This window comes from Eublepharis macularius, chromosome 13 (assembly GCF_028583425.1).
Source record: "Eublepharis macularius isolate TG4126 chromosome 13, MPM_Emac_v1.0, whole genome shotgun sequence".
Lineage (NCBI taxonomy): Eukaryota > Metazoa > Chordata > Lepidosauria > Squamata > Eublepharidae > Eublepharis > Eublepharis macularius.
Window position 1 is genome coordinate 47782737 of NC_072802.1, and position 572099 is coordinate 48354835.

At 44.6% G+C, this 572099-nt stretch overlaps 20 protein-coding genes across 27 annotated transcripts; 9 read left to right on the top strand and 11 right to left on the bottom strand.

Annotated features, from left to right (window-relative positions):
- Positions 1-1317: 1317 nt before the first annotated feature.
- Positions 1318-19152, top strand: POP5 (POP5 homolog, ribonuclease P/MRP subunit). 2 transcript variants are annotated; one of them, XM_054997040.1, is made up of 5 exons: positions 1318-1401; positions 8343-8485; positions 14500-14649; positions 17304-17387; positions 18304-19152. In XM_054997040.1, the coding sequence occupies exons 1-5, from the start codon at positions 1382-1384 to the stop codon at positions 18408-18410; spliced, it is 504 nt and encodes a 167-aa protein (XP_054853015.1). In that variant the 5' UTR covers positions 1318-1381; the 3' UTR covers positions 18411-19152. The 2 variants fall into 2 exon arrangements, with proteins under 2 accessions (XP_054853015.1, XP_054853016.1); XM_054997041.1 differs by having other exon boundaries at positions 18307-19152.
- A 774-nt stretch (positions 19153-19926) lies between these two features.
- RNF10 (ring finger protein 10) lies at positions 19927-37169 on the bottom strand. The gene is made up of 17 exons (XM_054997039.1): positions 36561-37169; positions 34614-34819; positions 30482-30681; positions 29611-29701; positions 28827-29011; positions 28601-28737; positions 26983-27143; positions 26033-26158; positions 25511-25766; positions 24360-24493; positions 23889-24006; positions 23497-23598; positions 22540-22677; positions 22109-22206; positions 21876-21936; positions 21569-21730; positions 19927-20902 (listed from the first exon to the last, which is right to left on the bottom strand). Exons 1-17 carry the CDS (start codon positions 36736-36738, stop codon positions 20829-20831), a joined length of 2427 nt encoding a protein of 808 aa, XP_054853014.1. The 5' UTR covers positions 36739-37169; the 3' UTR covers positions 19927-20828.
- Positions 37170-40022: 2853 nt separating this feature from the next.
- COQ5 (coenzyme Q5, methyltransferase) lies at positions 40023-51013 on the top strand. Its single transcript, XM_054995748.1, has 7 exons — positions 40023-40224; positions 41328-41477; positions 42685-42909; positions 43998-44104; positions 46849-46937; positions 48932-49043; positions 49123-51013. The coding sequence occupies exons 1-7, from the start codon at positions 40026-40028 to the stop codon at positions 49222-49224; spliced, it is 984 nt and encodes a 327-aa protein (XP_054851723.1). The 5' UTR covers positions 40023-40025; the 3' UTR covers positions 49225-51013.
- Positions 51014-54586: 3573 nt separating this feature from the next.
- On the bottom strand, positions 54587-59361 carry DYNLL1 (dynein light chain LC8-type 1). Its single transcript, XM_054996960.1, has 3 exons — positions 59178-59361; positions 56987-57124; positions 54587-54975 (listed from the first exon to the last, which is right to left on the bottom strand). The coding sequence occupies exons 2-3, from the start codon at positions 57116-57118 to the stop codon at positions 54838-54840; spliced, it is 270 nt and encodes an 89-aa protein (XP_054852935.1). The 5' UTR covers positions 57119-57124; positions 59178-59361; the 3' UTR covers positions 54587-54837.
- Positions 59362-68251: 8890 nt separating this feature from the next.
- SRSF9 (serine and arginine rich splicing factor 9) lies at positions 68252-76730 on the top strand. Its single transcript, XM_054995946.1, has 4 exons — positions 68252-68654; positions 73324-73493; positions 75110-75282; positions 76401-76730. Exons 1-4 carry the CDS (start codon positions 68413-68415, stop codon positions 76542-76544), a joined length of 729 nt encoding a protein of 242 aa, XP_054851921.1. The 5' UTR covers positions 68252-68412; the 3' UTR covers positions 76545-76730.
- Positions 76731-79515: 2785 nt separating this feature from the next.
- GATC (glutamyl-tRNA amidotransferase subunit C) lies at positions 79516-84891 on the bottom strand. The gene is made up of 4 exons (XM_054995947.1): positions 84722-84891; positions 83714-83880; positions 80943-81046; positions 79516-79750 (listed from the first exon to the last, which is right to left on the bottom strand). Exons 1-4 carry the CDS (start codon positions 84830-84832, stop codon positions 79671-79673), a joined length of 462 nt encoding a protein of 153 aa, XP_054851922.1. The 5' UTR covers positions 84833-84891; the 3' UTR covers positions 79516-79670.
- A 4-nt stretch (positions 84892-84895) lies between these two features.
- On the top strand, positions 84896-87863 carry TRIAP1 (TP53 regulated inhibitor of apoptosis 1). The gene is made up of 2 exons (XM_054995948.1): positions 84896-85122; positions 85617-87863. The coding sequence occupies exons 1-2, from the start codon at positions 84976-84978 to the stop codon at positions 85698-85700; spliced, it is 231 nt and encodes a 76-aa protein (XP_054851923.1). The 5' UTR covers positions 84896-84975; the 3' UTR covers positions 85701-87863.
- A 2014-nt stretch (positions 87864-89877) lies between these two features.
- LOC129340886 (cytochrome c oxidase subunit 6A, mitochondrial) lies at positions 89878-95738 on the bottom strand. Of its 2 annotated transcripts, none has more exons than XM_054995752.1 (3): positions 95550-95735; positions 93886-94025; positions 89878-90141 (listed from the first exon to the last, which is right to left on the bottom strand). In XM_054995752.1, the coding sequence occupies exons 1-3, from the start codon at positions 95665-95667 to the stop codon at positions 90055-90057; spliced, it is 345 nt and encodes a 114-aa protein (XP_054851727.1). In that variant the 5' UTR covers positions 95668-95735; the 3' UTR covers positions 89878-90054. The 2 variants fall into 2 exon arrangements, with proteins under 2 accessions (XP_054851727.1, XP_054851728.1); XM_054995753.1 differs by lacking the exon at positions 89878-90141 and adding an exon at positions 93315-93389 and having other exon boundaries at positions 95550-95738.
- Positions 95739-130476: 34738 nt separating this feature from the next.
- On the top strand, positions 130477-180924 carry MSI1 (musashi RNA binding protein 1). The gene is made up of 15 exons (XM_054996592.1): positions 130477-130627; positions 131165-131205; positions 131701-131782; positions 131897-131981; positions 143545-143586; positions 146598-146690; positions 164613-164661; positions 166742-166824; positions 168356-168473; positions 169768-169848; positions 171598-171654; positions 174385-174453; positions 174590-174744; positions 175647-175712; positions 180719-180924. The coding sequence occupies exons 1-14, from the start codon at positions 130569-130571 to the stop codon at positions 175686-175688; spliced, it is 1056 nt and encodes a 351-aa protein (XP_054852567.1). The 5' UTR covers positions 130477-130568; the 3' UTR covers positions 175689-175712; positions 180719-180924.
- A 5736-nt stretch (positions 180925-186660) lies between these two features.
- PLA2G1B (phospholipase A2 group IB) lies at positions 186661-194948 on the top strand. Its single transcript, XM_054996198.1, has 4 exons — positions 186661-186731; positions 191313-191469; positions 193598-193725; positions 194675-194948. The coding sequence occupies exons 1-4, from the start codon at positions 186701-186703 to the stop codon at positions 194794-194796; spliced, it is 438 nt and encodes a 145-aa protein (XP_054852173.1). The 5' UTR covers positions 186661-186700; the 3' UTR covers positions 194797-194948.
- A 12035-nt stretch (positions 194949-206983) lies between these two features.
- On the bottom strand, positions 206984-218601 carry LOC129341558 (hydroxysteroid 11-beta-dehydrogenase 1-like protein A). Its single transcript, XM_054996818.1, has 6 exons — positions 218417-218601; positions 216105-216235; positions 215767-215878; positions 213471-213659; positions 208617-208760; positions 206984-208537 (listed from the first exon to the last, which is right to left on the bottom strand). Exons 1-6 carry the CDS (start codon positions 218496-218498, stop codon positions 208323-208325), a joined length of 873 nt encoding a protein of 290 aa, XP_054852793.1. The 5' UTR covers positions 218499-218601; the 3' UTR covers positions 206984-208322.
- A 5870-nt stretch (positions 218602-224471) lies between these two features.
- On the bottom strand, positions 224472-230423 carry SIRT4 (sirtuin 4). Its single transcript, XM_054996988.1, has 5 exons — positions 230370-230423; positions 228788-229408; positions 226796-227090; positions 225848-226036; positions 224472-224872 (listed from the first exon to the last, which is right to left on the bottom strand). The coding sequence occupies exons 2-4, from the start codon at positions 229303-229305 to the stop codon at positions 225884-225886; spliced, it is 966 nt and encodes a 321-aa protein (XP_054852963.1). The 5' UTR covers positions 229306-229408; positions 230370-230423; the 3' UTR covers positions 224472-224872; positions 225848-225883.
- A 1673-nt stretch (positions 230424-232096) lies between these two features.
- Positions 232097-290664, top strand: AIFM3 (apoptosis inducing factor mitochondria associated 3). Its single transcript, XM_054995787.1, has 22 exons — positions 232097-232196; positions 232933-233085; positions 248966-249200; positions 257900-258067; positions 262876-263089; positions 265183-265292; positions 267398-267507; positions 267829-267873; positions 268909-269005; positions 269886-269998; positions 270683-270769; positions 272013-272104; positions 274016-274146; positions 275135-275250; positions 275371-275442; positions 276582-276645; positions 277253-277329; positions 277793-277910; positions 279613-279711; positions 280278-280353; positions 284369-284473; positions 288959-290664. The coding sequence occupies exons 3-22, from the start codon at positions 249170-249172 to the stop codon at positions 288996-288998; spliced, it is 1965 nt and encodes a 654-aa protein (XP_054851762.1). The 5' UTR covers positions 232097-232196; positions 232933-233085; positions 248966-249169; the 3' UTR covers positions 288999-290664.
- Positions 290665-292560: 1896 nt separating this feature from the next.
- On the top strand, positions 292561-296995 carry LOC129341287 (transmembrane protein 17B-like). The gene is made up of 4 exons (XM_054996410.1): positions 292561-292678; positions 294137-294240; positions 295460-295573; positions 296643-296995. The coding sequence occupies exons 1-4, from the start codon at positions 292561-292563 to the stop codon at positions 296973-296975; spliced, it is 669 nt and encodes a 222-aa protein (XP_054852385.1). The 3' UTR covers positions 296976-296995.
- A 999-nt stretch (positions 296996-297994) lies between these two features.
- Positions 297995-311555, bottom strand: P2RX6 (purinergic receptor P2X 6). The gene is made up of 12 exons (XM_054996411.1): positions 311410-311555; positions 310479-310629; positions 309340-309411; positions 308326-308401; positions 307258-307351; positions 306568-306648; positions 305133-305274; positions 303013-303122; positions 300965-301058; positions 299946-300011; positions 299090-299167; positions 297995-298056 (listed from the first exon to the last, which is right to left on the bottom strand). Exons 1-12 carry the CDS (start codon positions 311541-311543, stop codon positions 298018-298020), a joined length of 1137 nt encoding a protein of 378 aa, XP_054852386.1. The 5' UTR covers positions 311544-311555; the 3' UTR covers positions 297995-298017.
- A 2534-nt stretch (positions 311556-314089) lies between these two features.
- LRRC74B (leucine rich repeat containing 74B) lies at positions 314090-324341 on the top strand. 5 transcript variants are annotated; one of them, XM_054996646.1, is made up of 10 exons: positions 314090-314236; positions 315864-316014; positions 316464-316606; positions 317503-317635; positions 318091-318297; positions 320060-320169; positions 320832-320947; positions 321776-321854; positions 321936-322031; positions 323051-324341. In XM_054996646.1, the coding sequence occupies exons 1-10, from the start codon at positions 314102-314104 to the stop codon at positions 323171-323173; spliced, it is 1293 nt and encodes a 430-aa protein (XP_054852621.1). In that variant the 5' UTR covers positions 314090-314101; the 3' UTR covers positions 323174-324341. The 5 variants fall into 5 exon arrangements, with proteins under 5 accessions (XP_054852621.1, XP_054852622.1, XP_054852623.1 ...); XM_054996647.1 differs by having other exon boundaries at positions 316491-316606; XM_054996648.1 differs by lacking the exon at positions 321936-322031.
- Positions 324342-326638: 2297 nt separating this feature from the next.
- SLC7A4 (solute carrier family 7 member 4) lies at positions 326639-337151 on the bottom strand. Its single transcript, XM_054995782.1, has 4 exons — positions 336170-337151; positions 335040-335719; positions 333984-334092; positions 326639-330440 (listed from the first exon to the last, which is right to left on the bottom strand). Exons 1-4 carry the CDS (start codon positions 337149-337151, stop codon positions 330244-330246), a joined length of 1968 nt encoding a protein of 655 aa, XP_054851757.1. The 3' UTR covers positions 326639-330243.
- A 9552-nt stretch (positions 337152-346703) lies between these two features.
- DGCR6 (DiGeorge syndrome critical region gene 6) lies at positions 346704-352734 on the bottom strand. Its single transcript, XM_054995718.1, has 5 exons — positions 352509-352734; positions 350677-350837; positions 349667-349767; positions 348930-349070; positions 346704-347173 (listed from the first exon to the last, which is right to left on the bottom strand). Exons 1-5 carry the CDS (start codon positions 352637-352639, stop codon positions 347090-347092), a joined length of 618 nt encoding a protein of 205 aa, XP_054851693.1. The 5' UTR covers positions 352640-352734; the 3' UTR covers positions 346704-347089.
- A 5880-nt stretch (positions 352735-358614) lies between these two features.
- SCARF2 (scavenger receptor class F member 2) lies at positions 358615-423628 on the bottom strand. Of its 2 annotated transcripts, XM_054997105.1 has the most exons (11): positions 423406-423628; positions 417124-417182; positions 406719-406820; positions 403278-403797; positions 397037-397255; positions 396067-396195; positions 386191-386294; positions 385911-386028; positions 384170-384288; positions 365858-366010; positions 358615-360576 (listed from the first exon to the last, which is right to left on the bottom strand). In XM_054997105.1, exons 1-11 carry the CDS (start codon positions 423546-423548, stop codon positions 359390-359392), a joined length of 2853 nt encoding a protein of 950 aa, XP_054853080.1. In that variant the 5' UTR covers positions 423549-423628; the 3' UTR covers positions 358615-359389. The 2 variants fall into 2 exon arrangements, with proteins under 2 accessions (XP_054853080.1, XP_054853082.1); XM_054997107.1 differs by lacking the exons at positions 417124-417182; positions 423406-423628 and adding an exon at positions 409970-410037.
- A 5249-nt stretch (positions 423629-428877) lies between these two features.
- On the bottom strand, positions 428878-455217 carry PRODH (proline dehydrogenase 1). The gene is made up of 14 exons (XM_054996390.1): positions 454843-455217; positions 453122-453330; positions 448623-448657; positions 444327-444470; positions 443283-443347; positions 441870-441986; positions 437735-437814; positions 437096-437177; positions 436055-436147; positions 434312-434458; positions 431963-432138; positions 431771-431869; positions 431504-431592; positions 428878-429680 (listed from the first exon to the last, which is right to left on the bottom strand). The coding sequence occupies exons 1-14, from the start codon at positions 455212-455214 to the stop codon at positions 429487-429489; spliced, it is 1902 nt and encodes a 633-aa protein (XP_054852365.1). The 5' UTR covers positions 455215-455217; the 3' UTR covers positions 428878-429486.
- Between the last annotated feature and the right edge of the window lie 116882 nt (positions 455218-572099).

The following is a 572099-nucleotide window of genomic DNA, read 5'->3' on the forward strand; positions in this document are numbered from 1 at the left end:
AGTTATACTCCAGCTGCAAACCCAGAAGCAAGAGCTGGGTTGTGATCTCATGGAAGTCCACTTTGAAGACATGTGCGGACTCGGAGTTTGGCTTCCTACCTTCCATCCACTTTGCAAACAGCCTTTCCATAAAACTAGCTGCTGACCTTTAGATAACCTGAATAATTTTTGTTCTAAATTGTGAAATGGAGCTGTGCCTTCTTTTAAGCCTGCCACAAACTTGTCTGATTTGTTGTAGCCACTCTCCGCCCATGGGACATCTCCCAAAGGCAGAAAGCTATGTTAGTTTATGGTAGCAGGACCGGGAGAACCTGAAAGCTCATACCCTGGAAATCTAGTTGGTCTTTAAGGTGCTACTGGACCCAAATCTTGCTCTCCTATATCCAATTTTAAGATGCCAAAGAAAATGGTCAAGAACACCCCCCCCCCCCAGTTAGGTACTATTTTATGCTTCCTCCATGATCAAAAAAATCATGTTCAAAGGCTGTATTCTTATGTAACATATCATAGGCCTGTGTCCTGGGAAGAGGTCCTGCAGGATAAACTTCAAATTAAACCCTCGGGCGGCCTGTACGAATGCCAAGACATTAGATCTCTAGGGGCACCGATATTCTTCAGAATGGCATGTGCTACTGACCTCGCTGTGTGAAAACCAGAAACATGTGCATCATTTTTAACGCAATTTCATTTATTTTATGCAATTCTAACATACTTCTTTGGGTTGCCAACCTCCATGTGGAACCTGGAGACCTCCCGGAATTACAGCTGATCTCCAGACAACATATCAATTACAGCTTTGGAGGGGGGACTCTATGGTGTCATACCCCTGCTCAGCTCCTTTCTTTCCCTAAGACCTGCTTTCACAGCCTTTCCCCCAAATTTTCAGGAAGTTTGTGACCTGGAGTTGGCAACCATAATTTGCTTTTCTTGCTTTCCCGCGTTTTTGATGAGGGAGGGTGAAAGGCTCGTTTCGTCGACTAACTGCATTTTACTCAACGAGAAAGATGCCCGCGCGCGCCCCCGTGCGGCCAGTGAGGGTCTCTTTCACCGAACGGGTGCTTCTACATAAGTTGGCTCTCCCTCCCACGACCGGCTACTTCCCGCGCAACCTATCAGGACGGAGAAAGAAAGCTCCAAGACACGCGGCGCCTTGACAGACAGATGAAGAAACCAATCCAATTCCAAGTAGGTGTGGCCACTCGCTCGCCCTCTCCCATAGTCGGGCTTATAGGACCTTGCAGCATTCCTAGACATTGACCGCCTCTCGTCTGGGTGTTCTGAGTTCTGATTGGCTGCGGTGGGCGGCTGGAGTTCCGGCTTCAAGGACCAATAGGAGTCACGCTACCGGAAGTTCAAGGCAGGCGGTTTTGCGTTCAAAGAGATGGTGAGGTTTAAGAACAGGTGAGCATGTTTAGGGGAGGGAAGGTGAAGTGAGTGTTGAGACAAGGGATGTTTGCCGCTAAAAGGTTTGTGAGCTTATTCTGAGCGCATGAGAGAAGCTGAAGGTCATTAGACTAAAGTGGTTCCATACAGTCCTGTTGCTTTCTCCCAGTATCCTGTCACAGACGCTTCCAGGAAACCCACCAGCGGCGCATGAATGCAAAAGTCCTTCATTATGACTTGTTCTAAGCACCTGGTATTTAGAGGTAGACAGTCTCTGAGCGTGGAAGGCCCTTTTCAATGAACTTGTAATCATAGGAATCGAATTTTTAAGGTGAAAAAAAATTAATCATTTATAAAAAAGAGAAAACCCTTTATTGGTTATATTTTATCTAACCTGTTTTCCCTAAACTGACACAACAATGTGTGATAATACCAGATTTTCTCCTTGCACAAACCCGATGTGGTAGGTGAGGCTAAGAGAGTGATTACCTTGTGGTTACCATGCACTTTTTTCATAATAAGTGAGGAATTTAAACCTGTGTCTCCGCATGCCTACAGCAACATTCTGTCATGCCACACTGACCTCTTGTGACAAGATGCCATGTGCTGTCATCACATCTTGTCACAATGAGGTCTATTTTGTGGTATGAATGGCTTCCTTTTATCAGTTCTGAACTGCTGACCAATTTCATTGAGTGATGCTTAATGCTAATATTGAGAGAAATGGTGAAAAACGGTGCTACCTTTTCCTTCCACACTTTGTATAACTTTATAACTTACGTTCCCTTTAGTTTTTCTTCCCTTCCAAAACTAAAGGTCTTAATTATGATTTTTTTTTTTAGGTCTTAATTATGATTATAGATGGCATTATCAGACTCCTTGTTTTGATGTTTTATCTATCGTCTTTTTGTTTGTTTTAATGCTGCATATATTACTTTGTGTAGCTTGTTGTGTATTAGCATTGGGTAACTTTTCAGGTCTGTTGCTTACTGATCAGATTTCTGGTGGATTTTCATGTTTTTAATTGATACAATTTGTAGTTGTGTTTTCATGTTGTTGATTTCCTTCAGCTGACACACACAGACTATATAAACAAAAATAGTTAGCAAGACAAACAGTGCTCACCTAGCATTTCACCAAAATGCTGGTGTGGTTTTGTTTCTCTCCTTTCCCCCCCAAACCCAGAGTTGTTCATTGGGCTAGTTTGATAATGTGTGAACTTAAGGTAAGGCTTGTTTCTAATTCATTCTCCCTCTGAGGCGGAGGACATCTTGGGTTGTTTCCTTTTGCCCAATCAGGGAGGCAGGAAGTCAAAAAAAAAATAGCTCTTCCTCTTCCTCTTGGAGCCTAGGAACGCCCCCTTGTTCCAGTTCTTTCCTGCCTCCAGGGAGAGCAGTTGTGGCTACAGTTTTCTCTGTCAGCCCACAGTCCTGTCTTTTTTGTCTTCTTTGTCCTAGCTCTAGTTTTTTCCTCCCCTCTTCCTCTCTTATTCTTCTCTACTCTACCTTTCTTATCTCTATTCCTCCCCCCCCTCTTCAACTCTTTTTTTCTCTGGGCCCAAGTCTATCAAGACGATGGAGTCCAGGGACTCCGAAGATAGCTTTATGGAGGGTGAGGAGGGAAGCTCACCAACGGCCGCATCGGCGGCAGAATCGGCTGCTGTACCCGGTACCGTCTTGCCGCCCAGGCTTGAACGGCATCCCGGCACCTTTCCGGCTGCAAAGCCGCGTACTTCTTCAAAAAAATCGCGACGCAAGCAGAAGGACTCCCAGGCATCAGGGCCAGTCGAGCAGGCCACCAGCAGCCCGTTAGATGCAGCCGCGGTTTTGGCGGGAAACCAAGATGGCGCCCGCGCCGATTCCCGCGCGGCTCCCAGTGCCGCGGTCGCCAACCTCCAGCCGGGAGAGTGCCCTGCAGGCCCTTCTACAGTGACGTGGCCTCTGCAGTCGATCGGCACCGAAGCCCATGGGACGGGTAATGTACAGGGCGACCTCGGTTCCCTCCTGAGAGGCGAGTTCATGTCCTTTCTACAGACCATGCGGGAAGAGATTTTTCATTGGTGCCAGCCCCCTCCCGAGGCAACAAGCCAGTCTTCCTCCCTGCCTCCTTCCCCCCCCAGTAAAGTGCGGCGTACATCCTGCCAGTGGCCTACCAAGGCAGCCCAAAAAGCACACCCAATCCCGGCCAGAGATGGGGATATTGTTGTAGGGGGGGGAGCCTACTCTGATAGCGAGGAGGGTGAAGAAAGGGAGTTCCTTTCAGAAGAAGAGGAGGAGGAAGAAGTCATTATGCCTGACCAGTCAAACAGGCTGTTTAAATCAGAGGACTATCCATACCTTCTGAGTAAGGCTCTGGCTGCCCTAGAGCTTCAGGAGAAACGAGGAGGGGAAGAGGCATCTAGTGGTACCAGTAGGGGTTCTTCAAGACCCAGAGGGTGTAAAGAATTTTTCCCAAGGGGTGATACCCAGGAGAAGGTCTTCTCTTTTCCGGAATATTTTGAAAGACAATTAAAAGCAGAATGGGTCTCCCCTGCCTCTAGCAAACAATGCTCAAGCGCTCTTAAAAAACTGTATGCATTACCTTCTTATGCATCTGAGCTTTTACAGGTTCCTCGAATTGATGCCCCGGTGGCGGCGCTTCAGTCACCTGGGCTGTTGTCGGAAGATGGCCAAGGCTCAGTCAGAGACAATCTGGATAGGAAGGCGGAAGCGGCACTCAAGAGAGCGCATGAAGCAGCAGCCATGGCGATTAGAGCATCTTCCACCGCGTCCATCGTGTCCCGGGCGGCAGTAGTCTGGCTGCGCAAGTTAATCCAGCTGCTACCTGAAAATCAAAAGCGTCTGTTAGAAGGGGCTAGTAGAGTCTTAAAAGCAACCACCTTCACGGCAGATGCTACTCTGGATGCTCTCACCTTCTCGTCCAGAGCCATTGCCTCTGCGGCAGTGGCTAGAAGGCTTCTCTGGTTGCGCGCATGGCCAGCTGACATCAGATCCAAATTTATCCTGATGGCGTACCCCTTCCAGGGGGATAAACTGTTTGGAGATGCCCTGGAAAAGGTTCTCATCGAGACCAAAGACAAGAAAAAAGCCTTACCCAAGTCGGTGAGACGGTATGACAAACGACCCTTCAATAACCAGTCCTTTCGTACACACCATTCCTTGGCGAGACCACGTCCAGATACCAAACGGTCCTCCTGGAGTGCCAACAAACAATCGTTCAAGAGAGCTAACTTCGGTTTCAGGTCTAACAGACAACACCAACAACGAGGGGAAAGGCAGGACTTCGACTCCAAAACTCAGAAGTCCTGACTCACGGCCGCTTCCGGTGGGGGGAAGACTACAGTTCTTTCTCCAATCCTGGGTGGACTCCAAGGCGGATGCCTGGACACTGGAAGTAATCTCAAAGGGTTACTCCATAGAGTTCAAGTCGCACCCACCGGATCGCTTTCTGTCATCCCCCCTACGCCGAAACCCTCAAAGGAGATCCATCACCTTAAACGCGGTACAACATCTCCTGAACATCCAAGCAGTCGAACCTGTACCTCGTCAAGAGCAAGGCTCCGGTGTTTACTCCCTATTCTTCACCGTGCCAAAAAGAAACGGAGACTGGAGGGCCATTTTGGACTTAAAGTTCGTAAACCGTTTCATAAAGCTGAGGCACTTTCGCATGGAGACTCTAAGATCTATCGCGGAGTCACTACGACCCAAAGAATTCCTCACCTCCATAGACCTCACAGAGGCATACTTACACATTCCGGTTCATCAGGCCCATCGCAGATTCCTGAGGTTTCATGTGAATGGTCTCCACCTTCAGTTCAAAGCCCTCCCATTCGGACTTGCCACAGCTCCCAGGTTGTTCTCCAAGATCCTGATCAACCCCATCGTTCGACTGCGGGAGAGGGGGATTCATATACATCCCTACTTAGACGACCTGCTACTCAGAGCAAGCTCCAGGGAAAAGGTGGCGGCCGACACACAGACCACGGTTCTCTACCTGCAAGCGCACGGTTTCTTGATCAACTTATCAAAATGTTCTCTTCAGCCTTCTCAAAGACTGCTTCATCTAGGAATGTTGGTCGACACCAGGAAGGGTCGTTTTTACCTACCACCGGAGAAGATCCAGAAAACCAAGGAGATGACCGCTCTGGTGCTGAGCCGCAGCTCCGTTTCTCTGATGTCGCTCTCCAAGTTGATGGGAACCCTCGTAGCGAACTGCGAGGCCCTGGACTGGGGCCGTCTGCACACACGGGAACTCGTGTCCTTCCTCAGACCGTTCCAATCTCTTATTGCACTAAGATGCGATCGACAACTCACAGTGCCCTTGAAGGTCAAGTCCAGCCTCAGATGGTGGACCTCAGCACCCAACCTGCGGCGGGGGAAGTCGTTCCTCAATCCTCCCAGGCTGCAACTATTCACCGATGCCAGTCTCACCGGCTGGGGGGCAGTTCTGGAAAACCGACCTGCTCAGGGTACATGGTCTCCGGAAGAGACTGTCCTGCCAATCAATCTCCTGGAAGTCAGAGCCATTCGCCTTGCTCTCGCTTTCTTCAGCCAAGACCTCGTCAGCAAGGATGTTCTGGTACGGACCGACAACGTCTCAGCCAAGGCATATATCAACCATCAGGGGGGCACTCGGTCCCCCAAGCTGCACAGAGAGGCCATGAAGATCTTACACTGGGCGGAAGCCAATCTCCTCTCTCTGCAAGCCGAACACATCAGGGGCGTGACCAACATTCAAGCGGACTGGCTCAGCAGGCAGTCCATCCACCCAGGAGAGTGGACACTCAAGAAGGAGGTTTTCCATATGATTGTGGAACGTTTCGGGACACCGATCATGGACCTGTTTGCCACTCCTGCGAACTGTCAAGTTCCGAGGTTTCTCTCCAGGTTCCTGTACCCCCAGGCAGAAGGGATAGACGCTCTCTCTACTCGGTGGCCCAAGGGGATACTGTACGCCTTTCCACCGATCCCGGTTCTTCCCAAACTTCTACGGCGGATAGCGGAACGTCAAGCGGAGGTAATCCTAGTGGCTCCATGGTGGCCTCGGAGACCCTGGTTCTCCACGATACAGGCACTGACGATTTCCCCTCCGATGCAGCTACCAACGGTACCAGATCTTCTGCATCAGGGCCCGGTGTGGCATCCCCATCCAGAATGGATGTGTCTGACCGCGTGGAGATTGAGAGGCAGTACCTTACCAGATTGAGGTACCCTCCGCAGGTGATCCTTACCCTCCTGGCGTCTAGGAAGAAATCAACTATTAGGCTATATAACACCACCTGGAAGGCCTTCGCTCGCTGGGCTAGGAGGAAGAAGGTTAATCCTCTGCGCCCATCCATCGTTATGATTCTGGACTTTCTCCAGCAGGGCCTGGAAGCTGGACTCAAGCCGGCCACTCTCCGCAAGCAGGTAGCGGCTCTGTCTTCGGTCTTTCCTGTCCTGGAAGGTTGTCGACTCTCCCGGCATCCTCACATCCAACGCTTCCTCAGGGGTGCGACCTTGCTAAGCCCCCCAGTTGTTCATCGTTTCCCTACTTGGAGGCTTCACGTTGTCTTATCGGCCTTAACCAGGCCCCCGTTTGAACCTCTCCGTTCAATTTCCTTGAGATGGCTAACCATCAAGACTATTTTCCTGGTAGCTGTCACGTCAGCGAGGCGGATCTCGGAACTGGGGGCTCTGTCAATCAAGCCCAACCTGTGCATTTTTCACCGGGATAAAGTGGTTCTCAGGACTGACCCCACCTTTGTTCCCAAATCCTGTTCCAGATTCCATAGGGCTCAGGAGATCAATCTGCCATCTTTCTGCCCTAACCCTTCTCATCCTAAGGAAAGGGACTGGCATACCCTCGACGTTCGTAGAGTCCTCAAGTCGTACCTATCTAGGACTGAATCTATCAGGTGTTCCGACTCGCTCTTCATCAATATTTCTCCTCCCAACCAAGGGAAGAAGATGTCCTCGGCAGCCATTGGGAGGAACATTCGGTCCTGCATCACGGAAGCGTACAAGGCGGGCAACAGAGAAGTGCCTCAGGGAATTACTGCTCATTCGGCAAGAAGCGCGGCAACTAACGCAGCATTCCTCAAGGACGCCTCCGTGGAAGAGGTTTGCAAGGCAGCCACCTGGTCATCAATCTCCACATTTGTCAGACACTACAAAATGAACATTTTCAATTCAGCGGACGCTGCCTTCGGAAGGAGAGTTCTCCAGCACGTGATGTTCGACGGGGAGCCTCTCCCACCCAGAGAAGACTAACTGCTTTGGGAGTACCCAAGATGTCCTCCGCCTCAGAGGGAGAACGGACCTTTGGACACTTACCGTGAAGGGTCCTTCTCCTCTGAGTGCAGGAGGACATCTTGCCCCTCCCAGGCTCCCCCGTCTCCTGTTACTCCTCTCTGATACTTCCTTATAAACAACACCTTTCCGGCTGGAATTTCCTGTCTCTCCTTCCACTCTCAACATGCCGCAGTCGTTTTTTCTCACTGTTTTTTACTTAACATAGTTCTGCACACCGACTAAGTTTTTCCTTTTTCGGGTCGGGTGCAAGTTTTTTCTTCTTGAAAGTTCTAGTATTTGATAGTTTTTTCTTCTACTGCTTTGTGGAGTCACCAGAACTGGAACAAGGGGGCGTTCCTAGGCTCCAAGAGGAAGAGGAAGAGCTATTTTTTTTTTGACTTCCTGCCTCCCTGATTGGGCAAAAGGAAACAACCCAAGATGTCCTCCTGCACTCAGAGGAGAAGGACCCTTCACGGTAAGTGTCCAAAGGTCCGTTCTCCACTAGAAGATGTTGAGGTCAAAGGTGGTACAGATAGAGAGTACAGATCTGAGTCACAGTATAAACAAGCCTGAGGTGGATACAGGTTTGTGATCTGGGTGTTTCCTAACTCAACAGGAGATAATTCCCTATAGTAACCCTCCCACCAGCTGTTGGTCTGACATACTGCCTTTTCTCTGCTTTTACAGGTACTTCCTCTGTGAAATTATCTCTGATGACTCCCGCTTTCAGCAATGCCTTGATGAACGTGCTGTGCACAATACAGTGAAGAATGTCATTGCTAGGATGCATGGAGATTTTGGTCTGGCTTGCTGCTCCATTGCATTCTCAGGTGTGGTTTCCAATGTTTTGCAGCCAGTAGCTGGTTCTATGATTACCATCTTTAGGGAAATCTATCCTTGCCCTCCCTTCTCCCTCATCCCTAAATCTCTTTACAGGCTTATGCTTGCCCCTCAACTTTAGAGAATGAGACTTGACTTAAATATGATGCTGGTGGGCAGGAATAACTTGCCCAAATGTCACTGCTTCCACCGAGACCTTGCCTGCTGCATTTACAATGCTGGCAAGCCAGAAAGGGGCCTATCTTAACTCTGGCATGTTAATAATTTGTGTGTAGCAGCTGACGAATTGGTTAACTGAGACATACTGCATGCCCAGTGCTGCTTTTTTTTAATTAAACAAAATTTTATTAATAAAAAGCATACAATAAATTACAAGATAGCATACATTAACAAGTAACAATTGGTAACTAAAACACAACCAATAACCAAATAACAATACTATATACAATATAAAGTAACAGTGATAAGGCTTAAATTCTAAGAACTACATTATAGCAATTAAAAAACAGATTTGTGAAACTTTGATAAAGCCGAGATATTATTGTTTTCCAGATATTCAAAGAATGGAGACCATTTCTCCTGAAGATTAGTGTTTTTGGGAAAGTGCTTGGCTTGATAAATTTTGTCACTCAATTTTTCCGTAATGAAATGATCCCAGATCTTGTTATGCCAGACAGATAAGGTTGGAACACTATTACTTTTCCAATAAGTTGCAATAACGCTCTTTGCAGTTGTTAGCAGGCTTGTTATAAGGTCTCTTCTCAACTATTACATTTAAATCTGGCTGAAGCCTTTGTCCTGTTTTGTGCTAGGGCAACATCCATTTCCCATGCAGTAATCACAGGCCTTGACAACTCATTTTATTTGGGGGAGGTGGTGAACTGAACAGTCCATCAGCCTTTCTTGCCTGAAGCTTAATAATTCACCAGTAGTTCATAATAAGTTCAGGCACCATTCCTCAGGCAAGAATAGCTACTGGTTTATGGAGGCCATTAAAGAACATGAGGACAAGCTGCTGACAGCAGCCAGGTCAGAGATGAGTCATGCTGGCTGTTTGTAGTCTCTGAATGGAGCTAACCATGACTCAACAAGTTCATTCCATTTGCTGAACTTGCCACCTGTCTGATTTTCTTTACTTTCCCTTTGTATGAACTGTGAAAGACACAAAGTTATGTTTTTGTTTTCTGCTGGCCACCATCTTTACATATTAACTGGAAGATAGAATGGAAGAATCCTCAACACTGAGCTAGTTAAAGAATTGTTTAACGGGAATTAAACCTTCTGTATACAAAGCAGATGCTGTACCACTGAACTGTGGCCCCTTCTCAATAACCTTTGACTAATGCATGAACAAAGAAAAGATTTTTGTTTCTTTGCGAGAACAACTAAAATAAATATTGAGTAAATGGAAATGCTAATAACTGAGACAAGACACCTGGTGTGCTTGAGAGAAACCTATCAGTACGTTCTGATAAAAATTTTGACTTTGGATCTGATGTAGATCATAGACTTTTAACATCAAGTATAATATGTGGAACATATTATAAATCAAGATCCATTGTTTTCCACTAGCTTTTTAGTCTCTCTGTGTTGTGGACACAGCATGGTGTCAGACAGTCATTAAAAGAGAAGGAATTACTGAAGAGGGCATGGCTAGCTCCAACCCATTTAAGGGTAATTGTTCATGTTAGAATGTACCATTGGGGCTTCCATATATGTCCCCCTCAGGGCCTTGCGCTCTGTAGATAAGCAGCTCCTGTTAGTCCCTGGCCTGATGGACAGTTGGCTGGCCTTAGCTAGGGCCAGGGCCCTTTCTGCCCTGGCCCGGCGGAACACTCTCCCAGTGGAGATCCGGGCCCCGCAGGACCTATTACAATTTCATAGGGCCTGCAAGATGGTGATTTTTGCTGGGCCTTTGATTAGGGGTCAGCTGTGTGTCCCCCTTTCGGATTGCCATGCCCTCCTGTCGCCACCATGGATTTACATCATGGCGGTGCCCGTGGTCTATAGTGATTTTATACTAGCCTGATTTGATCAGTTGTGCCTGAATTTTTTTTCATGTCATCTGGGTAGGGGTGTGCAAGCCAAAAATTTTCGGCTATAGCCGAAAGTAGAAAGCCGAAAGAAAATTCTCTATCGTTAAAGCTGAAAGCCGAAACAAGAATCTCTTTCGGGATTCGGGATTCGGGATTCTTTCGGCATTATTTCGGCATTCTTTCGGCTTTTTTCTATGGGAAAATGCCTCCGTCTTCCAGGACGCCTGGAGGAGGCATTTTCCCACCGAATAAGCCCAAAATTGGCGGGGACCTTCCTCTAACCCTTCTCTAACAACCACCCAAGTTTCAGACAGATTGGACTTTGGGGGGCCATGTTATGGCCCCCCAAAGCAGGTCCCCCCATCCTCCCATAAAGGAGCATCTTCTTCATTATTTCCTATGGGGAAAAAATGAAGAAGCAGGCTTCCTTTGCCAGGGGTGGCATTTTGCATGCAAAATGCCCCCTTACCCTCAGGGGCCCTTCTCCCACCCCTCCTCCCACCCCCCACCAAGGCTCAGCCTGCTCCCACTTGGGGGGGCCATTTCATGGCCTCCCCAAGTAGGTGCTCTAATCTCTACCACTGACAGCTGGGGGAGGCTTGTGTTGCCAGGGGTGGCATTTTGCTTGCAAAATGCCCCCCAACCCTCTGGGGCCCTTCTCCCACCCCTCCTCCCACCCCCCCACCAAGGCTCAGCCTGCTCCCACTTGGGGGGGCCATTTCATGGCCTCCCCAAGTAGGTGCTCTAATCTCTACCACTGACAGCTGGGGGAGGCTTGTGTTGCCAGGGGTGGCATTTTGCATGCAAAATGCCCCCCAGCCCTCTGGGGCCCTTCTCCCACCCTTCCTCCCACCCCACACCAAGGCTCAGACTGCTCCCACTTGGGGGGGCCATTTCATGGCCTCCCCAAGTAGGTCCTCTCAGCCCCTAAAGTCCACCCCTTACAGCCCCACACAAACCCAATTCCCCCCCAGCTGCCGCACACAGACCCAAATCCCCACATTAGCCCCTCACAGACCCAAATCCACCCCCACCTGCCCCACACCCATAACCCCAGGAACAGGCTGGCAAAGGCCAGCCCTCTCCCTTTGTTCCCTATGCTGGGAACTTCTAAACTCTCTTTCCCTGGGCAATTCTGCACAGCCCAGGGGTGCCACAATGGTGGGCACACTTCTGAGTGCCAGCTGGTCCCTGTGAAAGAACACCTGAACCACAGACACCCTCCCTCAAATTCCCCCACCACCTACAGAGATAGCTGGCCAGCCAGCCCCATTGTTCCCTATGATGGGAACCAACTGCACAACAAAGAATAAAACAAGAACAACACAAAATAAAGTTTTTTAAAAATTATTTTCTCCCTTCCAAAGTACAAGTAGGCAAAGCATTATGACACATTACACCAGCAGTCCCCCACACAGAAAAATAACACAACTCACTTAACATCAGAGAATCACAAAGCACGATTCCTGTCAAAAACACTTTATTTCTTGAACAGCTTTAGGTTACACAGCAGGGGGGAACACCAAAGGGCTTGGCAGCAGTATCTTACACAAAAATAACACAACTCACTTAACATCAGAGAATCACAAAAGCACAATTCCTGTCAAAAACACTTTATTTCTTGAACAGCTTTAGGCTACACAGCAGGGGGGGGACACCAAAGGGCATGGAAGCAGTATCTTACACAAAAATAACACAACTCACTTCACATTAAAGAATCACCCCAAAAAATTGCTGTCAAAAGCACTTTATTTCTGTAACTGCTTTAGGTTACACAGTAGGAAGGCACCACAGAGCAGGAAAGCAGTGTACTACACAAAAATAACACAACTCACTTCACATCAGAGAATCACACAAACACAATTGCTGTCAAAAACGGTGAAGTGGGTTGTATTATTTTTTGTAGTACATTGCTATCATGCCCTTTTGTGCCCTCCTACTGTGTAACCTAAAGCTGTTCAAGAAATAAAGTGTTTTTGCCAGGAATTGTGTTTTTGTGATTCTCTGATGTTAAGTGAGTTGTGTTATTTTTGTGTAAGATACTGCTTCCATGCCCTTTGGTGTTCCCCCCCTTCTGTGTAGCCTAAAGCTGTTCAAGAAATAAAGTGTTTTTGCCAGGAAATGTGTTTTTGTGATTCTCTGATGTTAAGTGAGTTGTGTTATTTTTGTGTAAGATACTGCTGCCATGCCCTTTGGTGTTCCCCCCCTGCTGTGTAGCCTAAAGCTGTTCAAGAAATAAAGTGTTTTTGACAGGAATCGTGCTTTGTGATTCTCTGATGTTAAGTGAGTTGTGTTATTTTTCTGTGTGGGGGACTGCTGGTGTTATGTGTCATAATGCTTTGCCTACTTGTACTTTGGAAGGGAGAAAATAATTTTTAAAAAACTTTATTTTGTGTTGTTCTTGTTTTATTCTTTGTTGTGCAGTTGGTTCCCATCATAGGGAACAATGGGGCTGGCTGGCCAGCCATCTCTGTAGGTGGTGGGGGAATTTGAGGGAGGGTGTCTGTGGTTCAGGTGCTCTTTCACAGAGACCAGCTGGCACTCAGAAGTGTGCCCACCATTGTGGCACCCCTGGGCTGTGCAGAATTGCCCAGGGAAAGAGAGTTTAGAAGTTCCCAGCATAGGGAACAAAGGGAGAGGGCTGGCCTTTGCCAGCCTGTTCCTGGGGTTATGGGTGTGGGGCAGGTGGGGGTGGATTTGGGTCTGTGAGGGGCTAATGTGGGGATTTGGGTCTGTGTGTGGCAGCTGGGGGGAATTGGGTTTGTGTGGAGCTGTAAGGGGTGGAATTTAGGGGCTGAGAGGACCTACTTGGGGAGGCCATGAAATGGCCCCCCCAAGTGGGAGCAGGCTGAGCCTTGGTGGGGGGTGGGAGGAGGGGTGGGAGAAGGGCCCCAGAGGGTTGGGGGGCATTTTGCATGCAAAATGCCACCCCTGGCAACACAAGCCTCCCCCAGCTGTCAGTGGTAGAGATTAGAGCACCTACTTGGGGAGGCCATGAAATGGCCCCCCCAAGTGGGAGCAGGCTGAGCCTTGGTGGGGGGTGGGAGGAGGGGTGGGAGAAGGGCCCCAGAGGGTTGGGGGGCATTTTGCATGCAAAATGCCACCCCTGGCAACACAAGCCTCCCCCAGCTGTCAGTGGTAGAGATTAGAGCACCTACTTGGGGAGGCCATGAAATGGCCCCCCCAAGTGGGAGCAGGCTGAGCCTTGGTGGGGGGTGGGAGGAGGGGTGGGAGAAGGGCCCCTGAGGGTAAGGGGGCATTTTGCATGCAAAATGCCACCCCTGGCAAAGGAAGCCTGCTTCTTCATTTTTTCCCCATAGGAAATAATGAAGAAGATGCTCCTTTATGGGAGGATGGGGGGACCTGCTTTGGGGGGCCATAACATGGCCCCCCAAAGTCCAATCTGTCTGAAACTTGGGTGGTTGTTAGAGAAGGGTTAGAGGAAGGTCCCCACCAATTTTGGGCTTATTCGGTGGGAAGATGCCTCCCCCAGACGTCTGGGAAGACGGAGGCATTTTCCCATTGAAAAGCCGAATGAAAGACGAAAGAATCCCGAAACGTTTCGGCTTTTTTCTTTCGGCTACCCGAAACGTTTCGGGATTCCCCGAAACGTTTCGGCATTCCCTGAAAGAAGCCGAAACACTTTTGTTTCGGCATTCTTTCGGCATTCTGAATGCCGAAACGCACATCCCTACATCTGGGTTAAGTGGTTTTAATGGTGTCTTTTTAAAAATTGGACTATTGTTGGAAGCTGCCCTGAGCCTGCTTGTGGGATGGGCGGGGTATAAATCAAATAAAATATGCCACTGATGCAGCTGTAAAGGAGAATTGTTCAGGCTGATGGTACCTATCCCATTGTCAGCTTGCTCAGTCATTGGCCTTTTTCACATCCACATCTGAGGTTATGCATGTGCACATATCCAGTGCTAAGCTATGGAGCATCATTCTCCTCTTTCTCTTTTCCCCAGTGAAGTATCTCAATGCCTACACAGGGATAGTACTCTTGTGCTGCCGGAAAGACTTTCATCGGCTTCTTTGGTCGTCTCTGCCTTTTATAACTTACTTGGAGAGCAGGAACCAACGTTACCCATGTTCCTTTAATACGCTCCATGTTGGAGGTGAGCATTGTTTGGGTTTTTGTGTTCCAGCAGTATGGCTAGCAGCTAAGTCATGTGTGTACTCAAATCACCTGCTTTGGACAGTCTGAATTCTTTGTTTTTATTTAGTGTCAGCAGATAGGAAAAAGTTAATGCCTCCATGTGTATGGGCAGAGCCAGCCAGATGTCAGAATGGTTCCATTTCTTGGCTCTGCTGTCCAAGAAGAGGAGCAGTAAGTCTGTGCTCTAGAACTTTGGGCCTGGAGCCCTTGGCTAGGCAAAGAAAGCAAATAAAGATATATAAGTAGAGTAGAGCATTGTTTCCTCTGCACCTAACTATGGATTGTTCAAACATCTCAGAGGTTCTTATAAGCTAATGATGTTCTGGCTGGCCAGCATATCTTTCCAGCCCCTGTACTTCATGGCAGTGGCCTGGTGTGCACAACAGCCCTTCTAGCCTTCTACAGCCCAGCAGGACCAAGGAGCAGTTCTGGACATTCTACTCTACAGGACGTGGACCCACAAATGTGGACATGGTAGCCAGATCCAGCAACTCCTTCTGTGTTTGTTCCTCAGGGCACTGGCCAAGCAGTTTTCCAAGAGTTCTTGGTGCCAAGTTCTGGCCTTGGTAGGACTCTATCCTGCTTCTAGCCTGTGAAAAGCACCACTTTGGCCTGCATTTTATAGGATCCCTCTGCTGTGCAGTCTTGTCAGGCTCTCCTACTTCCTTGTGGTGCTATCCCGTAGTGCCCCCTGCCCTCTCTCGGGCATGGTTAATTGACAGCGCCCTCTTCATCTCCTAAATGACTTAAACTAATTTTCCTGCTTTGTGCACAAAATAAAATGCATCAAATATTGTTGCATCTTTTTATTCCCACCTTCTGTCTAATAAGAGCTTTGAGAAAGGTCATGTCCCTTTTGAAGTATGTTTTATCCCTCAATGGTTCCTTGGACTCTGAGCACTTATGCATGAAGGATGAAGAGCTGCTGCTTTTTTCAAACGTTGAACATTACCTACTTAAGCAGACAGGCAATATGTTCCAGCCAAGTGTCCAGCAGGTAACAAGTCACCTGAGCGATTCAAAGAAGCTTCCAAAGGAGGTCTGCAGAGGTACAAGGAATCTGCTTTCTTTACATCGTAGCAGGAATTGTATACACCCTCTGTCTTAATTGGATCAACGGATTATTGTCTTGAGACACCTTAGGAAAAACTATTAGAATCTAGCCCAGATAAAGAACTTCTGGAAGAGGAGAGTTTGTCATTGTCCCCCTTCCATGGGTGACTGTTCAAGGCTGGAATTTTCCATGCCTTTCTTTCAAGAGTTTTCTGCATTGTCTGCATAAAATTGGAAGCTCTAGAGGGCACCCCAGAGGATACCACTAGGAATCATATCTCATTGTTTTCATACCATGAATTCTGGGCCCTCTACTGTTTCCAGTTCCAGAACTTACTGGACCAAGAGTGGCAGTAACATAGCCAGTGCCAAGCTCCTTGCGTGTGTTATGTGATATCAAGTCGCCTCCAACCTATGGCAACTCTATGAAGGAAATACCTCCAAAACATCCTTATCATTAACAGACTTGCTCAAATCCTGCAAACTGGAGGATGTGGCTTCTTTTATTGAGTCAAGCCATCTCGTTTTAGGTCTTCCTCTTGTTCTACTGTCTTCCATTTTCCCTATTGACTTTTCCAGAGAATTTGTCTTCTCATAATGTGACCAAAGTACGACAGCCTTAGTTTTGTCATTTTAGCTTCTAGGGAAGATTCAGGCTTGATTTGATCTAGTACCCACTTCTTTTTGGCTGTCCATGGTAGCCATAAAACTCTACATTCAATTTACGTATCGCCCTTCATTACTACTTTACAAAATGTGCCATTATTATCCTCACAACCATCACTCTGTGAGGTGGGTGGGACCGAGAGCTCTCCAGAGAACTGTGACTGATCCAAGGTCACCCAGCTGGTTTCAAGTGAAGGAGTGGGAATCAAACCCAGCTCTCCAGATTAGTGTCTTGTCGCTCTTAACCACTACACCAAACTGGTTCTCTTGTAGTGGATGCAGAAGGGACTGCCTAAACCTCTAGAATCATGATCTCCAAAGATGGGGAAGAGATAATGATGGTCCTCTGTATCACGAGTGTGTTTTCAGCACTCTGTCTCTCCACTGCCAATAATTATATTGACCAGTCTGCTTCTAGAGGTTCTTCTGTGGATTCAGCCTGATGCATGATAGCTGCAGTAGTGACAGCAGTGGATTTTTAAAAGTCTTCTGCTGAGCCTGCCCACTGGCCAGATTTTTATGTTTTGCCCTTGGTCTGCATGGAAAAGCACACAGTTCTGCAGGAATCAAAAAGACTTTAAGTGTGTCTGATGGGTTACATTTGCTTGCTCCTGTCTTCAGACTCTGATGAAACTTTCCTGCTTGCTGTCTTGACACTAGAAAAAAGGAGCTTCACAGCAAGTCCAACTTCACTTTCCTTGGTAGTGACTTGCCAAAAATGAGAAATGTTTTAAGAAGGTGCAGTATCCCCTAAATATCCCTTTTTATGTCGTTCTTCCTCATGGTATGAGTTCGGTTTTATGGCTTAATTATTCATTACTAATTACTGTAAGAGGACTGTGTTTAAGATTCAAGTGCTCCCCAATATGTGAAATTGTTTTTTCCCTCCACCAGCTACAATAAGAACATGTCAGAAATTCCTGATTCACTACAACAGCAATCAGTTACTGGCGTTGCTGCGCAACTGCACCAGTGAAGGTAACCAGCTATACAACCTATGTGAAGTTAAAATGGGGCCTTTCCTGGAAACTTTCCCTTACCTGGGACAGCAGACAAAGTACAACATAGAAGGAGAATGGAGGTCTTATCCCGAGTTAGCAAGCACTTGGGCTGAATATAGGAATGTCCTCTGCTGAAATGTACGTTCTCCCCCTTTAGACTTCTCTAAAGCCTGCCTGTTAATGTTTTCCCCTAGGCAGGTTGCCTTTAGCAGAGGCTTAGAAGACTGTTGCTGCTAGGTAGTTTATTTCAGGAAGCTTCACCATGACAGCTTACCTTGGACGTGTGTATGATTGCCATAATGCTTCAGGTATACAGAAGGCCCACATACTGTGGTTCTGAGTCCAGAATTCAGCTTCCTAAGGAACCCCCCCCCCCAGCAAGATTCTACCCACATAGACATGTTTGAGAGAGTATGGCCAAGGTCTGTTGGAAATTCAAAGGATGGCATGTGGCTCCTTTAACCAAAACTAGAATTATGCAAAATATACTTATTTTGCTAAATTTGTTCTATTTATACTTGTTTAAAAGAACTCTTCTCTGAAACCTTCAGGATTACAGCCAGTCTAATGCTGTCTTTAAAGTAAGGGCTTCATTTGAACTGAAAAACAAAATCCTTCTGTCATTAGGTTTCAACTGTATTCTGGGAACCCTGAGGTTTTTGAAGCTTAATATGAGCCCTTCAAAGAGAATCAGTAATGGTGGACAAGCTTCTCAAGAAGGCAGATGTCAGGAATTGAGGAGGAACAGTAGATAACGTGAGACTGTACAGCCTTGGCTAGCAAGCACCTGGTTGATTCAGCTATGGGCTTTAGGAAGTGTAGAGATGGAGTACAGGAATAGATTTACTACCCATATTATTTTGTGAACTGATGTTCTCTATTTTTTGTTACAGCAGATAGACAAGCCATCCAGGAATCAGTGCAAAGCTGTATGTTTGTGGAAGAGGAACAGTTTCACAGCAAGGATGAAGAAAGTGATGATAGCATGCAGATGGCATGAAATTACTTGGGGATTCCTTTTAAAGCAAGGCCCGTTACCACCCCTCCCTCCTTATTTAAATAAAAGAATTATGAACATACCTGTCCTAAAGATAAGGTAAATAACTTTTAAAAACTGCATCCATTTTGCCTTTTTCTTAGAGCAACAGTTCTGTAATAAGTTTTAAGGTGTTCCAAAAGTACTTGATGAGAAATTTGATCGTTGCATCATGAGGGAAAAGGGAAATCATATTGCCTGTAATATAGTTCTTCACATTATCCTGGTTTAGCTGTAACTGAAAAAGCATTTTGCCTTTCCTGAAAGACTCAGAAGAGACAATACTTGCCCCAGGAGACTCCAAGAGGCAGTCAGCATAAATGTAGTTTATCTGGATATGGTCAAACACCCTTGAAGCCTTGAGGAGACAGAGGACTACTTTTGTTGAATAGAAGATAGAACTGACAGTCCCAGTTTTAAAACTGAAGGCTTCAATAGACAGACACATACAAGCTAGAATTCAGACCAAAAAGGCTTGGCTGTAATAATAGAGCTTGGAGGAAAAAATCCTTTATAGTTTACAAGCTACTGAAAAGTTTAGAACACTGATCCAGGAGAGTATGAAACTCCAATGCTGCCCTTGAAATGCTAAGGCAAAGAATCAGGATCTACAAGGAGCACATGATCTATTGTGTTTTCCAAAGGTCACAAGAGCCTCCTTAGGCTTACAAAGCTAGCAGGGCCATGCCTTAACAAGATATGCTGGTATGTGTAGATCTTATGTGATTACATGCTTTGGAACAGAGAAATGGGGCTGTATGTAGATCTCAGCCAGGAACTGATCCATTGTTTTCTAGATGTGCCAACATGACAGTATGAATAGAGCTTGTGATGGTTTCTGTTAACAGGTTGAAATAAATTCTTGTGTTTGTTCTCCACCTCCCATCTTAACCTGTTAACTGCAGCAGTGGAAATACCCAGGCTTTAGATTTTGAGTAGTATTGCAGCATTGGTCTGATGGTAGAAGGTGGTACAATCTTAGAATAAGCTAGTTCCTTACTTGCTACACAATGAAGTCCTTCAGCATTGTTTTTCTCCCTTACATGTTCATATTGTTTGCTATATGTACATGAAAAGGACATTTCAGATTTCATTGGTCAGTCACAACTCCCAATGTATTTTTTGATTTTGAAAAATATAGCCCCAACGAAGAGTTCTGGCAAACAAAAACAACTTGACATTTGTTTTAAGATTTGAGCAGAATGTTTGACATAATGTGCTTTCAGCCAAAGTTAAGTTCAACTTAAGCCAGACTTTAGTTAAAGTAACTAGTAATGTAGCATTAGTTTCTTCTACAAGATACAGTCTAGCAAGGGGGAAGGGGGAAGCGCTTTCTGCTTTTTTGCCATGGGCACTCATTTGAATGGAAAAATTAACTGTGCTAAGAGCAAACCATACATAGATCCTAAGACCTTGAACTGTCTGACAAAGGTTAATGGCTTGCAGCTGGGGAAAACAAGTCCACACCACACATCAGCAGCCCTGTGTTGTTCATGTTTATTGCAACTGTTTGCCTTTGCTGGTATGATACATGAAGCTCACTGTATTCAACACAGCTTTTAGTAAGTTTCAGATCAAGCCACAAACAATGCAAAGTGATTTTTTTAAATGAAAGAAGGGTGAGAAGAATGGTTGGAAGTATACAATCCAGTCCAGATCTCCACCATCGCACCATGGAGGTTAGTGCATCCATGGTCTTCGAGGTTCAGGCTACATAGTTGTTTAAACATGCTACCTGTTCTTACCAAAAGAAAAGCTTTGTTCCTTATTCTTGTAGCACCACACACAGCTAACTTGCCAGACTGAATACAATGGCTTTCTGAACCTATTACTGTGATAGGACAGCTTTTTCAAAAAGCCCTCCCTCAAAATGCAAAGACTGCAACAGCAAGTTGAGATGGGAACCAAAGTTGTTATACCGCTAGCCATTCTTTTTAAATTGGAATCCTGAATCTGTATGCGTGCTCTAAAGGGAGACCTGTGTACTCAGTTCCAGAGTAGCAGCTGCAAGAGATATTAATGTATCCACTGTTATGCATTGGACTCCTTTTCACAGGGAGTTAACTGGAAATTTTGCCTCAAGAACAGCATACAAATGCACCATTGCTGGCAGTGTTGTTTTTTTCCCTGCAGACCAACTGCAAGTCAGGCTAAAATTAAGCTTGGCATAACCTGAAACATTGGCTAAACGGCCTGAATTTCAATACTTTATTTTGGTATCAACAAGTGAATTAGCTGAACACATGCTTGTTTTGAATCCTCACCACAGCCCTAGTTCCAGAAACAGACTTTATTCAGCTGAAACTTAAATACTTATCTATAGCAGCAAAAACACAAAGCAAACAAAAGAAACCAAGAGAAAGAACCTGTCCATTACCAAGATTATTTTGTATGAACCACTGAAGTGCTGAATAGCAGCGTTTGCTTCTGTTTCTTTTTCTTTCCTTTTTTCTCTTCTGTAAAGGGGGGAAAAAAGCAGGTGTAGGGTCAGCTTTTTGCAAGCAGCAGCTCCCCTGCCATAGTTAGACTAGGTAATTACCCTTCACCCCATTGAAGCATTTCACAGTTATAACTGCTTAGGTAGGAACTAAGTTGCCAAAACAATGGCAACTGCAACACTGAGGCAAGAAGACCCCTCCTATAGTAGGAGGTGTCCATCTACAAATAAGACAGGCTGTGATACCTCATGTAGCTGACGAGGCTAAGCTTTAACCCATGACCTTTTCAGTTCCAATCCTTAAGTCCCCAAATTGTCAAATATCATACACACTCATATCATGCCTCAATATCATGCACAAGCACTGCACTCGGGAGGCATCAGGGTCAATTACTTCCATCTTAAGACAGCTGAGTGGGCTACTTAATGAAAGCACCATTCCTACGGCAACACTTCAGTGAGACTCTGCCAACCGGACTTGGACTGATGCATATAACCCTTTTGCTTCCCTTATTTAGAAGTTAGCAGGACACACTACTACATCACTGCAAGACAATGCTACTAGAAGAACCCAAGTTACGAACAAGACTGACTACAGTTCAGACAAAGCGCTCTGAAGGCTCTTGGCTGCACACATACCACAGGGGGAAAGACAGTGCTGGACTACTGAAGCACCTTCCCTTACCCAAGTAGTGGTTAGCAGTGGATGGCTTGTCCAGTTTTAGGAAGGCTGCTTCAATTGCTTGACTAAAGGAATTCTGGAAGCTAGGCACAGGTATTCGGTCTGAATTATCACTCTCCCCATCACTGTCCCCTGGAGCAGGAGGTGCCAGGGTTGTGGTCTCTTCTGAAAAAGAAAGCTACTGCTCAATAAGGCCTCTCACAAATGCTTGTGGAATGACATTAGCTAGGCTCAAGTGACACGTGATTTCTCTATAAAGCCCCCACTGCTTGAAGACACTAAACAATTGCATAAACGGAGACTTCCTTACCTTTCTTCTTTGGAATAGTTTTCGGCCATGTTTCTGGCTTAGCTTTCCCAGCCCGCAACATCTACCAAGAGTAAGACAAAATCAAAATCAAGACCCAGACAAGTCATCTCAAGCAACAGTTACTCAAGTGTTTCCAGCCTCAGCCCATTCCAGAGAACTTTGCTTGACTCATGGTCTAAAGTAATCAGGCATTTAACTTTGTGCAACTGAAGATTCTATACAGAGGTCATTACCTGGGCAAATGAGGGGAGGGGAGACTCTTCCTCCAGGCTCCCAACACACAGAGAGGGACTGCTGATGCTGGCTGTAGGTGACAGTGGAGTCAAATACTCTGCAAGAAGTAGAGTAGCACATTTAATGCAAGAATTAAAAATGGCATTAAATTATTGAAGAGATAACAGTAAATATGAGGTTCCCAATTGTCTGCATTATCTATTCTCCAGCATTCCTTTCCCAGGTCTCTGCAACGTTATGTGTTCTGTATGGCTAAGCACAGCTGACTCCCCAGCGTCTGACATACATATAAGGAAGTTAACTCAAAGCAAGAGCTATTATGTTAGGTAGGGAAGGGCCAAGCACTTTTTTAGGTGCTGCCAGCTAAGCAACTAAAATCAAACCTTTAAAGGAGTCCAGGGGTTAATTACAAAGTCTTTCAGGTGCTTACCTGGTTGAGACACAGGGCTTCTACCAAGTGGTAACTGCAGAACACTGCTCTGATTTTCTATGCCAGAGAATTCTTCTGAATAAGAGCTGAAGGCAGGAAACTGCTGCAGGTTCTCTAAAGCAATACGAACCTCTGGATCTAGACAGAAAGCCAAAACCCCTGTGACACATCCAAACTTTGAAAGACAGTTTTACATGCAGCTATTCAAGTCAGCTTCAGTTTTTTGCATCTCCTTTTTCTACCTCAAACAATGGTACTCAATAGCAACCACTATTTAAATGGCTCCTCAACATTCCTGCTGGATATTGGGCTGGGTGTCTAGTTTGACAAGTACTCTTTGCAGACCATGATAACAACATAGATTTATATACCGCCCTTAAGGACAACTTAACACCCACTCAGAGCGGCTTACAAAGTATGTTATTATCCCCACAACAATAATCACCCTGTGAGGTGGGTGGGGCTGAGAGAGCAAGCGGAGGAGTGGAGATTGGGGAATCAAATCCAGTTCTCCAAATCAGAGTCCCATTGCACTTAACCACTACACCAAACCTTTTCTGTTGCTTCTGTATATCTGCTCACCTGTTGCAAATCACACCACTATCCTTAGTCGTCACCGAGTGCAATCTCAAAAGCTCAAGCAAGTGCTCAAAGCAAGCATTTTTTTACAATGTACCTTATCCCCTATGCCATGCTGGCTTTCCCTAGAGGGTCTGATTGAAGACCCAGGTTTGTATCCACATTGCACCATGGAAACTCATTTGAGTGATTTTTGGATCAGTCATGTTCTCAGCCTAATCAACCCACAAAATTGTTGTGAGAAAACGGAGAACAGTGTTGTAAGCTGTTTTGGGTCTCCATGGGGGAGAAGAGTGGGGTATAAATACAAATATAGTCCTTCCATTTTACAAAAACAGAAGGCAAACAGACTCTGCTGTTTCAAGGATTGCCACTTACATCTTCCCTGCTTCTTGTTTTCCTCCAACTCAATTCTGCGTTCCCGCCGCCGTTCATCACGAGCTTTCTTCTGTCTCAGGCGCTTTCTTTTTTCAATATCATCTAAGAGCCATTGAGAAAATATCTCAGATGATACAGGCTACTAAGAATCCTTGCATGTTAATGTCCCCCTTAACCAATTAGCTTATCTCCTCCCCAGCCACATCCTGAAGACACCTTGAATGGGCTTCTAACTGGTTTCCATTCCATTTCTATTAATCCCAAACACAAAAAAGAAACTCTTTTGTTTCAGCTAGGACTAGACCATTTCAAGAGGGGGGGAGTGGGAGCGGGACACTCTTGTTCCCATCCCTTCCAACCTGCTCACAAGAAACTGAACTTCTAATGCTCACCTGAAAACATCTGCAATGTTTCCTTTGAAATTACAGGAGGTTTCAAAGCTAGTTCACAGATACTGAACTCACAGGTGAGAGGCAAGTGACACAGATAACGATGGCGCTGTCGAACATCCTATCAAAAGAGGAGAGAGAATTTACAGGACCTTAGAACACCTCACCTCTCCCATAAGCTATCAACTTGTTCAGGGAGACTAGTCAATCCCAACAAACAATGTGCTTCCTGGAACCTCTACCACCCATTCCCACTCCTCCTCCTGAACAGAATTAACAATTGGATTACCAGGTTTGAAGATTTCCAATAGTAAAAGAAACCTTATTAAGTACATTAAAACCAAGCAGCCTGCTGGGAAATGTTTCAGCTAGCATTGAACTCTTGGCATCTTCTCAGATTAGGCCTAGCTCCTTCAGACAGCCTCAAAAAGCTAGATGCCACAATGGCCTTACTGATCATAAATAAGTGATTACCTCTGTCATGGAATGGCCAGATATCTCAACCACAGTGGCAGTGATCTTCTCTGGACTCTTCTCCAGGCTGCCATACTCGTGCACAAGGCAACGAACGTTCAATGGGTGAAGGTACAGATACTGCCCATCCTCTGCTACAATATTGAAGAAAAATCATGGGATGGTTATTGAAATCCTGGGAAATTAGCCATGGCCCTCAAGTTTTGTTTTAGAAATATGGGCCTGTAGTCTACCACTCTGTTCAGCAAAGTTTAATGCATTCTAGAGGAAGAACCACTTAAGTAAGAGCAAAGCTTCAAACTTAACATGGCAGAATACAGTGGCCCCAAATCTCCAGCAGCTCCATGCTTATTTGTGTACATCTAGATTTTCATCAAACCACCCCCTTCCCCCAACATTACAAAATGCCTTTGAAGCTCTATGAAGGGCTGGTATTTGAAGGAACAAGGAGCGAGATGTGCAGTTCTCTGAATCAAACTGACTGAGCAGGTTAATTCAAAGTACAAACTGCAATGGAAATGGGCATCTCTATCCAAAAGATGTCCTTTAGTACAAAGCCACATCCTCAAAGATTGGAATTAATGTTCCTTATGTCCATCATAGTGCAAAAAAAGAAAAAAAGCTGATTTCCCTCATTTCAGACATCACAATACTAAATAGGAAAGAGTCCAGTAGCACCTTTAAGACTAACCAACTTTATTGTAGCATAAGCTTTCGAGAACCACAGCTCTCTCTGTCAGATACTAGACTGTTTACTATTTTGCAATTACAGACTAACACGACTAACTCCTCTGAATCCACAATACTAAAGTATCTCCTATTTAGGTCTGCAGCCTACAGTTCACCTCTGGTACCCAACATTGTGCATGTAGTCAAGGACAACTGGCAGCCTGAAAATTGCATCCCACTCTCATAAGCCCCTTTGCCATATGCAGGTCCCTCAGAGGCTTCCAGCAAATTTTTGGTTTATTGCTAACTATGCCTGCTCTACAGTTTTAGAAGATGGAACCTTTTTAAGAAGAGCTGCTCTCTTGGCTCCTTAGAAGGGGCCCAAGGTATGCCGTACTCCTATACTGAATAACAGTCCCAGAACGAAGCTAGCTTTTATCAGTGAAACACCTCAGCTGCTGACCTTACTGTGAAACACTAACCTTGGTAGAAATAGTAACATGGAGAACTACTTGGGTGCCCGCTGCTGAATGTTGAAAGCAGTTGCGATTCCTCACAGGCGGCTCCAGGCAAACTAGCCTCACCCAGTTCATCTGTGCCTGCTGCATCCACAGAGTCTTCAGTATCACCCACCACTGCCTCCTTAGTCTCAGAGGGGAGGAGGACAGCATTGGCAGAATTCTCAGGATGGGGTTCCAAGATCTCTTCATCAAAGGCAGAAAGATACTCTAGAACACACTGGTTATAGCAGAAAGAAATTAGAATGTTCATGTTTCTCCACCCGTTTGACCACACCATAAGAACCATCTGCCACAATACTGCTTTCAAGTATTAAAGTGGCACTTCTGTCAACACTAATGATTTTACTAGACTCCCCAGGAAAGGGCAAACCCAGTTTACTGATCTTCCATAAGCACTGGAGCCCCAGAGTAGCTCCATTAGCACCATTAAAAGTGTTTTAGTTTTTGAATGGGTAAGTGTTTCAAGAACACTAAAGCTCTCACCTTTTTCTCCTGGACTACTCTTGCTTCTCTGTCAGAGGAATCCATCAGGACTAATTCTTCTACTGCTGCTGTGGTCTCTGCAACATCATCTCTATTTCTGTCAGAGACCAAGGTGCCCTCTCGATCCTATATCAGGATTGAGGCAAAATGTTCAACCTTTTGCTAGTCTTTGGGGTTATGAAAGACACAGACTGTCTCTATGAGCAATGGTTGTAAGTTGGCAAAAGGTGACTATTAGCCACTTTTTGCAACTTATGACCGTTGTTATCTAAAGTACTGACTATTTCACTTTTTCATTAACATTCTGTTAAGGACGTGCTACATTTTCCAATTGCAATAAGGACCCAACACCGAGTTTAAACACAACTGTATGTCCATGGTCATATTATTTTTTGCATCAAAAGCAAAATAAGTCTTTTTAAAAAACCCTGTTTTAACTCATACTTAGGGAATGTAGGAAGAATTTCCTGCAGAACTTTAAACTTGCCCTTAGAACACTATACTAGATGTTAAAATGCAGATTTACTTGGCTTCAAATATGTTGCTTCAATTCCAGTTCTGGTTGCTATGGAGCCCTCAACTGTATTTTTTTCATGGATACCTCATGTACCAGTTCTAAGCCTGAGGCTAAGCAGAGGATCCAGAAATAGGCACTGGCAATGATATGAAACTGTTTATTAATTCTGTCAAATCTAACATAACCTACAGGTACAGTGCTATTGCAAGGATAAAATACAATCCAGAAAACAGCATGTAAACTTGAAAGAACTATAGAAAACACAAATTTAGTATTATTTGTGGCTCTGCATCAAAACAGGGAAATATTTTTAATTCTTAGCAAGGGCAATACATAGAAAGAACTCAAAGATATCCATGTTAGCAGGTATACTTTAGAAAGCAGACCCCCCCCTCCCCACCCACACACTAAGGAGCAATTAAAGGGTTCCTGCCTTCAGTTCCTGGATGGCTGCTTCAATGAAACATGCTTCAGGTGTGTGCTTCTCTTCCTTGTACTGATGTAGGAGAGCCACCTTCTCCTCTGCAATTACCTGCTGCAGCACTTGAGCCTTGGAAGCTAAAAGCAGCTTTGAATATTGACTGTGTTGCTTATCTGTATGAGAAATAGTGACACATTGGAAAAAAATCCATGACCATCTACTCTGGACACTTAAAAGTTAGCACTCCATTGTATAGTCTGCTACTCTTTAAAAAATCAAAGCCTGCTTGGGGAAGGGTTCTAGCAAAACTTGTTCCATCTAATACAAAATTCTTAATATCCATCAGGGGCTATCTCTGGTAAGAAGCAGCAGGTTTATAAACATTCAAACATATTGATCAGACATCTGAAACAAATAAGAAATTTGCGCTCAATCCTATCTTGCTTTTAGGAGGGCATTACAATCTCTGCATCTAATAGGCTTTTATACCCTAGCGTCAACAAGAGGTAAGCTCGCCCATGGTTCTTCTGGAGGGTCTCAGATACATGCTTTTACATAGCTTCTGTTCATGTCAACAGGAATTGAACAGAACTTCTCAGTCGTTTATGCTCCATGATCAGATCGATCTAGCTCCTATTCCACTACCTTAATGGCATGTGGCTACACATGGTACTGTGTTGTAATGTAGTGGTTCCTAGCATGTGTCAGGGACCTCGGGGAAATCCATGAACCCATCCAGCTTGGAAAGGTTTCTGCCTCCCCTCCCCCAACTTCCTGTCAGGCCAACTGCACTTAATCTGCCTGCAAGCTTGCTACAGTGCAGCCACATATCCCCAACTGGATTTGCCTGCACTGAGCCACCATCCAGGCAGGTGGCATTGGACTAGCCTCAGCCAAAGACCCCCAACTGTGCACCAGCCCAGTCACAGCTGGTTGCCTATTCATGAGGAGAACCCTCCTCATAAGGGAAGTTCCATTGCAGGGGTGGAACAGCAGCCAAGCAGCCCTTGATCATGTTTAGATCTAGCACTATTGAGAATCCTGACCTCAAGGAACATTTTGTATTGTACTTTAATCACTATTTGTGTTAGATTCCAATACCTGTGAGCTCCTTTGGAAGCAAACTTAATTAAAAGCAGAGTTAAAACAAGCATCTTCCAGCTGTCCTGTCAGCCACTGAAAGCTCATTAAGCATTCAAGCAAATACCCAAGAATACAGAGCTTTGCAAAGGGATCATTCTAGACAGCTACACAAGTAACTCCAAACTATACAAACATATGAAGCTTTCCTACACTGTGTCAAGTCACTGGCCTGGAGAGTCAAAAGTTACAAAAAACTCTTTGTTCCAATGTCTTGCACATATATGTGTTATTTAATAAAACACATTTGAAAAATCACAACAGCATCTACAAGTTTATTTAAAAGCATTACTGAATTCATGGTAGCTTTTTGTCATTATGTATCTTCTAAACTAACAGAGAGTAATAGTACAACTACTATCATGTGGAGATTTGCCGTTTTTTGATGTTATGAATAGGTCAAAAAGGTTAAGAACCCCTGTTGTGAAGCATCTGTGACATCCCAACACACACTATTAACCTCCGATCACGCATATTAAAGAGGACTCACCTCCCAAGTGAATAGGCTGCTCCACATTCATCACCTTTGACTTTGGCAATGCCATCAAGGCTCCCTTCTCACGCTGCATCAGCTGCATTGTAATTACATCACCAATTGCATACTGCCGTGTTTCCAGAGCAACCACACTGAGAAAGGAAGGGGGAAGGGGGAGGAATGAGCAAAAGACAACTCTCTCTAGCAACAGCAACAAAAAATGTTCAGAGAATCTCTTTACCTCTTGAGGTCCTTCTTGTGAATAGAGCCATAACATATGGGGCACTTACTCCAAGTCTTCTCACTCAAAGAGAGATAGTGCAAGATGCATGGCCAGCAGAAGATGTGCCCACAGCGGGTGATCTTGGCTGCCGTGGGTGGGTAGAGGCATATTGGACAAGAGGGCACTTCATGGCTGCAGATTCTCTGCGAAAGTGAAACAGATTCCAGTTTACTAAACTACAGTCTGCCGATACAAATTACTTTTCCATCCAAGGAACAATGCTTATTTGGGTTGATGGAAAGTGACTATTCCTTCAGAAGGACATCCTTGCCCAATCCCTGTATTTTGTCTAGCAAAGGAACTTTCCATATATATATACTAAGGAAATGGGTACATTGAGAGCAAAAGGAAATGGTTAGTAAATACCAAACGTTCTGATACAGAAATAAATTCATACTCGCTTTCAATGTTCGCTTAAAACTCAATTGAGTTTTAAGTAGTAAGACTACATCTTGGTGACATGCAGTTGGGGCACATCAATTTAGAATCTCATGCTCTTATGGGATAGTAGAGAGGTCCTTGCCAAACTGTTCTTTCCAAACTGAAAGTTTACACACAGCTGAGGTTGTCTGATCTCTTACTTCTGTCACATACATAATTCCAAAGCTTGCTACCAAAGACTGTTGTTCTAGACCGCTATTTAATGAAGGGGTTAAAGTTGAACAAGTGGCAGGTTTAGAAGATGAAAACAACCAATTTAAATATGATCATGTAGTAAAGAGGCAAATCTACTGCTACTGACCACTTGTTCCACGAAGTCCCAGTTGACCAAGGTATCTGGATCAGTGAAGTGAACTGAATAGTCCTGATCATCACACACCACAAATTGGCAGCTGGAAGGAATGTACATGATAACAAATGATAATGTAATGTTATACAGAAAAGGGTTCAAAAGTACAGATTTCAGGATTACAAGCAATGTTCAACTAGCAATGGCTCAGATATTTTCTACTACCGGATTAAATGAAAGGATAATCATGCTGTACACAAATCAACCTCTCGCAGGAAACCAATCCACTAATTGTTAGCAATTTAATCATGTATGTAATCGTGATCAAGGGGAAGCACTACTGAAAATGCCTCCATTAGCTTAAGTCACCGTACAACTGCCCTCATTTTTTTTAGAAATACTGTAAGCATGTATCTTCATGATTAAAAAAACTTCTGAAGCATTTATAAATATTTAGTTTTATTTAAAGCTCTTTATTGAAAGCACATATAAACCCTGGGCATGCTACCAGGAAGTGCACAGTAAGGGAGCTCCTGTGGTTCAAAGCCTTCTTAGCAGAGCCTATTTCTTAAAAACTCTGTGATGATCAGACCTGAAATTCAGTCTTTCTATAAAAGGATCTTGGATAAGCACCTATGACACTACCTTTTCCAAAAAGCCTACTAGTGGTGCAGTGGGAAAACATGCAAGGAAATGGCAGCCGAAAGGAGCCAATGGAAGAAAGTGTGCAGTTAGTTCCCCTGTGGAAGCTCCACTGCTGATTGGTACATGCCTTTGCAATTGCAGCGGTAATGAAAGGAACACAAAGAATCCTTGCCACATGAAAGCAGCCTAAGATACATGTAGAATACTTCCAATAAAGCTATATGTATCCCCTACTTACTTGGCCTGTAAGAAGAGCTCCTTGTTAAAAGGTTTGTTTTCCCACTTGTTCCTTCTCCCCCAGCTGCCACGGCCACTTCCATCAAAGTGGCTTGCTTGACCACGGGGTTCAAAGGTAAAATTTAGTAAGTGATTCAGACTAATCTTCTTAGGACCAGAAAACTGGGCAGGGCTAAATTCTGCCCGTTGGGCCTCTGCTACCTTAAAAAAAAAAAAAAACAGACAGGGTAATTTAAATGCATTAATAAACCAGACCTATGCCACATACATGCCCATCTTTGGCTGCACTAACATGTATGAAACAAAAGAAGTTCAATATAAATGTTTTTGTACATAATTAGAGTTGCATCACAAGTTCAAAAAGCAGGCAGATTGAAGTTGTAACTAGCAATACCCAAGACAGTAAAACTGACCTGATTTGGGAAATGGACAAAAAAAATAAATCAAGGTTTAGGGAACAGGCCAAATATTTGAGACTCCAAAATATGTTATACCAGGGCAGACTAATTTACTGAAATCAATATTTTTCTTATATATTTAGATACTTCTAAATCTAAGTATTAACTGGTTGTTATCAACAGACCTTATGCAACCTTATTTTAGAACATGCTAAATACACTGCTTAAATTTAGGTAACTCATAGCCCCAAGTAGGGCCTCTGTTGTAACATGCAACCATAATAGGTTTTTGTAGACAGGGGCTAGTTGGAATGTACTGCTTCTTTCTAGAGCTGCTTTATTTTCAGTCTCCTTTGTCACGGGAAGCCAGCCAGCTTGTCATTTCTGGGCAAAGTGGAAGTTTGTCCAGAAACAAACAGCTGGTTGGCTTGTGAAGAATTACAAGAGGGGCTGGACAATTTGGAAATCCTGCCCCTCAGGATCTTCTCATCCAAGATTCAGCAAACATTTAAGGGCCTCAGTAAGCTGATTCTCTGCCCCAAATCAATTTTCAGCTGCTCATGCATCCTGGAGCATATTCAGTTCTCACATCAAAAGGTTTTGTTGTTCTTTTTCTTCTGGTTAATCTACAAAGTCCTATTTCTCTGCAATCTGGTGAGAGACCCCTGCTTTGTCATTGAGCACCTGGCTTGCTGTGTTCATGATCAGAGATGTGAAGGCCTGAGAAGAGCAGGATAGTCTAGGAAAACCTGTCCCCCTGCACAACTCCCCCTCCCCATTTTTGCCAAAGAGAAACTGGGAGGTTTGAGGGAACACTAAAAAAACTCCTACAAAATATTTTAAGCGAGAAAAAAAACCCTTTGTCTTAAAAGCATTTCACTTGTTCCAAATGTATAGTATGAAAAAGTGAGGACTTTCAATTCTCCCAATGGGAAAACTGGGAAGTTTGGAGAAGCTTCAAAACTTTACATTTCTATTCACGGTTAGCATGAATACGTAAAGACAATTTATGCTTCCCTTGCATTTTTAAACAAAACTAAACCCAGATGGCACAGATATGGTAGCCCGGGTTCCAAAAGTTTGGTGAACACTTGAAAAGTTAGAATTCAATCAGCTTAAATAACGAGAACATGAAGGTGTGTGCAGTGGTGAAGCTCTCCTTTCTACAGGAATGATGTTTTCATCCTGTTCTTCTTCCAAGAATCTCAGACTGGCAAACATGAGTCTTTTCTATTGTATCCTCATATCAACCTTGTGAAGTCTGCAGGTATTTGCATTCCTAGTCCACTTATCCACCAATCAGAGTTTGCTCTTCACTCGTGAGCACAGACTCCACTTCCATTTCTTAGAGGTCAGGACTTCCTACCCATTGTTCTCAAGCAATGCACTTGAGTTCAAAGAGTTCGTAATTGGTCAATGCTGTTAATACCAGGTAAGTTGGTGGAAACCGTTATTAAAGAGACAATTAGTAGGCACACTGATGAACATAAGATATTGAGGAAGACTCAGCATGGGTTCTGTAAGGGAAGATCTTGTCTCACGAACCTGTTAAAGAGTTCTTTGAGGGAGTGAACAAACATGGACACGGGGGAACCAATAGATGTTGTCTACCTGGACTTTCAGAAAGCTTTTGATAAAGTTCCTCATCAAAGGCTGATAAGTAAGTTCAATAGTTATGGGATAAAAAGGACAAGTCCTCTTGTGGATCAAAAACTGGCTAATGAATAGGAAACAGAGTATCAATGGACAATATTCACAGTGGAGGATGGTAAGCAGTGGGGTACCGCAAGGCTCAGTATTGGGTCTGGTGCTTTTTAACTTGTTCATTAATGATTTGGAGTTGGGAGCAAGCTGTGAAGTGGCTAAGTTTGTGGATGACACTAAATTGTTCAGGGTGGTGAGAACCAGGGAGGATTGTGAGGCACTCCAAAGGGATCTGTCGAGGCTGGGTAAGTGGGCATCAATGTGGCAAATGAGGTTCAACGTGGCCACGTGCAAAGTAATGCACATTGGGGCCAAAAATCCCAAATATAAATACACAATGATGGGGTCCAAACTAGAGTTGTGGTAGATAACTCACTGAAAATGTCGATACAGTGAGCGACGGCAATAAAAAAGGCCAACACTATGTTGGGGATTATTAGGAAGGGAACTGAAAACAAATCAGCTAGTATCATAATGCCCCTGAATAAATCAATGGTACGGCCTCATTTGGAGTACTGTGTACAATTCTGGTCACCACACCTCAAAAAAGATATTATAGTACTGGAAAAAGTGCAGAAAAGGGCAACTAGACTGATTAAAGGGATGGAACACTTCCCCTATGAAGAAAGGTTAAAGCGCTTGGGGCTCTTTAGCTCGGAGAAACGACAACTGAGGGGTGACATGATAGAGGTTGACAAGATTATGCATGGGATAGAGAAGGTAGAGAAAGAAGTATTTTTCTCCCTTTCTCACAATACAAGAACTCGTGGGCACTCAATAAAATTGCTGAGCAGTCGGGTTAGAACAGATAAAAGGAATTACTTCTTCATCCAAAGAGTGATTGACACATGGAATTTACTGCCACAGGAGGTGGTGGCAGCTTCAAGCACAGACAGCTTCAAGAGGGGATTGGATAAACATATGGAGCAGAGGTCCATCAGTGGCTATTAGCCACAAGGTATTAATGGAACTCTCTGTCTAGGGCAGTGATGCTCTGTATTCTTAGTGTTTTGGGGGGGGGCAATCAGTGGGAGGGCTTCTAGTGTCCCTTCCCACTGGCAGACCTCCTGAGGACACCTGGGTTTTTTGGCCACTGTGTAACACAGAGTGTTGACCTGGATGGGCCATTGGCCTGATCCAATATGGCTTCTCTTATGTTCTTATGGTCTTCCCATTGGTCTGGTCTTCCCATTGTATCATCATTCAGGGATGATGTTACTAAATAGAATGCCTATTATATCTCCAATAGCAAAGTGGGTTGCTTTTCTGGTCATCAGTTAAATCAACCCCAACATGTCTAAACTCAAAAGCTATGATAACCAAAGGTAAAGATGTGATAATCTAGAGAATGAGCTCTCATCAACTGAGTAGAGAAAGACTGAATACAACAGATGCATAGTGAAGCTGAACAAGATTAAGGCTAGCAATGGACTGCAAGATTTTATATCTCAGATTCTTCACAGCTCAGAAATTCAGTGTAACTCAAGGTCAGTGAGATTGCCAAGAGTCTATAGTAAACAGGTGATTCAACTGGGAGCTTTATTGTAGTTTGGTGCCACCTTACAAAAGATATAATTGGCAACTGGTTTTGCCATAATATGCTACTTCTGCCACTAGCAGCACTTAGACCTCCCCCCCCCCCGCCAGTAGGTAGCTGCAGAAAAGAATTACAAGCAGAAGAGAGAGTGTCTGTCAAAGCAATCTGAACTCAAACCAGGAATATTGTTATCAGTACCTACCTCATTATTATTTTGGCTCACAACAAAACCAACAAATTTTCACATTTGTTAACATGGAATAATAATATATCCCATTAAAGGAGGCATAGGCAAGCAACAATTTGGATCCGCTCAACTCTTTCAAAAAGGCTATTCTGGTGTTCATTGGACCTGCACAGACAAAAGCTATGGGACATGGGGTGTGTGTGTGTGCACTGTAGTGAGGAAGGGAACTGGGTGAAAATAATGGCTGAATCCAACCCAGTCATTCTGTTCCAAGAAAACTTGCTGTCCCAGAAGGACAGAGTCTCACCTCATCTCGTCTTCCACCATTAGAAGAAGCACTAAAAGGTTTGCAGCCACTGCCATGTCCTCCCCTCTGAGGGGGCATCTTGTTAAAAGCTTTGCTTTTCTGTGAATTGGAGCGACGGGACTGGCTGGAGAAGTTCTCATTTTTGGGATATGAAGTTTCTCGCTTACGATTATAACGCTGCTTGGATCCATTTGCATTTTTTCCATCTAAAACAATGTAAAAAGGTACATATTTACAATTTATTCATATGATTCAGAATTTCTAGTTATAATAAGTTTTTCATTTAGTCCCATGTCAGTGAAAAACAATGCCTATTCCAGCAGTCTTTAAACAATGCTCATCACACAGAAACAAAACGCTGGGTAATTTGGGTACAACTGTATGCAGAGATGCATACACACTACAATTAGAAGATTTATAAAAGGAATAAATGGTATTGCTAGAACACACCAGCAATCTATGACACGACCCTTCCACATTCGTGCTTATTTATGTACTGTCTTTAACAGCAGCCAGCTCAACATATGTTAAGACATTAAACAAAATAATCTTTGCAGGAATTACAGTATGATGTTACTGACTACATGGGTCCCTTGAACCAAGCCCTTATATTTGGCTGACACAAGTCGCTTTGAGCTCCTCTTCTAATCCCTTTTTATTTACAAGAGAAGCATTATTTATATTTATTGTCTCTTTTCAACAAGTAACCACATTAAGCCTAGTTTGCACACTGCAAACTTAGGTACTATCCTGATGAAGCTTCGTGCCAACACCTCCCATGTGAAGATGGTTAAAACATGCAGAAAGGCTCCTACACTTTTGTCATACAAAAGATCTGGCTGACTCTTATGAAGATATTTTAGTTCATGTTGGTATCATCAGATCCCATTTTCAGACTAACAGACAGGATATCCAAACTTTGTATGTACCACATTTCAGCAGTCTGTTGTAGAAACATCAATACTTTTACTATCACCCCTCCCTTGGCCAATCAAGCCAGACTAATGCTTTCAGACAGATATCAGAACTTACTATTAAGTCTAAAACAGCAGACTCTCATAGCTCACTAATTACACCTCACTTCCATACTAAAATTACTTCCTTGCACTGACATTTAAGTAAAGCAACTAACACAGAGGAAGTCATTAGTTTTCTTTGCGTCCATATAGGGGGCTTTATGTGACTCAAGACCACATTGTTATAAAATACTCAAGATTCCCTCTCCCCCCCCCCCCAAATCTGTAGGTAAAGCTTTCACAGCCATGAAAAGCTCCAGACAAACAAGAAACTCTCTGACCATAACAGAATTATCTCCCTTCCCCCAAATCATTTGCACTACCAGCTGTGCAAATTAGAACATAGGGCCTCTGGAAATTAAAAGCTCCACCCAAAGCCTCTTATCTCTAAACTACATGCTGTAGGAACACCATCCAGTTTATTATTCAGCATAATTATCCAACAACACTGCCTCAACTTGAGTTACAAACCCAGCTTAAATATAAAAGGCCTCCATGGGAATCTCAGAGCTACACAACTGACTGCCACAGGCACACTCTGTGGATAGCCAGCACAACCCCCAGTCTATAGAGCAAAGGGCACAAGAATCCTACAGAATCAGATCAGTAGTCCATTTAGTGCAGCATCTTGCTTCATGCAGTGGCCAACGAACAGGGCAGAGAGGTCAAGGTCTTCCCCTGATGTTGCCTTTAGAGGCTGCCTGCCTCTCAATGTGAAGGTTCCCTTTAGCCACCATGGCAAGGGACCACGGGCAGACCTGACCTCCACGACCCTGTACAACCCCTTTTAAATGCCTCCTTCCTCAAATTTGTTTAATCTTTTCCAGATTAAACAAATCTAGCCAAGCCAGAAGCCACCGCGGAAACAGCTTCGCAACCTGCCCTTTCCCATCATCTCATGCCAAACCGGGCAGGTTCTGCAGCCGCTTACCGCCTTTGGGTTTGGACTCTCCCCCGGCCGGTCCGGCCGAGTTAGAGCGGGGCTGCTGCCCTTTGCCTCCTGCCGCCGAGGAGCCGGGGCCGAGGTTGGAGCCACAGGGGTTGCTCTTGTCCATCCCGTCGTCGGTGAGAGCCGATGCTGTTACTTCTGCGGGAGAACGCCGGAGCATCCACGGGCGCCGCGGGGGCGCTGCTGTTGCGGGAGGACGAAAGGAGGCGGCGGCGATGGCTGAGGCCGAAGCCCAGGCTCATGGCCCGGCAGCGGGGTCGGCGCAGCTCAGGAGTCTCGGCCACCTTCATGGCGACATCTTCCTTATGGCTTCGCCCTGACGAGAGGAAGAGGGAAAAGGCCTCGAGTGTCCAGTTACAGCCTCACCTGCCGCCGAGCGCGGCCGGGCCTGCGGGGCCCCGGGAGCCGAGGGACGGCGGAGGCGGAAAGAGGGAGCCCCGCAGGACCAGGCCGGCCCGGCGCTGACTCCGGCCTAAGCGGGCTCGGAGCAGAAGTGCCGCCCAAGGGAACCCTCCCTCGGGCCGCCTCAGCACGACCGTCGTCGCCTCACTACCACCACAGCCCCGTAATGGCGACGAATCGCCAACAGCAGTGCCCCAAAAGGACCCGGATGAGCCTATTTCTATCAGGGCTGAGAGAGGTGGGGCCTGCCTTGCCCTCAAAGCATGCCGGGTGTTGTTGTCTTTGCCTCCCTTGGTTCGAACAGATTATGGGCGGGGGAAACTACAACCCCCGGTGTACTTTGCAGCAAGACTCGCCTCTCCAGTGACGTTACCATATTGCTCCCATATTGATATAAATAGCAATATTATAGGAGGGTCAAACTAAAGTGCTTCCCCCGCCTTTTGCTTTTCTTTGGTTGAAGCTGCCGCATGGCCCCCATGGGAGTTGTAGTTAAAGATCCCTCTTGCGTCTTTCGAAAGCCCATACCCTGGAAATGGAGTTGATTATTAAGGTACTACTGGATCCGAATCTTCTACTACAGACCAACATGGCGGCTATCCACCTGCTACTTTATTGTATTTATATAGCACTTTCTGATATGAAGGCACTTCACGCCCATTATTTATTCTTACATCATTTATAGTCCACCTTTCTCACTGAGCTGATTAGGTGGTAGACTGAGACTTACAGCACACTCCTATGCAGAGTTGTGCCAGACTAAGCCCACTGAAATCATAGACTGGAGTAACTTGACATATGATTTCACCAGGTAAGTTTTTAGTGCAGGTGATACCTGAAGGGCAGCCCTTATGTTTCATAGCTCTGTCTGTTAGCCATAATGTTATTTAGAAATGTGCAAGTCACATTCAAGCAGAGCTCTTAAATTCTGACAACTTGCAAGTTCACATTGCATATTATTTTGTACTTGTTTCATATGTTTGTTGTTATTTATTTATTCATGTCATTTATAGTCTGCCTTTCTCACTGAGACTCAAGGCGGTTTACACAGTATGAGGTTAATACAATCAGTATCAAGTAAGTACATTTCAATACAATACCATAAGGTTAATATATACAAGTTTAAAGCCATAGCATTAGCAAGGATCCAAGACACAGTAGAGATACTGAAGCAAAACGTAATCAGTTCTAGGACTAACATTAGACAGCATGGAGCGATGGTTATACATAGGAGTACATATTTAAAGCAGCAGATAATATATGAGACAAAAATGGTGATGAAGTCTATGATCCCCAACTTGTTAGTGAAGCACCTGAGAGCCTGATCATCCTTCTTTGGTGGTTGCCTTTTGGATTTTAACTGTCAGTTTTACTGGGCTTATTTTATATTACTCCTATTGTTCTGATTTTATTACATATGATGTGACACTATAGTTTTTAGTACATGTTGTATTTATTAATTTTTACTTGCTAGTTTATTCTTATTGTTTTGAATCATTGTGAGCTGCTTCTTAAGCTCACAGTGTGCATTTTTAGAGAGAGCGCCAATAAATAAATGACAGCTATTATGTCTGATGTTAACATAATACATTTATAAGATCCTCAGAAGATGGCGTAACCATCTTTCCCTGCATATACTAAGAAGCAACCCCCACAAAGTCTTCAATTCTAAGAGTATTTTCCTGGGAGTAAGCATCAAATAATAAAATTGGACTTACTTCTGAGTAGACCTGCTTAGATTACTTCCTAAGTGTAACCCCTCATGGGGTTTTCAAGATAAGATACAAGCAAAGGTGGTTTTGCCATTGACTGACTTTGCATAGCAAAGTGTTCCTTGGTCTCTCATCCAATTACTAGCCGTGATCTTAACCTCCAACGTCAGCCTACTCAGGACTATTCAGATTGCTGAGAAATTTTAGAGAGCACTTTTAAAAAGCACTTATACATATACAGCAAAAACTTGTTTAGATGTAAATAAATTTGGTTATGATGAATATGCAATAATGTGTTTAATGCAATGTGTTTAGTACATTATTAAAGTATTCAGTATTGTCACTAGCAAGATTAAGTCCAGTGGAATCTTACAGACCAACAAGATTTTCAGACACAAGTAGGTGTCTGAAGAAGGGAGCTCTGACTCTCGAAAGCTTACATTCTGAAAATCTTGCTGGTCTCTTAAATGCCACTGAAATCCTTCTGTTCTACTGCAACCCAACACAGCTATCTGCCTAAAAGTATTTTCAATGTCATATAGCTTACTATCAAAATAACCTGACAGCCATACTTATTGTGGTTCTATTAAAGAGTTTCTGTCCAAACAATACTTTCATTTGCTTACTCCAGAAATCGTTTTCAGACTTCAGTTTTTATTTATTCCTACCTCTCAGTTGGCAAAAATTTGAGCTACATGCGCTATAGAAGCATAGGGTGCAACAGTTTGAAACTCTCACGCATTGGATATCCTTGCAAGTTTTCTTATAGAAAATGAAGATATTTATTCTTTGAAATTTCATAGTCTGCTGAATTGTACACTTTTATATACTAACTAAAATATAAACTATGCCTATTATGTTGTTAAATCAGTTTAGGTTTGATATATTTTAATCCTCCCCCCCCCCAAATTCCGGGTTTCCCCCCCGGGGCTTCAAAATTTCCTGAAACTTTACATCTGAAACATCACTACTCAGAATTAATTCAATGGCACTTACTTCAAAGTAAACCTGCTTGGAACTGCAGCTGCATATCCCCATTCTAGACGTATTTGCCTGAAAGTGAACCGCTCTGACTTCAAGAGAGATTTCCGATGAGAAAAATAAGAATCCCTAAACTGAGGAATCGGCATGTTCAGAATTTGCCCCTTCGCGAGACAAGGTATCTCCCCAAGACAGGGCGTTCAGCAGGAACAGCCAGTCAACAGTATTCCCGCAAACGTGCCAGCAGACTGAGGAACCGCTTTAAAAGATCCCGGCGGCATACGCGAAAAGGGAACTCGGGTGAGTGCGCATGCGCTCCTCACCCTTTCGGGGCCCTGTAATGGCAGAGGGAATGTCATTGAGGCTGCGCGAGTCAAAGATGGCTGCGTCCATAGCGGCCGCTTCTTGCCGAGCGCTGCGAGGTCGCTGCGAACCAAGGTGGCTACTCGGGTGGGGGCGGCAGCTGTGCAGCGGAGGGAGGCGCGCGGCAGCCGACGCGAGGACGAGCTTTGGGTTCCAGACTGTGACTGAGGCGGAGAAGGGAGAGAAGGGTGAGAGCTGGGCTGTGTGACTGCTGGGGAAACGCCTGCCCCTAGGCTTGCCAACCTCCAGGTGGAAGCTGGAGATTTCCCAGAATTACAACTGATCTCCAGACCACAAAGATCAGTTGCCCTGGAAAAAAATGGCTGCTTTTGAGGCATTATGGTCTCCAGAGGTCCCTCCCTTCCCTAAATCATGCCCTTCCCAAATTCCATTCCCCAGATCTGAAATTTCCCAACTCGGAGTAGGCAACTCAAAGATGGTTCTTTAGAGGGCTGCTACTCTTACTAGTTTTATTTTAAATTTTATTTCTTAAGTGGTCAAAGTTTTTTCAGATCTCTTATGAAGCTTTACAGAATTGTATAAGGCAACAGTCTAGGCCGGTACCCTGAGGAGATGTAGTGGTTAAATTGTCAGAATACTGGATGGGGGAGACCCAAGTTTGAATTCCCCACTCTGCCACATAAGTTTGCTGGGTGACTTTGGGCTAGGCACACGCATACTCAGCCTAGCCCACCTCATAGGTTTATTGTGAACAGGAGAATGTTGCAACTTGGGGTCTCCATTGGAGAGAAAGACGAGGTATAAATGAAGTAAACAAAGGCAGTAGATGGAGGAAGGAATGCAGAGACGAGGCTAAGGGAAGAATATGGACAAATGCAATCATGCATATGTAGGCTTTGTTTCAGTAAGAACTGAGCAAGAAATTTCACAGAAAATGTGGTTTTGGTGATATCTGATGAAGATGAGATGCTGGAAGAAAGGGGCAGACTTCCTATCAAGTTAGTATTTTTGTGTGAAGGAAAGAGATCTGCTTTGTTTGTATTTAGCAGTGTGAGCAATGGGTTGGATCCTACACAGCATGGTTGGAAGGTGCTGGCAGGCATATCTCTTTCCTGCCTTCTGGCAGCCACAGTGCAGGAAATTTGGGCCCTTTGTGGAACCCATGCAAAATGGGCAGCTACTTGAAGAAGTGGTTGAAATTGTCCCTGCATCTGCAAGAGTTTCTATTGTTAGTAGAAAGGAGGAATAGGATCCAATGTAACAGTGTTTTAGATTAGAGTGGGACTTGTTTAGTCTGACATTTTATCATCTGAAAAAAAATCCATTTCAGTTAACCAAATATTTGAAAATGTGGCTAAGAAGTATGATATAATGAATGATGCAATGAGTCTGGGGATCCATCGAATCTGGAAAGACATCTTCCTGCACCATATGAACCCATATCCAGGAACCCAGTTGCTTGATGTCGCTGGAGGGACAGGTAAGCCTAAGAAGAGTCCTACGTTTATTAAGGAGCAGTGGGTCTTAGCTTGAAACCGTATGTAAATTGAAGATGTTTTTCTCATGGTCACTGCAGACTGCCGAGACTGATAAACTAGCTTTATAACTAAAACAAGTTCATTTTGTACATATTGCATATGCAACTTTTAACTATAAAATATGCTGTACAGACTATCCCAGTTTAAAAAAACTGACACATTAGAAAATCTTGAATTCCAGTGTGTTTGCTAGGATGAGAATCTCTTTAAATACATTTAGTGGTTTCTCTGATGGTATTGTAGAAGCAATAAAAAATGCAATTACAACTAGCAAGCTAACTATATTAGGTTTGTTGAGTCAGTTTGTGGGTTAAACAAAGAGTATAAGGAACACTAGGGCCATTTGTAGAATCAAACAGCCATGGAGCTGGAATAGCTGTGGAGTTTCCTAATCCAGGAGTTCTCATGACCTCAGGCAGGAAAGCTAAAATCATCACAATGAACTGAGACTGAAAATTCATCCAGCCCCATGGCGCAGAGTGGTAAGTGGCAGTACTGCAGCCCAAGTTCTGCTCGCAACCTGACTTTGATCCTGGTAGAAGCCAGGTTCAAGTAGCTGGCTCAAGGTTGACTCAGCCTTCCATCCTTCCGAGGTCGGTAAAATGAGTACCCAGTTTCCTGGGGGTAATAAAGTGTAGATGACTGGGGCAGGCAATGGCAAACCACCCCGTAAAAAGTCTGCCGTCGTGATATGACGTCCCCCCATGGGTCAGTAATGACTCGGTGCTTGCACAGGGGACTACCTTTACCTACTACCGCCACAATACTGGCTTCAATATAACCTGTCAGGAACCAAATTGCAACATTCTGAACAATGTGCAGTTTCTGAGTTGTTAAAATATTGGTTGTTCATCATAATCTTTGGAATGGGGCAGGGTATAAATTGGAGTGAATGAATAAGCAAATGAACAAATGCATAATTGTCTAGATTTGTGCTTCTCCGATGGTCCAGGGTGGGGCAGTCTTCAGTAATGGGAAGTAACTCCTGTCATTATTGATACTGCCCCTTCCTTAGGACTACCCAAAAGGGGAAATTCATAAGTGATAAGTAATTCATGATAAGCTTTCCATTCTGTGTCCTTAAATGCTTGGACGTTTAATTTCAGGGGAGATCCTACATTGTGAATCTTCCTTTCAAAACAAATGCAGGTGACATCGCCTTTCGATTTATAAATTATGTTCGTTCCCAGCGAGAGCATCAGGTCCGACAGAAGCTGAGAACACATCAGAATTTATCATGGCAGGAAATTACCAAACTTTACCAGGAAGAGGAGCAAAAATCATTGGGGGACTCCCATGTGGTGGTCTGTGACATTAATAAAGAAATGCTGAAAGTTGGAAAGCAGAAATCTCAACGTCTTGGTTATTCTGAAGGTAATGGACTGTAACTTCTGCAAAGGGGTTTGAACTACAGCAAACTGCATGCATGTATGCGTAGTCATCTGATTGGATCCTATGAAACATGAGCTCAAGGCACTTGCAGCAGTAGACTTTTCCCTGCCTTCTCTGCCCTCCAGCAGCCCCCTAAGACCTCTGAAAAGTCAGAAGATCAAGGGAGACTATTGGACAAAATGCAACAAGGCATGAGGAACTGCTGTGAAGAGGGGGAATGCAGCAAAATCACCCCACCTTTTTATGCTATCGGAGAACTCGCTCCTACACATTAGCTGCCTCAGCAACAGGAAGAGTTGGAAGCAATTTCATCTTATTCCTCCTCCTCACTGCAGTAAAAGGGATCTGCTGACAAAGTGATGCAGTCCTTCTGCAAACCTTGAGAGAATTAAATCAGAAATAGTTTTTTAAGGATAGTAATACCAAGGGGTTGGCCTGAAGAATTGCCACACTCAGGTAGGCACAATAATATTATTGGGAGGTGTAACTATGGAGAGCTTTGCAAGATGGAAGGAAAGCTCAGGATGGTTTATCATCCTATCACATAGCACTGTGCACAGTGAAGTCTGTAATCTGCTATGGTGATTAGATTAGCTGCTTTCAAGCATGTGCAGAGAGACTCATGAATTGCTTCATAGAAGATGTGAAAAGCTGGTATACTTCTTGATTCATAGCAAACTCCAAAAATCAAAAGCCATGTAATAATACTTTTTATTAAGACCTATCAAAAAGAATACACTATGGTATGCAAGCTTTCAAGTTCTCCAACACTATTCATCATGTTGGATGCTACAAAACAAGAAAAAAAGGGGGGGGACTCAGGCATGATTTTAAGTGTTCTTCATCAGCATCTGTAAGAATGCTTTGCTGGATGTGCCTACTCTCAGGTTGCACTCTTGGCATGCTGGAAGCAAGAAGCAAGAGAAGAAAGCCATCCAGTTGAGAACACCGCAACCAATAGTTGATCAAGTGTCTCTGACAATTCATACAAGACTGTCTTTGTTGAGAGGATCTTTCTTAAAGTACTTTGGAATGTGACACTGAGCAGTTCCTTCCACATTCTTTCAAAGGATTGTCCTGGGTGCTTGGGAATGCAGAAGAACTGCCCTTTCAGGATGACAATTTTGATGTTTACACAATTGCCTTTGGTATCCGGAACGTAACTCATATTGACCAGGTGAGTGTGGATACTAATGGGTGGAACAAAAAGAATCCTGTTGGATCAGAGCAAAGTCCATCTAGTTCAGTATTTTGTTTCCAGCAGTAGCCAGACATGCCCCTGGGAGTTTAACTGTGCTGGCGTTCTTGTTGTTTGTCCCACCATTTGGTATGAAGAGGTATATTGTTCTTACCTGGGAGAGTCTATTTAGCCACTAGGAGTTCTCTTGCTAGATGACAATGATAGATAGTGCTGTATTACATGAAGAAGGAAGATGGATAGGTGTCCACTTTGAAAATAGTATGTGTGTGCATGTGCACTCTCACTCAAGTTGGTGATTCGTAAAACTAGCCCACGGTTATAGTAAACTGATTAAAATTTCCCCCAAATATTGATATTCTGAGCTCCAAAGGAAACTATGCAAAGCTTTATAGCAGTGTATTAAAGGTTAAGAATTACTATAGGCCATCAAGTATGTCACATCAAATGTTAACCAATACAAAGACAGATGTAAAAACAGCTTTGCAGACAAAATAGCTTTATTAAGCAAGGTATATTCTTTATATATGCATACATTGAGGTCCCCAACATGGTGCCCGTGGATGCCATGGCACCCACAGACACCTTTCATGGCACACATCAAGTGTTTTGAGAAAGCGGGTGGCCTAGATAAGGCTTTTGCCCAACAGGGCTTCTCTTGGCCATTGGAGATCTTATTGGCTGTGCAGATTTTTAAAAACAATGCTTTAGTGGCAGCAGTGACCAGAGTACGAAGATCTTCTCAATATATTTGTTTTAAAAGGTGTCCAGTGAAGCGGAGCTTCTGCCTAAAACGTTGAAGAGTCAATATTAAGAGTTATGGATAACTTCAGTCCCTGACATTTTGTGATTGGCTCTACCTCCTGTGGCAGCCATTTTATGGTTGCACCTGTGTCACAATTCCAAAGGTGTTTGCAGGCTCAAAAAGATTGGGGACTTCGGAATTATACTGATATAATTCAGTAAGGCATTCTAGCAGTGTGTGGCTGCTGCTCTGATAGATTTTGATCAGTTGCTAAATGTCTTAGTTCTTAGCTTTATTTTCTTTAGAAATTCTTTAGACTCTTTAGAGACTTTAGCTTCATGGTATTTAACTTTTGTTTTGGAAGTAGCCGACCTTGTTTGGCTTAAATAATTACTCCCCAACCCTTCTCCCTCTGAGACAAGCTAGACTTATTTTGTGAACTGGGTTGGTTGGCTGGAGAGGAACTGTTTTGCTTTTTAGTTACTCTAAGTGACAAACATTTCCTTTCTACTTACATTTTAATTTTATATTTATTCTATCTATATTTTATTTTGCCTGACTGATTAACATCTGTGGTGGATGCTTCAGTTTACTGCAAGGTATATGAGCTCTGCCTCCTTCTGTAAAGGCATTTTGCTTTCTCCCTCAGCCTAAATTCAGTGTGTTTCATTTTACTATTTTATGTTTACATATTTATTTTTACATATTTATTTTATTTATTTACTTTAACTTGGCTGAGCGTTAGGGAAAGGAAGTGAACAAGAACACCAGGGCGTAGCCAGCTTGATTAGTAAGACCTCGTTATATCCTAATTACTCAGCTGCTAGTATTTATACAGCTGCATTGTGATAAATTAGAGACAGAATTCTATGTTACCTGTGTGCTACTATATTAAATTTTAATTTGTCTTACTGAGCAAAATCAAGTTCAGAACTTTAATACAGTAACTGGGAAAGAAACGGGGCTGCCCGTTTAATGATGCTCCCACCCCCTGCACCAAACAAATGGAAGATTTTTTCCCGGAGGGATTACTAAACCACACCAAACAGACAAGTAGATATCAATGTTTGTCTGAGGAGGCAGGGCTGCCCCCAATCTTTAATTTACAATACTCACTATTAGGCGAAGGTCAGAAGGAATCAACAAATTTTAGTGACCTTCAAATTTCATTGCCAGGAAATGAAGGACCAGAATTAAATAAAGTAGAAATCCTGGACTATCTAGCTAAACAATTAGTATTAATAGGCCAGACCCTTGCAAAGACCTATGAAAAACTTGATCTGATAACTCAGTGATGCCAGAGGCAATTATTGGTCTACCAAAAGACCCAATTAAACAGTAACCCTCCCTCTGGAAATTGCCCACCAAAAGAAGTAAGAGGAGTTCCTGGAAATATCCTGATTTAGCTTTACTACTGACGTTCAGATGAGAACTTTTGTCAGGTAGTGCTGAAACTTTATCCTTACCAAGGAAAATGTATAAACTGGTTTCCAGAATGGCATGCCAAGCAGCATAGTTTTCTTATTGAATATACCATAGATCTAAGAACAGCAGAAAGAATTCAGGGACCGATATTTATTTATTTATTTGATTTCTATTCCACCCTTCCCGCATCGGCAGGCTACTTCTACAATAGTCTTCTACTTACCCATTTTCCTCTCCAAGGCTACCAAAATTTATTTTGGCTAAAAATAACTCTCTATGTTGATTCATTAAGAACTTTGTACTTGATGCCAGTTGCTAACCCCCTAATGTTTGGTTCAAGTCCTTTTTGCTGTGTGACATTCTTTAAGAGTCTTGAGGTAAATGCTGGAATTTTATTCTTGAAATGGATGAACATTATTAAAACTCTCCTCCACTGGCTGCTAGATGCCTAAAATTTTACATGCCCCCGAGGGAGGGGTGGGCTTCATCAGTCCCCAGTTAAGAATCACTGATTCAGAACAAACTTCCTATGTATTTATCTGTCTTGCTTTAGGCACTACAGGAAGCTTATCGTGTCTTGAAACCAGGAGGACGGTTTTTGTGTCTCGAATTCAGTCATGTCAACAATTCCCTGCTTTCCAGGTTGGATTATGTTTCTTCTAATTTTTCATTACTTAACTAATATTAGAGTCTAATAGCACCTTAAAGATGCAACAAATTTTTCTGTGGTATTAGCTTTTGTGAGTCAAAGCTCATTTTGTCAGATACAGCATTGGCCCATGAAAGCTTATACCCTGGAACATTTTGTTGTCCTCTAAGATGCTAGTGGTGGAGAGTACCCTCAAGTCAGAGTTGACTTATGGTGAGCCCTGCTGGGGTTTTCACAGCAAGAGACTATCAGAGGTGGTTTGCCATTGCCTGCCTCTGCAACCCGAGTCTTTGTTGGAGGTCTCCTATCCAATTACTAACCAAGGCCAACCCTGCTTAGCTTCTGAGATCAGGCTCACCTGGGCTATCCAGGTGTACTGGACTAATTTTGTTCTACCACTACACATTAACAGAGCTACTTACCTTGAGCAAACGGTAAAATGTCGAGGTCACAAGAAATTACTATTTCTATTTGTTTACCTAGTGCAGTTTCTGTCCTACCCCTTCCCAAAAGTTTGGGGAAGGTCAAAGAACAGTTAAAAACAAAACAAAATACACACAGTAAAAAAAGAGAGAACTCCCTGCAAGCAATTCTTGTACTCCCCTTAGGACAGGAAGCAGGGTTTAGACTGGAAAAGCAGACCCTTTATCCTGTAAAGAAAAAAGTGCCAAACATAGCAAACCAAGGAAGAAGCCTTAAAATAAGTGGTTGTAGCAGTCATGTTTAATAGAAATTGATATTAAGGAATTTCTTTTTCTCCCCAGTTTCTTGTGGGTATTCTGGATCCTTTGGAACATATAAAGCAGTGCTATTTCAGGGTGGACTCTCAGACCAAAATTCTAATGGTACCTTCACAGCATCTTCTTTTCAACAAAGCATTATCTTATGAAATGAAATCACACCTTCATCAGGTGTCTGTAAAACCAAAACAAAGTCCAAATTACAGCCTTTAAGAGCTCATTGGATAACTAGCTTTACTCAAAAGCAACAGATACGGTGTCTCTCCCCCATCATATGAGCCGTAGTACCCACAGGAGACTAGTTACCTGAATTCTCATAGGCTAGTATAATACAGGCTCTAAATGACCCGCATGGTAGGCTTAGATACGTTGTGATCTAGAGAGCAATCCTAAGCAGCTCTACTCAGAATAATACTCAAGTTGGTCTTACACTTAGAAAAATGTTTTTAGGCTGTTAACTGCTAGTCTCTTGAAACAAGGTAAATGGGGCCACACACTCTTGGCCATGTCATCCAAATAAACACACAAACTGACCATACATCCAGTATCAACCAGTAATTGGGTTTTGATTAACCGGATTGGGGCAAAAAGATGATAAATATGCTTCCAATGAGCTGAAGGAAACAGACTTTCTTCTTGGGCATTATGCTGAATTTGGCCAAAGAACCACCTTGCCTGTGTAGAACATTCACTAATTCCAGGTTAGAAGAAAACAACCCCAGTATTGAGAGCCCTTTGGCAATGATAACAGCTATCAAAACAATGGTTCTTTTAGAAGTCAGGATGTTTAAAGGATGCTCCTTGTCAGTACTATAAGGTCCTAGTTCAGTTCAAAGTAGAAAACATGCAGACTGCAGCAAAGTCAAGTCACCCTGTTTCAGGAATTTAGACATAAGGTGGTTGGAAAGAGCTCTGTTACCTTGGTTCCACAATATACTACTCAAGACAGCCACATGCAGCTTCAGCTGGAATAAATGTTTGTTATCATTCCATTTAGTCTATCTTCTGTTAACTCAGTCAGTTGGCCTGGATGTTCAAATTGTCCTTGCAATCTGTTTTGGACTGTAGGTGTCTTTCTACTCAGTGCTATAAGATGACTCTGAGAAAGTGAGGGGGGGGGAAGTGTCATACAGTGATTCAGATATGACTATGTATAGGTGCTGAAAAGAGTACCACCATAAACGTACCTGTCTTGCAGTGCAAAGACTGAAAATATTTGCATTAACCTATAACCTTTACTTCTACAGCCTCTATGATCTGTATAGCTTCCAAGTTATCCCTGTGCTGGGTGAGGTGATTGCTGGTGACTGGAAATCCTACCAGTACCTTGTAGAAAGCATCAGGTGTTTTCTTACCCAGGTAAGAAATCACATTTTCTCCCATATAAGAAACTCAGGAATTCATATATGACACTTAAATCTCCCTTGTTGCATTTCAGGAGGAATTCAAGGAGATGATGGAAGATGTGGGCTTCATGAAAGTGGAATATCGAAATTTGAGTTCAGGCATCGTAGCCATTCACTCTGGCTTCAAACTGTGACATTCAGGAAAAGCATTTCATGACAGAGAATACAAACCCCATCAAAACAGATTCATGAAAGATTATCTGTCTGAAGAATCAGTGCTTCAGGTCTCGAGAGTTTTTTTAATTGGAGCTGTACATATTTAGGGCATCTTTTCATCCTGCCTGGTGATGATGCAAGGGCTTGCATTAATCTCTTGAACAAGGGGCTTGAGTTTTTATATCTGATATTTTTTTATTCATTTGTAGAACAAAAGCTTCATTTGTCTGCTCTTCAAACTATCTTTTAGTACAATCCTAAGCAAAAGTTACTCCAGTCTAAACCTATTGACTTCAGTGGGTTTAGACAGGAATAACTCTGTTTAAGACTACAGTTAGTGTAGTAGCAGGTGGAAAATGAGATTAAAATAGTGTTCAAATCAAAGGTCTGGATTTACCAATCACCCACCTGTAAGATTGTGGCAGACAGCCACATCCCTCTTATGTTTGTTCTATACTAAATCCTCCCCCCCCCCCGCCCCCAGGAAAATTAGGTTCCAAAGGTGTTTGGCTGCTGAATATGGAATGGGTGGGTTGTGAAAGGGAAGGGACTCTGGGTGTTTCATAGAAATACAACAAATGAGGTACTGGATACAGAATTCAGTTCCTCAGAACTTTAGGAAAGTGTACAGGTAATGATGACTGAACAAGGTATCATCTCTTTGCCCAGAATTATGTAGGAACAGATAAGCAAATTTGTATGTTGAACTTTTTTTGGTACACCGTTTCAATGTAACAGAGGAGCCATTATGGCAGCTATGCCCTCTAGGACTCTATACCCCTTCTTGCGGAGTAAGTTTTTTTCACAAGGCCTGTGAAAATCTTCCAAAACAGTTAAATAAAACTGAAATAGTTTTTTTTTTTTTAGAAGCTGGGTGTGGATCAGGTAATTTTTTCTACTGATTTATAGCAAGCGAAGGGCAATGTTTATGCAAGGAGGCCCTTAGTAACTTTAGCAGTTGCCACTATGACCAAGCAGTCTTCTTTCTCCCTGTCCCTCCCTGCATACAGTCCTTTAGGCTTGCAGCAGCTTAGCTTATCAGGGAGGTGAGGACTTCTTTCTATCAGAATATAAGAGATTCCACCAAGGTGCTGCAGTTTTATTATTCAGTAGTTTTGGTGTAAGTAGGTGGGATGAGGGTTCTGGTATAGGATTTAATACTTTTCCACTTTGAACTACTGTGTGGCCATCTAGGGAAAACATGAGAAATAATTTCAGGGGCTTGGATGTGTGTGTTGAGAAACAACTGTGATGCAGCATGGCTGCTATTTTGAGCAATAAAACACATTCTTCAAAATCTTCCATTGGGTAACCTACAGATCCGCTAAGCAAGCTGCAGCATAGTCTTCATTGATTGGCCCATAATTACCACTCTTTTAGCTGAAGGCGAAAGCTACCTGTTCAAGTAAAGAATTTACATGTTAAAAGTTGCCATTTAAAGGCACGTTCTACACCTTGTTTCTTGGCTACTCCAGCCTAGGGAAAGAACTCTGGGTTTTACTACTACAGGCAAAGTGTTATCTAGCCATCAGTATGCCTATGCTATTAAAATAGGTGTACAACCAATTTTAATTAGGTACTGTTCCCCTACACCCCCAAATTTAAAAGTAGGAGCCCAGTTTACAGTCTAACCACAAACAGCTCCATGAATTGGTTGTCATCCTGCATTAACTTGAGTGGACGGGCTACTTTTAATTAACTTTTCTGTGTGCCTATCATTCTAATTGAACATGGAAAGATATATTAAACATGTACTTTGGCTAGACAGTGCTGTGTTTTACTGTGTCCTCAGTAGCCAATGGGTCTTCCAGTGTGAATGGATTCTGTCCACTATGCATATATTAATTGAAACAAGTACTTTAGTAATGATTATCAGGAAAAGAATGTAAAAAAAAATGAGGGGGTGTCAGGAAAGCCCATATCAGAGTTGGTTAAATTGCTTACAGGGTGTATGAGACCTGAAAAAAAGTCAAGGGGAGAATAAAAGAATGTAAATGCAAGCTGGCTTAACTGCCACAGCTGTAGCTCAGCCAGCACAAGGGCACAACTGAAAGACTTAAAAGCCTGCTGCCCCTAGCAAGGTGCATTTTGTAAACAATGAGGTCACTGGAAGCAAGAATGTCCTAGATCAAAGGGAAAGAGAAAGGCAGATGATAGAAACTGATGTGAGTAAAACTTGACAAGGTCCAAGGTCTAGCTTTTATGCAAAAGGTTCCTCCATAGACCCTATGGCCCAAGTACAAATAGGAGTTGATGTGGAATGCCTGATAGAAAAGGCTGCTCCCGAGTCTATGTTGCCATCTATCAAAGAATAAATTGAATTCTCACAAGGCAGCATTTATTGAGGGAGTTGAAGGAATAAAATCAGAGTTCACACTGGAAGGTAATTTCACACACAAAAGTAGTAGGGCATTACCTGTGTAAAATTAAAGGAATGTATCTTGCATCAGGATATCATGGCACAGACATCCCTGATTCCTTAATGCAAACCATAGCCTGCTGTACTAAATGCAGGCACTATACAATTGCCACCCAATCAGTGAGAGATGCTAGGACAAATTCTGCAACCTCTCAGAAGAAAGCATGGACAGTCTCTGCTCTTCCCTGCTCCCACTACCAACACTCCGTTCTGATCACAGGAAAGTTTCTTGGGATAATGGGGCCCACACAGAATAATGGCATACATGGAATAATAGCCACATACATAAGGAAACTGCAGCAGGGACTGGGAAGGTGAAAGTACTCCCTCTTGTATGAACAGAGTCTGAGGTAGTTCTTTTGACTCTTCCCCACTGTCGCCATTCAACTCATAGGACCTGTATAGGATTATAGCCGCAACCCCAGGCATTAAGGTTCCTGGCACTAAAAGGGCTGAGGGAATGTCAAGATTAGCTGCCCTTGCACTAGAGCTCACCTATGGCCTGTTCCATCCATCTTCAAAATGTGTACCCTACAAAGCATGTGGCGTTGATTACATTAGAATTTCTAACAAATAGTTAAGCTCCTCTGACCAAAACACTAAACCATAAATGTTTTATCTAAAGAAACATTGTGTGAATGTATATTTGAATTCAGAGTTGTCTCAACTTCTATATTTAACACCCAGGTGGCTGGAATGTAAAAAGAATTTTCAGTAAATTTGTGTAGGTGGTGCAATTCTATGCACATGCTGGGAAACCATCAAGTAATCATGCTTACAAGCAGATTTTTGTCTACAGACCTATTATAACACATGGAATTCAGATTCTAATAGCTCTGGCATCAACAACTTGCAACCTGAGTTCCTCTTAACCAACATTCATGCCTCTCTGTGAAGAAATCCCAGGATCCTGGCCCTCCGTGATGGGAAGAACAGGAAAGTCACCTAATTCACTCCTTGTGGTAATGCTGAGAACTGCAGCACAAATACCATGTTCTTAGTACTTGCAACGGAAAATCAGTGGCTGATCAAGTCATCTAGCACACATATACCAGTAGACTACATATATCTCATGTGCAGTCTTTGATGGGAGGACTTATTTAAAGCTTACACCTCACCTCACCAGGGAGAAGGATCAGGATTACACTTAGCTCCCTTCCATCTTGTTTTGATGCCAATGACATGCTGGTAGGTCAGTCAAACAGGCCATACCGAAAGATACAAGTGTTGGACCTAGAGCAAACCCCACATCAATGAAGAGCATGCATACAAACTCATTTGCATAAAGAACATCTCCATAATTATTGAAGACTAGAAACAAAGCCCGTTGTGGGGAAAAAATACAACGGGCTCTAGAAAGGGTAGGGCAGACAGGCCATGCATTGCCCCCTCCCCAGCACTGCAATGGGGGGTGGGGGGTGGTGCCCATGACCATCAGCGGCTTGTTCCAGCCCCGTTGGAGACGGATTGGGGCACCACAGGCAGGGAGAGCTAGAAAGGGTAGGGCAAGTGAGCCAGGCATTGCCCCCTCCCTAGCACCACGATGGGGGGGGGGCGGGTGCCATGGCAAGCTCCTGCACATGGCAGAGGCCTGTTCTGACCTTGTTGGCACCAGATTGGGCCACTGCAGGTGGCGAGTGCCACTTGGTAGGTGGGAGTATGAAAGCCACATCTACCCAGCCGGCACAACCATGGCAAGTAGACCTGGCCTCCATAGGTCAAGAGGCCAGGTCTATTGAATCAACCAAGGAAGGGGAGGTGGACCTGGTCTCTGAGAGAAAAGGAGGCCAGGTCTACTAGACTGGCAGAGGGAGCTGGAGCAGCGGGAGGGATAGCCCTCATGCGCCTGCCAGCTGCCCCAGTTCGGCCTAATCAGGTGACTGGCGGGCAGAGCTGCCAGAGGTGGGATGGGGGAGGGGAGAAGGCAGGCAAAAGTCTGACACGAGTAGGGGCACACTCGGGCACTCGCAGCAGGGAAAATGCAGGGAAGGTGAGACAGGCAGGCAGAAGTCTTGCAGGAGTAGAGGGGCAGGTGCGTGGGGGGCAGGGAGAATGCAGGGGTGAGACAGGCATAAGTCTGGCAGGAGTAGGGGGCAGGCAGGTGGGCATGGCGGGGGTGGGGGGAGAATGCAAGGAATGTGAGACAAGCAGGCAGAAGACTTGCTGGAGTAGAGGGGCAGGCGCTGGGCGCGCACAGCAGGGGCAGGGAGAATGCATGGAAGGTGAGAGAGGCAGAAGTCTGGCAGCAGTAGGGGGCAGGCGTGGGGGGCACGCAGCGGGGGGTGGGGAGGAGAATGCAAGGAAGGTGAGACAGGCAGGCAGAAGTCTTGCAGTAGAGTGGCAGGCACGGGGCACACACGGCGAGGGTGGGTGGGGGCAGGGAGAAAGCAGGGAAGGTGAGACAGGCAGGCAGAAGTCTTGCCGGAGTAGAGGGGCAGGTGCAGGGTGCGCACAGCGAGTGGGGGAGGGGAGCAGACAGCATGGAGTGTTTCTTCACCTGCCAGGTACCCAGTTCCACCCCGTTCAGCTGGAGGCGGGGAGGGAGGGGAGCAGGAAGCGGGGCGCGCTCCTGCTCCAGCCTCATCAGCAAGCCCTGTTGCCCGAGACTCACCTGTCATTCCTGCTAGGGCATGCCTGTGCTGTGGAATCCACGTGAGTCGTCAGCAACACGCTTTCTCAATTATGTTATAGAATGAATATCCACACCTCTATAAAATGTAATTATTGTCCTGCCGCATTCCTGGCCAACATATGAAAACCTAGTATTTGGTAAAAGACTGCCAACTGCTACAATAGCTCAACTGTAAGCCCAGCACATTCATCATGTCATTAAGTGTTACAAGAATCAAGCTCATTCACTAAAATTGAAAATGAAAAGGTAGTGGAAACGTGAGATGGGGTTTTAACTCTGAAAGCTTGAGTGCATGTCCAATCATTTTATTAGAAAAGGAACTTTTTTTTTAAAGAAAATACATACAAGATTATTTTTTTGCTACTTTTTATGGCCACAACAAAAACACAAACTGGTACAGAAGAGTACCTGTCCATTAAAACAACAAAAGGCTTGAAGATCAAGGTATGTTCCCTGGGGAAGGTTGAAGACCTCAGTCTATTTGGAATTAGTGTGCAGTCTTGTAATCAAATGCATGTTTGGGTAAAACCACCCCATGTTCTAACCGGATTTGAAGAGGAGAATCGCAACTTGGCCCAGATAAAAGTAGATGAAGTGTTTAGTCTCGTGAGTCACATAACTGCCAAAGTTTCTTCCCACAATACAGTGCCAAGTAGGGTTGTATTTCTTGTCAAACTCCTGAAAAAGAGTCACTAGACAACTTAGTACAATAGATGTTAACAGCTTTTTTAAAAACATGTCTGACTAAATATTTCAACTGACTTAAGTATTTCAACTGCAAACAACTGACCACTTTTTGAAGTGTATTTTTACTATATCATAACCCAATGCATTCACCACTTTTGTTCTTGCTGTATAATACGACATTAAGAGGCTGCACCCACAAGGTTCATATAATCCAGCATCCTTACAGTGACAAGTCAGATGCTAGTCAACAAGCAGAATGTATTGACAACCACCTTTTCCAATAAGATAGGAAAAGATAGGTAGCTGCGTTTGTAGCAGCAGAAAAGAGCAAGAGTCCAGTAGCACCTGTAAGTAACAAAAATAGACAGGTATCTGAAGAAGTGAGCTGTGACTCGCAAAAGCTCATACCCTATTGCTAATTTTGTTACTTATAGGTGCTCCTGGACTCTTGCTCTTTTCTACCTTCCCTGCTTGTTGCCTCCCAGCTACACCGCCTCTGAATATGTTGATTCAGCCATCAGGTCCAGCAGCTGCTAACAGTCCTGTAATCAGTTTGTCTAGTTTCATTTGAAAGCTTTGCAAATTAGTGGCCATCACATACTGCTGCAGTGGCCAGATTTCAAACACAAGTGAAAATACCTCCTGTACTTGTCTGTGTGAGATCTCAATCCTTTTTTAGAGTGTTAGGGAATCATTAAGAATTACAAAGATAAAACAACGGATATAACATTTTCTCCAAGGCCACCAAAACAAGTCATGAAAATTAACTAATGACTTTTTGCAGAGATACAATATAGACAGGCTTATGCAGTCATATATGACTATCCATTCTTGAAGTTTCAGGAACTATTATGTAAATCCATAGAATGAGAAAGTATTTAAAATTTAGGTTTGGCCTACTGAGTTTCTTTCTGAAAAAGGAGAATACCCCTGTAGTGCTTCAAAAGCCAGTGTTTCTCATTCATATTTCAGTACATATATTTTGAAACGCAAGAGCAATTTATTATGGTAAAATGTGATCACTGATGCACTGAAACTGAATATTCTGCACTGAGATTTGGAGTTGCCTACATCTGACATACTTTCAGAATTAAAGCATATATGAAAATCCACACAAACTGCTTTTCATAAATTGTGCTGAAGCCAAACATCCAAGTCCTGAGCTGGTCTACAGTTTGACACTAGTATAACTAGCTGTAAAGGCATTTATCTCACTGCTAGAACAGCAATCAGTTCATTAGGTCTTTAAGGAGATGGTCACCAACATCATTCAAACAACTTCAGTATCTTGCTACATTTTTAAAAGCTATACCAAGATTGTTTTTAGATTTCGTAGTGCGTTCCCACCCCAACCCTTTATGGAACTATAGCTAAAGTCTTCACGCTTGCACTGATGTAACCATAACAATGGTGCTGTACGGCTTCAATGTCCTCAGAAGTTGTACTAAACTCAAGACAACTAAAGATGTTTAATTAACATTCTAGAAGTCACTCAGCAAGACATGCTGTTAGACCAGCCACTTGACCAGGCTACAGAAAATTTTTAGGCAAACCAGTGTGCTCCTAAGGCTCTCAAAGCATACCATATTTAATTCAAACTAGGCCTCTTAATAGCGTTTTTAAAATAATTACTTCATTTATGCCCTGCTTTTCTCCCCAACAGGGACCCAAAGTGGCTTACATTGTTCACCTCACCTTCATTTTTTCACTCACAACCCTGTGAGGCAGATCAGGCTGAGTGAATGACTGGCCCAAGGCCCCACATGGCAGAGTGGGGATTCAAAGCTAGGTCTCCCTGATCCTAATCCAACACTGTAACCATTACAGTACTCTAACCACTAACAATAATCCTATGCTGTTTGTTCAGTTACCCACTGACTTAAGCTATAGTTGCTCTACACAGGATTGTACTGTATATTGTTCTCTCAGCTCAGATTTTTCTCAGAATTATTTCCTTTGTACTAAAAATTCTAAATGTCAGTGTACAGCAATAATCAAGTACCTTCTTTATGTGAGCAGCAATGTCCTTCTCAATGTTATATTTTTCCAGGGCCTGTGTAGCACACTCCACAGAGTCCTGCTGCATCTCCTCAGACATATCTGCATTCTTGATCACAGCCTTTCGATCACTCATGGTTGCCTACAAAGAACATACAAGAATTAGAAATAACAGGTTCCAGCAGAACTATTCACTTGAATTTCCAGAAACATATCTAGTTCTTTAGCAGTTAAACATCCTACACACTGAAATTTGTTCTAGGTATTGGTGATGGTAACACAGGAAAATGTAAAAGAAAATATTTAGAACTACTTGTAAGAGTTTCTGAAAAGCTTAGTAAATTTATTTCCTTCCATACCTATAATCTCACTTGACACAACACACCAACATTCTGGACACTTGTATTGGAGTACATGGGGAATGCAAATCTGAATATACTATATCACACCTAATATGCTATGCCTGCTCAAATTTTGTTAATCCCTGTGCTAGTATGCTGTTCTTTAATGGCTCCTTATATTGACTGAACACTGTACTTATCAGATGTCTCTCTGTATGGAATGTTAATTTATTCTGGGTAATTCACTTTTAAGTCTCAGTGTGAAAAATGAACTATAAATACAGTAACTACATAGTACCTGAAGAAACTTACAACCTCTCCGATTACTAAGATTAGAAGTCACTATGCATCCAGGGTGTTCTCATCCCAACAGTTTCACTTCCTTCATGGGGAGAACCTCAGCACACAGCTCCCAATTCCTATTTGCCCTTCATTGCAAACAGACATTAGGGCAGAATATTAAGATTTCTGTCATTCTCTCCAGAGACTTCCCAAATGTGGCTCCCAAACACCATCATCAGCATTATATTCACCATCACCACTCATTCTTTGTGTGTATCATTAAGAGTCTGTAAACTGTGTTAATGAAAAACAATAAAAAGTACATCAACCAGCACTACATCAAAAACTGTTCCTTTTATTTATTACTATTTTGAAGATGTTTTATCCTATGTCTCAAGGTTCCAAAGCATGAAGTGATGCAAACATCCATGTTGAACAAATAACAGTTTTAGTCCGCAGTAAGGTGTAGGTAGGTTCTTTTAAGTAGATTGATGGCATTTGGAACATTACACATACTAATAATACCATCTCCCCCTCTGCCTATCACAACGCTAGGCACTTGATAATACCACCCCACCCCTGTACCTGTCCCTGGTTTACATACAGTGCCTAAGAAATACAACACGTGATGCTCTTACAGTCTACCATAACAGAACAGCAATGCTACTGTCCCTAGCACCTTCTATTAAAAGGTATGCAGATAGCAGGAAATCCCTTCCTATGCCCAAAACCCTGGAGACCGTTGCTGCAAGTCAGACTGTGCGATGGTGACTGAGTCGGTTCAAGGCAGCTCCATCTATTCTTGCACTGCCACTTTAAGGTCTTCCATCTGCCTCTCTTTCCTAAAACGCCCCCTCCTTGATACACGGACAAGGCGGTTGTGCCTGTTTTAATTGCCCCTCCGCCTCCCGTTCCCTATTTGCATCTTATTCTTTTAGATACAAAAGCATATAGCCGAAGATCATTACAATCACACACACAAGATGTGAACGACATCGCTAAAGATTACCAAATCTAAAAACATTCACCAGGTTAAAACAGTCCGCTCCCAGCACCTACAGCATGTACAGCACCTACAGCATGTACAGCACCTAACACAACGGGATGTTCGCATACACGCCGTTGCGGCAGGTATACATATTATCCAAAACGAGAAAAAGGTAAAGTCCTTGCCAGCGGTTTAGAATTTCCAGAATAATGTTCTAACAGTATTCTTTTAGAAATTCTAAATTCTATACTGGGACTTGCCTTTTTCTAGTTCTGAATACGTATAACGCCTACCAGAATGGCGCGTATACAAATGTTTTGTTTTTGTGCTGAGGGAAGGGGGCGGATTTTGCTTGCAAAAGATGGGGGAAGGCAAAAAGCACAGCGCTCAGCACAGCACCACGCAGTCTGCGCCCGGCCACCGTTTCTTCAGGTGCGCTACTGACACGAAAAGCGGCCTCTCCTCCCGCGCCTTCCCCAGCTGCGTAACCTCACGAGGCGCGGAACTCGCCAGACAGGCCCCACCGAGGAGGAGCCGCCGCAGCCGGAGAGCACCCTCGCCCAAAGAGCAGCGCCATCCCTCACCGTGTGTTGCTGGGCTGCTTCCGAGGACGGTGGGAAGGGATGTTGATGGAGCGGACGGGCAGGTGGGCAACTCCGCGCTCCTCCGGCTCCCCCGTCGCGCAACGAACTGAGGAGACGCGCGCGCGCTCAGAAGCCCAGCACTCTTCCGTCCGCAACAAGCCTCAAGTGCCGCTCAGACGACCGGCCACGCCCTCCCTCCTCCGCGGCCGGCGCCACGCCCACCCCTTCCCCGGCAACAGTCATTGGCTACGACAACAATACTCCTCACGGCCTATTGGCTGACCCGTATCAGCTCCCGTAGAGTTTTATTATTGCATTTTGTTGCGGCCCAGCATGCATCGCAATAGCGTCCGTTGCCATGGTTGGAAGGGGCGGGCCGAGAGGCTTGCTGAGGGCGTTGGTGGGATCTTCTCTGTCCCGAAGAAACTTTGTGTTCCTCTTGAGTTTCAGTGACCCTGTGCATGTGCAGAATACTTTTGTACATTGCATTTTTACCTTGCCTTCCCGCAGCTCACTTCGGTGGGGGTGGCTGGAGATCTCCTGGCATTACAACTCATCTCCCGGCAACAAAGATCAAGTCCCCTGGATAAAATGGCTGCTTTGGAGGGTGGACTCCATGACATTATACCCCGCTGAACCCCCCCTGCCCTCTCCAAAGCTCCACCCCCAAAATCTCCAGGAATTTCCCAACCTGAAGCTGACATCCCTGTTTTACTAGCCAATATTAAAACAAAATGAATGTCAGCTAAGTGTTTATATAGGTTAAATCCACTGTAGAGTCTACATTAATTGTAGAGGCATTGTTAAGGAATTAGATGGAGCTGTAGAAGGCCAGGGTAGTTGAATCTTTTCCTGTATTTGAGACAACATTGAGAATCTCTCTACACCAGAAGCTTTGGCCGGTGAAGTGTAGGAAGACGCTGAAGCATAATTTTAAAAGACGGCCAGCTGCCATTGCTCCTCAGAGTGTTTGTTAATTTCATTTTGGCCTCCCTGAAGGCTCTGTCAATTTCACCTCTCCAGTCTAAAACTGTGTGGGATGGCAACTAGAGGGTAGTGAGGAATGTAAACAGGTTGGAGCTGCTTTCCAGAGCTGGGCTTGGATCTCGAGAGGTTATAATAGGCTGAATTTTCCCTTCTGGCATTTCACAGCCTCTTTACACAGCTCCAGTGCATAACAAAACTTTTGCCCTGCCTCTGGCTTTGTCTTTTTAAACTACCCTTCCAGCTAACATTGCATCTCCTGACACGTGTTCTTCACCTATCAGATGTGTAGAGAGACTCTTATTTTGATATAATTCTGTGGAGTCTAACACCATGTTGAACCACATGATTCTAAGAGCATAGAACATTTGGTGCTTCAAGTTTTTGTTCAATTTCACTGAGAATCCACTGAAGCCTGGAGTTTTTGTTCTCAGACTCTTCCCCCTATCCCCCAACATATAGGGGTACAGAAAGAAATAGGGGAAAGTGAGCAAAAGTTACAATTAAAATACAATTAGATACACACTACAAGAACTATCAAAATGCAATATTTATATAACATTTAAAATATAGCTTTCAGACAAATAACACTACACAATATTTCTTCTCTCCATCTTGATAAACCAACTATATACCAACTGCAAAAGATTTAGCATTATTTATTAAAATACTTTTACAACTTATATATTCTTTATGATTGCTGATTCAAAAAATAGACAATGTATTTTAAAGTATTTTCAAAAGATATACTAATAAATTTATCTTACATCTAAAACTAATTATATCATAACATAGGATATTATATGAAAAGGAATTTTATTATGTATTAATCAAATTAAATCGCATAAATATCTATATGTATCAAAAACTTAAACACATTTCTATAACCTCTACAAATCACAACCCATAATGGAATTAACAAAATTAATCTGCATCTTATTTCCCATCTCTATCCTTAATAGGAATAGTAAATTTTCCATTTCTTTTCAAATTCTTTAATCGGTCTTTTATTTATATAATTCATTAATTTTGCCTTTATAGAATATTCTGCCATTTTGTCTTTCCAACGTTCTCTAGTTAGACATGTTCACAGACTCTTAACGATCAGCCCTACCTCGTTGGTTGTGATGAGGTCTCCAGAATTCTGGATCCTCCTGGACAGCATGGATCCTGGGCAGTGCAGGAAGAGGTGTGTGCATGTCTCTTATGCAAGTGCCAGGATTGATCCAAAGAAGGCTATGGAGGTGCTTCCTGCCTCGAAAGAATCTCAGGCTGCACAACAGAAAAAGGACACTTTCTTTGCTGTATTCTCCCAGCTAGGATCTATTCCAGATGCACTGCCAAAGTAATTTCTCTACATCCTGCCTTGTATGATTTTGGGTGGTATGAGAGGGGGCAGCAGAGAAAGGCAGCTAAACTGTTGACTGGGGTTAAGTATTTTAGGAATTATAGCTGGCTGATGATTTGCTTCCACATTCAGCTCAAGGTGCTGAAAAGTGTTTCATTGCCTGGGATCCTTGTATCTGTGGGACCATATGAGCCCTCAAGGAAGCTCTGATCATTAAATCAGGTTTTTAGCAGTTCTTCCATTCAAATCAGTGAGAAAAATATATTAGCTCAAGTGCAGGCATTCTTGTTCGCAGCTCCTTTCTAAGGACATGAGGAAGGCCCCAACCTTGCAAACATTTCAGCAGTTTTTCCCATGTGCTTTTGATGGTTTGTGAGTGGAGGTTATGACCTACTTCTTTTTACCTATATTTCTGCTGAAGTTAAAGGGATGAAGTGCTCCAGGTCCCCCCTAGCGATGGCCCAGTGCTTCAACTTAACTGGATTTTGCATTACCAAGAGGCTGCTATGGTCTTAACTTCTGGCCGCTTCTCAGCCCAAGCACACATACACGGTGCCACACCCATCAACATCCTTACACCTCTGTCTTTTAATTTCAGGGACATTTGCCCTGAAGTTGTGGCTAGTTTTGGTGTAATGGTCAAGAGCAGCACTACTGTATTCTGGAGAACCGGGTTTGATTCCCCTCTCCTTTGCTTGAACTTGAAGCCAGTTAGGTGACCTTGGGTCAGTCACAGCTCTTCAGAGCTCTCTCAGCCCCACCCACCTCATAGGGTGATTGTTGAGGGGATAATAATGACACACTTTGTAAACCACTCTGAGTGAATGTTAAGTTGTCCTGAAGGGCAGTATATAAATCAAATATTATTATGTTGTTATTATTTTAGTTGGTTTTAATTGATGTTAGCACTTGAGGTTTAAGCACATTAACTTTTAATTTGCAGCATTGTCTTCATCATATTGGATTAATTGACAAGACTAGATAATAGTCAACAATACACATGTTTCTACCAAAGAAATTATTAGACAAGTGGCTAGCTAATACTTCAAAATCAGGAGAACAGATTGCCACTACCATATAAAGTCATGTGGTGGCAGCAGAGAACAAGAGGTCCTTTCAATAAATAGCATTTCATCCATAAAGATATGGTTAGTCCTTGGTTCTCATAGCAAGTCCGGGTGCTGACTGGAATTTTCTGCAGAGGGCACTGCAACTACCTGGTGACTGCTTTAGAAAATCTTGCATTCTGGAGTTTGAAGTAACTGTGCTCTGATCTTTATTATACCTAATTTTTGTTCTCAGGAGGGCTTTGTAAATAAGGCATTGCTGCTGTTTTAAAAGAATTAACAATAAATCTTAAGCAGAGTTACAGTCTTCTAAGACCATCACAGTCAATGGGTTGTAAATGGACTGAAGGAATTTTAGTCCTAGGCAGCTGTTTTGGCTGATGACCTCAATATTTCTCCTGAGGCACTTTTTCAGTGTAACTGTGAGGTGAGTGATATGGGTGAGGCTGGCCCATAGCAGCAGGATACCAGCAGAACTCCATGATATGCAGTCATAATGGTTGGCTCCCTGAGCACTTTCGCATCCAGGCCTCGGGATGTAGCTGTCTCCCTTCATGACAGAGTCCATGACTCAATGCACTCTGGCTTCAGGAATGTATTACAACAATAAGATTGCACAACCCATTCTCTTAAAGAGTTGATCACCTCTGTTGCATTTTAGAGGATATTTGCAGTATGGCAATATGTTTGCTGTTTGCATATGTTTACAGGTCATTACAAGATGAATGCTTTCTCCACAGCAGGTGATATCATCAGAGGAGCATCTTCCAAAGGGTCCTTTGTAAATCAGGACTCTTGATCAATGTGGAAACCAAGCTATTCAGTGTACTGTGATTCTATATCCAAATGCTCTTCTGCCTCCTTGAAAGAAAATAATTTTCTTTCTGTGAATTCCTATTTTCAAATGAGACAGGAGAACATTTATCTCATCCTTTGTAAGTTCTATAGGAATCAGTTTTTTCTTCTCAGTGATGAGAGGAAATAAGTTTGGAGAATTGCAACCAATCTTTCTTAACTGTTGACTGACTTAACCCATTTCGCAGTATTATTGGTGCACTTAAATTTTCCTTTGCCATGTTAATGTGGGGTGCGTTTTTTTATTCTCATAGAGTTTGGCTACATTCATACATTGTTGGAGACTGCAATTTTGCTATAGCAACTGGATTATGTTGCCTACGTAGGAAAATCCAGTTGTGAATGTACTCTGCATGGGACTACCTTTGAAGATATAGCAGCTTAGTTGGTACAAAACACAGTGGTAATTGCAGAGGTGTTGTGGCTCAGTGGTAGAATATCTGCTTGGTGTACAAAAGGTCTTACATTCAATCCCCTGGTGTTTCCAGCCCAAAGGACTAAGTAGTAGGTAATGTAAAATACCTCTTCCTGAGGTGCTGGACAGCTGCTGCCAGTCTAAATACACAATACCGAACTTGATGGGCAAATGATTTGATTCAGTATAAATTCTTATGTTTAGTAGTGCTGACTGGTTCGAGTTATGTGTATGTAAAGTGCTGTCAAGATGACTTATGATGACCCCTGCTGGGGTTTTCAAGACAAGAGACTAACAGAGATAGTTTTATCATTGCCTAGCTCTGCACAGCAATCCATCCAAATACTAACCAGTGCACATCCTATTTAACTTCCAAGATCTGATCAGATCAGACTAGTGTGGGTCATCAAGGTCAGTTCAAGTTGAAGGGAACATGAATTTATTTGTATCACCCCAGACAGGATGCCTGTCTGCTTCTGAGCCTAATTCAAAATGCTACTTATCTAAAAAGTTCTAAATGTCCTGGGTATGTAAAGGACTGGCAGTTGTCTGCCAACTGAGGTCATCTTTGGAAGCCTGACTTTACATGCTCCTTCCTTTTGAAGCTAGTTAAGGAACCATATGGGATGGGTCCTAACTGTGCCTCATTGGAGTCAATACACAACTTCATACTGCAAGTGAAGAATCATGGAGGGATCACATTTTGGGGTGTTCTTCTATGCTAAACACTCTGCAGAGAGAAGCTGTTCTGCTTTTCTACTTGTAGGGGACTTTTATGGAAAAATACATTCACAGCTAAAATCTCCTACCTGCATTCTGAAGTGATGCCATCCATTCTCTCAGCATGCTGCCACCTCATTCTCCTACATTTGTGAACCAGGGTTTAAGTGCATTTTAAGCCCATTAATTTCAATGTTTAGACATGTCTGACTCAGCAGAGAAAGGGATGAATGTCCCACTGAGTTTAATAGAGATTGCTCCCAGGCAAATATGCATAGAATTACAGCCATAGGCATGCTTAAAACCCACAAATTTCAATGAGATTTGAGGTCACAATCCCTTTCTCGAGAGCAAGTCTAACTGAACACACTAAATAAACTGTAGTGATATGACAATTCCAACACAGTGATTGGAGACTTTCAAACAAAGCTTTAGGAAACAGATAAAACTGATGTTTGGAAACCCAAATGTATAGAATAAATGACAAATTCTGGAGAGCTAGTCACGTTAGCCTGTTGCAGCAAAAACAAGGCACTTTAAAAACCGATTGGTTGTGACAGACTTTCATGGTGCAGAGCCCATTTCATTCCATGCATGGATTATCCTCTAGTGACGGAGAGAATTATAGAGAAAAACATTGTAAAGTGGGGCAGAAGGGCCAGGAAGCATAGCCTATGCAAAGCTCAGGTGTGTAGGAGAAAGGCAGAATGAACCTTTGTAACAGCAGTAAGTGGTGATTACCCTATCTTCCAATAATTACTATAATAATTTAACACCTGTAGCAGGAGAGGTATAACATTAACATAACAATGCTGGAAAGATTTGTGTCATCACCAATTACTGCTTCTGTGAAGATTAAAACCAAGAGATTTATTGTGGCACAAGCTTTCATGGACTAGATCCCTCTTCATCAGATGTATAACATTTCCTCAGTTGGCAGGCAGACATTCATAGTCATTGAGGGAAAACATGTTAACTGTGAGGTTAAAAGGCGATGACATGAAAGACGTAAAACAGAACAAAAGTCCAGTGGCATTTCAGTACGAATTTTTGTCAGTCACAGCTTGTGCTGTAGCCACAGCTTAGAAAGTCTCTGGAACACAGCTCACTTCTTGATATATAAAGGGAAGGTCATATTGTGAATTATGGAGATTACAAGGTGATGATGTGAAATTTAATATATGCCATCACATGCCAACAATGCCCTTCTACTATTGACATTGGACATATGTGTTGGTCCTTGCAAGAGATAATCAATTAACACAAATTGGACTTAAGAAATCACGACATCCAGGAATCCATGAGGGAACATTTTAATTTCTTGGGACATAATATAACAGATGTGAGTCACTGTTCTACCAAAAAAAAAAAAAAAAGGTATGACATCAAAGTGCTGGATTAGAACTAATCATGAAATTAAATACTTCATATCAATCATCCTGGCTTAAATGGAGACGTGGATTTCCTTTACTTAAAGTTTACACTAGTTGTTATTTACCCTATTTATCCTATTCAATCACTTGGCTTATCTGTTTAAACCTTTGACCTCTCTAATCATCCATTATGTTTAACTGATCATTCTGTTGATTGATGATGGGATTCACATTTATCGTTTGTATTGCAACTTTTCCCTTTCTCTCTTGCAAAGAGAATTCACACTTGAAAGATTCCTGAAGGAATTCACACCAGACCTCTCTGCCTCAACTCCCTTTACATATCAGTGAACTGTGCTGGATTGGATTGGGAGAGAAAAATGGCCCTGAAAATCTCCCCCTCCCCCAACAAAGGAGAGGCAGGGAGAACCAGCAGGGCTTTGTTGGGCTGGGTGCTTTGTTCCAGGCACACTGTGCAACTTTGCCAGCTCAGGAACCCTCCTCTGCTTGCAAACAGGTGAGGGCCCTCCTCTGTATGTAGCTGGGCTGGGCACCCTCCCCTGGATGTGGCACAGAGCCATGCTGGGCACCCTCCTATGGCCACACATGCAGCTTAGCCAAACCTTGTGCCATCCTTCCCCATTCCCTACACTGGACAAATTGTCTCCCAAAGTGGGGAAGACAACTAGCCGGCAACCAGCATACTGATGATGGCTTTTAGCTCAATGGCTACAGCTGCATATCTCACATGGGGCGAGGGCTACCTCTCAGCTGGGGCTGGTGGGGCCCCCATGGTGTGGCTGCCCCCCAGGCCATTGGCTCTCAATACTTTTCATGATGGCTTTGATGGCAATCTACCCCTGGAGCTGTAGCTCATGAAAGTTTGTACTGAAATACATGTTGTTAGTATTTAAGGTGCCACTGGACTTTTATTTTGCTATAATAGATCAACACAGCTGCCCCTCTGCAATGCTAGAGGTAGTCTGTGGCATTTCTATATAAAATTCAAATGCTTCCAAGAAAAGTACATTAATAAGCCTCAACAGATAACATGAATAATGGGTGAGAAATGCCTGACAGTCACATTTCCATATCAATGATTGTTCAGCAATTTTATTGTTTGTTTATAGTCTAAATTTTCTCACTGAGACCCAACGTGAATCACACAAGGCAAGTCAATAAGATCAACAGCTAGGACATTTATTGAACAAATACAAAAGCGTATGGGTGGTAGATATTTGAAAAAGAGCATGAATCCGAACACAGAGATGAAACATTGCTGAAACAAAGCATAAGTAATTGAACTTAACAATATGGAAACTACTCAGTAGGAGTATATCTACATCAACAAACAGCATCAAGTAGAATAGTCAACTCCAAGATCTTTTTCCTGGTCAATCTCTGCCAGTTCAGGCTGTATAAGCATATTTGTTATGTGCATGCCACTTCCCCAAGCAGTGAGAATGTACAGAAGCATCTATCCAAAGGAAAGAGCCCTGAAGATTCACAGCATTTTTATAGTATTTGATTTATTTACAAATATACAGGTAGAGCACAGGTGTGGGTGTGTGAGTGGGCGAGGCACTCATCTAGAACAGATCAACTACCCAACATATCCCCCAGAAAAAGGAAGAGATCCTTCAAGGGGCTTCAGCCAATTTATAACAGCACCTGTCTACTTCTTCCAGAATCTAAACTGTGCTTACTTTTCATGCAGGTACCCATCTGCTCCTTCCCATCAACTTATGAGTGTGTGGAGGGAAGAAGCCAGGGGGCACCTCTTCAAAGCCCTTGATGGGCACAGAGCAATCTCCTAACACTTGAAATCTATTCAAGAGAGATCTACAATAGTTAAGGCACGTTATTATTCTTTTTTTCATGTAGAATACACTGATCCACAGTTATCAGAATCTAAGCCTATAAAAGCCTATTCAAAGTATTTATTTTTCTTAGCGTGTATCACTTTAGTGAATCACGTTTGCCCCTTTTCACTCTTCACCAGTCTGAGGAGCGCTCAGAATTATAGTCTTACGTGACATTCAGAGTCAAAACATCAAGGCAGCCCAATTTTATGCATTGAATCCTATACAAATTCATACTGGATTAAATGTGGTTAGTCATTGAGTTACTTCCTCTGGCTCCCTAGTCCATTCAGCCAATCACAGAACAGCTCACGTCTCCGCGCCAGGAAGCTTTCGCAGCCCGGCCGACCGGCGGATCCAAACGAGAAGGCGCGACTGCAGTTCCCGCATGCGCGTTGCGCAGGGGCGGGGTTTATTTCGTGGACTTTTTTTGTCTTTACCCAGCGCGCGCCGGCTCGTTTCCGCGTCCCCTTTAAGTGGACTTTTTTTTTGTCCTCCGTCAGGTGGCGAGGCCTGAGCGGGGGGCGGCTGATTTTGCCTGGCGTAGGCTGCGGACGGGCTTGCGGGTGCCGGGAGCGTGAGGGGGCGACGGCGGCATCGACAGCGGCGGCATGTCTGGGGGCTGGGGCCGGGATATGATGGACTACGGCGGCGGCGGGGCCGGGATGTCCGGGGGTAGCCGGGGCGGGGGCGGCGCGGGCGACGGCCGCATCTATGTGGGCAACTTGCCGGCCGACGTGCGCGAGAAGGACTTGGAGGAGCTCTTCTACAAGTACGGCCGCATCCGGGACATCGAGCTGAAGAGCAAGCGCGGCCTGGTGCCCTTCGCCTTCGTGCGCTTCGAGGACCCGCGGTGGGTGAGAGGGAGGCGGGTGGGGGTCGCCCCGCGAGAAGGGGCAGGATGCCTCTGGGCCTCCCTGCTTCGAGCGCCGCCTCCCCCTTCCCTTTCCCGCCTTTTATGAGGCGATTCTCTCCCACCCTTTTCAGTGGGGCTGGGTGGGAGGAACTCCTCTTCGGGTAGGACCACCCCAGGCCCGGCTCTTACATGTTGGGGGCATAGGGAGGCAGGTAGGACCGCGCTGCTTCACGCTGCGTGTTTTGTAATGGCCCCTGTCGGTTTTTTTTTTAAAAAAAAGCTTCCTGCAAGTAAAACGGACGACAAAATGAGAGTTTTCTCTCTGCTGCGCTAGAATTTTATCTGTAGGAAATTTCCTTCCGAACTACTTTTCTGATGCCTGCTCTGCCATTTCATTCTCCTGCACATGAGATCGAGGCCTAATATTTACAAATCATTCTTAGCTTGTATATATTGCTCTAGAGCATTTGCACATGTTTGTCTTGCAGGCTTTGAATCCAGTGACACCTTAGAGACCAACAAGAGTGTAAGCTTCTGAGAGTCAAAGCTCCCTTTTGCAGATACAGATCCCTGCTCCTTTATATCCCAGGATTTATATCCTCCCTGTATCTGAAGAAGGGAGCTTTGACTCCAGTGTCATACCCTGAAAATCTTGTTGGTCTCTAGGATGCCACTGGACTCAAATCCTGCTGTTCTATTGTAGGCCAACACAGCTACCTACCTTGGAACATGCTTGTCTTGTAATCCTTACAGTTTTAATGGAGGCTGGTATGACCATAAGTTCAAGTTTATCGCCAGTACTTTTTTTTAAAAGTGCTAGTATTTATTGATGTGATCTGCTCTGAGCCTCGTTGGGAGAGAGCATGATTATCAGTATAATAATAAATAAATCTATAAGGTTACATCAGTTTCCACCATTTTCCCCCCATTGGGGCTTGGGAAAACTCCCTAGAGAGGTGCTAATAACTAGTAGTGTCACAGAAAAGCCCTGGTTATCGCATATGAAGGTGCCTTTTACTGATTCAGAATATTGGTCCATCAAGGTCAGTATTGCCTTCTCAGAATGGCCTTCCGTTGTTTCGGTTGGAGGTCTTTTCAGGTCAGGTGTCTGACTGGAGATGCTGGGGATTGAACCTGGGACCTTCTGATGCTCTACCACTGAGACCCAGCTCCTCCCCCTATCATTGGAAAGTATGTGATGCAGTCACCTTGCTAAAGCAAAGCTGATCTGGGTATAGAAAATAACTAGATAGTAAGACACCTTCAGGATGCTGGAATAGTTGGACCACTGTTCTTATGAAATAATAGGCCAAGGTTTAAAGAACAGAGGCTTGTCAAAGTCTGCCTCGTGAATTCATGACAGAGGTGAGTTGTGAACCAGGAATTTCCTGATCTGTAGTACCCATTATACTACACCAGCTTTCAGGTGTATGTGACGTGAGAAATCTCATCTTTGACCACCTTGTAGGTTCTATACACCAGCCATTCTTATAAACCTTTAAATAGGGCTAAATGCTAAAGAATCTGTACTGAAAACAAAATCTCTTGTTCCTGTACCACTCCAAAAATAAAAGTTGAGAATAGTTCTATAGCTCTCTGTTGTTTTCAGATATAGTAAACAACCCTGAATGCTTCAAAACAACATTGCTCTTGTGCAATTTATTTTTGAGTATCTCTCTCAAATCTTGCTGAGAATAGGATCCACATCAAGCTTATTCTGTTTTTCTTCTCTGCTGGAAATCTGAAATGTCACCTCTGTTAAGTGGGAGGGAGGAATGGCATGAAGTGTTCCCTCTGTATATTACTCTGTACATCTAAACTAGGACTCATGTCACTTTGAATTAATCTTGGATCAGGATGGGCTAATGTCTTTGAGTGAAGATTCTATCCCATTGTTTTGCAGTATTTTTATAATGTCAGTATTATTCAGTTCCTTAGTAATCTGCTCTATTGAGCAGGTCAATATTTTTACATACCTGAATTTAAAAGACGACTCCCCCAGGTCATTCTAAAAAATAGCTATCTTCTCCCTACCACTTTAATGCAACCATGCCAGAGGTTTTATGCCATGTCAAAATTCTGTTGCTTTGGTCTTGCCTCCCTCCCCCTCTTCTACCCCCTCCCTATCTTGGGAAATGCTAACATATCTCTTTTCTTCCTTGCTCCTGGATTCAAGAAGTTGTTCCCGTAACCCCAACCCACAATGATTGGGGGGGGGGGGGAGAATGCCATGGGACTTTTGGCTGAGATGAGCTTTTTGATGCTTGAAATGCAAAGTCATTATTGCTACATATCTGCAGTCAGACTGAAAAACCAGATATTCTGTGTGCTAGCTTTTACCACCATATTGGTTTGTGTCTTCATAACCAAAGCCTGAGAATTTCAGAAGGGGTGTGTTCTGTATTCTGCATGCTATTTTTATTGTCTCTGTACAAAACATCATAGACATACTTGTCTGGGCTAGTGCCTACTTTGTCTAGCAAAAACATGGCCTTTGGAGAAATGTCATTAATTTCACATCTAAAGAGAAGCAAGCACTAAGTGGACTTTAGGAATAGAATAGTCAAAAGGTGTGGGGGGGTGGGGGGGTAGAGAGATAGAGAGAGACCGAGCCCAAACTCATCTTTACTTGGTGTCTTTTTGAGGTGGACAGGTTGCCACAGAAAGATTCTCCCTTTTAGAGTCTGATTAGTGAAATGATTTCATAAAAGATAGTGGGTTATCAGGTATCAAGTATTTTTTCCACCCAGGACTTGATGAAGCATTTTAAGTGTGGGTACCTTCATGAAAGTGAAGTAACAAGTCATCTTGTGGTGCCTTTTTCACATCAGAATTGGGTGGGCAAAAAAGTATAAAAGGCAGATTATGGAATGGGCTATTTGCTGTAAATGTTTTACAGCTGGAACTCAAGGTATGATGTGAGTTTCCTCTTAATAGTTTTGGCCTAATGACTAATTATAAAAACATTTAGTGGGCTATCAGTCCTGTCTTGAGTCAAGCAGTAATATCAGCCATTGTTGGAACAAGTTCTCAGGTTTATTGAATTGGATTTTGTTTCTCCTAGTTCTGCAGCAAAGAACTGCTGCCAATGTATATGCAAAATTTGCTTTAGAAATATGTGCCACTCTAATTCAGCCTTATCGCTGTTGGTGTTTTTGGATAATATTCGGTCATTTCCCTCAAGTATTGAACTCTAGGGCAGACTTAGCTCAACATCATTTTTCACTCAGCATCATGACATATTTGTCTGAATACAACTGAAAGACTACAGACCATGAATTCCTAACTTGGGAGTGGGGACATGCAACATGAGCTAGCTTTCTAGGGGTCTTGGCTCAGCCATGTCAGAGCTAAAGGGTGACCAAAAAAAAAGCATCTGAAAAGCATTGATCCCCATTATCACTCTCATGCATGGCACCCACCAATGAGTTTCTAGGTACATATTTGTCTGACAAACCATCTTCATCCTAAGAGCAAAGATCCAATCCTGGCTTTTCTCCATGTCACTGGAGTAGAAATTACTTCAGAAGAATCCAGGTAACATCTTTGTGCCTACAGAGAGCTCTCATTCAGAAATATCTGCCTCCATCATAGGAATTCCCTTGCAACCTCCCAACATTTTGTGATTGGACCCAGCACCCCATGGTATCCATTTCGTGATTGACCATGTGGCAGTTATTTTGTGGTGGTGCCTACTCCCTAAATATTTCCAAAGTGCCCACAAGCTGAACAGCATTAGGGACCCCTGAAGTAGACTAGCTTATGCAGTGTTAAAATGAGTTTGGGATATATTACTAGATTGCTTTAATAAACCTGTAGTTGCTAAAACAGTATTTGGAGCATTGATTGATTTATAGATTAGAAAATGACATACTGAATGATTGTTGACTTATAAATACCGTACAGACTTTTCTCAAAAACAAAATTATCTCTTTAAGGTAGCATGATTTTGAGTAACTGGTACTGTTTTTCCCTGGTAATTGGAGCAGCAGTGCCTCAGGCTTCTTAAACTTTGTTAATCTGTTTACTGCCTTCTTCATTCTACCCCAGAGAACAGAGCAAGTCAGCATAGTAATTGCTATAAATTCACTAATGTTTTGATGTGCTGTCTCTTATAATGCATTACATCTTCCATTTCTTTTAAAAAATATTTCAGCCCTGAGGCTGAATAATTTGGATAATACATATCTTTATAGTTTGCTCTCTGTTCAAATGTAGAAGCATTGCTGTTACTTGCAAGCTTCAAAGCTGAATGATGGTTCTGGGGATTTAAGTGCCAGTAGCTGGTTGTTAAGGACCAGATGATGAGTGTGTTGAACTGGGTCTTAGAAAGAGTAGGTATTGTCTTATACACTGGGAATACCAGTTCTTTCAGTTCCCTGTATTCAATATGCCAACATTGCTATTTGTTTATTTATACCCCATTCTTCTCCCTAATGAGGACCCAAAGTGGCATGCCACTTCATTCTCCCCACCTCCATTTTATCCTCACAACAATCACCCTATTAGGTAGGTTAGGCTGAGAGTGACCAAAGTCATTGAATGAATTTGCATGGCAGACTGGGGATTTAAACCTGGCTTTCCCAGATCCTAGTCCGACACTAACTTTTATGCTGTGCCTGCTCCCTTTAAAGATTTCTAATCACAGATCTGTATTTGTTTGCAGAGATGCAGAAGATGCAGTATATGGGAGGAATGGTTACGATTATGGCCAGTGTCGTCTCCGTGTTGAGTTTCCCAGACCTTCCAGAGGTCGGGGAGGAGGCTTTGGTGGGGGGCCTCGTGGGAGGAATGGCCCTCCTTCACGACGTTCTGAATTTCGAGTCCTTGTTTCAGGTATGTTGCCTTCTGTACTTCATCCTGACTAGGAACTTTCTTGATGCCATATTTCACTTAAATTGTGTTGGGGAGGAGTATCTTGCTGCCATAATCAAAGGTTTCTTCTTTAATATGAAACTTATGGCTGTGAAGGAGCTTTTTCAGAGCTAAGAGGATCACACATCTTCCCAGTCTGATTCATAAGTGGACGTCTCTTTATTTGCTTTTGGAGTTCATCTTGCTGAATGAATGGTGAGCAAAAACCTCTTCATCCAGTGGGCAGCTGTGAACTCGATGGACATGGAAGTGGGCAACTGTGGGTAGATGAAGGGAATGAAGCCAGCCATGGGGACCAGTCTTTTAGTGTTGAGGGCTAATAGGAATAGCTCCCCCAGACTTCACATATGCTGACTATGAGCTTATCACAACCTGTGATGCTTGGAGACAAGAATGAATCTATTAAAGACAGACACTTGTGGCAAATACTGCAGCAGCTGCACATTATTTGCATTTATTATGGGAGAAACTAAACATGAATTGGCCCCTTTGATTTCTAACCTTGTGGACTCCTGAGGGCAACCTGGAATTTCTGGAATAGGGATTTGTTTAGTGAGTTGGGAAACACAGGTGGAGAAGGCCTTTTACTGGAAAAAATGGAAGTATTTTGGAGATTTTCAATGGCAATCAAAGCTTTGGAGAAAACTCATCATTCCCTGACCTGATTTATGGAATGGTACACTTAAAACAAACTTGCTCATAAAAACATATTTATTCCCATGTACTTAAAACAAACACAACACCAACCCCACCCCTCAAACATCCCTTCCCCTTCCTGGTGATCTAACTGCTTCTCTGTGACATCCTGGCTAGATGCTCACTGTGAGGAAACCACTGAATTGCAATCTCTTCAGCTTTGCAACAGAATCTGACAACAAAAGAGTGGAACCCCAGGTATATATCTCCCACGCAGAAGCCTGGGAGGGCAGGGAGGCTATCTGGAAAATTCACTTGACTTTTGCCATGAATGAGAAGCTGCATTGGCAGAGGGTATTATGAAGGATTCTTGCAAACTGCCAGGAGCTGCAGTGTACTAGTTTCTCCAGGATATGATGTGGAACAGGGAAACCACTTACTTTTGTTTTTTCTAAGTAATCATGCTGATAGTTTAACCCAGGTATCCTTGTCCGCTGCCCAAGGATGAACTATTGGAATCTAAGGACCCAAACTCATACTGTTAGAAGGGAACTACCATTCTTGGATGGGAATCTGATCCGGAGTAACTAAGTCGTACATGGAATACAGTCAGAGTTAGGGGTGATGTTAAGTTTACGTTGGACCAACAGGAGGATTCCTCTGAATGCCGAGCACTGACTCCTAGGGGACTATCCTCGGGGACCTTGCTGACGCGGAGGGCTCATCTACTCTGGAATGGAGCTTAATTGCTGTTCTTTTGGATCCTTCTGTTCTTATTGTAGCATTGGCCTTCTGGAATAAAAGGAAGTCTGTGGAAACTGTGGAGCCTGTGACACACTGGAGGAAACCAATCAAGAACATGTAGCCTTTCCTGGAGTAGCCTAAGCACCTAGTGTCCTCTCTTTACACGGTGTCTTATGTTTTGTGTTCTCACTGCTCAGGGCTTCCTCCATCAGGCAGCTGGCAGGACCTGAAGGATCACATGCGTGAGGCTGGTGATGTATGTTATGCAGATGTACAGAAAGATGGAATGGGGGTGGTTGAGTTTCTTCGCAAGGAAGACATGGAATATGCACTGCGTAAACTGGATGACACCAAATTCCGGTCTCATGAGGTGGGTTCTTGCCTGTGGGTGAAGAGCATGTACGTTTGCCAGTCATGGAAGAACATGCGTTAACCAGTCCTATTGTGATGCTCTCAAGAGGCACCAGGGCACGGTCTAGTGATAGTCTTGGAATTGATGGCTAATGGTAATCCTTACAGAATGTTAGGAGACCAGCTTAAAGAGCTGTCAAGGCTGTGTGAAACCAGCCCCATGTTGGCTTGGTGTGAGCCCTGACAGCCAAGATGAGGGTTTATTTCATTTCTAAGTTTCATGGAAAATGAGCATTTGGAGTACTTGGCTCTGACTACTTTTGGGTAAGTCAAGTTGACTTGCTTTGCCACTTTTCCTTTGGCAGCCAGTGGCCAAACAGATTGCTACTGGGTGTTCAAGTAAACTTAGCTCACCTTGCCTTGGCAGCTGGAGGTTGTATCAGCAAACTGCAATGCTGTCCCCCAAAGGAGCTGATGAGTAACTGTAGAGATTATGACAGCAAACTTTTCCCCACCTGTGCATGGAACCATTTCCTGTGGTTGTATCATACCTCTGCTACAAACAAGCTTTTTTTTCAGACTTGGGTTAGTGTTTCCCTCACTTGAACCACCTTCATCCAGTGGCCTGATCTGCTGCAACCACCCCCTCTATCACAGCTGGAGCTTTCTGTGGATTTTTCCCTCCAGAACTTGAGCTGCTGAGACACAATTAAGTTATATGATGAGCTTGTGAGACAGTTCACCAAGGCCTCTCCCGACTATGTCGAAGAACCTCACTAGCTTACATCTTTTTCCCTCTGACATTTATAAAATGGAAATCCACTGAGATCTTCACCTTTTATAATTAGATTGGGACAAAACCTGTCTGGTTGCTTTGCTGCTGACATTACTTTACTAATACCTGCACAAAACCAGCTGTTTTGTAACATGTCCTTCCTCTGTAGACCTCAAGGGCAAGACCAGAGCTGACTCAGAGCGGCAGTAGAGGAATTCATACTGCCTTTTGTATGATAATTCTTCCAGTCTTGAGCCACTTTTTGCATTGGTTTCTGATCTTCATTTCTGGCATCATTCATTCATAACATTGACCAAAGGATGTTATGCAAACGTTTGGATTTTCTTTGTTTTAAATTCCAGGGTGAAACATCCTATATCAGAGTCTGTCCTGAAAGAAGCATCAGCTATGGCTACTCGCGCTCCCGTTCTGGTTCAAGGAGTCGCGATTCTCCATACCAAAGCAGGGGATCACCACGCTACTCCTCTCCCTTCAGGCCATTCTGATTGCACCCAACAGGGTCTTCTAAAATGTGATCTGAGCTCTTTATTTCTGCTCAGAGTTTACATTCCAAAATGGATGGATATAGTCTTTCGTAGGAAGCCTTTCCCCCCCTTTCTATTCAACAATCTTTTTTTATGACTTACAGTTTTTACTAGGGAAGTGTTGGTATTAAAATGCTATGAACCGTTGCCACTTAAGACTTTTTGTTGGAAAATGTAAATTGTTTTGTTTCTCCTTCTAAGTGAGGGAAAAAATGAGCTTGAGACACAGCTTGTATTGGTTTGTCCGCAGGATGGTGCTGTAAAGCAGCGGAGCAACCTGTATGGCTTGGCCTGTTGTGGTGTTTTGAAATATACTTACATGTTACTGTAACTCACAAGTGGGTAGTTGTCTTTTTGTGCAGTGAGGATGTTGGAATGTATAGAAGCACAGCTATGCTTGGACTTTAAATATCTTTCTACTATCTGTTTAAAAAAAACACTAGTTTTTGCCCACAATTAAAACACTAAGCCAAATTAGAGATAGCTGTCTAGTCCCATAAGCAGTGTCCAAGCTGGGAGCCATGAGAGTAGATGAATGGAGGGCCAGGAGGCATTATTATAGTATGCCTGAGCATTATTCTTGGGGCAGGTATCATCTCTGGGTGAAGACTTGACACGCCTTGCAAGAGGCTTCTATGTTCCTTGCCATCTCCAAATCAGATATGTGCCAGATTAGAATTCAGGAGGCCCTGGTTTAAATCATCACTCAGCTATGAACTTCACTGGGTGACCATGTACCTGTCAGTCCCGCACACATTCATATGCACACACACTCACTCATCTTAACCAAACTCACGGAGTTGTTAATGGGGATAAAATGGAAGAGAACAATGGAGGAATTTAGTTGGTGGAGGGTCCTTGGCTTGTTTAAGGAAGCCCAAATTAAGAGAGGTTTCCCAGGTTGAAAGGAATATATCATTACATACTCAGAAGCACGTTTCTGTAGCCAGCCTGCAAGTGCAGAGGAGAGTATTTCCAGATAGCAGACAAATTATGTAAGTGCTGGCATTGGAGAACCCTTTGTTTAGGTTGAACCTTGGATCAAATTAAGCTCTGCAACAACAAAAATAGTGCTCTATCCTAGGTTAACTCGGTGTCCAGTTCATTGGCTGGCCTTAGCTGGCTGGCTCAAAACTGGCCATATTCCTGCTCTGGAGGTGTACTATCTGCTGTCACAATGAACTTTGAAGGTACATGCCTGCTTTTGAACCGCAGCACACGTTGGGGACAATCAGGTCTTCCTCTTCACTTTCAAGTGTCAGTTCGTGTGTGAGATGCTATGCTTGGTAGGTGCTGTCCAATGTATAGTTCCACATGGAACTATCTACTGTCTGTTTAAAGAAACAGATACCTGTTTCAATCACTACCTTCCTTCTGAGCTTGGTGGGGCCTGCAGCTTCCTCCTCCTCCCCCTATGTCTTTTCAGATGATGCAGGCATGTCTTCGCAGCATTATTGGTGTTCAGTCAGCAGCCTTTTCCTTTCCCACTAAATTCTCTGTAAGTCATTCCTTCCCACTGCTTGGCAACCCTGCTATGATTTGTTCAGGCTCAGAAGTGTGGCAGAGAACAGGAGGTCAGGCGCTGAACGTGACTGGTGAGGAATTATGCTGTCAAGAGGAGGCATGGGGAAGGAAAAGGCTTGTCTGCTCAGAACAGGCTGAGAACAGAAGAGGTAGGGGGTATACAGTATAACCACTTGCCGGAGGGGATGTTTGGGGAACAGATTTGTGGGCCTTGTTAACTTGACATTTATCACTGTGTGTCAAGGAGATGCTTTGGTATAGCCTATTAAGGGAACAGGCTTAGGCACTTTTGAGGTGCAAACTAAGCACTATTGATGAACTGCTGTGTAAACATGCATAGGATCAATCTGTGTGTGGTTTTTGTATACACAGAGAAAACAGTCAAAAACCTGTATTTGCTATCTATAGTTCTGCATCCTAAAATTCCATATGTTCTGAGATAGGAATTCACAAGCCCATTTTAAAACACTGTGTGTGGTTCAGGGAACACAGGTAATGATATGGGTAAACTGCTAGGGTGATCCTTAAAACATATTCAATGTTAAACCAAATTTAACTTTCTAGTTTGTTCTGGGTCCTTTTATAGGATATTGTGTGTGCTCCAAGCCTCCATGAAATAATGAAGCCACACATTCTTCTGGAACAGTATAATGTAATGTCTCCCTTCTGAAAATCTGGTGCATTTTCCAGGCAAGCCGATTCCTTGTCTGCCAAAGAACATCCATAGTTTACAAATGTGCCACTGTCTGTTTCTGATATTCCAGTACAGTTCCCAAAGAACTTGACATATTTTACAGTAGACAACAAATGTGTCTTGCACTCCATGTGTTCACATAGATATTTGAGTACATGAAAAAAACTACGTTTTAAAATGAAACATTTACACTGTATACTCATAAAATAGCCTGTGGGCCAGCACCACACCACTGAGCACTGTACGTATAGCTGCTTCTTACTAAGAATTGTGAGAACTGTTCCAGCGTATCTTTTGGTTTGGGGCAGGTGAGCAGAGTATTGTGAATCTATATTTTTTCACTACTTCCTTCTGATGTTGACTGGCTTCGCTGGGTGACAGTGAGGCAGCCTTCTCTTTCCAACATGCTCCCTATCTCTGATTCCAACCTTATGTACATTCAAGTGCTGTTCCCCCTCATTTCTTTCCCTCTACTTGTTACAGTGCGTAATAGTGAATACTGGCAAGTGTGTTCTCAACTTTTTTCAAAGCTTTTTTGTGCAGGACTCCTTCAATGTGACCCCCCCCCTCTTTTTGTTCCATCTCCCTGCCTGACAATTGCTTTTTTAGTGAGTGAATGTTTTTAAAACGTTTTTGGCCACAATCCAGCACTGGTTTAGGTACATGCAAACTGTAATGGAAATTGACAAGCTTGTTTAAGTAATTGCTGAATTGTTGCCTTCTCTGGGAAGCATAAGCATACATGGGATGTTCAGAAATTGTTTGCAAGAGTTAGTAATCCTCTATCAAGGCAGTCTGTAGCCCTTTCACAGAAGATTTAATCCTAGATGCAGCTGGACTCCAGAGTCTAAAAAGTCAATGGCAGCATGTCAAGGGAGATCTTCTGCTTCTGGCTTTTTCTTCTGCAGGAAAGTGTCCCTGTCTTCTAACTGTGGTAATGGGATGTTACCTAATGGAAACAATAAAAGTTGAATGGAATGAAGTACGTACTAGTACAAAATTTACTTTAAACTTAAATAGCACTAAACATTCTCTTCAGCAAAGTAGTATATCTGGTTTCTGTAACTTGCAGCATGATATAACATGCTCCACTAATGCCCCTGTTATTAAAAGGGTAAGAAAACACACACAGAGCTGGAAGGAACCCCAAATGGTCATCTAGTCCAGCCCCCTGCACAGCACAGGAAATTCACAGCTATCTTCCCCCCTCACATCCCTCAGAGGCCCCTGCTCTATGCCCAGAGGAAGCAAAAAAAAACCTCCAGGACCCTTGGCCAATCTGGCCTAGAGGAAAATTTCTTTGTGACCCCAAAGAGGCAATTGGCATTGCCCTAGGCATATAAGAAAGGGCCCCGAGAGCCAAGCACTGGCTCATCCCTTCATGCACTCCTCTTGATCTGTGTACATTCATATTAAGTCAGCAAATCTTCATAGCTATTGTATGACCATCTAGCCTCTTTTTAAATACTTCCAAGGAAAGAGAGCCCACCACCTACCAGGGAAGCCTGTTCCACTGAGGGACTGCTCTGTCAGGAAGTTCTTCCTAATGTTTAGCTGAAAACTTTTGCTTTAATTTTAACCTGTTGTTTCTGGCCCAACCTGCTGGGGCAACAAAACATTTGCTCCATCCTCTATGTGACAGCCCTTCAAATACTTGAAGAGAGCTATCTTATCACCTCTCAGTCACCTCCTCTTCAGGCTAAACATACTTAACTCCTTCAACCTTTCTTCATAAGACTTGGTCTCTAGACTAATGGCTGGCTCCAAGAGTTTACTGAAGGTGACCAAAACTCTGGGTTTCCTTGCAAACTCCCATTACTCAGCATTGGATGCATATTACTGATTTTGCAGGAGTGCAGCAAGCAAGCAGAATCAAGTATAGGGTGCAGAATTCTGCTCTCAGAGAATGTCACTTGTTTTTTTAAAATCTTTTTTAAATGCAGAAACCAATTGCCCTTACTAAATGGTATATCAGCTGACTTGTTCAAGTTTTATCTCCTGACCTGAGTTTTTGCAAATTTTATCTCCTGAGAGGAGTTAGGAGTTAAGTAGTAATAGCTGAGAAACTGTTGCTTATAGATACCTGTGAAAGTGTTAGAAGTGTCAAGCATCTTAATTGCATGTATGGCACAAGATGTTACCTGGTGGAGCTACGAAATACTCTTCAACAGTCTGATTAGCATTCTTCAGTAGCTCCTCTGCAAAATTGCCTTCTGTGACTTTATCTTCCCTGAGATACAAGCACCTGAGGAGTACAAATGATTACTTGATTGGTGAGATGCAATATCTATATATATAAAGACAAGTGTCCTGACTGACTCATCAACGCCAAGCCCAAACCCCTGGACCAAGGAACGTGAGATTTGGGGAGAATGTTCCTTTTGTGATGTAGAGGCTTACTAAGAAGGGATTTTAAGAAATTTGCCCCCTGAGGGGGTAAAAAGGGGTAAAATGTGTTTTCCCATAGGGATACAGTTTCCCTGTGTGGCTGGCAGGGTGCTCCTCCCCCTGCCCCGCCAACTGCCACTCTTCCCTGAGGTTATTTCCATATGCGGCCTTGATTGGTCATCATCCCAACATTCTAAACAGTATGCAGGACACATGCAGTACCTCAGGACACATTCAGTGACTCCCAGTCACTGAATGTGTCCTGAGGTAAAAATCCCCTCCCAGCCTGCCCCTCTAGAGTTGCCAATCTCCCTATGGGGCCTGGCTTTCCTATGTGGCTGGCAGGCTGATGGGTCAGCTGTGGAGGAACTCTGTGTTCTGAGGTAAAAATCAGGTCAAGGAAATTGCAGACAGTTGAAGAAAGAGACAGTACAAGACTCCTGAATAGGGGTTTTAGATAAAAGTCAGTATGGCAGCTGAGTTTTTAAATGTTCATGGGGAGGTGGTACACAACCTTTCTAGGGGCCATTTCAATGTGAACCTCTCACATGAACCTGCTGACGTGCCCACCACACCACCCCTCCCTCAGTCCGACTCCACCTCACACCTCTCGCAGCCATCACCTCTTACTGCCGCCAAGAAGCCTTCTGGCAGATGTCGTGCAAGATACACCGATGCTAAAAGGAGGAAGCAACTTATGAGATGCGGCAAAGAAATGCACATCGTACTCCTGCGGTGCACTGAGCAGCAGTGGCCAAGTACTAGCAAGTCCTGAGTCCAAGGGAAAGGTGACCATCCCTGCAGGCCTGGGCACAGTAGTGACGACCCTAACAGACCTATCAGCCAAGATATACCCTGATAGCGCCACTATCATGGAGAAGTCCATTGACTGGCTGTGCAAGCTTGCCATTCTGACCCCCAAGAACCACAAGGTTGCCACCATTAATGAAACACAACTCCCTCAAAGGGGCAGAAATGGAGTACAGATCTGTGGTCTCTGTGCAAATGGATGATGTGGCACACTACCCTGTGGAGTTCCTCGACATGCTCAACCCTCCAGGCTTCCCAGCCCACAAGCTTCTCCTCAAAGTGGGGGGATGATCTACCAATTTGATCTACAAAGAGGTCCTTCAGTAGAAAAAGAAGTTGTAGGTATTTTTCACTTTATTTACTGAAATACAATCTTTTCCTTTTAAAAATCTCTTCAATAAATGTTACATTTAGAAATTCACTTTTTCAGTTTTCAGCATCAACACGCTTCGCTTTATTCAAACACCTTTCTGAAGCTTGAGTACTATGCTATTATATTACAAAACCAACTCAACCCCTCCTGCCCACAAACCAAAAAATGTTACATACCCATAAATAATATAACTGGATTTAAAGTAGTTAAATACCGTAGCAAAGCATGGACATCAAGCTAGTGGAAAATAAAAAATCACAGCAGCGAGCCAGGGGTTAAGATTAGGCCACGCCACCTGTCCAAAGGAGGCCAGAACAACTTGTGGGACATAATTGCAATCTTTCAATCTTGCTGGTAAAGCATATAGACAAACACCTTTATTCCTATTTTTAGAGGCAGCTGATATGACACATGGCAATGAACAAAAATTTCCCTTTCTGTTCTGGGCTATCTGTATACTCAAGTTAGAATTTTTGAGTGTTTGTGATTGCGAAGACCACTGGTTCATTTTACAAACAATATACACACTGGCTCTGTAAAGATCCATCTAGCCCAAAATCACATCTTCAGTAATAGCCCACTGGATGTCTCCCAGAAGTCTACAAGCAGAGTGAGAAAGTGATGGCAGTCCCCTGTTTGTCCCCAGCATCCAATCTACTACCTATGAAGGTGGAGTTTCTATTGGGAGGAACTGTGGCTCAGCGGTACAGCATCTGCTTGGCATGCAGAAGGTTCTGGATTCAATCCCAGCATCTCCAGTTTAAAGAAAAAAATTAGGCAGTAGTTGAAAAAAATACTTGAGGTCCAGGAAAGCCTCTACTAGTCTGAGTAGATAATACTGACTCTGATGAACGAATGGTCTGATTCAGTATAAGGCAGCTTCATCTATGCATTCATTTTGTTACTGCAGCTAAAAGAACTCCATGAATGTATCTAATCCTTTAATGCTAGAAGGGATATTTTCTAAGACTACATTTTTGAGAATCAGATGCTGTCCCAAGTAAATATACTTAGAATTATGCAGTAATTTAGAGAGGCAAAAATGTAGGAAGATTATTCTTTCTAGCGGGTAACATTTTTTAATCAACTGTATAGGTCATGTGTATGTTCTGTTACCAAGAAGGGGAATTTTAAAATATTTTAGAGACCCATCAAATCAAGAATTGCCTCTACAATATAACTACAATGTCAAATGTAAATTATGTATAGAAGCACTATCTTAGCCGAGATTGTGTTCTATAAAACAATGCCAGCTTTAAAGACCTACTTATAAGAAACAACCCAACTGCAGAAATCCATTAGGTAGGCAAGTTTAAGATTGGATATGTTGCTAAGATTTACCTGTCCTCCAGTACTGAATCCATTGGCTGTATACCATCTGTGTTAATAGAATGAAGTTGATCAGCAAATTCAATTGCTTTCTGCAAGCGCTCCACACCCTCTTGATCACGGAAATCAACAAGTGCCAGATGCTCCAGATGATCCAGCAACTCCAAAGTTACTTTTTCCTTAGAAAAAAGTCACACAGATTTGTCCCAGACATAATAAGATGACCTTACCAGTCTCTGTGTGTGTGTGTGGGGGGGGGTGTTAGTGGCACTCTGTATTCAGAAGGTACCTAGAAATTCCAGTTAAAGGGTCTTAAGTGCTTATTTGGGGTCTTTTTTTCTTTCTTCACTTGAAATACACGTTTAGGATTGGAGTGTTGCTAACTTGAGATTTTTTACAGTTCACACAGCTAATGACTAAGATCAGTCAATATTTCCTGCCACTTTAAAGGGAATTGGGTGTATTGTTTAAAAACATGAAAAGCATCAAGGCAAGTCTCCCTGGAAGCCCCACCCCTAAAATTAAGATATTTGGATAGAGGACATCGCAGGTACCAAAGCTGAACCCAGTGCTTAATTTCTACAGTAGACTGTCAGATTCCAGATCCTCATCTGAGACTGAGAGACTTCATGGTAAGTACAGTAGCTAAGGAAGTATGCTGTTCGTGGTTCGAATTCTGCTTTAGCCACAACAAACTTAGTAGCAGTATAATCGTAACAGACACATTCAGCTCTTCGATGGGACCTGTTCATTTGCAGCACAGTAGCCTTGACCACGTTACTATCCAACTAACTGCAGTATAGGAGTATAAATACGGACTTGCCCTTATAGGGCTATAAAGATTAAAATAATCACGATGGACATAGAAGAGTCAAAAATTGTTCTTTACATCCTTTTTTTAAAATGCAGGTGTAGTAAGCCACTGGGAAAAGCACGCTGTACACACAACGTGAGCAGCTTAGCTTAATCTTGTTTTGGGCGGTGAAATATTCGCCTCGAAGGACTTTACGCTTTTCTCACCCTGCAGCCGCCCTCCTCCCGGGGCGACGAAGCAGAAGAGAGCCCTGCCGGGCTTCCACTTTGGGAGCAGAAAGCCGCGCGGGCCAAAGCGCTGACCCTTCGCACCCACATAGCTCCCGCTCTCCTCGGAAGAGTGACACCTGCACTTCCGGCTCCCCTGCGGAACTGCGTCTTTTACGCGCGCCGCTCGGCGACTCTTCTTTCCGGCTGCCCCTCGCTGGCGTCCCCGTCCCCCCCCGGTGGCCGTCGCCGCCATGAATAGCGTAGGCGAGGCTTGTACGGAGCTGAAGCGGGAGTACGACCAGTGCTTCAACCGCTGGTTCGCCGAGAAGTTTCTGAAGGGGGAAAGCGAAGGCGACCCTTGCGTCGAGCTCTTCAAGCGCTACCAGCTCTGCGTCCAGGTAAGGGGTTTCTGAGCATGTGCGGGGCAGGAGGGCAAGCCGGGCGGAGTGGTAGAGCTGGGGAAGCAATAGGCAGAGAAATAGATCAGGAAACAAGGGCGGAAAGGGACGCTCGAGGAAAGGCTGCGAATGGCATTAAAGGGAGCGACAGGCAGTGGTGTCACATGGGCAGGCAGAGGATTTTTAGGGCAGCTAGGGAAGGAACTCACTTGTGTGAACTTGTGTTCACGCTTATTTCTTTGGAGCATGTTTCTAAAATGTCCAGTGATAAGAGTTTCCAGCTCGTCTGAAAAGGTGTGCAGTTGCCAGCAGTTTTTCCACTTTAATTACATAACAATTTCTAAATCCAAATTTTGCAGGTGCCCTTGTAATATAGATTGGAAATTTCTATCCCAAATCTAATAATGGAATTACGAAGCCTTAGTGCTTAATAGAATTTAATATTCTTTGAGCAACATCAGAATTATCAAAATATGCTTGTTTCCTTTCCTTAGAAGGCTATCAAGGAAAAGGACATACCCATCGAAGGGTTGGAATTCATGGGCCCCAGCAAAGGAAAATCTGAAAACTCTTCCTGACCTTGATGGGATATAGGAGGAACCAGAAAAGTGGCTGTTTGGACTTTGAATCACAATTGCATCAGGACATTGCAGTTTCTGCCTCATAAATGCAGCTTCATCTTTAATGACAACTGAGGGTGGGTTTTATATGATGTTATTGATCAGATTTTTTTCCATATAGGTTTAATTAAGATGTAGGTGTAAAAGGAATGTGATGTGATTTGATAGATACAATGAACTGTTGTATCTTGGTTTTCTGCATCTTTGCTCTCTATTGGTGCGGCTGATGGGAGTGCTAGAAAGTGCCCTCAGTGTTGGCTATCGAAAGGCTGAAAGATACAGCACTTAAGCAGTGCTGTGGAGAAACATTACTTCTCTCTAAAGAATGTAGCCTCTTGCTACTGCTTCTACAAAAGATGTGTGTGTATAAAACTCCAAATTCTCTCTTAACATTCTGGTCAGGTGTAAGGAGGTTTCAAGCATAAAGTGCTTCCTTTTGGCGAAGGGAAGCAAAATAAAATCTGTCTGGAACGTAACTTTTACTACTATCTAGTAAATATAAAAAAGTAGCAGCATAGTTTTATGTTCAGTCTGATGCATACACACCTTATTGAAAACAAAACTGTTACTCTTATTCCTCTTGCCTACCTCTTGGATTTTGTTTAGCCAGACCATATTGTGAAATTCACATATAGATGAGAAATCTATACAATGCAGGAAATTAAAGTGTAAGCCTACCTTGTCACTCAGTCAAAGTTTCAGATTACTGAATGCAGTCCATTCACTTTACACAAGTTACCTATGTATTTTGGTATATCATCTAAGAAATTTTAGAACAAACAATGTAAGCAGACCTTTGGTATGAGCAACTGAGTTGGCATAACTTATAAAAAGCATACTACACTGGTGAAAATGTATTGCGTTCTTAGTCATAACACTAAGGCACCTGGGTTTGGAATTGCTTGTAAGATTCAGGAAACATCCAAATCTTTGCCTCTCTTTCATAGCTTCCCTTTAAATTACTGCATAAAGTTCAACTTTCATGGTTTTAAATTCTAGAGGGGTAGATAGCTGTTACTCTATGGCAGCCAGGATAATCTTAAATACCAACAGCAGCCAACACTTCTGAGAGCCCAAGCTACTTGTATCAGAAACATGAAGTGTTATATTCATTGGCAGAAATATGAACATTTGGATTCAAACTGGGATGTGGAAGTGATTTATTGACCTCATTTTGCAATTTCTTTTTTATATACCTTTGTGTGTGGGGGGGTATATGTCTGCTAACTGGTAACATTTCTTACTTTCATCAAAATAAATGTTTATATCACAGTAAATTTTATTTTATTGTAGCATAAGCTTTCGAGAATCAAGTTCTCGAACTTGATTCTCGAAAGCTTATGCTACAATAAAATAAAATTGGTTAGTCTTAAAGGTGCTACTGGACTCTTTTTGATTTTGCTACTACAGACTAACACGGCTAACTCCTCTGGATCTATCACAGTAAATGTTAATCTTTATGGTGCCACATAGCTTCTTGGTTGTGGTACCTTATGGGAAGCTGGGCAAATGCCTGACTTGCTTCATATCACAGTTAATCATAAACTTAAGCCTGTGTGTTTATGAAGTACAAGACTAGGTAATGCTTCCATTGCCTTCCCTCAACTTCTGTTACTGAGGAGCAAAAGAAATGATTTTCCCTTAGCTTATGCTTCCTGTTAATTTTTACCAAGCCTACAGCAAGTGCCATTCCTGATTTTATTAAAAGCCGCTTTGTCTTGCAGAAGGCTTTCTACGCAGTTGAAGGTAGGCTTCCTGCTTTCATCTTGCATAAAGAATACATGCACAGATGGTGAAGAGATGCTGCTTTAGAATTTAAGCAGTTCTCTGTGGTCCTGGGGACAAAGTTCATATTCATTCCATCTCTGTGCATGCTAGCCCAATATAGGGATTATCTAGCTATGCCTAGTAGAGAAGGAAAAGGTCAAATTCAGATTGTAATCCCAGATTATCTTACTCTGGAGTAGTTTTTATTGGATATAATAGTATAAAGGATCAGGCTGCATGTGGAAATAATGTTTTTACAATAGAAAGTGCCTTATAACATGATTGATCAGCTGTATGTATTCTATTGTGTGCAATAATAGAAATTCAATTAGGATAATAAAATTGGAAACTACAGTGGCTTTCAGGGCTTCAGTTACAATTCTGGTATTGATTTGGTAAGTTACAAAAAGGTGCTAGAAAGAGGCAGATTTTTTCTATATCTTGATAGTAACTCCCATGACTAATAATGTTGCTAGTACTATTATGACTCCTCCGTGGGACGTTAGCTTCTCTCCTCAAACTGCTCTCCTACACTCTTACTGGCTGCTCTGCTAGGAGGAAACACTTGCCAACTGTGTAATAACTATTAGAACTATGGTGCTAGAGTGAGGAGTGCAGAGGATTGGATCACCAAGTGCTTTCCCCCCTTCTGCACCAGCCATGAAATCTGTGGACTGCAAACAGAGTGTCAATACTCCGCTCTCTCATTGTTTTTGAAACTTGATGGTGGGGACACCAGGCACTCCAGAAGAAATCTTTATAGTTTCCCAGTTATGCAAATGTGCTTTGTTTTGATTTAATAGTAACCAAGAATGAGCTGTGCAGGCCCCTGCAAAAATCTGCTAACAGCTTGGCTTGCTTGAAGACTCCTCTATCAATCTGCCTAGATCAGATCAGTTGGGGACAGAAAAGTATTGATTTACCATACTGGATTAATATCATTAAGAATGTATGTGAAGCATTTCAGACTCTCAGAACATACAACTTTTTACACAAAGAACCAGATCTCAGAGCAGAACTTTCCCACCGCCTGCAATACTGGTCCAGAATCAGATGACCCTCTGGAACAATGCTGGGCATAGGGTGGGTCTTTGTTGGGAAGGGGTATTACTAGCAATGAAATCCCACCCCTAAAGAGACCTTCCACTAGAACACGGCTGTTAAGATACCAGCTAATCTATAAAAGCAGTAATTTGTGTATTACAGTAAGTTATGCAACTGTCCTCACTAGACAGATACGGTTTTTGTCTTGAAAGAGCTCAGATTAGGAGGACCGAGACATCAGTCTTCACGGGAGAGGCTTTGGGGCCCTGTGCAGCTCCTTGTAATTTTCTGACCACTCTACCCAATCTTGTACTTTGCCACATCAATTTGAAACAACGGAAGTTTGACAGTCTGAACCTGACAATAGATTACAGATACCTTGCTTAAGCTGCTGACACAAAAAAGGAGCTATATCTGTCCATGTGCTTGAAGTTGCAAAGACAATCTTAGATCCATAAACTTTTATTTATCCAACATGCCATGGCAATTCGAATTCAGTCTTCTCAAAAATACTGGTAAGCCTCCACAGAGGTGGTTGAACAGCTACTACTTACCTTTGTTAAAATATTTATATCCTCCTTTTTTCACCCAAAGGAGACTCAAGGTAGCTTGCTATAGGGCTCCCCTGTGTTAAGTTTTACCCAGACTATTTTTTTCTCCGCTCTCGCCTTTCTGTCGCACCATTTCCTTCCATATTAACGACGAGTCAGTTTAAAGGGGAAAACTCTTCAATTCAGGGCTTAATAGTTCAAAACTCAAACAACACAGTAATGCAAGTCATACTCCTTCCTACTTTTCCTTCCCAAGCAGAATTCCTTCATAACTACAGCTTTCTGATACAGAAACCACTACTGCTTTTGCCTCCCTAAAGTGCAGCTTTCCAAGAAAGATTTGTAAGGAATACTCGATCAGACAGTGGATTGAATAACAAGAACTGCACTTATATACCCCACTTCTAGATAGTTTGGTGCCCCACTCAGAGCAGTGAACAAGGTCAGTGATATCCCCACAATACAGCTGGAGAGCTGAGGCAGAGAGGAATGGCTTACCCAAGGCCACCTGCTAAGCTCATGGCAGTAGTGGAATTTGAAATAGCAGAGTGCTGATTTACAGCTCAACCACTTAACCACTATGCTACAGCAGCTTTTCTGCTGGTAAAGAGGGGAGATAGGGTTCCGCTTGACCACTAAAAATTGCTATGCTGATCATCATGGGACCTTCATATTCAAAAGCCATGTGGGACGGGGAGCTGTAGTTTGAAGAGCTGGGTGGAAAAGCTGGCTGGATCCAACTCAAGCTTAGTATCCAAAACAATTCACAAAAATACTTGTATGGAATAGTTTTATTTAGATGACCTCCACGAAAAGCAAACTGCTAGAGATCAGAATGCAATGCATAATCTGACAGTACAAGGAATGCAGAACGTTTTGATTGTGAATCCCAGCCCAAGTTCTGGTCCAGCTATCTTAATGGTCCCATGGTGCTGCTGTGATCCACACATTTAATGGTCATCTTCATAGCCAGTTGGGAGAGGGTTTGTATGAGGATTATGGAAGAGGCTATGGTTCCCATCACCCCAAGGAAAGGGCTGAAAAAGAGAAAACTGGAAGTTTAGCCTGCTCTTGCTAGGCCATTTAGTTCTTTAATATCTAAACTGAAAGCAATGAGGCAGACATTCTCCCAACTTCAATCTGCATGACATTCATCCACAGGCACAGGAGTGATTGTTACAGAGCAAGGACACCCTGGGGGATACAGAAAACTAGCAACAAAGCCCATCGTAGGGAAAATACAACGGGCTCTAGAAAACTGATTTTGTCCCGATACAGACTCACACTGGCAGCATGCAAGGGAAAACTCCCAAGTCGTCCGAGCAGGGCAGCACCCAGTCCCAAGGTTCAGGCACCAACTGGGCACACTCACGGCTTCAAGTCCAAAGGGGGTTTCCAAAAACACATCCACAGGAACAGGCCAAGGTCAGGGACAAGAGAATCAATTCCAAACACAGCAGCAAGGTCAGTAGTGAGCGGACTCGTTGCTTCCACGCAGCCACTCCCTCTTCGGCTGCTTTTAAGCCTCACAGTGCTCAGCACCTGCCAGCTATCTCAGTCCCGCTCCTGCGAGCACTCATCATCACTAATGATGCTGGGCCGGTGCTGTGCTGCTAGCCTGGCACTGCGCCTTCTGGCTTGGAGGGCTCTTCTAGCCCTCCCCTGGCAGCGCTCCCGAGGCTCTGGTGATGAAGTGGGAGAGCTGGCCTGCACCTGGCTTTCTGTTGCCAGCCCAGGGCTGGGAAGCTGAGGAACCGATGTGCTGGGACCTGGCTGTGGATCAGTATCTGAGCCTTCAGAGCCTGCCTCCTCCTGCAGTGCCTCTGCCACTGGCTGTGGATCTGGGTCAGGTTCACCAGCTGCCTCTTCCTCAGAGGAGTCCTCTGAGTCTCTCTGCTCCACTGGGCCAGGTTGGTCCATGACAGATTTGGCAGGCTGTAGGACTTTTTATGTGGTAAGATTATCCCCACAACAATAACATTTAATTTATATACCGCCCTTCAGGACAACTGAATGCCCACTCAGAGCGGTTTACAAAGTATGTCATCATTACCTCCACAACAAACACCCTGTGAGGTGGGTGGGGCTGAGAGAGTTCCAGAGAACTGTGACTAGCCCAAGGTCCCCCAGCTGGCTTCAAGTGGAGGAGTAGGGAATCAAACCTGGCTCTCCAGATTAGAGTCCCGCACTCTTAACCACTACACCAAACAACAATCACCCTTTGAGGTGAACAGGGCTGAGAGCAGCGGAGTAGGGAATAAAACCCAGGTCTCCAAATTACAGTCCCGCTGCTCTTAACCACTACACCAAATTGGGTTCTCTTATTTTGGGGGGACTTTCAAAATTTTATGTTTTGTGCTCTTCAAGTTCCCCCACCTTGAGAGGGCATTTTGCCTTTTTTGTGCCTTTGGGAGACACTGATCGCACACTTCTAAATGCTCTCTGTTCATGAGATCAAGACACTTAAGAGGCTGTTAATCTGCACGAGTCAATTGCTATAGGGTGCACAAATCAAATTCTGCTTCTGTGGTGGGAACCTGCCCTCATATTTCTGAGCTTATGTATTACATTGTATCAGTCATATTTGACCCGCCTTGCAGAATTCAGGCCTAAAGCAATTTGCATTGGGTTCTGTCCCCTCACAACAAAATTCTAAGGTCAGTTAAGGTGAATGGTTTGGGATCCCACAGCAAATCTGCAATGATGAACGTTTCCCATCAGTAGAGCAGGGATCCTTACCTGCTACTCTGTCTTGAAATGCTGGTCCTCCTGGAAGATAGGAGACCCCCACCCACCCACACACACACACAAACATCATTTGGGGAAGAGGCTGAGCTCTGCAGTAAGTAGGGTTGCCAGCTCCAGGTAGGGAAATATGTGGAGATTTCGGAGGTGGAACATGGGGAGGGTGGGGTTTGGGGAGGAACTGGAGCTCAGCAGGTTATAATCCTAGAGTCCGCTGTCTAGAGCACCCATTTTCTCCAGAGGAACTGATCTCTGTCACCTGGAGATCAGGCGTAATTCTGGGAGATTTCCAGACACCACCTGGAAGTTGGCAAGCCCAAGTGGGAGGTAGGATATGAGCAAAAGGTGCCCACCTATTGTTAGCAGAACTTTCCCGTTGGATCCAACCAGTAGCAAGGGTTGCTAATCTCCAGGTGGGGACCGGAGATCTCCTGGAATCACAACAGATGAGTTTTCCTGGAGAAAATGGCTGATTTGGAGGGGGGACTTTATGGCATTATATCTCTATGAGGTTCCTTCCCTCAGGGAGTGCTGGGGGAGGAGGGTGAGGCAAGCACCCTGTTGTGCTCCGCCCTGCTGCTGCCCAATTCAACCAGCTCTAGCAGCAGGCACCGGACTGAGCTGTCCGGTGCCGCAATAAGTTGCCAGGCCAGGCTGCCCCACGTTGCTGGGCAGGGCCGCCGCAGGCCACCCCCCCATCATAGCAAGCCAGGCAGTCCTGCGCCGCCGCAGGCCACCCCACACTGCTGGGCCGTGCTGGACCACCATGCTGCCCTCCATAACAGCGAGCCCAGCAGTCCTGCAGGCTACTGTTGCGGGCTGCTGGGCTGCCCTGCATCTCAGCGAGCCAGGCATCCCTGTGCCGCCCTGGGCCATGATGCTGCCATGGGCCAGGGCACTCTGCATCGCAGCAAGTCAGGTAGCCCCACACCACAGCAGGCTGCCCGGCTCAGCCACAGCAGGCCGGGCAGCCCCACGCCACCGAGCTGGGCTGAACTGTCACTTGATATGGAGAATGTCCATGGCGACATAAACAAATTGTTAAGATTTCAGAAATTAGATTAAAACATCTGAATTACATTTGGTTTTGATAGACTGGCTGGAAGCGCAAGAGTCATTTTCTGGTTAACCACCATTTTGTAGGTTCAAATTATTTCTAAGTTTCTACTACTCCAGCTTTTTGCTTGTTAGGTGAAAATCTGATGTGCAGTTTTAAACTTAAAAAATTAAAATGTACATTGTTTATTCAAAGGAAAGAGAACTAGTGTAGCACATATTCTGCTGTGCTAACAAAGGCTACCTAAGGAAGAACAGACAACACTGGCACTGTGGTGCCTGTCTCTGGGTTTCTTCTGGTCTGCCTGACAGAAAAGGAATTTGGCTTTGGAGATGTGCACAATGAAGCATTCGTCATCCACACTTAATTCCTCCTCCCTATAATGGATGCGGGAAAGGCAGTTTACACACCCCACCTTGCTCTTTAGAAAAGACAGTTTTCACATCCAGCAGGGAGAAGTCTAGGACTCAGTCTCAAAAGAGCCTGTCATGGAATATGGATGCAGAAAAATAACGGGGCTGAAAGACCATTTGAGAATATACACAGAACATAAATATAATAGGCAGAGCGTTAAAAATGCCTTTACTACTTACAAAGGATGGAAATTGAAGGTAAGAGTTTTAACCTAAGTTTCTATGATGCTTGATACAGCACAAATTGGTAAAAAACTTTGAATGATTTCTTAAATCCAACATTATTTGAATTCATGGGAAGTACAATCTATGGGTATTAACATTTTAATAATATATGGGAAGTTACATTTTAAGAGAGCTTTAAATGAAACTTTCTCAGAAGAAAAACATCTACATGATCATTTACATAAGAAATGCTCCTCCCTTTACCAAACCCTCAGCATTAAAGTTTGTTTTCAACCAGAGTCAAACAAGATTTCAGAGCATGAGATGTCCACATTGCTTCCTCTCTAGCTAGCTTGACATTGAAAAGATAAACAGATGTAATGGTGGTCTAAGCCCAGTACCTTGGTCCGGAGGCGGAGGTGTGGATAGGGAATGAACTCTGGCCTCTCATGTTCATGTTGACCCTTCAGGTAGCAGTTCAGCATGCAGACAGCAACTCCAGGAAGAGCAACCACAAAGGTCAGGATCTTCCATGTACGGGCTAATTGAGAAAAAAATAATTCACAAATAGAACCTCCGTTTCTTTTTTTTACAGGGGAATAAAATGTGTAATTCCAATACAGTAACTATGAAAGCCATCCATGTTCTTATAGTAACTAGATTACAAGTATAGTACTGTACTGAGTTCAATATGCAGCCACTCATAATGAAGAAAAATTACTGCAACTAAAGAAAAGTTTATAGCTTGCTGGATTTACTTAGCTTGACAGATCTCTTGTGATTTGCTTTTTTGCCATACGCCTAGCTAAAATAACCACACTTATGACATTTTGAAATCAAGATATAAAATTTTGTTTTTTAGGGGCAGACGCAAAATTTACACAAATGTTAAAGCCTTGGAAAGAAAGGATTTTTTTTTTCCAGAAACAACTGAGTGTTGGGAAAAACTGAAATACATTCAATATTTGCTTCCTTGACAAGACTAATTTTAATGCTTTAACATAAAGCGCACATCATTTGTGATTTGGTTAACAATTACAAGGGTACTAATTTGAATATTTAACAAATGTAGAAGTGTAAAATGCCTTAGTTTTTTACAAGCAAAACTAAAACCCATCCAATACTAGAAACAGCGAGAGCCGCAAACTGCTGCACCCTCTGTTACCATAGTGCATATTTTACTTCTTGCCATATGACAAACAGGAAAAAATAAACTTGAAAATCAAAAACAAATTTTGCAGTAAAGAAAAAAATGTATTTGTACAAAAAGGATCTGATACAGTTTTTAATATTACTAGCAGCACATTTGGATATCAGGTTAAACTTTGTAACACTGAAAACAAACTATTCAATGATATTATCATAACGTTATACAGCATATTAACTATCAACAAAATTAGTTACATACGTACACGTGTATATTTAAAAATGTTACATTACTATAACACACTGAATATTTTTATGTAAGATGTACTACACATTCTGAGTCATAAAACAATGTTATCCTGAAAAATATTTTACAGCTTTTTTCTGTGCCCACAATTCCCAATTTTTCTGTGGAATATTAGAGTACTCAGGAAGGGGGGGGGGGGAAGACGACCATTTTCTCCCTAACATTTCCTGTTTTGTCTCCTGGTGTCTGGGGGTCCCAGACCTTTATATTTCTACCTTACTACCACTTAAAACACATACACGCATTTAGAAGTACCCAGGCACCAAGCGCCTGAGATGCTTGCAATGCTGCTCCAGAGCTAAGCCTGTTCTGGATAAAGGCACTTTACAACCGTGAGCCTTTCAACACAGCACATCGGCCAAGCCTGAGAAGAGCCTTATTCCTAGGACGAGGGAGGACGCAGAAGAGTTAACTGCACAGAGCAGGGCTAGCCCATCGGCCTGATTTCCCGCCCGGTCAGGTACCTCTCGGAAGCCCACTAGCAGGAGACGGCTCTCTGCATCTCATGAGCTAGACTGCCTCCACTCACGCAGGTTCCATGCAGCACCGCTAAAAAGTCCGAGAACTACTGCCTCAAGGTCATTAAGGGGCAACCGCGGCCAGCTAACTTACCGCCCCCCGCCGCCTCATGGCCCCCTGCTGCAGCCGAGAGCAGCCGCCTCAGACCTGTTCGGGGAGCCTCGGCTACAAGCCGCCGAGAGGCTTTGCCGAGCGCCCCCACCAGAGCCATACTGCGGTCGTTAACAGAGAAAGATACCCGTCGCCCCTGTCCACCCGGAACAGGAAATAGGGGCCGGGAGCAGCGCGAATCGATTGCGTCATCACTTTCCTGGCCTCGGGAAGGGTAGCGGGGGGGGGGGGGGCGTTCTATGACGCGCATGCGTTTTTTGTTGCCCAAGAAGGGCCGAGTTTCTTGTTGGCGTGTCTCTTTTTCTCCTGAATCGCAATAAGCGACTCTTCAGTTATTTTGTTTATATTATCCTACGCGGAATATAACGATAAATGTTGCAATGTGTTTTAGGAAGAATAGATCTAAGTAGAAAGTTTCTTAATGAGTTGCGTGTAGCCTCAGATTCAAGTGTTGCCAACCTCCACTTACAACTGATCTCCAAGCCACAGATATCAATTCCCCTAGAGAAAATGACTGTTTTAGAAGGTGGCTAAGGCATTGTACACCACCGAGGTCCCTCGCCTCACCAAACTCGTCGTCCTCAGGCTCCGCTCCTCAAATCTCCAAGAATTTCCATCCCGAAACTGGCAACAGTACGATTTTTCACGTTTTCAGGTGCCAGTCGTTATAACTATATAGCAATCAAACGATGTATGTGCATGTGAAATCCAACTCATGATCACCCTTAGCCTGCATATCTGTTATTGTCCTTAATTTGAGAGTTCCTCAGTGTGGCAGGTGAAGGACTCATTAGAAGGCATGGACTGCCTCCGTCTGAAACTGGACATCGATGTTTACTTTCCCAACGCATGCGTGTGTGCCACTTTAAATGAACAAATAAAGATTTTGAAAATTCACATTTCAGGCACTGTCAGCCAAAATTTGTTCATAGTTGTCTTCCTGGTTCCTTACAGAAGAAACGTCAGGACAGCTGGGCCTCCTTATAATGATCCAAAGTGTGAGCAAACCTCTCTAACTGAGTCTGAAAGCAAGATGAGACCCCTATTTACCCCATGGGGTGCTCCAGACCTTTTTGGGAAATAATGCAAATCCACTTACCTCAAAGGTGAAAGTGGGATGAGTATTTGTCACACCCACTGGCAGCAACATTTCTCTCAAGAGTGCTTCTGTTCCTTTCATTCTTGCCTGTTCCACCCCTCCCCCTTATTCATAAAGCATGTTTCTGTTTTGCAAGGAAGGGCAAGGGAAGCGTGGCATGCTGCTGGCTTCTCTTTTGGAGAAGATCAGGAAGTCCTTTGAAGCTGTTTTGATCTCTGGCAGAGGAGACATGAAGTCAGCCCAAAGCAGAAGCAATTTCTGCTGCACTCCTATTAACCATGGCAGACAAACTGTCCATCTTTTTTAGCCCTTCCAAGGCTAGTAGGAACAGGAGTGGTTTTAAAAAACAAAATTGTGCATGAGGTGGAAGAATGAAACTCTCTCCCTTCCCTCAGCAACCCTGATTTGCCTGAAATGTGGCTTCTAAAACTGCATGTGGTTCTATAATCTTGGTATCTAGTGACTCTAAAGGGAAGAGAAACAAAGGTGGTCAAGAGGCCCAGCCCATCTCTCTGATTAGTTCTTCTCAGTTTAGTTCAAAGAAACATTCCCTAGGGTATGCACACTGTTCCCAGGGTAACCAGTTCTGGGGGGTACCAGCAGAGAGAGTCCATGAGGGAGTACCACATGCTAAATTATTTTTGTCACACTATTCTTCAAAAAGGGCACAAGAGGGCGCTCTTGCACTAAACACAATCTTAAAACACTTCTTAAAAAAGAAATTACATGAAGTGTCCTTTAGTAAACTTGCAGGTTAAGCACGTGCTTTCTATGCAGAAAGTTGCAGTTTCATTCTCTGACAACTTCAGTTTAAAAAGGATTGAGTAGTAGATGATGAGGAACTCTTCTACCTGGGACACTAGAGAGCTGCTACTGATGTTTCAGTTTTCAGGTTTAAAAATATAAATCTGCAGACCTTTTCTTGTCAAAAATAAGGGGCAATGTACAGGTGGTTTTTCAGCCTTGCCAGCGATGGGGAAGGGAAACTAATATGGCTATGCTGCTGGTTCTTGTCGTGATTTAGGACAAGAGGAAGTATAAGGCAGACTTAAGCCCCATTACCTCTCATTACAGAAAAATATTATCTTGAGAAGGGGAGGGGGATCAAAATAAATTTGATACAAGAATAATCCCAGGTCTTAATGATGAGCATGCAAACAGATGAAGACAGTACTCCTGGACCTGTGAAGAGTGCTTTTCCTTCACTACACTGTAACTATAACTCCCTATCTACTTGGTATTTAGGGATGAAATTCTAGAACAAGAGATGTGACTTGCAGGTAGAGGAACTCTGGCATTTTTATACCCTAAGTCCTGACCAACCACTCTCTCTCTACCACCCTGCCTTTCCAAGCTAGGGTTACCAGCCTCCAGGTAGTGGCTGGAGATCTCCCAGAATTACAACTGGTCTCCAGGCCAGAGAGATCAGTTAGCTAATTTGGGGTGGACTCTATGGAATTATGCCATGCCAAAATCCTTTCGCTCCCCAAACCCCACTTTCTCCAGGTTTCACTCCCCAGATCTCCAGGCATTTCCCAATTTGAAGCCGGCAACCCTATTCCAAGCCCAGATTTTAACATCTCTGAGTACTTATTGTCTGCAGCATCTCTTGGGAGAAGAATTTTGGGACATGATTTGCATTGACAAAGAGCTTGTTGCAGTTCAACAGGCAAATCCCTCTCCCTTGGGTAGATGACAGGAGTTCCATGTCATGATTTTACATTTTATGAGTCTTTTCATTTGTCCTTTTGGTGCTCTCTTAGCGCTACATTCCTGTTGAAGTGTTAACCTATTAAAACGTAAGAAATCACTGTCAAACACGAGATGGAAGTTCTCAAGAAAATGTTACAGCATTTTTCATTTTGAATAAGTTGTTTTGTATTAGCACACATACCTCTCTCGCCCTGCCATCTTTCCTCTTTCCTTAACTGGAAACCTGGGTTTAGGATTTTCAGAATGAGACATTTCCACTTCAGCATTATTGTCTCTACTGTTTAGATGCCTCTCTGATACACAGACTCTCTGTATTTTGGGGTGGCAGGGGATGTGACTCACAGTTTTGTTGTTGTTGTTGTTTCTCAGTCCCACCCTTGTTTCAGGTTGATTTAAGATGCCCTTCTTCAGGAACCATTATGCCTCTTTGCCAATATCTGGCTATAGACCTGGGTCTGTTTCCAGATAAGGGAGCTTCATAGGTTTGTATATGAACACTGACCTCTAGGTCCTTGGAACCAACAGCTAGGGCTTGGGGCAACGAGGGCTTGTGTTGGAAGCTGGTGCAGCAGGCCCTGTTCTGTTGATCAACCATGCACAGGATAGGATCATGTAAAGCTGCCTTATAATTGGTCCATCAAGTATTGCCTAATTTGACTGGCAGCAGTTCTCCAGGGTCTCAGGCAGAGGCCTTTCACATCATCTACTACCTGATCCTTTTAACCGGAGATGCTGGGGATTGAACCTGGGACCTTCTGCATGCCAAGCAGGTGTTCTGCCAATGAGCCACGGCCGTCCTATTGATGGCTCCCCCTATAGGTACCAGGCCTGGTTGGCTAATCTATGCGAAGTGCTGAGCCTTGCATCAAAAGTTACATGTCCTTACTTTTTTTCTGGGCCTAAAATGCTCTAAAGCATGACATAATCCAGTGATGAAACTTACTGGATCAGCCTCAAGCTTCTAGATTCCAAGTTCTCATTTAAGCTCTTGTCCATGATCTCCCTTCTGCTGAAGTGGGCTCTAGCCTATAAAAGCTGTGCAGAGTTATTCCAAGCTGCACAGGGCTGTACTTTAAACCTCGTAGTCTTTAAGGCAGCCCAAGATGGCTTTGTTGTTTTTCTGAAACTGCATAGTACCCTTCTAAGCAGAGTTACATCCTCCTGCATTCATTGAAGTCAATGGGCTTACAAGAGTGCAACTCTGGTTAGGAGGGCACTATGTCACAGCAACCTCCCTGGATTTAGTTTAAATGAATGAGAAACCCTTTCCTTTCTTTATCTGGCAGGTTGATATCCCTCTAGAAACCTACATGGCAGAAATAAGGGATCCTGCCCCGTCTGTGCTTTGCATTACATCCACAATATTCTTCAGAGACACCGTGAATTATGCTGAGAAGCAGACAGGCAGCAAGACTGAACTGATTGGTGTTTTTGTTGCATATTTAAAATATTTCCATGTCTGTCTAATTTGGCTGGACATACATTGAAAGAGAAATACAGAGATTCCTTGAAGCAAACCTGCATTTATTCACTTTCTTCCCAGCTTCTTCCTTTTCTTCCAGCCACCCCATAGTCTCAAATAGTAGACTGCAAACTCATTTGGGCCGGATTTTTTTTTTCCTGGCTCATGAAACTCTGTCAAGCATCACACAGATTGATGTGCGTGTAGAAAGGCCATCACATTACCACCACAATAAATAGATATTTTAAATGGTTTTTATGCTACCTCAGCTCCTGAGGCGGGCACCCTGGCCTGCACTTGCTGATCATCTCCCCTCCTCTTGCCACCCAGGCCTCTCTGATTATTGCTTCACACACAAATTCCCTTTCACACACATGCATGCAGCCACAGACGCCCTACAAGCTCTTGTTTTCAGAGAAGGATTTATTTATGGTCTTGGCCTCCTTGTGAATGTGAAAAGGTGGGGGGAGACCCCACCCCCTCCCTGATGATTCCTTTCATGTGGAAATCAGACAGAGAGGGGAGCACCAAGAGGGTCACAGGAGAAGGGGTGACTCTTAATTACTCTGAGAGAAAGCAAGCGGGCTGTTTTCTCAAGCTAATAGCAGTGGTTTCATGGACGGGAGAGGCAACTACCTTCAAACGTCTTTTATGTCAGAATCACAGCGGGATGTTTTGCTTACAGACGCCCTTCTTCACTGTCTTCTTGCAGGGACAGTGCGGGCAGATGGAGAGCAGGCTCAGCAGCATTTCAAACAGTGTTTCCCAAACTTCTGGTTTTTCTTTTCTGAATTGAAGTTGGAGGCACCCTTATTCTCGAAAGCTTTACTTTTACATTGTGTAGGAGTAAGAAGAACTGTCCACTCTTACAGGAGGCCACCGTCTGGACTCATGCTGTGCTTTTGGCATACAAGCAAGGGCCCGTTCAGCGACGTGATGCCAACTCTGGGATAGACGATATCTGGAGATTTGGGGGTAGAATGTGGAGAGGGTGGGGTTTGGGGAGGGAGCTCATCAGAGTATAATGCCATAGAAACCACCCTCCAAAGCAGCCACTTTCTCCAGGAGTAGAAAAGAGCAAGAGCCCAGTAGCACCTGTAAGACTAACAAAATTTGTGGCAGGGTATGAGCTTTCATGAGTCACAGATCAAGCTGATACTCTACCACAAATATTGTTAGTCTTACAGGTGCTACTGGACTCTTGCTCTTTTCCGTTCCTACAGACAGGCTACACGGCTACCTGTCTTGATTTTCTCCTGGGGATCTGATCTGCAGATGAGAGCAATCTCTAAGCCCCACCTAAAAGTTGGCCACCCTACCCCAAGCAGGCCATGTTTGCATGTCCCAGAAGCAGAAACAAGGCAGCATTTCCTGCTGCCAGTGGAGGCTGTTTGGAAGAAGGCAAGGCTAGAGCAGAACTACATCATATAGAGATAAGCAGGCAGCCCCCTTTGGGAATGAGAACTCAGTTGCACTCTATTTTTGCAGCATGCCGACCATTCTCTTTTGTTCCCCAGCACACAGTTTGGGAATGGGTCATTTGAAGGGAACAGCTCTAAGACGCAGCACAGAGTGGAGAAGCTGCTTACCATTTTTCAAGTGAATGTCTGTGGCATAGCATTCCTATGCGGATGACCTTTATATGCAACCAAATGTTACAGCTGGGCACAATCTAGCCCAGGGATCTCCAACGTGGTGCCCATGGACACCCCAGCACCTGCCAACAGTTTTCTTCGCACCTACCAAGTGTTTTTTTAAAAAGGGGCAGGGACATTGGGGCTTTTGCCCAGTAGGACTTCTGATCGGCCACAGGAGATCAGATTGGCTGTGCAGATTTTTTAAAAAAAATTGGCAGCAGCTGCCACTACAGCACAAGGATCTTCACTGTGTGACTGGAGGCAGTTGTGCATGTGAAAGAAAAAGGTTTTAAATAATATGTTCATCTTAAAAGGCATCTGCTTGAAATGTTGAGGAGTTACTATTAGAATTATGAATCAAAACCTCACTCCCTAACATTTTGTGGTTGGCTTAGCCTCCTGTGGCAGTCATTTTGTTGTTGGATCCATCTCCTGCGGCAGCCATTTTGTGGTTGTGCCCACCAACCTGTGTCAGAATTCCAAATGTGCCCACAGCCTCAAAAAGGTTGGGGATCCCTAAATTCTAGCCAAAGGCTAGATTTAAATTATGTTGAATCCAGTGGGACATTTATTTATTTACATATTTGTACCTCACTTTCCTCTCCAGTGGGGATCCAAAGCAGCTTACGATATCATTCTCCCCCCACCATCCATTTTATCCTCACAAGAACAGTCCTGTGTGGTAGGCTTGGCTGAGAAACAGTGACTAGCCCATGGTCCTCCAAGGAGCTTCCATGGTAGAGGGTATTCTAATCTGGGTCTCCTAGACTCTCGTCAAACACTCTGTCCACCACATAGACCACTCTGGCTGGTTTGAGGCAGAAAATCTAGGTGACACCTCCCTCTCGCAATATGCTAATTGACAAGAGGTGGCACTGGGAAGTTCTCCTGCACAAGCCTGCTGACAGGAAGAGGAATGGAGCAAGAGCCTTCATTTCAGCAGGGCTTGGGCAGGTGATCCTAGTGGGTTGAGTTCAAAAGTTTCAATCCTCATTTGGCTCTGAAGCTCACTGAACAGCACTGGGCAGGTTGACCCCCCCTCCCCATTTCATCATAGCCTACCTCACAGGATTGTTGTGAGAATAAAATTCTGCCAAGCTCCTTGGAGAAGGGTAAATAAACTGCAGATAGAGCCAGTCAGCTGATAGTTTGAAGCCCAAAGGCTCCTGTTGTTCCTCTATACCTGGACTGTTTATTTGAAATATTGCAGTCCCTCTGGGGAGAGTTCTCAAGGCCCCTCCCGCAGAGACTCTGCAGCCATAGCTACAAGACTGTTTGGCTGGGGAATTGAACAGATGCTTTATTTTTGGAGCACCTGTTGGAGGAAGTGCACCCAGTGAGGAAGGGAGGGGCAATGCAACATGTCATCTGCAGAAAAACTCAGCAGTCGGGAGATATCTGAGGAAGTTAAAGAGAACAGGGCCTCATGTCATTTATTTTGCAAATGAAGAAGTGCAGCCGGGAACAACCTCACCAGGTCTCCTCATGAGAGTCCTTTGATAAGACTGATGGGAATCTGGACCAAAAAGACTTTTCTGCTACACAGAGCTGCTGAGAGGGGAGATTAGGGCTAAACATTTCAGGAGGAGCCCAGTTTGTTCTGGGGCCCTAGAAACCAGGCAAGATGCCATTGGGAATTAGTAGAAGAACACCTAAGCAAAGGTCCCTGGGTATTTTTGTCAGGAGGCCTGTAGAGGCTCTTGTAGCCATGCTGTGGCAAACCTTGTTAATGCTGTGGCAAACCAGCAAGATCTTTTGTTACCCTGGTCAGAACTCATTTTCTTGACAGACCAGTTTGGAAATGGAATGAGAGGCAATTCCAGCCCCCTCCCCACCCCCGCAGAGCACACTTTTATTATGGAGCCTCAAGGAGTGCTGAGCCTAGGGGAGTCTGCGGAACATCATCCTCTTGCTGCTGGGGCAGAATGTGTGGCTCACCAAGGTCTTGTTTTTGCATTGGCAGAGCAAAAGATTTGCAAATAACTGGTTGCAGAAAACCTGGTTCAAAGTTATGGGGGCCGTCTTATGTAATGCTATATAGGAAGGATGACTATTCCGATTTGCCTTTTTAAATGTAAAAGTTATAGCTGGTGTTATGTTGTAATGTGTATATAGTACACTGTTTGCTCTGTTGCAAGCCTAAAGAAATGGATGGAAGCAAATAATTTCTACTGACTATACTCATCGTTACATTTATATCCCATTCTTCCTCCAAGGAGAACATGGAGTTATCCTGTTCTGTTTTCGCAACAATCCTATGATGTAGGCAAGTGACAGCTCAAAATCATCTAGTGAGTTTTAATAGCTGCTCAAGGATTGCAGCATGGTTCTCCACTATGCAAGTTTGTACTCCATATAAGCCCAAATGTACAGCTTCTGATGACCTTTTCTACATTCCTGCAACCACAGAATCCTTTCAAACTTTGATCCAGGAGTTACAGCAGAATTAGCCCTTTGTGGAACCTTTCGGATGCCTGGCCAGAAAGAACATTTTGTTTTTGTGTGAGATGTGCCTCCTGGCATTGACTACTTTCACAGAGCTGAAATTGGATCTGGAGTGGCCAACCATGTCCCTCTTTCCCCACAGTTTATTTGGGGCCATGCCTGCTGGGTAAAGCACAAAGCAAGATTGTGGCAGAACAGTTGATACGCAAAGGGGGGGCCCCCCAGGTTGGGCCCCAGGGGTCATCCATAACCCTAGGGAGAAAAGCAGGAGGGTGGCGTCTTAAAGACTGAAAGAAAACGCTGTAACCCTGGCCTACAAAAACCAATGCCATAATACATTTGTAGTCTCTCAGGTGCCACGGGAGACTTCTGTTCTTTTGGCTATCTCACAGGGTTGTTGTCAAGATAAAATGGGAGGGAAACGACCCGCATACACCATCAAGTTCCTTGAAGGATGGGCAAGATATCAATGAAAGAAAGAATGAAACAACATGTGATTAGAACAGTTTGTGTTTTGATGCTCCAGCATAATACCTCTCTCTTTGGGTTCTGAGGTATACAGAAGCATCTTTCCTCATTTTAAGAAAGAACAAGCTAAGCTGGTAAAATGCCCTTTCCTAATTGGTGCCCTTTATTAGGAGCAGTAATTAGTACATTGCACAGCCAAGCGCTCACAGTGTCCCAAACATACCGAGAAAAGACTGACCTTGCAGAAATCCCTCTATGCAAATGCTTGGCTAGCTTGTCCATCCCCATCTACCCAATATAGACAGAGCATGGCCTCAAGAAAACCCTGCTTCCTGAATACAGGGAAGCTAAACATGCACATTCTGTTGCTGTTCTCACTGTCTGAGGTTTCAAAATACCCATAACCCGGGCATTTCATGCCTGGGGCACTATTCCTCAAACTCTACATGGCAATACATAAATATGTTTTTAAAAGTAAAGGCTCCTATGTGCCCAAAGAACCCACTCACACAGAAGTTGCCTGCTGTGTCTCTGCTTGACTCGCTGCTGTATCTTTATTTTGTTCCATTCATCCTCTGCTGAGAATGGATGTTTCTGCCACGTTTCTACTGTGTGTCAGTGCATCAATCAATCATTCCCAACCGAGAATAATTTCCAGCCTTCAGAGAAAGTTGCCCCATGCATCTCTGCAAGAGTTACTGTTCTAGTTTGCTTGTACAAATCTACTGTGCTCCAGAGCTTTCTGGTGGAATTAGCAGGTCAATTTCAGAAGGTGGTGTTGGGATACTACTGCCCTTTGGTCTTTTCCAGGATTCTCTTTTATCCTCTTATGTTCTTTAACATCTTCATCTAAATCTGGGAGAGTTGGGCAGCAGATTTGAGGGTGAGGGGTCACCAATGTGTGGATAATACCCAATTCTATCTCTCCTTTTCAGATGTGGCTGTGGTTGTCCTAAAGAAGTGCCTGGAGTCAGTAAGGAGCTAAATGTAGCCTTATAGGTTCAGAAGAGATAGGTTCAGTACAGATAATAGAAGAAATATGGGTTGTTGATTGAAGGTACTCTTCAGCAGGTTCTACATGGCACTTTGCTTCCCACTCAAGATCATATTAGTTGTTTGCAGGTGCTTTTAGATCTAACTCCAGTCACAGCCAATTAGAATCTGTCACCTTGTACCAGCTATGTCTTCTAGGGTCACTTATTCATGCTTTAGTAATATACAGGCTTGATTACTACCATGTGTTATACATGGGGCTGCCCTTGGAGTTCAAAATACAGTGACCAGGATGTTGACTGGATTGTACGTTAATGACCATACCACTCCAACAAAGAAAGACCTGGATTGGCTCACACTTTGTTTCTGGGCACAATGCATGATGCTGTTTTTGACTTATAAAGCATCAAATGAACTGGGATCCGAGTATCTAAAGGGCTGCCTTCCTCCACATGAACCTGCCTGGGAATGAAATACTTCTGAGGTCCTCCTTCTGAGGTCTACACTTTCAGAAACTGGGTAGATGGATACCACAGAGAGGGTTCCCCAGAGAGATCTAACAGTTTCTATCTATTATCATTTAAGCACAGGGTAAAGTCCACTCCTTTCACTCAACATTTGAATAGTAATTCCCTTTTTATGGTTTTGTACTGCTGATGAAAATAGAAATTTGCATTGTTGACTAGTCTAGTCTTGTTATTTTATAAGTTTTTTAAGCAAGCCGCTTTGAGGACTTTTAAAGTAAAAAGGGAGCATAGTTTTTTAACACATGTGAATAAAATGAGAAGGCATCTCAGAACAGTAGCTCATGCAGAGACAAAGGGAATGGGTTCTGTCTTTGGGTGGAAGAGTGAGAAGTGTGCCTTTAATTTTTATTCTGAAAATATGAGCCTGGTTTATTAAAAGTTTGGAATATGCTGACTTACAGACAGGCAAATGGCTACTTTTGAATGCAAGAAATATTTAGAAAAACTGCTTTTCATTTTGGAGAGTATGCACTTAGCTTGTTTTACAGGAGAGCTAAAATATTCGAATTCTTGCTTTCCCTGAACAAGAAACAAAGTAAAAACATATTTGTAACTAGCCATGCAATTGTTTGCCAATAGTGAGTAAAACCTTACTCCAAGCAACCAAATATGGAACCATTACAAAAGTTGTTTCTTTATTTCTTTAAGTCTAGAAGATGCTAACATGTGTGAGCAAGCCAGCTAATTAAATTGTTGAAGCACAATTTGGACTTTATTTTCAAAATAGGTTGGATGATTATGTTAGGATGGGATCTGTTATGTCAAGAGAACAGCACAAACAGACAACTGTACTGAACTATTTCTTTACAACAAACAACAACAACAAATTTGGAAAACGCAGGGCAGTACTTAAAACATGCAAAGAAACAACCAGCTTTGTATCTGGGCTTAGCTTAGCTCACTCCTGAGTCTTTGAGATTAAACAGCAACTGGCTACTGCCTGAAAAGCAACAGATGCAGGGAATGGCTATTAAAAAAAATAAAGGTGGGGGAAAGAGTTATTTCCCTCTCTTGCTGTACCACATGCACAGGATATTCCACATGATTCTCCAGTCCAGACCCAACTCTTAAAAAAAAAACACCACCAAATGTTTAGTTTGGCCCTTAGATGGTCCTAAGAATATCTTCAGCAACTTCAATAGCAATGAGCCATTTACAGTGTAAACCTAAGCAGAGTTACACTCTTTGATTGAAGTAAATTGTCTAAGAAGAGTAATTCTGCTTAGGATTGCCCTATGGTCACCAAAATAGTATCCTGGGGGTAGAGGTGACTATATTAAAAAAGGTAGTATGTATGCTATGATTCTATGGGAGCATAAAATGTGACACTGAGCACAGAATTAAGCTTTCTGAGAATCTCAGTTTTCATTTAAAACAAAACAAGTTTCTATCCTTTGTGACTGAAAAAATATGCTGCCCAGTGTATGTAGTCAATACCTACTAAAACTTCCAAAGCCAGGGGCTTCTCTCAGTAAGGCTGAAATCCCATAAACACTTACTTGAGATAAACACGTAGGATGTATCTGACGAAGAGAACTGTGGTTCTCGAAAGCTTACGCTTAGTCTTAAAGGTGCTACTGGACTCTTTTCTATTTTACTTACTTGAGAGACAGTCCCATTGAACAGAATAGCACTTCCGAGGATTGGGTTGCAGAATTCTCAGTGCTCTACATAGCTCCTTGCTTCACCCCATAATTAAAGGTAAAGGCAGTCCCCTGTGCAAGCACCGAGTCAATACTGACCCATGGGGGGACATCGCACCACGATGTTTTCTTGGCAGACTTTTTACGGGGTGGTTTGCCATTGCCTTCCCCAGTCATCTATGTTTTACCCCCAGGAAACTGGGTACTCATTTTACTGACCTTGGAAGGACGGAAGGCTGAGTCAACCTTGAGCCGGCTACCTGAACCCGGCTTCCACCAGGATCGAACTCAGGTCGTGAGCAGAGCTTGGGCTGCAGTACTGCAGCTTACCACTCTGTGCCACGGGGCTCTTATGCCCCATAATTAGCAAGATCAAAATAAATAATGTGGAATAAAATCTGTGTAACTTATACAGCATGTGGAATTTTTCTCAGTGCAGAATCCAGACATTAATTTTTAAAGCATGAGCAGCTGAAAACAACTGGGTTCAGCATTTATATGACATTCCTTTGGGTTCTGGAGAAGAATTACATAGTGGAAGTCAGATTTTGACATTTGTAGCAGGACCTCAGACTGCACTTGATGTCTGAACCATTAATTTCATTTACTAGGAACTTCTCCTCCAGTGTTCGATGCCAGGAGAGAGAAATCCAGATCAATTTTTTAAAAGCAGCTCTGAATCCCTGATCAAGAATGTAATTGTTTGCTCCAAGAACTGGTTCTCTTCCTCTCCGTTTCCTTCCTTTCTTTCTTTAGCTTGACAGCCTTTCATGGGGTAAAGTTTTAATTACAGCTCAGGGAGGCCTGTTTCATCACACAGAAGAGCCCTTGATGCTGCATGGGACAGAAGGAGTGTTGTTGATATGCACCTGCCTTAATAAGGTGCAGCATTTCAACTAAGAAGAATAAAGCAGTGTTTGGTTTCCCACCATTTTCATGTGAAACACACCATGCTGGATTCACTGCGATTTGTGACCTAAATTGCCAGGAGCTTCAGTAACAAATAGCAAGCAACTGCTTTACGGAGACAAAGTGTGAACTGGGAAGGGGGTTGCAAAGGACACCAAGATGGGAGGAATTTTGGCCAGCTAAGGCTACTCAATGTGCAATTTGTGCCGATGCCATTTAGACAGCAAATGGGGTGTTGTGGTGGGAGTTTGACACGTGGTAACCCGGGACTAAATCCCTACTCTATGAAGATCTCTAGGAGGCCCTTGTGGAGGAATACTCTCTGTTAGCCTAACCTATCTGACTGGGTTGCTGTGAACCTTAGAGGAAGAGTAGGCTTTTACTGTGATCAGAACTGGGCATACTGCATCTTTAAAAAACAAACCAACCATGCTCAGGTAACTGGAATTGTGCCCCAAAAGTTGAATGTATAGATTATATAGATTGAACAAATTTGCATGACTTGGCAGTTGTTACTAATTTGCGTAATTTATATTGGTTCTGTTAGTCATCATGGGGAGGATCAAAGAGGTATACTGGTCATTGATACTTTGCCTCCATTAACTGGAAAATTACTGAGTCATCGCTGAGATTTCAGCAGATTCCACACTTTCATAGGCACGAGGGCTAGAAACTTTTTTTAACTGAAAGAACGGCAGCATGCAATTCATCTGAAATAACAAATAAAGAGCAAGTAAATAAAAACAGCTGAGCTGGATGCAGGCCAATTTCCTGTCCAAATCCACCCTTCAATCTTTGGCTTAATGGGCTCCAATTCACAACCCATTTACTCTAGAGCAACACCATCGTAGCCAATGAGTCTTCCATGCAACCAAAAAATAATAACTGCTAGATGCCTGCTTAGATGTGCACAAACAGAAAGGATGGAGTGAGAGCACTGAGGGTGTGGTGGTAGGGAAGGGTGGCGTTCCACTCCAAAAATAGTAATGTGTCAGAAGAGAAGACCTGTTAGAGAGGAGATTAGCAGTGATGACAAAGGGCAGGTCATATTTCAAGGCAAGCACCTGTAAAGCATCCCTATAAGCCTGCAAGCAGCAAATCTCTTAAACCACATTCACCTTGGCAGCTCCACCCTGGCATGCACAAATCCGTTGCCTGATCTCACTCTCCTGAATATACTAGGCTGGGGCTGTTTCATTTGTCTGCAGTGTCATTAGAGTGGTATCATGGGCTCCAGACTGGGGGCTTTAATCAGGGGCTGAGTGCAAGCTGTAAGAGTTTCTTTGGACACTAGAAAGGAACAGGAGGAGACCATGTCCGCACTAGGGACTGGTTGGACCTGGTGTATCTCAGAAGATTGTGGCCTTCTGGCCTTGCCTAGTTAGAGAAGTGTTTTTTGCATTTCAGTTTCCTCAGCTCCAGTCTTTGATATCAAGGTCACTCAGGCAGAGAACACCCCCCCCCCATCTCTAGGCTTTGGTATGGTTGCCCATTGCCCCCCTTTAACCATGACAGGTTAGGTGACAAAAGGACTTCAGTTGCCAACTGTGGGTTGGGAAATTCCTGAAGATTTGGGGTGGAGCCTGGGGAGGGTAGAGTTTTGGGAGGGCTCAGCAGAGATGTGTTGCCATAGAGTCCACTCTCCAAAGCAGCAATTTTCTCAAGGGGAACTGCTGTCTGTAGTCTGGAGATTACTTGTAATTCTGGGAGCTCTCCAGCTTCACCTGGAGATTGGCAACCCCAAGTGGACCATCTGGGCCCAATCTGTACAGGGGTGGAAAATTAGCATCCAAATAATTGCATAGCATGTTTTAATTACATAATGTCTTCCTTTTTTCACTTTGGAATAATTAGGTAGGTTTTCAAGATGAGAACTGTTTAAAAAGGCTCCTATCAGCTTGCTCAGAGGTTTAACAAAGGCAGTAGGCAGGCACTGTTGCCATTTCTGGTTCACTTTGTGCCTGCAAGGTAACATAAGAAAGGACATTCAGGCACATTTGGGAGGGCGTGAAGAAAATTTGGGGCATGTGACTCTAGCCAATTGCTGCTGATTGGACAGTAGCAGCTGGCAGATTTTTTTTTTTTTTGCACAACAGCTTCTGATTACAAAGCTAAGGATGGATAACTTCATTAGTAGAAGAAGAGGAATGGAAAGAGAGATTCTTCGGGCTAGATTCAAAATATTTGGGCACTTGAGGGGGTGAAATGGCATTTTAGACCCTCAGGTGTCCAAATATCTGGATCTACTCTGAGCAATTTCTCTCCCCCTTAAGACACACAATGGGCACTGAAGTGGTACTAATTCATGAAAACATCTGCATAAAACAGAAATATGTAAATAGTTATTGACTTCATTTGTAGCCTACCTTTCTCTCCAAAGGCAACCCAAGGTAGCTTACATAAGTTTTTCCTCCATTTTATCCTCACAACAATTCCGTGAGGGAGGCTGAGAGTGTTTGACTGGCCCATGGTCACCGGGCAAGGTTCCATGGCAGACTGGGGATTCGAACCTGGATCTCCCAGATCCTTGTCTGATGTTATAACCACTCCCTCTTCAAGGTGCCACAAGACTTATTTTGGTGGCAGCTAGGGTTGCCAGCCGGCCTGGGGAAAATGTCTGGTTCCTTTAATACAGACTTCATGTGTAGAATTGAGGTGACACTTTTCATGGCATGGAGATAAATAACAGTCCAATAAGCATCTATTAAAAGGACATTTTTCTCCAGGTAAGTTGGTAACCATAGCTGCAGCAGATAACATGGTTACCCCTCTGGAGCTGTAAAATGGAAATTCTGGTGCGGTGGTGGGGAGTTATAATTTTGAACTAACAGTGAAGTCCTAACCAGAATTATTCTAGTCTAAGCCCACTGAAATCAATGGGCTTAGGCAAGAATAACTTTGCTTAGGATTTCACTCTAACGCTTTTCCTTCTCCAGTTGCAATTTTGTTTTCTGATCATTGGCTTAGATCATGCCCCAAGATTTCAGTAAATTTTGGAAAGGGTGAAAAACTGAATTATTTATTATCAATTAGAACATTCTAAGGCTTCTGACACAGCACAGAGCTGGTATTGTTTGGTATCTGCATTTAACACTTCCACAGATAAAGGAACGAAATTATTACTTCAAACCCTTTTATTCCAAGCTAGTTACAAGATGGCTACTTTGCATACTTGGCAAATTTCTCTAACAACACTTCAGTTTGTTAATACTACATCTTGCAGCAGACTGAGGGGAGAAATGGAATAAATTTAGAACAAAGACATGGTACAGAGGCCATCTAGTCCCACCCTTCTAAGCTTTTCTCCAGATTGGTTTAAGTAATCCAGGTCGTGGCTGGTGGATATTTATTATCTGTATGCACAGCCTTTCTGCCACTGAATTAATGTCTGCTTAAAGTTAAAAAGAATGGCCTTAACAATACTTACATTTTCTTAAGTGCATGTAGTGATTTCTATCAGTTCCCTCTCCTACTGTAACCTCTCCAGTATATTGTTCCTGAAGATTCACTGACTCCCTCCTCCCAATTTCAGGAGGCTAACTGCTGCAGTGGAATGGAGAAGTTGTGACAATTGCCTCCCACTTAACAAACCTTAGGGTGTTTTCTTAACGTGGTTGGATACAGGCCAATTACACACGATGTAATGCATGACATAAAAGAAAAAAAGAATGGGAAGAGAAATATAAGCAACCTCAGGAACCAGTTCTTAGATAATACAATTTGAGTATCTTCACTGGGCTGAACTTTTGGTCTGGGTCCAGAGACCTTCATTCCACTATGCTTCTCTAGTAAGTATTTCCAAATCTCACAGGAGGAGGGCAGGTAGTTAAGTCTCACATGGATATTCCTTCTTCTCAGAAGGTATCTATAAGTAAGAATCCTCCCCAGTTCTAATTTGCCTTCAGCCTTGAAAAGATTTAAGGGAGGCCTGCAAGAGCCCAGCCTTCCAACTCTGTATGATGTGTAGGTGTCTCCCCGCCCCCTTCCTTCCAGCTTCTTTCATCATATTGGATTTTTATCATAGTAGAAACAGCCTTATTGTATGGAAGAACCAGTGGTATTGCCATAGTGACATTATCAGTTTGGCCTTCCAGGCTAGCCTTGCTTTGCCATTCCACATTTGTACATTGGCATCTGCCCAACATGGCAACAGCAGCAGCATAGCACCATCTTGCTTTTTCTTGGTGTCTTCTTGCTGTCCATTGTGTGGTGATCCCTGTCCAGTCATACCAGGCCAAACAGCCATTGTTGGAGATAGTTGAGAGAAAACTGTTGTATGCACAGGTAGTTTAAGAGGGTGGGGGGCTCACTTTCTCATGCAACCAGGTGCTGTTGCATAGTGGCTCAGAGTGAGATCTGGGAAGTCCCTGGTTCAAATCACCCCTTGTTCACAAACTAATTTAGTGGCCTCAGGCAAGCTACTGACTTATCTCTGTGAAGTTTCGATTTGTTTCAATGAGCTCTGTGCGGAAGAGCTTTCTATATTTGAACACATGAAACTGCCTTATACTGAGTCAGAGCACTGGTCTATCAAGGTCAGTACTGTTGCCATTGTCTGGCAACATCTCTCCAGGGTTTCAGGAAGAGGTTTTTCCAGATCCTTTTAGCTGGTGATGCTGGGGGTGGGGGCTGGGACTTTCTGCTCTATGTACCATACAATCCACCCTCCAAACCTGCCATTTCCTCCAGGGGGACTGATCTCTGTAGCCTGGAGAGTAATTCCAGGAGAACCAGGCCTCACTTGGAGGTTAGTAACCCTACAGAAAGAAGGGCTCATATGTATGAAAGAAGGTGGGTGAGGGTACCAGCAGCTGTATAATTTCACCGCTTCAATACTTTGAGGCTGATGACAGACAACAGTGGTTAAGAGAGCTGAAAGAAGCTTGAGAGTGTCTTCATTTCCCCTTATGTGCTCAGGGTTACCAGCCCGCCTATGGCGGTGGGGGATTCCCCTGCTCCCAGCCTCCGCCCTCCTCATCTGCCTCTCACCTGTCTGGGGTGGTTGTGGTGGTGGTGGGGGAGGCACAAGAACAGGGCTGGAAACTCCAGAGCGAATGCCTCCCCCCCCACCACAACGCCCCCATGTCATGCTGGAACGGACATAATTCCCGGCATGATGCAGAACTGATGAGCTGTGCTGGTAGCTGATTCAGTAAAAATCGGCCCCAAATATTAAATTTGGGGGCAGTTTTTACTGAATCAGGCCCTGGCACATGAGGTCATTCCCAGTATGATGTGGGAGCATTCTAAAAGTAAGGCCCCACCAGCACTGACCCCCATCTCCCGCTTTCAGCAGTAGGGGACCTGGTGGCAACCCTATGTACAATAGTTTCTTTTGCCTCATTGTCATCTCTGGCCAAATAGGTTTTGCAGGTTTAAGAAAAACCTGCAAAACTTGCTTTAGGTGTATACTGCCCAGCATGTACACATCAAGACACTGTGTTTTCTTTCAAATTCTCAGAGAAGCCTCTGGGGGAAAATAATCCTGCAACTACTGGAAATATAATCCAATCTAACAGATAGACCTGTCTGTCTCTTTGCTATCATTAAGCATGCCCTCAAACCAAAGCCAGAGGAGGCTGTCTCTGACTACCATCTTTTGATGAAATTACCTTTCTCACTAGGCCCTTTCCCCTGCCTCAATTAGGGTTGCCAACTTTGGATTGGGAGATTTGGAAGTGGAGCTTGGGGAGGGCAGAGGTTTTGGTGTGTGTGTGGGGGGGGCTCAACAGAAATGTGATGCGATAGAGCCCACCCTCCAAAGCAATAATTTCCTCTAGGGGAACTGATAATTGTAGTCTGGAGAAAAGTTATCATTCCAGAAAAACTCCAGGCCCCACCTGGAGATTGGCAACCCAGGTCTCCAGAGCCATAGCTAATATATTTTATCCCTAGCAGAGTTTAGCAGTCTTCCTTTTCTGTTAGCAGCTGCCCTTGAGCATGGCTGCCATTTTTTTTTTAATGTGGAAGTTATCTTTCTTGTAATAGGTCAGCAAATGAAGTGGGGGAAGAATGCTGCTCCTTTATCTGTCCAGGGAAACTGAAATTCTTTGGGGCCCGACACTGGAGGTCTGGTTGAGCACAGATGGGACTTAGGGAAGGGAGGTTTTTTTTTTTCTAAAAGGTGACAAAAGAAGAAAAAGGGCAGAGCCTTATATTTAATTGTGGGGGGAGGGGGAACGGACCCGCCAACCCAACTCCCTACAAGGAGCCTCCCAAGGGCCTCTGTTGTCATTAGCTCCACAAAGCACTGTGATAAATGAAAGGAACTGAGAAGGGAAAAAAGGTCTCTTTCTCTTTTGGGTCTCTTTCCCAGCTCCTGTTTGCTCGGCTGTCTCACCCGCTCCCATTGATCAGGCATGCGGAAACATTCCGCCTCCTGGGCGCTCATTGTCGCCACCCGGTTGCCAGGCTGCAGCTGGCTTGAATAACTCTGCTAAGCCAGGCTTCTCCAAAACCCTGCCATCCGGTGCTCTGGATGGGGTGGGTGGGAAGGACAGACAGAGAGTCCGCCTGCCCTCCCACCCATCCCCCTCCCTTTCTCTGTCTTTGAGACAGAGGTGTCAGGACACCTGGAAAGGCCTCAGGTCCCACTGGAAATATGGCAGAGGAGGAGGAGGAGGGAATGAAAGTGCATTACATCATGTTTTCCCAGAACCCCCACGTACTAGTTCGCCAAATCTCTTGAGGCGTAGTGCCCACAAACACAGTTAGTTGTGAAGTGACTACATGAAGAAATGACTTTCCTGTGTGAAGATGCTATTATACTCCTGAGGCTTGAACTAAGGTGAAGACAGCTTAGCACCATTAAAAGCACTAGTTGACCACCACTTTGGTACCTGTTGGTAACCAACCAATGCTTTTCTGGTAGTTGTACCTTATGCCCTCTGCTTATTTCATAAATTCCTCCTTTCCCCTTTATCCCACTCTCCTATTTTCCTCAGCTTCTGTAGTTTTTCCCCAAAATTATTTCACCCATCTTCCCCCCTGCCCTTCCCCAGTTGTAACCTCTCCCTACTGCTTCCCTTCTCCCCCTCTGGAATTTCTGCTCCACCACCCAGAAGGCAGCCATCCTCCAAGATCTTTTCCTTTCCCAGTCCCTCCTGTTACTTGCCCTCACTGAAATCTGTCACTCCCAGCTCTGACATTCTGTTTTAGAGGTCTCTTTTTCTTCCACACACTTTACCCTGAAGCATAAATCTTCTTTCCAAATTCTGCCAATTCCAGCCTCTGCTCACATATCTCCACGCCCTAGAGATCCATTCTTGGCCCTTTTCTATTATCCCTCTAAAGGCCGGATGACTTCATCAACTTCTATGATTCAGTTCCCCCCTTGAGTTGATGACACCTAGCACTCTCCCACTCTACCTTTAACATTTCTCCCTCCTTCCAATCCCACATCTTCAGTTGCCCATCTGCTCAGATGCCTCATCTTCTGCTCAAACTCAGTATGTCCATGATTTACACTTCTCAAGCCTCTCTTTACTCTCCATAACCATTGACAGTGCCTCCATCCACCCTGTAAACAGATTGAAGCTTTGGTTTTATCTTTGACCATTTAGTTTTCTCTGCTCCCCGTACCCAGCTTGTCACCAAAATTATCCAGTAGGTCTCATGGCTATGTGCGAATCTGAACCTCATAGAAGCTCACTGGATTACCTTGGTTCAGTTACTCTCTCTCAGCCTAACCTCCTTCACAGAGCTGTTGTGAGAAGAAAATGTGTCCCCCTCTAGTTTAAAAATAAAGCTTGTCTGATAAGTGCGGCTTTTCACTAAGATAGGAACCAAAAATTCTTATCTACAGATCTCTATTAGGTGTAAACCTGCAACTGATCATGGGATGAGGGTGTAGGTCCATAATCTGCTATAGTTTTGAAAGTCTTTTACATACACACTCTTCACTGTGTCCACCAGCTCTGGGAAAGAAGTCACCATTAGTGGCTTTTTATAGACAGAGAATGTATGAGATTGCTACTTGTGCCAAATGAAATATTGCCAGAATTCCCAGTTTCACCACTTGAATGATGAGTGCAAGGTTTCAAATTCAAAATTTTAATTAACATGTAAATGTTGTCCTCAAGTTCAAATATTTGTATTTCAGATATATTGGCATCTCTTGACTTGTTTTGGCAGGCATCGAATAGTGTTTCATAGCTGACAGCAGATGCAGGCAATGGATTGAATGTCATCTATCAAATGATTTCAGATACTAAATATCGTTACATGTCAACTACCAAATAGTGCCCAATAATTAAAAACATTGTCAAAACTAAATTTTCAAATGTCACAGTCCAATAGCACAGGATGAAAATTGCTACTTTCAGCAAATATGAGCAATAAAAGAATATGTGACTTCAAAACCTTCAGAGAAGTTTGGGAAGGACCAACTACTTCAACTGTGTGTAAATGTGCCATCAAGTCACATCCGACCTATGGCAACCCTATGAATGAAAGACCTCCAAAACATTCTATTGTTAACAGACTTTCTCAGATCTTGCAAACTGGAGAACATGGCTTCTTGCACTGAATCAATCCATCTCATTTTGTGTCTTCCTGTTTTCCTACTGCCTTCCATTTTCCTAGCATTATTGACTTTTCCAAAGAATCTAGTCTTCTCATTATGTGACCAAAGTATGATAGCCTCAGTTTTGTCATTTTAGCTTCTAGGGAGAATTCAGGCTTGATTCAATCTAGAACCCACTTATTTGTCTTTTTGGACATCCATGAGAATCGCAAAACTCTCCTCCAGTGCCACATTTCAAATTAATCAATTTTCTTCCTATCAGCTTTCCTTATTGTCCAATTTTCACATCTATATATAGTAATGAGGAATACCATAGTTTGGAGTATCTTGATCTTGGTCCCCAGGGAGACATCTTTACCTTTAAGAATCTTCTCTAGTTCCCTCACAGCTGCTCTTCCAGTCTCAGTCTTCTGATTTCTTGATTGCAGCTTCCCTTTTTGGTTGATGATTGATGATTTGGTTGATGATTTCTACTGTAGTCACTGCTTTTTAATGAAAGAGGGTCACTTGCTTTTAACGGCTATATAAGAGCAAAACAAATCAAACTGGTGAAGATTGCCCCCTTGATGTGAAAAGATTTGTCTTCAATTTCTACCGGTGATGCAGTTTTCAAGAGCACAGGGACCACAGAAAGTTGTTGATGCCTGGTCTGGGGGACACACAATTTTCTGTTAATGCTAATTAGCCACAGAACAGGAATTGCTGGGAGTTGCCTAAGCAACAGCAGCAAGAACTATACAACTCTAGTCCTAGAATCACACTAGGAAGAACTGGACATTTGTATCATTAATAGGGAAAAACAGGAATTTGGGTAGATGGAAGTTTTCTTTTACTTTTGATGTTTAGAGATGACTTCTCTGATTATTTTTTTATACTCAGAAGTTATGCCAGAACGGTTGAGAGATGCTGAGTATACCCAATGGCTTTGTACATTTAAAGCACATCAGTGAATCACATGGATTTATATAATAAAAATGTTGGCTATAAAAGTCTAATAAAGGCACATAAGTTGCAACCAGTATAAAAGATGGCAACTCTACTTTTGTTAAATCAGTTAATCTCAATTTAACTCTACTATTCCAGCACTACCCTCCCAGACAAGTATTTTTGAAATTAACTGCATCTAACAGTAGACTGTAGAAAGACTCCTGTTCCGTCTGCATCCTGGCCTTGTGAATGTGAAAGGTGGTGGAAGTGCACATCTCAGGTGATTAGCATAACAATCCTTACAGATCCGGCTTCATCCTGAGCCCAGGCTTGCTCAATCCAATTTTCAGCCTCTGCTCCTTCTTTAGAAGGCTAATTCCTGCCACCAGGACAGTGAAAATAACCTTAAAGAGACACATCACCTCCCCCCCCTTTCTAGAAATCGTAAAAGCACAACAAGAGGAAGTAGCTGTAAACTGTGGGCAACAGATGCTTTGGCAAAATGGCAGAGACAAGAGACCAGATTTTCATCACCAACTTGTGCTTTTTTGTTTCAAGGAGCTCAAGGCAGCATACATAGTTCTCTCGTCGCTATTTCATCCTCACAACAACCCTGTGAAATAGGTAGGTTGGGCTGAGACTAATTGGTCTATGGTCATCAAGCGAGCTTCATGGCCAAATAGGGATTTGAATCTATGTCTTCCAGGTCCTAGTCTGCCACTTTAACCACTTCACTATGCTGGTCAGTTTGTAATGAATTACAGAGGTATGATCTAGACAGGCAACAACAGAATGAGGTTGCAAGGGGCAGAAGTGGTAAAATAGACTGTACCATGTATTGTCGAAGGCTTTCACGGCCGGAAAACGATGGTTGTTGTGGGTTTTCCGGGCTGTATTGCCATGGTCTTGGCATTGTAGTTCCTGACATTTTGCCAGCAGCTGTGGCTGGCATCTTCAGAGGTGTAGCACCAAAAGACAGAGATCTCTCAGTGTCACACTGTGAAACATCAGAACTACAATGCCAAGACCACGGCAATACAGCCCGGAAAACCCACAACAACCATAGACTGTACCACTTCAGATTGCAGGTGGGATTACATTTTTTCAAAGTCCATCTATATTAATCATTCCCTGTTAAGTGAAAACTAGCACAATATATAAAGGGCTAAGACAGAACCCCTCTCCTTGATGTGCTCATTGTCGTTTTTATGTGAGGAAGCATTACAAATGTGACTCTTCCTACGTGCAGTCTATTCGGCCACCTTACAAGTCAACTATCTAATTCTATGGCATGTGTGGATCAAGCCATTGTTATTTCCATGCCAGGGAAAGTTTCTTCTGATAAATTTCCACATGTCAAGCTACTGTTAAAGGAAGAGACCAATAAAAAGAAACAAAAAACCAGCAATCCTAGCCAGGATAATAACACGCCTTCTTGTTTCCCTTGATCAGATAACATGGCCTTCTTAATCTTGTGCAGCTCCCATTCATTTCAAAGCAGTTTGGGCAGGAAAACTTCCTAAAAGATTGTGCCCCAAAGTGATCAGATCTGCCTTGCACATGGTTGCCCTTTCTGCATCTCCTGGGAGGGCCACCCCTAGACAGAATCTACCTGTTTAAAATGGAACAATGTAGCATGGGAAGCCATAATAGCAGCCCCGCTTCTGATTCAGACCCTGTAATGGCTGTCTTTGTGATCTCCATAGCAACTTGAGAAAACATCCGTGAAACAGATGGGGATTAAGTTAACCAGCAGTGATCCCTTCAGTCTTGGCTGGCTCCATGTTGAGCAAGAGATATGCACTTCTCTGCCTGAATAGTTATCAAGCTACAACTTGTAGCAGAGCTTACAGCTGTGTCTTCTACAATCTGAGAAGCTCAGTCGTTTGGCTGCTTGGAGGCCATGTTGCACTGGAGTGGAACCTGGAGGTTATTTATTTATTTACTTCATAGATACTTCACTTGTATCCTCTGTGGAAAACCAAATTCTTTCCATTTTTATTTTATCCACACAACCAACCTGTGAAGTAGTTTAGGCTGTGTCAATAGCCCAAGGACACCCAGCTAGTTTCCATAGCCAAGTGGGGATTTGAACCTGGGTCTCCCAGATCCTAGTCTGATACTCTAACCACTACACCATGCTGGCTCTGCTTCTTTGCCTTTAACAAGGTGTCTCTTGCCTTCAGAGGCAAGGTACTTGGCCATGAAGGGCAGGGCCTTTTTAGTTGTGGTGCCGTCTCTCTTTTATCACTTTATACACCACCCTAAAAACCATTTTTAAAACAAACTTTTAACTAGGGACAGCTCCTCTTTGGATTGTCTACCCCCCGCCCCACAACCAATGTTATTGGTCAGTCTTTTCTGAGTTTTGCTGCTGTTCCTAATTTTTGCAGATCTTAACTATTATGATAATTATTTTTAGGTTTGTTTTAATTTATGTTATGGATTTGAATTTTGCTTTATTATGTTGTGAATGAATGTGAAGAAATGAGAGATAAGTATCTTAAACAAACAGCACAGAAAATTAGCTAGTAATGTATTCCTGGCATGGAGATAAAATTGTGAGAGATTGATTTGTTAGTTGGTGTGTGCCAAACAGCTGTTAAAACCACAGGAATAGAGCTGGTAAAAAAACCTGGGTAATCTCACCTTGGCTAGGAATTTAGTAGATAGACTTAATGCAAGTAACTAGCTGTCAGCCTCAATGCCCCTTCCCAAGATAGAGATAATCATCCTGATTTAACTTACAGAGTCATTGTAAGGATTTCAAGATAATTAATGTGAACTTCTTTGGACATTCAGATTCACTATATAAAATATTATAGAAGAGTCACTCTAGAATAAGAAAGATTTTGATTGCAAATCAAGACAGTCTATTTGTAAATAAGGTATATGTGATAGAAGATAATGCTACTGAAGTAAATTTGGAGAGATTCTGCCTTTAGCATTTACTCAAATCTCCTATATTCAAGTTCCATGAATATCTACGTGTTCTTATCCTACCCATTCTTCAAGGAGCTCAAAGTAGCACATGCTTCTTCTCCAAAAGTTGTCCTTACAAATAACCTGTTAGGTAGGTTAGGTTCAGAGAGTGACTGGGTCCAAGGTCACCCACAATGCCATTCTAAGCACTCTCAAAAGCACATTGACATGAATTAACTTAGAAGGGTGTAACTTCTAAGATGGCACTGCCAATTAGTTTTGCACCCAGGTCTCCAAAATCCCAGTTCAATACTCTAACCACTCCTACTCTAACCACTACCTGGATCTCTGACAGCTCAGGGCTGGGGCTAGTGTTTTTGTGGCAGGGCCCCAGGCAGGTAGGAAAGGCTTTGGGGCTGAAGCTTTCCCCAGCATTTAGATCAAGGTTACCTTTGAGCCTTCTAAAGGCCTGCCTTCTTTAGTCTTGAAAAGCCACTGGAGGCAGAAAACGGGTGAGAAGTGCTGGGGAAAAATAATTTCTGCATTGCAGACTGCAGTTAAGCATGAAGGGGTAAAAGTTGTACGCCACTCTACCCCTTTGCGAAGAAAAGTGGGGTATAAAGCGAAGCATCTTTTGCTTCGCAAGAGTTGCAGCATGAGGCCAGCCCCTCCCCCCCTGCAGGCTTCGGGGTGCGTGCATGCCTCTGCAGGGACCCCCCCGCTCGCCAGCCCGCCCGCCCGCGCTACTGCCGTCGCCTCCCCCACCTGAGAACCAATTAAAACTCCATGAATTCAAGTGGGGGCTTTTGTGCCTCACTTGCGCGGGGCGGACAAAGGCTGCTCCCGGCCGCAATAAAAGCAGTTATTCAGCAGCCCGGCGGTTCTCATTCAAATCACTTCCACTTGAACCACCACCCCCTTCTTGCCGGCCCTTCGCGGCGTTCCCAGGGACCGGCTCCCTGCCCCCTGCTCGGAGCTGCCCGCACCAAGCGGCAATATGCAAGCCTGGGCTGCCGCCAGAAAAGCTGGCACCCAAAGCGCCCGGGAAAGCCGGGCGCAAAAGCAGAAGCGCGGAATGGCCAACGCTGGGGGATCCGCCAGAGAAAGTAACTTTTCCTTCTCCTCAGGAGAAGCGCAGCTACTTTGTTTCTGCAGAAGGTTCACTTTATTGGCTTGGCCATTTTTCTTTTCTTTTTTTTTCCTCTTAGAAAATAAGTGACCTCGTTCTATCCGGCAAGAGACCCAGCGGCTAGCCTTGGCTGGTATTCTGAGGCTCCATGGCTGAAGCCTGCTGCTGTGGAGGGTCATTTATAAGCTGCTGTGGAGGGTCATTTATAATACTCTGGTGCTGGAAGGTGCCGTCAAGTCGTAGCCGGCTTGTAGGACCCCTACTGGGTTTTTCAAGACTAACAGGTGGTTTGCCATCGCCTGCCTCTGCATAGCTATCCTGGTCTTCTTTGGAGGTCTCCTTAGCTTCCAAGATCTGGTGAGACTACTCAGTACAGCCACCTTAGTGGTCCACTGGTTCATTCCCTTGTAAGCTCTTCTGGGCTGAGGGGGCCTATTGACTCATTTACCGGTTTGTTTGCATGACAACATTGATGGTGTAATCGAAACAAATTATAAAGAATGCCTAGATCAAGCCTTACATCCAGAGGTGGGGTGGAGGGGGGAGACTAATCCTGTGTCCCTTATAGAGTCTGTGCTGCTTTTGTGATGGGACAAGAACTTCTTAAGGAATCTGCCAACATGGGACATTCTGGGGGCTCCAGTGGAAAAATCCAAATGGTAACTTCCTCTTCCTGTTAATTAAAATGGGAAGCAGTCTGTCTGGAAATTCACCTGTATGGATCCAATTGAAATGAAAGTGAGCTGTGTGAGGTATACAATTCCTATTCTTTTCAGTGCAGCTTGCCCTGGAGAATTTCTTGGTGGATTTGTGCCCCATGGGGAGATCTGTTCACCTCAACTTTGCTGCCTACAGTGCTACCCCAAATCTGATGCCTCCTTGCACATAATGTACTGCACAGCCTGCTCTTTACTGTTTTAATTTTCTACTTGAAGGGAAGTTTTTTAAACCGAGTGAAGCATTAAAACTATGATTTCCCACTTGAAGGCTCATGGTAGGACCACTTTGGAATGCTCCATCTTAAGGATGAATATCAAGGTTTGCTACTTGGTGAACAGCTGAAGCTGCATTAGACTGAGTGAAAGTCTTTGTCTTTCTAGCACAGCATTGCATACTCACCTTGACAACAGGTCTCCAAGGTTCAAGCAGAGAGAGAGAGAGAGAGAGAGAGAGAGAGAGAGAGAGAGAGAGAGAGAGAGAGAGAGAGGCCTCTTTCAGGTCTTCCAAGGATGGAACCTTCTGTATGCCAAGCATGTGCCATGGGACAGACTAGGGTTTGATCTAGGGTGGGAATTCTTTTATTCTTAACTTTGGCTGACAACTCTCCCACTTTTGAAGGCCTCCTTGGAATTGTAGCTAGCAATTCTGTACTAGAAGAAAACAGAAACATGTACACTTTGTATTAGAACATCTCCAGCATTCAAACAGTGGCCTCTTTAGCCCACTGTCCCTTACAGAATGTGTGTGCCTCTGGCGTGCTTCCTCAAGGTGTCCTGTTTTTCATCAGCAAAATGCATTTGATGGCCTCAATCCTTTCCGTGTGGAGAAAATGGCTTCCACCTCATCACAAAATGCCGCTCGCTAAGAGGAGAGTTCCGGGCCTGACCTGAGACGAAATTACATCTGACCCCAAGATGGTGAGGCCCCTGCAGGTCAGGGGCAAGGCCATGGCTGGCTGGGATACTAGCATTTGTTTCCTAATTAGCTAGCAACAAGCACAGATACATCCGCTGCTGCCAGCATTCCTGGCCTTAATGTTAGAAAGAGTCAGGAAAGGGACAGCTGAGGAAGGAGTTTGTCTTTTCCCCAATACTTCAGTGAACACCGCCACTTGGAAACTGATTGTTACTGGTTTATTATGCTCCAGTGGGTGATTTACAAGCTTAAGAGCCATTGCGCTGAATCAGACCTAGTGTCATGAAGAAACTACTCTTATTTGTAAAATATTTTTGTTGCTTGAGCCAGAGAACCCAAATGGCACCTCCCCGCACCCACAAGTAAAAGTTCAGTTAATTGGAAGAGGCAATTATCATCAGTGGGTCCAAGAGTTAAGAACACCTTTGTTTATTTTTAGTACTGTTTTTGTTCTTGTGCATAGATTTCAAAAGAATATGTTAAAGCAATGTGTATAATACTGGAATTTATCTGACACTTCATTTATTATCTGAAAAAAGGCTGATGTTGAAATTTTGGGCAGCAACCTCTCATTGTTGGATATTACGCTATAGCAATCCTTTGCAAGTAGATTTTTCCTAGGAGGATAAGATAATCCAGTTGTGAATGGTTAAAAAGCAAGTGATTAACTAAACACTCTTTAATTGCTTGGTAGGCCCAAGCTTTATAAGCATTTTGGAGCAAGGGCTGAAATGTGATAACCAGCTATTAGGTGCCCTATGCAGGGCTTTTTTTCAGGGGGAACGTGGGGGAACGGAGTTCTGGAACCTCTTGAAAATGGTCACGTGGCTGGTGGCTCCGCCCCCTGATCTCCAGACAGAGGGGAGTTTAGATTGGCCTCCGCGCTGCTGAGCGGCGTGGAGGGCAATCTAAACTCCCCTCTGTCTGGAGATCAGGGGGTGGGGCCACCAGCCATGTGACCATTTTCTCTGAGGGTAACCCACTGAGTTCCACCACCTCTTTTCCCAGAAAAAAAGCCCTGGCCCTATGTAGTATAAGCCATATTAACTTCTTCTGTAACTTCATAACCAAATGTAGGCACAGCTTTTAAGGTGCTTTTGATCATGTGACTCCTTATTCCTCGAGCATACAACAGTTTAGGTCCTTGTGGGAAGGAAGTACAGCATTCTCTGAAGGGATTTTTCCTCTTGAACCATGCCTATGTTGACATTTTCTTGTTAAGGCAACCTGAGTAAGGTTCTTGAGGAAGTCCTCTTCAGCTGCACAGTGCCCCTTCCTTCTGAAGGAGTTTCTCAGGAAAGTAGTGAATCTCCATTTCAATTAGGATATAGCGACTGATCTGTCAGGTGGTTCACACAAACCAAATACCTTGGCAAGCCAATGCTGTCTGAGCTGCTTAGAGGGATTTGGGCTGTGTATTTCTGTCCCAGCCTATAGATTTGGTTTTATCCTGTCAACCAGCCCCAGCTCAGCAATTTGCTTCCTTTGGAACTGGCTCCCAGGGCTGGCTCTTTTATTTAACAGAGTGTGACAGTCCCAGTCCCTGCAGCAGATTTCGTGGTGCCCTTAAGGACCAGAAAATTGTCAGTCATTTACACAGCCATCCTAAGCAAGTCTACTCAGAATTCTACTCTGATCTATTCAATGGGGCTTATTCCCAGAAAAGTGTTGAGCTATTAGCTTATGAGTGCATTTTTCAATAAAAATAAATGACTACAGTTAAGGGGAGCCCTTTGGATTTTTCTGTCTTAGGCACCAAAATATACTGACTTCCTAACTGTTCCACTGGTGACTAGCTGGATATAAACAATGCCCATGTAGTCAAAGGCACAGGACTAGACACAGTGGTTAAGTGGTTTGGCTGCGAATCAGCACTTTACTGGTTCGAATCCCACTACTGCCATGAGCTCAGCAGGTGGCCTTGGGTAAGCCACTCCTCTCAGCTCCAGCTCCCCAGCTGCATTGTGGGGATAATAACAACACTTAACTTGTTCACTGCTCTGGGTGAGGCACTAATCTGTCTAGAAGAGCGGTATATAAGTGCAGTTATTATTTTGTTCCAAAGGGAAGGCAGAAAATCACAGTGGATCCTGCCTCTCCCTATTAGCATGGGGCATCATTGAAGAGAAGAGGAACTGTGGAAGAGTTCTGTTAAGCTGGCCCCATTTCCAGCACAAAGCCCGTGTGCAAACTGTTGATGTAGCAGCAGTTAATCTGCCACATTCTAGGTTCCAATGTCACCCGTCACATCTTTAAGCAAGCCACCCTTTCTCAGCCTTACCTCATCTCCATTATAGTACAGGGGTTATAGCACTCACCTACCATACAAAATTGTTGTAATGATGACTGAGGTACGAAGTGCTTTAAATGTTCTAAAATGTTACGTATATCCCAAACACTGTCATTCTGACATAACTGTTCATTTATACTTCTATAAAGGGAAAACTATCATGATTTTATTTGAAGATTTTCTGGGAACCCATTTACACTATTAGCTATTCGATGAAAATAATCCCATACCTTGATTCATCCTCTGATATTTTATTTAAGGGGTGGAGGATGAAATGAGTTATCAAACCCTGACAAGATCAAGAACTCTGGATTCACTTCCTTCTCTTTCCCAGAGAAGTGATTATGTGTAAACAATTTCAGTGTTATCTCTGAGCATGACTCCAGAGATATGTAGCTGAATTCCTTACTTGTGGTATCAGAACACAAGAACATAAAACATTGGAAGAACTACAGTTCAGTGGTAAAGCATATGTTCTGCATGCACAAAGTCCCAGTGAAAAGGGATAGGAGGTGCTGAGAAGATCCTGGAGAGCTGCTTATAGTCAAGATAGGTGGGCAGCCATGTTGGTCTACAATAGAACAGCAGGACTTTTGTCCAGTAGCACCTTAGAGACCAACAAGATTTTCAGACACAAGTAGGTATCTGAAGAAGGGAGCTCTGACTCTCAAAAGCTTACGCTCTGGAAATCTTGTTGGTCTCTAAGGTGAAACTGGATGAAAATCTTACAGTCGAGTAGAAGATACTGAGCTGAATGGACCAATGACCTGACTTGGTATAAAGCGGTTCCATATAAAAAGATGGCCAGTGGAGAGTAGCAGTTAGAGTGTCAGTCTTGGGGGTGGGAGACCTTGCTTCAAATCCCTATGAAGCTGACCAAGTGATGCTGGACCAGTCACACACTGTCAGTGTAACCTACCTCACTGGGTTGTTGTTGTGAGGATGAGATGGAAGAGTATATTGTAAGCTGGTGTAGATCCCTATTCAGGATCAAAGCACGGTACAAATATTTAAAATTAAGTTACCAACAGCGACCAAATATGAGAAGCCCACACACAGGGGCATGGAAAATTTCTGATTTTCCCCAGCACCTTATATATGGGCACTCCAGCTAGCTATCACAATCTCTCTCAATCAAGTGAATTACCTCAGGACCATAACCGTGTCATAAGAATCTCTGAACAATATTATAAATGTAGGCAATAACTTGAGCAGAAAAGGACATTTTAAAGAACTCTGAATGAATCCTCCCCCCCCCCCATGTTTTTAAAATTACATTTTGAAAGATGGGAGAGGCTCAGTGTAATTTTTTGCCCTCACTTTACTCTCTCACCTCCAAATTCCTTTTCATTTGAAAAGAAACCTGACCATTTTTGCTTCTTATTTCATGTTAAGTGAAATCAAGTGACAAGTTTTGGCATAAGCAAGACCTGCTTCAGATATTTCACGAACTTTACCGATACTTTTGGCTTCCCTCAAAATCCCTCAGATGTTTAATCTGAGGAGAAACCTCCAAATGCAAGTCAAGGATCTTTCCTGGCTGCTTCAACCCAGATCCACTTATGAGGAAGGAGGTGTAGCTTCCTGATGTAGCAGGAGGGCATTTTACTGAAAGGCATAGAGATGTGAGAAAACAGAATTCTGCAGGAAGGGCACTTTCTATTCAGGTAACAGGGTTCTAATTTCAACTGCCTATGAAACGATTAGCCAGCTTTCTTTCCCTCTCCCTTTATACTGCATTGTTTACTGGATGTATTATACTGTCAGTATTTCATCTTTCTCTGTTTATTGGATCATTGTCCTCTAATTGTGAAATCCAATTTATGCAATTTATTATATGATTTCTATTTCATTGGTCTTTGATTGTGTAATCCAGTTTTATTGCATTGTTGTATTAGGATATTGCTTTTATTGTTTCAGGTGGGTAGTAGCCATGTTGGTCAGCCATTGAAGAGCAAGATCTGGGTCCAGTGGCACCTTAAAGACCAACTAGATTTCCGAGGCATAAACTTTTGAGAGTCAAAAGGGAGTTCAAAAGCTCATACCTTGGAAATCTAAGAGCAAGATCCAGGTCTTCAAGCTGCTACCAGAGCTGGATCTTGCTCTTCGACTGCAAACCAACACGGCTACCCACCTGAAACTATCTTCTTGGAAATCTAGTTGGTCTTTAAGGTGCTATGGGAATTGGATCTTGCCTTTATTGTCTTTTATAACTCTGTAATCTTCCTTGAGTATCAATGTGAAAGATAATGGTAAACAAAGTAAATAAATAAATAGACACGTGTAATAGAGTGGCCATTCCCACATAACAAAATATCCAGGTCCTCATGGATGTGTGTATGTATCTGTATATATGAAAATACATATATGAATAGGCTTTGGCTCAGGTACTGGAACTATCAATAATGGAGAATACATCTTCCCCCCATCCCATGTAGCTGCTGTTAATTGTTAGCAAATGTTGCAAAGTTTGGGCTGTACCCAAATGCAGATGCCAGAGTCAAGATGTGTCAAGACTCAGGGTGAGGTTATGCCCAGTTTGCCACTTTGATTTAAAGTTTGGGAGGTGAGTAAAAAAAATTGAGATTGAATCCAAGTATGTTTTCCTCCCAACTGTTTAGTCTGAAAACATAGAAAACATTATCTACGGCTTTTTGCAGAAGCTGGAAAGCAATGTCAGTTTGCCAGCAGAAGCTTCCGGTGATGCTCATGCTACTTTTGAAAAGGAGACTCGCTCCTTCAATTTTGGCCAGAGCCTGGGCTGACCTCAAAGGCAGTGTGCTTGCCCGCCTGCCTGCCCACTCACGTGGTGGAAACTGACCGGAAACGAAACAGAAAGGGATGGGGCGAAAGAGATGCAACTGGCATTTAAACAAGCCATGGCCTCAGAATTACCAAAGGCACATTAATTACCTCTTAAAAATGGTCACTGAGCTGTATTTGCACCCCCCCCCCACCACCACCATCAAGTGTTCTGGGCACTGTACCATTTCAGAGTTCAGGTGAAAGACAGAATGCCCTTCTACCAGAAACAAAAAACTCACCCTCCCTGTGAGTTAAAAATTAGCGTATCAGGGAGAGGGTTAAGTTACTCTTTCCTGTGAAAAACATACAAACTCCTACTTTCATTCTGAAATGATACAGTTCCTAGAACACAATGTATAAAAGTAATTCAAAGTGGCAAAAGGCTAATTCTTATTCCAGGGTCCCAGCACATGGTATCTTGCTCTTGTGTTTGCTGCCATGTGTTTCAGTGGAGCTTGTGCTGAACAGTTTCTTCCCAGTGAATTGTGTCCTCTGGGTCAGGTCTGTCTCCCGCTTTGCTGCCTTGAGCAGCACTCAAAATAAACTAATAAAAATGACGGGGAGCACCATCTGCTAGCGGTTTCTCTTATGAAAACCTCACTGAAAAGCACCGGAAATGTGCACAAGCTTTAGCGTGCTCTTAAGCACCTCCTGTTTGTTTCAAGGGAGCTGTGCCCAGTGGGTCAGGCCTCTTCTCCCACCCTGCTGTTGCCCTTAGTGACACCCCAAAGCCACCATCTGAGGCAGTCTCCATGTGCCTTGTCCAGGCTTGCCTCTGAGCTTTTTTTGCAGAGCCGCCCATGAATGCACCTTCGATGGTCTGAGCAAAGCTGGCCTCTCTGGGGGACTCAGTGGGAAGTGAATTCATGGTTGGTGGCTGGAGCAGCTGCACAAGGAGAGGGGGTGCTCTTAAATGGGAAGGGCGGGGGAAGAAAGCTCTGGCAGTATCATGTTTAAATACGGCCCTATTCTCCCAACGTGCCGGTTCCCCCTCAGGCTACACTTGCCGTGTCACATGCTGTTTATTGTTGCCGGTTGGATTGATTTTAACCCTTTAAAGTGCAGGCTCGCCCCGCGATCATTACCCGCCTGGTACCAGTGGGCAAGAGCAATGATGCACCAGGTGGACCCACGAGGAGGGAGGCCCGCAACCCTGCACCCTTGACCATGGAGATCTCCTTGAGCAGGTAGCGTCTTCGGGTAGAGAACAAAGCTTGGAACGGGCATCTTTAGCCGCCACGCGTCCTAACCATCTCTTATTCGTCTCCACGTCCTCGCCGGCCGAGCCTCCTCGGCCCGTCCCCGCGTCCCAGCTCGGTGGGCCTAAGTCGCAGGCCCTTCCGCGCTCCGAGCCCCCTCCCCGGCCCCGAGCCTAAGCGCGGCTCCTCGCCCCAGGCCGCCTCCCCAGCGTCTCGCGGCGTCCCTCTTTGTTCCCGGCGCGCCGAGGGAGAGCCTTCTTCTCTTTGGGTTGGTCATCGGGCCAGGTGAGAGAATCATCATTCGCGACCCTCTCCCCGGCTGAGCGCGGATCGTGGCCTTCCCTCCAAAACTCGGCGCCAGGGGGGGCACGCCAGCCGGCGAGCTGTGTGCGCCCTGAGCGCATGGCCGCGCGTCCCCCCAAGAGCCCCCGTGCAGTTACGGGCGGGCCGGCGGCCGGGTTTTTATGCTCACGCCGGCTGCCCGCCTGCCGGGGGTGGGAGGAGCCGGGCAGGTTGTCCCCGCCGGGCCCGGCCCTCCCTTCCCCTCCTCCCCTCCCCGCCTGGCTGAGAGGGGTCGGGGGAGGGGGCAGCATGGCCTGGCCGTCCGGCCCCTTTTCCAACGCTCAGCTGCCCCGGGAGTGTGGCTCTGTTCCTCGCAGGGAGAAGAGGTCCGAATGGAGACAGAAGCCAGCCAGCCCGGCCTCGCCTCCCCGGACTCCCCCCACGATCCCTGGTACTTGGCCCGGCCAGTCCCCTCTCGCCTGCCTGCCTTCCTCTCTCGCCCGTCCGCCCGCCCGCCTCCTTTCCTCGGGTTTTGGAGACGGCAGCATCCCTCCTCCCCGCGATGCCCGGCAGCTCGTGGCTAGGGCAGGCTCCTGGGTGGCTGGTGGGAGCCGCCAACATGGCCGATCCCCGCGCCGCGCTCCTCTCCGTGCGCCGCCGCTGGCAGCGCCTCCTTCTCACCGAGCCGGGCAGCCCGCCCCCACCGGATCCCGGGGCGCCCTTGCCCGCTTCCTCCGCCCCCGATCGGGTTTCCCAGGCGCTCCGGGGGCGCACCCGGCCCCCCACCCTCTCCCCCTCGCCATGGATGGAGGAGTTCTGGAGGTCTCTGAGACCGGCGGCCCGATCCTTCCTCCGCGGCGTCCCCGGCCCTGCCTCCTGGCTCCTTGGCCACTTCTTGCCTCGGAGTGGGTGATTTTCTGCCTTCTTTCGAAAATTGATTGATTTTTTTTAATGGTTTTATTTTGGTTTGATTTCCCCCCCTTCGTAGCAAAATGTTCATCGGAGGACTGAGCTGGCAAACCACGCAAGGTGAGCCGAGGGGAAGCAAGGGGGCGAACTGGAGGCTGTCCCTGGTCCCGTCATTGGCTGGGTTCGGTTCTGGCCAAGCGGCACCTGCAGTCCAAACTTTCCCAACTCTTCCCTCCCTATGACTTAGGTGGGATTCTCAGACGTGCCTTTTAACGGGAAGGGGTTTGTAATCGAGACCATCGCAGCCTGTGCGCATGTGGGTCTTTGTGATCTGCTTTGGGGAAGGGGTGGCGGTGCTTCCTTCTCCTGTTTCGCACGCTTGGGGCTTGGCGGTTTGCTGTGCTGGGGTCATGCCTCCACCCGCCACTCCATCCTCCCTCCACCTTGGCCGCAGAGTGTTTTCTAGGATCTATCCCAGCTGAGGTCTCATAATCTCACCCCCTCCCACCCCCTTTCTGTGGGCTTTGGGGAGGAGGGAGGGAAAAGGCCTGGAGGGAGGGGTGGGTACTGTCACCTGCATGGGGACCCATTGGTGTCCTTGTGTTGCTCTTGCAGAAGGCTTGCGGGAGTATTTCAGCCAGTTTGGCGAGGTGAAGGAGTGCCTGGTAATGAGGGACCCGCTGACAAAGCGATCCAGGTGAGGTGCCTGCACGTTGCTCCTCCTGGTAACTTGAGCTTGCCTAGCACCGTCCTAACCAACTTTCTTTTTTCCCTCCCTGTGTTTTCCTGGTCTCTTGATTTTGGGATGCAGGGGGTTCGGGTTTGTCACATTCATGGACCAAGCTGGGGTGGACAAGGTTCTGGCCCAATCCAGACATGAACTGGACTCCAAGACGGTGAGTTTTCCCCTCCTTTCTTATAGCTATCTGCTGGCAAAAGATCTGAAATTGTCTTATTTGTTTGTGAGTTATTGATTACTGATGGAAGCCTTGATTCGGCCTAGGGTATTTGATTTGGGAACCAGCTTCTTCTCTGATTATGGTTGTAAAGTGTGTGTGCCAGGGATTGTGGTTTTCTAAACTTTTTTTTTTTTTGAGAAACAGTTTTAGAGAGGTGATGAACTGGGAAAGTTGGACAGATGTGTCAAAAGATTTGAAATTGTCTTATTTGGTCGTGAGTTATTGATTACTGATGGAAGCCTTAATTCGGCCTAGGGTATTTGATTTGGGAACCAGCTTCTTCTCTGATATGAGTAGGGTTGTAAAGTGTGTTCGCCAGGGATTGTGGTTTTCTAAAGTTTTATTTTTCTTTGAGAAACAGTTTTAGAGAGGTGATGAACTGGGAAAGTTGGACGGATGTGATGCTGATGGACATTTGAGGGGAGGGGGGGCTGCCAGGTATGTCCTGGACTCTTCTCCCTCTTATACTGTGGTGTGGCTTGTGAGGAATTGTGGCCCCAGGAGCTTGCACCAATTATGGACTACCTTGGAGGACACTTGACCTTTCTCTGAAGGTTGGGCCTATTCTCCTTAACCTTCCATAGCCCACCTGCAGCAAGTAGCTGTTGCAGAGGGACAACCTTACTGTGGGACTATGTGAGAGGGCAGATTTGATGTACCATTAAGTGTGGTAGGATCAGTTCTGAACCACAGAACTCAGTCCACCAGAAAGTTTTCCTATGCAACCTCCGATTAAATAAACCGGAGCTGTGTAAGAGCATACTAATTAACCTGTCTTGCTTAGGGAAAAGGGGGGATTTGATTTGAATTTTTTCCCTTGGGCACTAAAGTGACTTGGCCCCAAAGATCCTTCTCACAGATTTGTAGGCCTCAGCTGTAGTCTTGCTTTTCAAAGGAGAGTTCTCTGGGACATAAGGTGGCCAGGAATCCATGTCCTGACATTTCGACGTTCTTCCCTTGTAATCCAAGATGTTGAAATATCTATAAGCTCAGGGGCAAGCTCTTCATATGTTTCAGGATCATGTTCTGGGACTGAGTTCTGACTCCAAATGATGCTCTAGCTCTAGAATACATTGTTTTTGTGGCAAGGAAGTTCTGAGCCGAGGCTGAGTGGTATTAGTGGAGATCTCTGACATGGTCAACAGGTGTCTCCCCAAAGGCTGTGGTTTTCTAAACTTTCGCTTGGTTGTTGGGGTATTTAGTGGGCTACGAATGGATCATTGCTAGTGCAATCCTAAGAACACTTTCATGGGAGTCATTGGTTGGACCTGAGTAGGATTCTGAGTAGACCTACTTAGGATGACATTGTTAGGCTTGCTTCTCTAGAACAAGGCCTCCTAGCCCAATGGCCACTCAATCAAAGATTTGTACTTATGCTAGGGTTTGAACCCATCTTTCCTGAGACAAGATACAATGGTTCTCCATGGTTTAGTACACCTGTTATCACATCTTAACCTGTGATGCAAGCCAAGTTTGTGTGTATGTGGTGAGAGGTAGGAATAAGAAATGGATGGATCTCATTAATATCTGAGTGGAAATTCTTATGAGTATGTGTAGTGGTTTTTCTGTGATAGATCTTGTGTGATTGCAATATGGGACTCTGGACTGGGAGTATGTAGAGGTAACTGTTTTTTTTTAAAAATTCAGTTCTGCTGAAGCCCCATTGATACAAATAGGAGCTCTATACAGCTCCTGGTCCCTTCCTGGTGAATTATGTCCCTTTGAGAGGACTTTAAGTCAATTTCTGGCACAATTCTGCTGCATCCAGAGTGAACTGAAGGCAGTAGGGCAAGTCTTTCCCTTTTGGAGTTTTTGCTGGAAGTTATCTGTGTTCTTGTTTAATTCTGTGGATTGCATTTAGATGCTTTGCTTAGAAACTTCTGGGTTTTTAAAGAAGTTTGCATTAAACTTATTCTACTGTTTCTGAGCACAGATGCCCTGAAATAAAGTAAACTGTTTTTCCTTGGGGCAAAATCACAGCAGGGCAAAATCAAAACATTAAAAAAGATGCTACTCCCCTCTTTTAGACATAGTTGCTGTGTCTGCTTCATGCATCTGACAAAAGTAGCTCTGGCTGGGAAAAGCTTCTGCCACAATACATTTGCTAACCTTCAATGTACTGCAGAACATTTGACTGCTTGTGCTACAAGATACTAAGGCTACAATCCTGTGCATGCTTAGTTGAGAGCATCTCCCCCCCACGCTGAAATGAGTAACTTTTTTCTGTGTAATTACACATAGGATTCAGCTCTAGTAACATGGCTAATCCCGTTGGGAATTTATGTAGAAAAGAGGTTTACTAGAGTTGGGGGTGGGTAGGGTTTCTCCTCAAAACTTTGCTACAGTGCCTGATAAGCCATGCCTCTCTTGGATCTCTGTGGGAGCGGAGTTATTCCCCTTTTTCTGGAAGAAAAGTGCTGGATGTTCATGGTCGTTTAGTTAATCCTTGGGAATATTTCTGGGGATACAAGCGGGATGAAAACTGACTCTCTGGCTCCCCTTCTTTTCTACCTTCTGGCCCAGTGCAGCATCTTGTCTTTTTAGAACTGTGCCACGGGCTCCCCTGTGAGGCAGAATGGGTGGGGGAGGGGTTAAGTGAACAGAGGGAGAACAGAAGGGGTCTCCTGCTATAGAGAAGACGATGGGGGTTGGCCTGCCGACTATTGAAATCCCCTGATGCGTCTGGTTCACCGGCTGGAGGGGAGGAAGCAGGCAGCGTGGTGACAACTTCGACAGAGCCCTCTCTTTGTTTAGGGTTTAAATCCCCCCCCCCCAGCCCAAGATGTGTTGGTGCCTGAAGTAGAAAATCCAAATGGCACCCCCCCTCAATACACACTGATTGACAAGAGCAAGGCGCAACTCTCATTCTTTCAACCCCCTAAAAGGGGGAGAACCCCTTTTAATTTGTGCCCCTTGGGCCACATCTGTCTGTGTCCCACTCCACTCTATTTAACAGTGTGCAAAATCTATTGCTCCACCTTCTTGTCTTATTATAGGGTCACCTGGTTTTTCCTCCACCTGGCTTTTGATTCATGTCTAGTGAACATAGGTGTGGAGTTACATCTTTAGTTGATTTACAGCCTAGAGTTTCAAGTATATATTTCCCCCCCTTTGGATGGCATTTTTTAAATCTACTCCTAATCCCAAACTGTGTGTGGAGCGGGGGTGGGGGCGGGGGGGGGGGAGTAACAACAGCAGTTAAGACAACTGCCCAATAAAACCACTGAGACAAAAAGCCTGTTCTAATATGAGATAGTGCCTGCTGAAAAGGGGTCCTTAGCTATGGCTGTTAAAAGTTAACCCAAGAAAAACCTTGTAGAACTTCTGAGGAAACTCACAGCAGATGTGATTCTGGATGTGGCCAGTGGCCTTCTATGTAATGTTCAAAATGGAACATGTTTGGGTGGTATCCAAATCTACAGCCTGCACGTGTTTCCCTTTGAACATTACTTCAAGGTTGGGTTGCCAGCTTTTAAACAGGTCCCTGTAGCTGTCTCTTTAATATCAGTTTGCTCTGCAAGCAATTACCAAATGATGTTATAAAAACTTCAGCTGTCCATTTCTGCTCATTAAACCTCTGTTAAAGAGAGGGAACATTCTTTTCACTTTCCAGTTGGCACCGTGACCTGGAGGAGCTATCTTAAATCCAAAAGTTGCACACATTTTTGGCTTGTGGCTCTTCTGCAGAAGTGGTTGAATGTGCTCTCAGGCTGGGGTTTAGGCCAGTCCACAGGAAGGGCATTGCACAACTATTACAGGGCTCACTCTTCAAGAATATTTTCAGCTTTGTAAAGGAAAAGGTTCCATTTTGAGTCTTAATGATGCATATTTCTCTGGAAGTAACAGCAGGCTTTTACAAAACCCTGTGGGAACAGAACTATGCCACCAAACTTCCATCTAGTGCCCATTTTGCTCATCCTTGATGTCCTCTGGACTCCTGAAGCTGCCCTGTACTGAATTTCATCACTGACTCATCAAGTCCAGTTAGTATCTATTCTGACAGACAGTGGCTCTCTGGCCCTGCTGCCTAAGATCTTTTAATTGAAGGCACCAGGTATTCAACCTGGGACAGTCTACATGCAAAGCATGTCCTCTGCCAATAGAGTCACCAGCTTCTAAACTGGTCCCTCTAGCTGTCCTTTTAATATCAAGTTGATCTGGAGCGAACAACATCAGGTGATGTGATTTAACACCGTGCCATAAAAAGCTTCAAGTTCTCATTTCTGCATAGTAAACCTTTATTAAAGGGACAGAACTTTATTTTTCCTGTCAGGTCTTCCCTGGATAGAAGTTCCTCTACGGCTAGGAAGGTTATCTTCAGATTGAAACTGAGTTAGTTCAAACAGATGAGGACTTAATTATAGCTGAAGAACTGCAGGTGAGCGTGTGAATTAAGATGACTAGAAAGCACTCTACCTGTGTTGGTATGTCTGTGGAGATGGTAAGTTAATCAACTGGTACTTTAGCTATGAAAGGTTAATAACTATATATCTGTGAACCGGTCCTAACATTTTAGAAAATAGGCACTGCCCGGCCTGTTGTTTTGCTCTCTGATTTCTTCTTTGATGTGAAGGTAGCCTGATATTCCCCCCCTCACCCTTCTATGAGTGTGGAATGAGTTGAGGAGTCAGGGAAATGATATTCTTTTTCCAAAAATTGTGAATGAGATAGTAGCACTTTGAGGGGGTTGTATATGGAAACACATGCTTTTATAAGTGTGTTGACTTGGCTAGAAGATTTCTGTGTTTTTGCTTTTTCTTCATGAGTTTTAGGTGTAGTCTGAAGTAATGTGTAATGAAACCAGCACTAAAGAGCTGCTGACATGTCTTCTGTGGCTCTGTTTGGCTATGACATCAGCTTGGCATTGGCAATAGAAGCCTTGGATGATGAAGCCAGCCAGTTAAATGTGGTTTCATGGGCTTTAGTGGTAATTACATGGTGTTAGGGGGAGGAGGAGGAGGGTTTTGAGGAAGGAGCTTGTGCCCTTGATTCTACCGCTAAGGTCACTGGACTTTGAGAACTGAAATGAAAACAAGAAGTTATTATTCTAAACAAGTATTATTGTTGTTTAGTATATATAGTTCTTTAGAGGTGTGAACGTGTTTCACTTACATTATATCCACCATCCTATTCTTCTCTGCAGATGCCTTTATGGGACTGTTTTCCAATTACCTGGGCTCACTTCTATCTTGGAGACTAGCTGGGGGGAAATTAGACAAAAAATGGTAGCATGAGGGGTGGGGAGGGGGGTTTTCTTGCAAGAATCGGCAGGAGGAGTAAGGATCCCTCTATTGCCTGCTGGTCTTCACTTGCAAACATCACTCTTCCACATCAATACTAGGATGCAAATGTATGGGTGGGAATACAGTGTTTGCCTCTGAGCATGCAGCGCCATGTGAGAGCCACCCAGAGAGTTCGTAGCAGAGGCCTTCCTGGTTCACAGCTCCTTGTTTAGCAGTACTTTTGTGGAGAGGATCAGAATGCTCCAGCAGACGGTAGCACAAAAGTCTTTCCTGATTGATCTCAGCTGCTTCTGTCTGTTGTGCAGGGAAGTGTGCATAATATGGTACTTCTGGTTCAAATCCTAGCAGCTGAATCATGGGCTCAGTAGCTGGTCTGTGCTATTGGGTGTAAGAGGTTCATTGTACAGATTACTGGAAGAAAGAACTCAACTCGCTTTTGGAAAACTACTATATAAGTACGTTAAGAAATATAAGAATGAGGATGATGAAAAGGGTTACTGTTGGGTGAGTGGGGGAATACCCTCCGCTTCCTGCTGCATAAATTTGCCAGTCTATTTAGGTCTTTGGGAAGTTGTTGGGGGAAAGGAGGACAGGAGGTGAGGGTGAAGGCTGTGAAGTCTGATATGCATTTATAGTGGTTTTTCGGAGAGTATATAGTTAATATCTTGAGTTCCCTACCACAGGGTGGAGTGATAATGGCAGGCTTAGATCGCTTTGAGGGTGAGATAGGCAAATTCATGGATGATGAGTCTGGCAATTGATGATATCTAGACAGAGTTATAGTCAAAGGTGATATATCTCTACATCTTTACACCATGCTTGCGATCACACAGAGGTTTCTCGATGGCCACTACTGGACCTTTGGGGTGATCCCACAAGGCTGTTGCTCTCTATGGTATGTCAGTTTGGGAAACTCAAATTCAAATCCTGTCTTTGTTGTGGTGCTCAATGAATGTTCTCAGACAAGTCACTCTCAGTTTAATTCTCAAGTTTGCTGTGTGGATAAAAGTACCACTTCAAGTTTCAGTAGGCAGAGCAAAGGTATTTCAGTGGTGGGGCAGGATTCACTGTACAATTCAAAGGCTTACTTTTATATTCAAAATTAAACTAGGAAAAAAGCAGCTGATTTTAATGAAAATTTGCTGGGGTTCATTTTTATATTTCTTCATCTGCCTTCTCCAAATGGCAATTCCAGTGAGGTGATCAAGACTTTTACACATTGAAACAAGTGACAAGGACTGCAGCCTATGTTTGGGAAGCACACTGTGTTAGCAGTCCCCTATATGATTTTGTAAAGGAAGTTTGCTTTGTGGAGCATTGAGCACAAACTACCTGTTTTTTCGGGTCAGCCTGTTTTCCCCTTAGAGACTGCAGCTGCTGATGCTAACCCTGAAGGCCTGTCCTTTCTCCCTCCCCACCCCCTTCTGTCTGTAACTCACTCACTGGACTTACATCCTCTCAAGTCCTGCCCCCCCATCACTCAAGCCTTGCCTGTACCAATTACTAGCTGTATAGAAGAACTTTATTTAAACAACTTGATTCTCCAGTCCAGTCCTGACTCAGCCACAACCACACCATCTCTGCCCCAGTGAAACTGCATGTGGGTTAATGAGAAAGAAAGGCCCAGGCTAAACTTTTGTTGAAATATGAAAGCATCTTCTTGGCAGGAGCTGAATGTCGCTGGCAGAGAACTGGAAAAGACAGGGGACAATTGTTTGCGCTTATTATCTTCCATCAGCCTCCTGGGCTCCTGCTGTCCCCTGTCCTCAGAATTCACTCACGATTTCTACCTTTGCCAGAATGCAAGGGTGGGGGGAGAAAAAGAGAGAGAAGATTAGTAAGTGCCAAGGTAAGGGGAGCTGAGATTGCCCCTATGAAGTATAGATAAGAAAAGAGAATTGGAGCATCTTCCTGAGGAGGTAAGGCTAAAGAGAAATAACAACTGAAGGGAGAGGCAGGGAAGAGATTTATAAATTCATCAGTGGTATGGAGAGAGGAGGATCTCTCCCCCTTTTTTCATAATACTAGAACTCAGACTCACAGTGAAGTTTATTGGGAGCATGTTCAGGACAGACAAAAGAAAGTACTTCTTTGGACAGATCATGGATGAAAGGTCTGTAATGACATTTTGCCATGGCTGCTAAGTGGAAGCTGTATGAACAGAAGTATTGTCCATCAATGTCAGATGATAAGGATGAATGACATGGGAAAGGCCTTGGCCATTATGCTTTGCTGATGGACTTCCAGATTCAAAACTGGGTCTTTTGCAGCTTGGGAATTAAGTTTTTAAAATTTTTACTTCATTTATACCCCACCTTTCTCTCCAATGGGAACCCAAAGTTCCTATATCATTCTCTTTTCCTCCATTTTATCCTCACAACAACCTTGTGAGGCAGGTTATTTTGAGAGTATGTGACTGGTTCAAGGTCACCCAGCAAGCTTCCATGGTAGAGAGGGGAACTGAACCTGGAGTCTCCCGTATCCTAGTATGTCGCTCTAACCACTACACTATAAGAGCACTCTGTTGTATTTTTCAGAAAGAATTCTTGTATTCTTTCAGAAGTGACCTTTCTGAAAAGGCAAAGTCAGGCAGAACAGTAGAGGACAGACTGATCTGACCAGGGGCACAATCCACCTGGAAGTTTTTCTGCATAAAATGCATCAAATTGCACAGCAGAGGTCTTGAGGATCTCTTGTTAATTTCAGTGAGACTTCCCCAAATGACTGCTGTGTTTCTACAGCTGAGCCTCTTCTGCTTTCAGCCTGGCAGGTAGCAGTCATTTTTCTTTAAGGTATACAGTCCATGGAGAAGAATTCCTTCATTAGCCATACATGCACTCATAACTCATCCTTACATCAATAAATGTTTTAAATAGGAATTTTGAAACCTGATTATTAAAATAAAATTGTTTTTAACCAAACTAGTGGATTTTAACAAACCAAATAACCTCTTGGAATATTTGTGGATTTTTGACAGAATGTTAAGCCTGAAAAAATTAAATTGAAGGTATATTTTGTGTGCGCATAAATCAGTTGCAACTTTGGGAACCTTCACAATCTGGATTTTTCTGTGAAGTTTGGTCAGATTACATTAATATCTAGGAAGATTCTCTGTGATAAATTTGATGAGACAAGTATTCTTTTATTTTATGATGAACAGAATTGTCAGGCACCTTAATGGTAAAGTGTAATGTGTTCCAGCAAGGTGTAACGCACAGAGAACTTTGCAAGCACTATCTTTGTGGTGGCACATCTGAGGGGCAGAAAGCTTAGTCCTCATTAAACACTATCTTCTTCCTTTTTCCCTCTGCTTTTTGTTTTACTTGCCGAACAAGAGCATGTTGTGTCCACCACCTCAGATAGCAGTTTGCTCCTAAAATGCCCACCCTTCCTTTTGGTTGCCCCCTGCTGAGGTGAAAGTGCACACCATCTCAGAATCAGTTGTTCAGATTGAGCAGAGTCAAAAGTTACTCTGAACTCCACATCTGTGTTCCTAACCTTTACTGCCTATAGTTGAAATGGAGGTAACTTAAATGTTACGGTTGCCAGCTCTGGCCTGGGAATTGCCTGGACATTTGGGGGCATTTCCTGTAAAGGAGGGAATTTGAGGAGTAATTTCAACTAGAATTTATGGTATGCCATTGAGTCTGCCCTCTGAAGTTGCCATTTGCTCCAGGGGAACTGTAGTCTGGAGATCAGTTGTGACTCCAGAAGATCTCCAGGCCTTACCTGGAGACTGGAAAGCCTATCTTAAGCCTGATTTGTACAAGCAGGAGACTATGGGGATTAAGTGGGAGAATGAACTGCCAACTCCAAGTTGGGAAGTTCCTGGATATTTGTGGATGGAGGGGGGGGGGCTCATCAAGGTATGTGTCCATCCTCCAAAGCAGCCATTTTCTCCAGGGGAACTGATGTCTGTCATCTAGAAGACCAGTTGTAATTCTGGGAGACCTCCAAGCCCTGTCTTGGGGTTGGCAACCCTAGACTTGGCAGAGGTTTTTCCTGCTGTGCTAATTTATGTTTGTGTGGAGCGGTTTATGTGAAGGAATATTTGAAGTTGGAATCAATCGGCTGCAGCTTCAAGCTGTACCATCCACTGTTCTCTAACATGTTTAAACTAGGATTTAAGCCTGGGTCTACACATAGAGCAACATGAGATAGTAGAATTCTGAAGTGCCGAGTAGGCTGTACCACTACAGACTGGAGGTGTGGAGTGTCACACTTGTAATGTTCTCCCCCTTGCAATAATTTTTTTTAAAAAACCCACATCTCGGAGCAACGCTCTAGTAGAGCCCTTGGTACTCTGTGCTACTTTTCTACTTACAGGGAATTATTAATGTTTGGAAGCTTTGAAAAAATGTAATCTTTCACCTGCAGTCTGATGTGGTACAGTCCATTCTACCACCTCAGCAATCTTCTGCCTCATTACCATGGCAGAAAATGGCTGCTTTGGTGGGTGGATGAGGTCCCACCCTCCCCATTTAATAGCCCTGCCCTTCCTAACAGGGTTATTGTAACAACTGTTAATTACATTAATTAGCTGTCTTAAGTGCTTCATGCTTAATGTTATATAAATACTGAGTGTGAGTGAACTTAAAAATTAATGTTTATATGCATTTCTTGATGAGAGGCAGAGCAGTGTTGGGGAAGCTAGATGAGGAACAGTGTCGAAGAATTGCCCTGGGTGATTAATTCTGGGCTATGAAGGAAAGGGAAGATGAGGAGCCAAGATGAAATAGGGGAGAGCAGCCAGGTGAGAGTTTTCTGAAATTCTTTTCAGTAGGAGAGAAGGTACCCGATGGACTGTCACAGCAGTCCACATACTCTTCCCACTGAAAAAGGCATTTTCCAATTGAAATGGCATGAAAGGGCAAGAAAATTATTTTTTCCTTCTCTCATAATACTAGAATTACAGGAGAGGTTCACCCAATGAAATAAACCAACAGTTGATTTTTTTTTAATAGGGAAAAAATCCTTCACACAGTGCATAGTTATTTTGTGGCAATGAATTCCATAAGTTATGCTGATAGCTTTAAAAGGGGATTCAGCGAATTCATGGAGGAAACTAAGTGTATCAACAGCCATTAGCCCTGATAGCTAAATGGAACCTCCATGAATAGAGGCAGTATACCACTGAGAGCCAGATGCTAGGAACAAATAGGGAACGGCTGTCTCCTGGAGGTGTTTCCTGAAGGCATCTCTCTGGCTCTGGTCTAATCCAGCAAGGCACGGTTTATGGTCTTAGTATTGAGGTGCCAAGATGAAACAAGAGACTGAGAAACATCAATGGAGGTGAAAGGTTTTTAGTTGCAAATACATCTGCTCAGCTTGCAAATTTGCAAAAACTTGTGTTCATTGGCAATCGGCTTGAAATGGCATGACACGGTGAAAAAAGGGGGAAAGAGCTGTACAGAGAGCCTAGCTATACAGAGGAGGCCCTACTAAGAGGCACAGTGAGGTAGCCTCCTTGGGTGACAGAAACTGAAAGCCACAAAAGACTGAGGAATGGACATAATCACTTGGGAAGCTGGGCAACGCAAATCCCATGGCAATGAATAAGAACTTCATAAGAGGGTCTACCATTTGTGCCATTTTGGGATGAGAGTGTGTTTCCTCAGGAGATGCCTATCTTACAATTTTTAAACAAGTTTTAAACTGGCTCTTGGACTAGGAAGTGTGAAAGTTTGAAATGTCTCTAACAAAGAACACGAAAAAGTCCTTCATTTCCCAGAGATCTTTGGGGAAAGTTGTATTAAATAAATGGGTCTGAAACATTTAAATTGTCATGTACGTAAACCTTCTCTTGAGAAAATACCCTTGAGTGCAATCTTCACATTATCCTGTCTAAAACTTCTTGCCCTGAAAAACCATGCAACATGGGTGCCTTTTCTAAAAGTTTTTTACCTGAGTAGACAGTGGCCACATCCACTGGGAAGTCCCCCCCCCCCCCGCCCACACACACACACACACAAGCCTTGGTAAAACAAATAAGAGTTACCTCCCATATCTCCCATTTGTTTCACTGGTGCTTGTACATGGAGGATGGTTCTTATTCTTTGGGGTGGATGGAATGTGACATGCTGAAGAAATGTAGCCTCCACAGATGCCCTACAGGTTGTTTTTATTCTCAAGCATGGTTTTCTGATGCTTACAAATATTTGCCCAACAGATGCATATGTGCTTAGGCATGGTTGGTTAAAAGAGAGAGCTCTTGTGAGAGATTGTGTGGTGTTAGCTGTTTCCTTTTCTGTTTTCAGATTGATCCGAAGGTTGCATTTCCTCGCAGAGCACAACCCAAGGTAGGTATTCATTGCTGCTGGGGACACCTCCAGGTGGGTAGGTCACTTCTATTGAAGTGGGGCTCTCCATTGATATTAATTTGCAAGAGCTTCCTTTGATGCAGAATGTGCTGGTTGTTCCAGCCACCAGTGTAGGCTCCTGATGTTGCTTTGAAGCAGAAATTGATGCTTCTCAAGATCTGAGGTCAAGCAATATATGGACAGGTAGATTAGAAGTTTGGGAACCTGGCAGAATCTTGAATTCGAATGTGTTTTATAATAATAGGTATCCCTCTGAATAGCAGTTCTAATGTGCATGGGATATAGATAAATGACTTAAATTTCTAAAATGAGAGAATAAGAATACGTCATACTATTCGAATTTTTCTGTATCAGAAATGCATGTTTTGATGCGGAAGAAGAGCAATCGTAATAGCAGTTTTCCTAAACGTGCTGCTGCAGAACATGAGGAGAACATATCATATTGGAGGAGTAAGCAGCTGTGTTCCCTGAGCATTTCAACGTCCCATTTATAAGAAAAGCAAGTTACTAGCCTTCATGTGGGGGGAGCTTGGAAGTATGTGGGCAGGTTTCGAAGCTAGAGATGAGCTGGAAAAGGTTTCCAATAATGGGAGGATTTAACTCAAGCAACCTTCATGATCCGTATACTACACTTATGGCGAATGTGCCTTGTTCAGCCTTCCCGCCCCCACTTAATTAATGCTAGTTCCCAGGCTGATTCTTTTAAAAAATTATTTATACTTAAAATATTTATACACCCACCTATCTCCCAGGCCTCCCAGGACCCAAGGTGGGTAACAACAACATAAAAACAATACAAAACAACTTAATGAAAGAAACATAAAACAATGCATGAAAACAACTTCTCTCTGTTCCCTGCAGTTCTATGGCGCATCTAAAGCCCAGTTTCCAAAGTATTTGAAAGATGCCAAAAGTTCCAATGATGCAACATAAATCCACTTGGATATATTAATCATTTTTGCAAATGCATTTCGTATATTAATCAGATCTGCAGTTTAGAGAAACTGGCCATTTGATTAGGATTTTCTTGGTGCAGAAAGTTGGTCTTTTTGGCCAGGAATACCTGCTGTACATCTTTATCCATATGGTAGGGCATCTATTTAAACCGGACATATTACTTAAGCACCAATTGCTACGGGCTCTAATTAGATGTAAGGTTGCGGCTTATGTTGTCTGTTACCTGCATGATAAAGTTGAGTTCTTCTTTCTGGAGGTTAGACCTGTGTGGTCTCAAATGGTAGGACAAATTAGTAGTGCCCCAACCTGAAACAGGGTGTTCCTGGTCCTTTAAAAAGAGTCCAGTAGCACCTTTAAGACTAACCAATTTTATTGTAGCATAAGCTTTCGAGAATCAAGTTCTCTTCATCAGATGCATGATCCGAACTGATGAAGAGAACTTGATTCTCGAAAGCTTATGCTACAATAAAATTGGTTAGTCTTAAAGGTGCTACTGGTCTCTTTTTGATTTTGCTACTACAGACTAACACGGCTAACTCCTCTGGATCCTGGTCCTTTAAGAGATCTTTGTAGATCAGAGGGCATTTCCATGCTTGAAGCTTTTCTCACCCTTACTTGACAAGCACACTTGCTGGATTTCTCTCTTCTGCACAACTTTTAGAGGTGCAGGAACCCCTCCTCCCATTCTCTTATTTTGCCACCTTAGACTGCTTGGCTAGAGAATTTGCCACACAAACACGGAAAGGGCAAGGAAGATGTAGGCACTGTAGCGAAGGGGATCAGGAGCCGAGAATAGTGAGTGCTCAGGTATCCCGAGTAACTGGAGCCAGGAAGCACATGGTTGGAATTGGGTTAATACCATTAAGCAGTTTGGTGACAGAAGGTGCTTTAGTGTTTGGGTGGGCTGCTTTCCAAGCCTGGGAATTGCTGTGGATTAGCCTTGTGCTCCTTGGGGTAATTAGGAGCATGTGTTCTTCACAGTGCAGGGACGTGGCCAACCGGGCGGCTGTGCAAGAGCTGGTTCAAAGGATACTCATGTTCTGCAGCAGCCTTCCCCCTGCCCCCCTTTCAGGTTGTGGGAATTCTGTGGGGCTGGGATCTGAGGCAAGGCAGCATTTCTTTCGATGGCTCCCAAATGCGCTTTCATGTTGATTTTGCCAAGCACTTAAAAATATCTCTCTTGGTGGCTATTGTTTCCCTCAGGCTAGAGACAGACAGCCCTTCCACGAGAAGTGAGGCAGCTGCCTCAGGTGGCAGATCTGGTGTGCCAGTATGAGTGGGAGGCAGGCAGATCTGACCTGTGGAGCACGATCCCATGGGAAGTTTTCCTGCACAAACCTCAATAAAATGAGTGTGAGCTGTATAAGAGTTGAAGAAAGCATATGTGTGAGGGGGATGAGATTCAAGGTCTGCTTCAATCGCCTGTATTTGTGGGGGGACAAAAAAAACCCACAGTAGATTTTTTGAGAGGAAAATCAGGAGTAGGAGTACAGCCATGCTGAGGCACCGCTTTGTGTGTTGAGGTCCCTCAGTGTTGCCTGAGGCACAGGACTGGTGAGAAATCAGTTCCCTGATGGCTTTAACCAGTTCTGTGAGTACTTTATTTTGAAAAGAGAGGAATCAAAATTCTGCCCCAAGAAATCAGAGTTATGCAAAATAGGCACGTTTAGAAAATTCCTCAGTTTTGATTATTTTGCATAATTTAATCATGGATGAGCGATCTTCTGGCTTCTGAGGTTTTACCTGGCAGTGGTCCCATGCTGCTCAACAAATCTTCAGGGACAGAAACTTTATTCTTTAAAAAGAAAAAAAGAAGAAAGAGACCTGGGATTATCAGGAAGCTGAATTTTTTTTTCTTATTCTGTAGCTTCTTTTGAGCTTGCCCACACAAGCTTTCTGCATAGTCTTGCAGTATTGTGGCAAGCAGCGGACTTACATTGGCTGCATGAGGGACAATGATTTTGTAGCTGTGGAGATAAGCCCTGAGTTTGGCTGCAGCTTGCTTCTTCTGTCACTCCCTTTTTGTCTTCTAGATGGTGACACGGACCAAGAAGATATTTGTGGGAGGCCTGTCTGTGAACACCACTGTGGAGGACGTAAAACAGTATTTTGAGCAATTTGGGAAGGCAAGTGCTCTGAGTATGGTTGAAGATGTGTGTAGATCATATGTCAATGTATGTACATTTAAACTGGAGAGTTTCTCGGTCTCCTGGGAACAGTCTGTCCGTGAGGCTGACAGAATTCTCAACAACTTTCTCAAACTACACTTACCAAGATTTCTCAGGGGAAACCATGGCAGCTAAAAACATTTTAAAATCAACTTTTTTGGGATGTGGAAGTCTTAGAAGGTGGGCTACCTTTTGGTGAGGCATGGTGGTTTCCTGGTATACTACTGAAAGCCAGTTTGGGTTTCTGCTAGTTGACTAATGGTGCACTCCTAAGCACAGTTACTCCAGTCTAAGCCCATTGACTTCAACGGGCTTAGACTAGAGCAACTCTTCTTAGGATTTCATTGTAAGAAAGAGAAGCTAGCCTTGCACCTTTTTGTGACTTGAACAGCAGTTTGTTATGCAGAAATCAGCAGGTGGAGTTTTTCTTCACATCCTGGAAATAAGCCTGCTCACCTGCTAATTCTTGTAGATCAAGCTGTTCTTAAAGTTATGACTATAGTATTGGCTAGCTGAAAAAATGAGTGATTATAGCTTGAAGGAAAGAGTTTTGAAAGGCCTCTCTTGCTTTGGCTTGGAACAAATTTACCCATTGGGTCTTTCATAAGCATACAGGACTGAAGAAACTAGTGCTCCTTTTTGCCCTAGCCTCAGCCTCTTCTGAGATGCACTTGAAGGCACTGTGACACGACTGATCCATGATTTATGGTTAAAAGATGATGTTTAAGCAGAGATCATCAAGACCTGAAGTCATGTGGTCCTCAACTGTGTTTGAATTCTGCTATAAAAACAAATCATTACCAAGCCTTGTTTTTATGCTTTACAGTTGACTTTCCTGTTTGCTAAAATATCTTTGACATCCTGTCACTCCTACCCCCAAAGTGGAACAGCATGATAAAGAAAACCCAAATCGCACTTATGCTCTTTTTTAATTAAAATGGGGCCAGGAAGTTCCCCTGAGGTCTAGCACAAGTTCCTGTTTGTTTCAATAGGGCTTTTGTAGGAGACGTTCCCAGTGGATTGTGCTCCAGGGAGAGACGTGTCTGCCTTCCACTTTGCCATCCTTAAGGGCACCCAGAGATGTGAAGGCCTAGGGGGGAAAACAAAAAAAAAATGAGGGAAACAACTTTTTTTTCCCTTCAAGGACTTTTTTTTCAATTTCTCAGACGGAAAAAATGGGGAGAACTGAATAAAACTTCTATAAAGTATCCCTTCCCTCCTTTTGAATGAGTTAAATGCTTTTACAAGGTTTTGCTCACTCAGTTTCTCCATTGCAAAAATTGGGCAATTTTGGATAATTGGAAAATTTGGGGGAAGTGCTGAAAAAAAACTCCTTAAGAAATTGAAATGAATGAAAGTCGAGGTTTCATGCTTGAAAAAGTATGAGGTCACCTTTCCCCCTTTTTCCCCATTGGTAAAAATAGGAAATGTTGAGGAACACTGAAATAAAGTACTATAAAATTTTTTCTCTGTTGGAATGAATTGTGGGTAGATAGTATGAGGTTTAGCAGTTTGCAGCAATCTTTTGCTTTGATACTAGGTATATTTGCAATTTTGTTTGTCAAACTAAGGCATTTATACTTGTAAATTTCATAAATGTCAATTAATACAATTTTAAATGCTAAGTAAGTTATAAATGATGCATTTTATGTTAAAACAGAAAAATACATTTAGGTTTAAAAGGAAAGTTAGTATTGCATATATATTTTTTGAAAAAAATGGGAATAGTTTTTTCCCCCATGGCTTCAGAATTTCTGGATATGTTACATCTCTATGGCACCCAATATCTGTTATCTGAAGGGACATTTTACCTCATGTAGGATCAGATCTGTTGGGAACTAAAAGATTTGCTCTGGAAACTAAAAGATTTGTTCTGGGCCCTTTCAACACCACCCAAACGATATATATAAAAAGATGATATGACTTGCCTGGCTCCATGGGCCCCCAATGTGACCAGGATCCCATACTTTTGCCTCTTACACTCCGAGATAGGGAGGCAGAGAACTCTTTTTACCTTTCAGAACATATATTTCTATGTCATCCAATTGCTCCAAACCAATTGCAAGGGCTATAGATATATTTTGAGTGTTCTGGTCTTTAGTGAGGTCCTGTATTATGCATTCTGGAATTCAGTTTTGGACAGATCATTGGTGCTGTAAACATTTTTGTTCTTGGCTGTTTCTTTGGAGGTTTTGTTCATGTTATTCCATCTGACCTTGGGTGTAAAGTATGAAAAAGTATTCTGTGGGCCTTGTCTGATGTCAACCTGGCATTCTTGTGCGGTTAATAGTAGGGACCATGTTCACAATATCACTGCATGGTAGCGGAAGGCAAATGAAAGGGAATTACAATAGCTTGTGAGTATGGCCCTGGCTAGCCTAATCTCATCAGATCTCGGGAACCAAACAGAGTTGAGCCTGGTCAGTACTTGGATGGGAAACCACCAAGGAAGATTAGGATTGCTACATTGAGGCAGGTAATGGCAAACCTCCTCTGAAAGTCTCTTGCCTTGAAAACACTAAAGATTTGCCTTAAGTTGCCTGCAACTTGATGGTACTTTCCACCATCATAGCAAGAATAGGTCAGTGTCCTTGTCCCCCTCCCAAATTGCCTGCTCCTTCATCTTTAAGAGAAGGTGCAATTTGAAGTGTGCTTACTTGGACATAAACCCCTTTCAAATCAATGAGACACTTCTAAGTAAGTAAATGCATTTTTAAAAATTCAGGTCTAATGTGAAATGTAGATGCAGAGGAGTTAGCCGTGTTAGTCTGTAGTAGCAAAATCAAAAAGAGTCCAGTAGCACCTTTAAGACTAACCAATTTTATTGTAGCATAAGCTTTCGAGAATCACAGTTCACAGTGCATCTGACGAAGAGAACTGTGATTCTCGAAAGTTTATGCTACAATAAAGTTGGTTAGTCTTAAAGGTGCTACTGGACTCTTTTTGATTGTGAAATGTAGAAGTGTTCTTGTTTGAGAAGTTTCTTACAGGGTAGACAGATACTGGCCTCTTGGAATGTAAGTTGCCCTCCCCATTCTGGCATGATTAGGGTGGGAGGGCATAGTATTTACTATGATACTTTTGGATAATTTTGTTCAACTTCCATTTTCCAAATGACTGGGGAGGGGGCCCTCTGTATGGTCAGAAAACATGAAAGTAAGATATAGTCAACTTTCCTTTATGTAGAAGTTATGAATCAAGAGATGCAGGCTTGGTAAAATATGTTCCTTCCTGCTTTTCACGCAATGGCTAGATATTGGATAGCCAGTGACCAACAGAGAAGCTTAGCTTTCAGAGAGTTAGAGCCCTTTACTCAGAGCTGAGTGGAGTGCTGCTCAATGGTCATGATCAATTAGGAAGACCTGTACGGCAGGAACATGAGTTGTGCAGGAGCACATTGCCTGTGCGACTGGAATTCATTTCAGGAGAGTTGTCCATTCAGAAGACGTTCTTTCCGTGGGATGTGCCTAATACCCTGTTTTCTTCCTTCTATCATGTTGACTTTATTTAATAAATGCTTTCTTGGGTGATGACTCAGATTAAACAAGCAGCTGCTCTAGGCTTCCAATCAACCAAAACCAACGCTCTCACTTTTTGTATGACTCAGTGTGCTGTATGCTTAAGTTCTCTTCTATGATGTTGCTTCCACAGAGCCCCTCCCTAGGACTTAGGAGCCTGCCCATGTGGTCATGGATGCTCTTTGATCAGTAGTTGGCAGTGAAGGGGGCACCTTCGTGTCCCAGCATTCCATAGCTCAAAGGTACAAATACAATGTGTAGTTTTTCCCCCCTTCTGTCTTCCAATTCGAAAATCACAAAACCAGCCTCACCCCTTTCTTCTCTATTCACGTAGTGTGCCCAAAGACTTGTAGATAGACTATCATTATCTGTATAGATAGACTTAGATTTAGGAAAAATACATTTCAGCTGTTTAGTGTTTTTTTCATTCCCCCCCTCCACTGTTGTGTTAATTTTTTTTGTTTGTAGTTTTAAAGATCACAGTGTAGAAAATCTCAGTAGCAATGTGTTTAGCAACCCCAAATCCATTTGCATACCTTGAATCATATGCCTCATGGATGAATGTAAAAAGTAGGACCAATGAAAAAGAGAGATGTTCTGTGAACAGCTTTCCCCGAAATGAATATATTGAAGAGTCTTGGCAGTGTAAGGAGTCTGATAAAGCTATCTATACTGACCTGCATCTTACAAATATGATGGACCTTGCTATACCTGCAAACGTATAGGCCTTATCCTGACTGCTTCTGTTAGCCCTTGAGGAATACTATCAGGTTGGTCTGATAAGACCATGCCCACCCATGCAGATGACTGGGGGCAGTTTTCTGCATGCTCAACCTCCATCTTTGTTCAGCGTGCCAATCCGGCCCTGTCCCAGATGAGCCAATATCCAGCTCACTTCATCTGTTGGGGAATGGCTCACAGCATGGTCCGAAGGCCTATGATATGATCCTGCTGCTGAAATAGAGCAGAGATGGCCCTGTAACCTGCCTGGATGGAAGACTGCCTGGAAGCGATAGCCACTTGGAATATATTTTATTGAGAGTGTGGGATATAAAAGTTCTAACCATAAACAAATGTAAATAAACCACTATGAGGAGAAGTCGAAAATAATGAATGAACTAAATGAACAGTGAACTGTCCAGAGCTCCCGCTCCAGTGAGAACAAGTCCCGAGAGGCAGTTTATGCACCTCCACCTGACCACCACCACCCCAGTTCTCCCTGTCAAACGTGGATCTATCTTAATACCAACCTTCCCAGTGACAGACTGATATTAAAGCAGGTCCATATATGTTGCTGCCAATAAAATCCAGATAGGTGTGCGTCAGAAGCTGAGAGGCAGGTCTGCTACAGAAAGGTCCCAATGGAGTAAACCGCTTCAGGTCACTTGAGCAAGCAAAATGCATCTTATGCTGCGGGGAAAAGTAAAACGTGCGCGCGCGCGTGCGTGCGTGCACACACACACATGGCCTTGTCTGGAGAAAGAGTCTATCCCAGCACCACATAAGGCTTTGGTTAAGGATGTGCAAAATCTAGATGCTGAGTCTTCTGAAAGAGGATATTTGAGAAAGGAGGGGAGGGGAGGGAGGAGAGCCAATGTGTGCTGACATGAGTTGCAGTGAAGAGAGAAGCACCTTGAAGCCCATTCCAAGAATATCCCAAACGGTGGGGCAAAATCCTCTTTGTCATGGACTGTGTAGTTTGCAGTGGGAGCTTTAGGGGCTGAAGCTTAGCCTGATGAGCTACTTAGGATTGTGTGTACTCAGGCTTCAGGTATGGAAGAGATTGGGCAGCATCACCCCTTGTGATTGGCATGTGGGGAGTATAAAAGCATCTGGATTGGCCAGGTCTGGTTTAAATTCTAGGAATCTGGTCTCCTTCCCTTCCCTTCTGCCTGTTGCACTTTAAGCTCAGCGACTGAAGTCTTGATTGTGGCCAGCCATGGTCCTGAGACCCACAATAGTAGAAGAGTGTTGCCACTGAACAGCTGTTTCTCTTTGGCCAGCTCGAGGCTACATGCCCTTGGGCAACCCGCTCACAAGGACCATTTTCTTAACATCAAATTTGTATAAGAATCTTTGTTGCCAGCCTGTCCTTAACCCTGAAAGAAAGAAAAGGTCATCCTGCTCGTCCCAGATGTTTTGATAGATTGGATCAAAACTTTGGGAAGGGGAAGGGAATTCACACAGGGTAATTCTGTAAACAAACAAAAGTTCTGCAAACAATTAAAAACTCCTAGGTTCATAGCAGTCAGTAATTTATTCAAAGCACAAGAGTTGCCTTAGCTCCAGATCTCAGAAATGGCAGGAGTGATAAGCCTAGGACCGAACTTTTTCATGGAAAAAAATGTTTTGCATATAGAAAATTGGTATTGCAGGGAGCAATCTGGGCTACCATCCTTCTCTCTGATATGCAGTTCCCTCTGTGCAAGGGATTTTTTTTGGTAGGGGGTAAGGAAGATCATTCAATTATGAGACTCTCCCTGCTGTTTGAGCGAGGGCAGTCCAGGAACAGATTTACCCTCTCCCTAATTGCTAAGCTTCCAATGTGTAACAAGGTGTGTGTAAGTATAAAAATGTAAGAGTCTATTCACTTGCTGATTCTTGCTAGGCCTCCAGACAGATAGGATGTCTGAAGGTAGAAAGGAAATGAGATGATGAAAGCTGACTGGGGGGGTGGGAAGAACTGCTATTTGTGTCTTCTGTCTACAAATGAAGGGCTTGTTGAATATTCCCACGCTCCTAAGCCATGCACTCCTACTCAAAAGCTTTCTGCTGGCTTGTGCCTCCTACGGTGGGGAGTGGTGGAGGTGGATTATTTGGAAGAGACAGTCAGTGTTAGCAAACAGTCTCCTTTCACTCCCCTGCTTCCCCCACCCCTGCCCAGCCTGCAACTGAGGCCAGAGTTAGTGAATGGCACCTCATTTAATAACTACTCAACAGTCCAGCTTTGAATGTTGGCAAATGCCAATTTGATCTGCTCAGCTTGCCTGGATCCGGAATGGTTCCTTCTCATACTGTGCTGTGTGGCTGGGTCTAAATTCTTCTGGAGTAAGGCCTCAGGTTGGGCTGGCTGGATTTGGGAGCGTAGAGTGGAGCTTTAGAGCCAAAGGCAGGGAGTAGGAGCTGGAACACAGGGCTTGCGTCTAGTAGACCAACTGATCTAGCAATGCAGGCTTCCCAAGCCTCAGCCTAAATAGGTAATCTGAGAGGTAATCTGGCTTGGCTTGCACTGGCTGGCAGGTGTGGAGGCTCTTGAAACTGCACTGTGTTTTGGCCAGGATCCTGCAAAGCAGCACTACTCTCAGAGCCCTGTTCTGGATCCAATCTGGGAGTGCACACTGCCAGCCTGGCACTTCCTCTCCTTTGCACTATGTATATCAGCCTGGGCCTCCTGCCAGTTCCACTCCTGTGGAATGGGAGCAGATTCAGAGGGGCTCAAGTTCATATCCTGCCCAGTAGATGCCTAGTAGTTATCTCAGAGGCTGGTGGCTACGTCTCCCTTGCAGGTCCTGGCAGGGTGGCCTGTGGCACTGCTGGAATATGGTTGGCAGGTACCTCTTTAGCATCAGGGCCTTCTGGTCCCCTGGCCTTGGCTTCTCAAGCTCTTCCTCTGAGTACTGAATCAGAGTCACTGGAGAGGCAGAGGGGGTCATCATGACACCTTATTGTTGGCTGTGCTCTTGTGCAGCACCCTCAGTTCACTGGGGCTTGTGCAGGAGAACGTCTTGTCCCATGGTGTCAAATGGGTCAGCGTAGTCTGTTTCTCTCTCTGTTGTTTTTAGTGGCACCCCAGATCTGCTGCCCAACATTGCCTCATAGTAGGCTTGCCTCTGTTAATGACAGAAAAGACCCCAAACCCATCTGTTTCATGGTCTGTTCCAGGAATGCAGTGGAATAGCACATTTTAATCAGTTGTTCCTCAGAGAGGCCTAGGGTTGCCGGCTCCAGACTGGGAAATTCTTGGAGATCTGGGGGTAGAGCCTTGGGAGTGCAATGTGTGTGGATGGTAAATACCTTAGTGCAGTATAATGTCATAGATTGCACCCTCCAACACAGCCATGTTCTCCACGGAACTGACCTCTGTCATCTGGAGATCAATTGTAATTCCAGGTATCTCCAAGCCCCACCTAGAGGCTGGCAATCCTACACACAGGCAAAATGGGAATGCCTGTATCCCCTAGTGATCACATCATTTCTGTTGTGACCTGGGAGCAAGTGGCTACACCAAGGCCGATGTTAAAATAAAAAAAAAAAGACCCAAACATAATGAAAACATAATGGGCCAATTTTTAAAGAACTAACTCCTGGCACAACCTTCACTTCTGGGTTACATCAAAAATGATGAAATTGGTGGGGGATGGAGGGTATGCAGATGTAAGTACCTGTCACCCCCTGTGCCCCTCACCTCAGTCTTGACTTGGGGGAATCTGGCAACTCTGGGTAGGTTGCATGTAGGCCTTGAGCGCTTGCCCCTGCTTCTTCCCTCTAACATATTTGTCTGTCTTGGCCATTTGTGCAGAGTTTGACTGCCATACTGTTTTCCAATTGTATAAAGAAACACTCTTGGTGAGATAGTGAGACACGGGAATCAGCTGCCTTTGGGATAACAGACAATGGGTAGTAGGGCTGCCAGCCTCCAGGTGGTGGCTGGAGATCCCCCGGAATTACAACTGGTCTCCAGGCCACAGAGATTAGTTCACCTGGAGAAAATGGCTACTTTGGGGGGTGGACTGTATGGAATTTTGCCATGTCAAGGTCCTTTCCCTCCCCAAACCGCACTTTCTCCAGGTTTCTCCAGGTCTCACCCCCCAGATCTCCAGGAATTTCCCAACTTGGAGCTGGCAACCCTAATGGGTAGTCTTGCTTGCCTCACACTTTTCAGATAGAGGTGAAGAGGAAGACTATGGACAGTGGTTTACTGGTGGGATCTTTCGTATCTCACATCCCACCAGTAACTCTGTCAAGGATCCTTCATTCTACCCTGACAAAGCATCCCCCCCCCCACCGCCCACACACACTTTTTCTGAAAAGCACCGTTTTACATTCCGTTATTAATATCAGCATGCCAAAAGGTCACAGATGCCACAGATATGTGGCAGGTACGGTCTGCAGGATGGATTTTTACTAATTGTCATCCCACCTAGACTACTGTGTCCCACTGGTGGGACACATACCCCTGTTTGAGAACCACTGGACTTATAAGGCTATCTAGTCCAGTATTTCTGTTTTGACTGGCACTGGCTTTGCAACAAAGCCTTCTCCTGCTTGAGTTACCAGAAGAGATGGAGCTGCCAGACCTTGAAACTAGAACTTGTGCTGTATTCGAGAGTTGCGGATTGTCTTTAAATTGACATTGACCCCAGCTTTGAATGCTACTCTGCTGCATGAGCACACTGGAGACACAGTTAGTATGGTGACTTGGCGGCATCTCTGAGCAGAAAGTCCATGCTGCAAAGGTTCTTTGATCTTTCAGCCTCTTAAATCTTTCAGGCCAGGCTGGCTCAGCTGCACAAGCAACCCTAATAAGCGCTTGGCACTGGAGAGGTTACCAGGATGCCAGTGCATAGCCTGCAATTGGAGATCACAGTGTAGCCAAATGTCTTGGTCTGGGCTTGACAAGTTGTGTGTGCGGAAAAAGAAACTCCAGAGTTGTCTTGTGTACTTGAGGGTGCAGTTGCCATCAGGGTTCCATGTAATGTGCAGTTAAAAAAAATATTAATTGTACAAAATAATCCAGAATTGGCACGAAGAAGAGCTCCAATTTGAATACTGTAAAATATGCAAGTGATATAAATTTTTATATCTTTATTAGCATAATTTTACATTTTCTTCTAGTATTGCTAATGATGGGGAGCGGCAGTGAGCAATGCATGGCACACAAATTGACTTGCTTTGGAGAAATCTCCTGTTTTCTGAGAATTTAGCAGGATATGCCTACATTCTTGCTTTCAGGAACGTCTCTGCAACTATGAGGACTAGAAACTTGTTTTTTAATAGTTTGAGATTTTCAAGAATTGGAATTCTCTGCCCAGTATCACATCCTCTGAGTTTTGTGATACAGCTGAATTCATTACCGAGTCATACCAGAGCACTTTTCGTCCTTGACTTTTTGCTTAAGCTGACAGTGACCGGGCAGGAGAGTTTGGGAGCATCTGTGCTGAACCTCTGTCATAGCCAGTCAGTGTAACTGGAAAAATCTAGAGGGAATGTTAAGTGGCTTAGAGAATGTCTACTCTTCCTTTCCTCCCCTCTATCTTCCTCGGTCATTTTGGAGCTATATTGGTAAAGGCCAGAAAAGGCAAATGTATATCTTCATTTTCTGGGATCCTGGACTGAATGTACTGCAGGGAATCTGGTAATCTGTCTGCATTTCATGTTATGGGATGTGGATCTGGTGTTGCCTTTTCCTCCCTGCCTCCCACTGATGGGGGAATCTGAGCTTGAGGATGGAAAATGCAACCTATTTATGATAAGTTTGCCTAATTGCGTTTTGAGAGGCATGTAGCTATAAAGCCTTGAGCTAGACTTTGGTGTGACCAGTGGAAGGCATACTTGGTCTGGGATGATTCTGCAAAAAAGGAATAAGATGATGATGCTTGTGCGAGTGCTGACAAATACAAGGCAGAAGATGGAGGAGAGGGAAGAAGGAAAAAATGAGCCAGCTGGGAAACAACAGAAAAGCCAGCACATTTGCCTATCACAGTCAGACACAAAGGGAAACTTCAAGGCCACCGAATTCTTGAATTGTGTAGTATGGATGAGGCCAAGCATTAGGCTTGCCAGGTATTCACCAGTGGCAGGCAAACTCCCAGTGGTTTGCCCCTTTGCCTGGTGATTGGTGGAAGGTGGCAGTCCAGTGACTGGCCAGTACTGGCAGGCAACCTGAGTAAATGGCTGGCATTTGTGCTCCCAGCCAGTGTGATGATGTCACTTCTGGAAGTGATGTCATCACAATGGCTGCAGAAGTGCTCATGCGTTTCATGCAGGGCTGATTTCAACCCCAAACAAGCCAAAGAACTGGCCCTGTGCTAGGCATGGGAATATTCCTGCGACCAGCACCATCTTGTCACTTCTTGAAGTGACATCATTGCATGCTGGTCTGGAGCATGCTTGTGAAGATAGAAGACTGGTAGGTACCACCACCACCCTGCTAGTTGCCAGAGAGACCAGGCAACCTAATAAGCACCTGTACCGCCATGGCAGTTTGCTGACAGAGGGGATTGTTGGCCTGATTTTTCTGCGTGGTAGCACCTCCATGGTAGATGGGCCAGGAGGTGGTATTACAATTGCCAGGCTAGCAGGGGTCAGGTGAGACACAACAAGCCAATAGGATCCTGTCTGATCCTGTAAAGCTGATGACTTGGGTCTGGCTTTTCAGTCCATCAGGTTATTGTTCAGTGGTGGGCTGAACTGTGTGTACACTGGTGAACCCAATTACAGCTTTAGTATAAAGCAGTGGATTTCAAACTCCTACCATTTAGGGAGCCCCATTTCCTGCAACTGTCTTGACTCTGTTGGAGTCCCTGGGGAATCTCTGCCCTCAGATTGTCCTAGTTCTAAAACAACAGCTGTGTTTTATTGTTCTTATAGCACTATGTCCCTATGGCTATAAAAACGGAAGGCAGGAATATGCACACTGCAAGCAAGCACTCTCTCAAGGCTGTTTCAGTAACTGTATTTTTTGGTGCAGTTGTTGATCCCATGACTCCATAAGTTCACACTGAGACAAAAAGGTGTGTGCTGATTGTTTTTTTCCCCTGACATTTCTTCTTTGAAGCCTTAGTGCTAAAGTACATGCTTTCACTACTTCCCTCAGCCTACTGAGGACAGCCAAATGTAGTGGGTCAGAGAGAGAATACAGGAGGTAAGGGATTTCTTTGGTCTCACACACACTTTTTAATTTGTTGATAAAGCAAAGAGTGTTCTGTTGCATCGTACTGGCAAGTTTTCTCTTTAAACTACAGTGTATCTTCAGTGCTGGGGACCAGAAGTGTGTGCTGTGTTTAGGAAAGAAATTGTGGTCTTAGTCTGAATCTCTGCTCTGGAATTCTGTGCAGGACGGAGGTTGCAGTTGTTTAGAAAAGAGGCAAAGGCACTCTGTATGTTCTTAGAGGTATTTGTCATGTCAGGAGCGGACTGCTATCAGAAGTGGACTAGGAAGTCAAAATGGCCCTGGAGCAAGCCCAGCTGAGTGGCCTCTGCTGTGCTACAAGCCAGCCTGGCAGGGCCTCTCATCTCAGTGGGGCTGACATTCATTCACTGCATCATCCCCCAAACTGGGAGCAGCGCAGGAGAAGACAGTTGATGAACTGATACCAACTGCAGTGGCTGATGAGAGGTCGGAGCCAGGCAGCCCCTAAGGCTGTAGTGGAGTTGTAGTGACTCTGCTTGCTCCTGGCCACTAGTGGCTCTCTAAGGCAGTGACCCACCAGGAAATTTCCCTGTAAGTTCAATGGCCACCCCACCCCTGCCTGCTATTCAAAATGGATTCCTAGGCTAAGTCCTGTTGAATGACACATTTGAGTGGATTGTGTTGGCCCCATCATTATTTCCCAGTCTGTGCTGACACTCTACCAGTAACCCCAGTCAGATGTCCTCTGTATTTATCTGTGAAATGTTGAAAGATCTGAAGCATTTCCCACATTGATTTATTTGCTAAGTAGACCCTGACATTGGTATATCACAGAATTCTGTGGTTGTCTTGGTTTGTGTAAAGTGCCGGTTAAGACTGTTTGTCCTGGCTGTTGTGGCGCATGAACTGAGAGCTATGTGCCCTGCAGTTGCAGATTAAAGGGGAAGATGAATCATGGCAGATAAGCTGTCTTTTGGATTTCTCATCAGAGAACATTGCAGGGTTCCTAGGGACAGTTTGACAGTAGCAACGATAAAATGACCCTTGGTATACCAAAGAAATGACTAAATGGATCCCTTAATTTTTCTTTCACAAAACAGTGAAAGTTAAGAAATTAAAAGCAATCTCATTTTAAAATTGTTTTTTTCCATGTGCACATGATTTTGTGAATGAAAGTTAAAAGGTGGTATGTAAGATTTATAAATGGCAACTGATGTCTCTTCTGTTGCCAAATTGATTAATTTTTTATCTTGCTCTTCCTCCAAGTTCTGTGCTGTGTTCATGACATCCCTCCCTATTTTATCTTCACAACAACCTTGTGAGGTTAGGCTGTGAATAACTGTGCCACAGTCCCCCAGTGAGCCTGGTTAAATAGGGATTTGAATTCTAGTGTCCCTGGATGGACTCCACTGATGGAAAGGATCTTGTGATTTTGGGGATCAGCCAGGGTTGCCAGGTTACCCTTGGCAACTGGCAGGGGGCGGGAGACTTACCAGAGCATGATCACCAGCAATATAATGACATCCCTTCTGGAAGTGATGTCATCACATCACCGCTGCACTGGGACTACTTTTGGGCAAAAATTCTGGGTTTTGCCCCCAAACCATGGCTTCAACATTGACATGATGTCATTTCCAGGCACGATGGAAATGATGCTGTCACATGGGACAGCAAATGTGGAGCTGGCAATCCTAGATTCAGTTATTAAGCAACTAAAGTATTCTGTTAAGTAGCACTCAGATAAGGATTGTGGTTAATTAAACTGATAAATGTCAGGGGAGCATATATAGTCTGACATTGTTGTAACTAAATTTATCTTATATCACTGGAAATGACTTGAAAGTGTATGTGGAAATTAATTTTGATTGTATTGTGTGTACCCTGAATTCTCTCCCTCTGTACCTGTGGTTACTACTTAATGGCATTTCCAGAATATGGTTAAAGCCACATGTTCATTATGTCACAATGCTCAGATGTGATGCACTTGAAGTTGTGAAGGACTTAGGAACTTGGCAAGATGCCGTCCAACTGTTTGAACTTTATGACAGTGTACATCTCTTGTCATTTTGTGACCACGTTGCTCCGAGCTGCTTCCTATCAGAACTTGGGCAGGGAAGCCAAGCTGTGACTGTAACCCTTAGTCTAGTGGAGAGTGTGAGTGGAGCTCAGTTAAGCATGTAGGGACCAAGCAGAGGCATTGCAGAAGCATGATAGTCCCTGGGGGGAAGTGATTGGCCCTCCTCATTTCCTCCCAGGTTTTCTCTCACAGGATTCTTTTGTGTGTGTGTGTATGTCTAGGGAAGGGGGGAGGATGGCCCTCATTTTCTCCTTATGAGGCCTATAAGGGCCAGCTCCCAAGAGGCATGAGTGAGGCTGGCCCCAGCAGGGTGCTTTTGTGTGTCTATGCAGAACAGCTTTGGAGAAGAGAGCATTTGAGCTCGTGCTAATCTGATCCAGCAGCTGGGATTGGAGGGGCCAGGGTTGCCACAGCAACCAGGCCCCAAGAGAAGCCATCCCCGGCAGCCTCTTTTGTTCGGGCCTTACTCAGGCATTGGCAAAGCCAGTGAGGCCTCAAGAGAAGAAAGGCTCCAGAGAATGGACTGGGGAGCAGCAGGGATCCCCAGCAGGAGCTCGGCCCAAAGAGGCACCCAACAGCCAGCTGCAACAATAGCCGCCCGCCAAGGGCTGCCACTCACACTTAGCGCTTGGCCGCCTGAACTTGGCTGCTAGGCCCGGCTGGCCCCGCTAATCCCGCCTCCCTGCCCTGGGTTTCCATGGACACGGAAGCCTATTGAGGACACACATTTTCCGTTTGCAAATTGAATGCTGGGCCTGTGTCTGGAAAGGCCTCTGCCATTGGGGACGTGCTTGGAGTGCTCTGGGGAGGTCGGCTGACTGGCTGTTCCCAGGAAAAGCAGCCACATCCAATGTCTTCCTAGCTTTTCATTCCAGACTCTGCCATCGCCCTGAAGAGGTCTTGGCCTCAGTTTCTGTAGAGCGGAGTACTTGTAGCCCACTTCATGGGAGACATAGGGGCTTTCTTCATTGTTGCTTTCATTTTGTTTGCATAAGAATAGAACATATTACTACGGCAGTTCAGTCTCTGGCATCTCCACTTGAGCATGACTGTTCTTCTGTAATTCTCAAATGGTCACACAACATGGGATCTCCTTGGTATATCTTTAGGGTAGATGCAGCAGTATTGAAGGATATTTTCACTTCACTGGACTTTTCTTCTTTTGGGATGGTAGTTTTTCTTGCATTCTAATTTAGCACATCTTCTACATATGGGTTGTTGCAAACTAGCAGAATAGAACTAGAGTACAGTGGCACCTTGAAGACTGACAAAACTTATGCTAGAATACATTGTTAATCTTTCAAGGTGTCGTGGGAATTCTGTTTTATTCTTTTCCTACAGTTTCTGTTTTAATTTATGTGTATGGTAATGTCGCCAACTCCAGGTTGGGAAATTCATTTTCTCCAGGGAAACTGATCTTTGTCATTTGGAGATCAGTTGTAGTTCCAGAAGATCTCTATGCCCTACCTGGAGGTTGGTAGCTTTAGCATATGGTGTTTTAGTTAAACCTCTAATAAGGTACATCTTTGAAGACAGCAGTACCTGTCTTCTCCTAGGTGTCCTCAGGCTTGTATCAAATTGAATTTTGTTATCTGAACTGTGCAGAATTTCAATAATATCCAAGGAGTCAGGGCAAAAACAAAGCAACAGGGAGCAATAGTGTTTGGGTAGCAGTGGCCAGAGGTCTAGGGCAGACCACTGTCTCAGTTTCTGTTCTGTTTGTTGATGATAAAGGAAATGGCTGACAAGGAAAAAAGAATAAAATAGCATTTAGACTAAACATGGTGCATTCTTCATACTTCATAAGTAATCTCCATAATCTTGACAACATTCCTGCAAGGTAGTTCTGCATTATCTTTTTATGAGTGAGAGGGAGTGATTTTTCTAAGGCCAACTTAATGAATTTCTGGCTGATATCTGGACCGGGGACTTCCCAGCATGTAGCTGACACTTGTCATCACTGTGCTGAACAGGCATGTTTGCCGGGTTGGTGGGAGATGAGCATCCAGTGAAAGCAGGGAATTCGTTAGGGTGCCTTTGTTTGAGGTAAAGAATGCTCAGCTGGAGCAGAGACACGGTGCCTCTTATGTTCCAGGCAAACAAGGAGTTGGTTCAAGATCCATAATTATCCCTGACACCACTGGGTTAACAAGGCTAGAACACCAACTGCCCTGTGCTATTAAAAGTCTCAGCTCTTCTCCTAAGTTTTCCCAAGCAGGACTCCTGCTAGTAAAATGGATAATCTTCTTTGCTTCCTTGCATTGCTTTGTCCAGTGCATGCCACTCGTCGTGAAACCTTGGCTTTGCCAGTCCTGCCGGTTGACACCAGCCATGACCTAAAGACAGAAAGCTCTTTGTGAGCTATTCCCTGCTGCTAGTCTTTTGCTGTGATTAAGGCAGGCCAGTTTCTATGCCCTGCACAAGGGAATGATGTGGCTGGTCCATATGAGACCCCCCTTGATTCTTCTAACCCTGGGGGGAGTCTACCCTGATGCAGATGAATGTGCTAAAGTTGAACATTGGCTTGAGGCCTTGAGAGGCTCAACTCATAAATTCAGGAATGAGGCCAAGAGCATCAACTATTTAAACCACCCACCTGTTTCCTAATGCTGGACCTCTCCCAAAGCAGACTTACTATTTACTGGTTTCTGTCAGTTTTCATAGTAAATGGAAGGCTATCCCTCCCTCCACACACAGATCTAAACGTCGTATTTTATTAAATCTATTACACACACTATAGGTAACAGAAGCTGAAGAGAGGTGACCATATGCTAAATGCTTATTTAGTGGTTTTTAGAGTGTTTAAGGTGCTTTGCACCCATTATTTTTACAGTTACCCTCTTAAGTGTGTGCCAGTAGTATTATTGCCATATTTGCTGAGTAGGCTAGATTTTCAAAATAAATCAATGCACACACTTACATGCTCTTTCTTGCAAGACTCATTGTACCTGTTGGGGTTGGATCCAGATTAAATTGGCAATTTCCCCCTTTTTGCAGCAAACTCCCTCATGTTGCTCTTCAGGATCCCCTGTCCCCCAACAGCAGCATTTCATGGAGATCAAAGGGTGGGGGAAATAAAATTCTGTTGATGGAAAACACTCTAGATCCAACCTATAATATGCATGCGTTATGTGAATGAAAGCTTGAATGCAGATGGCTGTTTACAAAGCGGTAAATGAATACTAAGCAGTTAAGACTGTATATTGGACCATTCAAAGCACTGTGTAGGCATGATTTCTGTGATTCTTTCAACTGCTGTATTTTATTACAGTATGGTATTGACAATGGCCAGTAGTAGAGCACATGTTGTACATGCAGATGGTCCCATGTTCAACCACCACCCTCCAATTAAATATGAAGATTCCAGGGCTAGGGGAGGGATCTGTGAGATGCTGGAACGTTGCTGGGTCAGGTGGATGAACTGATTTGGCATACTAGCCTTCAGGTGGGCCTGGAGATCTCCTGGAACTACAGTTGATTTCCAGACTACAGAGATCAGTCTGTTGCTTCACAAGGTAGACTCTATGGCATTCTACCCTGCTGAGATTCCTTCCCAGATACTACCCCCAAATTTTCAGGAATTTCCCAACCTGAAAGTTGGCAGCTCTAACTCTCATGGTGTGAAAGGCATCTTCATATGCTCATAACTTCCTCACTGGAGTAACAGAGTCAGGCAGTAGTGACTTGTCTAAGAATACCTAGCAAATGTATAAGATTTGAATTGGGTTGCTGCTGGTCTCCCACTCACTAGGGTTCCATTGTAATTTGTATGCAGGGGTGGGGTGTAACTCTAGCAGCTAACTCCACAGCATGCTTATTTACAGTGTGCTTGTTATCACTTGGAAAGCTGGTCACCTTGAAATACTGCCAAGGTTCTCTTTTGGGGTGGGGTGGGATCTTGCTATTCCCCTCTTTCCCTGGATTTTTGCTCAGGCTCAAAAGTGATAAATTTCATGGCTTGTCAGTGTTTTACAGATGGCTTGTTTACCAAATACATATAATGCTTGTACAGTAGTCAGTTGTCTTGTCTCTACATATTTGGAGTCTCGATCCTGAGAAATTTGCCCATAGGCAGTTCTAATGATAGTCTTTTTGTTGTGTGCTGGGTTGAAACTTGGGGCAGCCCTGCTAGCTCAGGATTTAGGAGATTTTGGTGAACGAGGAAGGATGTTGCACAAGTAGGTTACTTAAGTCTTTGATAGGAAGCTTGGCAAGCAGGCTTTTCCAGGACCAGCTCAAGACATTTGGGCACTTAATGAGGAAAAAAATCCAATTACCTCACCGCAGCAAAAATATAATTAATTAAATAGCTGAAGTTTGCAGCTGCTTCCCCGTGTCTGATGGCCCTAAATGTCCAATTTTGCTAACCTAAAGCAGTTGTCTTCCTTCTCTAACCTGAATTTCCTCCCCGCCCCCATATTTGTCTCCTGCAGGTGGATGATGCTATGCTCATGTTTGACAAGACAACTAACCGGCACCGAGGTGAGACCAGTATTTTTGGCATGGAAGACTGTACTGTCTGTGGCATTCCCAGGCTCCCAGCCCCCTGTGACATGCTCAGTCCACAGCTCCTCTTTATCTCTGTGCCTCAAACCTCCTTCCTCCATCAACGTGTCCTTTTACCTCAGTCTCTGCTTAGCACAGAGGGCTTTTGTCCACCCGCTTCCTGCGTACTATGCTTGCCGAAGAGGAGACGGCCCCATTTCTCTTCCCCTCCCATCACTTACGTGGCTCCAGCAGTCTGTGTATGTCTTACCTTGTCCTGGGTAATTTGAGCCCAGGGGAAAGCTGACAGGAGAGCTAAGAGACTGTCTCTCCTCCTTCCACAGCATGGGGGCCGGCTGCTGCTCCCAGGTCACCTTTTCTCAGAGTCCCTTTTTGGTAGTTTGATTACAGAGGGGGAGCCCGCCTGGCCCTATAAGCTGCTGAGACCGCTCCCTTCTGTGTGAGAGAGAGAGAAAAGGGGGAGGGCAAGAGGTATGCTGTGTTAAAGGCATGACTGACTTGAGGACGACTGATACTACCCAAGGGGCCTTTACCGCCTCCAAATGTTTGACTGGTTTGCAAATCAAGACAGGGTTTTCCTTGCCTTCATCTAAGATACCACTTCTATTTTCTGACATGGTACAGTCTCCTCATATGCTCATAGGGACAATTTACTGTGTAAACACACCCTTGCTGCAAAATCTCTCTGCTCCTAAAGGGCTGTCAGCTTTTTAACGAGCCTTTGTGGCGATTTAATGTTGTAAGAAACTTTTTTTTTTGCACATCAGTCTGCAGCCACGCATACTCTTCATGCTGAATGCTACCATATCATGCAGAAGGCTAGCATAGAAGCCTGAAGTTTAATCTTCCCATATGGAGAATCTCTCACTCTCTCTTGCACACAGCTATGTATGGTTGGAAGAGCTTGTTTTTTCTTTGGATTGCTGCATTGTGCACAGAAGGCAGATCAGTAACTGCCATTTTTCTTCTCATGCAAGGGGATTGCATGTACGATCCCATGCATGGCACATAATTTCTTCTGCATTACTAAGTAGTAAGGCACATGTGGAGGGGTAGCTGTACCCCATACCTCTCCTGCATGTTCAAAGTGGGGGGCCTGCACTGGTTTATATTACTGCTAAATTTTGCTGATTGTTTCAGATTGCTTCATGAAGTTTCCCTCCTCTCTAGCTGGCAATGTCTCCCATGAATTTCAGAGCTTCTTTACTACACTACCTGATTTTTCTTTACAATACAGAGCCTCTCTTGCCCCTAAGCAAAGCTCCATGTAATACCTTCTTCCTGGCTCCTTTTCTCCTTGACCCCTTATTTCCCTCAACATCCTGCCTCCTCCATCCACCCTTCCCTCCTAATCCTGTTTCTTTGCTCACAGCTCAGAACTAAATGGCTGCCATTCATTGAGGCTTAAAGAGAGCTTAGGTGCTGGTGGTACCTGCAGCCAAGACTTGAAAGAGCAACTTCTTTAGTTTTGCCATAGTGAAGGCCCACTGACTCCATTCTGATGCAAGGGAGCAACTGTAGTGTCCCTACAGAACCCTGCTGAGCTGAAGCTGTTTCTGAACTGAATGCCTTGTCCAATTGGCTGAGCCTCCTCGGCTGTTACGAACAATGGCTCATGCCTCTTTTTCATCCATGGGCCTTCAGAAGGTAGTGGGAGGAAGGGATACTAGTTTGAGGAGTTTGCAAGGGGAATCAGGGCTCTGTAGCTTTCTTGTGTACAGTCTGTCAGAGGCTTTGTTATACATACTGTCCACTGAAAATTAGCATGCTTAGGTGGAGAAGAAGCTGGGCTTGAGCCTCTGTCCGTGGCATGCTGGGTGTTTTTTTTGTATGCAGAAAATTCTTTTGTGTGGTGAAGTATACAATTGCGAGCCTCCATCTGTAGGCTAAAGTTGTGCAGTCCAGGCAAGGTGTAACTTCATTGAGAGGTCAACATCATTGGGTCTAATTATAGGACTTGAGTGTGGTAGGTTTTTGTTCTGCCAGAACATGTGGTTTTGGTTGAGGCCTCCATGAAGTCAGTGCTAACCAAAACCCGGGTTTTCTTCTGCTTCAGGGTTTGGTTTCGTCACCTTTGAAAGTGAAGATATTGTGGAGAAAGTCTGTGAGATCCACTTCCATGAGATCAACAACAAAATGGTAAGAAAAACAACTGGGCAGTGGGGTGTTATGAGGTGTGGGCCTGGTTCTCCCATTGGGCAGTACAACCAACTGTCATGGTTGCCAGGGCCTTCAAAGGGTGCTACATAGTCCGCCTGAGCAGCTTGGCCATTTTATGGGTAGGTTGTGGTTGCTTAGTAACTGTAGGTCCACTACTCCAACTGTACCCATAGGCCTTTAAGTTGCTAGACAGCTAGGATTACCCAACCTTCAAGTGGAGCCTGAAGCTTTTCTGGAATTACAGCTGATCTCCAGACTACAGTGTTCAATTCCTCTGAAGTATATGGCAGCTTTGCAGGGTGTCTTTGTGGGAAATACCATAGACTCTAGGAAAAATAGAAGTCCCAGAGTGACATCATGCCCTTGCTGAGCTTCTCCCATCCCTAACTTCCACTCTCTCCTAGCACTGCTCCCAAGTCTCCAGGAGTTTCCCAAGCCAGAGTTAGCAACCCTATAAAGACCATGTTTCTGGACTGGCAGTGTTGCATCTCTCTTCAAAAACAGGCAAAGAATTAGTTATGGAGTACAATGAAACTACAATTTGGGGAATCCTCACATGTAAATAGATGGGGGTTGCCTGCAGTTTGAGTCTGTAGAGGTGTGGAGGGGATCAGAGCAGGAGGAGGACCAAAATGACATGGGAGATGGCCAAAATATGCAGTTTTTAAGACACAGGAGCTCCATTCTAGAAAAACATGTGACTTCATTCTGCCTGTTGCACTTATTTAATAGGAACCAACAAACAGGAAAAAACTAGATAGGAAAAGTTTGAACACAAGCTCTCCTTGCTTCTGTGGACTGCAAACTGGTTAATCCAAACCACTTCCAAATGGAAGGAAGGTCATCTTCACACAGTTTGCATATAACTTGTCAGAAAATGCGATGGCAACGGTTGTTCAGTGGCTTTAAAAAGAAAGGTAGCCAAGTTAAGAGCCTTATATCTCCACAACAAAAGGGGATAGAGATGTCTTTTTTTAAACTGAAAGCTGAGAATTCAGTTGCAGATTATTTTTTTTAATGAAAAAGCTGCCTAGTGGCAGGGGGAGGAAATGGATGCTGTGGGAACAGGGGCAAGGAAAATAGCTGGCCTGTAAGTGGGACTGGGAACATCTGAACTTCCTGCCCACATGGTAATCATCCAGGCTTTGTTGCGATTTTTCCCAGAATTTTGCAGGAAAGGGGGTTTGGGAAAGATGAGGGAACCCCAAGAGGTGCATGATGCCTTCTTACTTTCCAACAGCTTCAAAACCAAGACAAATAAAACTTGTATGGAAACCTGATGTATCCCATAGCCTAATCAAGGTGAAAAGAAGAGGGAGAACACCCAAACTAACCTCTTCCTTTCCTTTAGGAGAAAATTAGGTAAATGATGGGAGCATGATGTATGCAGAGAAGCTATTGGGGAAGGGAGAGGCTTTAGCAAGCTGTAGTAGTTTTGGCTCTGCCCCCTGGGGTGTTGTGCTGCAAGTCTAAGCAGAAGTTTGACTCCATTTCGTGTTCCCCATGTCAGGTGGAATGTAAAAAAGCTCAGCCAAAGGAAGTGATGTCCCCAACTGGCTCTGCGAGGGGGCGGTCCCGAGTGATGCCTTATGGGATGGATGCCTTCATGCTTGGGATTGGCATGTTGGGTAAGCATGACAAAGGAGTTCTCAGCCTCTCTTTCCACCTTTCCCCCCTGCTCCAATAAACCTGGGTTGCTAGCTTCCTGGTAAGGTCTGTGCTGTATAAGTTTTGCTCTCTGATGTCAGTGGTCTTTCTACTGGGGGAAAAAATGCATTTGTGATCCTGATCCTACACCACCATCGTCTGGCAGAATGGAGAACTGCAGATATTCTGCTGCATGAGCAAAACCTCTGTGGCTTCCCGAACAGCTGAGGAATGCTTTCTGTTTGAATTTAAAAATGGTGGCTAGCTGAACTCTTCCGCCCCAAAAAGGTTTTGTAGTAGGGTGTTTAAGGATTAACTTGTCAGCTACTCAAAGGGAGATGTTCTAGTATGGGTAAACCTCAGGATGCAATCCCAGAGTTTGGGAATCATCAGGCAGTTGCCTCTAAGCTTGGGAAACTTTCTGTACCTTTCTGTTGGGAGTGTTTGAACAAGGCAGTCACATTTGGTACAGAGATATAGCAAAATTTCATGGCTTTCTTCTCCTCAGCAGAGGCTGATTGGAGGGGAGGCAAGGCCAGAGCAGTGAGTCATACTGAGATACATTGGACAGCCTCCTCTTTGGGTGATTTGAACTTTAGTTTGAACTTTAGTTTGCCTCCTAATCTCCTGTAGCCCATAGTGTGAAAATACAAAGACTACAAACCCAGCCTCTATGTTTGAAACTGGCCTAAGCCGGTGAACTTCTTTGCAGAGAGACCTCGGGCAAATCCACACGTTCTGGTGCGTCCCAGTGTCGTAGTAAACATTCGCTAAACTTCCGGAAGTATAGCATCTTTCTAGCATGATTTCTGACTCATCGCACGATCACACTAGAAAGATGCTATACTTCCGGAAGTTTAGTGAATGTTTACTGGGATGTGTGGATTCAGCCCTCTTCTTTGCAGAGAGACCTCTTTGATGTGGAGCTGCCACCCATATATGATAAAAATATTCTCAGGGGGAGTGACCAGTACAGAATGCTGCTGATAAGCTCTACAAGCTTTCTAAAATGAGAGGTGCAAGGGCTGAAAATGGCCTAGGAGCCCAGCCACGTACTCTGGAAGAAAGCCTCTGGCTGCTTCATGCTATGGGAATTTCTTTCCCTGCCTTCCCTCCTTCCCACCCTGAGTGCTGCCGTAGGGGACAAGAGGGACCCTGATTTCCTGTTGTTCTGGTTGCATACAAACCAGGGACTGATGTGATATTAAGCAAAACTGAGCTCTCTGTTTTGTACAAAGACACTCTAATTTTATTTTATTTTTGGTCTAATGATAGGCTACCCAGGCTTCCAGGCTGCCACCTATGCCAGCCGGAGCTACACTGGCATTGCGCCTGGCTACACTTACCAGTTTCCCGGTAAGTTCTCCCTTCTCTCAGCTATTTCCTATAATTTTGTTTTTGTGCTGGGGTGGGTTCCTAACATTTTCATAATAATCCAAGTTTTCATCACTGGAGCTTTTGGCCAGTCATTCCACATCCCTGTGAGGGAGGGGAAGCAGGAGCGAGGAGGCAATGGAAGAACCCAAGACTTAGGCAGGGAAGAAGCTGTAAGCCATGCAGAGGCCTGAAAAACTGATACAACTCCCTCTTGCCTAGATTCTCCCTAGAGGCTGGATATTCCTAGAAAGGGTGCCCTTGCAAGTCTCTCTCTCTCTCTTTTGACTGTGTTCCTCCCTTGCTCCCTTTCCTCCTCAGCTCCCACCTCAAAGTCGAGTTGCCACCTTTCTGAATTCACAGCAGACTCTTTAATCCTCCATTTAATAACCCAGATGTTACCAGGGCTCATGAACGAAAATCTGATGGAGTCCAAACCTTACGAATGAAGGGTTCTATCTGAAGCACTTGGCAAATGAACGCACGGACCGGGCTCTTAATAGTATTACATTGCTGTATATAAGGACAGGGCACCCTAATTTGGGGGTTTTGTAGCAAAGGGTGGGGGTGGAGGGAGACAAGCAGAACTGTCCCACAGGACTCTGTCTATGGAGGGCAAGTACTTCCGCACAAGCCCCACTGTGCTGAACAGGAGCTTTGACTCTCCAAGCTCTTATCCCCGTAACCAACAGAATTGCTTTTGCAAAATGTCAGAATCCAGTATAATTGAATAACAGCGTGAATGAAGCAAAGGCTAAAAATTGCCTTTCCAGCATCATGACATTTCTTCATGATTATCATTCTGACATGTGACAGCAGCCACCTCTGTACAGGCTGCTCTGGTTTTAAGCAGCCAACCTTGTAGAGGGTTGATTGGCCTTTCCCAGCAATGAAAAATTCAGATTTCATTGGTAATGGCCACAGTTTTTCCATGATCTGAACCCTTTATAAAAGGGGCACAATAACAGATGATGATCTAAGCCAAGGTTTACAAACTGTACCCCTTGACCTGTCCTATGAGGAACCTATGAGCTTCTGCCATCAATCCTGGGCATGTTCAGTTCCCTTTGGGTGCTGGCCTAACCGTTGCCCTGGAACACACACACACACCGGAAGCCAAGGAAGCTGATCTGCCTTCTGCAAAGTTCTGCAGAACACAGCTGGAAAACAATCTAATGGTTTTGGTGGCAAAGTATTTCTTGCTTCTGTCTACCTTATTAATTGCACCCTTCCTCCAAGGATCTCAGGGTGTTACACAGAGCGTTCTCATCTGCACTGTGTTCTTACAATTCTGCAAGATAAGATGGAGTGAGAGATGGTGAGTGGCTGGGTAGGTGCAGTGTCCTGCCCCTTCCCAACCCTACCTTAACTTTAGGCCTGGTGTGTGATGATTACTCCTGTTTTAGTTTGCAAAGTGCTTTTCAGCTTTCATTGCCTTCACAATGAGCCTATGATGGATGTAGATCATACTATTGTTCCCCTTTTACAGATCGGGGAACTGAAGTATAGCTGATGCGTAACAATTATGTCTGATGCAGCTAATGGATGGATTTTCTTCACCCACTCATGTTGCCCCTGCTGTTTTCAGAACAAGTGGTAACTCAAAGGATCCCCATGTCCTACCTGATCCACAATGTTTTTGTTTGCTGTTGCATCTCTGTCGCTTCGCTGGATCCCCTCTCAAGGGGGAATTGACCAAGCATCCTAAGTTGTCTTGCCTTTCGTTTTTAGAATTCCGTGTAGAGCGGACCCCTCTCCCGAGTGCCCCCGTCCTCCCTGAGCTCACAGGTCAGTCCTGCTGATTTCCTTAACCTTGCAAAAACTGGAAGGGGAGCAAGGGGGGCTTCGGGCTGTTCCAGAACTTTCACTGCTCTGCCGCTTCAGGGGGAAATGGGAGGTCTGCAAATGGTCCTCATTTCATTTTCCATCTGCAACAAAATCAGAAGAGGGGATGGGTGGGAAGGAGAGGGGAGTAGAAATGCACATTAGATAAGAAGCCAGTCATGCAGCCAATGCTGAAGAATATTTGTTCATTCAGACTCAGAGATGTTTATCCTGTTTTCCACCCTGCACTGGTTCCTTCTTGTTTTCCAGGTCCTACTTAAAAGTGGACACACAAAGCACAACACCTGCTCACTCCCTTCTGTTAAAACAATCCAGTGGTGGTTTGCTTGTGCAACTGTCTGGGCACAGTTCATTAGCAGAGCACATACTTCATTGGGTGGAAGGTTCCCAGGTTCAGTCATCTGCTTCTCCAGTTGAAAAATCTCACATAGTATTTTGCCTGAGAACCTTGTAGAGCTGCTTCCACTAAGAGACCAAGGATCTGAATTGGTATGAAGGCAGCATCATGTAGGTTGTACTCTTAAAGCTACACTGGAAGAGTTTGGGTTACATTGAGAACTCCCTGTACTGGATCAGACCAAACTCCATCTAGTCCAGCGCACTCTCTCTGCCAGCACCCAGCCAGAAGCCTTTGATAAATCTCACATAATGGAGTAGAGATCACCTTTTCTTGCTTGTACAATCAAACACATATACTGGCAACTTCCATAATTTCAGCTATCACATTTAATAGCCATTGATGGACCTAATCTCTTTGAAATTTGTCCTATTACGCTATTAAAGCCATCTAAGCTACAGGCTGTTAACAGCTGTTGCAGCAGTGAGTTCTACATATCAAGCTTTCTTTTTTCTATCTTGCACCAATGGTTAAACCATTTCATTAGGTAACTCTGCATTCTAGTATGGTATATGAAGGACAAATTTCTTTGATCATGATTTTATAGACCACTGTCATACCTCCCGTCTTCTCCATCTCCTCTTTTCTCTAAACTTCCTCGAAAATAGCCCCTTTCTGTGAGAACTACTGATGCTTAAATAGTCAACTGAGCTCTTTCCTGGGTCCATCAAAAGTAGCAAGGAGATATTATGGAGCAGAGGCCAAGGAAAGAAGACCAGGGGCTGCTTAGGGCTTCAGCTCTTTTCATCTCATCTAAGCTCCCTGTTTCTTTCTCTCTAGTCTAGTGTAGTGCCCATTTTGGAGGTGCCTTGCTGCTGCTGCTGCTGCTGCTGCTGCTGCTTTCCAAATCTTTGTAGATGTCCTAGTGTATTGTGCCTAGCAGTCTCTTTTTTTCAGAGCACAAAGACCGATCTCTTCCTGATGCACCATCCCATCCTCTGTAACACCCTCTCATTCTTGATGTTTCCATCTCTTTCTTGTAGGACTTTGGACTGCATGGGGCTTATTGCAAGGGAAGTGGGGGGGGGGCTTGTTTCCCTGCTATGGCTTCCAATATTAGGGGATCTCCATGGAATGGGTGCCATGGCAAAAAATGGCCCGCCTGCATGGTCACAATAAACTAGATCTAAAATCCTGTTGTGTACTAAGTTGGCTGTGTGAGTGGTGGTTTGGTAGCACCACTGTTAGGCCACAGTTCCATGGCAGAACATGTATGTTGGATGCTGGGAGATCCCCTGTTCAGTCCTTGGCATCTCAAGTTGAGTAATCTCAGGTAGCCTTTTTGCAGAGATCTTCAAAAGTCACTTCCTGTATGGGCAGACTGCTTAAGAAATTCCTGTTTCTTGGCAGCTGAATAAGTTTCCTTCAGAGGAGGACCAAGGTGGTGACACCCTCTCATATTACCCAACATGTTGAGGGGAGAGATGTGAAGGGAGTTGCGGCATGTGGATGGTGTTTGCCAACTGTCCAATTTGTGGGGAAGAGAAAGACTGTGCCTCTTTCTCAGAGGAGCTACCAACTAGATCCATGTGTTAAGATTCAGGGTTAATAATGGAGATTTCACAGCAGATGTCGCTCCGTGCATTCTCCTTTGCCTTCATAAACCAAGAAATAATGACCCACTTCAAGTAACAGTGGATACAAAGAGGAGTATGATGGGCAGTTGACTCAGAAAGGGCTTGTGAAGGAGAATATTATGGAGGCCGTATGTTCCAGCCCCAAGTTCATGGCCACTAGTTTTAGCTGTGCAATGAGTTGTCTGGAAATCCTTTTTTGTGGCATTCGTGGACCTAGTAATCCAGACAGCTTCATGCAGTGAACAGGATGTGTTACTCTGGAATGTGATCATGCTGTGGTAAATTCTGTGGTTGCTGGCTAAGCACTGTAGGGGAGAAACATGTGCCTTTTAAAAAAAGAACCCTCAGGTTGATGTTGTGTATAAGGTTGTGCCAGGCCCAGCTTCAGGGCCAGGAGCTGTCAGAACTGGCTCATGGTAAGTCAAAGTCCAATAGAAGACCATCTGCAGTTAGCAAGAGTAGAGTCTCTCTGTTCCTTGGAGTACCAGCAGGCAAGCTAGACCAGCAGGGTACCACTTCCAGATAGCAATCCAAGAGCCACTGCAGGTTGAAGTCTTAGTAGGTGAAAAGGGGGACTATGGGGAAGTAGTTATGCATTGGTACTTAGCTAGTTTGTACCTCCCATTCTACTTTCATCAAGAAGGTGAATGCATGCAAGGAAGTTCAGGTTCACTCTGACCCCCCCCCCCTTTTTTTCAGCCATTCCTCTCACTGCATACGGACCAATGGCAGCAGCGGCAGCGGCAGCAGCTGTGGTGCGAGGGACAGGTAACTGTTGTCTAACTTACCTAGTGGGATGCCTCGTTGGCTTTTGGAAAAGTTGGTGCTGGGTTGTTGGGGGTGGGTGGGGGGGCAGGGCTACCATTTTGTCATCTTCACCGGCTAGTTTTGCTTCCTCCTGCAGGCTCCACTCCAAGCCGCACCGGTGGCTTCCTGGGCACTACCAGTCCTGGGCCAATGGCAGAGCTTTATGGAGCAGCCAATCAGGAGTCGGGAGTCAGCAGTTACATCAGTGCAGCAAGTCCTGCCCCAAGTACCGGCTTTGGCCACAGCCTAGGAGTAAGTGATCAAGGGGAGGGACCTGTCACTCAATGGGTAAAGCACAGGCTTTGTTTTCACAAAGTCAGAGGTTCAGTCCCTGGCCTCTCTAACTTATAAGATGTAAGAGCCATCTCTCATAACAACCCTTTGTCTGCTTACATGAATAGCATCACAGTGGAGCAAGTTATTTGCACAGTGTTGCTTTCCCCTCTTCCATGCACATCATGGAAAATCACAGCATTATTTTGTTGTGTGTGTGTGTGATACTTTTCATGCATATGTGTCAGCAGGCTTTTTCTTTCTTTCTTTCTTTCTTTTTTGCAAAAGTTGTTTTGTCAGAACTAGCTCTCAGCAAGTTTTGGATTATTTATGTCATTTATGGTCCGCTTTTCTCACTGAGACTCAATGTGGATTACACAGTGTGAGATTAGTATAGTCAATATCAAGGACATTTCTATACTACTACTACTACTACTACTACTACTACTACTACTACTACTACTACTACTACTATAATTTGTAAACCGTTCTGAGTGGGCATTAAGTTGTCCTGAAGGGTGGTATATAAATCGAATGTTGTTGTTATAAACAATGCCCTAGGGTAAATAAACACAAGTTTACAAAGACATAGCATTAGCAAGAATCCAATACAGAGTTGGAAATGCTGAAACGGAACATAAGCAATTGTAGGACTGACATCAGCCAGAATTGATGGATCAATGGCTCAGTATCTTATGTTCATATGTATGAATATATGTTCATATATGTTCATATATTCACCAAGATAATTATAACGTGTGAGGAATTAAGGGTTTGTCTAAGGTTATGAATGTTGTTGGTAATGCTTAGTATTTCTATAGCACGTTTCAAATATTCAAAGCAACATAGATATACCCAGTGAGTGCTGCGTTCTTTTGTAGGGGCCTTTGATTGCAACAGCTTTTACTAATGGCTACCACTGAAGTTGTGAACCAACCAAGAGGGAGGTAAGATGACTTCTGTATTCAGGACTGTCCTTGAAGACAGTTCAGCTGTTTCACAGTTTTTAAACTTCACAGAAGGTTAATAATCCACATAAAATTTAGAGTGCCATTGGCATTGCTCTTTTCTGTCCTTTTTGTTGTGTTTTTTTGTAATAGGGGAAAGCGGGCTTAAGTTTGCAGCAGTTGCATGTAACAGTAGAACTAGCTGGCTGCCAGAGATCTACAAAACGGAGGAGTGCAGTATGTTTGGCCCTCCCTGGGGAAAAGGAAAGGAAGGGGTAGAGAAAGACGGAATTACTGCATTGACTTCCCCAGACAAATACATCCATGGCAGTCATTTTATGGTATTCCCCATATACTCTTTTTCAAAACTCCAAAAGTGTCTGCATTCTCAACATGGTTGAGGATCCCTGCTGTCAAGCCTTAAACAGCATGGGACCTGCATGCCTGAAAGATTGTGTAACATACTTGTTAAGGAACAAACTTTAATAAAAGGTTTCCAAGTTATCTCCTCTGCAGATAAGAACAGGTAAGTGTCAACTCCCCCAGAACATACAACAACTAAAACCAATACAGAACCAACCCAAAAACTGGGATGTTGTAACAGCACCATCCACAGTTAGGGAAGGTTATAAACCATTACAACTTCCTGCTTCCATCTTATAGTTGCCCCGATCTGTGGATGTTTTAATCCAGAGATTGGAACAATGAATGGACAAGACAGATCTCATCTTCATACACACCTGAAAAATGCTCCAGGTTTGCAGAAAAATCTGAAATCTAAAAAGAAAATACAATTGGGTTTTTTTTTTAAAAAATCCAAAAATGATAAAAAGGAGAACTTGTAACTTTAACCACATGCCCTCAGTGGCATAACAGTTTAGCCAGTGTTCTAGACTTGGTTTTTGACAGTAAAAGGCAGAGGAAGAGGGGGCAGGGCCCTTTACAGGACTGTTTTGGCATTTGAGGGAGGATTCCTTGGGGCCAGGCCCAGAAACAACCACTGGATGATTTGATTACCACATAAGTTGCATGACTCACTCAGGCCTGGCTGCTTGCTACTGTTCAATGGCAGCCCCCCCCCCCTCCACTAAAGCCAGTGTAGTATAGTGGTTAGAACTTCAGAGTAGGATCTGGGAGACCCGGGTTCGAATCACCACTCTGTGGTAGAAGTTCACTGGTTTACTTTGATCCAGTCACATGCTCTCAGCCTATTCTACCTCTCAGGGTTGTTGTGAGGATAATATGGAGTCAAGGAGAATGATGTAAGCTGCTTTGGGTTCACCATTTTGAAGGAAAGCAGTATATAGATGAAGATTGGGGGGCAGATAAAAATGTACGTTGTTTAGTGGGCTTGAAGGAGAGAAGGATGTAGAAAAATGTGAGCATATGGAGGCTGCCAGGAGGCAGGAAAGAGGAACTAGTGTGAGGAAAGGGATACAGGGAAAAGTTAAGTACCCCCTGCATGTCTTTGCAGGTTCCCCAGCATGCAACTGGGCCTGGCTCAGTCAGCACCATGCAACTGGGCCAGAGGGGAAAAGCCGCTGGGGGAGGAAGGGGGAAAGGTAGAGACAGGAGGGAGACAAAGTTGGGTGGGAAGGAAGAAAAGGAAGCAGGAAAAAGGGTCAAGGAGAGGAAAGAGGACATGGTGAAGAAGGGGGAAATGAGATGCTCCTGCAAGTCTTTTAGACTCCTGGCCAGTGCTGTGGCATGCCCAGCCTCTCTGCACCAGACCAGCTCTGCAGCATCCCCATTTTTCTTGTTTTGACTCATTATAGATTATTGTTGGTTGTTAATGTGATTCTGTTTGTCTGTTTAAAACAACTATTGTTTCATTGTATTGTGTATTGCCTTGCACACGTTTCTGTGGAGCATTATTATATAAATATTTTTAATAGGTAAATAATACCTTTGTTAATTGCCATTTTAAGCTTCTGGGTTTGACCTTGGCATGTTTCCATATGGGGATCTCCCACCCTCCCTTGGTGAAATACACCTAGGGTTGCCTCCTCCAGATAGGAGTTGTGATTATTCCTGAATCACAACTGATCTCCAGACTACAGAAATTATTTCCTGTGGAGGATATGGCAGCTTCAGAGAGTGGGACTCTGTGGCTTCACGTCTCCACTAAGCTCCTTCACTGCTGCAAACTCCACCTCTAGTCACCACCCTCAAATCTCCAGGAATTTCTCAACCTGGACTTGGTAATCATAAACATGAAATGTCCCCATTTTATTTGGGAGCCTCCACAAGCTGCCATGTTCTTTCTATGCTAGTGGGGAGGAGCAGTGCCAGCAGGGAAAAGCATGGGAATGGGGTATGGGGATGCCATTACTGTGTGCACCTCCATTCTTCTTGCCGCTTTTTCCACAGTGGGGGTGACTTTTCTCACTCATGTGTGATTGCAGCCCTGGAGACCCCATGGGGACATGGCCCATGAAGGCCTTTCTCCCTTAAGTACTCCCCTGTCGGTCTAGCTGAGGTCTAATTACAGGTGCCTTCACAGGTGAGGTTGCTGATGATCTCTGGAAGTCACAGAGCTTTTGGGTTGGTAACTCCCTTCTGGCTTCTGCAATATGCAAGATCCATCTCCTTGTGCTTCCAGGAATGGTTCTAAAGATGACCTTTTTGTATGAATTGATTTAGCAGCTGTATCTATTACTGCAGAGGCATAGCATGGGGAGGGCCAGGGGGCGGCTGACTCGGGCGCAAAATTTTGAGGGGGCTTCACATCCACAGCCCCCCCCCAGGAGTGCCCCCGCTCACCTCCCCGCCCCTTAGCTGCCACTGCCAACACGGCACCCAGTGAGCCGGGCACCTCGGCGGCATGGCAGGTGGCTTGCCTCCCTGTTTCTATTCTGACCCTCCCCACTCCGCGGTTCAGGCCGTGCTTGCCTCCCCGCCCCTTACCTCTTCGCTGCAGTTGCTTGCCTGAACCTCAGAGTTGTCTTGGGCAGGCGGGGGCGCGCCTTTGTGCAATGACTTCACAGAAGTGATGTCATCATGCAGGGCCCAGAGCACGCTTGCGCTTTGTGTGTGCCCACAGGGGCAAAGGCACCACCTCCTGCCCCAGGCAGCACTAAGGCACGCTACACCGCTGTATTACCGTTTTCCCTTTCCTATTATATGTATCATAAATACTGTTAAGTGGCCTGCCATAAACAAAATCAAAAAGAGTCCAGTAACACCTTTAAGACTAACCAACTTTATTGTAGCATAAGCTTTTGAGAATCACAGTTCTCTTCGTCAGATGCATGGAGGGCAAGAAGAAACTGGTCAGATATATACGTGGAGAGGGGAGGGAGGAGTAGATGCAAACAGTAGCTTCTGATAGGGAGATCAGTTTGCTTCTGTTAAGGAAGTCAGTTACTTCTGATAATGAGATAACCATTCATAGTCCCTATTCAGTCCCAGCTTGACAGAGTCAAATTTGCATATGAATTCCAATTCAGCAGCCTCCCGTTGGATTTTGTTTTTGAAAGGTTTCTGTTGAACTACAGTGACCGTTAAGTCCTTGATGGAATGTCCTGGTAGATTGAAGTGTTCTCCCACTGGTTTCTGGATGTTGCCATTTTTAATGTCAGATTTGTGTCCATTTATTCTTTTGCGGAGAGGTTGGCTGGTTTGTCCAACGTACAGAGCAGATGGACATTGTTGGCACATGAGGGCATATATCACATTGGAGGATGAGCAGTTGTAAGAGCCAGAGACAGTGTAGTTGACGCCATTGAGTCCTGTAATTGTATTTCCTGGGTAGATATAAGGGCAGAGCTGGCATCTGGGTCTGTTGCAGGGCCTGGTACCTGTGCTGGTGACTCTGCTAGCCGATTCATGATTGTAAGTGAGAAGTCGTTTCAGGTTGGGGGGCTGTCTGTAGGCAAAGAGAGGTCTTCCACCCTGCAACAAACCCAGATGCCAGCTCTGCCCTTATATCTACCCAGGAAATACAATTACAGGACCCAATGGCGTCAACTACACTGTCTCTGGCTCTTACAACTGCTCATCCTCCAATGTGATATATGCCCTCATGTGCCAACAATGTCCATCTGCTCTGTATATTGGACAAACCAGCCAACCTCTGCGCAAAAGAATAAATGGACACAAATCTGACATTACTATGCAATGCCATAAACAAGGCATTCGCTTTACAGAATGGATTCTGAGTGTTGTTGAGGGTGACAGATCTGTTTGTTTTGGGTAGATTTTGGCCTATTCACTTCAAGAGTGCCCCCATGTTAATGAATGTATGTTGCCCTCTGGGTGCAGTGGTGCCCACTGATGTGTTTCCTGATGCTCACTTCCTTCTTCCTTAAACTGAAGGTCAATCCTGACTTTCCATCACATTATTGGAGCAGTTGATGCTTCACAACAGGTCAGAAGACATTACCTTTGTCTGCAGGATGTACTTATTTGGGAAAGAGCTGCTTCCATCATAGGACTGTTGGTCTGGATTCAGAACCTTCACTATTTTATGGTCAGCCTTGCCCACCCACCCCCATCCCCATGGCAGGCATTTTGTGACTGGCCCCAGTACTCATGACCACCAGGGCTTTTTTTCAGGGGGGACTCAGGGGAACGGAGTTCTGGAACCTCTTGAAAATACTTGGGAATAGTGCTTGAAAATAATATGATTTCAAAGAATCCCATGTGTTTCTTCCTCATTTCCCTCTTGAGAATTCCACCACCTCTTTTCCCAGAAAAAAACCCCTGATGTCTGCCATGTTGTGATGGCACTTACTACCTCAGTATTTCAAAGCACTCCCAGGTGCAACAAATTTTGGGGGCCCTATCAGCAGTGTCTGTTAAAATATTTTTTGGTTGGTCTTGCTTTTAGGTTCATGAATTCCATTTCAGATGCTCTTTAAGAGAATCCCAGCATTGCTTCTAGGGTGGGAATGTGCTCTTTCCTGGACTTGGCTAGAAATATATATATTCTGTGGTGCATGGTATTTGATACCACCTTTTAAAATGCTTGGGGGGGGTGGCCCCCCCTTTTTTGTCTCCTGCAGATTCCCCAGTGAGCAAACCAAGGACAGTGATCTGGAGGATCTGGAAAAACTCAAGGGATGAGCCAAGATTTCATTGTAATAAATAAAACTGCACACGCCACCGGCTGTTGGCCGGGCTTCTGCTAGCCTGCCCTCATCTCTCCCGTTGCCCAGAAAGCACTGGATTTGACTGCAAAGAGATCTTCTCTTCTTTTGTTACTAACCGCAGACCGTTTACACTTCTCCTCAAACCCTCCGACCCACAGATACTTCTTTTATTTATTTTGTTAGTTTGTTAGTTTTTATTTTTTATCTTTTGGGGGAGGGGACGGGGGTGGGGGAGGAGGTGAGATCAGTCCTCTCAATTTTTTGTTGTTGTTGCTGTTTTTGCTCTTTTTTGGAGCCAGTAGAACCATTTTATGAATTGGATTTCTGTGATCGTGCATAGGTAGCTTTACTGAGGAATATATTTTTTTTGGTTTTGAAATCTTTTCTTGTTTTATATATATATTGTGAGGGGGGACAAGATGGGACATGAGAAAAAGTTGTTTTTAAAGGACGTTGATATAAACTGAAAGCAGTTCTGAAGGGAAGAGAAAGCTGAGAGGCATTGATGCGATTAATAGTTTTTTTTCTGTCAATGTGAGGTTTTTAAAATGTGCAGAATTAGCAGGATGTGAACGCTCGGGGGAGGGGCATTGCTGTGGAACAAATGCAAACTGTATATTTTGCTAAGTGAAAAAAACACTATTCCCTATGGGTTGAAAGAAAGTTTTTTTTTCTTTTTTTCTCTAGATTTTAGGTTTCTGTGGGTTTACTATTGTTATGCTTTTTCTTGACCTTCCTGTATCAACTGTAAATATGACAAGGGGTTCCTGGGCCTTGTCTCCATAGAGCAATTTGGGGTTTGCTTTCTTCTTTTTTCTTCTGGGCTTTGATGCCGTAAATGTGAGCAATACTCTCCAGTCGGACCATGATGAACCTCCTTTCTTTTTTATACCTATTACTGTAAGATTTTAAGACCTCTGATGCGACAGAAGTGTGGTGGGGTGGGTACGAGGGGTGTGTGTGTGTGTGTGTGTGTGTGCGTGCGTGCGCATGCGCACACGTGCATGTGTGCATGCAGGGCTGGAGAAGGGGGGTGGCTGAACCATTGTGGGCTGTTTTGCTGAGCAGTTTCTAGCAGGCATTGCTTCTCTTGCAGTGCTAGTGTTTGCTCCAGCAAAAGGCTTTGGCTGCCACCACTTGTCTCTGTTAACACTGTTGATGAACTATAACTCTCCCAATATTTATTCCTTCCTGTCCACAGGGAGTCTTGGGTTGCTGTGGCATGGGACTTTGGGGTGACCGTTCAGACACTGGATAAAGGGAGTATTGCTAACTAGGGAGATTCAGAATGCTTCTCAGGGATCCTATGAGAGAAGAGATGCAGCTTCCCACTGTCCTTACACAGCCATTATTGAACTGGCTAAAGAAGAGAGGTGGTGGGGCTCAAGCTCATCCGGGGGTTTGGGTGAAGGAGAGATTCTCCGTGCATCTGCGCAGAGGCCCCCACCTATGTTTCCCACTAACCACTCCCTCCCCTCTCTTTCATAGAGGCTTGGGAGTCTCTCAGAAACTGCCAAGACCGAGACTGGGATCCAGATATGTTCCTCTGCAGCATTTGTGGGGGATGCCCATGGGCTCAAAGTCACTTGTTTGCCCAGCAAGCACCTTCACGTGTGGAATGCTTATGTTCCGCAGTCTACATTTCACCTCTTGATGTGTGGGGAGGATAGCTCATGGCTGGCCTTCCCTCAGCAGTAGTGTATTGCCTTTGATGGGCTTTTGGATATCTTCTGGATATCCTGAACATAAACCAAATCCTTAGAATCGGAAGATATCTGAAAGCCCATCAAAGGGCACCCATTGCTGAAACCAGCATCTGCATTCCCCAGAGACAAATCCTGCCTTGATCAAGAATAACATCACTCTGCTGTGAGATTCTGGGTGCTGTTTTGGGCAGCACCTGAAGCTGTGGCTTTAGTGAAGCTAAGCAGGTGTGGGCTTGAGCAGCTCCCTGCATGACAGACCTCTGCATCCCGTGTTAAAAGTAAGAGATGTGTCTCATAAATAAATAAATGACTGCTACTGGCCCTATAGCTTCCTTCTTCTAGTCTCTTCTCTATAAAGTCAGTTAACAGGGCCACTTTACTCATTACATTGTCTAGGTGTACACCTGAGACATTTTAAGTGTGTCACTAACAATGCAAAGTATGAGTGTGGTAAACCCCACATATTCTGGAGGTAAACTCGGGGGCCTCCATGGGCTGAAGGTGCACTCGGCAGCAAATCCAGATCTGACTCTGAGTAATGTGAAAAATGGTCTTAGGTAAGATTTTGCTAATGAAACTTTCCAATTACATACAGCAAGAGCCTTTGAAGAAGAATTATTTTCAGCGGCAAATTATGGTCTGAAATTTGTTTAAACTTGAACCAAAGATGTCACTTAAGGGGAGCAACTGAGCCTTTTATTAAAATGCAGCTTGACACTTAATCTCCCAGGAAAAATAACACTACTCCATCTTAAATTTTAAAATAAAGAACTCCTTTCTTTCCCCCTCTCAAACTTTGCCCCTCCCAACAAGAGAAAACAAAGGGTGCTCCCCGCATCCTCCCCTTCTTAGGCTGTAAACAGCAAGAATTGAAAGCTGCATGATGGGTCTTCACAACCTACGGTGAGCACCCCCCTTTTTTTTCTTATGCTCCCCACATCCTCCCCTTCTTAGGCTGGAAACAGCAAGAGTTGAAAGCTGCATGATGGGTCTTCACAACCTACGGTGAGCACCCCCCCTTTTTTTCTTATGCTCCCCACATCCTCCCCTTCTTAGGCTGGAAACAGAAAGAGTTGAAAGCTGCATGATGGGTCTTCACAACCTATGGTGAGCACCTCTTTTTTTTTCTTGGCTAGGTGTGTTTTCCTTTGGTTTTGGTGGCGAGGGTTTTTTCAAACATTACAAAAATTGGCAAATCTAATTTGACCGGTGAGTATATTAAGGGATGAAAAAATGAAGCGTTTATTCAAAAGCAGATTAAAATAGTTGTGGACTGTACCATTTTGAACTGCCAGAGTGGTTGGAATGGTGTATGTTCAAGCGCACTGTCAGCTTAAAAACAGAAATCCCCCTCTTCTTATACATAGAAAACCAGCATAAATATGAAGGCTAGCCTTCTCCCTGAAATGCTAGTGTTTTATTACCATATAAGAATGCAAACATCATGGAGAGGGGGATCCTCCCCCAAGCAGCCTGAAGTGGTACAATTCAACTTTCCTATTTGATTCTGATTGTATAAAAACTGGCACCTGAATGCCCATCCCTTCAATAAGGATGACTCCATCAGAATGGCTTCAGCTCTCTAGAGAAAAAATGTCCTTGTCCTCCTCCTCCCCATAGAATTGCTCTCTTGTCCATGAATCCCATGAATCACAGGCCCCAACCCCAAGCAGCGTGAAAAATATTGGGAGAGTTCTCTTTTTGAGGTAGGGTGGGAAGAAGGAAGGGGGGATATGTAGCTAATTAGTACTGGAAACACAAAGCAATAATTTTTGTTACTGAGACGAGTCTTGTGTGTCTGTTTTTAAATGAAATTAAAGAGCAGCAGCAATTGATTGGGTTTTATTTTTATTCCCTCGTCTTCAACTTTGGAGGCTGTGAATAGCACTCTGCCTCCTCCTTGGTACCTGTGCTAAGCTGCTTCTGTGCCCATCTCTCCCAACCTTTATTGGCTGTATTGCTAAGGTCTGGAATTTGCATTTCAGCCCTCTTGGCTGCTGCCTAGAAATGGATCTATGGTTGGGGAGTGGCTGTTTGTGTGCGTGCGTGCGCGTGCGTGTTTTTAAGAAAATAAAGCTGTGGTTTTTATTAAGCCAGTTTTATTACACATCAATGTTTATTCTCTCCATACCTGTAACCCCCTTTTCCAGATTTTCAGTTTAAAATTCCTAATAAATTATTTGAAAATGACTTTTGTTTTGTGGTGGTCTGTAGTGGGTTAATGTTCCAAAGATTCTTTTAAGCTTACATTTGAAAAACATCCGAAACATCCCAAGTGTAGAGATGTAACTAAGGGGAAACATGACAAAGGGAAATGTTTTTGATTTCTTGATGCACTTCGAGCATAAATTCATTGAAGTAGCAACAGCCATACAAGTGAAAATGCAGTTCTGGTGATACAGCCTGCCCAAAAGGTATGCAGGGGACGGGTGATCCGGCTAAGGTGTTTACATTCATTTCTCCACTAAGGAAACTGTGTGGTGGCAGAATAAGAGACGGACGGATCAGTTCTTAGGAAGTTTTCCTGCACAAGTCCCAGTGAAACCCAATGGGAACTGTGAAAAAACCATGATTCTTAAGTATCTTCATTTCAGTTGGGTTTGTGAAGGGCAACCTTTCTATGGATTGTGCTCCAATTAATATGGGGTGAAGAGTCAACCATGTCTTTGGTCAGCTCTGCTTCTTCCTGGGATCTGAGATAGTACCTAAGAGTTGGATAGAGTCCACTGGCAGACTAATTAACTTGGCTCACTGGCAATATCATGTTTGAACTTCATTTCACATTTTTGAAATCTGGATAGAAGCAGAGTGCTGAGCGCAAGTCCTTTTGGACTTATTTGGTATCCAATACAGGAGCATTCTTTGAAGTAAAGCAGCAACCATGTGAGCATTACATGGTTGATGTGCCACCCCATCAACCATTTCATGGTTGGAGTGCATTGCCCAGTCAGAAGTTTTGATATTCATGATAAATGAAACTTGTCCTTTGGAGTGTGGGTGCTGTGCCATCTGTTAATTTAGGCAATCAACTTATGAGCTGCTTTTTTCTGTTTGCAAAGCTGTTTAGCAGGGCTTTTTTTCTGGAAAAAGAGGTGGTGGAACTCAGTGGGTTGCCCTCGGAGAAAATGGTCACATGGCTGGTGGCCCCGCCCCCTGATCTCCAGACAGAGGGGAGTTTAGATTGCCCTCCATGCCGCAGTGCGGCATGGAGGGCAATCTAAATTCCCCTCTGGAGATCAGGGGGCGGGGCCACCAGACATGTGACTATTTGCAAGAGGTTCCGGAACTCCGTTCCACCGTGTTCCAGCTGAAAAAAAGCCCTGCTGTTAAGAATCCTTAGATGGGTTAATGCATTGTGTGGTCACCAATATCTACAACTTGTGACGCCAGCATTCATAGGTGTTTGTATGAGCATACAAGCCTGAGAAAGTCTGCAGCTCAGAGAAACATGGGTTGCATATTGAAAGTTCCAGTTTCAGTCTGTGGCAGCTTCAGTTAAAAGGGATACCAGCCTAAGCCTGCCTGTCAATGGAGATTTGCAGTTAGAGTCAATATTACTGATCCAATACTCTGCAATGATTGTGCTAGTAGATGTGATTCCATGTAAGGGCTTGTGGAGAATAGAGAATGTGTTCCTGAACTGAGGCTTAGTTTACACATTGTTTGAGTGAATGAGTGTCATCAGTAATACATACTACTTAAAATCTTTTCAATGGAAAAGGATCACATATTCAGTTGAGAAATCAAGCTCTGTGTGCGTGTGTGTGTGTGTGAGAGAGAGAGAGCCAGGCCTTAGTTTCTAAACAAAACAAAAACATTGCTCTCTGTTCTGGAATCCTAATTCAAGATGTACCATTTGCTGAGGTAAGCAGCTCCACACATGCTCTTTAGAAAACGACTAAACCCTGGGGAGTCCTCTACACACGTGCATTAAAATGTCTCAAACCAGGCTAGTGTTAAAGTTTAAAACAAAACAAAATTCCTTACTGGAAAAACTTTTGTCCAAGCTGATTCTTGGAACCCAAGTGGCTGGCTTTCCGTTGGCCTTGGCCTGACAGAAGAGGGATTCTTAATAGAAAGGCAAACATTGCCCTGTTATCTCAGATCCTGGTGCCAAGGTAAAGCGGTGGTATAAAGAGGCCAAGAAGAGGAATGCTGAATTCCTTCCTTGCTGTGCTTTGTGGACAAAATGAGCCTCGCCCTTCTCCTTCTGGTGCTGGGTAAGTTGCGATCAAGACACAGTGTAACTGGGAAGGAGGCTACCCTGGATGAGAACAGAAAGCATTTCTATTGCCACAATGATGCAAAAGACGTGTAAGGAACCCTCTTAAAGCCCCCATCTGTATGCCTGGTTCAGATGCTCTTGGTGGCTATTCCCTCCTTCCAATTATGGGACTCTCCACTCTGTAGACCTGCAAAAGTCCAAACCTGAGCACCAGTTGGAAGTGTAGCAAGGCTTTGCCTTAAACAATGGGGAAAAGCAACTTAGACTAGAGTTAGTTATTAGGGGACAAGGGGTCAGAGTGCTTTTGGGAGTCAACAAGGGAAAAGGGGAGGGGGTGGGATAACATATATTAAGAAAAGGGGTATATTTGTTGTAAAATGTTTTTGAAATGTATGTGAACCCGTCCAATAAAAATTTTCAAAAAAAAAAAGGGGGAAGTGTAGCAAGGCTGGCAGGGACTGGTCCTGGGTGTCCAGAGCTGAGATGAGAAAGGGGGACATTTAAATGTTGAAAAAATATGGTGTATGTGTGTGTGCATGCACATGTGCTTCTTTGTTTCTGTTATCTGCACTAAACCTATAGAATGGGATAGATTCTAAATCATGTGTGCATGCGCGTGCGCATTCATAGCATGCTGTTTGCTTAAATGTGTAGCCATATGGAGATTGTACAAGCATTGATATTCAGCTGCTGAAACCAGGAAAGAAGCTTTCTCTTTGCCACATGAGGGCGCATTTACGTACGAACCCTAGTAGAGTTTCAGAGAGATCCTTTCCTGTTTCATGCCTATTATATTGTATTTGGCTATTTAATAGCAGCCACTAAAAATATAGTTGTCCCAAATAATCACTTGAATATCTCAGGCAACTGGACCAGCCTGAACTCAGAAATTCCATAGGTACTTAGAAACTATTTAAAACTACACTAATTGAGGCCCAGATAAAATGCATCTCAAGTCAGAAAAAGTACTGCCAAGTCTAAAAGGATGCTTGTGTTACACCGACAGGTGCTTTCCTGCTTCTACCCAATTCTTCAGAGCAAGCATGAGACAAACCAAGGGTTTACTTCAAAGAAAATGTATTCAGATATTGCAACATCGGATGCACAATCTTAAAGCAAGCTTCTGTGTGTACCATTGAAACAGGATTACAAGCAGTTTTAAAGTCAGGTTACATCACAAAAGAAAGCATCTTCAAGACAGTTACTAATTGGTCATTACATACATCTGACCTGTTGCATACCTTATCATTGGCTAATATCCAGTTCTCAGATTTATTCTTGTGACAGTGCATTTAGCATCCCAAACCCATCCCCTTACTACCCGTTATCTATTTCCCTTATATGGTCACTCCACACCTTAGTCCAGTCTCCATAAGCCACAAGCAGGACAGCACGTACATTACTGGAAGAGGGAGGAGGGCTACCCCTCCTCCTTACCTCTTTCTCAAGGGTGGATGGGCCTTTGGACCAGCCTCTTATCTCTCTGTCCCCTAGGCAACGGGGAGAAAAGGAGAGAAAAGAGGAAAGCCAGGGTTCCTCTTTCTTGGCCTGCTGTCCGCAATTTCAGTTGTGGCTAAACAGTTTCTAGTAACTGGACATGGGTTTTTTTTTTTTTTACAAAAGTTACATTGTACTGTTAGTTAAATCCTACAATATGGCTATGATGAATATAGAGATACATGTGTATATAAAAATATTAATTCAGCACCTGCATGATTAAAAGCTCAAGTCAAGGAAGTCATAAGAGACAGCTGCTTAAAAGGGGAAAGTGTCCTTGACTGAGGTGAGCAGAAAGCATCACAGGTTCTGGCAAAACAAATGTGAGTTGATAAAGGGAATAAAAAGAGAATTTGAGGAATGGATAATCAAAAACATTAAGACAAACTGCAAGCATTTATTCAAATCTATCAGCAATGGGAAACTGACTAGGAAAATGTTCAGGCCTTTGGATGACAAATAAAAGAATTGCTTAAGGAGAAAATAGGGAGATGGCAGAGAAACGGAATAAATTCTTTGCATCTGTTTTCATTGTGAACCATGTGGGGCACACACCCACGCCAGAGCTGCTATTTCTGGGAAGGGTGCCTGAGGAATTGAGTCAAATTGAGGTGATGAGAGATGATGTTTTAGGACTACAGTACTAGGCAATCTGAAAAAGTAAGCCTGCAGGTCCAGATTGGAATACACCCAAGGGTTCTTAATTTCAATTTCGAAAAGTGAAATTGTTGATCTACTAACAAGTATATGTAACTTGTTGCTAAAATTGGCTTCCATACTGGATGGCTAGAAAGTAGCAAATGCCATCCCAGTTTTTAAAATGGGTCCAGAGGGTGTAAATACAAAGTTTAACATCTGTTATTGGTAAATTAGTAGAAGCTGTTATTAAAGAGAAAAGAATTAAGCACGTTGAGGAATAAAGTCTGCAGCATGGCTTCTACAAAGGGAAGAAGTCCTGCCTCACCAATCTCTTGGAGTTCTTTTGAGCAGATGAACAAGCATGTGGACAAGGACAACCCAATCAATATCATATACTTAAGACTTCCAAAAGGATTTTGACAAGGTACATCACAAAAGATTCCCAAGTAAGCTTAGCAATCATGGGATAAGAAGAAATGTTAAAGGTTAAATGGTAGGAAGCAGATAGTAAAATAAATGAAAAATTCTCACAATAGAGGGAAGTGAGCAGTGGAGTCCACAAAGACTGGTATTGGGACCTGTGCTATTTAAATTTGCTCATAAACTATTTGGAATTGGGACTGAGCCGTGTCAAAGCCAAATGTGCAGACAATACCAAATCATTCAAGATGGTGAAAACCAAGGCAGATTATGAAGAGCTACAGGAGTGTCTGGGCAACAGTGTGGCAAATGAGGTTTAATATAAGTACATGTAAGGTGATGCATATTGGAATAAAAGAACCTAAATTTAAATATATGCTGATGGGGTCTGAACTGGCTGAGACCAAGACTGAAAGAGATCTTGGGGTTGTAGTGGAAAACTTGATGAAAATGCTGAGCCAGCATGTGGCAGTGATGAAAAAGGCGAACTCCATGCTAGGAATTGTTAGGAAAGGGATTGAAAATAAAATGGTCAATATAGTAATGTTATTGCGTGTGTAGAGCTAGGAAGTGGCCTCATTTGGAATACTATGTGCAGTTCTGATCACCATATTTAAGAAAAGATATTGCAGAGCTGGAAAAAAGTACAAAGGAGGGCAACCAAGATGATTAAAGGTGATTGGCACACTTTTCTTTTGAGGAAAGGCAGGAGAGTCTGTGTGACTTTTCAGTCAAATTGCCAAGGGAAGGTGTAACAGAGGTTTATAAAATTATGCACGGGGTGGACAAAGTGGATGGAGGAAGCTTTCTCTCCCTTTCCTATAGTAGTAGAACTTGGGGCATCCAATTAAGTTGTTGGGAAACAGGTTCAAGACAGATCAAGGAAATAGTTCTCTACTCAAAGAATCATTAAACTCCGAAATTCACACCAGTAGAGGACAATTTTAAAGGGGGAGTAGGCAGATTCATGAAGGAGAGGTCTGTCAATGGCTACTAGCTACCGTAACTGAAGGGAGGCTCTATCTACAGAGTCAGAAAGTCTCTGAACGCCAGAGGCAGCATCAGGGGATGGCCTTGTTTGTTTGGCCCTCCAGTGCAACTGAGAGCCAAGCTGCAAGTGACAACTTACACTTGCCTGGCAAGTGAACAGACTCAGGGCCAAGCTACAAGTGACAAATGACACTTGAATGGCAAGTGTATTTCTCCCTGTTCACTTGCCCTCCACTCGATCCACTTGCCATTCAAGTGTCATTTGTCTCTTGTAGCTTGGCCCTCACGTGTATTCCTCCCTGTTCACTTGCCATTCACTTGTGCTCCACTTGATCAAGTGGAAATAGGGTTGCCAGGTCCAAGTTGGGAAATTCCTGGAGATTTTGGGGGTGGAGCCTGGAGAGGGTGGGGTTTGAGGAGGGGAAGGGCCTCAGTGGGGTATAATTCTATAGAGTTCACCCTTCAAAGCAGCCATTTTCTCCAGGGGAACTGGTCTGTGTTGCCTGGAGATCAGTTGTAATTCCGGGAGATCTCCAGTAATCACCTGGAGGCTGGCAACCCTAAGTGGAGAGCAGGTGAATGGCAAGTGAACAGGGAGGAATACACATGAGTCTGTTCATTTGCCAGGCAAGTGTAATTTGTCACTTGTAGCTTGGCTCAGATTGGCAGCTGTGTGAAATGGTATGCTGGAACAGACGGACCACCGGTCAGATCCAGTAGGCTCTACTTGCATTCTCATAATGTTCTGCAAGAAATGTATGAAACAAATGCTACCATCAGCCCAAAACTCTAACTTTGCCACCTTCCAACAGGGAGGCTTTCTCAGAGCTGTGTCATATGCAGAAACATGAAATGGGCTCTTTTGCTGGGGGGGCTAATCCTTTGTTACTCTCTAGATACAAGAATGCAGCTCTTGCAGGCATAAGAATGATATATTCCTCCAATTATAATTCAAAAGAAAACCCAGAAGTTTGGGGAAACCCTAACTCAGGTTCTTATCCGATTGTTTTTTTTCCTTTCTCTGCCTCAGTGGGCACATCCAGTGCCGCCATCCCTCGGAATTTGTGGCAATTCCGTAACATGATCAAATGCACCATCCCAACCAGTGACCCGCTGAAGGATTACAACAACTATGGCTGCTACTGTGGCTTAGGGGGCAGTGGGACACCGGTGGACAAACTAGACGAGTAAGCAAATCTGCTCCTTGAATGCTGCCGCCGCCACTACCATGCTCCAAACACACCTCTGGGCCTTTTCATTTAAATTAACAGATATTGTTAAGCAAACAATTTTAAATAAGTTCAGATTAGATAGGGTGTTTCCAATTCCAGACACAATGTAAATACTTACTGGAAACCTGCAATTCATACACATCCACACAGGAGAGGTCTACTAGGCATGGCACCTAAATGGAACCTCCAAGTTCAGAAGCAGTCTACCCTGGGTTTCATGTAACAGAGGCATAAAATAAGGAGAGCCTATTGTTTTTCTATTAACCTAGTGAGCATCCTGAGTCATCGGGGTGGCTCCAGTTTCAAGCAGGACACTGAATATAAGAACAAGATGTTTTTCTCTCCATCTCCTCCTACCAAAATTGCTGTTTCTTATGAAAAATACAGTTTGCAAGGGAAGAAAGGCAGCATGGCCTAGCCCGATCTCATCAAGGCCGTCGTCACATGGGCTTCTATTTAGCGCGAAAATGGGGCAATTTCCCGGCAAACACCCACCTTATTCCAACACTGATGCGATTTTCTCTCTTCTGCTTTGTGCTTGATAGTCGCGATATTTTGCGCTTCAGTGTGAATGCCTCACATCGATGTTTTTCGCCTTGCCACGTCATAGGCCCACCCTTTTTTTCTCTCCTCAATCCCAGAATCCATTTCTCCCACGACTCCCCCCTTTTTTTGTAATAATCGCTATAATGACATCACACAATGAAAATTTTCTGCTGAAGAAAACAAGTAAAAATGACAGAATTGCCATTAGAGAAATTTTTATTTTAACCCAAAACCACACCTCGCTAAAAATGGCCGTGTTCAGTCATTTTCCAGGTTTTTTAAACATTACAGTTGGGCTACCGGCATGTTTATCTAATGTTATTCTGTTATAGCGGAATTAAACGCCAATTTTTTTTTAAAAAAAGGGGGAGGAGCTGCTTCTGCGCCCATTAGAGAGAACGGAACAGAGTGCTTAGGTGTGGATAGCTGGGAGCGCGAAGTGACCCAAAGAAACGTTACTGTGCCGATATCAGCGATGACGCTATATGCTGTAAATTTAACAGAACAGATGCCCGTGTGACGACGGCCCAGATCTCAGAAACTAAGCAGGGTTGGTATTTGGATGGGAGACTACCAGGGAAGACTCTGCAGAGGAAGGCAATGGCAAACCACCTCTGATTCTTACTAATCTGGGCAAGCCCCTTGGTGGGCTTGCCATAGGTCGTTTGACAGCACGCGCGCATGCACGCGCACAGTTTGAAATCCCTATTAAGCTGACAGGCTCTAGGTTTATTTGGGACTGACCATAGGAAGTTTTTAATTAGAATTCACGGTCTCAAGAAAACAAGACAGGACAGCTAAAATCCACGACAGCTTTTCAAAAGGACAAGCTGGGATGGGGCCAGAGGAGGAGGAGAAGATAGACAATTAGGAATACAATACAATTAGGAATACATTAGCACAATACATTGTTGCTAGCTGAGTGCCAAGGAAAGATGGACTTTCTGCAGTCTCCCCTTACAGGCTACTATAAACTGATCAGGGCAGGACTAGGCCAATTTCCCCTTCCACCGTTTTCCTCCTCCTCATTTACTGATGTTCAATTGCCTTTGCCATTCTGTGATTACAGGGGGAGGGTGGTGTGTGTGGTAGTAAGGGTGTTGATAGTTTGCTGCTATTTCTTTTTTCCTGTTCACAAATTTAATATTTTTCTGCATATTTGGCAATTTCTCTTAGTATGTAAAACATCCTCGCCCCATCCTGTGTCTGAGTGGCCTCTTTTCCCTGCCCTAGTTCTGGTAGATGGACTGCCATATTGGTGGTTAGAAGAAAGGATGACTTGACAGATTCCTGGATCTGTCCAGCCATGAAATCTCAGTGGAGCCTCCATCTTCAAGAGGAGTATATCTTTGCATAATTTCCTTAGCATTTGGTATTCAATGACCAGCATCTTTACAATTACTTGTGAACTTCCTCAAATCGGCTATCTGACTGTTGTTAGAAAAAGAACATTAAAGTCGGTGGTTTCGTACAGCAATGAATGGAATTAGTTCTTCCTAAGATCAGGGAATCACTCTGGTTTCTTTTTCCTGAGCAGATGCTGTCAGACTCATGACTACTGCTATTCTGAAGCCAAGAAACACCCCAAGTGTAAATTCATTCTGGACAGTCCGTATACAGAGATCTACTCCTACAGCTGCTCTGGCAGTGACATCACTTGTAGCGGTAAATGGATGCGCCTCCACAACGTGTTTACCTGCAGTGGGAAACCTATAACTCACTCTGGTCACATGTATGCTTTGCCCACAAAAAAAATCCAGGTTTAATTTGTTAAAAAGAATCTGATTACTGGAAAGAGCTCCCAATTGCTACTGATTGCAGAAGACTCTAGAGGGGCCAGGGGTCTGATTCCAAATAACGCTGTGTCCTGTGCCTTTCCTTCAGCTTTTAGGGGAGGGGATGAAGCGAGGTCTGCCTGAAAGCATACAGAATCTAAGCATTTCCTTTGGGCATGCATTTCCCTGGTGAGATCTGATGTTGAGGTGTAATTCCTGACTCATGTCCTTGTCTAATTATTTTTATTTATTTGCTTCATTTATACCCCACCTTTTCTCCCCTATGGGGACCCCCTAGGTGACTTAGGGCCAAGCTACAAGTGACGAATGACACTTGAATGGCAAGTGTATTTCTGCCTGTTCACTTGCCCTCCACTCAATCCACTTGCCATTCAAGTGTCATTTGTCACTTGTAGCTTGGCCCTTACATAATACTCCTGTCCTCCACAAAACCCCTATGAGGTAGGTTAGGCTGTGTGTGTGTGACTGGCCCATGTTACCTGGCAAGCTTCCACGACAGAGTGAGAATTCAAACCTGGTTCTCCCACATCCTGCTCCATCACTCTAACCACTACGCTGGCTTTCTCTGATGATCCCGACTGCCACCAGTGGTGTTTAAAAAATCTAAACAATTCTACACCACTTGTACTACAAACAGAAGCAAGGTGTAGGAATCATAGGAAGGGTGGCAGGTGATGGAGAAAGTGATCATTACTGAATGCCAATCTAGCAAGTTTCTAAATATTATCGTTGGTGGTCTAAAATGTTGAGGAAGCTGCGAGCAAAGGGGAGGGGGACTGAGATCTGTGCTCCTGATCTCCCCATCTCTCTCTCTTCAGAAAAGAATAACGAATGTGAAGCCTTTATCTGTGGCTGCGATAGCAGAGCTGCCCTCTGTTTCTCAGGGGCTCCGTACAACGAGGACAACAAGAATTTGGACACTAGCAAGAAGTGCAAGTGAAGACTGGGCTGTCTCCCCCATGCAAAGACTTTTCTCTGCCCCCTCTTGTGCACCCCGTCCGCAACTAGCTTCGTGAGCAACGGCAAAGAGGGAGGCATGGATAATTAGTTCAGCTTTTGGCTGCCTCTGAGTAATAAAATTTGGCATCAAAACTTGTCAACGTTTTTCTTTTGGGGTCGTGGGTGGAAGACAAGCCGCCGTCTTGACCCTGATTTCTTGGTTCTTTAAGAAAGCGCTGCGGGCAAGGAATTGCACTGGAGCCCGCGTTCAGAGATGTGCAGTCCTCCAGCCGGGGCAAGCGCAAAGTGGCTCTCCTTTCTCTCACTGGGGAGGGAAGATCCCGAAGTCGCACAGCTCTGCTGCGGAGCGTCGCTTAAACCCCAGCCCCATTCTCTTGCCAGGAATGCTTAAGGGGGAAACGCTTTCACACGGGGAGAAGAGGAGCACGGGGTGCGCGCCCCCCCCCCCCAGCTCCCAGTCTCTGTTTACGCCATAATGTGAATGTCCCGACGCCGCCGCAGCTTCCGGAAAGGAGGCGGACGCGTAAAGCAACAGCGCCGAGCTCCGAGCAAGGACTAGCCAAGCCAGCATAACCCGGGGAAACGTAAGCCACGCCCACCCTTCGGCTCCCCCAGGTGCCCGCCCACGTCCCGGGGCAGAATCGAAGAGCCCGCCCACGTTTCTTTTCGATATGCCTGGATTGGTTTCTGCCTGAGTTTCAGAACCTCTGTTCGGTGACAGAGTTCAGGCACAGTAATGACAGCGCTTGGAGCATGTAGCGCAGGGTTGGAGGTCCAGTTATTTTATGGACTAACGAGATTTTCAGGGTGTGAGCTTTCCAGAGTCAAAGCTCCAGATACAGGGAGGAAGAAGGTAGGGGCTTGCTTGAAGGGGACACTCCACCTCCGTCTCCCTTCTGAAGAAGGGAACTTTCGGTCGAGCTACAAGTGACGAATGACACTTGCCTGGCAAGTGAACAGACTCACGTGTATTCCTCCCTGTTCACTTGCGCTCCACTTGCGCTTGTAGTGATCAAGTGGAGCGCAAATGGAGGGCAAGTGAACAGGGAGGAATACACGTGAGTCTGTTCACTTGCCAGGCAAGTGTCATTCGTCACTTGTAGCTCGACCCTTTGACTCATACTTTGAAAATCGTGTTGGTCTCTTAAGGTGCCACTGGACTCAAATCCTGCTGCTCTGCTGCAGACCATCACGGCTACCTACCTGGAACATGTACAGAGTGCTTTTCCTGCTTGAGCAGTGTCTAAAAGTTTCTGCACCTTTTGATTTGATATTACTGCCTCCCCCATGTATGTGTGGGGTTGCTTCCTTTTTGATGATTTTAAAAAATCAGCTACTGGGTTGGAACTTGAGGGAAGGGCACTCTGCATGAGTTCAAAGGAACTCTTCGTTTAAATGGCTGCTTTAGTGAACACAGCCCTGGTAGGCTAGGAGAACAACCACTTGCGGGCCAAGGGGCAGAAGTGTTGACGAGTAGATGGTGTAGCTTCCAAGCAGTCTGAGCTGCAGTACCTCTCTTGTAAGATACTAAGTACTGTCCTTAAGGAATAAGGAACATCTGCAAATGAAAACAGTTGGCCTTTATGGACCCCTTTCCTGGCAACGACGATATATGGGCCAATTACCATTGCTTGTGGCATTGTTACCAAGCAAAACACCCCTTTTCCTATCACCCACTTTGCCATCCTGACTGGCTAAATTGTTAATAGCAAACGTGTACCAGTTAAGGGCAGTGGCTTCCCCCAAAGGTTGCTGGGAGTTGTGAGACAGAGTCTCGTGTTTACTGTGAGCAGATTAGCACCTAGGATTTTTTTTTGTGATATGCATTATTTTACACTTACATTGAACATTTGCCATGTAGTTGCTCACTCACCCATTTTAGAGAGATTCTCCTGTAAGTGCTTCACAATTTGGTTTGGTTTTCACCATCCTGAATAATTTGGGCTTTTAAAATTTAATTTAAATAAATATTTAATTTTAAAAGCTGTATACAAAATCTTACAAATTCTTCTCCATTTTTATAAACAGATAGCATAGACATATTAAACTAATTTCATCATACTAGTCAAAATAACATTCCATTGATCAAACTTATCCAGCCTATTAGCATGCAACATACAGGTTAGTTCCAGTATTTAGCAAAAACATAAGTTACAGCATTTAAAACACATTCTTGAGTGTCTTTAGAAAGGAAGTCTACATAATTCAACAAAAACATCTAGAAGAGATGGGTAACCCTTCACCCATTCCTTGAGAAATGGTTCTAGCGATCATTTCCCAATACTCTTTGGCTCTACTACATTTCAACCACATACATATAAAGGTGGTGCCAGCAACTCCACAAACCATCCTAGTATCATTAATGAATGCTACAGGATGGATCTGAACTCTCAAGAGGCACCTGGGTAAGATCATCAGCTGTGCGTACCTGAACATTCTCTATGGTGACCCCCACCTGGTGGAATGGCCTGCCAGAGAAAGTCAAGAAGGCTTCCATGGTTTTAGCATTCCACAAAACATGTAACATGGAAATTGGTCAGGGCCAATTGGTCAGAAGGGCCAATAAAAGGAGTAGGGAGGCAGTAAAAAGGGGAATGTTAATTAAAACAGAAGTATTCATTGGATGTTTTCTGTTGTTCTTATTTCAGTGCTAATTTTGTAATCTAGCTTGTTGCACTGTTTCATGTATATATTATATTGGTCTTCACTGCTTTGTTTTCTGTAATCCTCCTTGAATCTCAATGAGAAAGGTGGCCTAGAAATGAAGTAAATAAATAATTTCAATGAGGCTTGCCCATGAGAACTTCCTTGTGGATTAGGCCCCGAGCTAATTAGTTAAAGAGGGGGGGGGAATTTGGATTTTCTGAATTATGGGCAATTCCATAATTCTGACCCCTTTCCTCCCCTGTCAATCACTTTTCTGGCCACACGTAGGATGGAGACCCTGGATGAATTTGACAACGAGTATCCACTCATCATATCTTTCTGCGAGCGGATCTCCCCCCAGGACTTTGAGAAACAGTCCTTGAGTTACACTCAGAAATCGCTGCAGGATCTTTATACTCAAATGGAGCAGAATCCCAGAATCTGTGAGAGGATCCTGCGTAAGAGGAAGCAGGCGGAGAATGAAGAAGCTGGTTTGGTGCAATATCTGAAGGTAAGGCTTGGGGCTTAGCAAGAGGACCAAAGAAGAGAGCTGATCAGAGAAAAATAGGGATCTTTAAATCACACATTATTTATAGCTGCTTTGCATGCAAGAATCAGTAGGTGACACTTCACATAGCATGGGGAGATTATTAATTTATTTTGTCATTTATAGTCCGCCTTTCTCACTGACACTCAAGGTGGATTACTGCTGTGAAAGGCACAGAAGCGAAGACAGTAAAAAGGTTGGCAACTCTTCATGGGACAGACCTGTCCACCATGGCCCAAGGGGTCATATGAAATCAGAGATTTGAATCCAGCTATCTCCAGTCCAAGTCCAGCACTCTAGCCTCTGTGCCACACTGGCTTGTTGGCTAGTGCCATCGGCTTGCTCAAATTATCTGGAGCAATTGCTTGAAGGATTCTTACAGTCCTGCATGACTTCTGCACTTGTGGCATTTGGATTGCTCAGTTGGCTTGCAGTGTGAAAGTGGCTCCTTCTCATCCATATGGGGATTATGCTCTTTGTTTGATCTAAGAATGTCAGCCAACCTCATCTGAAATTCATAGGAGAGGCAAACAAAAATCTGAATCTATGCTTACTATGAACGAGGTGATAGAGTTGTGATGTGATAGAATTGACTGTTCCATAGCATTTGTAATGCTCCCTCCGTGGTTACATAAACAAAAGCAGCTTTCCTGCAAATAGAAACCTAGCACAGCAGGGAGAAGTCTTGGGTGGAATCATTTCCCTGATGAACTAATTTTCTTCTTGCAGGGGATTGTTTGGGGAAGCATTCAGAATTGGTTTCTCCCACCCACAGTATCAAGTGGTACAGTCCACTGTATCACCTCTGGATCCCATCACCTCGTTTTGCCACATGCGCAGCCCTTCTATCCCCCACTGTTCTTTTCTAGGCCAAGTTCTTTGCTATGATTCAGGGAGACATAAACTACAACAACTTGATGGAGGAAATGGAGATGGGAGAAAAGGCAGAGCAACTGAAGCGTGAGATGCAGAAGGCCAGTGACTACGCTCATTGTAAGTTTAGCATTATTTTTTTTTTACTGGAGAACTTACCTATGGGGAGGTGGGATTTTTCATGTTGACACTTGTGCATTAGAGCATTCCCCCCCCCCCCCCGGTGGCATTCACAAATTACACTAGCGGAGCGTGAATTTATTTAAATTAAAACCCCAGCTTTTAAAAGTCATATAAACTAGTAGGAACTAGTGATCAGAGTGTTGGACTAACCTGGGGAGACCTGGGTTCAAATCCCCTCTCAGCCTGGTGACACACTATCAACCTAACTTTATCTCACAGGATTGTTGCAAAGATAAAATGAAGGAGGAAAGAATTGTGTATTCCTTGGGTAGCCAACAGGCCTGGAGAAAAATGTCCTGTCCTTTTAGTAGAATTTAATGGGATGTTGTTTACCAAATGGTGTTACTTACTTCTGATGCCACAAAAAGCTTTGACTGCCCCCATTTTCATACATTAAACCTCTGTTAAAGGGACAGGATAGCCCAGGTAAGCCTGATATTGTTAGACCATGGAAGCTAAGCAGGGTCAGCCTTTGTTAGTAATTGGATGGGAGACCGCCAATGAAGACTAGCGTTGCAGAGACAATTGCAACCCTCCTCTGTCATTCTCTTGCCATAAAAATCCCACCACACTCTCCAACACCAAAAGGACAGCAGGATTTGAGTCCAGTGGCACTGTAGAGACCAATGAGTATAAGTTTTTGAGAGTCAAAGTGCCTTTCTACTAAACTATTAAAAGGGACGGGGCCTTTTTCTCCATGCCTGTGTGCTCTGCCCTTTGTTCCTTGGGGGAAGGGCAGAATGAAAATGAGATATAGATAGATTTCCTAAGCAGGCATACTTTTCGGTTGACATAATGATCAGAATGTATCGGTTTGCAGCCAAGAGCTTTTATACAATGAAGGAGTGTGATCTCAGACCTTTGCCTATACAGCCCATAGGACTTTTGTGTAAACAGAAAACATTGCCTGTCTTCAGCAATACACGTTTGTTTGTACTGTGTATAGTACAGGAACTAGTCAAGATTTGCAGCGGCATCTGTTGTGAAATGGCTCGCTTGAAACTGCCTTTATTTCATTCCAGCTGCCAAAATTGTGCCGTGGCAGCAGCTGGAGATGAGGACTAGGAAGAACGTTCTGTCAGGAGGATTCAGCCCCAGCCAGATCAGTATTTCGGACCCACGCATTGCACCTATGCCCAAAATCTTTGGTTCTTTCCCAAAGCAGGTTTGCATTTCTAATTGCTGCTAAGCCCACTTTCCCCTACCCTGGACCCTTGAGTCAGTGTTCAACACCTGTTATGCTGAAGCCACATTGTCTGCAGAGCCCTTTCTAGGTTTTTTTCCATTCATAGGTCCTTCTAGGTTAGATTTGGCCCATTGCTCCCATCCCATGAACAGCTAAAGTTCTTACTTCTACCTATAGAGGACTGAAGTTGATGTTAAAGAGCTGGGCCTAGGGATCTGTGCTGGGGGGCTGGGGAGGAAGGTCTGTATCTGATCTATCTGCTCTCTGAGCTCTGAGCTCAGGCTCCATCTACACATTACAGATTCCTTGAGTACAGTGGCCAGTTGGGAAATTCCTGGAAATTTTGGGGATGGAGCCTGGAAAAGGTGGGGTTTGGGGAGGGGAGGGACCTCGGTGGGTTATAATGCCATGGAGTCCACTCTCCAAAATAGGCATTTTCTCCAAGGAAACTGATCGTTGTGGCCTGGAGATCAGTTGTGTTTCTGGGAGATCTCTAGCCACCACTTGAAGTTGGTAACCCCAGGGAGCAATGTACTATAGTACAGCCGCTATTGGCTTCAATATAAAAATCACATTACATAAGTGGCACTTTACATAAGTGAAGCCAGTATTGACTGTACAGGGCAGTTTGAGGACACAAAAACAGAATGTGGGGCGGGGGGTGGGGGATCTAGACCTGCACAAAATTCCCATCACACATGATACAAAGTCTTAATGTTGTTCCCCAGCAAACACAAGGACTTTGTAATGTGTAGATGGACCCTTTATGTGCATTTTGCACAGAAACAGAGGGGTGAAAGGGGTCATCAGTTGCTTGCTGCCGAGACTTCTTTCTGCCTTGGCATCTCTTATAATTAAGGGATGTTTCACTTGTTACGGAGCTGCAACTAATTCCAGCTTTGTGTCTAGTGGATATTTAAAGTACCCATATTGCAGACTCTTGATTGCTGTGCCATACTATCCATTTTTTAATGCCCACATAAAATGCTTTATGGGTGAGTCTCAAAACATTATATGAGCTGTTCCAATCTGTGCAGCACATGGAGACACGGTGGTGGCTTGTGCTGAACGGTTGGTTTCAAGAGGGAAGGAAGAAGTGGCAGTACATGCCAGAACACTCTCCCAACTGGGAGGGAAATGAGAGCACATCCAGAGCTCGTCAGCAAACATTCCCGTTTGCCCTGGATTAGCAAAATGTGGCTAATATGGAGCTGAGGGGGAACCAAAAAAGCCCACCCAGGTGATGACATGTTGGTCCATCAGATGCCTTCCCATCATCTCTGTTCCATCTTTGCTCAAATGTGTAAGTAAATAAGGGTGGACTGACTAGCCCTACCACCATCTTTGATCATACTGTCTTACACGGTGTAATCCATCTGGAATCTTGCTGAGAAAGGCAGACTATTAAGAATGTAAATCATCTATATCTCCTGGCAATACTCAAGTATTTGGCTGGCCAGTAGTTTTTGCAGTGACTTTGTTTTGGAAGGAATGTTGCTTCCAGGGCATGATAAGCTTTTACTTTTCACCCCCCAACAGATGGAGAGATCCTTGGATTCCAACACAGACTTGAAGCAGCTCTGGGCTGGCATGTCTTCAGTCAATCAGAAGAGGTGGGAGGTGATTGAGAGCAATGGGGGAGGGAGAGCCAAAACTGACTAGAAAACAGAAAATGTATGGGTGGAAACCAAAAGTCTGATGGGATGGATGGGAGCTCTCTACAGGACATCACTTTGTTTAGTTTTTCATTGAAAGCCTGATGGCCCTCAGCCGCCAGGAGAACAAGGACTAGGTAGACTTGCAGGGGCAAAGGAAAGTGGAACCAAATAGCATTGCTCTGTAGAAACAGGGTGGGCTTCAATTCGCCAACAGACTCAAGAGGAAAGGAGAGGGAAGGGGAAACGGCCTTAGCAGGCATACAGAGGGCTGATTGGCATGCATGAGCAAGCATGATTTGCTTTAAAAGCAAATGTTTTTGGTTGGAAAAGCAGGATAAAATAATTTTAGTAAAAAGTAAAGTTTGCATAACACTGCCTCTGAGAAAATGAACTGTGATATGAGAGGTCACTAGATAAAATCTCACTTCGGCCACGAATTCTCTAGGTGACTTTTGGCAAGCCTCTCTCTATTTCTGTCTCTCCAACTCAGGTCCCTGCCCCCATAGGGGCTAATAATATGGCACAGTGTAAAAAGCTGTTGTCTGGATTACTGTGAAGGACTTTGAGCGCTGAAAGTTTTTAATAGACTATTGCTCCTGTTGATGTTAAAACATGAGCTGGGCCTCAGCCATTAGAAAAAAATGTTGTTGCCTTGCTGAGGAGAAGCATAATCCTATGCCAACCAAAGTCTCTTTTGTTGTGGGCTGAAGAAAACTACGCTACACATATCTGCACACACACAAAATTCTTACCAGTTTTTTTTACAGTATTAACTATCACGGTTTCCCCAAAGGGAGCTGGAGTTTGGCAAGGGCATTGGGATTTCTCTCAGATATCCTTAGCTCTGTTGCACAGAACTAAATTTCCCAAGGTTTTCTGGGAGAGGGGGTTTAAGCCTGTGATATAGCTATGCTTCATCTTTCTATCTTTCAACAGCATAGTCGACCTGCGACCCTTAATGCTGAACCCTGGTGGCTTCCGTCCCCCATACCTTGGTAGCAACTCCTTCTGTAGACTGAAATACACCAGTTTTCCAAGGTACAAGTCCCATTGAAGGTTACCCACATTTCCACTGAACTAGACTGTGGTTTCTCTTCTATAAACCTCTGTGTTTATAAACCTGTGTTTATAAACCTCTCTTCTATAAACCTCTGTAGTCAGACTCTAAAAGAGCTATCTCAAAAGAAGCAGGTAGGATTTTCAGCGCATTCTGCATAGAGTGGAGAGCAGAGCTACACAATTTTATATTTATAGCCTCACCTCCAAGGAGCTTAGACCTCCTCACCATCAATTTTATCCAGTCACTTTTTAATCTTGATCAAGTGGAGGGCAAGTGGAGGGCAAGTGAACAGGGAGGAATACACTTGCCTGTTCACTTGCCAGGCAAGTGTAAGAGCCAACTGTGGAGGGCAAGTGAACGGGGAGAAATACACGTGAGTCTGTTCACTTGCCAGGCAAGTGTAATTCATCACTTGTAGCTTGGCTCTAAGCTGAGGCTAGCATTATATTCTCCCCCACGAGGCGCTTCGACCCATGAATGTTCACTGAATTTTAGGTCCTTATCTCAACTAAAGGCCAATGAATGTGGTTAAATCATCCACTAACCAGCAGTTGTAAAGCTAATCAGTCAGAAATGATGCCTTTTGAATCCTTCTGTCCCCTGGATACAATGAAAACCTCTGAGGGCGAAGCTACAAGTGACGAATGACACTTGAACAGCAAGTGTATTTCTCCTTGTTCACTTGCGCTCCACTCAATCCACTTGTTGTTCAAGTGCCATTCGTCACTTGTAGCTTGGCCCTGAGAATACCATACTACCTTTTTAAAAAGAGCTGTTTCTTGCACTCTTTCGTAACTCTCCACACAGAAAATTATGGCTGTTTCTCCACACACACCAACTAGGGTTGAGCCAAACGTTCAACAGTAAACATTTTGAGCATGTAATCGCCTTTTTTGGGTGGTGATGGTGGGGAATAAATGGCTCCCAAACTCACTTCCCCAACGCTTACTTCTTTTGTGCCAAATTGCTAGGATTGGTTGTTGCATTAGCACCGGCACCTACGCTCGGTCTTCTCTTTCTGGTAATAGTGAAGTCATTTTGTAGCTAATGACATTTGACTATTAGCTCTATTCGGCTATTATGATTTTGGTGATCCACTTTCACCTAATGGATGACTGTGCTATGCACATATGCAACTGGTATACACAGTTGCCATTTTGTGTGAATAAGGCAACACACACATTTTTCAGCTTTAGTAAATGCCCTTAGAAACCCAATTTTTTGTGGGTGAGCATTTGCATGGATCAAGCCTGGGAAAATATCTGTGCTGCCCTATTCCCACAAAATGGTAACTGCATGTATTGAGGTCGTGGGGAGCATGATGTCCTTGTACACAAAGTTGGGGTGCCAGAACTGTAACCAATGGTGATATCATTGAGAGTAAATGCAGGGTGAAGGCAGTTCGCCAATGGAGCATTTGATAGGGGCTGTGATGAGGCTATTTTGGGGAGGTTGCCACTTGAGGAGATGGGATTGCCCCCCCCCTGCTGCTCGTCAAGTGCTGCTAAGGAGGGGATGTGTTTTTTTGGAGTGGAAACTGATGTGGAGGAGCATCTGGCAGGAGGAGTACGGCTACCTAAATGTGTTGTTGTGTTCCCCTTTTAAATCTTCCCAAATTGTGAACAAAAAGGGGTGGGTTGCACTTCATGTAGCAACAAGTTATTTTACAATGATGGTTCCCAACCAGTGGTATATGCACCACTAGTTTGACAATTACTAAGCAGTCACTCTCCTTCAACCTCCTTATCCGCCTGCAAGTGGACATTTTAATAACAAATGGCTTGTAAACATAAAAATGTTCTCAGGAAAAGTGGACTTTTTGGTTCTGTCATGGTAGGATGCAGGTTCTTTGATGCAATGAATTGTGTGATGTGAGATACAAAAAGTTGAGCACCACCGGTTTATAAGAGGTGTTTCCTAGTTCAGCTCAGCCCTAGTATTAACTGTCATGGCTTCCTGAAAAGGAACCTGGGAATTGTATTTGGCAAGGGTGCTAGTAGTTCCCTATTATTAATCACAAAACCACAACTCACAGAATTCCCTGAGCAGACAGAATTATTATTTAACTTGTTTGTTATGTAGATACAACTTCAGGAGATACTTGGAAATCCTCACAAGAAATATTTTCTCATTCTAGGACTCCTGTCAACAGCCCTACTTCATCTTCCCAAAGTGCTGGCCCATCCGGCGTTGGTTCAGTTTTCAACACTCCTATTCTGGCTAAGTTCAGAGACAACAAAGATGACGAGAAGGATAATGAAAACTTGGGCCCTGGATCCCACTATACGGAGCCCTAAATGTCTTTTTCGTCTATGGGAGATCCTAAGTGAATTAAAGTTCACTGCATACTCCTAGTGTAGAGATTTCCCTGTCAGTGCCTGCAGCTGTGGGCTACAGAAAATGGCCAGCCAGGTTAGTGCATGGAAAGTTTTGATGAAGCAGAGATATTTTTACTGGTTAGGGACGCCTTGAAGTGCTTCTGTTTAGGTTTTGTTTGTTTTTTAAAATTATTTGTGCAAGTATAACTGTCAGCCAGTTCACATAAAGCATCAATCCTTGCATTTGTTAATTTTTCAGAAGAGTTCTAAGAATTATGAAATTAGAAAAAAATACAGCCACCAGTAAAAGAGAAGATCAAATGTACCCACTACATGTGAGAAAAGATTAGCTTAGCAAACGCTTTCTCTTTTATGAACAGAAAGCACTTTTGGCCTGTATCCAGCCACACAGTTAAGAAGACGCAAGTGACCATTTAACGCTCAGTCAAGCTGAGGTAGCTTACAAATAACCAAGGCATAATAATATTGATGAATGAATGAAAATGTAATAAAAATACTAAAGTGGGCGACTTTCAGTGGCCTTCCCTGCCAGTCTCAAACAGACCTCTGGCTCTCCTCTCTCTGGTTTGGCATCAGAGGCAATTGCAGACACTCAGGCCCTCTTCCTCTTTACAGGTGTTGAACTTTTTCAGTCTGATTCACATCTGTCTTGCCAGGGTGCAGTTTTCCTGCACCCACCTTAAGAGTCCTCTTTCTTAAAGGACCTTACATCTAGGGAGTCTGTTTTAGAATTATAGTTGCCTCAACCTCCATGCTGCTATAGACTGCCTACTTTTCTTCTAGATTTAGTCAAGTTGTTCCACCTTCCTTCCACTCAATGTCAAGAGGATGCCCCAGGATATAACTTGGCAGATATCTGGGTCACAGGGCATTCTAGAGACCAAGAATGTACTGGGTTTTGAGGGAAAGCCACAAATTATGTCTAATTGGGCGGACAAGGGCCTGGATAAAGACAGTAAAGCTTGTACAAAGAGTGGTAAGCTTGAAAATTATTTTGTGGGTTGGAACCAGAGTAACAAGATGTAAACATATTGGAGCGTTAATGCAGACTGTATAGGGAGTGGTTGCTCAACAACGGAGTGGCACCCAAGAAAGATCCCACGGAATCCAAGGCCGATTCTGCACGGCTTACCTGAAGCCGGGACGCTGCGGAACATTCCGGAAAAAACGCGGAAGATCACGTTTTCTCACACGAGTTTTGCGCGATATCGTGCAAAACTCGCACGAGAAAATGCGATCTTCTGCGTTTTTTCCAGAATGTTCTGCAACGTCCCGGCTTCAGGTAAGACGTGTGGAATCGGCCCAAGAGTTGCAGAAGGCCCAGAGCTGCTGTCAGCAGCCAGTGAAATGGGGCAAACACTGAAGGGTCCCACTCGTTGGTGTAAACCTAATGCCCCTTATGTGAAATAACCATGTTTCTTTTATAAAACCAAAATCCCGTGGTACCTTAAAGACTAACAACTGACCTTTACCATTGCAAACTTCACCAAGAATCCCCAGTGACAGTAAAGGGCAGAGATTCAGATTTCAGATTGCTGCAATCCAGGGGCCATAAAAGCCACAAGTAATAAAACAAACTCCATAGCAACAATTCACACCAAGGCTTGTCCCACCCCACTTCTCCATAAGTTTTCCCTGTACAATTTCCCTACGTATATCTATAGACAGTTCACAATGAAAAGTAATAGCAACTTTATCATGAAGAGCAGTGAAATTATTTCTCAGTTGTGTCTTAAGATATGAATCTAAGTTATGAATAAGAATGGAAGTGATAAGGAAACAAAAGGCTCTTCCCTCCCTAAATGTTTTGGATTGTTCCTGTGGAATTTTAAACATACTGAACGTATCACATTGTGGGACCCACTTGAGCCGTTTTCACACTGCTTACTGGCCACAGAACATTGTGCTAAGCTCCCTGAACGACAGCGTCTTCCTGGTGCGATTTCACGCGAGAACAGGAAGGCGCTGTTGTTCCGGGAGCTTAGCACGATGTTCCATGGCCGGTAAGCGGTGTGAAAATGGCCGTTTTAGGAGCGTGTGTTCTTTTTCCACATTATCTGTACAGTGCAGTAATATACCAAACCACTTCTCCAACGAAAGCCAAGCACTTACTCTACGGCTGCATCTACAGGGTGGCGATGTTCTGTGTTGCTTTCATGCAACCAAGCAAGCAAAATTTTGTATGATTTCTCTTTGCTAGAGTAGGCAAATTGAAATGGGAAAGGGTGTGGTTAATGAAAAAAGGGTAGCACCAAAGGGGATGGCCAAATAGAAGAGGGTGTGTGATTATAGGAGAAAGGGGTGGTACCAAAGGGAAACGGCCTAGAACACATGAAAACCAGCCCTGAGAAAGCCCCATGGCACAGCAGACTAATCATATATTGGGCAGGACAGATTCCAGAGCCACCTTAACCATGTCCTGCCATACCTGAGAGCCAGTTTGGTGTAGTGGTTAAGAAGAGTGGCAGGACTCTAATCTGGAGAGCCGGGTTTGATTCCCCACTCCTCTGCTTGAAGCCAGTTGGATGACCTTGGATCAGTCACAGCTTCTCAGCCCCACCCACAGCTTCTCAATCACCCACAGGATGATTGTCGTGAGGATAATAGTAACACACTTTGTAAACTGCTCTGAGTGGGTGTTAATTTGTCCTAAAGGTGGTATATAAATCGAATGTTGTTGTTATTATTCTGTAGCCATTAGGTCAAGGGGGTTTCAAAGGACTCTGTCAGAAAGACCTTCATTGTGGTCTCAGTTCTTTCCTGCTAATTCTGACTGTTGCCTTCATGGTTTGTGCCTACTTAGCCTGCTCTGGAGTAGCACCACACCAGACAGTGTAGCTGTTGTGCTGCCAGGGATTCTGGTGATTCTGCTTTTCACTTTGGCTGGATCCTCATGATGATCAAGTGAAACAAACCATACATGTGTTTTGAGTGAAGTGGAGAGGAAGCCTGAGAACACTGCAGGACAGTGGCACACTTCTAAGGGGGTCCACGCTATGTATCAAAAAGTCATTTTAAGAGATATTTTCCAGTTTGTAGGATTTTCCAACTAGTTGGTCCACCAAGTTTGGCATCAAGTCTCTGAGTATTAAGATAAATTTCTGGCTCCAGTAAGGATAGATAACTTCCCGACGTCTCAACACACCTCCTTTCACTACCTCTTTGGCACACTCTTCTTTGGAACTTGGTTCCATGGTCATTTTGTTACTGACTTCTTTCATGGCATTGTCTACAGGGAAGAGAATGAGCATTAGGTCAAGTTCATGGGGATCAGATGGCTACAGAAGAGAAGCCCAAGTGAGACTTACCTGTGTTAATGTACCCTAAGACAGCAACTGTGATGGGCAAATTGATCTTCCGAAGGCGCATTTCAGTACGAAGCCCACTGTAGAAGCCTTCTACTGCAAATTTGGCGGCAGAGTATTCAAGGGTGAACGGGGACATAATGCGACCTGAGAGAGATGAACAATTCATCAGTAGAGTACCTCCTATCAATAAGGGTTTATTGCTATTAAGCATGCCTGGGATCGCAGGCTTAGTTGCAATGTTAGGGGATGAAGCATTCCTTCAGTCTGGTCTAGGATTAAAATGCTTTCATGCAGGGCCAGCGCGCCCATGGTGGCCTCAGGGTGCAGGGCACCGGAGGGGGCGCTGGAGGAGGCGCAGGGGGCAGGAGCACGCGCCACTGACCTGCAGCTTCCTAGCCCTCCTGCTCCGAGCCGCCACTGCCAGCACATGCCCCCAGCCAGGCTCAGCAGCCGCGGGCAGACGTCTGCAGCGGCGCAGGGAAACCGAGCAGAAGAGCTCGGAGGCCACCCGCATGCCTTCCCAGCTGCCCGCCACAGCAATTGGGCTGGCAGCGTGCGCGCCCCCGTGATGAGTCACATGTGACATCATCACGCAGGCTGGTGCATGTGCGCACACGCAGGCGTGCAGGTGCCCAGCCGCCGGCTGGCCACAGGCACCAAAAACCCTGGCACCGCTGCTGCTTTCATGCCAGCATCAGAAACCCTGGAAGCCTTGCTGCAGTTCTTAGCTCTAGGACTGAAGAGTGTTAGGAAGAGGGAAGAATTGCCATGGTTCAAGCACGTTGAGCCTGAACATGACAGAAGAACATTAGACAGTCCCTTTGATCTTTAATAACTTTGCTAATAGGTTGGACTCCAACCAGTATTGAGGTGGAGCAGGAATAGCTGCTGAGTCAGTAAGATGGGACTGATTCTGCTCTCAGAGGCAAAAGCTAAACTTGCTGGCTTCATAGATCTTTGGAAAGAGGCTGAAAGTTGGTGCACTGTAGTGGCTGAGAGCAGGAAATCCCTGATTCAAATCTCTCTTCAAATTCAAACTCACAAGGCAGCCTGAGGCAAACAATAGTATCTTGTTTTCAATCCCTCCTGAATTATGGGTGTAATAAATCTGACCTGCTTTACAGCCAGGATGGCGTAGATTGTTGTATTAGGATCAGGGAGGCCCAAGCTCAAATCACCACTCAGCCATCAAACTTCCTGGGCCCGTCACCTCTCTAACTTGCAGGGTTGTTGTGAGGATAAAATGGGGAAGGGAGCGCAACATACTCTGCTCTGAATTAAAATCTGATAGAGGGCTGAATTAATAAATATGAAGTGCTTTGAACACTTTAAAGGCACAATTTTTATCTATGGAAGCATTGATGAAAAACTCTGATGAATAGTTTCTCTTGGAATGAGTGAAATACTTTTTAAGATCATGTTTTGCGTAAAAATTTTCATATTAGACATTTTGAGTGAGAAAAGCCATCTACAGCTTTACATTAGAACTTGTCTGTATTCTGTAGACATATACAAAATATAGTTTAAATGTGACTACTTTTGTGACTAGTTTTGTTTACAATTCATTTCTTTCAATCTTTATACTCCACTTTTTTCTCTATAGATACTCAAAATGACATACAACATCATTCTCCTCTTCCCCATTTTATTCTCAAAACCACCAGTTTGCTATAATGTATATGATTATGATAGCTATTGAAGAGTTCATATATTTCAATGATATAAAGTTTTAACTTGATATCCAACTATACTGTGCTAGTCCTATTGAGTGTGTGGTAGGTTGCTTCTGTCCATTGAAATAACACATTTCGTTTTGTTTGCTACAATTTTCCTTGTTTCTATTTTCAAGTTTCCCCTGCATACCTCTCAGAGGGCAAAAATTAGGATACATATGCAGCTCTTTCTTTCTCTGTAGTAGTAGGTATATTCCCAATTATACTTTTAAATTTCATAACTATAAAAACAACAACAATAACAACTGTGCTTATATGCCACTCTTCTAAACAGATGAGTTCTCCACCCAGAGCAGTGAACAAGTCAGTGTTATTATTATCTCCACAATACAGCTGGAGGAGCTGGGGCTGAGAGGAGTGGCTTACCCAAGGCCACCTACTGAGCTCATGGCAGTAGTGGGATTTGAACCAGTAGAGTGCTGATTCACAGCCAAACCACTTAACCACTGTGCTACAGCTGCTTTATAAATTATAAATGGTGTGGTTTGTGTTGTTAAAGCAGTGAGATAAGGTTAGGAAGATAAATACTGCATATATTTCACACCCCTTCCAAATTCTAACACACTTGTCCCTCCATGGATTTAAAGCTTCCAGAGATGTTACATCTCTTGCCAAAAGATGTGGCCGCTAACTTAGCTGAGTGGGACCTGCAGATTCAGAGGAAGAATGCCTCTGATCTGTCAGACGGTGGGGGACAGTCCGCAGGCAAGGGCTGTTGTCTATGGGCCCTGCCTTGGGGCTTCCCTGTAGTATCTGACTGGAAATAGAACGATGGAGCAGAAGGAACCACTGGTCTGATCCAGTATGGCCACTCTTATGTCTTTATCATGTAAATTTTGAATCCCCCCTCCTACACACACCCTTATAGTTCTAGAAGAACCCAATTCATATTGTGTCCGTAAGGCAGATGGGATTGCGATGTGGATGTCTCAAACGGGAACTAAGCCACGTGCCAGTGATCAGAGGTATCTTTCTGTCATAAGCCTTGTTGATTGCGGACCAAACAAGATAAGACACTAGGAGTTCAGTTGATGGATATCTCAACTTAAAAAAAAACCCTCTCTACTACCAGGTATGCAGGGTCTCTATTCTAGCAGGACCCCAGTATACTGGGAAGGTGGGGTTAAGTATTCTGCCCTGTTGTTATTTTTCTGCTTTGAAACATCCCCATTGAATTGCTATTTGCCTTTTTCGATAAACTTATTGGTATGGTGGATACTTCTGTTTCAGCCCTTAGTCAGTGGACCTCAAGAACCAATCCACCACTGCTCCCAGCCTCTGAGTAGTCCAGGCATACTGTCTTCCTGTGAAAGGACGTTGCCAGGCTAAGCCTTAGCTTTCCCTTTTGTAGCTCTTGTCTGTCTTGAATTACAGTACTTGCTTCTGGTCCTTCTGGTATTCGTTGCTGCTTTTAAAATCTGAATCTTGTCTGAATTGCGCCATTTGTCTCTGTTCCCACTGGACTGACTGCTGACTTCACCCACTATAAAAAGTAGACTATTGGGGAGGGGCTGGTTTGACTTCTCTGCCTCAGTGATGATCATTCCCTTGAATGGCTTTTAAAATAATTCGACCCATCTGTGGATAGTTCTATCCAGGATAGATCTATTGAAAGCTATTAGTCATTATAGCAAAATAGTAAAAAGTCCAGTAGCACCTTTAAGACTAACCAACTTTACTGTAGCATAAGCTTTTGAGAAACATAGTTCTCTTCGTCAGCTGCGTGGAGGGTATGAAGAAACTGGTCAGAGGGGGAGGGGGGCTAGATGCAAATCAGTTGCAAAAGTCATGAAAGAGGTGGAGTGCACAATCCAGGCTGGGTGAGACCCCTCCATAGCTGAATCTGAATAGAATGCCTGAAAGGCAGTTACTTCCGATAATAACCATTCATAGTCTCTATTCAATCCAAGTCTGACTGAGTCAAATTTATATATGAATTCCAATTCAGCAGCTTCCCATTGGACTTTGTTTTTGAAAGGTTTCTGTTGAACTACAGTGACCTTTAAGTCCTTGATGGAATGTCCTGGTAGATTGAAGTGTTCTCCCACTGGTTTCTGGATGTTGCCATTTTTAATGTCAGATTTGTGTCCATTTATTCTTTAGCTCAGAGGTTGGCTGGTTTGTCCAATGTACAGAGCAGATGGACATTGTTGGCACATGAGGGCATATATCACATTGGAGGATGAGCAGCTGTAAGAGCCAGAGATAGTGTAGTTGACACTATTGGGTCCTGTAATCGTATTTCCTGGGTAGATACGAGGGCAGAGTTGGCATCTGGGTCTGTTGCAGGGTCTGGTACCTGTGTTGGTGACTCTGCTAGCCGATTCACATGCATGTTTGCTACTGGACTATTTACTATTTTGCTACTCAGGGGTCATTTTGTAGAAAAAGAGCTGGAGGAACTCATTAGCATATGCCACACCCCTTGCTATTACCAGAAGTGTGTCATTAGCATAACTGATTTGCATATGCCACACACCCCTGGCATCACCTATCCTGGCTGTTTTGGACCCAATCCTGGCCATTCAGGGCCGAAATTGGGCACAAAATGGCAAAAAGTGGCTGAAAATGGCAGAAAAGGGGCCCAAAATGGTCAGGATCGGGCCACTGCTGAGTGGGAGAGTGATCCACCACCCGTCAGAGACCCGATCCGGGCCGTTTCGGCCCTAATCCAGGCTGAAATGGGCTCAAGATGGCTGAGTCAGGTGGGCGGGGCCACCTGACATGTGACCTCTTTGGGGAACTGCCGGAACTGCGTTCCGGCACGTTCCCCCTCAAAATGAGCCCTGTTGCTACTACAGACTAACATGGCTAACTCCTCTGGATCTATAGTCATTATAGCATAACAGAACTACCATGTTCAGAAACAGTATAAAGACCAGATGCTGGAGACAGCAAACGGCAGAACAACATCACCTTCATGCCCTGCTTGTGAGCCCCCAAAGGCATCTGGATGCTACAGCTAGAAACAGGATGCTGGACAAGGTGGGCCTCACTCATCAACAAAGCTCTTATGAAGGCTGAGGTTGCAAAGTGAGAGAGGTTCCAACTTGTGGGCAGTGCCAAATTGTTGGCTTCATTCAGAAGTGAACTGCAATGGACAAGGTATTTCCTCCCCTACCAGCCATGGAAGACATGACGATGATGCTCCCTCCAGACTCTTGTAACATATTTAGTGCAGAAATAGTTAGCTGGACATAGCTGAAGAAGTTGAGATTCATGGAGCGCTTCACGATTTCCATGTCTCCTCTGAATAGATGAAGCCCAACATTTCCTCCAACATGGTTCAGTACTAGATAGTCAAGGCCTCCTGAAAGAGAAAAGACATAGAGGAAGCAAGAGCCATACCTGCACTTGGACTGGACAGTTGGCTTCTCTCCACATCAAACTCCATGCCGTATCTTTCAGCCTTCTCTTGCTGAGCCCTGTCCTTTCAATCCACAGGTGAAACAAACGGAATGCCCACAGCTTGCTAGCTGTTTATATTCCAGTGGTGACTGGCCCTGCAAAGAACACTTGGCAGGACTAGGTAGAAGAATGTGGAGGGCCAGAATTTACACATCTTCAGAGGATTAGAACAAGCTCTAAATTGGAGTGTGGAGCAGATCCTTTTGGGGGTGGGCGGGGGGGTCAAAGCAGAATAAAATAGGGAACATAAACTTAGTACTGGGAAGTTCAATAGGGAGGCAGGTGAAGAAATGGGCTGAGCAGTTTTTTTCCAAAGAAGGCTGGAGCAGCGATCCAAGTTAGCAGCAAACAGGAGGGAGTATGGGTGGACAAGGATGCTAGAAAGAGGGGCATGCAGTCAAGGGCACCTGAAGAGCACCAGGCATCTAGCAGTTAGAGAAGGCTAGAATTTGTTCTTTATCACACCTAGTGCTTAGGTTTTTATCCAAGCCAAATCAGAGAAAGATGGAGTACAAAGAGCCAGTGGTGGTGTTGCCTTCACCAATGTATCTGCCAGACCAAGAGTCTTCCAAGTCAGATGTGGCCAACCTCATGGGAACCAGGCAACGGGGGAATAGTGGTGATGGAGGATGATGTGCTCAGTAAAGTCAGCAGGATGGTACCTTGCCGCCTCCTTAGCTGATGCCCCCACTGTCCTCCCCTTTCCCCCATCCTGCTGTGTTATGATGCAGCCTAATGGGCAAGCACTGGTTCATAAGCATAAGCACAATTTCAACAGGAAAAAAGAGACCTTAAGAATGAATACAGCATGGTTTCCAGTCCTGAAAAACACCAGGCTAACAAAATACTCTATACCCGACAATAGCCCTGCAGAGAAGATTAGCATATCGAGCACCAATCCATATGCAAAAGTACCTCCTCAGGATACAGTGAAGCCTCCCTCCATTAGCATTCCACACCCTGGGAAACTCTTACAGGATGACTCAGCCCAACCCTTCCTTCCTGAGTAAATACAAATTACCTGCCAACTTCTTTTCCACACTGTGACACTGAGAGATCTCTGTCTTTTGGTGCTACACTTCTGAAGATGCCAGTCACAGCTGCTGGTGAAATGTCAGGAACTACAATGCCAAGACCACGGCTATACAGCTCGGAAAATCCACAACAACCAAAGCACCGATCTGTCCTTCCTTTTCTCCTCACACCTGAGTTCTCCCCCTCTCCCAGCCAGTTCTCTGCTTGCACTGGGGACTTGGCTGCTCAAGGTGTGTGGGGGTGGGGGGCAGAGAATGAGCCTGGTTAATACAATAATGGTGGGGTGGTGTTTCACCCTCTCGACTACTAACTGTTGGTGTTAAACTTCAACAGTGGCAACAGGTTTAGGTCTAACCAGACATGCAAGTACATGTTCCTGTTACTCTGCATGTAGAAAATGTAACATCTAGTTTGGCCCTATGAAAATTTCAGTTTAGAGGAAAGTTCTGAGGGGTGGTTGCAGAAGAATAGTAAAGATAAACACCTCAGTTGGGGTGAGCCACAAGAACCCTCTTCTCTTTAGGCATATCTGGGGCAGAGGCAAAGGGCACTCAACCCCCTCCTGCCCAGTGTAAAGCCAAAGCACATTACATGAGATAAGGCAAAGCAAATGGCCAGCCAAGGCGCAGAAGGGAAGTTTCTGTCAAAACTTCTGTTACTCTTCAGAGTAAGAGGACGGGAAAAACTGTTTGCTTGTGTACAGGACAGCACTTTTTTTCTGGGAAAAGAGGTGGCAGAACTCAGTGGGTTGCCCTCAGAGAAAATGGTCACATGGCTGGTGGCCCCGCCCCCTGATCTCCAGACAGAGGGGAGTTTAGATTGCCCTATGCGCTGCTGACCATTTTCAAGAGGTTCCAGAACTCCGTTCCACTGCGTTCCCGCTGAAAAAAAGCCCTGGTACAGGACATGTGTACAGGTCCTGGGGGGTGAAGGTGGACCTGTCTGGGCAGGAATTGAAAAGCTTTAGCGTTTACCCAGTTTGCTCTTCGTTTCCTCAATGACTTTTTGGGCAGAGGTCAGATTGCTCATGTCAGACACAATGTATGATGCAGAGCTGGCTCCCAATTCCAGACACTTTTGGACCACCTGGGGAGAAGCAAAGAAAGAATATAGTTTTGCAGAATCATCACAATGTAAAGGTGTTTTGGCAGTCCATTAGCAAGCAAGCTGATGATCCCAAGGGATGCTTTGGGGGAGAGAAGGAATATTTTAGCAGTGTGTGTGTGTGGGATGAGGTAAGTTAGGGCTGAGAAATGTAGGTAGCCATGCTTGGGAATCTCTGAAATCTTTACTCAAGGGATCCATAACTTACCATCTGGAGTTGCTTCTCCCTCCTTGCTGTTACTGCTACGTTGGCCCCCATCCGTGCAAACTCATAAGCAATTTGCTCCCCAATCCCTGTGCTTGACCCCGTCACCAGGACACGTTTTCCTCGCACCATTTCTGCAGGCATAGAAGGAGCTGGTCAAGATGGCTTCATTCCACTGAGTATTTGTTATAGAGACAGCAGCTCAAAGGGTTACCTGTGATGTAAGATCTGAGAGCTGATGCAGTACAGTGAGATATTGGCTCGGAAGATTTCTGTTGACGTCCTTATGCAGTCACAAAGCTCTGGGTGATGGGGGGTTACTAATGGTCTGACAGCCTGGCTCACAGGACTGTTTAGCCCTTTACCCTATAAGCTGGCCTTAATTTCCAGTATTACTTGGATGCATTTGCTCCTCACTCCACAGAGGGTAGCTTCCCACCCTGTTGGCTACTCAACCAAGCACAGACATGCTATTTCCAAAATATGTATCATTTCTGCATATCAGAAACCAAATCAGACAAATGAAAATGTGACTGTTCTCCTCCAGGTATTCCTGTTGCTGCTGATCAGACTCTAGGGAGATGTTATCAGCTAGGGTACGCTCTCTGTTTCTACCAGGAGATAATGATGGCTAGTAGTGATCCCCATGTATGAAGTGAGCGTGTGCCACAGAAGACTTTGGGTAACAAGGCTGATAGAGCAAATGCAGTTGCTTGTAGTAGGTTTCATTGGGGCTTATGCAGTTCTTAGAAATACTTTTGCCTTCACCTGCAGGATCTCTGCCAATCTTATGCAATACCTCAGTTTCTGGGCACGAGCGAGAACAGAATGTCTGCAACTGGTTGCTGAGGCCAGCATTTTACATCCACATGGGCCACACCCAGTACTAGTTTTGTAAGCAAAATACCGCAATAAAAAAATTGAACTGAAGGTGCTGCTATTGCAACCTCTCCTAACTTGGGATACGACCTGCTTGTTGATCCCTCCGATACTCAAGGAAATGGTTTAATTATAGTTTGTTCTTACATTTAGCCTCTCTGCTAAACGTTCTTCCATTTTCACCATATTTAGATATTTCCTTTTAACTTGATTTATCCTCTATCATCCCTCAACCAAGATATATATTTATGTTATGCTTAAAGTATAAAGGATTATGGCATTCACATGTCGATAACCCAGCTAAAATAAATATTCAAAACTCAGACAGACGCCAGTGGTCGTTGACAGTCACTTGAATGCAATTGTCAATATGCCAAAATGTGGGGAGGTTTTATATAAATAAAATGCCTCTGACAAAGTAGGTAATTTAGCAAGTGATTTTAGACACTTGCTGTAGCACATTTATTTATTTATTTATTTATTTATTTATTTATAGTCTGCCTTTCTCACGGAAATTCAAGGTGGATTACATAGTGCGAGATTAGTACAATCAGTAGCAAGGACATTTCCATACAGTGTCAAGGATATTTCCATAAACAATGTCATAAGGTAAAATAGATAAAAGTTTACAAAGACATAGCATTAGCAAGGATCCAATATGGAGTTGAAGAATTGCTGAAACAGAACATAATCAATTCTAGGACTGATATTAGACAAAATGAAGCACAGATAGTATATAGGAGTACAAGCAGGGTCGGCCTTGGTTAGTAATTGGATGGGAGACCTCCAAGGAAGACCAGGGTTGCAGAGGCAGGCAATGGCAAATCACCTGTTAGTCTCTTGCCATGAAAACTCCACCAGGGGTTGCCATAAGTCAGCTATGACTTTAGGGCACTCTCCACCACCATTTAAAGCAACAGATAATATGTAAGGCAACCCAAGTAAGCCTGCACTTGTCAGATCTCAGAAGCTAAGCAGGGTTGACTTTGGTTAGTAATTGGATGGAAGACCAACAACGATGAACAGGGCTGCAGAGGCAGGCAATGGCAAACCACCTCTGATCATCTCTTGCCATGAAAACTCCACCAGGGGTCGCCATAAGTCAGCTATGACTTGAGGGTACCCCCCCACTGACCCCATGCATCTGGAAAAGGCATGGGAATAGCTTTCCTGTTAGCTCCCAGCGCGTGGCCAGTTGGTCTCGTGCATCCACAGCCATGGGCAGGATTCAGCATTTGCCATACCATTACAATGCTGCAGCCCAAAATGAAAGCCTCCAAGGCACCACTTGGAGTACCATCCTCTCTGATGTTCATGTGAACAGCCCCTAAGGTAGCACAACACATACATTGTCTTCTGAATGCTACAGCCTAACAAGACAGTTTGAAGAAAGAAGGGGGCATTGCAAGAAATGCCTTTACAGAGGCTCAGCTTACCTGCAGAGAAGGATTCTTGGCTATAGAAATAGTAAGCACAGAGGCCCACAATGAGAGGCAGAAGGATCTTGAGGACAGCCATGGTTGCCTCTCGGGATCTGTTATTCGCTTCAGGGCCACTCTCTTTCACCCAGGTGCTAAAAGCTGGTAAGGATCAGTTTCACCCTGTACTGTTTACACTCCTCCCTCTATGGAGCAATCTCTCCAGGGGGTGGACCTGTCCCAGTTGACTTCAGTTGAATTACAACTGTGGGTGTGGTTACAGGAGGAGCCAGTTGTTGGTTATTCCAGCCCGTTTCTCTGAATGCAGCATTCTCTTGGAAGTAATTGATTTTGTTGTTCTAGTACAAATATTATGAAAGACTGCAGGAAAAAAGCCATCAGGAAAAGAAGCAATATGTTTGCCAAATAAAGTTAGGCTGTGTTTGCCAGAGAATTTATGAGCAGGTCTTCAGGCTTTAACTATACCTGTACCTGGATGGTAACCATTTTCCATTTTGCTGACATCACCATGACCATGAATGCAGAGGCATTTGTGTTAGCAGTGGAGTTTTGTGCACACTTTGCTCACATCCATCATCCCTGCATAGCATCTTTGTGATTAAATTCCTTGTTGTGTCATTTTACCTACAAAAAATAATCACGTGCACTGGTAAGCAGGCCTGATAGGGTTCAGGGCTGCAGATCTGGGGAAGGGAGGGGATTAGCTGTACCCCCCCTCGGCAATTTCCCAAATCAAAAAAGGATATTCTGTTCCAGCTACTTGAAGCCCAAGTAAGGATAGATACCAGCAGTCTACTTGATCTTTAAACAGCCTGGCGGAAATAAGATGGAGCAAGAGATAGCCTCTCTCCCCAGTGCCATTCAGTATCATTCTTTCCCTCAGTTGTTTCCCTAGCTAAATTACGTAGCAGAGAATTCAGTTGATGATCCCGAACATCGCCTGTCATTTTGCCCCAAGAGGAACAGAACAGAAAAGTTCATGCTGCAGTGTTTGAATTATGTGCCCTACAAACAATCAAGCAATGAAACTAAACTATAACCTGCAATAAAAAGTGGTTGAAGGATGGGGAGGGAAAAGGAAAACTCCCAATGGAATTGGTCAGTATAATCTCTCTGCACAGAGGTTAAGCAAAAGCAATCAGTCAACTGCATGCAGTTACTAGTTATTCCTGCTCCAGCACATTTTAAACAAGCACAGGAGCAGGAAAAGAAACTGGGCATTGATCTGATGCTTAACAACTAGAAAGTAACAAGGTTTTGCCACTTAAATTACTACTTTTCCAGAAAGGTATACCCCTTATGACCCTCTGAAACAAATTGTACATAGGTTTGGAACAATGCATGAGACAGCAAGCCTTGAGAAAAGCACAAGAAGGTGGGGTTATACTACAGGGTCTATGCTGTATTTTATAAAATTTTCCAATTATTTGGTCCATCATGTCTGACATCTGGTCTCTGAGCAACAAGATAGGTTTCACAATCCAGTAAGGACAGATACCCTTCACTACCTCCTGAGCACAAACTTCTTCAGAACATGTTCAGTGCTGACTATTAAATGCATTCAAGACTGAACTACATGAAGCAGTGTGTGCATTAAGAACAGCTGCTGTGGTCTGTTTCTTGTACCTCACAATAGCTATGGCAAAGTTAGACCAAAGAATCACACACTTTTTTAAAGGTAAAGAACTCTTTATTGACACTTGAATGATGGTATAGCAGGTGTCATACAATAGCCTTTCAGCATGTAGAACCAATGGAGTCTAAAAAAAAATCTGTACAGATTATCTGAACTACAGTGCATGGAGGAAGAGAGTGGGGTAGCATCCCTGCCCTCCCAAAATGGACTGTGGAAACCAGGAATTACAGGTTGTAGCAGACTGCTACATTTTCAGGACTGCCTGGTTAGGGTTAGTCATTCACAGCTGCTGCTTGCCTCCATAGTTACTGATTTTGGAAGTGTCAGTACTGCTTTTGTCCAAACGTAGAATCTGAGGCAGATTGTAGGTCAGCGATGTCAAAAACCAAATTGCTTCTCTGCCAAACTTATACTAAGGAAAGCCTGCCTGGTTAGGCCTAAAAGAGGATTCTGGGAAACTTGGAGAAACTCAGTGTAAAGCAGTTCCCAGAGTAGTTTAGACACACTGTGCAGAATAGCATAGAGCTGCTGTAGCATACTGGTTAAGTGGCTGGGCTGCAAATCAGCACTCTCCTGGTTCCACTCCCACTATGGCCATGAGCTCAGCAGGTGGCCTTGGGTAAGCCACTCCTCTCAGCCCAGCTCTCCAGCTATATTGTGGAAATAATAATAAAACTGAATTTGTTCACCACTCTGAGTGTGGCGCTAATTGGTCCAGAAAGGTGGTATATAAGCATGCTGCTGCTGCTGCTGCTGTTAATGCAGGTGCAAGTGAGATCACAGAAGTATCAAGGCTGACGCCTGGGAGGAGAGGTTCATCCCTTGCATTCCGTCTCGTTAAGCTATCAGGACCCAGGTTGGGGATAATTGTGCTGATGAGCGGACATGAGGCAGCTGCACAGAGCCATGCACATTATCTTAGCAAAGCCCTGATTGGTTCCTAGACTCTGCCCATGTTGCTGGTCAATACAGGATAAAAATGGAGTATTTAGTTTTGGTTCTTTCTATTTAGGATTAGCAGTTGGACTGGTTGCTGTCCCTTGGCCATCTCATTCTTGGATTAGCCTGGAGGGCTAGCCCTTTTGTATTCTATTCTGTTTGAAACTTTGCAGCTTGACTTATGCAAGTTAACATCTCATAGAATCATAGAGTTGGAAGGGGTCATATAGACCATCTAGTCCAACCCCCTGCCCAGTGCAGGATCAGCCTAAAGCATCTCTGACAAGTATTCATCCAGCCTCTTCTTGAAAACTGCCAGTGAGGGGGCAGCTCCCTAGGCAGCTGATTCCACTTTTGAACTACTCTGACCGTGAAAAAGTTTTTCCTAATATCCAGCCGGTACCTTTGAGCATGTAATTTAAGCCCATTGCTTCGGGTCCTACCCTCTGCTGCCAACTGGAACAGCTCCTTGCCCTCCTCCAAATGACAGCCGTTCAAATATTTAAAGAGAGAAATCATGTCCCCCCTCAACCTCCTCTTCTCCAAACTAAACATTCCCTAGGCCCTCAGCCTTTCCTTGTAGGGCTCAGTCTCCAGACCCCTGATCATTCTCGTCGCTCTCCTCTGCACCCTCTCGATTTTGTCCACATCCTTTTTGAAGTGAGGCCTCCAGAACTGCACACAATACTCCAGGTGTGGCCTGACCAAGGCAGTATAGAGAGGGGCTATGACCTCCTGCAATTTCGACGCTATGGCCCCTTTGATACAACCCAAGATTGAATTAAGCCTTTTTTGCCACCGCATCACACTGACTGCTCATATTTAGTTTACAGTCCACTCTTACCCCAAGATCCCTTTCACATATACTACTGCCCAGAAGTGTATCCCCCATCCAGTATTTGTGCTTCCCATTTTTGTGGCCCAGATGTAATACTGTGTACTTGTCTTTGTTGAATTGCATCCTATTCACAGCTGCCCACTTCTCCAGAGTATTCAGGTCTTGTTGAATTTTAATTCTATCTTCTTGGGTGTTTGCTACCCCTCCCAATTTGGTATCATCAGCAAATTTAATGAGCAGCCCTTCCACTCCTTCATCCAGATCATTGATAAAAACATTGAAAAGTACCGGGCCCAAAACCGAGCCCTGCGGTACCCCACTGGACACCTCCCTCCAATCTGATGAAACACCATTGACCACCACTCTTTGAGTGCGGTCCTCCAACCAGTTCCCTATCCACCGAACTGTCCTATAGTCCACTCCACAGTCTTCCAGTTTGCCCATCAGAATGTCATGGGGGACCTTATCAAAAGCTTTACTGAAATCCAGATAAATCACGTCAACAGAGTTCCCCCGATCCAGTAAGCTGGTCACTTGATCAAAGAAGGAAACCAGGTTGGTCTGGCAAGATCTGTTAGGAACAAAACCATGCTGACTTCCCCGGATCACTGAGCGGTCCTTCAGATGCTTACAGATTGATCCCTTTAAAATCAGTTCTAATATCTTCCCAGCAACAGAAGTCAGACTGACCGGCCTGTAGTTTCCCGGGTCATCCTTCTTCCCTTTCTTAAAGATTGGGATAACATTTGCTCTTCTCCAATCTTGTGGCACATCCCCAGTCCTCCAGGAGGCCTTGAAGATGATGGAGAGGGGTTCTGCAAGTTCTCTAGAAAGTTCTTTCAGCACTCTTGGGTGCACCCCATCCGGCCCAGGGGATTTGTATTCATCCAGTGCAGCCAGGTGCCTCTCCACAACCTCTCTGTCAATGTCAATTAGCCACTCATGTGTCCTGCCACATTTTCTACTATCTCTAGATGTGCCTGAGTTCTTCAGGGAGAAAACAGAGGCAAAAAAGTCATTAAGCCTGTCTGCTTTTTCTCTGTCCTGCATCAGAGTTTCTCCATCTACTCCCAACAGCGGTCCAATTGCCTCTTTTACCTTGCGTTTGCTTCTCACATATCTGTAGAAGTTTTTCTTATTGTAGCGAGCCCTCCTGGCCAGACCCAGCTCATACTGAGCTTTGACCTCTCTGATGGCTGATCTGCAGTACTTAGTAACCCTCATATACTACTCTTTAGAGGTCTGTCCTTCTCTCCATTTCCTGAACATTTCCTTTTTCTCCCTTAGCTTATTCTGGAGCTCTCTGTACATCCACATCGGTTTCTTGGAGCCCTTGCCATGTTTCCGTCTTGCTGGGATAGTGAGGGTTTGAGCTTGCAACAGCTCGTGTTTGAGAAGGGCCCACCCTTCACTCGCTCCTTTCCCTTCCAGCACACTCCCCCATGGAATGACTCTCATCAAGCCTCTGAGTTCATCGAAGTTGGCCCTACGAAAATCTAACCTACGAGTCTGGCTATGAACTTCCTTGGCCGCCCACAGCAACTGGAATTCAAGGAGGACATGGTCACTTCCCCCTAAAGTCCCCACCACCTTCATCTCATCTGGTTCAGTAGGTAGAGGATCCTACTAAGTAATTTAAGGTTTTTCGTTTAAGTAGTCTATTTTTTTATCCTGTCTTTGCACACTTTCTATACATACAATCTTTATGCACAAGTCTAAATAAATATACTATTATTTACTATCATGTGGTGTTCTTAGGTTTGAGCTTCAATCTTAATCCAGTACCTTGGCCTATTGGCCCAGATACCAGTTAACTGTTTTAGTGGAACTTAGGATGCAAGTGGTCTACCTTGCAGAGCTTCTTGATTAACACTTGGTATGGCTGGAGACTTTATTTCTTTGGTCTCTGAGTTTAGGATTAGTCAGAGGAAATTGGTGGCAGTGATCTACCCTGGGGCGCAGAGCCCTCCCCCCCCTAAAGTATATTTGTTCTTGAAAACCCACCCCTGGGAACCTGGAGGTGGTGACAATCGATAAAAACAATAAAATCCATACAGAGAAAACCTTAAAATCTACTTTCAGCTAGGGGCAGGATATGAGGCAACTGCCCCTGTAGCAGGCAAGATGCACCTAGTTTTTTATTCCAGGGCAGGGCAGAAGAGAGACCACAATCTTCTCAATGGACTGCTGGCCATTTTCTGGTGGGTTACCTGCTAAGCTTCTTGGGCCAAATGCGGACCATTGACTGATCCAGCAAGACATCTCGTAGGCAAGCATGCAATTCAGGGTCACTGAACATGGATGAATTTTCCTTCTGTGGACATTCTTAGACTTTGAAAATATAATAAACATCAAGAGAATCATGAGCAGTCTAGTAAAAACAGAAAGCTAGCCCATCCCTGCTTTATTTCATCCCAGCATTTCCATGATCATCACCCAAGTGCAAGGAGAAGTCTGTCATGTTTACTTAGGCTTCTAGCTCTGGCATTGCTTTTGATACGTATCATGGTTTATGGCTGGGTCTGTGTGGTTTCCCCCCCGCATTTTTACCCGTTTTACTGGTTTTATTCCAATTGTAGGTCATAGTATAGAAAGGCAGAATTAAACCCCAAAATTAAAAATAAATATCTGGGACAGTGAAAGATCATATGCCATTTTATTAATCACATTTCTATGTAGGAAAGCCATTCTTGGAGTCGCTGGCAGTCATGCACTGCAATTATGCAGCTTCTATCTGACCTACGGGCATACAGGACTGCAGCCCCTGCCCTGTAACATTTTCTTTGCCGTGACCCTCTCATTTCTTTCACAGGGTGGGTCCCTGCAGAACCAACTCTTACTTGAATCCCCACAATCTCCATTTCAAGCCCATTCTCTTCTGTGCACTTCAGAGCACCACAGCCTGATTTGGGATGACGTCTTTCTGCGATTCTTCTGCCCCTGTACCTTCCAGCAAAGATGGAACATGTGGAGTGGGACATGCAGCAGTCTGCAGCCTGAACTTCCCTGCTCCCATCTTTTCCATTATATCAGTGGTTTACTGCAAAATGCAAAGCACATTGATATTAAAAACCAAGAGATTTATAGGGAGAAAAGACATTTCAAAGCTGTGTTAGAAAGAGAAGGCAAGCAGATCAGTATCTGTTGAGAGACTGTTGGCAGTTTTCTCACTGGCCACTGAAACAGCTTTCTGAGCAGCTCATGAGTCAACAGGTGCCTGTAGCTAGTAGAAGAAGCAGCTGTTTAATCGCTACAGCTCAATATGACATTAGCTTCTGATCATAAGTAAGACTTGTGTGTACATTGTGATTTTGTAGGAGTGCAGTGAATGGAACTAGGCACAGAATCCAGCTTCCTGAGAATCTCAGCTTTCTTTGTGGAAAAAAGCAAAACACTAACCCTTATAGGGGCAAAACTATATTTCAAAGTGTGTAAGCAATATTTGCTGAAGAAGATTACCAGGTTTTTCTTCGTTGCTGAATTTGTAATGGTTTTAGGAGGCAGAATCTTATTGGACCTTGTACATACAAACAAAAGGCATTTTGCTTGTAAAAAATCATCCTAATTTCAAAAACTGAAGCAAATATTGAATATCTGACAAAATTCTCAATTTCAGCATTCAAATAATTCATATGAAAATTTTAATTAAGAATTCTAATTTGCATTTTAAATAAGAATTTATGTCTCAAAATGTGTGTGCTTGTGACTTGAAGGCTAGCTTTTGGCAAGTCTCAAACTTCAGGTGCTTTTATTACAATAAGTTAAATACTAAATATAGCTGCATAACAACTATCAAATACAATGAAGTATCAAACGTTGTAAAACTCGGGTATCAAATATTTGGTGAATACTAAAAAATATCCAGATAACCTTTTAAAAAAAATATTGGGAAGCAAATTAATCTCAGCGTTATTACCCTCAAGCATCGTTCTAAATAGGTGCTTGGGCACTCCAACTTTTCAGTGGGTACAGTTAATTCATCCAATGTGCTAAAATGTGGTGCATAAGCACTTACTTTTGAACGTTTGTCTCCTGGGAATGTGGATTTGGGTCACTGTAGGACGATCAAAGGCAGCAGCTCTCCACAACGAGCATTCAACTTCAGAAATGCAAGGTGATCTGACCTCGTGGGGCCAATGTTAACTATTGCAATCGGTAGTTTCCTGTCATGGGCCGCAAGGGCAAATTTGTAAGCTGAAAATACCTGCCAGGATACAAACTGAAAATCAATTTACAGCCCAAGGAGGTAAGTCTAATGGAAGACTACAGTAGTCTAGTAGTTAAGAGAATAAGAACTTCTGAGAGAGGGAGCAGGTGGCTTTCTCTCTCAGCTCCAGTACCTCATCTATAGCAATTACTTGCCTACCTTGCAGGGTTGTTGGGTGTTCTGAACATATAAAAACCCCCCACAACTTAAACAAACTTTAGCAAGGATCCAAAGAACTGCTTGATCAGTCCTCCAAGTCAGGATGAACTTGTGTTTCTCAAGCAGCACATTCTCTCCCTGCAGCATCTACGTTATGCTAGCAATCTACTACATCATACAATACTCTGAAACCGAGAAGATTGTGTTTTTGTTATCTGACACTGATAATCATGTGTCCTATACAGTCTCTCAGGGCCAAGCTACAAGTGACAAATGACACTTGAACAGCAAGTGGATTGAGTGGAGGGCAAGTGAACAGGCAGAAATACACTTGCCGTTCAAGTGTCATTCGTCACTTGTAGCTTGGCCCATAGTTTGCACTCGCAGCCAAAAAGATAAGATCTAAGGTGGTACTGAATGAGGCTGTTTCATGACTCCTGGGATAGTTTGGCATACTGTATTGTTTTAATTAATTTTAGTAACCGATACAAACTGTTATAATGGATTTAACTGTTTATTAGTCAATGTTTGGTGAATTGTGACGGCCTGTGGCTATAGACAATAAACTCTTTTGAACTCTGAACTACTACATCATACCTGCATTGAAGATCCTGCCACGAGGACAGAGTCCGATTCATGCAAATGCTGGTATACAAAGTCCACTTTCTCCCTGCTGACTGTATCCCCAAAGAAAGTCACATCCGGCTTGAGGTGGCCACCGCACTCATTGCAAGAGGGGACATGGAAACTCTGAACCTGCTCATCTGTCAAGAAGACATCCCCGTCAGGGGCTACTCCATGTGCTGTGGCGCTCCATGTGGGGTTCAAGGCTTCAAAGTGTTCCTGGAGCTCAACACGGGGCATCTGGTGTCCACAGCTGAGACATAACACCCTGCATGACAAAGACTCAGAAAAAAAGTGTAGATGCCCAGAGATGATCGAGGAAAGTCGGAACCTTTGGAGAAGAACCTCCCTAAAGCTTTTCGAGGAACAAATCCTACCCATTTCCCTCTGCCCCTAGCTCAGCTGTGCAGAAAAATGTATTAAAAAACACTATTAGGCTTATCGCAAGAACTTGGTAAATAGATCATATGAATTGTAATCAACTGATTCACTGAACCAGCATTAAGTCTGCATATGGATAAAGCAATTGTGTTCTGGGGGGGAAAAATACATGGTCTATTTTCAGATGATCCATGTATGTGCTACAGGCGGCACCGTTTTAGGAGAAGCTATCCCTTCTGTGTGTGAAAGAAAAGGAGAAATGCTCCTTCTAAGACCTGATTCAGACACGGAGAAAACAGAGTTCTGATTTGGCAGAATCGGCCGTATCACTTTTGACTCCTTGTAGAAGATTGCAATTTGGAATTCTCCCTGTATGTTAACCCCCGTCCCCTGACAATTATGAAAAAAACAGCGAGCACAGTAAGCATTAGGACAGGTAGAAGCTTTTTCCCTGGTATGCTAGCTCTCTGTTTGTATGGAATTTTTAATTTTAATTCAGAAGAACAATAGAAGCAGGAACCACAGTTTCAATTACTGAGGGGCATTCTGCCACCTTGGCATTCTGCCACTTTGTGTGAGCCAGACTCCATGTGTGAGCCAGACTTAAGACAATGCCTAGCAGCTGTGGTCTTTGTAAGTATGTGTATCAGAACAGCTTGACTGTAGCTAATTTTTAATCAGTCAAATGGTATTAAACCCATTTGTGTAATCAATTAACTGACTAACAATACAGCATAAATTCACCCCTCCATTATCTTTGCATCTCTGCAAAAAGACCTGTAGAATATCGGGCCCCTCAAGACACCCCAGTACAGGAATCTGGTATTTTTGCCGTTAGCAGTTATTTTATCAAACAACATTTTCTCAGCTGTAAATCTATCTGCAGAATTGATCCCAGCTTTGCCTGCTAGTACAGTTCCTAATAAAAACAGGCAAGTGTATGATCTAGAAGTTAACCGGACTTCATCTGACAGATTGGCACAACTATTGGCACAAGAGGGAATTTTATCACCACCAAAAGTTGTGGCTACTGAATGTCCCCCAGGAACCTTGACCTTTATCCAAAACTTTTTTGAAACCCAGGGACAGCATATGCAAGAATCTCATCGTTTAAAGCTAATTTCTGGATACAGTCAAGATTGAATCGTTTAAAAATGGGGATATTTGCTGTGGTTAATTACTGAATCTGATTAGCACTATAACAAAACTCTCATCACTAAACACAGCTCAACCTGCTACACACACCGCACGTCTGCTCCGTATCTAGCTGATGGGATCATTTAATTTTGTATAACAATCGTTACTCAGGGTGTAGAGTAAGAGCTGTCTAGATCACAGGTCTAAAATGCAAGGGGCAGCGTGGACTCCAGTCCCCACAGTTTGTTCATTTTTATTTTTTATTTATCCTGTCCTTCCTACAAGGCACATCAACCCTGTTGGGTTGCGTAGGCTGAGATGGCAAGTGAGCTTCATGGCACAGATTTGAACTCTGGGGTCCCTGGTCACAGTCTGATACTCTAACCACTATGCCACACACTTGCAAAAACATACCCCTTGGAGCAAGTATCTGTGAATACCACAAACCTGTGCGTACTGCCATGTAGTTCTGTCAGCCGCTGGCTTCCAGCCTTCACATGAAGAGCATCCACGTTCTGAGTCACCAGCCAGTGCAGCTTCCCCAGAGTCTCCCATTTTCTCAGGGCTAGGTGTGCCACGTTTGGCTGATAAGAAGAAAATTGTGGCCAGCCCACAAAGTTTCTGGCCCAGTACCGCTGGCGGGCACGGAAGCTTCGGAGAAACTCAGCATGCTGGATGGGCCGCCTGTCTGTGCGGGCGTAAAGGCCCACACCTTCAGAGCGGTAGTCCGGGATACCAGATTCGGTAGAAATTCCCGCCCCAGTGATCACAAACAACCTCTGGGAGGAACAAATGAAGTCTTGCAGCTTCTTAACTTCCAGAGGATCCAGGGGAGGACTGGCTGGAACGAAGGCGAGAGTTTGGGGAGGCTTGCCAGTCGAGCAGGAACAGCGGGGATGAAGGCCAGGGAGGACTCTGCATCCTTTGATAGCCTTCAGGGTGCTGGTCATACCCATGCTCATCATCTAGGTTATGACCAAAGATGATGGGTAACATCTGATGCTCAAAGCAGGACAGGGCATGAGAATTCAAACCTTTGGCATGGAGATCTACCGTTGGAGAACACTTCTGTGGATACAGTGGGGGAAAGAGGGAAGGGGCAGGCCACCAGCATAATATTTACCAGCAGTTCAAAATGACCACTTATAAGCAATATATCTCAACAATGACCTCTCTTTTGTTCTGTAATTACATGTAGTTTAGTAAATAATTTGGATCAATACAATGTTAAAATCTGGGGAAATTCCAAATTTCAGATCCAAAGAAAAACTGGAGCCATGCTTAATTAAAGAGTAAGGTATTGGGGCAAAAGCTTGTGGAGAAGTCTGACTGTTTAACCCTAAAAGCCTCATTCTAAATTTGTAGTTATTCAATGGTGAGGGAAGCACAGTATGTACATGTTCAGAGTTACGTCTGTAATAGTCATCTCTTGCTTTATAATACAATTATAGTCAGAGGTGGTGAGTGGTGGCAGAAAGTGCCATCCAGTCATAGCTGACTTATGGTGACCCCTGCTGGGGTTTTCAAGGCAAGAGACTAACAGAGGTGGTCTCTGCAACCCTGGTCTTCTTCAGAGGTCTCCTATCCAATTACCAACCAAGGCTAACTCTGTTTAGCTTCTGGGATCTGGTAAGATTAGTTTGGCCAGAGATATCCAGGTTAGGGCATAATCACAAGTAAGCTGCCATAGAGTGCGAAGGGCTAGAAAACCAGGAGATTCCTATTTGCTCTTAGGGGTATAAGCGCCCCACCAGCGCAGACAAAATTCTCTCTGAATGATTATGGGAAATGATCCTGCGACTTCTGCTCAGACATTAGCCCGGAGCTTCCCCTGAAGAGGAAAACTAATAGTCTCGTTATCCAACAAGAACGCACACGCACAGAGCAATCCGAAGCAGAGTTACTCCAGTCTAAATCAATGTAACTCTGTTTAGGATTGCACTGCTGGAGACTCTTGAGTGTTTGAGTTCCTATGCAGAGGAAATGTCTTTCTACTCCCACGCCGGATAGAAGGTCGCCTCACACTCACCTCTATTTACACCCTTAAGCGCGCGGCTGACCTCCGCTGTAAGCAGCAGCAACAAGAGAGCTGGGAAATGCAGTTCCCCTCGCGGGGAGGGGAAAGGGCTCTTGCAGGGAAAACTACAACCCCCACAATCCATTGGCAGAAAAGCGGCAGGCTTCCTGCGCTGGGTTCTATTGAAAGGTTCGAGGAGAAAGACTTTGCAGCCCCAGAGAAGGAGCGTTGCGATGTTAGGGAGGCCACCGTGTCCTGTGGAACTTTCGGAGTTCGGGAACGGCCGCCGCAAGGGACGGGTCATTTGTTGGGGCGGGCGCACACCTTTGATTGCCGACTATTCTTTACTAAGGGGAAACCGGACCGGTTTTCTTCTGAGCGACTGTGCTTAAGACATGCTGCATGTTGCCTAGCTTTGAACTGCCCTCTGCACCTCTGATGTTACTGGCAGATGTTGGCAAACCTCCTGTGTTTACCTCTGTGTCATGGGGGAAGGAGTCACTTGCTACCTTTTGCGGAGTGACTGATCAAAACACCACAGCAGGTTAAACATTGCTTTGATCAGTTGGCTTCCCTATTACAACAACTTCTCTCCCCATCCTAGGAGGCTCATAGGAACGCGCGCGCGCTCTCTCTCTCTCTAAAAAAACCCTACATATGAGGAGGGACTTAAAAAGAAACAACCGATGGCATCCAGTTGCAGGACCTCTGTGACCATTTCCCTCATCATGTATGGTTGGGTCATTCCATGGATCGAAGCTACCCACAGGCTAGAGATTAGGATGGGCTTATCCCTACAACCCACCCCACTCAGTTTGGGGTCACCCATCCACAATGACTGCACATCCTTCCTGGGCCACTCTTCGGCTTTGCATTGGGGGCCATAGTTACCTTTGAGTAAATAATGTTCTAAACCAGCCCTAGGTTCCAGGAGATCCAGGGCCTGTTACGCACAGAAGAATGTAGGACGTGAGAGCTTTTTCAGACCTACTCTGGTAAGTGAATGTGGAAAAAGAGTTTGTATTATGCAGAGATCTTAATGTGATTTGAGCATTGCTTGTGTGATACTGTGGCTTCTTACAACAGGCAAGGCCATATAACTGGGTCAAAGAGGGTAGTTGCTTCTGAAGAAAAAAAATCAGAAGGGGGCGTGAGTTGGTAATAGAGTGCGTGCTTGAGATATGTATGGGATGATTTCAGTTTCCAGCACCTCCGTGTCTGTTGTGCAGAAGTCCTGGGTTTGATCCCTGGCATCTGCCCTTAAAAGGGTTTAACAGGACTTCACCTGAGACCTTGGAGAGCTGCTGCTAATCAAAGAAGGAAATCCTACACTGAAAGGGCTGCATGCTGGTCCTTATTGATGTAAAATTGCTCCCCAGCTCTCCTGCAGCAGTGAAGTGGTTAAGCAAGAGAAAGTTCACTGGTCCTGCATTATCTGCTGACAGTGGAGCAAAGGCCCTGTGCCTTGTAAGCCACCAGGGGGGTTTAGGTTGTCTAGCTTTCTTCCTGCAGGTGCCTTGAAGTTTCTTGGAAAACCGAGGCAGAGCATGAAGTTTGGGGGTGGCAGATGAGCAGCCAGCGGCTCTGTCAAGGAGAGCAGCTGGTGCTGGAAGGAAGCACTGGAGAATTGTTGCCAAGTTGGCACCCTGGACCATTTTATCAATACTGCATGCAATTGACTGGCTGGACTGCCTTGCTGCAAGAACCCAGAAGAGTTTGTGCTAAATCGACTCTAAAGAAAATGCTTGCTTGTGCACACTAGTCCTGGAAGGGCTGCTGTTTGCCTGAAAAGCTCCCTGATGTCCTGCCTGCGGAAGCCTCATTTATCTCTCAGCTCAGGTAAGAAATGCTTCTAGCTGCCGTATGAACTAGCAGATTGCCGAGGAAGCAAGTTGTTTTCCCCTTGCTGCTCAGAGGCAACATCTGTGGAGAGAGAGCTTTTCTTTTTGGCAGTTCCAGCTATTTCTACCTAACAAGCAATAGGTATTTGATGAAACCGCAATAGCATCCTTGTTTTCGAATGATTAAAAAAACAACAACCCAACCCTTATTTCAGTGTGGGTTTTTTTGAGAGACTGCAGCTCCTGGAAGCTGCAGCATGTTTTTCACTCCCTCTGGGCGAAAAATCTCAGGCTGTTCTGCTCTGTTGTTGCAAATAGGGACTGCAGTAGAGAAAGGCCAGCATTTTAATTGTGCCCGGACTCCTTTACTCTTTCTCGGCAGGATAATGAAGCCATCCGTCTCCTGCTATTTAGTATTCATGTTTCAATCATTTCATCTGATGGATTTTGATGGGTTTTTGTCATTCTGAAAGGAGTGTGGCAGAAGTAGCTGAAGCCAGTTGAAAGTCAGTCAAGGAAAAAGTGATTTATTTATTTATATGAAAAAGGCTATCCCTATCAGGGAACTAAGAGATCAAATTGTGGCCCCTGGAATTTCTGCCTATAGGTTTAAACGTATGCATCAGCTCAAACATGGCCTCATTTTTGAAAATTACTGCACCTGGGAATCTAACTGGTTTTGGATAGGGCTGACAGATCATTTTCCTACTCATTTCCCCTTACTTTTCCCTCAGGTATATTTGCAACATTGCAGCATAAATGTGAAGTCTTCGTGAGCAAAAGAATTGCTGGTTAAACAGGGAAGGAGCGGTCCTTTTTTTGAATCTCAGGGCAATCTGTTCTAATTAATCAACCCTACTATTCCATCTACACATGGGGCCTGGAAGGTAATTTATAATCTATAATAAATTAACAACCTTCCTTAAAAACCCTCCATGAATTCTAAATATCAGCTAATTTTCCAACCAAAACCAACATACAGCACATTAGTGAGACCCGAAATCAGCAGAAAGTATCTAGAAGCACAGGAGAGAAACAGAAGAAGTCATTTACCACCCAGGTCAAAGGCGTGCTGAAATAAGTGTCTTGAAATGAGCGAATAGGGAGGGAGCCACTTCACAGGGCTGAGAACTCCAAAAGTTGGGAATCACCACCAGAAAAGTCTTATGTGACATGCCAGCCCGCCACATCTCCGAGGGCTGTGAAACACAGAATATGTTTTCATTTACCATATCCATTTAGGATATGGATTGAGAAAACTATGAGGCATGAGTTCAAATCCAAACCATCACTATGAAAACTTACTGGGCAGCAAGTTTCTTGGCTTGTGTTCCAGATATCAGAAAAGATACTTCTGTATTGTAATGTCCTGCTGGATGTTTGTGTGTGTGTGTGGCCACTGACAGTGCTTGTGTCTGCAGCTTGGCTGCTACAGAGGAGTTCAGGAGTGGTTTTCCAACTTTCTCATTTCCATGTAGGCTTGTCTGTCAAAGGAACCACGAGTGCTGCAGAGATTTCAGGGGAGCATTCCAGATCACGTTCATTTGCTGCACTGGTTACTGGGCTGCTGGGACTCGTTCGTACAAATGGAGAGTAGTCATGATTTGCAGGGACAGGTTACTAGCGACACGCTGGTTCTCTTTCAGGGTAGCTTGTCTGCTGTTACTAATCATCTCATTGATGAATCCCTGATAAGTTTCACAGTTATGCCAGATTTTCCCAAAACAAATGGGCCCACAACTCATTTCTCCCCCTCTTCCCTCCTGGTGTTGTGTTTAATGTCTGCACCTGGAGATTCACCTTTTCAGGGGAAGTATTGTAGTCAAAAGGCTTAGCCATCCTGTGGAGCATTGGAACCCTGCCTGTAGTTCATGCCTTGTCAGTTGTATCTCAGCTGGAGTGGATGTGGAGATACCATGTCTTTTGTATCTGGGGTTCTGCGATGGGCATAATATACTGTACCCATGACTGTTATCAGACTTGGCTGTTTGTCTTCAGAGTTCCCATCATCAAAGTGGAGTGTCTTTTATGTTTGTACAGCATGCAGCAGCCAGACTGATGTAGCTCTTTCTACATGCTACATGTGGAGGGAGTCCCACAAGGATCTTCATGGGGACATGGTATTTAATCAGCTGGCCAAGGTCCCAAGCCGCTAGACCCTAACGAGGATTTCACCCGTTCAGCTTTATTTCACCACCACCTCAACAGAATAGGATTCCTTTTATCACTGTCACACCACCATGATATGAATTAAAAGTGTACCTGTCTAGTTTTCTAGACTCTCTATTTGTGTCTTCAAAGATTCAAATTAAGAATCCCAGGCACTTCCTGACCACCTATGCCAGATTATTCTGGACAAAGGCGAAACTTTGGGAATCACATGAGAGAAATTTAGGCCTAGCAAGAGATTTCTCCACATGCCCCTCACTCGCCATCTCCGGTCTCCCTGCGATGGGCATCATCCAGTGCATCGGTGAGCTTCGTCTCCTCCTGGCTCTGCCTTTTGGCCTGGGAGGGGCTAAGCCCTGGGCCTGTGGTGGGGTATCCCCTCCCCTGCGGCCTTCTCATTCGTGGCAGCCGATGCCTCTGGAGTGGCGTCCACACTGAGTAGTTCACTTGCACGAGAGAAGTGAGGGCACTAGTGGCCTGCGAGGGAGTGCCCATCCCCAGGTTCCCTATCCACCCTGGCCCATGCTGCTCCCCTCTGGTCATGAGCTCACTGGATAGTATCTTGATGCTGAGACTGCCCATCACAACAGGAAGGATAACTGCACACTTACTATTCTTAAGATATGAAAGGTTACTTTCCACCTCCTGACAAATCTTGAAGGTAGTTTTAGGTTCACCTCTGAACATTAAGCATAGTGCAACTTCCTGGGTGAATTCTGAGTGAATTATAACGTTTACCCAGATCCTCGTTATCCTCTGCACGATTGGTGTCTTTGTAGGAATTTATAGCCTATGTTGATAACCTGAGGTTGACTGCAGTTGGTAGCTGAGTGAGTAGAGTAGAGGGAGAACAGCAGTTATTTTAGTATGACTTTGCCCTGAGGAACATAGGGTCAGGGCTAAACTGGCCACTCTCCTGTGCTTCCCTGGCATGCCCCAAATGCCTTCCATTTCTGTTTCCTCAACATTGGAAGATTTATGCTGACTTAAAAGTTATGGCATTGTAAATTAAAATTGCAACATTGTTAGTTCACCATGCTGTTGTAACTTTGATTTATGAGCATGTAAGGGATTTAGTTGGTATCCTGTCCTTGCTTGGTTGGCATAACTCAGGGATGGAATTTCTATTGCTCAAAAATTAAAAGAAAAAATTTACTCTGCAATGGAAAGAGTGCAATGCTGGGCCTTACTAGGCTATCCATGGGCCTATACGGGCCATGGGAAGGCCTATATAATTTTATGGAAAAGCCTATATAAAATGAGCATCACGAATAAGAGAATGTATGCAAGAAAGAGCTTCCAAGTCGGTTGTGCCTTCTAGATATTCCGGTCATGGCTTGCATATGATTGCTGCTCCTGAATTTTGGTGTTATTTAAATGGGACCAATACTCTATGAAAGCTTATGCTAATATTAAAACATGTTAGTCTTCAGGGTCTTACAGGAATGTTGTTGATTTGTGCTGCAACAGACTTAGACTGCATTTCTAGGCATGCTTATTAGGGAGTAAGTTCCAGTGAACTCATTGGGATTTATTTCTGTGAGCCAAGCTCCAAGTGACGCCTGACACAGGTTGGACACTTGTCAGCTTCCCTCAAGTTTTGATGGGAAATGTAGGCATCCTGGTCTTGCAGCTGTAATGGAGAGCCAAGCTGTAAAACCAGGACACCTACATTTCCCATCAAAACTTGAGGTAAGCTGACAAGTGTCCAACCTGTGTCAGGCATCACTTGTAGCTTGGCTCTGCGTGCTTCAGATTGCCATTCAAGAATGACATTCTATCCTTCTGAAGGATGTTTGTGGAAAATGCCATGAGAATTCTACTATGACTCTTTTTGGTGCACAAAAATGCAATATTCAAAATGCTTTTAAAAAGCTCTTCATTGTAATTGGTCGTATTGGGGTGGTGCATTACCAGAAGATTTACAAACATTAAAAGAGCACTGCTAGTCCGAAAAAAGGCTCCTCCAGTCCAACATTCTTTTTCCAGCCATACAAAATCAGATGCTTTTGAAATGCACAAGCGTTCCCTGCTGAATACTGGCATCTGGTATTCAGAGGTAGACTCCCTTTGACCACGGAAGCTCCATTTATCTATCTTTGCCAAGAATTGTTAATAGAGCAGTCCTTTTCCTCCATGGATTTTTTCCTTCTAAAGTCTTTGGCCACATCCCCTCATCTTGTGGCAGTGAATTCCACAGTAATAATTACACCTTGGGTTGAGAAGTACTTTCTTTCGTCTGGTCTGTCCGTCATTTTTTTTTTTTATCATCAAGTTGCAGCCAATTTATGGTGATCCAGTAGATTTTTCAAGGCAAGAGACGTTCAGCGGTGGCTTGTCATTGCCTGTCTGTGTGTAGCAACTCTAGATTTCCTTGGTGGTCTCCCATCTTTGCACTAACCAGCTTAGAAGATCTGATGAAATCAAGCTAGCCTAGACTTAGGTGGTTCTAAATTCGTATCTTGTTGGGAAAGGAGAAACAATTTCCATCTGTGAACTCTCCCCCCTATCCCATTATACTTTTTAGGAACCTCTGTCACGTCCCAACCATCCTTATTCATCTTCTCCGTTTCCTCTCAACATCCAATGTGTTTCTGTGATTCAGCCTTTTCTCTTTGGCACTAGGCAGTGACCAGGAAGCTTATCAGTGTTTTATTGATGCACTTTTGAGATCTTTATTATATCTCTTGTTTAATAATTAATTCTAAAAGACTGGCAGTCTAATGTGCAAAAGAAGATTACCCACATGTCCTGACTCCTGACATCCCTTGCTGAGCGAGTCTAATCTAGAGACTGTAATTTGCTGACACAGCAAGCAGTAGTTTGTCTACAGGGCAGCATATAACCTTTAGTGGCCTCATGGAAAAAACCTTTCTTCCAGAGCGGACCCAACATACTTTGGGGCCTGATGTGGGAAATCCAAGTAGCAGCCCCCCCCCCCACACACACTGATGGACACAGAGAAGTAACCACGTTTTGCACAAGTCCCACTGAAATGAATGGGGTCTGCACAAGAGCTGCAGTTCCTATTCATTGTGGGACTTGCATGGGAGAACTTGCATGCCTTGATATCAGAGCTGTCCCATCTTCTTCCATTCCCATTCAGGATCTGCTATCTTCTGGCTTTAAGGAAGGGCTATTTCAGCATCTTTCCTTCACTCTACCACATGAAGTTTTTCTTCATTGCTGAATCTTTGTTCCAAGCAGGAAAGGCTCCCCACCACTGTTTTCAGTCTGCTTTGCTGCTTCATTCTTGCAGTGATTACAAAAGGTGTCCAGGAGAACTGCACCTACCTTGCCACAGGACATCTCCCATGCTCCCTGTTGGCATTACAGCACTTGGCCTGGAACACAGAATTCTTCATTAAGAATTGCTCTGCAGAATCCAGAATCCATTGAGTCTGCCCTCTTGTTTCCAGCTGTGACCAGCCAGATGCTTCTGGGAGGCTTCCAAACAAGGCAATAAGGGAACAGCCCTCAGCATCTGGTCTTTGGAGGTGCACTGCTTCTGAGCGTTTATCCTGGCAAATAGATCCAGAGGAGTTAGCCATGTTAGTCTGTAGTAGCAAAATCAAAAAGAGTCCAGTAGCACCTTTAAGACTAACCAATTTTATTGTAGCATAAGCTTTCGAGAATCACAGTTCTCTTCGTCAGATGCATGGAGGGCAAAAAGAAACTGGTCAGATATAGAGGAGGAGAGGGGAGGGCGGAGTAGATACAAACAGCTCCTTCTGATATGGAGATATCCTGGCAAATAGGTGTTGATAGACTTATTTTCTATTAACCTAACTAATGCTTTTTAAAAAGCCATCTAGGCCTTAATAACATCTTGGAGCAGACGAATTATGTATTGTGTAAAAGGAGTGTTTGCTTTTGTCAATCTCAAACCTAATGCCAGCCATATTCATTGGGAGACCCCCCACCCCCCACCCAAGAAGCAGTGTTGCTATGAGAGAATTTGATTAGGCTGTCTTCATTTTCTCCTGTGGATCAAGGTGTGCAGGGAATGGACCAACAGCAATTTAGTAGTGCCCCTGCAGGTTTGTGAGGAAGCCCTTTCCCCACCAAACCACAATGGGCCAGGTCTGGAGAGCTGGGTTTGATTCCCCACTCCTCCACTTGAAGCCAGCTGGGTGACCTTGGGCTAGTCACAGTTCTCTGGAGCTCTCTCAGCCCCACCCACCTCACAGGGTGTTTTGTTGTGGGGATAATAATGACATACTTTGTAAACTGCTCTGAGTGAGCATTAAGTTGTCCTGCAGGGCGGTATATAAATCGAATGGTGGTAGTAGTAGTAGTAGTAGTAGTAGTAGTAGTAGTAGTAGTAGTAAGAGGGGGCCGTTTCCACACTACTCACCTTCAATCGGAACACCGCAGAACGTTGCGAACAAAACGCAGAAGATAGCATTTTCTCGCGCGAGTTTTGCGCAATGTTGCACAAAACTTGCGTGAGAAAACACTATCCTCCATTTTTTTTCGCAACGTTCCTCAGCATTCCGATTGAAGGTGAGTAGTGTGGAAACGGCCTTGGACTCTGGGCAAAACCTAACATTTTCTATCTTAAGAGTTTGCATTTAACTTCGTTTCCCATCTCTTGACATTCAAAGCTCCCCCAAATTCTGGAAAAAAACAATTTGTTGTCTGTCTTGTTAGCAATGACATGGATGAGCCCTCAAATATTCTGGGGGCGGGGGGGGGGGCGGGGAGAGGTTTGAAATCTAGTCTTTAAACCCACACACTAAAGCAGTCTCCACCACAGAGTCTGTCCTCACAGCTAGGTCAAAGATTCTTTGGAAAATCTACCCAGACCACATATTTTCTGTAGACGTTTTTATGACCCTCCATGCGCTCCTTGTAAAGATAAAGATGCATTAAAGTCCTCAGACTACACTTCTCCCTTTGCAGATTAACTGGTTATAGAGGACTTACCCAATAGATTTAAAAATGGAAGTTGGATCTCCAGAATAATCTGATGGATGAGATCTTAAAACCCCTGGAATTGTTTTCTGATTATTGAGGGCCAAGCTACAAGTGACAAATGACACTTGAACAGCAAGTGTATTTCTCCCTGTTCACTTGCCCTCCACTCAATCCACTTGCTGTTCAAGTGTCATTCGTCACTTGTAGCTTGGCCCTTAGAATTAGGTAGTAACAAGTGGGGGACCCACAGGGACTTGCAGGAGGCATCTCATTTTTCCCACCCTCACTATGTCTTTTTTCTCTTCCCTGCCCCCCATAGCTGCTCCCTCTTTTCCTGCTTTCTTTCCTCCTTCCCACCTGCAAGGACTTGCAGGGGGTACTTAACTTTTCCCTGTCTCCACTGCCCCAGGCAATTTCCTCTTTCCTTCCTCCTGGCAGCCTGTATATGTTCTCCTTTCCCTATGACTCTCTCCTTCAAACCCACCAAACAACAGACTTTTTTTCTGACTCCAATCTTCATCTATATTTATTAATTTACTTAATTTATGTAGTGCCTTTCTCCACATTAGGAACTCAAAGCAACACATCATTTTCCTTGCCTCCATATTATCCTCATACCAACCCTGAGAAGTAGGTTAGGCTGAGTGTGTGTGATTGGATCAAAATCACCCAGTGAACTTCCATTGCAGAATGGTGATTCAAATCTGGGTCTCCCAGATCCTACTCAACAGTACTCTACTCTAACCATTACACTATACTGGCTTTTGTGGAGGAGGGCCTCTGTTGAACAGAAGCAAGCAGCCAGGCCTGGGTGAGTCATATGAGTTGCATAGTGACTAGTTGTTGCTTCTGGGGCTGGCCCCAATGAGCCTCCCTCAAAAGCCAAAACAGATCTGGAAAGGGCCCTGCCCCCTCCCCTTACCTGTCTAAACTGTTATGGTTGCTGAGTAACAGCCACTGAAAGCATCTGATTCTTAAATAAATAATTTTTAAAAAGCTACAGAGACCAACTAGATTATCAGGGTACGAGCTTTCTAGAGTCAGAGCTCCATTTGTCAGACGTATCTGACGAAGGGAGCTTTGAATGCTCATATCCTGGAAATCTAGTTGATCTTTAATAATAATGATAACATTTGATTTATATACCGCCCTTCAGGACAACTTAACACACACTCAGAGAGGTTTACAAAGTATGTTATTATTATCCCCACAACAATCACCCTGTGAGGTGGGTGAGGCTTAGAGAGCTCTAGAGAGCTGTGACTGACCCAAGGTCACCCAGCTGGCTTCAAGTGGAGGAGTGGGGAATCAAACTCCAGATTAGAATCCTGCTGCTCTTAAACACTACACCAAACTGGCTAAGGTGCTACTGAACCCAAATCTTGCTTTCATATTACAGAACAATACTGCTACTCACCTGAAACTATCTTAAAGCTACAGGCACTCCATTTATCATTTTAGGTGTTTATAAAAAAAATAGAGTTTTCTGCATTTTTCAGGTCTGTGTAGGAAGGTCTGTTTTGTCCACTCATGGCTCCAGACTCTGGATTTAAGTATCCACAGATCAGGGCCACTTGGCTATTAGTATATAAGATTCTTTTGAAAATGAGGGCTTGAGTCTTATCTCCACAGTCCTAAGGAGGTCCTTTGTGGCTGTCATTTGAATATGTTAGACCGAGAGTGTGCCTGAAAATCAGACATGGAATGAGAGCATCCCAATCAAAAAACAAGTTACTGGGATGGGGATGGAGGCAGTTAATTCCCATCATGCTCTGCTAGTAAGATGTATTGTCGAAGGCTTTCACGGCCGGAGAACGATGGTTGTTGTGGGTTTTCCGGGCTGTATTGCCGTGGTCTTGGCATTGTAGTTCCTGACGTTTCGCCAGCAGCTGTGGCTGGCATCTTCAGAGGTGTAGCACCAAAAGACAGAGATCTCTCAGTGTCACAGTGTGGAAAAGATGTAGGTTATTTGTATCTACTCAGGAGGGGTGGGGTTGAGCTGAGTCATCCTGTAAGAGTTTCCCAGGGTGTGGAATGCTAATGGCGGGAGGCTTCACTGTATCCTGAGGAGGTCTGCTAGTAAGTTTTCCTAGGGGTTTCTGGGTAGCCATTGCTGGAGACAAAGTGCTAAATTAGAGTGGCCTTTGGCCTGTGCATGCAGAATGTGTCATGTAAATACTTAAACCATTTAAAAAACATTTTGTCCTTCCTTTTTTCCATAGAGGGCTTGTTTGTTTCTCTCGCCATCACATCAAGGACAAGTCTTCCCTGATACACACATTTATAATGTGTAATTCTTTTAGTTACCTCTTTTTCATGAGCTAGCCTCCTTGTTTAGACTCTGCTGACCTAGCCATACTGATCCACTCTGTGTGGACTGCCATTGAAGATGTCTCAGCAACTTCAGTTGGTGCAGAATGCAGTGTCTGGGGTCAGCCACTTTCTCTTAGCCTCACTACCTCACAAGGTTGTTGTGAGGATAAAATGGAGGAGAACAGAATGATGTTAGTCATCTTGGGTGCCAATTGGAGAGAAAGGCAGAGTATGAATGAATGCGTCTTGAGCTGCATCTCCCGGTATACTCCTGTGAGCCAGGCAGCCTTCTCCTGATGGTATGCTCCCTTTGGGTCGAGCTTCAAGTGACGAATGACACTTGCCTGGCAAGTGAACAGACTCACGTGTATTCCTCCCTGTTCACTTGCCATTCACTTGCGCCCCACTTGATCACGTAGTGGGACTTCCGGTTTGGGATTCATGGAGGTCTAACGCAGCTCCATTCGCGGAGCTGACCGGACTGCCGTTTTAACTGGCCGGAGGGGTGAAAATAGCCCGCGGCCGACTGCTCTCAGGCGGGGAGCAGGCAAAGAACGCTCAAGACCCTAGGGTGAGTTAGATCTCGGACGAGGGGGGGCTCTACCCAACGAGTCTCCCCCCCGATCCTTGAGGTCCCACCTTGCGACGGGTCGGCTATAATCTCTGCGGCAGTTTTGGGGCCAATTCGGCTGGCATAAGACCTACATACCCAAGCTTCGATTGGGGAAGGAAGCTGAGAGGAGAACTTAAGATCGAAACAGCGATTACAACCCGAGAAAGGTGAAGAGAAGGTAAAGATCGCTATCTTTTGAAACGGGACAGATTGACAAAAACAGAGAGGAAAGAAAGTAGATTTTTAAACTGCAACAGACTAGTGAAAAGGAGGTGAAGACTCGGCAGGAGTTGTATTTTAAAAGAGACTAAGTTTAAAGAAGTTATTACAGAAATCGGTCTATTGTTTTGAATACCTGTGGTTTTGGAGCTGTGGGAAAAAGACACCATCGCGAGACCTGCTGTGGGAAGACGGGAGACAGGAAGTGCGTAACAACAATAGAGTGGCTGGAGAGAAGCGGCCCTTGCCGAAGGACAGGAAATAGGGAATCGCCATTTTTGAAAGGGGAAGGGTCGCGGCTTCAGCGGAAGAGGAAGTAGGCCATTTTGGATTGCAACAACATAGAGAAACCATAGAGAAAAGACGCCCGACATTTTGGACACTTTAAAATTTAATTTTGGCAAAGATCGGGACATTTGAAAAAAGAAAAACGTTTAATTATACGCCACGGAGTTAAGGAAGAGAGCAGATTCGTGGGAGCGAGCTAAAGCAAGCCCCACGATGTCGAAAAAAGAGTGGCAATCGGCAATAGAAAATCTGGATAAAAATCTGGACAAAAAACTTGTAGACATGATTAAAGAACTTAAGGACACGAAATTGGAGCTTATTAAGGAGGTTAAAGAGGTTACACAGACAGTAAAGTCGGAGCTGTCAGAAGTGAAAAAAGGTATGGAAACGATTAGTAGTGAATTACAAGGAACGCAGCAGAGAGTTAAAACAGTAGAAGACGCGATGGAGAATTTAATAGACACGCAACAAACGGAGATGAGACTGGTGAAGGGGAGGATGTCAGTTGCAGAAACTAAACACATGGAGAAGCAGCTTCGTTTTCGTGGTCTGCCAGAAGTGGAAGGGAAGTCAGCGCAAGAACAGATGACTGAGGTGTTGGCTGAATACCTGGGGAAGGAGGAGGAGGAAGTTGTGGCTATCCTAGATGTGGCGTACCGTGTGAACTCGAGAATTGCAACCCAGAGGAAATTACCAAGGGATGTGATTGTGCAGTTTACAACTAGAAACATGAAAGAGAGGATTGTGACAAAACAGTTTCAAGATCCATTGGAGATTGATGGCAAGACGATCATCATAATGAAGGAACTGCCCAGATCAGTGTTATTGGACCGGAAAAAATATAAAGTGCTAATTCAGACTTTGAAGGACATGAATATCAGGTACAGATGGGAGCTACCGGAAGGAGTGTCCTTTGAGTTTGGAGGGGCAAAAAAACGCATCAGATCTGAGCGGGAGATGGAGCGATTTATTAAGGACAATGAAAAAGACTTACCAACAAAATTATGAATATGGAGTGTAAAGTATTATCTTGGAATGTAAATGGACTAAACTCACCGAATAAGAGGAAAAATATTTTTCATTGGCTACTAAAACAAAAATGTGATATTGTTTGTTTGCAGGAGACCCATATTAGAAAACAGGATGTAAAATACTTAAAATCTGGAAAATTGGGCAAAGAATTTGTAGCGGCCTCCAACAAGAAAAAAAGAGGAGTGGTGTTGTACATAAAAGAGGAGCTGCAGCCAAAATTTGTTATGAGAGATGTGGAAGCTAGATTTGTAGCAGTGGAATGTAATTGGAATTTAAAGAGAGTGTTGGTAGTCGGACTTTATGCACCTAACGGTGCAAAGGAAAGTTTCTTTGAGGATTTAAGGAAGCATTTAGACGATCTTGCATATGACCAGATAATTCTTGCTGGAGACTTCAATGGAGTGACAGATTTGGAACTAGACAAAAAGATTACAACAGCACAAAAGAAAAGAGGACTATTGCCAAAGCTTTTTTTTGAGTTGATTCAACAAGAGACTCTCGAAGATGTATGGAGGAGAGAATATCCTAAAACCAGACAGTTTACTTTTTATTCTGCAAGGCATCTTACACTATCAAGAATTGATATGATCTGGGCCTCAAAAGACTTAGCGTTATGGACTAAGGAGGTAGAAATAATGCCGATGGTAGGCTCAGATCACAACCCAATTATGTGGAAATTTGGAAAAAGGAGAAAAAGGAAAGCCTGGAGAATAAATGAGGACTTGTTACAGGAAAGAGAGAATATGGAAATATTGAGAAGAGAGACAAAGTTTTTCATACAATACAACGTGAATAAAGAAGTACCAACCAACAAAGTTTGGGATGCGTACAAGGCGGTTGTAAGGGGCATACTAATGGACTTAAATGGCAGAGCAAGGAAAAAGAAAGAGGAGAAAAGACAAGAGATTGAGGAGAAAATAAAAGCCAAAGAAGCACAGTTAAAAAAGAGACCAGGAAAAAAGAAAATATATCAGGAAATCAAAATTCTTCAAGAACAGCTAACAGCAATGAGTAATAAAGAACTGGAGTGGAACCTTAAAAGACTGAGTCAAAAAGCGTTTGAGGGTGCTAATAAACCTGGGAAATATTTGGCATGGCAATTGAAGAAGAAAAGGGAAAAGAAAATAATAAATAAAATCTGTGAAGAAAATAAAACGTACTTGGAGCAGACTACCATTAGTAGAGCCTTTTATAAATTCTATGCTAAGCTGTATAATAAAAAAGAAGTAAACAAAGAATCAATAGCATCATATCTGGAGAAAACCAAACTTCCAGAAATCTCGGAAGCTTGGAGAAATAAGTTGAACAGTGAAGTAACCGATGAGGAAATAAGTAAGGCAATACAATCCGCAAATCTAGGAAAGGCGCCAGGGCCAGATGGACTTACGGCTAAATTTTATAAGACAATGGCCAATGAACTGGCACCATTCCTAAAAGAGGTGATGAATGGAGTTTTTAGGGATCAAAGGATTCCAGATACTTGGAGTGAAGCGAATATATCATTGATCCCAAAAGAGGGCCAAGACCTGACCAACGTGAAAAATTACAGACCTATATCACTACTTAACAATGACTATAAAATTTTTGCGAAGATATTGGCGGAGAGATTGAAGGGGTGGCTCTCGGAAGTTATAGAGGAGGAACAAGCAGGCTTTTTGCCAGACAGACAAATAAGAGACAATTTAAGGACAGTGATCAATGCTATTGAATATTATGACAAGCGTTGTGACAAAGAGGTTGGTTTCTTCTTTGTAGACGCTGAAAAAGCGTTTGACAATTTAAACTGGGACTTTATGTTTGCCACTATGGAAAAGCTACAACTGGGAGAAAGATTCGTCAAAGCAATTAAGGAAATTTATAGAGACCAGACTGCAGCAATTGTAGTGAATGATGAACTGACCAAGAAATTGACGATTAGTAAAGGAACAAGACAAGGTTGCCCGTTATCTCCATTGTTGTTCATTTTAGTATTGGAGATTCTGATGATACAAATACGACAAGATGAGGAAATACGAGGAATAAAAATAAAGGACTATTCATATAAGGTCAGAGCATTTGCAGATGACATAATGTTAATTGTAGAAGACCCACTGGAGAACATGCCAAAAGTGATAGATAAGATCAAGGAGTTTGGAGACTTGGCAGGTTTCTTCATTAACAAAAAGAAGTCAAAGATATTATGCAAAAACATGACTAAGCAGAAACAACAATTGTTAATGGAAATAACGGATTGTGAAGTAACCAGTAAGGTGAAATACTTGGGAGTTGAGCTGACTGCAAAAAATATAGATTTGTTCAAGAATAATTATGAAAAATTATGGACTCAGATAGAGAGAGACTTGATCAAATGGAATAGATTGAACTTGTCATGGTTGGGCAGGATTGCAGCAGTTAAGATGAATGTGTTACCAAGAGTAATGTTTTTGCTACAGACAATACCAATCATCAGAGACTCTAAACAATTTGAAAAATGGCAGAGGAAAATATCAGATTTTGTTTGGGCAGGCAAGAAGCCTCGAGTGAAAGTAAAAGTTTTACAAGATGCAAAGGAAAGAGGCGGAATGCAACTGCCCAACCTGAGACTTTATCATGATGCAATCTGCCTAGTTTGGCTAAAAGAGTGGATGACATTAAAGAATAAGAAACTATTAGCCCTAGAGGGATATAAAAAATTTTTTGGATGGCACGCATACCTATGGCATGACAAAGTGAAGGTCAACTCGATGTTCCTGCATCATTTTGTAAGGAGAAGTTTATATACAATCTGGAAGAAGTATAGAATTTACCTACAAGAAGGAACCCCCTTGTGGGTGGTTCCATATGAGGTGATAGACCCGAGAGCTGTTGACAATGAACAACAATGTTTAACGTACAAAGAAATAACTAAAATTGAAGTATCTAAACTTAGAATAAAGACGCAAGAGGAACTATCACCTAACTATGATTGGTTCCAGTATAGACAGATTAGAGACTTATACAATTCGGACTCTGCAAAAGGGGGCATACGAACAGAGAACTCGGAACTAGAGCAGACCCTTCTTAAAGAAGACAAGAAAAGAATATCTAAGGTATATCAAGTACTGTTGAAATGGTATACTGAGGATGAGATAGTTAAAACACAGATGGTGAAATGGGCTATAAATTTCAATAAAGAAATAACAATGGAGGCATGGGAATACTTGTGGAAAACTACAATGAAGATAACGACATGTACTAATATTAAAGAGAACATTTACAAAATGATTTATCGTTGGTACATGACACCAAAGAAGATTGCGCTAGGGAACTTGAATACTTCTAATAAATGCTGGAAATGTAAGAAACATGAGGGCTCCCTCTACCACATGTGGTGGTCGTGTGAGGTAGCTAGGCAGTACTGGGGGGAAATAATAAGAGAAATGAGTGAAATTTTACAGTTTCAAATAAATAAGAACCCAGAACTCCTGCTACTAAACTTGGGAATGGAGGGAATTCCAGCCCATCATAGGACGTTGATATTTTATATGACAGCAGCAGCTAGACTTTTGTATGCGCAAAAATGGAAAGTACAAGAAGTGCCAACTATTGAAGATTGGATCTACAAATTGCTGTATATGGCTGAAATGGACAAGATGACAAGAAAACTGAGAGATCTGGACTCAGGGCAGTTTAACACGGACTGGGAGAAGCTGAAACAATATCTGGAGAAGAAATGGGAGGTGGGAGGAAAACTGTGGCAGTTTGAGAACTACTGAAGTATAATAAAAGTATAAAAGAGAGGGGTGACTTTACCGGGGGAGGAAGAGAAATGTGAATTTATAAGCAGTTAGATTAATAGATTGATATATATATAGATATGTATAGGTTAATTGATAGAACACTGATAGAGAATAATTAATGATAAGATTTAAACATGAGGATTGAGTAACTAACAATATTTTCTTTCTTTGATAAGATTTATATGCACCAAACTGAATGTACAGAAGAGTTAAATTGATTGACTATGTGATGAGCTATATAGAATTACCATAAAAAGATGAAATGAGTAATATATAGAGTACAAATCAAATTGTTTGATTTGTTTGATTTAAATGTGGGAAATTTTTATGGTTTATGATATATAGGTTTATGATATATAGAAATATTCAAAACTGGAAAATGGGATAAATTGTTTATTCAAAGACGTACAGTTTGGGTGTATAATAAGTAAAGGAGTTAAAGATGTACTGCTTAATATAATGGAGAATGTATATCTGTTTTAGACAGAGGAATTTAATAGAAGTAAGGGAAAAGGGACAGAGGGGGGGAAAGCTGTTGGAAGTCAACAAAAGGGGGGGAAAGGGAGGGGGTTAGAAATGAAAAATTTGGGGAAAATTGAATGTAATGTAAAAATAATAATATTCTAACCCAATAAAAAACTTTTCTAAAAAAACGTAGTGACCAAGTGGAGGGCAAGTGAACAGGGAGGAAGACACATGAGTCTGTTCACTTGCTAGGCAAGTGTAATTCGTCACTTGGAGCTTGACCCTAAGGATGGTCTTTTCAGCAACAGTTTGGTCATGGGCATTCTTTATGATACATCCATTTCTTTGGAATGACTTCCCATAGTTGGTTCAGAAGGTTCCTTTGCTTGCCTCATTCATGAAAGACTGTTCTGTTCCAAGGAGTATTTGGTTGAGGGTAAACTTTATTAGCTGTGTTAACTATTATGGCTGGCTTTTAATTCTGTATTTGTTTTAACTTGTTGGGTTCCTGTGACCTCTGTCCTGCAGTTTCTACAGTTTTGTTAGCTGCCTTGAGTTTGCTGAGAGAAGGTGGGATAGAAATATTTTAAATGAATAAATAAACCAACGCACCTCTTGACCTGCAGAAAGGCTGTCTTCCCATTCATGACAAGGGAACCGAGGGGGTGGGGGTGGGGAGATGAAATCCATTTTTAATCACCTAGGAATGCCTTTGGTTTCTTAGCCTTCAGCAAACAACATGCTTTTGTGCTTTTCTTTACCACCACCCAATAGAGATACAGGCTTTAGAAGATGAGGTACTGAGTCTTCCACATGAAATTAAAGGTGGGGAGGGTGTTTCAACCTCAGAGGTGCCCGGAACCTGTGCCACAATACCTTTTTAAAAAAAATCAGAAGCTCCAGAGTGATTTTGACTGCTCTTAAAAAGCCTTAGTGATAACTGAGTTTAACTGAGTTAAATGTGTTAACTGAGTTTTTTATTTGATATAGGTCATGAGGCATAATGTTTGTGGTGACCAAAGTGGACGTGAGTGGCCATTTTTAGCAGAGGTGTCTGCTGCCGCTGCTGCCATGAGGACTCTCTGTGGCTCCTGATTTGTACACATTCTGCCTTGGAGGTCCCTGTCTTCTGGAGATTGGGCTGAAGACTCCACTTTCTGATTTGCCTCTCTTCTTCCTTCTGCTTGACTCATCATGGGAGGATGTTTTTCCAAACCTAAGCCAGGTGAACTGCTCTTCAAAATGCCTCTACTCTGTCCCATGTTGCCTTCTAGTTAAGCACTGCGAATAAACTAGGTCAGGCAACTCCACAGGGAGAGCTCTGTGGAGAATTTTAATTCTCTTTGCGTTTACATGGAGGGATTAAAGCCATTGGCTAATCCATAGAAAACTTCGTTTCACTCTGGGCACAATGAATTGTGATGACTTTAATGAAACATTAAGAGCTTAGAGACTCTGGGAGGTAACAGCAGAAACATTGGAATGGCGGGGAGGGGGTGCTACCAGAGACAAAATCTCTTGCTAAGAAGTGAACCATAATCAGCAAACAGTATAGGAACTCATCTTAAACAGGTTAAAACTTTGCAGTAGAAATGGATTAGTGTGGGGAATAAAATTAGGGAGTGGGTGAGACTGTTGATCCATGTCTCTAAGTCATACTGCTTTCATCCCCCAGCCCAAACTTCACATTGATCCTAGGAGGTGGGTCTTGCAGTAAAAGTATTTGTAGAATATAGCATAAAAATACACTAAAGCTATTGTTTAATAGCCAGCCAGTCAGTCCATAGATACCTGTGTTAGTAACTTGTGGCACAGTGACATTCTATTGAGAAATAAGGAGCCAACTCTTTTCCAGTGTGCAAAAGGAACCTGGAGGCATTTCTTCTGATCTGCCACAAGTGAGCTGAGACCTGACATACCAGATTTACATACCTATTTATATACCAAAGTTGAGAGTGAAAGAGGTGAATTCCCTTGTTCTTTACTTGCTCTTAACGTGTTTGTGTTTTTTTGTTTTTCTTCCTTGTACGGAAGGGAGTTGTATTCTGGTAGCACCAGGCTGAGGACAATCTCCCTTAGCCTGAATTCAGATGAGACTATGTTTCTGGTCAATGTTTGTTTATATATTTAATACATTTTTTCCTGCCACTCATCCAAAGAACCCTTGATGGCATACATTAATGTGAACTACTCCATTTATCTTCACAACAACCCTGTGAGGTAGGATAGGCTGAAAAGCAGTGGCTGACCCAAGGTCGCCCAGCAAGCTTCATGGCAGAGTGGGGATTTGAACATGAGTTCCCCAGATCCTAGTCTGGCACTTGACCACATGGGTTTGGAGCTTGGGGCGTGGGTGCTATCAATGGGCATAGCAAACAGTGGCAGAGGAAGAGGAGCACAGCATTTTGGATGAAGCCCCTTCTTGGCTCCTTCCTGTCACTTCTCCCTTTAGGTCTTGGTGCAGTACCAGCTGCAGCCTAGTATAGTGACATCAACTTTTTACTTAGTGTGTCAGCTAAAATTAGTCTCCAAAATGAATCTCCAATCGTTATATTAACAGGCAGTCCTGTTAATATAAAGACTGCCATGTTTTTCCTTTTCTTTCAACCTGTATGTTCCGTTAGAGAGACATTTGATCATCTGTTGGTTGTACTTTCAATTGGAGAGCTTTCTCCCCCCTCTTCTTGTTCCAGAGCACCAAAGGTACTACCTGACTCTAGCTGCCCCCTGAATCCAAAGTATTCTACAATGGATGTTGACAAAGAAACCTTAACTTCATACCCTGAGACATTTTCCCCTCCTTTCCTTTTAAAAATACCATTCTGCCTGATAAAAAATTCTAGAGAACATGCAAGTTTTCATGTTGTTTTCTGTCATGTTGATTGGTCTTAATAAAAGCGACTCCATGCTTTTGTTTTTTGGATTTTAAATATTGCTGCCTTCTGAAATCCCTTAGGTCCCAAAGGGGTATGTCTACACTTGTTCATGTCATTTGTTAATGACCAGTAAGGAACATACAGTGGCTTTAATTCTGGATTCCAGCAGGATTGAATAGTTAAGCTTTCTTAATTTAGCTGCATGCCATTCACAGCAATTGCACATCCCCTGTTGTGTCAGCCTGCCCGGGCCCTGACATGGTAGCTCCCTGCTGTACCACTGCTGAGCACAAAAGAATTCTGTTATGGCTGAGAACCATTAATGAGTCAATGTGACATATGTTACGTGATTCTCTCCCCCCTCCCCGATATATTTTCCAATGGAAAGGAGCTGCTCCGACAGCACTTTCAAGGGGAAACCAGCCCAGGAAAGGAGGGGAGAGGAGTAACTTTCACCTCCCTTTTTTACCCTGGAAAAATCGTACAAGGGGGGAATTAAAAGATCCTTTGGCTCTTTACCAGTCTCCCCTTTAAATTGCAGCCCCAGCAGCTGTTCTCTGCTTTTTTAAAAAAGTCATTAAAGAATCATGGAGCTATGGGTAATGTTCGCTGCACCCCATGACTTAACTTATTTTCTTCCTTTAATGGGTTATTATCCTACCTTTCTATTCATAGTCATATTTTGTGGGCACGTCCCACAATAAAAGTTGACTCTCCAGATTTACCCAACTATGGACCCTCCTTAGGAATGGCTGGTCCAAGATGCTGCTCCTGCTCAGGCTTTTTTGAAATCAGTCGGATCAACGTAGACCATTATCTGTCTATCCCTCTGCAGTCCTTAGGGGTAAGGCTGCTTCCGTCAGCAAAGATGCTTTGGGACTATGTGAACACACACACGAAGCTGTCATACTGAATTGGACCATTGGTGCGTCAAAGTTGGTATTGTCTACTCAAACTGGCAGTAGCTCTCCAGGTCTCAGAAAGAGGTCTTTCACATTACCTCCTACCTGGTCTTTTTAACTGGAGATGCTGGGGATTGAACCTGGGGACCTTCTACATGCCAAGCAAGTACTCTACTACTGAGCCACAACCTCTCCCCATTGATTCTTCAGCAGATATGCATGCGGGGGTCATTTGCTTCCCTGTCTGGGGCAATGTAGTCCTGATTGCATGTACCCCAAACCTACATATCGTACTATGACCTCTGGTGGGAAGGAACTGTGCACATGAAGAACTCTTGGTAAATGAATCTCAAGTGTAGGGTTGCAGCCTTGGGTGCCTGGAGTTGGCTTGGCATGGTTTGTGTTGTTACTTATTCATCTTGGTTGTCATTATTTATTCATTTAAATGTTTCCTTAGCTCTGCTAGTACCCTGTAGAAATGCAGAGTGATGACAGAATCTCTGCCCAGTGCTCTTACATTCTTTAAAATTTGGAAGAACCCTGATGGATCAGACAAAGGTTTGTGGATCTAGCTTCCTGTTTCCAACAGCAGCCAGCTAGATGCCTCTGGGTCAGAACAGTGGTGGTCATCCTGTGTTGTTTGCCCTCAATATATGGTATTCACAGGTATACTGCCACTAAACTGGGAGGTTCAAGTTAGCTACCACAGCTAATATACCTGCTGCCATCCCACCTTGGATTCATGACTTCCACAAGTTACATACACGTGGTGAAAAAATGTACATAGTTTTTCTGAGCTGGTAAAAGTCTCTTTTCAGTAATATACGCAGTATTCTAACCTGCAACAAACCACATAGCTCCCTCTTCCTGCCCATTTCTGTTGGGGTAACGATGTTGGAGTGGGGACGCTGAAACTACATGCAAAATCCCATATAGCTCTGTGCAAGGAAGCTATAAGAATTAATTGCATCGGTAAAAGTGTATTACAGTTCTTTTAGTTAAGGCTCTGAGATGTTAAGACATCCAAGGACTGGGTTTTTTTCTATTATAAGTATTATTTTCAAGTCTGGAAGATTCTGATCACTAAACTGTTGGTAATAGATTATTCAAGCTTTTTTGATGTGGTTGCTGGCTTGCCATTTTTGAAACTGGCATGAATGCCTGTAGTTATTAATTTTCCTAACATGTTGCCTGTTGCATCCTAATGTATTGCCCATTGTTTGTATTCTATCATTCATATTTCACTGTTTCACTTGTGATGATTTTCTGTTTAATATGTGTGCGTCTTGTTATTTATTCTGCACTTAAGATGATAGTTGCCCATGTGTGCCTTCTGCAGGTGGCACCCTACTTCATGATGATAGGTAGGTGGTTTTAGCTCTGTCTGTTCTCACAAGTAACTTGTGTAGATCAAGGAATAACTCTCCTTAATTATGTCAGTTGTTAGAAAATGCTGGGTTTGTTATAAAAGGAATATGCTCCTCACCTTTTTGCAAAAAGTATTCTCTATAATACCTCTGGGCCTATTTATATTTAACATTGTCCTCTGCTCCCCCATGCCTGCTCTGGGCCAGATGTGCATTAGAAGATCCATGCTTGGAATTTAATTCAGGGTGTATCGAGAGCCCATTCAATGGGAACAGAGGGGAAAGGAACTTGTCTTCTCTCTATGCTGTTTTCTCATCCTAAAATAGCCCCAGGGACTCACTATTTACCCTGATAGGGAAACTTACATGTACAGAGTAAATAGTGGGTCCCTGGGGTGCTTCTAGGGTTGCCAGCTCCAAGTTGGGAAATTCCTGGAGATCTGGGGGGTGAAACCTGGAGAAAGTGGGTTTGGGGGAGGGAAAGGACCTTGGCATGGCATAATTCCATAGAGTCCACCCCCCCCCCCCGAAGTAGCCATTTTCTCCAGGTGAACTGATCTCTGTGGCCTGGAGATCAGTTGTAATTCCAGGAGATCTCCAGCCACTACCTGGAGGCTGGCAACCCTAAGTATTTCAGATTGGGAAAATGGGCTGAATCCACACTTACCAGCACAGCACTAAGCAGGCAGAGTGAGAGTGTCTTTCTGGCGTGTTTTATGATGTCATCGTGCCACGAGAGCGGCATCATGGCGCGATGATGTCATAAAACGCGCCAGAAAAACGCTCTCACTCCGCCTGCCTAGTGCTGTGCCGGTAAGTGTGGATTCAGCCATGGTATGAGGGTGCCATGGTTGCAACTTGCAATCCATAGCCCTCTTCTTGGGTGCCATGACTGCAATCCAAATCAGGTCTGCACAGGCCTGGGGATTAAGTTCCAAGCACAGAACTCCCAGTATACATCCCGCCAACAGGACAGACATGATAGCGTGTGTGTGTGTGGGGGGGGGATGAACGAAGGACAAAGAACATCATGAAGGCCAAATCCACACGCACTCACCATCCGCTTATCTTGCACAGTCATGGCAGTTGGGTTCATTCTGCTACTATGCTGTGCATCATCACATTCACCCTCCCAGTGCATCTTCGTGGCGCAATCAGTTCTCCACACGCTACTGAGGAAAGCGTTATAGTGGGTGGTTCTCTCCTCTGTCGTCAGCGTTGACGGCGCGGGTCACTTCCCTTTAAAAAAAAAAGTTCATTTTGCACTATACCGATATTCTGACTTTTAAGAAATTGCAGGGTTCCCTCTCCCTCGACTTTGATTGGCCCATTTTTTGCTCGTCACAGACCACTTTCTAACAATTGGCTGGTGACATGCGCATGCTCCAGGGACCATTTCTTTTCCCGTGCAAACCACTGCTCACTAAAGTAGGTTTTTCAGTATACCGACCTTTCTTTATTGTACAAATGCACTATGAAAGCCCATTTTTTAAAAAAAGGCCGGGCAAAACAGATTTCCGCCATTATCATGTGGTACGGAAAGGAGGCACAATTGTGGCTCAGTGATGGCGGGGAACACACGGATTGGGAAAGCATGTGAGTATCTGCTTGAACAGCGCCGCGGTTGCAAAAAAGGTGCGGAAACAAAAAGGAAGTGTGGATTCGGCCGAAGTTAGTTAAGCCCTAAGTAAATATGTGCATCAGTGGGTTTACTGTATATTGTGTATATTGTGGATGTGAGTGTATAGTTGAGAGATTGCTGACGGAATACTGTGAATGTGTATAAATAAGATACCTGGTGGGGCCCAGGAATTTAACAGAAGAATCTTTACAGGTGGCAGATGTTTCCCTCAGTGTGTATTTCCCTTGCAGGCTTCTGTGGGACTTTCAGAGTAGTTCCCTGTAGGAGATGTGATGGTATCACGAAGAGAGATCAACAGCAATTTGCAGTTTTTGAATGCACAAAGTCAAAGAGTTTTTAGCTAGCATTAGCAGTCATTGGAAGGGGATGTGTGGCTTGGGAAAGGGGTTGTGCAAGGGATCTTTTGTGGGGGGCATGTCGGCCTGTATTTTCTCTGCTCACAATTTTGTAAATGAAGCAGATGTTTATGAAGACACTGTAAGAAAAAAAATGGATGAGACTTTCTGTTTGCATTAATAGCAGCCATGCAGGATCTAAGTTTGGTTTTAACACCCCCATCCTCCAGTTTTCCTGGTGCAAATCTCACTCTATAGCCATGGGGCAGATTGCAGCAACAAAAAGGAGGATTTTCAACAGAAAAATAATGTAGAAGGAAAGAGTTTAACTCCCTCCCATGACACAATTCTGATCCAAATTTGGGACTACTCGCCTGTTGAAGCTGTTAAGTTGTTACCACTTGATAAACTGCAGATCATTCAAGTTTGGCCTTAACATTTCCAGTGTTCTCTTATTCTAAGAAAACTGAAGTCAGTAGCACTGCCCCTAGATATTCTGACCTTACAGGGGAGTGGGGGACTCATAACCTTATGTGTATATCTCTGTAAGAAGACACGAGAGGTTCCCTTCACTCATTAAGGAAACAATTCTTTTTTAGAGCAATATCCATGCCCAGTAGGTACTATTGGACCTGGGTGTTGCAGCAGACCAACACCACCCACAGCTACCTATTTGAAATTCTTCGTTATTAACACAGAATAAGACTTTTGACAAGCTCTGTTGGCAAGATTAAGTTGTACTTGGGCTGTGTTCTGAAAAGTTAAAGCCTCTACAAAGCTACTAAAGGAAAATTTTAACCGGGGTGTAAATGCAGTCAGCACGTCTTTAATCAGATGCATGTGACTGCTTTTCTTCTATGGTCCCATGAAAGTCAATGTACTTGACGGAAAATGGAGCTGACCTATAGCCTAGAGCTGCTTTCTAGTACTAACCCTGAAATCTTTGAATCTGAAAGGAATATTCTTGAGCCTGTGTAGACAGCCTTTAGTCAACTTTGAGCAACAACATACACTCTCGAATTGTGTGTTCATGATGACTGCATTCTACTAAGAGCTGGCTTCATAAAGAAGGCTTTTAGCTTTATTTTTTCCCCGTTTTCCAAACTGGCACAAGCTATGGGCTGAACCACATGTTACACTGTTGTGGTCTGCTCCAGTTCCTGTCAAACCAGATGAGCATGGGTATTTCCGTGTTTGGAGCCCCCAGGTTTTTTTTTTTTTTAAAAAACTTAATTCTCAGGCAGAGCGGTGGTGGTTTAGATTGGGACTGGGATATGTGGGAAGAGAGGGGGTTAAACATCCTCCCACTGGGGCCATTTCCTCAATCTGAAACTGCCCTGGAGTGCTGTGAGGCGTACCTTAGAGGTGTTCTGCAGGTTGTGCAAAATTCAGGTGAAAATGCAGTGAGATCACTTTTGAGGCGGGTCCCTACAGCACACTTTCTTTGCTTCTGCTTTCCTTTGTGGCAAATGGTTTATAATATTACCGCTTGAATTGTGGGAGAGAAATCTAATTTCCAATGAGTTAATGTTTGAGGTATGTGCTGTTTGCTCCTATGCACTTCATTCTGGTCATCCCACTAAACATCTGTCAGCTGTGGGGCATGGGCAGTCAAGGATGTTTGGTGTTGGAGGAACGAACTGTAGCAGGATGGGACTGTGGTTCAGAAGGATCTGCAGTTGCAGAGGCCAAAGGAGGACGTGAAGGTCTGGCAGAGACAGAGGCTGGGGAATAGGTAAGAGATCACCTGGATAACCATACAGACAAGACCAGAATCTGTCTGTTGCCCAGGCAGAGATCCAGAAGCATGTATAGTCACACCATCCTGTGGTGGAGGGGAGCCATGGGCTGCTTGGGCAAATTATGCTAAAGCCTAGGAGGATCAGAACTTGCGTAATTCGTACAAGGCTGGAGAATTCTGCTTCACTTGTGTCAGAATGTGCATTACCTTAGTGCAGAGTTCTTGTTTTGTTTTTTAGGGTACACGTAGCCTGGTTATAGTGTTACTACAGGCATAAGCTGACAGCCGAGACAGTGCTGATGGGCTAACACCTCTGGCATCCCTGATCACCTCTCCCTTCTTCAGTTTGGCAGCTCCTCTTTAAAAACTGTTATGAGTTTTTAAGAGAAGAAATAAGCACCCAACCAAACAGATAAACGCATATGCAGTGCTAAAATGCAGGTTATGCTGATGCGGGTGATGACTGTGATAGTAAAGAAGCAGACAGTTCGGCTGAAGCATTGAGGAAGGACAAGGCTGATGATGAAGGAACCTCTGTTCAGTTTGTTGCAATGTACTTCTGCCAGATAACTTGTGAAGCCAGGCTTACATTAGTCCTGTTCACATGTTACAGTGAATGTATGTACAGTCTGCATGCACGTGCATACATCTGTTTGCAAGACACAGCCAATGTGCATTCACTTTGCAATTGAAACCAGGGACCAGTACCTAGATAAATGCTCTGTTGGTATCATATATTCAGCTGTATTCAGAATTATCTCACTCGTGTATTTAAAGAAATTGTATGTGCATTCACTGTGACTTGTGAATAGGGGGCGGGGGCAGGGAGAAAAATCTTCCGCAATTTCTTCTTTAGTGTTACAACTTTCTTCATTGTTAGTAAGTCACACTTGCTAAAATTGGCAATCATGGAGAGGAACAAATGTACCTACTCAGCAAATATTTCTGCTCTGTGTTGGGAAATAAGATTCACAGGGTATTCATATTTTACAGGACTTATATTCCTACCACAGAAGAGATTGAATAGCATCAACTAAAGCTGAACGTTTTTAAATCTGCAGGACCGGATAACTTGCACCCTACCGTTTTAAAAGAATTGGCCGAGGAGCTCTCTGCGCCACTGAGGCTGATTTTTAATAAATCTTGGAATACTGAGGATGTTCCAGAGGACTGGAAAAAAGCTGAAGCCAGTATGTCAGTGTTTAAAAAGAGTAAACAGAATTCACTGGGTAAATATAAGCCAGCCAGCCTGCCTAAAACCTCAATCCTGGGAGAAAATAATGGATGGTTTAAATGAGGATCCAATCATTAAAGAATTACAGGATCTTAATACTGATAATTAGGGCTGTCAACTGATTAAAGAATTTTAGCAAATTAATCATCTGTATTTTAAATGATTGATTAATTAATTTTAAGTAAATTTCGCAGATCACCAGAACCTCAGATAAGTATATTGCTTGAAATAATGACAGTTTACAATTGAACAAAAGGTATTATTACTCATTGTCTGAAGGAAATTCAAACTTTAACATTTTTTTTTCATTCCTTGTTTCATGCCCACACCCAAAGAGACTCAAAAAATAAACTATGGCTTTGCCAGAACTGGTTAAAATTGGCCCAATCAATCAAAGCTTTTAGTTAATCAACTAGGTGTTGTTTAAAACTAAAGCTTCCCCTCCATTTTATAAATAAAATGAGAATACAAATATGAATGATAAAGATAGCAGTTTTGAAATAATAGCCTCCCTTTAATGGATGTTGCAATGGCTCTGCACCCTGCTCTAACTAATGAATGAACAGTGTGTGCAAATAATTCAGTAGACATCCAGTGGATGATGGGTTGGACAGTGCCAGCAGATTGTTAACTGTGTAGCTTGTGATGCTGTGTTATACTGATTGTCTTCTCAGACCAAAATTCACATGTGCCATTTAAAATGCTTTCCCGCTTTTCTGTTGATGTGGGGGTGGGGGCGAGCACCAAAAACAGAAAGGCAGTTTTAAATATGCTTGCACTGTGTTTATAAATCAGTCAGTAGTCATGCAGGAAAGACTTACAATCACATTATAATCTCTGCCACAGCTTAGGGTGGGCTTTCTGAGGACAGACACGGTACATGGGCAGGCATTTTTAAAATGTAGATATAAGTTGAATTGCATGGGGAGGACTGACAGGCCCAAACACAATGCTACTGATTAAAATAGTATCATTCCCTGCCCACCCCCCACCCCCGGCAAGTCATACCTACTTCCTTTGTCTTCCATCCAACTGCAAAACTCAGGCTGTTTTTCCTAGGACCAAACTTAATGAGCCTTTTCCCATAAGTGGGATCTGGCTTCCCCAACCCAGCTCTCATTTTCTTACAGTCAGATGGCCATTGCTGCACACTAAGTTGCCAAGTACTGCAGGAGTCCAATTTTGATTTGGACCATGTCACAAGTGGAGGAGGGGCTTCAGCCGTCCTGCCCCCACCAGTTCCATTTTCAGAACCTGAAACAGTCCTGGGGAAGCATTATTTGTCCTGTTGGGACAACAGTTGCGGTATTCAGTACTTAGGCCTGATGACCTGCGGGGAAAAATATCACCAACTCATCTCTCCATCTCAGCCATTGCTTGGAGATTCCAGTTGCTTTGAGTAGCTATCAATGGCCATTAAGTAAGCGTCAAGCTATAAAAGAGCCCAGGTCATCTGTTCACTTTACACAACACCAGTTTGACAGTTTAAGCCCTGGGCATGGTACAAACAATGTCACATTTCCCTTCTGCTTTGGTGGCAGCTGGCACAATGATTTTATGCTAATGACAAACTTAGAAGAATCAGAATATATACCAACAAACAAGCCGTTCGCAAAGGCAGCTTAAAAAATTGTTTATATCAAGAATGCTTGAGGAATGTGGCTACATGATGACAGCTTGAAGGATACGTGCCGCATCCTGACCAGGTTGGATCATCAGGAGCAGATTAAAGCAAAGGTGTGCACAGGGTCCCCATTTTCTTCTGGGGCTTAATGCACGATATTGGTGATATCTATAAAGTCATAAATGGCTTGGACCCAGTTTACCTGAGATACTGCCTCTATTTCTTTATTCTTCCAGAACTTTTAAGATCAAGAGTTCTTTTAGTATACCATTTATGCATCAAGCCAATTCTATGAGGGTGCACAGAAACACATCCTTTGTGGAATTCTCATCTTCTGGAGATTCACTAAAGTCTGAGCCTGTGTATCTTCCCAAAGCAGGAGAGATGTTTTTATGCAAACTGACTTTTAGTTATCAGAGAGAATGGGACAAGATAGAATAATTAGCATACAGTTGCCTGCATCAAACCCTTGAGATGGGACAGGCTATACATCCAGTTAAATCATTTAATTCTGAGTTACTGCAATACTGTGCAAGCACCGAGTCATTACTGACCCATGGGGGGATGTCGCATCACAACGTTTTCTTGGCAGACTTTTCTTATGGGGTGGTTTGCCATTGCCTTCCCCAGTCATCTACACTTTACCCCCAGGAAACTGAGTACTCATTTTACCGACCTTGGAAGGATGGAAGGTTGAGTCAACCTTGAGCCAGTTACCTGAACCCGGCTTCTGCCAGGATCAAACTCAAGTCGTGATTAGAGCTTGGGCTGCAGTACTGCAGCTTACCACTCTGCACCATGGGGCTCCTTAACTGAGAGTTAATTTTGCCCATATTTTGAAATTAATCACAGCTTTTTTCATTTTATTTGCCTTTTGTTGGAAAACAGTATCCATTATGTCTTCTTTAAAAAAAGCTTCACCCTTCTCAGTATTTTGTTTCTTGCAGCCAGCTAGATAACTAACACAGATATACATTTTGGGACCTTCTAGGTAAAAGCAGAATGATTGTGAAGCTGGTGGGGATTTGAACCTGGGTGTGTGTCTCTTGGGGACTACATGATTGGTGTCTTTCTCAAAACAAACTTTTTAATTATTCACTTTTTAAAAAATAAAACGACTGACAGGTATGTGAGGTTGTTCTGCTAGTGATGATACACATTCAGTATTTCCTTGGTCTGAACTCTCCTCTGCTTCAGTTGGAGCCAAGCTGCCAGTGTTTGGAGCAGGCGCATCTTTCTTATCTTCTCCTTCTGGCCTGTCCTCCGGATTGGCTGATGACCTCTGTGGACTTCTTGTTGACAGCATTCCCAGCATCTCTGAGCCAGCAAGGTCAATTCAGTCAGATAGTGGCTTTCATGGAGCAGGTCCATTTCATCATACTGAATTGCATTAAGCCGACATTTAAGCCTTCTACAGGAGAACATAGGAAGACTTTGCATGGTGCTGTTGTTACCTCCTTTGGGGTTCCACAGTACAATATTAACAAGAATCGCCTTCAGGTCATCTTCAATAAACTAGGCCAGAGTTAATTTTGTAAAAATCCTTCATGCTTGCAATGTTCCTCCACAGCAGCTTTGCTCATCTGAACAGGGTCTCTTGCAGGTGCCAGGCTGCACACGGGTGAAGTCAACAGCAGCCCGTACATGGGCTTTCTCTGTGGTGGCCCCTATCCTGTGGAATGGCCTGCCTGAGGAGGTCAGGAGAGCCCCCACTCTCCTGGCTTTCCGTAAACAATGCAAAACTGAACTATTCAAAAAGTATTTTTACTCAAATGGGAGGGCTGTATTGTAGGGATGGGGTCTCAGATGCTTCGCTAATGAGTTAGGGACCATAGACTTCATCACTATATTGCCTTACATATTATCTGTTGCTTTAAATATGTACTCCTATGTACCACCTGTACTTCATGTTGTCTAATGTTAGTCTTAGAATTATGTTCTGTTTCAGTATTTTTTCTCCTCTGTATTGGATTCTTGCTAATACTATGTCTTTTAAACTTGCATCTATTTACCTGATGGCATTGTTTATGGAAATGTCCTTGATACTGTATTAAAATGTACTTGATACTGATTGTACTAATCTCATACTGTGTAATCCGCCTTGAGTCTCAGTGAGAAAGGTGGACTACAAATGACATAAATAAATAAAATAAATACAATATGCTACAGCCTTTGTGGGGATAATATAATAGTACCTCTTTTACAGCATTGTTACTAAGATTACTGAAGTTCTTTGAATGCTTGAAATATGCTCTGTATTAGCCTCTGTACGTAGATGTTTCAAATACATTGAATGTCTTGTTTTTAGTTCTGAGTTATTTGCAGCTTGGGTATAATCATTACGGATATATTGATGCCTAATATTTTGCTACACTCTGATGTGATCACGAAACGATACGGCGGAGGTGGCTATGCAGGTCATTTGATTCCATGATAATTCCATGTGGAGCAGGTTTAGTCTTCACCAAACAGATGGGAATGCCCCCCCCTTTACTTTTTCTAACGTCCCCATGCATCAGTTGTGGTCCTCAGCTGTGGTCCTACGCTAGTTGTATCTCTTGCTTAGGGTAGCTCACATTGTCACCTAGAGCCTGAGCCTTTTCTATATTGTAGCTCCTACTTTGTGGGACATTCTCTGTGATGACTGGAGAGTAGCGCTGCAAGTCCCATTGGCTTTGTAAATGAATTTTAGAATTTGGAAAGTTTGTCCTCATTACGGATTGGGGTTATAGGGCTAGGAACTGGGTAAGTGACAAATCAATGGGTAGAAGAACAGGACTGTTCTTCTACTGTTCTGGAACTGTCAGGAGGAAATGGTATGTATGCAAGATAAGAGAGTTCTGTCTTTGAAGACCGTAAATCTCATCCTGTTTCCAGGGGTTTAGCAAATGCTTGGGATCAAGTTTTTCTTTGCAGGTTTAGAAGTTATAAGATGCTTTTCATTCATATTTTCAAATGAATGAGTTTATCAAGACTCTGGAAACAACTTGATTCTGCATTTGAAGCTTTGTGGTCTGAATTGTGACACATGGATAACAGTGCTATTCTGTTTTGCTCATTTTTCAGGTTTCCAAATGATGGAAAATGTTATCTTTCCAAGAGGTGATTTTGACTGGAGTTAATTTTGTATGGGAAGTTTGTCCATTGGGTATAATGGAGGTTTCTGTTTGCTCATGCAGTTGAAGTGAAAATTGAAGTTGTGCTACCAGAAAAAGAGAGAGCCAAAGAGGAGATGTCGCCCAATGGGAAAGCCAGCCCCATCATCTACAAAGCCAATGGGACTTCACGGCATTATCAACTGGAGGAGCACCCCATTGCTATGAACCCATACCGGAACGTGAAGGATGTAGTTGAAGCCTCAGTTTGCCATGTAAAGGATCTTGACAATGGACAGTAAGTGTAGAGCGATCTCTGCTTTCACCCTTATGCATCAAAGGATCAATATTAACTAGCTGATCAGCATGGCTTGCTATGTGTATATGTGAAACAAAGACTTGTATATAGCAAGAAGTGCTCGGTGTGCAGCATTGCTCTGCATATTGCAGATTTCAGTCAGTGAGGCCAGGCCACCAGTGACAAGGAAGGAGGGCAGATAATTTGCTTCAGTGCAATGACATCTCCAAATGAATGCCTCATAGGAGGGGATGGAGATTGCTTCCTCATGTGGAAGAGAGTGCGTTCAGAGGCACCATTAAGATGGAAGCAAAGCCTTCTCTCGATCCCTTCTGTGATTATAGTTCTAATGGGGTCACTGTGGCAGCAAAATTAAACAAGAGTTTAAGGCACCTTAAAGAATAATTCAATTTTATTGTGGCATAAGCTTCTGTGGACTAGAGTTTCTTCTATCATATAGCTCTTAGGGGTTGTTGTAAGCTCTCTTTCCTCCACATCTTATTCTCAGCATGTGCGTGCACCCATGCACTACTCTGTCCTTATGTTCTTTTAACAAGGAGTGCAGGTTTGGTCAGAAATCCTCTCAGTCCTGGAATGCTGTGAGGCCTGTTCCTTTAGCAGTGAATGAACAATGTGGGGGGTCTGTTTGCCTGAAAGGCATGTGGTGGGGAAATCCTTAGAGGTCCTTGTGCTTGCAGTTGTTCAAATAGGTGGTGTGTCTTTGTCATCAGTGGAGGTTTGGGCATTCAGTATATAATGTCTGAGGATGAGTAAGAACAACTTTTATGCCCTGATCTCCTGGGTTTGAACCAAGAACTTCAAGGTCTGGTCCTGGGATCAAACCTAGTGTGTTCTTGGGACTGGTTGTGCACCAGGGCTCCAAAGCAAACAGTAGAATGCAGTGTCAGCATCTGGATCAGCCAGGCCCCGTGTAAGTGTAGAACTAGAGAGGTGAACCAGTTGCCAGTAATCCAAGGACGACCCATGCATAGATTTATGACAATGCACTAAAACAATCGAACACTGCACAGTGTGCTCCTGTGTATATTTCTTTCTTCATGTGAGTCAGTGTGGGTGCCACTTCCTAATAAAGGATTTGCAGTTATCAGTGGCTGGCCTGGAGAAACTTCTACGGACTGTTAATCAACATGTCAATTATCAGCAATGCTAAGTGCTAGTTTCAGTTATGCAAACGAGCTTTCTTTTACCGGCTCTTTGTTCATCTCTTGCTCTGAATTTTGATGTAGCTTGGCTCTTTGATTACAAAAGGCCTTTCTCACTGGTAGGACTCAACCTCCTCCCCCATCCCCTTGTAAATGTGTGTGGAGGGGGGGACTTGACAAGAGTGCTTTGTGTGAATGTGCACTTTTGTTTCCTGTGGCCATCTCTCTATTCTGCCTGTTTTGTAAAAAGTTCTTTCTCCTCCCAGGGCCATTGATCTGCTGGGATTCCCCCACCTAAAGGAATCCCTGGGTTTTCTTGGGGGCGGGGGGGGGGGGTGTTGTTCCAGATGCGCTGTGGAAAGGGCTGGATGCTTAAATTTCCAGCCCTTCCTTCCTTGTCTGTCTTGATGTCATATGGGAGCTGTTTGCAGTCTGTAAAGGGTTTTGAACATCCATTTGCAGGGACCAATGGATTATAGTTGTTGGATGGCTTCTACAGGAGTTCACCACAGTGCGCACTGTTGAAGATACTATACTGCCTTTGTGTTTTCCATATTCTGCTTTGATTGTATGTGTCTATTGAGGCACTACAAACTCATCATGTTATGGCAGGGGTATTATCAGCATGCTTCTCTGTGATTGGTAGAGAATCAGTATGGAATCCAGCGATGTTGCTCTCTTGCTTCAATTTTTTAAAGGTTTCCTTTGCTGAAACAGCCTTGGATACTAGTGTGTGGTCTGCCAGCACAACAGGACCATGGGATTACACTGTTTGCCACTATGATATAGCAGCTGTCTGTTTGAATTCCATAATCCAACGTATAGTCTGGGCTCTGCTAGACCCCTGGCTAATAACATTAATTATAAAGTTTGAGCTGTCTTTAAGAAAATATTAGGGCTATTCTTTAACTTTTATCTCTTTCCCTCTAGGATGCGAGAGGTAGATTTGGGCTGCGGGAAGGCCTTGTTAGTTAAAGAAAATGGGGAATTTTATGCCTTGGGCCACAAATGTCCTCATTATGGTGCCCCATTGGTGAAAGGTTAGTGTCTTCTCTCCAGAAAATAATACATGTTCAAGTTCAGTAATTCTCTTGATGTTTTTTTTTTAAAATCTGCAAGAATGATGCTGAGACACTTTGAGGAGTTGTAGTATCTGTTGCTGTTTTGGGGTGACACGATTGCTCCTAGATTCTTATGAGACTATAGAATGTGGGCATCAAAGGGTAGGAGGAAGGGTCATCTTGATCCAAATTAGGAAAAGAGGGGGGAAAGTCAGCTGGAAGCCATCCAAGTAGGAAAACTGAAGAGGTTGGAGAGGAAAGAGAAGTGTTATAAAAAAGACCTGAAAGCACAAAAAAGAAGATAAAGAAGAGAGGAGTGGCTAGGTAGGATATCTGAAGGAAAATTAGGTGTGGAGAAGCAGAAGTGACTGACCAAAAGGATCTTCCTGTGACACAAACTGTCTACTACCCATCTAATGATGGGCTGGTTCTTCAGTAAGGCTGACAGAGATGGTCATTAACACCCCACTTCTCCATCTTCACTGCATCCGCCTCCCACTCAGAAGCGAGAGTAGGTAATCTTCCTTGCCTCTTTGTTTCCCAGGTCTCTCTAAAAACAGCAGATTCCTTCTTTCATGAGAGTTCAACAACCCATTTGGTTGCCCTTGTAACTCTGACTGTAAAATCAGCCCTATCCTGTTCGATAAGGCTTTTCCCAGCCTGGGTATCTCCTCAGAGCTGGTCAGTCATCATGACTGTCATGCCCCATCTGCCCCTCATCCCCCACAGCCCTCATAACAGGTGAGAGGAATGTAACGATGAGGTATTTCACACAGATTTTCTCACAGTTTGGGTGCCAAACTGCAGTGATGTTTCTACAGTCTTCACCAGGACATTGTTGTCCATGTGTCTCTGCGGTTTCCCCAAACTACCTTTTTAGAGAAAGAATGGAGAGAAAACAGGGAAGCCATAGAAGGACAACAAATGGGCTCGGGTCATGAGGGAGAAAACTGCTGCCCAGTTTGGCACCCCACCATGGGAGAATCTCTTTGTGCAAGATCTTGTGATCTCAGGAAGCCCTACTGGGCATGGACAAAGAGGATTAGCTATTCTGGCTCCCAGGAGAAGGCAGGTGCTCCATGGGCAGAGGTGGCAGTGGCTGGCATCTGCAGGCACCATGGATTGACCTGGCACTGATAACTGCCACATTGTTTGTTTGCTTAATTGTAGTATCCTTTCTTGTTGAGACTTAAGGCAGATTACAGAATTAGAAAACAATCCAGTAAAAAAACAGGATAATAAATGCAGTAATACTGGATTACAAAGTTAAAGAACAAAGTAGTAAAAACAGGCCAGTAAATGTGGGGATGAGGGTGCATGTATTTTGTGGTTTTGTTTGTTGATTGTTGTAATTGTTAATTAATTGATTAAATCCATAGTGTAAATAAATAAACTGTTCAAGCACCCACAGTCTGCCTCTCTCACAGATTTTGGAGTTGTAAATCTCGGCTTCCATTTTTTAAAATAAGCAAGTTTCTAGTCCCTGTGACTGCTAAGAGATGTCTGAACATATGTTGGCAACATCTGCAGAAATTTCCAGCATTAGGGGCAGGGTTTTAATGCTGAGTCTCTTGCCTCTCCCACATTAACAAAGCAATAATAAATTATGTAAAATTATATATAGATAAATGCACACATTTGCTTACTTTGGCTGGCCTGCACATTACAGAATTTGGTTTTCCTTGGAACCGAATGTGGATTGTCATTGAGCAGACTTTTAATTTTTCTAGCACAGCATATATATGGTCTTTGTGATAACAGGTTATCCCTAAAATGGTAACCCACCCATGAGATAAAAGCACTTAACAATTATGGGGGCTGGATGCAACAAGCTTCTCTAAATGTACTTGGGCACGAATGACTAATGACTGATGACTCAATTAAAGACTAGACAATTAATTACCTAGAAGTTCTTTTAATTAGATGAGAGTTAATGATAATTTTCTGCTCTGTTAGGCGCTCTCAGTTATTAATTTAAAAAATTGAGTGATGAGGCCCAAACCTTTATGATTTCGAACTGGCAAGCGGCTGAGGCAGTACAAAGGAATAACTTTCCTTATTGTTTGTCAAAAACTTCTCTACAGGGGTTTTGTCCAAAGGACGGGTACGTTGTCCCTGGCATGGGGCTTGCTTTAATATTGGCACGGGGGATATAGAAGACTTTCCTGGATTGGACAGTTTGCCAAAGTTTCAGGTAAGATCTCCAGATTTAAACTACCAAGTGAGCAAAGCATGTATCGACAGACTCCAAACAGGATAATATCCTGGTTGTGCATGCAGTGGAAATCTTCAGCTTCATTTTTTGGCAGCCCTTGGGTGAGGCACTTTCAGTGGGGCCCCTATAACTTGGAAGATTTATAATTAATAAATGCTCATTTTAAGAATAGGGGAAACAAATTAAATGACTAGCAGTGCAATCCTAAGCAGAGTTACACTATAGAAATCAATGGACTTAGACTAGAGAAACTGTGCTTAGAATTGCACTGTTTTTTTTAAAATCAATTTCTAATTGTAGGTGAAGATTGAGAAAGAGAAAGTGTACATTCGAGCAAGCAAACAGGTAAGACCATAATTCAGATCTGGGAGCTGGTAGCAGGAATTCTGCAGCACGGCTAAAAATGTTTACTCAAAAAGAAATCCCATTGATAACAGGAGGACATAATTCTAAGGAAGTATACATAACGGTTACATCCCTAGCTGTAGTGTATGAACAGGTAATATATCTATCTATCGGGCCACATCTCTTCTTAATTTAGAAGTCATGTAAAGACCATCCTTCTTTGTCTTGCATTTGGACAAGATTTATGGTTATGACAGTTATTTCTTTTCTTTATCTTGGTTTTTATGTTCTGAATGCAGGATATGTTTGTTCTTGTCATTTTTAATCTGAGATCATTTATGCTGTGTTTCCTGCTGCTGGTGTTTTATGCTTTCAACATTTTTGTCACAATATGACTATGAGAGTTTTCCTCAAAGGTGTTACATAAATGAATGCCAAGCAGCCCCAAGGAACGGAGGGAGGGAGGCGGGTGATATCACAGGCATGCTCTCCACAGCCTTCTTTCTCCCAATTCAAATTGATTGTGCTAGAAATTTGCAGAAAGTATTTTTCTGAGTTCATGTTGGGAAGCAAAAAATTGTATGAAATGTGGTGAGGGTGTTTTTGGACTATTCACATGGCTCTAAAAATGTTAAATCTGTCAGGATATTTGAGAAGAAGCCATGGGTCTACCCACTGCAATGCCCTTGAGTACAACCCTAAGGGGTTGTGAATTCCAGCTTCAGTATGTGACACTTTAGATATGATGGAATGGAACGAAGGCACATTATGAAAAGGAGAAAAATCAGCGAGGAAGCATATTTGTAGGACAATTTACTGGCCAAAGAAGCTGGGTTTGTTCTGGGGATAGCCCTACCTTAAATCTAGAGTCTACGGCCCTATCATGCAGCATAGCAGGGTGCTGTATTACTTGGTGAGAGGGGGCTCGTCATTTGGTTTTTCCACCTCAGGCACCAAAACATCTTGGCCTTGTGAGGTGTCAGAGCAGTTTAAGTGTTGAAAGAAGGTTGATGTGGTCTTCTGAATGGCTTCCAGGCTCTTCAGACGCAAAGACGGACCAAAGTGATGGCCAAGTGCATCTCCCTGAGCAACTACAACATCAGCAGCACAAATGTACTCATCATTGGGGCAGGTATGATGATTTAGCAAGTATTAGCAAGATGGCCGTACTGCCAGGCTGGGTGGGTGTGGCCTTTCTGAAGATATATCAAAGGAACATCAGTGTATGGCTCATTCCAGTATGGGATTGTTTTAAAATGGAGAAACTCTCTGATCAGTTGGCACAGATAGAACACCCCAGTCACAAATCTTTCTTTATGGAACAATGGTTTTCAGTGGTAGATTACATCACCAAAAATAAATGTTATGATACCTTGTTTTACTTATAAATGTTCTTTTTCTTAAATTTTAATTTCCATTTCTCTGTATATATACTGATTTTTTCTTTCTTTAAACTCTAACCAACTTAATGTGCAATAGTTGTATTTGATAAGTCAACACCAGATATTGTTGTTAAACCACTTTTACCCTTTGATTCTTGTTAAAAATCTATTACAACCACACTTAAATAAAGTATTTAAAAAAGGAACATCAGTGTACAAAAACCAAAGCACAGATGCTGAAAAACTGTGACTCTCTCCTATCTATGCACACACACTTCAGTAGAATGATATAAATGTACATGCTCAGATAAAATAATTTCATATATAAGCATTATAGTGACTATACCTGAAAGGAAGGCTAGGTTTCTCCCCCACCATAAAAAAGAGGCAGGGGGGGCATCTTAAATTTACATACAAGTTACAGTTACATACAATAATTTTTAAAAGCCTTTTGTGTATAATCTTTGCTGGGTGTGTGTGTCTTGCGTCTTCTTTCTTTCAGATATACTTTCTACTAAGTATCATTTTTAAGGAGAAGCCTATTCTTCAAATGATGTTTGTAATAGTATCAAGTTTGTAAGGCAACACTGAAAGGCAAATCTAAGCTTATATGCTTCATTTCTTCCATAGGTCCTGCTGGACTGGTTTGTGCCGAAACGTTACGGCAAGAAGGTTTCTCAGACAGAATTGTAATGTGCACAATGGACAGACACTTGCCCTATGACAGGCCCAAACTAAGTAAGGTTTGTATTGTCTGGCATGTTTTCTGTTCCCTGGGCTGAGGGATAGGCATAGCATGTGCTGGCATGGATTGTAATATCAAGTTGAAAACAGTGTGGCCATCTTGCTTGTTGCTTTTTAAAGAGGATATTTGTCCTGGTTTTTATGAGGTTCCATGAAAGGCAGGTTTCCATCTGGAAAGGCAGGGGGGCAGGGAGGTTCTCCTTACAAACCAACCTTGCTTCTCTGATTACCTTAGCTCATACCAAAAATAACCAAACCTAAACAATGGGGATTGCTTATTTATTTGCTTATGTAATGCCTTTATATGTCCCCTTTCTGTCAAAAGAACCCAAGGGAGTTACAATTTAGCATTTGAAAGCAAAATAATAAACATTAGAAATTGTTTCAGGCTTTTGTCTGCCTTCTCAGGAGTTGATTATATGAATCCTGGCCTATCTCTCTTGTCTTCCCCACAGGACACCGGCCTTTCAGTAGCCTGGGGAAGGTGGGGGAGGGGCTACCTCAGCTGGTTTCTTTCAGGCCATTGGTGATCTCTTCAGAAGCTGATGGCAAGAACTCCCTGGCCTGAGCTTCTGCTTGCTTAGAATTAGAATGCATGCTTTTCCTGTTTCTAGAAGAGTTTAAATATTTCTTTGCCCTTCTACTGTTCAATGGCTGAGGACAAAAATGGCTTTTCATTTCAGTCAATGGATTGCCACCCAGATCAGATCGCTTTGAGACCCAAAGAATTCTTCCGTATGTATGACATTGAAGTCCTGACAGAAATGCAGGTAAATATGTAGGCAGGGGCCAGAGGGCAGACACAGTAGCAGGTTAGAACAGGAGATTCTCAGCTTTGTTTCTCAGTATTTCTACTCAGTTGTCTTAATACAGACTAAACCATTTCCCAGATTCTGGTGTTCTAGCCAGTGTGTGCAATGAATAAATAGACAGGCACATTTTAAAACTATCATTTGCTGAATGTATAAGTTGTAGCACAATAGGGCCAGAGCTTGGAAGAAACAACAAAGGGCATTGCAAGAGGCCTAAGTGGGGTGGTCAAGGCTGAAAGAGAGATGGAGGAACTAACAAGGAAGTTGGGGTGGAAAAGTCTTTGGAAGGACTACAGATGATGTATAGAGCAGATTAGGTCAGAATGACAGTTGCTCCTGCAAAGTCCCAAGCCTGACCTGAAAGAATTTGTGGTCAGGCCAGTCTAGGAGAAAGCAGACATGGCAGAGCTTTGCTGGAACCAGGGAGGGCTTCAGCCTTCTCACTGCAGTTTAGAAAATCTCTGGTTTGCATCCTCCTGACTCCTCCCAACAGTTTCTGGTGTGCTGGATTGCAAATGCCCAGCATTAACAGGCCAGATGAGAAGTTGGGTTGTGCCATTCCTCTTGTCTCTGAACAAAGAAGAGACGAAAAATGATAGTTTGGGGTTTTTTTCCTCCAGAGAGCTAAAGGTGGACGAGATAGTTGTCTTTGGTGCACCCGTTGGTTTCTTCTCTCTCACTGTTATGGGTTTTGCAGGCTTTTGAAATAGTGCGCAACCTGCCAAATGGACAACAGTGAGATGAATGCCTTCTAACCATGTGCAATGATGCCTTCCTTGTACCACCTGCTGCCATACAGTACTTTGGAAAAACTGTTGCCAGCCTCCTACCTAACAGGATCAGCATGCATAGCGCAATCTGTGCTTAACCAGAGATGCTGACACCAAACTTCTGCTCTAGGAAGTACCTCTGTGGTAATGGTCTGGTTACTGGAGGAAATGTTGTGTTGAATCACACGCTCATGTTAACAGCTGACTGACAGCTAATATGGCAGCCAGTACAAGGTTCTAATTTGCCCTTTCTTAATGTTTAGTTAAAGCAGATTATAGGATGTGGCATCATTGCAGTTCAGCTTTTCTGGAAGCCAGTGAAATGGAGCAGAGGCAGGGAGGAGTGATAGGGAGTATCATCCACACACAATTTGACCTGGAATGTAACCTTTTTAAAGGTTCCTTTTAATGATCTTTAGCAATTGTTGCAGGTTGTGGCTGTAGATATCAAGAACAAGACTGCCGTCTTCAAGGATGGATTTAAGATGGAGTATAACAAACTATTGCTTGCCACTGGAAGCACGTAAGTGCTCAGCGGAGTTCATTGTGCCCCCTGGCCTATTATTTCATACATAAAGGAGCTTGGAGGGAACTAATGGGTTGTGTGGCTGATGCCATAATATGTCGATAATGACGGTGCTGTTTTTTTATCATGATTCCACGAACACCTTTAGTTGGTTTCATGCAGGCAACATAGCATGGGGCCAGTTCTCATGTTACAAAGTGTCTGCCTCAGATCCTGTCAACAGACGTGCTTTGGGATTTCCATGCTTGGAATTTAATTCTCATGCATGCATGGGCCCGATTCAGATTGAAACCACAGTGCACAGAGGAGGTTTAAGCCTCCTTCCCATGTCATTTTCCCTGGGGGGCTGCTCCAACTGGGGAAATTTATATGTAGCCCATCAATATAGTCAGGCTTCCCCAGTGGAGCAAACCGCTGCTTCTGGGACCATTTTAGGTTGTGAAAATGGCACAAGGGGAATGCTGAAGTCCCCTCTCTCTGCTCTCCATGGTCCTGCTCCAAATCTGGGAATGACATTTCAAGCACAGAATTCCCAGATCACATCTGCCAGCAGGATACATCAGGACAAAAGGACTCTGTAGCATGAGAGCTGGCTCTCTCTAGCTTAGTGCCAAAATAGAGAGAGCAGAAATCATAACCCTTTTCCAGTCTGCAGAAACAAAGTAAGTGCCTACACAGCTGTGATTTGGATTGGGACCACATGGGAAGGGAGGATTTAACCCTTCAACCCCTGGTCAGTCTTACTAGCCAAAAAACAGATGTGCCACACTGTTGTTAGCATTTAAAATGTTTTTAAAAATGTGTCCTAAAACTTGTCTTCCCCCCCATAAAACTACTCATAACAGCAAAAGAGGCCTGATTAGAAATACCAAGCAAGGCTTGAAGAGTTAAATTCCCTCTTCACTTTCGGTGCGGCCCTGTTCAAATCATGGTTACTTGTGTGTGAGAAAGCAATTTGTATTTTACAGGCTGCCAGAGATCACAGCAGTTGGACTGGGGCTAAAGAGATGTAGGGCTTCTGCATATCAAAAGTTTGTTCAATGTCAGGCTGACCAGCCTTGGGGAAGTCAGACTACCCTATCAGTAGAATGAGACTAATAAAGGCAAAAACTATGGGAAGCTGAGCTTTTGTTCAAGTGAGGAATTTAGTACTTGATGCAGGTTTGATGGTGAGACTCAAAAGGGCGATGAAAAGGATGTGCCTCCTTGTTTCTCCTTGTTATGTTGGTTAGTATCCTCGACATACTGTATTCTTTAACTGGGCAAAATATTCAGCATATGGTTGTTGGGGGTTTTCCGGGCTGTATTGCCGTGGTCTTGGCATTGTAGTTCCTGACGTTTCGCCAGCAGCTGTGGCTGGCATCTTCAGAGGTGTAGCACCAAAAGACAGCGATCTCTCAGTGTCAGATCGCTGTCTTTTGGTGCTACACCTCTGAAGATGCCAGCCACAGCTGCTGGCGAAACGTCAGGAACTACAATGCCAAGACCACGGCAATACAGCCCGGAAAACCCCCAACAACCATCGTTCTCCGGCCGTGAAAGCCTTCGACAATATTCAGCATATGTTTGACATTTGGCATCAGTTTCTGACATCCAGTGATGCTGTGTCCATAAACAACCTTGGACAGCATCTGACAGCTGATGTGAAGTAGCAGTTAATTGAATAACATCTGACATATGGCAAGCAGTATTTGATATTATCTGATAGTTGACTTGCAATAAAATGTGTTAAATTGTATACCTGCTTTACCCATTCACTGAATGAATCCAAACAGACAAATTGGTGTTAATGTGTAAAACATCAGCTTTTGACTCAAACATTAAACTGTGGATTCGAACATTTACATCATCCAAGTTTTGCAAAATTCTGTTTCACCACAGTTTTGCTCTGAATTTGTGTCTTTTCAGACCCAAGAGTCTTAACTGTAAAGGCAAAGAAGTGGAAAATGTTTTTAATGTCTGGACTCTGGAAGATGCCAACCGAGTGGTAAAGTTGGCCACCAGCAAGAATGCAGTCGTTGTGGGTGCTTCTTTCCTAGGTGAGTATTTTTGCACAGAAGGAAAATTAAAGATTCTGGGGACAGGCTGTGCCCTCCCAGCCTTTCCCTGATTCCCCCCCCCCCAGTTTTTCTTCAACATGTTCTGAATTCCAGCAGAAATAAATGTGATGGGGAAACCCTGAGCTGTGTAGGAGAGGGTTGTCCTGTTCTCTCCCTTATTTTTATTTCTGGTCACTTTGCTTCAGTTAAACAGTCTTTATATAGTTAATGAGTGACACCAGCAGAACATTTCCATGAGGGACAAAGTAAGGTGGTTTCTCAAGCAGTACATGTGAGATACCACTCAAGGTGACAGAAGGGGAGACGGAAGGATTGTCTGTCCCCTTACGCGCTTGTATTCCAGCTGTGCTCAATAGATCTTCGTGTACTAAGCATACCCATCCCCCAGGCTACACTTGCCTGCAACCTATTCTGATGCTTTCTCCATTTCTACCCCTCAGCTGTGGAACAAACTTCCTTTTGAGGTCTGACAGAGCCCCCCATTTGTTGACTTTTAAGAGGGCTATTAAAAGTTTTTTTAAACAAAAATCAAGACATTTATCCATATGATTTCTTTTTAGGAATAACCAATGCCTGGGCAGCTGCTATTTTTAAAATTTCTTTAATATGATACTTTCATAATATATTTTTATTGAAATTATTGTTAGCTAGAAATATTTTACAATAGATAAAACCTAATAAGATTAAAAACAAAACACAGGTTTAACTTGAGGAGTATAACCCACAAGTATTTCTCCTGCAGAAGCTTCATGGAAATAGGTGAGAGATGTACAAGTTCATGTTGGGGTTAACACAGGAAAATTTCCCCATGAATTGCACTCTGTTGCTTGGTCAGCGCTTAAGGGAGCTGAAATTCCGCTGGCTGCTTTTGCACCTGATCCATCCAGTCCTTAAAATTTAAATAAGGGTTGGAATTCACATGAGAATTCAAATGTTGCTCTGACTCATCAGGAGTTCTGTTTTCCAGGGATGGAGGTTGCGGCTTACCTGACTGAGAAGGCCCATTCTGTCTCGGTGGTAGAGCTAGAAGAAATCCCTTTCAAGAAGTTCTTTGGGGAGAAGGTTGGGCGAGCCATCATGAAAGTAATTACCGCTGTGTAATTATGTCTTCTGAGAAAAATTCTGGGGTTTGATTAGCCCTTCAACAACATTCTCACTGGGCCAGTTCAATGTTGTCCTTCCTTTTCTCTTTTTCTTGCTCAGATGTTTGAAAACAATCGGGTGAAATTCTATATGCAGACTGAAGTATCAGAACTGAGGGAACAGGATGGCAAGGTACCATGTCCGTGACAGTTTCTGTGGATAGCAGCAGACTGGTGCAGTGTGCACTCAGTTATGGCAACTGTCATTTTTAAAACTCCAGAGCACTTAGAGAATAGGCATTCACTGTGTTCCTGTCAGTTGAGGCTGATGGGAAAATTGTGATGCAGCTTGCATGTGTGGTGCAGTGGAGCCAGTTTGGAGTAGTCGTCAGGGCTTTTTTTCAGCAGGAACGCGGTGGAACAGAGTTCCGGAAGCTCTTGAAAATGGTCACATGTTCGGTGGCCCCACCCCCTGATCTCCAGACAGAGGGGAGTTTAGGTTGCCCTCCGCGCCACTTGGTGTGGAGGGCAATCTAAACTCTCCTCTGTCTGGAGATCAGGGAGTGGGGCCACCAGCCATGTGACCATTTTCTCCGAGGGCAACTCACTGAGTTCCACCACCTCTTTTCCCAGAAAAAAAGCCCTAGTAGTCGTTAAGAGCGCGGGACTCTAATCTGGAGAGCCAGGTTTGATTCCCCGCTCCTCCACTTAAAGCCAGCTGGGTGACCTTGGGTCAGTCACAACTCTTCGGAGCTCTCTCAGCCCCACCCACCTCACAGGGTGATTGTTGTGGGGATAATAATGACATACTTCGTAAACCGCTCTGAGTGGGCATTAAGTTGTCCTGAAGAGCGGTATATACATTGAATGTAGTTCTTGTTGTTATTATTGGGATGTGTGCAGTTTTCCTTACCATATATTGTCCAGCATAGAGTAGGAAAAAGACCACCAGTTTGGTCATTGCCACAGTTGTTCACTTGAGACTGTTATTTTGGTACACTGTGCATGAATGCTGAACACCTAAAGGTGCCGTGGAGGGTGGACCAGGGACGCTAGCAGACACCAGAAGCAGGAATTGTGGAGATGAGCGAGGGGAGGTTCTTTGGTTCTGCTGTGGCCTGTAAGGCTTATTATTCCAAGGGCAGGACCTCAGACCATGACTGGGGCTTCCACTGCTTCAAATGGTACTGCCTATAGGCCAGGCCCAATTGGTATGTAACAACTATTTTGTGACTTCACAGCATGGTGAGCTCAACTTTTGTTAAAGAAAAAGGTTTGGATGTTACATGCCCTTTAATTTGCTAAGGGTTTTTTTTTCTTTTTTCCTTAAAGCTAAAGGAAGTTGTGCTGAAGAGCGGCAAGGTTCTCCGTGCTGATGTCTGTGTCATAGGCATTGGTAGGTTTCTGTGTTCACTGCACAGCTGTACTGCTGTTGGGATTGTTCTTGAAGGGATTTTAGGGGGCTATCCATAGGTGGTATATCGCTCACCTCTTTCAGCAAATTCTGGAACTTGAATGCATGGGCCTGTAATCTCAGGTTACTTTCTAAGAAGCATTTTAATGAAAATTCATGATGTGTTTGGCCACCATGATTCATGAGAGAGCCAGTTTGGTGTAGTGCTTAACAGTGGCAGGACTCTTATCTGGACAACCAGGTTTCATTTCCCACTCCTCTGCTTGAAACCAGCTGGGTGACCTTGGGACAGTTACAGCTTCTTGGAGCTTTCTCAGTCCTACTCACCTCACAGGGTGATTATCATGAGGATAATAATAACACACTTTGTAAACTGCACTGAGTGGGTGTTAAGTTGTCCTAAGGGTGGTATATAAATTGAATGTTATTAAAATTGCAAAGGTAATCCAATCCGATGTGAAGTTTCCCAGCTAGATATGCTTACAAGATAACTTATAAACGTGTTACATTGGAGTTGATCCCTAAAATGGGGTCTTTGGGCCAGGGTGGCTTCTGAATCAACTACAGAATTTCCTTTTTTTCCGGGCAGGTGCAACTCCAGCGACAGGCTTCCTGAAGCAGAGTGGAATTAACTTGGATTCCAAAGGCTTCATTGTTGTAAATAAGGTAAATCCAGCGAATACATTCAGTTGGGGAAAGCGAAACCAACAGAAAAGAGGTGCTGGGTGGGTAGAACTGAAGGCACCTGCTCTGTGGAAGAGCAGGAGCAAAACCATAATTAGTCAGGTCAATGTGGGCAAATAAGAGTACAATGCCCTGGGCGTGATCTCAAGACACAAGGATAACTTTGCTGAAACCATGCAGGTGTGGTTGTGCTCTGTGCCTAAGCAGAAGACCCTCTGCACTGCTTTATGCTCCCTGAAGGAGGGAAAGGTGGAATATGAATGTGTGCTTGGGCTTTTCTGGTGTTACTTAATGTTAGTAGCAGAATGGAAGATTCCTTCATGATTTGTGATCAGCCATAGCCTATCACCTTTCTCAGCATCTTCCTGTTACTACCGGTGTTCATATGTGCAGAATGTGTTATAATGTCATCTCAGTTGAATGGGATCTTTTCTGTGCCTTCCAGATGATGCAGACTAACTTTCCGGGCATTTTTGCAGCTGGTGATGCTGTAGCATTTCCACTGGCCTTGCGGAATAACAAGAAGGTGAACATCCCTCATTGGCAGATGGCCCATATGCAGGGTGGGTACTGTTCTTGTCCTTTTCAAAACGCTGCCTTTAATAACAAAGTCCCTCCTCACCATCACTTACGGAATGAGAATGAAAGAGGCAGGGAGAAATGCCTTGATGATAATTGCTGTAGGTGATGATGATGATGATGATTGGCTAAGGCCAAACTAGATGCGATAGCAGCTGCCACGTTTCTTTCATCAGATATCTGCCGATCCATATATTGTGGAGGGTGGGTTCAGTTGAGAGACAGTAGGGAAGTTAGACAGGGAAGAGTGAGAGTTTAGCTCCACTTGCTTACAGTTGCTTACAGAAAACCAGTTTGGTGTAGTGGTTCAGAGTGCAGGACTCTAATCTGGAGAGCCGGGTTTGATTCCCCACTCCTCCACTTGAAGCCAGTTGAGTGACCTTAGGCTAGTCAGTTCTCTGGAGCTCTCTCAGCCCCACCCACCTCACAGGGTGTTTTCTTGGGGGGATAATAATGACATACTTTGTAAACCACTCTGAGTGGGCATTAAGTTGTCCTGAAGGGCGGTATATAAATTGAATGTTGTTGTTGTTGTTATTATTATTTAAAGAGCAGGGTTTCACTGGTGTAACTTTTCAGCTTTCAGTGGTGGCTCCCACCTGCTTTGTGTGTAGTGAGGGCTGCCCCTTCCCTGGCTCCAGTGGTGGGGCAGACACAGAGGGGAAGCTTTACGGGGGGGGCAATAACTCTATGGCCCCATCCTGGTCTTTTCCCAAGGGTCCCAGAATCATTAAGACTACCCTGTGCCCCATTATATATAATTACCCCATTAAATTACAGCCCTACTCCCTTTATAAAAATTCTCTCCTGAACATTTCTTTTTTAATTTGTTGTATGATGTCTTTCTGTGTAGTGGTGGTGGTGGATCTGAAATTTTACCTGAGGTACTAAACATTTTCTGGCACTAGCCCACCTGGAAATTGCTTCCAAAGCTAAGGTCCAGCCTTGGAACAAGTCATAACAATTGAGACAATTGTGCCTTTGAGAATATGCAGAATGTGTTCATCTTGCCATTGAATAACCTTAGCTGGCACCCACACATTTTGGGCTAGAAGAAAGGGTTCCTACATGAGAGCGCTTTTTTAAAATTAGCTTGGTTTAAGGTATAGTATTTTGGTGACAGATGAAAGTGTAATACACCAAGCAATCTATCACATGTTTATCCTGCCCTTTCTTTATGGAGCTAGGAGTTGTATACCGTCACAACAGCTCTATGAGGAAGATTAGATTAAGACAGTGATTGGCCTATGGTTATCCAGCAAGCTTCATGCTTAAGCAGAGATTTTAGCCTAATTCAAACACCCACTGCATTAGACTGATGTTATCAGAAGAACTGTTGACTTCACCCAAGTGCAGCTTGCCTTGTTAAAACTCATGGTATTTGTTTTGAAACATCAGCTTCCTTTGAACAGATGAATTGCCGAGATTGTTAATCAATAGTTGTGTTGTGATAGCTAAATGGAACCTCCACATTTAGAGATGGTATGTTTCTGAGTACCAGATGAAGAAGACGACTGTGAGCAGGGGCTGCAGTCTTTGCACCTGACTTCCAATTTTCCCCAAAGCACCCGGCTGGTTAGTGTTGGAAACTGCCTTCTGCCCTGGATAGGCTTTGTCTCATGTGACATGACATCTCTTGTCTCTTTATGCTGTAGGTTAATGCTTCTGTTTTCCCCCACTTTCCAGGTCGCATAGCAGCTCTAAACATGTTGGCTCATGGGACAGAAATCAGCACAGTCCCCTATCTGTGGACAGCAATGTTTGGCAAAAGCATCCGCTATACAGGTGAGGACAGAAGTGCCCATATTTTCTTAACTAAAAGAGTGCACGGAGGAACATGCAAAAGCATAATTCTGTTGGAAGGTGAATGGGCCAGCTGCAGAACACACATGGCTATGTGCATTGAGGAATGTTTGGATAATCCTAAATGTGGAGTGTGTGCTGAGAGCATGTGGATGCTGCAGTTCCCTGGGAGTGCAGAAAAATCTCAGAATGAAGTTTTAAGAGAGCATCACTGTTAAGATATACTTGAAAAGATTCTAAGCAATGCTGGCTAAAACCTCAGAAATCAAAGAGAGAGAATAAGATTTCCAGCTGTCAGAAGCAGGACTTCAGTGCTTTATGTAGCTCTTTAACCCTCCACAGGATTAGGAAAAAATCAGCATGAATTATGCAAAATTGTAAAATGGAAGAATGACTTGTGCAATTCAAGAGAGAGCATTATATTTGTATCATCTACACAGGTCACAGTTTGGCTGTTCTGGGCACACTTTACATTTGTTGTTGTGAAATACATACAGCCCTGGTGAGATCCTCCTATCTGTCTTTACATTTCTGTTCGTTTTTTCCAGGCCATGGAGAAGGATTTGATGATGTGATCATTCAAGGAGACTTAGATGAACTGAAATTTGTGGCTTTTTACACCAAGTAAGGGTCTTTCATCCTTTCTTGAGACTATTCCCATGCTAGAATCTCCACCTTTTGTTCATTCATTTCTAACAGAGAATCCACACAACATCAATGGCAATATGTTGCATTCCATTATTTCCCCTGGTATCCTCCAGTCCTTTTTCAGATCCCATTTTGCATAATTTGTTCTTGTTTTATTAATCATGATGAGGGCGCGGAGCTATGTAGGACACTGCAGATCTGCTGCTAGAAACACACACACACACATACAAGATCTGACAATGAAAGTTTGATTCAGAAATGCAAGAGCCAGATGTAGAAAAGCAGAAAGTAGTTCTTTAAGTTGGAATCATCAAAGAAAGGAGGAACACTGAGAGGGACAGTAGTCTTAAGAGACCTCAGGAGTTCATTGATTGTCCATATTGGACAACCTGGCACTATAGTTGCTTTCTAAGTTTTAAAAGAGCCACGTTTAAAATATTTATATCCCATTCTCTTTTTAGAACTATATGTTTAAGGTGGATTTTCAGAGGGTTTTGTGTATCTTTGTTGAAAAGAGGGAAACATTTCTCTGAAAAATAGCTGGCCCATCACTGTAAGATGTGTTCTGGGTCATGCTTTTAGTTCATGCAGATGAATAGGCTTGGCCAATGTCTTGGGCATGCATAAACTGTGTGTCCCTTGGAATGTGTGTCCCTAGAATCCTCTGGGACACACTGGGGTTTCTTCTACACAGATGATTTGCTCTGCCTTCGCTTCTTTACCGCTGCATTGTTTTCAGGAATTCCCACGTAATAGCATCCTTTTTTTGCCTCGCTTCCATAGTTGTCCCCTGCTTTGCTGTGGTCTTTCCCAAACCTGCTTTTCAAAGTGCAATTTTTTTGGGTGGGGGGGATTTCATGGTGGTGGGGAAATCACAATTAAAGTGCTTTTGCAGCTATAAGGAGAGGAAGATAGTAAAGAGTCCAGTAGCACCTTTAAGACTAACCGACTTTATTGAAAGCTGTGGCTCTTGAAAGCTTACGTTACAATAAAGTTGGTTAGTCTTAAAGGTGCTACTGGACTCTTTACTATTTTTCTACTGCAGACGAACACAACTAACTCCTCTGGATCTATGACCATGGAAAGCACCACATTCAGCCCAAAGGGAAGGTGTGCATTTTTTGCAGTTCCTTCCAACACCAGCACCAACACCCACACAACAGAGGGTTTTTTCAGGCTTTAAATAAATGGAATAGATGTATTAGTATAGCAATATATCAGTTACCAATTCTTCTTTCAAAAGCCCTGGAAAGGCACTCCAGTCCTGGTGGTCGCCACCGGGGGGGGGGGGGGCCTGAGGCGAGAAAAGTGCACCGAGAGTCTTTGTTCAGATTCTCCGGTGCTGCTGCAAATTACTTTGCATCTGCAGTTGCAGGGAAAGAAATGCCGAAAAGGGTCTTTTGTGCAAGGGTTTCCAAAGCAGATTTTACAGACTGGGTTTTGTGGCAGTTGGGTCAGCACAGAAAGGAGTCTTTCTCAGTAAGAAGTTCAGTAACTGCTGCACTGGATCATAAACCCACAGGTACAGACAAGCTGCTGAAATTGTGTTGTTCTGCTGTCTAGGCGAGCCCCAAAGAGATGGTCATTATACAGTAAGGTGACCCCCTGCGTAGAGTCCTGGAGGTAACTTTGAACAGCTTCCGCCAATGAGGAGTAATCAAGCTCCATATCTTTCAGACTGGGACATGCGGGTTGCCTGTTTTCTCCCTTCTTCCTCCCCTTCCCCCCAGGTGCTGATATGTAGACAACCTCTGGGGTGACCCTCTGCTGTGTCTCTTGACTAGATCTTAGATGTAAACTAGGTGAAATTATCTGTCTTGTGTTGGAGCCATTTTGGAGCATGCATATTTTTGTGTTCCATAGAATTCTTCATCCAGAATTGAAAACTGGCACATTTCGGGTGTGTGGATATGCAGATAAATCTGATTACAAAACACATGCCATTGCGTTCCTGCAGTGTGCTCATTATCAGCAATATACAATAACTTGTATATGTGCTTGTACTGGCCTGTTGAAAAGATTTATGAAAGCCAGAAAACCTGCTTGCTCCGATGCTGACCAACAATGGTCCAAAGTATACATTTTGGCACACCTGTCTTATCTTTTGGGACGAATCTGGCAGCTTTGATCTACTGAGCATTTGATACTGAGAGAGTCTCTCTGCTGTCCTGATTCTGTATGTTTGGAAGTGAGGGGTCTGCCTTCAATTGACTGTTTACTCTTGCTTGAGCTAATTTGGAGAAAGTAGTTTACCTGGCATATAGGGTGAAAAGAGGCTGCCCTCTGCCTTCCTCTCTTCTCTCTTTCTATTTGGTGATGGATTATCCCTTGGACTGCTTCATCTTGTTTTGCTATGCAATTGCAACTATCAAGATGTTGAAAAAATGGTATTGTCAGTAATCAAATGACTGCAATGGGCTGTTTTAATGTGTATGGGGAGGAGTGTAACTTCTGCATAACATGTGGCAAGAAATGACATTTCTTTCTCTGATGTGACCTGGTTAGGTCAAGGGTTTGCTCATTTTTCCATTAGGACCTTCTTTGCTCAAAGGAAGACATTCCAGTTGCAAGTGGTCACTTATGGCACCAGGGAAGCAGCCATGTGCAATCTGAGTCATCTGCCCAGCTTCCCTTACTGTTGCGCGGGATATTTGGCTTTAACTCTTGGACTAGGTGTCATGACACACATAATGAGCTTCAGGGGTGGGAGGCAGAGTCTTTTTTAGCCTGTTGGTTTATTGACACCCTCCCTCCCCAGACCCACCAAGGATGAGTTTTGCAGTCTTATTCTTTAAAAGGGGAGGGGGACTTCTAATGACAAACTCTTTAGGATTTTCAGTTTGTGCAGAGAAGTAGCAGTGTTAATTTTCTGCAGCAAAAACCAAGATCCTTCCAGGTAGTGTGACTCGATAGTGTGGCTGCTATGACTTGCGCGCTGATTGCGTTCATAAGCAAGAGTCTGTTTCATCAGATGTAAGTTTATGCTTCCTTTTAGCACAGAAGAGTGTGAAACCAAAATGGCTTCTCCTGAAAACTTCACAGCATTTAGTTCTGTAGCTCTTTTGTCACATATGGGACTTGTTTGTAAGGATCAACGAAGGTGGAAGAATTGCAATGATTTCTGACTTTGTGGCGAGAGTTCCCTGTTAAAAAAAAAAAAACGAGCATGCATGTTTACCTAGAGGGTGAAGACAGGTATAAAAGCAGAACTTGCAGTGAATTATGAACACGTGCAGCTGCCTCGTACTGAATCAGACCATTGGTCTATCAAGGTCAGTATTGTCTAAGACAGGCAGTGGCTCTCCAGTGACTCAGGCGGAAGTCTTTCATATCACCTCCTACCTGATCCTAGAGGTGCCATGGATTCAACCAAGGACCTTCTGCATGCCAAACAGATGCTCTATCAGACTGCAGTGCTGGCCTCATGAGTTTGCAACTCATCGAATTGGATACTGGCTTAATCCTTGCTATTGCAACCTTATTTCTGTGCTTCAGGGAGGGTGTCCACTGGGGTGGGGTGGAGGAGTTTAATGTCACATGACTATTTATTAATTAATCAGATCAATTGTTACTTTATAAATTTAGAAAAAACAAACTTTAAGAAAATATAAAACTCATCAGGCTTGAGGGCTAAGTTTCTTGGTCATGGGCTAGCATGAGAGAGGTTATTCTGTAATGTGCATAGCCATCTTCTGCTTCAAAGCTCACAGAACTGGTTTTTCCAGGAAAGGAGAGGAATTGAGCAAAAGAAAGGTACTTCTCAAGTGGCCCACGTTCTAAATATGTCACATTTGTATTGCTTGGCGGTGCTTGAGCCTGCCTTGGCTTGGGCAAGGGAGGATGATCCCTTAAGGCACCACTGAGTTCTGCCTCCACAGACACAAAGGTTGTACATCTGAAGAAGAGTTCTTTCTGGTTCTTTGGCTTCCAAAGCTGCCATTGCACCCCTTCTTCTCTGCTACCTTCCAACTCATGTGATCTTTCATTTTAGGAATGATGAGGTGATTGCTGTGGCAAGTATGAACTACGACCCGATTGTCTCCAAGGTTGCTGATGTCATGGGAGCCGGGAGAGCCATCAGGAAAAGAGATGTGGAGTAAGTAGGAGTCCTGGAGCTGAGCTGGAGTTTCCCATTCTGTCAGTTTGGTCCTTTTCTTTTTGCAGTGTTGTTTGACTGCCAGAAAGAAGGAAGATGTCACCTTTTGATCCCTTCCTTACTTCCAGAGAGTGAAAAGGCAGTGTGCTCAAACATGTTATCTGGCTCTGGGCACAGAAGGTAGCATCTTGAGCATCTTAGAATTCATTTTCAATGTTACTTTGTGGATGTTGGTCTGAAAGTAGGGTGGCTCTGGTATTTTTAACAGCTGTGCAGCCAGTGAAGCTCTTTCCAGCAAGCCAACACAATGACAGAAAAAAAATCATTTGCTTGAATTTCCACTTCACTGGAGTGATCTGGGCAATGCCTGATAAAATTTCAGGAGCCTGAGTGGTGGCAGCAGGATTTCCAATGACTGGCATAGTGTAAATAGTGTGTGGCAGTGACCTGATGTCTAAGAATAGGACAGGTAGGGGTTGACAGATGTCAATCCAGTTTGGTGCAGTGGTTAAGAACGTGGGAGTCTAATCTGGAGAACCGGGTTTGATTCCCCACTCCTCCACTTGAAGCCAGCTGGGTGACCTTGAGTCAGTCACAGCTTCTAGGAGCTCTTTCCTAATAATAATAACATACTTCGTAAACCGCTCCGAGTGGGCATTAAGTTGTCCTGAAGGGTGGTATATAAATCAAATGTTATTATTAACTTGAGATCAAGGGTTACATGTCACTTCAGTTCTTCTATTTCTATGCTCTTTCTCATTCTCTGCATCCAAAGAAAGGTTTGTTAAAAATAAAAATCTATTTTCCTACCCTAAACCTCAAAACTGTCTCTCATTTGCTAGTAGCCAAGACAGTAGGCAGGGACAAAAGCATTTCCTCTAAACGAACTACACATCCCAGGGTGCACTGTGCAGCTGTCTGCTAGTGAGGCCATCCCACTGATGAACCAAGGTGAAGCAACTGCTTTTAGAACAGAGGTGAATTTGCAAGAAGCAGCCCTTCCATCTCCCTCTACACATTCACCCTCTACTCATCTGATCAGGGAGGGCTAAAATGCTTTATGTGGGAAGGGAGGAGATGTCCCCTCTCTCCAGCTTAAGAGAAGAAGAACATATTTTAAAGTATGTAAACAGATGCAAAGTTTGAATAATTTATACAGGCCACTCAGAGTCTCTCTACAGGAGACGAATTACATGAGGACGCTCAAGTGAAGGGAGATGCAATGTTAGCCGGAAAGCCACAGATTGGAAGGCTTTGTCAATCTCCCTCTCTACAGAGCTGGCAAAGATTGCTCCTCAGAGGGTTTGTTTATTTCCTCTTCACTTCCCAGAAGGGGAGGTAAAACTAACGGAGCCTGCTGGGAGGTGAAAAGGAAATAAACCCCATCAGCAGCCATATTTGCAGGCTCTGTGGAGAGGGGAAATCGTCAGAGCCTTCTGATCTGTCTTTTCAAACTCGGTTTCCTGGCTAACATTGTGCCTCCCTTCACTTGAGCATCCTCGTGTAATTCGTCTCATGTAAAGAGACTTTCAGGAATCCACTTTTCTTGGTGCAGATTTTTTGGAGTGCATTTTTTGTGTACAGATTGTATACAGACGAATGTATGGGTTTTTGCAGGACAACCACTCAGTTAGGATCAAATGTTGATTCTCTTCATCTTTCTCTCTCTTTCTCTCTCTCTCTCCTTTTACTGCTGCAATTTAAGGCTGTTTGTCCGTTATGGAACGTACGTATATTTGAGTTGGTGCCTTGAGCCTGTTAACAGTGTGGAGGGGCAATTATTAGCAGAGCAACCGAAATTTGACACCCCCCCTCCCCCGCCACTTTATATCTGTGGATAATTCAGCATTTTGCAAGCAGCCACTGATCCATAATTACACCTGCTACCCTTGTCTATAACTTATTTACATGCTTGGGAGGCTCCTTGGAAGCTCGGTCTTGCCAAAAGTGAGAGGAAAGCCCCAGTGTCATTTCAGCTTGCCTCTCCTTCTGTGGAAATAGGAACTGACTGTTACGTATGCAAAAGTCTGCTTGGAAACAGCATCTCATCTGATCACCTATGGGGAGGAAAGGTTCATCCTTGTGGCCAGCTTGGTGGGGGAACCGATTCTATAATCTGGGATAAGAGTGGGCGTCTCTGTCTCTCTCAATGTGCCACAAATGATGCCCACACACAGCAGACAGGACAATTTATGTAGGCTGTTAAATTGTATGGGCTTCTTTGAAAGACTAGGCAAAGGTGGGTGCTGTATACTCAGTTTTGGTGTCTGATCAGAGGAGTAAGCCACAGTAGTGAGAAAGAACAGTGTGGCTTAGATACTCTGTAGCCTCCAATACATGCATGTGTGAACTTCTGAATAAGCAATAACCCCTCAGATTCTGCTTGATCTTCTTGCCAGCAGTCAGAGGGCCAATCTGAAGTGAACGTGACTGATTCCAGTTAGCTTTGTATTATCTCTATAATACCATCAATGTGCAGGGCTCCTTACAGTATTGCCATAACAAAAAGGTGGGTTCCTGTCCTAAGCAACTATATGCTAGACGTGCAGGTTTTGCACATTTAGCTTGGCCCTAAGCTGCTCGAGTTCCCTGCAGCTGCACAACAGCTTTGGGGAATAGCTGTTAAAAATAAAGGAGCCCCTAAATGGCCTCAGAATGCCTCCATGGGGGGAGGAGGGGCTCCTCCCTTCCTCCTCAGGCCGTGTCAAAATACCAGGGGAGGGAGGGTTTCCCCCTTGTTTTTTCTGCTGCATGTGGAGAATTCTGTGCATGTGGAGCAGTAAAAACGGGGGTGGGGGACGACTCCTCCCATGCTATTGTGACATGGGGAAATTACTTGAAGGGGAGGGAGGAGCCCCTCCCTACCATGGAAGTATTCTGAGGTCATTTTTACTCCCTTTATTTTTTAACAGCCATTTACTTTTTAACTGCTGTATGGCTGCAAAAATCTAAAACTTGCACCCTAAAACTTGCATGTGACTGGAGACATTCTTGGAGAGGAAGTGAACAAAGGAAAGAGGGAACAGCGAGGTGGTTGTGATACAAATGCAGGACACACATACTTGACTTTAAGAGACATCAGGTGCAAGGCAACTTATTACCCAAGTGCGTGGAGCCCTGACTTGGACTGGGTCCATGGTGCTGGGGGACAAGTGTCTTCAGTGCCTTCAGATTTCCCCACAGCACCATTTTCCTGACCCAGGTGCTCTTTGCCTGCTGGGGGGCTGCATGTATAGTGATGGGAACTCAGATGGTGCATGTTACAAATGGTCACATGTGCTTTGACCCTAAGTAAGCAGGAGATGTTTGGGAGGCAAATGGTGGGAGGAACAAAGAAATATATTAGGATAGAAGGACCATAAAATGTGTGGAGAACAAAGTTTCAGGTAGGTAGGTGTGTTGGTCTGTAGTAGAAGAACAAAATTTGATTCCAGTAGCACCATAAAGACCAAGGGAAACTTTTGGAGGTAAAAACAAGGAGTTTGTGCTCAATATGAAAGGGGATCGGAAGCTAGTGGAAGAAATTGTGTGGCTGTTGTTTGCCAGTGTATCCTTGCAAAACCTCCAAAGCAGCTAAAGTGAGATCATAAAAAATTTGTTCTCCATGGCTAGTTTCTCTTTCCCCTCAGGCAAGTGGTTGAGCCCCAGCCTTCTTCCCAGGGCTGAAGTCTCACAGCCTCCTTATGCTGTGTTTCCAGTGCACTGAGAATGGGGGCTGCACATCATGCTGATGTCTACCTAGACAAGAATCCTGTTTCCAATAGTGGCAAGCCAGAACTTTCTAGGAAGCTCACAGCAAGGTTTGAGGCACAGGCTTGTAGTCTTGTTTTGTGGCTTTTGGAGCCATGGCACCCCAAAACAATCAAAATGCCCCTGTGGATTTGCCATCCTCTAAGGATAGTTTTAGCAGATGTAGTCTTGAGGTTTTGCTTCCCAGGATGTACACACATTGTCTTTTATCACTGTTGTCACTGATCAAACAGGTTTTGCAGGCTTTTAAAAACTATACAAAAACCTATTTAACAGAAGAGTATGAGGGTCTAATTGCATGTCCTACTGTTTTCAGGTCTATCTTATGTTCTTTCATATTACAGTGTACTAGGAGTTCCATGTTCAGAGCTTAGAGTTTTTGAAATGTAGTTCTCAGATGTGCAGGGGCCTGATTTGGGATCCTTATTTGGACCAGGACTGTGGTGCGCAAGGAGAAAGGGCTTAAGCCTCACCCTGTGTTTGATTCTCAATCTGAAATGACCCCAGGCTGTTCTTTTGACTCCTTGGGAAACTTACGTATACTGGTAGGCTACATGCAACCTTCCTCGGTGAGGCAAATAGCTGATCCTTGGGAGTTTCAAGCCAGGAAAATTGTGTTGTTGGATTTTCACTTCCCAACCTCCTAAAAATGCCTCTCTTCAGCCTAGAGTTAACGCATAGGGGAAAGTTTTGGAAACACTCTTACAATGAAGTTCCTTTCTGTCTTTCCTCTAGAACTGGAGACATGTCCTGGTTAACAGGGAAAGGCTCATAATGACCCTGGGATATGTTGGATCTCTGCAGACTCCACAGTTGCCAGTGGGGAGATGCATGCCATGCACCCTTCCATGACTTCGATGAATCCGGCATCTTCCTGTGAACCTGTCCCTGAGCTGTCTTCCTTCTGCATCCCCCTCAAAGGTCCACTTCTAGGAGTATTCTCGACCAGATGAACCTGCACTTTAGTAGCCACAGACTGGCTTTAAAAGGTCTTGTAAAGCCAACCAAAGGGATAGATGGTCCCTCCAGTGTAACAGACTTGTCATGGCCAAGCTGAACATAACACTGTCCAATGTGTCCTTTGGTAAGCTCTTCATTAATTCAGCAGAGCAGTGTGGAAGAGGAGTAAATATGGGTGATTGGAACATTCCAGTGATTAGTGTAGAGAACAGGTGCCAGAAAGGAGGAGACCCCCCCACGATCCCATCGTTCCTTCTCTGAATTCCATTCCTATTACGGTTCCATCGCCAAGTGCTTGCATGCTTTTCCTGCAGTCACGGCAGCAGGGGACTTGATTAGGCCCTCCTGCTAGCCAGAGGCAAAAAACCTGGAAGGTGCTTCGGATCCATCAGCAGCAGAGGAGGTGAGAGGTCAAGCTTAATTTCATGAACAATTGGGCCTTTCTTGCAGCAGCAATGGCAGCTTCGACTGACATGGCATGAGAGAAACAGTCACTCAGTTGGCATCTGTGCTGCACCTCACGCTTCCTTCTCCTGGCCCTCCCATCTTGCCTACCTGCTCACCCTGTATGGGTGCTGTGTATATGCTGCAATACTGCATGAGAAGCATGGAACGTGGACACAGAACCCAGCTTTTTGAGCATTTCTTTTTTAAAAAACACACATTTTTAGCCCTTATGATGATGCAGATGTGCTTGATAAGGTGTGGGCAATGTCTTTTGGAATCTCAGATGCCTGGTGGAGCAGGGCTGAATAACGTCATTAGTTGGAGGTAGGAATACAACTTCCTTGTCATTCCCCAAATAAACTAGGCCATCAATGAGAAATATGCTTAATTGGCATAAGTTTACACACGTCATAGAGTTGTTTGACTTGATATAGAATTTGGGTATTTTTTCCTCCAGCCCACACAGCTCTGCCTATCAAATGGCATGTCTTCTAAACGCTATGCCTCTCCGAATAATCAACCTTTATTGTTCCCAAGTATCTATATCCTTGGCAATCAGTACCACGTGTGAGGCTATGAGACCCAGCAGATTCTTTTTCCAAGAGGAAATGGGAGACCCATATGATCCTCATGGATTGCAGTTGGCACTATCTGTGGCTTCCGCAGTAAGGTGGGTTCTGTGCCATGTTGGGGCCCCAGAGATTTCTTTTCCAAGAAGCAGATGCTGAACTGTCTCTGCAAACAGGATTAGGCCATATCAGTGCTGTTAATCTTTCATGTATTGACTTAACTAGGTTTCCACCATTACCTTGACCAGCTCTAGGACATGAACCCAAACTTCAGTAGGCAGAAATCTGACACTTCATCTTCATGCTGTTGAATTTCTGCTTTTCACACAACTGTGAGAGGCACAAAGAAATGGGAACTCTCTTTGCCCACCCTGCATCTCACCTGCCTACACAACTTTACCAGGTCAATCTGAAATGCCACTCGCTTATATCCAACTGCCTGCAAGATTAGCTGTCTTACAATGGGCACTCTTTTTCTAGGTTGATAATAAACTAATATATTAAACCACACTTGAGTTTGTGTTGTCACTGTCATGAGAAGTTTCGCTCACCCAACTTCTGGGCCTTTATCATCACTCTGACTCACAAATGTATCTGATAAAACTCCGTATTAGAAGAAGCTCGTGGTCAAAATGGCATCCTATGCCTGAAAGTGGTTTAGTAGTTCTGAGGCAACTGTGCTGCTACTCTGGTTTTGTGGGTATAGCTTCCTCTTTCCTTCTGGATCCTCCTTTTTTTAACATCTCAGGTGCTCAACTGCACATTCTAGGAAGCAAATCTGATTGGCAACTTTTCAACAGGTCACTGTAGTTGTGCCTTTAACAATACCTTGCTGTGTAGAGACTATCAGGCTGAACCTATTTATTGTTGTCAGACTCCACCCGTCATGCAGTGCAAAGGCTGCTCCCCCCCCTGCTTTTTTTGCAATCAAGATGTTTCTGATAAAGACATAAAATCAGACCCGTATGGGTTTTTCCCCTGGCCAGTTGGCAGTCTTGCCACTTCCCTATTTAATATTTCTAGGGCTGGATTAGCTTGTAGCTACTTGAGAAATTAATACAGGATACTAGCTAGAATCCTAGCATGGAACAATCACAAGTATTAGACTGAGCATTTTATTCTCAGCATCAGCAAAAAACATCACTCGGTCCTATGCAAGTTTACTTTGAAGTAAGTCCCACTGTGTTTAAAGGAGCTTACTCTCAGATAAAGATGCATAGGATTGTAAGGGAATCTAGCACAACTTCCACCATGCAATATTGTATCTTTAGTTGTGGCAACAGCCAGGGAGATAGATCCCTTGCAAATGGGCTTGCTGCTTATTTATTTATTTATTTACATTATTTATAGTCTGCCTTTCTCACTGGGAGTCAAGACAGATCACATAGTATAAGTCACTATGAACAGTGACTGGGATGTTCAGTAAACAATACGATAGGATAGCAGAAATTTGAAAGCAAGCAGAAATCCAATACAGATCTGAAGAAAAAATTCTGCTCAAACGAAACATAAAACAGCATGGAACTATCCAGTAGGAGCATATTTACAGCAACAGACAGCACACAGTAGTTCAGTCTACAGTCACCAACACATTTCTCTGAGCCATTTCCTTCCAGCACAGTCCTATCACCTGTGGGAGAAAGGCCTCCTCTAAACAATTCAGTTCTGCACAGTTTGCAGAAAGCTAGGAGCGTGGGAGCTTTTCTGACTGCTGCTCTTGCTGTTCCTCTGCCTGCCCCTTCAACAGCAGCCACCAGCTCAGAAGCTGAGGTGGTAAAGCTTCCTCCACCATTTAGCTCCATTTCTGCTAATAAATCAGGCCTGCCCAACATGTGGCCCGTGGAGCTGAATTGGTTGCCCATCACTCAAAAGATTAGCATTCCAGCCTCCTGGGACTGCCAAGGCACAGGGAGGTTGCCCTACCCTTGGCAGGTGTGGGCTACATTTGGCTTGCTGGGCACAACAACCAAAACCAAAGTCCTCCCTTGCTTCTGTGCCTTTGGCAGCAGCCTGAGCTGTAGAAATAAGGTAATAAAATGTTTCATGTCATGGAAATATAACTATGACTACTGGCAAGTGTCTTCAAATAAAAACTATTATTAAAAGGTGGTTGAAAAGTTCCCAAAACCTCATTGAAAGCTGTGCTTAAAAGGAGAAAAAAAGGAGCATGGCCAGTAGAGAAGGTGGCAGCCTTACCTCAGGAAGGTTGTTTTCTCCTTCCTGAACCTCATTTTAATCCCTGGGCTGAATGGCAGCTGTTCTGCCCAGTCACGTAAGGAAATGAGGAGATCACTGCCTGATCCAGCTCAGCAGTGGGAGGGTGAAGAGCAGGGGAGTGGCATGAGACCCACACCAAGGACTATGGCTCTGCGTACTCCTCTGCCTCCCCCTCTGCGGAAGGGTTTGACCACGTTCAGTGGCTCTCTCTTCATCAACAACAAGACTAGTGACTGTGGTGTGACACAGATCTACAACCCAGGTATGAAAAGTGATCGGGTGGTCTTCCATGGGGTCTGGGAGCAGGCCACTATGCATCCCGTCTCACATCAAAGCAAGCATTTCTTTCTTTAAACATTGCCATGTCACTGTTCTCAAAGAAGCTTGCAATACAAAAATACTATGTAAAACTGGAGAAAGGAGAAAAAAACAGGGCAGAGCTTTGCTTGCAGGCATGCATGCTCTCTCTCGCTCTCTCTCCCTGACAGAAGATCTCCCAGCTCCGACCAAAAGGCCCTTAAGCTCTTGACCAGCAGCTCAGGCTTTTAAAGGTTACCTACAAGAAAAAGGTTGGGGCAGAAGCTCAGCTTCAAGGTCTTAGCAGCTGACTGCTGTTTCATTTTCTTCCCCTCTTGTAGTACCCCTCTTCAGATTACGTTTTTTAACAAGGTGGGTCAATGCTGGGTTGTTGGGAGTTTGGGGTCAGGAAAACAGCAGTGGGTGGGTGTAGGTTAGTTACTACAGGTGGGAGGCTGAAGCCCCTTGTCCCCCGGTGCCATGGTCCCTATCCAAATTGGACCTCTGCAGCACATGGGAACTTATTTCACAGTAGCTGTAGTGTGTCTTTGGAGAATATGCAATGTCTCGTTTGGCTCTCAAAGCACTAGTGCTATATCGTTCCATCCCACACCCACAATTCCATGCTGCCCAAGGCCTGCTCTGCGCAACATCAATTTACTCTGCAGTAGCTTCTTGCGCAAACAGTTTGGAAACACTATTAGCATTAGGCTTCACGGCCATTTTTGTGTTCATGCTTGCCCATATGCATTCATGCATCTTAGACTTAAAAGTTACCTGGTCTCTCACACAAAGACCAACATAACAGAACCAGAGGGTACATACCATGTTCCTTGGGATGAGCCCACTACAGCAGAAAAGTCACACACTCCAGTAAATTGCTGTTCACATTTTTAACCTTAAAGCACAATCCCATTCATGTGTTTATGAGTCCATTTATGGGACTGGCCCTCAGATGCAAATGTGACGTACATTGAAACTCACAACCACATTTGTGGTGTTCTCACATCTGTGGTGTTTGAAGGCTCAAATTCCCAGCCCCGCCCACCGCTGCCATTAATTACACATCGATACTGCAAAAGAGGCTGTGTTGGAGTGATGGTTTATCCTGCAACATCTGGCAACTGCAAGGCCAGCCCAAGGCAGAGACCTCTCACCACAATGTCAACTACCTAGCATACTATTTAACACAGGGTACAGTTCGGAAGGAAGTTCCCCTGCAAATGTCTTAGTAAAACAAAAGAGCACTGGCTGGCTTAATTTATTTTTTAAATTATCTGTCTTGTACCTTACTATGGGCAATATTTTGAAAACATGGCTTATAAACATTAAAAAAGCAACCTTTTCAGAGGAAACCATTATTTTCTTTACAATACTGAAGTGGTGGCTGAAAACCGTCTTGCTTGTTTTATTTCCTGCTCAGGACAGGAGGTGCTTTCCAGTTTGCCTTTGCAAATGATGCTCTATTTCAACGTCTTTTACTTCCCATTCTGGTGTCTGTCAGAGGGATTCATGCTGGAACTTAAGGTACTGGAGCACCACAGACATTAACAGTCTCTGGAGGACTTATGTGGACAGCTCCTTTTTTGGAATATCTTTTGGTTGATGGTGGTGGGGGGGGGGGTGGGGATTGGGTGCACACACTGGGCATTATTACTTTCTTCATGGAACTGGGCGAGCAACAGGGCTGATCCAAAACATTTTTGCTGCCCCTCAGACCATTTATGATCTGAGAAGTCCTGTGGGAATGCTTTAAAAGATCCTGAGCACGTTCAAGTAACAGCTAGTGGAGCCAGTGTGTTGTAGTGGTTAGAGTGTCATTTTAGGATCTGGGGAAATCCAGTTTAAATTTTCACTCTGCCAAGGAAGCTTGTTGGGTGACCTTGGGCCAGTCGCACATTCTCAGCCTACCTGACCTCACAGGGTTGATGTGAGCATAAAATGGAGGAGAGAATGACGTAAGCTGCTTTGGGTCCCCAGTGGGAAGAAAGGCAAGCTATAAGTAAATAAATAAATCTTGCTGATCTATCATAGTTGGATATATGCAAGCTCAGCTGTCTCCCTAAATGGTCAATTTGCCCCAAACTTTTCATGAATTAGTGTTAGGTCTTAGTTTGTGGAAGTTTATGTTAGAGGTTTTTTTAAAATGCTACTTTTAATGTTCCATAAGAATCCTGTTTATTTTTGCTGCAAGAGATTAACACAGCCACCTTTCTAAGACAGTGGCCTTCAATGTATGGGTTGTGACCCTCGGAGTCCCACAATTGTCTTTGGGGGGGGGGTACATGTATACTAAGAGGAGCAGAAGGGCACTGAGGCAAGATAACTCAGCAGAGAAGATTCCTTTTTAGGACAGGCAAATTTCGATACACCCCTCCTTGCAAAAGCTCTCCCTTGTCTTCACTCTCTTCACAGCACACCGCACAGCCCCTGGCCTGGCAACTCTCTGTTTTCCAAAGCTCTTTGTGCATCTGCATGGTGGAGTTTCTCTTCCCACTAGTGAGGTCATAGGCCTGGCTCCTCCTCTTCATGTTATTGGCAGTCACATGACTTCCTGTTGCAAGCCTGTCTGGGATTAAAAAGGGTCCTGGGACTGCAAGTGAAGACTGCTGTTCTAGACTGACTTCAGTGGGTTTAGACTGGCATAACTCTGCATAGGATTGCAATATAAGTCTTGCACTGAGATGTTGCGTGAGGCAACTTTCATTTTACTCTTCTCCTTCTAAATCATGACCCCTCCTTACAGTACCACCTCCTGCCCACTCACTATCAGGTTCTCCTTGTTGGTGCATACCTGACGATCGTCTTAACAGAAGGTTTGCGCCTGTACCTTGGATACATTGGAAACTTGCAAGAAAAGGTAAGAGCTTGTGGGAGTGTTTCAGCACTTGAAAAGATGCAGAGGGAAACAAGATTGCCATGCTGTGAGCCTGACCTAGTCAAGTTCTCAAGATATTTTAAAATGGCTGAATTCAGCTATAAAATGGCATTGACGTCCATGGGTCAGGCCTATGGATGCCATAATAACTACTTTGGTCCCTACAGTTACCATCATAAGCAGCATTCCATCCTTCTAAGTCCACTGAAGTCAATGGCCCTGTTAGCTGTACAAACACCGACGTCTGGGTCCCTTAACTACCAAGAGCCAAACGAATGCTACATTAAGGATTTGTGATTGATTTTTGATGTATAGTTTATCCTTAAAAAGCAGTCAAAAGAAACCTTTTGGATCAGATTCATGATAAACACCTCTGGAGTTATTAATTCCTGTAGCATAAAAAGACAGGCAGCGAACAAGTCTACTAATACCAAAGTGGGAGGATTTCTACTGGAGGGTAAACAAGGGAGAATTACAGTCCTAATCAGACCTACCCCACAGGTGCTTTTTACAGTTCTGTTACAGCTCCTTAAGCCGCTGCTTGTGTTGTTTGGAGGGATGAAAATCTTCCTTGGAGGAGTAAAGATTTTGCTCCGTAAAGGGTGGGGGCTGAAGGGGGAAGAAGAGAAGCAACAAATTCTGCTCCCCTCCTCTAATTATAGTTGCCATAGAAAGCCTCCCTTTTACCCATAAAATATTGTCAGCATGCTAAAAACCGCTGAACTTCAGCTAGCAAACACCATCAAATATCAGTTGTTGAATTTCTAACCAGATTTTCAGCCAGATACCAAATCTTAAAATAATATACATCAAGTATCAAATAGCTGGGGAATACTTGACCATTTGAAAAAAAAGATGATGGATATTCAACCTTAACATCCACAGAGAAGAATTTTAAGGAGCAAATTGGTTTTAGCTTTATTGTAGATTTGATTTCACTGATGCAATACAGCAAGTGGCTGACATCCACGAAAGGTGGACCCTTGCCCAAAGTGGCTCCTCATCTTGTGCATCCACAGCAGTCACTGATCTTCTTCTTTGGTTTCTGAAGGTCCCAGAACTTGCTGGCTTCCTCCTGATATCGTTCATGATAGAGCTGCCCATCCTGTTGTTTCTCCTGAGTGATGAGGACACCATCAGACTGCCTCTGGAGATAGCCACGCATCTAATCCTCTTCCTCTTTCTCACCTGTGAGATCACAGCTGCCTTTTTTGCACTTAAAGGGATGACCAAACAGCTGGCCATGCGATTCTACCTGAAGCAATTTGAAGAGGGACCTGAAAGGCCAGGGAAGCCACCCGCAAGTATGAGCGGCTGCCAGTGGGGAGAGGTCAGTTGGGGGAGTCTGCTGCCCATCTACCCTGAACTTGCACACGATCAGTAATGCATAGCAAGAGTCCAGCTGAAACAGTTAGTCCATAGAAAAAGTGGACTTCAGAGAGCATCTACAAAGACTGCTGAAGCATCCTATGATTCCCCCATTCTAGTTTCCTCATCAGGGAGAAAAAGTAAATTACTAAGAATTGGTTACTATGACATACGAACGGGACAGAAGTTACATTTTGGTGGCTTGGTAGTGGTCCCCGATGTGATTGTTATGGGTGCCATGGAGCTCATCAGTGTGTTTCCTCGTGCCTACTTCCTACTTCCCCAAAGCAAAGAGCCAGTCTGGGCTTTTCTTTGCCTCACTGGAGGAGGAGGAGGTGCTTTGGAAAACCCTGGTAGGCATTATCTATGCTTCTATGGGAGTACACATTCAGAAACAGCTGTCTCCATCATTGGAAGATGCTTGGGCCAATCACAAACATTTTGTGATTGGCCCCACCCCCCATGGCAGCCATTTTGTGGTGGCACCTACTCAAAATTCCAAAAGTGCTTGAGGGTTCCCTAATCTTGTGGAGACTATCTATGGTGACAAATTGACCCATTTAGCCTAGTGCTACTGGTAAAGGTCCTTAAGAAATCCTTGAAATAGAAATGCCAGCTGGATGTCAGCCTTATTGTAGGAATCCCAAGTTTCTGAGAAGGGAGGTTTGGCAAGCTTATCTGAACTTCTAAGTGGGGGTGTCTTTCATGCAGTAGGTCTCTCTTCTGGTCCAGCTAGAAGAGATGCCAGGTGTTCCATATTCAGTGCTCTTAAGCATTTTGCTTCTTTGTAAATGGCAAGCATGTGGGGGCCTGATTCAGATCAAGATCACGACACAGGCGGAAGGAAATTTCCCCTGCATTGTCCTTCTGACATGAAACTGGCTCTGAGAGTTTCTGTTTGCTTCATTGCAGTAAAAATTAAAATGAAATGACAATAAACAGAGTTTATGTATATTTGCACCAACAGGGTCATGAGCTCTGAAGGGACACTCCAAGTTGCTTCCAGTTGATTCTTGATAAGTGGGGCATTGTGTGTCTGTCTTCCCCAGTTCATAGTGCTATAGAGCTGCATTAACTGTGTCTTTTGGTGGCTTTGCCTGAAAAAATGCAAGAGGGACAGTATGAGGTTTTGGATGCTTGTCTGTTTGCAACGCTTTATTCATCCAGCCCAGAAAAGGGAGGCAAAATATCTCAGTCTCATGTAGTTTAGAGAGGGGCAAATGCCAGAAACTCATCATCCCCTTCCCCAAAGTGAGATTTCCGGTGCGGTAGAGGCAAGGGGTAGAAGTTGGAAAGGGGGGGGCGGATCTCAAGTCATTAGAGGAATAAGAAAATAGGGCGTGAACTGCTGGCAAGCAATGGGAGAGAGGAAAGCAAGACTGATGGAAGGGAAAGAGGTTTCTCTCATACCTGTAAAACAGCATTTTTCTACCTTTCACCCCCAGACAAGAGCATGGGATCCACTGAGTTGCAAACACTTCGTAGGAAGTGACATGGCAGGAGGAGGAGGAGCCCTGCCTTGTGCTAAAAAAGAATAATTTCCATAACTGAGTAACCTCAGTGTCCTGCTGCTTCTTTTGTGTGCGTGGCCAGAGGATGTTACGCTCTTGATCTCCAGGCACTAGCAGCTGATCCTTCCCCACCCCCTACTCCAAAAAAGGCAGCATGTGACAAAACAAGTGGGGCTCTGTGACCCACCAATGGGTCCTGACTCATTGGTTGAAAACCCCTGGGCTAAAGTACGGCTACAAAATGTAGACACCTCCTGATCCATTCAGGATAGCTGTGCCTTACGTGTGTCTCAACCCTATGACTGTATTGTGCATGCAGACACCGACAAAAGTCTGCTAGCTGAGGCTACGATGCACCATCACAAGATTGGTGGTAAATGCACACATGGATCTCTGTGCAGAAGGGGAACGGGACTATCGGAGCATCCTGCCACTCTCTGCAGTAAGAAACAGAATGTAGAAATGATGGCTAAATAGAGACTGGGGGGAAGGCTGGACTGTAGTATGCTGACAAAATACAGGCCATGAGTTTACTATGCAGTAGGAGAAAGGATTTTGCAAATACAGCCCCCTCACTTAAAAAAAAAAAACCTGGCACACAACAGTGGTCGGTTGTTACCTCCTCATACTTCTCACTCCGATAGAACTCTGCTTTCGTATCGAGGTACAGGAGAACCAGGTCGCAAACAACAGAGGCCTAGGAGGGTACCAACAAATGTTTAGTTTCTATTTATTGTTAAATGCAGCATTCAGCTAACATCGAAATGATGTATTTGGTTGCACTAAATGATTTTTGAAACTTAACTGTTCAAGACAGCAAATGTGTCCTTAGGACAGCAAACGTGTCCTAATGTATCCAATGCACATGACGGTTGTGTTCAACACTCTGAAAGTCCTGTGTACATAACTCTGCAGCTTGATCAGGCAGGCTGTAAATACAGCTGGCCTGCAGCAAGGAAATAAGGACATCCTTGCCAGTTTTGGGTTTTTTTGCTTCCCCCATCACCCCCTCCCCCAAGTTGTGTCTTACTGTATGCCTGGCAGTAGCAAAAGTGTACATCAAAGAAGCAAGAGGGGAACCGGATATTTTCTTAATTTCATTTTAATGGGGTGGATCCTATAACTCCATTCCACCAACAGTGGAGCTCTTCTCTGGCAGAAAAGCTGCTGCAAAGCAGAATTTTAGCAGCCAGCCCAATGTTTGATGCTTCTTCTCCTTCTCCCCTTTACCACTGTGCCTATGTCCCAGGCAGCTAATGCAGATCAGAAGACTTTTGTTCATGGGAAAGTCGCTCACTGAGAGCAGCTCAGTGGCCTCTGTGTGTCTGGTCCAAAAATGCAGGCAGTGTCTCATCTCTTGCTCTCTATGAGACATTTGCATAACCAAAGGAGGCAATCTCTTAAATTTTGGCACACCAGGCAGTTGGATCCTACATCAGCCAAGTTTTTTTGGGGGGGAGGGAGGGAATACTTACAGCACCAAGGAAGGCAATCCCTGTCCCCAAATTGACAGCGGTGGGCACGATGCTAAATTTCCCAGCCTGAAGAAGAAGAGAAAAAAAGGAATACAAAGAGAGGGAGAAGCACTTAAACTATTCACGATGAGTGGATCTTGCACTGTAGGTTGGCCTAAGCAACAAACCTGACTTGACAAAAGGCCGCTAAAATTCTTTAATGGGAGCTACTTTTTATGAGATATGCTGTCCTGCAGGAATGCTCCTTTGAGATTATTCCTGCTTTTACTCTATGTATAAATCTGCGATAGAAGTTAAATAAAAGGGGAGTATCTTGGGGATATTTGGCCATGTAAACATACCTGCAAAAGATCAGATGGTAAAGTTTGTCGACTGACTAGAAAACTGACTTTTCATAGCAACAGCTGCAGAAATTAACAGCTGAATATTATTTTAATGGCATAGAGGTAAACGCTATGAGCTGTTAATGTTTGCAGAGCAAGTTACTGTTAAAGGCTGGATGCAAAGGGAGTAGCTTATCACAAGGCAGATAGGCTGCTATCTTTTTACAGTTTTTCTCTTCTTTGCCAAGCTTCAAGGCAGCATCTGGCGGGAGTATTGCAGAGGCAGCACCCACAACTGGGAGGAGAACCATTTTCTTTCTTTATATTACTGACACAATGAATTGCTATTGTTCTGATTGCCTTTTTATTCCACTTTTGAGCCAGAAATTGGCTCTCCTGGCAGCTGATGCCAGTTTAGAACCAATACTGATATTTTAGTCAAATTGCTTTGTGTGCTGAAAGCCAAACAAAGGGATGGGGAAGAGAGGATGAAGGCCTACAGCAAGATTACTGAAGGCTGGGCATCCAGAAGAGACGGGGGTGGGGGAGGAGGAGGGTAGCTGCAGGCAGTTGAAAGCTGCCTCCAGTAGATGTGCATGGAGAAGCATCCTGGGAGAAGAAAAGATTCAGACCAATCACAGAGACTCATGCTGACTTCCTCAACAGGACTCCTGCGGGGACCATTCATGTACATACCTGTCCGTGGACAGAAATGTCAAAGCGGATGCCGTAGAGTTTCAGCAGGCTCCTGTAGTGCTGATTTAGCGGGTCCTGATAATAGAGGGCCGTCCTAAAAGCAGCAAAGTGGATGAAAAATGCATCCATAAAATGTGTGGAGATGAATTACAGGTGGAAGGGATTCACATGGCATGTATTACCATCAGCCCCTGTGAGGGAACGGTCTGGCAAGCCCCTCTTATTCCTTCAAGTTGACCCCCGGGAGGTCAAACCCCCCTATGGCTAGGTTTTGATACACTAGAGTACAATCGCAATGAATGAGATATTGAATTATTGGATGGAGGGGATTTCTCCACACCCCTGAACCCCTTTTCTGTCTCTGCTGCCATCTCATCTGCTGTTCACGCTCCCAGAGGTAACCCTCCCATGAAGTGAACTGTCTGCTCCAGCTGGCAGATTATGGACACCACTGAGGGCAGCAAAGCAAGAGGTAGATGGATCCAATCCTCAAGCCCACTGAACCACACAGGAAAAGAGCTAGGGTATTGCAATGGAGTGGCTTGTGCAGGAGAAGGTTAGGCTGCGAGAGAGTGATTGGCCCAAGGCCACTTGGTGAGCTTTCCTGTGAGGATCCTGATCAATCATGCCACATTTTCTGCTATCAGATCCAATTCAGCACTCTAACTGCTACATCACACCTCACAGTTCTTTCTCTCTTTCTGCCTCCATCTCTTCCAAAACTCTTGAATATACCAAAACTCTTGCCAGCACCGCTGTGGTGGGTTCACCTTATCAAAATTATCCTTAAAGAACACATCTTCTAGGAGATCATCTCCTGACCGTTAGCTCTCCTGAAGCAAAATCCACAGAACGTTCACATTCTCTTGTCATGTTCCTTGGTCCCTTCACCTGCCAGGTCAGGCAAACTCTCAAGGTCAGACTAGCTGTGGAGGTTTTTAAAGAGTTGGAGCAGGGGAACCTGCAGCAGCACAGCAGCTGTGGGAAATAACTTTTTTAAAAAAGGAGAGCCCAAATGGCACCAGAACACTATTGCAGGGGAAGGAAGGAAGAGCTCCTGCTCCCCTCCCCCAACCTGTTTTCCCATGTCAAAATAGCACGGGGGGGGGGAGGGCATTTCCCTTTTTTAACTGCTCCACACGGACAGAATACTCCATGCAGAACAGCAAAAATGGAGGCCTCTCTCCCCACCCGCAATTTTGGAAACTGGCTTGATGAGGGAGGCAGGAGCCCTACCTCTCCCACACTGAGGCATTCTGAGGCCATTTGGGCTCTTTTTTATTTTTTAACAGCTATTCCCCTCAGCTACTGTGTTGCTGCAGGGAACCTCAGTTGGGTTTGGAGAACCTGGACCCAACTCTAAAGACCTGCACCTCTAGGGTCAAACCACACGAGACAAAATACATTTGAATTACACTCAAATTACAAAATACACTTGAATTACTTGTGTAATTCGAGTGTATTTTGAATCGTGTGGTGAGACCCCTGGTTTGACCCTCAGTGACAAGCCTATTCCCAGGCCTTGGTAGGGCTGGTTCATCTCCCACCAGGGGCCCAAATGGTTGCTTGGGACACCAAATTGACAGGAGCAGTTGCCTCCCAGACCAGCTCCATGGTGAGCTGCAAAGTCTGTTTGCAATCTGCCTTGGAGCAGCATGGTAGGAGACGTGCAATTATTACAACAAGCTATAGAGACGCTTCCCAGCCCACCTTGGAGCCAGTGGGGCTCCTTGTGGCACTGCCATCTACATCCACGATAAAGTTGTCTTGGAGCTGGACAACATGACCGCTGTAGACCAGAGGGCACCTCCTTCTGTGCTGTGCTTGTGCTCCTTGAATGGCCAAAAAGATCAGAGCTGGCCCTGGGATTTGGATAGCAATCCTGTAACATTTGTCCTAGACTGAAGCTCTGGCCTGAAAACTGATGCTGGAGCTGAGGCCCAACACAAGTTAGCCCTGATGCCTTCTGTCTTGTTGGAATCACGATGATGAGCCACAACTGCCCTCCCCAAAAGCAGCTACTTTTAGTTGCACAATGTTTCTCCCACCTGAAATTGTATTTCTTATCCAGCAGGCTGAAGGAATAGAGAGGCCTGCATTCCGATGGAGGCCGATCCAAGTCACAGTTCCAGTCAATGCGTATGCTGATGGCTCCCCCCTGTGCAGGAACAACAACAGTGAATACAAACTCCACTTTGTAGTGCTCAAAGGGCAAATTTCTATGTTATTTTGTTACAGTTATTGATTTTATTTTTATTGAAAAAAAATCTCCAGGGATTTATAAGTACAGTGGCAGATTAGATGAAATCAACAGTCTACTTCAACACAATCCCCCTTTCCAACACTGCAGGGGTAAGGTAAGAACCCTGAGGTCCCAAGGGAGTGTCTGTGTTATTGACTCTTCCCACATATGGGGTCTTTTCACGTAGGGAGGTGCTAAACTGCAGTGGATTTTCTGCAGGCCGCCTCACTTCCCATCTGTTCTCTTTCAGTGTTTTCTTTGTTGTTTCTCTGTGCTTTCTCAAATTGGATCAAAGGTGGTTTGTAAAGCAATTGTAAAGCAATAAGGGGGTGTTGATCATCTACTCCCCATATATGAGTGACCACGCATGGTTAAGCCGCACCTCCACCTCCATCAGATGTTATATGGTTTATATACAGTGAGCAGGCGTTTTATTAGAAAGCTGTGTTAATTTATTGTGATTTTATCTTCTGTTGTAACCCGCCCTGAGCCCGCTTGCAGGGAGGGTGGGATATAAATATAATAAATAACAACAACAACAACAATAAGGAAAACATGGAAAGACAACAAATGGGAACTGGGGAGGGACTTTAATGTACTGAGTTTTTGCTCCAGCTTGGCTTCTTAGAGCGGAACTACAAGTGACAAAAGACACAAGTTGGACACTTGTCAGCTTCCCTCAAGTTTTGATGGGAAATGTAGGCAGCTTGGCGGAATGTTGGACAAGTGACAGTTGAAAAGTCCATTGAACAGCAGTCAGAGAGCCAAGCTGCAAGACTAGGATGCCTACATTTCCCATCAAAATTTGAGGGAAGCTGACAAGTGTCCAACCTGTGCCTTTTGTCACTTGTAGTTCCGCTCTTAGTTACATTGTTTTTATCCCTCTCTCACACTTAGTATTGGTTTTGTGTTCTTTTTTCTTGAGTGATCTGAAAAAACAGGAAAAACTTGGAAGAAAAACCAGGAGAGCAACAGCCGGCAAATGAGACTATGTGTAAGGGAAGGGGAGATACCGATTTAATTAAGAAGCCAAACTGGAGCAAACACCTGATGCAGAAAAGCCCAAAGTGGGAAAAACACTGCAGTTCTGCACCCAAACCATGGGAAATCCTCAGTGTGAGATGGCCCTGCAACGTCGGCAGCATGGAAAGGCCAGGCTGCAGCATCTTGCTTAGATACTGGAAAGCCCTGAGACCACATGGATGGAATTGTCAATATAGAAATGCTGACTTTGACTGGAACGAACGTTCTTAGGTCGTCCTGTCATGTAGGCAGGCAGAACCCTGGTTGCCTTTCAAGCAAGTTGTATAAGTGCCATCTCTCAATGACTGTGGCTGATCCTGGCATGGATATATTGATAGTTCTGGGGAGCCCAAGCCCCAAAGAACTATCTCCTCAATGCACATGCCTCAGAAATTCCTGTAACCCACATGCCTTTGGACAAGCAGTAGGAAAATGATTCAATATGGGGTTATGTACTTCTCTTTCATACTCTCATATCACATCAAACTGGAATAAACTTTCAACATATCAGTAATATAAACTGAAGAACGTATTTGAATTGATTGGGAAAATATTAGCCCATAATGACATAAGTCATGAATTTTTAAAAACAGATTCTTAAATTGGGGAGGGAGGGAAGCGTTCCAAATAGAAAATCTGAGCCTTTCTCTCTGAGAATTGCTGAATATGTAAAATGGTCTAGTTCTTCCAAAATGTTACCAACTTTGCTCCCTCATGTGAAAATCCTAGATACGCTCCTTTGGCATTCAAGAGATCATCAGGTAAAATTACACATAGCCTTAGCCCTGTTCAGCTGTCACTTTGAAGCATTTGGCCTTCTTGGTCCCTCCCCTTAGGCAAATTAGCAGGCAGGCTGATAGCACTGGATGATTTACCGCATTTCCAACCCTGCAAAGAACCTACCAACAGGGCCAGCTCTGCAAAGCTCTCTCCAGCAGACTTGATCATGTCATGAATACGGAAAACTGGGCAATAAGGGCTAGACTGGGCATCGTATCTGCATCCCTTGAAGTAGGAGTCATCAGCGGTCTTTAAAGTGTTGGTTCTACAAGATATCAAGAAAAGAACTGATGTCTTTGGGAAACCTGTTTCAATCATTTACTGCTTGGTAAGGAGGGAGAGGTTTGGTGTCTAGAACAGACAATTCCTTGTTTCCTCTCCAGGGACATGCAGTTCCCAAACAACACAGCTAAGAGCATCTTTTACACAAGATGTCAAAGTAGTATATATTTAGGGACTGAGCTATCAGGGTACGGATTTTGTATTCCTGTTATTGTTTCCTCTTTTAGCACCAGTCCTGTTCATTTCAGTGGGGTCTGTGCAAGAATTATGAATAGTCACCTTCCCACTCTGAAGCCCTTAAAGGTACCCAAATCCACCATCTGAAAATAGTCATTTCATATTGCACCTCCAAGCTGCACTGTGGCACAAGTTCTGTTCATTTTAATGACAATTCTCCTGCGTAGGAGAACTTTCCAGTGGATCATGTCTCTTGTTAATTAGTGGTTAGAGTGAAGGTACCATTTGGTTTTTTCACTCCAGCCACAAAAATGTCTTGGCAAAACCAAACAGGAGTCTTGTAGTGCCTTCAAGATTAATTTTTTTTAAGATAGCATAAGCTTTGTGGACTGGAGCCCACTTTGTCAGGTGTATAAGGAGGATCCTGAGCAGACAGGCAGGCAGATTATTGCAAACTGCAAGGTCTAAAGGCCATGAAATGCAAGAATAAGGTGCAATACTATTAGGTAAAGTTCATATGAAATAAAGAAAAAAACAGTGACCATACATTTTAGCAGTAAATGATGACACCAGAAGCAGAAAACCATTTCCCTAGTTCTGCTAGACTGGTTAACATTTCTTTTGAATCCTGATCCTGCAGTTTTGTATTGCCGTTTCTCCTTGAAGTTCTTTTATTGTTCTGTTTGTTTGGTGACTTTTAGGTCAGCAACAAGTGTGGGAGAATGAAATTTTGTCCTGCTGGTTTCTGAACACTACCAATTTTTGTATTATATTTGTGTCCATATGCTTTTTTGTGTAGATGAGACAGAGCTCTTGGTCTTATGTAGAGAGCAAAAGAGTATTGTTGACAGATGATGGCGTACATAGTGCATTGGAGAAGGAGTGGTGGTCGGTTTTGCTCAAAGAAACCACACTGCGGGGGAGGGGTTTAAATCCTGTTTCCCCCTCCTCCAGGTAGCCCTGATCCAAATTGGACCCCCAATATGGTTTTGATCCACATTTTCAGAAAGCGGAGAGGATTCGGTCACATATCCCTCCTCTACCATGCCACAGGTTTTCTGACTCCAGCCTCAAACTGTTAAAAGATTTCAGCTCTTACCTGGAGAAATTGTACTTGGTAAAGTTAACACTGTTTTTAATAAAGAGGGTAAAATTCTCTGCTTCAGCCAAGAGTGGTTTCCTAAATGGGAAACAGAACCAACAGTCCAATGAATGGAGGAGCTCATGGTAGGAATAAGACAATTTGGTTGTACAGCCTGCTAGCTCTTTGCAGTTTGAGAAAATAAATTAAGCTCCATGGTCAAGAGAAAACTACTGTGTGCATTTTTGCTCCTCCACCCACATTGATTCAGAAGAGTTTGACTTTTTAAAAATGAAAGTGAACCAGCATATAGCCCATTTAACCATTCATCTGGCTTTGTGATTCTGAAGGAGCCAACCAATTTGCTTCTTCCGGAAACAGGAAGAACCAATTCCTCCCAAGTTTGATTCACTTTGTGTGCCTTTCTAAAAAAGACATGGAACAGATCCACAGGGGTCTCAGCACATCTGCATGTTTCTACACTGCCCTGGAGAGAGCTGAAGGTGATCAGAAAGAAGAATCACTGTTCACGGTGTATGTATACTCATCTCATTTATGCATCTGGTAAGTGGGATTTTATAGAGATGTGATGCCTCTCTTGAGTCACTTTCCAGTCTTCTAAAAAAAAAGTCTTGTTATCCAGTCAAAGGAGTCCGTGGTGGCAGGCTGCCTGCTTTCTTAGGTAGGATGCTTGAAACAAGAACATACCGGGGTAAGGTCTGGTTTTCCACTGGACACCACCCATAGATCTCACAAGTTCTGTGGGAGATGTTAAAACTGACACATTTGCCTGTTTTAATCCCTGAAAAAGAACAAAACTCTATCTCAGTTCCACCTCACTGTGTCTTTTGCATCCATTCACAAGACAGCATCCATCTATCCTTCCATCCCCCTCTCCCTCCAACCCTCCTTCCATCCATCCCCTGAGACTGCAGGGGAAAGGGGAAGGACACACTGTCAGTGGCTAGAGGTCTAAGGGCTGCAATACCTCTCTCTCTGGAAGAACACCATTGGAAGAAGGGGAATATCAGTCTGGATCCAGCAATGTGGAAAATACCAGCAAATCTAGAGAGTTTACTTTCCCCCAACCTGCTGGAAAGAACTCTATTCCAACTGCCCTGAGATCAGAAAAGTACCCTCTGCTTTCTGTCTCCTACCACATGAGGAAGAGTTATAAATGAGTTCTGCCCCTTTCACCCAAGCAAGACTGCCGCAGGCGAGGAAAGATCAGCCCAGCCCAAATGTAAATTCTAATAAGAGTCTGATTTTCCTACCCTATCTTTTCCTTCCACTCCTCTTCCTTTGTGTGTCTTCTCCTTTTTAAGATGGCAAGCCTGAAGTTAGAGCATGTCTCTCTTTACTGGCAAGCTCTTGTTGGAAACAATGGTCAGAAAACCGGGCTATACATGCACAAAAGACCCATTAAGGATTGTTAGATGTCCCAGAGAACTTTACGGATGCTTCTTTATTCCTAGCACAACAGCTCCAACATTCCCTTCCCTACAGACTTTTACTCACAGTCCTACTTCTGTTAGGCAAGCTTCAGGATGTAGGTACTCTTTTGTGAGGAGATCATATCAAAGAAAGGTCTACCACAATGATGGGAATTTTGGGCAATAATGTAGGAAAGGAAGGCAGGAAAAAGGCAGATACCTACTAAACTGATATCAGGTCTAGTAGGGAGGGACTTCAGGGCAAGATAAGAGTGTCAAAGTGGAGTGAAAGATTATTGTAGGGGTGGGAGGAAAGGACCAGGAGGAAAAAGGATCCTTTTACCATTTCCATGGATCACTGGCTGTCCTCCAGTACAGTCTGAATCCCCCCAGCAACTTCCATCAGGAACAGAAGGATGCTACAAAAGACAGAGAAAACTCGCAACTTTTATTTATTTAGGTGTTTATTACTTCTCCGTATAGTATGCCCAAAGTTTAAAAAAACCCAACATACTCAATATAGCCCATAACAGAAAAAAGTATAAAACACCACAGCCAAAGATAACTCTAACCAATGTTAGATAAAATCAGGAGCACAAAACAAAATCTCCCTTACAAGATCAGCAAGATTTGAGTCCAGAATCACCTTAAAGACCAACTTACAATGCAATGATTTCACTTCTAGTAACTGTTCTTAGGACTGCACTGTAGATTTCCTGGGGATGAGCTCTCAAGAGTCAAAGCTCCCGTCATCAGATATCAGGTATCTGACAACTGGAACTTGGACTCTTGAAAGCTCATACCATGGAAATCTAGCTGGTCTTTAAGGTGCTACTGGGCATGAATCTTGCTCTTCTACCACAGACCAACATGGCTATCCACCTGAAACTTAAAAGATCAGGGAGGCTGTCCACAAGACAAAAAGCTCTTCTTGTGCCAATGCAGGGCGTAGCTCCTCTACAAACCTTTGTGGAGTTTTATGCCGTATTTATCTGTTGCAGTTTCCTCTAAGCATTGTCTGATGTGGCTGTTGAGTGTTCGGTGCAAGAGTCCCTCACCTCCCTCAAAGAACTACAGTTCCCCACAAACAGGCAATTACTATTAAAACAGTCTAGTGGAAATATGTGCATAACACTGAGAGCAACAGAAGGCCATCTTATACACCCCACTACCACAAAGCCAGGTCATTCAGGCCAACATGGAGCTACAAGCTGAGAGGAGGTGACTGGCTGACAATATACATGGAACAACTGGCTCATGGTGATATCCCATGCAAGAAACCAGGAAGATATGCACTGCTGTGAAAAGTAACCCATGCAGAGTAGAATTCCATTGCAGAATGGATGAGGATACCTACCTCTGGACAGGATCCTTGCACTTGTTTCGGGGTGGCAATGAGATTGGTCACCACAAAGAATACATTTTCACCCTAGGATATATTTGAAAAATGCTTTTTAGTTTTTATACAAAGGTGTTTTCTACACGGGAATGGGTTTGTGCAGTTTCACCACTGCTGCTGCAGCAGTGCAGCATAGCAGTGACAGGGCTTCCCCATGGTAGGTGTCCCTGCATTTTCACTGTCCAATCTCCATGGGCAGCCATTCCCCCTGCCACCAGAGGGCCTTTTTGGAAGATGGCAAACATAACAAATTATTATAACATTATAACAACTTGGTTCTCTGAATCTTTGAATCCTGGTTCTCTGAACTGGTTTCAATGGGCTTAGATTGGAGTAACTCTGTTTAGGATTGCATTGAAAACGAGCTATAAACTTACCTTTTTAAAATTGAAATCTGTGAGTTTTCAAAGAAAAATCATTATAATGATATAACAATATGTCAATTGCTGATTTCCTCCTCAAAAAAATTAAGTCCTCCAGTGGTGTATGGGGAAATGACTGGCAGGGGACTATGGTAGGGGAAATTGTGCTGATGTGGGCAAGACCGGGAAGATCTGGACTTTCCCATCCATAAGGGTGTCAGTCTGATTTTGCTGCAATCTTTCCCAAAACATTTCAGCAAAACAAGTTTGGGGAAGAATGCAGAAAAAACAAGGAAACCCCTGGAGGTACATGGAAGCACTACAATGCTGTGGGGAAGCCAGGCAAACAACTCATGTGTAAGTGACCAAAGTGTGGCCACTGGACACAGTACTGGACTGAGTTTTGTATTAAAATCTCCCAGTGACTAATTCACTAGGTGGCTTTTTCAAGGACATGGCAATTTCAAAGTGGACCCTGCCATAAGCAGTCGCTTCACGCGCCAGATTACCTGTGCCCTTATTATGAGGCAAGATCCAATGAGAAGTTATCCTGCACAAACCCCACTGAAATGAAACAGAAAAATGTGTGACTTATTCTGCAAATAAGTCAAAAGGAGAAATAAGAACAGAACGGTCCTCATAGATGTCAGCCTCTGGCTCTGGAGGCAAAACTCTGACTTGGGCCTGGGCTGATCTAGCCAGCCAATTCTATTGTCGTCTGAGGCAAAAGCATACCTGAGGAGGCTTCACATAATCTGCCACATCCCACAGTCTGTCTCCAAGCTCTTTGATGTGTGTGACCGAAATCCCTTTCAGTTTGGTGATTACAGAGATGTGAGGGTCGGCATCAATCTCCTGGTAGCCCTTTTTGGCTAGAAACACCCACCTGCATGGCAGAAAAGAGAGAAAGAAGCCAACGTACAGTCCCATGCCAACCTGCCCCTATGCTAAGATAATATGAGAGAATCACGACTGCTTTGGAAGGCTGTTTTTCAGCTTCTCAGGCTGGCTCATGTCACTCTTTGGTAGGTTGAACACTCACATGAAACTGCCTGATACCAAGTCAAACCATTGATCTGCTGTGCTCAGTACTGCAGACTGACAGGCAGCAGCTCTCCAGGATTCGAGGCACAGACATTTTACATCATCTACTACCTGTTTCTTTAAAAAAAAAACTGGAGATGCCAGGGATTGAACCAAGGGCCTTCTACATGCAGAGCAGATGGGCCCATCCATCCCAACTTTATTTCACAGGGCCTTGGAGATGCTACTGAGGCAGCTGTGTATTTTCTACTGCTGCTTTTTTGCCTAAGATTCCTATTTTCATATTTCCTTCAAATGTCACACCAGGCAAGTTTTTGACAGGAATTCTAATGTCAACTGCTATTAAAAGCACACAAACAGTTTAAAAAGGGAGGGTGGCATCTCTAGATGTGGGTGGCATGCATAAGGAAGACAGGGAATTAGGGCCCCCTCCCCCCCTTCCCTGCTCCTTCTGCCAAAGCCTTGCATAGAGAAGTAGCTGAAACAATCAGAAGTCCCTTTAAGAGTGTAGGTGCTGCTATCACTCGGGGCACTGCAGTCCGAGGAACTGCTAGCAAAACCTGTGACTTGCAGTTTTGAAGCCATACATCTGCCTTGTCCGTTGACTGACCCTTCCTCTTACCCAAGGACATAGCCCAGGATCCCCAGCTGGATCAAGCGGTGCAACACGCCAACCTTTCTGTTCCTGGTCAGCACAAACTTCTCCGTTTTATAATCCACAAGGCCCAGGAAGAAATTGCTCCAGGGATCCCCCATCGCTGGCTGGCTAGGAAAGACTAGCGGCTGCTGACAGCAGCAGACACAGTATCTTGGCCCCCTGCCCAGCAGCAGCTCAAGAGGTAAAGAAGAATTTTTTTAAAAAAAGATGTTAAAATCTGTATCAGCATCCTCCAAAGCAGCAGGGAGGGAGGGAGAACGATGGAGAGGAATGTGAAGTCTGAGGATTTGGACAGGATTCTTGGAAGTCTGCTTGTATGACCCTTGCCCCCTCCCCCAGTTGCTTAAATCTGTAGGGTGTGTGATAGACTGGGTTTCAGTCGACTGAACTGAGATGTTTGCCCCTGCCTTGAAGTGAACTGTGGTGCATCCACTCCTAAGAGAGTTAAACAATTACCATCCTGTCTCAAACGTAACATTCTTGAGCAAGGTGACTGAATGAGTGGGGGCTGACTAACTTCATGGAAATGGATTATTTGGATCCATTCCAGCCTGCTTTCAGGCCTGGTTATGGGACTGAAACAGCCTTTGTCATCCTGGTGGATGACCTGCACCGGGAGCTGGACAGAGGAGTGCGACCCTGTTTATTCTCCTGGACCTGTCAGCAACTTTCTGTACCACCATTAGTTAGGGAATCCTTCTAAACTGCTTTCCGGCTTGGGAGGCACCATTTTGTGTTGATTTTGGTCCTACCTCAAAGGTAAGTTTTAGAGTGTGGTGTTGGGCGGCTGCTGCTCTGCCCCTTGGCCTGTGGCCTGCAGGGTCCTGCAGAATTCCAGCTTGTCCCTCATGCTTTTTAACATCTATGTGAAGCTGGTGAAAGAGGGCATCTGGAGATTTGGGCTGAGTTGCCATCAATATGCGAATGACACAATCTCACATTTCCAGCAGATCCTAGGGAGGCTGTGAACAGGTGCCTCAGTTTTGGGACTGAGGCCTAAAAAGTTGAAACTTAATCCAGACACAATGGAGGTGCTCAGGGCTTTTTTTCTGGGAAAAGAGGTGGTGGAACTCAGTGGGTTGCCCTCAGAGAAAATGGTCACATGGCTGGTGGCCCCGCCCCCTGCTCTCCAGACAGAGGGGAGTTTAAGGCGCAGAGGGCAATCTCAACTCCCCTCTGTCTGGAGAGCAGGGGGCAGGGCCACCAGCCATGTGACCATTTTCAAGAGGTTCGGGAACTCCACTGAGTTCCTGCTGAAAAAAAGCCCTGGAGGTGCTACTGGAAAAGGTCTGACCTGAGAATGGGGATATTTCATGTGCTGGATGGGGCTGCACTCCCCCTAAAAGAACAGGTTTGTAGCTTGAGGATGTTGCTGGATCTGGGGGTCCTGTTGAATAAACAGGTGGCTAGTAGTGCATTTCACCTGCTTTGGCTGGTGAGCCAGTTGTGGCCATTGCTGGGCAGAAATCTTGCTACTGTCTTGTCTTGTTAACATCTATGTGGGTCTGCCCTTAAAGACTGTCCAGAAGCTACAGCTGGTACAGAATACTACCACCACAACACTGACTGGAGTGAGATGTAGGTCCCATATTACTACAGTCTTGTTCCATCTATGTTGACTCCCAATTTGCTTTTAGGGCCAATTCAAAGTGCTGGTATTGCCCTTTAAAGCCCTATATAGCTTGCAATCAGCATACCTGAAGGACTGCTTACTCCCATAAGAATCTAGCTGACCCCTCCAATCATCTTTGGAGGCACTGCCTTGGGTGTCCCTGCTATCTGAGGCCAGACAGGTGGCAACCCAAGAAACGATCTTCTCGGTTGTGATGCTCCAGGGAGACAGGTCTGCCTCCCTCTACTCTGCCAGCGGGTGAAGACTTTTTTGCTTTGTTTGGCATCCCCTCACTAACTCTTATTAACCCTCCTTCTGTCTATGTGTTTTTACATGTTCACATTATGTTAAATTGTTCTAATATTTTATATTTTTGTATTTTAAATGGCTTTTAATGTCCAATGTGGAAGTTCCACCCACCATGGGGAAATTTTTTGAATACATTACAGTTCCATATTCTCTCCAACTTTCCTCTGGCCAGGTACTGAGTGAGACAAATTGAAATCAGTATCCCCGCTCCCCCCCCCCATGTGTAGCATGTTAAAGAGGCACAAATGGGGGGGAGGGGTATACAGTGTGGGTGATATAAACGCTTTTTGAATTCAGTATCTAAGAACCCATCTAGTCCACCATACTATTTGCAACAGTGACCAGGCACTGAGAAAGCCATCAACAGAGCAAGACCCTCCCCCACACACAACTGGTGTTCAGAGGTACCCTGCATCTGAACATTTAGTCATTATAGCTATAATTGGTAGACTCCTCCATGAATTTGTATTTTGAATAAATTGTCACCAAATCTTGCAGCAGCGAGTTCCACAGGTTCGCTTGCCATCCTATGCGAAGTTACATACCCCCTTCCAAGAATATTGATTTCGCGAGTGTCCATCATTTCATAGGCCTTGCCTTTTCATCTGCCTCCTTCAATTGGCTCCGTGAATCCCTGAATGCTCCCGCCCCTTCCAGTAGCGTCACCTCCTCCCTCTTTCCGGTGCGGCATCGTTGCTATGGCAGCCACAAAGTGGACTGGTCTAAGCCGCCCAAATGCCGAGGCTGCCTCTGTCGCCGGTGCCAGAGCAAGAGAACGACGTCGGGGGTCAGCCGCCCGGCCGCGGCTTTTCTTTCGATGCCAGTCCGAGCAGCAGCGGCAGCTCCTCAGACTCAGAGGCAGGAGGAAAGGTTAGAAAGGCTAGGCCACAGGCCGGGCTGGAAGAGAGACGGGGAGCTGGCCCCGAGTGACTTTGGGAATTGTAGGTCTTGGCAGAGGAAGTTTTGGGATGCTGAAATCTCTGTCGTAAAGTAGTATGGCTCTGACCTAGATAGCGCAGGCAAGCCTGATCTCCTAAGATCTCAGAAGCTAAGCAAGGTCAACCTTGGTTAGTAATTGGATGGGAGACCACCAACGAAGACCAGGGTTGCAGAGCAAGACAATGACAAACCACCTCTGTTAGTCGCTTGCCATGAAAAACCCACCAGGGGTCGCCTAAGTCAGCTATGGATGGCCCTTTCCACTACTACCACCAAGGAAATATGGTGTGCCTAAAATCTTTCTAGCCAAGCATCCAGTTCTAGCCAAGTGCCAGCAGCCATGTCTCCAGTATCTGATAGGCAGAGTTTATGACTGAGCATTGGGGTTCTGTTGTGGGCTGTCCTGGGCAATGCAATTTTTAGCTTATGCATGGAAACTGCCTTGCCAGATGGAATCAGGTAGATTCATTTAAGACTCCAACATAGTTCTTAATATCGTCCATCCACATTTCTCTGGGAGGGGTGTGAAAGCAACAGCCTTCCCCATGTGGTTTGCTGCTAATGCCTGGTATGCTGCCTGAACATGGAGATTCAATTTAGTTATTGCAGTTGATATCAGTCATTAGATTTCCTCCCACGACTCCATAATCTGATCCCTTTTTAATCCCACCAAGACTAACAGCAATCTGCTCTTATCATGATGGCAGATTCCGTATATTAATTGAAGGCTAGCATGAAGAAGGATTTTCTTTTATCTGCCCTAAATGTACCGTCAGTTAATATGATTGAGTTGCCATGAATTCTAATTCTATGAGGAGAAATTTTGTGGCCATTATATGTATTTTATCCCTTGATCTGACTCTAATTCCCTTTAGTCAGATGACAGCTGCTGGGAACTAAGTTCTCATGTACTGCTTGGGTCTGATTTGGATCAGAACTGCAATTCAAGGGGAGAAGGGGCTTCAGCCTTCTCATTGTGCCATTTCCCTGCACCAAAATGACCCTGAGGAGTTATTTGCTCTGCTGGGGGAATTGGCACTGCAAAAAAAAATGATCGCAGTGGAAGCAAATATGCATAGAATTATGTTCTTAAGTCTGCAACCTGTGCACACATAGTGGAGAGTTAGTATTGCAAACTCAAACCAACTTACTTGATGGGACTGACTTCTGAGTAAACATCAATAACATGATCTGCAAAAGTCTTGAACTCTAGCTGACTTCTTTGGTGAGCAGCAGCCCTGAGATAGGAGGTCCAGCCCAGCAGATCTAGCACTTAGATCCCCATAAGGCCTGGGCTCTTCTGGAATACTGCAGACTGCAGAGGTGCTCACTGAAATGTGCCAAGCACTTCAAAATGGAAACATCAACTCACATGCGCTAGTGGTTCAATCTTTCTCAGATGTTTCTAGCATATTAAAATACCTATTTTGTTTAATTCTCTCTGTTGCTTAACGGTGTTGATAGATAAACTTCTGCTTTATTACCTTCTCACCTAGTAAGTGCACATACATGTGGGCATGTACACATGGGTGCATATCTTGATTTCATGTTGTGAAAGGCTAGTCCGAGATCTGTTGCTGAACCCCAGGAAAATGAAAGCTTGCATGTGGAGAACACTGAAGATGATTCAGAAGAGAGGGGATGTGAAGAGGAGGTGAAGGAAGATGTTGAAAGTGAGGAAGAGTGGGATACAGACCTGGAAACAGAAGGTATGAGATGGACTTTGCGAAAGAAGTTATACCAGAGCTGGCCCACCCATTTAGAAGGACATAAGTGATTGCCCAGAGAGCCAGAAGGGAGGCTTGCCAGTGGCAAGCAGCAGCCCTGAGTGGTACCTCCAGCCCCAGTGCTATGGGCTGGGTGCTTGGCATGGACAGTTATGGTACTGGCTGCTGGGGTCTGCTCTCCTGGCCTGCCTTCTTCCAGACCCCACGAAGGAGGTAGAGAGGAAGAACAGGAGATGGCCAGATCTGCTTCTAGGGTATATGATGCCTTGCTGTGCTTTGCGACTCTTAAGACTAAGATGCCATTGGATTCAAATAGAATATCCACATGTTAATAGGCTGGCTTGTTCCACTGACTGGCTTCATTGGTTTTTATATGTTGTATTTTCTTGGGAGTTTAATCTTTTTTTTTCCTCCCCTCCCCTCGGAATTAGATTCTAAGAAGGTTTATGATCCAACAGGAAAAGCCAAATACCTTGACATCTGCCAAGCATATGGTGTCACCCCCGTCTCTTATTTTATACGGCACATGAAGGATTCTGAGCTGTGTCTGATGCACCGTGGCCTCGGCCCAAAGGTAACACCTGGCGAAAATCCCTTTTCTTTGGCTCTTTTGTCTGTACAGGACTAGTTTGGGGGATTAATTAGCAACTCTCCAATCAGATAGATAGCAAAGACAGCTGGGGAATCCCAGTTCAGCTTTTGCCTCTGCCATTACCTTTCCGAGTGGCTAGAGGCAACCCTCTGCTTCACCAGTATTCCTTCCTTTCCATCTGCAGTATGAGGGTAGCGATGTGGGCTTCTTACAGAGTTGTTAATTTAAAAAAAAAAGTGAAATATTATGAGCTCTTGGAAGTGTAGCAGAATCTTTAATTATCAGATGCTGATGCAACCCAGATGCTGTGAAATACTAAAAGAGGTATTAAAATGCACATTGAGGCTCCACTAAGCAGAGTTACAGAGTTTTAAGCTCATTGACTTCAGGGGACTTAGAAATGTGTAACAGTGCCTAGGATGGCACTGTAAAGGAATTTTTGTGTTTTTTTTAATATGCTTTAGACCCCCCCCCAACCTACTTAGTTTGCACTAGTCTTATAAAATTTTAATTAACTCTTCTTGATATGAAGCATACTAACAAAAACAACAAATGTATAATAATACATTATGTAATATAATAACATCTATCAACATATATTCACCCCCTTGATTTTTATAGCTAGTTCATAAATTGAGATAAAACAAATCCAAATAAGGTGTCTAGTGACTAAAAATGAAATAAATTAAAACTAGCTGAGGAGAAGAGTTTGCACCATTGACCCATCCAAGGTTATATAATCCTCAAAGAAGAGGAAACAGCATCTATTTTATTTCGAGTTTTGACCTGAGTCAGTAGCCGTGCTTGCTCTGACCCATCATCAGACAATATTGTATTCTTTGCTCCTAGTTCTCTCACATCTTTTTTCCCTATTTCAGGGGGCCAAAGCTGTGGCTCTTTCCCTGGCAAGCAATACATCTGTTGTGAAATTAAACCTAAGGGACAATTGGCTGAATGGAGATGGGACAACTGCTGTGGCAGAGATGTTAAAGGAAAATTGCTACATTTCAGGTTTGCCCTGTAATTCTGTGGGTTTGAGAAGTGCTTTAGCAAACTGTTATCCATATGAAACACACTCAAATAGATATTGAGGTGCTTTTGCATGTCCTGTGGGTCCCTTTCAGCTAAGTTTCTAGAGATTAGGTTTCATAGTGAAGTTTCAGCAGGTTACTATGAATGAGTCTGAGAAAGGTTTTATATTCCATATTTTGTGTGTGCTTTGGGGGGTTTGTGTTTACTTTCTTGAGTCTAGGAGATACAGAAATGGGAGAGGGGGAAGCAGAGGCATCCTTGAGAGATTGTCCAGGAGATCAGCCATTTTGAGAGCGGGCGCCTCAATTGGTTTCTAATTCTGACTAGTCAAGAAATTAACAGGAACGCTGTGGAAAACAAAGAAAACAGGTCTGGGACCAGAGGAGGAGAATCTTTTTTCAGTAGGGCTAAAGGATGGTATTCTTCTCCCACAGATGTTGATTTATCTGAGAACAGGCTGGGGGCTGAAGGGGCCAAGGCCTTGTCTGCTATGCTTCAGGAAAATACCACGCTTGTCACCCTGAAACTCTCGGGAAATGAATTAAACGATCAGGCGGCCAAATATCTTGCCAGCGCCCTCTTGACCAACAATAAAGTGAAATCTCTTGATCTGAGTCATAACTCCCTTGGGGAGTCAGCAGGTAAAGGGGCTTCTCTGACAGTGGCAGGTACCTGTTGCATTAAGGGGATGGGGGAGTGTTTAGAGGAGGGGTTTAATGGAGACAAAGTGGTTTATGAGCCAGTGGCTGTAGATGTTCCATCTAGGCCAGGGCCAGGAATCCTCCCCAAGAGAGTTTGGTGCTTGAAGTGGGAAACTAGAATGATGTTGCCTGAGTTGGGCAACTGTCCCCAACTCTGCATTAAGTGCATTTGAAATGTTAATTGTTCTGAGTGGAAATTACCATGCACTATTTTCATAACTATAAATGCTGGGGAAATTAGCAATAAATTTGTTCTCTTTTAATTTCCCATTCATTTCTTGTGTGTTTGTATGGAGGGGAGGGGATGAGTTAGCAGGAAAAGTTCCCAGTGGATTGTACTATTTTGTGGATAGGCCATGATCTGCCTCTGGGAACAAAAAAATATTTGTGTTAATTAGGAGCATAACTGTGTACAGTTGAGAGCTAGCAACTAGCTTATTGTTCTGCCTGAAGAACAATTCTCTGCCACTTGGACGTCTGCATACCCTTTCACAAAGGAAAGGGAATCCAGAAAAAGGGTGTCACTTAGCCTGTTTTGTTCCTTTGGGGCCATGTGCTAACATTTGTCAATATTCTCTTCTGAATGCAGGTGATGTGGTCATTTCTTCCTCCCTCTATGGATCAGCTTCATTTCTTTCCTGTGACTGTTCATTTTTAACATCATGCTTATCCCTTGTGCTTCAAGGCTTAACTGCTCTCTCAGTTTCATGCGCTTGGCTTCTGTCGTCTTGTATTTCCCTCGCTGAACAACCTTGATGCTGGGAGACACCTCATTTGCTCTGTGCACAGAAAGAGCCTCACCTTGCTCCTAATCAGGTTTCCCCCTCCATCTTACCTTTTGTTGAGGACACAGTGGAGTTGATGGAAAACAGGAAAGAGGGAGAGCATGCCCAGACAACAGGGAGGTACAGGGCAGTGCAGGAACAACTTTAGTGATAGAAGAAACAAAAGAAAAGAGGGAAAGCAAAGGTCGGACTCAGTGGGGGAGAAGTGTTCCATTAGTTATCTTTGTTGAAATGGGGGCAATACAGCCCAGGAAAAGGAACCTATCACCACCACCCCTTTGCCGCATGCACCCTCTTCAAAATTTTAGTCCAAAGCTGAGAAAGCATTGCTGCTGTCCAGAAACTCAAGCTACTCTGAAATTCTGCACAGCCTGTTGACTTTCATCATATGTCCGGCTGGAGTCACCAGGGCTAGCCCTGGATGTCTTGTTGCCTGAGGCAGTCAGATGAATCCCTTCCCTTCACTGATGTGGGACATCAATCTATCTCCTTTGCAGGCCTCCTCCTGTGCTCACATACAGCTCACGTTCACTACCGTGGGGCTTTTGCAGGAGATCTACCCAGCCAGTTGTATCTACCTCTCTGGCTTGGCTCACTTGCAGGATTCCTTTAAGTTGGTTGTACCATCTGCACTTTCCTGTGGCACATCTTCTCTCTGCTTGTGGCTCCTTTTTCACCTCGTTCTTCCTCTCCTTCACCCTCTTACTGTGTTGAGAATATTGAGCCACTCTCACTGCAGTGATCAAGAAGCCTTGTTCTCTTGTTGACTTCAAATATGACTGCAGCCATGCAAGTTATCATAAATTGTCAGCAGGGCGCTTTGGGCAAAACTTAAGGGGAGGAGGTCTCTTGAATGTGTCTGAATATCATACTTGCTACCCAGACCTCCCATTCCTCTTTTCCAACATTTTTTTCAGGGGAGGAGCTTGGAGCAGCTATTGCAGAAAATGCAGGCATGAAAGAGCTCGATCTCAGCTGGAACTGCTTCCGAGGCCAAGGAGCGGTTGCTGTTGCCAAAGGTTTGGGGGTAAGAACTTAAGAACTGCACTCTTCCCATCATTTTCATCCTGCTAAACATGCCATTGTTGTTTAGTGCTGTTGTAGTGCCAAAACTTAATGGGAGCATTTGCCACTGATGAGGTGGTCTGACTTGGAAGTACACAAGTCAGCCTAGTTTTTGTTACTTGGGAAGCATTTGGATTTATAGGATATTTGTGTAACAAAAGGGTCACATGAGAGATTCTTGACCTCTGTGGTTAGCATTGCTAAGGTCTGGATTTACATGGATAGGTCTTTTAGATTTCAGAAAAATGGTAAAAATGGTCTGGGGAGAATTGATTGCTGCCAAGAATTCCTTAATGAAAACATACTCTGAATTTGAAGATCTCCGTTGCCAAATTTTATATCCTCTGGCATAAAGGATTCAGCACACTTTTTCATTCTGAAATAACTGGTAGCTGCAAATTCCCCAAAAATGTGTCCATCAAGTTTTCTAGTGGCATTTTCTGGATTTCTGAGTATTTCCCTCCTCGGTGATGCCACTGAGCCTGGACCTTGGGGCAGCAATCCAGGTCACCCCAAGACAGGCTGTAGGTGTGCATTTAAAGGATACATTCCCCTCTAAAAGAGGGCCCTCATAAGACCAGAGTGTGAAATGCTCTAACAGCTCCATTGTCCCCCCCTCCACAGGCCAACATATTCCTTCGGGTGTTGGATCTCTCCTACAATGGCTTTGGCAACAAGGGAGCTGCTGCCCTGGGTGAGGCCCTGAAAATCAATAATGTGCTAGAAGAACTTTATGTTGGGTAATAACATTTTAAAAGTGCGTATACTTCTTCTTGAAAGTTCAGAGCTTTTTCTCAGTAATCCTTACAACAGCCCTGTGATGTAGATCTTTAATTCTCTCTCCTTATTGTCTGTGGGGGAGCTGAAGGGAAGGGCTCCTGACTTGCTAAAGGGCCAGGAATATGTTCATAAGTGGGTTGAGATTTGAACTGGGGACACTTTCAGCTTACATTTGTAGCCGTAACATTCCAAATGCTCCTGAGCAGGAAAGCTGAAAGTGGGAGCATCACAGGAGTTGCCACTCCCCACAGCAGACCCGTTTTCTCTCTCTCTCTCTCTCTCTCTCTCTCTTGTAATAATGCTGGGTATAGTAATGGTCTACCTTCATGTCCAAGACTTCCCGTCTGTCAACTTGGCCTTTCTGCCTTGCCCAATAAGGACATAGCTGTGCTGGGATTTGGTATTCCCACTGGACCTCACAACCCTTTGAGAATAAAAGGGAATGTGCATGCTGATCTTCTGTGGAGTTTCCGAAAATGCATAGAAAATGCTTCAGTACATAATGTGCCATTTACCTTCTTGAGAATCTCTCTTTCACTTTTGAAAAAAAAAGAGAGAATGAAATGTTCTAGTCCTCCTTATTGTGAAAGTTCACTTCAGAGTGTGTGGGCAAGGCTGGCTGAAAGCTCAGAAAATAAGTTACTGAATCAAATTTCCAGGGCCTGGAAGGGGAGGCGTTGGTGCACTGCAACTCCTTGCCTCTCTCTGGAACCAGAATTATGCAAAAATTACAGAATAAATTGTGGAAAAGAGCTGAAGATTGCTCTGTCTTCTCACTTTGTTCTCAGCAATAATCGCATTTCACTGGAAGGAGCTCTTTGCCTTGCTTTGGGCCTGAAAGAAAACAAGACTCTAAAGAGCCTCAGTGTAAGTAGCATTTCAGAGAAGGCTGGATCCTGAAACTTTGCCATAAAAGAAACAAATCCATTTCCCTGTTGTGATCTGCAGATGGTCAGAAACCCCATACAGAGTGAAGGCTGCATTAGGATTCTGAAAGCTATCCAAGCAAATCTTGGTGCCGTCTTAGAAGTCCTGGATTTTTCAGTAGGTGTTCATTGACTGAAGGGAGCATGGTGTGGTCTGAAAATTACAGGAGGTGATTCAGGATTATCAGGATTAGTCTCTACTTGTACAATGGGGCTTTGTTAAAGGTTGGAGGGTGTGATGCAAGAGAAATCACTCAACTGTTTGTAGTAGAGGGCAATGCTGTGAACAGGGGTTGAGATCTTTTGGAAGTGGGTGATGGGACACTCATGTGGTGGTAGGTTGGTTGCTGCTGTTTTACAGAATTAATAATTAGCTTGTGGGAGTCATTGCCCCTAGTTTGGATTAGACAATTTGTGGAGGACCATCAGCAGCTATTAGCAGTGATGGCTAAATGGAAACTCCATATACATAAGCAGTATATCTCTAAACATCAAATGCTTAGGAAATTCAGTAGGAAAGGGCTGCTTCCTTCTGAAACTGCTTGCAAACTTAATAGAAGTATCTGGCTTAAAGCAGAATGCTGGAGAACCTGGGTCCACTCCAGCAAGGCTAGTCCTATGTTCTCCCTGCCCCTCACAAAATCTCTGTGGCCGGTACCCTCTACTGCTAAGCCTTCCCCAGTACAGTGGAAGCTCAGCACTTTCCCTTCTCGTGGGCATGGTCACTTTACTCTTTTGATTGATAAGGAGCTTTGTTCTGACTTCTTTCTTCTCTGGCCATTTGCTTTAGTTATCTGTTATGTCCCCCTGAAGGTGACATTTCCGCCTCTTACCTGAGGCTGGTTTGTATTTCATATTGTGCTGGGCAGCTGTAGGAGAGCTGTTCTGTAAGAACTGTCCTTCTCCCCCTCCCCCCAAGAAATCTTTGGTTGTATACAGCCAGCTTCTCAGCAGGTGCAAAAAGAAAGAAGGATCCTATTCATCCACTCAAAAAAGGCTATGCTGGGTATCATGGGACCTGCCAAGACAAAAGCCATGTGGGCCAAGGACTTTAAGGAGGGAAACTGGGCAAGATTCTGTTAAAAGTTAGCTGGCTCTAACCTTATATGTAATAGAGGGTCTTTTCTTCCTTTTCAGGAGATTGTATTGAAGCAGGACTTTACAAGCCTCTGTGACGCTGTCCAAGAAACCTTTCCAGGCCTTCAGATCAAATACGATGGGACCAGACTTTCATTCAGAGCAGACCAATCCAAGGTGTAAATCCCCTCTTGGGGTCATGGAGGGCAAAAGTGTTGCTTAAATGTCATGTGAGAAGTCTCCATGCCTCTTAGCCACTCACACCCCACTGTTACCTCTGGTCAACCAGGTCTTGCAGGTTTTTAGTGTATTGGAAAACTGCAAAATCTGTTGGGGCAGAGACGACAGCCACTCAAGAGATACAATACCTGAGTCATCTGTCTACATCCAGACAGTGCTCTCATTCAGAGCCTTTAGTGCTCTAAATGAACCATTGTCATCTGTCAACATCCAAACAGTGTTAGAAACCCCTCCGGTACATAGACCCTCCCCCACCTAACAAAATCCCCAATTGGAAAAAAAGGTAGGGAGAGAGGGGGAGACACTTCTCCTTCATACATTTCACTGATGCTTTACTAAGGACTACATGGCACACTACATGAGAGACAGGTGATCAGCTCTCCTGATGTTTTCTTTACCACTAAAAAGTACGAGAGGAGAGGATTTGGATTGGGGCCATGGCTTTGGGGGACGAGAGTTAAAGGCTTGGCCTTAAAAAAAAAACCGACATGGCTAATTGCAGCTTTGGACTGGGAGAGTTAATTGGGGGTGGGGGGAATTCAAAATTGGTCGCGTGCAGTTTTCTTCATACACACCATAAGTTATTATTGACACCACCTTGTGCTCATGTGGTGATGCCAAAAATAATATGCCCTATTATTTGAAAGAGGAAAGGATCATGCTAAAAATTTCAAGGAATCTTGGGATGGCATCTGGGTGATGGAAACCCTAAACAAAGAGTTTCGCTTGGGCAACAGCAAGGGGACATGAGGGACATTGCAAATGTGGCTAGAACAGTCTGTGGGCCAAGGAAATGTTCATTTACACAACAGCAATGTCTTATCTGGCTAGGCCCTTGGGGAAAGTCCATGGTAGCAAGAGCAATTGCAAGAGGATAGTGCTTTGGTATATTTTTGTTAGGTTTCCTGAGAAAAGCTTGAATGCTAAGTGGCCCAGCAGAGTCCCTGATCTTCCCTTTCTGATTTGCTGCTGTGAATGATGGGAGGGGAGTCCATAATCATGTCATCTCCAAATGTTGTTGTATGCTTCTTATGAGAAGTGGTCTGTCTTGGTTTTATGCATATATTGTGATGGAATTGATCATAAGCAATAAAGTAACTGTCTGATTCTCCATTCTTTCTTCACTTTATACCTAACGGGGAGGCAGGCCTTAGAATGCCTCCCCCATCTCTTATCTGCTAATGCTGCACTGTTCTAATGTTTAACCCTGTATTCCCCAAACTTTTGATTGCTAAGGATTAAATTGCACAGCTCACTCAGTAGTTATGATTAGAGTCCGTAATTTATGTTGCTTAGCCTTAAAAGTAGTCATGGGGGATGGCATGTGAATATGAATAGGGATCACAGAGCCCACCACTCCTAAACTTGCCCCTTTTTCCTGATTGGTGGGCCTTCTCAGCTGTTTATAGCCCCAGTAATTTAAAAAAAAGATAGTCAATCTCTCTCTGCCTTTCTCCCCCCCCCCCCACAGGTTATGATGGTATAAAATTTGTGTATTATCTATCCCACTGCTGGGGTCCTGATCCGTATTCCACCACCGCCACCCACCTTCCTGTGGTTGCTTTTCAGTGTTAAACTGTATGCTGGGTGATCAGATAATGGCCATTGAATGTAACAAGCAGTTTGGCCCTGGGGTGTACTGCCTGTCAGTTCGGCTCACTTCACCTTTACCAGTGGTGATCAGGCAGCTAATTAATTGACAGGCTATTTGCAGACTGTGAATTTGCAGGAATAGGCTACTTGCACCCCACAGAAGCCAACTCCCAGCTAATCAGGGATCAGATGGGAATCAGTTTCTGATCTGTGGCTGGGGAAATTTTGCCCTGAACCCAATAGAGTTTTTAGAGGGGTGATCAAGAGCTGATTCTCAGCTGATCGCCTGGAAATTATTCTTCTGATCTCCCATCCTGGAAAGTGTGGTGCCTCCCAGACTTCCTGAGATGCAGCAAATTAGAGTTGTGGTGATCCTATGGGGAACAAATGAGTCTAGATTGGAGAATGGGGTATGGAGTGTGTGATTGCAGTCTTCAGGTATCTGAAGGGTTGTTACATGGAAGATAAAGACTTTTCCTCTGTTCCTCCAGAGGGCAAGATAAAAATTAATGGTCTTAAATTCCAAGAAGGTAGAAAGAGACTTTCTCACATATTCTTGTGGCTGCCATCCCCCACCTTTTCCCTTATAACTCCACAATGAAAAGGGTTAGAGACCTTTTAAAAATTAACGTTGGGGACTAGTGTACTTTTGCAATTGATAATTTTAACATTATTGTTTCACAATGCTCTGTTAATTACTTCCTTCTAACAAAAAAAACCACTGGTGGCTGTGAGGAAGGAAAATGGCACTGATGTGGGCAAGATTTACAAAATTGTGCACCTTCCCATCTGCATGGCATTCAAAGGCATTTTGATTGTGATCTTTCCAAACAAAATTATACCAAAATATTATGCAAGGGGTTGGACTAGATGACCTTGTCTCTGTTTCTAAATAGGTTGGGAAAAGATTGCAACAATGTCAGAAGAAACATGGAAACTGGATGAATAGAGGATAATGCCATGTACATGCTCCTGCAAACAGTGAGGCAGTAAGGTAGCCAAAGTTGGAGAAAACATCTCTGTGGAAATATCCTAGGAAAACTTGCTAATGCTAAAAGCATTGGCAGTGGAATCAGTTGCATAGGCTGCAGTTGACATTCTCCTTGGAGGTCTTCAAAAAGAGATCTGTGGGGATGAAGCCAGAATACACAGGTGACAAAGGGAGCAGTCCTCTGAAAGGAGGAGTTTTCCTTCCTTTTTCAATCTGGGAGAGAGCATGTGGCAGGAAGTACAGGAGCCTGAAGGGAAATCAGCAGTTAAAGTGCCAAAATTCTCCCTTAAATGCAGAGTAGTGTATATTGTATTCCTCACAAAAATACAGCAGAGGGCTAAAAAGACTACCTGAGTGCCATGTCAGACCCATGCTGGTTATCTGTCCTGATTGGCAACAGCTGTTTGGTCCTCTGTAGAGGACTTCCCCATTCTGCTATCTGGAATGTATAAAGTGACATCCCTCTAATAACTTATGTGAGGAGGAAACTTCCCTTTGGAAAAGATGAAAAAAGAAAATACTGGCATCTAAGGATGTGTTTAAGTTACTGTGTGCAGGATCCTGCCTTAGAACAGCATGGACCACCTTTCCCTGTCAGAGATTTTGTGGCAAAAAGAAAAAGTTGAGTTTCAAAATGGCTGCCATGTCAGCTTGAGGATGACCACCAAGAAGCAATCCTTTGTTGCTGTTCTGCTTGTATTGACTTGCCCCACAAACAGCTCTCTTTCCATGGGTGGCCTGAGGGAGGTGAGCGGTAAGCAGAAAAAACTCACAGCAACCCAAAAACAAGGAAAAACAAACCTTTATCAGCTTAGCTGCAACAAACCATTGCACAGAGTGGCAGATGATAGTAGCCCCCTGCCTGCTTTGAGTCCAGTGGCAGATGAGAAGCAAGCATAGAGCATCAGAACACTGAGCCAAACAGCGTGCGTGGTCTGGGCAGCAGTCCTGGTATCCGTAGACAGCAGTTGTGCAGCAGACATATATACAATACATTTTTGCCTGCACGGACGCCTGAAAACCAGGCTGGAGCAGCCACATTTTATCCATACTTGAGAGGAAGAAAGTAAGCACAGGTTTGGGGGTGGTTTCTCTCTCCAAAACACTGCAAGTGGGAAACCTAGGCAGTCTTCAGTAATTCCTCCAACCAGCTGTCTAAACCCCTGCCATTTCCCCCTCTCTGGAAGCTATCTGGTCTCCTTATTGTGCTATGAAGGTGAATATGATCAGGTTCCAGGAGGCAAGCAACAGGGAAATAGGACAGCTGATAGCAGAACCAGCGTGGCACATTGTTACGCTAGAACTGAGGAGACTTCCGTTCAAAACTACTCAACCATGAAGCTCACTTGGTCACTTTAGGCCAGTCATTCGTGCACATTCACAGACACCTCACAGGCTTGTGAGGATAAAAATGGAGGCAGGATGCACCACATTGAGCTCCTTCAGGGATAAATAATGTCCTGTTCCAACATTTAAGTAGTTGTTCCAACTACTTAAATAGCTTAACAGCTCTGCTCAAATGAAAATTCTTTGGCTGCACAGAAGTGCAACTCATATGAGTTCTCTGGCAAAACCACACTTTTTAAGATAACATGCCAGTAGTGTGTGAGGTGGCAGGTGGGAATTGTTGTGCTCTAATTTATGTAAATAGCAGAGTGAATGCTCAGCCACTAGCAGAGATTCTCATCTGCAAACAAGGGTGACAGAGGAAGGAAGTGGTTAGAAAGGCACATAAGGGCAGGGAGGCTATCCTGGAATGCCCAAGCTGTACTATAGAAGAATTGGGAGCTGGGGCCTGTGCCGCTTTAGGATATTAACCCCTGAGTAATGTGTTAACCTGGTAGATGGCAGTATAAAGCCTTCTTTAAAAAAGCCATCTCTCTACATGTTACTAAGTACCTAGGGACGCTCAAGTGCAGGATTGTATGTGTAGTCCTCAATTCACATGCAGGCTGTTCTTGCTTGGTGCACATGAATGCCACTTTCACAGGAGCTCCCTTTGAGTGATTGCATCTGCAAGTGATTCCGGAGGGCAAAGCACCAGTTCATCTCTGTTTTCCCTGCCAGAACAAGCACTATAGGTTCCTTTGACTGGCCAATTTGCATTACTTTAAGGTGTGAGAAAGTGTCAAGATCTGCATTTCAATGAATTGAAGTGGGAGGTGGGGGAAACTGGGATACTTTTAGCAGTTGAGGAGGAACTGATATTGAACATGCACACAGAGCAAATTGAAGTGTGACTGTGCGAGCAAGTACATGGAAAGTTGGAGGGGGGACATGTGAAATGAGTTTCATGTGATCATCCCTAGGAACTTAGTAACATGTAGAGAGACTCTCAGTAACTCCCACAAAGAATAAATCAATTTTTAAAAAGGAACGGCTTCTCCGACCCTTCCCATCCTCAAAATGAGGAAGCCCAGTGCCTCTCTGTATGCTGTGCTGCTTTGGCACTGCCTCCTGCCTGTTGGCCTTCCACTGGCTGTCGTTAAATAATAGTCCCAGCAATGCAGCATAATGTGCTTCATGCAGAGACATGGGGGCAGGCTTCTCCAAAGGAAGGCAATTCTTGCATACCCTAACAGTAAATCTTTTGGAGGCTATAAAGCATATTTCAGAATTTAACTCAGTTTTAAGTTCAGGGGGGGAAAAGTGTGCCTCAGTTATGTGACGTCTGGAGCCCACCAGTTTCGAACTGCTGAGGAGGAGGAAGCTGTTTGAGGCTGGTGAAAAATGACTTCAAGCACTGTGCTGTAAGGAGGCAGTGAGGGGGGAAAGGCTATCTACAGTCAGGAAGGTTTGTTTGCCAGTGTGGTATAGTGGTGAGAGTATCAGGCTAGGGTCAAGGAGACCCAGGTTCGAATTCCCCCTGCCAGAGATGTTTTCTGGATGATCTTAGGTCAGTCACACTCTCAGCCTAACCTGTTTCAGAGCTGTGAGGATAAACATGGAGGAGCAAAAACCAATGTAAGTTGCTTTGGATCTCCATTGGGGAGAAAAGCGGGGGGTATAAATTAAGTAAATACAAAATAATGTGAGGGGAGTCAACATCTGGCCATACCAATTTGGCGTTCTTGCTTACTGCCACACTTACTGCTACTTCCCTCTTATGTTTCTGGGTCACAAGGGAGAACTGGGGAATATGCAACTTACATTTTGAGAAGGGAAGAAAATCTGAACAGAGCTGGGGTGCCCTTAGGATGTGGCTCTGAAACTAGGGCTGCACCTTGGGTGCAGAATGAGGCCAAGGTATTTTGGTGCTTCAGGCAGAAGAGCCAAAGGTACAGTCCTTCCACAGGATTTAAGATCTAATCTACCAGGAAGTTCTTCTCCCCCTTTTAAATGACCAGGAACTGAGAGCCAGTTTGGTGCAGTGGTTAAGAGCACGGGACTCTAATATGGAAAGCCGGGTTTGATTCCCCACGCCTCCACTTGAAGCCAGCTGGGTGACCTTGGGCTAATCACAGCTCTCTGAAGCTCTCTCAGCCTCACCCACCTCACAGGGTGTTTTGTTGTGGGAATAATAATAACATATTTTGTAAACCTCTCTGAGTGGGCGTTAAGTTGTCCTGAAGGGTGGTATATAAGTTGAGTATTATTATTATTATTATCTGCCATGCTGCCTTCCAGCCTCTCTAGAGCCCCCAAATAGTGGGTCATGGTGGAATGGTGCTCTTGGAGAAGCTGCTTTCTTTAACATGATGTTAAAATGTGCACTGGATGCACTGTACACTCAAATTCATTTTAACAACAGCCAAACACTACCCAAAGAGCACAAAGGAGAGCAACCCAAAGTCTGGAAACAGCCAGTTTCTTGTGCTATCCAGAACTGCCATTTCGGCCGACCAAAAACGCTGACTGTGGTGGAGAGAAAAAGATTTTTCTCAGCTCAGAGAAGCTTCTTACCTAGTCACACTTTTGGTGCCAGCATCTCAACCCTCTCCTGGACAAAGCCCCCTTTGCCTGCCTTGGCATGAAATAGCAAGCAGGTGTCTGCCTGCAACCACAATCCAGACCACAGCCACAGGACCCAAATGGGTCACTTTCCTCCACTGTTGACCAAATATGGTATAGGAATGAAAAGTTGTTGTTCTAACTCCACATTAGAGCAGGATCCCAGATACAGGTAACATGAACAAAGTAGGTAACAGAGAAGAATGATGAAGAAATGTTCTCTTGCCAAATGTGGTCACAGAAGGGGAGAAACCTACCACTGATGAAGGCCCAACTTCAAGCTCGATAACAGGAGAGAATGAACAATTGACTTGCAAGGAGAAAGGCGCACACGCAAGAAACTCTCTGCTCCCCAGACAGTAACTGGCCACTCCCAAAGGCTTCCTGGCTGGGTTGGATGAGGGCTGTGTTCTCCACAGAGCAGTGGCCTGGGCTGGGTGGGAACAGGGGAGAGTCTCCTCTTGTTGGACTTCCCTCATCATCTCTTTGCTTCTTCCTCTTCTACTGTTTCATCCAACCCCTGAGATGGCTGTGTGCTGGGTTGAACTGTCTGGACTGTCTCTTCTAGGCTGCTGCTGGGGAAGACCACGTAGCGAGCACTGATGGCATGCCCCTGGGCCTCCCGCAGGTTCTCTTTGCTGTGCCAGATGCCATACCCAAAGTAGACCAGCAAGCCTAATGCAAAGAGGAACAGTGAGAGTAAAAGCAGAACCAAACATGTCACCAAAGGCCAAAACCACTTTGTTCAGAGCCCTAGCTAGGTAATTTATAGTGAGGGGCATCTTACGTTCATATGAAACAGACAATCCCCTGTAACTCCAAAATTATTATACTTACAAATTATTAATTTGAATTTATTTGGAGTTTAAGTGTCCAGTGTCCAAGTGTTCCTTGGGGTTAGGGTTGGCTGCCAACTCTGGTGAGGTAAATTCCTGGCACTTTGGGGGGTGGTACGAGGAAGGAGTTTGAGGAAGGGCGAGAGCTCCACATATAATAACATGTCCTGGGATGTCACGGTCAAAGGTAAGCTCCTACATCTCCCTGTGAGAGCACTTCCTGCCAGCAAAAATCAACTTTTAAACATGTTTATCATCTCATATCACTTCCCCTTCTTTCCCCCCACCTTGCATCACCTCACCTGTAGGCTTTTGTTTGTACATGTTTTATATGTCATACTAACCCTTTGGGCCTAAATATGTGTGCGGGTATAACTAACTGCTGTCCTGACCTGGATAGCCCAGGTGAGCTTGATCTTGTCAGATCTCAGAAGCTAAGCAGGGTTAGTAATTGGATGGGAGACCTCAAATGAAGACCAGAGTTGCAGAGGCAGGCAATGGCAAACCACCTCTGTTATTCTCTTGCCATGAAAACCTCAGCAGGGGTCACCATAAGTCAGCTATGACTTGAAGGCACTCACTACCACATAAATGACTGCTATCCAGTTTTGTTCCATTCAACCTAAAAAAACAAAACCCTCCCTAAACCCTCTTTTAGTTTTTCCTCAGTTTAAAGAGAAAAATCCATCTGAGAGCTGTCCCATCCCTCTTCCAATTTCTAACCAGACTTTTCCTTTAATGTATATACAAGTAACAATCTAGTCCCTATGGTTACCCTAGGAACCCTAAAGCATCCACTCTTTGTAGCCACTCTAGGATTTATGTTTCTCCTAGACTCTACCATAGAGCCCATTCTCTGAATTTGATATTTTCTCCAGTGGAACTGATCTTGGCAATCTGGATATCAGCTGTATTTCTAGGCAAACTCCAGACCCCGCCTTCAGATTGATAATCCCTATTTTGGGGCTCAAGATTCTAGGGTGGCCACTGATGAATATTCTACTTGCAAAGAGGGATTATTTCTATCCAGTGGAGCTTTAACTGACGGAATCATGTCTGCACTTCGCAAATGTGTAATCACAACCTCAATAGTGGCAATAATAACATTTCAGCTGTCTCTATGGTCAGTTATAGAGAGAGGCATCTAAACAGCTGCAGTAGAGACAATAATGCTGAATTGGAAATGTATCATTCTGAAAAACCTGGACCAGGGTTTCTGTTAGGGAGAGGAAAGAGGGAAGATGGCAGGGCCAGAAAGGTACATGCGAATACAGCACAACTTATTCAAAATGGAAAATGCTGTGAACTTTTCTCAGGAGCTTCATTGAATATTTGGCTAGTAATTTCTTACATTTTTAACATTAACATTTCAGTAGGAATGTAGAATTAAGAGAATACCAAAAGACAAATGAAAAGACCCATAAAATATAAAATCCTGACACGGTGCTCCTGTCATCTGCCGATGGAAAAGAGATTTACCTGTAGCCCTGCAATGAGCTCTCTTCTAATGCAAGTCATGTCCCAAAATTCTTCTCCCAAGAGATGCTGAAGAAAATAAGCCTGCAGCAGTGTTCAAAGTTGGGCTAGGAAAGGCAGGGTGGTGGAGAGAGGGCAATTGGCCAGGGTTTGTGGTACAAAAATGCGCGATGCCAGAGTTCCACTGCTTGCAAGATACATTCCTCATTCAGGAATCTCATCTAATACCAAGTACAGACGTAGTTGCGGTTATGTCCCGTGCCCGTGCTCAGAAGCTCATATTCCTGCACCCCAAAACCCAAAGCCGTGTAATACCATACATTAGGACCAACCAAATGACACAAAACAGTGAGCAAGAATTTGAGTTGACTAGAACTTTTCATGAGGCTGAACTTAAAAGCTTCAATTTTTGGATCTTGCTTTGAACCACACTGATCACCTGCAACCTTTTTCAGGAGAATATTCCTTCATAGAAGCAAGCTGCAGCAAAATGACTTTCAAGCAATGATAAACAAACAAATCCAATCCCAGCTTACTCCTGGGGCCGTTTCTTAACTGCAAATAGGGAAGGCTCCCCCTCAAAAGTCGAGCTGTCAGCCAGATTGCCTGCCCAGTACTCTCATTTGTCATTGCTGATGTTAAGGAGAAGAAAAATACAAAAAAGGAAAAAAGGAAAGGAACAACAGAGAAATGGTATTGCAACAGACAGACAAGAATGAGTTTGGTCAATATAGGGTAAACTGTCTAGTGGCACACCTGCCTTTCAGCTTCCCTTCCTTGTCTTTTGCAAGAGAATTGCTGAAAGGCTGGTTGCACATTTCCTCTGATATAACCAGGAAGAGGACTGGATATGTTTTTTTAAAAATGAAAGCTGGACATTCACAGAAGGAGCTTAGTTTATTTCTGAGGGAGCTTTCCTCCTACATGCATGCCTTTCTGGCTGAGCAATGTGGCAAAGGACATCCCACACAATAGGATTCCCTTAGCTAGACAGAAGCAGGAACAGCAGCACAGCAGCTCTAACTGAAGACAAAAGTAAGCCACCTAGCCGACTTCAGGAAGTGTTTGTTAACCATCTACTCAGGTCCCAGGCAGATAGACCCAATCAGCATATGAAAAAGCATTTTGTCCTCAGTGATTATAAAGGAGCACCCTCCACCCCCAGCCTGGGTTCCAGAAATAAAGGACAACCTCTGCAGGCTGTCAGCTTAAAAGGGCTCCAGACAAAATACTCTGCTTCACCATACAAGAGGAAAATGCTCAGTGAGCCATATGTGCTAAGAAAGATATTCAGCTCAGCAGACAACATCCAAGGGCTAACAAACTAGAACACTGGGAGTCATAAACAACCCATATAACACACTGATATGGAAAAAAACCCTTTAATTCCAGCTGGAGGAGACCATGCCTTTCCCTGGCCACCTGGTCAAACCACCGGGCATGCCAGTGACACAAGATCCCCCCAACCCCAAGTGCTGGTAAAAATTTGCAAGTAAATCCGAAAGAGGCTTCCACTTGCTTTTAATTGAATTCAGACAAGAGGGGCTGAGTCCTGGTTTTGTTTGGGCTGCCCTGCTTGTTCCAGCAACTCCAGAAGGGTGGGGATGATGGCATCACTGGGTAGCAGCTCATTAGTGAGGGACGGTGGTGGGAGGAAACTTTTCTACTGGGGTCCTCAAGAGGCAAGCTGGGAGCAGTATGGGAGACATCTATGCCTCCTCGGGCCAGTCTCCCATACTGCTCCCAGCTTGCCTCTTGAGGACCCCAGTAGAAAAGTTTCCTCCCACCACCGTCCCTCACTAATGAGCTGCTACCCAGTGATGGGGAATCGCCACAGGTAATTTTTCATGGGCTTTGTGGAGCACTCCCTAGTTCTGTCTCATTTTCAAACCACTCCCAAACTTACCTGCAATCAGCCAGACAGAGAAGCGCAGCCAAGTCATGTAGTTGAGTTTCAGCATGAGGTAGATGTTGAGAAGGATGCTCAGGGCCGGGGTCAATGGTACCAGGGGTAGCTAAAGAGGAAGAGAGGAGACCCAGGGTGAGATGGGCAAGCTAGACCACTTCGGGCTGAAAGAAGGTGGAAGTCCCTGGTTGTTGTTCTAAGTCTCTTCTTTAGAAATGCAACATGACTATTTCCCAAGGAGAATGGCTTTTGATATCTGAGGGCTACTCCCTACTGGAATAGGGACATGGTTCATTTGCTGAAGAAAACAGTTCGTAACAAACAAAGAGGGTCTTGAGTAGAATTAAAAAGGAAAGATTACAAGACCGTCTAATGAAATCACCACTTCAAAAGTATTTTATCGTATCAATTGCCATTCAATTAATTGCAGTTTCTATTTAAATACATATATTATTTTATACAGTCCTCTTCTCATAGACCCATAAAGTGCTGGTGCAATGCAAAGATGGAAACAATGTCCACAACCAATACTATTCAGTACAACTCCACAATATACAGTTTGTTGGTCATATGGTTGCAGATTCAAGATAGGTCAAGTAGCATGCAGATGAAAACAACCATCTGACGGGATGACTGGTTGGGGTCCCGTTTCCAGAGCCTTTTTCAAAGATGGAAGATAATCTGGCGTGATTTTCAATATTTATAGACTTCCATTCAGTTCACCAATAACATGATGCCGGGTGCTGCTCCAAGAGAAGGCTGATTTGAAGTGGTGATTTCGTTAGACGGTCTTGTAATTTTTCCTTGAAGAAAACAGTTCAGCAGCTGGAAAGCAACCAATGAAGAAGACCAAAGTCTGTGCTTTTGAAGCTGCAAGGAGTGGGGCTTTCTCTTGGGGATGTCGTTCCTTTCTGGGGAATCGATGCTGCTTTGCAGACTGCACCATGAGCATCCCACCTTTGCTTTCCTACTAATGAACCCAGGGAATGGGAGCCCTGCAAAATCTTGAGGGTCAGATATCTTGCAAATCCCTTATCAGGCTTTGGTCCCAGTTACCTGGAACGTCTGGCTGGACTTTTGCTGCTCGTGAACCGCAATGAGGACCAGGCTGAAGACAAAGGCCAAGCTGAACAGGACGATCAGCAAGGTGTAGCTCCAGGTAGGCAGGTGGAGTTGGTTCTTCCCAAACACCAGGATGGAGCATAAGCAGAGGGATGACACCATGAGGATGATAACAGCCACGGTGACCACTTCTCCAGGGTAGAAATCACTGAGGAAGTCCAAGTAGGGGTCAAAGACAGCCTTGAGCTGCCCTGGTTCCCGCTGGCTTTTTGCTTTTTCCTTGCCTACCAAGTTCAGTTTGTCAGAGAAAGATTCATACTCTTTTGGTTCACTGGCACCAATGGTCTCTGCAGATGTCGGTGGGACAATTTCATTCTCGGAAGGTGGGTTGGGAGCCTGGGACTTCACCCGCTGGAAGCGCAGAACAATGACACTGGCTGCCACAAAGGTGTAGGCCAAGAGGGTGCCAATGGACAGGAACTGAACGAGGGCTTCCAAGTCAAAGATGAGGGCCAGCACAGACATGAGAATGCCGAACACCACAATGGCCACCACAGGGACCTGCGTGCGGGGGTGTACGCGTGAGAACACCTGGAAAAAGAGCCCGTCCTCAGCCATGGCATAGACAATCCGGGGCAGAGAGAAGAGGTTGCTGAGGAGAACTGTGTTCATTGCTGGAAAGAAACAGTACAGGCACATGTTCAGAAGGACCACCCACTCACCCTTCTCTCTTCAGAGCTGCCTGGAATGAAGAGGGACAAACCCTGTGTCATTGTGGCAGAACATAAGAGCTGTTTGCTGGTTCAGAACACAAAGAGAAGTCCCACACTCTCTCTCACACACAAATGCCCCCTCGACAGCTTGGCTCTATTCAGTCTTGGGGCTGAGCACCCATCGGTTGACAAGGCAACAGCAGGGTCAATGGCTTTTGCAATGTGTAAACAAAAAGGGTGATAGCCTTTATTTTCCTGCTCTACATTGAATGAGGAAGAGAGGGGAAACAGCCAACAGCTGACAGGGTGGCAATAAGGGAGGGAGATTCAGGCCTCAGGTGGCAGCGCAGGTGAGGAGAGGCTAAATTAGATTTAGGAAAGCCCAAACTCTGGGCCTCGACCCATACTCACCACAAATGGACCCAGCAGCCACAATGAAGCCAGCCCAAGAGTAACCCCTTCGGTAAAAGGCATCAGCTAGGGCAGAGTCAGGGTCCAAGGTGTGCCAAGGCACCATCAGTGTCAACACCATGGAGACCAGGACGTAAGCCCCTGTGGCGAGGGCCAATGAGATGGCAATCGCTCTGGGAACAGCTTTCTGAGGGTTCCTGGCCTCCTCACTAGATGCAGCTATGACATCAAAGCCCACAAAGGCATAAAAGCATGTGGCTGTCCCAGCCATGATGCCCGAGATGCCAAAGGGGGCAAATCCTCCTTCGGCTGCCCCCCAGTTTTGGGGCCTAGCCAGGATGAATCCCATCACGAGGATGAAGAGGATAACTCCCATGCTGATAGCAGAGAAGACATGATTGAGCCAGGATGAGACTCGCGCTCCAAAGGAGATGAAGGCTGTTGCTAAGAGCAGAATGCCTGATGCCAAGAAGTCTGGGTAGTGTGCCAGGAATGGGATATTCCAGGTGCCAACATGGGTCTCGGTGAAGGTCTTGATTTTGTGATCAAATATGGAGTCCAGGTAGCCACTCCATGCTCTAGCAACTGCTGCCCCGCCTATCATGTACTCGAGAATGACATTCCAGCCAATGAGGAAGGCCCAAATCTCACCCACAGAGATGTATGTGAACATGTATGCAGAGCCCGTCTTGGGCACACGAGCGCCAAACTCAGCGTAGCAGAGCGCAGCCAGCAGTGAGGCAAAGCTAGCAATGAGAAAGGAGATCACGATGGCAGGTCCCGCAGTATCCTTGGCGACGGTGCCAGTGAGCACATACAAACCAGAGCCCACCATACCCCCGATGCCTAAAAGTGTCAAGTCAACAGTGGTCAGGCATCGGTTGAAGGTAGTCTCCATCATGTCATCCTCCAGAGTCTTCACTCGGTTAAGCTTCTGACAGAAGCGGGTCAGGTCCGCTGAGCGAGGCAGCCGGCTCACCATCTTGGAAGGGAAAGGGGGAGGGCCTGTCCTTCAGCACAAACAGTAGGAGGGCAGAACACTCGCTCCTGAGTCATCTACTTGAAATCTAACAAGGAAGAGAACAGTCGTATAAATGGCCGACCAGTACTGATCCAGTTATACCAGCACCTAAACAGTGGCTTGGAGCAAAAATACTGGTTGGGGCACCAATGAAGCAGCTGTAAAATGGAGAGAAGCGACCCTCAGCCTCCACCAAGCAACGGCACTGGGAGATTTTACCTGCACTGGAGGGAAGTGAACAAAGTGTACTGTGCTAAAGGTGCCTGTAGAACAGGTTTAGCTAAAAAGGCCCACTGGTAGGATAGGCCTCCTTTACTTTATGGAAAGTTTTTGTAAGCATGTGGTCAGGCAGGTGGAGAGGCATTTTGGCTCACTTAAGATTCACTTTCATCAGGGTCTCAGCCCTAGAACCTGTTCTGATATCAAGGGTCTCTCTGGACATCTGCACAATCAAAATAAAGAAGGGAATACCTCTGCGTATACATCCAGCGTGTCACCGGTCACTCAATGTATTTATATGCTGATCTTCAACTCAAAGTGGTTTACATACTTTTAAAAAGGCCAAACAATTAGAATAAGAAAAGTTGGAAGGGGGGCAGGTCCTGAACTGGAGCTGGGTTCTGGCCCAAAAGGGTGTGTGTGTGCCTGCTGTTGCCTCCGCTCTCTCTCCGCTACATGCACATCTGTGATGAAGGAGGATTCCCGAGTCTCTTAGTGAGGCTACCCAAGATGTTCAGAAGGAGCTGCACCACTCATATCAGAGGAATCCCCTCTCCCCATCAGTTCCGTAACTGCTAGCATCTTGCTCTCCTCCTTAAAGACCCACTTCCAGGATCTCAAGTCCTTTGAAAACTGGCAGAGGTCGGCAACTTTTTACAATTAAAGACTCAAATCAGAAAAATTCAGAGCTAGTGATCAACAGAAAGCTAGCATAAGGAAGCCTTGCTGGAAACATACAGCTCTAACATAACTGGTGGCTGTGAGTTCTTTATTAGGAAGGTGGCACATGCAAGGTCTCCCAATGAATAATAAATATATATACAGGAACACCCTGTATGATTGTTTTTTGAGCCCTGGCATAAATCTGGGCATGGCTTGCTCTTGGATTACTGGCAACTCTTCACCTCTGTCAAATGTCCTGTCTGTAAAGTGTCTCCAAGAAGTATTTTAGTCCCATAAAAATCTTTGCCTGCCATTCCCTTTCGCATACGAGTGACCCCTCCAATGTACCTTAATTTAAAGATTTCATTTAAAGATCTTTATTTGGTTCTATATCTGAGCCATGTAGGTTGCAGACTTTTGCTACTTAGGAGTAGCTCTCCTCCACACCTTTTAGTGCAGTAAAAACAAAAACAGCTGCCTGTGCTTCTGATACCCCTTTTCTTAGGGTATCACTGCCAGAAGGACCTCCCCCCTCCACTGCAGAGTTTTCTTTATGCTGAAATTATGTCCTTTTCAAGGGCCTGTCCTGCCCTACCCATTTAAGTGATTTTTTTAAATGACCTGTTCAGAACATTTTAGAAGCACGTTCTGCTTCACAAGCAGCTGCCACTTAGAGCCAAAACACACGTTAAGAAATACCTAGGTTCAGCACGTGTTCTCTTACCTCAAGGTTTGCTGGGATCTGTAGGAGTCCTGGAAGCTTAAAGTTTAGCATTTACAGAGCAGCAAGGGAAATACAGGCGCCTGTATTTTAAGCTTTAAGCTTCCAGGACGCCTTTAAGCTTCCAGGACGCTTACAGATCCTTTAAGCTTCCAGGACTTTAAGCTTCCAGGACCCTTACAGATCTTTAAGCTTCCAGGACACCTACTTTAAGCTTCCAGGACTCCTACAGATCCCGGCAAACCTTGAGGTAAGAGAACACGTGCTGAACCTAGGTATTTCTTAACGTGTGTTTTGGCTCTGCATGGCACCTTGGACTGCAGACTTGGAGTAAGCCTTGTTGAATAAAATGAAATGTGCTGCTGAGTAGGCCTGCTTATAATTTCTCCTTTAGTGTTCCTCTGTATGCATTTTAATGCCTGATCGCTAGCCTGCTTCTCTTTCCTTCTGAAAACTAATTTCTAGAGCCTCTGGAAAGGGGTGGGTGGCTTGAAACTCACGGAAGGAGAATCCTAAGGCATAACATTTTAAGACCACATCTCACCAAAACAGAAGTAGAGGTAGGGATTGCTTTGGGGCCTGTATCAGGAAAGCAGGGCTATAATTAGTGTCCGGAATGAGACAAGCAAGATCAGCAGTTGCCCGTACCCAAGAGTTCTCTATTGTGGCTCCCGCTTTGTGGACTGGCCTGATCATGAAGGCTCCCACATTTCTATCATTCCAAAGAATGTGTAAAATGGAATTGTTCAGGAGAGTATTTTATCAAGGTAAAAGAGCTGTAGTAAAATTGAGTTTGCTCAGGACGACACTTTTACCAAGGGACAAGGTCTATAGTTTATAGCATTATTCATTGTGTGCAATATCTTGTTCCTATGGCATTGTTTTCTAATTTCTCTAATTTCTATTTTTTTCTCATTTCTGTTTTTACTTTTCTTATATGTCACATACTGTTTTATTCTATTGTTTTCTGAAGGACCGATGAGTCAATTACTAATCTCAAAATGTGGATCTAGGAGCATCTGGTAAAACCGAGAAAGAGCTTCTCCATCCCCAGATACAGTGAGGGGAGACAAAAGGACAAGGGCATCACGGGGAAGGGGCAGGACTTCCATTTCAGACCACAGGCGGCTATGCCTTTGCAGAATCTACATGACTGGTCAGTACAGGGTATTAAAACTGCTCTGAAAATGAATTGCTCTTTTGACCATTTCATCTTAAATAAATGCTCAGGAGCAAGATTTTGATCCTTGCTGCACTCTCCCCTTCCCCTGCATTAAAAATATGAAAAGTTGTCTCTTAAAAAGAGGACCTGCCTCCTCTTTGCCCCAGGGATTTCTCCAGCACATACAGGGAGAAACCCCTTTCACTGGAAAGAGGTAGGAGGAACAGCTGGAGGTTGTTGTCAGGAGGGAGAGCTCTGCCGGTGTGGGGGTGGGTGGAGGGAAGGAAGAATGACAACATGCCCATGTTAAATGGGGTGGGGGGCACTAGTTCCCCACCTCGGACATCCAAGTATCCCGAGCGCTCAGGGGCAGTTTCAGCCGGGGGAGTCAGCCGGGCCCCTTCCTAATAAGGGCAGTGGGGTGGGCAGGGCTTATTTTCCGAAGGAGACAGGTGAGGGGGTTGAAATCCCTGGGGACCTGGGACCTTTCCCTCCTGCAAGGCCCCTCCCCATCCCAGAGGCGCCTTCGGGCCTTCAGTTGAGGGACTGGAACCCTGCACATGCCCAGAAGCCCAGTCCCCCCGCATGCCGCCCCAAACCCGTTTCGGGGCTACATTTCCCTACATTCCCTCGAGCCAGGCCCTCTGAAGAGGCCGCGAATGCGGGTTAAGCGAAGCCTGGCAGGGGGTTGCCCAAGGGGCACATTTCGGAGCAGCAGTTCTTGCAGCCGAGGGGCTGCGGGGAGCGGGTGTGTGTGTGTGTGTGGGGGGGGGGGGGTCTGTTTCTTGGGCCCGCGCTCGGCCCAGGCTTGCGCCGCCGGGAGGAGGGTGGGAGGCCGAATCAGCACGCGCCCCGCCCGGACAGCTCCCGCCGGGACCCAAAGGCGGAGGGCTCGCCGAGGAGCGCCCAGGCTGCGGCCAGGCTGCTTTCGCAAGGGCTAAGCCGGGCACCTGCAGCTGGCGGCGGGCCCGGGCAGGTGGCCCAGCCCTGCTTCGAAAGGGCGGGCCGTCCGCTCTCTGCGTGCGGAGACGAGAGAACAGGGGGAAGGGGAGCCACGGAGAGGCCGGCCCGGGCCCCAGAGCCCCCGCCCGCCGCAGCCGCCGGGGCCCTGCTTACCTGCCTGGGTGGCCAGCCTCCGGCTGATGCCCGCTGCACACCGGGCCTTGCCTACCCTCGCCTGACAGCGCTGCGTCACGGCCTGCTTATTTAAACATGCAGGCAGGGAGGGAGGGGGAAGCAGCTGCCCAGCGCATCCATAGGTGGCTCCCGGGGCAGAGAAGGCGGGCGGGAGGATGCTCCGGCACCAAAAGCCGCCGAGAAGGAGGCGGGCAGCACTCGGACCTGGCCCAACACCCCCAAGAGAAGCGCTCCTTTCTTCTCTCCTTCCCTGTGCAGGGTTGCCGCCCCTCCTCGGGCATTTTTCCGAGCTGAACTGGCAGAAACCCAACAGCTTTTTCCTGTAGAAACTGGTGAAATGACAGCTTTGGCTTTTGACTGTTGTGCTATGTGGGCATGAGACGCGTGGTGGTTTGGTGGCTAGCTTAAAGGGCTATGAAAACCCTGAGACAAATCCGCAGAATGTGGAGAAATCTACCAGTGTCTATTGGGCATGGTATTAAATGGAACCTCCATATTCAAAGGTGGGATCCCTCAGATGCCAGATGCAAAGCAGGACGGCCATTATGGATTATGCTTGCATTCATCTTCCTTTGTACCACAAACAAAGGCGGTGATCCTCTTTTCTCTGTAACATCCATGTTCTTGCTTGGGGAAGGCTGATTCCTGCTGATTTTCAAAACTGTTCTCATTCTTTCTTTTGAAAGTTTCCCATTCTAACTAGGGTACCTGGAGGCTAACAGTGGTGGCCACCAAATTTACAGCAGCTCAGCTGTCTTCTCCACTGATATCTATTTATTAAAACATTTATACTCCATCTTTCCTTTTAGCTCAAGACAGTTTACAAAAGGTCAAAACATTACAAATTAAAACGAAATAGAATTTAAAAACCTGAACACCTCCCGCCTACTTCAAAGAAAGAAAGATACCCATTCATACCCCGTCAATGCCCTGGCAAAAAGGCACTTGCAGCACTTCTTTAAGGCCTCGATTATGGGGCTCCCCTCACCTTTTCAGGGGGCCCATTCCACAGAATGGGAGCCATGATGGGAAAGGCCTCATCTCCAGCTGATGCCAGGCCACCCAAAGTGGGGGAACAGCCAGCAGGTGGCAGCCTGAAGACCAGCGTTGGTACCCAGGAACATATGGGAGGAGACAGGCCCCAATATGTGAAGGGCTTTAAAGAACATAACCAGCACAATTCAAATGAATTTGGAAGCAAACTGGCAGCCAATATAGCGGTTTTAAAATGGATAACATATGTCCTCATTAGCTAATCTGGCTGCCACATTTTGGACCAGCTGCAGTGTCCAGGTTATCTTCAAAGCAAATGAAATGCAATGAAAGGAGTAGAAGTTTTAGAGGGACCACCTGCACTCAGAATTAAAGTCTGCCAGTGGAACTACAGGGAAGCTTGGATCTGACCACAGGCGTGCCTTGGTGTGGGGCTGCATACAAACAGGGGACCATGGCAGGCTGTACTTGGTGGTTCATTTGTCTTCAGACAGGCACCAGAGCCTGAAAGGCCCATGCCAGATGAACAACACACATGGTAATTACACAGGTACATATCCACTCCCTCCAGCTGTAGTCTCTCCAACTATTTTAGACTGGAAGCTCCTTGGGAACAGTGACCTGCCCCGCTTGCTTACAAAACTGCAATGCAAAAAGCATATTGATAATGAATTTTTTTAAAAAAAAAACTGTGGTTACTGAACAGTGTAAGGAAAAGGTACTCTGGTCATGTTCCAGACTCCAGACCAGGATCTGAAAACAGTCAACAGTCTCCAGGATGAATCTCTAGAGCGACCAGCTCCTTCCTCATCTAGTGGGCTCAACAGAATCTGATCATTTGTACCAACTGACCCACACAGCACTTACTTACTTCTTCCCATCCTCTTCAGGGCTTAAAATTCCTCCTCACTCCTCCTGCTTCTCATAGCGCACACCTAATTAATTAAAGCCTCCTGGAAGTCCAAAGCACCTGCCCAGAGGCAAGCTGCTGCAGAACTTCTCCCTAGACTGGCCTCCCTTCACAAGGAGAGTTATGATTTTATACACCTCTTTTTTCAGGCCAGTGGAAGCCCAACCACAGCCATATGCCTGGGGGAGCAACTCTGTCTTGCAGGCCCGGCGAAAGGGTAGTAGGTCCTGCTGGGCCCTGATTTCAGCAGACAGAGCATTCTACCAGGTGGGAGCCAGGACCAAAAAGGCCCTGGCTCTAGTTGAGGTTAGGCAGGCCTCCTTGGGGCCAGGGACCACCAACAGCTGTTTTTCCCCTGATCAGAGTGTCATCCGGGGAATATATGGGGAGAGATGGTCCCGTATTAACCGAAAGCTGTTCCCCAAAGACCAGAACAATCCCTTCTGATTTCATAAGACGGAACTGTGCTAAACTAAGGGGGCTTATCAGAAGGAAGTTAAAAGGGAACACCAAGAGAGTCAAATCTCTTAAAGATGCCTGGAAACAATTTAAATCTACACTAATGAAGGCCCAGATAGAATGCATACCTCAAATCAGGAAAGGTGCCACCAACTCTAAAAAGATGCCAGTGTGGTTAACTTAAGTCATGGATACCATAAAAGGCTTGTTTTAAAAAGTGGAAGGTTTCCCCAATGAACAAAAAGGAGCAGAGGTTCTGGTAAAACAAATGTATGAGAGTTTGAGGAGCAGATGGCCAAAAACATTAAGACAAACAATATCAGGAGCAGAAAACTAGCCAGGGAGGCAGTTGAGACTTTGTATGACAAAGGAGTAAGAGTATTGTATTGTCGAAGGCTTTCACGGCCGGAGAACGATGGTTGTTGTGGGTTTTCTGGGCTGTATTGCCGTGGTCTTGGCATTGTAGTTCCTGACGTTTTGCCAGCAGCTGTGGCTGGCATCTTCAGAGGTGTAGCACCAAAAGACAGAGATCTCTCTGTGTCACAGTGTGGAAAAGATGTTGGCAGGTCATTTATATCTACTCAGGAGGGGTGGGGTTGAGCGGAGTCATCCTGTAAGAGTTTCCCAGGGTGTGGAATGCTAATGGAGGGAGGCTTCACTGTATCCTGAGGAGGTTCTTTTGCATATGGATTGGTGCTCGATGTGCTAATCTTCTCTGCAGGGCTATTGTCGGGTATAGAGTGTTTCCCACCAGCAATATAACACGCAAGGAGAGAAATGCCATCAAGACCCTCAGTGCAGATCCAGACATCATCATTCTACCAGCTGATAAAGGTAATGCTACAGTGATCATGAAAACAGAGGAATACAAAAAGGAAGCAGGGCAAGAATAAATTGGGTCCCACACAGATCAGTATTGGGACTGCTAGTCAATCTGCTCACAAATGATCTGGAATTGGCAGTGCAGCAGCCAAGTTCGCAGATTATACCAAATTATTCGGAATGGTGAAAATCAAGGTGGATTGTGAAGCGCTTACAGGAGGATCTCTCTAAATCGGGTGAGCAGGCAATGTGTCAAATGAGGTTCAACATGTGTAAGATGATGCAAACTGGAACATCCTAATTCTAAATATAGGCTGATAGATCTGAACTGGCCGAGATTGATGTTGAAAGATCTTGGGGCTGAGGTGGAAAGCCTGATGAGAATGTTGACCCAGGGTGTGGCAACGGTGAAAAAGGCAAACTCAACGTTCAGAATTATTAGGAAAGGGTTTGAAAATAAAACAGTCAATATTGTAATGTCATAAAACATAGCAGAGCCTCATTTGGAATACTGTGTGCAGCTCTGGTCTCCATGTATCAAAAAAGGATATTGCAGAGCTTGAAAAAGTACAAAAGAGAGCAAGCAAGTTGATTAGGGGGCTAGACCACATTTCCTATGAGGAAAGACTGGAGAGTCTGGGACTTCTCAGTCTAGAAAAAAAGATAGCTAAACTGACACATGATAGAGGTTTATAAAATTATGCATGGGATGGAAAAATGAATAAAGGGAGCTTTTTCTCACTCTCAGAACTCGGGAAGTTGTCAAAAATAAGTTCAGGACAGATAAAAGGAAATACATATTTACTCAATGAGGAATTAAACTGTGGAATTCTCCGCAAAGAACGGTAGTGCTAGCCATGAGCATAGATAGTTTTAAAAGGGGACTAGACAGATTCATGAAGGAGAGATCCAGCAATGGCTACTGGCCACAGTGACTGAAGGAAGCCTCCATCTAGAGGCAGCACACCTCTGAATAGCAGTGCTCGGAGGTAGCATCAGGGGAGGGCCTCCGCCTCTGTCCCTTTGTTTGGTTCTCTAGGGTAACTGGCTGGCCACTGTATGAAACAGTACACTGGACTAGATGGAACACTCATATGTTCCTATATCCCAGGTGCGCCCAAGCAGATATTTAAGAATTATCTGCACACACCACCTCCTATCTGGCAGTCTATCATGACCAAGATGCTAATAATAGCTCAGTGGCTGCTTAGAAAACTTTCTGTTGATGCCTTTGGCTACAAAGGCAGCCCTGTTGAGTAGGATCAAATTGTACAGCATGGATGCTTGCTAATTTCCTTATTACACAAAAGAACAGCATGATATAGCATGTCAGACAGGGACTCAGGCCTAAGTTCAAATCTCCATTTTGCCTTACTGGTTGAACTTGAGATAGTCATGCTCAGCCTAACCTTTCTGAAAGGTAGAAACAGAAGAGTAGCTGTTTTAGTTCATAGAAGTAGAACAGAATTCGAGTCTAGTAGCACCTTAAAGATGAAGGAAATTTTCCAGAACATAAACTTTTTGTGAGCGTTGGCTCACAAAAGCATATACCCTGGAAAAAATCTATTACTCTTTAAGATGCTACTGGACTTGAGTTCTGTCTCAAAGGATTATTGTGAGGGTAAAATTGATACCATAGATGGTATTACAAAAATCTCAGTTATGACACTGCCTTATACCAAATCAGACCCTATATTTCCAGACTGACCCTCTCCAACTGCAAGGTCCATCAGATTTCATATCTACCTCGAGATGAATGTTATGGTGCTGGAGTAACTTATACAATGTATTTATGAGCCTTTGAAAAAGCATTTTACTGAAATAGGGTAACAGGCTGGCAGAACCCGTCAGGCTCTTCAGCCATAATTATTAGCCTTTGACTGTAACCACTAGACTATGTTGTCCGTTGAGGAAACTCCACACAGGAATCAATGGTTCTACAAAAGAACAGAAAAAGGATTTAACATTATGAACTACATCTCTAGAGGTTTTACTTCGATCATCTTAGTGGAGAAACTATACCAGTGGTACTCTGAATTTGTATGTATTTTTGTATTTATTGAATATTTATATGTAATATTTATTAGGAATTATATATTAGCACTTTGGCACTTTGAACAAAACATTTTATAAAAAATTATTAATTTAATTTCCAGTGTACTTCCGAGGTTTTTCTCTTTGTAAGTGGGTACCCCTCCAACTGGCAGCAACTCTCCAAAGCAGAGAAACGTCTTTCCGATTATTTTCTACCTTAGAACCTTGAGGTGCCAGGGACTTTTGTCACACAAAACGTGTGCTCTTGTACCAAGGCACTTCCCAGTATTAGTGCCATAGGCCTCTGGCAAATGCCCCCAAACACGGGTTTCTTCTTGTCCCCCAGAAGCTGCACTCCCCACCCCCAATATAAGAACTCACACAGACATCAAAGAGGGAAATTAACACTGTTTACTGTCTGATTCACATGCCACATTTTCAAATTCAAACTTGAGATGTGGAAACTGGGCAACAGCTATAAATAAATTAAAAAACAAAAGAAATAATAAATAAATACAGAATCAACTTCTGGCCTTAGTGGGGGTTAGAGGACTGGCCTCTTTCAGTCCCCCTGCTAATGTCCCAGCAGAAAAAGGGCAATTCCTAGTACTTGCCTCAGATTTTTCTGCTATCTGGAGATGGAACAGGATGCACCAACCTTTTTGCACAAAAATACCTAGCCAGCTAACCACCATCGCCACCCCACATCCCTGATCATGCCACCTCAGCAGGACCGTGACCAGAAATGGTAAGTGAGCAATTTAAGTGTGGCCTCCTTTTCAAGTGAAAGGCCTCCTTGGCAGAGATTCCTTTTGCTGTAGCTTTTGAATTAGTTCCAGCAGGTTCATTTGGAGTGTGAGTTCCTGTGAAGAGAAAATGGTATTTTTACTTCAGAAAGAGAGTGTACCCAACTCTTCCCCATGAGGTAAGGCACTTGTGGAGAGGGAGACCTATCAACGAAAGAGTGAAGTATGAAGGGATCTTCCTGTAGGAGATGTGCAAGTACTCAGTGGCCTGGCTCCCTGTGCCCACAGGCAATCATCTCCAAGAAGACAAGCAGGCAAGTTGTTATCATCATCATCCCCCCTCAAAACTCTCCTTTTCTGTATGACCTTTACCAAACCCCTTAGTCTTAGCCCCCTCCATTAGCCCAAGAACATGCAATTGAAATGAACACAAATTCTTCCTCACTTATCTCAACCTCCACTTTTTTTCTGTTTAAATTTAGATTGCGAGCTGTTTGGGACAGGGGCCTGTCACATTGTATACTTTGTATACTGATAGTTCCACATAAATATGATAATCCTTTAAAGTCCCAAAGTATACTTGGGTTCACAGGCTAGTTGCTAGAAAATTCTGTGGATTTGCAAAGGTTTCTTTGCAAAGGATTTATTTGCAAGTCACACAGTGTGGGGTTTACATAGAACCTTCTATGAGAAAGCCATTTGGTGTAGTGGTTAAGAGCACGGGACTCTAATCTGGAGAACCAGGTTTGATTCTCCACTCCTCCACTTGAAGCCAGCTGGGAGACCTTGGGTCAGTCACAGCTTCTAGGAGCTCTCTCAGCCCCACTCACCTCACAGGGTGATTATTGTTGTGGGGATAATAATGACATACTTTGTAAACCGCTCTGAGTGGGCGTTAAGTTGTCCTGAAGGGTGGTATATAAATTGAATGTTGTTGTTGTTGTTGTTATTATTAACCTTCTGCAACGGCATTTTATGAAGTCCAAGCCACATGATTGTTTTGCACAAAGGAGCAAGACCAGGAGGCATGTCATGCAAGCTTGCAGAAAATGAAAATGGACTGCTGTGATTAGAGTAGTAGGTTTCATACACTCTTATCTTCAGAGAGCCCCTTCTGTATCAGATCATCTACTAAGGAACTCTTGAGCTTTGCAAAGGATTCTGTGGCATATGTTCATTCAGCTTAATAGAACCAACATGTCTTATATTGTTTTTACTGCATAGTTTTCTAATTTTGTAATCCACTCTTATGGCATTGTTTATCGTACATCTTATGCTGTTTTGACTGGACCATTTTTAAATTCTGTAATTCGCTTTCAATTTCACTAAGAAAAGAAGACTAAAGTTAATAAATATTTCTTTCTGTTGTTTGGACTGCCAGTAAGATTTTCCCTATGGTAGCACCCACCTTGTTGATCACTCTCCCTAGTGAGTCCATTCAGCCCTCTCCCTTGTCTTATTTCACTGCCAAAACAAAAACTATTGATTTTGGATGGCTTTTTCAGCTGGTTGATGTGGGCTGCCAGAGTCTTGCTGCTGAATTTTAATGGTGTCTTTACTGTGCTGAATATTTTAAGAATATTTAATTGCAGTTCTATCATTTTTGTTGTTTGCTTTGGACACACACACACACACACACACACACACACACACACACACACAGAGAGAGAGAGAGAGAGAGAGAGAGAGAGAGAGAGAGAGAGAGAGTGAGAGAGAGAGAGAGAGGAACAATCGGGAGTAGCTAGGAAGCAGTCCTTAGGGGAAGCTTCTCTGGTATACTTGACCTCATTAAGAAACTTTCTGAAATAGAGTGGATTACAGCTCTTGACAGGGTACTAAGTAACTGTGACTCCCAACTGATTTCTGCACAAACCTGTGGGTTTGTTGTGACATAAAACCCAGATACACCAGCCTTCTCCAAAGTGCTCTGCTGGTCAATGACTTTTTGATCCAGTTCCAGGACAATTTTCTCATCCATCATGTGCTGCTCCTCATGAATTCGGAGCTCCATGGCCTGAGCAAAGGGGGAAAAGGACAGCAGGAAACCTCAATAAAAATCTCAGTACTAAAAGGGGCAAGGAAGGCCACCAAGTACAACCCCCTGTTGCAACACAGCACTGTCCTGTCACTTCGTATTTTTTTACACCATCTTGGCTACAGTGTCCCTTGCAGAAATGAGTAAACTGCAAAAAGACACTTAGAACAAATACTTCCTGACAACTTTTGCCAGTGAACAAATGCAGACCCACCTGGGTCACTTGCTACTGGAAAATGGGAAGCCACCAATTCCTGAACCTAAGTCCTAAGCAAAGCCCAATCATATTAATCTCAGAGGAATTCCTCCCCGCCTCCCTACACTGTGCAACCCAATGAACCTCCAGTCCTTCTCTCTAGTAACTATCCCTCTCTGAGTGGGAGAGAAAGGAAACTGTTGCAATGTTAAAATGGTGAAGAAAACAGTTCTTAATCCTACTGGGCCACAATTCAGACAGCAAAATAAGTCATTAACATATCCCTTGTAACTTTATTCAACTCTGTCTTGAACCAGACAGAACCATCATACCACTTGTCCTTTAGGCTGGCAGCTCCTGGGAAAGAAGCAGGCCTTACCTCTAGTTCCTTCTGCTGAGCAGCTTTGAGAAGCAACATGTTGTGAGGCTTGCAACACTGCTGCGCTTCCTTGTGCTTATGAAACATTTCCTGCTTGAGCACTGGCAGTTGACAAAAACAAAAGCACATCATTTGTTTTTTACATTGCAATTGCTTTTGCTCCCATTTGGAGTGAGCCCATTGCTTCTCTCCTTCAAGTAAGTTTTAATGGCTGGCTGGCTGCCTGCCTACAGGAAAAGAGAAGGGCTTGAAGGGAGCAACAAAAACTTCCCCACAACCTTGGGCCAACATGGAGCCAGGGAGTAATGTGCTTATTTTCTGTGTATTAATAGTCTGCAGCAGATCTGGCTTTTACCCTGGTTTACCTGCACCCAGAGTCATGGTTTAATGATTTAAATAAAAACAATTTTTTTAAAAAAGCAATAGAAACCTACTATTTCTCTCACCTGCAAGCTATAGAGCCAGTTTGGTGTAGTGGTTAAGAGCGCAGGACTCTAATCTGGAGAGCCGGGTTTGATTCCCCCCTCCTCCACTTGAAGCCAGCTGGGTGACCTTGGGCTAGTCACAGCTCTCTGGAGCTCTCTCAGCCTCACCCACCTCACAGGGTTTTTTGTTGTGGGGATAATAATGACATACTTTGTAAACTGCTCTGGGTGGGCGTTAAAGTTGTCCTGAAGGGTGGTATATAAATTGAATGTTATTATTATTACTATTATTATATGGGTGGTAATACATTTGTGTGCTGGGAAGAGGCACACCGTCACCTGCCATTTATACCTTGTACTCAAATTTGAAGTGATGACCATTCCTCGTTCTGAATTCATTTCCTGTATTAGGTTCATCACTTCACACATTGTGTGTGTTTGTGTGTGAGTGAGAGAGATCTATAATTTTACAACTCTTTAACTACCCTGACTGGCAAGTACAAGATGATGGCTGCAGGTTAACCAATTTGTGTTAAGTGATCTTGGCTGCAACCCAGAGAGGAGTCTCTATCTGGGATTTCTTGCCTCGGTGTTCATGATGCAACTTGAGCCGCTGGTTGTAGAGGTTTTTCTCTGTCAGGTGCTGGATCTCAAGCAAGCCTTGGACAATGTCGAAGACTGTCCCGTCGATTAGAGCCAAAGCCAGATCACTGAGGATGGTATAGGACAATCGCTGCTGGGAGGAGCTGCAGGGAAAATACAGGGGAGAGTCAAGGGGAAGTATGTTCCCTATGTACCCCTGAGGCCATATAGTGGAACACAGATTGTAGGGACCTATCCTGATCCATAAGAAAACTTCAGACATAATACAGCTGTGCAATACTTTTTTTGCAATAGGACCAACCAAAGTTTTGCCCTGACGTCAATAGCCCAGGCAAGATCTTGTTAGATCTCAGGAGCTAAGCATGGGCAGCCTTGTTTAGTAATTGGATGGGAGACCTCCAAAGAAGTTCAGGGTCACTGTACAGAGGCAGACAATAGCAAACTACTTTTATAATGATGATGATGATGATGATGATAGCACTTATATACCACTCTTCTAGACAGATTAGTGCCTCACTCAGTGGTGAACAATTAAGTGTTAGTATTATCCCCACAATACAGCTGGGGAGCTCGGACTGAGAGGAGTGGCTTACCCAAGGCCACCTACTGAGCTCATGGCAGTAGTGGGATTCCAACCAGTTGTGTGTTGATTCACAACTGAACCATTTAACCACCATGCTACAGCAGCTCTCTTCATCACTTTTCATCTCTTTTCTTGAAAACCCCAATAGGGCTATAAATTAACTGCACTCTCCATCTCTAATAAACAAATTTTCACAAAATAGCAACCTTTCAAATTCCCTCAAATTCCTCATCAGATTGGATGCTCAAGGGCCGAGGGAGAACAAGAAAAATGTTTAAGAGAAATCAACCATGTTTGTTTACTTCAATTCTTTTTATTCCCACCTTGTTTTAAATTGACCCAAGGCAACTTACAAAAGCTAGAAACTCATAAAACTGACAGAAATTCACATAAAATGTAAGTTACAAACACAAACCTCCTTTAAAACTTAACAATTTTTACAAAACGTTTTCTTTAAAAAATACAGAGTTGCCAAGCTCTTACTAAAGTGGACATACTCCTTAATGTTTTGAAAGGCTACTTACTGCACAAGGAAGGGGCAACCACAGAAAAGGCTCTTGGATGGGCAAAGGCCAACCTCATCTTTGCACAAAAGGACAACCGACAAGCCCTTACCCAAGAAACGCAGCTGCCAATATCACGTGTGTGAGATATTTTCAACTAGCCAACAGGAAGAGCAAGACAATATTTGGTGTGGTCTATGTGCCCCCACAGCTGTCCACCCTCCTTTCCGAGACGTTTCCAAGCAGAGGCTGGGACATTGGAGATAGTCTAGATTAGATTTCCAGTACTGACTAGAGAGTCGTCTATTAATCTAGAAATCGATAATGAGCAGCCTTAAACTGGAATACACGATTCATTCGCAGATTTCAACGGATATGGAAGTCCTGCGTGCAATTTCAAATTAGGTTTCAAGATGCACCAAAGGGAGGGAGGCAGGGAGGGAAGAAGGAAAGAAAGGCCACTTTGCCTTTGATCGCACAATCACATGCATTACTGTAATTCTCAAAGTAGATCGCCCAGGGGGCGAACGGAACTGTTCCTGACAGGCAAAAGTTCGCCTCAGGGAAATACTGACGTAGCTGTTATTATGCGTCCCTAGTAATTATATATAATTATTCTGTTATTTGCGGGCTTTCCTGCCCCCTCCCGTCCCTCGGCGAGCAGCAGGCGGAGACACAATAGGGGCAGCTCTCCCGCCCAGCGAAGCCGAATCCCTCGCCTTACCTACCTGGGCAAGCCCTTGACGAGGGCCTGCAGGTCGGAGAGCAACTGGTAATGGCGCGCCTGCTGTCGGGCTTGCTGGTCGCCGCCAGGGGCCTCGGCTTCCTCGCCGGCGTAGCCCGTTCTGAACCGCTCCATGGCCGGCGGCGCCAAGGCCTAGGCCTCCGCCTCTTCCTTTCACCGGAGCCGGGCCTGCCCCAGCCTCCAGGCCCGTCACGTGAAGAGGCGTTCCCACGTGCCTCTGAGCATGTGCAGACCCTCGTCCCCTTGGCAAAAAAGGAGCTATGAAAGGATGGGAGGCTGCGGAGGCCGCCTGAAGTGGAAACGGGCAGCGCTTTAGCAAATCTCCCTACCGTTAGCCTGCCGAATGTGAGGCCTGTAGATTTACCTCAGGGTGGCGCATAACAGCTCCGAGGGAGCATTTCAAAGTTCAGCCTCCCTCTCCCTGCGGTCCCGAGCCAAATCGAGTCCCAAAGCAACCATTTTCTCCAGGGAATCTGATCCCCTACAGTCCAGAGATCAGTAGTAATTCCAGTAGATCTCCAGCCCCCCCCCCGCAGGTCAGCAAGCCTAGTTTGGGAAAGGAGATCGTGAGAACTCTGGTTTGGCAGCTAAATATTAGAGAAATAATAAAAATACGCAAAATCCCCCAGCCCACTTTCTGGTTTGGCAGATGGGTGAAATTTTGCCCGAAGGCGACTTCGTACCACTGATTCCCATGATTTCCCAAGCAATTTTGTGATGCTGGGCTGGAAGAGCAGCAAGAGTTTAGTTCAGTGGCACCTTAAGAGACGAACAAGATTTTCAGAGTGTAAGCTTTTGAGAGTCAGAGCTCCCTTCTTCAGACGCGGGTGCTGCAAGAGCTCGGAGTTCAAGCCTAGCAGTGGTAGAATTCAGTTCAATGGGACTTTTACTCACAAGGAAGCATGCACCCCTTGAAGCTTGGCTCCTATCCAGTTTAGTGGGATTCCCCCCCACCCCGGTTAGTTGCCAGCGTTCACGTTTTTGTTTCTAAAGATCTCACGAATTTTAAAAATAAAACTGGTGGCTTTAGGACCCCCAAATTCAAATTAGTGGAGATTTTAAAAACATATGGGGTATAGTATAATAAACTTTTGGGGACATTTTTTTAAAAGCAGAGGAAGACCGCAGGAATCTTGCATCTGGACAGCTTGTGCAGAAGGAATTACTTAATTACACTTCCCCAATACTCTTTGCTATTCATTTTTGTGAAGTGCAACTTTAAATACTTTAATTCTGGGACTTACTCTAAGCCTGTGGAGATTGGCAACCTTTAAGAGACAGCAGCCTGCCCGTAGCTACTTGAGGTGGCTGTTAGGCGCTGTGTTAATTTACATGCCTATAGACGCATCCGTTTAAAAAGGGTACTTATCCGTCTGGTAATTTACTTTTAAAATTCGCTTCAAAGAGGGGTAAACAGAAGTTTGGGTATAATGAAAAATGTGTTATATACAAATGAGCAAAGGTTAAGGAGTTGGGTTCCTTTTTAAGAGGGCTGCTCTCCTTTGTTTGTGATGCCAGGGAACTGCAGCAAATCATTCATTCTGAAGATCAGACCCTTTGAGGATGTGCAGAGTGCCACTTCTCCCAGTAGACCAGGGTGTGGGTTTTTTGGCAAAAGAAGGTGGTTAGGGTATATTTCCTCTGAGTGTATAAAAAACGCATACCATGCTTGAGGCCAGCAATACCAGGAGATCTCCAGAAACACATTTATGATGAGGGGATAGCAGTGGCTAAACTGTGTGCTGGAAAGATTCCTGCTCAGTGTTGTGAGAATAAAATGGGGTGGGGGGATCATCTCTATGCCAGTCTAAAATTTCTGGAGGAAAAGTGGGATAAAAAGAAATTAAGTTCCATCAAGTAATCCTTCTGCAATGAATTTACCTCTTTGACATAGCCAAGACACCCTCTCTTATAGCACCCTCCCCCCCCCCGTAGTATGAAAATTGTGCAGTGCTAAACTACCTTAAAGGGCAGTTATTGGGAAAGGGTTTGGACACGTGACTTCAGGGGGTCAGCCTGGTATTCAAAAGAGGCCCTAGAGCTGAACCCTGGGTCAGTGAAGGCCTGGGGCCAGTTATATCTGTAGCTCTGAATGTGCCAGCCTCTTTTCTGTGGGTGGTGCTGGAAGAAGATACTTAGCCTGATACTAAACATGTTTACTCAAAAGTAAGCCCCATCAATTGAAGTGGCATTTACTAGTGATACAGTGTTGTCGCATTGGGCCTGATTTAAAGGTCCTAAAATTAGTCTGGCAAAAGTCGTGTTCAGGATTCTGCTGCTCTTTGCTGCCTGTCTCTGGGAAAGGCTGGATTCCTTGTATCAACAGTGGCAATGGCCAGAAATGTTTAACTTGGCAATAAGCAAGCAGGACTCCACTGGCATAGACTGCATTGAGTAGCCTCAGTGAACATTTCAAATTGGATCCCAGAGTCCTTTCTGTTTCTCCTTCCCAACTGGTAGCACAGCTGTCATAGCAAGCACTTGGGAATGGTAGTATGAGTGCTGCTTCTCTGGGGAAAGAGTAGCAACGTTACAGGTGATTTCCCCTCCATTGTGCTTATGAAGCTTCCGCTGTAATGCTATTGTATTGTATCTTATAGAGAGAGACCCTAGGCTTTTACATAGTTTGCTTACTTGTTTCATGGCCTTGATGACTGGTGGCTACAAGCTACACACTGATTTAAAGCAAGAAGAATCCGTTTGAAAATTAGTAGTATAGCCAATGAAGGAAAGAGATGGTAGAGTTTTTACAGCTGGGTAGCAGTAGAGAGCTTGGGAAGGATTCCCAAGAGGATGCTTTACCTTCTATGCATGAACTGCTGCTGCTTCAAAGATTAGCACTATCTGTTTCGGTGTTTGCCTTCCTGGTTCCTCCTCCCCCCCCCCCGCCAATTAAATGTATGTATAGATATGCAAATAAAGAGATATATCTCCAGTGCTCAAACAGAACCTGGCAAGCTAAAAAAACTGCCTCTCGGCACTTCCTAAAATTTGGGGCAGGGGAGACTGTAAAACACTATCTTTGTCTGAACCAACTTATGTTTATCATGTATTTTGTAAGCTTTCAAGTTACACAGAATTCCTCAAGCTGGTTGTTTTAAAAGACGGGGAAATATGTCTCTGTAAAATGCAGTCATTTTTCTCTACAGTTCAGTTTAGTCTTTAGGAAAAAAATGGAGAAAGTCTTAGAAGACTGAATAGGCGAGAACTGGCCTTGTGTAAAAGATCTCTGGTTACACAGAGGCTTGTTGGGAAAGAAACAAAAATATACGCAGTAGTAGAAGTAAAAATATTCCCAGTAATTAGCAATCAGACTCTCGTGCTAGTCAGAACTCAGTGGTTGCTGGGTAAGTTAGAGAAGTGGAAAAATGGGGCAAGAAGGGCTAGCAAAAATATCAGAAATGTACTAGTTACAGAACCATTGTGTTAAAACCATCCACACTGATGATGAGTAAAACATTAGCATTATAAATATATCTAATTCAGAACTATGGTCCTAGCATAGGGATCAAAAAGTCTGCACAGAAACATCCAAAATTAAAACAAAACAGTGATGGGACTGAAAAATTTGAAAAACCAAAACTTGAGGGATGTGTTTGCCTGGAAGAACTTCCTGATTGCATCGTGTATGTTACTTTAGAAAACACTGAGTAAAAATGCTGTAGCCATTCTTCTTCACACACACACACCCTTTGCTGGTTTTGATGTAAGAGTGAAAAAGTGCAGTGGAGATGAAGGCCGTTTCCAGATGGCTTACCTGAAGCTACTCCATGCCGCAATGTTGTGGATCATGCCAGGGAAAACGCGAAATATCGCGTTTTCTCGCGTCAGTTTTGCGCAATGTCGTGCAAAACTCGCACGAGAAAACGCGATATTTTGCGTTTGCCCCGGCACAATCCATAACATCGCGGCATGGAGCGGCTTCAGGTAAGCCATCTGGAAACGGCCGAAGGCTTTCCATTTCTTTAAGCAGACAGCACTCACATGGTCATGGAATTGCTTCATGCTACCAGTTTCCCAGCCTGACCTTCACCTTTTTGCTTATAACAGGTAACACTGGTACTACTGTGCAAGGATCCACCCTGGGGGTCATTAGTGCTGCTGCTTGATCAGTGCTACTATTTGCTGGCTGCTCAGTGGGGAAGAAGGATAGTGGGGTAAGCAAAAGGGAGGGAATTCACATTGCTCCTGCATTCTGTGCAGAATCTCTTCTAGACAGAGAGGCCAAGCGATCAGTTGAAGCAGATCACATGGCTCATAATGAAATCCAGATGCAACCAAAGTGATGACATTGGGCTGTGATTTGTGCTCCCCAGTGCAGACTAAACAGGCAAAAAACCCCACAACCCCTCCTCTTTGGACTAAGTCTTGCCACAGCCAGCTGCGTGCAGACCTGAATATAAATCAGGTAGAGGTCTACAGCCATCCACTCATTGACAGAATGTGCACATCGTTTCCCCATTTGCCTTTTCTATACATCGTAGTCTCGGTAGGTTGAAGGCAAGAAACAATCCAGAAGACTGTGTTGCGTTCCTAGTGGGAGCTGTTTTGCTGTATACATGGTTTAATAAGAATAATTCCTTCTATGTTCCATAATTTTTAGTGCAATCCTAAGCAGACTTACACTCTTTCAAGCCTATTGAAGCCAATGGGTTTTAAAAAGTGTAACTGTTCAGGATTGCACTGTTTGAAACTAATAAATAAAAGTATAGAAGCAGGCCTTTAATAGGGCAAGTTCAGGTAGTAGATGCTCGGTGCCACTGAAGAATCTGAACAAGCCATAAGGACGTTCTTGTGGGCAAGCGCCACTGAAATGAATGGGAGCTGCACAAAAGCACAGTAGTGTGCTTGTACGTCTCCTGTACACTCTATGGGGCTTGCACATGATAACATCTTTGTAGATTGTGTCCCGTGCTAATGGGCAGAGGAAGAACGACTCCGTGGGGCCAGCTCCCTTCCTTCAAATCTTTCTCAAAACTCACCTCTTCAGTCATTCCAGTCTCTGTCCTGCTGTCAAAGGGAAAAAAAAGATCAAACTACATTTTCTTAATCCATGACAATTTTCAAAGATTTTTTTCTTTTCCAAATATAGCTTGTGGGGTGGATTTTTTTGAAGCAGGTCACGGGAGAAATTAACTCTTTAATCCTGTCCTCTCTTGTCATTTTCTAGCTGAGAAAAGCCACGCATCGAGCTGCTTTTACCTCTACTGGGAAAAAATTACAGGTATTTTAATTTTTTTCTCCAGTGGGGAGAAAAACAGCTTTGAGGTGTTCTTTCAAGTAGAAAAATGGCAGAGCAAGAAAGGGTTAAAAAGCCTCCACCCTGTTGTGTCTCTTGAAAAAGCAACCCCAGTGGCTGCGTTTGGAAAAAAATAGTTGCTGAGAATGATCACAGAAGAAAACTTTGAAGGGACTTTTTTTTTAGCATTCTGGAAAACACTTGTGTTCATTGAGAGTGCTTCAAAAATAACCCAAATAAAGTACCACGGATTCATCTGAAGTTTCTGCCTCAGGCAACAGAACACCTTGGGCCAGCCCCAGTGTGCAGTCTCCTCCCCACAGAGATGGTAGGATGGGCATAGAGCCATGGGTATTGCCAAGGAAAGGCTGTCCTTAGGGACTGGCAAGATCATCTTGAAGAGATGGTTGTTGTGGGTTTTCCGGGCTGTATTGCCGTGGTCTTGGCATTGTAGTTCCTGACGTTTCGCCAGCAACTGTGGCTGGCATCTTCAGAGGTGTAGCACCAAAAGACAGAGATCTCTCAGATCTTTCAAGAGAGATCTCTGTCTTTTGGTGCTACACCTCTGAAGATGCCAGCCACAGCTGCTGGCGAAACGTCAGGAACTACAATGCCAAGACCACGGCAATACAGCCCGGAAAACCCACAACAACCATCGTTCTCCGGCCGTGAAAGCCTTCGACAATACATCTTGAAGAGAATTTAGGGAAATTCTGATCTGAAGAGAGATGAGTTGATGATCATTTCCTGTAACCAAGAGCAACACCTCTCCTTGAGGGCCTTCCAGTTCTAGGGTCAGTGGGGTGGGGAGAGCCAGCAAGGAGCAAACACAGCCACAGAGAACTCTCGCTAAGAGTCAAAAATACAATTTCTTTTAATTGAGGAAGCTTTTGATGGGAGATGCTGGACTTGTGTACCAAACTGCCAAGACACGCAGCCTTCAAGGCAGCCTTGCTGTTGCTGCCAAAAGGGGCATCCGTCAAAGCCAGCTCGAGGCAGCACGGCTGCACGGGAGGACGGTGCCTGAATCATCTCTGGGGGAGGCTATGGGGCACGTGTGTCCAACCAGGTCTGGACTGCCATACACGGCCAACACCCAAGGCCCAGTGCGAGGCCTGCACGTTGCCAGCAACGGAGGAAAGGTGTCTCCCGCCTCAAACCCCGTGGAGCTTTCGCCGCTGTAGTTCGCAGACCTGACTAGAGTTACAGAAAGCCAGCTAATCCATATTGCAGATTATAACAACTCAGGCAATCCTAGGGAGAGAAGCATTGTGTATGCAGTTATAATACTGTTACAAATATGACCCAGACTGCCCTGCTAAGCCCTCCCCTCTTCCCTCCCCACTCCCCTCCACACCCCCAGGCGCCAGCGCTTGCCCACAAAGTCCCTTCCCCACTCAGCAAAGGGGGAATGAAATCAGAAGTGCTTTGGGCCTGCTGAAGGGGGAGAGGGCCTCCCAATGGCGGTGGGGCCCACATCATTCTGCAGGAGACATACACCTCAGGAGTGATCTCCGGAGCCTTGACTCCCCCCACAAGACACATTCTGCCACTGCTTCCCCATTTCCATTGACCACTTCCTCTTCTCTAGGTCTCTTTAGCAGGCCACAGAAGACAGCCTTCCTTTACTGGACAGTCTGGGGTGGTGTCATGGTTGTTTTGGGCTGCTCTGTGACGGTCTCTCTGCTCTTCTTTCTGGGTGGCTTTTTAATGGGAGTTTTCTTGATCACGTGGTCACTGGCGGTCACTGGCTCTTGGTTGCTGCTGGAGCTGTGCTTCTCCACCTTTTTGGGGTCACCAGCTGGGGCCTCTGAAATGGGGCTGATTAATTTTTGCAGGTTGGGTGAAGTTGGCAGCACGGGCTTGCTGGACTTCTGGCTGCTGGTGGCCACAGAGCGTTTGGCCTTCTGTGGAGGAGTGGGTTTCTCCCTCTGAGCTGGCAAGGGGCTCACCCCATTCTGCCTCGCTCCACTGTCACTCCTGTTAAGGCTTTGAGTCTTTTCCTTCAGTTGTGCAGCCAGCAGTGTTGCTGCTTCGGAAGACAAGTGAGGATGGATGACTTCAGAGCGAGGTTTGCTGTGATTTGGGCTCTTGGGGGCATCCCCCCCTTTCCGGTCTAGGGGATGGCCCCCTATCTTTTTGATCACATTCTGGATTGCCCCATTGATATTCTCCATTTGCTCTGGGCTGGTCTTGTGCCGCTGCTTGGGTTTGGAGGGTGACTGTGAATCCCCAGAGGCCAGGATGGCTTTGCCTTCAGGAGAGCACAGCTCTCTGGGATGCTTTGGGGCCTTCTCTTTACTCCTTGCAGGACCCTTGTCATCTGGCTTGCTGTGAACCCCTGCTGATGTCTCACTGGGGCTCCTCTTCCTCTTGGCCAGCCCCTGTTTTTGCTCGGATGGATCAGGCATTCCAATGGCAGGCATGGAGTTGGACTGGTTTGAGTTGTATTTGCTGTGGATCCATGAGACTTTGGGCTTTGTTGAGGGGTCTGGGGGAGGGGGCTTGGCTCTCTCTGGGGATGGAGGCTTGGGACTCTTGTTTCCCATGGCATGTTCATCTTCATCTTTGGACTGCTTGGAGAGGCGGGCAATCCTGGCATAGAGAGCTCCACTGGCTGAGCCAGAGCCACAAGAAGAGCGCTCGCTGTCAGAGGATTTGAGCAAGGGCATCTCACTGCTGTCTGCTTGGAGGGAGCTGCTCTCTTTTAAGACAGTGTACTCTCCAGCTTCTTCCTCGCTGATTGGTGGTGCCATCTTCTCCACTGGGTTGCAAGGGGCCGAGACTCTGTCTTTGCTGTCACTCATGCTCTCTGAGAAGGGAAAGGAGACAGATTCATTATGTTGTAAGCTCATTATGCTGCAAGAGCAAGATGGTATTTTAGAATTCCGTAATACCATGACTGCAGATGGCTCTCCCCCCTGCCCAGGGTATGATGAGTCCTTGGCGCACCTGACTATAGTGACAGAAGGCTCAAGGGTCACAGACTGCATCAGAAACCCAACAGGACCCGTGAACAGAATCTGGGCTCTTGTATTCTATTTGGTCGGATGCCATGTTGGGGTTTAACGATCCACAGGCATCTTCTCGATATTCTCTGCATCACGAATAATATTTTGTAGTGATACAGCTCTTCAGAGAGTTTGAAGCACTTCACTGACATTTATCTCAGTAATTCTCAAAACAAATGTGTTGTGTAGACTAATGTTGGGGGCAAAATGGGTCTGAGAGAGACGCCAGCCAGTATGTTCATGGCTGACAGGGAACTTGAACTAGAGGTTTCTGAGTTCACAGCTCGATCTGCTACGTGTGAATTCCTTAATGTATATATATTCTTATATTTGCAGGGCTGTGATTCTGTGGAAGTGCAGATTAGGCTTGGCTAGATATTCTTGACACTTTATTACACTGGCTCATGTACAGTGAATCATGAACTAGAACCTCCTCCAAGGTTAATTTTGAATATGCTGTAATCCAGTGAAGAAAAGCCAATGAATGTAGGCTATACCACACATAACGAGGTGGTATGAACTATTCTTATGTAAGGGGCAGCATTATCATGTCCTCCTCACTAATTGAAATAGTTTAAGTACAAGCAGCTTCATTTGATCAGATTCATCCTTTGTCTTATTTATTTAATATGTCATACTCTGAATAATATTCCCAAGGCTTGTTCCTTTCATTTCTTCTCTTCCTTTGTTGGTTCACTCATCCACTTTGGGCTGCAAGGTCCTTGGGATAGGGATTTGTCTTTGAGTGTGTGTTTATGCTACTCCGCAAAATGCCATGTACATTAATAGCACAAATAGGAGGGACAGTTAGCCACAGAACATGCTGATATCACTTGCATATGTGATCATGAGGGCCAGATAATTTTGTTTTAAAAAGTGGAGAGACGGCATAGTGATTACACTGTCAGACTGTATCTGGGAGACCCAGGTTCAAATCCCAGCTCTGCCACGGAAGCTCTCTGAGGAATCTTGGGCCAGTAACATACTCTCAGCCTTACCTACCTCTCATAGTATTGTTGTGAGGATAAAATGGAGAAGAGGAGAATGACATAAGCTGCTTTGGGTCCACATTAGAGAGAAAAGGCAGGGTACAAATGGTGTAAAATAAACAGAACAAAAGTTCAGCTATAGATTTCACCAGCCTCTAGTTTTCTTAGAGGCTGGTGAGCTGAGGTTGAAGGGTTCTAGGGTAATACCTAATTCCCACAGTGGCCTCTTTTGTCTCAAAGGTCATCTTCCCAGTACTTCTGTCTCTAGATTTCCAATGAGTGATAAAGGCCATTTTCATACGTCATTAACGTCATGCAACACTCATGGAACGCTAGCGTCTTTTTAGTGTGATTACTGATGTCATCGTGCCATGAAAATGGAATCATGATGGGTGATGTTAGAAATCGCACCATGAAGATGCCACTGTTCCGTGAGTGTTGCACAATGTGGTGCGTTATTAACAATGTGTGAAAATGGCCGATAACTAGCACCTCTGGAGGTGGCCAAAGGACCGCATGATGCTGATCTCCAACTATAAAGAATGAGAGTGGCAGAACTGCTAAGTGTTCATACTATTTTGCATAACATTAGGTGAGGGGTTTGCTTTTTTGTTTGTTTGCTTGCTTCCATTTGGTACAAACAACACAGTGGAATTACAGGAGTTAATTTCCACTGGTGGGAAACTGAGTGCATTATAATTATGGGGTGCCTCCCCCTGTCAACCACACTTTAAAAGCCATGCATGTGTGGCCTTAGAATTCTTTAGTCATTACAGGGCTATTTTGTGAAGGCCTGTTATTTGCTACAGAAGGTTTGCGGTGGAGTTGGGCTTGTGCCAAGCATTCCTTTGGCCTGTAACAATTGCCAAAATGAGAGAAGAGGAGAAGTAAGCACTTCTGAGCTCAACTGCCGGGACAGAAATTTACCACATGGCTGGAATCAGACTGCAAAATGGAAACAGCAACCACCATTGCCTCCAACCAGTTCCTGACACCCTAGTTTTGAGGGAGCAGGGTTCTAGCCCTTAGTGAAGCACAGGAAACTTTAAACAACAATGGCAACATTGCTTTTGTTACAGGAAGGATAGGAAGAATTCACTCCTGCCTACAAGAGAAGAAATGGTGTATCTCTAAAAGATTCATAGGAGGATGGTTGTTGTGGGTTTTCTGGGCTGTATTGCCGTGGTCTTGGCATTGTAGTTCCTGACGTTTCGCCAGCAGCTGTGGCTGGCATCTTCAGAGGTGTAGCACCAAAAGACAGAGATCTCTCAGTGTCACAGTGTGTCACTGTGACACTGAGAGATCTCTGTCTTTTGGTGCTACACCTCTGAAGATGCCGGCCACAGCTGCTGGCGAAACGTCAGGAACTACAATGCCAAGACCACGGCAATACAGCCCAGAAAACCCACAACAACCATCGTTCTCCGGCCGTGAAAGCCTTCGACAATACATTCATAGGAGGCTCTGGCAGTGTGAACATATATTTCAACGTAATCAATTTTAAAAGACTGGTGATTAGTCAACTAAAAATATTTAATTATTCAACAGTCCTAATGTTAAAATGAGAACAGGATTTCCACCCCCACAAAATCAACTGAAGACCTCTTGCATACTGCTTCAAGCCATTTTATGGATTCATTTTTTTTAAAAAAAAACCTTTAGTTTTATCTTTATACAGAAGTATATCCAAAGGGCACATGGATAGCAGGCTCTGGTAGTCTGGATGCATACTAGCTGCTAGTGGTTTAGCAGAGAGGGGCAGGCCGAAAGGGGAAGAGAGAGGAGTCAACGTGTGATCCTCCCAGCCTTCAATGAACAAGGAGTTTCTCTGACTGAAGCTGCCAAACTGGGTGACCAAACTACATGATGTGTTTTTGGCAAGTCAGTCTGGGTTCCCTGTATCCGACTTGCTTTTCTTGCAGCCACAGAGAAACTATAGGGAACATCATTCTAAAAAATGGTAGGAGCCCAATTCAGCTCAAAACTGATATTTGGGGGGAGACTCTTCTGCCTTCTCAGCCTGTGTTGTTTTTCCAGAGCTGAAACAGCCCTGGAGGAAGCTATTTGCTTAAGTTTAGAGTGGTATGTGCGCAAAATACTCCATGTGCAGCTTCAAAGTTAGGCAAATAACACACCAATGGGTTTGTTTTGGCTTGGGAAAATGAAGCAGGAGGGGAAAGCAAGAGCTCCTCCTCCCCCCATATTGTTGTTTGCTTAAAAAATGGCATTCCCCACAGCTGCTTGTCACTGCATTGAAAGTGAGTTGTGTCTCGCCAAAAGTCATATTGTGTACTTTGTCCCTGAGTCAATCACTTTACAGGGCTAGATGGAACTGGCTTCTTATGCCAGCAGCAGTACACCTTTCAACCAGCTTTAGTGGTGGTGCTTCAATGCAAACAGCTCCCTCTGCTTGCAAGCTGTCCTGGGCTGAATCCACACTTAGCGGGACAGCGCTAAGCAGGCGGAGTGAGAGCGTCTTTCTGGCACGATTTATGATGTCATCGCACCATGATGCTGCTCTCGTGGTGCGATGATGTCATAAAACGCGCCAGAAAGACACTCCCACTCCGCCTGCTTAGCACTGTGCTGGGTGTGGATTCGGCCCTGGTAAGACATACTGGTCCTGCCTGCCAAGTCTCTGGTTGGAGATCTCTGGTGGTTATACTGTAAGCTGGTCTCATCTTGAATGAATATCTTATGAATCATAAACATTTCATCTTATATGCTGATTAACATCACTGTCTGTATCAACATTATGGTTAAATGCCAGTTTCATATCCAGGGCAATTCATGTGACCCGACTGGTAATGTATCATAGTGGCTAATCTGCAAACAGTGAAGCCCCGAGGATTCATCTCACATCTGCTGAGAAATATTTAGTTCCTGGGTCAGGCACTGTTCTCTCAACCTCAGCCCAACTCTGCAATACAGAGAGAATAATACTAGTCTATTAGCTGGGTTATTCTCAAGATTACCCAGGTTATTTATGAATTGCTTAAACACTCAGGAAATATAGTATGTGCCAAGCATCATGATGTGGAAACAGCAAACTTGCTGTTCTGCTAGAAACAAAAGCTGTTTTTTTTCCCTCCGGCTAACCTGGCTAGTTAATTTGGAGTGTGCATGTGAGGGAATCCCCACCACATTCAATTATCTTTTAATTAATATTACGATTTATAGTCAGTCAAAAGTGAAACAAATATGAAATACTATTATTGTACACTTTGCATGCCACAAATTTACGGATCTTGTGAATGTTCCAGTTTGGGTCAAGGCAGTATTATTTATTTATTTATTTATGGCATTTATCATCCGCCTTTCTCATTGAGACTCAAGGTGGATTATACAGTTTGATATTAGTACAGCCAATATCAGGAACATTTCCATAAACAATGCCACAGGATAAATAGATACAAGTTTACAAAGACATAGCATTAGTAGGAATCCAGTGCAACATAGTAGTGAGGTCTATGGTTCCTAACTTATTAGCGGATCATTTGAGATCCCCTCCCTACAATACAGCCCTCCTAGCTGAGTAAAAAGCCTTTTTGAATAATTCGGTTTTGTATCATTCTCACCAACTCATTTTTTCTCAGATATACCAAGGTATGATCTTGACAAAAGAGTGACACCAGACCATACCTAGTTTTCTCAATGACAATACCGTCTCCACCAAATTTTTAAAAGATGACTCGTGTCCATTTCATGTCAGAACCATCGGCCCCCATGGTTTGCAGTCTTTCCCACACCTGCAGGAAGCTGACACTTGTTTACCCCATTAGTGATCTTAAGACATGGGTCTTCAAAATCGGTGTAGACGAACGGTAACACACAACACGGTCTGCACAAGGTTGCTCTGATGGAATCTTACAGTACATTTTCACCACAGACTTGCAGTGTTATTCTCTCTCCTCAGGGGAACCATGAGAACCAGAATTCTGAGCCCCTTCATCAATGCATAACTACCAAGGTTCTTTATGAGAAGCCGTGACTAAAAGGTATAACAGTGCAGTGCAGATATGCCCTTGAGAAAAGAAAAGCCCAGACTGGAATTCTGTAAGGTTCATCTTGTCCTTGGTTATTGATCACTCACCTTCGTGCGGCACACAGTACACAGGTCCTTCATCCGTGGTGTCGAAGGAAGAAAAAGAGCCTTGAGAAGACCATGAAGGTGATGGCTGCTCCACCACGGAGGGGGGTTCAATGAAACTGCAGTTCATGGTGTTCTCCAAGTCATGGTGAGCCACTGCAAGACACAAGGAGGGCTACATTTCTTGCTTTGATTCTGGCTAGATCATAACTGCAATGTGCCCGGAGTTACCATTCTCCATTTCTGTTGCCCAAGAACAGCCCTAGTGGATCTGATCAAGAGTCAATTTCCCGTTTCTATTGGTAGCTGGCAGAATGCCTCCAGGAAGCTCACAACATAGGACAGGAAGGCAAATGCTTCTTGTTTGACTGACTCAGAGTACTAGAGTAACACTGCGTGGAGGCTGCTTTTAGTGACTGCTACTAATAGCTGTCGATCTACTGATCCACCTCCATAAATATGGCTAATCCTTTTCTTAAAGTTTTCTACTCTAGCGGCCTACACTACATCTTATGGCAATGGATTCTATAAATTAATTGCACATTGTGTCAAGAAGTACTATTCCCCCCCATCTGTTCTGAATCTAGTGCCTATTGTTTTCACTGGGTGACATTGATATTTGTTATAATTGAGGGGCAGCATCAGTACCATTCATAATTTTATAAATCTCTGTCTCACCTTAGAGCTAAACTACATTTTGCAGAAAGCAGCCAGAACAGAACCAATCTAGATACGGAGCAAAGCACTGGAGAAAGGCAGTATGTGTATATAATACTTCCCACAACAGGAATTAAGATTAGCTGGTACAGATCAGATCAGAGTTTGAACAGGCTAAAGTGGTACCTTTCATCTTCTGCTTTTAGCCCCTCAAGAAAGTAAGGCATTTAAGTTAATTTCACCTTGCCCCACAATGCCATTTCCCCAATTGGAAATGCGCCTCCCCTCCTGGGACTGTTTTAAGCCTCAGGAGGGACATAAAAGACACAACCCCATTTCAGATCAGGGGCCCATGGCTGCATTTTGTAGCTAAAATACATGGCTGGGGATCTGCTCATAGTTCTTCAGTGTCAAGTCTGGCTTGGTCCTTTGTCCTCTCCCCTGCTCCATAAAAAGCCCTATGTGTTTTAGGCTTTTCTTTTATGGGAAAGATGTTTCAATCCCTGAATAATTTTGGTAGCACTTACCTTTTAGCTTTTTGAGATAGAATGACCAGAATTGTACAAAACATCCCAAATACAGCTGCACTGTGTATTGTCCTTTCTTTTGATATGTGCTACAAATATGTTCCCCAAATCATGTGTAAGAGATACAGATGTTCTGTAACTGAGTCTTATAAATCTTACAGAAGTTGATTGGCCCACCTGCCCATCCATACCAATGCCATGCTAGGGCAGCAGGTGGGTGCAGAGAAGAGAAATACCCCAGTTCAGGAAAAAACACCCTCTTGTATATGCCTGAAGTAATTCTTCCTTGTCACAGGCAAATTGTTACCTGGATCTTGTTCCAGACATGTAACTATTTAAGAGAGAAGAAACTGGCTTATGGTAAGCATCACCTCCCACGGAATTACATATACATTTCTTTTACCCTCCTGTCACCTCTAGTCAAAAACCTGCTATGCCTATTGGCAAAAGTAGGATGAATGCACACACTGCAAACTACTCCCTCTTTCAAAGTGCCTTCAGCTCTCATTAGACGGGAGGTGGGATGGTGGGGGGAGAGACGGTTAAATCTGACCTCAGCTAAACCTGATTTAACATTACTGGGAAGGTGGGCAGAGTCTACTAAATATGATATGACACAGAACCAAAGAATTGGGGCAGGGGGAGAGGGTTAGGCAGTTTTTTCTGATCTGGCTTATGCTTGTGATTATTCAAATATTCCAATAATAAAAAGGAGTCTTGTTGCACCTTACACACTAACAGATTTATCGAAGCAGATGCTTTTGTGGGTTTTAAGGCTCCACAAGACCACCTCCCCCCTCAACAGACTATCACAGCCATCCCACTGGGATTTGGATTTCAATGAGACACCCTCCCATATATATAATATAAACACACACACACACACACAAGTAAATTCAAGTAGATAATTTCTTTTGACAGTAGAGGGAGCCCTGACCTTGCTGGCTGTGAGATCATCCCAAGAGCTCCTGGTTTTGACTCTCTTGGCAGCAATCCAGGTGGTCTGGACAGGCAAGAGAGCCAGGCGTGATTGCAAGAACAGAAGGCAAATGCTGAAAATGTATTGGAGGGAGGGTGTAGGAAATAGGGCTTGGGAAAACATGAGGGCAAGAGACAGGCTGAGTAAGAGATGAACAGCCCAGGAAACAAGAGAGGCAATAGAAGGTCAGGGACCCAGCCAGCATGGTATAGTGGACAGGCAGCTGGATTCAGGCCAGGGAGGGTCAAGTTCAAATTCCTGCTCAGTTATGAAGCCCACTGGGTGACCTTCAGACAACTGCTAGTCCCTCAGCCCAGGACTGCTGTGAATACAAAATGGGAGAACCCCAAATATACCCAGAGATCCTTGGAAGAAAGATAGGAGATAAACAAAAGTTTGCAGGAAGAGCTCTTTAAAAATCTAGTTATGCAGGTGCTTGCTAAATAATAAATATAACATTATCATTAAATAAAAAGTGGTTGCTGCTCAGGGCCTTAAAACCCACATGCTTTTTTCTTCTCTCACTATAAACCTAAGAACACTACAAATCATGGTTTTCTTCAAAGAATCATGGGTACTGTAGTTTGGAGAGGCTGCTGAGACTTCTAGCAATTCCCAGCCCCTCCATTAGGGCAGAATGACCTGTCTGCTAGTTAATATAAATACAGGAGTGGGAATAGAATGGGAGAGCCTTTGCAGGAAAGAATAATTTGGTGGGGTGGTTGAAGGTTTAACTGTCCCAGGCCACTGATCTGCTGCAGGTGGCTCCCCGCCCCAGCTGTCCCTCTCCCCCTGCAGCCAGGCTTCTTCTTCTCTTGTAGCCAAACTGGTGGAAAACAGCAGTTATGTGTTTGCAGGGGAGATTCTTTGCACCTTGCTCCCACACGCACTGCAAGGCAAAGACAGGGATGGAACCCCATGGTTGCATCCCAACATGTAGTTCTGCTCAAAGAGAACTACAGTTTCCATGGGCAAGATTCAGGTCGAGTAGCATCTTAAAGACCAAACATGGGAAAAGGGAATGGATGTCTCAGTCACTTCATTTGTAGACAAGGGCAAAGCAAGTTTCTGGTACTCTCGGAGGTGCATTCCTCCATACAGCAGAATAAATTCCTTTGAGGGAATGTGGTCATCTGTCTTTATCTGGGTAGCAAGGATATTTTTCTTTTGTTTTCAAAATCCTGGCATCTCAGGTCGTGCTACTGCACATGTGCAGAGGGTCTTTCCCTTCTGTCAACTTAAAAAAAACATAAGGACAAAACAACCTTGACCATGTGCAGAGTACTAAACCATTGGCAGACACGTTTTCTTTTAAAACAAGCATCACATATGTAGAGTTGCCAAACCCAACATGGGCAACATGAACAAAACACTTCTCCCTCATTGCTTACATCCTGATGCATATTGCCTCTGAACATGGCAGTTCCATTTAGCTACAATAGCTAACTGCCACAGATAGACAGAGATTTGTCTAATCCCCCTTTAAAGCCAACTGGGCCAACAAACATGGCCATATCATGACACTGTGTTCTGTCACTTAATTGAGCTGCTTGAACAAGTTTTTTCTTTTGTATGTTCAGTATCTACTAGTCATTTCCTTCATTGCGGGGGACTAGTAACCTTAATTGGAGAGGAGAAAGATCTACTCCTGCCACACTACTCATAATTCTACAAACCTCTCACATTATCTAGTCATCTTTTGGGGGAGGGAAGGTTCTTCAGAGGGGCACAACTACATAGACTCCCCCCTCCAAATGACCACTTTTCTCCAGGGGGAACTGATCTCTGTTGTCTGGAGATTAGTTTTAGATGGATAGCAGTGTAGCAATTAGTTATACTTTTGAGAGATCTTCAGGCCCTACCTGAAAAATCAGCAGTGGCTGAACATAGCCTAACTCAAACAGTATCTTATTCCAGGACACCAAAATACTGGACAACACTTCCAACTACTTTGTCAGGGAAGCCATTGAAATTCAGAAGCATAAGCAAAACTTCAACAGGAAAGAAGAAACCTTAAGAATGAACAGAGCATGGTTTCCAGTTCTGAAAAACACCAGGCTAACAAAACACTCTATACTTGACAATAGCCCTGCAGAGAAGATTAGCACATCAAGCACCAATCCATATGCAAAAGAACCTCCTCAGGATACAGTGAAGCCTCCCGCCATTAGCATTCCACACCCTGGGAAACTCTTACAGGATGACTCAGCTCAACCCCACCACTCCTGAGTAGATACAAATGACCTGCCAACATCTTTTCCACACTGTGACACTGAGAGATCTCTGTCTTTTGGTGCTACACCTCTGAAGATGCCAGCCACAGCTGCTGGCGAAACGTCAGGAACTACAATGCCAAGACCACGGCAATACAGCCCGGAAAACCCACAACAACCAATGTAGATTTAGATAAAGATTGTAACTGAACAAAACCTGCGGCGCCAGCAACTTCTTAAAAGCATTTAAGCAACTGAGTGGATATTTAAACTTCTCCCTGGCACTGTTTTACTGATTAAAACTCCATCCCCTGGTGGTAGGGTTGCCAACTCTGGGTTAGGAAATACCTGGAGGTTTTGTGGGTGGAGCCTGGCAGGGTTTGGGGAAAGAGAGGAGATCAGCAGGATATAATGCCATACAGTTCACCCTTCAAACCTGCCATTTTCTCCAGGGGAACTGATCTCTGTTGTCTTGACATCTGATGGAATTCCTGGAGATTTCCAGGCCCCACTTGGATGCTGGCAACCCTACCTGGTGGTAGGGTAAAGATCTCATGGAATTACAACTGATCTTCAGGCTACAGAAATCAGTTCCCCTGGAGATAATGTCTGCTTTGGAGGGTGGACTCTACGGCATTATACCATGCTGAGGTATCTCCCCTCCCTGAACCCTGCCCTCTCCATGCTCTACCCCAAAGTTTCCAGGAATTTCCTGACCTGGAGCTGGCAACCCTACCTGGTGGCTGTGTGCCCCTGGTGGTGGTGAGGAAATCTGTTTTTTCCCTAATGAGGCAAACAGAAATTGGAGGAGGGGATTTTGACTGAGGAAAAGGTTAAACGCCCCTTCTCCTTACTGCTCAAAAGAAGTCAGCAGCCCCAGCCCCAGCCCCAGCTGCATTTCAGTTAAACAAAAAGTTGAGAGATCCACTGTGGGAGATCAGCAGCCTAACGCTTAGCTTGGCCTTTGGCCACCACAAAATGGACTGCAGAGGCACCTGGGCCATGTGCTTTGGCAGCCGGGGCGAGAAGACCCTGAACAGGAGGGCTTCTGTGCAGAGGGACTCCTCCGGGATCCAGTCCTTCCTGTAAGCTGCTCCACTCAGACATCTGGTTCTGGCTGACTCGCTGCCAAATAAATCACACTGAGCCAGCGGCTGTGAGAAAGCGGTGCCACTTCCTGTGGGCCTCTCGTTTCCCCCCTCCTTGCAGGAGCATTGGTCCCTGCTCCACATTCTAAATGGCTTGCCTTGTGGGCTCGCTCCAGCCACACAGGCCTCAACCTTCTTTCCTTCATGTCAGAAAAGAAGTTAGTCAAAAGACTGGGCAGAAATAAGAAGCACCCATCCCCCAACATTTTGCCCTACAGTTAGTCTGGCTTGTAGGATGTAAGCCATTTTGGATTGCAAAAACAGAGCGCTGCTCTGCAGGAGATGGCGGTTCCCAGAAAAAATCATTCAGAGTATATACCCTCAATATTTCATGGTGGGGGGTGGGGGAACAGGGACAGTGGCCTACACTCTCCTCCAACAGACTCTTCACTGCTTGCTGTATATTACAGAGCCCATTCTTGCTAGAATGGTGGTAAAACATCACAACCAAGGTGCCTATGCTTATTAACCTGGCAGTTTTCAAACATTTTGAAGTGGGATCCTCTACTCAACTTACTGTAATTTGGGGGACATCACTGCAAGGCCTCAATCTGTTGGCAGTGCGTGTCCAGGAGATAATGTGCATAGGCCAACTCCATCGTATCCTGCAATGTTGGGGCTGAAGGCTTAACTACACGATACATCAGGAGTTCCATGTATGGAGCTTTCAATAGTTTTCAGAACTTACTAGGCATGTGAGGGCCTGGTTTGGATCAGGACTGTGGTAGGAGCAAAAGAGGATTTTAAAACCCTCCGTGTGCCAAGGATCTTATATAGTAATGTGTCATCATACACTTAGATGTGATGGTAACCTGGGAATGAACAGGGGCTCAGTTGCAGAGTGAAAAATGAGAGGAGGAGGGAATACAGAAATTCTGCCACTGTTATGCTTTTCCCACCACTGAAATGAGGAGGGCCTAGATATTCATTTTCAATCTCAGGAGTTTGAGCCACATCATGACTCACCTACAGAGAATCACAAAAAACTTTGGGGCTACAACCCAGTTTGAGAACCAATGACTTAACCAATAACTTTTTATTGACAGTCCCCCAAGCTATCTACAAGATAAAGACCAAAATGAAGATGGTGGAAAACAAACAAACACTTATCTATGCCCAGCTTGATTTGGTGTTTAGGCCACCTCAAAATGTCTTTTGATCACTGTAGGTAACTGGCTGTAACCAAAAACAGTCCAGATCAGTTTAGTAGCTCCTGCAAAGCAACTAGGACACAAAGCAGCAAGACAAGACAGAACTTCTACACTGAAAGTGTCTCTATGCGAGTGTAAGATGTTTCATGTAGAGATACTTAAAGATCAAACAGGATCTACTTTTAGTTAAATATGAACTGAGGGTGGGGGGAAGAGAACTGTCCTAGAATACAAGGGCAATAGTTCAGAACAATAGTTCAAAACTTAACTAATACAAGATGTGAAATGGCAGGCTGATGCCTATACAGCAGCCTGTTCATATACATGCCTTGGTGTGAGGGGCAAGTGGCATTCTCCCTGACTCCTCCAGATTTAACTGGGGGTGGGGGGGTGTCACAAACTCAAATAATACCAATTCTAGCAATCCACACTAACAGAAAGCTATCCCTGAAATCTCTTCCAAAGGCAAATGACTACCCATGTCAGATACAAAACCAGAAGAGCATGTCATCGGGATGGTTTGGTGTAGTGGTTAGTGACATGTAGTTGGCATGTCATCAGGAGAGCCAGTTTGGTGTAGTGGTTAAGAGCACGGGACTCTAATCTGGAGAGCTGGGTTTGATTCCCCACTCCTCCACGAAGCCAGCTGTGACCTTGGGCGAGTCACAGTTCTCTGGAGCTCTCTCAGCCCCACCCACCTCACAGGATGATTGTTGTGGAGTAATAATAACACTTCGTAAATTGCTCTGAGTGGGCATTAAGTTGTCCTGAAGGGTGGTATATAAATCGAATGTTGTTATTATTATAGTTCTGGGGCATTTTGGAAGGGGACTGGGAATTGCTAAATAGCAGGAAAGACATGGGGGATGGGCTGGCACCATCAGGCAATAGAGGCTGGCAAGGTTGGGAAGCCATCGCAAGGGGAAAACAAGAACACTGGCCCTGGAATGCAAATTCCTAACTGCTGTTAGCATTGGGTGTACTGTATGGACATTCCAAATGGACAGCATCTAAACAAAAGGCTCTTCACCTGGAGTTAAATGATTCAACATTCTCTGGCAAGCTGTGTTGCCAGAACCAGTCCTATGTATATTTTTGCACTAAACAAATCCTGCACTTAGAAAAGCTGGAGTTTGAGGCCTGTATAGGGAAATAAAGTCTTAATTTGTGTAATTCTGCTTTTTGACTATTTTGTGTAATTTATTCCTGTTTTGATATGCATTAACATTTGGAGATGCTTACTAGATCAGACTTGGGGCCAAAACACTTGTGATGAATATCATGGGTTGCCAGGTATCTGTAAAAAGCAAACGTGTATAGCCCCAATTCAGGTGGCTGTTATTAACACAAGAAAGGGAAAAAAGGGGATTTTTCGAAGGTCTAAACATTTTCCTTCTAAACAATAACATGGTGATGGTTGTGGGGAGACTTCAATTAGCAAAACCAAGCAGGGGTTGAACGGTTAAAGCCACTCTCTAAATCATGGGTGTTATCTACTTGCAATTGCCTTTTACAGACAGGCAGACATTTGAAATCTTTGCTGCATCTGTTTTGGCCCTACAAGTCCTCTTACCACAGTAGCCAGCTAGGTGAACTTCAGGAAATTTGCATGTAGACCAAACGTGAAGGCAACAATGGTGGTCATGGTAGGGAAAAAGAAGCGAAGCCCTTGGTCCTAACCACTGGAAATCCGGTTCAACTACCAAAGACTTCAGATGGCTTCAGAGATTTCGGCAGACATGAACCACATCCTTTCAAGCATTCCTTTGCAACCATAAGGGTAGGAACTTGCTTTTTTTTTTTTAAGTGAGATTCACCTGGTGATGGAGCTGATATTGTGAAGTAGTTTCAAGTAAACACAAGCCCTTAATGAAGACATCTGGGGCTAAGCTGGACTCTCAGGCACATGCTTTAAGATGCAGCTACTACTTGGATTTTGCAGGAGGCTGCCAATCCCATCCCACCCCTGCATCCACTTCATCCTCCCATCACCTTTAGTACACCTGTCCTTGAAGCCTGCTAGAGAACCAGTGTGGCTCTGAGGTGAAAGTCAAAGAGAATTATGAGAGAACCTGTGGCAGAGAAAGGGGAAGGAAGGGTGTGAAAGAGGTCAAAGGAACAAGTAGGAAAGGAGGGAGTGTGAATGGGACAAAGTTGAACAAGGAGGCAAAGAGAAAGATCAGAAAGGGGCCGTGGTTCAATCTGCTTTGCATGCAGAAGGTCCCAAGTTGAAACTCCATCGTTCACAATTAAAAGCATCAGATAATAGGCGAAGAGAAAGAGCTCTACCAGAGTCCCTGGGAAGACGCGACCAGTCAGAGTAGACATTGTGAACTGTAATAGACCATTTGACTTGGTATAAGGCAGCTTAATATGTTCACTCGACTGTGGAAGGAGTCAGGAAGCAACAAAGCAAGTGTGTGCTAGGAAACACAGGGGGTGCCACCTTGTGAACTGTTGTGAACTTGTCTGAAGGTACCCCAAAGCAAGTGCCAGCCTTGTGTAGATATACCAGAGGAGGGGCTGGGCATGGAAATAGGACACTGCAGCATTTGCAAAAGACATTGGGTACTGCCTGCCCTTCATTTAGTAGTAGGGAGCACCATTCACTTCCAAGACAGCTGGAGATGATGCCAAGGCCTGAAGGGGAACTTGCTCAGGCAACTTGCTCCGCACTGAGTTTTGTGTGAGGCAAGACAGGAGTAGGCCACTGTGACCAACTGAGATGAGCTTCTGATCACCAGCAATGAGGCTGTGAAGGCCATGCAGCATTCTGTGAAGCTGTGCCTTGGCTCGCCGACAGCTGGTGTTCAGGCAGGCACCTCCATTTTGCCTCTTGCAGCTGGATAAGCCCTTTTTTTGGCTCTGCCAAAGCTAAAGGTAACACGACTTCTATTTGTTCCTTCCTGCATAGAAAAAGAGCCAGCAGAAACCCATCTCTTCACTTCCCTTTCTTGGGGACGGGGGTGGGAATGTTGCAAAAGTGTAGTGACAGAGATCCCTGCTGGATTAAAAGGCGCTTTCAATCCCCCCCCCCACTCCCTGCCCAGCACAGAATGAATGACTTCCTTAGCCACTGCATAAACAGATTTCCTTAGCAGGGAGATAGAAAGGTTCTGCCTGTCCAGGAACCTGTCCCCTTGCCACAGAGCCAGGGCATGTGAGCAGAAGAGATGGGAAGGACTCCAGCAAAGGCGGGAGGTGGGGGAGTTATTTTTAGCTCCCAGGTGCTTGTATATCATTCAATTCTGCTTGCTGTGAGAGAAGAAAACATCTCTCCATTGACTCTATTTAAATGCTAAAATTAGACGAATACACGGAAGAGGAGTCTATCAGCAGATGTTAGCTATATTTATGTATTCGGCACGTGAATGGTGAGGGTCTACCATATCATGTATTTAGATACTGCTGCATCAATCTGAGAAAACGTAACAAGCTTAAGTAAGCTCTGATAACCTTCCTGAAGAAGGTTTTAAGTTTGTTAAGTGGGGAAGCAATCCTAAGCAAAATCCAACAAATGTCTATTCAACAAGTCTAACGTGCAGGGAAGTATTCTTAGGATCGCAGTGTAGAAAAATTACAGTCTCAAATATGATGAGTATTTATTTGGGTTTTTAAAACCAAAGTGTTCAATTCATTCTAAATCATGAGCACTATACTGATTGAAGATATTGTATCTCCATACAGACTTTTCAGTACGTGGTTAGTTGCATTTCAAGGCGTATGCCTGCTAGCTGCATTCTCATTGGATAGATGCACGAAGAATGCAAGTTACTCAATCCTTTAAACCTCAGCTTGCATGGTATTTGGCATTCCCTTGATTGGGTGCATTGATTTACAATAATTGATAGAACCATATAATCTGCGAATCATTTTTCACTGTGTTCATTACTATTGTGTCTTAAAGCATCTCTGCCTTTTTATGGTGGCCTTGAAGCATAGATTCTGGGAGGATATCGTTTACAATACCTGATTAAGGAATTGCTCTAAACGGGTGTTCACTTGGAAACTCACTGCAAATATAATTTGTGTGCACATAATTTGTACATGCTTGGATGTAAGGAGTCTGTAAGATGTTGTATGAGCTCGATGTGTTTTATTCTGATGTTTCACTGTATTGAGCCTGACCTATTTTCTCACCCACTGATGCTTTTATGGCCTACTTTTATGCCTACAGTTCTTTGGCACTCTTGATTTTATTGATGGGCTGCTGCTTTAAACATTTATATTGGGATGTTTTTATTTCTAGAGATAAATTTTGTTGAATTACTTAAAAACTGCTCTATTTATGCATTGTTTAAAATGCGTGCCTTTTATTTGTTAGCTGCCTAAAGAAGTTATTCAGAGAAGCTAAATAAAACATGTTTTTGTTTCTCTGTTGTCCATACAGCTAACACAAATAATATATAATTACCAACTTTCTTCCCCCTTCCTGGTTGCTGCTATGTTACTCCATCTTACTCCCATGGTACTCCACTTTTCTCCCAGGCTATTCCCAAAAGATCTCCCAGGTAGATGCTGGTCACACTCAGTTCTGCATATCTTCAGCAGATGAGTTGCATCAAGTGCCTTCCAGACATGCCCTGTATGGAGGCTATATTATCACTGAAAACCATATACTGGGTACAAACTCCCAAGAGCTTCCTTGAGGCACCAGGCTGGCTTCTCTTGAAAACAGAATGCTGGACTAAATGGACCCAAGTCTGATGCAACCAGGTAGCCCTTTTTTCTTTTGCTACCAGGCCACTGGCAGCCAAGGTGCTGAAAATGCACCCCTTGGACTGAAATCCCATAAAATATGGTTGTCCAAGCGAATGTCTATATATGCACTTGTATCAACTACAGAAGATTGATGGCTGTCAATAATGCTGTCAAAGAGACCAAGACCTATGTATCACTGCCCTGGCTGCATTTGGTGTAGGGTTGCCAGGTCTCCTGACTCCCACAGCAGGAGATTGAGAGCCTGGCACTTACCTCGGCTTGTGTAATGACTTCACTTCTGGGAAGTGATGTCATTGTGTGGGTCAAAGGGCGGCTCCTGCATTCACCAAGGGGCTGAATCGGCCTGCTGCAGGGTGCGATTTGGCCTGAAATGGGCCTGCTGTGGGGCACACTTTGGCCTGAATCGGGCTGCTGTAGGGGTGGGAGCATGCTGTGCCACCTGGGGGTGTGTTGCACCTCCTGGAGAGGTGCCCCAGGAAGCGCGCCCCCCTGCTGGCCAAGTAAGTGGGGGCGGGGGGTGGGTGGGAGCAGAGGATCCCCCGTCCCGGGTGGGGGAATGGCACTCCTAATTTGGCGTATCCGTGCCCACTGGGAGGAAAAGGATCATGTTAATCAAGGACGGGTATACAACAAATTATTTTTATTTTTTTTTTAAAAAAGCAAAACTTTGCAAAAAGAAAAGCCAAGATGTATGCTTTGAAATACACAAGCTGAGCACACATAACTGCATCATTTACAGTGCTTGACCTATGCAGACTAACATCCTTCTAAGTCCAGTGGCTTCAATGGATTTAGAAAGTTGTAACTGTGCTTAAGATGGCAGTGTAAGTCTGCTGCTGATAGTCTTGAAGAGATAAGGCCAGAAACGAACCTCGGAGACTCAATGCAGGTCCTGCTCTGCCCCTCCCTTGCATTTTATCAGGAGCTGCCAATTTCTAGCCATAAGTGCTAATTTTTTTTAATTCACTGTATGGAATAGATCTTCTTGCTTTTCCCTACTGCAACAACAAATGTACTGAAAACTCTTCAAACCGTTTACTAGCTTGTTATTTCATACCAGTTTCTTAAAAATAAAAAAAGCAGGTAGAGAGTCTCCCAGCAGCTCCAGTTCGGGCTCCCTCCCCTCTGCTCTCTGCTGTCGTACCAGACCTCGGCCCTCCACTGGATAATAAGAAGAACATATGGCGAGGCCTGTGCGCCAAGCAAAACAAAGGAGCCCGTGACCAAAGCATTTCATTCCAATGAAATAACAGCCCCTCTGGCAGTCGAGCGAAGCTTTGCGGCAAAGCTTGCCTTGGAGTGTGTGCACACAGACAGGAGAGCACACACTGGCAACGGGGGTTAATGAGCTTTTTAATATCTCAGGCTGGGGCTGCCAGTGATCTCTTAGACTACAGAACCCTTTGATAATTGCATCAAAGGGCTTTTGGGGAGGAAAGGGGGTAGAAGAGAGAGGGCAACATCTGAAAACTGCTTTATACTGTCATATCATGAGTCCCTCTAGTCCAGAATTGTCTACTTTGCCTCTCTCCCTTGGAGTGCCAATGACTGAATGTGGAAACTTCTGCATGCCAAGCAGATGTGCTCTCTTCTTTCTCTCCATCTGTCTAGATTTTTCTCCTGCCTTTCCTCCACGGAACTTAGGAGAACGTATAGAATTTTCTAAGGTTGCTAACTCCAGGTTGGGAGTTTCCTGGAGATTTAGGAGAGGAGCCTAGGAGGGTGGAGTTTGGGAAGGAGCTCAGCAGGGATGGGATGTCATAGAGTCCACTCTTTGAAGCTGCCATTTTCTCCTGGGGAAATGATCTCTGTAGTCAGGAGATTAGTTGTAATTCTAGAACTCAAGATCCCACCTAAAGGTTGACAGATCTGTCATTCTCTCTTCTTCATTGTTTGTCTATACAATAACCCTGTGAGTTCGGTTAGGTGGAGAATGTGGGGCTTGGATCCTGATGAAAATTTCCATAGCTGAAAGGACTTCCATCCATGGAGCATGATTTTCTTGTCTCCCCCTCCCCTCCTGCTGCAATTCCAGGACATTTCAGGGGGGATTTATTTTGGATGGAGAGGGAGGATGGAAGAGAGAAAGTCATGTTCTTGCTGCAGCTGGAGGGGGAGGCATTTTGTGGACAGGCAAGAAAGATGCATTCTTGCTGCAGCCAGGACATTTGAGGTGGCATTTTTTGCTTCAGTGGAGATGGCGGAGTCAAGTTCCACATGTACGAATCTTTCTGTCTGTGAAAATGTTCAGCAGGATCCAAGCTGGGAACTGACCCAAGGTCGCCTACATAGCTTCATGGCAGAGTGGGAATTTGAACGTGTCTCCTAGATCTCAGAGGCAAACTAGATGTGATGGGGTCTTTATGGCTGCCACCATTTTAAAGTGATTTGAAAATGCCATGGGGGCCATGGCCCAGAGTGACACTCTTGTCCCCCTCTCCCATACTTTTGCAACTGCCAAAGCAGCCAAGGGAGCATGCACGTGTAGCTGTTTCAGCACTTGAAAAGGCGAGCAGGGTGGGGGGTGGACAAGAGTGCTTCAGCCTGGTGTGTTGCAGGCCTGATGATCGGGCCCTTGCATCATTTCAAAATCACTTTTAAATGGCAGCGGTGTCCCCTTGGCGGCCATGAGGATGCCGTCACATCTAGTTTGGCTCTTAGTCCAACACTCTAAGTACTGTAACACACTGGCTACTCTGCACCAACAATGCAGCCTCCTGTCCCAATATGGTGGATGGTGACAGGCAAGTTCTCCAGGTTTCAGTGAGAAGGTACAGGGGCTCCTGCCTGCCTCTAAACAGTATTACCTGAACTGGAAGCTCTTCTTCCTAATCCCAGATGTAGCGGTGAGGGAAGTGTTATTCCGTGCAGGGCTCAGAAGCATGGGTGTGATTTCTTTTTTAAGAGTTGAAACTTATGCAGATTTATACAGAATACTTGTATTTAGCACTTTTATAGAGAATTTACAGATTTTTTTTTGGTGTGAAATGCCTCTCACACATTATCTTAGCAATTCTCATGCCTATTTTAATTATAAACATTGGATCCTGTAACTCCTTTCCACTTTTGGATCCTATGCAGGAGTGTGCAATTTGATATCGCCAACACAATAAAAAGCCCAATATTTCATACACTGGACGGGCAATATCCAATACTGCTCCTGCCTCCTCAACATGATTCCTGATATTACTAATCCGAATAATACTGGAATCAAGGATCCTGCCAGAGAGACAAGAACAGGTAGGGGTGCGTTCTCTAGCTGGTTGACAGTTCATTTGTGCTTTAAATTTTAAAGAGTTGTTATCTTCAGTGGGGTAAACCAGGCCTCCTTCTTAAAAATAATGGCTGTTTAAAGGGCAGATGTGCCACCAATCAGCTGGAGGCCAAGGACCCTTCCTTTCTCTCCTTCCTGTCCTTCTCCCATTTTCATTCCCTATGGCAAAGCTGGAAAGGGCATGATTATAATTTTGATTAAATATTGGGAGTATTGTTCTGATATTTCCGGAATGACTTTCCAGAATAATCCCAATATTTTACAAAAAATTATAATCTTGACGATCCCGACACAGAATTAAAACAATTATTTTGCTACTGCACACCTCTAACCCCATGACTCTTCTCCACCAACTCTTCCTCCCACAGAAAAAGACTTCCTTCAACAACAAACAAGCCTTCTGATGGAGAAAAGCCTGTCTCCATTGCGGGGGAAAGTCATTCTGTATTTGGAAGACATCTTTCTCTGTTGAAGGAAGACTGAATGGAAAGGAGTCATAGGAACTAACATCAGTTAATTTGTGAAACCAAATTTGGCTCATAGATGATCTTTCAAATCATGGTTGGCCTCAGCAGATGCTGTTTTCAGTGGGGTGGATCCAACCATCCTCTGTGAAGCCTTCCTCCAATGGAAAAGCCACTTAAGTTGGAGGAAGGCTTCAAACTTGAGCCAAAAAGAAAAGTGTGGTATAAATATTTTAATAAATAGATGAATAACCTTTGCTCAGTGAAGTGGTAGGACTGGTGTAGGACTCCACTCCCTCATTGCCTTTGTTCTTTCCCCTGTCTCTTCCCAAGAGTTGTAGATGGTTATACTCTGTGACAGGGCAGCCATGGGAAATAAGCCAGGACTAAGCACTGACATCCATGTTCATACACTAAGTGAAACCATAGCTAAGACTATCTTTGGTCAACAACAAGCCAGCTACTAAACATGGTTTCAGTTCGTGGTTTAATGACCCCTAAACAACCAAAGCTGTAGAGCAGCCTGCATTCAGACAGTCGCACAAATCATAGTATGTTTAATTAAACCACAGTTTCATGTAACATCTGAACTGCAGCAGTCAGTCATTGCCAATGATTACTAACAATGGTAGTGGTGGGGAAATATGAAAAATGTGTATGTGTAATAGACAGAATATGCAACTAAGTGGTACAAAATGGGACAGCCATGTGCTTGGACAGCTTTTAAAATAGTGTTAAACAAATGCAGGTAGGTGAGATCAATCATAACCATCATAGTTAAATAGAACCTGCACTTATGGAGGCAGTCTATCCCTGACGACAAGATATTTAGAGACAGAGCAACAAGGGACAGCTGTCATCTTCATAATCTGCTCTTCAGCTTTCTAGAGCCCCTCATGCTGGCTGTTGTTGTGCTGCATTAGAGGATCTGATCCAGTGGGGCATCCTCATGCAAAGTTTTTTTGGGGAGTGGGGTGGGAGCTAGTAGGGATGAATGAGGAAACAGAATTTCTTCTCAAGGCCCTGTGTGAAGCTGTCCAAACCCACACTGCACAAAGCAACCTCCTTCCCCATCTGCACCCCCAGAGAAGAGAGCAGCCTTCTTGCAAACAGAGGTGGGGGGGGGCAGGGGAAGCTCTCACCATCCCTGTTTATACAAAACCTCTGACCAGCAGCAAGCGCCAGGAAATGCACATACACAGACCCATTCAGTCAGTGCCCGTAGCCAGCTCTGCTTCACAAAAGGAGTCTCTATTCTCAGTTTTAAAAAAACTCCGCCCGGTGGGCCTCTGTAAACACTGCCCTTGTTATCGTTTCAGTGGGAAAACGGTTTCTGCCGCTCAAGCCACAGCCTTGAAGGGGCGGGGAGGTCCCACTGTGCCCCCCATTCAATAGAGTGGGAGGCAGTTCTCAGCACAGCCAGATATACAATATACAGCCCTGACATTTAAAGATGGGACAGTTTGGAATCAAGCTTCCACGTGTGCTGCTCTGAATTTTTGCATATTTAATTTTTGCATACAAAAGTTGCTGGAATTTGAGAAGGGTGTTTTTTTTTGCGCAAAAAACCATGTTCTGCTTTGTGATCTTTTGCACGTTTTCCTGTGCCTGATCACAGACATTGTTCCCCTCAATTTGCTGCTGCTGAATTGGAGATATTTTTTAACTTCCAAAAGGCTTCATCTTGTATGATCCCAGCAAACTGGGGTGTACTGAATGTGATAATGTCACTGCACCATTTAGCTAATCAGATTTAACTATGGGACAACATCAGGGAGGGGAAATGAAGCCCTCCCTACTGCTCTCACTCCCAAAACGGGGGATGTATCCCTACTGTCAAATCAATGGGGTTCATCTTGTTAGCTGTGCTGGTAGGTCCACCAGCCATCACCACTGTGTGAGGCACACAGGGATATCTGTACCACATTACTTTTAATGCCCCAACTAGTTGCTGCCCCAACTAGTCAAGTACACACAAGACTGGGGAGGAAGTGTTGCAATGGTTGCCCTAGTAATAAAAACGTCTTGCAGTGGGGTGCAAAAATGATTGGGAGAGAAAAATAGTATTTCTGAAATGCCCCTTCCTCATTTCAGGTTAATATTAGACTTTAGTCCTCAGGGATATGAATGTCCTTTGCATATGTAACAATTCTGTGCCCAGGCAACATGCATTCTAAACCAAATTCTGCAATGTGGGCAAATAATCTGAATTAATTTGCACAATTGCTCTTATTTTCATCATTCCAAAGGTGTTACTTTTCCCATAATATATTCCTGTTTTGTTTGGAGAGGAGCAGAGAGTATGCCACTGCTCTGAACTCAAACCAACCACTGGGAAAGATTTTTAAGCAACTCTGCAGTTTTATCAGGTACTGCCTACACACTTTCACCCAAAAGGGCAAGATACTTTCCTCTTTTTAAAACAAAGATGACAAAGCAGAGATTCATAGGAAGCTGACGTGTGTACCCCATCTGGTTCTCTCTGTGCTCTTGCAGGCTTGCAACATAATACACAGCCCTGCCAGTAGCTAGACAAGCTGTCGTTTTTTCCTGCCAGACTTATCCCGTGTCTTAATCCACACAGCTCACAGATTTTAAGCAAATGAAATGTCTTTGGCCTGAACAGAATGTGATATCAGCGGGCTCACCTTTCCGTTATTTCTGCTATCTAGGATTCTAAACCAAGCATGTGTTGTCATTACCAGACTTTTAAAACATGGGTCCCATCCTTCTGTTGTCCTGACCTGTATGGCCCAGGCTAGCCCAATCTTGTCAGATCTCAGAAGCTATGCAGAGTCAGATCTGGGAGACCACCAAAGAAGTCCAGGGTCGCTAAGCAGAGGCAGGCAAGGGCAAACCACCTTTGCTCCTCTCATGCGTTGAAAACCCTAAGGGGTCTCCAAACGTCAGCTGCAACTTGATGGCACTTTACATGCACGTGCATGCACACGCACGCGCACGCGCACACACACACACACTTTTTTTTTATTTTAGCAACCTGACTGATAAATGAAGATGCCTTGCAATTACCCCACTGACAATGACACAAAATTTAGTTTTACTGGTGGATAGATATTCCCTTCCAATTTTTATCATATGAAACTGTTAACAGGATGGAACCAAGTTAGAGCTCTCATTTAGGTAACACATGCCATTCAACTGATATTGCGGGTTTCTTACCAACAACTTTGGGTAATTTCTGACGGCGAAGAGGAATCCGGGGGAGTTTCATGCTGATCTGGCTGAACCTGCCACAAAAATGTCTTGGGGACTTCTTGTTGACTGGGTCCTGATTTGTGCTGCAGAGGAAGCCAGGTGTTTGGTTAGACTTCTGGCAAATGATACAGCACGGATGCAGATTCTGTGATGCGGACTTCTGATGAAACACAATGAGATTGTCTCTTTGTGTTCCCTAAAACGGTCATCCATTTCTTTGCCCATTCTACCCAAACTTCTTTTATAGACCTCCAATATCTTTATTCTTTTACTCTCACTCTACACCACTCTCTTTGGCCTTTGTTGTTCCCTTTGCTCTCATGGTACCTTGGGTCTCCTACAACCACCAGATTAAACCCTCCATTCCCCAAGTGCAACCTTTCCCTCTTGCTACCTCCTACCCTCTGGAACTCAGCCCCCCTCTGACTTTTTTTAGTAGCATATTTAAAGTTTATTAATAGCTTCCTTTTCACTTTGGCATTCCCAAAGCTGATCTCTACCTTTGCCTTGTATGTCTTGCCTTGTCTAGCAGATGTCATCTCTTACAGTGTAAGACTGAAGGCAGGAAGAGGTTTGTCTCTGATTTTGGGGTCAGCAGCTCACCAGACCACCTTGCTCAGCATTCAAGGCCAGATCTCCATCCAAGTGGCTGAGGCTCTGGCTGCACTGCGGGAACCAGCTGTGAGGGAGAAGGCAACAACCACAGCCACGTGGCCTTGCCACATGAGAGATCATAGTGATCGGAATAGCTGAAACACCCCTCCCCCCGTACGCTTTAGCAGGGGTGGAATGGCCCGCAACCTTGGAACTGTATTTTATGCTGTTTGAAGATGTGATTTTATTGTTATTTTTAAATGTATTTATATTTGCTGAATTTTATCTGTTGTAATCCACCCTGAGCCTGGTTACGGGGAGGGTGGGCTAGAAATCAAATCAATCAATCAGCGTATGCCTTTCACTGTATCCCAGACCTGCACAGCCACCAGCCGAGTCCTCCTGAGGTGCTGGCAGAATCTTTGGGCGTGGCTGGCTTCAAGTGTGTTTGGCCAAGTATGACTCTCTCCCACTTTGCTGGCACATCATCTTCACAGGTAGATGTTGCTTTACAGGTAGACATTAGGACCAAAGAAACTGGCTGTCCCTGGTCTAAGTACAGTACCCAGAAATAGCAATAAGCATCCAGCTGTGGAGGAAGGAGCTGGATTACCATTCTCTATTGTGTCCATTTTAATGCAACCCATTTTTACATTTTTTTAAAAATCTGCTATGCACCGTAAGGAAACTAATGGAAAGGCAGGACAGAAATCTAATGGATAATAAATTAATACATAATATGTCCCCTCCATGTTGCAAGGAATCTCATAGCACTAAAACCACCAATGTTAAAGGATATGTTGTCCGAAATACGCCACCCCCAGTCTTAATCTCACCCGTCAGCCGCCCACCCTGATCTGGCAGGGAAAACACTGGTGAGCAGATATCTGAAATTCCATCGGGCAGCTCTTTGCTCTTATAGACACCTGAAACCAAAAGCGTCTGGCCAATGTCAGAACTGAGAATCCCAGCATTTCAACCCATGCAGAGGCTTGGTGTCTTTCTCTGGCCTTGCCTGGCTCTGTTGCCCTTGCATGCAGCCTATTCAATGACTGCTCCCTCCACTAGAGGCTTCTGTAACACCTGCCATAGATTTATCTTCAACACTTACTCCCGAGCTTGGTCTTTCTTGCGGCAAACGCAGCAGCAACACAAAAGTGATAGGAGCAGGATGAGCAGTAAGGTCAGGAGGGCTCCAGCTCCAATTACCCCCATTCTCTGATTGGCCTCTGGAACAGAATCAAAAGAGTTCCCCCCATTAGTGTGCAGGTTGAGGTTCACTGTAGCAAGCCGTAGACTTTCACATCCAAAGACAGGGTTGGCAACTGGCAGATCCCATAAGCTACAATGACAGAGCAACCATTTTATTTTAGAATTCATTGGATACTTACCCATATGGCAATCTCCTGTCAGAGGGTCGCAGGAGTCCTTGTGGCAGTTGCAGGATTCTGCACAGTTCACTCCGTACTGACCAGCTGGGCATGTCATATTGCAGCTGAAGGAAGAATAGTTGGGTGAGCAATAACAAAGGAAGAAAGAGCAGCAGCAACTACTGGTCTTGAGGTTAGTATGTATGCAGAAAGCAAGAGTTTCTCCTTTTCTCCAAAAGAGGACACTGTGGAGGGGTGCATCTCAAGGGATACTTCCTCTGGGATTCTGCATCGAAGTTCCACAATAAGTCATATAAACAAGACAACTTAAACATTTGTAATTAGCCCGCAATTTGCATGTGGGGCAAGAGGGCATTTTTTTTTTTTGGCTGAGGGGAGAGGTAAATTTGAAAATACTGCTTTAATTTTTTTGTTCAAGACTGGGAATGATTAACTGAGAAAGAAGGAATCAGACCTGTGAGGACATCAAGATTGCAATGAGGTTCCAGAGAGAATGGCTGACACCTAGTCCACCCAACACACATACAACTGAATGGAAGACAAGTTTCTAAGCTTTTAGCAACAGCTGCCACCTTGTTTTCATGCTTTATCCTTTTGCGCTTACAAAAATGTCCTATTTTTAAAAATAAAATAAAATAATGGAAGCCGAGTCACTCGAGGATATAGGAAAATTGTTAAAATCATTTGCCAGGATTTCTCAGGGCCAAATGCATACAAGGAGGCACAATTTTCAATATATGCACATGCATACAATATATGCACATGCATACAAGGTTAGTTTCTCTACTCTATTGCACAATGATAATGGTGGCAACACAGAGTGGCCATCCCACAAAAAGGCCTTTTATATGATTCACCATCTTGCTTTTTAATCAGTGCATTTCCCTTCGAAAAGCCAATGTGCTGTATTGGTTACAGTGTTGGACTAGGATCTGGAAGACTCAGGTTTGAATCCCCATTTTGCCATGGATGCTCACTTGGGGCACCCAAGAGGGGCACCCAAGGCAAGATTCGAGTCCTGTTGCACCTTAGAGACCAACTAGATTTCCAGAGAATGGCCTTTCAAGAGTCAAGGAGGGAGCTTTTACCCTTGAAAGCTCATACTCTGAACATCTTGTTGGGCTCTAACATGCAACTAGATTCGAATCTTGTTCTTCTACTGCTGACCAACACAGCTACCCACCTGAAACTACCTTGCAGCAGCTGTTATCTCTCAGCCTAATCTACCGCAAAGGGTTGTGAAGATAAAATAGGACAGAGAAAACTGTTTCTGTAAGCTGTCTTGGGTTTCCATTAGGAATAAAAGTGGTGTACAAGTATCTGAATAAAATGTGAATCTACATGCATTTGTGTGTTTGACCAAGACACTTTTTTTTGATAGTTCTGGACAAAAGTGATATTTCTTCTTAAAGACAAGATGATTTCAAATATGAACTTCCACATATTGTTTACTTTAGGCAGAATTCAGCATCCCAAGAGACTTTATTTGGGGTTGGGTCAGAGGGATTCCTTAGAAGACAGAAGGTAGATTCTGGGGTGCAACAGAAAGCACACTGGACTTCCAGATAGTCCAACAAGACCTCTTTCTGGGCTTTCCTCTAAGAATTTAAAGGCTATGGATTTGAGTCCCACCAGAGTTCAGTCTGGGAAAAGACTGAATGGTAGAACAGGTGCTTTGCATGAAGGTCTCCAGTTCAATCCCTGGTCTTCTAGTTAAAAAAGAGTTCTTGGCCAGGAAAGACCATTTTGTGTCCAAGACACCTGAAGAATGCTGCCAATATTGGCTCAGATGTATTTAACTCAGTGTAAGGTAGTTTCATACATTCAGATGGTAACTTTAAAAGGATTAAAAACAGACTATACATGATTTGTGGGTCTCTCCATCAGCTGGTTGTTCTTCAGCCACAAAGCACAACAGCTTGTTTAATTTGGGTGGAATCAGGAGAAAGGCATCACTTGCATACTGCACCACTTGCATGGGACAAAATTCTATGAGGCACGAACACACTCAAAGTAGGGGAATATTTTTAAGTAGCAGAATGTGGGGCTGTTACAGGGGGTCAGAGACTTTCATGGCACAGTGGTGCATCCTTCTTGATCTCTAATCATTTTATGGTTTGTTTTTACCCTGAGGACATTTAAGGCCTATTTTAAACTGCTTTGTGATATATGTTATGTTATGTTATGCTCTGCTGTGTTTTGAATGGTGAGTTTTAATATTTGTATGACGATGGTTGTTGGGGGTTTTCCGGGCTGTATTGCCGTGGTCTTGGCATTGTAGTTCCTGATGTTTCGCCAGCAGCTGTGGCTGGCATCTTCAGAGGTGTAGCACCAAAAGACAGAGATCTCTCAGACTGAGAGATCTCTGTCTTTTGGTGCTACACCTCTGAAGATGCCAGCCACAGCTGCTGGCGAAACGTCAGGAACTACAATGCCAAGACCACGGCAATACAGCCCGGAAAACCCCCAACAACCATCGTTCTCCGGCCGTGAAAGCCTTCGACAATACATTTGTATGACGCTTTATGTTTTCATTATGTTTTATTTTTGTAAGCTGCCTTGGGCAGGTTCCCTGAAGAGGCGGCATGGAAATTTTCTTTACAAAGTAAGTAATGCTTTCATCAATGCACTGTACTGATCAAGCCATTGGAGTCTGGAGGTCCATGCTCGTCAAGAGCTGCACAGTGTCCCAGTCACCATTTCAGTATAATTCAAAGAGGCATCTCATGATGGGAGGGGGCAAAGCTGCTGGATGGGACATCAGCTGCCTGTGCTCCTTATCCACTGGAGTCTCCCAGGAATCCAGGCATTTGCATGCCTTACGAACATCCCAAGCATCCCTTTGGCTCTGGTCCTCGCCTCCCCAGTGCCACGTGCCAGTTGGCATAGAGAACATGGACTCCACAGGCCCTCACAACAGCTGCATGCAGGCACGCTCCATTGGCAGCACTTAACAGAGTCTGTTTTTTGGGGTTGATGCTGGATCCTGCTGGTTTCTGAATGCTTTATACTATTCCCTTTTGTCTTCTGATTACTCAGTTGTTGTGTTCTACATTTTTTAAACTGCATTTTGTAATTGAGATATTACTCTGCTGTAAGCCAATATGGGGGTAATTTTATACCAAAAAAGTACATTTAAAAATAAAACAAATGGATAAAAACATTGTCAGGGTATTTTAAAAAGACCGAGGGTCTTGGGACTCTATATATGTTGAAACTGTGTTAAATTTTGTTCCAGCTGGAGAAGTCCACTTTCCAAGAATCTCAGATTCTTTTTAGAACTTTCCCTTCTATAAGTTTCTAGCCCTAACACTTACAAAGAAAAGCTAAAAAGCCCTGGTGCAGCCTTCAAAGCCAAATAGGCCCAGTATGATTTCCAGCAATCAAGGGTGAGGTTTTAGTGTCCTCCCCCAGCCCCAGACTCACAGGAACAGAAATGGTCCAAGGAGATTCACCCAAGGATATTTTGAGTTTCTTTCCACTGATCCACCCATCTTTTCTTGCAAGTTTTCCAGCATGCTGATAGATTTTTCAAAATCATTACTATCGCTCTGCTTCCAATTTGCTGTTTAGTATTCATCTTGTGCGGCTGATGCTTTTTACAGTGTTAATGTGCATATTATTATATTGTCCTGGGTCAACTTTTACACAGGTTTCTGCAGAAGGGTGACCAAGTAACACCACCAAGGCGCACGGATCCTAAGGCTGAATCTTTCTCTCCCATTTCCTAGCTCCCCATCAATTCACACTTCCAAGGAGACAAGAAGCTTTTTTTTTTGCTCAGGGCTTTCAGATGCAAGAAGCCTTGTTAAGCATAACAGTAACAGAGAGCATACCAAAAGCCAGAAGATCAGCCTGGGGCCACTAGAGAACTCTAGCTGCAGTTCATGCTCTGGAACCCATCGCCCCCCTTTCTATAACTGGCAAGACATCACTTCTTCATGAATAAGTCACAACAGAGGAACTGGGCTAATAAGCTCTTGGCAAGGAGTTGCTTTCTGCCTGTGATCTTTGCACTCTGAGGATCTCTTTGCCAGAAGGAAAGAGAAATAACTTTTGTCTCCTTTCATGAAAGTTCCTGGGCTAGACTGATATGCAAGGGAGGTGTACTGGGGTGTTGCTACCGTTGCCGTTAGCATATACAACCTAGCACCACTGCTTGAAAAGTTATTTGCTATTTTCTTTTTATGATAAATGTGGTTATCAAAGACAAAATGCTATAATGTTTCATTCCTTATTCTTTTCCTAAAACTGGACAGCCTCTTAAGCCTGTGGCCAACAACCAGTTTTACAAGAAGACTACTTCGAGGAGGTGTAAGCCAACTCCCACTCCCACTTGGCAAAGTTAACAGCCAGAAGATGCAGAGCCACAACCACCAGGCTTCCTGCAGATTTCTTCTGACTTTCAGTTGGCAACTGGAGGGACATCTTGAGTGCAGAGCCCTTGCTGGTCCTTGCTATCTCTCTTCTCCTTAATACTGACAGAAATCAGATGACAGAAACCATTGTAGAGTGCATCAACGATTCCCTAAAACTTCACACACTGATCAGTTTGTCCAAGGCTTTGGAATTCTGCACTAGAATCTAGGAGCCCGAGTAGATGTTACATTTTTAAACCAATTAGGTCAGGGAAACCCTGACCCAACTCTTACTCTTTTTAATCAGAAGGGAACCGCTGGGGATTAATTTTTCTAAGCACCATATGGGCCTGATTTATATTAGGTCAAGGCAGATGCTACTTTTTAACAAGTTGGGTCAAGGAAACCCTGACCCAGCTCTCACTCTGTTTAATCAGAAGGCAACCGCTGGGAATTAATTTTCTAAGCACCACGTGGACATGATTTATACTGGGCCTACAGCATGAGGGGAGGGGGTTTAGCTGCCCCCATGCCATTTTCCCAATCTGAAATGGTCAGAGGGGGCTATTTGCCCAGTTGGGGAGGGGTTGGGATACACAGCTATGGCTTTAGTTAACTTTTTCTTTTATGGTCATCGTCATCTTCATGTTTAAAGACTGATAATTGTGTTAAAAGAAGAAGCCTCACATCCCTGTCCATAGAAATCCCAACTGAATTACTCTCATTTTTAGCAAAAATTGCCAATAGCTAAAAAAAAAAATTAGATTCTCAAGCTGCTTGTTTTATTGTGAAACTATTTTTCAGCCCACAGAACAAACTGCCTAAAAAAGATTTTGACATCTCCTTCCTCGACATCAATCATCACTCCATCTGACTGTGAATGTGATGATCCTGTTCCTAACAGTAGGGTGGTGAAATAGGACTACCCACAGACAAGGTAAGAGCTTTGAGGACTCCCCAGCTATCCAGGAAAAGACTGACTGGATTTTTTTTTAAATGTAACATCTCTCTTCTCACACAGCACAGAAAGCACCGAACATGCTCACTGCCCTCCAGCAGCCACAGAATGTTGAGGACAGTTGAGTGTCAGTTAAGGGGAAAAAAGGAGGAGGAAAAGGGCCAGCCCAAGGAATTTTGGCACTCTAGGCAAATTACTTTGCCACCCACTCCACAATGTGGGGAAGCTACTGTTAGCCCTCCCCATCCCTCCCACACCACAGGGAAGCTCCCCCCATTCATGCCGTCCTCACTGGGCCAGGGCTGCAGCTTGCTCCTTTTGCTTTTAACTTATTACTGCATGTGTCCATCTCCATCCCCCTCTCCTTTTTTTTCTTTTTCTTCCACCATCTCTTTAAAATAAAATGTTTGGAAAATGTCTGGAACATTGGTGGTGACAGCCCCCTCCCTTAGCGTGAGGCATGATCCACTGTTAGGTCAGGACCCATCACTTGAAGACCACCTCACTGGTTGCATCCTGATTCAATGGCCATCCTAACTAAAATACTGGCAAACAAAGAAAGCACTGAAGATTGCCAGTGGCGGACAAACTCTTGGGGATTTGACCCCTCATCCTAGGGTTGCCAGGTACTCCTCACCTCCTGTTGGAAGGATGGAGTCCCTGGCATTTACCTTGTGCACTGCATGAGGTCCTCTTTTGTGTGCGTGCCCCAGAGCCGGCATGATGATGTCACTTCCAGAAATGACATCACGCTGGCAACGCAAGCACTCCTACGCTATGCACGGGGCTGATTCAGCCTGTTTAGAGCCCAAATCGGCCGCAAATGAAGTGCGAGGAGTGCGATGACTTCACTACCAGAAGTGATGTCATTGCATCAGCGTGTGCAAGAAAGGATCCTCATGAACAACGCGCAGTAAGTACAAAGCTCTCCCTACCTCCTGGTGGGAGTTGAGCGGGCTTGTATAGTAGGGCTGGATCCTGACTAGGAACAAAGCTACAAAAAAGCATTTAATATATTGATACCCTTTCAAAAGCACCTAAAATCAGCTGCCTGAGGCAGTTGTCCCAAATCTGCCTTATTCTAGGGCTGGTTCTGAACTGAAACCCCACTTTGGAGAATCCCTTTCCGGGGTCTGCTGAACCATGCTTTCTCCTCTGACTTTAAGATGATCAGTTTCCCATTCCTAGGTATAACGATTGATTGCTCAAACTGCTGCATGATGGAAAAATAAGCTCTCTTCAGAGGGGCAAATCTGTTGATACTGAAAAATAAAAACCCAAGCTACCATCTAAACAAACAAATGGGAATTTCTACTCTTGCTTCTTCCCCACGTACAAAGAAATCCCCAAGTGCTGTTTGGGAGGAAAAATAACCACTTTTTTTTTTTTTGGCCTTGAATGCAACTGAGCCACGCAGTTTTGAAGAAACTTTGTCCTGAAAGCCAGCAACCAAGATGAGTAACTCCTGACCAAGCATTATTTTTAGTTTGCCTTCAGGGGTTTCCATCAGTGGACAAAGCCCTCTTGCTGTAGCTGACTTCTTGATCTGCCAGGCTACTGAAAATGACATGTACAAGGTGGGATCAAGATATTTTGGCAACCAATGAGGAAATCCAAAGGGCACTCCCCAGAACTGAGGGAGGGGCTGTCCTGCGTGAGCTGAAAAGGAGCTGTGCAAAAACACTGAAGGGAAAACTCAACCTTTCACATTTTTAAAAGTGCAAAACTGCTCTGAGGATTGCAGAAGGGAATAGTGACATCACACACACTAAGCAATAGGTAGCCTCCGCAGCTGGATTTTCTCTAATATGTCGGAACTCTCCTTTTGAACTGGAAAATGTCTTCTTACTGTGGGAGCAGCAAAACCGCTTCTGCCACATTTACAATGATATGTCTGTATTTATCCCTACCAAAGCATTCTAAGATATCACCAATCACACAACTGCGTCACCACAAACAGCCCGAACCTATTCAACTCGCATGCTCTCTGTGTCAATTGGGTCATGTGAATTGGCCTTCAGATACATGAATTGCCGTTAAAAGAATTCCTGATACAAAAAAAGATTCTGCTTTGAAGAATATCTTCATAAAGAAAGAGAAAAGAAGTATTCCTACATCTTTGCTTAAGAGAAAGCTCCCCCTGTGGAAAGAGAACATGACTCAAGCTTTCCTTTCACCCTGTTTGTAGTTGTTGAACTCAAGCACCAATTAACCCAGATATCCTTTCTCACTCCTTTTCTCTGTACATCCCAAGTGCAGCTTTGAACACAGACTTGGGTAAAAGAGTTTGAGCCAATTCAGAGAGCAGTTAGGGGCTTAATAACTTCATCATGCGGCAGCCATTTTAAATACTTGTTGTATAGCACAATAATCGGCTTTGCAGCAGGTAATGACAGAAGTTGCTTCTGCCTGGGAGCAACCAACGACAGTGCTAAATAAGCCTGCTCAATAGAAAAAAAGCTGAATTCAGATAGCAAAAGGAGAAGTGGCTAGAGTTCTTTTGGCACATAAAGCAATGTATCTCTAAATCCTAGACACACTTCCAGAGAGCAAAAAAAAATCTGCTTTCCTTGCTGAAAATACACCAGTTATTTGCTGAAAAGGATTGCTTTGCCCAGTCACAGACCAGAACTGAATAAGCAAGTGATGATTAATGTCCTAAGGCACATGATCCAGTTCCACTGCTAAAACTAAGGGTAATGAAAAGGGATGCAACACTGGGAGGTGTTCCAAAAGCAAGTTTCTCCAAACCAACCCAGTTACTATAGCCTGGATCAAGACTGAAGTAAAACAGTCAGCATAATACAGTTAAGCCTTGCTTCAGGGTTGCTAGGCTCGCTATCATAATAAAACCTTGTCTAATTTTTTTATTAACAGAAGACAGTGGCCTGTATCCTACCACTGCACTGAGCAAAGTTCAAAGCTTTACTCCAGCCTAAGGAGACGTTCTACAACTTAAGGGGCTCTTCTTCTACCTTCCTCCAGCCCTCCGTAGGTTACTATAGTTGTGAAGAGGCAGAAGATATTATTTTACTGAGTTTGTTTTTTAAAATCTTTATTTTGTGGGGATATAATGTGAGAATGCACAGGAACCCTTGGAATATTAGCTTTAACTTTTTTTTTTAATTGCAAAACTGCTTCACTGCTGGGGAAAAATAAATGTATCTTGGTGACATGTTGTGTATTAGCCAATAGGTCCCCACCACAGCCATAATACAATCAGCATTCATTTCCTTGTCTTGGGGTGGGATGATTGGCATTTGGTTCAACATGTACTACATCCACACCTGGTAGAGCAAAGGTTTTTTCCCCAGACATCCCCCAGAACTGGTTAAAAAACAAACCAGATGTACATATATGATCTGAGGGCAGCAACAGTTCTCGAACTGCTTCAAACTACGTAAAACTTCAGTATCCATCTTCATTTAAGCAAGTATAGCACTGCAGTCTGGATGGGGAGACAGGCGTTTCCCTGTACTTTTTGGAGAAGTAGCAGCAGCAAAGTACAAGTGTAACAAAACCAAGCAACTAATTTAGCGCTGATCTGAGAGATGAAGAGTTTCCCTTCGGCATCTTGGCAATGATTTAAGTGCAATGATTTAAGAGTGTTGCATAGAACTGTTACGAAGTTTGATATCTGGCAAAGAGCTAATTATCCTAAGATAAGTTTTTTTTAAAAAAAACCAAGTTTCTAGACCTCACATCTGTGATGATAAAACTTAACTCATGTAGGTGATGCCTAATAAAACCCAGAAGACAGAACAGGAGGAATTCTAGAAGACAGGCAATGCAGCTTCAAGGCTCTGCAAGCTGGCCTAGCAGACCCAGAGGAGCGACAGGAAGTCAATGTGCCTATGTAAAATTTGCTTAATTTAATCAGGTAATGGAGGGTAGATTCACATCAACAAGGTCCTTGTATTACCCGTCTGGCCACCACTAGGAATTTCAAACAGGTGTACGCTGGGAGTTCCACATCTGGAACTCAATTCCTAGGAGTGTATGGATCCAGTTTGGACTGGGGATGCATCACATGGGAGGAAGGGGCTTAAGCTTTCCTCCTTGCACCATTTTCTCAATGTGAAACCGTCCCAAGGAGCTATTATTTAACAAGATGGAGACTTAATATTTACAAATGAGTTACTGGTTTATGTTTCCTTGATGGGGCAATTCGTGTTATACAGGGCACTGGGGGAAGGCTTAATCCCCTACAACCCACATGCTGTGGTTCCAATCAGAATCAAGCCACCACATCCCTAGAACTTGAGTTACCAATATGGAACTCCAGGCACAGGGCTGAATCCACATTACCTCCACGCGGCCCGGTGTTGCACTAAATGTTCGCTAAACACCCGGAAGTATAGCATCTTTCAAGCGCAATTTCTGAATAGCGCTAGAAAGACGCTATACTTCCGGGTGTTTAGCGAACATTTAGTGCAACACCGGGACGCATGGAGGTAATGTGGATTCAGCCCTGGTCTTTGTGATGTTCACAAGGTCTTAGTATCATGTGAAGTGAGTCTGAAGCAAGTTGCGTAAAGAGCCTGAGCACAAATCACTTACGAAGTCCCATAAAAGCCTGCCCTGCAGATACATCTTCCCGTCTCAAAGTGACATTCGCCATTGAAGCAGTCGCTGCAGACAAAGGCACAGTTTTCACCGTAGGTCCCATTGCGGCACTTGGTCTCACACCTAGAAGAAGGCCAAAATGAGCCATTAAGAAATGGTGATCTGATGAAGCAGAAAGGACAGGCTGGCCTGCTAAAGGGGCAAGTTCTGCCCATTGTCACCATTCAATTACCCTTAGTTTAATATGTGAAGTGCTGAGACTGATTTGTCTGAATCCCTCTGCTAAATGAGTGCCTTCTCTATCAATGACTGACCTTGCCTTACATGCAAGCGAGAAGTCAATTTTCTGCTGTCCTGGACCACCAGTTAGAACCAAAAGGAAGCTGGCATAGCCAATGGACTCCTGCCTCCTTATAAATGGACTGTGGAATCACAGTGGACACACCTTCCCATAGTATCCACGCTGCAAGTGCATATGTCCTAAGTCACTTGGCATGTTCCTGAAACTCCTATCTCAAAGAGCAGTGGGCAACGGGTGGAACTGGCAACAAGTGAAGGCCCTCTTCTAGGTCTCCCTAATCTATGCTAAGTCACATCAATGAAAGCCAACATGTTCTTTGACAAACCACTGCTCTCTCATAAGGGCCAGTGTAAGTATTCAGAGCAAGACTGGTCTTGGGCTTTCCCACTTCAACTGGATTGCAGGTGTGTGTTGGATGTTTCATTGCTTCCTCAATCTTTGGATCAAAAAGGTTTCATCTCGACACCAGGAGCCTGGCCAACACAGCAGGACCTTCAGCCTGCTTGACTTTAGCTTTTAGTAACAGCTGCTAATTTCAGAGTCTCTAAGCTCAAGAAGGCCCTCTCCAAGTCTAGACAGAAGTAGGACTAGCTATAGCCCTAGTCTGGCCCTGATTCTCAGTACTGTCATATGAGGCTCAAGTTTTCTTCTTCCTGGACTTACCTGTCTCCAATCCAGCCAGGATTGCAGAGTGAACACTTGCCATTGATATGGTTGCACGTGTGGCCATCCTTGCAAGAAGGGCAGATCTGTTCACAGCCTTCTCCGTAGAAACCCGAAGCACAGACCTGGTCACACTTGGTACCGTTCCAGCCTGCTTCACATGCCAGGCAGAGGCCATCCACAATGGTACACGGCTGCAGTCCTTTGCACTGGCCACATCTGTAAAAATATGAAAATATGGCAGGTTCTTAGGCAGCCCAACCAAGCAGCCAAAGCAGCTCCCCCTTCCTTCTTTCCTGAGTTATCTACCTGCAGGTCTGTAGCAAGAACAACCTCAGGCCTTACCCCTAGGTGACCTTCAGCTACAATCTAGGACTATGCTTAATTGGGGCTGCTGCTTCCACTACAGCAACAGAAATAATGGAATTTTCCTTTGTGATGCTTTCAGGCATATTCTTTGGCACAGCAAAACAAGACAGTGAGCCCAGGGCTGAATATGTGAGATATACAGGTGGAGACAAATAATCTTTGTCTTGGGATCTGGAGGCCACAAGGCAGGAAAGGGGTATATGCAAAACAAACCCTGGGGAACTAATCTCTAAGGACCATAAATAGTTTGCATCTGATTTTACTTGTATGTAATTAGCACACATTGATCAATGTCATTTTCTTCTGATAATTGTTTTGTGTTGGGACTTACTAATGGATTCCTTCAAAATATAGAAGATTAAAAAGGAAGAAAGCCCACCACTGAACTGGTAATTTCTGTTTACGTCTCTGATAGTTTATGAATGCCATCATACTTAATTTTCTTTTTCTTTTCTGTGGCCATGAGGACTAGAAAAATACTTTTTTAGGGAGGAGGACATTTTTAGCATTCCAAGAAGAGGCCACCAGCAGAGAAGCCTTCAGGCTGCATGCAGGCAATAGCTCTCCAGACAGCTGAAGGTGTGATGGCAGATCCAGACTTTCTTATAGCCCAACAGGATTTTTGTGCTCTACTAGAGAAGGTCTGATCAAGTTCTGAAGCACCATACAACTTAGGAAGGTGTGGAGGTGTTCCTAAGCTAGTGCCATAAACATCGATGCCAAAATGGGAGAGTTGGAGTGCTTGGTTTTAAGGGAAAACATAGTAAGCATAACAGAAACCTAGTGGGATATGGTCATCCTCAGGGCTTTTTTTCTGGGAAAAGAGGTGGTGGAACTCAGTGGGCTGCCCTTGGCGAAAATGGTCACATGGCCGGTGGCCCCGCCCCGATCTCCAGACAGAGGGGAGTGTAGATTGCCCTCTGCGCCACTCAGCGGCACGGAGGTCAATCTAAACTCCCCTCTGTCTGGACATCAGGGGGCGGGGCCACTGGCCATGTGACCAATTTCAAGAGGTTCCAGAACTCCATTCCCCCGTGTTCCCCCTGAAAAAAAGCCCTGGTCATCCTCAATACAAACTCTACAGGAATGACAGGGCAGGGAATACTGAATGGGGTGTTGCTATGTATGTTAAGGAAGGCATAGTGCCTAATAAACTAGAAACCTTTAAAAGGGGGACTATTCCACAGAATTGGTGTGGGCGATAATACCGAGTCCCAGTAGTATTTTAATACTGGGGACATGCTATTCTCCCCTCCCCCCCCGACCAAAATGCTCAGGGTGATCTTGTGATGGAAAATAAAATCAGGAGGCATCCAAAGGAAAGGGAGTTATAATAATGAGTGATATTAACAACCCTCATATTGACTGAATAAATATATATTCCAGTCATGCCAAAGAGATAAAATTTCTATATAGCCTAATGATTGTGCCCTAGAACAGCTGGTCACAGAACCGACCAGAGGGGAGGCAACCCTGGACTTAATCCTTAGTAATGCCCATGACAGGGATGTGGTTGAACCGAATGGTAACAGTGACCCTAACAGCATCTAATTTAATTATGTGGAAAAGTCCAAGAAAATTCCAACATGGTCACATTTGACTTCAAAAGAGGAAACTTCACTAAAATGAGGAATCTGGTAAAAAGGAAGTTGAAAAGAACAGTCAAGAGGGTCAAATCTCTCAAAAAGGCTTAGGGGTTATTCAAAACCTCAATACTAGAGACTCAGTTAAAACATATACCACAGGTCAGGAAAGGTAGTATAAAGTAACTACTAGCATGGTCAAGAAGCAGGGTGAAGTTATAAGAGAGAAAAGGGCTTCTGTCAGAAAGTGGAAGGCTTGCCCAAATGAGGGAAACAAAAACGGACACAAATGTTCACAAAGGAAATGCAAGTGGACATTTAGCGGTGCAGAAAAGGAATTTTGAGAAACATATTGCTGAAAGCATCAAGACCAACATAAAATAATTCTTTAAATACATCAGGAACAGGAAACTGGCTTGGGAAGCAGTTAGACCATTGGATAACAATTGGATTAAAGGAGCACTAAAGGAGGATAAGGCGGCTGAAGAGCAACTAAATGAATTCTTCTCATCTGTCTTCACTGCTGATGATATAAGGTAGATACCTGTTCCTGAATGGATGTTTTCAGGAGTGGAAGATGAGGAGCTGGAGTGAACAGCAATGACAAGGGAGGCAGTTCTAGAATTTATAGACAAATTGCAAATGACCAATAACCAGGACTAGATGATATCCATCCTAAAGTTCTTAAAGAACTCAAATGTGAAATCGATGATCTTCTAATGAAGATACATAACATGTTATAGGTCTAACAAAGAGTCTCTCTACATGAGATGCCTCACCAAGTGTAGGGAGACACAGTGTTAGACGCGTAGTTTAAAAAGACAGTGCTTGTTGAGATCTCTCCTCAGAGGGTTTGTTAATTTCAACTTCACCTCCCCAAAGGCTCTGTTAGTTTCACCTCTCCAGTCTAAAACTATGTGGGATTGCAACCAGAGGGCAGCGAGGAATGGAAATGGGCTGGAGCTACCGCCGGCACCAGGGTTTCTGGTGCCACAGCGCGCCCGGGGACTGTCATCACGCAGTAAAGGTGGGGCCATTGGCTGGTGGGTGGCTGGGGTGGCGCGAAAAGGCTGCCTGCGCTCCACATGCCACCCTGGCCATCTGCCGTCCCTGGCCTGTGGCTGCGCCCGCCCAGGGACATGTGGCAGTGGTGGCGGCAGCGCAGGGCAGGCATGCCAGCTCCGTGGCGCAAGCCTCTACCCCTGGCAGCCCCTCTAGCGCCCCCTCCAGCCCTGCAGTGCCTGCCTCACTGCCTCAATGGTGGTGCCAGCCCTGGCTGGAGCTGCCTTTCAGAGATGGGCTTGGACCTAGAGAGGTTATAATGGGCTGAAGTTTCCCTTCTGGCATTGCATCTCTCGACATGTGTTCTTCACGTGTCAGATGTCTCATGTACAGAGACTCAAAGATACGTAACATCAGCCTCTATATGGAGGAATCGACAGTGACCAGTATAACACCCATTTTTTAAAACAAGATCCAGGGGCAGTCTGAGAAATTACAGTCCTGTTAGGTTAATGCCTGTTCTGGGTAAATTGATGTAAAACATTATTAAAGATAAAATTGTCGAGAACATAGAAGGGCAAGCCTTGCTGAATAAAAATCAACATGGCTTCTGTAAAGGTAAGCTCTGTCTCACTAACCTTTAAAAGTTTTTGAAAGTGTCCATAAACATATGGACAGGAATGAGCTGGTAGATATTGTTTATCTGGATTTCCAAAGGGCTTTTAACAAAGTCCCTCATCAAATACTCCTGAGTAGACTTCACAGAAATGGGATAAGAGAACAAGTCCTCTTATGCATTGGAAGTTAGCTTAAAAAACAGGAAGGAGAGAGTAAGAATAAACAGTCAGTTCTTACAATGGAGGGATATGAGCAGCAGGGTCCCTCAGGGATATGTATTGTGACAGGTGCTTTTCAACTTGTTCATAAATGACCTGGATTTAGGGGAGAGTAGTGTGGTGACCAAGTTTGCAAATGGCACCAAAATAAAATAAAAAAATGGATTGTGGTTAGCTTCAAAAGGATCTCTCCAAAGTAGGGAGCATTAAAGCAAGTGTAAATGAGCAAGTGTAAAGTAATGCACACTAGGGGGAAAAAATCCCAACTTCACACATACACTGATGGGATCTGACAGGGTAGCAACAGACCAAGAAAGGGATCTTGGGGTGGTAGTGGATAGCTCATTGAAAATGTTGTCCTGGTGTGTGGCTGTTGGAAAAAAAGTCAAATTCTATGCTGGCCATAATTAGAAAAGGAATGGAGAATAAAACTGCTGCGATCACACTGCCCTTATATAAATCTGTGGTGAAACCATACTTGGAATACTGTCTACACTTTTGGTCACTGTACTTTGAAAAGGATATTGTAGAACTTGAAAAAGTGCAGCCGGCTAATGCACTGACCCAATGAGGATTAGTTAAAACGCTTACGGCTGTTTAGCTTAGAAAAAAGGCAAGTAAGGGAAGACATGATAGAGATCTATAAAATTATGTATGATATGGAGAGAGTGGTCAGGGAGACACTTTTCTCCCTCTCTCATAATACTACAACTGGGCATCATCCACTGAAACTAAAGCATGGGAGATTCAGGACAGACAAAAAGAAGTACTTCTACACACAGTGCATAGTTAAGATGTGGAACTTGCTACCACAGGATGCGGTGGTGGCCACCAAATTGGACTGCTTTAAAAGGGGAGTGGATATTTTCCATGGAGGATGAGGCTATCAATGGCTACTAGTCATGAGGGCTACAAGTCATGATGGATATCTACGACCTCCAGAGGTACCAGAGGTAGTATATCTCTTTATATTAGTTGCTGGGGAACAGGGCAGGAAGATGCTGCTGCACCCTTCTTGCTTGTGGGTTTCCTAGAGGTGGCTGGTTGGACATCGTGTGAACAGAATGCTGGACTTGATGGGCCTTTGGTCTGACCCAGCATGGCTCTTAACAACTGTATGCTTTTAAGGCAAGGCCCAAACTACACATAATGATTTGTACAGTGTAGGGTCATAGTTTTTCACAGCCCTACTTTGATTCAGACAGACACACATCAAGTGTGTGGGAAACAAGTGCCAAGTGCCGAGATATGGATTGAGACTATAGCATGGGGAGAGTGTTGCGAGAGAAGGGGCTTCATCCTGGGCCATTTTCTTGCCCTGTTGGGGGGCTGCATGTGTACTGAAACACTAAAAAATTGATACAGTTTTATTGTATAAATCAATTAGTAAACACTGGCAATGTAAAATTAACAGCAACTATTTATGCTTATCATTCCAGAATTTGATGACCATATGAATTAGGCAAAAATAAGAGACTGGAACTTTAATCTTACAAGTTTAATCTTTATCCTACAAATAAAGGATGAGGTGTAGAAAACAGGATCTGAACCACGTAAATTTTTTACAACAAACACGGTTCTAGAAACTTCAGACCTCACAATGTGATATGCAAATAAAACTTACATTAGAGTAATAGCAGCGCTGCAATATAAAAGAAATCTAAATGCTAAAACATTTCAGAAACATTTCTCAGAAAAATGGAAATTAGAGCTAAGGAATATAGAAACTAATACATAAAATTATTTGTGTATGAAACAGAAATTTTTCTGCTATAGAAGACAAAGCTCACAGGAAAAAAATAAAATGCAAGAAATGAGCATCATATGAAAGAACCTTTGTAGTTCTATGAAAAGTTATTGACTACTCACAAACATGAGGAACTAACCATAGAAGAATTTTTAGGAGACATAAGTATTCCAGAATTAGACACCAACTTTTCAGTGAAAGAAATGAATATGGCCGTGAAGGCATTTTTAAAAAGGCTTCAGACCACAGACCACAACTGGTGTACACCTGAATATTTTCAATGTTTTTGCTCAGATAAAAAGTAACCAACGTAAGATTGTGCAAAAATCTTAATTTGCACATATTAATAATCACTCAATCAAAAATGTTTCCTCTTAACTTGTTTTCCCCACCTTTTCAGGTTTAGAAGACAGGAGAGAAGAGAGAAAAACACTGCAAAATAATGCAGTGGTAAGAATATAGGATTAGGATCTGGGGCACTCAGGTTCAAATCCCAACTCTGCATTGAAAGCTTGCTGGGTGACTTCAGGAGAGTCATACACTCTTAGCCTAATCTACTTCACAGGGTTGTTGTGGAGATAAAATAGAAGCGAGAAGAACAATGTAAGCATCTTTGAGTTCCCACTGGGGAGAAAGATGGGGTATAACTGAAGTAAATTACCAGAGATTTCAAGTTTGCATAATTTCCCAAGTGCCCTTCTTACCGTCTCCTGCAACCTTGTCCGTAGAAGCCAGCTGGGCATGGTTCTCGACAGAATTTGCCACGGTAGCCTGGGTCACAGGTGCATGTTCCATCGAGCTGGTTGCACTTGCCCATGTGGCACTGGCAGTAGCGGTCACAGCGAGGACCAAAGGTCCGCCCACGACATTGGCAGCGCCCAGAGAACTGCTCACATGGAGAGTTGCTACAAGCACATTGGTTGTTGCAGCTGCGGCCCCACCAGCCAGGCTGACAGATGCAGGTCCCTGTCTGCTGGTCACACTGAGAGTTGAGGCTGCAGTAGCATGCGCTAGAACACTGGGGGCCCCACCAGCTGGGCTCACACGTGCACTTGCCGATCTTCTGGTCACACTTCCCATGCTTGCACAAGCAAACATTCTCGCACTTCGGACCCCAGCGGTTGGCATTGCATGTGCATTGCCCCGTCACATCTTCACACTGCCCATTAGGGTGGCACCGGCACATCTCCTTACAGTCAGGGCCCCAGAACTGACGGGGACATTCTGCAGACAAAACCATACGGCAGCAAGAGCTGGTTAGCAGTACAGCTGAAACAAAGTATTTGTTCCCAAAAACTTTTCTTCTGAACATTGCTCTCAAACACGCTCCAGATAATTCTCTCAGTATGTAGATATCCAAGAATTAAAAACATAGACACATAAGAACATCCCTAAAGGATCAGACAAAAAATTCATCTAACTCAGAACTATGTTTCCTTAAGAAACTATCAAGATGCTGAGGAAGCCCAGATGCAGCTACCCTTATCTCTTGTTTATTCCCTGCCTCTGGTATTTGGAGGCAACAGAGTGTCCACTTAGCAAGACGGACTATAAATGACATCATCATCAACATCATCATCATCATCAACTAGCATAGCAGGTAGCCACTGACAAAGCTAACTTGCATTATTTTTTTTATCTTTATTTTTTAAAAAGCCATTTAAACCAATTCCTATCAGCCACATAATGTAGTGGGAGGCCCAAACATTTATTTATTTTTAAAAGCTGCTTCATCTAAGAATACTTGAAGCAGCTTACAACAAAAGAAAATATAACTATTAAAAGAGATGACATATTCAAATTGCAAAATATTGTATAGTAACACCAATTCGAGATTGGTCAATTAGTCAGAAAAATAGAAACATAAAACTACATTAAAACAATTCAAAAACAAAGACATTATAAAATGCAAAGAAGAAGGCTTTTACATGGCACCTCAAATCTAGTTGCTAGGCCAAACCACTAGAAGCCAAGCTACAAGTGACGAATTACACTTGAATAGCAAGTGAACAGACTCACGTGTATTTCCCCCGTTCACTTGCGCTCCACTTGCTGTTCACTTGCCATTCACTTGCGGAATACACGTGAGTCTGTTCACTTGCCATTCAAGTGTAATTCGTCACTTGTAGCTTGGCTCTAGGAGGGCTGATTCCAGGAGACACGTGGAACTAGCAGTGAGACAAACAGCCCTCCCTCCAATCATTTACTTCTAGTGAAAACACAGAGGGTGGAAGGGAGGGAATAAGAAGCCCTTCTTGCTACTGTGTTGCATTTGGGACCTGATTCCCCCCCCTTTTAACGTGAGTGCAGATTTATGTGTTAAACTCCATTTGGGTTAGGGTTGCCAGCCTCCAGGTAGTGGCTGGAGTTCTCCCGGAATTACAACTGGTCTCCAGGCCACAGAGATCAGTTCAGCTGGAGAAAATGGCTACTTTGGGGGGTGGACTCTATGGAATTACACCATGCCAAGGTCTTTTCCCTCCCCAAACCCCACTTCCTCCAGGTTTCTCCAGGTTTCACCCCCCAGATCTCCAGGAATTTCCCAACTTGGAGCTGGCAACCCTAATTTGGGTTGGTATTTCCCCCAAACCAACTCGCAATTAATGTATCATCTAATCATTTATTTGTTCAGCAGATTCACACAGGTTGGACTGACAGCTGCCTATTATAAACCCCTACAAAAAGTGATGAAGGAGATCAGGGCTTTTTTCTGGGAAAAGAGGTGGTGGAATTCAGTGGGTTGCTCTCGGAGAAAATGGTCACATGGCTGGTGGCCCTGCCCCCTGATCTCCAGACAGAGGGGAGTTGAGATTGCCCTCCGTGCCACATGGTGCGGAGGGCAATCGAAACTCCCCTCTGTCTGGAGATCAAGGGGCGGGTCCACTAGCCATGTGGCCATTTTCAAGAGGTTCTGGAACTCCATTCCACCGCCTTCCAGCTGAAAAAAAGCCCTGAAGGAGATACAAGGCAGGAAGATCCTACCACGGACATGGCAAGAGGCAAATATAACTTTAATACATAAAGAGGGGAACGATCTGTTATTACCACAATCATATAGACCCATTTCTTTACTGAATGTGGATTATAGGATATTTACAACAATAATGGAGGAAAGATTAAGAAGATGCATCTCAGAAGTAATTTATGAAGACCAAACAGGAGTTGTCTCAAAGAGATACATGAAAGATAACATGGACCGTGACAAACTTTTACAGAGGCATCCTAAGTGGAGTTACACTATAAGCCCATTGACTTCAATGACAAGGGAATAAATTTTCTTAGGATGGCACTGTAAATGTAAGAACCAACACTCTGAATGTGCCCAGAAACATACTAGCAGCCAGTGCATTTAATTACAGTGTTGGCAGAATTATGTTCTATGGTCCATGGGAAAAAAGTTTTTGTGACTGAGTCCATTTGGAAACATCTGAATACTGTATCTATCTTGAAACCATTATGTTTATGAACTACTTTGAAACCAATAAGCTATGAATTACTCTGATACCATTACACATTTTTACTTATAAATTCTATTTTTGTTTAAATAAAACACCTGTTTCATCTGTGCTAGTAAGGTCACGTGTAATCCGCCTTGAGTCTCAGTGAGAAAGGCATACGTTATTTATAGAAAATAACAATGAGAATAACACACCCCCATGTGTTACCAAATATAGCAAGGCCTTCCTATACTACAAGTCGAACAGATAATTAAGGTGAGACCCTTTGGTGGCAGCAAAAACTTTTTAGGAACACTAAGGAAGGCTGTGAGGCAGCAATATACAGGTCTCATAAAGGGGACAAAATACCACAGTCCCCTTGTCTGTTCCTCAGCTGCCCCTGCAAATGTGCCTTGTTTTTCCCTGCAGATGTGCTAATGACTCCCTTAGAATAGCACTCCTGCTATCTCCCTTCTCCCCCAAGGTCCAGGTGCTCTGACTGTACTAGACCAGCTCCTCCCCTTCTCTCCCAGGGTCAGGGCACTCCAGGGTATGACACATCTACAGCATCACTGAAATGGAGTACAGGACCGCTATTTGGTAAAAAGCAAGGTCTGGGATATTCTCAGAGTTGAGGACCTCAGTTCAGGTGTACCAATGGCAGGTGAAGTCTTTAGTGAGAAGATAGATGTTGTCCATTTTACTTACTAGTTTCACAATTGGCTCCAAAGTAGCCATGACGACAGCGGCACTCATTGGGTCTCACACACACTTCGTTATCCTTGCAGGTGAAATTTCCTTCACATATGGCTATGGGGGAAGAGAAAAATGGCATTGTTAGAACATGCCAGAGGAGCTGGCTGGAACCCTGAAAGGAGGAAGAACTTGGGCCCTTTCCACAATAATCCAGATATTCCGTAAGAAATGCAAGAAAAGAATAATTTCCGACAGAGCATTGGTTGGCAACTAACTTGGCCAGTGAGTCAGTCCAGGACAGAATACAAATAACCTGTACGAAACACACATTAACCTGAAAGTCGTTCCCACAAAACAACTTTTCTTAAAAAATGGGAAGATACAGTCAGTTATTAATTAACAATATTTAGACATGAGGAGAAAACACAGAGTTTGCAGTATTGTAACAATACCGTACAGAGGGGTGTGATGCAAAAGTGAGACTGTGCTAGATGCAAAAATTATCTCAGGTTGCCCCCAAAGTCTATAGGTACAAAGATGCATTGGCTGCTCTCCCTCTGAAATATAAACACCAGCAGTAATTCAGAGGTGTCCCTTGTAGTTACTGGCACACCTGGGCTCCTTGTAAAGTTGGAGAGAGAAGCAAAAGAGGACGATTCTGATACTGGCAAAGCTGGAGATTAATTTAAATTGGCATTTTAGGTGAAAGTTCAATAGACACTAAATTGGGTAATGTTACCTAGTGGTTGTACAGCACAAACAAAATTTTCCTCTAGTTCTAGGAAGCCTCTCCTGAATGGCTAAATTTGGTCTCCCCTGAGCAGACAGGCACTCATATTAGTCTTGGGGGGTGGGGGACAGTAACATCATACCATTACTAGGACCACCATACGCAATAATAGCAACTTTGCTGGGTCTGGCCATTCTGTTTCTGACAGTGGCCACCTGGACTGAGTGCTCATAATCAGAGTATTAAGGCTACAGCTATCCTGTCCCTCCCATCTGGAACGAAGAGATATTCTCTCCTTGGATGTTCTATTGACAGATATATCCTCAAAGAGAGACCGACTCCCATGCACTCAAATGGTAATAAAATCCAAAGAGATCAGAAAACGAGTTCTGAAGTTCCTTTTCCATCACCACCTTCATCCAATGGTGAGGCTCATTATGCCAGCATCCAATTTACTCTTGGATGTTGTGTTTGGTTTAGCCTGAAATCGGGGGAGTCACCCTGCTTGAATTTCTGTTCTGGAACTGTTTGAACATGACAGAATTTAATGGCACCAAAATGCAGATTTTGCACAATCCATGCAAAATATGGATTAAGGGGTCCTGCGAACACCTGAGAGATTCTGCATTAAAAACTCAGCCTTGTCCATGTGAGTTATTCATATAAATAATACAAAAATAGCAAGGGGACATGGCTCAGTGGCATTTGCTTTGCATGAAGAAGGTCTAAGGCTCAATCCCTGGTATCTTCTCTAGTTAAAAAGGAGCATGTAGTATCTCGCAGAATACTGCATGTAGTATCTGCGTGTAGTATCTCGCAGAAAGCTGCTGCGAGTCAGAAGTAAAAGATACTGACCTTAATAGACCAACAACTCAGTAAAAGCTTCATGTTTTTAAGAACATTTGCCAATTCTGTGATGCTCTGTGTTTATTAATCAACTGTTTTTGTTAATTCTGGGAATAACCTGACTGAGCTTATCTAGGATGTTGTAAACTGCCTTAAGGGCCACATGAGGCTGAATGGCAGGAGAAAAATGTTTGATATAAATAAAAATAAATGAAAATGTTATTGTGTCTATTTCTAAACTCTAGGAATTTTAAATGAAACCATTTCTATTTTGAAAAAAACACCATAAAACCTAATGTAATAAGGAAGTTTAAATCTACTGCAAATTTATATAGCACAATTAATGTTTTTCATTAAAGTTTTTCTATATGAAAAGTTTTTCTTCTTAGTGCTGCCCTAACATTTTGAAAATAACTGACGGTAAATTGTCCTATGACAAGATATATTGTTTTTGTGATACTGAGTTCAAGGTTAACACCAGTTTTTAAAAATGACACCTAAAGGACAGTAAGTGATTCTGCTTCTTCCTCCAAGCTCTGTAATTTACCCAACTCTCACACTGTGATGGTTTGGCTCTACCAATTCATAAACAATTGCTTCTCTCCTCATAGAAACACACAGAAAGACCTTTCTTGCCTCCTCCATCTTGCTGCCACCCAAAATATTCCCTTCTCCTGAAATGTTGTTTCTGGCAGCAGCATTTCAGGGGCATTTGAGGCTGCAGTGGAAGGGGGGAGGTGAGAAAGCCACAGAAATCATTCTGTCCATGGAGACGCTCTATTGGATCCAAGCCAGTGTCCTTCAGTTAAGTTGTATTCTCCAAAGTAGTGCAATGGCTCTTCTTTGCCACAGATTAACACATTTTAATGTTTAGATCAAATTACAAGTGAGAACTTTTAAAGAAAAACCTGGAATACAAATGGAAAATTAGCTTTAAATCAGTTTGAGCCTGCCTTTTCTTCATGGTTGGTGTAGCCTGTCACATGGGACAAATTGATTTAAATAATTTCGTTTCTATTACAACAACATTTGGTGGCTTTTTAAACCTTCTGGCTTCATCAAACTCCTCTTTTGACACTGACTCACCAGCTAGGGAATGCCAGAGCATAGCTGAGGATACTGGGGGCATGTTCTAGGGCACGGTCTCAGGGTCTAGCTAGACATTACAAAGTCATTGTGTTCATTGGGGAATGATGAAGGACATTGCATCAGATGTGTGATGGGAGTTTGCTGCCTCCCCCCCCCCCCGGCTTTTTTCTTCCTGTGACCAAAGTAGGCAGGCGGAAAACTCCCATCGCACATCATCTGATACAAATACCTCATGCTGTTCCCCCAGTACAGGGGGAATGTATAGATAAGCCTTCGGTTCATTGGGAGTGTCTGACCTCAATGAACTGAGTGCATCCCAGAATGCACCCATCCCTTTCTCAGAACTGTGTCTTGCAAGGGAAGATGAGCAGCGATAGGTAGGTAAACATCCACCATTACTGACTTTCTCCTTGAGAAACTGCTGATAAGCTGGGCTGGGCTTCCTACAGCACAGAGTTTGAAAACCACCACATGAGATCAATGAGCAAAGCTAGTCATGCTGTCCCTTGCTAGCCATTTATTCCAGCGGGATGGTAGAAATCTCCACATCCAAACATGGGTACCATAACCAACTCTGAAAACATACGCCAACACTTACAGCATCACCTTCTTTCATGAGAACACAGCAGATGATAAGTGGGCAGTTTCTGAATTGAGACACTTGAGGACCGGTAGGACGGGGGTGTGAAGCAGAGTCCCCAGGCAAGGCATCCTACCACGTGCGCCACCCCTCCTTACTTTCCCAATTCAGATCTTTCCTCCAGAGCAAAAGAAAGAACCAGTTTGTAATCTGGGCACCATCTTGACCCTTTCTCTCTGAAAAAAGTCTCCCCGGCAACCTTCACTGGACAGACTTCTGTGTGCGCATCCCTGCACAGAACCTCCTCAAGTGGCAAGGAAGCAAGGAGAAGATTCCAGACAGCCCCAAGACGGACACCAGAGAGAACTCTAGAAAGGTACAGAGAGATTAGATAACAGTTGGTTAGGCAGAGATGGAAACGGGGAGTTTAGTATGTACAGCAGAAATGCTTAGAAGGCATCACATTCCCATCATGCACGAGATACCAGGCAAAGAACTTACCCTGTTGACTGATGGAGAAATTACTCTTCCCCCTTGGGAAATGTTTTGGTAGCATCCGACCAAGGCACTAAATACATGCAAAGGAGGAGTGGGGAGGGGGACTCTTTAGTTTTCATAATGGAGAACTCCGTATTAGTTTATTATTCAAACTTTAAATCCACAGGCAACAAAAAGGAGCAACATTCCATTTCCCCCAAGAAACCTCCTATGTCAGTAATTTTTGAACTGTGGTTTGAAGACTGTTCACCTTGATATAGTGAACAACTGTATGGGGGGGGGGGAATCTCGCCAACGCCTGCCAGTCCCAAATCTATGCATGTTTGGTAAAACCTGTCTAGTGCATGTGTGTAGGTTTTGCCCATTAGATCAGGAACCCTGACATACACAAGGTCCTGACTCCAGAACTGAATGGATATTCTTCTCATTTATCTGTGGTTTGGTTGCATCTTCCTCTCCTCCTTAAAAGAATTCTCTGTGGTGAATTTTTTTGTTTTAAATTGCAAATATATAAAAATAATGATAAAAATATATAACAGGGGCAACGATTTCCCCCCCTATATTAATTTCACATCTTGTTTTCATAAATGGAATGGAAGGTTGCAGTCAAGCCATGTGAAACATCTCAAATCTCTCCCTCCCTCTGGCTTAGAAATGAATATACTCAATCACTTAAGGCATTTTCATGACCTTCCAAGCATTTGATTATCCAGTCCCTTCATGCAACTCAGTGAAGATGATGCTACTGGCCAGCCAGAGGAGTTTGGCTGCTGACCTTACGAGTCATTTCTTGGAGCACTTTTTGTATTGTCCTTCTTAAGTATCCAAGGAGTATGTTCAGTGTATCGAGCATATGGAAATAACCCCAACATACAAGATTGATTACATGAATATATTTCCATCAAATTTTAGATTTTAATCTCTGCATGGTAGAGACTTATTTTAAACCACTTTCTTTAAAAAAAGCGTCAGTGCTGTCCAAAATTCAGACTAGGGGGCAGCCACCAAGAACACGCACTACACACATGAGACATTCAAATTAGTTCAGATATCACAAATGGAGCACATTTAGTTTGTGATCGGTATGAACATAACTGTCAGGCTCATGTGCTACCTCTCTACTCCTGTCCCCTCCCCTTGTGCAGCATGCTGAGATAGCAGACCTCTGAATACCAGTGTTAGGAGGCAGATAGGAGAAGCCCTTGGTCTGTTGACCATCCAGGGCATCTGGTTGGCCAGTGTGTGAACCAGGATGCTGGACAACATGGACCACTGATCTGATCCAGTAGAGCTCTTCTTATGACCTTATGATGGAAATCTTGACCTACCTCCCATTTCTCATGACATCTGTATGTGGGTGCCATAACTAACTGAGGTAAGTGCCCCTCCCAGTAACCACCAGGATTCTTAGCAAAGAGTAAACCATAATTAAAATTCTGATTCCTGGCATGTTGCTTGCATCTGGACATCACAACCAATTGGACTTAGCTGAAAACTTCAATCTCAGCATGCTGAGCTAAGGGAGGAAAAGGGGGTGTGTGATAGGGGAGAGCCCAGGATTGTGCCTGCTATAAACACAATGGTTTGTTTGTGATGCCTGAATTGCTTTGGTTATCTGATGGTACTTTTAAAAATAGTCGATTCACACATGGTTTTCCTTAAAGTGTTTACATTGTAATCTAGGAAAAGTGGGGGAGAAACTTATGGTGTCATACATGTTAATTTGGTTTGGCCATGTCTCCTTCCTGAGCAGGTATGTTCAGCAGCATAATTTGTGTAAAAGTCCCCCAAGGGGGCTCTGAGTCATCCAGAGAGTCTCAAAACAGGAGGCAGTTTGCTCAGTGCCCCCAAAGCTTCAATCTCCTCTCTGGTCTGCTTGCATACAAGCCAACCAGTCTAAGTACAATTAGGACTGTGAATATCTCCTTTTCATCGCCTCCTCCCTGGCTCAGTTCCAGATTTCAATCTAAATTGGGGTTCTTTAAGACTAACAACATTTGCAGTTCTGTGTTAGAGCTCAGCCCTGCCTCTCAACCTCCTAGTTCACTAGGATATGACTGAGGGTTTTTGTTTTTGTTTAGTATGTCAAATGACTCAGGTTTGGTCTGAGACATTTTTGTTCTGGTGGTGGAAAATCCAAAGCTTCCCCCTCTCTGTCACAATTAACACAGGCTACAATACATTTGGGAAGTTACTTTTGCTGACACCAAACTGGAAACCACAGGAACTGGACAACAGGCGCAGAAGATCTGTGTTCTTGCAGAACACCCTGTTAAAGCCAGAGTCAGACCAGGGTTTCTATTCTTGGATTCAGATCTGGAGCATATGTTCTCCCGCCCAAGGAACCAGAGTGGGAAGCCAAACATCTAGAAATGCATTTGCAGACAGAAGATCCTGTTCCACTGGTCAGCTGAGGACAGAAGGCCAGGCTCCACGTATTGGCCCAACCAAGCCAAAGACTTCACACTACTTGCAAATCACAGGGGCCTATGTTGTATGTCCAAAAGCCTTTGTATGTTTGATGCTGCAGAGACAGTCCCTACCCCATAGGTAGTTTATTAAACTAGGACCCACCCTCACACCATGAGGTTCCTGGGTCAAGACTCTGAGACCTTTGACACTTTCCTTAATTTCAGTGAGGCTTGAGTTTTCCAGTGGATTAAGTGCACCCATGGGTCAGATTTGACACTTTTCTTCTCTGTTTCTCCTTAACAGAACCCAGAATCTGCTGCCAGAGGCTGTTGCCTGGAGATTTGGGGGGTGCATCCTGGGGAGGGTGGGGTTTGTGGAGGAGAGGGACCTCAAAGAGGGATAATGCCAGAGTCCACCCTTCAAAGCAGCCATTTTTTCCCAGGGGAACTGAGCTCTGTGGACTGGAGATCAGCAGTAATTCTGCGAGAACTCCAAACCTCACCTAGAGGTTGGCAATTCTACCTGCCTGGTAGGTTTAAATATGCAATTATATTACAAGTTCACATTCTTTCTTTCTGTCTCTCTTTTACACACACTAACTGCTCTAGAGGCCAAACGTGGCTGCTCTTGATCAGCACCAAGAAATATTACTCGACAGGAAGGGAAAAGCATCTTAGCCAACTGGAACTGCAGTGAATTTAATAGACCTCCAAAAATAGCCTCTCCAAGTTTCCCATCAGCGCCTTGGGACTCCAAGTCCCGAGAACTCAAAAACTCCACTTTTTTTTTCACTCTGTAAAAAGCTACAAAGCATTCTAGCCGGAACCACTGGATGCCAAGTTCCAGAGCCAAGGGGGAACTTTTGGCCATAAACAATAGAGAATAGAAAGACACTGAGAGTCCACTGCCTCTTGCTTTGTATTTCTACAAGCAATGATTTTGCAAAGGCCAAAAGGAAGGAGAGAGTAAAAATAATACCACCTCCCACATCTCAGGCATTTGGGGAGCACAGACGGCAGCCCTACTTGGTTCCTCAGGCCACCAATAGCACAGGCTGGGCTTAAAAGCAGCTCAGAACTCTGTACTGAAGAAACACAAAATTTTGTCACAGGAAGAACAATTCTACAATAGGTATAAATTACGCACATGTTACTAAATTGCCAACGTTATCCAGATTCTACTAGTCTTCTAGTGGTGAACTATTAGGGGCAATGAAGACTCACTCCTCTTTGGCCACTGACCCTTTGGCCATGGGTCAGTAATTACCCCTCAGCTAGCCTACCTCACAGGGTTGTTGTGAGGACAAACTAAAGGAGGGGAAATCCACACACACCACCCTGAGTTTTAAAGGAACGGTGGGTTAAAAAAATGTAACAGATATATCAGGTCTTTTTTCCCCAAGGCAAATAAAGCTGTATTCTGCACAAAATTCTGTCTCTTTTTTGTGTTCCTCTTTGAAATGCAACTAACACAAATGCAACATACACAGTTAGGATTGCCAACCTTCAGGGGGCTTGGAGTTTTTCTGGAATTATCACTAATCTCCAGACCACAGGGTCCCCTGGAGAAACTGTCGGTGTCGGAGGGTGGATTCTACGGCACCACATTTCTGCTGAGCCCCTTCCCCTCCCCAAACTCAGCCCTTCTCAGGCTCTGCCCCCAAATCTCCAGAAATTACCCTACCTAGAGCTGGCAACCCTACTTCCAGTAGTCTCAAGAAAGGCCTGGTTAGAAATGAGAATAAATCATAAAGGCTCAGAGCTATATAAGCTCTCCTTTAGAGATTTGTTTCCATTCATTGCAGTTTTATAATGCAATATCCTTATTTTATTTTATTTTATTTATTTATTTAGATTTCTATGCTCCCTCTTGAGAGTCCTGCTTGAGATGGTTTATATTTAAAGTAATAAATTATCAATATAAAGCCAACAATCCATCAAAACAAGCCAAGGGACATACAAATGAAATAAAACTGTCCATAAAATAGACCTCAGACCAGAAGCAAGATCCTCATAATAAGCTTCCCGGACACAAATATGAGCATTAAAGACACAAAGAGCCCACATGAAAAGAGTCCCCCAATCCCCGTACCCAGTTAGCACTGTGGTCAAGTCCAGGCCTGACCGATTGTGATTGTGATACAGCTCCTTCTGGAAGTGCTGGATTTCTGAGGAGACATTAACCTTTCGTCCTAGATAGAGATATGAGGGCTCCCTCCTCCCGGAGAAATACCTTCCATTTCTTTCACTCCTTCCCCTCAGAACTTTTTTTCCAGTTTTCTAACAAAAAATGCAAAATCTGGGAAACACTGAAAAAAACCCTCCTATGAAATATTTCTCTTTTGGAATGTGTGAAATGCTTTTTAAGACACGGTTTCACTCTGCTTTTCTTTCAGTGTAGTGTTAAGATTTCTAAATAAGTAAACCTGCTGCAGTAAATGTGTCTACCATAGACATACTGTACTTATAACGTATTTTTAAGGGTATGTTTGTTGTTAAAATAATTCTATCTACCATTATGACACACTGTGTACATGGATCATTACTGAAAAGGTCAATGTTTTCAATGTTAAGTTTAATTTATTATTCAGTTCTGCTGATGATCCTTAAGAGTTGTGTGAAGATTTCTTCCATGGCCAAAGAAGAAACTTCCTCGTTTACGAGAAAATATATGCTTTCTATTTTCAATGTGTGTGTGTTTTTTTTACTGATTTGCAGATGGCAAAAACAAAGATCTATATGCTTAGATGATATAAAGTGAAGCAGTTGGAAACTATTTCTGTCTGGATAGGTATTGGACATATTTGTAATTTTGTTTGAATGAAACTAGGTAGGGATGTCATGAATTTCACAGTGAACGTGAAATTCACAGTGAATGTGTTTTCTGGCTGAACGTATCATGTTTGACACTCACTATCAGACCATGAGATGAGCCCAGATATGTTCAGCTTGCAATGAACAATTCAAACAAGCTTCCAAACAGGTTCAGAAGCTGGATCTTAGCTGATCAAGGGATCATTTGGGAGTTGGCTCTTTTGATCTCCTGCACTGCAAACTTTGCTGGGTCCAGTTTTGCTGAGATAATGCAATGTTTCCTTGGGGGAGGGGGAATCAGAAGCCATCCCCATGATCAGCTGAGAGTTGGCAACTTATCTCCCACCTTGGAACATTTAACAAGGTTGAGATGCAGTGACATGGGGGGGGGGTCACAATAAGACTCCCCTGGTCAAGATCAACTGGGAATTGTCTTCTTATCTCTAGGAAATGCTGCTGCATCCTAATCAGAGAAGAGAGCGAAGGCAAGGGAGACTTTTTGCTAGGAAGGGCATCTCTGAACCTGCTTGTGCTAAAAGGAAATCCCTTCCACTGCTGACTGTTGTTCTTCTGCTTCTCTTAGCATGCATGCAAAGAGAGGCAGGAGGCATGGCGCTCTTGTTCTTGATGCATGCGTACCAGCAGCAGTTCCCTTAAAAAAAAAAACAACAGCAGAAAAATGGCAGCTTGAGAGGGGCTCACAAGAGTCACAACCCTTCTCTTTAGGGTAGGAGTTGTGGCTCAGTTGGTAGAGCATCTGCTTGGCATGCAGAAAGTCCCATGTTCAATCCCTTCCTGGCAATTCCAGCTGAAAGGTGATGTGAAAGACCTCCAGTGAAAAACCCTGGAGAGCTGCTGCCAGCCTGAGTAGACAATATCAGCCTTGATGGACCACGGGTCTGATTCAGCCTGTACGTGTGCATGCGACCCACGGGCTGAAGACAGTTGGCGCTGAGTTAATCTTAGCCCTGGAGCCTCTTCTCACAGGCATAACCCTGTAAAATACACAGATCACATCTGAACATAAGCAAAGTTCCTTTCCCTCAACCCGAAATAATCATAACCAGGTTAGGCAGAAATGCCCCCTGTGCTAATACAAGATTTGGTACTTTACAGCAAAGAGCCACAGCACCATCAGTTTTTGGGCTGCTTCCTCCTCTGGCAGTATTTGGCCTTGAATGGACATGCAGAGATTTTGGATGCAAGTGACCGCTGAGAGCAGAGAGCTGTGCAGCTTTCCTCTATGCCTCAGGCCCGGTCCTGATCACAAGAAGAGCAGCTTTAAGGTGAGACTGGATGGGCTCACCACAGGAACATGGACACAGGGAAGCAGAGAGAATAAAGGGGTTTTCCTGTTCCATTTCCCTCTCCTCCAACCAAAAGATGTTTGGGTAGTCTCTAACTTGCTTAGGAAAGGAGGAGGAGAGACTATGTCATGCTGGCCCTTACCAATCAAACATTCCTCGCCTTGTTGCCTCCATCCAGGACAGCAAATGGACCCAGTAGAACTGCAGAAAGAAAAAGAGAGTACACATTAGGAAAGACGTAATCCCGTAAGCAGAAAGACACACGTTCAAATCCCTCCCCTGCCAGGAACTCACTAGGTAATATTAAAATAAGCACTGGAATCTCTCAAATGTTCACAAGTGATCTGGGGTATATGTGATAATAATGCTACTGGTCTACCTTATAGGGCTGTTGAAAGGATGAGAATTTATATAAAGTTCTCTGAATTTTCTAAAAGTATTACATGGATGCTTTACATCTCACAATCTATTCTGGAGCCCCATTTATTTCATTTCACGATTTTTAAAGTTTACACCATGCTTCACAGCCTCATTTCTTCTTAGGTTAGGGTTTCCAACTCTGGCTTGGGAAATTCCTGGAGATTTGAGGGTGATACTTGGGGAGGGCAGAGTTTGGGGAGGGAAGGGAGCTCAGCAGGGATGTGATTCCACAGAGCCAGCCCACCCAGAATTGCCATTTCCACCAGGGCAACTGATTGCTGGAGTCTGATCTCGGAGATCATTTGTAATTCTGGAGTGAACTCCAGGCCCCAGTTGGAAGTTGGCAACAATATCTGAGGGAGCTATTGGCATGGGACAGGGTCAGCAGCTAACTCAGTAATCAGACCCCTGGGCCAATCCAGAAAAGGAAAAGCTGCCAAATGGCTCACTGGCCACTAAAGAGCTACTTGCTCATGTATGCAACCTTAGAAGCATTATTTATATAAGCTCATCAAAGAAAATGGAAAGGCAGGCTCAAAGAATCAAAACATAATATTCTCTGTTCCCACACTTCCACCAGAAAATTCCAGGGCCAGCCCTTTACAGTGTCTGTTTCTTTATGAGAAGAAGGTACTGGAGTTCACCTGGAGGCACTGACAAATACCCAAGCAATGGTAAGGCTTTCTAGTAGGAAAAACATCTTTAGCTCCTCACTGAGCAAAAGACTAGGGAAGAATTTGTTTTTTCCATTAACAATGACAACCACAACAATAAGAATGTAGTGTCACCCCAAGCTACTGGGAGGGCGGGAGTGTCACAAGTTTGCAATCCAGAATTTAACACAGAAGCAGCAAAGCTTGATGAAGAATGTATTGATGGAAAAGATTTATCCCACAGCCTTCTATTTAAAAAGCTCTCGATTCACAAATTAAAAAGTAAAACAATAGCATAAAACACATAAGATGTCCCCCAAGCAACGTATTAAAAAAAATAAGAAAATAAGAAAAAAGCAACCACAGTAAATAACAACCTGAGGTGTGTCCAGTTCTAATTTAGAACAATAAAGACAGCTGTAACATATTAAAAAAACAATAAACTAAAAGCCACAAAATCTTAAAAATCGTAACTTGGCAGGGAAAGGTATCAGATTAGGGGGAGACGATTTGTTTTATCCTTCTTAAAGAGCCTCTAGAGAATAGTATTTTAACTGATCTCCTTTAGAACAACGCCAATGAGAAGCCATTCAAGACACCAAGGGCTCAGAGTTCTAGAATTTGGGGGCAACCGTAGAGAAGGCCTTCTCCTACCTGCCCACCGCTTATCTCCTACAAAGTCAGGCACCCAGAGGAGACCAACTCCAGAAGACCTATAGGTGGCAGTTCATTTGGATGCCAGCAGTCCCGAGGGTACCTGGATCCAAGGTTATTTAGGGCTTGCTCAGGCACTATGAACAGGGTTGAGATAAAATGAGCAGCAAGGCCTCTGAAATCCACCTTGCTCCCTCCTTTTGTATCCTCTTGCTACAAGAAAGATACAGAACTTTTACAGATACAACCGAGGGCCTGTCAACATGTTATCTTTGCCATACACAAGTCTTCCTGTACAAGTTAGGCTACATCATAACATGTAGCTCTGGTCACATATGATTTCTGGATAAAGCTGCAACCAGCGGGGATACTCTCTATGCCTGGCAGGAGCATGCAATGACCAGCATTACATGTCAGAGCAGCAGTGTGGAAAAGTCATCCTGCAGGAGCTATTTCCATACCCCTTCCTTCCAAAAAGGAAGCATGCTTAGATTTTGTGTGTGTGTGTTGCGTGCACACACAGGGAGTTGTTAAAATGCTGATATTTAGCTTTACTCATTTCACATGACACAAGACTGGCTTGGTTTCAAATTTCGCTGCCAGCTAATGCCCACAATGATGTAACAGGCTCCTTCTCAAATTATGCAGCCAGCATTTTTTGGTATTTTTTTTCCGAAGGCAAGCCCTTTGGGCATTAGACAAATTGCTTGGCCCTAAGGAGTTTTAAACTTGGGGCCCTAACCTCTCTTAAGGGCATCAGTGCAGCAGATTGTGAATCAAGAAGCTTGTCTCAGCATTCTCAGAAACACGGAAAGTATACCAAGGGTGCATCTGTGGCTCCTCCTTGAGGAAGTAAGCACTTATGCACAATGTGTCTGTCAGCTATGGCTCAGCAGGTACCAGGTTTGTGGCAAAGCCAATTTGGTTCAGTAGTTTGAGGAATATTGCCAAGTGGCATCAAAGGAGAGCAAGTACAAGATTTTTATAAAACTAATAACCAAATAACATTCTTTACTGGCTTTTGATGGCTGGTGGTTACTTGGTACAGGATAAGGGTTGGATTCTGGGCAAAATTTTTGCTGATGAAAGGAATTTTTGTCAGCAGAGCAGAATTTCTTTGCAGCCCCCCACTGCAGCCCTAAATGTCCCTTGTCTTGGTGCTCCTGGAGGAAAGCAATATGCCAGGAATAATATGAAGGGACTTGAAGGTCACACACAGAAAGAAAGATCAATTAAAATCACCCCCACTTTAATCAGTGGGTATTTCCACTGGATCCAACCCCTTATAACCACCAAAATAATTCAGATGTATGAGAAACTTGAAAACCATGTGACTGTCAACACAAATTCTATAGTGATATATAATAATCTGTATTAAAGTAGTGCTTTTGAGTGTTTAGAGTGATTCCTGTACGCCATATTCCACCTATCTTCATGACACAGCACAGAACTTGGTGCCAAACAGATTTCTCACTAAAGGTTGGTTTTCCAGAAACATACCTCTATGTACGCTAGACATCTAGCTTCTTCTAGGAATCACTGGGTCCATTAGGTAAGAAAAGCCCCAGAAAAAACAGAGGGGATGAAGTGGCACAATTCCACCTCCCACCCTTCACTAAAAAGGGCTAGCTTCCACAGAAATGCGTCACGGCTTGGAAGCCAAAGGTTGTTCTGCTCTGTAAACTGTCTTATAGAGAAATGTGCTCTGTAATTTGAGGAAGGGGCACCAATTGGAATAGTTTCTCTGAATGGAGCCATTATTCAAAGCCTGTGTGAGTTTTACCTCGAGGCACAGCAGGAGACAAGCAGATCTGAGCCACACAATCTACCAGGCCTCGCTGAGACTCACAAGATCTTGGCAGTGTTCTCACACATCTCTTGTGCATACCAGCAAGGTTTGCACAGAACAACTCTCAGCGGACCATGCCCAAAGGTGTGTGCTAAAAAATTAAAACTGTAAACCAAGAAATGCTGAATGTTGTGCATAAATTATCCAGATTGAGAAAGTATCTTTGATTCTCGAAAGCTTATGCTACAATAAAATTGGTTAGTCTTAAAGGTGCTACTGGACTCTTTTTGATTTTGATTTTTCTAATTGTGTAGAATTTATTCTGCAATTAACAACCCAAAGACCCAGCTCAATGGGGCCATGCATCAGATTGCAGCTTCATTCTGGCTTTGCCAGTTGCGGGGAGGGGCAGAGAACTCTGCAGGAACTGAAGTCCCTGGACCTAAGGAGGATGAAGTTGGCTCCTAGTTCCTTCTTCACACTTCCTAGTTCCTGTTCACAAATCCAACCCCAAGGAACTAGGAAGTCAGAAGAAGGAACGTCGGCTTCATCGACACTGGATCATCAGAAAACTTGTTCCTCCTCCTTTCTAGCTTCTGATAGTTCTCCTGCTGCAGCCGGTATAAAACTACAAGCATATCTTTGCAATCACAAGGGCTAGAACCTGGTTATTATTATTATTTTAAAACAAAAGCTGGATTTCTTAGGAAGTTTAGTTCTACAAATGGCATTGCATTCTGTGGCTTTTCTGTGCTCCTGCAGAATCGCATCACACACAGAGCACTGCTTATTTTGTTTCCCATTCCCTCCTCTTGAATATATCTAAGTGCATATAGTAACCAGCAACCTGTGAAGTTCGACAGAATTCATGGGCCCAGGCTGGCAAGTTTCCAGGCAAGTTTCTGATGGGCTGCCTTGCAGAACCAAGCCCCAGCAGGTCCACTAGCATTCTAGGAGTTGTTCAGCTCCTTTCTTCAGCTCACCAGCTGCCTTCTCCTACACTGCATCTGGAGGCAATGGGTGAGCCGATGCCCATTACCAGCACCATTGGCTGGAGCAGAGCTGAGTGGACCCTGAAACGCTGGTGCACTGTTGCAGAAGCTGCACCGCTTAGCTCATTCCAGGGCCACTTATATTTCCCAGCCTGCCTCTGTTGGAATAGCTATATGGAGAAGGAGACAGGGGGGCAGAATTCTCTGCCCTGGGCCCTCCAGTCTGCTGGGAGTCCAAGTGTCTCTGAAATGTACATTCCACAGGAGGACTATCAAAGGAAGCCCATCCAGCTCAACTGCATCTTTAATGCCCCCCTCCCCAAATTTCCATGCTTTCCTCCGTCACAAAACAGACATTGTCTTGGTAGGAAAAACATGGACCAGATGCTTCTATGGGGGGGGGGGGGAGAAACCTTGCACAGAAACGGCAAAGCCTTCTTGCTCGTCTAAGAAGGTTTGTTTGCAAGAGTTTCAATTGAAAACAGATGTATCGTCTCTTTCCATTGGGTTTTAAGTTACAGTTGGAAGGAGGTTGGTGGGTGTTTGGGGTTGGTTTTTTCTCTCTCTCTCTCTGGTTCTTTGAACCTCATGGAAAAACTGGGGGGAGGGACACCTATTGGGAAGGGTGGATCCCCAGAAATGTTAGTTGCTTTCATAGCTCAGGTTTCCATTTGGAAAACTGCAATCTCGGGTACAGTGTGGTGGGCAGCGTGTGTGAGTGTGTGTGTGTGCACATGCGGAGGGGGCTGCTTGGCAAGCATGGAAATTAAATGCAGCATCTTGAGACCATTAAGTATAGGATAGGGTTAATTCTTCCAAAAGCAGTCCTAGCTGGAGGGAGAGGAAACCAGAGGTTTCCAAGAGCTCAGTGCTGCTGGCAATCCTTTGACTGTTTAAATACAGGGTTGTGAGAGAAGTTACAATTAACATCCAGAGCCACCAGTCCATCTTCCCCGCTGCCTTTGCAGGGGCCTCCCCATTCAAGCCATCCCAAGGGGCAGGTCCCCCATCCTTGCAACCCATAGGAGACCAGCAGCAACCGTGGCACCACTAGAGGAGGGGAAAGCATTCTCTTGTTCTCCGGTCTGGATTCAGCCTCCCGGCTAGTAAAAATCCCTGCCAGCAAGCTCCCCAGGCCCCTGTGATGACCCCCTGCCCATACTAGAAGAAACCTTTTCCACCATGGGAGGTTGCAAGGCTTCGGGGGAAGGCCCACCGGAGACTGTCAAAAATCCCAGTGAGAAGCCCTGAATCACAGCCACACTGGAAAACTGCCCCGCCAACAAGAAGGATGGAGACAAAATAGGGAGGGGGCACCACACAAGAGACCCTCTCCTTGCTCCCCGCCTCAGGGCCACTCTTTGTAGGAGTGCCCGCTGTGGGCGATACGATGTTCCAATCCCTGCCCCAACTTTTCTAGAGCCAAGATGGGAACCCAAAAGATGGGGACTTTCTTGAGCAGAAAGAGGCCCGCTATCTACACGCCTCGATGAGGAAACAGACCACTTTGCCTCAGACAGAGGGTATGAGGGGGTTTCTGCTTGCCGGTGGGGAAGGGCTGGAGCCCCCCGCGCGCTTCCGAAGAATGGGCCCCGGAGACTGGGAAAGGGGCACCGCGCTGGTCGAGGAGGCCTGGGTCAAAGAGGGGGCTCTAGAACTGCACGAGTGGCGCGGCCACAAACCGATGCTCCTCCTCGCATCTCCCGATGCCGTCGGGCGCCCCTTTCCCTCACGCGCCGAGACCGCGAGCCAAGGATGCCGCCCGAGCCCCGCCGCCTCCCGGCCCGCCATCGCGGCCCCAACGCCCCCTGCGCGACCCGCAGCGCCGCCAGCCGCCAGCCGCGTCTGCGCGCCCGCGCGCGGAGAGCTCCGCCAGCGCGCCCTCCCGCGTAGGGGCCGAGCGCCGGCGCTCTTACCCGGGCGCCGGACAGACGTTCCTCCCGCGGGGACTCAGCTCCTGGGCAGCTCCCCAGCTCAGCAGCAGGAGCAGAGGGAGGAGCGCGCCGCCTCCCGCTCCGGCTCCGGCTCCGGCGCGCCGGGCCCTCCTCGGCGTCTCCATGCGTGGGGCACAGCGCTCTCCGGCCCGGCCCGGGCAGCCTGGCTCCCCGGCGGCAGCGGCGGCGGCTCCTCCTGGCTGGTGCCTGCTGCCGCAGGAGCCTAGCCGGAAACTGCAGTGCGAGCGCCTCCGCCACCGCCGCCGCCTCCCCTCGCCCCTCTCGGCGGCAGCAGGAGGGGCGCCCGGCCAGCCAGGAAATGCCGCATTGGTTCCCCCCGCGCCTCAGCCCGGGCCAGGCTCCGCCGCTGACGGAGGCGCCGCCGGCTCCCCCGGGCGCCCTCCGCCGCGCCTCTCCAGCCCCGCGCGCTTACTCGGAAGGAAGCCTTTCTCTGCCCCTCGCTGCGGGGCCAACGTGCGGGACAAAGGAAGGGGGCGCCAGTCCACCCGCTTGCGCCTCGGAGCCTTTTGGCCATGCCTCCCGGGCGGCTGCAGGGCAGCTGAAACTCTGGAAGAGCCGCTCGATCCTGGGCATGTGCGCTGGGAAGCAAGTCGTACGGAGTTCCGTAGGGTGCCCGTTTGAAGCTGCCGCTCTGATCCCAGACAAAGCGTGGGGATGGGCTGGGGAGGTCTCATTGATGCCAGGCGGCGGCAGATTCCTGGTTATTAAACAGAGAGCATACCTGAGACGGAGGCACCAGATATTGACAGCCTTTCCTATAAAAAGAAATTTGGGAGGGGGGACAACTTGGAACATCAGCTGGCCATGGGAGTGGATGATCTGGGGTGTTGGCTTCAGACAAAGTTCAGTTTCTTAATCAGGCTGTTTGGGCAGCTCTGTGTTAACTAAGGAACCAACTTCCCTCTGGTATCATAGCGTAGATCTTTGCTCCAGGTTTAAAATTGGGATGCAAAGGTATAGCGTTGCAGCTATAGTTCCATTGATGTCACAGGGAGGGACTTGTGTTCCAGACAGGCCTGAGACTTGTTCTGACTATTCCCCCATTATCTCTTGTAGCATTGTACAGGGGGGCACAGCACTTACTCTTTGAGCATTCATTTAAACATAAGGCTGGCAGGCCAGAACTTCCCTGTGCCCAGTGACTTGTTTAAACACAAGAGCTCTGCTGCATCAGACGAATGGTCCATTTTTCACCCAGCCTCTTGTTCTCCTCAATAGCTGATAAGATGGCCCTGAAAGGCCACAGAGAGCAAAGCCTCCCCCTCCCTGCTGCCTTCTGCCAGCAACTAGTATTCAGAGATACAATTAATTAATTTATCCGGCCTTCTTTTACAGCTATCTAAACAAAGTGGCTATCACAGGTTAACTGCATATTGTGTGAAATATTTTGCCATGATTTGAATCTGTTGCCCATCACCTTCATTGGTAGCACTTCTCCAATACTAAATGGAAAAAAATCTCTCTCCCTCTCCACTACATGTATGTTTTAAATTATTTTCTACCATGTTCTTCATAAGTCATTCTGTTTCTAAACTGAAAAGCCCTAAATTTAACCTTTCTCTCTAGGGAGAATATTCTAACCCCATAATTTTGTATCCTCTTTTCTGCAACTTTTCCAGCTCTTCAGTATCCTTTAGGAGTCGGGACAATGAGAACTCTACACAATATTCCAAATGAAGCCATGCCACAGATTTATACAACAGCTTTATAAAGATAGTGGTTTCCCCCTCCAGTCTCTTCCCTTCCATCCAAAAAACCCATAGCAAAGAATTTGACGTTTTCTCCGCTGCTGCTGTGCTTGTCATCATGGCAGCTAGTTCAATTAAAAGGTCAGATCTTTTTCTTGGGCCGTCACTGCCAGTTTAGACCCTATCAGTGTGTATGTAAAGGTGAATTTTTGTGTTCCAATTCTCATCACTTTACACTTACCTTGAAACTTATTAGTCACATTGCCAACTACTCATCCAGCCTGCAGAGATTTTTTTGAGCTCTTCTCAGTCCCCATTGGTTTTCACCATCTTCAATGATTTGGTATCATTGCTTACCCTTGATTGTAGATATTTATGAACAAATTAGTTCATACTGATACAGATTTCTAAGGAGGCTATTACCCATGTATACAACACCTGTCCATTTATTCCTACTCTTGACTTCCAGTTGCTAAAACAAGAAAGGACCTGTTATCTCATGATTCTTGAGTATACATTGGAGACATTGTCAAGTGGAGAGCCAGTTTGGTATAGTGGTTAAGAGCATGGGACTCTAATCTGGAAAGCTGGGTTTGATTCCCCACTCCTCCACTTGAAGCCAGCTGGGTGTCCTTGGGCGAGTCACAGTTCTCTGAAGCTCTCAGCCCCACCCACCTCACAGGGTGTTTTGTTGTGGGGATAATAATGACACACTTTGTAAACCGCTCTGAGTGGGCATTAAGTTGTCCTGAAGGGCGGTATATAAATCGAATGTTATTATTTTAAAAATTTCTGGGGAAATGCTAGTATATAATGTGTACCCGATCAGTCATCCACATGCTTATTAACCTTGTCAAAGAACTCTAAAAATGCTGCTGAGACTGGACTTCCCTTGCTGAGAGGAGAACTTGTTCCTCTGTACCGTTGATGTTCAACCTTCCCATAGCTAGGATCCCCCTTAAGCCACAGGCAGCAACATGGGGCCTCCTGCACTGTAAGCATGTGACAGTCATGTGACAGGAAGAGGGGAAGCCAAAGTTATGACTTCACTTCTGTCAGAGCCACGGCTGCAGTCAGTGGACCACGAAAGTAAAGAACAAATAAGCCAAACACAAGGAATCGTACCATAGTGAGGAACAAGTCAAGGACTCAAGCAGCCATGGAATCTTTTGGGAGCATTGTGTACTACAATCATGTTAACAGGCACCAACTCGATTTGCTTTTTCATTTTATCTGCGAATTTCCTAGCCACCAATCTGTGAAACACTGGGCACTATAAAGAGGCACGGTCTTTGATTCCAGCGCTTGTAATCTACCATACCCACAAATTGTTGCCCCTAAATTGTGGCCAGCAAGCAACAATGGCATCTGTTTATTTATTTGATTTTATTTATCTCATTTATGGTCCGCCATTCTCACTGAGACTCAAGGTGGATTACACAGTATGAGATTAGTACAATCAGTATCAAGCACTTTTCAATACAATATCAAGGACATTTCATAAACAATACCCTAGGGTAAGTAGATACAAGTTTAAAAGACATATCAGCAAAAATCCAATACAGAGTAGAAAAAATACTGAAGCAGAACATAATTCTAGGACTAACAGACAACATGGAGCACTGGTAGTACATAGGAATACATATCGTGCATACTTTATACTCATCAACTCGTAACCCTCATTGGGAACTTGCAGAGATTAGGGTAGTAGTGTCTTGGAAGGGCAGAAAGTACATATAAGGTTTCCATTGCTAACTTGGCTATTGTTTCCAATGCGATGGCTTTCAAACCATCTTGGAGGGCAGCTTCATCAGCCCCTTGCTCTTCCCTTGCAAGGCAGAAGTGCAGGAGAGAATTTGTACATATATGGGCTAGTTTCCTAGGATGTGTGGTGCAATCACAATACCTTAAAAGACCCATTCTTAAAAATGCCCCTACTTCGGTTTTAAGTGAAGGACTTTGCAAGGAAATCAGGGTCATTGCCTCTGTGGGTATTTAGCTGCTGCCACTTCCAGAAAAGAGACCCACGTTCCCTAACCTTCACTTTTAAAGACCTTGAATCTCATTTTTTCCTTGCTTGCTCCTAGATTCCACTTCAAGTTCCTGGTTGGCTGCTAGGCCAAGTGGTTGCAAGAGACCCTGCCTGACACAGAAACACCTTCAGACCCTTCAGCTGAACCCAATACTCTTTCCAGGAACATCTGGTGGTCTCTCTTTTCTAGTGCTGGAGGCAGAGGTGGTGGACAGCTGCTGAAAGCATCACACCCACATTAGCACTAAGCTAAATGCCAATGTATAATCGAGGCCAGCAAGAATAACCACAGCTGTTAAGATTAAGCAGAACTGATACGAAGGGTTAGAAACACAATTAGGAAGAACTTCCGGGCAGTTAAGAGCAGTCCCCTCAGTGGAACAGGCTTCCTCGGAAGGTGGTGGGCTCTCCTTCTTTGGAAGTTTTAAAGCAGAGCCTAGATGGCTATCTGACAGTAACGCCAATTCTGTGAAACTAGGCAGATCATGAGAGGGAGGGCAGGAATGGCCCCTTCTTACATGCCAAGGGTAATGCTGTTTGCCAGGTTGGGGTCAGGAAGCAATTTCCCCCAGGCTAGTTTGACAGTCTTCTGGGCTTGGAGCAGGAGTCATTGGGTGTGTGTGTCGGGGGGGGGGGAGGGGAATTGTAAATCCTGCACTGTGCAGGGGGTTGGACTAGATGACCCTGGAGGTCCCTTCCCACCCTATGATTCTATGAAATAGGGCAGATTCCATCAGTGCTGGATCTTTGGTTTGAGCACGGTGTCCATCAGTGGCAGAGGATTCTCCCCCCTTGCTTCTGGCCTTTTGAGACACTGTCTGCTGTGAGAACAGAGGCACCGGCAGGCCCTTTTTACTGGTCCTAGGGGCCTGGCTACTGCCTGACCTCAGCTCCTGCAGGAGGCAGTCCTGCCAGAATAACTTACATACCAGTTGCTTTGCATCCATGCACCGCTGCAGCTGCTTTTCCAAGATAGAAGATTTAACTGGCTATGACCTCTTCCACAGTTTTGACAATGTTGATTTTGTAGCTCATGGATGCCACCTTGTGGACACACTTCGAAATGCAGGATAAACCAGAACTGGAAAATCACTGCCTGTTAGTCTTTGACCGGCTGTTCTACAGCAACTTCCCATACAAGATTTTATTATTTGCTAGCCACTATAGGCCAATTCACATGAAGGTGCCTTGGAAATGATTGCTCTCAGCTTAATCCCATCTTGCCTTGTGTTCCTGATGAGATCATCTACACAGGACCAATTGCATAATTCCCTTGCTAAGGGTAATCCAGCACACAGCCCGGGACATGCTTCCTGCACCTTAAAGGTATGCAGAACAGGAGAGAAGAGGGCAAAAGGTAACTTAGGTATGTGGCAATGCAGCATTCCACCACAACTCTGTTTTCTGCAGGTCAGATCTTTTGTATGCACCCACCTTCCCAGAAGAAGAGAACTATGCAGGGTTGACTGTACAGAAAGAGGGAAGTGGTGCACCATCTAGGCTTGGCTATGAGAAGCATCTTTCTCACACTCCTCTAATAAGACCTACAAACAAGGAGGCCAGGGAAACAACAGGACTGCCATTTGGGGATGACCAAAGGCCATACGCAAGCCCTCCCGTCCTCCTTTTGACTCTCACAAGAAACTGGCTAGACGGCTGAGGCTCAACAGGACCCACCGGGCTCCATTTATACAACCCTCTAACCAGGATGACTGTTTTCGATAACTTTATTCATTTTATAAGCAATTTAAGGCTTGAGTGCTGCATTTTGAGCAAAACGTAGCTAACGGGTTCAAACTCCTGCAAACTGTGGCTTACAATCTTCCCTCTCATTTAGGCCACCGTTGTTCCTTCTCTTGCTGGTTCAGAGCCAGGCTGCAGCAGAAAGGCTGGGCTGCTCCCCACTGCATGTTCTCAGGCAGGGTCCTCTAGTGCCCTTAATTGTGGGGCAGAGCCCTTCCACAAACAGTTATTTTCCATTATGCTACCTGCATAACAGAGGCCAAAAAAACTTCTGCACAATAACTTTTTATTTAGGATGGAGGTGGTTGAGTCCAACAATGACAAGTCCAAAGCAAACTTTGGTGTGCTCTTGAAGGCAAAACCCAGTTGGCATAAAAGCACAGCACAAAGTGGCAGGAAGCAGGCTCCATGTAGTCGCAGCACAGAAAAGATACTCAGAAGGCACTGTATGCATGGGTGCCGGTGTGGAAAGCACTACGGCCTGGACACTCACAGTGAGCACAGCCAAGGTTATCGGCTCTCCTCAGCGGCTGGCCAAGAAGTTCTATTCTACACTGGAAGTTGGTGCTTGAAGGCAAGTTATGGTGGGCTTGGACTATAGAAAAGAGTGCCTGAGAGTAGCCGCCTCTTGAGCTCGGTCCAGAGGAGGTGTTGTTCCTGCTTGGCTCTGGTCATGAAGCCTCGATTCTCCTGGGCTCTCCTGGACAGGTAAGGCAGCACTTCATTCACAGCGCCGTAGGGAACATATTTGTATACTGGGAAGCCAGCTTGGCCTAGAAACAAAACAAGGGTTATGGGGCCATGAATTCACTCTCAAATGTAGCAACACCCCTGAACAGCATGGGCAAGCACACCCCTTGGGCGTGCTGCATTTTTCCAGGATGCCAAACATAAAGGAATGCTGGCCATACTTGAGAGTGCCACAACATACAAAGAAAATTAGAGGAGGTCTGAAAAAGCAAATCCTATCACTCCCTCTCAGTTTTATTCCACTCTTCTTCCAAGTGGAACAAGGTAGCAATGCACAGCTGTCCCCTTGTGTAATGCAAAGTAGAGATGGGCATAAACCGAAGTACGAACCCAAGTTTGTCACGAACCGGGCCGTTTTTTTGGTTTGTGACCCAGCGGTTCATCAGAGCTCATTTCTGAAGAACCTCAACGAACTGCTGTAATTTTTAGAGTGGTTCATGTTTTGGTTCATCACTGCAGACAACTGGGCACTGATCAATCTGTTACCTGGGGGGGAGGGGCTTTCTGCAGATCTTCTGCAGCCCCGGAAGTGATGTACGTATGAACCAAACAGACTGGTTCATGAACCAGGCAAGTTCATGGAAGTTCATGGTTCATGGAACACGTTGAACTACGAACCACAATGAACCGCCATTTCCCTGGTTCATGCTCATCTCTAGTGCAAAGGGTGGGGAGAGAATCGAGGGCCAAACTGTCAAGATAATGAAGTAAACACTGAGATGAGGCAGCTAGCAGTGACTGATCTGTGTCATCAGTAGTAACAGAATGATGACAGGTAGCTATCATGTGATACCAGCCAGGTGATGTACTTCTCTGTAAATGTCAAGGAAACCTGGGCTGGCACAGTGAGTCAGCACTGTGTGGGGATAGGCTACTAAGTAATATATAAGGATGCAGAGTCTTTTACTGAAAAGAGCTCCAGCTCTGTGGGTTGCTGGCGAAGCACTTTTGTCAGCCAACGTAACATATCTGTAATGTATCCACCTGTAAATTGTATAATACACCATTTGTACTGAAGCTTGGTGTGTCGTGTCTTCTCTTGAACCTGCCACTGATGCCTGTGCAGCATAATCAACTGCCACACTAGGAATTCTGTGAGTGGAGCTCTCAGTGCCATTTCCCCCTCTAAGTAACAGGTTTTAAAGGCTTCGCAATCCTGTCCCTTAATTGGGAATGGGCACCATGTGGTACCAATAGGACTCTTCTCCCAGGGAACGTAGAAAGGATTGGACCGCAGGTTACTGTAATCACAGAGTGGCTGTTGTCAACAGCATTCCAGGGGAACAGGAGTGCCTCAGAAACTCCTCAGGGTCCCATGGTGAAAGGATTTGCCAAGTCAGCCAAGCGTCTACTTGATAGCTTAGCATCAACCTCCCCCTGTGACATACAGATCCATGGGAGTGTTTGGCATATTTTCAGGCCTGTTCTTGGACCTTATAAAGCAACTGGGCAGTCCACTGGGGCTTGCCACTGAACCATGTAGCCTAGAACATGGCCGCACCTCTCCTGGAGCTACACATATTGTTAAGGAGGGAATGTGAACACCACCACTGCAAATTACTCAAGTGCTCTTGGGCAGCCAAGTTAACATGGGAAGAGTGTTTTCTAAAAGGGAGACCATCTGCACACCACTAGCCCAGAGTAACTAACAAAGGCCTTCCCAGTCAAGTAACCAGCAATGGACTCCAGGGGCCCACCAGAGTAACCCAAAGCTTTCCAAATTGAAAGAAACATGAACCAAAGGAGGGGAAATGGGGTTTTAAACCAGGGGAGGATGGATTTGGGTTCAGCACAACATCCCAGCAACCAGCAACATGGAACAACACCAGCAACACGGAAAGCTTACCAAGAGGGAAGGTGATTTGGTCACACATGCCCAGCAGCTGCCCGAAGGAGATCTTGTTCTCAGAGGGATGGATGCCGAGTTGTGCCATCCTGCACCACCAGGAAAAACCAATTAGATCTCCTTGAAGCAAACTCGGCGCCTTCCCATCCTGCCCTCCAAAGCATGCCTGACCAACAACCCTCACTCTAAAGATGTCTTCCAGACTTTACCAGAAACAGAGCTCCCCTTCCATCAAAGGGCAGAAACAGTTCACTCGCTCCCTTGTACCTGCGAAGAGTGAACTTGACGGTGTCTTCGTTGTGGGAAGCCACCATCACACTGGCCTTCCGGTGGTGCTTGATCTCCTCGAGGATGTAGTCCAGGCATCTGCAGGGGGCAGAAGAGGAGAGCAGGAGGGTCAAGGAGCTGCCTGAGCTTACCTTGCCCTCCCAACCACCCATATAAAGCCTCCCGTCTTACCTGTGGTACATCTCGCTGGTCTTCTGGTAAGTCGGGTTGATGGGGTCCTCGTAGCCCACCTCGGCTGCCCTGCTACGCTCCTGATCCATGTAGGCACCCCTCACCAGTTTGGCTCCAAAGTGCCAGCCTTCCCGACGCGAAAGCTCCACGTCCACCGTCACGTTGTCATACGCTTCCTGCTCAGAGAAGGGGAAAAGGGAGAGCACATTGGCTGCCAGGGTGAAGGAAAAGCCGTAAGGTACCGATTCAAATCATGACTGGCGAAGGAATCAGTTCTTTTATCTTTTACTTAAGGTTGCTAAAAGAGATGCTTCTTACTTTTAACGGACATTTGTTAGAAGTGTAGGGATTCTAATCCCCGACTTGCTAAGAACAAACTTTTGCCTTACAAAGGACTACAAAATTTGACAGTGGCTAACTTTTATATTTCCCTTCCCCACCCCTCCACTGTGTCTATACATCCCAGCAGACACCCGTCTAATTCAAACTAGAAAACCTAGGCCGTTTCCAGATGGCTTACCTGCCTCCGGAACGTCGCACCATCTTGCGGGGAAAACACAAAATATCGTGTTTTCTCGCGCGAGTTTTGCACGACGTCGCGCAAAACTTGCGCGAGAAAACGTGATATTTCGCATTTTCCCCGCAAGATGGCGCGACGTTCCGGAGGCAGGTAAGCCGTCTGGAAACGGCCCTAGTTTCTATTGCCATCTCTTGAAACATATCTCCCCCCTTAACATCTGATGCATCTCCAACTTGATGTAACTACACTGAAAGTTCCAGTACAATAAGGAGGGTTTCTTTTCTAGAGAGCTGTACAGAATGATCTGGGCCTGACTGCTGTCTAGTAACTTATCCATGCTGGCTCTATCCCAAGCTTTAGCCCTTCTGTGAAAGTTAACATTGACATACTGGCACATCACCGGGGAAACAAGCTTTGCAGCTGCCAAAATATTTTGTAAAAAAGATCAAAGGCACATCAGTCCCAAGCTATCAGACCACAGAGTCATCCGTATTATCATATTAAGACTGGAATTAAAGAAAGATGGAATTAAATACTTTAAACTCTCTCCGGTTCTTATTTCATTCACATTTGTTCTGCATTCTGCCTCAGGAGCAGTTCTGTCAAACTCAAAGGCACACAAGCTCATTACGAAGTGCAGCTGGTTCTAAGAGCTAAACTAGACATTACTTCTTTTAAATGGGTTCACCACATACCCCACTTGTGTATCCCACAGCCATGCAGCAGCTGTGGGGAATGGCTTCTTTGAAAAAAAGAAAGGAGAGCCCAAATAGACTTGGAATGCCACTACATGGGAAGGGAGGGCTCCTGCCTGTCCTCCAAGAAGTTTTCATGCATGAAAGCGCGCGCGCGTGCATGGGGGGGAGTTATTTCCTCATTTTTGCTGTTTGACATGGAATATTTGGGCAAGTGAAGCACAAAAATGGGGAAATAATTCCCAGCCTGTGCTGTTTTCACATAGAAAAATGGATTGGGGGGGGGGAGAGACAGGAGCCCTTCCCCCCCCCCCCCCAGTGGTGCATTCTGAACCCATTTGGACAGTCTTTTTTTAAAAAATTAAGCCCACAGCTGCTGTATGGCTCCAGGGAATACAAGCTGGCTCCATGGCAAACTCACGAAAAAGTAACATCTAACTTGGCTCAGAGTCATAGTCTAGGTTTTTTTTAAATGGACCTCAAGAAAAACCTGTGCCCCCCCCCCCCCTCCTCAAGCCACCTGAGAGCCTTTAAAAAAATCATTACTATGGCAATTGCTTTACAAAAAAATTCAGACAAAGCCCTCCCCCTGGCAGGGGATCTTGTGACTTTGGGGAACTGGAGCAAGTAAAATGGCCCCACAGTGGTGGGAGCTAGAAAAAAAATCCACACTTTTATATCCACACTGGTACAAGCACCCTTTAGCATCAATCTTTCAAAAAAGGTCACCCAAAGTGGTTTTAGGATAACAGGCTGAAGGCTAGAAGGTAGTGTGTAGATGCTGTGGAAAAGAGGGCATCAGTTTGGGAGCCAAGCCAGAGCCCAAATAGAGCTGTAAGTCCCAGCAACTGCCCTGGTGCTCAACAACCTCCTTTGCCAGAGATTTCCAGCTGTCTTGACTGAAGTCTCGCCCAGAACCCCTGGCTGCCCACACTGCCCTTCCTTGTATTCATGGGCATCCCGTCTACATTTGGAGCAGCCCTGCAGATGGCAAGAGACACCCAGTGCCCGTGGGCAGCCTGAGAGCTTCTCTCCAGCACACACCGCCTCACATTGCCTAGATCCTGGCCGACTGAGCAGCACCTTTGCCTGGGGTGGCAAAAGGCTGCGGACCAGCCCTGGCTCCATCCTCACCTTCAGGTAACACTGGTATGTGTTGAAGATGGCCGCTCTCTGCTGGTTGAACCTGCGCTGCATCTCCAGGGTGAGGCGGCTGATGGCTGGCTGGAAGTAGGTTTGTTCTGCATCCACCATCAACCTCACGCCCATCTCTACGGCTTTCTGAAAGGGAGAAGGAAGACTGGGTCATAGTGGCATAGAAGTCATCAGAATCTGTTCCGCCGCAGGCACCGGGCAGCCACTTGGGAAGTTCATGGCATCGGGAAGGCCTCCTGTTACTATTTTTCTGACAACCAAGTATGCGCACCCAGCAAGCCCAGTTCTGAATACCAGTTTACAAATGGCCTGCCGGCAGCCTGTTGCCTTCACACCCTGCTTGGGGTTTCTGGGAGGCCTCAAGCTGGCCATTATCAGAAACAGGGTACCAGTTTTGATAGGCCTGGATTTAGTTAGTACATTTTTATTCCAGCATGTATTGGTTTCTCCTCCATTTTACCCTAACCAAGACCCTATAAGGCAGGGTAAACATAATGACTGGCCCAACGTCACCCATCAAGCTTCATTGCAAAGTAATGATCAGCACCCAGGTCTGCTAGGATCCCTCTACATTAACCTGTCAGTATAATATTTAATACAATTTTTACTATTAACAAATTGGTCGCTGCCTATAAAGGAAAGCATGCTGTCCTCTTAACAGTAACGCTCCCCCATTCTTATTTAAATCCATCATTTATATTCTTCCTTTTCCTCCAATGGGAATCCAAAGCAGCTTACTTCATTCTCCTGTCCCATTTCACCCTCACAAACAACCTTGCAAGGTAGGTTAGGACGAGGGTGTGACTGGCCCACAGTCATGCAGCAAGCTTCCATGGCAGAGAGGGGATTTAAACCTGGCACTCTTAAGCGCTACACTACATTCTGTTGGCTTCATACCTAGCCAGCCACCTGACATTAGCTCCTAGGTTTGCTTATTGTGATAGCTGTTGCTTCCGCTCTCCCACTTGGAAGGGACCTGTGTTCCGATCAGTGCTAGGGGCAGTTCTGAATAACCGCTTTCATATTTGCAACTGGAGACCCACTCCGTACCCCTCTGTCCCAGTAGCCTTCGATGTCAACCGAAATTTTTGCACTCTACAGAGTCAAACCTTGTTGTCAACTCAGAAATATTGTGACTGCCGGCTTGGAAATGTTTCACAGCACCCAGAAACTCCCCTTCTGTCTTTCTGCATTCAACAGCCTGATGAAGAGTCCTGGTGAACTCAAAAGCTTTCTTGCTACTGAGTAAATCACGGTCCTAAAAAGGTATTTCTTTTCTGTTGCTTCAGTACTGAGCATGCCAAGACTCTTCTCAGACAGGCCTAAAAAACAGCCCGTATGATCACCGTGCTGGTTTTATAAGATGGGTAAGAAAAGGAACTGGCTTAAAAATCTGCATGCGGAATTTGTAGATGGAGAAGTTATACTGGAAGTCTTCGGTTTGCACTTAGCCACTAAACTACACTTCCACCTGCACCGTCGGAGAGGGGAGACCATCAGCATGAAAGAGGTGTACTCATCTAGCAGAAGGAAAGCCCCTCCCTCCCTCCCTCCCTCCCTCCAGAGGCTGATATATCTGACCCCTGGGGAAAGTAAAACCTTTCCTGATCCCGGGCATCGCAAAGGACCCCAAAGGATAGCTTCACTGGGCATCAGCCCCCTCCTCCTGAGCACGGCTGCTGCACTCCAGAAACAGGGAAAACGCCCCTCCCAAGCCCTCACCTTGGCCAGGACATCCATTCTCTGCAGCAGCCGTTTCATTTGCATCTCCTCCTCCTCTGTGAAGCGAGACAGCAAGGGCTCAAGCTGCCCTGTCTGCAAGGAAGGACGAAATTTTTATTTACTTGATTTATACTCCACTTTTCACCCAACAAGTTTCCATGGCAGAACTGGGATTTGAACTGGGGCTTCCAGAACCCAGTCCTGCATTCTAACCACTGCACCACACTGGGAGGAACGAACCACACCCTCCCCTCCAAGCCCCTGGAACAAGAGAATGAAAGTGGGGGCCACCGGGATGGGGTGCAGAGCAAGAGCAAGCAAAACAACTTTTAGAGCAAGCTACCCCAGTTTCAGTCCTCAGCTGAGGGCCCGGGAGGCTTGTTCCCACTTCCTCTTCCCTCCCGCACAGCCACAAAGCAGGCTAGGAGGCTGACCGTGTCTTCAGCGTGCATCTTAAGACAGAGGGCTTTGGACATATCACTCTCCCCTTGTGAGGACGGGCACGTCAGTGGGAGCTTTGCCCAGAGGGCTCTTTGCCTCAAAGGGAGCAGAGCCCTTAAATGGCAGCCCTTAAAAAGAAGCAGCGTGATGGGGTGGCGGTGGGGGCTGGCATCAGAACAGCAAGTAATTCAGGAGAAAATGAATTCATTTGCATGAGCAGACTGACTGCCTCAAAGCCCTGGCAAAGGAGGAGAGCAAGTGTGGCCCAGGCCAAAGCTACAGCTATGCTTGGGGCTTGGTTAAAAGATGCCTGGGGTGGTGCTATGATAGCGGCTCCTCCACCTGGCCCATCCCTCTTCTGCAGAGGAGAGATTACCGTGTGGCTGGTGCAACTGCAAGGGCCAAGGGCCTGCCTGGCCCCTGTTCTCTGGCTGATTATTAACCCAGCAGGCCCAGCAGCTATAGAGCTTCACAAAAGAGCTGCAGACACTGAAGTCCCTGCGCTCAAGAGGCAGCACCTTCATTGGAAACGGAGGGATCTCCAGTGCCACCTTCAGAGTCTCTCCTGCCCTGATCTCTCTAGCAGGCCAGGCTAATTACCTTCATGTTTGGAATGAGCAGCAGTTTGGAAATCTTAGTCCGGGTGTCAATCAAACTGTTCCAGTCCAGCAAGTCCACTGTTCTGTAGGGTGGGGAGAGAAGAGGCAGCATTTTCAATACTAGGTCTGGGGTGTGAAAAGCATTCCCTTACCATGTCTCCCAGAGGGCTTCCCACTCTAAACTGGAGTGCCCAATTCAGGGGGGCAGGATCTAACCCAGGGGCTGCGAGCTCCTAACCCCCGTAGTACAGGGGCAGGCTTAAGCTGCCGTGGGAGAAGATGGGGAACTCCAGGAGGAGTGGGACCCTGTTCATCCCCAAATAATCAAGCTGCCTTCTGTCTCCACTAGGCATTACTTTGGAGCTTCTTCTGCAGCCGTAGAAGGCAGGAAGGAAACCTGAATTATACAAATAAAGCCAAGAGTTTCAGGAGGCTGGCTTATGAGTTAGCTCTCCTTCCCTTCATGTAAGCCTCCCAAGGATGCCATGAACACTACCAAAAAAGGGACTTTCACCAAAAAGTCCCCGATACCAAATATGGGGATCCTTCCCTTCACCTGAAGCAGCAGCTCCAAGAAGTCTATTAGCAAGAGACAAAGCCCGCACTCCCTTTGACCCCGTCCCCCAGCTGCCAAACTCACCCAGACTCGCCCAGCTTCTCACCAGTGAACCAGTGCTGGCTCTCCGCCTTGGTGGCGACTCCTAGCTTGGCCAGAGCCTCCTGCCAGAGAGGAAAGGAATCGGCATTGAGCTTTATGGTGCAGCAGGCTGCTCCCAACCTCGTCCCTTTCACCCAAAGAAAGTAGGCGTTCACCTTGGAAACCCTGGAGCTGCTCAAGAAGGGCAAGCTAGGCACAAGGGTGGCCCCTTGCCACCTCCGCTCCCATGAAGCCTGATCCAGGCTATGGGATGATTCTTGCTCCTTGGGTGCAAGATGTACGTCAATCAGATCAGGCTTCATTCCCCGCCCTTTGCTTTTGATACAATGACAGGATTTGCCGGTCATCAACATAAATGAAAGCCAAAACTGTAACTGCCCCCCGCAAGAATTCAGAGCGTCATCTAATATGGGAAAGACAAAGCAGTGATGGGGGTGGGGTTATAGCTTTAAATGGAGGAAGAAGCAGCAGCAAGAGGAAGACCAACCAATATTGGCTATTTTTAAAAACCAGACTTCTTATTTTTAAAAAAATAATAAACTATCCTTGGCATAAATCCAGCTGTTGGAACAATCTAGTCCAAAAGTTTGGACATATGAAAAAGAGCAGAGTTGCCTAAAATTTGTAAGTCATCATTGCTTTGAAAAGTCAAACAGAATATTCCTTGCAAGCAAACTGAAGGAAGGATATACAAAGCTAAAAAACAGATTATTCAAGACATTTCTCATTACAATGATCTGCTTTAGAGCTCTGTAAACCGAGATGAAATTAGGCTGAGAGCATGACAGGCGGCATAATTCTCATTCCTCAAGTAAGCCAGGATGACTGTGAAGCACAAGGGGTTTTAGTTGTTATTAGGAAACATAAAAAGAAATACAGTAGCAAGCCAGGTTAGTTTCTATTCGAGATACTCCAAATACTTTAGCACCTCAGGTTAAAAAACAATTAACGTGTATATTTCTTGTTTTTAAAAGTGCCTAAGACAGAGAGATAATAATACTCCTGTTTCTCAAAACAGGATAGGGTTTTACTGAGACAGAGAAGCCATCTCTTTAAAAGCCCAGTATAAAATAAAAAAAACATCTATTTTAGCAGCATGTTTAAAGAGGATCATACTGAAGTATTCCCGTTAAGTTCAGACACAGATGCTTTCTGATAACATCAGGAAATTATCCAGTTTATTGGAGACCTCAATAACAATGTAAAAAGTGTATTTAACACCTGATATTCAGAAGGTCTTTATCACAGTCAAGGAGCCAGCTGAGAAAAGTTAACTTTGGAAATAATTTTAAGAATTTGATTTCCCTGCTATACATTCATCTTCAAAAAATATTAATCACATTTCAGAAGAATGAATGTATTTGCAATGGAGAGCTCAAAGATGTCTCCAGCACTGTTCTATGAATTGAGGTTTTAGATATCATGATAAAAAAATAATATGAGGAATGTCAAAGTGTTTAGAACAATCTAAACTGACAGTACATACAGATGATATTGCTTTGATGCTGGTAGATCCAATAAATTCAGTTAACGTAGTATTACAGGTTCTAAAAAGTTATGTCCTATAAATTATGGCTATAAATTAAATGATGTAAAATATGAATGCTTAGTATTAAACATTAAACTACAAACCCAAGAGGCAACTGACAATTTTTGCATGACTGGGGGGTGGTCGTGGCAGAGAATTAAGTATTTAAGAATAAATTGTCTGCAAACAGAGGAGCTGTTAAATCTTATACCCCAGTCATTAAAAAGATTAATGATTAGATGAAGAAGGAAATCATCAAGAACTACTCATGATGGCAACAGTTAAAATGATTTTTTTCCACTGCAATTTTTAATCTTACCTATTTAGGTCCCTATGCATACTTGGAGATATTTAAAGGGGGAAGAAATTTAGGGCAACTTGCAATGTTTTACATTAAACTTAAGGAAGGATGATACCACATCCCAAAACAGTCCACCTAAACTGGTACCCTTCGCAAACTGAGATACCCCACAAAGTGGGAGAAAAGTCAAGAACAAAGGAATTTTGGCTGCTTCTATGCGGGTTGGAAAGACAACCCTGGTGCAGAGTAGCCACTGACAGCATGGAAGTAGGTGGGGAAAAGCATGACCTAACCCTGCATTGCTCACATCTGACATTGCCCCTAACCCCTTTCCCTCCTTCATGTCTGTGCAGGTGCTGACAGTTGAGCCCACTCTTGCTCCCGAAACATTCCCCTTTCCCAGCTGAGCTTCAGTACAAACCTGCACCATGGATTGATAGGGAAATTAAAGAAATCTGTTAAAGGGGTGAGGGTGGGAAATGCAGAGCTTAATGTTGTTGTTTGGAAGGCAGAACTCAGATCGGCCTCCCTCCCTGTACTTGTGCCTCATGGGCTCCCCACATTTCTTCCTTTGATCTTGTTCAAACAGAAAAGCCATGGGAGGCTCACAAATCATGCTCCAAGAGAGCATGATGTTGTGCAGATGCATTCTGCAGTCCACGCAGGGAAAATCTTCCTGTGGAAGCAGCCCTAGACGTACCGCCTCTTATGATATAAAAAGAGTAACTGCATGCATTATATGTTATAACCGCCCATACGTTAAAACAGTTTTGATAAGTTTGGGAAACCTTCAGAATAAGAGAGCAAGAATAGGAGAGCAAGTTCCAGCAGTGTCTTAAAGACCAACTAGATTTCCAGGGTATGTGCATTTGAGAGTCAGTTCTCCTCATCAGATCTGACAAAGGAAGCTCCAGCTCTTGAAAGCTGGAAATCTAGTTGATCTTTAAGGAGCTCCTGGACCCAAATCTTGTTCTTCTACTACAGACCAACATGGCTACCCACCTGAAATGATTAAGAATAGGATTGCATTGAATATCCCGCCATTACTCCTACCCTTAACAATGAAATTGCAGCCAAGTACTGGAAACAAACATTTAGGAAAGGAACAATTTTTAGAGAATTATTGATTTTATAGATACAGGGAAGATTTACCAAGTGAACATATACATCAGTTAGTGAAGGAGAGGAGACTTCCTTTGTTGGCAAAATTTCAATTAAGACTTCCTGGGAATTAGTTAATAGGAGCAAGTGAATAGAGAATGGATTCCATTTGAGAAATTATCAGCTCCCCTCTGTTAAAGGAATTCTTATCCAAAACGAATGCTTTCCTAATGCAGACTGAATTAAGGAGAGAAAGAAATTGAAAGTTTATTGATGCCAAGAGCACAGATAAATTTGTTCTGTTTTTACAAAGGAGGCAAAGGTGTAAATTACTGCCGGTTTGAAGGAAAATCATTTAACACTCTCATATAGATGGCATCTCATCACAGTAAAGCTGAATAAATGTCAGTCTTATATAGAACCTAAAAGCGAGGGTTCTCCTGTGCGGAGGAAAGGTAATAACCCTAGAATTTCAAGAAATCTGTAGCTGAACCTACTGCAGCTACAAATTAAATTGTTTAACCCTTAATGATCAAAGATCCTATTGATATACAAATCATTTCACCTCTAATGCTCATAAAAGGCATTTGCAGTAGCCCATTAAGTAGAAAGATACGGAAGAGCTGGATTGAAAAAGATAATTGGAAGGACTCTGCAATAACTCTCATACAGTTAAACTTACCAGTGGATTAGATTTAGAGACAGTAATTACAGAATTTGGCAATTTTATAAGAGCTGGAACATGTAGACGTTTTTATCACAATACATCTAGGAAGAATGTAACGAATTGTGCTGCTGCTGCAGTAACTAACAGTAAAATTTAACATCTGCAACAACTAGTTTTAGCAGACATGGATTATTAGACATATTATTAGACATATTTTGCAATTTATGGATTGGACTGCTGCTAGGAGGCAATTAGCTTAAATGGCAGATATACTGAAGCCCTTTTCTGAAACAGGAAAAGACTACCATCTCAGGTACTTTAATAGAAAACGACTCCACGTTCCTGTATTTAACAACCAAATATTATTGTGATCAGGGTTGAAATACGGTTTCAAATGTCTGAATAATAAAAATTAAACAAAGGTACTGCCCATGATCTAGTCTTTTTTTGTTCAGACAAAAATGCAAAGAGAGCAATTTTGTCCCCTGGCACTATGGGGAAGAGGCAGAATAAGACTCACCTGCAGCTTTTCCACCTCCAGCTTTGTCTCCAGGGCTGCGAGACCCGCCTTGCCCTGCTCTGCAGCCATCTGATGGAAGAACCTCTGCCACTTCACCAATACCTCTGAGAACTGCAGCTGGAGACAGGTAGAAAGGAGAAGGCTTATTTAGGCAGGCTCTCCATGGGGAAAGAGCCTCACATGGGGCAGCTGGCCCAGGTGCAAGAACATGAGAAGGGCCCTGCTAGGTCAAATTAACAGCCTGCCAACTGACTTCAGCATACTGTTCAACAGTTGCCAGCCAAATGCTTCTGGGAAGCCCACACTAGGGCATGAAGCCAACAGCCCTCTTCTGCCCTACAGTGTCTCTCCTTCAAAAGTGTGTTGCCTCTGAATGTGGCTGTTCCAAGCTGAAACACTCCATGAGGTTGTCTATCCCCTCTTTAAAGCCACTGCCCTCTTGTGGAAGTGAATTCTATAGTTCATGTGTTTTGTGGAATAAGATTTTTATCCATACCAAACTCACTGCCGACTGCCAGGTTCAATGGGTGATCCCAAATTCTACATCACTTAGTTTCATAAACCTGTATCTAGTATGTTTTTTCCATAATGCTTCTAAAGAGCTCAAAGCAGAGTACATGAGTCTCTCCTCTCCATTTTATCCTCATAAAACCTTGTGAGGTAAGCTGGACCAAGTGTGTGTGACTGCTCCAAGGTCTGGCACAAATTTCACTTGGTGGGTGGGAGATTTGAACCCGGGCCTTCTAGATCCTAGTCAGATTCTGTTACCGCTCCACCACACTAGTGCTCTTATATGTTGCATTGCTGCTGAAACCACAATCACTACATTTATTTCCCATTTGACACCAGCTTCACAAATCAAAACACAACCCAATACAAACAAGCTGGCATGGAATATGAAGACAGCAGGCTTTCAATGCCAGCCTATGTCTAAAGCCTTTCAAAAAGGGGAAGCCCACCTTGCAGAAAGCAACAAAGGAGTGGGCCAAATAAGCCTCCTAGGATCAGAGAGTAACAGCAATGTCTCATGTACAAAGAACAGAAGATCCTGCAGGGAGCAGCAAGCTCTAGTTAGACAGGACTGTAGGGGGCGGGTAGTACCTTCTTTCTAATAAAGGGTTTCCCCCTTATCTATCTGCAGAATGCTACTCTCAAGGTAATCTGCTTCTCAGAACTCTTACAGACTTCTCTCAAATAGCAAGGGGTCGAGGTTTATTTCCTCTTTCCTATCCAGTTTGTTAGTTCTATTAATAAAGCTTTTGTTACTCTTAATCAGTTCAGTGTCATAACTGCTGCACAGGCACTCTGCCAACACAGGGAAAGAAGGTCTATAGGTGAGATCCCACTGCATGGAGAGCTTAGCAGCCACATGAGAGACAGGACAGCAGAGCAATAGCATGCACTTCTACTCACCAAGAACTGAGGCCTTCCCAATGCGGTCAGTTTAATAGCCGAGAAACCATCTTCTGAGCTGCCAGCTACAAACAGAAAATTGGACATAGTTCATCTCTTTCCACAACAGGGCTCTGAAGCCCCACAAGGGATCTGACACTTTTCTAATGGGCTTATGGCATAAGAAATCTTATCCCATTATGAGCCAACTGAGGGCCAATTCAAGCATTACAATTCACTACATTACAAAGTTCTTGCAGCCTTTGGGTTATGCAGTTAGTCAAAGTGTCATGCTTCCCAGATGGATGTGTGAGGGCCGTATTAGATTAGAAATGTGGAAAGGGGAGGCTTAAACCTCCCCCATATCCCAAAATAAGGAAAACAGGGCTGGTACATGTGGGTGAAATGCCTTCTCTGCATGCACTTCTGTTATGATCCAAATGGGGCCCCAAGTACACTTGGAAAGCACAGAATTGTCCGCCCCCCGGTATGTGTGACTCAAAATCCTTGTAGTGGCCACGAGGACCTCGTAATATGTGACTTGACCCTATGTGGTGCAGGAATTTCAACCCAAAGGATCCTAGTTCCATCCAGTCCACTGCTCTGGTACTTAGGGCCAAACTACAAGTGACGAATTACACAGGTTGGACACTTGTCAGCTTCTCTCAAGTTTTGATGGGAAATGTAGGCAGCTTGGCGGAATGTTGGACAAGTGACAGTTGAAAAGTCCATTGGACAGCAGTCGGAGAGCCAAGATGCAAGACCAGGATGCCTACATTTCCCATCAAAACTTGAGGGAAGCTGACAAGTGTCCAACCTGTGTCATTCGTCACTTGCAGCTTGGCCCTTAGAAAAGAGTTGGTTTGAATCTGTGGAGCTTCCTCATGTAGAACCAAAGCATTGGTCCATCTAGCCCGCAGCAGATCTCCAAGTCTCAGCCAGACTCTTTTCCCTGGGATCCCTCCACTGAAGATGCTAAGGCACTTTCTGCATGAGCTGTGGCCATTCACTCCTTGGACAGATGCTGCATGTGTAAAAGTACAGAAGTTTCAACGCAATGCCTACCTGAGGCTTCTATGCACTGTAGAAAGGTGTCCATATGCCTGTCACATTTAGCTTCATCTGCATAGAAGTAGGTGCGGGCACTAATGACACCAGCCCGTCGATCACCAAATCTACGATGTGCGCGGTATCGTTTTTCTCTCTGCTCTGTGGGAAAATGAGAACATGTCGGTCTTGGACTGATATCAAAACCTTGGAACCTTAATAAATTTGCTCTATGATAACTTCAGAAGCAGGTGGGCCTCCCTCCCTACCAGCCCTAGCTCTACCTTGGGCTTTGGAGCCTTAGGAAAGTTCCTGAAATGATTTGTAGTCCTGAGCAGGGCTTTTTTCTGGGAAAAGAGGTGGTGGAACTCAGTGGGTTGCCCTCGGAGAAAATGGTCACATGGCCAGTGGCCCCGCCCCCTGATCTCCAGACAGAGGGGAGTTTAGATTGCCCTCTGCTGGAGCGGCGTGGAGGGCGATCTCAACTCCCCTCTGTCTGGAGATCAGGGGGCGGGGCCACCAGCCATGTGACCATTTTCAAGAGGTTCCGGAACTCCATTCCACCGCATTCCAGCTGAAAAAAAGCCCTGGTCCTGATAACTCCTTTTAGCATAAGCTGAAATTCAAGGCCCTTTCGAAAATTGCCTTAAGTCTCTAGAGTGATTCCCTATGGTGATCTTTATGGAGTGATTCCCTAAGGTGATACCTTATGGCCATCAAAATCAATCTTAACTGGCTTTTAGAGACTGTTTTGGCTATAGAAAGTCCTTAGCTGACAAGTGCATTGATTTGTCAGAGTTTTAGATTTTAGTGTAATACTCTTCTACTACATTTAAAATGTAAGGTAGATAGCTTTTAGTTGACGAAATAAAGACTGAAAGTAAACAAAGACTATTTTGTCCTCAACCAGCCTCAAGTCGGGTCAGCTTCACGGCTTGCACTCTCAAGCAGGTCAGTGTCTCCTGGGATGGGGGGATTGTATTTGTGAGAATAAGTTGTGAGAATAAGTTGCTGAAGCTGTGAAAACAGCCTAGATTTGCTGGGCAAATTTGCTGGGGCAACACCCATTTCATACAACCATGGCAGGGAAGGCTAAGCTAGGCAAGTTTATGGTTTCACAATATGAATGACCTCTAAATAAGAAAGAGAGATTCTCTCCAGGCTAAGCCCACGGATGACACTAGCCCACGCTCAGAGCAACCACACTGCCAACTGCTTGGGCAGCCGAGAGTGAGAGTGTACACTGGGAGGTCCTGGCCTGAATTGCGGAGTGCGGGAGCACTCCCAGGGTGGCCCGCGCAATGACATCACTTCCCAGAAGTGACATCATCACTCAGGCCAGGAGCATGCGCGCACATAACCAGTGAAGAGCAGCCAAGTGCCGGGCCTCCCACCTTCCGCTGGGAGGTAGAGGGACCTGGCAACCCTAAATCAGGGCTTCGCATGAATCACAGTGTACACCAGCAAAGAAAAAGTAAACTCTTCTGAGAAATCCAACTGGAAAGCAAAAGTAACTCTTATGAGAAATCCAACTGGAAAGCAAAAGTAACTCTTATGAGAAATCCAACTGTACTTAGGAAACTGATTATTTTTTTGTAAGTTACTTTTACTTTCCCTTCCTTAAAAAACACAATAACCAGCAGCCTCACCTGACTATGAACTTCCAGTTTAGACAGGCTTTGGGCCAGGGACAATGACTAGAAGCAGGGTTTTTTTTTCTGGGAAAAGAGGTGGCGGAACTCTCAAGAGGGAAATGAGGAAGAAACACACGGGATTCTTTGAAATCATATTATTTTCAAGCACTATTGCCGAGTATTTTCAAGAGGTGCTGGAACTCCGTTCCCCCTGAAAAAAAGCCCTGACTAGAAGTACATTTCTAAACAGGGTTGCACTTTTCAAGTCAATGGGCTTATAATGGTATAACTGCTTAAGATGGCACTGCAAGCATACTTCAAGGTAAACACCACAGAGATTCTATACTTGGCAGAACTTATTGCAAAGTTTGATCCATTTCATAAAACCTTCAGAAAGCAGTGAATCAGGAAGGATTCCATGCTTACTGAGAGGATAAGTCCAGGATAATTTAAGGCAAGATGCTTTGTTTGTCAAATGCTGGTCAATCATTATTGGAAAATGCATCAAGTGACACTTTATTTATTATTTATTTATTTTATTTTTAACCCGCCCTCCCCGCAAGCGGGCTCAGGGCAAGGTACAACGTTGATTAAAATACAACTTAAAATCAATGATAAAAACAGATAAAATACTGTGCCCCTTTCAGGGCAACCAATGGGAGTGGACTCTCCATACCCCTTGTAGAGGGAGACCGGTGGAAGGGTTGGCAATGATGGGCTAAAATTAGCCTCCGCCATATGCCTGGCGGAACATCTCTGTCTTACAGGCCCGCCTAAATGATACAAGATCCTGGTGGGGCCGAGTGTCCTCAGACAGAGAGTTCCACCAGGTTGGGGCCAGGACCGAAAAGGCCCTGGCCCTGGTAGAGGCCAGCCAAGCCTCCCTAGGACCAGGGACCACCAGTAGATGTTTTCCGGTTGAACAAAGTGCTCTCTGGGGCACATAAAGGGAGAGACGGTCCCTTAGGTATGCTGGTCCCAGTCCGTTGAGGGCTTTATAGGTCAAAACCAACACCTTGAACCGGATCCGGAATTCTACTGGGAGCCAGTGAAGCTGCTGCAAGATAGGCATAATGCGTGTCCTACACGAAGCTCCAGTTAGCAGCATTCTGGACCCGCTGAAGTTTCCGGATCAAGCCCAAGGACAGCCCTGCATAGAGCGATTTACAATAGTCTAACCTGGAGGTGACCGTTGCATGGATCACTGTCATTAGGTCTTGGGCTGAGAGGTAGGGCGCCAGTTGCCAGGCCTGCCGAAGGTGGGAAAAGGCCGCCCGAGCCACAGCCGCGATCTGGCCCTCCATAGACAAGGAGGAATTCAGAATCACGCCCAAACTCCTCATTAAATGCTTCCCAACTCTACTTGAATTAAGAAGCAATTATTGTGAAAGCCAGTTTGGTGCAGAGGTTAAGAGTGGCAGGACTCTAATCTGAAAAACCATGTTTGATACCTCACTCCTCCACTTGAAACCAGCTGGTTGACTTTGGGTCAGTCACAGCTTCTCAGAGATCTCTCAGTCTGACTCACCTCACAGGGTGATTGTTGTGGGGATAATAATGGCATACTTTGTAAACTGCTCTGAGCGGGCATTAAGTTGTCCTGAAGAGCCATATATAAATCAAATGTTGTTATTATTATTAAAAATATGTGCAAAATGGTGCCAGTGATCTAGGCAATGTCTGCAAATTTAACTTCAGTAAGTGCAACGTACTAGTCTTATGATACAGCCAGCATGGCCCAAAGACAAGAGCTTTTATAGGGAAGATATGAATGCTACATGTGTTCCGTATGCTGGGCGTTCACTGAATCCTATTGACTGGCATTGAAGTTGACTGCTGTGTAATGGAGTAATTGGGTTTTTGCTGCTGTGATTTAAATACAAATGTTGGACAGCACTCAAATTATTTTTAAATCCTGATTCCAGCGAACAAAAAGTCTACCAGCTGGAAACTACAAGCAATGACTACTTCAGCTGAAGCCGATAAATTTACAGCTCATTTACTGATATGCCTAATCTCCATTCTGATAACAGAAGAGGGTGATACAAGGAGCAAAGCCAGCCATCTGCATGAGAAAATGGAAGAACTAGAGTCCGCGCTTAGGTTACAATCACATGTTCCTTTCCATTTAATGAACTGCCACTTTGTATACCTTCTTTCTTATTTGCGTTATGAAGCTTATATAAAAATCTATTCATAATTTCTTAAGAGTTTGGAAGTATTATATAAAACAAACAGGCCATACTGCAAGAACGTTTGAATTAGACAAGTTGCTTTGTATATATATGTGAAAACCAAGCATTAGTAATTATACTTTCATCACGCTTTACTATAAAAAGTATTCTTTATTGTGTGGGGCCTCTTAGACCAATACAGCTTAGGGCCTCATCGTATCAAATCTGGCCCTGGTTGTGGAGTATCATTTTCTGGCAAGACTCCTTGAAAGAACAGAGCATTTGCAAGACCAGTCACCATCCTTGGAGAGTTCTCTCACAGCAACCTCACATGGATTGTCTGAATTGGCTAGCCTTCAGTTTGCCTGTTTCAGAGGGAATGTTAGAAAGGCCTGCTCCATTTTATATACTGCTTTGGCCGATATGAAGGCGACCCAGGAGTTGATTGGTGGAGGAAAGAATGGAAGGACAGGAACTAGAGTATGGCTAGAAAGGTCTTTACTTACTGCCGGTCTCTTTCTCAAACGCAGAGGTACAGGAGCTGGAAAAGAACAGAAACACCCTAGTGAGTCACAGGGTGATTTCGCAGACACACACCACCTCATCCCTCAGGACCTGGGCATGTTATGCAGGCACAGCAAGAACAGCAGACCTAAAGAAGCTTTAGAAACTCTAGAAAACCAATCTGTGAACTGTGCAGATGGAGTATCTACATAGAAGACTGACAATCTTGTATGCCCTTGTGTTTTTTTACATAAGTGATGCTCCCCTGCACATGGATTCCCTGCATGCAGAAAATCAGCCTATCAAGGACTACATTAAACCCCTTTGCATGAAGTGCTATTTTTCTAAATGCAGGGATGCATTTTCCTCATGGGATATTCAATCCCACTTGTATTTTCAAGTAGGGCAGTATATTCTAGTACCTTACAAGATTGTGTATGATTTTGACCAGGTCAACAAGGCAGCAGAACAAAGCAACAGCATGCTTAGGTGTTACAAGGGACTGTTTTTTTTAATTAGTGTTTGTGTAATTGTAGATTTTCAGGTTTTGTTTGTTATTATATAAAACTTAATAAAAAAGGGACTGTCATACAACCATGTAAATGCTAGTCAAGAAAAAGTGAAGGCTGAGCTAGATTCCTTTCTCTCTGCTGTGCTAGTTTTCTTTTTGCAGGAAGTTTTCCTCAAAAGGTATGATCTACAGTCTGAAGCAGTACAGTCCATTCAACCACTTTGGTCTCACCTCATTCTGTTGCATGCATAGAACAGACAGGCAATATCAATAGTTCAAAGATTCAGCCCAGGAAGAAACATTATTAATGCTATGAATAGGCTTGTTTACTTTGACAGCTAGCCAAGAAATTCCTGGTAGGTCCAGGATTCAGAGTTAGCTATGCAAACCTCCACCCCAGCACCATTCACAGGGCTACACTGGCTCATGCAGCCCATTGCTTAGATTTGGTAGTAGGGGCCGCCTCTAAAATGAGAAGGGGAGCCAGGTTCTCTGAAGCGGCATACTTTCACACAGAGAGCTAGAGGTATCTATTTTGTGCAATACACAGTGTGAGACAGAGAAAGGAATGCCGGAAAGACTGCAGTGAAACTGCTGCCCAGGGTCAGCTCAGCTCATGATCATTGGACGAGAGATCAGGCAGGCGCCCAAAGGAACTCAGGAGTGGCAGCTTGCAATATGAGACCTGTGCGGTAATTAGATCTGTTCAATTCTCATAAGGAAGTCCTGTGATTTGGATTAAGGAAAGTGGCTGAGTTTGTGAACTCATGTCTGAGCAAGAACAAAATGGAGGGGTGGGGGGAAGGTAGGCTAACTGTGAGCTGCCTCAGAATATAAAGTGGGTTTTTTCTTTGCAACAACGTAAAGAACCTGATGGCTCATTGCCAACAAAGATGCAGTTTTCAGAAGTGCTGTGTCTACATTTGGGAAGTTACCTAATTTTGTCAACATGTCCCCTCTAGGTTAGGAAACCCCAGTTTCTGGACTGAGTTCTCTTGGCTCAGGACAAAACTGCAATCTCTTTCTCTCCCCCTCCCCAGGCATACTAATGAGTTTTGATCAAATGGGGCAAGCAGGCAACCCAAAGTTGCCAACCTAAAGCAGAATTGGTTCATGCCAGCTGGCATTAAACATGGCTGATGGATACCTTGACTCATTGGCCAGAAGCCACAAGAACTTTTCCCACGCAAGCCCCAATGAACGAATGGGGCCCGAGCACAAGTTCTTCACTCGGAAAGGAGCCAAGTTTATCCAAAGGAGCTGCCACCTGATTACATAATGCAAGAAAGCCCCCACCATTAAAAAAGCCCCAATTTCTATTCATTGTGGGAACGGACTGCACGATGAAGGGCACAATGAAAGAAGAAAGAGGCAGCTCAGGGCAGCTCCCCTGCAGTGCCTGGCTTCAGCTTGTACAGAGTTGCACATACCTCTGCCAGCTCTGCTGCTTTGCGTAAGGGCCCTGCCTCTCTAGCAACCAATCAGGCTAAAGGAGAAGTGATTTCACTCAGCCAATCCTGCTGCCTGGAGCTCATTTTCTTCCTCCTTTGGCAACCTGCAAGTTGCACATTGTGTACTGAGCAAATAAAAATCCAGCCGGTGTTGCAAGAGAAGTCCCCTGACTTCCACCCCACAGCTATGGGCAATCTGACACCCCCAATACTCACTTCCACATTCAACACCATGTATTTCTTTTGTGTCCATGCATTAAGAAGCTGGATTGGGTGGCAAGTTCCCACCAAATGCAAGAAAATAGTAAAATGCAGAAAGAGCCACAGCTCAAATGTCTTGCCAGGATTGCCCAGATTCAGCACCACACATCCAGTTAAGCGCCACCGCACCCAAGACCTTGGGAAGTTACTGCCAGTTAGGAGAAAATACTGAGCCTAAAGAAAGGCTCCATGTAAGAAATTTGCTGGTAAAGCATCCCCGAAGCACCAGCAGGGAACTCATGTTTGAGAAGAGACCATTTGTACAGCTTCTACCAAAGATGCGTGGGGCGTACACCTTGGAGACCTGACCAGGGAGGTTTGATAGTGAATAGTTTATAAGCCATTTATTTTCTGAAGGGTAGTTACCATAGCCTACTCCAGTCAAAAGCAAAATCCCTTTGCTAGGGACTTTGGCTGCATTCATACGATGTTACATATTTCAGTGTAGCAACCACCACTGGCACCAGGGTTTCTGGCACCTGTGGCCAGCCTCCTGTGCGCACACGCGCCCCCGGACTGCGTGGTGATGTCATCACACAGCAAAGCTGGGCCCAATTGGCCAGCGGGTGGCTGGGGTGGTGCGAGGAGGCTGCCCACGCTCTGCATGCTGCCCTGGCCGCCTGCTGTGCCTGGCCCACAGCTGCTGCGCCTGGCCGGGGGCATGTAGCGGCAGCGGCATGGGGCTGGCCAGCTGCAGCAGCAGCTGTAGGCCAGGCATGCCAGATCCGTGGCACGCGCCTCCACCCCCAGCCCTGCGGTGCCCACCTCACCGCCTCAGTGGTGGCGCCGGCCCTGGTAGCAACCATTCACAACTGGATTATCCTGTATGAAGAAGCCAATACAATTGCAAATGAAAGCTACACTGAAACATCCAAACAATGTGAGAAAGCAGCCATGGACTTGAAAACTGAGCCCCCACAATCTTGCAAGGAACCAATGGGTTGAAATTAAATCAAAAGAGTTTTCAGCTAAACATTAGGAAGAACTTCCTGACAGTTAGAGTAGTTCCTCAGTGGAACAGGCTTCCTCGGGAGGTGGTGGGCTCTCCTTCTTTGACGGTTTTTAAGCAGAGGCTAGATGGCCATGTGACAGCCATGCTGATTCTGCGAACCTAGGCAGATCATGAGAGGGAGGGCAGGAAGGGTTACATCAGGGCTTAGTTCTTGTAGCCCCTTGCATGCCCAGGATAATGCCGATCACCACTTTAGGGTCAGGAAGCGATTTCCCCCAGGCCAGTTTGGCTAGGGATCCTGAGAGTGATTTCCCATCTTCTGGGCATAGAGCAGGTGTGTGTATGTGGAGGAAGTAGCTGTAAATTTCCTACACTGTGCAGAGGGTTGAACTAGATGCCCCTGGAGGTCCCTTCCAACCCTATGATTCTTCAGAAGGGATAGGAGTTCTGGCCAAAGGCACAGAATGGTGGCCAATTTCTAGTTGCCCTTTTCAAAACTAAGTGTAAATGTGTAAACCGGAACAAATGTGACATATATGAATTTTTACAACTTTGCTAGAGACTCCTTGGCTAACTATGCATCAAGACTCCAGAACTCCCACTTTTTTGTGAAGGGGAGGGAAGAGAATATGTTTGAAATTATTAAACATGCACTGGGCACTCAAGCCCCAGAACTGAAGAAAGACCACAGAGAACTTGCATTGTGCCATCTGCATTCCAGGTTGTCTTCTGGAACTGGAAAGATCAGTTTGAAAGGGAGAGATGACAGATAAGACAACACCCTGGAAAGAGGTCACAAAAGTGCAAATATGAACCTGGCCCTTGGACAGTGCGGAAATAGTGCCCCTGAGATGGCTCATTATGGCAATCCCTGCATCCTTGGCATAGACCCCTGAAGGTCCTGAAATATGTACCTTCCCCTTGGCTAAAGGCCAGTTTTGTCCTGTTTGAGCTGCTTTGAATGGGCAGTGATGCAATGCCATACATCAGCCAGCAACAGTCAGTATCTCTATCACTCACTCCATCGAGCTACAACTGATAAGCACCAAGGGGAGGAAACAGCCCACATCCTTTTGCACACAATCAAGTTAACTTGCCCATTAGGAAAGGGCAGAGGGGTCACAGACAGCCTCATCGCATGGCCTTTTGGCCTCACTACGCTCACGTGTGGGGTTGATGCCATAACCAGCCAGCTTATTCAGAAGTGTCACAAGAGTAGTTTGATGCAACAGTCTAGCCCAGCACCCTAGCCACTTCCCTCTCATGCAAAGCAGCGTCAAAGCCACTGGAGCCACACACCAGCCACAAGGAAGACAGCATGCTTACTCCAGTTCCTTCTTCTCGGCCTCTTCTGTGGTTAGGTCCTCCTCCACACTGTAGTCCAGCACGGAGCCCACGCCATATGCAAGGTTATGCTGGATAAGAGGCTTGATGGCTTCTCGGTCCTCCCCAGCCACAAACTGCCCATAGAAAGTCATTTTCATCAAGATCTCAAAGAGCTGCTGCCCCAGCAGCTTCCGGCTGAGGCTCATCAGCTGCAAGACACAGAGAAAGAAAGAACACTGCATCTCCCAGCTCAGCAGGCGGCTGCAAGACCCCTTAAAAAGGCCCCCTCTCTAGGAGTCCTTGGGACTGTAGTCTCTTGTGCGGGGAGACAGCACCCCCATTTCATGAACATTAATTTTAAAAGGGGGCTCATGAAAAGGGCAGCTTTATCTCTTCCCCTCAAGTGCTCATGGAAGGGGGGTACTTTTTCTCTTCTCCATCAGTATTATGGCTACCCTAATAAGTATAGGCAGTATTTTTCTGCTTAATTGCACAGAATGAAATAAGCTTAGAGTAGAAAGCACTTGGTACTTTTTATTGGTATTGTTAGCACCTTAATGTCAACATATTATGGCTCATATATTTAGATCCCCTGTTTTGCATTAACTTAATGTATTTTTTGGGTGGTGGTGGGGGCAGCGAGTCTCTCACGTGAGCCATTATTTTACATCCTAACCTCCATCTTAAAGATTCTCATGAGGATGCTATAAGAAGAGCAAAGTCTTTAGTATAGCAGTACCAAGGTAACCTTTGCCAAGGAAACAGCACTGTTACTGTTACCTCAACATTCCTCAAAAGTATACTGTCCATGTTCCTGCAAGCACACCCACAGGTCTCTAATGGGCTCAAAAGCAAGGTACACCCTGAGTGTGCACCAGGTAATCAAAGATATACTACCTCTAAAGATGGAGGTTCCATTCAGCAATTTGTATTAGATGCTTTTTCAAAAGCTATCTAACTAAGGAGTTATTTCTTTAGGTCCTGTCACTAACCTGTGCAAGTCATCCAATCTCACTGCTCTAGGAATACAAGATAAAGCACAGTGTAGTGGGTCCTGTGCTAGACTAGCGTCTGGGAGAGCTCAGGTTCGAATCCCCACTGAAGCCATGAAAGCTCACTACGGACCTTCCTGCAAGACACACTGCTGTTTAACCTAAGTCACAGTGTTGTTGGCCAGACAAAACTGGACAATACTACTTTGGGTCCTCACTGGGGAGAAGAGTGGGGTATAAATGTATCTAAATAAAGAATACGTAGAAAGAAGAGAGGATTCCAGGAGAAAGGGAAGGGTTAAGTTAAAAAGCAGAAGGGGGAGAGAGACGGGCATCTTATGATGGAAACAGGAAAGTTTAGACGCTGTTCCACATGATGAGCCACGGATGGAGAGCGGGTCCTTGGCAGGGGAAGGAAACCCGAACCCGAAATGGGTGAGATTCCGTTTCCATGGCAGTCAAAGAAGAGATGTCAGCTCAGAGAAGCAAGGAGCCTGCTCTGACCAGCCACCTCAGCCCAGGAGTCGGTGCCTTCGCTTGGGTCTCTTTCAGCCGCTAGCGGAGGAAGCGCGCAGCCACCGGCAGACAAAGGCAGGCGCGCTCTGGTTCTCCCCCAGAGCCTGGGCGGCAGTTGCAGAGCCAACCCCCGTTCCGCGAAACCCGCTACTCGGAGCGGCAGACTCCGCCCGGGCCGCCCCCGCCTCCTCGCCCAGCGCTCGCCCGGCTCACCTGCTGGGCGCGCTCCACCAGCGGCCCGACGGAGCACAGCCCCAGCACCAGGAGGCCGCGGGCCAGCTCGCCGCTGTTCTTGCTGCGGAAAGCCTCCTGCGTGTCGGAGAAGTCCACGGCGGGCGGCGGCGGCAGCTGCTGGGGACGGCAGGCATCGTGCGTGGGAGCCGCGGGCGAAGCGGCGGGGGTTGGGGCGGGGGCTGCAGCTGCTACGGCAGCTGGGGGAGGCGAGGGGGCGGCAGGGGCAGCGGTGTCGGCAAGGAGCGGCTCCGGGGCAGCCACGGTGGACCGCGGACAGCGGCCGATGAGGACAGCTGAGGCTGCGCGCAGCGCCCGAGACCCGCCACGGATGTTCTTGCAGCACCCAGCCATCGTTACACACTGAAAGGAGACCGAGGGAAAAGTGCCGGAGCGTTTAAATAGGCACCGCCGCATCTGGCCACGCCCAATTCTATTAGAATTGGCCTTTGATTGGCCTCTGCTCTCTAGGCCGCGCCCACCCAAGAGTCCATTCTCTTTCGCTTTGTTCCAAACCTCCGTAAAAGTCTCTCTTCACAAGTTTGATTTTCCCCGCCCTCCTTCTCAAGGCTCCGCCCAAACAGCCACAGCCCCGCCCATACCCGCAGAAGAGACAGCAGCGGCCCATTTGAAGGACAGTAGCAGGGATTTGTTTATGAAGGTCGGCTTGAGAAGTCACAAAGAAATCAGCTGGCTTTCAAGTTCGCCAGCTATTAGGCAAAAATAAATAAATAAATAAATAAATAAATAAGCAAGCCCTGCAGGGAAGGAGAAAAGGTATTGCTAGACCTGATAGAAAATCTGAATATGCTGTTTATGCAACTCATAGTACAATCTTATCCTCAGTCACTGGTTGGATCCTGGGCAGTGCCGGAGGATCCCCAGTCCTGGAGATCTGACCTGCGTGGGGTTGCTCATCCACAAGTGAAAAACTACGCTGTTCATACCAGTGTCCCAGTGCAGAGGGGGCGTAGTAAGGGCAAAGCAGAGTTTAGTTGGAATAATATTGTTGCTCCAGCAAAAGAAGTGGTGTAAGTTAAAAGATTCCCGCTGCACTCAGCAGAAAGTCCATGCTCACCTTGTCCCGGATCCGGATGCCTTCTCCAGGGCCCCAAAAGAGCAGAAGACTCAGTCTACCATGACCAGTGGTATATAACACATCTCAAGCCCTTCAGATGTGGGGCCACCTTGCTTCATCCTCATGGCTTGAGAATGTAGCACACACACCAGCAAGCTCATAGCAGGCACTCCAATGAGCTCACTGGGAAGAGAGAGAGAGAATGGACAACGAGGATGTTTCATATCAAGCAAGATCATGGGTCCATCTGAAACAAAGACTGTCTAGCAGCAGCTCTCCAGGCTCTCGGGTACAAAAAAGACTTCCACAGTACTGCTTGTCTGAGATCCTTTAAAGGGAGACCTGGGATCTTCTGCATGCAAAGCATGAATCGCAACCCAAGGACCTCTCCAAGGAAAGATTGCCAGCAATAATGATTGAGAAGCAAGAAGGGGGGGGGGGGAGTAACACTATTAGTGCTGCTGGCACAAAGCCACTAGATTGGCATATCTTTGGTCTCCGCTAGCAGAAGAGGACATAGCCATGATCCTATCCTCTCATCCAACAGGCATAATTTGTAGACCCGATTGCTCTGTTTGCTGCTGAAATTAATCATTAGCTTTTGACAGAAACTTGGATATCAGTGTGTGATTTATGGGCTTGTTTTATTTGTGAGTATAAGCTGTAAAAGCCTTGTCTCCTGCTTAAATGATAACGGTGTGGAAATGTGACGCAGTAAGAAGCACGCCATTGTAAAAGTTGCTTTATCTGGTTATGGCGATGGTTGTGTGTGTATGGTTTTTTTTTAATTGATTGTGTTAAAAAAGGCTAAGGGTGGAATCAACTATCACTTTCATTTGAGTGCCTCAGTGAAAGGACACTTCCAGTACAATTATGTAAGCATTCAATTGCATAATAAGAATGCCCGAGCACTTTACAATGCGTGGGCATGACAACTCTTGTCATGGGGTTGCTGTTCATGGACCCATTTTATAGACTGAAGAGGTGATTTTCAAAGTCAGGGCTCGCCAAAAGTGACCCAACACGTTTATGGGGCAGCAGGGATCGTTCCAGCAGTATAGCCTGTGTGAATGCTGAGAACCTTTGTAAAGATTGGCAACAGACTATATTTGAAGCGTTCAACGATCTATAATTAACCAGTCACTGCATTCATGTTAATGGTTAAAAGACCATTACTGTGGCTGTAAATGCTGGGCAGCTGTTTCATTTCCCTATGCTGGCCCTGGGTGGGTCGCTGTCTTCCTGTAAGGGTCCCTGGATGCCTGTTTTTGTTTTCTTGTAACTTCTTAACCCTTAACCTCACACTGGAAACCTTTTAACCTTCTGTCTGCTGCTGAAAGAGATATATATGGAGGCACATAAGGCATCCACACTAATGATTACATGAGAGTTGTTGTGAAAGCAAAATCTCACAAACGCCTAACACCTCAGGGTTAGGCAGACTGTGGGTGCCACTGAAGGCAGCAGCAGAACAGTCGATCGACTGATCTGATTCCTCCCCACCACCACACACAAGAGGGTCACCATAGGATTACCTATGGTAATCTCCCTGAAATAATGGGGAAGTGTACAAGAACACCGAATTGGAGGGAGAACAGGAATATGTTGTGGACCAGCAATAGTAGGGTCTGTTTTATCAATTTCAATAAAGCTGCATAGTTTTCAGTGTGTAGCTATGTTGGTCTGCAGTAGAACAGAAGGATTTAAGTTCAGTGGCATCTTAGAGACCAACAAGATTTTCGGGGTGTGAGCTTTCGAGAGTCAAAGTTCCCTTCTTCAGATAAAGCTGCAGGGTATTCTTTGAAATGTGGTTCTTGTTGTTCTTCAGACTCCCAGCAACAAGCTCACTAGCTATGCCAGCAAAGGCACCAGAAGTCTTTAAACACTCAGCTAAGGAAGAAGGAAATGCTCAATGTGTTTTGACACTGTCTTAAGCAGTGGCATTTAAATGCAATTCATGCTTCATACTTTTTTCAAAGCAGGATCATCAGTCTGTGACCATTATCATTATTTTTAAAAAATCTAGTTACTTTTTTGTTCACAAATACTGAGCATCAGTTCTCTTCCATATAGCAGTGCTTGTCAAGGAAGAAAAAGAAGAGTACACGTCACCGACTTTTCTTGAGTTGTATCCACAGTCCACAGTTTCCTATCAGTAGCTTGACTGTGTCCTTTTTCACCTATTGATAAATAACAGTATTGTTACGCTCACTCCCCCATGGTTTATTTGTAAGAAATAAGAGTGCCGCTGTACTTAATACAAAGATGAAATACCATAGAAACAGCCTGTGAGCATCATAGAGTTTAACATCAATGTTAACTCTTCTAGATCTCAACCATCTTTTATACTGAAGTAGAAATTTACATTTCAGGAGTACATTTTAAAACTGTGCATACATCTTTGTCACTGTGCTTATTTGAGCTTTGCAAAAAATGGTCACAGATCTTTCATCCCCTCTTTCTTCTTCCCCTTATCTATCTATCCAGTACTTTTTTCTTTTAAAAGGTGCCAGTACTCATATATGCCAATCCCCCCTCGACTTGGGAGAGCCCCCCTCAGCAAAAAATCCTTGGGAAATTTTTCAGTACCTCCCTGTTACATGTGGCATTTTGGGATGGAGGCCTGTGTGCAGATCCCAGAGGCATTACAGGACAAGTTTTCAAATCTTGCAGTGGGAACAATACTTTTATTCTCATAATACAGCATACTTGGATAGCCGTTTCTGGGAAAGAAACAAGATTTTTGGCAAGGACAGAGGAAGGGAGTGACCTTAAAAAAAAGAATGGAAAGTACAGCAGCAAGAAACAACTCTGCAAGGTATGTAGCATAGTGGGAAAGAACAACTGCAGCAGAAAACTAGGTGTGCAGGGTCTAGGTCCACATGAGCTAGAGAGGCAACTTCCATACAGCAAGCTTGATATTAGAAGATCTTCTGGCAAGAATGATTGCAAATGAAAAGGGGGAAAGATCTGGCTTGTCTGTTCATGCCTCCAATCTCTGCATTTAAATACTTATTCTAACAATGACAAGTGGTCAAAAAAGTTACGTTAATTAGCACATACTAGAAACAGAAAGTAAAGTTTTCCAGAGACTAGCAGCAGCTACAGAGGTGTGAACTTAGAAAGTCCAATTACACACACAGAGACCATTTAGATGATTATTACAGTACACTTTTCATGATGCGACAAACAAAAATATTCCATAGTGAAAAGCTGTCCTGTGCCTGATCAGCCTTGCAAAACAGCCACAGAGTACATGAGGCCATCAAGTCCCAAAGACACTGGAATGATGAGCTCACAGGTTTCTTCTCTAATTATTGTGTGGGGAAATTATGCAGTTGTTGCGTTGGTTGTGCCTTTCTTTAATTTTCCTTTCATTTATACCTCCTGCAGCTTGAACAAAACCATGTAAAAGGGTTCATGTGAAGAACTGAATAGGGACAGTAAGTGGCTCCATGCAGAAATGGCAAGAGCCTGGGTTTGCCAACCTCCAGGTGAGGCCTGGATATCTCATAAAATCAAAACTGATCTCCAGTCAGAGCTAAGCCACAAGTGACGCTTGACACTAGCTGGACACTTGTCAACTTCCCTCAAGTTTTGATGGGAAATGTAGGCAGCTTGGCGGAATGTTGGACAAGTGACAGTTGAAAAGTCCATTGGACAGTAGTCGGAGAGCCAAGCTGCAAGACCAGGATGCCTACATTTCCCATCAAAACTTGAGGGAAACTTACAAGTGTCCAACTAGTGTCAAGTGTCACTTATAGCTTAGCCCTAAGATGACAGCAATCAGTTCTCATGGAGAAAATGGCTGCTTTGGAGGGTGGATTCTACAGCATTACACCCCACAGTGTCCTCCCAAGTCTCTGCCCTCCCCAGGTGCCCTCCCCAAATCTTTAGGAATTTCACACCTTGGAGTTGGCAGCCCTAGGCAGTGACTCTGCTGCTATTGTTGGACCAGGATGGTCTACACACCAAACTTCATTTAGGGAGGGCTGAAAATGTAAAGAAATGGGACCACCCGTATTTTTTTTATGGTGATAACTTATCACTGCAGTGCAATCTTGTTGAAGGATAAACAAAGTGTCTTGTGGGATCAGACCAATATTCATCAAGTCCAGCATGTGCTGTAAGGATCCTTGCAAGGGGTTCCTTCAAAGGTAGAAAGTAGTTCAGAGGTGGATAAGGTTACCAACCTCAGCTTGGGCCTTCAGCCCCATAATATCATTAAGCCCCTCCCCATGATATCATTGTAAACTCTAGCCCAGGGGTCCTCAATAGTGTTGCCAGTCCCCCACTGGGGGTGGAGGATCCCCTGCTCCTCCCTCCCCTCTTACCTGGCTGGCAGGGGAGACATGAGCCTCCCAGGGGTATGCTCCCGGGCAGCGCAACGTGCTCCTGTAGGCATGATCTGGCCCAAATCAGGCCCACATCAGCCCTGAATTGGTCAGGATTGGGCCCAGATCGGCCTGGAATGGGCTGCTGTGGCACATGGGGTGCTCAAGTATTCCACAGCAGCATGTTTCAGGCTGATTTGAGCCCGATTTGGGCCAATTCGGGCTGGAATCGGCCCCAGATTAGGCCGCTGCAGAGCGTGGGAGCGCTCCTACGCTCCACAGAGGCCTATTCCAGGTTGATTTGGGCCATTGCGGAGCGCAGGAGCACTCCTGCACTTTTCAGCGGCCCAATCTGGGCCAAATTGGTGGTAGCGCTCCTGGGGTGGCTGTGGCCTATGCAATGATGCTACTTCCCAAAAGTTACATCATCGTGCTGGCCCGGGAGCATGTGTGTGAAACTTGGGGGTAAGAAACAGAAGATAAGGTAGGTGCCAATCCCTCTGGAAGGACAGGGGGCCTGGCAACCCTAGTCCCCAACCTTTTTGAGCCTGAGGGGAAAATTGGAATTGTGACATGGCAACAGTAGGGCTGCCATAAAATGGCTGCTGCAGGAGATGGAACCAGCCACAAAATGGCTGCTAACGCTTGCCTTCAGTCACACGTTGAAGATCCTTGTGCTGTGGAAGCAGTTTCTGCCAAAGCGATGATTTTAAAAATCTGCAAAGCCAATCAATCCTCCAATGGCCAATCAGAAGTCATGCTTTGCAAAAGCCGCACCTGGCCCCACCCACTTTCTAAAAAATACTTCCTAGAGAAGAGGGGGTTCTAATGTTCTCCTCCATCATCTCCATCTCTTTCCTTCTGCCCACTGCTTGGAAAGCAGAGCATGTTCTTGGATACACCTAGACCTCTTTAAATCTGACTCAGAGTGTATTGCTCCTCCACAGCTCTTGTGCTCTCCTGAGAGCTCAGGACCCGTTTGCCTTTGCCGCAACCCCAGGCACCAGCATTTCTCCTCAGCCTGAGCAATTTATTTATTTACTTACTTTATTTATAGTCTGCCTTTCTCAATGAGACTCAAGGCAGATTAGACAGTGTAAATCAATACAGTCAGTACAGGATTACAGCAATCTGGAACAAGGCATAAAGTATTACGTGTAATATGATTAAACAATGAAGAATATGGTATTGCCCTGGTATAAAACAAAACAATGAGGCTAATGCATACAGCAAAAAGATAAACATATGATTCACAGTGGTATAGTTCACAGTCTTGCTCACTTTATAAAAGTACCTTCCTGTACCATTTTATTATAGTCTGATTACCTTTATAATGTCCTGCCTGAGGAGGTCAGGAGACCTCCTACTCTCCTAGCTTTCTGCCGACGGTGCAGAACTGAATTATTCAGGATGGCTTTTTTTGCATGGGCAGTAGGGCTGTATTGTAAAGAAATGGTTAAAAAGATGCTTTGGTAAAGGGATAGGGACTGAAGACCATACTATTGTATGCTGTCTGTTATTTTAAGTATTTCCTACTGGATAGTTTCTGTGCTGTTTAATCACGTGTTTAATCACTTATGCTTTGCTTCAGGTCTAGATCAGATTTCTGCTTTCAAATTTCTGCAAATTTTGCATTTGCATTATTTGTCGAATGTCCCTGCTGTTGATTGTATTGATTTACACTGTGTAATCTGCCTTGAGTCTCCGTGAGAAAGGCAGACTATAAATAATACAAATAAAAATAATAAAAATCAAGAAGAGGCAATGCCCATCTTTTGTAGCACTGCTCTGTTGGCACCCAGCTAGGGTAGCCAGCCTCCACATGGGGCTTGGCAATCTCCTAGAATTACAATTGATCTCCAGATTATAGCGATCTGCAGGGCTTTTTTTCTTGGAAAAGAGGTGGTGGAACTCAGTGGGTTGCCCTCGGAGAAAATGGTCACATCATGGCCCCACCTCCTGATCTCCAGACAGAGGGGAGTTTAGATTGCCCTCCACGCCATGGCGCAGAGGGCAATCTAAACTCCCCTCTGTCTGGAGATCAGGGGGCGGAGCCACCAGCCATGTGACCATTTTCAAGAGGTTCCAGAACCTCTTGAAAACCTCCAGAAGGACATCTGTCTGGTCTCAACCAGGCCAGGACTTTTTCTGCTCTGGCCCTGGCCTGGTGGAACGCTCTCCCGCTGGAGATCCGGGCCCTGCGGGCCCTGTTACAGTTTCGCAGGGCCTGTAAAACGGAGATGTTCCACTGGGCCTTTGGCTGAGTGCCAGTGGGTATCCTCCTTCTTCCATCTAAGGCCACCACTTCTTCTAAGGCTGCCCTCGGCCATCTGCTATGCCCGTATACGGACTCCCAATATTTGTTTAAATAGGCTGCTCCTGGACTATTTTAATGATTTTTAAAAAATTATTATTGATTTTATGTTTTCGTGATTTTTAATGTATTTTTCATGTTGTTAGTCACCCTGAGCCCATCTGTGGGGAGGGCGGGGTATAAATAGAATTAAATAAATAAATAAACTCCGTTCCACTGTGTTCCAGCTGAAAAAAAGCCCTGGCGATCTGGAGAAAATAGCTGCTTTAGAGGGTGAACTATATGGTATAATGCCACATACCCTTCTCAAGCCCTGCCATCTTCAGATTCCATGCCCCCCCCCCCCCAATTTCCAGGAATTTCCAAGTTCAGAGTTGGCAAATCTTCGCCAAGCTTTCCTATCGCTGCCAAGCAGCTTCAGTGGGTCTGGGAGGGGGAGCTGAGAGAAGGTGATGGAAATAAGGAAGTGTGGAGAGGGAGATGAGGTGATGTACTGGACTGGGGTGAGGGAGTGAAATGGTGGCAACTCAGTAGGATGTGTGACTGTGGCAGCTGATCTCGTGGTCGTGGCTTTGATGGACTGGGGAAGGGAGCTGCTAGACAATGGGGTGATGCCAACCTGCTTTGACCCAGAAACGGTAAGATTCCTCTCTACTTCACCTCTGCGTAGATCTCTTGAATGGCAGAATCAACGAGGCCATGCTGTTGTAGGCAAACCAAGATGAAGTAAGGCAGAATTAAGGTTGGGACTGTGGGTCACACAGCATGTATGCTGGCAGGCCACATGTCACCTTTGGGCTGTATGTCATATACCTCTAGTCTAGAGTTAAAGATTTTGAGTTTTGTGCCTTAGAATTTCAAATCGTACAGGTAATATTAGATATCTGACTGTATGCACACATGTATGTGCATATGCACACATGTGCAATGTTCCTTGTGTTCAAAGATGAAAGATGCTGTAGTTTGAGGGGTATGAACTCAGGGAAGACAGCAATGACCTCTTACTGCCAAGTAGAATCACTTTGGGGTACAAATTGCAACAGCCAGATGTCACATAGACCAAGGTGAGAAGATTTGGCAGACTGCTTAAGTCCCGATACCTTCTTGTTTAGTGCAAATGCATGGGGGACAAAAATATACCCAGATGCAGCAATCCCCATGTTACCATAAGCCTGCTCCCTTTTGCTTGAGTAATTCCCTTGTAGTAGCAACAGCAGTAATAACAGGAAGAGGGCCAGGCAGAGTCGATGCCTTTCGTTTTCCTCACAGCCTCTCAATTCCGAGAACTGGGAGTAGCTGATACCATCTGTTTAGTGAATCTTGCAAAATTCCAGGGCCCTCTTGTTCAAGGTAAACAACTTGAGAGCTGTGATATTTTAGGGTGTTTATGTCCAGTCCACTTTTATTATGTAAGTAACTTTTTGCTGAAAATGGGCATAGAATTGTTGTAAGCCAGTCAATAACAAATAAATAATATGAAACGCTAATGTTAGAATCAGGGCTAATTCAATGGCCATTTCCAGACGGCTGACCTGCACCTGGGACATCGCGCCACGTTTCGGATCGTGCTGGGGAAAATGCGAAATATCACGTTTTCTCGCGCGAGTTTTGTGCGACGCCAAAATGTATTTTGGCTCCTGGGGCTTGCCTGTGACCTGGCTGGTGGCACATAAGGTCTCAGAAGCAGCAATGAGCATAAGCCATGTTTCTTGCCTTTCTCTCGATGCTGCTGGCTGGGCAAAAGTTGAGCCCCAGTGGTTCTGCCAGCTCTTCAGGGGCTGACCCTGTTGGCAGCAAAGTGAGTCTGGGAGGTGATGACAAATGAGGACTGTGACCATCACCTCTTCTTACACCATCAGTGGCTGGAGGCAAACCAAGACCTGGCAGTGCCTGCTAAATTGTGCTGCAGCCACTTGGGTTGTTTGACTAGAAAACTGACCCTAGTGAGAAGGCAATGCAGAGAAATACCAGCCTGGAGAGAAGGGGCGAGCTTATGGGCAGTGTGGACAATGCTCAAGTCACTGTCCTTCCAGACAGAATTCCAGTAATGGTCAGAAAGTAGTAGGAAGAACCACTGGACTGGGGCACAGCAAAGTCCAGAGACCAGGCAGGATGGAGTAAGGACTTCTCTTTCCTGCTCCAGTCCAAGCCTGTTGCAGTTGGTTGTAAACATGATGCTGGTGAGGCAAAAGCCTTCACCAGAAGGACTTTGCACTTAGGGTCTATTGCAAACTGGGCTGTTAACCATGGAAAACGGATTATGGGGCTTTTGTCTCGTGGTGAAAGCAGATCTCATTTTGCTGGTGTAGGAAGATAAAAGAGAAGTCCAGACAATACAGTAGAATAAATGTGGTTAAAAACTAACCACGTTTATCCTACTATATAAAAGGCTAAGTGTGTTCCAGACAACTCACTTCCTACCCTGGTGTGCCACCAGAAGGCGCTGCCATGGAGGGAAAACCAGGCGAGGCAGCCCGTCCCTCCAGAGACCGGGCCACAGCGGGAAGACCAGGCTGGGATCAGGCATAGAGCAGGTGGCAATGCCTGCCCCCTCTTCACCCAGCTGGCATCAGGAGCAGATCAGGTGGCAATGCCTGCCTGCTTTCACCCAGCTGGGATCAGGACTCAGGAGTAGAGCAGGTGGCAATGCCTGCTCCCCCTTCAACCTGCTGGAATCAGGCATGGAGCAGGCAGCAATGCCTGCCCCCTCCCTCACTCAGCCGGGATCAGATGTGGAACAGGAAGCAATCCCCACCCCCCATTCACCCAGCCTGGATCAGAAGTGGAGCAGGGAGCAATGCCCACCCCCCTTCACCCAGCTGGGATCAGGAGCATATCAGGTGGCAATGCCCACCCGCTTTCACCCAGCTGGGATCAGGAGTGGAGCAGGTGGCAATACCCATCCCCACCTTCACTTGGCTGAGATCAGATGTGAAGCAGGAGGCGATGCCCACTCCCCACTTCACCCAGTCTGGATCATGAGTGGAGCAAGTGGCAATGCCCATCCCCTGCCTTCACCCTGCTGGAATCAGGCACGGAGCAGGAGGCAAATGCTTCCCCCTTCACCAGCTAGGATCAGGAGTGGAGCAGGGGGCAATGCCCGCCCCCTTCACCTAGCTGGGATCAGGAGCAGAACAGGTGGCAATGCCCACCCCATTGACCCAGTCAGCATCAGGAGCAGAGCAGGTGGCAATGCCTGCCCCCCCTTCACCCAGCTGGGATGAGCAGAGCGGGTGGCAATGCCCACCCCCTTCACCTAGCTGGGATCCGGAGTGGAGCAGGTGGCAATGCCTGCCCTTCTCACCTAGCTGTGATCAAAAGCGGAGCAGGTGGCAATGCCTGTCCCCCACTTCACCTGGACAGGATCAGATGTGAGGCAGGAGGCGATGCCCATTCCCCACTTCATCCAGTCTGGATCTGGAGTGGGGCAGGTGGCAATGCCTGCTCCCCCTTCAACCCGCTGGAATCAGGCATGGAGCAGGCAGCAATGCCTGCCCCCCTTCACTCAGCCGGGATCAGATGTGGAACAGGAAGCAATCCCCACCCCCCATTCACCCAGCCAGGATCAGGAGTGGAGCAGGGAGCAATGCCCACCCCCCTTCACCCAGCCGGGATCAGGAACAGATCAGGTGGCAATGCCCCCCCCCCCCACTTTACCTGGCCAGGATCAGGCCTGGAACAGGATGCAATGTCCAACTCCTCTTCACCCGGCTGAGATCAGGAGTGGAGCATGTGGCAATGCCCACCCCCTGCCTTCACCCTGCTGGAATCAGGCATGGAGCAGGAGGCAATCCCCGCCCCCCCCTTCACCAGCTGGGATCAGGAGTGGAGCAGGGGGCAATGCCCACCCCCCTTCACCCAGCTGGGATCAGTCATGGAGGAGGAGGCAATGCCCGCTTGCCCGTCCCCCTGTTTCTAGAGCCTGTTGTATTTTTCCCCACAACGGGTTTTGTTACTAGTTCTAGCATAAGCATTTGTGAGGAAGGACAATTTGACTCAGGTGACCTCTAGTGGTCAGGAATGTAACAAGTTTTCTCCTTCCACAAAAATCAGAAAGTTGTAACAAATCTGAAGTTTGGTGGGATGGATTATACTGTAATGAATGGGGATTTTTCAGAGTGGATTTTCTTTTCATATTTTCTTAAGTGCTGACTCCCTATTCAGTAGCTTGGACCTTGAATGTCACCTTTGGATAGAGTGTGCTACCCTTTGGAGGACTCAAACTATTATTTGTTAGATATGGCGATTTCTTTCACATCATGATTTTTAAAACTTCCAGCTTAGTTTTGCTGCTTCTTCTGTCTAGCTGACTTTCCACAGCAATGCATAAGGGCCAATCCTGTTCTTTCTATTATAGTCAAGCAAGATTTATTGAAAAGTACAAATGTTAGCAAAGCCTTTGAGAGGTAGTCCTGAAGTGAGTGTCCAGTAGAGGTATGCTGTGTCATTTAGACATGGGAGACCTGGATCACAAATAGGAGCCTTTCCTTGTAGAAATGTTCAAGACTTATGAAGTCATTGGCAGAGGGTAGCAAGACCATCGATAGAGCTGGAGTCTGCGGTGGCTTGAGTTGCAACTTTTCCAGGCATGAAAGAGAAGTTTCATTCCATGCACAAAAGAAACACATATGGCAACAATGGGACACGGAAACCCCAGGATACTTCAAAGCACTCTGAAAGCACCCTTCGATTAATTCAGAGTCTTATGGCGTCTTAAAGAACAACACGGTTTTATTCCCATATAAATTTCTATGGAATCTACTTTGTCAGGTGCTATGCAAAGAGCTATCACTAGGCAAGCATTTATATCTGAGACTATAAAAAGAGAATAAACAGCAGGGTCAAAGGGTCATGAAATACAAGAAGTACAGGATGAGACATAATTATGCAAAATTCAAACGTAATAGGAAAAATACATTCACAATAGCAGTAACTGGCCATCCTTCTACTTTTACTAAGCTACTGAATGCTTATAACGACTGAAGAGTTCAAGGCTAAGACAATTTATGCCTAAAATGACTAAAGGAATCTCAAGCACCTTGGGGTGGAGTGGGGAATTTGGTCAAAACTAAATTCACAAGGTCCATGTTTGAAATGGTTGCCATTTTGTGCAGAAATGCTTCTTGACACATAAAATACGGCATTGATGTGATTGGATTAGGGACTCACCCCCATCGAATGCCATCAGATCTGTACCCCATACCTCCATTTATGTCATCAGCTACTTGGCTGAAACTAATGGCATTTTGTGTGAAATGTTCTCCGGAGTGTCACAGTTCCGCTCGGGACAACTGTATTATTGATGTTCTCTGAATCAATAACTTTTTTTAAAGGAAGGGATTTTAATTCCAAGCTGATCTGCTGCAAGAGGATTTAGTGTTTGAAAAGGAGGAGGAGAGTTTGGAGAGAAGGGAAGGCTATTGGTGTCATGCATATTTCATGGGCTGTGATGCTGGGCCTGAGACAGCAGAAACCAGCCCCTTCGATAAACAAGCAAACCTCGGCAGATGGCAACAAGTTTCTGGAATCCCACCTGGGAGGGAGATGGATGAGGCTGAAATGGCTCCCTCCGCACTTCAGTGGAAATGTCAAACAGCTCTGGCAGGTGCTCCCTCGCATCTCTGCTAATGTCACCCCCCCCCACACACACACTGCATGTACTTAACAGCCCCATCTCCAATAGCCTGAGCCAGGGTTTTCCAGCATTGCACTCTTATCTGTTTGCAAGCAGATTCTCCTGGCTAGTTCATTGGCTCTTCCATCAGCATTTTATAGAAAAGGCCATCCTGAGGCTATGGGACAATTAGAGCTTGGCTCTGGCTCAGGGGGCAGCCAGGTACTGGACACAGAGGAGAGGTAAGACACATCCTGCCTGCCACTCGCGGTGGAAGCAAAAGAAAAGCACCCAGAAGAACACTGGGGGAGGGGGTGGTAAAACTGGGTTCTGTGTCCACCTTGTGATGACAGGACAGCCTAAACCTGTGTGTGGGTTTACCCAGAATGTCTCAGTGGGTCTCAGAGAAACTCAGTGGGTCTTCTTAATTCCAAGCAAGCATGGATTGCTGCCCAAAGTGGCAAGGACAGGGTTAATTACGTACTGGACTGCTCAGCTTTCCCCTATCCCACTTCCACCTTACAGCCTTTGGCCTCCCTCCCCAACAAACGTATTCATTTATTTATGTTATTTATAGTCTGCCTTTTTCACTGAGACTCAAGGCAGATTACACAGTGCAAGTCAATAATACAATACAATAGGGTAAGGATTGCAGAAATTTGAAAACAAGCTGCATATCCGATAGACTGCTAAAAACAGTGTGGAGACGAAACATGCAAATTGACACGATATATTAAGCAATGTAAAAATTATCCTGTAGGAGCATACTTACAGCAATAGACAGTACTCTGTAGTATAATCTACAGTCCCTGTCCCTTTCCCAGTGCATCCCTCTGAACCATCATTGGTCCACTGATTTTTTACGCTTGTAAAACAAATTGCTTGGGATTTTCCTTTTAAAATTCTTATGTATTTATATCCCACTTTCCCCCTAGTGAGCACCTGAAGGGCCCATCATTCTCTGTTTCATTTCATCCTCACAATATCCCTTTGAGGCAGGTTAGGCTGAGAGAAAGTGACTGGTTGAGATTGCCATGTGAGCTTCTGTGGCAGATCAGGTTTTCAGACTTGATCTCACAGGTCCTAGTCCAGCAGCACCCTAGCCATTATACCATGCTGATCTCTTAAAGCACAACTGATCTCTGCTAAGTGTCCCAAGTACACATTCTTACCTAAGAACAGAGGAAGTGTATTGCTGAATCAAAACAGAATCCACTAAAAGAACCTTTTTTTCAAGGATCTCCGCTTGAATGGACTTCAATGGACATGAGTTGAACTACTTCCATCTATTTACCTTCTTCTCATCACTTTTGCTTGCCTTTTAAGAATTTCTGGACAATGGTTGCTCTATACAGAAACCAACCCTCCATGCCTCCTGGCAGCCATATGGGACAAGTTGCCACAGCACATGGCTAGCAATGCCTAGCAGCTTCGGAGGGGTGGAAACTTGAGATACTGGCATTATTCAATGCAATGACATTGCTTCTGGTTGTGTACCTGGAAGGACATGACAGAGGTTCACGAGGCACTCTAGGGATTTCCCAAATCTCTGTATTTTTTATTATAGAGATTGGGAAAGCAGAGTTGACCTTGGTTAGTATTTGGATGGGAGACCACCAAGGAAGTCCAGGAGTGCTGTCCAGAGGCAGGCAATGGCCAACCACCTCTGAATGTCTTTTGCTTTGAAAACGCTACAGGGGTTTACACTTACACAATACAGGTTAACCTCATGCATTGTTGTGATGATGATCGAGCACTTCAACCACTTTAAAAGTGTCACATAAATCCATAATGTGATTATTATGTATTTTTATGTATATTCTGTCTAAATAATACATGATAACTATAATGACTTAGTAAGGAGGGATGATATAGCTCAGTGGAAGAGCGTTTGCTTAGGCCACAGGAGGTCCCAGGTTCAGTCCTTGGCTTCTCTAGTTTCAGGCAGCAGTCCAGAAAGAGTCTCTGCCGAAGGCCCCGGAGCGCTGGAGGGCTAGATGGATGGAACACAAGGGGCGTTCCTAGGTTGTCGATCTGAGAGGGCAGTCCAAAATATAATTCTAGGATCCCACCAGCAGGTGGCAGCATCTGCGCTATTTACAGGCACATTGATGCGTTCAATAAAGATGCAGGTTTTCCGCTAGAAGGATATGGCAAGTTTCTTTGGCCTTTTGTCCTATTTCTCCACCTATTTCTCTTGAGTCTGGCATCATGCCAGTCCTGCTTTGTTCTTATACGACATTGTGGATTCTGGCCCCAATCCTCTAGCACAGCACTTCCCTCTTAAGGGACAAGGAGTAGTTTTCGACCATCCAGCCTCTGATAAACCTAAGGCACTATATGCCCCCCAAGTTTCTGTGAGGCACCAACATTTTGCCTTTCAGTCAACACAAACATAGCCTCGATCCTTGCAAAGCACCACCAAACAGTTCGACTCTGTGTATAGCCCACATCATCCCAAAGGCTGAAGTCGTTTTAAAATATTGTTGAAGAACATTCCACTGTTATGAAATACCCACCAGTGGTGTCTTGGCTGGCTTGACAGGATTATGTAACAGAACTGACTCGGTGCTGTCAGGAATGAGGCATAGCCAACCTGATGAAGACCCCTTGAAAGGACCCCCCCCCCACATCACACCAAGAGCCATGGTGCCTATACTCAGGCCAGCTACGAGGGACAATTTTGATGACCATACCTCTGGCGATTGTCATGAACAGGGACTTCTCAGGGAGATGCCCCAGGGAGAAGTCGTTGGCTGGAGAGACACCATCCTAGATTATTGCCTGAGAGTGTCTCTGTTACTTGCTGCTTTGAATATGTACTCCTATATACTACCTGTGCTTCACGTTATCTAATGTCAATCCTAGAATTAATTATGTTCTGTTTCAGAAATTCTTCAACTTTGTATTGGATCCTTGCTAATGCTATATCCTATGACATTGTTTAGGAAATGTCCCTTGATACTGTATGGAAATGTCCTGATTGTACTAATTTCACACTATGTAATCTGCCTTGAGTCGCAGTGAGAAAGACAAACTATAAATGACAAACAAACAAATAAAATAAACACAGGTAAAGTCCACCAGAGAGGAGCTATGTGGTAGAAACTGCTAGCAATGGAGTCCCAGGGAGTTTGATGGTTGTCTACAAAGCTTTTGACGAGAAAAGACCTGCTCCCCCAGCCATGGAGCTTCAATTAAACTCTGACAACCCGAAGGGGCTCAAGTGATTTATGGATTTGTAGCTCATCATTAGCACCTCGAATTCAGTCGGGAATTGTATTTGTTTATTATACATTTATATCCTGCTTTCCCTCTTAATGGGAGAACCCAAATGGGCTTACAGAATTGTTGGTCCCTCCTCCATTTCATCCTCATGGCATCAGCCTCCTGTGAGTTAGCGACTGTCACTCAGCAAACGTCTGTGGCAGAGTGGAGATCTGAACCTGGATGGCCCACCCAGATTTGACACTCTAACCACTATGCTGCATTGGCATTACAGTTGTCCAGGATCCATTTTATTAAGGCTTTGATGGTGGTTGTTAGGCCTGCATCTGTAGGAACAGGCCACAGCCTTCTTACCCAGTGAGTAGAAAGAATCTTTCATTGGGCTTTCAGGTCAGCTGGAGCGTTTGAGCTTCCTACATCTTGCAGCAATGCTGACTTATCACCTCCAAGTGGTGGATTTTGCATCTAAAATAAATTAAACTATAGTTTGGAGTACTTCTGACAATGCACGTGCTATCCAAGAGGGCTCTGTGAATGCTCTCTTCTCCCACGCACACAACCAGGGCTGGCTGTGTGTGTCAGGACTGGAGGTGTTTAATTTGAATCTTTCAGTGAGTTATAGAAATTCATCCTTGGAAGGGAAAAAAACCCTTCTGAATGTATCAAAGCATAAAGAGATTCATATGCACTCCTGAAGGAAACAAAATTGTATGTCTTGCTCTTTACAAAGCATTTGGAAGATTATTTCTATTGCAACTACATTTCCTATGGACAGATCCTATTTACTGGAACCAATCTCAGGTAAGTCACTCTGTTTGTCCCTATCTTGGTTTTGAAGACATCTTTAAAAAAAATATTTTGTTAGTTTGGGCCACAGGCTTAACCCTGCCCCTCAGCTCCCCAGAAGTTTAATATTCAGCTTTGTGTGTGAGAGGGGCAAAGCATCTTACATGTGCATGAACCATTTTGCAGTTGCCAAGGATCACTGCATAGCATAGAACAATCATAACTTTTACAATATGGCAGTAATGAGGAGTGCAGTTGACTTGACCACTGCAGACCGATGGATTTTTTGAAAGTTTTTGAAAATTTTCCTGTATTGTAAACAAAACAAAAACTCCCTGCAAACATAAATCCAGCATAGCAAGGAGCAAGCTGCTCTAGAACATCCCCCATGCAGTGCTAGTTTTCTACTTGGGGAATTTTTTTTTTTTTTACTGTGGGGGGAGCAGTAAAAAGTGGTACTCCGTGAGCTGCAGTCCATTCGAGCGGTTTATTTCCATTTTGGACTAGCTTACAGTTCTGTTCTGTACTGAAGTGGCACACCTCACAGTTCTACTGCTTAGTTCTGAGTAATACACAGAGGTGCTCATAGGCTGCTCTTGAAACTGCAGGAGCAGGGTCAGTAAACAAGCTGACAGCAGCTCTCTACTACTGAGTGGGAGGACTGGTGGTGGGGGCTGTAGCTTATTTCTTGTTACACCCTTCCCAATCGTGCATCCTCCCACACTTCCTTCAGTTACAGCTGAACTTCCAGAATTGCAGATGAAATCCAGGACACTTGCGTGTTTTTGAAAACACCTCCAGTCCTACACCAGGAGTCTTGACTAGAGCATCATAAGCAGGGTTGCCAATAGGCCTGGAGAAAATGTCCTGTCCATTTAACGTATGGAAGAGGGAATGAGCAGTTACAGCTTTTCATGGAATGGAGATGAATAACCTCACCTGGTGCGGAACATCTCTTTAAGCCTCTATGAAAGGGTCAGGGCATTTTTCTCCAGGCAGTGGGTAATCCTAGAAATGGAAACATGCAGGGTTTTTTTTAGCTGGAACATGGTGGAATGGAGTTCCGGAACCTCTTGAAAATGGTCACATGGCTGGTGGCCCCGCCTCCTGATCTCCAGACAGAGGGGAGTTTAGATTGCCCTCCATGCTGCCAAGCGGGCGCCGAAGGCAATCTAAACTCCTTTCTATCTGGAAATCAAGGGGTGGGGCCACCAGCCATGTGACCATTTTCTCCGAGGGCAACCCACTGAGTTCTAACACCTCTTTTCCCAGAAAAAAAGCCCTGGAAACATAGATGTATTCCCAGAAAACAACTTGGGCACCTCTCTCTGCTCCCTGACCCACTAGAAGCACCCCCCCCACTTCTACTTAACTCCCACTTGAATCTCTTTCCATCCCACTCGATCTTTCCATCCCACTTCACAACTGCCCTGCTGGCGTTTTTTTTTTACAGCCAAACAGCACACAATATTCACTGGTTTTCCCAGTGATTTTCCATAGGGATGGAGGTTGTAAAGTCGTGGGGGTGGGGTGGGGGGTTAACTCTTTCCTTTCTGATAACATTTCTTCTAAAAGCTGGTCTCCTGGCTGTTTTCATACCATGGGAAAATGATACTTTTGTGGGGAGGCATTTTGTAAGAGAAACAAAACCACAGGAAAGACTACGCACAAGGGAGCCTGATATGGAGTCTGGCCCTCCCATATGTGTTATCTCCCTCCACAGACCAAGCCCTGCAGATGAAATGCCCATTCAGGGAATACCTTGGGTCATTAAGGAACATGGAGAGGCTATGCTCATCTGGGCCTGGAAGACCTTATCACTTCAAGCGGATTTCAACAGCTTTCCACTAATGTTTTAAGACTTGCCACTAATCAAGCAGCTGTTTTATAGCTGTTATAAAAGATTCCCCCTCCCCCGAAGGGGACTATATCTGTATATATCTATGTAAAGGAATTGCCAGAGCTGAGATACAGTGCTGTAGTATTGCAATCTGTCACATCATGCTTGACATTTATGGGTGTGAAGGGTGATGAAGCCAACTGAAGTTTCAGTGCAAAAACGGACCGCAGACAGGCATTAGCTTTTAAGAATGCCGAATGTGAGTTGATGGCAGCATTGTTTCATGTGGTGCACGCAGTCACTTATTTCTTTTTCTCTTGCCCGCTGTTGAGGCTTTGGTCCAGGAGGTTTTGCTAGTTTGTCATATAATATAAAAACTTGTGAACAGAAACAATGGAGTGTACCATGCACAACTATACTAGGGCTGTTGGTAGTGGCAGCGGTGGAGGGGGAGCAGCTCTGAGTGAGCACAGAGCAAATTGTTCAGAATGACAGGCAGATCAGAGAATTAGCAGCTTTCTATGACGAAGGGTACCCTCTTGGCATCTTCCATCACCTGATGCCTGTGGAGCTACTAGCTGCACTACCACCCTCTGGCCAGGTGGTGATGCTGCAGGCTGGGAACAGAGAAAGGGCCAAGCAAGTTACCACAAGCAAGAGCAGCCATGTGCGGTCCCAGTTTTGATCTGGACTTAGGGTTGCCAGCCTTCAGGTAGTGGCTGGAGATCTCCTGGAATTACAACTGGTCTCCAGGCCACAGAGATCAGTTCACTTGGAGAAAATGGCTGCTTTGCAGGGTGGACTCTATGGAATTATGCCATGCCAAGGTCTTTTCCCTCCCCAAACTCCACTTTCTCCAGGTTTCTCCAGGTTTCACCCCCCAGATCTCCAGGAATTTCCCAACTTGGAGCTGGCAACCCTACCTGGACTTAAGGTGTAGGGGATAGTGGGGGGTTCACCTGCCTTGGCCATATATATTACAGAAAGATGGCCTGTAAATTGGCAACATAAAGTAAATAAATAACTCTACTCCCTTGAAGTTCTCCTGTCTCTCTTCCCTTCCAGGGTAATAACTAGGTTTTCTGGCCTCCAGGTGGTAGCTGGAGATCTCCCAGAATTATTTACAACTGATCTGCAGGCAACAGAGATCAGTTCCCCTGGAGAAAATGGCTGCTTTGAAGGTTAAGCTCTATGGAATTATACCTCACTGAGGCCCCTCCCCTCTTCAAACCCCACCCTCTCCAGGCTCCGCCCCCAAATCTCTAGGAATTTCCCAGCCTGGATCTGGCAACCCTTGTAATAACAGTGTGTTGAAAGGGAGTCAGTTTTGAATGGTGAAATCACATTGGGGGGCCGGGACAAGGGTTAAACACCCTCTTGCACCGCAGCGCCAGTCTGTAACAGGACCCCTCCCTTCTGCATCAACCCAAATTGATCTAGTTCTGCTCTATGAGGGGTTTCATACACATTTGACCTGGACCTCCCATTCCTTTGCTGGAGTTCAAGAATGCACACGGTTTTCCTTGGAGCTAGCCACAGTTCTTCTGGATTCTGTCATTATCTCGGATAAATGGTGTTTTAGAACCCTTTCCACAGTGTATGGAACAGAATCTGAAGTACTTGGGAGTCTTGGCAGGGTGGAGTGGCAAGATACTTTTATTGTCAAAAGGAAGTACCTCCACAAACCAAGTGTGGGGTAGGGGAGGAGCAGGTGCAACAGGTGTGCAGTTGGGCAGGAAAAAAAAGTGATGCAGTCTTGGAGACCAAATTGCCCTCTTCAACTGGGCACATAACTACAGAGATATGTCGGAGAAATCCAGCCCATGGGAAGGGGGGCGGTCTTTTAAGAAGTAGGAGGGTAATAAAGGCTCCTTTTGGAGCCTTTTAAAACAGTCGCTAAGGGGACCCATGAAAAGAGGGAATGTGCCGGCAACCCATAGCCCCCAAACTGGGATAGCTGTTGGCCTCATGCCTAGGATTGCCAACTCTGGTTTTGGAAATTCCTGGAGATTTGGGGGTGGAGCCTGGAGTGACCAGAGTTTGGGGAGGAGGGACCTCAGCAGGGTAAACTATCCTAAAGTCCATCCTCCAAAGCTCTAATTTTCTCCATAAAAATTGATCTCTGTAGTCAGGAGATCATTTGTAATTCTGGGAGATCCCCAGGACCCTCCTGGAGGTTGGCAAGCCTGCATGCCCCATTTGGGAGCTACCAGTTGTGGAAGATGTTGATGCACAGATGGAATGTGCTGCTGGAAGCTGGAATACATAGGGAGCTGGGCCAGTGGTCTGACCGACACATGTTCTTCTCATGCTTCCCCAGGAGAAAACGTGCAGCTGTATAATGCCATAAATAACTAGTGCACAATACCACAGTGTGTGGGCCTATTGCTGCAGATTTACAAGAAGCTGTGTGCGATGAACAAAGTGTCTGCAAATCTATAAATAATTAGCATTTCTTCTACTAACATCTGCATGCTTTGAGAACACGGGTGCCTCCCCCAGCCTAGATAACTCTGTCAGTACTGGCCGCTTCATCTACACAGCGCTTCATATCCATTTAGCAGAAAAATATGAGGTTTTACTTTTGTTCTTGCGATGAGAACTTTAATTGCATTAATTTTCCAATGTCTGTAGATTCTTTTTTCAAATTCACATCCTTGTCTCCCCCCTTCCCCAGTTAAACTGAATCTCAGCGATAGTCACAGCTGCACAAATACAGTAATGATCTCATATCATAAGAGGCTTGTCTGGTTTTGCTTGCTAATTAGACAGACCTGGAAATATCCCCTTTCTGAGCAAGGAGGCTGGCTCTTATTCTTGCAAGAGTGGTAGTTGCCATTCTGCCTGACTGTGTCCCAGGAGCAAGTAGTATCACTTTCTCTCCACTCGTTAAAATCTGGCTTGGGCTATGTTTTTTAGACCTGGCCCATTCAGAAAGGTTGGTGAAGCTCTCTGACTTCCACATGCTAAATTTCAGGAATACCACAAACCCCAACTAGGCAACGAACAATATGGGATGTCCTCTGATCCCCCTGGGACTGACCCACTAGGATGTTTCCCATCGACTTTTCAGGACTAGGGTCATCACCAGACCAAGAAGCAAATGCATATTCTTGTATCACTTCTGTCTGCCACCAGCCTCCATGGCTATCCGCTATCCCTGCTCTTCCTCCACCGCCACTCGGCTTCCAAAATTCTGAGTGGGAGTTTCCATTCTGTACTTTTCTCTCTCTAATTCCCAGTTTCTTCTACCTCTTTTCAGCACAGGCTTTGGCATTCTTCACCTACAAGTTCTTGTTTTTCTTCCACTGCCCCCTCTTCCATTTCCTCTTGGCAACTCTGTTCCCTACAGTGTTCTTTTAACTTCTATGCCTCCTGGCATATATTGGTCAACCGTTCTTAAATCTTCCAACCTTCTGAACATGGCTGTGTTTTCCTCTTCCCCATTGCTTCCAATAGAATACAGATTCTCCTTTCTTATGGTCCTTCACAGTCTAAACGGATCATTCAGTTTTTCCTATAGGTGCTGCGATTTCTCAACACTCAATTCCTGACACATTCTTCCTGAGCATCTAGAATATTTGTGAATGTTCCATGGCATCATAGCAGCTCAGCCAATGCAGGGGATGGTATGAGCATTTGGGAATAAGTAACAGGCATTTCTAACTCTGAGCTTTAGGTCCAGAGCTGACAGACATACAGTGTAATCTTAAACAGTTACACCCTTCTAAACCCCCTGATTTCAGTGGACTTAGAAGGGTGTAACTCTATTTAGAATTGTCCTCATAGTGTGTATGCTTCAAATAATGACTGTTCTATGAATGGGCAAGGATTTCATTTGTAAAAGGCGTAATTATTATATGCGTTCAGAGGGTGCAATTATGTTGATGAATCTCTCCAAGCTGCAGTGATCAGTAAAACAGGCCAGCACATTTACGTATTCCTTTCCTCACCCTCTTTTTTCAAAACAAGTAGAATTCGTTAAGTCTTGGGAAGAAAATGATTTGTCCCCTCCCTTAATAGCTATAAATTTTCTCTCTCTCTAATATAATCGCTGTTGTGTTGTTACTGCCTGCAAGAAACCATTTATCGGCTGCAGATTTCTCTCTGAAAAGGCAGGCTGCGCCCTTCATGAAGGTTGAAACTAATTAGAGAAGCAATTCAGGTCGAATATAGGAAATAAATACTATAGATTACTCGGCAGTTGTTACTACTATGGCTTTATGCTATGCTTTGTTAGGTTACACTGGAAGCATTTGTCAGCCAGTGAGGCTGGAGAGAACACAGACCCTTGACTTTGGAGGAATTACAGGAGAAAAGATCAATGAATTTTGGGTCATGGCTGAGACATTGCTTCCTGATTGGCTGACAGTCCTTGCTTCTTGATTGGTTAGGAGTCCATTCAATGCCATTTTCATGTGGGTAACCACGGCCGTTTTCACACTGCTTACCTTCATCCGGAACACCATGGAATGTCACGAAAAAACCGCGGAAGATAACGTCTTCTTGTGCGAGTTTTGCACGATGTCGCACAAAACTTGAGCAAGAAAACACTATCTTCTGCATTTTTTCCACGATGTTCTGCAGTGTTCTGGATGAAGGTAAGCAGTGTGGAAACGGCCCATGTTGGTCTGAAATAGATCAACAAGATTCAAGTCTAGAAGCACCTTAAAAGCCAGGGTATAAGCTTTCGAGAGTCAAAGCTCCCTTTGTCAGATCTGACGAAGGGAGCTTTGACTCTCGAAAGCTCATAACCTGGAAATCTAGTTGTTCTTTAATGTGCTACTAGACCCAAATCTTGCTCATCCAATGACAGGTAGCTTAAATATTGTGCTGCATCCTTGAGTTACTGGCTCAGTCCTATAAAAGGCAGATAATCTAGAAATACTGACCCAGTGTGATAGGGCTTATACAATCATGCCCCAAATGCCAAAGGACTAACTAGTAATTTCTACATCCTGGACAGTCTCCCAATTCTACCTGCCCCCCAACCAAATCCAGGAGTCAGCACCATGGTTAGTCAGTATGGATATGAACTTTTAAAGGCACAGTTGCTGAAAAGTTATCAGTGTCTGGTGGACTTATCCTACTCAGAAACTGTTCTGCAAAAGACCGGTTGGCTGTTGTTCTTGAATGTCCCATGTACCTCATTACCTTCTTCCCCACCAGCAGCATGCTGTGCCTAAATATGCTTTACTATGTTAGGCTGCAAGTTCATGGCCATTGAGAAACTGTAACTTGCCACCCTGGCTGTCCAGCTGCCCACAATAAGTCTCCGAGCAAGCCAGAAGCTGCTGTATCACCTACTATCTTGAAAACATGCTTAATTATTCTACAGTGGACAATTTAATACTAATTGCCAATGTATCTTTACTTGGTATCTGAGGACTTGGTTTGTGCCTATATCCAAGTTGTTCCAAGGCAGGTGGGTGGGTGTATTGCCTACATTACAGAGACCAATGATTCTTGCTTGCTGAGACGCATTCCCTAGTTACAGTCCAGCATTTGCAGCAATGACATAGAGTTCCAGGCAGGTGATGAACTGTTTTGTATGTATCCATTGCTGTGCTTCCTTTCTTTTGGGACTCCTTTCTGTATTGACTGGTTTGTAGAGGAACACTGGATGTCTCGTCTTCCACACAAGCTGTGCATGTTGGGAAGGATTCTGGGGACATGTTCTAGAACTAAGTGTATATCAGAAGATGTCTCAGCATGTGTTTTCTGTGAGTTCTTTTCAGGATACCACCTAAGCTGATTCTGATTTTGGAGGGCTGGCATAGTTGCATTTTCTATGTATTTTATTAGGAAGCTGTTGTTGGAACTTGATTTTAAGGTAGGGTTGCCAGCTTTCAGGTGGTGGCTGGAGAGCTCCTGGGAGCTCCTACTGATCTTCAGGCTACAGCAATCAGTTCCCCTGGAGAACTGCTTTGGAGGATGGACTATATGGCATTACACCCTGCTGTGGTCCCTCCCATCCCCAAACCCTGTCCTCTCCAGGCTCCAACCACAAAATCTCCAGGAATTTCTCAACCTGGACCTGGCAATCCTATTTTAAGGGAAGGGGAGGTATAGGCTGGAGATAAAGGGAAAGGTGGGATAGAAATGTTTACAATAAATATATAAATAAATACTTTTATTGGCATTATCTGTGCCAGAAGAGGAACACAAAAGCATCCCAGCAGAAACATAGCACTCTGATCTACCTGGCAGCCTTGGCCATGGCAAAGTCCTTTCCATCACCAAGGAAGCCAGCCTGTCTGTCTGATCAGAGGGGACTGGTGCCGGACATGACAGAAAGTGATTTAATAATGGCAATATTTCCCTCAAATGTTTGCATTGTGTTTTATTGCTCCCTGAGCAGACCTCAGACAAGTCGCCCTTCATCTCACAAGGGACTTCCCCCTTCCCCAGCTGCATTTCATCACAGCTAGCTTGTCTTAGTTTCGCCACATGGGCCACCTCCACCTTTTTCAGACTGTTCTAACACACACTGGGGTGGGCTGCTAAGAAAAGCTTCGAGTAACACATGGCACTCACTTTCAGTTCCTTTCCGAAAGCAGTCATTATGGGTGGCAGGTGCTGTGATGGAGATAAGGGCATATCCAGGATCTCAACAGCCCAACCGTCTCAGGGTTGCTCTCTGCCAAATGACCACCTTTAGTTGGAAACTGCAACTATCAATCAAAAGTCCATCACCATTTAAAATTTGCTTCTTTGAGTAGAAGTGGGAGCCCACTTTGAGCATAATAGTTCCACCTAGAATCCTCCATGTCCTGAGAATTAGGTGACACCAGGAAACCAATTCCATAGGACTATGTTCTATGTAGTTTGCTGAACTGCTTCTCTTTTCAGTCTGGGTGATTTGTGGCAGAGGGGAGCCACAAAGTTCCCCCTGTTAACTGCCTCCTCTCCGGTCCTGGAGGTACCTGAGCATCTTCCCACGAGTGGAGGACATGCACGTGATAAGGGCACTGGGAAAATAGTTGTGAATGAAGCCATTCTTCCTCATAGGCTAGTTCTCCAGTGCAGCTGCAGTTTGCACACTGCTGCATATGCGACACTTCATGCACCCCTCCAACAAACAGATGGTTGCTGGGAGGATGCTGAAAGAGGGGGAACTAGGAGCCAAACTCCTGGAGGGGGGAGGTTGATCACTGTGGGCGCCCAGGGAGCTGTCGGTGTTAGCACCGCAGAGAGTGAAATGATTCAGTCCTACATATTCAGAATTGTACTCTGTAACATTCTACTGTAACAACAAGATTGTAAAAAGCATCTGCTAAATGTAGTACTTTCAGGAATCTTCGTGATGTATAACTGGCAAAAAAAGAAACAAGTGGGAAAGATAGTTTATAGCTCCCCCTAGGGTACGAATGGACCAAGCGCCATTAAATCAGTATGTGCACACACTCTAATTCAATTGCTCATATACTGTGTTACCTTGCCAGCAGGTAGGTGGCAGTAAATTCAGTGGCTCCCTTACTGAGAAGCAGGGAGAGGGGAAGTATTACCTCAGGCCACTCACCCTCTATCCTACTTCACAGGGTGGTTGTCAAGATGAAATGCGAAGGGGGTATGTACACTTCCATATAGGAAGAGTAGGATATAAATAGGTGTATCAACTGCAACGTGGGGCCTGAAGTTCTCCAGAAATTATAACTCATCTCCAGATCAAAGAGATGTCAGAGATCAGGAAATGACAGCGTTGGAGGGCAGGCTGTAGGGTATACAGTAGAGTCTAGGAGAAAACAAAGTCCTAGAGTGACTGAGTGAGGTTCTCCCCTCTTCTCAAACTGCCCAGGCGTTGCCCCCAAATCTCCAGGAAATTTCCAAGCCGGAATTATCAACCCAAGGTGTGAAAAGTCAAGTGTGAAATGAACAGTACATGGTATGCACAGAGGTAGCATGATAACCAGCTCACAGCCAGTGATATGAATTGTTTTCCTGTTGTGTTTGTGTTGGGTATAGGTTGTGTAAGGAGGAGCCTAGGGTGGCTCTTGGCAGCTTTGGATGATTGTTGTACAGTTAGGGGGCTGAGGAGGCCTGGAGAGCAGAATAAAAGAAAGGGGGAGGAACCTCACAAAGTCGGTGTGCTTCTGCTTGATGGCCAAGGGCTGGATTTGTATCTGACCCACTTTCTTTCCCACCCTTCTGCAAGCTTGTTTGCTGCTGGGGTCTCCTTCAGAGCAGACACGGCTAGGGTCACCAGTTGGCCAGGGAAAAAAGTCACATCCATTTAAAAGAAGTTTAACATGTCGAAATTTGCCATTGAAACTTTTCATGGCATGAGGTTAAATAATATCACCATCTAATTGCCGTAGATCAAACTGCTATTAAAAGAGTAGCAAGAGGGACCAGTTTAAAAGTCGGCACCCCTAGATGCAGCCTCTTATGCCTTACGGTAGCCATTGGTCCATATTGTGCATCCAGGTGGCTGGGTCACAGGGTAGCCTAGGGTTGCCAACCTCCAGGTGGGGCCTAGTGTTCTTCTGGATGTACAAGTGATTACCAGACTACAGAGATCGGTTCACTTGGAGGAAACGGCAGCTCCAGAAGGTGGACTCCACAGCATCACATCCCGTCTGAACTCCCACCCCTCTAGGGTTGCCAACTCCAGACTGGAAAATTCCTGGAGATTTGGGGTGGAGCCTGGGAAAGGCAGGGGTTTTGGAGGGGAGGGACCTCAGTGAGGTGTAATGTCCAACTTCCAAAGCAGTCATTTTCTCCAGGGGAATTGATCTCTGTAGATCAGTTATAAATTAATTCTAGGAGATCTCCAGACCACACATGGAGGTGGGCAAACTTACTCCACTCCCCACTCTGCTCCCCTCAGACATCATCCCCAAATCTCAAGGAATTTCCCAAGGTAGAGGCAGCCCTACAACTCCGGCTTGGGGAATTCCTGGAAATTTGAGGCTCAGGGAGGGCAGAGTTTGGGGAGGGGAGGTAGCTCCGCAGGGATATCATACCGTAGAATCCTCCCTTTGAAGCTGCCATTTCCTTTTAGGTGAAATGATTTCTATAGTCTGGGGATCAGTTGCAATACAAGGGGATCTCAAGCCCTATAGGGAGGTTGGCAACCCTATGTAGGATGATGTGTCAATGATGGAATCACATAGCCTGGGTCAGTTGTGTGGGGATGGGTGGGAAACAATAACAACAACATTCGATTTATATATTGCTCTTTAGGACAATTTAATGCCACATTCAGAGTGGCTTACAAAGTGTGTTATTATTATCCTCACAACAATCATTCTGTGAGGTGGGTGGGGCTAGAAGCTGTGACTGACCCAAGGGCACTCAGCTGGCTTCAAGTGGAGGAGTGGGGAATCAAACCTGGTTCTCCAGATTAGAGTCCTGCTGCTCTTAACCACTACACCAAAGACCCCCATGAATAGCTGTGCCCATGTGCTTATATCATTCTCATTCCCCACCCCATTCCATGTGTGAGCATATGACAGGCAAACAGCTCCTGAAGAGACTGGAGACTGCATTTGATGGACACCTTTCTAACGCAGAAAAGAAAACCATGTCCTGATGAGATGCTTGCAGCTTTGTTTTCTCTCCCAGAGCAGGAGAAATCCCCCAGCAGTTAATAAAACAGGACTTGGAATCCTTCCTTTGGCTGCCGACATAAAGTCAACTCCGCGGTGCTCTCTGTTTCCTTCACCTGCCACGTAATTGTCGTTGACACTTTTAAAATCCATTGGGGAGTTCTTTTGAAACCATGTGCAATGGAAATCAAATTTCAAATCCAAAGGAGGAAATTGAAAAGAAAAAAGAAATGTTTATGGAACAATCTTCTCAACTCTCTTTGGATGGGATAAAATTGTTGCCGTCACTCATAAATTATTAATTTTAATTTGTTTGTAGCTTTGCAAGGATTTTTTTCCCAGCCTGCATACGCCACTGGGAATGGCTGGTTGGCAGCTGGTCGGTATGAGCCAGCGAGTGGTTATTTTATTAACGGGGTGGATTAAGGTCTGGTGAGTTGCTGAAACAGGTGACCATATTTGGTTCTCAAGGAACTCTGATAATGACTGGAGACAATTGAAAATAGATGGCAGTTTGAAAGAGGGGTTTCTGCCCTCATCCCAATTCTGCATCTGGTAAACAGGCTTTGCATATTTTTGTTAGTGTTTCAGAACCATGTTTTAAACTAGCAGTAGTGATGCAAAAGGCAAGGGTGTGAATCCTTTGGGAATGGATATCGCTCTCAGACCACTTCAAACTTTCTCAAACATGATAATTGGTGTGCAGCTCATATTTGCATTTTTGGAAGGAGATCCCCAAATACAGACTGGCAAACTGGGGAATGGCCATGAATCCATGTCCCTTTTCATTGCCCCCCCCCGCCACTGACATGCATCTAACAGCCCAGCCTGCCTTTATTCAGTCCTGGCTTCCAGGTCACGTGACCTTGAGTGCCCATCCCAGCTCCAAGGGAGCAGTTTGCTTCACCCCTCCAGTGGGATTCTCCATATTTCCACCTAACCCAAGCTGAGCCTAACTGTGGCCTTCAGCACCCTTCCTAACTTCTGGACCGTCCCATGCTCTGGCATGGATCTCGCTCTCCTTGTATCTCCAAGCCCTTCTCAGCCTTAAGGACCCTCCCTCCTTGCCAATCGCCATTGCCACCACCAACCAGCCTTGCCCCACAGCATGGTTTCCGGCCGGACCCTTCCCACTGGTTTGTTTGGTGACCTGTCATCCCATCTCAGTACAGGAGCTGGCCTTCTGCACTCTTCTTTTTGCTGCAGAGGCCAGCTTTCCCACTGGTCCGTGGCAGCTCCTGGCTGGGAGAAGGGTGTCTTTCCCTGCTAAATCCACTCACTCTTTTTAGACCTCAGTGGTGTTTAAATGATCTAAGTGTTTTAATCAGCTATGACAGGTGTTACTTACCTATCCAGACAGGCAACCCCACCTTGCCCTTCATCTAGAAGGGCGCAACCTCCTTCCAGCCATGGATACTTAACAGAACCAACCAGGAGTTAGCTTTGAGCCATTAATACTCATTGAGAAAACATCAGACAACCTTTCTGATTCATTAACCTTACAAAGACCCTGACCTGGATAGCCCAGGCAAGCCCAGTCTCATCAGATCTCAGAAGCTAAGCAGTCTAGTTAGCAATTGGATGGGAGACCTTCAAGAAAGACCCAGTCTCACTATACCAATGGCGAAGCACCTGAGGTTAGTCTCTTGCCTTGAAAACTCCAGCAGGGGTTGCTGTAAGACAGCTACAATTAGACAGCACTTTCCACTATCAATCTTACAAAGCGAAGATTAACCAATATTCAAAGCAATACTATTTGAGATCAAAATGAGACATTTGGTATGATCTCCTGAGGGAACATATACAGCAGGGGGCCATAATAAATAAATCTTAAGTCTTTTTCTTTCAGGAGTTGTAAAGGGAACTGTGCAGGCTGCACATTTTCTCTTGTAACTCTGCAATGAAAAGGGCTAGAGACTTGCCCTTTTATTGTTGCAGTAGATTGTTATAGCATCATAGTGATTTGTTAAGTACCAGTTTTTTAAAAAGCCTGACAAGGGAGGGTAATGCAGGCCACAAGGGGCTGAAGCAAGGAAAGAAGAGGAAAAATTGCTGTGTGGATGCACCTCTGAATTCTCAGTGGTAATGAGAGCTACACAGAGAATTGTCTCCATATGGAAGCAGCCTCTCATTTATCCTCCTGCCCCCCATTTAGTACTGCTGCAATATAGACATTCAGACACTAGATGGCTTGGTTGCTACCTTCTCATGAAAACTGATGAGGCTGAAGCCCTCAGTGGAATAGCTGCTTGCGATCGATGGTTTATATGCCATCCATGGTCTGTCTGCTAACAAAAATGTTCTTGTTCAAGAGAAAATAAAGGATACTAAAATATGAGTGTCAGATGTTCAGGACACAGAGAAACAGTGGCTTGTGCTTCTTCCTCCCCTCTGTCCACAATCCATCTATCATCAAATAAATAAAAATGATAATCAAAACCCGAGCAAGTTGAAAACCTGGAAGGCAGGTGATAAAGTTACTTCTCCGGAAAGACAATAAATCAATGGACTAATTTTTTTTTTAAAGTTGGAGTTAAAGTCTGCAAACGCAGAACAGACAAGGTGCTTCTATCAAAAGGGATGCCTGCTGCTCTCTCTCTCTCTCTCCTGCCGATAATTGCAGGCAGCATTGCTGAATAGGCAGCCCCACTCAATGGACATCCTCCAAGCTTTAGAGTGTTTATGGTGTCATCTCTGAGTTTAATAGGGAATTACATGAAGGGCTTTGGCGGAGTTTGAAAAGTAATAGCATTGTAGAAAGCAGTTAGGATCAAAGGTGGCTTGTCAGCCCCACGTCTTCCAGTGGGGCTATGAGCACAGAGGGATCATGTTTGTCAGTCCAAATGCTTACTTTCCACAGAACGCAGAAAACAGGCCATCCAGGATGACCCAAAAGCAAAGGGACACTGACTGTTTTCTACAGGGTTCATATCCACAGACATCTTCCTGTTTCCAGGATGTAGTTTTTCTCCTTTTTTGTGGGAGTGACTGAGAACCATCATAGTATAGTAGTTAGAGTGTCAGACTAGCATTTGGGCGACCCAGGTTTAAATCTCCCCTCTGCTATGGAAGCTTGCTGGGTCACCATGGGCCATCAGTCACTCTCAGCCTAACCTACCTCGCAGGGTTGTTATTGTGAAGACAAAAGAGGGAAATAATGGCCGTTTCCAGATGGCTTATCTGCCTCCGGAACGTCGCGCCATGTTGTGGGGAAAACGCGAAATATCGCATTTTCTCACGCGAGTTTTGCGCGACGTTGTGTGACGTCACGCAAAACTCGCGCGAGAAAACGCGATATTTCGCGTTTTCCCCGCAACATGGCGCGACGTTCCAGAGGCAGGTAAGCCGTCTGGAAACGGCCAATGTTGGAAGTCACTTTGAGTTCCCTTTGGGAGAAAAGAGGGGTATACATATCCAAATAAATATAATTCAACAGGGGCACAATAAATCTATTTTTAAAAACAGACGGGAAAGCGAGAGCTAGGTGGGGCTTTAAAAAAAAAAGTGCTAATTAAGCTGTGTTTCCTGCCCCACCTGAAGCTCATAGCTCCTCTTGCATCTCTGGGTATAAGCCCCTGAAGAGATCGTGCTACCTGAATCTGTTACCTCAGACATCAAAAATATATCTGGCCAGAGTTCTGAGACAGAAACCATTCCTTCTGCCAGTTATACATTTTCTATCCTATTAATAGAATGACCCATTGACCTCAGAGTTGGCCATCTATCGGCTAATTGCTGCTCCAGCAGCAGGCTGTGGCCTTTGGGTTTCCACAAAAAGGAAGTAAATGATAGAGAGGAGGCTGCAATTTCTCAGGATATGGGAAGTGTTATTCTCTGCCTATTACCCTGTGTGAACAATGGTCAAGTGTCTCACTTTCCCTCCACACACATCCTCAGCGCCCTCCCAAATGAAATGGATGATGAGTGTATCATTAATATTGCGGTCCCCTGACAGAGCTCGACAGATTTAATTTTGGTGTTGAGATTACGGGATTCTCTTTTGCCTTTCCGAAGCAAAGACAATTTTTCCCCCTACCACTAGTAAATATTGTAGTTTAAGCAAATAAAAATTCAAGAAGGGAAGAAGCAATTTTCCTCCAGCTTCATTCTCAATATGTTTAATGTGAAAGGTTGTGTGTTGCCTGATGAATTCATTTTCAGTTGTATCATGCCTTCAAATTTATGTGGCCCTGGCTGTTTTCAAAAACAAAGCACCAGAGTGGAGAAGCCTATTCAAAGCTTTCCTAGTAAGGAGTGTCAGAAAAAAGAAAGCCACAGTGAGCTTGTAAGTGAGCCAAGGGAAGACAGCGCCTTGCAAGTAGAAGAAGATGAAGGCTTGGTTCCTGATACCTAAATCAAACTCTTCATAAAGCACTAATGTCAAAACAAGTTTTGTACACATGAGAGGGAATTCACACAAATGGCCACACAGGAAGTTGCCTTAGACTGAGGCCGGTTCCACACGGCTTACCTTATTCTGCGAAATAGCAAAATCTCGCGCGAAATCTCGCAAGAAGATGCTGTTATCGCATCTTTGCGCGAGATTTCGCTATTTTGCAGAATAAGGTAAGCCGTGTGGAAACGGCCTGAATCAGACCATTGGTTCATCACAGTTAGTATTGACTACTCAGACTGGCAGCTGCTCTTTAGGGTCTCAGGCAGAGGTTTTTCACATTACCTACTGCAGGATTATTTAACTGGAAATGCCACTGAGCTACAGCTCCTCCGCAGACCTCTGAAGGACAAGAAATGGCTGTTGAGTTCAAGATATCTCCAGAAAAACATAATTTGTCTGGGTGCCTGTTGTGACTCACCCTGCAGTGGTCAGAAGAAAGAGTACAGGGGAAACCTGTCTTTTCCACAAAGGGTCTGTGTGCAGGGCTGACTGACTAGCCCCTTTCAGTTTTTCAAGCTTAAACAAACTGATTTTTTTTAAAAAGTGTAGGTAAACTTGGAAGGCACTTGAAAAAAATAAAAAGAAGCCTGCTTGCCTGAATCATGAGAAGGAGGAGCAAAGAGTATTGGATTTGAAAGCACATTTGTATCTCACTTGGGTTGCAAAGATGATAGGGATATGGCTGAAAGCTAAGCTTACCATATGTCACTGAGTGATGATGTATGGGTGAGCTGACGGATTTCAGTAGAGAGATCAAGACTCGAGTCTAGAAGGGAAGCAGTTGTGGAAAGGGCAAGACAAACATGGATGCAAGGCTTCGAGGAGGAACGAGACCTGTGTTGTGGGCTTGCAAAGAGCACACAAGAAAAGATCCGTCTTCTGCCCTAAGAACTTTATACTAATGAAATGCGGCGCACTGGCAAAGTCATAAAAGCAGCTGCTTTGCAAGCGATAGCCTAGTTCAGGAGTGCACTTGGTGGAAGATGGAACTGGACCTCTACATCGACCTGGCTGTGCATGAAGTAGAGAAGGCAGGAAAACAAACTTCAGTGTTACTTTCATGGAGAGCAAGGAAGGAAGCTGTGTGTTGGTCTAGAGCTTAGCACTTGGAGTTCTGATGACAGCTTTATAGCCTTGCTGTCCCCACAAGTGCAAGGAGAGAGTGCAGAGACATAAATTCTTTACTGAAAATGAGCAGAAAGAAGGATTACATTCTTAAGACGCAAGGCAATGAACTTTAGCAATATTGTTTTGGAGAGCTCGAACATTCCACCAATCAGGGACAGAGTCATGCATGGCACACCACCTGCAGGGACAGCGGAGTAATCATACAGCGCCTGGTTCTAGCCCAGGCGGCAGAGACCTCTAAAGCCAGGCTAAAACCCTGCAGTGCAAATCATTGAGAAAAGAATCATGTCAAGAACAAGCGAAACAGGACCCTGAAACTGCTGCAGGAAAAAAAGACCAAACATGCTGGCCCCTATTTGTAGGTTTGTCAGTATGCAATGCATCATCCCATGGTTTTAAGGTACTTCAGAGTTTAAAAAGCTGAATAGCAGGACTCTGGCATCTGCTGAACTGTAAGAACTAACCAGCAAGCTGATCCTAATGAAGGTTACTTAGGACTAAGCTATAGAGCTACTGTGACTTCCATCAACTGGGAGCATTTTTTTTCTTTAAAAATTACAGGGACCTAATATTATTATTTATTTTTATTTTATTTTACTTCATTCATACTCTCCCTTTTCCCCAGTGGGGACCCAAAGCAGCTTGCATCATTCTTTCCTGAATGCCCCCTCTCACAACAACCCTGTAATGTAGGTTAGGCTAAGTGTGTGTGATGGGTCCGAGGTCACCCAGCAAGCTTCCATGGCAGAGCGGGGAATTGAACCTCATTGCTCAGACCCTAGTCTGCCACTCTAGCCTGCAGCAAGCCTCCCTTCCGTGCCATTTTCCCAATCTGAAATGGCCCTGCGGAGCTGCTATTTGACCTTTCTGGGAAAACCTACAGGTAGCCATATCATGATGTCATGTAGCTGAATCCTTAGAAATACCTCTCACTAATTTCACAATGAGAAGGAAGGTGGCGTGGTATAGCCCTATCTTGTCAGATCACAGAAGACAAGCAGGGTTGGTAGTTGGATGAGAGAATTGCAAACCTTCTCTGCTTCTGACTTCTTGAAAGTTCCTTGGGGTCTCCATAACTCAATTGCAACTTGATGGCATGTGCACACACGCGTGCACATACACATACAATTTCAAGGCATTTATTTCCTAGTACGTGTGAGTTATACACCATCAAATACCTCCATCTGTACTCAATTGTCCACACATCTTCCACACCTGAACATTCTGAACATTCTGAGACATTCTGCCATTAAGCTTGAGGATCTGGGCCCTTCTCAAGGAGGTGGTTCAATATACCCCTTTTCTTCTGTAAAGAATGTGAGACATTCTTTTTGGAGCATAATGATATATAGTGCATTTTTGAGATGGATGCTGTTTTTTTAAACAGTGTTTTATATTTGCTACTAGCAAAAGTCTTGTGGAATTTTGCAAGCGAGGGAGAAAATTGGGGGTGAAGAGGAGAGATAAAGCTCAAAGAGGGAGCAACAAAGTCTCTTTTCCTCCTCCTCCCTCCGCCATGGATGCTTACACCCACATTCTTGCATTTTATATTGTGATGGATCTTCATTGTAAATTGCTTTGGGAGCCAATCTGTCTGAAATGTGGGGAACAGAACAGCAAATGAGCACATAAGTAAGACTTTTGTCCTCTGCACACACATGAAGCTGCTTCTGTCTAACCATTGGTCTGTCAAGGTGGACATTTATTTATTTATTTATGTCATTTATAGTCTGCCTTTCTCACTGAGACTCAAGGCGGATTACATAGTGTGAGATTAGTACCATCAGTATCGGGGACATTTCCATACAGTGTTAAGGACATTTCCACAACCATGCCATAGGATTTTACAAAGACGTAGCATTCGCAAGAATCCAATACAGAATCTACTCTGACTGATAGCGGCTTTCTAGGGCCTCAGGCTGAGGTCTTTGTCATCATCACCCATTATCTGATCCTTTTAAATGGAGATTGTAGGGAATGAACTTGGGATGCAAAGTGGATGCTGTGCTACAGTGCCATCGTCGCTCCTCATCCCATCATGGCCACATCTTGGCTGCGTATCTCTTTCTCCTTCCCAAGCGTTTCTCTGCTCTCTCCCCTCCCGCCTAGTGCAGCACTTTTCTATGTTTGCTACTGAGAGTCGTCAGCTAAAATAGACAATGAAAGTAGAGGGCTCAGGGCTTTGATTGCTCACCATCACATCCAATTACTGATAAAACCCAATTCCTTCAGAAAATGGTTGATGGAGTCGTAAACAATTCATTCCCATTAGTTCAGTGAGGTTTACGGTTCTGTCTGGCCAGGATTCTAGAGACAGCCACGGCTCAAACCCAATGACTGACCTCAATATGCGTAACCATGCCTTGATTTTATGGTTTTGTTATTACAGCCTGTGAGCAGCTGAATGTGAAAGGCTGCAAAAAGCCCTGAGCTCAGAAGTGAGGACTCATCCCCTTACCCTTGTAAACAGGGGCCCATGACCTTGCTGGGATGAAGAAATTGCAAGCCAAGAGAGTGTTGGGGGAGAGGGGACTTGACCCAGAGCTGTGCATTGGGGAGTTACTCTCAGGAATGCAGCCCAGAACAAATTTATGTACCTCCGACAGTCTTTGCAGGGAAATAACGCCGGCAGGCAACCAGGTCAGGACTGGAACTCTTAGCAACAGCCTGAGGGCAACATTTCCAAACTTTCTAGTTCTTCAAGGTGGGGTGAGAGGGCAGGGATGTAAGCAGGGTGGATCAAGCATGCTAAACTCCAGGTAATGGGTGGAGATCTCCTGGGATGACAACTCAACTCCAGGCCATAGAGATCAGTTCCCCTGCAGAAATGGCTGCTTTGTAGGGTGGACTCTACCTGCTGAGGTCCCTCCTCTCCCCAAGCCCCACCCTCTCCAGGCCCAACCCCTGCAAAACTTCAGGAATTTCCCAACCTGGAGCTAACAAGCTGAATCAAATGAAGTGTGTTGGACAGACAGGGTTCCAAGGTAAGGCAGGCAAGAATGGAGAAGCCTCCATTCTTGCATGCCTCAAGAGGCTTGGACTTCTTTTTTTTTTAATTACCTACATTAACTAACAATACAGAGGGAAAGAAGGGGGGCAGGGGAAGGAAAGAAAAAAACAGCAACATATAACAATACTACACTACAAATAATGCTTTCCCTTCATACTGCCATTATTAAAAAATTAAAACTTTGTAAGATATTGATGGAGTGGTTGACCTTGCAAAATACAGATTACAATCCAAATTAAGTCTTCCTCCCCACCCTAGGCCTCGGACGCAGTTCTCTCTGAGCAACTGCAACCGCAGTGCTCGTTCCCTCCCCCCCCCTTCAGACTTCAAATCCTTTTCTTCTTGCTTGGTGTCTTGCTGAAATTCTTGGATTTTTGTCCTCAAAATCCCTTAGTTGATCTTCTGATGTTATCTTGTAAGCTTGATCTTTGTAACTAAACCAGATACCTTCCGGAAATAGCCATTTATACTTTATTCCACGTTCCCTCAGAAGAGCTGCAAACTTTTGTTTTTTGAAAATTTTTTTATTGGGTTAGAATCCATTATTTTTACATTTACATTCAATTTTCCCCAATTTTTCCATCTCTAACCCCCTCCCTTTCCCCCCCTTTTTGTTGACTTCCAACAGCTTTCCAACCCTTTGTCCCCTTTCCCTTACTTCTATTAGATTCCTCTATCTAAAACAAATATATATTCTCCATTATTCTAAGCAGTACATCCTTAACTATTTTTAACATTGTATGCCCAAACTGTAAGTCTTTGTTTCCATCTTAGATAAACAATTTATCCCATTTTTCAATTTCAAATATTTCTATATATCATAAACCATGTAAATCATACATTCATTTAGATCAAACAATTTGACTTATTCTCTATATATTACTCATTCTATCTTTTTGTAATAATTCTATATATCTCTCATCACGTAGTCAATCAATTTGACTCCTCTGTATCTTCAGACATTCAGTTTGGTACATTTTACAAAGCTTACCAAAAAAGAAAATATTGTTAGTTAATCAATCCTTATATTTAATCCTTATAGTTAATTATTTTCTATCTATATTCTGTTTGTTAACCTATATATATCTATATATATGTCAATCTATTAATCTGACTGCTTATTAATTCACATTTATCTCTTCTCCCCCCGGTAAAGTCTCCCCCCTCTACTTCAGTAGTTCAGTAGTTCTCAAACTGCCACAGTTTTCCTCCCACCTCCCATTTCTTCTCCAGGTATTGTTTCAGTTTCTCCCAGTCTGTGTTGAACTGCCCTGAGTCCAGATCTCTCAGTTTTCTTGTCATCTTATCCATTTCAGCCATATACAGCAATTTGTAAATCCAATCTTCAATAGTTGGCACTTCTTGTACTTTCCATTTTTGCGCATACAAAAGTCTAGCTGCTGCTGTCATATAAAATATCAACGTCCTGTGTTGGGCTGGAATTCCCTCCATTCCCAAGTTCAGTAGCAGGAGTTCTGGGCTCTTATTAATTTGAAATTGTAAAATTTCACTCATTTCTCTTATTATTTCCCCCCAGTACTGCCTGGCTACCTCACACGACCACCACATATGATAGAGGGAGCCCTCATGCTTCTTACATTTCCAGCATTTATTAGAAGTATTCAAATTCCCTAGCGCAATCTTCTTTGGTGTCATGTACCAACGATAGATCATTTTGTAAATGTTCTCTTTGATATTAGTACATGTCGTTGTCTTCATTGTAGTTTTCCACAAGTATTCCCATGCCTCCATTGTTATTTCTTTATTAAAATTTATAGCCCATTTCACCATTTGTGTTTTAACTGTCTCATCCTCGGTATACCATTTCAACAGTACTTGGTATACCTTGGATATTCTTTTCTTATCTTCTTTAAGAAGGGTCTGCTCTAGTTCCGAATTCTCTATTCATATACCTCCCTTTACAGAGTCCGAATTATATAAGTCTCTGATCTGTCTATACTGGAACCAGTCGTAGTTAGGTGATAGTTCCTCTTGCGTCTTTATTCTGAGTTTGGATGCTTCAGTTTTAGTTATTTCTTTGTACGTTAAACATTGTTGTTCATTATCAACAGCTCTCGGGTCTATCACCTCATACGGAACCACCCACAAGGGAGTTCCTTCTTGTAGGTAAATTCTGTACTTCTTCCAGATTATGTATAGACTTCTCCGTACAAAATGATGCAGGAACATCGAGTTGACCTTTACTTTGTCATGCCATAGGTATGCGTGCCATCCAAATATTTTTTTATATCCCTCTAGGGCTAATAATTTCTTGTTCTTTAATGTCATCCATTCTTTCAACCAAACTAGGCAGATTGCATCATGATAAAGTCTCAGATTGGGCAGTTGCATTCCGCCTCTTTCCTTTGCATCTTGTAAAACTTTTACTTTCACTCGAGGCTTCTTGCCTGCCCAAACAAAGTCTGATATTTTCCTCTGCCATTTTTCAAATTGTTTAGCGTCTCTGATGATTGGTATTGTCTGTAGCAAAAACATTACTCTTGGTAACACATTCATCTTAACTGCTGCAATCCTGCCCAACCATGACAAATTCAGTCTATTCCATTTAATCAAGTCTCTCTCTATCTGAGTCCATAGTTTTTCATAATTGTTTTTGAATAGATCTATGTTCTTTGCAGTTAATTCGACTCCCAAATATTTCACTTTGCTTGTTACTTCACAGTCCGTTGTTTCCGTTAATAATTGTTGTTTCTGCTTAGTCATATTTTTGCATAATATCTTTGACTTCTTTTTGTTAATATAAAAACCTGCCAAGTCTCCAAACTCCTTGATCTTATCTATCACTCTTGGCATGTTCTCCAATGGGTCCTCTACAATTAACATTATGTCATCCGCAAATGCTCTGACCTTATATGAATAGTCCTTTATTTTTATTCCACGAATTTCCTCATCTTGACGTATTTGTATCATCAGAATCTCCAATACTAGAATGAACAACAATGGAGACAACGGGCAACCTTGTCTTGTTCCTTTACTTATCGTCAATTTCTTGGTCAATTCATCATTCACCACGATTGCTGCAGTCTGGTCTCTGTAAATTTCCTTAATTGCTCTGATGAATCTTTCTCCCAATTGTAGCTTTTCCATAGTGGCAAACATAAAGTCCCAGTTTAAATTGTCAAACGCTTTTTCAGCGTCTACAAAGAAGAAACCAACCTCTTTGTCACAACGCTTGTCATAATATTCAATAGCATTGATCACTGTCCTTAAATTGTCTCTTATTTGTCTGTCTGGCAAAAAGCCTGCTTGTTCCTCCTCTATAACTTCCGAGAGCCACCCCTTCAATCTCTCCGCCAATATCTTCGCAAAAATTTTATAGTCATTATTGAGTAGCGATATAGGTCTATAATTTTTCACGTTAGTCAGGTCTTGGCCCTCTTTTGGGATCAATGATATGTTCGCTTCACTCCAAGTGTCTGGAATCTTTTGATCCCTTAAAACCCCATTCATCACCTCTTTTAGGAATGGTGCCAGTTCATTAGCCATTGTCTTATAAAATTTAGCCGTAAGTCCATCTGGCCCTGGCGCCTTTCCTAGATTTGCAGATTGTATTGCCTTACTTATTTCCTCGTCAGTTACTTCACTGTTCAACTTATTTCTCCAAGCTTCCGAGATTTCTGGAAGTTTGGTTTTCTCCAAATATGACGCTATTGATTCTTTATTTACTTCTTTTTTATTATACAGCTTAGCGTAGAATTTATAAAAGGCTCTACTAATGGTAGTCTGCTCCAAATACGTTTTGTTGTCTTCACAAATTTTATTTATTATTTTCTTTTCCCTTTTCTTCTTCAATTGCCATGCCAGGTACTTCCCAGGTTTATTAGCGCCCTCAAACGCTTTTTGATTCAGTCTTTTAAGATTCCACTCCAATTCTTTATTACTCATTGCTGTTAGCTGTTCTTGAAGTATTTTAATTTCCTGGTATACTTTCTTTTTCCCTGGTCTCTTTTTTAGCTGTATTTCTTTGGCTTTTATTTTCTCCTCAATCTCTTGTCTTTTCTCCTCTTTCTTCTTTCTTGCTCTACCATTTAAGTCCATTAGTATGCCCCTTATAACCGCCTTGTAAGCATCCCAAACTTTATTGGTTGGTACTTCTTTATTCACGTTGTATTGTATAAAAAACTTTGTCTCTCTTCTCAATATTTCCATATTCTCTCTTTCCTGTAACAAGTCCTCATTTATTCTCCATGCTTTCCTTTTTCTCCTTTTTCCTAATTTCCACATAATTGGGTTGTGATCTGAGCCTACCATCGGCATTATTTCTACCTCCTTAGTCCATAACGCTAAGTCTTTTGAGGCCCAGATCATATCAATTCTTGATAATGTAGAATGCCTTGCAGAATAAAAAGTAAACTGTCTGCTTTTAGGATACTCTCTCCTCCATACATCTTCGAGAGTCTCTTGTTGAATCAACTCAAAAAAAAAGCTTTGGTAATAGTCCTCTTTTCTTTTGTGCCGTTGTAGTCTTTTTATCTAGTTCCAAGTCTGTCACTCCATTGAAATCTCCAGCAAGAATTATCTGGTCATATACAAAGTCATCTAAATGCTTCCTCAAGTCCTCAAAGAAGCTTTCTTTTGCACCGTTAGGTGCATAAAGTCCGACTACCAACACTCTCTTTAAATTCCAAATACATTCCACTGCTACAAATCTAGCTTCCACATCTCTCATAACAAATTTTGGCTGTAGCTCCTCTTTTATGTACAGCACCACTCCTCTTTTTTTCTTGTTAGAGGCCGCTACAAATTCTTTGCCCAGTTTTCCAGATTTTAAATATTTTACATCCTGTTTTCTAATATGGGTCTCTTGCAAACAAACAATGTCACATTTTTGTTTTAGTAGCCAGTGAAAAATGTTTTTCCTCTTATTCGGTGAGTTTAGTCCATTTACATTCCAAGATAATACTTTACACTCCATACTCATAATCTTGTTGGTAAGTCTTTTTCATTGTCCTTAATAAATCGCTCCATCTCTCTCTCAGATCTGATGCGTTTTTTGGCCCCTCCAAACTCAAAGGACACTCCTTCTGGTAACTCCCATCTGTACCTGATTTTCATGTCCTTCAAAATCTGAATTAGCACTTTGTATTTTTTCCGATCTAATAACACTGATCTGGGCAGTTCCTTCATTATAATGATCGTCTTGCCATCAATCTCCAATGGATCTTGAAACTGTTTTGTCACAATCCTCTCTTTCATATTTCGTGTTGTAAACTGCACAATCACATCTCTTGGTAATTTCCTCTGGGATGCAATTCTCGAATTCACACGGTATGCCACATCTAGGATAGCCACAACTTCCTCCTCCTCCTTCCCCAGGTATTCAGCCAACACCTCAGTCATCTGTTCTTGCGCTGACTTTCCTTCCACTTCTGGCAAGCCACGAAAACGTAGCTGCTTCTCCATATGTTTAGTTTCTGCAACTGACATTCTCCCCTTCACCAATCTCATCTCTGTTTGTTACGTGTCTGCTAAATTCTCCATCGCGTCTTCTACTGTTTTAACTCTCTGCTGCGTTCCTTGTAATTCACTTCGTATTGTTTCCATACCTTTTTTCACTTCTGACAGCTCCGATTTTACTGTCTGTGTAACCTCTTTAACCAGCTCCAATTTCGTGTCCTTAAGTTCTTTAATCATATCTAAAAGTTTTTTGTCCAGATTTTTATCCAGGTTTTCTATTGCCGATTGCCACTCTTTTTTTGACATCGTGGGGCTTGCTTTAGCTCGCTCCCACGAATCCGCTCTCTTCCTTAACTCCGTGGCGTAAAATTTAACGTTTTTCTATTTTAAATGTCCCGGTCTTCTTGCAAAAATTAAATTTTAAAGAGTCCAAAATGTCGGGCGTCTTTTCTCTATGGTTTCTCTATAATTTTGTAATCCAAGATGGCCTACTTCCTTTTCCGCTGAAGCCGCGACCCTTCCCCTTTCAAAAATGGCGATTCCCTACTTCCTGCCCTCCAGCAAGGGCCGCTTCTCTCCAGCCGCTCTATTGTTATTACGCACTTCCTGTCTCCCGTCTTCCCACAGCAGATCTCGCGATGGTGTCTTTTTCTCACAGCTCCAAAGCCACAGGTATTCAAAACAATAGTCCAATTTCTTTAATAACTTCTTTAAACTTAGTCTCTTTTCAAATACAATTCCTGCCGAGTCTTCCCCTCCTTTTCGCTAGTCTGTTGCAGTTTAAAAATCTACTTTTTTTCCTCTCTGTTTTTATGAATCTGTCCCGTATCAGAAGATAATGATCTTTACCTTCTCTTCACTTTTCTCGGGTTGTAATCGCTGTTTCGATTTTAAATTCTCCTCTCAGCTTCTTCCCCCAATCGAAGCTTGGGTATGTAGGTCTTATGCCAGCCGAATTGGCCCCAAAACTGCCGCAGAGATTGTAGCCGACCCGTCGCAAGGTGGGACCTCAAGGATCGGGAGGGGACCCGTTGTGTAGAGCCCCCCCTCGTCCGAGATCTAGCTCACCCTAGGGTCTTGAGCGTTCTTTGCCTGCTCCCCGCCTGAGAGCAGTCGGCCGCGGGCTATTTTCACCCCACCGGCCGGTTAAAACGGCAGTCCGGTCAGCTCCGCAAATGGAGCTGCGTTAGACCTCCATGAATCCCAAACCGGAAGTCTCCGAAGAGCTGCAAACTTTTTATACTTAAATCTTCTTTTCCGAACTAAAAATGGAACGTCCTTCAGTATCTTAACTTTATTACCCAGAAAGTCCAGATCCACATTGTATGAGTTGTATAGGATAGTGTCTCGGATCCTCTTAGATGAAAAATCGATGATGATCTCGCGAGGCAGCTGACGCTTCGTTGCATATTTTGAAGAAGCCTGACGGACTTCCAAAATGGCGCTTTTTACCTCTTCTTTAGTTGCCCTCGCGGGTGTCGCCAATAGTTCCGAGGCCAGATCCCATAAATTCTCATTTTCCTCCTCTTTCACATTCTGGATGCGCAAAATTGTCTGTGTTCGTTCCACTTGTAGCCCGATCAGCTGGTTCTCCACCAGCTTTAACTCTTTATTCGTTGCCCTCATGAGTGATGCATTTTCCCAAGCAGACTTCTCTGCCCCGCCTGCTGCTTCCTTAATGGTTTTCACTTCGCTCTCAATTAAGCCCACCCTTTGATCTGTTTCATTCAGCTTGTCAACAAAGGGCTTTATGGCTTCGATAACCGACCTCTTCACCAAGTCCTCGAGTGACTCTCCTTTCCCCTGCAGGGCAGCCGAGATTGACTTGCCCAAAGCGGGACTCTGCTTTTTCGCTGCCATTTTGGGGGGGGGGGCGCCGACCAAATTCTGAAACTCAGCGAGGGGGAAGAACGAGCCTTCTTAGCTTCAGATCCCACCACTCCTTCACGTGCGCTTGTAATAACAGAAGGGATTCGCTTACTTACAGGCTTCCGCCTAGTTCTGCTCTTTGCTGTTTTCCATGGCCCGGCAGCACTTGAGGTGCCGCGCACGTCTGCTGGCCTCCATAGGGACAAACGGGCAATTTACCCCCTGCATCGATTTCAGGGGGCTCTTCCCGCCGTGTTCCGGACCCTGCCTCCCTCACTGGGAGTTCTGGGGGCTAATCTTCGCAGATCAGCCGCCCGGTCAGGCTGCTCGGGCGCTTCCTCCCGGACCTGTGGAGAGGAGCATCCGACATGGCCGAGAAAACGAAACCAAATCCAAGAGGCTTGGACTTCTCATGCCCATATTTCTCATGAGCTTTGCTAAGTAGCCCCCCCACCCCCCAGGTCAGCAAACAACTGATAGGGCTGAGACACTACCTTGTTTAGGCCAGAGAGATGGTGAAAAGGGGAGCATAACTGAACTGACACTCCCCCTTCTGTTCCTGACAGATATTTTTTATGGATATCCTCTGGGTATTTAATATTTGTCATCAGAAGATTTTGTAGCACCCGTCAACATTAGCTATGACTTGCCAACTCCTGTTTGAGATATTCCTAGGTATTTAGGGATGGCTGAGTTTGGGGAGGGGAAGGAGCTCAGCAGGGATGTGATGTCACTCTAGGACTTACATTTCTCTTAGATTCTATGGTATACTATGGAGCCCACTCTCTGAAGTTTCCATTTCCTCCAAGGGAACTGATCTCTCTGATCATCTAGAGATCAGTTGTAATTCCGGAAGAATTCCAGGCCCATGTTGAGGTTGGTAATCCTGGGTGCCACCTGAGAGATAATTTGCAATGGAATTTAGTAAAGATTGCATCAAGGTAGGGAATTTTATATTAATCACAATAGGCCAATTTGAATGCTGACACAACAAAGTTCCAAGGCAACAAGACCAAATTCAGGGTGGATGCTGTCATTGCAAGGGATTAAGCTAATGCATAAAGAAGAGAGAGCCTTACTCACTCTCCCTGGCTGATATGCTGTATATCCCTGCTCTTCTTAGCCTTTCTGACAAGGTCTTCATCTTTGCTTGGATTGTCTAAGCTGTGTGATAAATTGCAGACGACCTCCTAACAGCCTCAAGGACATTTCCTAGATAAAGCAAGGAACTGGCTGTTGTATGACAAGGTGGACAATAGCGCTATTTGGACTTCAGGACAATAGACGGCAGAGATTTATGGATACCCTTCAGCTACTACCTCCTCCATACTGCTCTGTAATACAAGGGCCACTGGTTCTTAGCAAAAGGAACCAATACAATGTCTGCCATAAAATGTGCCACTGACAGGCCATGTAAGGCTTCTGGAGAGAAGGGATGCAGAGCCTGCAGAGCTACACCAGACAGCAAGCAAGCATGCGTGGGTGGCCACTGGGATTCTTAGGTTGCTTCCACCTGGGGATGATTTCTTGTTGTGCTCTCACTGCCGCTACAAATGCAGAGCCATTCACTGTGACAGCAGAGGGACTGCATTGGAGGGATTCTCCATGGTATCCCATTGTGCCTGCTCTCCCCCACTTGTTGCCAGAGTGCTTTTCTAAATTCTTTTAAAAAAATGTTAGTAGGTATATCACTGTATGCCCTGACCTAGATGGCCCAGGCTAGCCTGATCTCATCAGATCTTGGAAGCTAAGTAGGGTTGGTGCTAGTTAGTATTTGGATGGGAGACCACCAAGGAGATCCCAGGCTGCTATACAGAGGTAGGCAATGGCAAACCACCTCTGATAGTCTCTTACCTTGAAAACTCCAGAAGCCAGCTGTGAATTGATGGCACTTTAAACACATGCACATATCATTGCGTACTATTGATTTCTTTTTAAAAAGCTAGCAAAAATCCTGCTGGTAGCTGAGGGAAGGGAAATTGCAGACTTGAGGGGATGGCGGTGGGATTATGTCAGATGTGGCCACTGAGGTCTGAAAACTCACATCTTGCCATCCACACACTGATCAAACCATCCCTGAGTACCACCTTTCAACAAAAATTTGGAGAAGCAGCACAGAAAGATTTCAAAGCACTAAATTAATAAATAAATAAATAATAAATTAATAATAAAATTAGTCTGGCATTGAGCTAGCCTGAGATCTTGCACCTCATATAGAGGCCTTTGATTATTGTACATGTACATAGATCCAGAGGAGTTAGCTGTGTTAGTCTGTAGTAGCAAAACAGTAAAGAGTCCAGTAGCACCTTTAAGATAAACCAACTTTACTGTAGCATAAGCTTTCGAGAATCACAGTTCTCTTCGTCAGATGCTTCTGTGTCTAGCCACATTTTCTTGTGTGTCTAGCCACAATACTCTAAATGCTGCCTGCAAAGTGGGCTATAACACCCCCTTCCATCATTCCAACAATGAGTCACTCTGTGTTTGCTCTGATGCCACTGTCCGTCGCTTTTCTGCCTGCTATCGTGAGCATGAGCTCTCTGTCTGTGGAGTTTCTGGACGCTACTCGTCTATCACTTTTATGCCTGATTCCAAGATGGCATGTTGTATCATAAAATTTATAGAATTACCCCCCCCCCCACCTCCAACACATACATACATGAGTCTGCTACCTGTAAGCCTTTGAGTATAGATTTATTTTCTGCCGTGTTCCCTTCTCATGGCTTTGATACAATCTCCTACCCTGGGAGCAAGAGAAGCTTCAGAGCAGCCTGAGGGTATCCAGGAATCCACCCAACCCATTCTTTAAAACAGAAAATGTTTTCATGAGGCATCTGAAGGTAAGCATAGAAGCCTGGGTTGGCTCTGGGGAGTGTGAGCCACAACTGCATTGCCATGACCAAGGAGGCCCTGACAGACACCACGGGGGCTAATTTCTCAAAATGATGTGCTCAAGAGCAACTCCTCCTTAGAGAACCTCCATATTCAGGGAAAGCTTGTTTGGGAAGAGATATTCCGACCAATATATTGGGTGCAGCCTGCTATAGGCTTTCGGCTCAGAAGTAACCAGGGTCAAATCCACATTACTCATTCTAAGTCACATGTTCCCCGCATTCCCCACGCAATCCTGAGTGCCAGTCACATTACCTCATTAAACAGACGCATTTCATTCGCATTTCTCCCGAATATGTGGTCACAGGTTTTCAACGGGAGTTTCATGGTGGCCGTGAACGGGCCAATGCGCAATTTACATGGTTTTTTTATAAACCACCCCCCTTCCTGTCTCTCCGGCCGTTCTGAATGTTCCTATTGGCTGATTCAACTTGCAAGTGCTCCGTAGTCTGCAAAAGACTGTTTTTGACTTCATAGCATTGGATTTATTGATTATGCTGTTTCTGAATCAAATCTGGTAGTTTGAAAAATCATTTTGGGGTGAATCCACCCTCAGAACGGACTCGCAAAACTTCCTTTTTAACTGTTTTTTATTTTTTTTATTTTATATTACTGTAATATCGAAATTATGAAATATCGAAATAATGACACTCCAAGGAAGTGAAACTTCAGTAAAATTCAGGCACTGAACTGTCCTGCATAGGAAATGCCCATGAAAGCTTCCCACGTGCTTCCAAATTTCCAAAAAAGAAATGGGAGAGAGCCATCAGTGCTGTCAGTGGGGGAAAGAGAGGCACCATTATCTTCAATGATGTTTCTTTATAAGGCAAGATCGAAATAACAGAAAAGTGCGCTCAAAAAAATAAAAAAATAGGCGGGAAAAAAGGTCCCGCCCAAAAAAGCGGTTTTCGAGCGGCCATGTGACTGGAGGGACATGCGAGAAAGACGGATTGGAAGCAGGAATGTGAACGAAGAGGAAAAAATCATGGATTGGAGGCAAACGGAAGATATCCGATAAACATGCGGGTAATGGGTGAATGTGGATTCGACCATAGTCATTGTTACAGCCAACCAAGACTTGGTATAATCTGTGCTTTGCCCCCCTAAGTCCCACCACATGGTGTGACGGTAGTTTAATTCTCACAAACAGAAGGTGAGGCGGTCAGCCTGGGATGTACCACTTCAGAATGCAAAGAGGATGTGCTATTAAAAATTTTATTAAAAAATCACACAGAAAACTACCTCTTCAGGGAGAAGCATTCCAGCATAGCCTCCTAACTGCAGGGATCTGCAGGGATCATGAGCTAGTACACATCTCGTGCAAAACAGTACAGAACAGAAGGAGATTCACTTTCTCATCTATTGATAGTGAGGAGAATTAGCACAGCATAAGGGAGCTTTGACTCTCAATAGCTCATACCCTGAAATTCTAGTTGGTCTTTAAGGTTCTACTGACTTGAATCTTGCTCTCATAATGTCCAAGAGACTCAGGGCAGAATGAAATGGGAAACATGGAAAATGGAAGCCCTGTCTTAGTTCTTCCCTCTTATATGCATACACACGAACACATATACAAGAAGCTGCTTTGTACTGAATCATACTATTGGGCCAGCAGTATTGTCTACCCAGACTGGCAACTCTCTGGGGTCTCAGAGAGAAGTCATTCCTATCACCTGGTCCTTTTAACTGGAGATGTTGGGGATTGAACCTGGGACCTTCTGCATGCCAAGCAGATGCTGTACCACTGAGCCATGGCCCCTTCACCTTGATAATGTGCTGATAAGTTCATCATCACACCCCATGCTTCCTCACCCTGCTTCACGGTGTCTTCTGCTATTGGCAGAAGGTAGAGAAACTTGTACTGTTATGATGATAGGGCACAGGGAAGTTCAGTATTAGCATGTGGAAATATGACTTGGTGCTGTCGTTCTTTTGGGCTGTCATTGTGTGATATATAATTCATTTTGAGCTATAATCCTGGGGTTCCTAGGTTCTGATCAGTGCAGTCCTAAGCAGTTACGAGTCAATGCATTTAGAAGGGCATTACTCTGTTTAGGGTTGCACTGGGTGTCACCTTGGCCATGAACTCAACTAGATGACCGTAGCTAAGCCAATCTTTCTCAGTTAGCCTCAGTGTCTCCATCTTCAACTTTATAGGTTGTTGCAAATGTTACTGAAGAGTGTGCTTTGAATAGTCTGAAGTTCTCTATAAATACTATCTTCCTCCTCCTCTTCCTCCTCATTTTACACATTTTTATTGAGAAGTTTTATTGCATACGATTTTTTGAGCAAGGTCCCCACAAAGGATGGGAACCTCTACATAATTCATTCAAATTGAGGGAAAGCAGAAGAGTTGGAACCAAACCACAATTTAACAACAAACAAAAAGGGTCCATAAAATTTGATTGAAAGCTTAGCTTTATAACACCCTTTCCCAAAGAAGCAGTTCAGTGGTTGGATCACATGCTGAGAGGTGACATATAAGAAAGTGCAGATCATTCATTGACCTGAGGTGAAGTGGGATGCTGTCCCCATCTTTGATAATTCTAAATACAGAAAGAAAGCAGCTGTATTAAGTATGCACATATGAGGGTCATTAAAAAACCAGTTTTCCTTCTGTGCATGAGTTAAAATTTTCCTCTTGTGGACAAGTTTGGAAACAATTCCCCAGACTCTTTGCTCAACATACACCTTCTCCTGCAAGCAGCCCCATTATATCTTTGCAACATATTCCTTGCATTGAACCTTCCAAATAATTCCCTTCTATAATCAAACTCTCCAGAGCCTTAAATCATTGTTAGAACCACCTTGTTATACCCTGGAACTCCGAATGAAGAATCTCTGTTATAAATAATTGGGTTCGGGTATGAATACTAAGCATCTTGGCGTATTTCATATAAAAAGGATAATGGGGAAACTGTCTGTTGCTTGTCTTGCTAAAGCAGAGAAAAATCCCAGCCCTCATAGATCAATCGGACTCCTCATTCTCTTTCATTTTCTCAGCTGCAGAGGGGTGGGGGAAGAGATCCACACCTAGAAACTTGTCACTGTAAGAAAAAGAGGGCAGAGGGGGGAAGAGAGCCAGGACTGAATAGCCTCGGAGCTAGAACGGATAAGTGAGGCCAGTAACTCCACCTGAAGCATGTTCATAGCTTGGGGATGCTACTGGATCCTGGCCCAAGTTGGAGGCTGAGGTCTCCTCCATACCCTGATCACATCCAAGTAATGCCCTTTATGCAGGGCTGCCTTTGAAAATGGTTTGGAATCTTCAATTGGTCCAAAATGTGGCAGCCAGCCTATTGTCAGGGGTTGGTTACAGGGATAGTATCACTATGACCCCTATGCTGAAAGATCTACACTTGTTACTAGAGATGGGCACAAAATGAACCACGGAACAAAATTCCGTACAGAATGGCTGGTCCATTTGCACCGAAACGTGTTCCGTGGGAATTCATGTTTACAGAACAAACAAATTTTTCTAGCCATTCTGTGGCTGGTTTGGAGTTTCACAGACACTGCATGTTTCATCTCATCGGCTGAACCCAGTGCGGGGGTCTGTGAAACTGACAGCCTGGGCAGCAGGAAAAGAGGCTGTCAGTTTCACAGCCCCCGTGCCAGTTCCAGCGCGGGGTCTGTGAAATGACAGCCTCACGAACCATGAACTACGAACCAGGAAAAGGTCAGAAGTTCATGGTTCATGGTTCATGGAATGCTACAAACCACGAATCATATGGTTCGGGTTTCTTTGGGTTCATGTCCATGTCTACTTGTTACCCATCTGTTTCCAGGCAGAATTCAAAGTGCTGGTTCTTGCCTTTAAGACTCTAAATGGATTAGGGCCAGGGTACCGGAAGGACAATCTCCTGCCATACTATCCAGACCAGCAGTTAAGATTTGCCTCTCAAGCTGGGCTCTCTGTGCTCCTGCTTCCATAGGTGAGGTGGGTGTTAACTAGGGACAGGGCATTTTCTGTGGTGGCACCTTGCCTTTGGAATGCCCTCCTCCTGGCACCTACTTTATTTCTTTTAGGCACCAGGCTAAAACCCCTTTTTTTAACCGAGGCTTTTAATTAGGGTGGGTATCTTACCAGCTTTGTAATGGACTGCTTTTGATTTATGGATAGTTTTAATGCTGCTTCTGTCTAATGGCTTGTGTTTTTTTATTGGCTTGTTTTTAATACTTTTTTTCCCATTGTAAGCCAGCTTGAGCAGGACTCTGAACTCTGAAGAAACAGAAATATTCTAAATAAATGAAATAAACAATAAATAATCCAGCCACTGTTCAGATTTCAGTCAGCCTTGTTGACTGCTCATGTCACTTCCAAAAAACTATAAAGCCTTTCTTTAAAAAAAGAAGACTCAAGAAGACTGAATTCCCGCTACCATCCTTCACACTTTCTGATAGGATACGGATTACAGAAATATGTATTTGTCTTTGCTTCTTTTAATTTTTGCGTAGGGTCAGGAAGCCACGTCTTTCTGTTTTCATTTGTCTCTTTTACAATATTATTATGCAATTGGTGCAAAAACAGGTCAGGCAGCATTTCTATCATATTTCATTCATACGGTCAGGAAAAAGGAAACAGCCATTTCCTTTTGAGCAAGGAGAAATGAAAAATGAAACTGGGACCAAAGTTGTCATGAAATTCTGTAACATTCTTCATTCTGTGGCAACAAGCACACAGCCTCCCTGCAATTACCAAAATGTAGATGACTTCCAAGGTAATTTCCATATGGATGAAGAATTTAAGTAGAAAAAGGGTCTTGTGAATCACCCCTGCTAAACAATTTGTACTAGTACCAGTGATAAAATTCTATTTGAGTATTTCCTTCCTTCTGTGATGTCATCACGCAGGGTGGAGCATGCTGCCCACATGGTGCGCCAGCGGAGGCAGTGTGCGGGGCTGGGAAGCTGCCCGTGCCATTTGCCTCCCCACAGGACAGGGAGCAGCCGCCTGCCCCCTGTCTTGTGGGGCAGGTGAAGGGCTGGGAGACTGTCCTGTGGGGGGCTGAGAGGCTGCCCATGCTGCTGCCTGCGTGCTCCCGGCAGCTGGCATCTGCTCCCAGTGCCCCCTCCCTGGTGGCGCCAGGGGCAGACTACCCCCCCTGTCCCCCCTCGATCCGGCCCTGCTCTCCATGTATATCCCTGGGTTGGATCAGTACTCATGAGCTGGGAGTCCATGCCTTTTAGGTGCTTGCAGGTCCAATTTGTATCAGGACCATGATGTACAAGGAGAAGGGTCTCAGACCTCTCCCTGTGCTCTTTTTAAAACTATTTGTCCCATTGGGAAAGCCCACGTGTTCTCCATCAGTACATGGAGAGCCCTTCATTGAGGCAGATAGTGCCCTGGGGGCCATTTCAAGTGCAGGAAATGGGGCAGGGGGAGGCTTTAGCCCCCTCTTTCTGTGCACTGTGATTAGGTTTGCGAACCTCTAGTGGGGCCTGGAGATCTCCCAGAATTACAACTGATCTCTAGACTACAGAGATCAGTTCCCTTGGAGAAAATGGCTGGGCAATATGGCATTTCATCTCCCTGATGTCGCACCCCTCCCCAAACCCTGCCACCCCAGGCTCCACCCCCTCCCACCCCAGATTCAGCCCTGTGCAAGCCTGCAAGGCACAGACACTCAATCCCCTTCTGCACCGGGGACGTATCTCCTCACTTTCCCTGAAGTCAAGCTGAAAAGCATGGAATTGGCTTGTATGTGGCCATCCACACCTCTCTAAAACTCAATATTAAAATATTTATTTTTGACACCCAGATATTTAGTCCCCTATACAATATTCCCACCCGTGCCAAAGTGAAAAGCATAAAAAGGGAACGTCCCCTTGTGCTTTCAAACCAGCGATTTTTTGTTCCTGTGCTGGACTTGATTTTTTTTAAAAAAAACAAAAAGAAGGAAGAGGGAAGTGGAAGAATCAAAAGGAAGGGAAGGGGGGTGGCTGTTTAGATGAGAGCAGCCAATCACAATGCAGTGGGCTGACAAGGGGCAAGAGAGGGGGGAAGAGGGGGGAACACCAAAAAGAATAAAGAATATGCACAGGGAAACAGCCTACCGCAAAGCCGATTTTTTAAAAAAGTTGGGGTATAAGCACTCCTAGGAAAGCCACATAGTAGCCAGAGTGACTATTCATGGCAGCGAATCTGGTGCAGAGTCACACAAAAAAAGCTGCAGTGTGGGAACTGAACCAGTGAAACTGACTCATACAGGCTCAGCTTCAGAACACATCTGCCGGCTCAGCCTGGGGATCAACCCAGGGAAAAGAATCCATCGTCTAGTTAGGTACTCAGAAGAAGGCTGAAACCCAGAGAATTCAGATCATACCTTAAGACACAGACAGGAGTGATTCTAGAGGCTCCCTCCAGAAACTGACAGGGGAAAATAAATACACTCAAGACCTGCTGGCGTATTTTGACACAATTTGAACCTGGAAATACTCATGTCTAGCAAATGCCTCAGTTTGCTGTCTTTGATGGGAGAGAGAATTTTCTAAATACAGTATCTCAAGCCAGGGGCTTCTTTGAAAGAAAAAAGCTATCAGATTTCATTAGTTCTCAGGAAGATTTGTATCAAAGCACCTTGAGCTTCTTTAGGGATGATAACAATGATAATCACCGTATCTAATAGTAAAGCAGCTGGCCCCCATGCTGACTGTGAAAGCAGCAAAAAAGACAGTCCACTTACAAACAAGGTAGGGATTTCTTTATACCTGGGAGATTTCCCAGGACTGCAGAGAAGCGTAACTTTCTGAATTAACACAGAGAAAAGGGCGGCCGGGGGGGGGGGGGAACCAGAACAGGTAGAAGGGATTGAAGCGGGGAGTGCTGAGAGTCAGTTAAAGGGGGCTGAAAGAGGGAATTGAGGAAATTGTCCTGCTCAAGCCACTGAACGTTTATAGAATCCTGAGTGAGGGTTGCCAACTCTGGCTTGGGAAATTCCTGGAGATTTGGGGGTGGAGCCTGGGAGGTTGGTTTGGGGAGGAACCTCAGCCAGGGTATAACACTATACAGTTCACCCTCCAAAACAGCCATTTTCTCCAGGAGAACTGATCACCATAGTCTGGATATCAGTTGTTTGACCATATAGTTTCCAGCATGCTTCCCAGATCATCTGGCTTAGTGGAGGATAATCTGCCCCAGCCTCTGCTCCTTGCTGCCATTCACCTAGTCAGCGGGGGGTGGGGGGAGACCAGGAAAGGCCTAGGGTTGCCAGATATCCTTATCCTCCCAGTGGATACCATTACCCTCCTCGTTCATACACAAAGCATGTATGTGCTCCCAAACCTCCCAATCAGTCCACTGTGAAACACGAGAGTGCTCTTGGGGCGGAGTGATGATGTTACTTCTGAAAGTGACATCATCATGCCGCCCAGGGAGCATGCCCGGGAGGCCAGTTCCCCTGCCTCCTCTCTGCTGGCCAGGTGAGTGGCGGCGGCGGGTGGAGGATGGGGTAGGGGAATCTCCTACCCCCACTGGAGGACCTGGAATCCCTAGAAAGGCCAGAGGTAGGTCTGAGGGCCAAACTACAAGTGATGAATGACACAGGTTGGACACTTGTCAGCTTCCCTCAAGTTTTGATGGGAAATTTAGGTAGCTTGGCATAATATTGGACAAGTGACAGTTGAAAAGTCCATTGGACAGCAGTTGGAGAGCCAAGCTGCAAGACCAGGATGCCTACATTTCCCATCAAAACTTGAGGGAAGCTGACAAGTGTCCAGCTAGTGTCAGGCATCACTTGTAGCTTGGCCCCGAGACATGTATGCAAGCACGGGCGCCTTCCCTGTGCTGGAAAATGACATTTCTAGCATGATGTGGAAGTGTGCCAGGTTGTGCTGGGGGCCAATTCTCCAAAACACTAAGTTTTGGGCACTAAGTACCCGCTGCCCCATGCCCCTGCCCCCGTTCCCCAGTTTGGCCTTCAAAGGACCTGGTGACCCTGTTTTCTGGAGATTCCTAGAGCCAGCTTATGCCACTTATGAGTTTTCCCCAGAAGTGACATTGGGATGTAAACAACATCACTCACAGGATAGGGACATATTATACTGTTTCAATTTTTTAAAAAGACTCCCCCCCCCTCCAGCTGCTTGATGTGGACAGAGCATGCTCATTTCCCTTGGAATGCTGAAAGCCTGCAGGAGCTTAAAATATCTTGGTATGGGAGAAATGGCTTGGGAGGAAAAATTTCCTAATTACCCATTTCCTGTTCCAAGATACTTCCTAAATTCTGTCCATATTTTTGGTATGTGGCCATGAAGTTGGGTTATAGCCAAGTGGGTAGGCTCAATTTCCCTTCCAAATTGTCTTTGTCTCGCCTTTGTTTCCCTTAGCTCTTGCTTCCTTCCCCTCCTCATCCCTTGTGAGCCTCACCTCTAGCTCTGCTTCCTCTGGAAGTCAGTTCTGTCTTCAGTCTTGCTGCTTTCCTCTCTGTAATGTGTGTTGGTTGCTAGGCATGCAAATAGGTCTGAGGTGAGGGTAGGAATTAGTGTAATGGCTGCTGATGTCACAAAACCTCCATAAAACAGGGTAAAGTATTATACCCATGCACAGGCAAGGGAAAAAGATTGAGGGTTTTTTATTTTTTTGCCCAGTTAAAGGTTGTGGAGTCCCTAATTACAGTCTATTACCTCCCCCCTCCCTTTTCCTTTCAAGTGATACATCTCTTACCCATGTCAAAGTCATTCAGGAGGAGGTGGAGAAATAGAGAGACTGACACATGAGATATTATTCTACATGATTTTTAGTGAAATGTTAAGCAGAGTTACGCCAGTCCAAGCCCACTGAAATCAATAGGCTTAGACTGGAGTAACTCTGCTTAGGATTTCACTGTTTATGTGCTAAATGGGAAGCTTCCTTCTGGACATGCCTCAAGGCAATAGCAAGGTTAGCAATTGCATTGCCTGATAATTTCTCAGTGGTTCCTCTTCATTTCTCCCCAGTGTTTGCCTGCACCAAGAAGCAGATATTTATTGACATGTCTTCAACTGATCCCCAGGATTTATTGAGCCAAGGAGCAAATATTGACAATGAGTCTCTATGTCTGTTGAGAGGCAGAGTTGATTTGCATATTATTTTCCCCATTTGTTTTCGCCGGAGATCAGTGGAAAACTGATTTGGCTCGAGGCTTTAAAAAGAGCACCATCTCGCAGTTTAGAGAAAAAGGGAGGCCAATTTTATGACCTTCATAGATTTAGCAAATGCAACCATGCTGAGCGAGTTCATTCTGAGGTGTCTGTTGGGCGCAGCAGGGCCCATTACCATTATTAGCTTCATCATTCCGCTAATCCAGCCCTCTTTGCAATGCAAAGTGCTTCTTTAACCATCTCTCCATGGGAGCTGCCATTGTGCCACGAGCGCCAGGAACCCGTCGAATGAAGGCTGTTTATATCCCACACAAAATAAAAATGAAATGAAATTCTCCACCCAGGCAATCCAAGGTCTTTGCAATGAAAACTCGAATTCTGTGACCTGCCAAATCAGGCATATCCTTCAATTTTACACAGTTAACTTCTACTTTTGGTAGTCATGGGAGCATCAAGCGCACTGAAAGCCTGCCCTCTGCTGGCTTCAGGGATTTCTGCAAGCACTGCCCACAATACTATCAGGCCTATTCGCTTGAACATATGGCTAGAAACTTACTGTGGCGAGGCGGCATCTGGTGCACCACCAGAGGGATGGAGTTGAGGCCGGGAGGTGTGCACTCTAAAAGCAGGACACCCAGCTGGCAAAAGGGTAGATGGCGGCAGAAAGGAGCGAGTAGGGCAACAGTCCTGGCTCAGGTGCTTGATAGAATCTGGGCTGGGCACTTCAGGTGGAAGAAAACCCTAGAGCGGGCATTGCAGAGGTCCTTCTGTCCCTCAATGGCCACGGAAGTTGAGGGGAAATACTATTGGCACTGCCCCTGCTGCCAGTGAACGTCATTGTTGCACAATGCGCCAGTGCTGCTGGAACCGATAACGATAATCGTGGAACCCTTCACCCGGATTGAGATGGACTTTGCGTGGCCCCTACCAAGGACCTCCCAGGAACAACACTTCATTTTAGTAATAGTGGTCTATGCCTTGTGCTTTCCATCCGCCTTTGCCCTCTGAACCATGAAGACACCGGTGGCAGTCTGCGCAGCTGCCCTGTGTGCCAATGGCAGTGTTGGTGGAAGGCGCCTGGGGAGGATTGGCCAGTGAGAGAGGATAACCGGCAGGAACTCCAGGAAATACTGCAGCTAGCCCGTGAGTGCGCCCAGCAACATTTGGTGCACATCTGAACCGTACAAGGACGGCAGTAGAACTGGAAGGCATGGCTGAGGGAATTGGTCAAAGGGGCACGGGTGCTGGTGTGGGCCCATGTCCTAGGTCAGAAAGGTGGGGGACCCATGGGGAAACATCTACACCATCCGGATAGTGTGAACCTGAGCCCAAACCACGTGGCTTCAGATCAATTTCCTAAAAGGCTGGAAAGAGTCCGCCACTCTGATAGTGGTGGCCGCCAAGTTGCCGGAAGGGCAGGAAGTCCCACTCCGGGAGCCTGAAGATACGGGGCTTCGACAGATGGATCAGGAGAACCTGACTTGGGAACAGTGCAAGGAGCTGCGGAACCAGTTGGAGCAGCAAAGGAAGCTGTTTTCCTCATGACCAGGGAGGACGACTCTTGCGGAGCATGCGATTGACGTGGACCTGGGGGAAGTAGTACAAGAGCCACTGAGGCCCCTGATCTGGAAGGCCTGGGAGCTTGTGCAGAAGGAACTACAAGCTATGTTGCAAGCAGGAATAGTCGAGCTCTCTGTAAGCCTCTGGTGGAGCCCAATTACTCTGGTTTCCAAGCCTGACGGCTGCTTACGGAGCACTGACACCTTAAGGGGAGGGGAGAATGGTGACATGGCAGGGAGGGGCGCGCTTTAAAAGCATGGCCGGGAGGGGCGCGCTTTAAAAGCAAGACACTCAGCCGGTGAAGGGGTGAACGGTGGCAGAAGGAGCAAGGAGAGCAGCATGCGAGAGGGAAGAGTGAGAGACTCACAGTTGAATGTGGCACAGGGAAGTAAGGTCAGGCAGCACTAGCATGGGAGGGTCGGTGATGAGATAAGGGGGTGTGGTTGGCTGACATAAGAGCATCTCCCCTCCTCTGAGGCGTCAGGGAACATCACACTGATCTTCTGTGGAAGATGTATTTGACATCTGTCATCTCAGTCCTCGTACCAGAGTACAGTTGTGGTCCTAAGTCTACTAGCTATTCTTTCCTTCAGATTGATCCTCCTATCCTTGCTCAAAAGCATTGGGCGGGTTAGAATTCAGAAAAATAAAAAAAGTAAAAATAAACAGTAAATTATCAGGATTAAATCTGAACTGCTTTTTAAATACCACCCACTGAAAGCAAATCTCATTAAAGAGATTACAAAGCAGTTCCTGATGAAGCCAAGTTTTTGCTAAATCTCCAAGGATGGAATTCCATGCCAAGGAGCACCTGTCAGTACCTTGATCAGGTAATCCCATGGCTTAAGGCTGAGCTGGCTGTGCTCAAGTCTCAGAGCCTTCTTGGGCACAGATGGGAACAGTATTGTGCAGAGACCCCAGGAGTGGAGGCTGGGAGCCTGTCCATCAAAGCAGAAGAAGCTCCTGTCTGCTGAATTCCAAAAACCAGAGATCCCAGGCTAGAGAACACCACTTGGAGCATTGCAGGGTCATCTATGCTCTGGCATGGCCCTGACAGGAGCTCCCATTCTATAACGCAGGCCCCCCCCCCCTTGAGTTGAATTCAGATCAGGCTGTGTCCACACAGAGTTAGATATTGCACCATTGTTATGCTATAGAAATCATTATTTACAATTGGATTGACTTGTCCACACAGTATAATCCAGTTGCAAACGATTGCTATGTGCAGCAATAGTGCAATATCCAATGATTTGTGGATGCATTATGCATCCACATGTCAAATGCAGTTATCATTAGCGCTGCCTGCCAAATGTATTTCCTATGCTCAGAAATCCAAATCCACAGAAATCCAAATCCACTAATGACTGCAATGTGCTTCTCTGATTCAAGTTAGTGCAGAAGTCCCCTGTTCTTTGTGGCAGCCATCCTGATGTGTATGTAGGCCCCTTAATTTCCCTATTATTTGTCTCTACATCTGGATTTTGGTATTGAGTCTCTTTTACTCAGAAGCAAGATATGAGTTACTCCTAAGACTGGGGCTTTTAAAAATATTGCAATATGGTTTTAGTAAGTTGTGAGCTAGAAATATTTAAGTCCAGGGCTTTTCTTCTGGGAAAGGAGGTGGTGGAACTCAGGGCCAAGCTACACATGATGAATGACACTTGAATGGCAAGTGTATTTCTCCCTGTTCACTTACCCTTCACTCAATCCACTTGCCGTTCAAGTGTCATTCGTCATGTGTAGCTTGGCCCTCAGTGAGTTGCCCGCATTGGCGTGGAGGGCAATCTAAACTCCCCTCTGTCTGGAGATCAGGGGGCAGGACCACCAGCCATGTGACCATTTTCAAGCGGTTCCGGAACTCCATTCCCCCGCATTCCCTCTAAAAAAAGCCCTGTTTAAGTCAATAAAAAATGAAAGTAGTGCGTGGGGTGAGAGGCTAAGCTTCCTCGTTCCACCCGCGGCTTCTCCGCTTCAAATTGTGCACTGCTCCACCTACTCAGCCCCCACCTCCAGCCTCAGCTTTGAAGCTGTTTGATGGAAGCGGGGGGCAGGGGGGGCAGGGAGCCCAGATCCCGGTCCTCGCTGGATGTGCAATTGTGCCCTCGGTGTGGAATTGGAAATGTGGTGAAAAAAGCTGGTTGAGAGAGGGAGTTTTGAAATCCAGGTGCAGTGCCTTGAAAGAAAGCCTGTTTAATGAAATTGAATTCAAAGAGAGAGAGAGGGAAGGAGGGAGAGAGAGTTACTATAGCAGATATTTCAGCACAAATGCCAGAGAAGAGAGAGAAGTAGGGCTTTGTGAAAAGCCTTTGTATTATTGCCAGGCTCTTCAGTTTCATTGAACTGAAAACGAGGCTGTGTTTAAAAAAAAAAAAGGGGGGGGGGAGCTTCTGTCTCTTCCTCACTAAAATATCAGGTTGTTTTTGTTAATTCTTCCTTCCGAGGGTTTTGTCAGCTCCCAACTTTTGTGGCAAGCCCGATCTCAGTTGGATGGGAGACCTCCAAAGAAGACCAGGGTCGGTATGCAGAGACAGGGAACGACAAACCACCTGTTAGTCAGTTGCCTAGAAAACCCCGGAGAGGTTTGCCATAGGTCAGCTGTGACTGAATGACACTTTCCAGCACCATCTTTTGCAGAACTTTTCTGATCTAAGTATGAACTAGAAATTTTAAAGGTATTCCATGCATCAAACAAAAGAGCAGAAGCGCTATTCTACCCACTAGAGCAGCTGGGCAAAAACTATGGTTGTCATGCCAACACCTAGGTGGGGACTGGAGGTTTCCTGAATTTTTTAAAAAAATCTCCACGCTGTAGAGATCAGTTCTCCTGGAGAAAATGGCTGCTTTGAGGATGGACTCTGTGGCTTTATACCTTGTTGAGGTCCCATCTTTCCACAAACCCCACCCCTCCCAAGCTCCACATTCAAATCTCCAGGAATTTCTCAGTCTGGAGTTGGCACCCCTATGTCAGCTCCACCTGCACATGTGCCTTGTCAATGAAAGCTCAGATTACGGCAGTTGCCAGGTCTGCTTTTTTTCATCTTCGTCGGGCCAGGCAGCTTGCCCCCTACCTGTCGGCCTGTGATCTGGCGACAGTGATCCATGCAACTGTCACCTCCAGGCAGGATTACTGTAACTCACTGTACTCTGGGCTGCCCTTGTGTCTGCTCCGGAAGCTACAATTGGTCCAGAATGCAGCGGCGCGTATTCTGACTGGAACTCTGTTCCGGTCTCATATTACACTTGTTTTGTGCCAGCTGCACTGGCTCCCGGTGGAGTCCTGGGTCAGGTTGAAGGTTTTGGTCTGGACTTTTAAGGCTCTTAGAGGTCAGGGCTGAACATATTTACGGGATTGCCTCTCACTAGAGTTGCCAGGTCCAGGTTGGAAAATTCCTGGAGATTTTGGGTGTGGGGCCTGGAGAAGGTGGGGTTAGGGAAGGTGAGGGGCCTCAGAATTGTATAATGCCATAGCATCCACCCTTCAAAGCAGGCGTTTTCTCCATGGGAACTGATCTCTGTCACCTGGAGATCAGTTGTAATTCCGGGAGATCGCTAGCTACCACCAGGAGGCGGGCAACCCTACCTCTCACCCTATATCCCCTGGAGGATGTTACGATCATCAAGTAAACAACTTCTGGTGACCTCTGGCCCCAAAGAGGGGCCTTGCCTCAACCGGGGCCAGAGCTTTCTCGGTCCTGACACCTACCTGGTGAAACTCTCTGTCTGTGGAGGCCCGGCCTAAACAAGATTTGTTATCATTTCGCTGGACTTGTAAGACAGAGATGTTCCACCAGGCTTATGGGGGTTGAGGCAGACGAATCATCCAAACGGCCCCTCTCAGTAGGGGGGAGGATATGTCCCCAACCGTACATATCTTGAATCTTAACCACCCTGTCCTGTAGGCCCGAGATGTGTGGTAGAGGCAAAATGTGCTACCTGTTATGTCTAATATTGTATTTTATGACTGCTATCAATGTTTTAAATTGTTTTAATTGTTTATGTTTTATGTTCTAAATCTGCTTTGAGCCCACATGTGGGGAAAGCAGACAACCAACCAACCAACCAACCAACAAACAAACAAACGATCAGGTAGTAGGTGATAGGAAAGACCTCAGCCTGAAACTCTGGAGAGCTGCTGCCAGTCAGAGTAGATAATACTGACCTTGCTAGACCAATAGTCTGACTCAGCATAAGGCAGTTTCATGTGTTTTCTTACATTCCCCAGTTATTTGCTGCATATCACATTTCCCCTATTTGTCCTTCTCCTCTTTTGGAGCCTGGATTGCATTCTCTTTGGCCAGCTGCTGGTTATATGCAGAAATCCCCAATTCTTCTGCTTCTATTCCTATTGCACGGCCATCAGCACGGGAAACCCTAGACATGGGAGGGGAATGTATGCAAAAATGTATATAGAATCAATTGTATATTTATTAAGTGACAAGTGCTGATAGTGAATTAATATATCTCATACAAAATCTCATCTCTCATATGAGATTTTGTATGAGATATGAGATATAGGGGGCTGTAGCACAGTGGTTAAGTGGTTTGACTGTGATTCAGGACTCTACTGGTTTAAATCCCACTACTGCCATGACCTCAGTAGGTGGCCTTGGGTAAGCCACTTCTCTCAGCCCCAGCTCCCCAGCTGCCTTGTAGGGATAATAATAATACTAACTTGTTCACTGCTCTGGGTGAGGCACTAATCTGTCTAAAAGAGCAGTATGTAAATGCAGTTGTTCTTCTTGTTATTATTATTAAAATTATCCAAAACACATCAACAATAAGCAGAGGTCACATGTTATTATTGATTGACTTTACTAAGCTGATACAAGTTTCCACTGGAGTCTTAAGTATCAACCAGATATCGGCGTAATATGTACGCTGTTCCAAGTAGCGCTGTCTTTTGCAGCTCTGTAGGTGTCATTTCAGAAAGCTGCAGTTTTTCCATATGAATTGCAAAGTTTTTTGAGATGGTTCCAAGTGCCCCGATGACAATGGGGACTTCCATTGCATTCTTCTTCCATAGGCAGGTGGTCTCTATTGCCAGATCCCACCTCACAGGGTGATTGTTGTGAGGATAATAATAATATGCTTTGTAAACCGCTCTGAGTGGGCATTAAGTTGTCCTGAAGGGCAGTATATAAACCGAATGTTGTTGTTGTTGTTATTATTATTATATTTAATCATTTTTTCTTGTTCTTTTTCTTCGACTCTGGCATCCCCAGGAATTGCAGTGCCGATTATCCAGACTTTTCATGACTGTTATGTCTGGTGTAATAAGTTCAAGGTGCCGATCAGGTTGAGTTCTGAAATCCCACAAGATCTTGACTTGTTCATTTTCTAGCACCTTTTTCACCTGATGTTCCCATGAATTCTTTGATACTGGCAAGTTATACTTTTTACACAATGACCAATGAATCAGACCCTAACATGTCTAGCTTTGTAGTCCGTCTGTGCAATTTTGCTGCATTCAGAGATAAGGTGGGACACGGTTTTATCTTTTTTCCAGGCAAAGTTGACATTCTGGATTTTCACTGATTTTCTGAATTTTGGCTTTTATAACATTCATTTGCAATGCTTGTTCTTGTGCTGCAATGATCAGACCTTCAGTTTCTTTCTTGATTGTACCCATCTTCAAACATGCCCAAGTTAGGCTGTTGTCACTTTTTCCTTCAATATTTTTTAGATGTTGCCCATGTAAGGGTTTGTTCTTCCAGCCATTTAATCTATTCTCAGACTGTTTTCCTCTTGTATTCAGCATTTATTTTGGTTATTTTTAATATGTTCTCTGTTTTCACAGCATGAAGTAATTTTCTGTACTTCTACTGATGTAATCATTCAGGCCTCTCTTTTCTTCTTCCACTACCTGATGTACTTGTAATAGTCCTCTTCCACCAATTTTTCGTGGTAAATATAGCCTGTCAACATCACTTTTTGGGTGTAAAGAGTGATGCATGTTCATTAGTTTTTGTGTTTTTGAATCCAATTTTTCTAAATTGCTTTGAGTCCAATCTATTATTCCAGATGGATATCTGATATCTGATCACTGGAATTGCTCATGTATTTATGGCCTTGATTGTATTTCCACCATTTAATTCTGACTTCAGAATTTTTCGTATTCTCTTGATATATTCTTTCTGAGTCAGTTCTTTTACTTTCACATGCAGGATGCTATCTAATTCTAATATTCCAAGATATTTTTAATTTTCATTGTTTGATAATGATTTCATAATGGCAACATTATGAAATGTCTATTCTATTCCATCAATATTTTTTACTTTTCCCCGCAGCATGGAGAGTACTGCACATTTGTCTAAGCCAAATTTCATTTGAATATCATCACTGTACATTTTCACTGTGTTAAGCAATGATTCAAGTTCAGTGGAACTCTTTGAATACATTACTACTACTACTACAACAACAACAACAACAACAACAACAACAACAACAACAAACTGGACAGTTTCAAAGGCAGTCACTTCAGTGCTTACAATTCAACAGAAGGTGGAGATCTGTGATAAACTATTCTGTGTCTTTAATTTTAGTCTGTAGCGGAGAAAGGATGTATGTGCGTATGTGCACATGTGCGTGCATACACACCCAGCATTAGGATTGACAAATTCTCCTCTTACTGGCCAGGTATAGCTTCATGCTTTATCAGAGAGGCACAGGAACCATCTCCATTTTTAAAAAGGAAAACTATCTCCCTGTGTACGGGTGGTGGAAGAAGTTGCAGAAGTATTGTGCAGTTAACATGGCCATAGAAGCCATTGAGGAGCAACAGGTAAGGTGGTTGGTTGAGGTCATTAGGGACATCCCCAAATGCCTCCTTGTGGCTGGAGGGGAAAGCTGTGCCAAGACAGTTCACACTGGTTATAATACACTGTGGCTGCCTGATAACGAAATAAGTTGTGACAAGTGAAGTCTGGGAACAGCATGAAGAAAGCAGGGGGAAGCAATGGGTCAAGACAAATATCATGCGGATATAACTGGGTGAAGAGAGCATTGCAGTAGCAGTGGGAAACCCTACTGTAGTTTGGGTGCTGGAGGGATCTGAGAAAGCCAACATGAGAATACTAGAATTTCTCCAAATGGGCCATCATGACTTATTTATTATTTATTTGATTTGATTTATACCCCGCCCTCCCCACAAATGGGCTCAGGGCGGTTAACAACATTCATAAAACACAGTGAATTGATCACAAAACCATAAAATCAATAATAATCTTTAAAAAGTCATCAAAATAGTCCAGGCGCAGGCTATTTAAATAAATATTTGGGAGTCCGTAGATGGGCATAGTAGTTGGGCATAGCAGATGGCTGAGGGCAGCCCCAGAAAAAAGTGGTGGTCTTAGATGGAAGAAGGGGAACACCCACTGGCACTCAGCCAAAGGCCCAGCGGAACATCGCCGTTTTACAGGCCCTGCGGAACTGTAACAGGTCCCGCAGGGCCTGGTTCTCCAGCAGGAGAGCGTTCCACCAGGCCAGGGCCAGAGCAGAAAAAGCTCTGGCCCTGGTTGAGGCTAGACGGATGTTCTTTGAGCCGGGGACCACCAGGAGTTGCTTGTCTGCAGAATGCAATGCCCTGCAGGGGACGTAATGGTCCCATAGGTATGCAGGTCCCAGTCTGTGAAGGGCTTTAAACCCCAAGGTTAACACCTTGAACTGGATCCGGAACTCCACTGGGAGCCAGTGCTGCTGGCATAGCACAGGATGAATGCGCGCTCGAATTGGTGTTCCAGTAAGGATGTGTGCTGCTGCATTCTGGACCAGCTGTAACTTCCAGGTCAGGCCCAAGGGCAGCCCAGTGTAGAGTGAGTTGCAGTAGCCTAACCTGGAGGTGACCGTTGCATAGATTACTGCGGCCAGGTCCTGGGGCGAAAGATAGGGCGCCAGTTGCCTGGCCTCTCGAAGATGAAAAAAGGCAGACCTGGCAAAGGCCGCAACCTGGACCTCCATTGAAAGTGTGGCATGTAAGGTCACACCCAGGCTCCTCACTGTCGGTGAAGGTCTCAATTGTACTCATCGAGGATTGGGAGCCGGGTCTCCAGCTCGATCACCTCACGACCCAGACACAGAACCTCCGTCTTCAGGGGATTCAATTTCAGGTGACTCTGATGTAACCATACCGTCACAGCCTCATGACCCTTGGCCAAGGAATCCGGAGCGAGATCAGACTGGCCGTCCATCAGCAGATAGAGCTGGGTGTCATCCGCATACTGGTGACAACCCAGCTCAAAGCTGCGAGCTAAGTGGGCGAGGGGGCGCATATAGATGTTAAAGAACATCGGGGGAAGAATCGACCCCTGAGGGATGCCACATACCAAAGAATGGCGAGTGGATATCTGTTCCCTGAATGCCACCCTCTGTCCCCGATTGTGAAGGAAGGAGTTCAGCCATTGCAGGGCTGTCCCACGAATCCTCACACAGGCACGGCGATGGGTCAGAAGATTATGATTGACCATGTCGAATGCTGCTGTAAGATCTGAAAGTATTAGCAGCGCTGACCCGCCGTGATCCTGGTGTCACCACAGATCATCTGTGAGGGTGACCAGAGCTGTCTCTGTACCATGGCCAGGTCTGAAGCTGGACTGGACTGGATCCAGGATAGAGGCATCATCCAGGTATACCTGCAGATGTTCTGCTACCGCCCTCTCAATTACCTTACCCAGGAACAGAAGATTTGAAACTGGGCGGTAATTGACTGGATCCAACAGGATCCAGTGACGGTTTGTCTCAGTGACTTGTCTCACCATCACATTTTCACAGTCTTTCTAACGTCTCAGACACATAGGACTTGGAGGGGGTACATTCTAAGAGGAAAAACACCCAACATTTGTTTGCTGGCTTTGTCATTTGGAGGAAAGGCCCTTTCAGTGCCCCAAGAGGTTTCCTTGTCATCTCAGGCAGTTAGGGGGAAGGGTGGGTACAGGAGGGGTACGTTTACCAGGTGGACTAGCAGCAGTAAATGAATATTCATGGCCCAAATTCCCGCCTGAATAAAGATGGCTTTTTAGTTGGATTAAATGAAACATGCAGATCCATTTGTTAGCTACTTCTGAGGAAACTCTCCAGGCCTGGCACAGGGCACATTATGTATTCCAGCACTTGTGTAAGGAGAGTGATAATTAAGTCATAATATGCAACCAGGGCTGTTGGAGAACAAATATGGGTAAAAGTGAATTTGGTGAGGCGGTGCGAGAAAGAGAGGGGGGATGCCTCATTCCTAGCTCCTGGCTTTGCCTTCCTGTTTAGGCAGCATTATTGACTGAGGGGCAAGCATGGGGGTGCAGTATCATGCTATCAACCTGTGGGATTTTAGGCTGAGAGCTTGTGAGTTTCTGGGACTAGATTTGATGGAGCAGGAGTCAATTGGCACCGTAAGCATCTGTCAGACAACAGATACATGGGGTTCCAGATAAGACCCGCTTTTTGAAATGGGACAGCTACTAGAACTGTACCCAGAACCCCAAAGGGAACTGTGCCATAGATTTATGTGGAGGTCTTAAAAATGTTGGCCATTTGATTTTCAAAAGACACTCCTCATTTGCCATGAATTTGCTTTCCTTTGACAAGCCTCAGAAGGTGCACACAAGCAGCCAAGCCTACAAGTTTCAGAACCCCCCCACCCCAGTCTGCTGAGAGTTATGGCGGCTTCTAACAGGCGATGAGTAATCAGAGAAAAGCCGGCGCGTCACAGCTTCCTGCTGGAGAGTATGTTGTGTGAGCGGGTGGGCGAATCCCTGCTTTTCAATTTTTAATACCGAAGAGGAGGGGAAACCCTGAATTTAAATTTTATGAAGGATATCTTGGTTGCCCTTGGAAAAGGCTGTAAGAACATAAAAGCAGCCATGCTGAGTCAGACCAGAGGTCCATAATCTTCCTGTTCCACACAGTAGCCAGCAAGGTGCCCTCAAAAGCAGACTCAAAGCCTCTCCCTTAGTTCATCTCCCACCCCACACTGGTATTCATAGAGTTACTTCCTTTGAGTGTGGAGGTTCTACATAGCAATTGCAGCCAATTGCCACTGATGGATGCGTCCTCCATTAATTTGTCTAATTCCCCTTTAAAGCCAACTAAATGAGTGACACTTGTCACCCCTTTCTGTAACTGTGAATTCCATGAGCCAATCACTCCTCATGAGAAGAACTCTTTCCTTTTGTCTGTCCTGAGTCTACTGCTCATAAATTTAATTGGGTGCCTGTAAGTTTTAATATTATGGAGGACAGAGAAAACGTTTTTCTGTCCATTTGCTGCGCTCCATGCATAATTTTATATATCCCTATCATGTCTCCCCATAGTCATCTTTTCTGTAAGCTAAAAAGCACCTGAGATGCTCAAGTGAAAGGTGGGCCTGTAAATGAATGAATGACTAAATGATTGAATGAGTGAATGAGTGAATGAATGAATGCCTTAGTTTCCTAGGGAAGGTGGTCCAACCCTTTAATCATTGTACTTATCCTTTCCCACACCTTTTTTGGTGCTAAAGCATCTTTTTTTGAGGGATAACAACCAGAAGTGTACTCAGTATTCTAAATGCAGCTGCACCATAGATCAGTAAAAGGGCATTATAATATGAGTTGTCTTGTTTTCAATTCCTTTCCTAATTATCTCTAGTACAGAATCTTCCCTTTTTGCTGCCACTGCCCACAGAATTGACATTTTCATCGAGCGATCGACCGCAGCTCCAAGATCTTTTTCCTGGTCAGTCACTGCTAATTCAGAACCTCCCCCCCGCCCCATTCTGCATCACTTTACATGCCTGTCGCACTGTCCCTCATTTGCCATGTTGTCACCCACTAACAGATTTTGAAGACATTCTTTTGAAGTTTTTCAGAATTCACTTTGGTTCTTGTCACCCTGGGTAACTAGGTGTCGCCACAAACTTGGCCACTTCACTGCTTGCTGATTCCAGATCATTCACGAACAAATTAAATAATACCAATCCCAGTACTGCTCCCTGTGGGACCCCACTGCTTACTTCTCTCCAGGGATTTTTTTCTGGGAAAAGAGGTGATGGAACTCAGTGGGTTGCCCTCAGAGAAAATGGTCACATGGCTGGTGGCCCCGCCCCCTGATCTCCAGACAGAGGGGAGTTTAGAAACTTTAGATTGCCCTCCGCACCACTCAGCGGCGCAGAGGGCAATCTAAACTCAACTCTGTCTGGAGATCAGGGGGTGGGGCCACCAGCCATGTGACCATTTTCAAGAAGTTCCGGAACTCTGTTCCCCGCATTCCCCCTGAAAAAAAGCCCTGCTTCTCTCCATTGTAAGATCTATCTATTTACTCTTACTCTTTCATTCCCATTGTCGAATCAAGATTTGAGTCCAATAGCACCTTAAAAACCAACAAGATTTTCCAGGGTATAAGCTCTGGAGAGTTACCAATCAGATCCAAAGGGGAGAGAGCCCTTTTGTTCTACCAACTTATTAACTCTGTTGGAGGGAAGGGGGAATGTGCACATGAGCACATCTTTTTTTTTTTTTTTTTTTGCAGCACTACCTGGGCACTGGTCTGTCTCCCTCACCCCCAACAGGGCTCTTGGACAGTCAGTCACTGTAAGAAAAATTGCTGCTGGGTGGAGTGCAAGTAGACTGTTCAACTAATTAAACTTGATAAAAGAAGACTTCAATCATAGGTTGCAATTCTAAAGACACTTTCCTAGGGGTAAGCACTATTGAATAACATGGGGCTTACACCTGAATAGACTTGTTTAGGATTGCTTCCTTCCAGCCAACATCCGCCAAAACATTAAATTAAAAACAAATTATATCCACATCAAGCTTAAGTCAAGCCCCCTGAGGGCCATTCACCTTCTCTGCCCTTTCAAAAACAATCCTCTCTGCCCACAGCAAAAGAAAAACTTATAATTTATTGGCACTGTCATTACGTAGAAAAAGAAAAAGGTGAATATGAAGCAAGATTTTTTAAATGCCACTGCCTCCCCACTACGCTTTGCCAGCTAGTTTCCCACCATAGTGTACATCTGCTCACACTTGCCTTCTTTAGGGTCTGTTGTGTGTGTGTTGTAACTGAAGAAAAACTTGATGGATTGATGGTTTAGAGGGAGAGGGACTAATGATCAATGTGGTTTTCAGTTAAGAGTGAAAATAACTGCCCTAGAGCCTCATTTCCCCAAACGTCCTTGAAAAGAACAGTGTGTATATGTGGTACCGTACCAACGTTCGCCTTATCCAAGCATTCTTTGGGGTCCATAAACACTGAACTCTGTTGTAGTGTGTGCTCAAACTTGGTGGGTTGATGGTTTAGAGGGAAGACTGTGCTCTGTGCAATTTTGGTGCTGCTAATTGAAAAAACAGCTGCCCCAAAGAGCCTCTAAGGCCTCATTGCAAAAAAGGGGGCCAAAACTCACAGTAATGGAAAAAACCAAACAGATTAGATCTGAAATGGCAGCTCTGTGCCTGGGAAATACCAACAATGATACATGGTTCATTTGGAAACCCCGGATTCGAAACTGAAATGAAAATTTTCTCAGTGTACTCCCCTAATCATTACCACAATGTTGAAAGTTACGCACAAAGTAAGAGAAGGCTCTGTGAATCTCGTTAGGCCAAAGTCACACACTGCAATCTGACTGTGGATGCTGATTGGCTGATAAAGCCATCCATGGTGCCTCATCCTCATGCTGCCCTGCTAGGCCCCGCCTGAGCTCTTTGGGCACAGCCACTCCCCTTTGAGATGCTGTACAGAAAATGTCTGCCTTGTGAGGCAAGGCCAAATAAATAATGGTGCCGTTGTCCCCAACTTGTTGACATCACATGAAGCACCAATGGCCAAATGTACCCATGGTCTATGTACCTTGCCGCCGTCTTTTCAGGGGTATGTGGCCACATGGCATCCTGCACTTTCATTGGGGGTAGGAACTGTGTTTCACATCAATGCTTAGTTTAAAAGCACTGTGATTGCTCTTCTCAATTGGTTTAAACATGCTTGCATCTTGTACCAAGTCCTGAGCACCAAGTCCAAGGTTGCCACACCTCTAGACTGTTCCATGACCAACTGTACCAAAGCACAATCACTTATGGTATCTAGAATTTTTTTCCCCCATGGCCTGAATAGTTAGCTAGCTGAAGACACCCTTTAATGCACAGTCTTCTCCTCCAACTGTTTTCCTTATTTCTTTCTCCATTTCAAGGCCATCCTCAGAGTTTTGGCCAGGTGGTTGATAATGTGTCCCATCACCTCCTCCTGCACAGCCACCAGCTGGGTCTCAGCCAAGCAGCCCCTGTGGGGCTGTCAGAGCCATCAAGGTCACTTGGCTGTGCTTGCTCCTGAGCTGCCTTAACATCCCAATCCACCCTGAAAGCAGCTTTGCCTTGCATGCGGGCACTGGCTGATCTGATCTGACAGAAGCCAAGCCAAGATTACATTCTGACTGGAGGTTAGTTTGATTTATTATTCCCAAGCACCTTTAACACAACGGAGCTTGCAGGTTTGCCGCAGCAAACGGCCTGCGTTTCACCACTCATATAAATCATTTTACAGCGTAGGAATGCAAGAATGGAAAACGTTAGCAGAGAATAAAGAATTCCCACGTTTCTCACTGGTAACCAGCAAGACAAGATAATCAATTTCTATAAGATGAAGCACCAGTGTAAAAAAGAAAAAAAAAGGTGGTGGCGGGGGAGAGAACTAAAATAAAAAACAAGGTAGGAAAACAAATCAACTTCCACCTCCCCAATTACTGCAAAAAAGGCCTTCTCTTTGGCTTGGTAGTTGGAGAACAGCAGGGCTCTTATCAAAGTGCAACTGAGGAGGGAGGAGAGAGAGAAAGAGAATCCAGCGGGAATGACAAGCAAATGTCCATCAATTTTGCATCAAAATAATTTGAATCCTGCAAACATTTCTAACTTCATCTCTAAGGGCTGGTTCATCTAGGCAGATATATCACTTGGTTATTCTGCACTATATCATATTTTAAAATTTCAGTTCTACCTGTCTTCTAATCTGGAAGGTTCCCCAAGACAGCTTGCATCCTACTATATAAAAGGCTAAGTGTGTTCCAGACAACTCACTTCCTACCCTGATGTGCCACCAGAGGGTGCTGCCGTGGAGGGAAGACCAGGCGAGGCAGCCCATCCTTCCAGAGACCGGGCCACAGCGGAAAGCCCAGGCTGGGATCAGGCATGGAGCAGGGGGCAATGCCCACCCCCCTTCACCCAGCTGGGATCAGGAGTGGAGCAGCTGGCAATGCCTGCCACCTTCACCCAGCTGGGATCTGGAGTGGAGCAGGTGGCAATGCCCACCCACCCACCTTCACCTGGCCGGGATCAGACATGAAGTAGGAGGTGATGCCCGCTTCCCACTTCACCCAGTCTGGATCAGGAGTGGAGCGGGTGCCAATGCCCGCTCCCCCTTCAACCCGCTGGAATCAGGCATGGAGCAGGCAGCAATGCCTGCCTTCCTTTCACCCAGCCAGGATCAGATGTGGAGCAGGCAGCAATGCCTGCCCCTCTTCACCTGGATGGAATCAGGCGCAGAGCAGGAAGCAATTCCCACTCCTCCATTCACCCAGCTGCGATCAAGAGCCGAGCAGGTGTCAATGCCCATCCCCCCCTTCACCCGGCCGGGATCAGGCGCAGAGCAGGTGGCAATGCCTGCCTCCTCTTCACGCGGCTGGGATTAGGAGCAGAGAAGGTGGCAATGCCCGCCCCCCCCACCTTCACCCAGCTGGGATCAGGCCCGGAAGAGGATGCAATTTCCAACCTCTCTTCACCCAGCCAGGATCAGAAGTGGAGCAGGCAGCCGTGCACATCCCCCGCTTTCATCCTGCCCACCCTCCGTTCACCCTGCTGGACTCAGGCACAGAGCAGGAGGCAATTCCTGCCCCCCTTCACCTGGATTAGGAGCAGAGCATGAGGTAATGTCCATCCCCCCTTCACCCGCTGGGATCAGTCACGGAGGAGGAGGCAATGCCCGCTTGCCCACCCTCCCCTTTCTAGAGCCTGTTGTATTTCCCCCCACAGTGGGCTTTGTTACTAGTAAAATAATAAAAATGCAGTTATATTGGAGCAACTTCCATCCTTTCTGACACCAACATTGCTCTAGACCCCTAGCACATCCAAACGTCCAGTGATCACTCTGCTGTCATGACTGTTCCCATCCTATTCTACCTGATCTCACTCCCTTGACTTCCTACAGAATGTGTTGGGAAACCCTTTTATCTGGCATCTCACCATAGTCTGAGTCTGCGCATCTCCCAGAACTGCTGTAATTACTGAAGAAGCACTTATTAGTTGGGCAGTAAGTAACATTTTTTTCAAAAGATGTATTTTTGTTGTTTGTTTCCCACAACGGGCTTTGCAGGAGCCCCAATAGTATTGGGCGGTCCCAGGAGCAAGTGTGTGTGGGGGTGCCACCTCTTGCCAGGAGATGCCCTGGGAGATAGTCCCCCCATCTATTTCCCCAGAAAAAAAGCCCTACTTATGGGGATGTATCTTACCCATCTTAAAGGAGTTAGATTGGTTGCCAGTATGTTTCTGAGTCAAATTCAAAATGCTCATGACCTTTAAAGCCCTTCATGGCCTTGGACCCACAAACTGAACGGATCTTCTCCTCTGATATGTCCTGATGCGCCAACTGAGTTCTTCAGGTTGCCACCTACTGCCTGTCCCACCTCTTAAGATGTCTCAAAACCATAGGCACTTTCTGGGCAGGAGGGGGGATTGTGAGGTTTTATTCTATTGGTTTTAAATTATAATGTTTTAACTGTGATATGTAAGATTCCTTGATCCACAAGGAAAGGTGGGTTATAAATATCTGAATAAATAAATATCAAAGAATTAGCATAAATATCAAGTACACATAGGGTTACCAGGTCCCCTGGCTGGGGCAGGGGATCCCCTGCTCCCCATACCCCACAACCTCTTACCTGGCTGGTGTGGGGAAAAGGTGTGTGGGACAGGAATGGGAGCTCCGGAGCGCACATTGTGCACTCCAGAGCCTTCATTGTCGCACTGGGAATGACATCATCCCCAGCATTCGTTCTGTTTTCCCGAAGCTGCCTCAGTTTTTGCTTGACATTCCCAGCATGACAATGAAGGCTCTGGACTCTGGAGTATGCATGCTATGCATGTGCATGGTAAGTTTCCCCCAAACACATGCCCCCTCACGCACCCCCCATGACCCCCTGCATCCCCTAGTTTGGGATGTACTTAGCAACTCTAAGTACTCACAAGGAAATGAGCCACATAAAATGTTGACCCTAATATTTGGAAGGAACTGGGAAGAGCAAAAATAATTTATAATAACTTCCTTTCCAGAATAGCCAGGAATTGCACCACACCTACAAAACTACAGTTCCCAAGCTTCCTTGCAGGGAAGCCATAATGTTTAAAGCAGTTTAAGTTTGTAGCATGAACATGCCCTTGGCTTCTTGAACTCTCTAGAACATAACATCCCCCAGAGGAAAAGATTTCATTTTCAAGCGGTAGAAATGAAAAAAGGCCTTCCTCTGTGCTCCTGGGAGTGTGCCTAGGAGACTAGCAGCCTTGTTAGTGCCTCATTAATGCTCATTGCTGCTGAGCAGACTCTGTGGGGATGGATCCTGCTGTGAGATCACTGGATTGATGAGGAAATTCCTGCTTAACCATAACAGGGAAGACCCTGTGAAAAATGGCGCTCTGGCACAATGTGTGTTCATGGAGCACTAAGCAACTGCCAATGATAGCAGAAACTAGCCCTTACCCAGAGGACAGTGGCTCTTGGCCAAGGTTTCATTCTGCTCTGGATATTTTTTGGAAGACCAAGACCGAGCTCTGAACTGCCTCCAAGGTAGAGTTGAAATGAATTTGGCCGTAACAGATTCTCTTCACTGTACTCCCCAGATCTGCAGATACTCACCAGCAATCAACGCCTGAGGATTTTGCAGAGATGGTTGACATTTAACAGCACGGCCTGACGGCAGTCGGCAACACTCAATGCAGAACAGCACCTGACATGTCATAGTGCTTGACAGTAACTGAGAGCCAACATGCAACAGCTGTCCTCTCTTGAATTGGACTTTTACAATGCAGGCGAGGGTCTCATTTTGTAACTTCTTGACCTCAGTGCTGCTTTCTTAATTTTGGTGGAGTAACTAATGATTCTAAGATGGTAATAACGATGATAAGGTGAAAGGCTGTTATTCAATTTAAGGAATCAATTAATTGTGTGAGGCCGGCTGGGCAAGTGAGTGAGTGTGCTGCAAAGCAGCGGCGAGGGCAGGCACGCACAAGCTGCTCAGCTGAGCTGCAGCCCAGTGCAGCACCCCGCTCGAGCAAGGGAAGCAGGCTGGGTGAGCAAGTGAGTGTGCTGTGGCCCGCCGCAAAGCAGTGGTGGGGGCAGGTGCATGTGCTGCTCAGCTGAGCTATGGCCCGGCGCTTCATCCTGCTCCAGCAGGGGAGGCCAGCTGGGTGACTGAGCGCACACGCCATGGCCACTGCAAAGCCATGGTGGGGGCTCAACTGAGCTGCAGCCGAACGGAGGTGGGGGTCTCAGCCCACCTCCCCAGTGGTGTGGTGAGAGAGAGGCACCTGGCATGGGCCAGCACGCTGTTCCCCCACCCTCGTGCTGCATGTGCTTCTCCCCCCTTGCAGGAGCAGGCTTACCTTTTAAAATGGCCATTTCTTGCAGGGGAACTGATCTCTGTCTGGAGATCAGGGGGCAAGGCCACCACACATGCCATCTCCTTGGAGAGGTTCCAGAACACTGTTCCGGCACATTCCGGCAGAAAAAAAGCCCTTTCTATAACCTAGCTCCTGATAGTATGAGGCTACAGCACTCTAGACCAGCTGCAGTTTCTGTATTGTCTTCAAGGGCAGCCCAATGTAGAGTGCATTACAGTAATCCAGCTTTGAGGTTACAGAAAGATGGATCAGTGTGACCAATTGGCTGGGAAAGGGCTGATAGAAGGCACTACATCAGATGGCTTTTCAAACAGCAAGGGTGTGTCCCTAAGAACCCCCAAGCTCTCAACCTGCTTGCAAAAGCTAACTCCACTCCATCCAAGACAATCACCTCTGCCTTGTCTGGATTTAGTTTCAATTTGTTCCGCCTTAGTGACCTGACTGGGGGGCAGGGTGGGGCAGTTAAGGTTCCCGACAGCCATTGTGTTTGGTATACCTTTCTACCATCAAAGCTAGAGACTCTGGCTATCCCACTCTGGCCGTCTGTTTGTCACATCATAGATGAGCCTTCCCTTCCTTTCTCTAGGACTTTATACAGTCGGCTGCTCCAGCTGAATTATGTGCACAAAGCCTGTCCTCCTGCCTCTCTCAGCCATTCCCAGTGGACTGCTTCTCCCTACCTAGAGTCAAATTGTATTAAATCCTTGTCAGTCACTCCACACCTGACTTCAGCTGTAGAGTTTAATCATTCTAAGCAATGTTTCTATTCCACCTGGCTCTCACCCCGACATGGGCATTGCCTATCTTGAACAATCATCTTTTGTGTCCATGAGGGCTCCTTGGATGGGCTGAAGCGTGTGTGTGTTTGTGTGTGTGTTGGGGAAGCAGAAAGGAGAACAAATGTGTGGGCCTGAATCCCACACATAAATTTGAATGAACCCCTCAGACTTCCAGCTCCATTTGCGATTGTGCTTTCGTTCCTGCGTTATCAGTCGCATCTCTTCCCTGCCCCTCCTCCCACAGCACTGAAAACATTAGAACAGTTAAACAGAAAGGAACAAAAGAAACAGACTTAATTAAAAAAATACCCCAAATGGCTGGTTCCATGGAGGGAGGGTGAAGAAATCCTAATGTTAGGGAGGGTGATCATATCCGACAGAGAACTTTTATTCGATTTCTCTCCCACTCCAATTCAGAGGCTCAGAGCAGTTTTCAGTAGCTTTTCTGGATGCAGACACAGCTGCCTTCAAAGGCCCTCAAAATCTCTGCAATTAAATGTCTAGGGGACAAAAGGCATCAAATGAAATAAAATCTACACCATATTGACATAAAATCTTCCTGTAACGAAACACTGCTGGGGCGGGGAGAGATTTCCCAATTTTTGCTGCTCCACATGTACAGAATACTCCACACGGAGCAGCAAACACAGGGAAATAACTCCCCCCTCGCAGTACTGTATTATCATAAGAAAGCAGCTTGAGGGGGCATGCAGGAGCCCTCCCTCCCCAGTGATGTTTTGAGCCTGTTTGGGTCCTCCTTTGAAAAAAAAAAGCCATTCTTTGCACCTGCTGTGCAGCTGTGGGGAGAACCCAAATTCGGTCCAGGAACCTGACTGTGTAGTTTGGCCAAGAGACACTCAAAATACATGAGGGAGAGATGGGCTGGAATCGAAAAAGAGAGCCACAAAGAATGCCCGCAGAAATTGGGGGTTCTGCTCCTGAGATGCTTCAGAGCTGGACACGAGGAGCACAAGCCACGATTGCAGCTAATTGGAACCAGAGGCCCGAGGAGCAGCGAGCTGCCCTGTCCGAGGGGGGATGTTGCTGAGCTTGGCTCCTTTTCCAGCATCTCATTGCCTCGGTTGGAAGGAGAGGTCTCTGAGACTTGCCACTGGGGCTGTGCTTCCCTTTCATCCCATTCATGCTCTTGTCTTTTATGCTGACTTTGTCTTGCTGCTGTATTTTTAGATTGAACAAATGCAGCAAACCCAGGCGCGTTCCTTGCCAAATTGGCTGGTTCCTATTGTCTGCTATTAAGAACACTTTCTCCCCTAATTGGCAGCCTCTGTCTCTCTTGCCAAGCCAGGGCTTTGCTTTCTGATGGTGGGAGTTGCTCTCATTGTGTGTGTGTGTGTGTGCGTGCGTGCGTGTGCGGGTGCGGGTGCGTGGATCAAAATTTGTGACTCGAATGCATCATAAATTTTCATGCGATCACCCTGCTCTTCCTAAGCATGTGGAATGGCAAGTCATGACCCTCTCTCTACTGCAGGCGTTGTCTAATTGTGGCACATTGAACCACACTCCTCGTGGCTTGGCTTACTCAACCATGAGGCCTGTCTGGGATGCTGACTACCAGGGCTTGGTCAGGGACCATCTTCCTCTGAGTTCAGAATTCAAGGGTGTGCACTACAGCTGTTTTACAAAGAGGTCCTTTCTTGTTGCTTCTTGTTTTTGTTTGCTGTGAGATTTTTTTTGCCCGTTTCCTTGCTGGTGTTTCTGATTCTTTCTTTACTACTGTTGTGCCTTTTAAATGGAATTTTACGCCAGGATTATGCCTTTACCACGTTACAAATTCACCATTTATTCACCAAACTGAAGCAAAAATAATGTTAAAGATGTGAAAGGTTAACAGAATCATTTGACGTATGCAACAATGCAAAATTTAGGATTCACAGATTCAGTGTGCACGAGAGCGAAACAATACTGAAACGGGGACTTTCAAGTTAAAAGGGTGGGGCTGTGAAATTTGGTAGCAGCCTGATTTTTTTTTTTTATTGGTGAGTACATAAAATATTACACAAATTCCCCATCTTACCTAGATTATATCAACCCCTACCCTTCCCCCCTCCTTATAGACTTCCAACAGCTTTCCAACCCTTAGCCCATCTTATTATTTAAATTACTCTTAACTATAATTTTTCTAAATCTTATATATATTGTGTCACTTATTCTAAGCATATTCAAATTCTTCTATATTTCCAATTTACTGATGTATCCAATCTACATCTCACTGTTTAACCTATCTATTTTAATACAATCTTCTTAATACTAATATTAGCTTAGATTGATTAATAACTAAATTTCCCCATTAATGGTAAAGTTACTTCTCTCTCCCCTTTGTAAAATCACACATTAATAATTCTCAAACTGCCACAGTCCTCCTTTCACATCCCATTTTTTTTCTAGATATTGTTTCAATTTCCCCCAGTCTGCAATATATTCTCCTGGATCAAGATCTTTCAGTTTTCTTGTCATTTTGTCCATTTCTGCCATGTACAACAATTTGTAAATCCAATCTTCTGTAGTTGGTATTTCTTGTACTTTCCATTTCTGCGCATATAGAAGTCTTGCTGCTGTAGTCATGTAAAATAACAATGTTCTATACTGCTTTGGAACATCTTCCATTCCCAAGTTCAGTAGCAGCAATTCTGGGTTCTTATTTATTTGGGTTCGCAAAACCTCATTAATTATTTCTGTTATATCTCCCCAGTATCGCTTAGCTACCTCACAAGTCCACCACATATGATACAATGATCCTTCATGCTTTTTACATTTCCAGCATCTGTCTGACATATTTGCATTTCCAAGTGCAATCTTCTTAGGCGTTAAATACCACCTATACATTGGTAGCAGCCTGATTTTATTGCAGCAGCACCAGTCTGAGCTGGAGTATAAAGCTTGGCTTGGTGCTGCAAGCAGAAAGTGGTATTCTGTGGACTATTCAAGGTAGGGTTGCCGTTCTCCCAGTGGGGTTGGGGGGTGGAGGATACCCTGCCCCGAGCCTCCTCCCCCTGCCGCCACTCACCTGGCTGGTGGGGGGGGGGAAAGCGTGGGAATGGGCCTCCCAGGGGGCAGTCCCAGTGTGGTATGACAACATCATTCCTAGGAGTGTTCCCAGGCTTCACATTAGTCAATTTGGCCAATATGGGGTCCCAAGCCCTGAGCGATGACATCACTCCTGGTAGTGACATCATGCTGTGCTGGGAATATGTGTGTGTTTTTGTGAGCGCAAAGACATCAAAAAGATAAGTGCCAGCCTCCCCCAGGTGAGGGGACCTGGCAACCCTAATCCAGGTGGCTCCTCATATTTATACCAGTTCTGGACAATCCTGAGGTTTTATTTTACTCATCATTCACAGGGTCCTCCTTTTATCTGTGTTCAAAGAACATTCCAAGGCTGAGACCCAAGAAATTTACAGGTTAGGCCCCGACAAAGGCCATGAGGATCCTAGTTCAAATTAAAAGTCCCCAGAACTCTGTTATCTAGGCAAAATAAGCCCTGAACTCACCTTTTTGCTTCTTCGTCGTCGTGAGAACTGGAGGGCAATTTTGACACTCCACCCAACTCCAGGCCATCACTGGTTTGTCCAGAAATCTCCTCCCACTTTGGCCAATCCATGCCCCTTTGCTAAAATTTCTCCACGTTCTACTCATGAAAAATGTTAGCAGTCTTACTGAAATTTAAAAAAACATGTTGCTTAAAATACATGGACATCTCTGCTAGAGCATGTGTGTGTCTCCAACTCTGTATGGCAATCAACTGCAGACCTTGTCACACAGTGTAGTGGCAACACGAGTGCAGGGTAAGGGAACAAGACTTGATCCTGAGTGTAGAGAGAGTATACAAAGGGATTCGGGTTGCTAACCTCCAGGTGGTGGCTGCCGATCTCCTGGAATTACAACTGCTTTCCAGGCAACAGAGATCAGTTCCCATTGAGAAAATGGCTGCTTTGGAGGAAGGACTCTGTGACATTATAACTTGCTGAGCTCTGGTACCTCTCCATACCCTGCACCTTGAGGTTCCACCCCACCCCAAAGCTCCAGGAATTTTCCAACCCAGAGCTGGCAACCCTAAAAAAGGACTATACAGTTAATAAAGGGTTAATGTTTGGAAGTGAAGTTACCTACCTCATGGAGACATCTGGGAAAAAGAAGAATGTGGAGTAGACAAGATGGCTGCCTGTAGACCCAAGTTGTATAATAACATAACAAACCCACTGAGTTCCTTCAAAAAAACCAGGGTCAGTTCTTTGGGGGGCAATTCTTACCATCCTTCAAAGTTCATGGGCTCTGTGCAGCACTTCTCTCTTCTCGGATGCCTGCTCCTATCCCAAGATGACACATGAACCTAGTTTTTTGGGCTTCCCTCGAAATTCCTCAGATGCTTTGTGTTTGCATTGAACCACAGTTTAATGGTAGTTTTGGAGCATCACAGCAGGGCCACATCTGAGATAGTGAGTGAAAGACTACCTATCACAAAGCAATCATTGTGGGTATTATTGCAAGTGAGTTCCCCAAGCCTTCGGAAAAAGACTCCATTTTCTCTGTCTTTTCCTGTCTCTGCCCTCATCTCTTTCTTCAATTCATGCTTCTAGCATCTTCCCTGGAGACTCTGTGCACAATGCTATTTTAGCGATTCCTTGCAGCTCAGATTCCTCTAAGCATTTGCCAGCATCTCCTTCCCAGATGCCATTTCTCCAGCTTTCAGATCTTGCCTGTTTCAGGTCCCATTGGTCCAGTTTGAATAAGCAGGCTGTCAGCTCAGCATCCTCTTAATGATTTACATCGATCTGGGCAGCCTTTGGATTCTCATTGTTTTCAGGCGGGCGTTTGTGCTTCCGAATGAGGCCATTTGCATCAAACTTCCCATTAAACCCACTTTACAAGGCAAAAAATATTCCCTGCCCCCCCTCAATTCCCCCCTCCCCCCTGCCTGAACTCTAGCTGTTGAGTTGCTGGTCTACAATACAAGCAAGCATTTCCTAAGGCTAGAGGGCTGGGCCCTAACAATTCAGAGCGCAGCAGAGGCCCAAGACATATGAGGGCCTGAGGCATGCAGCTGAATAGTGGCACAGTGTGAGCATGGCCAGTTACTAATTACCAGCATAAGGTTTCATACAGGATGAAGATGACTGCCGCAAGACTGAGAATTTTCTCCCAAGGACTGAACCGTGTCCTCAGATCATCAAGGGTGCTTAATTTTTAAAGGGAAAAGCAGGAGCTTTGGATCGCCTGCAGTGCTGCTTGCGACACTCCATGATTCAAGCTGTGTGTGGAAAGACTGATGTTATTCCATGGGAAAGAAATGACCCTGTACACTCTCTCTTTGAGTGTTGTGGTCCAAGTTGAGTAGGGATGGTGCTAAATAGAACTGCTACAGAAGCATCTATCGGTATGATCATATTTGGTGGGAGCACCATCCACCATCTTCTGGTTGGGTAGCATCCCTGCTGTGCACATGACTGCTGTGACACTCTCTTCTCACTGGCACTCCAGCTTCCCAATGCACTCCAATGAAACCAGATAGCGAGGCACCAAAACAAATGTTTCAGGCTGATGACATATGTCAGAAATAATTCTGTTTGGGTCTGGAGCAGGATTCAAAAATGGACATGGTTTTTGTGGGATCCTGATTGGCCATGATCAAATGCACATGCCTAAGGCACACTTGAATGTTGTCCAGTGCATGCCCCCTTGAAATGTGCATGTCTCCCACTTTGCCATTTTAGGCGGCACCCCAGATCAGTGCCCCAAATGGTACCCCAAAATGACCACTTAGCAAATGCTCATCTTCATGGTGTGTGAACACTCATTCTGACCTCTCAGTTAGCCATGCATGCTTTCTGCCGGTCACTAGGAGTGAGCCTTGTCTCCTGATCTTCCAGCAATGAATAGAGAAGCTGCCACAGATGAAGGATGGGTAGGTATCTAAAGATCACTCCTCCTTACTTTCAGAAAGAGTTTAAGCCTTTGAGGTATCGGAGGCAGGTACACAAATAAGTGACTTTCACCGAGATGACAATTTGCTTTAATCTGCATGCATTGGTGAACAGAAACATTTGCAAACAAATAGCCTGTTACCTAACAACAGGAAGCGGAGCAGAAAAACAAACAGTCTGCTCCAGGAGCAACAATGACAGCAGAAAGACAATCAGTCGGTAGTGCTGGTGATGCCAAGGTGTGCACAGACATTGGTGTCTTTGAAAGGAGAATTCAATGCTTTCAAGACAGGAGAGAGCTGATTTCTTCCACTTTTGAATTAGTTTCTGGAGGGGGTTTTTTTGGTGACATTTTCCTGATTTTTTACTTGCTCTAGGTAGGCTGTTCGCTGGTTTTCAGGGTGCTAACTAGGCTTGCCAATTCCAAGGTAGAAAATTCCTGGAGATTTGGGGGTGGATCCTAGGCAGGGCAGGGTTTGGAAAGGGAGGGACCTCAGTGGGGTATAATGCTGTAGAGTCCACCCTCCAAAACAGCCATTTGCTCTGGGGGAATTGATCTCCATACTCTGGAGATTAGTTCTCATTTTGGGATACCCCCAGGCCCCATCTGGAGGTTGGCAACCTCAGTGCTAACCGAGACCAGAAGCGTCTTTCATCAAGAAGAATCTTGAAGTAGAAACAGGCAGAAGTCACATTGCCCAGATAGGAAGACAAGACCGGAGTCTTGGGGGGAAGGCAAACGTTGATCTAACAAGGGACAAAGCTTAACCTAAAATCTTTCCAGCCTCAATGCTGTGGCTTATTGCTGGTTTGAGACTGCTCCAGTCACAGGAGAATGGGGCCATTTCCGTGGACCTTTGGACACAATGCTTAGAAGGCCTTTCCCTCATTGCTTTCTCCTCATACTCCTCAATCCTTTTGATCTCTAGGCAATCTTCCAGTTAAGCCAAAGTCTCCTTTCCCAGCCCTTTCCTCTGGCTTCGCCCTGCTTATGGAATCCAGTGCCATCAGATGTTCATAGCCACCTTACTTTCTCTTTGTTGCATCAACAGGTGAAGCTGCCTTATTCAGAGTCAGAGCGTTTGCCTATCAAGGTTTAGTACTGTCTGCCCTGACCAGCAAGGGCTCTCCAAGGTCTTGGGCTGAGGTCTTTAACACCACCTGATCCTAGATCCTTTTTTCTTTTGAAAAACCTGGAGACTCCAAGGATGGGCCGTGGAAACTCCTGCATACAAAGCAGCTGCCCTGCCACTCAGCCACTGCCCCATCCTTTACGTTTCAAGCCATCACTGCAGAGCTTTCATGAAGCCAACTTATACTGCATAGTCCATTGGTCTATCATGATCAACACTCTCTGCTCTGACTGGCGGTGGCACCCCGGGGTTTCAGTCGGAGGTCTTACATCACCTGCTATCTGGGGACATGTTGGGGACTGGAAATGGGACCTGCTGCATACAAAGCAGAAGCTCTGCCACTCAGCCACAGCCTTGCCATCTGTTCAAAGCTGAACCTCAGAACTCCACACTTGGCACTTCCTGTTTGATGACCGATCATCTCTTGCTCTGATCTACTTTGGGCATCTTCTGTCTGTCTCCGCTCATGGTTAGCTTTCCCCTTTCCCCTGTCAGAGTTTCTTTTGTTTTGCCTGCATCTATCTATGATCAGATTGCAGTCCTGTAGGCAGGAGGTGCTTGAAGGGGGTGATGTTGATGGTCTTGTTCTCTTCACCCTCCAAAGTCTTTCTGCACGGCTCCTGTGGTTATGGGTTTTGTAGCCACGGCTTGGGAGGCGTGCATGTAAAAGATTTGACCCCAGCATTCCTGCAAGAAGGCCCCTTTCATTCCACACTTCTGTGTCTCCTGCTAAGATGTTGGGCTGTTTCACACCAGGATGTGCCAACCTGTAAAGTGCCGTCTGCTCCTCCAAGCAAACACACGGCCTTCTTGCAAGTCAGCTGCAAGCCCCGGAGACTTCTTTGGGCATCATTACAGCTGCCAAACTGTTTCCTTCCTAAGAAGAACCTTCCCGGGTCAGGCCAAGGGTCCATCCCGTTTCAGCATTCTGTGTGGTCAGCCAGACACCTCCGGGAAGCTCTTTAGCAGAGCAAGACATCCATGCTCCACCAGCCCACCACAACAAAAGATTGCTTCCAAACTGCTGTTCTTAAAACACACATTGAGGCAGTTCACACATTTAGTTGGAAGTCATCAAGGATTTGTATGATGTATATGCATGAACCGCCCCCCCCCCCACTTCCCCACTTATTCTTTGGCTTGTTATGACAGTGCCAAGCTTGACTCTGCTCTAATCAAAACCAGTTTCCTTAATTCACAAATGCTGGGGAAAAAATATCTCACCATTTTTTAATTGAAGTAAAAGCTGTCATTTTGAATAATGCTTTGCCACAAATTCTCCCCCCACCCTGTGTATTTAAAAAAAATTAATCTCCATTGTGGAATGAAATGACATTTTATTATGGAAATGAAAGTGTCATTCCATCTTAACAGACCTGTTAGCAAGGAATGGTGTTGTGGGAGAGTTATTAACAAGATCAGCTGGGCACCACAGCTCTTTATTGGAAGGCTTTTCTGACTGGCAGGCTGGGTTCCTTGTGTCTGGAACAATAGCAGAGGAACTGCAGCCCAGTTGCAGGTCATCCGCCTGCTTTCCAGCATCAGATTTTGTCCCCAGGCCTCGTAGCAGCCCAGTTTCATGAAGATGCCTCCACTTGTCCTCTCGTGGGCACCAGACCTCTGACAACAGCTATTTGGAGGCAAAAAACTCAGGCTTCTATAAGTGCTGTACCCTTCTGAGACTTAGAGCCCTTCAGGGCACTTGATGAAGATGAGAAGAGGAAGCCACTGTTTCTAGAGAATGGGACACTCCCAAGTTGAGTGGCTTGGCTCAACAAATTCAAGCCAGTTACAGAGTCTCTCTACACAAGACGTCTTGGTGAGTATTTGTTAAATGTAGGGAGACGCAATGTTAGCTGTGAAACATAGTTTAAAAAGACAGAGCCAGCGGAGATCACGCCTCAGAGGGTTTGTTCATTTCATCTTTGCTACCAAGAAGGTTCTGTCAGTTTCACCTCTCCAGTCTAAAACTGTGGGATGGCAACCAGAGTGGCAGCAAGGAATGGAAATGGGCTGGAGCTGCCTTCCAGAGCCAGGCTTGGACCTGGAGAGGTTATAATGGGCTGAAGTTTCCCTTCTGGCGTTTCACAGTCCCTTCACACAGCTTCAGTGCATAGAAAAGCCTTTGCCCTGCCGCTGGCTCTGTCTTTTTAAACCATCCTTCCTGGCTGCCATTGCATCTCCAAGTCCTGACATGTGTTCTTCACTTGTCAGATGTCTTGTGTAGAGAGACTCACAGTGATTCTAGGGAAAGTCATATTAGGATCGTTTATTTACAGTATGTATTTAATGAAGGACGTGTATTCTACCTTGCCTTGGAATATGGGCAGCTCATAACAACAAAAGTAATGTAAGATAAAATAAAGATGGTCTGAAATTTCACATCTCTGCTGGGTCAGAAATTGCTGTCTAGATTTTGTGCAAATCGAACCCTTGGGTCTTTTTAAAGTGCTGTTTTCTGTTTCATTGAATCAGCCCCTCCACCTCCCAATATATGCATTTTAATGTAAACCCGACCTTATTCTGACAATTAAATGATGCAGAATGTAAAAATGGTATAAAAAGGCCATCAAAGAAACAATCAGATCAGGAACTCCAGCCTTGAAAAGGAATGAAACAAAAAGGTTCACAAAGATGATGTGCAAAATGAAGCAAAAGGGCCTGTCTACACATCCCTAGAGGTAAGTGTGGCAATTACTCCTCAAGCTGCCACCAGGCTTTCTGCTTGGTCTCTTTGCCAAGCAGCCCCTCCTAGAACTGCTAAGAGAACACAGGAACTCCTGGTCTACTATAGTCAGTACTGTCTACTCTGACTGGCAGCACCTCTTTGGGGTCTTTCTCATTCCCATCCACCTGATTCTTTTAACTGGTGATTGAACTTGGAGCTTTCTGTACACAAAGGGTGCTCTAACTGAGCTACAGCCCCTCCATAAAAAGAGGAAAGGGGGAAAAGCCCACAACTTATATGGAGAAAAGAAAACAAAGCGAGTGGCCTGTTGACTCTCATATCTGGAAAGGAAGAAGGCACAAGAAATCTGTAATGAGGTGCAAAGAGTCACTGTCATCACTAGAGGGTGATAGCGCACAATGCTGAAAGCCACTCTTTTGGCTCGATACTGTAAGGGGAATAGCATTTTCTGCAGCAAATGCTGAGAATGGAGCCCCAGCCTCACTCATAAGGGGGGCCCCCAACACCAGCAGCAGAGCAGCAAAGCCTGAGAAACCTCTTAAATAACAGTTCCAAGGGCAAGAGAGGCGTCCCTTCCTTCCTCTTTGACAAACAGACACTATTAAGGGAGGCAGCAAAAGTTTTAAGCTTGCAGGGGTAGGAGGAGAAGACTTGGGGGGAGGGAGATGAGACAGATGGAGAATGGGGTGGAGAAAGTGAGCAGACAATGATTTTCTCTCTCAGGGCACAGACGCATGCACGGCCTGTAGCCCAAACTAAGGGCAGTCCGACCGTTATTTTAAAATAGGGAAAGGTGCTTCTGTTGGGGGCAAGCAAGAGCAGAGCAGGCACAGGAGGAGTCGTTTGGAGCAGATAAATGCACCCCTTCTTTGCTGCTGATCAGCCCACTGGAAGCTGCTACTTCTGTCCTAAATCAGCTGCCAGGCGAATGTTACGTTTATAAATTACACCTAGTTTGGGACTCAGTTATTGAAATGTGTAGACATCAAGTATCAGACAAACAATAAGACTAATAACTAGCCTGCGGAATTCCTTGCCACTAGACGTGTTATGACAGCTACCAGCAAGGCCAGGTCTAGGAGAATACGTGAGGCTGTGGAGCCACTCCAAAGCCTGGAAGGCCAATGTTGGCTCTTTGTTTCAACTGGGCAGCTTTGAGTGACTCATTGCAAGGAGCAATAATGCATCCACCATGCTGTGAAAGAAGCTGAGCTTGGTGAAAGGCTGAACCCAGCATAGAAATTGTTATGCTGTACTTCACTTCCTAAAGATTGAACATCACCATGCTTGCCAAATCTTGTACAAGAAACAGGGGAATAACACCTGCTTTCCTCCTACCACTGTAAAAACCCAGGAAGCCAGCCAGCTCCTTTCCTCCCACAAGATCTTTAGGATCCAGGGAGCAGCACAGACAGGAGGAAGGACAGCCCCAACTTAGTGGATGAGACCTTGCGATGAAAATCTTGCTGTTAATGCAAGTGATGTGTTAATGCTGCTCCAAATTGCAGTTTGGTTGTAGATTATGGGTCACATCTTCAAGAATGGGGGGAAGGGGAGGAGGGAGACTAGCTTTTTATTTCGCATTCAATTTTTTCTTCTAAACTGTATTGCAAATGGTTGTTGTGGATTGTGGACTGCAAATGTTTTGCACATGATATTTCTTATTTTTATTTATTTTACTTTATTTATTTTACTCCTGAATGGGGACATAAAGTGGCTTACATCATTCTCTTTTTTTTTTTAATATTTTTTTTTTTATTTTTCATAACTACAAAACACTACACCAGACTATCACAAGGAAAGGGAAGAGGGAAGGGACAAAGGGGAGTGGAAAAAGAAAAAGGGGGGGGGAATGAACTACAAACACTAAACACTACACTTCAATGTTTCCCTTCATACTGTCATAATACAAAAATAGCTCCATAGAATAATGATGGAGTGGTTAATCATACAGAGAATAAACATTTCAAATTCTGATTAAACTTTCCTCCCCCTTCTGGGTCCCGGACGCAATTCTCTCTGTGCAACTGCTGTTGCAATGCTCTCCTCCCCCCCCCCTCCGGCTCCTCCTTTTCTTCGTTCTTGGTGCAGCAGAGTTCTGGGTTTTTATTCTCAAAATCCTTTAGTTGATCTTCTGATAATATCTTATAGGCCTGATCTTTATATCTGAACCATATTCCTTCCGGGAATAACCATTTGTACTTTATTCCATGGTCCCTCAGAAGAGCTGCAAACTTTTTATATTTAAAACGCCGTTTCCGGACTAGAAATGGAACGTCCTTCAAAATCTTGACTTTCAAACCCATAAAGTCCAAATCCGCATTGTATGAGTTATATAGGATGGTGTCCCGAATCTTTTTAGATGAAAAGTCAATAATGATCTCACGAGGCAACTGTCGCTTTGTTGCATATTTTGAAGAAGCCCGACGGACCTCCAAAATGGCTCTTCTAACCTCTTCTTTAGTCGTCCTCGCGGGTGTCGCCAGTAGTTCCGAGACCAAATCCCACAGATCCTCATTTTCCTCCTCTTTCACGTTTTGGAGACGCAAAATTGTCTGCGTTCGTTCCACCTGTAGCCCGATCAGCTGGTTCTCCACCAACTTCAGCTCCTTTTTTGTAGCCTTCACAAGTGACGCACTTTCCAGAGCAGACTTTTCTGCCCCCCCCCGCTGCTGCCTTAATGGTTTTCACCTCGCTTTCAATTAAGCCCACCCTTTGATCAGTTTCGTTCAGCTTGTCAACAAAGGGTTTTATGGCTTCCACCACCGCCCTGCGCACCAATTCTTCGAGCGACTCCCCTTTCTGCAAGGTGGCCGAGATTGACTTACCGAGAGCGGGACTTTGCTTCTTTGCTGCCATTTGGGGGGGGGGGGGCGCCAACAAAATTCTGGAACTCCACGAAGGGGAAGAGCGAGTCTTCTTCAGATCAACCTCTCCTTCACAAACGCTTGTAGAACAGAAGGGATTCGCTTGTTTACAGGCTTCCGCCTGTTTCTTTTACTTGCCGTTTCTCGTTGCCCGGCGGCACTCGAGGCGCCGCGCACATCTGCCGGCCTCCATAGGGACAAACGGGCAATTCCCTCCCCGCATTGATTTCGGGGAGTTCTTCCCGCCGCGTCCCGGACCCTGGCTCCCTCCCTGGGAGTCCTGGGGGCTAATCCTTGCAGATCAGCCGCCCGGTCAGGGTGCCCGGTCGTTTCCTCCCGGACCAGCCGAGAGGAGCGTCCGGCATGGCTGAGAAAACGAAACCGAATCGGCTTACATCATTCTCCTCTCCATTATTTCCCCCTCACAACAACCCTGTGAGGTAGGTTAGGCTAAGGGTGTGTGATGGGCTCAAGGTCACCCAGCGAGCTTCCTTGGCAGAGTGGGGAACCGAGCCTGAGTAGCCTACCAGCTACTACACCACACTGCTTTCCAGTGGCTTCCTGTTCTCCTTCTTATACCTGCTGTCCATTCAACCCACCCAACAGAAAAAAAAAAACCCAATCATTTTACAGCCGAGATGCTCTTCTTGATTGTTTTGATCTCATTGGGTGGTGTAGGAAGCTTGACAACTTGTATTCCATCCCTGCTCGTTTTGCCTGCCTAACTCCCAAAGCCAAGCATGTTCGTATTCTTCGATTGTTCCTATTTTGGATTGCAAATGCTTCTTGCACTGCCATCCAGGAACCGTAATTCAATCCTGTAAATGCTGAGCACATGCCAACATGATGAATGCTGCCAACTGGGCAGGTGAAAAAGTAGTACATATACTAGAACAGGTAAAGGTAAAAGGTAGTCCCCTGTGCAAGCACCGAGTCATTACTGACCCATGGGGGGACGTTGCATCATGAGTCACAACATTTTCTTGGCAGACTTTTTACGGGGTGGTTTGCCATTGCCTTCCCCAGTACTAGAACAGAGCTGATTTTAAAGACTGTGTGATCTGCTCAGGATGACCCAGAAACGTAGGTAACCCTAGCAATCCATTCAACTGTTCATGGGCCGGCAACAGCTACCTATCCAACCGCCACTAACTGTGCAGGCACAAAACCGCTTTCAATGTTGCCTATGAACCAATGATCAACGTGAGCTGCTTGAGTTGAGAGAAGTGTGGTGAGCAGGGTGAGCCTGATTTTCAAATGTGTTATTTGCAAAAGTTAAAGTATTGCTAGTTGACTCTTGTCCTCAAGAGGCCATTGTTGCATTTATTAGATGCGTATGTGTGTGTATTCATGTCCGCGGCCTTGTGAGATCCTTTCCTTGGCTTGTAGAGGCAACTTGTACTATTCCAAAGAGCAGAGCTTCCTTCTAGGCCAACTCGCAATGGGTGTAGTGGTAGTGGTTAAGAGAAAGAGCTTAGAAAGTCCCTGGTTCCACTCTTGCCTCTGCCGTGAAATCACTACTTTGTGGGGGCCTGACAAGAGCACACCTCATGAGAAGCATGGAGCGCACATTCATTCTGCAGGCACCTTTATAACCAAAGTTACAAGATGACGCAAGGTCCAACTCATGACAATCTATGCTGGGATAACTGTTTGTTAGTCTTTATGGTGCCCTCCTGGACTTCTGTTTAATTTTGCTACAACAGAAGGTACACCTTCTTGTCTTCTATGGAGCAAGATCATCATCACCCCTTGTCTCGCGCGCTTTGAAGACCTGGCTATTAGTCCTCTCTTGCATCCACCTGCCAATCATTTTCCCCCACCCAAAAGAGAGAAAGATACAGACACTGGAGGAACATGATGTGAAGAAAAAGAGATGGCGAGAGGAGGCGGAGGATGCCATCTGTGGGCAGCAGCCAGTACCGCCCCCCCATGCTTCTGCTGACTCACTTTGTGACTGCAGACCTTCCTCTGGAAACTCTGAGAAGGATGGTCACACTCGGATACTTTTAGTCAAACCCGGAGCCCGGTATCCCTAACTAGGCCTGCTGACAGGCTCGTCATTGTTGTGTCCCACTCTGCAGATGCCTCTGGCAGTGCCTCTGAGACAGAGAGTTCTGGGAAGATGCAAGCCATCCTTGGGGCCCCCTACATTCTCCAAGGAGCAATCTGGAGCCAATTTTGGCAGGTGCGGCTGTCATGCAAAGACAAGAAAATCTGTAACTGCTGAGAATGCCGCACTACTGTTAAAGGCACCGAGTTCTCTCCTCCTTTGTGCCAGGCCACCATGCCTGCTACTATTTTTTAAAGCCCAGCACTGTGTACGGGAGATGGGAATGCCCATTTCTTGTATTTATAGCCACCATGTGATTACCGCTTGCCTTGTGGCTGCAAATCATCCTAAGCATGACTGCCTAGAGGCCCTACCCCTTGCTCCTTACAACAGCCATTCCTGCCGTCGTATTGCTCACGGTTGCTGGGGAATAATTAGAAAAATGCATGTCTGGCAGAGGCTGCATAGCTAAACTGGTCTTTCCTGAAGGTTAAGCGTCCTCCGAGCAGCTGTTGACTGCTGCCTCGACTGCTGATTCTAGGTTTCTGGATGGCACCTCATTTAGACCTACATGTGCTGCCACTTTACTTTAATAATGAAACGAGCCAAATGATCACGCTTGATGCAATTACAGCCAAAGCGCCTTGTTTCCTAAGCATCAAGCGCCTGTTTATGGCATGTACAGTTTGGCAGTGAGCCGCCCATTATGTCTGGATTAATGCAGTGCGCTAATTAGACAGAGAGTCGAGTGGCCAAAAAAAAAAAAAAAAGAGGATTCCTCGAGCAGGTGTCTGGGCAGCAAAGAGCACCACCTGAGCTCTCCATTGGTCCCATCACCGTTTTTGAGTGCTTTGGCAATGGCAAGACTCCCAACAACTGTCCACCAACAACTAGAAAGCCCTGGTAAAGAGAATAACATTTGCAAAAAGTATCCTCTCTAAGGAAATGTCATTAGATTCCGCCCCCCCTCCTGCCCCATTATACAAAGAGGCTGTTTTGGAGGATGCGGAATGTGTTTGTGTCTCATAATAAGCCAATTGCTGTACATTGATTTGATGAAAAAGCAGAGGTGTTGCAACTTGGCCACAGGGCTCCAATATTCATCTTTGAAATGTCGGAGGGCAGGGATTCAGCCGAAAAAGAGAACACTAGAGCCATCTGCATCTCTGAGCCAAAAGCTCCTGCTGAACTGGAATCTTGTCTGCCACCTGAATGAGTGGCTGGAACACAAAGATGAACAGAGGTGAATTTTCTCCTCCTCAGATTCTTCTCTGTGAGTTTTGATTATGTGTTCTCTGGTAATTTTCTAGATGTGTGAATATTCAGCAAATATATGATATTGGGCATCAGCTTCTGACGCTCAAATACCGGCATCCCAAACTGTATACCATTTTATCCTCCAGCTTAAGGTAAGAAAGCAGTGTGGGATGTGCTTGAGCTCAGATGGGCAAGGAGATGCCAGTATCTGTCAGAACTTCATACCTGGTATTCTGCAGGTCTGTTGGAGGAACAGGAATTGTTAGCTAAGGTTAGCTAAGGTTCTAAAAACCACACATGCCAACATACCCTAACATTTAATTTCTAAACCAGATACAGAACCTACTAAAATAGTTTCCATGTCTACTCCTGGTTGCTCTTTTTCCCTCTAAATGAGCACTTCTTTGCCATAACTGAGTCCAGTCAACTTTAGCAAGTGACATTCAAAAGGACAAATACAAAGTAAAGAAATGAGAAAAAGTCTCTCCAGATTATCTTTGCTCCTGGAAAACTCCTTGGGTTATCCAACAGAATTGTCACATTTTCTCTGCAAACACTTCCAGTGCTCAGGCTGCAGAGAGAGCTTCTTGTCTTCCCGGATTCGAATAAGTACTGTGCAGTGGGTCTCTCTGGTCTCTGAGACCTTCACCTGGCCCCCCGAAGCCTAACCAAACCTTTGAATGCATTCAAACCTAGATGTGTTTTCAAAGCATTGGTTCCTGAAAGAGGTCCCCATCCTCCCAAATGATTGCAAATACAGCAGCTGCCCAACTCTAAAAAATGGCAGGGCGAACCTACAGTGGAACTAGATCTGCCAGGATGGAGTTTGGAACATGGGGGCTAAAGGGCAGGAAACCCATTTTCCTTGTGTGTTTGTGGTGGCAGGAAGCAGCAGGATGGGTGTGCCCAGTGGTTTAATCTTGCTGCTTTTCCTGATGATGCCCAAGCTGAGGAAGTGCAGCTGAGTTAGGAGCAATGTGATGTTGGCAGCAGCGTGTGAGTTGGCAGCAGTATGTGAATGTCTGTGATGATTCAACTTCTAGGACAGGACCATTGTGGTCTAAGTTGGTTTCAGTCCCAGTCCGAGCTACCTGCAGTTCCCTCCTCCAACCAGCAGCTGCAGGAAGCAGAGAAGTAACACCTACCTCAAAGGGCTGTTGCTCCAGTGCCCACAATATCCAGCAGTTAGAACAAACATTTGCAAACTGTTGCCAGTAGACAAGGTTAAGAAATGTAATCAAAATCATTGTCAAGATTCCTCAAGTTCAGATGACATGTTTTGATAAATTGCTAGAGAGATACTGCACTAATGCTTCAGTGAAAGATAGATATGGTGAGAATTTTTCATGGAATAAATCTGGATAAAGATAAACAAGCTGCAAGATGCAGTGGTTACATAAAAGAAGGTAGAAAATAGCTCTGTAACAAAATACAATATGAATACACATTGAATAATCTATGAATAAAAACCTCCTATGAATAAATCCTAGCAGAATGACTTTTAAGAGATCGAGAGGGAGAAGGGGAGAAAAAGCCTTTTAGATGCGACTTCTAGGGAAGTGAACTACTGGACTTGACATGGGCTTGTGAGTCAGGGCAGCAGAGAGAGGGCTGGGGATCCTGAACACGAAGCATTTCCAAATCCCAAGTAATAACATCAACTTCCAGAGAAAGTATGGATGCGCCACAGGCATCTCCCAATTCTTAAGCATAGAAATAGGCTACTTACGATACGTATGTGACAGAGAGGCAAAATGAAGACATTCAGGAGTTGAAGTTGGGTCTGCAAAGCAAGAAACCGGGAGAAAGCCCTAGGAAGAAGCTTCAGGGGATGAGGGTGGGAAAGAATGCTGGTGACGCAAGTGCCAGGCAGCGCCCCAGAGAGCACCATTCCATATCCGTAGCATGAAACAAGTGTGTCGGCAAGTCAGGTCCTGGCCAGGGATGCCAAATACGCCACTATTTCAGTTTGTGTCCTGATTGCAATCTAGTGTTCAATCATTTCTTGAGCTGCCCTCATACCTCTGAATGAATGCATTCGCACAATTACAGATTGCTTTTTTGCAGCCACTGTCCACCGGGGCCATTAATGTCAGTACCAATTGTTAAAAGGCATCTAGTTAAACAAAATTCCATTTGAGGTTTTTTTTTTTTTAGTTGCAACTTCTGGTTTAGGTGGCTTTATAGGTCTTCAGGATTTTCCAATGAACTAAACTGATCTTGTGATCAGTTCTTGAGACTACTTCAGGATAGATTCTGCTGACTGTGCAGGAACCAAAACAGGCAAATATCATCTGTAGGGTTAGGGTTATTTAAAGGACGCATTAGACTTTGCAGGTGCAACAGGGAATAAAGTGGGAATGATTTGTGCTTGACAAGTAGGCCATTTAAATGACCTGGCTGTGACCCAGGAGATACATGCATGCCTATTCTCTATTAACTGAGAATGTTTAGTTCCTGGGCAGTGCACATGCAACAGTAGCCACAAGTGGAACTCTTTTTTTTCTTTTTCTTTTTAATTTTTACCATGACCTGCTTCTGTATCACAAATGTCTACTGCAGTGCCACAAAGCTGCTTCTTGGCATAGTGCTGAAGATGAATTTTGCCCAAAACCATCAAGGTGAGCTGGCCTGGAGCTCGCCTCACATGTAGGTGAGGAAGTTAAATCAAGATAGGTTCATGTAGTAATTTTAGGCTGCCTGCTCTGGTCCCAGTATCTCATGATGATACACAACCTGTCACAGCGTTGATCTTGAAGGCTAGTGTCGCCAAAGGTAAACTCAAAGAAGTGAAGATTTCTACATCTTTGCAATTTCACAGGAAGCAAAACAAGTTTCAGTGTGATGGAAGCAATTTTTCAGGGTAAATTCTGCACATGGCCACCTCTGGGAAATACAAATCTGTGTTGTAGACATCCTGTTGGAAGTCCATGGTTGGTAAAGAGATTTTCCTTTTGGTGGGCAAGACTATGGGGGGAGGCTGGAGTTTCAGGAAGACAGGCAGCTCGAGCTGCCTTTCTGGTTCCCATGATGAGTTTCAGTGTCCTCAGGCAAAGGGAAGAGCCCCCCCCCGCCCCTTTGCTCTCCTTCTCCCTGATTCTCCCTTCAGTTCAGGCAGAGCTGCAGGGGATTATGCTGTAGCTTATCCCTTCTTCTGCCTTCTGTTTATTTATAGCTTGCTTTCATCCCCAAGAGGGCCCAAAGTGGCTTAGAACATTGTCCTCTCCGTCTCCTCCTCTTATCCTCATGACAACAAGCCTTTGAGGCTGTTAGGCTGAGTGACTGGCCCAAGTTCACCCAGGGAGCTCCCATGGCGGAATGGGGATTCATACATGGGTCTTCCATATCCTAGTCTGACCCCCTAACCGCTACACTGTGCTGGCTCCCAAGCAGTGTCCTTTTCCTTGCCTAGGAGTAGCTGCAGGTTGTCCAGAACGTAACCAGGCATTGCCATTGCCAGGGGGCGTCTCCTGCTTTATCCTTTGCCTCCCATCAGTCTATTGGCTCCTGTGGCCCACTCTGCAATCCTAGCCCAACGATTTATCTGGTGGTGGTGGAAAGTGGCATCAAGGCATAGCTCTCCCACAGGGCCCAGACTTACACTAAATAGTTGCTGGAATAAATGTTTGTGACAAATCTGGGGGCTTCTGCCCTAGGGACACATTCAAATTATTTTAAGGGAAGCAAATGGAGTCTCAAGAAAACTAGCACATTGTCTCAGTGGGGCAGGGGTGTCCACCCATCCCTTGTTTTAGCCTAGATATAGGGTTACCAGGTCTCATTACCTTCCCAGAGGGAGGGGGGACCTGGCACTCAGCTGTCTTCTCCCCTCGCACATGCACTTCTCACGTGGTGTGATGACATCACTCCCGGAAGTGACATCATTGTGTCGTACCAGGAACATGTTTGGGAGGCCTGTTCCTCCCTTCCCCCTGCTGGCCAGGTGAGCGGTGGCGGGGGGGGGCAGAGGGTGGGAGTGGAAGATCCCCCACCCCTGCTGGGAGACCTGGCAGCCCTGCGACAAGAGATCCACCTATTTTTAATCTGGTGGAACTAATTTATTCTGCTTTGCATGTTTTATATCCCAGTCCAACCGTTTCAGCTAAATAGTTAGGGAAGAGAAACAATAGTGCGTGGTGAGTCCCAAAGTGGTGAGAGACTTACAATTTAAATCTGAACATTATTGTTTGGTGGATACTTAAGAATAACAACAGCAGTTCAAGAAATCAAGACCAATTTGTGTACCATTCAGGAGCAGAAAGAAGAGCTGAATTCGTAATGAAGATTATTCCCAAAGAACAGATAAAACCAGTTCAAATGTTTCACGAGGACTCCCCCCACCCTCAATTTCTGCTTTAATGCCTGGCATATTGGGAAGAAAAAGCTGGATTTTGAGGTCTCCGTTTTGAATCTCAAGCTGCTTTGATTAAGGAACACGTTTTGGGTTTTTGTTTTGGTTCCAGCCCACCCCTAGATAGTGCTTCTACAGACTGTGTGTCTAATCTGCAATACATTTCTACTGCAATTTCAGGAGCTGGATACATTTTAGGCCTGTTTGGAAATGTTTCAGTTGGATGGTGGCTGAAAATTTTTGAAGGGGATGTTTCTGGGGTTGGTAATTTTTGTTGGCAGAGTGAATTTTTGTTAATAAAAAAACCATTCCGGGAGGCCATGAAGCCAGAGATGAAAGTATTTACTTAGGAAGTTACATTACTAAATAAAGAGAAGTTCTAATCTCCTAGTTACACAGAAGAGTGATAAGAAGCAGGAAGCAACAATCACTCCATTGTCTTACTGCATTTTTCAGCATTTTGATTTGCAGCTTCTTTCAGCAGTTGCAGTACTTGTAGCCAGCTGAGACAGAACGCAGCCAGGTTCAGCCATCCAGAGTTCCTTCACATACGTGAAGGAACTCTGGATGGGGCTGAGACCCAAATCAAATGGAACATAGAGGTAGAAATGAAGAAATAATTGAGATGTGGTGGCCAGAGCGCCAGGCTCCCATTTGGGGGAGACAGGTTGGAATCCCTACTCTGACATGAAAGCTCAGTAACTAACCTTGGGCCAGTCTCTTAGCTCAATTTACCTCACAGAATTCTTGTTGTGAGGATTAAATGGAGGGGAGACCAATGTGGTATGCCACTTTGGGTCCTCATATGTGAGAAAACTAGAATCTAAATAAATAAATCCAGAGGATTTATTCAGAGGAGTTAGCCGTATCAGTCTGTACTTGCAAAATAGTAAAGCGCTCTCTTCGTCAGATGCCTCTGACAAAGAGAGCGGTGGTTCTCAAAAACTTATGCTACAATAAAGTTGGTTAGTCTTAAAGGTGCTACTGGACTCTTTACTAAATAAATAATACTCCCACGGGTTTTTAAGTTTTTGCCTAGGGAACTCTTTAGCCTATAGAAGGGTTTGTTGTTGTGCCATTCCCACAACACACAGCACGGTGTCCCGCAGAAAGACAAAGACAGTGATGCAAGGAACATGTTGTGATATTGGGGTGGTTTAAGCTCCAGAAGGAGAGAGGATGGGCCCTGAGAAAAATAGCCTGGCTCCTTGCTCCTCAATTTGACATCTCACTCCTTCTCCTAGAGACTCCAAAATGAGGATTATGATCCTGAGAACTGGCAAGCCTACTACACAGCAAAGGCAACATTCCTATCTCAGCCTCTCTGCCCCATCAGGACTCATCTATGGTGCTGTAGATAGCCTAAGAGTACCTCACAGTGTTGCTAGCAAGGCCCTTCCAGGGAGAGGAAAAGCCCTTAGGAGCCATGCTTAAGAGGTGTTCTTGCATCTGCTATCTTTTTTGCCACAAGTGATTGACATGGATGAGTAGCCCATAGAGTAAGCATCTTGCCCATATTCAGGTTGCACACGTTCAGCTTTTCTCCCTTGGAACATCTTCCCTTGCTTGTCCAAAAATGCTCTGGGAAGGATGTGACAAGATCACCTTAATAGCACTGGACTCCATTGACTTTTCTAACCAAGGCCTGTCACTTCTTTTACTAGTCAGTAAAGCTGAATGGAGATGCAACAGGCAGAGTATATAAACCTGCCAGGCACATATAGCTCGCTCAGCTTTGCTCTGCTCGCAAGGAAGGAAAATGGGCGAAACCAGATCCATATTTCAAGCCAAATGTGCAGATGGGTCTTTTCAGTCTCAGGATGTCTCCAAGGCCCAGATTCTGCAGCAGCCTGCTAATGAACTATCCACATGTTCAGGGACTGTATATTAGGGACTGTAACAGCAGCTGTCACTACTGGTAACTACAGGCATTTGCAGAGAAGCCAGTTCCAAGCCTTCCAACATTGTTGCTGTTGTTTGTTCACTCACTCACCCTCTGGTGCATTGCTTGATTCCTTCCAACATAAGAGAGGAACATTTTTGCCAAGGCTCCTGAGAATGTTTAGAAAATGAGATGTATGGAAAACAAGATGTATGAGTGCTATGGGGTGTGTATGCCAATCAAACGGGTGAATGAAGCCAAGCCCAGAGCCTGGTGGAGGCACTCGGTGGGTCAGAGAAGCATGGCTATTCCCTATGTCTCTCTACATGAGACATCTGGTATGTGAAGAACACGTGTCGGGAGATGCAATGGTAGCCGGGAAGGGTAGTTTAAAAAGACAGAGCCAATGGCAGGGCAAAGGCTTTGCTATGCACTGGAGCTGTGTGAAGGGGCTGTGAAATGCCAGAAGGGAAACTTCAGCCCATTATAACCTCTCCAGGTCCAAGCCCAGCTCTGGAAGGCAGCTTCAGCCCATTTCCTTTCCTGACTGCCCTCTTCGTGCTATCCCACAGTTTTAGACTGGAGAGGTGAAATTGACAGAGCCGTCAGGGAGGAGAAGATGAAATCAACAAACCCTCTGAGGAGTGATCTACACCGGCCCTGTCTTTTTAAACTGTGCTTCCCAGCTAACATTGTGTCTCCCTGCACTTGACGAACACACGCCAAGGTGTCTCATGTAGAGAAACTCTCAAAGACAAGGGGAGCGGAGCTACTACCAAAAGCTCCTATCACACTATGAAGGTTGTATCTCTCTCTCCCTTAATCCTGGCTGCTCATGGTATGAATTTCCTCCTTTCTCTGGAGATCATGAGAAGAAGGGGGCAGAAACTATGAATCTTCAGGTTAAACTGTGAAAACAGGCATTACTAATTGTAGGTTCCCTTTGCTGTTCTCCTTGTTTCCACTGGAGCGGGAGTAGGGGTGCATTGACGGGTACTTTTTGAGAGAACTGACTCACCAGAGGAGCTTGTAACTGTTGCTCATGACCATCAGTATCACAGACATCTAAACAGGGCCTTTGCCCAAGCAAGCTGAAACTTGTCAGAGCTCAGAAGTTAAGCAGGATCAGCCTTAGTTAATAACTTGATGGGAGACCTTCAAAGACCAGAGTTGCTATGCAGAGCCAGGCAATGGCAAACCACCTCTGTTAGTCTCTTGTCTTGAAAACCCCAGCAGGGGTTGCTATAATTCTAGGGCTTGATGGCACTTTCCTCCACCACCAGATAAACTGTTGGGATCAGGATTACAGAGTGGGAAACATGGGTTCAAATCCCTGATGAGCTCTTAATAAAGTTGCCACAAAACTCTTTGCCACATGGACCCCTCATCATTTATTAGCATAACTTATCTTATAGGAGTGATCTGTGGATGAAATTGGCAGTGGGCAGAGAGAAGAACCATCTATGCCACTTGAAGTTCCTTGGAAGGAGAATCCAATAAAAATAAAACAATAGCAATACTCACCTTATCTTTACAATGATTAAGTTGAAAAACCAGTTACTTTTTTTTTAAAAGCCAAACTGTATGTCTCATAGGATTACCAACCTCCTGGTGGGGTCTGGAGTTCTAGAATTACAACTGATATCCAGACTGCACAAATCAGTTCCTCTATAGGAAAAGGCAGCTTCAGAGAGTGGACTGTATGGCATCATATCCCACAGAGGGGGGATATGTGGAATCGGCCCAGTACAGCCCCCAACCCCCCGAGTTCCTCTTTCTTGTCAGTCTTCTGCTCTGAGGGAGCATGTTTCTAGTTCCATTTTTAAAAATGGCTTAATGAGATGAACATCAGAACCACAAGTCAACGTTGTGCTCTGCCTGGCTTTCAGACCTGATACCAGTAAGCATTAGGAGTTATGAAAACCCTTTGTAATGGTTTGATTATAATATTGCACCTTTCGCACAAAACTATGGCTGGGGTTTGGTTCATCATGAATACTTAATTTGGCTTCAGATGATTTTGAATGAGAAGACAGAAAGGTATCCTCAGCAGTCTAGTGAACAACTGAGGTAATGCCAGCTCTGCTTTTTTCATAGTTGAATTAGGAGATTACTTGTGGTGTGGGTTTGAATTTCAGGCAAGAAAGAACTCTGTACATCCCCAGAAGCCCATTCTTCACAACTCCAATTTATTTTGAGGAAAAACATTTTAAAAATGCTGACATTTCTGACAAGCTTTGGGGTGAGATTACAGCACAGTTAGTGTATAGAATTCACTGCCACAAGATTTAGGGCTGACACTAGGGTTGCTGCAACTTTTGCCACGAACGTGTTTGATAGTTCAACTTACTGTGTTTGAATGCAAGCCAAACAAATGAGAACACATGCTGATCAGATTTGCGCTGAGTTTTTTGTGTGTAAATCTACATACACAAAGACTCTGCTAATTTAAACCAATCAGCAGCCATTACCATCTCTAGAGTCTACTTAGATGAACACAGAAGGATAGAATTTTATTAAAAGACAGCACCACTGATTTATATGTTTATTTTAAACAATTGCCTGCTGAGGGGAGCAGTCATGCAGCAATGGTGGGTGTGGGGAGTAGAACTCAATTGGCTGAGTGAGAATGTACATGCACAAAAAGCCAATTGTTCTGTACTGTAGGGTTAGAAAGGAGTACAGTGAAGCAGCCTATGAAACAGCTGTGAATGGGTTGAAACACAATTCAAATGACCACTGAAAAACCGTCTTCTGGTTCACAACTGGCGAACGGGGTTTGAGCTAAACCCGTGGGTGTTGGAACATCCTTAACTGGCACTGGATTTGATACCTTTAAAATGAGATATCAGTTCTTGGAGGATGTCCTATTGATGGCTATTAGCCATTAAAGCAAAATGGAACCTCCATGCTCCTAAATATTATGCCACTGAATGCCAGCTTCTGGAGGGTGGGGGTGAGGGAGCCGATAGGAGCAGACTGTTATCTCTCTGTCCTGCTTCTGGGCTTCTCAGACTCGTGTGGCTAGCTGTGGGAAACAGGATGCTGGACCAGCTGGTCAGCTCGAGCAGTGCTCTTCTGATATCTCCTTGAGAATAGATTTTGGAACCCTATCATGAACAAAAAATACAGGTAATTTCAGTCTAGCAAAGCTGGACTACTGCTGACTTCTTGTTTCCTGGGAAATGTTCCTTGTTTGAAAAAAAACACACCTCCCTCTCCATCTCTTCTAGCCATTTTTTTTTCTGACACCAAGGGGGAAGTTCTTTCAGTCTGCACAGGGCCCAGGAGATCCAAGTCATTCAGTGGCTTGATGAATGAGGCCCTGGTTCCCATTCAGTCCCTAGAAGGTCCTCCTGAGTTTGTCTCTGGTCCTAACAAAGGCTGAGTGATAGCTACAGTTGCCATGGGACCTGATCACCATGGGGCTGAGTCCCAGATCTGCACAATTTGGCTCAGGCTGAAACAGTACACAAATGTGCAATTGCTCTGGCAGTGAAGGCAATCTTTTTCTTGCAGGCCGTGGGAAGCACTGATAAGGACCTTCCTGCCATCTCCCTAGGACCCAAAAACTCTGTAGCTGAGAGTAAATATCATAAATGTTCCCGATAGCATTGTGCCTGGAATGGGAGGTAAAATGCCGGGCCATTATCCACAGACTCTCAAAGGGGAAGGAAGTGACAGACATTTGTCAACAAAACAGCATTAGAAAAGAAGATCTCTTCCAAAGATGCAGGGATTTCTTACAGCAGTAGCACTTGGTGCACATCAGAAGAAATACATCTTGAGAAAAAAGATCAGTAAAATTCCACCAACAACAAAAAAATCCCGTTCCCAGTACAATTTAAATATTGGTTTTCTGCTGCTCCCACCTCTTCTAAAAAAAAAAAAAAAAAGGTTGTCAGTTATGCTGGCAATTCTTTGTAGCCGGGGAATTCAGGGCAATAGGACTTTCCCCCATTTTCCCTCACAACAGCCCTGTGAGGGAGGTTAGGCTGAGAGAAAATGGCGGGCCCCAAATCAGCAAACAAGCTTCATGGTAGAGTAAGGATTGAACACTGGTTTCCTAGCTGACAGGCCAAGACTGATTCATTGCTCCCAAACCTTGTTGAACCTGTGGGAACTTTTGTAGTTTTGAGAACAGGTAATGAGCACTATAACAAAATGGCTGCTGTGGGGCTGAATCCAATTTTTTTTTTAATGGAAAGTTCCACATAGGTTCCAGATGATAGAGGCAGCTGTTTCCAAATGGGTGTGCTCTGTAGACTCAATGGTGATGCCTCCTGGGTTCTTCTGCTGCACTTGTGCTACAGTGAAGTAGTGGAGAGCTAGGTCTGGTTCTTCTCTTTGGGGAAGCAAGAGGGCACAAGGAAACACACAGATGAGCATCATGTACGGTTGCCAGGTGTCCTCCTGTGGTAGAGAACCTCCTGCCCAACAGCCTTGGTTTATTGACTTGGTTTTGGGGGGAAACGAGGTAGGGGTGGGAAATAGGCATCGCACCAACACCATGACATCACTCCGGTTTTTACCACAGAGTTTCAGGGGGAATCCCAGAGCATCATGCTGACGTGATAATATCACTTCTGGGTTTATGCCAGAAGTGACACCATAGTGTCAGTGTGACACTGATTTGCATGTCCCTGGCGCCTAAAGCTCCAGCTGGTTACCACTGCTGGGCTAGCTACCCTAGTATCATGGCACTCTCAGGCAGCATGTTTAGGACAACTGCATATACCAGATTAACTCGTGAGTTAAACACATTGATTCTGACACCTCATCCTGAGAATTCTCTCCTTCTGGAGACCTTGGTAAGAAGGCTAAAATGTTGAAAATTTGGCTCTAAGCCTGAAGGTTAGCAGCCCTCACCTGCCCAGATGATTGGAGTACATGGGGAGGTTCCTCCAGAAAAGAAGAGATCCTATAGCTACCAAACTGCCTCAGAATTCTCCAGTCCAGTCAGGTCTTATGGCTTCAGGCACTTCATCACTACCTGGGTAAGTCAGAGGAAAGACCAAAAAGCCCCTTGGAGACAAATTTCAATTTTCAGTTTGTTCGGTGCGATATCCGGTTATTACCCACACATAAATTTACAGTGCCTGGTATTACAGAGTTACAGTCTTGAAGCCAGCCAGGAAAGAAGGGGAGGCATGGTTTCTGTGACAGATAGACTGACAAGTATATTCCCAGAGAGAGCGAGATACAGAGAGAGAAGCTTGTTGTTGTATACAAGTTAAAGCTGTAAATATATAAACCTTGCATACAAATGTGAGCACATGCACACACCCTGGACAAAACAAAACAGCCGTCTAAGAATCTCACACACACAGGGTTTGGAAACCCAGAATGAAGGCAACAGGCACCTCTGATCTCCATGTGTGATCTCAAACTACTCATTTAAACTGGTTTTCTATCACTTTAGCTGTCAGAGTTTCCTCCTAAAGAATCTTGGGGATTGTAGTTTGAGAAGGGCACTGAGTTTCCTCTGGAAGCTTTCCCCAGGCCTCCTTGCAAAACTACAGTTCCCTGAAGAGAGGGGTTGACTGCTACCCTAGTTTACATTTGCAGTAATGACGTCAGAGACATTGTCTGCTGCAAGCCCACAGAATCTGGAGCCTAAGGCTTTGCTGTCCCGAAAAACTGAGCTTTCATTTTAAAAAATAAAGTTGTGTGTGTAGCCTCCTTTTGCTAGAGGAAAGAGTGAAGACTTTTAAACAAGAGAGAAACTGAACCAGGCTTCTGGATAGGGTTCAATAGATGCTCTATAGGAATTCCCAGTCTGGTTTTGGACTCAAAGCATGATGCTGTGACTCACTTGGGGGCTAGATGCCACTTTGAGATATGCTGTGCCATCCAGTACCTGATAACTTTCTACTAATACAGGCTAAAAAGAAGCAGATGTAACAAAATGCTTCCCGTTTTTATACTCTCTGCTCATCAGGGTGCTGCCCCAGAAAACTTGAATAAAAAGTCCAGTGGCATCTTAAAGACTAACATGTATTTCAATATGTGCTTTTGTAAGTCACAGCTCACTTCTTCAGCTACTGGGAATTCTTATTACGGGAAAAATTAGAAGGAGATGATGTGCAATTTAATATATTCTGTCATGTGCCCACAAGACTCTTCTACTATCTACAGTGGAAAAACGTACTGGTCTCTGTATGAGAGAATCAATGAACCTAAATTGGATATAAGAAGTCAGCATTCAGAAACCATGGAGGGAACATTTCAGTCTTCATTGACATTTTATTGCAGACATGAAAGTCATTGTTCTATGAAAGAAAACTTCAAAGGGAATATACAATGTGAAAGTGCTGCTGAATTAGAACTCATCAAGCAATTAAACACTACATGCCATCCTGGCTTAAACACAGACTTTGATTTCCTTACCCCATACAATTTCTAATAGCTCTACAGGACCCACTTTATGGAAGTTCTGACTGGCTGTTCTTTACATATTTCATCAGACTATATAATCTTGTACCAATGTTAGTTAATTTCCCTTAAACCTTAGATTACTTTCCCCTGAATAGTCCTTGTTTACCCTGTGTATCCATCACCTGGCTTATATGTTTGAACACAGAGAAAGATGCATGACTGAATTCACACCACATCTCTCTGCCCCAGCTCCTGTGCTTGCAATCTTTTCCATAAGAAGAATTTGCAGCACAATATTCCCTTCACATATCTGAAGAAGTGAATTGTGACTTCCTAAACTCATTATTGAAATAAATGTTTAACAACATTTATTAAAGGTGGCAATGGACTTTTGTTTTATTTTGCTACAGCACCCTAACAGCCAGTTTGGTATAGTGCTTAAGAGTGCTAGAACTCTAATCTGGAGAGCCGGGTTTGATTCCCCACTCCTCCACTTTAAACCAGCTGGGTGACCTTGGGTCAGTCACAGCTTCTCAGAGCTCTCTCAGCCCCACCCACCTCACAGGGTGATTGTTGTGAGGATAATAATAACACACCTAGTAAACGGCTCTGTCCCTGCCCTTAAGTTGTCCTGAAGGGCAGTATATCGCCTGAAATGGAATCCCCTGAAGACGGAGGTTCTGTGTCTGGGTCGTGGGGCAATCGAGCTGGGGCCCGGCTCCCAGCCCTTGACGGGGTACAATTGAAACCTTCGCTGATGGTGAGGAGCCTGGGTGTGACCTTGGATGCCACACTTTCAATGGAGGCCCAGGTCACGACCATTGCCAGGTCTGCCTTTTTTCATCTTCGACAGGCCAGGCATCTGGTGCCCTATCTTTTGCCCTGGGACCTGGCCATGCAACTTTCACCTCCAGGCTAGACTAGTGCAACTCACTCTACGCTGGGCTGCCCTTGGGTTTGACCCAGAAGTTACAGCTGGTCCAGAATGCAGTGGCACGCATCCTTACCAGAACGCCAATCCGAGTGCACATTCATCCTGTGCTGTGCCAGCTGCACTGGCTCCCAGTGGAGTTCCGGCAGGGCCAGCGTGCCCATAGAGGCCAGGTAGGCGGTAGCCTCAGGCGCGAGAGCACTAGAGAGGTGCCGGAGGAGGTGTTGGGGGTGGAGGCATGCGCCGCGGAGCTGGCGTGGCTGGCCCGCAGATGCTGCAGCCAGCCAGCCCTGTGCTGCTGCTGCTGCCGCTGCCACACGACCCAGCCGGGCGCAGCAGCCACGAGCCGCTGCTGGGGTGGCGTGCAGAGCGCGGCGCAGCCTCCATCTGCCACCCCAGCCATCCGCTGGCGAATGCCCCCGGCTTGTGCTGCGCGATGATGTCATTGCACGATGATGTCATTGCACAGTCCATGGCGCACACACAGCACGTGCGGGGGGGGGGGGGGGTTTGCCACAGGTGCCGGAAACCCTGGTGCCAACAGTGAGTTCCGGATCCGGTTCAAGGGGTTAACCTTGGTGTTTTAAGCCCTTCACGGACAGGGACCTGCATACCTGCGGGACCGCCTCTTCCATTATGTACCCTGCAGGCTTGTTGCGCTCTGCAGAAAAGCCACTCCTGGTGGTCCCTGGCCCGAAGGACATCTGTCTGGCCTCAGCCAGGGCCAGGGTTTTTTCTGCCCTGGCCCCAACCTGGTGGAAAGCTCTCCCGCTGGAGATCCGGGCCCTGCGGGACCTGTTATAGTTCGGCTGGGCCTGTAAAACAGAGATGTTCCACCAGGCCTTTGGCTGAGTGCCAGCAGGTGTCCTCCTTCTTGCATCTAAGACCACCACTTTTTCTGGGGCTGCCCTCAGCCATCTGCTATGCCCGTATACGGACTCCCAATATTTGTTTAAATAGCCTGCTCCCGGACTATTTTAATTACTTAAAAATTATTATTGATTTTATGGTTTTTTGAGTTTTAATGTACTTTTTGAAGGTTGTTAGCCGCCCTGAGCCCATCTGTGGGGTGGGCGGGGTATAAATCAAATTAATTAATTAAATAAATATATAAATTTAATGGGAACAGTGTAAAAGCTGGAACGAGCTGGAACAGGCCAGAACAGGCATTAAACAAATAGTGGTACCGGAAAGAACAGTGAGATGTGTTAAAGACATTGGAGAACAATATTTTAGAAATGAAAACATGTAAATATCATGCTTTTATTAACCCTTTCCCTGCCAAAATGCAGGGTGGAGTGGGCACTAAAGAAATGCTAGTATGACAAAAAACAGTGGGATGTATTAAAGACACTGCAGAATAAGATTTTAGACATTTAAACATGGAAATAGCATGCTTTTATTAACCCTTTCCCTGCCAAAATCTCGCAGAATAGAACAAAACAGGCCGGAACGGGCACTAAAGAAATCCTATTACCAGAAAAAACAAAGTATTAAAGACACAAGAGAACAATATTCTATAAATGAAAAAAATGGAAATATCAGGTTTTCATTAATCCTTTCCCTGCCAAAATGCTCCCAGAACACCACGGGCTGGAACAGGCAATAAGTAAATGCTAGTACTACAAAAAACAGTGGGAAGCATTAAAGACACAGGAGTTCAAGGGACGTACTAAAACTAAGGGCACCAATTGCTCATAGACAATACATAATTGCCAACAGAGAATGCATGCTTGCCCATAGGGAATAATGAAGAGCATGCTTGCTCTTAAAGAATAATGGAATCCATGCTTGCCCATAGGGAATAATGGAGACCAAGCCTCATGGAGGGATTAGACCCTCCTTACCTTCCCTCTAAATGTCTTTTTGACTACCTCCAGAATTTTTGGGAACTTTGGCCTTCTAAAATGAAATGTTGAAAATTGGAATTTGGTCAACCTTTCATTCACATATAAGCTACACTCCACTGAGTTGTGATCACTGTTCCCAGTGGGCACAATTAGCTCTACATCTCGCACCAGGTTCTGAGCATTACTTAGGACTAACTTCTGGATCACCTTCCCTCCAGTTGGTTCCATGCCCATCTGTTCCAAGGAACAATCATTTAGATTCGCCTCTTTGCTTGAGAGGAGACTGACGGCAGGGTCTCAATCAATTTTGACATCTTTATTTCTTTCACTGTTTTTTCTCCAGAATTGAACCTAAACAAATGGAAACCATATAAACTAAGCTTATTATTTCTGTTTGACTCCTGAATCTGTTAAACATCTTCATTATGCTGTATGATAATTTACTGCTCACCCTAGCTGAAGGATAAATGGACACATATCTGACATCAAGAATCACAAAACTGAGAAACTCGTAGGAAAACATTTCAACCTCGCAGGGCACTCAATGGGGGATCTCAAAGTAGCTGTTTTATTGCAAAGAAATTTCAGAAACAGACTGGAGTGGGAGATAGTTGAATTACAAGTTATTACAACACTCAGGACAATGGAACCCCCAGGGCTTAACAGAGATATCAGCTTCTTATCTCACTACACACGCTAAGTCATTCTGTTCTTACTTATACCCAGAAATTAAACTCTGTGGGTCTTAAAGAGGCCACTGGACTCAAACTTGATTCTCACATCTGTTGATGACACCCAACTCTATCTGTTGATGCATAGCTGGACAGACTCCGCTCCAGATAATTTGACCAGGGCTTTGGAGGTGGTGAGTGACTGGATGGTTGAAACAGAGCAGGCTGAAGTTGAATCCTATGAAGACGCAGGTCCTGCACCTGGGCTGTGGGTTCTTGAGTTCAGGGATCCAGCTTCCAGCCCTTGATGGGGTGCTGTTCACACCTGTGCAAGTGTCAATGGAGACCCAAGTCATAGCAGTTACCCGATCTGCGTTTTTCCACCTTTGTCAGATCCAGCAGCTTGTTCCTTGCCTTTCAGCCCCTGACCTTGCTGCTGTGTTCCATGCAATGGTCACCTCCAGATTGGACTACTGCAACTCACTCTTCGCTGGGCTGCCCTTGTCCCTGCTCTGGAAAGTGCAAGTGGTCCAGAATGCAGTGGTGCACATTCTTCTGACTGGGACGGCATTCCAGTCACATATAACACCAGTTTTTCCCTGCTGCACTGGCTCCCAGTAGAATTCTGGATTAGGTTCAAGGTCTTGGTAGTGACCTTTAAAGCTGTTAGTGGACTAGGACCAACATACCTGTGGGATTGGCTCTTGCCATATGTTCCCTGGAGAGCCTTTGTTCAGCTAATCAACACTTGCTGGTGGTCCCTGGCCCCAGGGAGGTTCATCTTGCTTCGACCAGGGCTAGGGCCTTTTCATCCCTGGCACCAACCTGGTGGAACTCTCTGTATGTAGAGACTTGGTCCTGGCAGGCTTTATTATCTTTCCACCAGGCACTGAAGATGGAGGTGTTCTGCCAGGCATACGGTGGTTGAGGCGGGCACCCTCCTCCCTTCAATTGGCCTTCCACCAAGGGGAATATAACCCCCCCTGGTCTACTGAACTTCAAACAACTTGCCACCCACCACTGTGGATTTCTTTTATATAGAGGGACTATGCAATAAGAATGCTTCCATGTTTTACTGAAGTGTTTTAATTATTATGCTGCATGTTTTATGTTTTTTTCTATGATCTGCTCTGAGTCTGGTTCTTAGGGAGGTGGTGGTGGAGAGTGCCCTCAAGTCAGAGTTGACTTATGGTGATCCCTTGTGGGGGTTTCATGGCAAGAGACTAACAGAGGTGGTTTGCCTTGGTTCCACCTCTGCACTCTGTGCCTCTGGTTGGTCAGATGTCTCTGGACATTGTTCCTCTTGTGGATCAGGTGTCTCTGGATTTTGGACCTCTCATGGGCCAGGTGTCTCCAGTAGTGAAGCATCTGGTACTAGATCTGCACTTGGTATACCAGTGATGTGTATCATAGAGTCTCCTGGTTCTTCATCTGAATCAGGATGTGTGATTTGGCTGTTCTCTTCAGTGGTGCCTTCCTCTTCAGGTGTAGCCTTCTCACTTTCATTGAGTATACAGTTCTGCTCACAATGGTTCTTCTGGTTTGCGGATCATAGATTCTGTATTCTTTGCTTTGTGCTGAGTATCCAATAAGAATTTCTTGTGAGGCTCTGTCATCTAGTTTGCTTCACTTCTCTTCTCCTTTGGAATGTAGGATTAGGCCAAAGACTCTCAGATGTTTCACACTTGGTACATAGTCATGCCAAAGTTCAAATGGTGTAGCTTCAGTAGCTTTTGTTGGCATTCTGTTCTGTGTATATGAGGCAGTCATGACTGCTTCTCCCCAAAATTATTTTGGTAGTTGAGCATCATGCAACATACATCTCACCATGTTTAGCAATGTCCTATTCTTTCTGTCTACGGTTCCATTTTGTTCAGGAGTGTAGGCCCCTGTGGTTTGATGTTCTATGCCTTCCTGTCTCAGGAATTGCTGTGTGGCATTGGAAGTTTGATGTTAATTATTAGGGAATTAAATAAACTTGAAAACCATATTTTGTTCCATTGTTCATCTTGATACCACTTTTTTTTGAAATCTTAGGATTTTGGGTTTTACATAGTGAAGAAGGATATTGTATACTTTTGAAATTAGGCCTTTTGGAGTAGATCCCATATTGTCTAATAGTAATTCGAATTCTGTTTTTGGGTTGTTCATGATTTCCTTTACATTTATGTGAGAGGCCATATGGTTAAGCTGGAGATAGGTATACCATGGGATATTGTGGTGAGTTTTCTAACACTGATTTGTCTAAGATTCCTTTTTTTTGAAGCAATATCCACCAAGCGAGTTATTTTATATTGTCCCCAGTTTTTACTGAAAGCAGAAATTTGACCAGGAGGAAACCAGCTTTGTGACAAAAAGAAGATAATCTAGAAATTTCAGGGGTGAGTTTGTTTCTATAAAAGTCCCATGTTTTTAAAATTGCTGTGAGAAAGACATTTTGCTTAATAGAAGATGGTTGAGAGTTTGTTTGTTCTATAGTAAATCTTTGATAGACACAGGGTAGTGTAGTGGTTGAAAATTGTCCAATCTGTTTGGTCTCCTATTTGTAACATATGAAGTATATTTGTTAGACAGATTGATTTTTGATACAAGTCTGTGACTGGATAATTAAATCCACCCTGTGTATTCTTTAATCTTAGTGTAGTAAAGGCAATTCTTGGTGTTTGCATTGCCACAGAAACTTGTTTAAGGTAGTTTGCCATGGATTTATGAGTTTTGGTGATATTGCTATAGGAATTGCTTGGAAAAGAAGTATCAATTTGGGGAGTACAAAAGATTTTATTAAATGATATCTATCATACCATGATTGTTGTAATTTGTCACATTTAATAACTTGGATTTTATTTGTGTAATTGTTTTAATGTGGTTTTCTTTTAGAAGATGTTTAAGATCTCATGGGATTTTGATTCTTAAAGATGATAATTGTGTTGGCGACCATTGGAAGTTATATTGTTGATGAATTTGAGTTTCAGTATAAGTTGTAAAATGTATTGGTAGAATCTGTGATTTAGTCCAATTAACTTCTAATCCTAAAATATGGGCAAATATAGAGAGTGTTTTTTTGAGGTAGGGAAAGGATAATGCAGGTTTTGAAATATATAGCAGCATGTAGTCTGCGAACATGCCTAATTTATAGGTGTTTGAATCAATTGTTATTCCTTGTATCTGATTGTTTTCTCTTATTGCTATTGCCAATGGTTCCACAGCGATTGCAAATAGTATCGGAGAAAGAGGACATCGTTGCCTTGCTCCTTTGTGGAGGGATATTTTTTCTGATGTTGCTCCATTGATTTTACTTCTGTGGAGGGATGTGAGTATATTGTCTTAATTAGTTGTAGGAAGTTATTTCCAAATCCCTTCTGTTGTTTTATATAAATACAAAATTTCAAGAGAATCAAATGCCTTTTCAATATCCAAGGATAAAAAAAACTGCTTCAGTGTGTTGTTGTTTGCAGAATGATAATATGTTTAAAGTCTGATGTATAGTGTCTGTTAGGGCTCTCCTAGGGATAGATCCTGTTTGATCTTGGTGGGCCAGAGGCCCTAGCTGCACCTCCAAGCACCTACTGACGCTTTAGTCAAATCCCTCTTCAAATAACAATGCTTCATGCAGTTTTTCAACCACTGTTGTCAATTTTTGCTTCACTGGTTTATGTTCACTGTTTAATGTTCACTGTTTAATGTTCACACACTGAACACTGTTTAATGTTCACACACACACACACCCGTTCTGTCATTGTTGTACTCACCTTTACTTTGACTCAAGGACTGAATTGGTCTATAGAGAGCAATGCTTAAAGCAGTTTTCTTTGTTTGGTTGATTTTATATATATTAATAGGACATTTATTTTTGATTGTTAGTTGGAGCCTCCAGCCAGGTGAGCCCTATTGGATTGAAGCCATGTTTTAAGCCCCAGGCTACCTCCAGACAATTGGGGGTGGGTGGGCCTTAAAACCTGTTCTGGGTGCACTTAAAGCCCTGAGTCACTGCAGAAAACTGTACTCCCTGCCGTTCTGATCCAATTCTCCATTCTTCTCCTGAAAATCTGGCAAACTATCCTTTCCAGAACTCACCTTTAGCCCATCCCTACCTTTTAAGGAACTTGACAACCCCATATTTCTGACAGTTTTTGTGCACTATCTAAGAAAGTGGAAGCACTGATGGCTAGTTTAGACGCATTGTAACGTACATGTTTAGTTCAATATTTTTATGCGAACAAGGGTACAGCTGATCTCTGTAGGAACATATATCCTGTCTTTAACTGGCTCCTACCCATTCAATACCATGAAAAGCTTCAACTGTCCATTTCCTCTATTAATGGGACAAGACATTTTTCTCCAGAATTGTTGGTAGCCGTAGCTCCAGGCCATTTTGTCTTTAATGCTTCCCACATTTTTTTGTGGTACTAGCATTTCTTTACTGCCTGTTTTGTGCTGTTCTTGAAGAATTTTGGCAGGGGTAGGGTTAATAAAACTTTACAGTTCAGTGTTTTGTTTCTATAATATTATTTTTCAGTTTTCACTGTTTTTGTGGTACTAGAATTTATTTAGTGCCTGTTCCATGTTGTTCCAGGAGCATTTTGGCAGAGAAAAGGTTAATGAAAGCCTGATATTTCCATTGTTCCATGTATAGAATATTGTTCTCTTATGTCTTTAACCCTTCCCAAAGTTACTTGTGATACTAGCATTTCTTAAGTGCTTGTTCCAGCCTGTCCCATGGTGTTCTGGGAGCATTTTGGCAGGGAAAGGGTTAATAAAAGCATGCCAGTTCAGCATTTTCACATCTCATATCTTGTTCTGCAGTGTCTTTTATGCTTCCCACTGTTTTTTGTGGTCCTATCATTTCTTTAGTGCCTGTTCCTGCCTGTTCTCTGGTGTTCTGGGAGCATTTTGGCAGGGAGAGGGTTAATAAAAGCATATTGCCATGTTTTCATTTCTAAAATATTGTTCTTTGGTGTCTGTAACACATCCCACTGCTTTTTGTGGTACCTCTTTGTTTAATGCCCGTTCTGCCTTTTACCCCTTTCCAAGTTAATGCTGTTGTTATTATTATTACCCCTTTGCAGTCCCCAGAAAAGCTGCCCTGGTGCGTACGTGCATGTGTGTGAGAGAGTGAGTGAAATATGGGCCTCCTTCTTCTCATGCTGTACACGGAGATAATAACTGGCTTAGGAGGCCTGTATGGGCCCTGTTTCAGGCATTCACGTGTCATGGGACATGGTGGGAAAGCAGAGTTCTGAAATGCAGAAACTCTCTGTGACCACCAGTACAAGCGGTTGCAGCCCCGGGCCCTAACAGCCTACCGCTCAGAGGAGCAAAGCATACCCCCTCCCTTTCCAGCACTTTCCGTTCCACGTCCGGAGGCTGACCTTCCCGTGTTGCTTTCTGCCAGGCTTCTCCTCCCCTGTGGCTGACAAAGATTGTCCTTTCCCTGGCAAATCCACACAGAATAGCCAGAGGCTGTGGCTGTGGGCTGGTGTGAAGCTCTTCCTTTGTCAGCAAAAAAGATAAAAGGAGTTGGGAAAACAAAGGTGGGGAGGAGAAGAAGAAGAACAAAAAGGAATTGGGTGGGGGGTGGGGAGGAGAGAAGATTCGCAGAAGCAGCACTGATCTGCAGCCAGGAGTGCTGCGCACCCAGCTAGATCTGAACACCTTGGAAGCGAAGCTGGAAGAGTACAAATGGCTGGGTGCTGTTACTCCCCAGAGCTAGACTGTTGGCCTTGGGCCTGAGAGACCTGGGATCAGATCCCAGGCAGCCACCAGACATTCCATTCGGAAAGAACTTGGGATGCTGAGCAATGTCTGTGCTTTAAGTGGCCAGAAGCAGCAGCAAGCAGCAAACTACACGCCTTAGTTTTGCAAGGTCTTGGAGAGCTTCTTAGGGCGACAGGAACCCAAGGGAGTCCTGCCTTCCTTAACAGCTACACATAGAGCTTGATCACAGCTAACACTCCAATCATCTAGTACAGTTGCTGGGAGCACGAGGGAAAGCTTTGTGCCATTATTGGAGGGCTGATGTTGCTCCTTCTCTAGTAGGAACCTTGTACAGCACGAACTACCGAGGGTGTTGATTCTAAATCCTCTTTGCTTCCTGGTTTGGTCCAGCTATCTTACTTTGATGAGAAGACAAGACTCACTGGAAAAGTTGATAATCCTAGGAAAAGTTGAACGCAGTAGGAAAACAGGAAGACTCAACATGAGATGGATTGACTCAATAAAGGAAGCCACAGCCTCCAGTCTGCAAGATCAGAGCAAGGCTGTTAACAATAGGGTGTTTTGGAGATCATTAATCCATGGGGTTGTGATAAGCTGGAAGCCTGTCACTGTCAGAAGAGTCGTCTTCTGATGGAGCCTTGGGGTTGGGACACACAATATAATATGAAAGCAGCCTTAGGCAAGTCACACACACAGCCTCAGTTTCCCTTCTGTGAATGCATCAGAGATGTTTGCATACATTGTTCTTGTTTCCTTTCTCCCTGTTCTACAACCCCAGCCAACTGCATTATTTTGTCTTAACAGGAAGATTTGCTGTTACATTCAAACATTGTTGTTATATCCTGTAATTTGGTTACTGACTGACTGATGTTATCATAGTTTGTAAAACGGCTTATTGATTGACTGAAAGTTTATCATATATATAATCCACCTTGAGTCCTGGTGAGAGATGAGAATTGTCACCATCATCAGAGGAACCAAGGCACCCTGTTCTCTGTGTCATTGGAGGAAGAAGCTGGTGCCTCTTCTGTGCTGTGCTTGATATTGCCAGTGCAAATGGGCAGGTGGTAGCAATGCAGCTACTGGGCTGGCAAGGGTTAGGTGACAAAAGGAGCCAATACCGCCCCCTGGCCTTATAAAGCTTGTGTCCTGGCCTGGGTTTTGGATAAAGAAGAAGCAGGTCTCAGACAGTTTCGTTGTCTCTCCTCACTGCTGGCCTTCTTACCTGCCTTCTTCACCTCTTGAAGGCAACCATCCCTATGCTGTTCTTGATCAAAACCAAGCATCTTGAAAGACTTTGGCTTGTCTGCTATGTAAAGCTCAATTTGTGTGTGTTAATCAGGGCTCACACTGACTAGGGAAGAAGTCTCCAAGGAGCGCACCCCATGGACCCCCCTGTATAGAGGTAGTGCATGCCTGAATATCAAAATGCTGGGTCAAAAGATGTCCGTCAGGTCCTGCTTGTGAGTTTCCCAAAGGTGTTGGGGTGGCCACTGCTGGAGACAGAAAGCTGGACAAAATGGACTTTAGTTTGGTCCAAGTGGATTCCCCCCTCAATAGAAACAACAGTAAACCTCTTGTATCTCTTACATTGATGCTCCCATTCCGTTTTTGTTTCCAGACTAACTTTACTTCCTGCATAACACTTTGAAAAATTATAAGTTTCTTCTTGGGTGGGGAAGAATTAGGGTACACTTCTGCAGCCACCTGATTGTTAGATGGGTGGTCTGGGGTGGAGCCTTCATCCGGTGGGGCCCCCTGTGGACCAGCCCCTCCAAGTTCAGACTCATTCTGAGGGTTCTAAAGAGAAGGGAATACAAATAAGAGAAAGAAAGAAGCTGAACTGAAGGTGGCCTGGCTGGTATGGAGAGAATACACCATAGAGAAACCTCATCCAGCCTCACTCCTCCATCCTGTACAGGCAGCTGCTGGATCCAACAGCACTGTTGCACTTTCTTGGTGCAAAGGAGAATGTCGGATATTTGATAATGAAGCAATAAAAAGACTTTTAGCTGAGAAGCAAGAAATCAAGTGCTTCTGCTCCATCTGTTTTGGAACGGGTGCCTGGCTGTTGCGTCTCCTCCTCTCTGAGCTAGGAAAGGCACACCTGCAGACTTTCCTTCTATTTGCTACCTGGGAGGTTACAGGTAATGGTGCCCATATAGGCCATGGGCGTGACTTGGGTTCTTTACATTTGATGAGTGGCTGCTCAACAGGCTGAAAGGCTGAATATGCATTTTTAGGTAGCGTATGGAAATTTTACTGTGACATTAAATTTGGGATGGAGCATTCGCCAACTGAAGCACAAGTGTAGGTGACCCAGGCTACAATCTGTACAGCATTCCCAGCGAAGGGCTCCAACACGGAGGTTTTCTTGTGTGAAAACTCGTCAAGCTTGTTAAGGAGGTGCAAGTTATTCAAGATATTAAAACAAAGCAGCAGGTTTTTCTGAGTTTCCTAGGAATGGATGATGGATCACCAAGGATGCAGATGGCTAATGAAGATTAGTAAAAGTTCTCTGCTGGAGACATTCAACCCAGGCTTTGGATGCTAGTGGGGTAATTTTGTGTCCCCTTTATGATGTCTCCATAGTCCACTTTTGGAGCTGCCCCTCAGTTTGAGAGCCCTTGCTGTAGTAGCAAGTTGGCGCTGGTTCACATCTTATTCCTCGGAAGCACAAGGCTGAGGGCCTGGTTGGCTCTGTTCTCTGAAGACTGCCTATTGCTTGATTCTGCCAGAAGGGGTCACTGTGGTGCAAACATACATTTCTACTAGTGATCGGCATTTTGAGACAATGACTTTGAAACTCTTAAAAGGCAAGGAAGAGGATTTAAGAATGCCAATATATGGATTAAAATTTATCAAGGAAACAGTTGAGTTTCAGAAAACCAGTACTGTTAAATTGTATTGCAATAAGCATGGCAACATGGGCTCAAAAGAGCAGATGAAGATGGAAGAGTTTGCTGCTGGGGCTTTTCAACCAGGGAAGGAAACATAGGAGAAGCAGCTTCCCTCTGGAAC

Bases quoted from the DNA above. Each gene is read 5' to 3' on its own strand.
- DYNLL1 (XM_054996960.1), bottom strand. From the start codon at position 57,118: ATGAGTGATCGAAAGGCTGTGATCAAGAATGCAGATATGTCTGAGGAG. The intron at 54,976-56,986 runs GTACTTGATTAT...ACTCTTTTTCAG, and splicing joins TTGCTGCTCACATAAAGAAG to GAGTTTGACAAGAAATACAA.
- GATC (XM_054995947.1), bottom strand. From the start codon at position 84,832: ATGTGGGTGCGAAGGGTCAGCGCTTTGGCCCGCGCGGCTTTCTGCTCC. The intron at 83,881-84,721 runs GTGAGAAAAGCG...CTTTTTTCTAAG, and splicing joins GGGAGGAGGGCGGCTGCAGG to GAAAAAGTAACTTTGGAGTT. The intron at 79,751-80,942 runs GTAACATCTTGT...TGTTTCCATTAG, and splicing joins GTATTTCGTAGCTCCACCAG to GTAACATCCCATTACCACAG.
- SLC7A4 (XM_054995782.1), bottom strand. From the start codon at position 337,151: ATGGTGAGCCGGCTGCCTCGCTCAGCGGACCTGACCCGCTTCTGTCAG. The intron at 334,093-335,039 runs GTAACTGGGACC...CTTCCTCTTTAG, and splicing joins AGTCCAGCCAGACGTTCCAG to CTACCCCTGGTACCATTGAC. The intron at 330,441-333,983 runs GTAAGTTTGGGA...TCTTTGCATTAG, and splicing joins CTCTGTCTGGCTGATTGCAG to GCTTGCTGGTCTACTTTGGG.
- SCARF2 (XM_054997105.1), bottom strand. From the start codon at position 423,548: ATGGAGACGCCGAGGAGGGCCCGGCGCGCCGGAGCCGGAGCCGGAGCG. The intron at 406,821-417,123 runs GTAAGGGCCAGC...CTTCCCCCATAG, and splicing joins AGGCGAGGAATGTTTGATTG to CCATATGTGAAGGAAATTTC. The intron at 384,289-385,910 runs GTAAGTGTTGAA...CTTCCTCTGCAG, and splicing joins AAGAAAGACCAAGCTCGGGA to CACAAATCAGGACCCAGTCA.
- AIFM3 (XM_054995787.1), top strand. From the start codon at position 249,170: ATGGGAGGATGTTTTTCCAAACCTAAGCCAG. The intron at 263,090-265,182 runs GTAAGTGTAGAG...CTTTCCCTCTAG, and splicing joins AAGGATCTTGACAATGGACA to GATGCGAGAGGTAGATTTGG. The intron at 269,006-269,885 runs GTATGATGATTT...TTTCTTCCATAG, and splicing joins TGTACTCATCATTGGGGCAG to GTCCTGCTGGACTGGTTTGT.
- SIRT4 (XM_054996988.1), bottom strand. From the start codon at position 229,305: ATGATGAGCATGGGTATGACCAGCACCCTGAAGGCTATCAAAGGATGC. The intron at 227,091-228,787 runs GTTTGTGGTATT...TTTGTCATGCAG, and splicing joins CTACATGGCAGTACGCACAG to GGTGTTATGTCTCAGCTGTG. The intron at 226,037-226,795 runs GTATGATGTAGT...GTATCCTGGCAG, and splicing joins TGGCAGGATCTTCAATGCAG to GTATTTTCAGCTTACAAATT.
- TRIAP1 (XM_054995948.1), top strand. From the start codon at position 84,976: ATGAATAGCGTAGGCGAGGCTTGTACGGAGCTGAAGCGGGAGTACGAC. The intron at 85,123-85,616 runs GTAAGGGGTTTC...TCCTTTCCTTAG, and splicing joins GCTACCAGCTCTGCGTCCAG to AAGGCTATCAAGGAAAAGGA.
- LRRC74B (XM_054996646.1), top strand. From the start codon at position 314,102: ATGCCGAGGCTGCCTCTGTCGCCGGTGCCAGAGCAAGAGAACGACGTC. The intron at 317,636-318,090 runs GTTTGCCCTGTA...CTTCTCCCACAG, and splicing joins GGAAAATTGCTACATTTCAG to ATGTTGATTTATCTGAGAAC. The intron at 320,170-320,831 runs GTAAGAACTTAA...CCCCCTCCACAG, and splicing joins CTGTTGCCAAAGGTTTGGGG to GCCAACATATTCCTTCGGGT.
- RNF10 (XM_054997039.1), bottom strand. From the start codon at position 36,738: ATGCTCCGGCGTTCTCCCGCAGAAGTAACAGCATCGGCTCTCACCGAC. The intron at 34,820-36,560 runs GTAAGCGGCTGC...ACATTGTTTTAG, and splicing joins AGAGTCCAAACCCAAAGGCG to ATGGAAAAAATGCAAATGGA. The intron at 27,144-28,600 runs GTGAGTCCTCTT...TTTCTCATACAG, and splicing joins GCAGCCTATTCACTTGGGAG to ATAAGCAACACAGTCAATAT.
- COQ5 (XM_054995748.1), top strand. From the start codon at position 40,026: ATGTCATTGAGGCTGCGCGAGTCAAAGATGGCTGCGTCCATAGCGGCC. The intron at 42,910-43,997 runs GTAATGGACTGT...ATTCTTTCAAAG, and splicing joins ACGTCTTGGTTATTCTGAAG to GATTGTCCTGGGTGCTTGGG. The intron at 46,938-48,931 runs GTTGGATTATGT...TTACTTCTACAG, and splicing joins AACAATTCCCTGCTTTCCAG to CCTCTATGATCTGTATAGCT.
- LOC129341558 (XM_054996818.1), bottom strand. From the start codon at position 218,498: ATGGCTGTCCTCAAGATCCTTCTGCCTCTCATTGTGGGCCTCTGTGCT. The intron at 213,660-215,766 runs GTAAACGCTAAA...TTTCTCTTTCAG, and splicing joins GGAAACGAAGAGCAAACTGG to GAGGCCTTGACTATCTAGTA. The intron at 208,761-213,470 runs GTAGGGGAGGAA...CATCTCTCTCAG, and splicing joins CGTCATGTCTTCCATGGCTG to GTCGCATTATGTCCCCGTTC.
- MSI1 (XM_054996592.1), top strand. From the start codon at position 130,569: ATGGAGACAGAAGCCAGCCAGCCCGGCCTCGCCTCCCCGGACTCCCCC. The intron at 146,691-164,612 runs GCAAGTGCTCTG...TGTCTCCTGCAG, and splicing joins ATTTTGAGCAATTTGGGAAG to GTGGATGATGCTATGCTCAT. The intron at 174,745-175,646 runs GTAAGTGATCAA...GTTCTTTTGTAG, and splicing joins GCTTTGGCCACAGCCTAGGA to GGGCCTTTGATTGCAACAGC.
- P2RX6 (XM_054996411.1), bottom strand. From the start codon at position 311,543: ATGGGGGATCCCTGGAGCAATTTCTTCCTGGGCCTTGTGGATTATAAA. The intron at 305,275-306,567 runs GTAAGAGCTGAA...GATATCTTGTAG, and splicing joins ACCAAGTACAATTTCTCCAG to AACCAACACTTTAAAGACCG. The intron at 301,059-303,012 runs GTGGGAGAAACA...TGCTGCTTTTAG, and splicing joins GATAAGAAATACAATTTCAG to GACGGCCCTCTATTATCAGG.
- PRODH (XM_054996390.1), bottom strand. From the start codon at position 455,214: ATGGCTGGGTGCTGCAAGAACATCCGTGGCGGGTCTCGGGCGCTGCGC. The intron at 441,987-443,282 runs GTGAGTAGAAGT...ACCTGTCTCCAG, and splicing joins TGGGAAGGCCTCAGTTCTTG to CTGCAGTTCTCAGAGGTATT. The intron at 436,148-437,095 runs GTAATTAGCCTG...CCTTCCTTGCAG, and splicing joins TGCTCATTCCAAACATGAAG to ACAGGGCAGCTTGAGCCCTT.
- DGCR6 (XM_054995718.1), bottom strand. From the start codon at position 352,639: ATGGAGCGGTTCAGAACGGGCTACGCCGGCGAGGAAGCCGAGGCCCCT. The intron at 349,768-350,676 runs GCAAGAAATCCC...GTCAACTGCCAG, and splicing joins GTTGCATCATGAACACCGAG to TGCTCAAGCAGGAAATGTTT. The intron at 349,071-349,666 runs GTAAGGCCTGCT...CCCTTTGCTCAG, and splicing joins CTCAGCAGAAGGAACTAGAG to GCCATGGAGCTCCGAATTCA.
- LOC129341287 (XM_054996410.1), top strand. From the start codon at position 292,561: ATGGCTCTGCGTACTCCTCTGCCTCCCCCTCTGCGGAAGGGTTTGACC. The intron at 292,679-294,136 runs GTATGAAAAGTG...TTTCCTGCTCAG, and splicing joins GACACAGATCTACAACCCAG to GACAGGAGGTGCTTTCCAGT. The intron at 295,574-296,642 runs GTAAGAGCTTGT...TGGTTTCTGAAG, and splicing joins TTGGAAACTTGCAAGAAAAG to GTCCCAGAACTTGCTGGCTT.
- SRSF9 (XM_054995946.1), top strand. From the start codon at position 68,413: ATGTCTGGGGGCTGGGGCCGGGATATGATGGACTACGGCGGCGGCGGG. The intron at 68,655-73,323 runs GTGGGTGAGAGG...ATTTGTTTGCAG, and splicing joins GTGCGCTTCGAGGACCCGCG to AGATGCAGAAGATGCAGTAT. The intron at 75,283-76,400 runs GTGGGTTCTTGC...TTTAAATTCCAG, and splicing joins CCAAATTCCGGTCTCATGAG to GGTGAAACATCCTATATCAG.
- PLA2G1B (XM_054996198.1), top strand. From the start codon at position 186,701: ATGAGCCTCGCCCTTCTCCTTCTGGTGCTGG. The intron at 186,732-191,312 runs GTAAGTTGCGAT...TCTCTGCCTCAG, and splicing joins CCTTCTCCTTCTGGTGCTGG to TGGGCACATCCAGTGCCGCC. The intron at 193,726-194,674 runs GTAAATGGATGC...CTCTCTCTTCAG, and splicing joins CAGTGACATCACTTGTAGCG to AAAAGAATAACGAATGTGAA.
- POP5 (XM_054997040.1), top strand. From the start codon at position 1,382: ATGGTGAGGTTTAAGAACAG. The intron at 14,650-17,303 runs GTGAGCATTGTT...TCCCTCCACCAG, and splicing joins TAATACGCTCCATGTTGGAG to CTACAATAAGAACATGTCAG. The intron at 17,388-18,303 runs GTAACCAGCTAT...TTTTTGTTACAG, and splicing joins GCGCAACTGCACCAGTGAAG to CAGATAGACAAGCCATCCAG.
- LOC129340886 (XM_054995752.1), bottom strand. From the start codon at position 95,667: ATGGCTCTGGTGGGGGCGCTCGGCAAAGCCTCTCGGCGGCTTGTAGCC. The intron at 94,026-95,549 runs GTAAGTTAGCTG...TTTCTCAATTAG, and splicing joins CCATGAGGCGGCGGGGGGCG to CCCGTACATGGAAGATCCTG. The intron at 90,142-93,885 runs GTACTGGGCTTA...TCTCTTTTTCAG, and splicing joins ACCTCCGCCTCCGGACCAAG to CCCTTTCCTTGGGGTGATGG.